Genomic DNA, 576136 nt, shown 5'->3' with positions numbered 1-576136 from the left:
TGGCTGTCTCTCTCTGGTCAGTTTGATTTAAGCATGCCTTCATGTTCAGCGACGTTTCAAGTGTGAGCGTTTCAGTAAACTGTTCACCGACGCCCCAGTCCCTGTCTGCTAGCTGTGAGCTCGTGGGCTCAAGATCACGTGAGGCGGAATAAGCGCGACGCTCGCCGCTGCTCCAGCGCGGTATCTCCTTTCTGAACTGGCGCGCAATCTTCTCATGCATAGGGCAACTATGAGATTTCAGCGGTAACCATAAAACTATATGGCGGAGAAATTAAGATAAAGATGTAATACAAGTCCTGTGAGCTGTTTCAAGAATGTGTAAAGTATGTTTCATGCCTTAAAATTATTCTGAAAACACGCGTTTTAATCATTTTCACTCTTTTAGAATAAAGTTTAAAAACGAAATGCTGACACAAAACTACTCTCCGCCCTCAGCACATTATTAAATGCTTTACATAGACCTCTTTACATAGAGATCTGCTCACCGTTTATGTGGCCAGGGTGGGCGGAGCCTTTTAATGCCTTCTAACACCCGGGAAAAAAAATTGCCATACTAAACAACTATGTAAAACTTAAGACTTAAAACCATCACATATTATATCATGGTACGGGGACTCGGTAAACACATGCAATAAGTAAATTTAACAGTACTGCGTGAGAAGTTGAAGTCACGACATGCCATAGGCGCATATTGTGAGCTTTTCTTTTAATGTTTTTACAAATGATTGAGCTGAGAGACTATGTTGAATGGGTTGCCTGCAGACTAATGATGTATATCCACCGATGCTTGTCTTCCGCGCACGAGGTAGGTATCTCTGTTATTACCCCAGTAAATGAAGGCCAAAAATCGCCTGTTGTCGCAACTAATTCCGGGAAAGCTGAATTTTTGTCGGATGTTAGACCCTTATAAGACACGTATTTCCTCAAAAGTCCCCGCCTGTCTCCCTTGTGCATTCCCCCCCACCCCTCTCGGAATTCTAAAATGTTGACCTTTACAGAATCGCTTGTGAATACGTAAATAATTGTGTAAAGTAGTAAATATATAGCGTATTTTGTTCTCAAAATCTGGTTTTTAATTTTTTTTCTGACAATATTTTCTTTGATGTTGATATTTAAGGCGTTATAAAATCACAAACATTAAAAAAAACGGGTTTTTAATGTCAAAATGCGCAGTTCTCGTTCTGGATGTTTTTAAATATTGGAAATACACAAAAAAAATTCAAGTAAATTTTGTAGCACACACTTCCAGCTTTAAAATGATGTATAGTTTATATCGGAGAATTCATTGGTTACTGCTGGGAAGGGGGTGGGGGGTGGGGGGTAAGTGAGCTCATGCGTATGGCTAGCACGCTCCTACCTGCTACATTCATCTACCCGGCTTCCCTACAATCTACTCTTATCATGAGATTGTTATTTTTAGTATTGTTCTGTTACATGCAGGAATTAAAACTTTAAATTTTAAATAGAAACCTAAATCTAATAGTAGACAAATTATTAATATATTGATGTATTCATTCGCAATACAAAATGGAATCAAAAATAATTGTTCGGTGGTGTTTATTTTTACATATTACGGGCGGAAGGAACGAGAGCTCTCCGATGAAACACTTTGGCCTGCGTCATAGTCTCGGCTTGATTCCTGTTGACGAAAATCTGGGAGTTCCTGCTTGGTTTCGAACCCGAATCGCCTTTGACAAAGGCAAGAACTGGATCACTGCAACCCCGTTTCGAAATTATTTAGATAATGGTAAATTTGCCATAAAACCTATGAGGGTCAAGTGGCTTTTAGGGTTAATATGTTTGAGCCTTGGCAGCAAGAACTGGGTTAAGTGGCAGGCACACCACGTATGCATATTCTTATTGCGTCTCGTTTATTAAGTCTTCGCGATGACGGAGCAGGAGTGGGCTACACGTTCTTGTCTTATCTCGGCAATAGCGTGAAGAGTGGTTTAGTGGTTAGGGTCGAGGCGGGCGGGCTGCAGAGCAGCTATGAAAAAAATGGACAGTCTTTCGGAGAACTTAAATTACATAGGAAGGATATGGTACTGACTCAATCTTGTCACAAATCTGTGGCTGTTCGATCAAAGCGAGTGACTGTGAATCCTCAACAGTTATTCAATCGAATACTGTGTTTGTGTGATGGTCCGACTAGATTAAAAGTTTACCTTTCGTACGAACTGGCTTCTCGACCACCATCCTTATTCGATGATGTTTCTTTACGTAAAGGAGCGAAGTCATCATTCCTAAAGGTATTTTCTGAGGGCATTACTGATGAAATTAAACCCCAACAAGATACAGGTACTGGTGTAGTTATTGGTGGAGGCTTTCTCCTCCATAGTGTAACATGGCCAATTGAAGAGACTTTTGGAGAAATCATTGAAAATTACTGCACATATATCGTCACAAAATATGGAATGAACTCAACTGTTGTTTTTGATGGGTACCCTTCAGAGCCAACAACTAAGGGAGAAGAACAGTCAAGATGATTTGCTAAAAACTCATCATGTAACATAGAATTTGAGTAGTAAATATATAGCATATTTTGTTCTCAAAAATCTGGTTTTTAATATTGTTTCTGACAATATTTTCTTTAATGTTGATAGTTAAGTCGTTATAAAATCACAAACATAAAAAAAAAAAAAAGGGTTTTTAATGTCAAAATGCGCAGTTCTCGGTCTGGATGTTTTTAAATATTGGAAATACACAACAAATTTTCAAGTAAATTTTGTAGCACACACTTCCAGCTTTAAAATGATGTATAGTTTATATCGGAGAATTCATTGGTTACTGCTGGGTAGGGGGGAAGTGAGCGCATGCGTATGGCTAGCGTGCACCGACCTACTATGTGCATCCTTTTGTATTCGCAGTCCGTTCGCGTAGCCTTCATAATTATTTGAGGAATAATATATCTAGTTTTAAACAGTGTTCATGTTTATATAAAATAATTCATAAAACAACTAACATACATTTTTCTTTTTTGCACTTTATGCTAACAATTATATATATATAATTTTATTAGCAAATACTTAAAGCAATTCTGTGTACATAAATTCTTTATTTAAATACGCATAGCCAGATTTGGTTCGGGGGGAAAGATACCCCTACCCAATTAAGGGCCTTCCATTATCCACCACCTATGGACCCGCCGTGTCCCGGACTGGCTAAAACCGGTAGCTGTCATGATTATGAATAACTTTAAACAAGTTAAAAATGTTTTAAATATTAAATTGTAGTTTAGATGACAGCATCACGGACCGCCCACCCGCCTCTAATATAAAATTAATGTATCCTTAATTTTTAACAAGTTGTCCTTAATCAATACATGTTGACCTTCATCTGCATCAGTCATTGGCATTTACAAACTTTACTATGACACTAGTCGTCTGAAGGAAGTTCAATTTGGATGGGCAATAAACTTCCACCTACAGATTGGGGTAGGAGGCATGAATATGTAAATGAAAATTGCAGGAAAAATAAAGTTTTAAAACCTGTTCCCAGTACCAAAGCCTTTGCCCCTGATGACCTTCTTTGTCTTGTTTCCTGCAGCTGTAATACTTCATGCGGTAACAATTGCAAATGCAGAAAATCCTGTCTAAGCTGTTCTGCTATGTGTGGAAACTGTAATGGATTATCATGCCTTAACTCTCCAAATTTCGACGAAGAAATTGAACTTCCTTCAGACGACTAGTGTCATAGTAAAGTTTGTAAATGCCAATGACTGATGCAGATGAAGGTCAACATGTATTGATTAAGGACAATTTGTTAAAAATTAAGGATACATTAATTTTATATTAGAGGCGGGTGGGCGGTATGTGATGCTGTCATCTAAACTACAATTTAATATTTAAAACATTTTTAACTTGTTTAAAGTTATTCATAATCATGACAGCTACCGGTTTTAGCCAGTCCGGGACACGGCGGGTCCATAGGTGGTGGATAATGGAAGGCCCTTAATTGGGTAGGGGTATCTTTCCCCCCGAACCAAATCTGGCTATGCGTATTTAAATAAAGAATTTATGTACACAGAATTGCTTTAAGTATTTGCTAATAAAATTATATATATATATATATAATTGTTAGCATAAAGTGCAAAAAAGAAAAATGTATGTTAGTTGTTTTATGAATTATTTTATATAAACATGAACACTGTTTAAAACTAGATATATTATTCCTCAAATAATTATGAAGGCTACGCGAACGGACTGCGAATACAAAAGGATGCACATAGTAGGTCGGTGCACGCTAGCCATACGCATGCGCTCACTTCCCCCCTACCCAGCAGTAACCAATGAATTCTCCGATATAAACTATACATCATTTTAAAGCTGGAAGTGTGTGCTACAAAATTTACTTGAATTTTTTTTTGTGTATTTCCAATATTTAAAAACATCCAGAACGAGAACTGCGCATTTTGACATTAAAAACCCGTTTTTTTTTAATGTTTGTGATTTTATAAGGCCTTAACTATCAACATAAAAGAAAATATTGTCAGAAACAAAATTAAAAACCAGATTTTTGAGAACAAAATACGCTATATATTTACTACTTTACACAATTATTTACGTATTCACAAGCGATTCTGTAAAGGTCAACATTTTAGAACTTTCGGGAGGGGGGGGGGGGGGAAGCACAAGGGGTAGAGGCGGGGACTTTTGAGGAAATACGTGTCTTACAAGGGTCTAACATCTGACAAAAATTCAGCTTTCCCGGAATTAGTTGCGACAAAAAAACCTTTATTTACTGGGCTATATACGATTAGACGTCAGAACAGACTGATGCAAACAGGGCCATGTGCGTTTGCTTACAAGACACACGATTCTAACAGTTTATGGACAATCCGTTTATATTAGGGGCACTAAAATTCTCCCCTGCGCAGCTTGCGCGCGGGGATGTAGTTGTACATACTTAGTCAATGGGTTCATAGTGTGTTCAGAGCACGTGCTAAGGTCGTACAGTAGTGTTGGTATTAGTAATGGTAGTTTTTGTGGAAGGTATAAGTAAATTTCGTAGTCGACGCATCTTGGGTAGAGGCGTCCCCCCCCCCCCCCCCCCCCCTCAGGCAAGGTCCTGGAACAATAGTAACGATGACTGACCATAGCATTCTTGTGATGTAGTTTAGGTATGCTGCGTTAGAATATCTAATGGGTATGAATACAATCTTAGTATTTTTACGAACGTGAGCAAGGCCGCGACACGTGCAGGTGAACAGCTGGCTGACATCATGTGGCCGCGCAACATGAGACGTTCCGCGCGCACCTGGGTCGCCGCTTCCCCTCCCTCCAGTCCTCAGCTCCCCGCGCGGCGCTGTTAGTTTGACATCCGAATCCTGGCAGCTGCGGAGTTACGAAAGCCGCCGACACGTGTTTCGAGAGATTTCTGCCGTCGGGTCGGCGCGGAATGACACGACTGGCCCCAGCCGCGCTCGTGATTTCTGGAAGGCGCCTGGGCTGATATATTAGACGAGGACCCCGGCCTCAGTCAGAGTTCAGTCGGGAGTTTTCCAGGGCAGGGAGTGAGTTCAGTTCAGTGGAGTCGGGAGTTTTCCCGCGACGGAGTTTCCGGGTGATAAAGCAGCGAAGTCTCTGGACGAAGAGTTCAGTTCCGGGCGATAGTGTCGCGGGCGCGGCGGAGTCCCGAGCGAAGTTCGTGCGAGGCGTCGAGCGAATCTTCGGCGAAGGCAAGTGCGACGGCGGCGGCGGAGTGCGGTGACGGGGTCCTGCGACGGAGGTCCACGAGGGGTGCTGCGGCGAGAGTTGCGCCAGAGGTGCGGCCCAGCGAGGTGTGCGGTGTGTAAAAACGAGTGACTGGATAAGCAACATTTTTAAGTACAATTGATTAATTTGCATTTTTAGATTATTTGCTAGTAATGTAAATAGTGGGAATAAATAAAACTGTTTGTGTAATACAAGCTTTAATTGGGCTATCCTTTACGAACCATGTAAATCGTAACAGTATAAATACCATGTTAATAAAAATACCGCTTTGGACGGTTGTCCTTACATGTTTAGAATTTATGTCCTTCTGATTTTGTTGTTTGGTTTGTTCTCATAAGAGTGTGGTTGCTGTGAGTATTATTTAAACAGTTGCAGCTTTGTCATTATATTAGAAATACCCTCTTTGAAACCTTTTAGATAATGTTATGAGTGGGGGAAACAGCTCCTGAAAGTATATCTGTATTAATTAACTAGTTTATTTATTAATTATTGGTTACACTATCAATTAAATTATAACAATTTAATCGGATGTCCATAAAGTAATCACAATTTTTATTAGTCCACTATTCACTCTGCACTCTGGAGCTCGGCTTGACAATGGCTCATAACTGCTAGAATCTTATCGCGCACCTCTGTCCCAACACACTGCCTCGCACTACTCACTCGTCTACCGCACACGCAACAGTCCCCGATGCTCCTGTCTTCGCTCACGAAGCCCGCTCGTCGCGCTCTATCGCTCACCAAGGGATCACTCGCCCTCTTCACTTCACTGCTCTCACCATCCTCACACTCGCTCGCCGGTGTCGCCACCAGCCTCTTGTCACTCCCCGCCGGGAGTCTGCATCGTGTTGCATACCTGCAAATTCTCGCCCTGGAAATGTCTCGTAGCCCCCAGAAGTGCTGTGTCATCAAGGTTGACTTAGGCCGTGTCCGAACTCAAGTATGCAGTTGTTTACTTACGACCTTGCTTACTTCACTTGCCCTGGACGAATGCGAATGGGTTTACTGTTTAGCATCTTCACAAATGTTTACATTTTATTTTTAAAAAAATGTTTATATGAAATTAGCAGTTTTTAACTCTTATTGCTGCCACACGAATTGTCGGCAGTTAATTTTATTATTATACTGTACTTTGTAGTTACGATCGGTATGTATGTATGTGCATGTATTTGTTGAAGTAAAATATAAAGTGAAAATGATTTTAAGGTTTTTTTTAATTAATTACAGGTTATATCAAATATAATCTACAAAACTTTTTTTCTTCAAATTGGCGATATGACTTCAACTGGAAGTACACGAGAAGTACACAGATTCGTTGACTGGCAGTGATACTGCACTTCCAGTTCGGACAGCCCTTGTGATGTTACTACGTATAAGTATATAGGTACTTGAGGCGAATTCGGACACGGCTTTAACACCCGAAGTTGCTAGAACAATGGCGTTCTAGTAACGCCACTTAACGCAGGCGGGGTCCTGGGAACGCACCGAACACTCGAGAGGATTACCAGGTAGCGGAGTGACGGGTGCTACCTGCCCGCGAGGTGGGGGCCTCCCCTGGACCCCCTCGCTGGCGGGGGCGCCGGTCTGACTGGCATGCCTCGTTGCCTCGTCTGTAGTATCCTCGTAACAATATTATTAAAGTCTTCGCCTTGGCCTATGCTGGATATTTGGTATGTTACAAACTAACCAATGATAAATGCACGTTTTCAAGACAATTTATGATACGTATGTGCGATGGTCTGTATTATTGCTGATTTTGTTCCAGATCCGACTGGCATGTGATGCATAATGGGTCCACGCTCTATGTTTTTATTTAGCTAATATATAAGGGTATCCACACTCTGGAAAGTCAGGAAAAAGTCAGGGAAGTTGGGGTTGACCAAAGGAAGTCAGGGGATTTACTTCAAATCCGGGTAAAGTCATGGGAATTCCCCGGTCATAGTAATTTGAGGAGAAAATCTCGTACTTCAGGTTGCTATCACCTAAACTGTGAGAGCATTTTTTTTTCTTCAGATGGGTGGGGTAGTGCATAAACATTCACACTATAAACTGGCGTATTCATGCTTCCGATTGATCGACACCAGCTAATCAGCTATGGGAGATGTCGGAGGCTGGATTTTCTTTATTTCTTTAAAAAAAATTACAAAATGGGTAAATTACTTAAAAACTTAGTCATTGTAATTTTTTTTATGGAGTGAGGGAAATTTTATTACAGAGTTGTGTGGATATCCTGCACATTTCTGTGTGTCTGATGAGTTCGATTCAGAACTGTTACACACGAGATAGCTTTTATTTAATGTACTTGGAGTTTATAAAATATACTAGCAGACTTAGAAATAAAAAAAGTGTGTGCTAAGGTGTGTTCGAGTGTTTTTTTTAGTGTGTTTTCGAGTGTGTTTTTTTTGACTGTGTGTTCGACTGTGTGTTCGATTGTGTTCAAGTGTATCTAGGTGTGTGTTCAGGTGCGCTCGAGTGTGTCCGAGTGTGTTCAAGTGTATCCAGGTGTGTGTTCAAGTGTATCCAGGTGTGTGTTCAAGTGTATCCAGGTGTGTGTTCAAGTGTGACTTAAAGTGTGACTTCACATGTGTTCAAGTGTGACTTCACGTGTGTTAAAGTGTGACTTCACGTGTGTTCAAGTGTGACTTCACGTGTGTTCAAGTGTGACTTCACGTGTGTTCAAGTGTGACTTCACGTGTGTTTAAGTGTGTGCAAAAGTGTGTGCCATGCTGTCTCGTTCTCTGCCGGTTCCCCCACCACTTACCTAACTATTCCCCTACTCTCCCGGCCGCCCCAAACATTATAGCATGTTTGATTTTATTTTGAATTGTTATAAATAGTATGTTATTTGGTTGCGTAGCAAAACTATTTAGCAACAGTATATAATAATTGGTGTATAATGGGGATTAAAAAAAACTTTTGAAAAAAAAAATGCCTGTAACTCGTGTAGAGAATTAACCTTTGTTTGTGTAGTCAGCACTGGAAGTTGTTGTTTTTGTTGTAGCAACGAGTCAAGGAAATGGCGGATATAAATGTGGTTATATTGTGTTACTAGGATGTTTTATTTAACCATTAATAATAAGTTTTAAAGGTTATGGGCCCAGAAACTCAGTGAAACAGATAAACAGTCAGCCTGTTAATGTTGAAGTCGTGGCCGGTATTGTAATCCGTAGTTGAGAAACAGTTTCGAGTGTGTACGAGCCTGAAAGCATGGCAACTAATATCAGTACAATCTTATATCCACAGTTAACAGACACAAATTTTAAAAACTGGAAATACCGTGTTCTGTGCCTATTGGACGAAAAGGGAATAAAGTGGATTGTGAATCAAGAAGGGGATAGATGTACGGCTGATTCGACCAAGGAAGAAGAGGCTGAAGCTGTAAACAGGCGAGCTAAGAATATCATTATAAACTGTGTGAGTGATCGTCATATTGATTATGTTCGGGACTGTGAAACTGCCCGGGGTATGTTGACCGCCCTCAGTAACGTCTTTGAAAGAAAAAACACTATTTCAAAGTTGCTTGTGCGGAAAAAGTTGTTAAGCCTAAAATGTACGACTTCTCTTCAGGATCATTTTAATATGTTTGACAACTTAGTCAGGGACCTGGAAGGGATGGGCTCAAAGCTCGAGCAAGATGATATTGTGTGCCATTTGTTATTAACATTACCTGAGAAATATGAGAAAGTAATTACGGTTCTGGAAACGATAGACACAGATTTGACTTTGGATTTTGTGAAATCGAGGTTGTTGGATGCTGAATTGAAATTGAACCATATGCAGACAAGTGAGGTAGGTGAGAGCTCATTTATTACACGATTTAACAATAGGTCTAAACCTAAGAGGTGTTTTGAGTGTGGTGAAACAGGACACTTTATAGCAGATTGTCCAAGATGCTATAAGGTTAATTATAAATCATCTGGGGGAAATCTTAACATCTCGCGGGACCGAGGTTATGGAAGACACCCGAGTCGTGGGCATGAAAATAGAGATGGCTACGCAAGTAGAAGTAACTATCTATGCTACGATGATGGAGAAGGTCAAACCAAAGAAGTTTCGTTTGTGGCAACTAGTGAAGAGACTGTGTTGTGTAGTGAAGAAACGCATGAAATTCAGTTTGTTCTAGACTCGGGATGTACAGATCATCTAGTTGGTATGCACGTGAAAAATCATATGTCCAAGGTTAAGGAACTCAAGCAGCCGGTAAATATCAGAGTTGCAAATGGCGAAGAGTTGATAGCGACACAGGTAGGAACCCTTGGGCTTCACAAGAATGGGTTAGTCATAAAAATAGAAGCACTTATTGTCCCTAACCTGACAATGAACCTACTATCTGTTGTGAAGATTGTAAAGTCTGGAAAAAGGGTGATCTTTCATGAAAATGTGGCAGAAATAATAGATGATAGTGATCTGAAAATTCTTTGTGAGTTGGCTGGGAAACTGTATGTCATAAGTTTCTCACTTAGGGAAGCTGAAAAGTGTACCCTGGCAGAAGTAGAGGACCTGTGGCACCGGAGGCTCGGACATTTGAACCGCAAGAGCTTGACGTCAATGGGCCTGCCAACTTCAAACAAAGTGTGTGACTCATGTCGCCAAGGAAAAGCGGAGAGACAACCATTTCCTCACGTCAAGGTACCAAGGTCTCAGAGAATTGGAGAACTTCTGCATACTGATGTGGGGGGGCCAGTAAATCCTCCAACAAAGGACGGCGAGAGGTACTATCAAACTATTATTGACGATTATTCACATTTTGTTGTTGTGTACTTGCTTGCAAACAAATCGGAGGCAGGAGAAAATTTGATAAAGTATATCAACCAGTTGAATTCTCAGCTTGGGAGAGGTTCTGTCAGTCGTGTGCGATGTGACAATGGGGGTGAGTTCTCATCCAATAAACTAAAATCCTTTTGTTCAGACAAAGGTGTGAGATTAGAGTACACAGCCTCGTATAGTCCACAGAGCAATGGAGTAAGTGAGAGGATGAACAAGACTCTACTTAACAAAGTTAGAAGCATGTTCGTCGAGACTAACTTGCCAAAATTTCTGTGGGGCGAAGCAATCAGAACAGCTGCATACCAGATTAATCGGTCACCTACAACAGTGCTAAGTGGGGGAATTCCAGCTGGTGTGTATTATGGAAGGATTGATCTATCTAAGTTAAGAATTTTTGGTGCAAAGGCCTGGGCTGTCAAGTTGCCACAGACAGGAAAATTGGAATCAAGAGCAACACCTGTGAGGATGGTCGGATATAGTCCAAATGGATTCCGGCTGTGGGACCCAGTAACAAATTGTGTAGGAGTGTCACGAGATGTTACATTTGATGAGACAGATGTGGTTTTTCAGGAAGTAACTGTCGATCCTAACCTAATAGTTAGTATGGAAGAAACTGATGGATGTGAGGAAAATGTGGACCTGGATGAAAGTGAAGATTTTAGAGGATTTGACAACAATTCACAGAGAACGACTATGAGCAACCTACCAGAAAGACAAAGGAGGACCACGTCACTACCAAGAAGACTGGGTGAATATGAATTGTATAGTGCGTATTGCTTGATGACTGGTGACCCAACTACATTCTCTGAAGCAGTTGAAACAGGAAATGGCTGGGATTGCATCATGTGACATTGGTGTTTGCATCCCCTTGCATTTTTCCATGTTGAATTTCTGAAGTATATTTGCAATCAGATGTCTTTGAGATATCGTGATTTTTGTCCCATCATTTACAATTTCCATGCCCAAAAATGAATGTACTTTTCCCAAATCTTTGGCATTAAATTCATCTTTCAGGTGACATACAGATTTCTCTATTTCTTCAATGGTACCAACAAGTAAAATATCATCTACAAACACAATTAAATGCAAGTCTTTCTTGAGATAAAAACAGGCATCACTAGCAGAACGTTCCAATCCTGACTTAGTCGCAAATATGTGAAACCTCTGATTCCAACATCTTGGAGATCCTTTAAGACCATATAGTGCTCTCTTCAGTTTTAATACTTCAGCATCACATACAACGCCTTCTGGTTTCTTAATGTAAATGTCTTGATTTAGTTCTCCATTGAGGAAGGCAGTAGGAATATCCAATTGCCTCAGTTCAAAGTTCTTTTGCAGTGCAAATGATAACAATGCCCTGATCGTTGTCATCTTTGCTACTGGAGAATACACATCGTAGTCACAATTTTCTTGAAAACCACGTGCCACCAATCTTGCCTTTTTGAGTCCATTTTGTTTTGTCTGGAATATCCATTTTGTGTCAATAGGTTTAACTCCCTCTGGTAACTTGGCAGGTTCCCAGGTATGGAATTTATTGTGAGCATCAAGTTCGACTTCTACTGCTTTTTCCCAGCCATTTCCTGTTTCAACTGCTTCAGAGAATGTAGTTGGGTCACCAGTCATCAAGCAATACGCACTATACAATTCATATTCACCCAGTCTTCTTGGTAGTGACGTGGTCCTCCTTTGTCTTTCTGGTAGGTTGCTCATAGTCGTTCTCTGTGAATTGTTGTCAAATCCTCTAAAATCTTCACTTTCATCCAGGTCCACATTTTCCTCACATCCATCAGTTTCTTCCATACTAACTATTAGGTTAGGATCGACAGTTACTTCCTGAAAAACCACATCTGTCTCATCAAATGTAACATCTCGTGACACTCCTACACAATTTGTTACTGGGTCCCACAGCCGGAATCCATTTGGACTATATCCGACCATCCTCACAGGTGTTGCTCTTGATTCCAATTTTCCTGTCTGTGGCAACTTGACAGCCCAGGCCTTTGCAATCCCACACCCAACGGGAGAGAATGTGAATGTACCCTACAGGCAGCTTATTGGATGTTTAATGTATGTGTGTATAGTGAGTAGGCCGGATATTATGTTTGCAGTATCATTTCTAAGCAGATTTCTTGACAGACCAACCAACTGTATATGGAACGCAGCGAAGCGAATACTACGGTACCTGAGTATCACCAAAGACTATGGTTTAGTGTTTAAGAGAAATCAGCACGAGAATCTGGTGGCATACACGGATGCTGATTGGGCAGGAGATAAGCAAGACCGAAAGAGTACCAGTGGATCAGCAGTGTTCTTCGCAGGAAACCTCGTGTCTTGGCAGTCTACAAAACAGCAGACTGTAGCACTGTCGACCGCAGAGGCAGAGTATGTTGCAGCAGCTCAGACAACATGTGAAATTCTTCATCTTGATGGTCTACTGAAAAACATCTCATCTAGTGACTCTGTGCCTGTGTTATATTGTGATAATCAAAGTGCTATACATATGATAAACAATCATGAAAACTCAAAAAGGTCGAAACACATTGACATTAGAGTAAATTTTATTAAAGATGTTGTGTCAAAGAATCAACTTGTTGTGGAGTATGTGAGATCGGAGGATAATGTCGCAGATATGCTCACAAAGGCATTGTCTGTTCAAAAATTCATAATGTTTAGAAATATGCTATCTGTTGTGCCCATTGATTGAAAGTTGTACTGTACTTCCTTCCTGTTTACTTAGGGGCAATTTAAAGTTATCTAAAATGTAAAAACAAAATAACTTAAAATTGAAGGGGGATGTAGAGAATTAACCTTTGTTTGTGTAGTCAGCACTGGAAGTTGTTGTTTTTGTTGTAGCAACGAGTCAAGGAAATGGCGGATATAAATGTGGTTATATTGTGTTACTAGGATGTTTTATTTAACCATTAATAATAAGTTTTAAAACTCGAACACCACTACGCCAGTTCTTGAATTTTTTTTAATTCAGGACCGTAATTTACTAGCCTATAAACTGTTCTCGTCTTGACGTTATGGGACATTCTGTGTAAGTAGCAGTGATCTTTGACATATACATATTCTTGAAACGTCGTATCAATAACATAATAACTACCAATTCATGATTGGTGTGCTACGTGAATCTGCGCTTATGTAGTTTACTGCGACACTATGTTCAGCCGCAGAAACAAATGTAAAAAAAGGCACGTTATCTGGACCAGAGTGTGGGCCTCCGAACAATAAGGCCCGTTGCACACACAGCGGATTTTTCCGAGCGGATCTTTTACCGTCGCCGCCGTTCCACTAGTAGCCCACTGTAGTACATTGGAGCTTGCACATTCGACGAAAAAAAAAACGATCGGTAAGTCTAACGTCGGCGTTAGCTGTGCAGCCGCCCGGTGCCACTGGAGCCGACGGAAGTTTTACCGTCGCTTCGAAGTAGTGGCCTACGTGATAAAATGCACGTTTGCACACACAGCGGATTATACCGCTCTTGTTTTGGGCAGTATGATTTGAACTCTCCTGCATGCACCGTACTGTTTCTGTTTCCGCATCGCGTATCCTCTCCCCCGTTTTTTTTGTTATAATGAGTGACGAAATTGATAATGAAATCCTTATATCATTAGTGGAAGCAAAGTCTGTGCTATGGGATAAAACTCTAGAAATTTTTAAGGACCGAAACGCCACGAAAATCGCTTGGCATGCTGTGTGTGTGGAATTACGAAGTGATTTCGACCAGTTGCCAGAAAATGAAAGGAACAATTTTGGTAAGTCAAGTCCATATTCCTTCTATAATTCAATTCACTAATAATTTGTGCCATTCTATCATTTTGGAATGGAATGGAATATATTTAATTGTAAAAAAATGAAGTTATTATTTTACCTTTTTTATTGCAAATATTACATTACATTATTCAAAAATTTCACAAATTAAACACAGCGTGACAAGAAAAATGTTTAAACAATTTACACTTTGGACATCTGCCAGGAAATCCTTCCTACACTTGAAACAAAATATTTACAGAGAATGTTTCTCACATTGTTAGCTATCAGGCCTCCTCTTATCGTGTTCTCTCCTGGTATTTCTTCCATCCCTACAATTGAGGTTGCATCCTCAACTATGTAACTATCTCTATCCCTAACATAATTGTGAAGAACAATGCAGGCTTTAACAATATCATTAGCTAATTGTGGTTGAACATTTAAAGGTCGATGGAATATTCTCCATTTGTTGCTGAGAATACCAAAAGCAAACTCTATGTACCTTCTTGCTCGACTTAATCGATAGTTAAAGATTCTCTTTTCCTCTGTTAAATGTTTCCCAGCATATGGCCTTAACAGGTGTTTGTGTAGTCCAAATGCTGCATCACCAACAAAAAAATATGGCACTTTCGGACTTCCTGTACCTGGTAGGCACTTCTCATCAGGTAACATTTTTGAAATGCTTTCTATTGATTTCCACAGCTGAGTCTGTTTGAAAATTGACGTGTCACAGTCCTTACCATAACTACCAACATGCACAAAAATGAATCGGTACTTACTATCTGCAATGCCCATCAACACAATTGAATTATATAGTCTTTATATTTAAAATACATAGATCCACTTTCTATTGGACTCACGATGCGGACGTGTTTTCCATCGACTGCCCCAATACAATGAGGAAAGTTTGATATTTGTTCGAAACCGTCTGCTACTGATTCCCACATTTGTTTTGTAGGGGATGGTATGCACTCACTTTTCATGTCCCTCCACACTGCTTGACAAACATCTCTAACTAACACTCTTGCTGTTGAGATTCCTACTCTGAAGGAATAATGAAGATCGGTGAAAGTACATCCACTTGCTAGATACCTGAAAAACGCACAAAAAATCATCACAAAAGCATAGTTTATATTATTTAAGAAGACATACATTTACTATAAATAAATGATAGTGTTTTTTCTTTGTCACTTCCGAAAGTAAAAAAGCCTGGAATTCGTTTATGAATTCTAACCTAATAGAAACATTAGTAGTTTCTGCACATGCGCAAACAAATGTCACTCAAATTTTGCTAGGTACCAAACTATTCTGTACAACAGAGAAAGTAATTTATTTTATTTTTGCTTTTTCCCCAGGAAAGGAAGTGATGAAGCGTTGGAAACATCTACGTGACGCTTTTGCCAAGGCCGAGAAGAATATTAAAGAAAACAAAATCACTGGTTCCGGAGCTACCAAAAAATGAAAATACGTATTTAATGACGAACTTCAGTTCCTGAAGAAAATATACACTAATGCAGACACAGCAGAGAATTTTATTGAAGAACAGAACAATGATGACAACGACGGTACGTTGCAAACTGAAAGCACTGAACAAGAATGCGGAATTACAGCAACATCAGAATCCGCTCCTCCTTGTCAACCACGGAAAAAAATAAAGGATGGATGAAGTAGATTTGAAAATTTTGAAGATTTTAGAGAAAAAAGAACAACCTGACCACCAAATGTCCTTCTTTAATAGTCTACTTCACCACACACAAACTTTCAATAACAATGAGTGGCTTCAATTCCAAGTGGAGGTTCTTCGCCTGATTTCCAATATTAAAAATCAAAACTTTTCCACGCCTTTCTAGAGGGGATGCTCTACGCAACGCTTTTCTCACCAGCAGCATCATATCCGCCCATCACACTATGATCCCCAACCTCAGACATTTCCACAGCCAACTCAGCCACATTTTTCTATGAACCCACAATATTCCCATCCTCCACAAGTGCCACCTTACGTTCCATCATTAATTCCCCGACAAGACGAACCACCTAAACCACCATGCCAGCTGAGACAGACATCTCGAACTATCACAGATCTGGCTCCTTACCCATCACAACAGCACAAACCACAAGCCTCAGCAGCTGAAAATTTTGCCGAGTTCGTTGGCGATGAAGATTGTGGAAGATGTTCTACACCAAGTTCACTTTCTTCAAATACAATGGACATACATTTCTAATTGTAAATTGATGTACGTTTATATAATTTATACTTACATATTTATTCTTTATATTATACTCTATGTTTTTTATTACAACAGTTTATACAATCACTGGCACAGATTTTTTATATTATATTACCCCGTATTATTATTTTTAACTTTCACATTTAAGAGTTATTTTCACTTACCTTAGTGTTATAGCCAGCATTTCTACTGGTTGAATACAGTTTCTCATTTTTGTATTTCTGCGCTGAATGGTATCTTTTAACCGACCATGTTGTTCGCCAAAGGAAGTGATTGACATCCTGAAATAGTTGAAGAATTTCTTGTCATCTTTCCTCAACTCTTCGAACAATGTGTAGAATGCGCCAACCTCATTTCTTCGTTCATTAATTGGATGAACCCAAAATAGTCGAAATTTTCTTCGTCTTCTCATTCGACGACGGAATAACAACAATGCTAGGAGCAGCTCTTGGTTCATTTCAGACTACACAACTGAACTGAAATTAGTTCCAGAACTACAACTGCTGGTACCGACGTATTTTTTTCCGTCCATTGCCGGCGGTGAAATATCCGACCATTAGCGACGGTAAAATATCCGACCATAAGCGACGGTAGGGTGTCCGCTCGGATAAATCCGCTGTGTGTGCAACGGGCCTAAAGCAGTCTTGAAAAAAAATTAAGCTTGGCAATATATTCTTATGCTGAGGTTTTTGAAATCCTTGTTTATAGTTATTGTATTTCAAAAGATCAATATAGTTTTCCTAAAACACGTGTTTCTTTCCTTCTGTGATTAGCATTTTGGCACTATAAAATGAAATCCATAAAAAGTTTAATGCTTCACGAGGAGGAATGAGTTGATAATCAAGTAAAATTGTGTTTTTACCAGGAAAGTTGTGGGGTGGGTTTTATTTCTTCAATTCTATATTATTTTGGGCGCTGAATCCGAATCTGAGGTTTGGTAACAAAATTTCGTAACGCAACATTGAAAAAAAAAGTGCTAAAAGGTGAAAAAATTCTTTTTTGTTTTATTTTTATTTTTGGCTGTTTTTCTTATAACTCGAAAACTATCAACTTTTCTGAAATGTCATAAAATTTCCTACAAACTTCACTCTTGTTTTTTTCCCTCTCCGATGAACCATGTAGGCTCAAGTGCTAGTTGAAAATTTGCATATTTCTGCTGTCTGCAAAAACCAGTAAGAGGTACAACCTTTTTCCGCGCTGTAAGCATTGCCTGTGGCTTTTTATTTTTTTAAGTTACCGCCTGCACGCATGAGACTGCAGGTGATTGGTCGGCAGTGTCAAGGATGTGCGCATGCGTCTTACCTTCTTTGGAACCTACGTTTCACTCACATAAGTCCCGAACATTCTGAAGTTCGCCGTCGTTAGCTCGTGCAACTTTTACCAGCCTTGTATACTATTTATGATCACCTAGACGCGCGAGAACTTAACCTTCCGGGAATAATATATGTATGAGAGTGAATTTCCGCTTGAATTTTAATAATCGAACAATAAAAAATAAATTGCGAAGACGCACGAACTCCGTTTATTTAGAGTGGGGTGGGGGTGGGGGGGTTTCCGTGACTCAGGGTCAGTGAAAAGCATGTTCCCCGCGACGGAGAGAGCTCGGGTTGGCGGCCGACCCATTTGCAGCGGCGGACTGGTCGATACGAGCCTCCTCTCTTCTCTGGACCGCGTCTCGGACGACGACCCGGCCATCTTTGTGGCTACGCTGCGCCTCTCGAGCCTGGCTCAGGCAGCACACGCCGACTATAATAATACCATACCTGCCAACTTTTTGGAACCCCCATCAGTAAATCTTTTAGAATTTATAAAATTTGGCGTAAATCATGTGCGGCAATTACTAAGTACTGGTAACCAATATCAATTTCTCGACTTTCCCGTAACCTTATATTCGACCCAACAAAATCTTATGAAAATATATTTTGTAGTGCTGCTTTAATAATATTAAAGAAATAGCACAAAAATGTTAACAAATATACAAAAAAACTTACACTTATAAGAATAAACAAAACACGAAGGTGGTCTTACCTTTAAAAAATATGTTGGATTGATGGATGGATGATTCAAGAATTGTATGTGAAAAAAAATAATCTGTAGTGTTCAGCATCATTTGTAATGATGATGAAGTGGCCTTATTTGCTGTTTGCAGGAAAATACTGCTGAAGTTTGGTTGATAACATGGTCCAAACCTCTTGCATTTGAGAACAGATTGGCTGGAGTGTTTTCTTTGATATAGATGACCTATTTTTTTTTTTTTTTCCCCCAAGCTAAAGATACGTTCGCATTCCGTATTACTGTGCGGTATACTTAAAATGGAAAGCATTTTCCTTGATATTCTGTCATATTTACAAACCCCTTAAACTCCTTGTGTATGTGATAACTGCCCATTTCACATCAATCGACACATATTTATCCACAACAGCCGAAATGTCATCAATATTCACATTTGTAAATTGTTTATGGAGTTCATCTATTGCCAAATCAATAGTTTCTTCTTTTTTCACAAGCATGATAATGGGGAACAATTTCACAAAGTAACGCACAGAGGAAAATTGTGCATTTTCAATTCCCTTCAGTCGTGCCACTTCTGCATGTTTTAAAACTTCAATCTTAAAAGGAAACTTATTAATCATGTAATCGCACGCAGAAATGAAATATTTCCTTACTGAGCTGTAGAACACAGGTTTCTCTTTGCTTTCGAGCACATTTATTAAAATGGTTGTGTGACTTCCTATCATTAACTCACCAACCTCTTTTTGGTTATGAAGTAAATGGTACTGTACCTCAAGTAATGGACTGCCCTTCAGTACACGAATGTACAAGAATGTACAAGAATGTCTCTCAGCAAATACATTAAGAGTTCTCGTAAAATATGTATCTGTGGCGATGCTGCTTGAAGAATTACATTTACTTTCTCAAAATATGGCATAACATGAAGTAGAAAGACACATAAAGCTTTGTTCAAATTCGAAGACAGAAACAGAAACAATTTTTCTTCCCTAGGCTACTTGCAAAAGAATTCTGTTTTTTAAGAACTGGCTAATTAGACTTCTTATCGGTCAATATAATTTTCTTGCTGCTAGAAGCAGATTCAGGAGCTAATTCTCTTTTCCCTTGTATCTGGTTTCCTTTTTCTGTGCTAGAACTAGATTGTTTCTTTACGCTTAATGGAATTTTGTACGATATAATACTCACAGGCTGGGATGGTTTCTGTGTTCCCAACACTTCTTCTTTGAAAAAACTGAGTAATAGTTCCCACTGACTAACAAGTCTTGTCAAACTTCTTTCTAGAGATAACCATCGTGTTACAACATGCTTCAGTACCTTTTTCGATTCCTTGCAGTGAAGATCTTGAAATGTAGCAAGTCGTTATTTTCGTTTAGCGCTTTTTTCCGTATAATGAAAAAAGTCTAATATTTCATCCATATTCACTGGCAAACTTGAAGCTGCCTTTTCTGCTGCTAAGTTTAATAAACGACATGCACAGCCAATAACCACTATTTCCTCATGCCTTTCTTTTAAAAATGCAGCAACGACATTCTTCTTCCCAACCATCACAGGTGCATTATCGGCACAAAATGCTACACAATGATTAAGTGGTACTACATTCGATTCTAGCTGTGACAAGATTAACTGACCTATATTCCGCCCTGTAGAGTCGCCTTCCAGGTTAGGTATGGAGAGAACTGTACTCAGTATTTTACCCTGTTTGCTGCCATGAAATGTGACAATGGGGTACAATTTTTCGTTTGTGTCGTTACTCCCGTTTGTTGCAACAGAGAAACTCCCTGTCTGTAGATGCACAACTTCAGACAATGTATTACTTGCCATTTCATTCAAAATAAAAGTTGTTTTCGTGCGAACACACGTGATTTGCTTTGCAATATTTGAGTCAGTGAACATGTTTTTGAACAATCCACCGGCATGATCTGCTGTACTGAGTGGGATGTTATGCTCCACAAAAAGGGAAACAAAAATGCATTTCGCTTTCGTAACGTCCAAATTGGTGTTTGTAGTGTTGAAAAAACTGCTAATTTTCTTGTTCTTTTCCTGACTCTTCACATTCCCAACGTGTTTGGAACAGTTAACGTGTGTGCTTACGTCATGTTTACCACAGTGCGCTGTTTTAAAATCACACACACACTAAACAGAACACAAATTTTTTGCCCGTCTGTGATCTTTGTACACACGGAAATTCCTCTCTGTAAGAATCCTTGTATTTTTGGAAGTACCTACTTTTTCAGTTTGCTCATTTTTAAAACACTCAACAACAAGTCTTCAAACAAACAGAGGGTTCTTATTAACATAAAAAATGTATACGATAATCTACCACAGACTATATATGTATGTTTACGAGAAACTAGTAAAATATATATAATTACTCGTCCATTTTAGTATTGGTGTAAGGTATATAGGAAATATACAGAACAATTAAAACTTTTCGGAATACTTCTATGCAATTATTTGCCGCTTGCTACGTTTCACCATGTTTGGAAACTACAGCTGAGTGGCGTTTATTTTCCAAACGGACAGTAATTTCATTTTTGATTAGTTGGAAAGAGCCAATGAGAACGATGATGTCAAGAACAAAGATGCTTCTTCGTTTGGCATCCACGTCCAAACAGATGCTTCTTTGTTTGGCATCCACGTCCATGCTTGTTGTCTCATACATACCTCGTCGTTACAAATTCAACATTACCCGTTCAGCGAATTTATAAATTTATGAAAAAGTTTTGAAATCCGTAAAAAAATTCTAGGCTCCTTAAAACCGTAAAACAACCCCTCTATCCGTAAATTTTACGGACAATCCGTAATTTAATTACGATAACGCTTCAAAAAATACGTATGGCGCATTCAATCTAAACTGAAAACTTTTGGAATCTTGTCGAGTTATAATTTTTTTTTTAAAAGCTTTCGGTTAAAAAAAAAATTGGACGGCCATATTTTAAAGTTTAATTTCGCGCAGTGGTTAGAAATGATTGTTTGCATTTAGTTCCCAAATGTTCATATTGGCTGGAATATACTGTACCTATACATCGTTTTCAGACGCGACTTTTATAAAATTCCTTAATTGTTCCCGTTTGTGGTTCTGGAGACTGAGAAATGATGACACCTTTCACATTATCTCTTTAAAAAAATAATAAATAGCATTATGAAGAAGACACTGTTGTGTAATAAGAAGTTATGTATGTAAAAACGGATGCGCTCGCTTCAGTTTTTTTCATGCACGTCTCAGATTCCAGAAGAGGGGTCGTCCATTAATCACGTGATGTTTTTTAGCAAATTTTTAACCCCCCCTCCCCCCTAGTGATTTTTGGTGAGGTTTCAGACTACCCCCCCTCCCCCCCCCCAATAAATCACGTGTATTTTTTTGGTACAAAATATTTTTAAAAATTTCAGAATATTATCTTTAAATATAGGTATAATCTAATTTAATTCTGGAAAATTAAGCACAGTGATAAAAATGTCCAGACACACATTAAGGTTGCAGGTTTATTCTCACTGGCATAAAAATAATAAAGGAAAGGCTTATATGTGATATACGCATGTATTAGGCGCCAAAATCACAGTCTTACTGGCGACTGGCAAGCCGAGCCGGGTGGTTCATGTTGAGGCGGGCGGGGATATTGTTGCCTGGCTACGGCGAGTCGTCACGCGTCCCTTTTCGGTTTAGTAGAAATCGCGCGAAAAAATAAATACACGTGATATCTCTCTACACCCCCCCTCCTCCCTTGTGATATTTCGTGATTATTCCCGACAACCCCCCCCCCCCCCCCCCACCCTTTTCGAGCCTCACGTGATTAATGGAGGATCCCAGAGAAAGCTGCCGTGTAAATGACGTGTTTATCTGGCGTGTGATTCACAACAACGGTTGGATTAAGAATTCGCAACATTCTGACAGCCGACCCCATTTCCCTGGCGGCTTCCCACTGTTCAGGCCGGGCGTTTCCTAAGCCACGGCCGCGTGGAACAATGCTGCGAATCACCGCACCGCCGTGTCCAGGAGTGGCTTTACTTCAGTCCACGGTCCGCCAGCCCCGTGCGGGTGCAGCACCGAGCTCTGACCATGTTCTACGTAACCACGCCAATTCCATGTGCTGCAGTGCTAATTTAACTAGCCATTAAACCATTTCACACCTCTTTTTGACATTCACGTAAACATGCTTTAGCAACCAGTAAAGGAACTGACGTAGTGTAAAGTTTTTAAATTGCTATTCCACGCAGTATTAGACAAAAAATGTCAAATAGTTTTCTAATAACGGATGGATCTTTAAAACCTTGGTGCGGGTACCCTCAGGACCAAATATATCGGGAATAGTATTATTTGTACCTAACTATGCAGATTTCATTTATTTCGTTTCTGTGTATTTTTTTTTGGACTATGAAATTTTTTTGAAACTAATGGTTTCATAAACGGTTTCAGGTTTCGGGAAGGTGCAAAATTTTGTATTTGGTGTATGCGAGTGCAAGGAACCTTAATTTGTATTATTCCTCTGTAAAGGATTGAGGAATAACCACTAATATTCCCTGTAAAAGTGCGCCACACATTAAAACACCACAGGCAATCGAAGCCCAGGCAACCCAGGCAACCCAGGCAACCCAGGCTGGGGTGTGCCCTGGACGCAGCCCTTCTGCTCCAACCCGTCACCCAGTTAACGTCCGGCAAGGCGTTCAGTGTCTTCCAACACCAGGGGCCACATTATGGAAAGTCAGGGAAATTTAAATTGGTTGGGAAAAAGTTAAGAAATTCCCCAGTGATAGTAATTCCAGGGGGACATCGTAATACTCCAGTCTGCTATCACCCAGATAACGAAAGACTTATTTTTTCAGATGGTGTTTTAGAGCATATTCATACATACTATAAAACTGCGTATACGAAGTTCTGTTTGAAACAAAGAAAGTGAAGAGAGATCTAAGCCAGCATTAGGGCTGGAGGGGAAATGAAATATCTTATTTGTTTCAGAAAATTGCTACAAATGTAAATTATTTTTAAAAAAAATTAGTCAGGGAAATGTGACTTTTTGGTCAAAAAAGTCAGGATAATTTTATTACAGATTTATATGGATGCTGTAGAGTGGTCAGGTGATTCACCTCCCATCAAGGCGGAGGATGAGGTATAAAAAAATAAAAACGGATTTGTTGTTGTGATGGTGATGGAGGTTGGATATCCTGTGGCTGTGCCCATTCCCCCCTCTCTACATGCATTACTCACTGCTTCATTTTCATCTCATCATCCCTCATCATTCATACTTCCTGGAGAAGGCATTATCCCATACATACAGACAGAGGCATTTTAACCGGTCCGGCTTTAACTATATAACAGGAAAGGGATCACATTTTACAACCGTCAGGTTAAGTTGGGCTTAAATTGTAGCAGGAGTAACTTGCTCAGTTAGCATCAGTTCAGATACGGTTGGTGATAAAACCATCAAGGCAGATGACAATAAGTAATAAACAGCCTGTTATGTAGCTTGCTGATAAACTGAAACATTAGGACTTCACCTTGCGCAGTTTTTTTGCAGTTATGTTGGTAACTACTTACCAAATTGTTCAGCATCTTACTTATGCTATTACTGTAAATTGGCAAGCTTGAACTGCCATTTATACATATATCTGGAAACTCTAACCACACTAAAAGTTCACTATGATGTTTTTGAAACTAATGCTCCATTTTGTGTACATTAAATACAGGAATTTTAGTCTTGTTTATTTTATCATCTTGGCTAAATCAGGTTTAAACTTGTTGTCTTTACAAAAACATCAGAACTTTGTCTTTGCAAATATTACTTTTTTTTTTGTGTGTGGGATGTTGAAAAATATAGCCCAAACAATGTTTTTCCACATCAGCCATAATGCAGAGTTGAGGCATATTGGTGAGCATTTTTCTTGGAGTTAATGATTTTTAGACAACAGAGAATGACTTAGAGTACTGCCCACATTTAAACAAAGAATTAGAGCTAAACTTATATCAGGTGATAAATTATTTTAAAAAATTTATCCACTTATACATTAGAAAAGGAACTTTTTAATTGATAATAGTGTAACTTGAGGTAAGAATGTAATATACCTATGGTCAAAAATAAATTGAAAATATTGCATCAATCAAGTATGAGGCATGGTGTTAAAACTCTGTTAAGAAGCTGTCACAACTTACAATTGTTGTTAAGTTTTTTTGTATATGGAGAATGTTCACAGGTAGTATGGACAGAAAACTAAAGTGGTTGCAATCCACTGTTGCAGATTTATCATCACCTGCGATGGTACACAAACCCTGCAGAGCAGCGCTGGATCATACGTATACTGTTCATTGTACCCATCTATGCTTTCTACTCGTGGGTCAGCTTGCTTTTCTTCAACAGCGAGAGCTACTATGTCTACTTCTTCACTGTCAGAGACTGTTACGAAGGTGAGTTCAGCCCATCAGTGAGAGGCAGCTGTTTATTACCACAACATGGAAGTCGCTGTCATTGGTAGAAACATAACGCTTGCCTGAGATCAGACGTGGTTTAGACAGATTCTAGTTATGTTATGTGGCTTTGATGTCCTGCTTGGATTAAGGTTTTATGACACACTAGTGGCATCCCAAATAACAGTGCCATGGAGGTTGATTTTGTTTAGGTTTGGGGATCATGCCTCATTCCTGACAGTAATCCAACTACTTGTTCAGTGGTAAACAAACATTTTGAGTTTGTGACAACATTTATTCCTTGTAGCAACATTTAAACTGTCATTTTTGCATAAATGTATTTATTTTACTTAAGTTTGTGAATCATGGTTCTTTAAAAAACATAATGTCTTTATAAAAAAACATTTACAACAAATGAAAATACTTTCATTATGTTTACTTAGACCTATCTTAGGACTTAAAAAAAAATCAAATAGATTTGGAAATAGGCCTATAACAACTTGAAAAAAATTTTGATAGATTTGTATGATTTATAATACAGTTTCTAAAATATAATAATTGGGAACTGTAAATGGTTGGAAGTGAACCAACTAGTTTTCTTTCCTACAAAAACTAATAGAAAAAGTCATGTATCAATCAATTTAATGTTTTGCGACACTTACTGATAATTGAAGCATTGCTGATGTTGCTCTCCTTTAGGTTTATGTAATTTAATATTTCTGCTTTTTTCAAAATAAAACCTGTCTACTGTTAAAAGTATTTTTTAAATGAAAGTAATTTAAAAAATGTAGTTAATACATTTTACAACAGGAGTTATGCCGGTTGCTCCTAATGTTACCATTGCATATAGTTACCTATTCCATAATTTTTAAGAATTTATTTTGTCATCTATTACTTAGGTACCAATATCAATAGAACCAATATCAATATTTATGTGAACATATTTTAGTTAAAATGAAAAAAAAATTCTTTAAATCTAATGGCCTTCATTATCTCTCCCTTGGTCACCCATGTAAGTGCCCCCTTTGTCTGTGTTTTGCTCTCAAACACACTACCAAGTATGCTTATATAGTTACATGATTTCATTAAATGCATGATGTCCATGTAGTTATCAATATGTATAAACTAGTGATGAACATTTGTAATTATTTGTGGTTTAGGTGTGCTTAGTGAGCTATGTATTTAGTAAGCTTTAATTTCTCTATGTAGTTATTTTTTAAATCAACAGATAGTAATAGAAGTATGTACAAAGAAATTCTATTCGTTCACTGTAGTACCTATAACATAAATTACAGAACCTAAGTTTGCCTACTATACAGCTGATGCCTTTTGATTTCTTTTATTGTTATTGACTGCTATGTAATCTGTTAGTTTGATGGGTTTTGTATTGGCATAGATTCATTTTGACTTGTTTATATAGTAGCATTATATTATAGTTATCATATGCAGTTGAATTATAATGCTCTCTATTCTGTAAGACCTCTTGCCGATAATAAGATAAGATACATTAACATACTCCAGCATATAAATTTGAATTTATATACATAGTTATGTGAGAGATAAAAAATATTTAATCTATATGAAATAGTAAACAGCATGAATTAATATTCAAGATAATACAAACAATAAGATTCACAAAATAAACTGTCAGTATCACTCACTCTTGTAATGCAGGGTCCTTATCCATCATAACAGCTCAAAATCAGTAGTTAACATACAAACACAAATCTAACATAATCATAAATGCTGCAGTTCATGTACTTTACATGAACCTTGTCAGAAGGTTCTGACATGCTCATTGGCGAGAGCTACGACCACTATGCACGACCCCTGTCAAACACTAGGGCGAGTTGCTGCTTGCAGTGGACGCGGGAGTGGAAAAAAAGGTAACACAGTTGTGAGATCCAGGTGTTACTGTAACTGCCTCGTGTTTTAATCATATAGTTTTCTTGAATTAGAATGTTTATATACGTTATGGCCCAAAACTCAACGTGAAGCCAATTAATCATGGTTCTGAATCAAAAACCCAAAAGTTTTCCCGAAAGTTTTTAAATCCTCACACTGCAACAAAATATTACATTTTGTGACTAAAACTTTTTGCTACACAATCATAAATATCCTTACTATTAATAACAATTCCAAATAAAATCAAACTTGCTATATTTTTAGAGGGGAAAAATTATTTGGAAGATTTAGGCAAACAAATTTTTAATAGGGTAAGTTTAATGAGTTATATTGTAAAAAAAGAAAAAAACTTAGAAAGAAAAACTTAGAAAGTTATTTGAAAAGCTAACTAATTAAAGTAGATAACTTGCTAAGTTAGCAAAAGTAACTTTTTTACAGTGTGAATAGACAAAGTTACCCTATTAAAATAAAAATTGTTGTCACTTAAGTGCTCAAAGAATTCCCCCCCCCCCCCCCAACCAAAAAAAAGTATAGCATATTTGATTTGATTTTGAATTGTTTTCAATGGTATGGTTATTTATGATTGTGGATCAAACAATTTTAGTCACAGTAGCCAATTTGGTGCAGGGTGAGGATTTAAAGAATTAAAAAAAAAACTATAACTCAAAAATGATATTTTTGGAATTTTGGAGTTTTGATTCAGAACCTTTGATTTAATTAACCTATCAACTGTTCTCGGCTTGACGTTGAGCTGTGCTACAGTCTGTAAATTCATATTTCTTTCTAGGATATTGAGCTTGTACAGCAAAAAGAAACATTTTTTGTTAATGTACACAAGCAGTGTCTCCGACAGTAAGTAAACCCTGTTGTATTTCCTAGACAGTGATGACACAACATGCACAATGACGTGATGGCTCAGATTGTGTAGCCAATTATTTAACTATGATTTTGATACGTGACAAAAAATTTAAATAGTAGGTCATTGCTCCTCACTTAACAGAATTTAGTTGTACATGTTTCTCTTTAACCATTATTTATAAATAAATAACTTTTTATTTGATTTTTAACAAAATCTGTCACCAGTATGATTTTCAAACTTCATGAAATTTGTTTCAGCCTTTGTTATCTACAACTTTTTAAGTTTATGCTACGAGTACCTGGGTGGAGAAGGCAACATTATGAGTGAAATTCGTGGAAAACCAATAAGGTACTAAATTTTCAAAATACATTTTTTCAACTTATAATGAAATGGAGCTACAGGTTTACAAATATTTACTGTTTAAATTTTTCCTATCAAGGCAAGTTAATTTATTTTAATTACGTTGCTTAGAATAGTTTTGACAATATTTATATGATGTTAATTTCAGCTAATGTTTTTTTTTTTAAATATTTTTGTAGCATCAGTTTGGTTATATGACTTTGATGTACTTAACAAAATTTTATCATTTAACTAAGAGCTGTAGAGAAATAATTTTGCTGAAAATATTTTTTTTATGTGAGTATAACCTTGTGAAACATTGTGCATTATTATAATTGTATAAGTTATCAGTAAAATGTTGGACTTGAAGTTCAATTTTTGCCAGTTTGAGTTCAGATAGATATGAAACTCTCTTTTCTAATTTTGTAGGAACTCTGATCAAAAACATAATGTGAAAACAATTTTTCACAGTGAAAGTACATACTCTTCAGTAATCACATTGTTACTCAGTAATATGTTTACTGTACAGCACACAGCACAAAACATATCAGGAGTGCTTTAAAAATAATCTATAGACACAAAAGTCTAGTCTATGTTTATACAAAACTGCCAATACTTTTTAAAATTTATTTCATAGTGCCTAGGGTTTTAAAAAATGTTAGTTATTAGTTTATTCACCTACATTAAATCTTGAACTATATACATATTTCAGTACAGATATAAAATGGCTTGTCTATTATAAATTAAAAGAAATAAGCATAATTGAGTCATTATAATAGACAAATGTTTGAAAAATTGTGCTTTGTACATATGTAATTGATAAATTCATTATCTAAATACTGCACAAAACAGTAGAATCTCATTTTAGTGGACAACATGGTATGAACCAAGCATTTTGTGTATGCTGTAGAGTTTTTGTTTTACTGTCACTGATTTTGCAGTGTTGTGGTTTTGCTTCATTTTGTGTAAATCATAGTGTAGTAATTTCTTAGTCATTTCCTGCTCTTATTTAGTGTATATTGTAATTTTTTTACTTCTTGAAAAATTAAATTTAGTAATTTTACAATGCATGTTAACATACATGCTTATTCGTGTAAAAGCATGTGTAATGTGTATACAGATATTTGTACATGCACATGATACATGGAAATTTTAAATTATACAATAATTTACACACATGTGTTTTCAGCACGTGGGCCGTGAATGGCATTGGTGACAATGTGCCATGCAGGGGCGCAACAACAGGGGGGGCAAGGGTATTTTGCCCCCCCTCTGAAACCTTGAAGTGGGGGCAAACGGGGGCAAAGAAAGTGCTGTGTAATCAATTTTTAGATGATAAAACTGCTTAAATAGCACCATTTTCCACCTTAAAATACCAATTTTCCCGGGGGAGGACCCCTCGAACCCCCCGCTTCAATAGGGGGATCAATGATTCTTTATAAAAAGGTATATTGCCCCCCCCCCCTTGGAAATTTAGTGGTTGCGCCCCTGGTGCCATGCTCACGAGCCCCAAGGCGATACAACACACTGGTTTCCAATAAGTCATTAGATTGCTATTTGTCTTTAAAAAAAAGTCCTTGAAATATCCAATGTTCATGTAAATAGAATAGTTCTGATTGTTATGTATTTTTTTTATTTGCAATCAGGTTTAGGTATATATAGAGTTACGAACGTGAGCAGGGCCGCGGCGCGCGCAGGTTTGGAGCTGGCTGGCGGCCCACACAGCCACTGACATCACGTGGCCGCGGCAACGTGAGACGTGCCGTGTGAACCTGGTGGATTACAAGGGTCGTCGTCCCCCCCCTCCACTCCCCGTGCGGCGCTCTGTCTCGGCGCTGTTATCTGACATCTGACAGCTGGGGAGTTCCGCGGGCCGAAACGCGAGTCACCGACGCGTGTCTCGAGATTTATGGCGTCGGGTCGGTGCGGAATGACGCGACTGGCCCCAGCCACGCTCGTGAATTCTAGAAGTGGCGCCTGGACCTATATAAGCCCAGGACGCCGACCTCCGACGTTCAGTTCAGTTCCGGTGCGATAGTCCGGGCGATAGAGCCGCGGGTGCGGCGAAGTTCCTGGGTGGCGAAGTTCCTGGGTGGCGGAGTTTCTTGGTGACAGTTGGGTGGCGAGAGTGCCGCGGGTGCTGCAAGAGTCCCGAGCGAAGTTCAGAGCGAAGCGTCGAGCGGATCCTGGACGAAGGGAAGTGCGACGGCAGGGACGGAGTGCGGCGACTGAGTCTTGCGACAGAGGTCCATGAGGGGTGCTGCGGCGAGATTTGCACCAGAGGTGCAGCACAGCGAGGTGTGCGGTGTGTAAAAACCGAGTGACTGGGGAATAAACATTTTTAAGTGTAATTATTAGGCATTTTTAGAAGATTATTTGTTAGTGATGTAAATATTGGCAATCAATAAAACTGTGTAGTAAAATCTTTGATTGGGATATCCATTTACGAACCCAGTAGTTTTCCCACAACGATTTATTTATTTTAATATATCGTAACAATAAGTTTTCATAGAACATAGTAGCTGCTGTAGAATTCCAAGCTTTCCAAACATTTTTATTTATGTACGTTATGTTTTTGCTCCATAAATAATATTTTTTTATTTATTTTTTACTCACTTCTGTTTTATTGACTTGTGTATTGAATGCCTGAGTAACTTACTTTGTGACATAGCATAACTCCTGCCCTCTGCTAATAATATTTTAACTTATTTGTGTAATATTTCTTTGTTTATAATTAATTTGTAATCATGTTTCTTTTAGTATGCTTAAGCATTTAAAGTTTTTTGATTGTGCTAAAATAAAAATTAATCATTATTAATTTTGGTTAGGTTTTACATAGTTTGAGGTATTTTCTCTATGATTTTATTCTGGTGCAACATGTGTTGCATTTTGACAAACTTCAAAGTTCCAGAAGGTTTAAAAAGAAAAGAAGTCAGCAGTGGGACACACTGGTGTCCTAAAGTAATTTTTTTTTGTATCTAAGAAATGCGTCGCTGAACAACCCATCATGTAATTGCATGACTGCACAGCAATAGCCCAGAAGGTTTGCTGGATGCTTTTCAACCAGCCAATAAGAACGAACCATGAGGTGGTGTGATGTGAATTTCCAGACTTTCAGAGAACAATATTCAGCAAAACCTTCCCTGTATGGTCATGTATCTGGTTCTGTGTTGTAATTGGCCAGGGTGACCACAGGGTTACCTCCTTTTGTATCTAACTTTGTAAAGGAAGGTAACTGCGTCGTGCAAGCTAATTGTCGCTAAATTGTTGCTGCAGTCACATCGTCAGCAACTCGTGAAATTATGATAAGAACTCCTTAAGTGACAATTTAACCCCTGCTGGTCAGGGCCAGGCAGAGTTTCAACTTTTTTTTTGTTGTATTTTAAGTCTGTATTTAATTAGAAATTTGACCCCAGGCGTCAGCATTGGCCCAGGGTGACCGTAGTCACTTCCCCCGGGATAATTCCATGGGATGACTTACCTGGTTAAATAATCTTAACTAAGGGAGTTAGTTTTTTTATGTTGAGCAGTATGAAGCTATGATAATCAACTGGAACTGTGATTGCTATGTATTGTGAAGTTGTTTTGTAATGAAGTCACCAGACAAGTTTCAGAACTCTCTTACTTTGAAAAGATAAAAACTTTTCCAGTTACTGATATTGATCAGAAGACTAAACTGTGATTGATACTGTGTGTAAGTTGTGTTTTTGTTTTGAAGAAAGTAATAAACAAAGAAGTTTAAACTTTTTCATGTAATGAAGTTTGGTTAAAAGACGTGACATAAAAATAATCTTAAAGTTCTTGTATACAAACATCAAGTTTTCAAGTAATTTGTTATTATTTTGGGTTGTTTTGCCAGGCCAACCTGGAATGTAACAACTTTACTTTAAAAATAATTATATAATATTAACACCCATCAATTTCATCAGTTTAGTTCTTGAAATTGTGCTTTTGAACTCTTGAAATCATACTTCAGTACCCTTTAATTGTCCTTCGTAATTCCAATAAATTTCCAACAAAATTTCATCCAAAAGTCTTTAAAAAACCTACATTTCGGAGGTCTCATCATCTTAAGCATCTGTGCTTATATTCTGGTGTGTATATATGCTTACCTTTACCCTTATTCACTGTGCTGAGCACGGAGGTTGTCGGAAAAGCGGTGTGGCGAGCACTGGCGTGTCGCAGGTCCAACTGCATGTACGGCACGTGCTGCTTGGTGGGCAAGACCTACACCATAGGCTTCCTGAGGTTCTGCAAGCAGGTCACCCTGCAGTTCTGCCTGGTGAAGCCCATCATGGCGTTCGTCATCATCTTCCTGCAGGCTTTTGGCCACTACCACGACGGTGACTGGAGGTACGCAATTCAGACGTTATGGTTTCATATTCTTATTGTTTCAGTGGCTGCTGCTATTAAATAATGTTTGAAGCATCAGCTCAAATTATTTTTTTTTAAATTCCGTATGCAGTGTGGCTAGCAACAGGAAAAACCTGGGAATTTCTTAAGTAGTTGGGGGATTGTTTTAATGAGACATCACTGAAAAATCAGTTATAGCAGAGATTTATTTTGACTGGTTCCATGTACGCATGCATTCTTCCCCTTTTCCATCCTTTATTTAAGTGTTACAAAAAGTTTCCTTCCTATTCTTTTTTTGGTCGTAAATTTATAGGCACTTCAACCACTTGCATTGAGCGATAAAATAATGGCTAGTTGCTTGTTGAAATAGCAAAGTGTGATATGCTTACAAGTTGCGGTTTTAAATGTGGCTTAAAACTAATTGTCAGGGAAATTTTTTTTCAGAGTCTGGAAATTCAGGGAATTTTTTGATTGTAGGTTTGCTAGCCACGTTTTTGTAGATAGTATTTAGCCATGCTGTCATTTGAGTTTTGTAAATATGTGGTATCCTATTGAAAAAAATTACCATTTAGTGTCCTAGTCAGTGTGTATACAAAATTTCAGAACTGAGTGGATATTCGCATGGCAACAATATGCTTCTTCAGGTATATCTTGATGAAAAAATGCAACTGAAAACAAGTTTGCAGTTTGTTGATGTAACTGTGTCAGTTTCACACTAAACTGAGCTCCATCTTCACATGTTTTTATGCCATTTTTTCACACCCCAACTGTTAGCTAACTGTGCTGGTGATCTTGCAGTCCTGATGGAGGGTACTTGTACACCACCATCATCTACAACATCTCGGTGAGCCTGGCGCTGTACGGCCTGTTCCTGTTCTACTTCGCCACGCGCGATCTGCTCACGCCGTTTGAGCCAGTCCTCAAGTTCTGCACAGTGAAGTCTGTCATCTTTCTGTCCTTCTGGCAAGGTAGGACACTTGCGTGCATTTTTGGTCCAAGTTACAATTCTCGGTCCTGTGTCAAAGACAGTTTTCCAGATGTTATTGTTGTAGTTGTTATTAACAGGGCAAAGATATAATTTTCCAGTGATGCTGTACATTTACTGTGTGCCCTTCTTGTGCATGCTTCGTAGACAAACTTTGTGTGAATCAAAAAATTTTGTTGTTGATGTTTACTACATTTCTTTGAGTTATGTAAGCTGCAACTTATTTTGACAGTTTGTTTTACTGTTAACTGCGGCAAATGTCCGACTATAAGTTGCAGCTGGTGAGATTGAGGCCATGGTCGAATTAGTCAGTTCAAAATTTTGTGATTTGGTATTTTACAATTCAAATACTTTCATCATCCCCTTCTTTCACACTCATTAAATACTCTGATGCAGTTAATAGTAAAAATTTTTAATAAAGATCTAAAGTAAATAGTTAGTGTTACAAACCACGTTCTGATTACCATTTTTGTTAAATTGGGGCAGTGTAGGTAAATAAGATTAAATACATAAATACTACCATTGACATTACACACTGCTGTAACAGTGGACCTTTTAGTTTCACAATGACATGAGGAATGAACAGAAACATGGTGTGATTCTGTCTGAATATAATTACTCTATATTAATTTAAATGATGAAACCTATAACAGTTGAATGAGACACAAATATATAAGAGGTACTAAAATGTGTTAAAATATAATTTCAATTACATAATTAAAAAAGCTCTTGGATATGTTAGAAGTACGGGCCAGCCCTAATAAGATTATTAAAGGATTCATTTAATATAAATAAACAAAATAAAAAAAATACAAAGAGGCACAAACAATCCCAATGTAAGCTCTTAAAGTTCAGAACGAAAGTTTTATATAGTTCTTATCTCTTCAAACGTAATAATTTAAATGTTATTCCAAAGGTTCATAAATATTGTAGAACCGGAGGTCTGAAGCGTGCTGGCCGGACTCCAGCAGTCAACATGGCGTCAGGGCGCCTGTTTGTTGGAGAGGGAGTGTGCGAAAATGCGGCTAGGTCCGCATCCGGCTCTTGGACCTGTCAGACAGGGAAGGTAGCTTCTAGAGCCCGAAGTGTAGCACGTCCGGATCTGAAGATCGTGGAATCGCGGGAGTCGCGGGCGTTTCCATAATTTCAAAAAAAAAATTATTAAAAAAAAAACTACTATGCTGTGTACAGACGGACTAAACTACGTAAAGAATTTATAGGGATAGCATCCCTTGTCTAACTGACTACATCTTCGGTTACGGCCGGACAGAAGTCTTGATGTGCGTCTCGCCGATCCGCCGATAACCTAATGCAGTCCGTCTGGAATCGCGACGCGAAGTGTCCCCGGAGGGGCCGCGTCTTTTAATTGAAAGTAATAACTCAATCAAAAGGTGGGGGGGGGGGGGGGGGGGGGGGGAAGACTTTGGCATCCGGACCGAAAGGTTCCGAAGTTACACGAAGATCCTCGAAGGGCTAAGCAGACGGAAAAAGCGCTCGCTGCGCGCTCACCAGGGTCGCGGGTGAACTAAGGTCGCAATCACACTGCGACTGCTTCCAAAGTCGATGATGACAAGCTGTCTCTTATGGGAGGGATGAGTAGAGCGCTCTGGCGGCCAAGAGAAGAAACAGGCTGGAGGGTCACAGAAACGTCCGCTAGAGTGCACTGGGCGCACTCGCAACCAGCGGACAGAGCTAGGTTTTAGCCAAAATAACCTATTGTAGTATGGGGAGATATCCTCACAACTCTTTAAATTAAAATAAAATGGACACACAAATTATGAATACGCTGTAACCTCTGTTAAATTGCCATAAACAGTATTGCAGTAATCGAAAATCGGGTTTATAAGCGACTCAATTAAATATTTTTTAACACGTGTCGGCAAAATATTTTTCAGACTTTTAGGCCGTGCAAAGCGCCGAACAACCGTCTACATACCAACAGTATGTGCTGAGACCTTTTTAGTGAGTTATCAAGCATAAAACCCAATTTTTAACTGTTGGTGAAATGTCCAATTTTGGTTTATCTAAAATTATAGCAGAGATGTTAAATAAATTCATTACAGACAGCATAGCATTTGTCCCTAGCATTATTACCTGTGACTTGGAAGGATTTATTTTTTTATTTGCAAACCAACGTTGCAGATTCACAATTTTGTTAGCGTATATCAAAATGAGTTACATAACCTTTTAGTCAATGAAATCTGATCAACTGAGATGATGCAACTATAAAACATTGGGAGTGGGCCTGACCCTGCGGGGAAGGTGATTGTCATTTGATGTTTCGGAGCTGTTGCCGGCTCTAGTATCTGAGACATGATCCAATAGATTCACGAAATGGGTGCAAGAATGCACACAGCCTCTCCGCACCAAGTGGCAATCCTCTGTCTCCACGTGGGCACCGCTGTTGGGGGCAAATAGTGGTGACTATGTTGACATGGGGAGCCATAGCCTCTAGTCATAGCCTCGCCTTAACTAAAGAGGACAATGCCGGGCGTAACTCTGCTGCAGTGCATCCTCAGCTGTATGTATGGGACCAGAAATGGTGAATTGGCTGAACCTGCAGGAAACAGCATATGTGTTTAAAAACTTTCTGGGGGGTTCAACTTCAGAGCCTCGGTGTCTTGGTCCCAAGGGCTCTATAGTGAATGGATCAGGCCTATGGTAATGGAAACGACGGAGAATGGCGCCGGCGTGTTCGGGGGCACCCGGGCTTAAAAAAGAGCTGTAAACTGCTAGACTAGGTGTGATACGTTCTCCTAGTCCAGTGGTCGAGGGAGAAAACGAGGCCCTCCTGGCCACGCACGACCGGATTGTCATGTCTAGCCAGGGCTTTCTGCGGTCGCCGCCGGATTAGTCCAGGCTTGTCCGGGCCTTAACCTGCTGTTAACCTGTTGGGCCAAGGTACAGCAGGTCGGAGGGTAGTCCGAGGAGACGACATCCAGTGGCGTGACATTGATTCTCGGTTTATCCATTAAGATTTTGGGTTTACATGTTTTCCCGTAATCATTTCAGTCAAATTCTTTGATGGTTCCTTATACAATAGTTCATGGCTGATTCCTTCTTCAAGTTTCCTGGCGTGGATGGTAATGATTCAAAATCATGGAGGTGAATAATTAGAGTTGGAGAGAATAAATAAAAGTTTTCTTCTTGTTTATGGATTATTTTAATCGATAGTCATCTTCAAATATAATCACTAATTTAATACGTTCTTAGTTTAATCCCATATAATCACTAATTCAATATGTTCTTAGTTTAATCACATATAATCACTAATTCAATAAGTTCTTAGTTTAATTTTATTTCACCTAACATACCAGAAAAATAATTTCGGGAATGTTTCCATAATTTATTGAAGAAAATTCATGTGGCCAAGAACCACATTAAAAACAATTGAGTTTAACTAAATATATTCTGAGCACTACCTAGACACAGTTTTCTTTAAGAATTCTTACATGCTTTACAACAAATTTGAAAAAAAATCATTATTTCTTTTTAATTAGAAAGTTGTCCAAGAAAAAAAAATTGTGAACGCTAACCATAAAATTAAACATGTGTGCTGCAAGCTCTTTCCAAAGTGTTTTAAAATGAGTTGACAGCGTTTAAAGGTTTGTCTGGACTAATAATTAATTCAGTTAAAATGGTAAGTTTCAAGTTGATATATGAATAGCATACATCAATTCAGCATCATTCTGGAAATGCTGTTGTAAAATGTGCTTAAGTTAAAATTATATATTTTTGTCAATGTTATTACAAACAGTCCAGGCAACTACAACATAAACATAAAATTACTTAGTTTAACATTATGACACAAAAAAACAAAGTCAGTTATGGCAGTAAAGTCATTTCGGGAACTTTCTCAGAATAAGACATGCGTTCTTGAAATTATGCATATCTGCACATCTGCAAGATGTACACTAAACTCTCAATTACCCAGGCCTGGATTATCTGAGTTTCAGGTTATTTTTGTTTGTATTTATTTTAATTATTTGTATGTTATCTCAGCTGTCACATTTGTCATACTTTAAACCAGAAGGGGATGCTCTGATTGCTGCTTCACATTTCCTGTCTGCATCTTGTTTGTTTCATCTGCTGTTATACCACTTTCCGCCTGCCCATCGGCCTGGCGAGTGACATGGCTGGCAGGCATTCAGCTGGGGTAAGGGACACAGAAAAAAAAACAAACTTAATAATAATCCAGAATCTTATTTTGAGCAGTGTTTAGTTAAATTTCCTTCATCGGCTGTATGACCATGAACTAGCTTACATAAAGGCAATCTTCACGTGTCTATCACGACAAGTTTTTGTAACATCAACAATATCTTTTTCTCGTGATATTTATTTTCCACGCGTGTAACTGCAACATTTCACGACAAACACTGCAGCCATGGCTCTGCAAGATGCGTATTGCCGCATCCATTTTTGATTTATGGAAACTTTTCATTGTTAAGTGTGAAAAGCACGCCTCGGAGAATTGGTGTATTCCTCCAGCCTGGCACAAGTTTCTCTGCTTGCTTGTGTTATGAAACGACAAGGAACTGAGAAGAAAGGATACCTGGCCGTCAAGGGGTTGAAAAATGTAAAAACGGGGGAGGGTTGGGTGACTGCCATTTCTCCCGCAGACGGAGAAAGACCGCATGGCGACATAGTGCTGTATTGTTTATGTTCCAATAAGCTGAGATACAGTTCACTAAGACTTCACTTGTGCTCAGAATTCTTGAAGACAAATATATGATGCAATCCAAATCCGATGGTGGCCCATACATTGAAACGGATTATCCGGGTAATGACCAGTCATTTCAGTAACATCTCAATCTTTTCAGGAAACACAAATAAATATATAGTTAATAACAAAACATTACATATGTTATAGACTTATTTAACATTGAATTAATGTGCCAATCTAGCCAAATACAAAAAAAAATAAGTAATTTAAAACTTGGAATCATAACAATAAATTAAATTTCCTATACGGAATTAATGTGTTATTGAAATGAGTAACAAAAATGTGCCACAAATATTTCATTTAGTATACAGATTAGGTGATTTTTCTCCATGATTGAAGCTCTTGTACTAATTTGAACTAAATTAATGGAACTTAACTGATTTTCAACTAATTCTGGTATTATTGTTAATTTTTTAAAAAAGTTCATGAAATGACTTATTGTCACATGTTAGCCATTAGTTTTGGCAATAAATTGAAAACTATGTCATTGTGTGTGCTGTCCTGTTATCTATACTAATATTATAAAGCTGAAGAGTTAGTTAGTTTGTTTGTTTGTTTGTTTGTTTGTTTGAACGCGCTAATCTCAGGAACCACTGGTCCGATTTGAAAAATTCTTTCACTGTTGGACAGTACATTTATCGAGGAAGGAAATAGGCTATATTATATTATCAATAACATTAGGGATCCTTACTAAAAGTCCAATTTAGAATCAAATGCGTTGGAGGGGGTTAGATACAACATGCAGTACACGTACAAAGTGTGTGTTGACAATGCCGCAGGTGCTAGAAGTTTATTTCCTATTGCCTATTAACATTGTTGCCACGCACTAGATGCCTTATAATTCTTAATTTTCCCATACAAGTAAAAAACACCCGTGTGATATTAACAACGAAGAAATCAGTACCATCATAAGAGTTCAATTAGTATTTAAATACTTATCACTTTAAATCGCAAACCTAAACTATTGTTTTTTTTCCTCTCTCTGTGTGTTTTATTTGTTTTTTTATTGCCCTTTTTTTCAAGTATATATATTTTACAGACTTGAAACTTCACAGTAATGTTCCTTATGTTACACAGGATGACATTTTCCGAAAATTAGATCCCATGGGTGGTTAAAACCAGGCAACAGTGGGTACTTTGTCTGCATGAGAACAGGATTTTACATTGTTCATGCCTTCTGCGTCTCCATGGCAATGGGCATCGCGCGTCAGTGGCATACCCACAAGGAGGAGCATGTATAATGAGCGGCGCAAGAGTGATCTGCATGTAGACTGCCGTAGCGAAGTACGGGTACATCAGTTGTACGTTGCGTGCACGAGTCGGGAAACCATCGGTGCTATTCATTTTCTCTCCGGTACATTATACAGCATTGTAATAAATTTTCACTGAATTTTTTTTTATTTACCATTACTGTAAATGGGAGATGTGGCTTAATTTTTTTCCATTAGTATAGCCGTGCGAAGCCGGGTCGGGCAGCTAGTCAACTAATAAATGATGAACTTAACATTTGAGCATGAAAAACCCATTGTAAAAAAAAGTTAACTTTTAATGATACTGGTAATGAAATCTTCCACCTCCATGACTTTGACCAGACTACTGACCTGATTGTTAAGGAGATATAAAACCACCTACAAAACGGTGCCAGTTGGAACACGGGGTGAGTGCGACCGTGCCATGATGTGTAGGCGTGCTGCTGGCAGTGCTGGAGAAGGCCGAGGTCATCGACCCCATAGTGGACAGCTCCGGGCAGCCGACCAGCGCGGGCACCGTGTCTGCCGGCTACCAAAACTTCCTCATCTGCATAGAGATGTTCTTCGCGGCCGTCGCTCTGCGCTATGCCTTTCCGTACCAGGTGTACGCGCAGGGCTGCATCACGGACTCTCACGGCCGCAGCGTCACAATGCAGAGCATATCCAGCAGCCTCAAGGTGATCCTCGGCCCTCTTCTCGCTCTCGGACTTTCCACAGCTGAATCTTTCAAAAATCAACTAAATTATTTGTATACTTGTGTTCGATTGTGTTCGTTATTTACAACAATTCAGCTTTTTAAAAGTCTAAATTTCTTGGGGGGAAAAAAAAGGGCATCTTATTTTGAACACAGTTTTATATTATACACTCTCAGTCTTCCCATTCTTTAACTGCAGACATTGTTTCTACACATAAGTCCGCACTTCCGCTTTAGGTTGTGGTTTATAGTTTTTATGTTAACACTGCGTTACACGCATTCAAATTTTACCATGGTTACACGCAATGTATCTACCAGATACATATATTAATAAACATCACTTATATCTTTAAAAAGTATAATTATTTTATGAGTAACTTGTACATAATAGTAAACAAATGTTTGAGTCGACTTGCGAGTTAAGAAAATTAATTTACTCATTTGTTTACATGGTAATCATTACACACTTTAGTTATACAAGTTTTACAAACACTTATACCGTTTCACTTTTTTGTTGCGGTATTTACTCAGATATTCGTTCAAAAGCTATATTCACTTATTCTTCTCGTCCCATATATGTTTCTTTTTGAATATATATTATATTTTCTTTTATTCTTGTTCCTGTGCAATAATGAAACCTCCCTCTTATGTTTTACTACCCATTTCAATTCTTTTTGATCACACACAGTTTATCTCGCAAATACAGTAAACTCCCGGTATATCGCGCCCCGATTGATCATGGAATCGGGTATATCGCAGGTCAAACCATGTCCCCCAGTCAGAAATGAATAATAATAATGGAATAAATGGTTGACAGCCGATTAGGATAATTTTGCGTTGTAACTAACAAACTAAGCATCGGGCAGAAAAAAGCCTAGGCGTAGAAAATGTCCGCAGTAAAATTATAAACAAGATATCTCCGTACATTATTCCTCTATCTTGTAGGGTTTTCAAATTATGGTCCAATCCAGCCCAGTGATATTTTCTGAAACACTAGTTCTTAACGTCGCTTTATCTCACAAATGAAGCATCGGACAGGGGACCTGATAGAGCCCACCGTCCAGCGACATTATCCAGCGTGACTCAGCTGGGGATTGATGTTGGATAGGCTTGGTTGTCGGCAAGCGCTGGGTAGGGAGAGGCGAGCCGAGAATATGGAGAGAGGTAGAGATTAGAGCGGGCAGAAACACAACGAGGGGGAGTGGGGGAGGGAATGTGTTCCCGCAGCACACAGGCAGAGCATGAGTCACTTGACTGAGCAGCGTCCCTGCGTACAAGGCAAAATCAGGTAGTCCGGTGTTTAAAATTCCACTCCAGAATCTTAATTGGTACTTTACTGGACATCTGTATATAAATGTTTTGTTACAACTTAAACCTACAGACGTAATATTATTGGGTAATTCATTGTATTATACACGTTCATCTTTTTAATTTGGTATAATGTTTTAACATTAAATAGTAAAGTAAATCAGCTAGGGTATTTTTAATCTTTGCCCAGGAATTCCCAGTGGTCCAATACTTACGTGAACCATACTGTACCACTTTTGCCGTGAGGTAGTAAACAAGTCCCGGAAATGTTTATGTGTAGCGGTCTTCCGACCTTTAACCAGAGGCTGGGGAATATAACACTTGCCGATCCGAGCCACACACACTCAGCAACTCGACACAGCGTTTGGTGAAATAAATAAAGACAAAGTTTAACACGGTTTTTAATACGACGTCACTGATTGCGCTAAAATTAAATTGGCGCAATTTTTGTTTCCCACATGTGACCATTTATAATTTACTGTAAGCATGGATAATAAAGTTTAACCACTTGACACGATAGACGATTCTTTATTTTTTATAGTACGAATGCTAGAATCGTTTTTTCCTTTATCTGCGGCCTGCTTCTGCAAAAGACAAGCTATCTGTAAGTAAATCTAGAATTTTTATTTTGTCAATCAAACTCGGTACTTTGCGATTCATATTCAGTTTGAAGTATCACTACGGCCTTTCTTTTTAGAAGACTTTGACCACAGAATCGTGTGTAACCGCACACACTGCACTTACTTTGTTACGGACACTGACGAAGCAGATACTGTGGCTGACACCACAAGACTGGCAGCAGCAGCTTGTGTGCCGCACGTGTATGGCGGCGTGGCGCGCTCGTAGGCCGTGCGACAAACTGTGTGCGGCACGCGGAAAAATAAAAACAATTCAACATTTAATATTTATCTTTAAAATTTATTATTTTTATTTTTTCACCAGCGTTTAGTGAAAACTGCGGATGCAAAGTCCGCACATAGGCGGGCTGTCTATACTGTGCGTGCTTGCCGACCTATTAGAACACAGGCGGTGTTTTATGCCTTTTGACCTTGGTCACATCGAAACATCGCGGTTATGCAACAACGCAGGTAAAAGTTATGTCTCCCGACAACCGCGTTAAATAGGGAGTGTACTGTACAAGTATTTTTGGAACAATTTTATTTACCACAATAGCATATATACATTATTGAAAAGTAAAGGAATACTGAATTATTGGTATAAACAATTTAGTCTAAAAGAAATATTGGCTAAAAACTGGGAAAATACAGTTCAGTCATCACTATCAGGTGTTCTGTTCATTGCACAGTCTGAGCACACAATTTTTGCATGTTGCAGACACAACCACTTATTGCATTTTATGCAATGATATTTGGTAAGGCGAGTTTTCTTTGTGGTAGAACAAGGTTCACATCTTTTCCTCTTCCCATATTCTTCTCTGCCTGATTCGATCTTCTCCTGTTCATTTCGCCCTTGTAACCTCAGTTGCAATGACGATGGAATCCCTCTGGTACTTTGTGCTCGATGCTCTATATGCTCGGCTGTCAAATCTCGCACTAACTGTTTCAGAAACTGTCTCCTATATTTGCTTTCATTTTTGTTGCCCAAATAAATAACTTGAGCATTTACAGCTGCAATATTCAACATGCTGTAAAACACTACCATCGGCCAGCGCCTTGTATTTCTAGCAACGTTGTAAGTTGCAGTCATTTCATCCAAGACATCGACACCTGATTTGGTAGCATTATAAAACGTTATGATTTCTGGTTTCCTAAGGTCACCCCTCTCTTCATCAATTGCTGCATTATAATGAAGGCTTGACATAAGAACAACTGTTTTTCCCTTTTTTGGCACATATGACACTAAAGTCATTTCATTTCGAAAGCCAAAGATGCTACTTCGTGGCTCTCTATCTCTAGCAGAAACAAATTCAACAGGCAGCTCTCGCTTATTTTTCCTAATGGTGCCAACGTAACTAAGCTTATGTTTTTTCAACTTTTCTACGAGTTCCACACTAGTAAACCAATTATCACCAGTTATATTTCTACCACTACCATAAATATGTTCTGAAAGCCTCATGACAATTTTGCTACCACTGTTGCCATTTTTGAATGGCCCATCAGGCTGCTGTCCAACATACACTTCAAGATTGCTCGCATAATACATTTTTGCATCCACCAGAGCGAAAATTTTGATCCCATACTTAGCTGGTTTTGATGGGATATATTGTCGAAATCCACATCGCCCTCTAAAAGCTTCCAGTTTCTCATCAATTGTTACATTTTCTCCAAGAGAATAGCATGCCTTACAGTTATCAACAAATTGTGTAAAAATATGACGCACTGCAGCCAATTTATCAGTTTTCTTTCTTAGTTCTCTTGTGTCCTTGTCGTCAAAGCGCATGCAGCGAATAAAAAAACAGAATCTATTGACGGACATCACAGTACGAAACATCTCGACACCCATTCCATCTGAACTCCACAAATCTCTTACATGTAGCCGGTTGTTTTGCAGCAAACCCGCCAGGTATAGTAAGCCAATGAATGCTTTTATCTCTATTTTATTGGTATTCTTGTAGTCTCTTTTCCGAGAATATTTCCCCTTGATAGAATCTATGTACTGGTTTGTTTGTTCAACAATAATGTTTAGCATAGAATCATCAATGATACAATACCAAGAATCCTCTGGTGTTTTGCAGCCTACAGCTTTACCACGAACTCCTGGTAGATGAACAAGCAAGTTGTGTGATCTGGTTCTGGTGTTCCTAGCTGGCTCACGAGCACTCCATTTGGAATTATCTTTCCCTAAAAAGAAAGTGCATGAAATGGAAATAATTATTATAACACATGAATGAAAAAACAACTAAGAGTGCAACATTTCTCTATACTGGATTGTAAAGCAATGTAAAATGGTGAAATAATCTACACAAAAAATGATATATTGGAGCACATTTATTCAGTGACATAAGAAATAAAAAAAATCAATATTCATTTTTCAAATTTTATGTTACTACAGGAAAAAAAAATTACCTGTATAAATTGAACTACAGTGCCGTGGTTCTTCATCAGCGACACTCTCATCAACTTCACATTCATGGTCAGTGTCAGAATTTTCCACTCTTTCTTCAACAAAATCACTATCTGAACCAGAGCTATCGCTAAAATTGTCATCTTCGCTATCGCTATCATGTGCGAACAACAAACGGTGCAATTCTTCGACGTCTCTTTCTTTAGACAGGTCGAAAATACAACCAGTTCGCCCCATTTCAATTTCTTCACTGAGCTCGCACAACTACACGCAATGTATCTCTCAGATACAATACTGCTATCTACGTGCTGAGAAAAGGAGTAACTTGGGTACCCCCCTGACACCAAAAGCAGTATCATATTCTGATAAGGTACCCAAAATATCAGTGTTGTAACACAATTCATTTAAAAATAAACTCAAGAAAACAAAGGCATGTATCTGTCAGATCGATTGCTTGTGACGTAGGGTTAAGTGCCCAGTATGAAGGGCACAAGTCAACTTGGTTTGCATATGACTCATGCCCTTTATACTGATCACTATAGAAATATACTTGTAATTAAATAATAATAATAACCAAGGTGCAACATCAGCGCTAAAGCTTATTCATGTTTTTTTTGTTCTTTTTCTGTTATTTTTCTGAGTCATTTGTAGTTTTTATTTAACTAATATTATACCTGTTATGTATTGAGACTGTTGGGTTTGAGTAAAGTATTTAGGTAGATTAAGTTGGTAGCTAGGGTGTGTATATGTGGCAACGTGGTGAATGACTTGTGTGTTGTGTACGCCGAGCTGCACGGAAAATTGATGCTGTGTAACGGTCACCACGATAGATGGACATGACAATTTTTAGCGTGGTTAGGTGTAGAATACAACAATACCCAAGTATATATTTAGTTATGCTCAGTTTTCACACCAGTTGTTACATAATGATATTTTTTGGCTCACAAATAATTAGATGAGTATTATGAAAATAATATTATTGTTACCATGTTTATTATTGTTACCATGTTTTATTTCTGACGTTTTCTTATCGCTGGTTTACAGGAAACTATTAACCCCAAAGACATCATGACTGATGCCATTCACAATTTCCATCCACAATATCAGCAGTATACTCAGTACAGTTCAGGTGAGTTTATCTTGCATTTTTTATCATTAGTAAATATATTTATGACTCCCTTGTTAAGTATATTTCCTAAGCACTCTTGTATATACATCCTTTCTGCATTTATTCACATAATTTTCAGTTCCTAATTTTAGTTTTTTTTTTTTTTTTTTTTTTTGTGAAATGTTTATTTTAGGGGTGTGCCAGTCAGCTTATAAGTAGATTCTGATAAAAACAGCGTATCCAGAGATTCATAACCTCTGATTCAGTTTTATTCTGATTTATTGCAGTAATTTGCAAGTTCAGTGTAGCCATAATTGGCAAAACTCTTTTTAACATTTCTTAATACAGGTATTCAGTATGAATAAATACAATACTTCTGAAGTAAAAAAAAAAACAATATAAAGGTGGAGGAGAAGTGAGCATTTGTTTCCAATTCATTTAAAACTTGCCTGTTCAATTTTTTGATATGTTGGTGGTTGGAATACAGTTGGTTGCACGATATTGAAAATTGTTCAGCTGTTTGGGTTGATACACGTGATGAATACAGCGACGATGTGGCGGAAAGAAAAGCATGCCAGAAATATGCACTGGCTTGATGTTTCAAATAACATTATGCTTATTTGTCATATAAATATGTGTGTTTATTATGTAATTTAAATACAGTAATAATGCGTTAGCCCTATATAGGCTTATAGCATGAGCATGAGCCAAGTAACTAATTGTTTGGAGAGAAGAAATGAGACACAGCTCACGGTGGTCGGATAAAAGGATCTTGCAAGATGTTCTCCAGTAGTTCCAATACTACTTGATAAGTATGGTTTACACATATTATCGTAAAAACTATAAAATCAATTTACCTGCTGAGCTAAGCCTCATATACATATACAGTAAAACCTCGTTAATAAAATACCGGTTATTTCAAAGTTCCCGTTTATTCGAACACTTTTAATTCCCCTTCAGACTGGGATAGCATATTTAATGTCAATCAATATGGTTAATACGAAATATTCGTTATTATGTATTACGAAGTAACCTCACATCCGCTCACATAGTGTACTATTGTTTTATTATCGGATAAACCGAATGAAATTTTAGAACAAGAATCGCACACATTAATCACGTGCACGCAGCTTCACTATAATTCTGTTAACGGCAAATAATTTGTACGGTAAATGGTCTACAGTCAAACGAAACCTCTATCGAACTCACATGTATCGATTGTCCGTGTTTATCGTATACTTTCTACGGTCCCGGCAAAATTGCCATACAACTAAGGTTAAAAAAGTCTGCTTGTACCGATGTTCGAATTATCGTTTTGTCCGCATTGATCGTACAAAATATGTGGTCTCGTCACTACAAATTATAATAGATGTTCGTTTAACCATAAAGATTTTGCAGAAATAACCATTTCTTAGAAAGAAACCGTCATAAAAACAGTAACGATAGTATACAGTAGTAAAAATCAACTTAAATCTGCAGCCAAGTAATGGAGCACGTAAATATGAAGAAAAGACAAATGAACAACAACTTACGAAGAAATTAGATGATGTACCATAACTACAGTACAAACCCAATTGTTATCCTAAGATAATTACCATAAAAAGAACTAAAGATTCTTTGTCGATACCATAATTACTACAGAAGCACGATAGCTACCACATTTGCACTACAGTTACCGTAACAACCCAGATGTATATTTACCGTGACGGTAATGTATTTATTTATGACATATTAAAAATAAAGAACATTATTGAAAAATAGGATGTTAAATTTTTATATTTACGTTTGGCACATGTTGCGAAGAAATAATGTGATCTGAAAAAATGCAGTACTACTACGAAAAGCGAAAAGGGTAATCGTGGAATTTTAGGTTATGGCAGTCTCTCTCGTTTTTCAGTAATATCGGCCGGAAATTAACAAGCGTATCGGAAGTCAGCAGAAATGCCGATTCAACTAAATATTGGCAAAATCGGCTTCTTCAGTACAGCTCTACATTTGATGACATGAGTAAACATATTTCAGACTTCAGGATATTGAAAAAGACTTTAATTTCCATGTAGATTTATTGTGCGTATGTTTTTTTTTTGCAAGTGTAAATTGAATTAAGTAAAATACTTCCATTTTTATTTATTTTTCAACTGATTTAACTTTAATGACAAGTAACTGATATATTTCTGACACTAATTTTGAGGTTGAAATATTTTTTAAAAATTCTTAGAGTGAAGTCCACTTCAGCATTAATTGTCTTGGAAAATGTTCTAGCTGCTAGTGATGCCTTGTTTTCCTTCGACAAACTTTGCAGTGCAGTAAAGGACATTTATGCAACTAAAAAAGTGCAGAAAAAAATCAATGAATTTTTCAAGCCTCTTTAATTCTCTATTTGACTAATTTTCGAGTAAAAAATCAATACTTGATTTTGTCGATTATTATTAATGTGAGCATATGCACCTGTTAATACAAACCTCGTAATTACAAACTGCAAAATTTTAGGTCCCTTCAGGTTTGTATTAGAGAGGTTTCACTGTATAAAAGTGGGACAGATGTGCATTTCTTATAGAAACATGACAATTCAGGTCTCATTCCACATCTATCCAATATGGACTTCCAAAAATTGAAACAGTTTTTAGTTATAAATTATTGTATAACATAATAGACTATTTAAAAATATCATACACTTGACTAGGACAAGAACGTAATGTAAGGTCGCTTTAGGGCTGCTTGCAATCAGATTAATATCATAGCAATAACTTTGTAGGTTAATCAAAATTCGAGAAATTCTTTCCTTTGCCTCAAATTAAGACTTTGTAAGCAACCCACGAAGTCTCGTCAGCATAGAGAATTAGAGGTTTATGACTTAAGAGGGATGAAGCAATAAAAATGGAGCTTCAGTGGGTTGCATATGGTGAAGAAACAGGGACATCTAAGAACATCCACCTGCTGACAGAAAAATATGCAACATTTCCAACTTGAGCAAAATCTTGATTTGCCACTGCTGGGAAACAAAACCACATTACCTGGGTTAGGGGAAGGGGGAGGATGGTTCGACCATTAATCTCCCATAATCCCTCCTCCCTTTCCTTTTCAATTTGACAAGATGTATACATATAATGCAGGGTGTCTACAGGTTACAAAAAGTAACTAAACTGAAGGAGTGGCCACGAAAGTCGTATACAAGTCCGGAAATAAACAATAACTGAGCTGGAAGTCACAAAACTATAATTTCTAGGAGCCGTTTGCCAACGTGAATTTATTTGACTTAGGTCAGTTTACAGTTGCACATGTCCACTTAAATAATATGGAAATATATCTCTGAAAAGGTTTAAAGTTTTCTAATGTGAGAATCTGCATATTCCTGGGAGTACATCTATTTAAAGTTATGTTAAATTTTGCTTAACACAGTAGAACCTTGTTATAATGTTTTTCAAGAGGGCATAAGGAAAAAAAAAACATAAGCAAGAAGACGTTATAAGCAGGAAATAGCAATTTAGCACTTGTCAGTGCTTGAACTTTTTACCAATGGACTCATAGAGTTACATAAGATAAAGAAATTTAATTTTAAAACCACTGTTGGATACAGGGATGCTTAAATTTGCTTAACCAAGCAAACAATTTTCAAATTCGTTGTGCTTCTAGCTTTTTTTTTATTTGTCTTTTAAGATACAGTGCCACATTTATATAAGATTGTCTCAAGATTCATGATAATGACGTTTAGAGTGGGAATTCCTTCGCCACTTGAAAAATATGTAATTTTGGGATTTTTACCTACAGGTGAATTAAATTTAACTCTTTATCAGCAATAGAAAACTTTTCTTTGTCATCACAGAATAGTTGGCAAACTAAAATGTTGTAGGACTATGTACATAGTACATCTGAAAAAGTATATATATAAATAAAATAAAACTAGTATGGCAAAGAATAGAAGGATATGTTTCTTTTTCAAGACGAGTGTGCCAACAGACACTTAACTGCGAACATTATGTACCTTTGATATATTGAATACATAATGTTGTCAAGCACCAATGATAATTTCATCAGAAATAAATCAATGAATAATATCAGTTTTTTTTTTTTTTAGTATTAATTACAGGACTTTATCATGAATGAAATCAAGCGCTAGTGTTCAGGCATACCTACATTTTGTTTTTGCATACAATCCTATTTGAGCAGTCTACATCTGTGGTGTATCAGTGATTGTAAACAGAAATGTACATAAAGTGTAAAATAAACCTTTTAACTTGTTAATCTTCAGTCACAAATGGGATAATTGTTGGAATAGTTAGGTTTTTTTTTTTGCAGTTATTGAATTTTAGAAAGCAAATGTTACATACAAGAAATGCACTATTCATGAAACATTATATACAGGAAATAAAGACATTGTCCATATGGGGAAAAATGTTGGGACTTAAAAAATATTATGTTATAAACAGGAAACATTATAAGCAGCAACATGTTACAAGGTTCTGCTGTATATACAAAAATTAACCTGTGGTGAAAATAGTTGTAAGAATTTTTTTTTAAAAAACCCCTGAAAAATGTGCCGAAATTGGTTCACCAGGCATTTATATATACACTGTAATGTCAAAGTTGCACATTGGAAAGAAAGAAGAAGAAAAAAAACGCTCATATTCGAGAGGATTCGTGTCCAAATACTGGTCTGGTCACCGATTCTCAAAGATTGCTTCAGGCAGTACTGGGATGGGTCCTTCCCCAACACCTTGTGTGTAGTTGTGTGTGTGCACGTGTGCGTGTGTGCACTCTCTATCATCTCTAATGACGCCTGTTGATGAAATGCTAAAATCCAAATGAATAAACCAATTTTGATGTAGTCATGCAGTAAAATATAAATATGTACATGCAATAAAATCAAATTAAAATAAATATTAAACATCTAGCTCAGCAGCAACAACCATTAAATTATTATTTTTACTTAAACTCCTCTTTTTCAATTTGATTTTTACTTGTATTCACTTACTCTTCTCCTGAGAAGCAGGAGTAACAACATATTGTGAACTTAGACTTGGTTGGCAGTGCTGGGCGCGGGTGTCTCACGTGTATCTTGTGCAAATACCGGCGATTGAGTGTCCTAGTGTGAAAGGGCTCTAACATAAAAATAAATTTATATAACAGGAAGTAGATTTGGTAACTAGTATTGGATCATAACTACCAACAGAAACTTATTATTACTTATTTGTGTATGGTTTGAACTGTTTGAAATTATGTGAACAGATGCAATAGTGGTTTGTTTGGTCTGGTTATGTATTATAAGTGTAATATTTGTAAACAATGCTTGAAATGCTAAACCTAAATTTATAATGATTTAAATAAAATAATTTATTTATAAATATTTTAAATGTATTATAAATACATAGTTAAATGGTTATTTTGCTTTTTATTTAATGCACAATTTATTTCTCATTATTCTTTATTTTATTATTAAGCATTATTGTTTGCATGAAAAGTAATGTTTCCTAGCTTAAAAAAACAGAATTTCTTCTCTTCACACTTTGTTTAGTTGATTTTGCTTTTTCTTATTTTAATTTATTTGTAGTTGCTTGCTAAAGCCGAGCTGCATTTGTTTCTTTTCTTTTTTTCTTTTCCAGAGCTCAATACAAATCAGCCTTATGAGAAGCTTTGAGCAGTGATGCCTTCTTGTTTTTTGTCTCACTTTGTGGCAGAGCATGGCACCATGCCATCTGCATGCGCTGAACACATCCACACACAACACAAGTTCTTGATACGAGTGCGTGTGGATACTTCAGTCTGTCAACGAATACAAATTAGGTGCTGCATGGACTCTGCAGCGACTGCCGATTTTGTGCTTTTCAAGGATTCACAGATTTTACTTTAAGGGTTCACCACAGCTAGAGAGCAATATTTTGTACTTAATAAACTGTAGTGGCTAAGTGTAAAATTCCACTTTGACAGCAATATTTGTTGTAAGCAGTTAGTGAGCAGTTTGGCCTGGTAGACTAACTTTATGAAGATATAATCATCACACACAGGAACTATGTATCTTAATGATTATACTTTTTGGTTGATAAATCAAAACTAGATCTACTAAAATTTCAATTTTTATGTTTTGACAAATGGAAATTCTTTTATCAAGTTATAATTACTTCACTGACTTGGAGGAGAGTAAAAAAAGGTAAACCAAATAATATTTTCCTAGCCAGGGTACATCCATTCTTTTTATTTATGTTGGAAGACCAATCTCATTAAGTGGCATACAAAAATTACTTTTGATGCATTTCTATTTAGAGTTAACAGACATGTTAAAATAACCATTCTTGGCAATGCCAGCGAGGTGCTGGCATTATGTACTATCTTACACACATCAGTCACATCACTACTATTGTCACAAGCCAAGGTTAAGTTATGAATAGGTTCTAGGGCGTGAGTAAACAGGTGTAATAGACATTTTCATCCTTTCAGGACAGACGAACGTGTACTCCACTAGACTTGCACCCTTAAACCTTTCATTCGTTTATCTCTCGCGTGCTGCCTCTCTGACTTCACAAGCACAAAATGTGCAAATTTACTTAAAAGAGAAAAGTTTTTTGAAATCTTGCAACAGTCACTTAATAAATTCCATCTTCTTTTGTATATATTTTATTCCACTTCAGCACAGAGCATGTGAAAGTGTTGTGTTGCACCAGGAGACGGTTAAACAAAATCTCTCGTATTAATAAATAAGTTAAGTGAAGTTTTAGTCATTATTGATTTATGAAGGGAAAAAAATCACAAACATGTGTAGCATGGTATAGCTCAGAAAGCTCTATTTTCAACATAATAGTTTTTTTCCTTCTTCCTTATATATATATATATATATATATATATATATATATATATATATATATATATTTTTTTTTTTTTTTTTTCTTGGAACAATTTCATATTTATTGTTTGTGTTCAAAACAACGATACAAATCATTAAAAAATTTTCTGCACAAAAGTTTTGGTTTACAATAAGGACAAGGTATATTTTGTGAAAGCTGTAACAGGTGTTTTATCAGTGTATTATGACTCACTTAAATATTTTCTTATTTGAACTTTTACTTTTATTTAACTTATACAGTTAAATACCATACATTAATATTAATTGTATAAGTTTATAGAGAAACTTCATACTAGAAGCATATAATAATTGGTTGAAGAAATTGTAGTCATATATTTACAGCAGCATTAATTTATTTTTAAAAAAGTGTTTTTTTATATATATTAATAATTCAAATCAGTAAACATTGTATTGTATTTAGCATAATAATTTTAGCAAAACATTAGTTTTGTCTAGATTGGTTTTCTCTTCCTTTTAGTTATTTGAAGTCATTTTTGTGTGACATTGATCAAAAAAAAATTCTTAGGTGTTTTGCTAGTTTATAATAAATGCAGCAGATTAATTATATTGTGAAACTACAAAAAAAAAAAAAAATAGTTTTATTTATGAATATTAAGGGTGCTTTCATAATTTTTGAATAGCATTTAATTTTTGTTAAAAATTTGTAGTTAACTGCAGTTCAGTAAGCCATAAAGTAATACTAATTAATTTAATATTATACTGTCAAAGATTTTTTTGTAAATGGTTAGGAATTGCCTTTCAGTTTTTACTTAATGCCAGAAACAGTGTAAAATAATTGTACAGTACATGAAATTGGCACCATAACGAAAACATGTAGCATGATTTAAAGCTAGTAAATGTTGTAGTAATTATCTGTATAATAATGATCTCTGCTAAGTTTAATTTACATTCCTAAATAGTTTTCTTACTAAAAAAACATGTTATATATAAGATTATCATTTATTTTTTCATATTTTATACTGTATATTCATCCTTTTTTTGTATAATATTATTAAATTTTTTATTTTTAGTTTGGAAATGGTTTTGTTTATAATTGTTGTATTCAATATACCTAGAGTTTTGTGTTTAATTTCTTTGTTTGTAAAGGTTGATGAATTAAACTTTGTATCAATATTTTGCATAAAGCTCACAGTAAACAGCACTCAACCTCCTTTTATTTCAGTACACAAAAATTTTATTCATGGAATTTTTTTTTGGTATTGTGTCTTAATACTTTTTAGTGAAATAATTTCTAAAAATATTGTGGCATGCAAACTTGGATGGTTTACAATTATATTCATAAATAATACGCACATTTCAAATGGTTTTAAAAGTCTATATATGTATTTAAGTTTTAAGGTCCTTTGTTATAATTTCTTTCTGTTTGTGATGGATCTGTCATAAACTACTGGTTTGTTTGATTAGTTTTTTCATTATGGCAGAGAAACATGTACCAACAACTTTCTCAGTGAATATTTACAGTAAAAAGATGAAAAGCATTATTGTGTAACACTGTCCCATCCCTTCGACACTAAGGCACCCTAGGAACGTGGCACAAGACAATGTGATGGGGGAAAAGTAAGTTTAGGTTCCCTCTCATGTTCAATATTTATTTCAGGAATGAAGGTATTGAGATAAATACAATTACAATCCAAAATAGGAGAGATACAAAAGTCAAAATAAAATTTACTTAAGTTCTGGAAATGGTTTTTGCTGCCTTCAAAATGTGACATGTGCATGAATGTAATACTTGTGCAATTAAATGCATTTATACAAACTATTCAATACATTAACCTATGCACACACACTGCCTCTAACAATTGACAAAGATAAGTCAGCCAACCAGACACATAAAAATGGAAACGGCAAAATAAACTGTAACACAATGGCCTTCAAAGCAAACCGAGATAAGATTGCTTAAGAAAAATGCAAAAGAAAGGCGAAGGCTGGAAAAAATTTCTGAATATAACTGCAATGCCAGAAGTGGCACTCTTACAGCCCTACATCACCCAACAATAGGAAAACAAACTACACATCCAGACATACTTTCAAAAGGGCAGACCTAAGAGTAATCCAAGGAAATTACAAGGTCCTTGTCTCTAATCCTGCCAACACACACACTGCCCCATGCAAGTAAGGATGCAAGAGTAACTTTACCTACGTGACACACTAGCTTGCAGCCAACAACTTGCTTTCAGCTGTCCTCCACAGTGACCCGCTGGTAAGCGAATGCCGCGCCAGCGCCACACAACTAGAGGCGTTAAGTCCAGGTGTGCTGAACCAGGAAGGGAAGGGGAAGGCACACATCACAGACAAGGAGAGTAGAGGCTCATGGCTGGTGGTCTACATAAGACCGCAGAGGCATTAACCCAGAGCTGTGACACTACTGAATGTTACTTAAAATGTTTTGTCCTTTGAACAAGCTTAAGTAATTTTTTTTTTCATTATTTATAATAAAGCTTTAATTTTTTTTTTTAATGATTCTTGCAATGGAGAATTTTGATATTGCTGGTTTACACTGTATGTCATAGAGAAACCATGAGAATAGACAAGGAAGATGGATACACAAACACAGAAAACAAGCTTATGTCAGCCATGTCAACAGTTAAATTAATAGACAGCACAGAGAATTCCATGGAAGGAATTAGAAACACTATCACAGCACAGAAAACCACAGTGGGCTGACAAGAAAAGAAAAGAAAAGAAAAGTAACGAATACTTTGGACAAAAGAGTGACAGAGGAACTCAACAGATAAACTGGAGAACATAGTGATGCACAGGCTAACCCAGAAATGAAACTTAAAAATATTCTGAACAATATAACAGCATGTCCAAAATATTGTTCTTGTTTCATCGCTGCCAATTCATTGAACACTGGCTGATTATTGCTTGTTTTTCTGTGTTTCTTTTCCATTGACATACAGTGAAAACCAGCAATGGTGTGTGTCCATAAAAATTATTTAAAACAAATTTTAAAAGTTAGGAATCTAAGGAAATATTTTATGTTTCACATTGTACAGTTTGACAGCAATGATTATTTGGGTAAAATCTATAATTATTAAAAATAGTTGAGCATGTCTGTAATGTCGCCGGGGGTTGTCGGAGTGTTAGAGAGACGTTAAATAAGAAGGGCGCCACTGTGTCTAGGGGGGCACGGACCCTGATGAGACTCTTAACTCTGGGCGTGACGTTGCTCGTGTGGAGACGTGACTCGACCCCCGTACACTGCCTACAGAATAATTGACCTGGGCCCACTCTCAGCAACGGGCACCTATGTAGTAACGTCATGGGCGCTTATGGTGTCCCACGCCAACCTTTAGTGCACACATGGACAAACGAAAAAATACAAGTTTGATAACGCTGTGATTTATTGTAGACTACATGGTACAATTCCCACTTGAGCGTGTTACAAAAGAACTGGAAAATAGGTTGAAACTGTTTAAAAGCCTTGCGGAACGATCGGTTTACGGGCTGTCCGGCCACCACGTGGTCGGACGTTACGTTCGTGGTGATTACTGAATTCCTTACAGATTTCAAGGTAATTAATGAAACAGCTGACCCCCGAAGTAGGCTCCGAGGAAAGGGAAAACGTTAAGAAGAATTACACAGAACAGAATTACCGGGTCAGTATACCGAAGTTAAAGTCCTCGGAGTGCAGAGCACGTACTACCTCAGGTGGTGATGCGAAGCAACTGGGACGAGCAATGGCCGCCGGGGTGTAGGACAACGGTATTGCGCGCTAAGACGGATAGTACCGTTATTCCGAGCCGTATCGCGCCATGACATATTTAATAAAACCAATTAAATTACCAAACACCCTTTTACATTCATGAACCACAACCACGTAATAATTGAATTAAACAAGAAAGAATTAAGTAAAGTTTCAGTAACTGCATGGCCTTCAGCAAGTCTGAGTCTGTAGCGGCCCTTTAGCATTTCTGCTGAAAGGAAAACAAATGAAATTAAGTATTATGCCCAGAAACTTACATACAGAACACTAGGGATAATTAAAGAAATGCAATAATAATAATTAAATATAAATTAGGAGGGAACGAGGCACTGGTTCGACTATGCCTCTTACCGGGCGTTCACTCACGCACACACGCAAACGTCGGCCGCGGGAGATTCAAATGGACAGGACGGAAGAAAGAAGGGTAGGAGGGTGGTAACATATCAGGTTCTAGGGGGCGTAGCCCCGGTGGACGTCATCTGTTAGATGTAGAAGCAAAAAAAAAAAAAGGCAGCACAAGTAAGTACTGACCTACATAACAATGCAACATATGATATTACATGAAGGGTTAACTGATGCCTGAAAGTCCAGGTGCCTGGCTCACCAGAATGCATCTCTCTCTGGGACCATGCAGATGGCTTAATTATTCTTAGATAGACACAATATTATGTTGTGAGCTGCGAGAAAACCTAAATAAGACCCTAAAGCATGTCAATAAACCATTTAGCACCAACATGCAACTAAAATCATTAAGTAAACCAGCAATTTAACAAAACTTAACCCAAATTACAGAATTTTATTCTTTAATATGGTAAATTCGTTAAAAGTGATTTCCTTGGCATGAATTTTGTACCAAAATGTGTGAACTACCTACATGAAATGTAATAAATTAATATTATTTTTTATCTTGTATCTCATTAGTAACACATTTCGTGTTTTAAACACACAAAAAATTTCTGATTTATTATTTTTCTGAGTTTTTCATTTTAGACATATTTATTAGCATTACTAATGATAACGATTTTCTTTGTACAAGCGGATCATGTGTCAGTCAAAATGAGACTATTTTGGTAAAATAAAATAAATATTTTAGTTTCATGTTTGTTGGATAGTACACTATTTTTTTATGAATAAAGACAATGTATAAAAAAACATCCAAATCTCCTGTTTTGAAAACAAAATTGACCTAAAAACCTTGTCCCTATTTATAGGCTGTCATTACTCATGGTTGAAATGCTGGAGAAACTGAAGATAAATTTTCAAAGTCTGGATTAAGCAGCACATTGTCCTATTGTAATAGTGCTTTTTTGTCTTCACTCCACTTTGCTCGGAAATGTTTCAAGGCAGTTGGAGTTAAGTCGGTGGTAGCTTTCTCGGAAGCTGTACTAATGGAATGTATATTTTTATTTAGAACTTTATAACAGTCTATAAAGAAAATAATAGATACTGCACTTGTATTATGAAAACCTAGCTCAGACACATGCATAATAGTACATACACTGTCTTGAAGCAGGAACCAGTACCCAAGGTTAAAATCTTAACTGAATAAAGTTGAGATGTAGTGAATGCTACTGAAGCAACCAAGGGGGCAAGGAGGTTGTGTAGTCATATAATTTTCTTCCCAACAAGGCAATCTGGGGATCGATTCCCTGTGGGGTCAACCTTTTATTCCGTCAATGCTCTGTCCCAGTATCATCTCTAATGACCTCGATGTCAACATCAAGGAAAGGTCTTTGTGACTAGCACTATCACCCTTTCTCGGTTGAACCCGGTGTGTTTTGTGATGTAGGGTCGCATTCCCACCGGGGCATGCGTGTCGGGAGTTACGACCCAGACGACCCTACGCAGGGCGGAGGAGGGGGAGGCGACGGGATCGCGGGGCGTGTGACCACCAAGAGGCATGGCTCGCTGCACAACCAGCGAGTGTCAACCATCAGCCAGAACTACAATGAGAAGACAATGCTGCTCAGCTCCGACGATGAATTCCAGTAACTTCTGCTCTGTCCAGGACGGGAAATTAATGTTGAACATCATTACAAGTTATGTAACAATTATATATACATATATTTTTTTTTTGTCTGTTATTAAGAAAAGCATAGATATTTCTTAGAACTGTCTTGTCACCTGTTTGCAGTGAACATAATATATAGTTGAAGAAATTGGTTTCAACTTTTTCAAGAACACAACTTTGCATATGTAATCACTTGTATTTGGAACCATTTTTAAAATTTATCTTTAAATAAAAACACATTCAAAAGGATTATATTATGCAAAAGATAAAATTAAGGTTAATATTTTTTGCATTTTTAAAAAAAATATATTTTACAGTTGACATCAAGATGTACTTGATTGATTGGTGTTAGTTGCTGTTTTTAGTGACTGAAACTTTATTTTGGTTTTTCCAGTTAATTGTTTTTAAGTTGCCTTCAAATTTATGAGGTAAATTAACACTGCAAAGATTTTGTCTAGCTTTTGTCTTTAGTTGGGATGTACAATAATTTTATATGATACCCAGTGATATTACATCGAATCAATAATATGGAATGTTTATAAAAGCCTTGGATTCTGAGGTTGTAAAGAAAGATTTTTTTCCTTCACATTCTCAAACAAACAAGGAAGTTCTGAAAATTCCACCAGCTGCTGTTCAACTGAACTATTGTTGAGTGAGAGGAGTTTGATTTCCACAACCACAATGTGTAATTTTGTGTATAATTAATTGATTTTCTGTACAATGTTAATTTTAATGCACACATAATATTTGTGTGGAACTTCCGTACCTAATTCTGTATTAGTTTCAATTATTTTATTTAAATTTTTTCTAGTACATACACAATTGTTTGTTAAATTTTGAATAAATAGGTTGGTTTTATTAAATGTATCGAGTATCAAAGTATCGAGGTCATCAAGCTGAAAACCGTACCAAGTACTGAGTATTAAAATTATGGTACTGTCCCAACTTTGCTACTGTTAAATATATTTTATATTTACTGGCTATTTTAGAAAATTATCATCTCTGAAACTGAATTGTATGTGTGTGAAAAGTTTAAATGCAGTATTATTGTTGGGCAAGATGCTTCATGTAATTTAAGGACTGATATTTCATAGATCTTTATTTAGTTCTGCTTAACTTTGAATGACATTACTCAACACTTAAGAGTTGGCTGGGATGTAAAAGGAGAAAATGCTTGTTTGCACATGTTCTATTTACAGTAAATTAATTTTCCTTTTTAGATCAAAGGACATATTAGTTCAGTGAAATCTCAGTACAACATAACTAAACAAAACCCCACAGGTTTGGTACTTAATGAAGAACCATGTCCTTAAAGCTAGGTCTCATGCAGTAATGGTTACATGATTTTCTTGTCATTACTATTATTTAAGGAATTTTCGTCTAAATAATTACAATAGTTGTCTTGAATTTAATTTTTTGGTAATAACTTTCCTTACTAGTTATTTTTAAAAAATGTGTGTGTGGACAAAAGAAGTGAAACTTCTTGCTTATTAAGTATAGGCAGGGATAAATTATTAGTATTTTTTATTGAATAAGAGATATAAATGAGAATAGTAAGGATGCGGGTACTATCTCAAAAAAAAAAATTTTTTTCCGCAGCCTGTTCTTGCATTTGTTCACTGGCACTTTTTGGTGCCTCTTTTGGCTGTTAATTCCCACGTTGCCTTTGATAACCTCTATCTGCTTCTGGATTTTTGTTCTTTTTAGGCATGAAGTTAAAACATGATCTCCACCTGAATAAAATGAAAGAACAAATAAACACTTCAATCAAACATAAATTAAACTTTTAAAGTCTATAACTCTTTTCACATTTCAAATCACAATGCTCACATGCCAAAAATAAATTACACTTATAAAACTAACCTCTTAAGTCTGTATGGCTTTTTTACATTTTCAGTCACACTATTCACATAAAAATGAATGATACTTATAAAGTTAATAGTACAACTCTATAACTCTTTTCCACAAGAATAAATATATTGTAGATACTTTAATTAAAATAAAAGAAATATGGTACCGTAAATTAGCCGTTACAAAAACTGAGGAGTAAATAAACACAAGCAGCGTTAAGAGAATTCTGTAGCATATCTGCTGCGTCATTTCTACCTCTCCTCTGCTGTCTCCCCTTCCGGCTGTAACAACTAGCATGTAACATGCTATGCTTCGTACCTATTCCTCCCTCCTTTGACATCTTCCCATTCGACCGCTCGTGCACGTGTTGGAGTGGCGTCACCACTGACGCACTTTCCTCTTTTACTCTTCTACCCGTACCTAACTATTCCCCTTCTCTCCCGGTTCCCCCACCACATACCTAAGTGTTCTCATCATGTGATCGGAATTGTCATAACACTGTAACTCCCTCGGCAAAAAAGTTTCACTTCAAAAACAATATTTTTTAGCTGTAAATATCACACTAGTGATTATGAACACTCATGTTACTTTTATCACCATGGATAATAGTTAGTAAATCAATATATGTTGACAAAATTTGAGACAAATATAAAATACAAGAGCACTATCATGATAAATTTACAGGAAAAAAGCCCTTAAATAACAGTGAACACAAGAAAATGAAATGATCAACATGGGATATGAGACCGAGTGTTTATTTTGAACCCTGAGGGTTTATAAAATGGCTGTAAAATTTTGGCAGCCCTATAGGTATGTATATCAAAATCCCAGTTTCGTTTATGCCATTTGGGCTTGGATCGCTTCACCTTTTGTGAATTTAATCTTGTCTATATCTGGCAATGTTTCTTGTCGAGTTCATTTATTCAGCAGGTTTGCTGTAGCCATTGTATGGTGCTGGGTAGAGCTGCGAGCTGCTGCCTGGATCTGTGCTAGCCCTGGCCCTGCCGATGCAGCTGTTGCGCTAATGGTTGCATACAGCCGTGTAGCTGAGCTGTCCTACTGTAACTACAGAGTATGTGTGAGATTTTACATGACACTCATTGCAGCCTGGATAATGGAGACATGTCATGCAGTCAAGACATACACACAAAAACAGGATACTAAACAATCACCTGAAGTTAGAGGTGGGTTGTTACAGCAATTTTCGGTATCTGTTCCAACCTGATACTGATACAGTAATGTAGCTAGGTACAAGTCTCTGATACTTTTGTATCAGAGCAGTAGTGGTCCCAGGAAGCGACAAGGTATCAGCATTCTCGTTACAGGGTACACATCCTCCGTGCCGTCATCACCAGCGTAAAAAAGTATCGGTGTCTCTGATACATTATTTATCACGCCCGGTAATTCTCTACCTCTGTTACTCTCATGCCCGCCTGATACAGCCAGTATCAATCAGTTCAACATTCACTGCAGTTCGTCCTGGCCGTGTATTAATTACCACCATGTACATTGTTGCGGGCTGTCATGCTTTGTAGTTAGTATCTTTATAGTGAAATAAGGAATGGATAAGTGCAGGAAAAGACTTCATTTGTGTGGAATTTTTTTACGGAAAATAATGAGTTTGCTAATTGTAATTTGTGTAAACAAAAACTGAGTTATAAATCATCATCGACTAATCTGAAGAAACATTTGAAACGTAAACATTGATATAGTATGCTCACTAATGTACGTATCTGTTTTTTTTATTTTTAATTTTTGATAAAATCGTAATCTTTTAATGTATGAAAACACTAGTTACTAATTGTTTTCGGAAAAAAAGTCCATATGTTGATTACATCTGTTATTAGTGTCAACTGAGAATTTATTTGCATTTTCATAGCTGTTAGGTGCACAAATATAAATATTATATCTTGTATTAATGTACTTTTTAATATTAAAATTTCATTAGTTTTATTATTGAACGAGACTGTGCAGGCACTGCGCACTGAGCGTACTTTGATGTGGGAAAATAACCAAATGACTCGTAACAATTTTGCTTTGCGCCTCTCCTTCAACTCCTTCCCCTGCGCTTCCTCCCCTACATTATTTCCCTTCTTTATCCCTTATTCGTCGTTCCTGCTCCCTCCCCTTTCACAAGCTCCGCCCAAGTGACCGTCATCTGCGATCGGGTTCTGCGCACATTGGCCGTGGTGTTGTTCCAGGCTAATTCTGAACTGATACTAAAGTTCTTGATACTTTTCAAGTGTACTCGTTTGCCATTCCTGATACAGGAGCGTATCAGTGACAAAGTATCAGGTTGTTACTTTTCGACCCACCTCTACCTGAAGTTCAATAATGTGTTGTAGTGTGAACTTTTGAAAGTTTCATGTCATGTATGACAAAAAATTTTAAAAACACAAATTAAAGTTTTAAACATAATCATTTCAATAATAATAATGGGTAAAACATTAGTATGTTCTCCTAAGAAAGTAATTAAATTTTAACCAACTAATTCTTGGAATAGACACAAAAAGTTTGCGTAAGCTCAAAAGGGTGCCATGAAATAACAAAATGAAAAATTATCTTAAATAAATCAAACTGAATTTAATTATTAACGTTTTCTTGATCATATTACGTGAACAACATACCTTACATCAATTATTGAGTATAATTCACATATAGAAAATATTAACAAACATGTTTTGGTTTAAATGAAGCTAAGGATCCTAACCGTTGTTCAGTTCTATTTGTCCAAGAAAAACAAACTAAATCAGATAATCCTTCAAAATATCATATTCAAAATAATGACTTGGTATGAAATTAAATTCACTACCAAATATAAGTAGGTAAGTACTCTGACTTGAACTCAGTGCTTTAAGAGCTAGACCTCTGGGATTAAAGTATCCAAAGTTTATGATTAAATCATAAAGTAAAATTGTTGAATGTCTTTACATGCAACATTATGAATCAAAGAATTAGTGTTTAAACATTATTTTAGCAAAATTGAAATTCCTGGGATATAGTTCTTTACAATGAATTTTGGTTGAGTTCCGGACAGTGATACAAAATACACCAATCCCTCACTTAGCACGACTAATTCGTTCCTAAAAATGTTCGTGTTAATCGAAATCGCGTATTCTGAAGCATTAGTCCCCATAAATATAAGGCTAAATTATTTAATGTGTTCCAAGATGTGTAGGGAAGTAATCTTTACATAATATAAATGCGTAGAATAATACTTGAAAATGTCATATCATTTATCTTTTTAAGCCTACCACCGAATACGTTAGATAAATAAAACATGGCACAGTGTAACGGGAGATAAGTGGTAACATATTTACCGTCAGTCAGCAGGTTGGCTTGCCCGCCCAGGCGTGACCTTCAACACGCGCGCGCGTCTGTCTGTCTGCCTGCTGTTGCAAGCAGCTGGATCCTTTGTTATTACGTTTAAAACTTAACAAAATTAAAACACTTTTATGAAATTAAGAACCGGTTTTATATAACTTTAAAACACACAGCCATATGTAAACATTTAATTTGTTATGCACACCTCTTATAAAAGCGGCTATGTAAACAAATCAGTTAACAGATAAACAGATTTAGATTTTCCCTAGAGCACAAACATAACATTAAAATACGGGTACACTCCCTATTTAATGCGGTTGTCGGGGGACATAACTTTTACCCGCGTTGTTGCATAACCGCGATGTTTCGATGTGACCATGGTCAAAAGGCATAAAACACCGCCTGTGTTCTAATAGGTCGGCAAGCACGCACAGTATAGACGGCCCGCCTTTGTGCGGACTTTGCATCCGCAGTTTCCACTAAACACGGGTGAAAAAATAAAAATATTAAATTTTAAAGATAAATATTAAATGTTGAATTGTTTTTATTTTTCCGCGTGCCGCGCACAGTTTGTCGCACGGCCTACGAGCGCGCCACACGCCGCCATACACATGTGCGGCACACAAGCTGCTGCTGCCAGTCTCGTGGTGTTAGCCACAGTATCTGCTTCGTCAGTGTCCGTAACAAAGTAAGTGCAGTGTGTGCGGTTACACACGATTCTGTGGTCAAAGTCTTCTAAAAAGAAAGGCCGTAGTGATACTTCAAACTGAATATGAATCGCAAAGTACCGAGTTTGATTGACAAAATAAAAATTCTAGATTTACTTACAGATAGCTTGTCTTTTGCAGAAGCAGGCCGCAGATAAAGGAAAAAACGATTCTAGCATTCGTACTATAAAAAATAAAGAATCGTCTATCGTGTCAAGTGGTTAAACTTTATTATCCATGCTTACAGTAAATTATAAATGGTCACATGTGGGAAACAAAAATTGCGCCAATTTAATTTTAGCGCAATCAGTGACGTCGTATTAAAAACCGTGTTAAACTTTGTCTTTATTTATTTCACCAAACGCTGTGTCGAGTTGCTGAGTGTGTGTGGCTCGGATCGGCAAGTGTTATATTCCCCAGCCTCTGGTTAAAGGTCGGAAGACCGCTACACATAAACATTTCCGGGACTTGTTTACTACCTCACGGCAAAAGTGGTACAGTATGGTTCACGTAAGTATTGGACCACTGGGAATTCCTGGGCAAAGATTAAAAATACCCTAGCTGATTTACTTTACTATTTAATGTTAAAACATTATACCAAATTAAAAAGATGAACGTGTATAATACAATGAATTACCCAATAATATTACGTCTGTAGGTTTAAGTTGTAACAAAACATTTATATACAGATGTCCAGTAAAGTACCAATTAAGATTCTGGAGTGGAATTTTAAACACCGGACTACCTGATTTTGCCTTGTACGCAGGGACGCTGCTCAGTCAAGTGACTCATGCTCTGCCTGTGTGCTGCGGGAACACATTCCCTCCCCCACTCCCCCTCGTTGTGTTTCTGCCCGCTCTAATCTCTACCTCTCTCCATATTCTCGGCTCGCCTCTCCCTACCCAGCGCTTGCCGACAACCAAGCCTATCCAACATCAATCCCCAGCTGAGTCACGCTGGATAATGTCGCTGGACGGTGGGCTCTATCAGGTCCCCTGTCCGATGCTTCATTTGTGAGATAAAGCGACGTTAAGAACTAGTGTTTCAGAAAATATCACTGGGCTGGATTGGACCATAATTTGAAAACCATACAAGATAGAGGAATAATGTACGGAGATATCTTGTTTATAATTTTACTGCGGACATTTTCTACGCCTAGGCTTTTTTCTGCCCGATGCTTAGTTTGTTAGTTACAACGCAAAATTATCCTAATCGGCTGTCAACCATTTATTCCATTATTATTATTCATTTCTGACTGGGGGACATGGTTTGACCCGCGATATACCCGATTCTGCGATCAATCGGGGCGCGATATACCGGGAGTTTACTGTATGTACAATATGTACATATACAAAACATAAAAGTTAGTTAAATATTTTCTGGGGTGAAATTAACACTATCATCTTGCTTTTTTTTTTTTAAAAACGTGTCCAATTTCATCTGCTTTGGTTTCTGTACGGTACGGCCTGGTCTGCAGCCGGGCATCAACGGTACGGCCTGGTCTGCGGCCGGGCATCAACAGTACGGCCCGGTGTTTGTTTATCTGCGTGCGCATCTCTTTCCCCTCGCATTCCAAACCACTCTTCCCCCCTCGAATTCCATACCTGACGTCGCGTCGTTTCCGAGATTTTTTTTAGCCTGTGGCGATTTCGTGCTAACTGAAATTTACAGACGTGCTATTCGAGACTAGGGCAGTAAAATTTACATCGTGCTAACTGAATTCGCATTAATTGAAGACGTGCTATGCGAGGGATTGGTGTACTCTCTATTAAATATAGTAAATTTCAGGCAAATTATAGTGTCACAACCAACCACAGTCTTACTTGATATTTCCTTGCTTACATCAACATGTTTAACTGCTCTCCACATGATAATCCGTGTCATGAGTTGTGGTCATCTGGAATCCAATCTTAGGACTAGATAGTGGTCCAAGATTGAATTCATCTGGGCTGGGTGGATAATTGGGACGATCATACCAACCAACGTTCCTCCTTCCTTCCTTCTAGGTCCGGGACTTGCTAAGAACTGGTGAACACATTGTCTTGAAATCGCCACCTCTTATGAACTATGCAGCTGAGTTTAATTTCCTTGTCGTATTTATTCCAAATTGACAGTAGATTTGTTGTCCTTATTGGTCGTAATTGTAAATTTCCAAAATTGACGAATATTCTGATTATCTTATAGAACTTTTCTATCGATGATTTACTTTCTTCTGAAAATAACTTAAAATCAGTCAAATATAATTATAATCTTCTATACTATCAACCATAGAAACTTCAATATAGTCAGGAATAATATTTCATGAATTAATCACACATCCTTTAATAACTTTATGTTAAACTATTCACAATAGTAAAAAAGCTTCTTGTTTCAAGGATGGTTCGATACAGGCTGTTCTTTTTCTAGAACATTTTCTTGTGTAGTCACCTCAATGACCAAACTTCAGTTCTTACATTAAACCTAAGATAATCACAATTAATGCTTTGCTTCAAACTGTTTTTCTTTGACTAAACCATAATTATAAATTATTTTGTATCACTTTCTTAAAATCACAGATTTAAAACATGTATTCAACTAGTTAAAACAAACAAAACCTTTAAAATAAATAAACATATTGACGACAGTCGTCGTACCCTCCCAGATACAGAGGCCGTACCTGGCCACCGACGCGGGCCTGAGGGGGCCTATTTTCCCCCCCAGTGAACCCCAGTGTGTGCGACGGCCAGGGACGCACCCGCGTGCGCCCTAGCATGCCAACGAGTGTTTTTTCTATGTGACTTTATCTTTTATTTCAGTGTGTATATATTTGTAAACGATTAAGGGATTTGAATGTGTGTAATTAACTTATTTTATTTATTATTCATTGTGCAAGTTCGCTGTGTAATTAATGTCTCGTGTATGTCTTTGTAAATAATTCAATAACTTTTTCTGAAGTGTTTCGCCGTAGTATGTAATTGCAGCCTGGCGCGCCGCGGGACGGAGCTCTCTCCCACGCCGGCCGATTTTCCCCTCCCTCCCCGCCACCCGCGGGCGCCGGCCCGCGGGCGAGCGGGGAGAGGCAGTCGCGTCCTGGTCTCGAGCGGAGACAGACGTGTTCGTTGCTCCGCGAGCCGCGCACGTTGCGCTCGGGATTGAACGTTCGCTCAGTCCGCAGTCGGTCACGGCAGCTGAGCTGCCACCGCGAATCAGCTTAGCATTGTTAACTTACGAGTCATCGGGAGACGTGTCTAGCGGGCAGTTTCTACAACGCGAACGTGGTGCTACGAGTCTCTGAACTTTTCGCCGTCCACGGAACATTACGTAACGGGCCGCGTATGTACAGCGTTCCGTCTTCGGGCCCTTTCTCACTGGGTCAGCCTAGCATTAATAAACTTTACGATTCGCGCCGAAACGTATTTGAGAACCGCCCCGTCATCAGGGAGTCCGTGTCGCCGTGGTAGGGCACTTGTTCCGCGACGGTTCCGCCAGGCTGCGGCAGGACTTTATAAGCGTTAATAAAAGACGGCTCGTGAAATTCGTTAATGCCGTGTTCTGCTTGCGACAACCTACCAACATTCCTCGCAATCACTTCACTCTCCCTCCAGGTCCCGCCTTTCCCGGTCCCGGCCACGTTGGCCTGGACCCACACCTCTCCGACGAGGGCAGTACGGGCATAACAGGACATTTATTTCAACGGGAAAACGGGGACCTGAAGCCGAGGGACGTCATTTGGCGCCCAACTAGTGTGGCCGTAAGCATACGCAAGCGCACGCAAGCGCACGCAAGCGCACGCAAGCGCGCAGGTGCAGGACAGAACGGAAGCAGGTGCGGCTGCGCGGCGTGGGAGCGGCTCGAATTCGAGACGTCGCGCCGGCGCGCCGGCGGGAGATAACGCAGCGCGGGAACGGCGCGAACACGAGACGTTTCGGCGAGAGATAGCGCGTCGTGGGGGACAGAAATACAAGACGGCGGTGCAGCGGTATCCCGGACTGAAGATAACGCGCTGGGGAGGATCGTATTGTATTACTGGGGGAGATTGTGTTCACGATCCGCGGATCAGTAGCACAGGAGGACAGGATGGCGTGGAAACAGGCGGGACAAGAAAGATACGATCTAATCAGTTTCGAAACGGACTTGTGTGAGGAGGGAGACTCCGCGAAAATGGACGTAAAAAACGAGGTTTGCGGGTCCGGCGGCGCGGCCGAGGGCGCAAACAGCACGGACAGCACAATTGAGGACAGTAAACGGGAACAGGGGGACAGGCACGCGGACGCAGATGGGCCGGTAGTGCGGTACGTGAGCACGCAGTTTGAGTTGCCAGAGTTTGCGGGGAGAGACAACGAGGACCCGCGGGAGTTTTTGCGGGAGTGTGAACACCTCCTAAAACTGTACGAAGTGCGACGGGCGGAGTGGACGCCGCGAGTGGCGGGACAGCTCCGCGGCGAGGCAAGGAACTGGTGGTCAATGGCCGGGAGTTTTGATACCGAGTGGGGACATTTTGTGCGCCAAGTCAAAACTAGGTTTGATAACGATCAGGCGCGGGCAATGTGTTTGCGGACATTTTATTGCCGAAACCAGGAGGAGGACGAGAGTGCAGAGCAGTTCATTTACGAGAAGTTACGCATGTTCCGCCGATTGGGGACAAGTGGGGACGTGAGTGCGGCGTTGCCAACCATTGTCGAACAATTGCTGCCAGAGTTTCGCCCCTTCATGAGGACGGCTGCTGGTCGTGACACGGAGGAGTTCGTGGCCCTCGCCCGCGTGATCGAACGTGACATGTCGCAGTGGAGGACGGCACTCAGGGGCGCGAGAGCTCCCCGTGCTCGCTCGGGGCCGCGAGGGGTCACCGTCACAGAGGTCACGGACAGTGACTTGACCGTGGTGAGCTACGCCGGCGGCGCGGGACCGCGCAGGACAACAGACCGCGGTGGCACCAGGGAACGCCCGGAACCAGCTGCGACAGGAGGAGGACGTCACGAGCGGACAGATACGAGAGAGAGGGACGAACGTCCGCCGCGATGCCGTTTTTGCCCGGACGCGTACCATTGGCATCGCCTCTGCCCCACCAGAGCCGCGTGGGAGGAGGCGCGCGAAGGCAACACGTCGCAGGCGGGAAACGCAGGACCGGGGGCGGAGGGACAACTGGGTGCCGCTCCCCGGCCCGCCAGCCACCGGCAGTCCCAGTAACTGACAGAACACGTCGACCACCACCGGCGCCTACCGCACTAACGTCCTGTATGCCGCCGGGAAGCAGGGGACAACGGGACTACTCCTCATCAGCTGTCCCCATGCCGAGGCAACTGCGGGGACAGCTGACTGCCGGCGCCACCACCGCGGCCCTGAGGCCGGGTATACCAGGGCCGGACCAGCCGCCTCGTCGACACGCCGTCGACGGGGTGGACAACCAGAGCGTCAGCGCAGGCATCCCGCCGGCCATCTCCGTGCAGGGACAGCTGACTGCCGGCGCCACCACCGCGGCCCTGAGGCCGGTTATACCAGGGCCGGACCAGCCGCCTCGTCGACACGCCGTCGACGGGGTGGACAATCAGAGCATCAGCGCAGGCGTCCCGCCGGCCATCTCCGGGCAGGGACAGCTGACTGCCGGCGCCACCACCGCGGCCCTGAGGCCGGGTGTACCAGGGCCGGACCAGCCGCCTCGTCGACACGCCGTCGACGGGGTGGACAATCAGAGCATCAGCGCAGGCATCCCGCCGACCATCTCCGGGCAGGGACAGCTGACTGCCGGCGCCACCACCGCGGCCCTGAGGCCGGGTATACCAGGGCCGGACCAGCCGCCTCGTCGATACGCCGTCGACGGGGCGGACAACCAGAGCATCAGCGCAGGCATCCCGCCGGCCATCTCCGTGCAGGGACAGCTGACTGCCGGCGCCACCGCCGCGGCCCTGAGGCCGGTTATACCAGGGCCGGACCAGCCGCCTCGTCGACCTGTCGTCGACGAGGTGGACCACCGGAACGTCAACACGTCGGCGCCGGAGCGAGCCGCGGACCTCGCCGCGAGTTCCCCACGCCCGGACGGCCAGGTGGCCGGGGGCGGTGGGGGACAGACGACTGCACAGCTGGGGCAGGTCGGCCCCGAGGAGCCGGAGCTGCTGCGAATTCCTGTCCGCGCTAACGGGCGGGAGATGCTGGCCCTGGTGGACACCGCCGCCAGCCGAACCTACATCGCGGCCCACCTGGTGGGAGCGGAGGCAGTGACACCGTGGAGGGAGCTGGTGCAGCTGGCCACCAGGGATGCCGTCGTTGCAGCAGGGGGCATCACTCAGGTAACAATGAGCATCGTTGGTCACGTTAGCCACGTCGAGGCCTGGGTGGTCCCCGAGCTCCGCGAGGGGCTGATTCTGGGGGTCCCATGGCTGCACGAGGTCGACGCCACCGTGGAAGTACGAGCTGGCCGGATGCACTTCGGCACCCAGGGGCGCTGGACGGTGTACGGCGTGCACCAGGTTCCCCCCAGTCCCCCTCAGTCAGTCATTCGCCTAGAAGACCTTCAGCACGGTGTTCCAGAGGAGTACGTCGATGTCATCAACCATGTCCTCACCTCTCAGGCACAGGTATTTGCGGCCGCGGACCGGCTACGACGGACAAACGTGACGGAGCACCGGATACCGATGGTACCGCACCGCCCTCCCTTTGAGAAGGTATACGGATTTGGCATCCGGGAACGGGAGGCCATACAGACTCAAATTGACGAGATGTTACGTGACGGGGTAGTGGAACCCAGCACCTCCCCGTATAACTCACGGGTGGTGCTGGCCACCAAGAAAGACGGAAGTCTACGCTTTTGCGTAAACTTCAAGGCGATAAACAAACTGACCATTCCCGCCCCGCCCCCGCAGATCAATATCACAGACGCACTGGCAGGACTGGGGGACGCCACTATTTTCACGACACTAGACTTAAAATCAGGCTACTGGCAGGTGCCGGTATGTCTGGAGGACCGCCCTAAGACGGCATTTACGGCACCAGACGGTCGACGTTACCAGTTCTGCGCCATGCCGTTTGGTCTCATGGACGCCCCTGCCACGTTCCAGGCCCTGATGGTACGTGTTCTGGATGGGTACATTGGTGAGTTCGCCAGTGCCTATCTGGACGACGTTATCATCTGGTCCAGGACGTGGGAGGAACACGCGCACCATCTGGCATTGGTGCTAGAACGTATGGCCAGACACGGACTGACGTGCGCCCCAAAGAAATGCCACATTGGGGCCACGGAAATAGAGTTCCTAGGACACATAGTGACGGCGGAGGGGTGCCGCCCCCGACCTGAGCAGTTGGAGCTAATAGAGGGAAAGGGGGCACCGAAGACCAGGAAGCAGCTCCAGAAGCTGCTGGGGCTGCTCAACTGGCTGCGGTCCTTCGTCCCCGACTTCGCCACGGTGACGGCCCCGATGACGGACCTACTGTCGCCGAAGACTAAGTTCCGGTGGACCCCCGCCGCGGACGAGGCCTTGCGACAGGTGAAGCGCCGGTTCAGGAACTGTCACACGCTCTCACGCCTGGTGCCCAGCCGCCCCATCTTCATCCAGACGGATGCGAGTCAGGAGGGGATGGGGGCGGTGTTGTACCAGATGGATGACCGGGGCGAGAGGCGCGTGATCGAGTACGCCAGCGCCAAGTTTGGGCAGGCTGAGCGGAAGTATCACGTGAATGAGCAAGAGTGCCTTGCGGTGGTCTGGGCCCTACAGAGGTACCGTCACCACGTCGAGGGCCGCTCATTCACGCTGAGAACCGACAGCCAATGCCTCCGCTGGTTGGACTCCGCTCAGGGCCGGAAGTCTAAGTTCACTCGGTGGGCCATGCTGATCCAGGAATTCTCGTTCACGGTCGAGCACATTCCTGGACGTGAAAATCAGTTGGCCGACGAGTTGTCCCGGAATCCGGACCCTGAGAATGAGTTCCACGACGACCAGGGCTGGGAGGAAGTGCTCCTCCCTGAGCGTGAGCGCGGGGTAGAGGACTCGGTGCCGCGACCGTGCGCGTTGTACGCGCTGACAAGCCCCACTGCTCCTGCACCTGACGCGCGACCCGAGACTATGACTGACCTGCTGGCGTGGGTCCACGCGGCGCAACTCCGGGACCCCGACACCCGGACCCGACTGACAGAGTGTGGGGAGGGGGTGATACCGGGCTGCCGGAGCCTGAACGGGGCGCTCCAGACCAGGGGGGCTCACAGGTCGAGCGGGTGGCGGACCCACGTGCCGCCCGAGGCCAGGCGCTGGGTCCTGAGCTACCTGCATGACCACCCCCTGGCGGGACACCCGGGCGCGGAGCAGACGCTGCGTGAGGTCAGACGGACGTTCCGCTGGCCTGGCGACGCGGCAGAAGTAAGACGCTACGTGCGGGCCTGCCTGCGTTGCCAGGAGCGGAAGTCCAGGCGACCCGACGGCAAGGAGCAGCAGGTCCCACGACGGCCCCGGAATCCCTTCCACACTGTGGCGGTGGATATTATGGGGCCGTATCCTCGCACGTCCCGTGGTCGGCGATTCATTGTTGTGGTCACGGATGTCTTCACCCGCTGGGCGGAGGCGTTCGCAGTACCAAACGTGAAGGCCGGCACCGTGATTGCCCTGCTCGAGCGCGAGTTCTTCCCGCGATACGGGTACCCCGCGGTCCTGCTGACGGACAACGGGGTGCAGTTCACGGGGAGAAGCTGGCGAGTGTCCTGCGCGGGTTGGGGGGTGGAGCATCACACGACGCCCACCTACCATCCGCGCGCGAATCCGACCGAAAGGCGGAATCAGGACATTAAAACTCAGCTGCGCATCCGGTTGGACGAGGACCACACCAAGTGGGACCTGCACCTGCCGACGCTGCTGTTTTGCCTGCGCCGTCGGACGAACGCGGTCACGGGCCATTCCCCCGCTGAACTGGTGCAGGGCCGGAACCTCGCCCTGCCCGGGGAAGCGCGCGCAACCCCCGACTTGCACAACATGACCACGGACGATCTGCGCGAAGACGCCCGACGTCGCCAAGCTGACTACCTGACTAGACGTACGCCGCAGACGCACCAGCCCCCAGCACGACTAGAGCCTGGCCAGCAGGTGTTTGTTAAGTGTCATCACCTGTCGGCTGGCGAGCGGGGCTTTTGCGCCAGTCTGGCTCCTAAGTGGGCGGGGCCACAGGAGATCGTAGACAGACTGGGCACCACCTCGTACCTCGTGCGTCGCGCCGACGGACGGACAACTAAGGTGCACAGGGACGACATTCGACTGATAGGCGACCCGCACGACGAGTACGACCACGACGACAGCGGACCAGTGGACGGTGACGAGGCCGAGGATGACGTCACCGAAGGTGTACTGGCCGACCTCGGCGCCCCTGTGGTGGTACCGCCGGAGCCGGACCTGGGACGTCGACGGGGACACGCCCACCCCAGGTCACTGCGGGGGGTTGGCAGGGACGTTGACAGGGACGACGACACACGGGACGGGACCGATGACAACGTCGCAGTAGGAGTCCTGGTCGACCTCGATGACCCCGTGGTGACGCCACCGGAACCGGATCAGGGACGTCGACGGGGACACGCCTACCCCGGGTCACGGCGAGTGGCAGGCGAGAACGCTGACGGGGACGGTGACACACGGGACAGGACCGATGACAACGTCGCAGTAGGAGTCCTGGTCGACCTCGGTGACCCCGTGGTGACGCCACCGGAGCCGGATCAGGGACGTCGACGAGGACACGCCCACCCCAAGTCACTGCGGGGGGTTGGCAGGAACGTTGACAGGGACGACGACACACGGGACGGGACCGATGACAACGTCGCAGTAGGAGTCCTGGTCGACCTCGATGACCCCGTGGTGACGCCACCGGAACCGGATCAGGGACGTCGACGGGGACACGCCTACCCCGGGTCACGGCGAGTGGCAGGCGAGAACGCTGACGGGGACGGTGACACACGGGACAGGACCGATGACAACGTCGCAGTAGGAGTCCTGGTCGACCTCGGTGACCCCGTGGTGACGCCACCGGAGCCGGATCAGGGACGTCGACGAGGACACGCCCACCCCAAGTCACTGCAGGGGGTTGGCAGGAACGTTGACAGGGACGACGACACCTGGGGCACGACACATGGACGGGCCCCCACGACGACACCGACTCAGCCTCCTACGGGGGGACAGCAAAAGGGGAACGGTGGTTGGCAACTGGCAAGAGGGGGCGGGGAACGGACGCCCGTCAGAAGGGGCGGAAGGGGTCCGCGTGGCGCAAGCATGGCAGAGCTGGAGCGCTTCGTGGACCGGGTGCTCCCGCCTGATGACGTCAGCGCCTACGCCAACGACACTGATGGACCGCTCATCGAGGACGTAACACATGACAACACTGCTCAGGGCGACCTGGTCGACCTGAGTGAACCAGTGGTGACGTTGCCGGAGCCTACCCAGAGACGTGGACGGAGGTACGTCCACTCCTGGGAACGGCGGGTGACGGGGACGGACGTGAGCAAGGACGTGACAGACGGGGTAACGGTCCGGCTCCTCAGTGGGGAGGGCGATGTCGACAGGGCCCAGCAGGTGGTCCTGGACTTGCCTTCCGGGGAGCCGAGGATGACCGCTCACGCGGGGAGGGGACCGGCGTTGCGCCGGTCCACGCGTGAGAAGACGGCCCCCCACTACCTCCGGGACTACGAGTGGGGGAGTCAGCGCAAACCCCGCGACGTAAGACAAACGACCGACGGGGGGTTACGCTGCAGCGTGATGCAGCTCCTGCCCCAGTTTGCCCGACCCGGACGGAATGACGTGACGAGCTCCGACGACCAGACAAGTGGCCGGACGCGGACGCAGCTGCCGGTCTAGGTCGGCGTCGGGGGCCAGGACGGCCTCGGGAGAGGGGGGGCATATGACGACAGTCGTCGTACCCTCCCAGATACAGAGGCCGTACCTGGCCACCGACGCGGGCCTGAGGGGGCCTATTTTCCCCCCCAGTGAACCCCAGTGTGTGCGACGGCCAGGGACGCACCCGCGTGCGCCCTAGCATGCCAACGAGTGTTTTTTCTATGTGACTTTATCTTTTATTTCAGTGTGTATATATTTGTAAACGATTAAGGGATTTGAATGTGTGTAATTAACTTATTTTATTTATTATTCATTGTGCAAGTTCGCTGTGTAATTAATGTCTCGTGTATGTCTTTGTAAATAATTCAATAACTTTTTCTGAAGTGTTTCGCCGTAGTATGTAATTGCAGCCTGGCGCGCCGCGGGACGGAGCTCTCTCCCACGCCGGCCGATTTTCCCCTCCCTCCCCGCCACCCGCGGGCGCCGGCCCGCGGGCGAGCGGGGAGAGGCAGTCGCGTCCTGGTCTCGAGCGGAGACAGACGTGTTCGTTGCTCCGCGAGCCGCGCACGTTGCGCTCGGGATTGAACGTTCGCTCAGTCCGCAGTCGGTCACGGCAGCTGAGCTGCCACCGCGAATCAGCTTAGCATTGTTAACTTACGAGTCATCGGGAGACGTGTCTAGCGGGCAGTTTCTACAACGCGAACGTGGTGCTACGAGTCTCTGAACTTTTCGCCGTCCACGGAACATTACGTAACGGGCCGCGTATGTACAGCGTTCCGTCTTCGGGCCCTTTCTCACTGGGTCAGCCTAGCATTAATAAACTTTACGATTCGCGCCGAAACGTATTTGAGAACCGCCCCGTCATCAGGGAGTCCGTGTCGCCGTGGTAGGGCACTTGTTCCGCGACGGTTCCGCCAGGCTGCGGCAGGACTTTATAAGCGTTAATAAAAGACGGCTCGTGAAATTCGTTAATGCCGTGTTCTGCTTGCGACAACCTACCAACATTCCTCGCAATCACTTCACTCTCCCTCCAGGTCCCGCCTTTCCCGGTCCCGGCCACGTTAGCCTGGACCCACACCTCTCCGACGAGGGCAGTACGGGCATAACAGGACATTTATTTCAACGGGAAAACGGGGACCTGAAGCCGAGGGACGTCAATATATCACATAATTTCATAATTCATAGAGAAAAAAACATTACTATGTAAACTTCATAAATGTTTTGGAATTATTGGAAAATAATATTTGATAGTGTGCATTCAGGAACAAAAAATAAGTGTATTTTCCAGGGTGTAAGACATTATGCAAGTTTGAAAGTTTAGTTGCAAGTCTAAAACTGCCACTCGTCTTATATGACTGTGTCACATAGCCTTTTGTAATCTGTCAAGCTTTACTTTTATGTTATGGTCTCTTTTTATATGTTGCAAATTAAAAGCAAAGTAGTTTAACCTGAACCCCTATTTTGTTTATACTTTCCATGCACATTTGCTAAACTTAAGAAATACAAAAATTATATAGACTTAAATTTGGTTTCTTGTGAAGTCAGAGTTTGCAAGTGGTCTCTTTCCACATTCACATGCAACATTTTCTCAGTATGTATTGTGGCTGTATGTATTGTGGCGTTCCAGCTGAGGGTAGCAACAATGGCATGGCTATGAAAATTACTTTAGAACTATTTTAATTTAAAGTCTAAAGTTGTTATTTTATAATTTTTAGGAACCACTCATTAAATTTAAGATTCATTAAGTAGAGTTTTTGTTGCATGCTGAAACGCAAGTTTAAAAGTGCTTTAGTGTTTGCTACAGAAATATTTCTAAGGTTATATTATTTTACTCAATGCTGATTTCAATTTTTCCTTCAATATACACAAAATTTTATTTAAAAACAAAATGAAGTATACTTTAATTACAATGCAAAAATTGTATGTGTTTTCTAGATTGATCATGAATGATTTTTAAGTTGTTTCCTTCTGCTATTTACAATATGGAATATATATATATATATATATATAAAATCGGAAATAATCTACGTAACTTGAAAATCCACATCCTCTAAGCAAATAAATATGGTGTCTGTGTGAAAATCTGCATTAAAAATATTGAGAATGGAAATATATTTGTTTTCAATCTGCTGTTAGTTGAGAATTATAGAATGCACAACAATGTAAGATTTTAAACAAACTTGTAATGGAATGAAATGGCAAGGCCTTGAAATTTGTGTCCTGATAATTTATAAAACATTACGATTGCAAGTCTATTTGTTGGAAACATTATCACCATGAGTTACCATATTCTGCTAAGATATTTAAGTGATAATTATCTTTAGTATGGAGTATTAATTATAACTATACAAATTAATTTTAAAAGAATAAAATAGATGTTTTAATGCCACTAAATATATGTAGGTACTATATGTTATTTTTATTGTATTGCATCATGTAATGAAACTTAATGTTTTATCTACCCACTTATTGTGACTGGTTGACTACAACAGGTTTATCGAGCACTGTGATACGGATCTATTCATGGTTGTTGAAAAACTGCAGAAGATAGGGCTGTTCCCATTATTTTTTATTTTATCAGTGAAAAATTAAAAACATGATAATGAGATAAGGTAGGATGAGTTGTACAGCCAGGACTAGCTACATATTAATGTTAGGTATAATTTTTTTTTTTGTTTTTGCAAATATTAACAGTCAACAACTTAGACTCCATACCTACACTGCATGTATAACTAACCACAGTTGTCTATGACCACAATACAAATAAAATATGAACAATTAGTAAAATATTTTGTTTAAATTGAACTAAGCATTTGGAATTTGGGAGCGTGATTTAAGTTGGTTCTATTTTTGTATGATTTATCACTAGTTCCCCATTCCTCCTATATTCACTTCATAATGTGCATTATAGTACAACTGAAGCAGTGTGATGGTAAATGGTATTTCAAGAACTCTGTGTTACTTATGCAGGCAGTCAATAGTAATTTGTTTAGTATTATCACAATCATGATGCTTTTATTAATTTTAGGTCTGATTGAATTTTAAAAAATGTTTATTATAAATGTTAAATTATTTTTTCAACAAAACTGGTTTTTCATCAGCACATGGGAAATATCTATTATTGAAATAGCAAGTAGGTAAAAATCACAAATTAGTGCATGGTACTGTAGTGATTAACACAGAATGTATTGATTAGCCTCTGGATTTGTAACATGTGATTAAGTTAAGCTGTGCAACTGTGTTAAAGGATGAATCTGGTACCTGGAGAGTATTTAGCAACAAGCATAAAAACAGTTAACCTTTGAGTACTGGTTCCTGCTTCAAGAGTGTACCATTTACGGTTCCATTTCACTAATGGGACAGTTATACTGCAGTTTGAAATCTCCAGCAGTGTTGGTGGTGCAGCCACTAGGAAACGTGAGCAGCCCTTTCTGCTGCGGCTAGTCTAGCGGGATGGGATTTTCAGCCCTGTTGCCTGTTATTAAGTGTCATAGATTCGAGCAGTACAAAAGACAGCAAGGTAATGTTGGAACATGCAGTTCCTGGCACTGTTGCCAACTGTATTATAAACTTGTAAATGTACTTAATAGATTATTAATTTCCAAGTATGTATGCCACTTTTAATGCTTGTGCTGCATACAGTTGTATTTTCATTAAAAAATAAATTCAATAAAATAAAAAATTCTGTGATTTTTATTATTTTCATTCCAGTATTCTGCTGTAGCTGGCAAATAGACAAATGCCTAACATATTTATAGAAAGCAACTAAAAAAAACTTATTAAATATAACATAAGTTCATGCCAGTTCACTAGTTTGTGTAGTTTTAAATTTAGATCTCACAAAAACGTTTCTAAGTAAAAGTTAAAAAAAAAAGTGTCACAATTAGAAACCTGAAAAGAAAAAAAGTTTTGCTGTGCAAAAAAATTTGTCACTGTGTTTACTGAAAACTACTTAGCTCTGAATATAGATACAAATGAGCCCAGAGACTTAAGTACCTATTTAAAAAAAAAGTATTTGTATTTTGTGCTTTTAAATTGCATGTATTGTATGTAGGCCTAGTTATCTTTATCTGGAAAATATTATGGTTCCTTGCTAACTCAAACTATCCACACACCAAGTATCTAGATCAAATTTCATAAAATTTGGAAGTTACATTTTTTGATGGAAATTACTTTTATTGTGCTTCACCCTTAGTCCAGGCAACGAAAACGAAAAAAGGGCATGAGGTAGGAAAAAATAGGATAGAAGCCAAAATTGGCACAAACATAGGGGGAGGTGCCCTGAGTAACATACTAAAAGTCCTGGGGGAGGGGACTCCTGCGCTAGGGGGAGGGGGGTTAAATGTCCTTTTTTTACATTTTTTCGTGAAGATCACGAAAACTGCATTTTTTTGATGAAAATGCTGTATATAAAATGAAAGCTAATAAAATTCTCTACAACTTTGATAATTTACACTTTTTCGAAATTCCAAACTGTTTTCGAGATACACGCCTCGGAAAATTGGGTAATTTTGAAAATCAGGTTTTTACCTCACGTTTTTTGGAAAACTTTGAAAATTAGCGTCCAAACGGTTGACGTGAGATAAAATTTCCGTTAGAAACAGTTGTAGAGGATTAAATTTTCTTTAAGAATATATGGCTAGTCGCCTATTTATCATTGGCAATTCAAAAACTACATCAATTACAAAATTTAAAATCTTTTTACGATTTTAAACTAAACGTTGACAGACCATTTTTATGTGTCCTCGAGCTTAAACAATCCTTCTTTCCGACATCTATTGTCAATATGTTATGTATGTACATACATATGTACCCAGGATTACATACTACCCTTTGGGTAGGTATGGAGCTGATATGTCGTTTTATTAAATACAATGTTTACTACACAATAAAATATTAAAATTTGTGGTATGTGCCGTATAGTAATGGCATAACGGCCATTGAATAGAAGGAAACACAAGTATTGGCATATTAGATACCTACTTTTATTTTTTTCAAGTATAAAACTAACTGTAGGTATAGAGCTGATGTGTCATTTTATTAAATACAATGTTTACTACACAATAAAATTTAAAATTCATGGTATGTGCCGTACAGTACTGGCAAAACGGCCATGGAAAGGAGAAAACACAAGTATTTCCTTATTAGATGCATGTATTTTTTTCAGGTATAAAACATAACTGTAGGTATGGACCTGATATGTCTATTTATTAAATACAATGTTAACTACACAACAAAAAATTTTAAAATTCATTATATTTGCCGTACAGTACTGGCAAAACCGCTATGGAATAGAAGGAAACACAAGTACTTCATTATTTGATGCATTTTTTTTTTCAGGTATAAAACCTAACTGTAGGTATGGAGCTGACATGTATTTTTATTAAAACAATGTTTACTACACAATAAAATTTTAAAATTTGTGGTATGTGGTTTACAGTAATGGCATAACGGTCATGGAATAAAAGGAAACACAAGTATTAGCATATTAGATGCTTTTATTTTTTTCAGGTATACAACCTACCTGTAGGCATAAAGCTGATATGTCTTTTTATTAAATACAATGTTAACTACACAAAATTTTAACATTCATGGTATGTGCCGTACAGTACTGGCAAAACGGCCATGGAATAGAAGGAAACACAAGAATTTTCTTATTTGATGCATTTATTTTTTCCAGGTATAAAACCTTACTGTAGGTATAGAGCTGATATGTCTTTTTATTAAATACAATGTTTACTTTACAATAAAATTTTAACATTGATGGTATTTGCCGTACTTTACTACCAAAACGGCCATCGAATAGAAGGAAACACAAGCATTTCCTTATTTGATGTATACCTGAAAAAAATAAATGCAACCTACCTGTAGGTATACAGCTGATATATTGTTTTATTAAATAGAATGTACCGTAAAATGGGGTGAATAGGATCAATTTGAAAACTTGTTGGAGTTGTGTGCCTTTATTTTAATCTTGGAGGACATTATGAAATGTTCATTGTAATTGTCTAGGCCTCTATTTTAAGGCACATGTGGTAAAATTCACGAAATGACTAATTAAATAATTAAAAGATAATAAAAACATGCCTGATCCTATTCACCCTCCAGTTGGGGTGAATAGGATCACATATTTGTTTTGCCTAGTAATCTGTTTTCTGGCGCGCATGGGGTGGATAGGATCACTTAGAATGTGTTTAAAAACATTGTTAGTGCAATAATGCATTGATATTTTAACAAAAAATTACAATCATCATTGCTAACTAGGAAAAAATTACAAGAAAAATCATGGAATAAATCAAAATATTACCTAATTTTATTTTCACATGTATAAGTTTTTAGTTAAGTACATATGTATGCACAATATTTTTATTTACATACAATACATTCAAAAGTTAACCTATGTGAACGACTTGCTGTTGACACTGAATTTCAGTTGTCCACGTCAAAACTGTTCTGGAGGATCACACCTCCTAAGAACTTGTTCATAAGAAAACTTGCTTACATCTGCAACATCAGGAAAGACATATATGTAGCCACTGTTGTCTCTGGTTGCCTTAGAATGCAAAAACTTCCCTTCAAAATAATTTTCTGTGAACACCTCTTCAACTTGTCTAATAAAAAGTTTAAACTTTTGTCTCAAACCAGTGATTGGAAAACTAACTAGCAACCAGTCACCAACCTTGACAGATCCCTTGGAAACATAGTGAATATTAGAAATGGTTTTCCCAAACTTTGTGACACAATTAATTGGAACTGATGTTTGAATCTGAAATTCCTCTTCTGAAGATGACTCATCACTTGCCGGCATTAAATCATCTTCATTGTCAGAAGAGTTGTTTCTCTCCTCCTCTTCCTCCTCCTGCGAATCTGAAAGAGCTTCAACGCTCTTGCCAGCCTCAACATGAAGTTTTGAACGAGAAGGACGTGGTTTCGGCACATCAGAAAATCTCATTTCTTTTAAAAAATTCACAAAACATTCATTCATGGTACTGGTACCGGTAATGCTGGAGCCACTTTCTCCTTCAGCTTGTGAAAGATTTGGAAGTCTTTTCAGGACCTTATTTCTGTCTAATGGGTGGATTCCAGCCTTAGCAAAACCTGATTTTACGTTAGGTAAGGGACAGCAATTTTTTCAATCCAATCATCGAAACAAGTTGAGTCGAACCATCCGCTTTTGCTTCTGTTAAATCTTGCATTTCTTGGACCACCTCTATGCCATGAGTCATATACATGCGCAGACTTATAAACAACATATGGTGGTAGGATAATTACATCTGCTACAGCAGCATACATAATGGATGTGCTAGATTTAGAACTGTTAAGTATGCGCTCTGGATACTTACAGCCTCTTTTAATGATGACTTTCTTTATACCTGGGTCATCTCGTTGACGTCGACCCAGAGGCCACCCTAGCTCCTGCAGGCCGTTATGACGCGTCACCGCCTTCTTCTGTGCGCGGACGTGTGCGGGAGCCAGTGGTACCACCTTCAATAAACCAGTGTCCCTCCGACGTAGTTTTGTATGTATATTTTCTTTTCTTTCAGCAGGACATAATTTTTATTGTAAAAACTATAATATCGTCCATCATGTATAATTTAAATTAGAAGGGTAAATAACATGTATTTTATTATGCACGGGGTGAACAAGTCGCGGGTTCCCGTCCACGAGGAAGTGAGGGGCGGGACGAGACGCGCGCGGGGAGGGGGTCGGTCGCGAGGGGAGTCGGGAGTCGTGTCTGGAGAACCGCGGTGGAGAGACGTGTCGGCCGCGAGCTCTCGCGAAGACGAGTGAAACGGGTGAGCATAGAGACCTCCGGGCTTAACCAGAGTGACGCGGGGAATAGATCAGCAACAGTCGTTGAGTCGTGTCAGGCAGTTAGGAACTATGGAGATTAGTATGTCAACTATTGCCAAGGGGTCGCCTTATCGTAGATAGTTTAGTTTTTTTTTATTAGTGTTTCTTAATTTTTTTCCTTTCCTCTCGTATGTATGTATATATATATCTTTATTCGCTTGTATAGTCGTGCATTGCCTAGGATAAAATAGTACCTTTGTGTCATGGACGAGACCTCGCCATATTAATGGGACTATTCAGAAACTGTGTCCGCAGGTAGTGCTTGCTTGAAGTCGCTATAGGACAGGAAATCAAAGCCTTGCCGGTTTGGGACAAACGCCATCGGTTAGCGCCGCTACGCCGTCACCTACTACTTCCCACATAGGCGGCCGTGTAAGGGGAAATTCTCGTGTAGTCAGGCCTCACCTAAGAACGGTCGTAGGCGGGAACTGCGATAGCCCCGTGCCAGTGCAAATAGTGGTCAATAAAAAGAGTGAGTGCCACGAAACCCTATGTAGTTTCATTATTAGCTGGCTAGATCCTCTTAACTGCCACGCGGCCCGAAACCCACCCCCAACTAAGCTAGCCCAAGAACATGCACAACCAATAAGGGGATCAGCCCGCTCGACGACATCGTAAATTCGTTTCATCTAAATTTTCAATGTTACATGGTGGTACCTACATCAAGAAGTGTTACCTATTTCAAGATTATCCAAAAATTTAATGATCACTTCATGTGAGATAGCAGCTCTACTTCTCTTGATATGTTGACACAGACGCAAAGAAATCTCTTCCTTATGACGTTTCATGAATGATTTGGCAAAGTCCTTTCCTGGGAAGTTGTTTTTGAAATTGGTCACTGCAGTCCTTCACGCCCTCGCCTGTCCAAATAGGCTTTTACAAGGCATCGCAGGTAAAATGAGTCAAGTGGATAACCCCACTCAGCAGCAATCTTGATCCTATCCACCAACATTTCTTCCTCTTCGACAGAAAGGGCTAGCTGTCCCCCCTGATGCTTAAGATTTGGCATTTTTACATGTCTTTGTAGCACTGTGTATGGAATGTTGTACATGTTAGCAACCTTTCTTATTGACAATTTTCCACTATTTACACCATTCTTTGCTTTAGTAACTTTATACAAGTCTATCTTCTTGTATCTCTTACCTTCTGGTTTAGGACAGTAAACACGTGGGATTTTCCTATTCACCCCACTTTCTAGCACTAAATTCTTTACAAGACGAATCTGCCAGATTTTAACCATTACTACATTTTTGAATAAAGCAAATACTAATTTTATTTCAGACATGTATGTGACAAGCGTAAAACCACACCAATTTATAAAAACGTATACTGATTTGCTCGGCGGACAAAATTTATCAACAAACTTATTAACCTCACTGTACTACTAGTGATGGGTCGTTCGTTAACGATTCGTTCAAAAAGAACGAATCTTTGAGAGAACGAAATCTTGCGATTCGTTCGCGATGTAAAGAACCGGCTCTTTGAGAGCCGGTACCTTGAAAGATTCGGTAGAACGAAAATGCGGAGAGAACGAGAGAACCAACCGGCTCTTTGAGAGCCGGTACCTTGAAAGATTCGGAAGAACGAAAACGCGGAGAGAACGAGAGAACGAGATGAGAGAACCGGCCACGCGCCCGGTCTGATTCGTTCGTGAAATGATTCATGACGTCAGGAGTCTGAAGAATTAGTAATCACAGCGTGAGCATGTTCATAAGAGCAAACGATAACTGATCAAATAAAATAGGGTAACATGAAAAGTATCTATACCTGAAAATGTCAACTGTTAAGTAGTGGTTTAAAATTGCGTTTTCACATTCACATACACAAATTTGGGGGGAAAAAAAACATGAATTAAAAATAACAGGGAAAGTAACTACAAATGTTCACACTTACCATTTAGGTGTTAATTAATGTACCTACTTCATTTTTCTCTCTTCATACTGAATCGCAGTAGTAGTATTCAATTTTTGTCTTTTTTTCTCTAAATGTGTTGGTCTACATGTAAACACTTTACTCTCTCTAGAGTGTAAATAGCCTGTATATTAATATTTGTAACTTAAAAAGTAATACAATATAAATAATCTTGTTTCATATACGCAACTGTGATTCACTGGCTACGAAAAGCAATGTTCAAGTACTAGCTATAATCAGGGGCGTAGCCAGGGGGGGGGTTTTAGGGGTTCAAACCCCCCCCTTAGCAGCAAATTTTAATTAAATTTCTTATTCATCACTCAAACAAATTTCATATTAACAATTAATAAAAATTTACCATTACAATATTTAAATTTAAGTACCGAAAACAGCTAAATACCACTATTTTACACCTTAAAATCCACATTTTCCCGGGGGGGGGGACCCCCGAACCCACCCGCTTTAATACGGGGGGGGGGGGGGGGTTTGCAGGCTTCTTAACACCCCCCATACACAAATCCTGGCTACGCCACTGGCTATAATAGTGCGATTACAAATTAAAGTTAAGAAAGATCACTTTCGTACCTAACATTCTTAGATTTAATGCTCCCGTATTATATAGAATCACTGCATGAAGCATTTGCAGCGATCAACAGTCAATAATTTTATAACAGTCAGTATACAACTAGACGTTTGAAATTTCATTTACCCATGCAGAGTAGATAAAGATAACCACCCACGCGATCCAGCCTCCTCTCGTTATCGGGTCACGCGATAACGAGGGGAGGCTGGAAGCAAACACGTAGCCAATACTCTAAAGGATGAACGAGTTACGACACCTGATAAAAGAGCCAGATCCTATTCACAGAAAAGAACGAAATGACCGAGATGAACGAATCGTTCTGAACGAATCTTTCACGGAACTGATCCGAAAGTACCGGTTCGGTCAAAAGAACCGTTCTGCCCATCACTATGTACTAGAGGTGTAAAAGTAACGAAAAAATGTGTACCCGTATGTATTCGTTACTATAACAATTAGAACTCGTTACTTTCGTATCGTTACTCGTTACTTCTGATACCGCATGACATGGCACATGCTATGTTATGTAACAGCATCGAATCGAGTCGTATTTCGTACGCGTACAGTATGACGTCGCGTAAATAAAAATAAATCGAATATAAACAATTAAAAATATTTGATAATTAACAGCTTTTGTTAACCAAGAAACAATTAACTCTTATTAGAGCGGCTTTATTATAATATATCTTTTAAGATAAGAACATAAAACGTGAAAATACGCGATTATAAAAAACAAAAACATACATATTTATAATTTGTAAAAAATACTTTCTTACGTAGTTTCTGTTCGAATCTAAAACTTTGTCTACACACACAATACCTTTAATAAACAGTAAAAAACTTGGACAACGAATTTCCAAATTATACTTTCATTAATAAACAAACATCGTTCTTTGTAACGAATAAGCGCGCGCATGCGTGAAACATACGAAAGATGCGAGTAACGAAATGCATTCGTGTGTAACGTTTCGTTACTCGTTACTAGATGCCGCACCCGTTACTCAGTAACGAATACCTATATAGGTTTGTTTGACTCGAGGTCTCTCGTGCTCAGGGATGTTAGACGTACCAACTTGTTGGTACACATACCATTTTTCAGGGTCTTGTACCATGTACCAAGTATAAATTGTGCTGGTATGCAGAAATACCAACTTTGAACATCGACCATACGCGATGCGCCATGCATTACCAATTAACATTAGGCGTGGACGAATAATTTGAATAGTTGCGTTTTAATAATTCCATCTGTATACGTTTAATAAAACTGCATTTTAAGAGAAATTTTTAAGTGCTAATTTAATTGAAACCATTCATACTAGGTGCTAAAGTTTTTATGGCCATCTTATAATTTCAGAAGCTAGTTCTGTAGAAATTGATCACAGCGCCATGCCGTATTGCCGTCATGGCGTGCGGATTGAATAAAAAATAGGTTACCAACCTTATCATACTTTATTTGTTGACAATTGTGTAACCTTTTATGTTTCCAAAGTATATATCGTATTAAAGCAGTTTATATAAATATCATTTTTATATATATATATATATATATATATATATATATATATATATATATATATATATATATATATATATATAAAATCTATGAAAAAAAATCTACAGGATCTTTGTCAGTGTAAGATCTTGGAGTGTACCAGTTTTTCTTCTTCAGATACCAGCTTTTAGTGACATCTGTACCAGGTTCGTTGAGCCACTGTCTAACATCCCTGCTCGTGCTCCTCGGGAGTTGAAAGAGTTGGGAGCAAATTGACCTGAGGGCAAAAAGAGTCGGTAACTTTTAATACACGAAGAAAACGCGATTTGTTGTAAAATAATGATGGCGGAAAATATAGCAGACATCGTGATGAGAAATTTGTTTGAAAATGAAGATTCATCTGAAGATGAAGTAGCTATTGATTTACCATATATTGGACTACAAATTATGAGAGAGCTTGAAGGTAAAAAAATATATAAATATTGCTTTTTGACTTTAAACCGCCTGTGGTATGCATAAGCTAACCTGTACTAGGAAACTATTGTAAATCTTTTGATTGTTAAATAAAGGACGCCAAATAAGTTATATTGTAATGTTTTTCCGCTTCAATGTCGTCATCTATTAAAATATTACCGTCATCACCAAATGTAGCTTGATAACATATTGACTCCATCGTCAAAGTCGCGCCAAAACAACCAGCAGACGACTTGCCCTCGCAACTCTTCCTCGAGAGGAGGAGCATCGAGAGCATGACCTGAGTGACCTGAGAGCAACTTGCCCCCGCGAGTAAAACGACCATCCGCCAACTGCTTCCGGAAAAGGGCGCCCCGAGAGTTGACAGGTCAAAAAGAGACCTCGAGTCAAACAAACCTCTTTGCTACAGCTCTACGACTGTACACAGCACGAAAACAAAAATTACTGCTGCCATAGTAACCAAACTATAACATTAATTTTAACCAACTACTGAAAAATAATGTTTTAAAATAAAATGATAGCTCTTAGAACTATGTACTATTTTTTTTTTCTATATTATTTTTTAGAATATAATGTTACCCATATTTGATCCTATTCACCCCTATGGTCCTATTCACCCCGTTTTACGGTATTCACCACAAGAAAATTTTAAAATTCATGGTATGTGCTGTACAGGACTGGTAAATGACCATGGAATAGAAGGAAACACAAGTATTGGCAAATTAGATGGTTTATTTTTTTCATGTATCCAACCTACCTGTAGGTATCGAGCTGATATGTCGTTTTATTAAATACACTGTTTTCTGCACAGGAAATTTTTATAATTCATGGTATGTGCCGTAAAGTAATGCCTAATTCGACACTGAATGGAAGGAAACATAAGATAAAAATATTACAACAAAATATTTCTTAAGGTATAAAATAAATTGCAGGTATAAAACTGATGTGACATTTTCTTGAATAAAGTGTCTTCTTTACCTTATTAATCTTAAAATTCGTTTCCCGTGGCGTACAGTACTGACAAACCGGCCATGGAATAGAAGGAAACACAAGCATTTCCTTATTTGATGAATTTATTTTTTTCAGGTATACAAACCTACCTGTAGGTATAGAGCTCATTTGTCTTTTTATTAAATACAATGTTTACTACACAATAAAATTTTAAAATTCATGGTATTTGCCGTACAGCACTGGCAAAACGGCCATGGAATAGAAGGAAACACAAGCATTTCCTTATTTGATGCATTAATTTTTTTCAGGTATAAAACATAACTGTAGGTATAGAGCTGATGTGTCATTTTATTAAATAGAATGTTTACTACACAATAAAATTTTAAAATTCATGGTATTTGCCGTACAGTATTGCCAAAACGGCAATGAAATAGAAGGAAACACAAGCATTTCCTTATTTGATGCATTTATTTTTGTCAGGTATACTACCTAACTGTAGGTATAGAGCTTATATGCCGTTTAGTTAAATAAAATATTTGCTGCACAAGAAAATTTTATAATTCATGGTGTGTGCTGTACAGTGACGTCCCTCGGCCTGCGGTCCCTAGTCCCTGTTGCGAATTGTCCTGAGACTCTCCCTGATTTTCCCGCGTAGCTCCAGTCGGAGAGAGAGTGGAGTTCAGGTCAACGTGGCCGGGACCGTGAAACATGGAACCGGGAGGGAAATTTGTATAGGTATAAGAGGAAATGTAGAAGGTTGCAAGGAGAAGATGTTGCTGTCCGTTTACACGAGCTCCTTTATTCCGTCGAAGCCCTATCGCAGCCGGGCCGACACGTTGCGGGACGAGCGTCCTCCCTCGCCGCGACCCGGACTCCCGGAAATACACTGGTAACGTGGTAACAACTGGAACGCGACTCGATGTGACTGCGGAGGCAGTCCCGTGATGAAACGTACTAATTACGGAAGTTCAGACGTGCAAAGCGTGCGTCTCGAGCGGAGCGAATTGCGAAGTGAAGAAGACGCGATCTCGTTGACGAGAGTTCTCACTGGAAAGCCTGTCACAGCCTGGACGACCACGTCGGGTGACGGACGTTTCATCCACGCTGCGACCCGGACTCCGTAACGTGCTACTTCTCGCGGAGCGGAGCGAAGCAGGGCCCTATTCCACAAAACTACAAGACTAATAAATTACAAGTTACAAGTTACTGTTGGAATGTCTTTGTATTTTTCTATTTAATAAGAATGTATTTTATCTATGGAATCAACTTTGAGTATGTTGGTTGTTGTGACAAAGGAAGTAAGGAATGGATGTATATAAGATTGAATTAAAAATAGGAGAGATGCGGTTTTGTATCTTGAAATAATGATCGTTTTCTTTTCTTTATTCGTGGCTCTGATGTGATTTTCTTACAAGGAAGAAGAAATACTAACAGGTTATGGGCCCAGAGGCGTTTATAAGAAAAGAAGAAAAATGACGAGACGAGGTAAACGAGTGACATTAAATGGTGGCATTGGCTTATGAGAAAAAATGGCATCTTCAAATGGAGAAGAAACGGTAAATAGAACTGTAGCTAAACTTACTACGGACAATTATTTTTCATGGGCACTAAAGGTTAAACAAGAATTGTTGTTGAAAGATGTATGGGAAGCAGTAATCGGCTATGAAGATGTGCCAGGATTTATGTTGACACAACAAGAAACAAGACGACGAGCACGAAATAATGTGATAGCATTGGCAATTATTTTTAAATATGTTGGTGAGAACTTCGAATGTGACATAGCAGATATTGATTCAGCGAAAAAGGCATGGAAGAAACTGGACGAGTTGTGCAATGATGTAGGGCTTATCAATGGTGCCATGAACTTGAAACAGCTAACTCATTTTGTCAAGCCTAAGGACATGAGTGTACAAGAATATTTTGCAAAGGTTAACCAACTATGGAAAAGGACGACGAAGACGGGATATGAATTCACTGAGCGACAAGTTGCGGGAATGATTATTGGAAATCTCCCAGAAGAATTCTTAGGGTGTGTACCTTCTTTGGAAGCTGAAATGACGAGTTTGTCACTATGTAAGGTGAAAGCACGACTTCTAACAGAAGAAAGAAGGAAGGAACTTAGGTTAAGTGAAATCAAAGCTAACTCTTCAAAATGTCATGAGGATGAAGTTCAGGCAATGATAGTGAGACATCGTGACAAGAAAGAAGATAGCTGGCAACCCCCTGTCAAGACAGATGGTAGACAGTACAGTTGCTACAATTGTGGGAAATCAGGACACGTGTCAAAATACTGTCGCAATACATCAAAGCGCTTCAACTGTGGTAAGTCTGGACATATTTCCAAGGTATGCAGAGAACCACGAACAAATGAATCTTCTAAAGAGAGAAAACCAGTAAATGCTAGTGGCAGAGTGGTAAATACGGAAGTCCTACATATTGTAGACAAAGCCATGAGTATGAAAGTGTCTGTAGGAAGTGGAGAAAATGGGGATTGGCTATTTGATTCATGTGCATCACATCATATGTGTCCTTCAGAGGAAATGTTTATAGATATATTAAGAGATGTATCTGGTCAGGGCCGCAACTAGAGTCTCTGGCACCCGGGGCATGAATGGATTCATGCTCCCCGCCCCCCTCTTTTTTTGCACATACCACACCAATAAAGCGGGGGGTCCGGGGGCCCTCCCACGGAAAAATGGTGCTATTTAAGCATTTTCCATACCTACATGTAACAGTTTCTGTACTACTGTACCTTCCATGCATGAACCCACTATGTCCATAAAGTAGTCCGTATAATCACTAGACTTGTTCATTAAATTGTCGTCATAAATGTTTTTTAAAGATTCAAATTCAACTTGCGAGACCTTTTTGCAGCAATGATTTTGATGATATCATCATAGCAAATAGAGGATGCTCTTTCTCACAGCCAGTGGTATCACCCTCTCTGACAACATTGTACTGTATTCGTATAGAGGACGCATTAAAACTTTCTAACTTCTCCCTTTACAATTTTTTTATGTTAATGATGAACTTAACATTTTTCTCAGAGTATTTTAAAATAAATATGTTGAGACGTTATATTGTAAATCAGATTAGACATTCCTGGCATGCAAGTTAAAAAAAAGTTTTACCAGTTACCAGTTGTAGTAGGAATTACAATGCAAGCGATTTCGGCGCCCCCACAGCTTTGCGCCCGGGGCGTATGCCCCGCTCCCCCCCCCCCCCCCTAGTTGCGGCCCTGTATCTGGTAGTGTAGAAATTGAAGACAACAGTAAGTTAGAGGTTAAAGGTATAGGTAAGGTAACAGTAAGAATTGCATCAGGTTGGGTGATAACATTTACAGATGTGTTGTATGTGCCTAACCTAGGAACAAATTTGATCTCTGTGGGAAAGTTAACGAGCAAAGGGTTTAGGGTAGAATTTTCAGGTGAGACCGCTGTGGTACTAGATCAGAAAGATAAGGAAATATTATTTAATGCCAAAAGAAAAAATGATGTTTATATTGTGCAAACAGAGAATAGACAAAATTATGCAAATATCTATAAGTCTAAATGTAATGACGTAAGAGTGCAAAAATTTAGTGCAAACAGCAGTAACATTGCATACAAGTGTGTTGGAGAGGTTAAGTTGTGGCATGAGAGGTATGGTCATGCACATAATGAAGCTTTATTTAAGTTACCTGTGTTAAAGTTACAGAGAGATAGTAAGTTAGAAACATGTTCTGTTTGTATCCAAGGGAAATTGTGTAACAAAGGGGTTCCTAAATATTGTGAACGTAAGGCAGAAAAACCACTTGATGTGGTACATACAGATGTAATTGGAAAAATTAGTCCACCTTCTTTAGGGCAAGCTCAATATGTTGTGACGATGATTGATTAATATTCCAGGTATAATGTGTCTATTTGTGTAAAGACCAAGGATGAGGTGCTGAATGTATTCTGTAAATATCAGGCAAATGCAGAAAAATTGCAAGGTGTTGGTATAAGAGTGATACAGTCTGACAATGGGATGGAGTACACTTGTAGCGATTTTCAAAAGCAATTAGAAAAATTAGGAATTACTCACCGGAAGACTGTACCGTACACTCCACAGCAAAATGGGATTGCAGAGAGGCAAAACAAAACCATGTTTGATACAGTTAGATGCCGATTAATTCAATCTGGTTTACCAAGAGAGTTTTGGGGGGAGGCAGTAATGACAGCAGTTTATGTTAGAAATAGGTGTCCATCATCTGCAATAAATTTTCAGGTACCATATGAGTTGTGGTATGACAGGAAGATGGATGAGGAGGAGATTAATAGGTTAAGAGTATTTGGGTGCCAAGCATGGGCATTAAGAGCAAGAAAAAGGAAGTTAGATTCTAGGGCTGAATCGTGTGTTATGGTTGGGTATGAACTGGGTACAAAATATGGGTATAGACTATGGAGTCTTGAAAGAAAACAAATAATCGTGCGTCGAAGTGTAGTATTTGAGGAAGGGAAATTCCCATTCAAGAAAATGGTCATAGCTAATGAGTTAACAGGAACACCTAGATTTAAGTCAATAGGAGAAGGGTCATACTTTGACATAACTCAAATAGAAGGTCCAGAAATAGAAGTGGGGTTGGGATTGGATGAATTAGACAACGAGAAAGATGACACATTGGGGGTAGAATCACTAATAGACAGTTACAGTCTCAAATTGAATCATGTTGAGGAACCAGTACCCAATCTAAGGAGATCGGTTAGACATAGGACAGAAAAGACTTGTGCATGTTGTCATGTAGTAAATACTGTTGATGAAATGAAACATGAAAGATTGATAGAACCTATAACGATTGATGAAGCCATGTCAAGTACAGAGCATTATAAGTGGATGAAAGCCATGAATGTTGAAATGAGTGAGATGAAAAAGAAAGAGGTTTGGGAAATTGTTGAACGACCAAAACATGTACAGGTAATAGGTTCAAAATGGATATTTTCTTTCAAGTATGACAGTGAAGGTAACGTTCAGAAATATAAGGCAAGGTTGGTTGCTCAGGGATTTAAGAAACAGATGAATTTCAGTTATGATGAGACATTCAGTCCTGTCATAAAGAGAAAATCATTGAGACTAATCATAGCTATAGCAGTAGAGAAAAATTGGATAGTGGAACATCTTGATGTTACCAATGCTTACTTGAACAGTCACATTAACTGCACTGTGTACATGGAACAACCAGAATTATTTGAAGAAGGGGATCCACAGAATTTTGTTTGTAAATTAAACAAAAGTATACATGGTCTCCCAAACTCAAGTAAGGATTGGAATATTTGTGTTGATACTGTACTGAGAAAGCTTGATTTCAAGAAATGTATAAAAGAGCCATGTGTGTATGTAAAGAGTAATTGTATCTTAGGGCTGTATGTAGATGATATTATTGTGACAGGGTCAGTAGAAACAGTGAAGTCAGTGAAAGATAGATTATCAGATGAGCTGGAAATCAAAGATTTGGGGAAAGCCACAAATGTGTTATCCATTAAGATAATACAGACAGAAGGAAAGGTTATGTTGAGTCAAAAATTGTACATTGAGAAAGTAATTAATGATTTTGGTATGTGTGACTGTAAACCTAGTAAAATAATTTTACCATCGGGGTATACAGCAGCTGAAAATGATGAGCAAAGTTTTGATTCCACTACTTATCGAAGTGCAGTTGGAAGTTTGTTACATTTGTCAAATAACACAAGACCTGATCTAGCATTTGCAGTAAGTAAGGTTAGTCAATATTGTCAGAATCCTAAAGTCAGAGATTGGAAAGAGGTGAAGCACATAATAAGGTACTTGAGTGAGACAAAGGATTTACAGTTATGTTTGAAAGGTCATGATAAGTTTGTGCAGGTGTTCTGTGATGCAGCTTGGGGAGCTGACACTGAATCAAGAAAATCAGTCAGTGGCTACATAACCATTGTTGCAGGGGGAGCGATGTCATGGTATAGTAAAAAGCAGAGTTGCATAGCCAGGTCAACAATGGAGGCGGAATATATGGCTATGGCTGAAGTTTCTCGAGAAGTGATATGGGTAAAAGACTTACTTTCAGAATTAGGAATGGAAACACTCATAGACACACCATGTAAGATCTATACTGACAATGCAGCAGCAATTAAATTGAGTAAACATGATAATGTTAGTGAAAGATCAAAGCATATTGACATAATGTTTCATGTTTGTAGGGAACTTGTAGAGAAGCAACTAATTCAGAGGTGCCCCCCCCCCCAAAACACCATGACTCACCGCCCCCCCCCTAACCTATTGATGCGCCCCCCCCCCCTCCAAAATTTTTTATGCCATTTTCTCAATGATTTACTCAATTATTTTATAATATTATACTTTTTTAGTATTATATTTTATCACATTTTGCATTAATTAAAACTGATTTTCTAATAATAATTTTGGTCATATCAGGTAATATTTCCATCCTGAACCGACAGATGCTAAACTGCTTTTGTTGAGGAAAGTGCGGGGTTGCCAAATTGATTTACAAGATCCCTTTCAATTATCAAAGCACCAGAAACGTATTAGAAGCTATAATTATGTAAATAATATATACATTTTTCTCGTCTTTTAACCACCCCCCCCCCCCTGAAATTTTAATGACGCAGTCTCCGTCGTTACCCCCCCCTTGTGTGGGCACCCCTGACTAATTAATTTTTCATATGTAGCATCAGAGAACAATGTAGCAGATCTATTTACAAAGAATCTTGCAAGCAACAAAGTTCAAAAATTTTGTAGTTTGGTTGGACTTGTGTAATTCTTTCTTTTGTGTTACATTATCATTTTTTGTGATAGAATAGAAAAATAAGGGGGAGTGTTGGAATGTCTTTGTATTTTTCTATTTAATAAGAATGTATTTTATCTATGGAATCAACTTTGAGTATGTTGGTTGTTGTGACAAAGGAAGTAAGGAATGGATGTATATAAGATTGAATTAAAAATAGGAGAGATGCGGTTTTGTATCTTGAAATAATGATCGTTTCCTTTTCTTTATTCGTGGCTCTGATGTGATTGTCTTACAAGGAAGAAGAAATACTAACAGTTACAAGTACAAATAAATATGGTGTAATATTATTGTGTTCCACAAAGAAGGTGGCTACACTTGTAGATTGCACTAATTATTTACAAGTGGAATCAGTCATCTTGTTTAGTGTGTTGATGAACAATGACATCACGAGAGGTTAAAATGTTAATATTACAAAACATAGAATGCCGGAAAGCTACATTGTTTGGTAGTTTCTGTGCTACACTAAATAAGGCAGATAAAGCCAAGGCTTGGGAAGAAGTGTTTGAAGTTGCGTGTTCGGTAAATGCTTTTCCTTGCGGCAAGAAATGTACATATTTGAGGGATGTTTTTTTGGCCGAATATCAAGAAGAATACAATGGTAGGTTTCAATAATTTCCTGTTGTAATGTGAAACATATTTTGGAGAAACAATAATGCATGCTGAAAGTTAAATGGTACCATACTCAGTTTTTATGCAATAAAATTTGTGGTTATGTATGTACATGTTAGACACATTGCAACAGTTTGTTTCACCATTTGTTAATTCTTGCCCGACGAGTTTTATAAAATGTTTCATATCAATATTTAGTTTGTATCAAAAGGTATATTCTATTTTTTTTTTTTTTTTTAGCTGAAAGTGGACGATGCCAGGAAAACTGTCACAGGGGGAGGCAAGCAAGCGAAGTTAACAGACATTGACAAGAAAGTCCTCGATATCATTGGGAAAGAGTCGCCTGTCGTGTCGTCATTAAATGTCACCGAGACGTTTGAAGAAGAGAGGGAATGTGAGGAGAAGCAGCCTGTGAGCAATAGTATTTCTGCATCCCACAACATAGAAATGTCGAATGATATGGGTAAGTGGACATATAGTAATGGTATTTAAGGAGGAATATTAAATATTTTATTTTATATTTTATTTTTAGAGCTGTAACATTTGTTGGATATTTTATTAAAATCTTCTCTTTGACATTGCATAATTTTTTTGACGAATGGCTTGAAATAAATGAGTATAGGATGCACATAGATAAGATATTTTGCCTTTTGACGAAATGTTGTAATAAACAACTTTATTATGTATTTGTTTTGTGTAGAGCCACACATGAACATTCCACAACCGAAACCTCTACTTTCAAAGAAGAGAATGATAATGGCAGGAACTTCAAGCGAGGAACTTTCTGACCTTAAGAAGATGAAAATGCAGCTGCAGGTTGAGCATCTCAAGCTAATGAACAGAAAATTGGCATTAGAAATAATTAATATGGAAAATAGTTTAGGACTATCATCAGAAGATCAAAATGTCTTAAAATAATACCCAAACAAAGATAGCTGCAAACAGAGTGTTATCATTTTAGATTCTGAAAACATTGTTTTTAGTGAGTCAAATGAAGTACAAATAGGATGATTGTAAATGAGTGTAATTCATAACAATTAGCATTGACAAAGTATGAACTTAAATATGCCTATTTATTCAGTTTTGTTTGCAGTTATTCATCTGTTACATTAAATGTACATGTGCCATTGATTAAATTAATATAGTGTGTTTTTAAAACTGACTATGTGGTTTCACAGGAAGTGATTGATAAGTTGCTCTCGTCTTCGAATGCCTGCTACATTATCCACTTCATAGTTCCTATCTTCAATAACATCTTCATCCACATTGACTTCATCTCCTACTGTAGTTCTCTGCCGTCTTTGAGAGCTAAGTTATGTAAAGTCACACAGAACTTAAATATGATACCTGCAAATTCAGGTTGCACTCGCAAATGGTTCAAGCATGGGAACTTCTCTTTTAGAATGCCGATACCTTGTTCAACAAATGTCCGGGTTTTTTTATAAGCACGGTTAAACTTTCTCACTCTTTCTTAATCCAGTCTTCTTAACATTGGAGTGATTAGCCATTCCTTCAATGCATATCCAGAATCTGCAAGTAGTATCGACTGTGTAATCGGACGCCAGCCTTCGTCCATTCTATAACACAGGGTACTGTTCCGAAGCACTATTGCGTCGTGAACACTCCCTGGCCACCTGGCACTTGCATAGTAAAACTTTCTATCAGGTCCACATACAACCATACAATTTAATGAATGCTTACCATGTCGATCCACGTACTGCTCTTCATGTTCATGAGGGGCATCTATGTTAATGTCCCGTCGAGAAGGCCAATCACTTGTGGAATCCCAGCTATGTTATATAATCTCTGAACTACTGACACAATATCTTCAGGCCAGTTGACAATGTTTTGGAACATTACAGCGTTGACTGCTGCCACACCAGCTTTAACAGTACGGCAAATTGTTGATTTTGACACACCATGCATATCTGCGAGACCATGGTACTGCCCTCCGTTACCAAGCCAATGTAGTAATATTAAAATTTGCTGCTTTGGCTCCAAGGCCTGGTTTCTATTACTTGGATGTTGCAGTGTAAACCCAATTTCTTGAATAAGTACTTCCACAGCAGTGCGACTTAACCTAAATCGTTCATTAAATTCAAAGTCTGAAGCAAAATTAAAATTTTTACGGGGTTTATACAGTTTTTTAAGTATTCTTACAGCTTCTTCATTTTCAGTATCGCTGCTGTCACTTGACCACATCAGTGAAACTATTTTCACAACAAAAAAGAACCACTAACAGCACTTTCTACCAAACTAAGTTCACCTGTAAGAATTTACTATGAAATTACAAGTACACTACTAATACTAATAAGTTTGTGGAACACACACTTGTAATTTTGGATGATGGTCTTGTAAGTTGTAAGTTTGGAGTAATAACTACAAGTTACAAGTAAATGTTTTGTGGAACACTATATTTTATATTTCTTGAGTTTACAAGTCAATTCACTAATAATTACTAGTCCATACGTTTTGTGGAATAGGGCCCAGGTCTTCTCTGTGCGGCAGCCATAGCAACAGACCACAGAATACAGAGGGAAGTACAACTGACACTCCGCCGCCCGCGCGGGCTGCGGTGGCGAAGGGGAAGCGGGCCGGCGTGGGAGAGACGCGACTCGCGCGGCGGGCCAGGCTTGCGGTTCTACATGATAACATAGGCACTGAAAAATATATACAAAAATATTTAAACACAAGTCATTAATGAATTACGAAACATTATAAATTACTTTAGAAGACGGAAACACAAGTTAAGAACTATGACAACATTACAAAGTATTATACAAAATGTATTTTACAACAGGAAATACACTGACACGATAATTATAAGATAGAAGGAATTATTTACAAAACACGTATTCGTTTACGGACGTTCCAGGGCGAACGCGGGTGCGTCCCTGATCGTAACCACCACACTGCACTGGTAATTCAAGAGAGGGCGCTGACGAGGCATAACGGCCTGAAGGAGCCGGGGAGACACTTGGGTCGACGTCAACAGTACTGGCAAAATAGCCATGGAATAGAAGGAAACACAAGTATTGGCATATTAGATGTTAGTTTTTTCAGCGGTATACAACCTACCTGTAGGTATAGAGCTGATATGTCATTTTATTAAATACAATGATTGCTGCACAAGAAGTTTTTAAAATTTATGGTATGTACCGTCATGTACTGCCTAATTGGACACTGTATGGAAGGAAACATAAGAAAAAATATTATCATAAACTGGGGCAACATTGTCCATTGAGTCTAACTTTGGCCCACCATTGGTAAAAAGTTATAAAATTTATATATTGAAAATGAAACAAAGATGGAGGACATAATTTTGCATGTCTTTATTGTACAATCTCTATGACAATACATTTCATAGCTATAAAAGGTAAAAATAACTTTTTAAGGTTGGTACCACTTGGAGAAATGTATAGTTATGAGCAGAAGCTATTATTAATGCCAAGAAGAATTCATAATTGGGAAACTGACAACGAGAATAAAAAATTATTGTAAGTATATACCTACAATGTTTCATATAATTTTTTAATATTATGATGATGTATTTGGATACAATTTTGATGGAAACATGTTTTTCTGCCCTGTATTTATAACCTGACATCATCTTAATCAATATTGGAGTAGCTTTGGCCCGGGCCAAAGTTATACTTAATGGGCCAAAGTTGCCCCAACTAAATATATAATACTATCACATTAGTGTTATTGAGTGAATAATACATGCATTTACATTCTTTGTTCTAGGAGAGATACTTAAAGATGGCAAGGAAACACCTACGAATACTGGGAAGTAGGCCATACAAAAACTGGACAACAGAGAAATTGGAAGAGTGCCTAGATGATATTAGAAGGGGGGAAATGTCTCAAAGAGGGCAGCAAAATATTACAGCATTCCCAGGTCTACATTGAAGAACAAAATCAAAGGTAAATTTCTCAAAACACCAGGTCGGCAAACAGTCCTTTCGAATGTTGAAGAACAAAGCTTAGTACAACACATTAAAGTTCTCAGTGAGTTTGGATTTCCAGTGACAGAAACAGAACTGAGGCATTGTGTGAAAAACTATCTGGATAAAAAAATGTACAGTCAGCTTGTTTCGAGATAACTTGCCAGGATATGATCGGGTGAAATCATTTTTAGGCCGTCACAAGGAACTTTCTACACGAATGTGTAGTAATGTAAAACAAAATAGGGCAGCCATTGACACAAATATCATTGAGTCATATTTCAAAAATCTTGAGAAGAGCACTGAAGGAGTGCCTCCCTCAAACTGTTGGAATTATGACGAAACAAATCTTACAGATGACCCAGGCAGTGTCAAAGTAGTCTGTAAACGAGGAAGTAAGTACGTTGACAACATAATGAATACAACCAAAACTTCAACATCCATAATGCTTTGCGGAAATGCAGAAGGGAAAATGCTACCGCCATATGTTGTCTACAAAGCAGAGAAAATGTGGGACATTTGGACAGCGGGAGGACCGAAAGGTTGCCGGTATAACAGATCAAAAAGTGGTTGGTTCGTTGCCTCCATATTTGAAGATTGGTTCTTTAGTCTTGTATTACCAAAACTAAAAAAAAACAAGATGGACCCAAACTACTAATTGGTGACAGTTTATCGTCCCATATAAATGAAAATGTGATAAAGGCATGCCAAGAGAATAACATTAGGTTTGTGTGCCTTCCTCCCCACTAAACTCACTTAACTCAACCCTTGGATGTAGCGTATTTTCATCCTTTAAAATTAGCATGGAGACAGATCTTGAGAGAATGGAAAAACACGCAACACGGCCAAACCACTTCAAGTTTGCCAAAGGACACATTTCCATCCTTATTAAAACAACTAGTGGATGTTGCTCTGAAAGACAAAGGTAATAATCTTGCTTCAGGGTTTCTGAAGAGTGGGATTGTCCCACTTGACAAACATAAAGTAATAGATCGACTTCCGAGTGAAGACACTGTTTCTAAAGAACTAGTTGGTGAAGCATTCCTGGAAGCTGTGCAGAAAAGACGTGAAGATATTGTTTCGCCTAAGAGGAAGAATCGAAAACGTAAGATGATGAATGTCTCACCAGGCAAGAGTGTGTGCCCTGATGAAATGCCAAACACAGATGGCCAACAAGTTAAAGAGCAAACATCTAAAAAACGAGTAGGCAGACCAAGAAAAGTATTTGAAGATGCTTCTTCAGCTGATTTACAACTAATTGTTAACAGTTCTAGGGGAGACTACAAAAAAAGAACAGAAAGGCAGCAGGATAGGGATGATTCATACAACACAGACACTAGTTGCAGTAGCAAGTTCAGTATGCACAATGACCCTTGTGAAGATGCATTGGAATTTACATCTTCAAGTGAAGTGGAAAATAAAAATTCTGAAACTGGAGAACATGGCAACTTTGTACCCAGAAAAGATTTGGAAAACAGACTCAAAGAGGGAGACTTTGTCGCTGTAAATTATAATGGAACACTGTATCCAGGATTAGTGAGAACTATTCACAGAAGTGCTAGTGATGAAAATCCCATTTTAATGGACTGCATGATGAAGTGTAACAAGTCTTGGAGGTGGCCAGAAAAGAAGGATTTACTACAGTGTGGCTGGGTTGACATTAAAATGAAAATAAAACCTCCAAATTTTATTCGTCGGGGATATTTTGCAGTTCCTGAGTTAAGCCAGTTTTTCTGAAACTGATTTCTTTTGTCTGTGGTGTATGATGAACATTTTTTCGCTTTGGCTAATTTTGAAACTCACTTATTGGAGTCTCTACTGTTTCAAATCTGTTGTAAAGTTCTATGTATTTACATTGTTAGTGTAGGTATGTACTTAATGTGTACCAGTATCTATAAAATGTCACGGTTTGTCATATGCTGTGATGGATTACTGAACTTGTTTAATTATTTTTCTTAATAACTTGTATAATTTGTGTATTAACTAACCATTAACGAAAGTTATCATACAATAACTCAATTTCTTTTCATTTTGTAGTATCACTTTTATTAATAAATAAGGTTACTTTGCCCCAGGAATGTAAATAACTTCAAAATCACATAAATATTGTGACTGGGACAATGTTGCCCCATGTAGGGATATAATTAACCCACTTTAAAAACAATTATTATTAAAAACATTATCAGTGTTATTATTTTGTGTGATCAATGAAACTCATTCTAAAAATATGTTTATTTTGTGCTAAATTATTATAAAATTAATATTTTTCAAATTATTTTAGCTAGGAAGATTAAAATTTAAAACTTAAAATATTTGGGGCAAAGTTGCCCCAGTTTACGGTACATCAAAATATTTCTTAAGGTATAAAATAAATTGCAGGTATAGAGCTGATGTGACCTTTTCTTGAATAACGTGTTTGCTTTACCTAATTAATCCAAAAATACGTTTCCCGTGGCGTACAGTACCGACAAAACGGCCATGGAATAGAAGGAAACACAAGTATTTCATTATTTGATGCATTTTTTTTCAGGTATACAACCTACCTGTAGTTATTTATAGAGCTGAATTAGTATGTAAATGTTCCTCCGGCGCCAGGATTCAGGCTGTGGTACCTGTGGTGCCGACCGCAATATTGGATTGTGATGTCATGGCGGCCATCTTGGATGGTCGTGACTTTGACCTTGACCCCGGCGGCCATTTTGGATGACGTCATTTTGTTTTCTCGAACTTTCCGGCATTGTGTTTTCCGCCATTTCGAATTATGACATCACCGTTGCAATTTTTGTTACTTCTGCTATATTGAAAATCTTTATCTATTATCCGATTTTATTGAAAATATTTTTTAAGTTATAAAAAATTCAACTAATAAATTTTTAATAAAAAATATTTAAAAACAAACTTTTACGACACGGAGTTCAGATTCCTCGGTTTGAACCTGGTTGGACAAAAAAAAAAGATGGCGACCGATTCTTCTCTCACTGTGGCTGCTGGCAGACTGACCCCCACCACTTTTTACCATGCACATATACGAACTTACAACCCCCCCTTCCCCACACCACCACTTCCACCCCTCCTCCCCAACCCCCCACCACCCTTATTTTTTAAATTTTAATTTTAATTTTATTTTTTATCGTAATAACCACCCCCAACACCCTCCCTACTACTCTAGTTGTTCCCCCTCCCTCCCTCTCTTTTCCATCCAAGGGCGCCCATACCCAGTGGCAAGGGGGGGGGGGGGGGCGTGGCCCCCCTAGCTTTCAGGGAAGGAAAAAAATATATAGTGTAGTCAGGTGTTTTACTTTAAAGAAAATTATTTAAATTCGGTATTATGTAGAAGTGGTTCAACACGAATATATTATTGTATATTGGTTTTTACATGTTGAGGCCACTTGTGGCCTCAGTCGTCTTGGTTATTACTATTACCTTTATTTTGTGTAAAGTTTATTTTAAGATGAGTTAATTTTTTTAATAACATTATTTATGTGTTTATATTATTTAATGGTGTATGTTATTATTTATTTATTGTAACTTTTTAATCGTATACCTTTTTTATGTTACGTTAAGTACCCTTATTCTGGAGTGGGACTTGCAAGAAATAACCAGAACGATCTAGCGGAGTGAGTGGAGGTAGTAGAGGAGGGGGGTGACGTCAGCTGACGTGACAAGGGGAGGCGACGGCCAGCTGTTTGCAGCGAGGGGAGTGTGTGTTTGACTGCCGGCCGCGGAACTACTCGGTGGATAGTAGAATTTGCATCCCAGCGATGAGTAACTGGTGTTACGTTACGTGAATAAGATTGAATATGACGGTAACGCCACGACACCTTGGGCGAAGCAATATAAGTGGTGGCATACGAGAACGCGATATTTGGGGGCCTAGTGCATGGGCCACCGATACAGCGCGATGCAAGAGGCGCTAAAAAGTGAGTGGGGTTTACACCCGACCCCGGCAGTCACCAACTACAGAGGTATGCTTCAGTAACAAGTAAGTGCGAGAACTGGATTTTGTACTTTTTGCCCGGCTGGTATGACTTATTGAAGACATGTTTGAAAGACAGAGTGCGGCGACGGGAATTGCTGGTTGAATTATCTAGACTGAAGGACGTCACTATTTCGTTTCCCCCCCCCCCCTCCGCCGTAATAGACTTTGTGGGACTTTGGAATATAATTAAGTTTAGTGTAAGAGTGTCTGTATACAAATGTCCCTACATGCGTTGAATTCAATTATAGCAATTTAAATGATATCTCGAATTAACCTTTTAGATCCCTTTACCCTTTTACAGTACTTAATTTTGAGCATCTTATTTTTGGTAATTCATTATTATAACTATCACAATAGGTTATGCAGGTCTGTCGGTAAATTTAGCATGCTAATGATTTATTTTGCGCACTGGCCAAATGTTACACCAGTCCATGCGCGTCTGTTGAATTTAATTTTACTACACTTTCAATATCAGTATGGCAGTGGTGACGCGTATACGGGACTGGCGTGGCGAGTGCGGACGTGTGCAAATACCCCGGTATAAGGGGGGTCGGCCACAATGTATACTTCATTTTTTATGTTAGTTCAAGCATTAGTTTCTGCTGCTGCTATACAGGGCCGGATTTAGGGGAGGCTCCCAGGGGCGGATCCAGGGCCGGGCGACCCTGGGCAATCGCCCAGGGCCCAGCGCCTAGTGGGGCCCCGCGTCCGCCCTAACCCTAGCACCTGTCATGTAAGGTGTTCGAAATTGTTGTACACCCCTAATGTTTATTAGAACATCTTTTATATGTATTACCTGCAACCTGCAGGGGACGAGTATCAGATAATCGGGTTGGCAATATGAGGATCACATTACCTGACACTTGCCAGCCGACGATGCTGATTAGTGTTTGCTTCAGGACACAGTTATCACAGATACGGCGACAACAAGGCTTTGCTCTGAGTGTCGTTTTCCTCTGATATATCTCTGGGGAAGGGCGGTGAAAAGTACATACAGTTGTGTTTTTTTTTGTTTTATGTGTATATCACTGCTGCCAGTTATCAAAGGAATTGAAAGTATAGGTCACTATGTATACCCTAGACTTCCTCTCAACCATCTCAATTTATGTGACTGTAGTCAGCGGCTGATAATTAGCCTTCCCTTCCCTTTTAAGATATTCGAAAGTGGAGGGGGTGTGAACGTACACGTTACAGACCGATGTTGTACTGCGGTATCGCCAGATCAGTGGAAATATTAAGTCATGTACCTATTGTGCAGTGCACATTTTGAATCTCTATTCGTTCGTCCTGTTATTTTATTGTAACTACTTTCAATGATATTTATTAATAGGGCTAGTTATTTTTAATTAGACAGTTTCATAATCAAGGCTGAAATTTTTATTTGTTAGTTTCAGTCAGATGAAATTACAATGACCTCTCGTGATCGTGACTTTGGTAGGAAATATGATTCTGGCAGTTCCAAAAGGAAAACAAATTGAAAAACGCAAAGAACTTGTGTCACAAAGAATGCTCAGTAAAATGACAGTTTAAAAAACGGCCTTTCTTGTGAAAAAAAAAATTGGTTGTCTGTAAAGTCGGTTTACGGACGATAGTTTAACGTGACAACGTCATAACAAAACATTGATGAAATGATTGATCCAGAAGAAAAGGAAATATCATATTTGGCCTGAGACTGAGCCTTAATAGGTTTTTGCAACCAAACCATTTAGGTATTAAAAATATTATATTCTTTGAGGAAGAAATTTTTTTAAAATTTTTCTATCATTTGTATGATAAAATCTATCTCTGCATACTTTTATGAATAAAATTGAATCATTTTTATTGAATTATCACTATTTTGTATGGATACAAAGAAGGAGTGAAATGAAATGTACAATTTAATTAATAAATGTACTTTTATTTGCATTCATTAATTCAAATATATTTATTAATTTTGAAGTGTCGTGCACGCCGTATTTATTTTTTCAAGTACAAAAAAAAATTTCAGCTGCCGGGATTTGATTCGTCAACCTATCGATTGGTAGTCAGCATTGCTAACCGCACAACCACGAGGCCATATTGGAAACAATTGTTTCAGATGTTATAAATTAATAATATTCCACGCACGATATTTATTTGAATTTATTTTAACTACCTAGCATATTCTCTGTTGGACTCGAAATATTTACACGCTTGTGGGCTCATAACTATTTATAACACGGTGTGTGATTTAGTTGATCAAATAAACTCATGACAAATAATTACCAATGTCAAACTAAAGCGTGAAAAGTATCATACCAGCAATAAATATTTAGTTACACAGCTAAAACAATACTCATACAACACTGTTTAAATATAATGATTTACACTAGTAATTAAAATAATACATACTTGTAAGAACGCCATTTCCTTGCGAATATACTCCCGTGGCGCGGTGCACAACATTAACCTCGAACCCCGCTATGATGTCGTCTGCCCCAAGCCGTGTGTGGCGACATGCGCAGGTGTGATCCAACCGGTGCGACCCGCCTATCCCTGCAGCATGGTGGGGTGAAACCTGAGCAGTACGCCGCCACGTGCCGGCCGAGTTCTCTGTACCGTCCGGAACATACCAGAGAGATGCCACGCATGCGTAAAGTGGGACAATTTTTTGTGTATGCAGCCAGCGTTCATCGATTTATTAGACGTTGTCACGTCAAAAAACTATTGATTCACAAACCCAGGCCCAGATTCGAGCTGAACAACAACGCTGGAGAGACATTTTAGAAAGGCTATTAGCCATCATACAGTTTTTGGCTACTCATAACTTGGCTTTCAGAGGGCATGAAGAGAGATTGTCCAATTCGAATAACAGTGGAAATTTTTTGGATTTGGTTAATTTGATTGCACGATTTGACCCAACATTGCGAGAGACTTGCACCAAACTATAAACAAGACAGTTGCCAGAAACCACTACCTGAGTAAAACTATTCAGAATGAATTTATCGACATAATGGCCAATCATGTTAGAGCTCAAATAATAGATAAAGTATTAAAGAATAAGCACTTTGGAATCATTTTGGACTGCACTCGAGATATAGCTCAGATTGAACAATTGTCAATAAATCTAAGAATAACAAACCAAGACACTGCAGAAATTGAGGAAAATTTTGTAGAATTTGTAGCTGTAGAAAAAACTACTGGTGAAAATCTGGCCGATTACATAATAAACAAATTGGAGGAGTTAGGCTTGTCCATTGTCAACTGTAGGGGTCAAGGCTATGACAATGGTGCTAACATGCATGGGGAAAAGAGCGGTGTACAGAGAAGGCTACTCAACATTAATCCTCTTGCATTCTTTGTACCGTGTGGAAGCCACAGCTGGAACTTAGTATTGGGAGATGCTGCTTCATCTTGTGCTCAAGCGCAGACATTTTTTGGTCTTTTGCAAAGATTGTACACAGTTTTCTCTTGCTCAAGTGAACGATGTGGTATTCTGAAGTCGCATGTCAACATTTCTCTCAAACCTCTTTCCAAAACCAGATGGGAGTGCAGAATTGAATCTGTAAAAACTGTGAGGTAACAGCTAAGCAATGTTTGTGATGCTTTGTCAAGTCTTCATAAGAGTAACACAGAATGTGGTTTAATAAGTGAGTGTCAATCGTTAGAAAACGAAATTACTACATACGAGTTTGTTGCTCTCTTGTGGTGGGGTACGATATTCTTGTCAAATAAACATCATCAGTAAGGTATGGCAAAACGAAAAAGTGCATTTAGGCGTGGCAGTTAAGCACTTAGAAACATTTGTCAAGTGGTTAGATGAATAGGTATCGTCTGAGTGGCTTCAATACGGCATTGGTAACAGCAAGAGAAGTAGCAGAAGAAATTGGCATCAATAGCGTGTTTAAGAACAGCAGAAGACGGCATAAAGGGAAAATGTTCTTCTATGAACGAGAAGATGAAGCTCCCGAGCTTCCACCTGAAGATAATTTCAAAATAAACTATTTTCTGGTGGTAGTAGATGCAATATACGAATGAGCTGTCAGCCAAGATTTGCAGCTCTGAAGACCTATAAAAGCAAGTTTGGCTTTATGTATCAAATCAAGGGCCTACAGAACATGAGTGATGAAGATCTGATAAATAATTGTCAAGAGCTACAAATTTCATTAAGCGCCAAGATAAAAGTGATATTGACGCTGTGGAACTCTATGAGGAATTAAAAATGTTGGCCCTTGTCTACGATGGAGAACAAGACGATGTATTTTCAGTTCTTAAATACATTGTACAAAATAGCTTGATAGGTGTATACCCAAACATTTTTGTAGCATTGAGAATAATAGGTACAATTCCTGTGACAGTAGCATCTGCAGAAAAGAGTTTCTCCAAGTTAAAGCTTATTAAGACTTATATAAGAAACTCCATGACACAAGATAGTGTCGATGTTAGGGCCGTTGCCGTGGTTCGGAGTCGCTGCCCAGCTGCTCCGGCAGAGAAGGTTCGTGCCACGTGGCAAGGGAACTAGCCTAACTAGGGTGAAATAAAAGAGTTTATGACGTTAGTTGTGTTTACTGCACACGTAACACACTGTACATGGGCTGTCACGGCCCCCATCTGTGACAGTCCATCAGGGCGAGGCCCGGCTCCACACACTTTGAGCGCGACACGACACTAGCAGTGACCTGACTGGCGGTGACACGACAGTGACGTGACTGACAGTGGCGTGAATGACGGTGATGTGACTGGCAGTGACGTGAATGACGATGACACGAAAGACTGTGACGTAACTGCCGACGCGAACGACGGTGATGTGACTGACAACGCGAATGACGGTGATGTGACCGACAAAGACGCGAATGACGGGGATGTGACAACGGTGACACGACTGACAGTGTCCGTTCGACTCTCACTCACAACTCCGCGACCGCACTCTCTCATCCCACTCAGGCGACTCACTCGACCCACGCTCCGCGACGTCTCAGCGGCCTTCCCCCTTGCCGCACGCACATGAATCCCCCCTCTTCCCTTCGTGTGCGAGTGCGTGGAGCCCACATGGTCACAGGCGGGGAGACGCGACTCAGTCACCCGGGAAACAAATCTACAGGTACACAACACAAATAGATATTTACACTCACATAATTACATAAATAAAACCCTTATGAAAGGCACATTACTGTTATGGTGGTGCCTCTGCAGGGCGTTCCCCTCTCGGCCAAGGCCATTTGTTACACTTTTGTGCACGGGCGCCGGCGCACACGCAAGCCTGAAGCAGCAACGGGCAATAATGGTCTCAGCGAGCCGGAGGAGCACTTGGGACGACGTCAATCGACTATCATCTTTATCCATCCTCTCCATAGAAAACGATTTGGCAAACAGTCTAGATTACACTGATCTCATAGAAGACTTCAGATGGAAAAAATGTCGCAGGGTTACATTTTAATGAAGTGCAGTAAAAGCAAAAAGTCACAAGAGCTTGTATTGTGAGATGAGTTGGTGTTGTAATATTTTGCCTTGAAATGTTGTAGTTGGGTTTTTTACCCTAAAACCATTTATTTTCATAAGTGAGAGAAAAAAATTCACCCATGTGATTTTTGTACCAAATTAATTTTACTACTAATTTACATAAATATATAGCTTAAACAGCTATATAAATTAACCCTCATTTACATGTGGCATTCATTTGAGTATTTGTAAAAAAACGATTAAAATTTATTTTCGTTTTTTTATTTTTCTTCTTTGTATAATTTTATTTTATTTGAAAAATATCGTATGCATATACATGGAAAAAAAAGGAAATAATATTGTTTTTTGCTTTTGCTTTTGATTTTTTATATTTTTTATGATTTGACTTTTATAAATATTCACAGCTTTTATAGACTTATAAATTGACCAGATTTCACCAGAATTATATTGTATGCATTAATAAAACTATTCCAAATACAATTTACCACGAAAGAAAATTTCTTTACCATTGTCTAAATTTAGGTTCCAAGTAGGCTCAAAAGTTTAATTTTCTAATTTTCCGGGAGAATGACCACAAATCCCCCTTTCCCCAGAGGTATTTCATACTCCAGTCTGATAAGGAACCCCCCCCCCCCCCCTCGCTCACGAGATACAATGGCCCCGCTGAAATAAATTGTCCAGGGCCCCGCAGAGTCTAGGTACGCCACTGTGATAATGCTGCTACGTTCTTCTCCTCATTTACCTCAATGTGAACTTGTGCCCTAATCTTTTCAGTTCGTCAATAACGTACATTACCTGTGCGATATCTGTATTATTTGTAAATTTTTTCCTTTCTTAAAATATAAAGAGATTATTTACTTGGGCAATAATTTCTTACCTGGATGTTTTCCTTCAATGCCTTCATAATTGCAGAGCAAGTTTCCGTTATGATGAGTTCCAGAGTCTGCGGAGCAATGGCACACATGAATTTCAGGTCTTCTAAATCCATGCCAGATGCTAGGTACCTCAACGTGACAGACAATCTCTGACTTGCAGGAATCGCCTTACGCATTTTCGTGTCCTTCTTCTCGATGTCTTGGCGGACTAAATCGAGTAGATTATCGAAACTTTCTTGGTCCATGCATAGAAAGTTCCTATAATCCTCTGGTTCCGAACCACTCAGAAAGTTAAGGAGATGTTGATGAGTGAAGCAGTTCCTCATTTTATACCAGTCCTTAGACCACGGTCTTTTTTTCTTGTTGTGGTTAATATTAGTAATATGCTTATACCCTAAGGTATTCTTCAACTGAATAAAAGGATTTTTTTACCAAATATTTCTTTAGTTCTTGTTTAAACCTATTTAAATGGACAATTTCCTTAATTTCAGTTGGTGATTTATTAATTAGTTTGATACTACTGTAGTAGGGTCCTTGTGAAAATAGTTTTGTTCTATGTGTGATTAAATGTAAATCACATCTATTTCTAGTTTGATAACTGTGTATATTACTATTTGATATTACTGTGGAGTTACGCATTGTGTAAAGTATAGTATGAAAAATGTACAGGCAAGGAAAAGTCATAATATTTACTTGTTTAAAATTTGGTTTGCAGTGAGTCCTTTGTGTCTTACCATTTATTATTTTAACTATCTTTTTTTGAATTTTAAACACTTTTTTGAACAGTGATGCGTTTCCCCAAAAAATAATTCCATATGTTAATATAGACTGTACTGACGTCGACCCAAGTGTCTCCTCGGCTCCTTCAGGCCGTTATGCCTCGTCAACGTCCTCCCTTGTTTCCCCGGTGAAGTGCGACGGCCAGGGACGCACCCGCGTGCGCCCTAGCATGCCAGTGATGTTTTCTCTGTGTAATTGTAATTCTGTGTGTATATATTTTCAAACGATCACGGGTCTTAAAAGTATTAAATAACTTAATTTATTTATTAATTCTTGTGTAAATTCGCTGTTGATTAATGTCTCGTTTAAGTTGTATAAATAATTTTGTAACTTATCTGAAGGGTTTCGCCGTGTTAATATGTAACCACAGCCTGGCGCGCCGCGGGACGGGCCCTCTCCCACGCCGGCCGATTTCCCCTCCCCTCCCCGCGGCCCGCGGGCGGGCGGGGAGAGTCAGTAGTGTCCTGGTCTCGAGCGGAGACAGACGTGTACGCCGCTCCGCGAGGCGCGTACCTTGCGCTCGTGGCTAGTCGTTCGTGCAGTTCACAGATTTCCGCGGCAGCTGAGCTGCCTCCGCGAACCATCAACGTGCTAGATCTACGAGTTTTCGGGAGACGTGTCCAACCGAGAGTTTCTGGAACGCGAACGTGTTATTACAGGTTTCTGAACCTTCGACGCCTTAAGGGACATTACGTAACGGGCCGCGTACGTACAGCGCTTCGTCACCGTGTCATCTCTAACGGGGTCGGTTTTGCATTGAGAACTTTTCGATTCGTGTTGAAACGTATCCGCGAACAGTACGGTCTTCAGGGAGTCCGGGTCACCGCGGGTAGGGCACTTGTTCCGCGACGGTTCCGCCAGGCTGCGGCAGGTTTTTAGACGTTAATAAAAATAGGCTCGTAAAATCGTCAATGCCGTGTTCTCCTTGCGACAGCCTACCAACATTCTTCTCCACCTCATTCTCCCTCCAGGTCCCGCATTTCCCGGTCCCGGCCACGTCGGCCTGGACCCACACCTCTACGACAAGAGCAGTACGGGCATAACAGGACAATTACTTGAATGGGAAATCAGGGGCCTGAAGCCGAGGGAATGTCATTTGGCGCCCAACTAGTGTGGCCGTAAGCATACGCAAGCGCACGCAAGCGCACGAAAGCGTGCAGGTGCCGGACAGGACGGAAGCAGGTGCAGCTGCGCGGCGTGGAAGCGGCGCGAACTCGAGCCGTCGCGCCGGCGCGCCGGCGGGAGATAACGTGGCGTGAGAGCGACGCGAACTCGAGACGGCGGCGCGAGATTACGCGACGTGGGAGCGACGGAAACCCAAGACGTCGGCGAGAGTTATCAAGGCGCGGGAACGTCGCGAAACGGAGACGTTCGGCGTAAGATAATGTGACGTGGGAGCGGTGTGAACAGGAGACGGCGGGCGGCGCGACAAGGATCGCTGGCGCTACAGATAACGCGTCGTGGGAGCGCCACGAACCTGAGATCGCGACGCAGCAGGGATCTTCGGTGCAAGATAACGCCGCGAGAGGAAGACACGAACTGAATTACCGATCAGCGAGACACTCCCGATAAGCATGGACGATTTCCAGGAAGCGTACGAGACATTGGCGGAAGCGGACTTTCCAGAGCCCGGCGAGAGCTGCGAGCACTTCGCAGATTACGAGTGCGGATTTTGCTTTGAATACCGGGCATATGGTAGGACAATGTGCGGTGCGGATTCATGCCCCGGCGGGACATCGGATGGGCGGATCTGCGGGACGTGCGGGAATCTGTGGCACAGGGAGTGTTCACAACTGGTCGCGCGAGAAGAGGAATGGATGTCCCGCTTTACGTGTGACCAGTGCCGAGCGAAACTGTGTGTGGGTGTTGCCGCAAGTGTCTCGACCGCGAAGGTCGAGTGGTCTCACTGGGCGGGCGCCAGCACGCTGCAGGAGTCGGCGATACTCCCAATGCCACTGCAACTGACGCCGCCGCCGACGCTGCCCACAACACTGCCGCCGACGCTGCCCACAACACCGCCGCCGACGCTGCCTCCGACACCGCCTCCAACACAGCCCCCGCCCTATGGGGTGGAGACGCCGAGCAGGACATCGCTGCAGACGGAGGAAGCCGCGCACGTCCAGCCCCTGTGGTACGACTGGCACGCGACGTCCGGGTGGATACGGCAGGCCGACTCAGACACGCCGCCCCTGACGCCGCCCCTGACGCCGCCGCCCCCAACTGGAGTAGGGGCTCACGAGGGGCCTACGCGGTGCGAACCGGCCGTGCTGCCACAATCGCTCTGCACACACAACGAGAGCGTGCCACGATCGCTCTGCACACACAACGAGGGCGTGCCGCAATCGCTCTGCATACACAACGAGGGCGTGCCGCAATCGCTCGGCACACACAACGAGGGCATGCCGCAATCGCTCTGCACGCACGAGGGCGCGCCACGATCGCTCTGCACGCACAATAAGGGCGTGCCACGACCGCCGTCACATGGGCCACCTTGGACGCGACGCCGCTGCCTGCTGCCGCGCTCGTCGCTGAAGGTGCCACGCCCCTTCCATCTGTCACGCGGGCCACCTTGGACGCGACGCCGCTGCCTGTTGCCGCGCTTGTCGCTGAAGGTGCCACGCCCCTTCCGTCTGTCACGCGGGCCACCTTGGACGCGACGCCGCTGCCTGTTGCCGCGCGTGCCGCGAAAGGTGCCACGTCCCTTCCGTCTGTCACGCGGGCCACCTTGGACGCGACACTGCCGCCTGTTGCCGCGCTCGTCGCTGAAGGTGCCACGCCCCTTCCGTTGGTCACGCGGGCCACCTTGGACGCGATGCCGCCGCCTGCTGCCGCGCGCGCTGCGAAAGGTGCCACGCCCCTTAGGTCTGTCACATGGGCCACCTTGGACGCGACGTCGCCGCCTGCTGCCGCGCACGTCGCTGAAGGTGCCACGCCCCTTCGGTCTGTCACATGGGCCACCTTGGACGCGACGCCGCCGCCTGCTGCCGCGCTCGTCGCTGAAGGTGCCACGCCCCTTCCGACTGTCACATGGGCCACCTTGGATGCGACGCCGCCGCCTGTTGCCGCGCGCGCTTTGAAAGGTGCCACGCCCCTTCCGTCTGTCACGCGGGCCACCTTGGACGTGACGCCGCCGCCTGCTGCCGCGCTCGTCGCTGAAGGTGCCACGCCCCTTCCGACTGTCACATGGGCCACCTTGAACGCGATGCCGCCGCCTGTTTCCGCGCGCGCTGCGAAAGGTGCCGCGCTCGTCGCTGAAGGTGCCACGCCCCTTCCGACTGTCACGCGGGCCACCTTGGACGCGACGCCGCCGCCTGCTGCCGCGCTCGTCGCTGAAGGTGCCACGCCCCTTCCACCTGTCACGTGGGCCACCTTGGACGCGATGCCGCCACCTGTTTCCGCGCTCGTCGCTGAAGGTGCCACGCCCCTTCGGTCTGTCACGCGGGCCACCTTGGACGCGACGTCGCCGCCTGCTGCCGCGCTCGTCGCTGAAGGTGCCACGCCCCTTCCACCTGTCACGAGGGCCACCTTGGACGCGACGCCACCACCTGTTGCCACGCGCGCCGCGAAAGTTGCCACGCCCATCCGGTCTGTCACGAGGGCCACCTTGGACGCGACGCCGCCACCTGTTGCCGCGCTCGTCGCTGAAGGTGCCACGCCCCTTCGGTCTGTCACGCGCGCCACCTTGGACGCGACGCCGCCGCCTGTTGCCGCGCTCGTCGCTGAAGGTGCCACGCCCCTTCGGTCTGTCACGCGCGCCACCTTGGACGCGACGCCGCCGCCTGCTGCCGCGCTCGTCGCTGAAGGTGCCACGCCCCTTCCGTCTGACACGAGGGCGCCGGACTCAGCAGGTCAGTGCTCCAGTGCCACGCCCCGGTGTATTATGTCCATTTGAGTAAATAAGAGGCGTTGACAGACATAACGGCCTCGTAGGAGGGGGGGCATTTGACGTCGACCCAAGTGTCTCCTCGGCTCCTTCAGGCCGTTATGCCTCGTCAATGTCCTCCCTTGTTTCCCCGGTGAAGTGCGACGGCCAGGGACGCACCCGCGTGCGCCCTAGCATGCCAGTGATGTTTTCTCTGTGTAATTGTAATTCTGTGTGTATATATTTTCAAACGATCACGGGTGTTAAAAGTATGTAAATAACTTAATTTATTTATTAATTCTTGTGTAAATTCGCTGTTGATTAATGTCTCATTTAAGTTGTATAAATAATTTTGTAACTTTTCTGAAGGGTTTCGCCGTGTTAATATGTAACCACAGCCTGGCGCGCCGCGGGACGGGACCTCTCCCACGCCGGCCGATTTCCCCTCCCCTCCCCGCGGCCCGCGGGCGCCGGCCCGCGGACGGGCGGGGAGAGTCAGTAGTGTCCTGGTCTCGAGCGGAGACAGACGTGTACGCCGCTCCGCGAGGCGTGTACCTTGCACTCGTGGCTAGTTGTTCATGCAGTTCACAGATTTCCGCGGCAGTTGAGCTGCCTCCGCGAACCATCAACGTGCTAGATCTACGAGTTTTCGGGAGACGTGTCCAACCGAGAGTTTCTGGAACGCGAACGTGTTATTACAGGTTTCTGAACCTTCGACGCCTTAAGGGACATTACGTAACGGGCCGCGTACGTTCAGCGCTTCGTCACCGTGTCATCTCTAACGGGGTCGGTTTTGCATTGAGAACTTTTCGATTCGTGTTGAAACGTATCCGCGAACAGTACAGTCTTCAGGGAGTCCGGGTCGCCGCGGGTAGGGCACTTGTTCCGCGACGGTTCCGCCAGGCTGCGGCAGGTTTTTAGACGTTAATAATAATAGGCTCATGAAATCGTCAATGCTGTGTTCTCCTTGCGACAGCCTACCAACATTCTTCTCCATCTCATTCTCCCTCCAGGTCCCGCATTTCCCGGTTCCGGCCACGTCGGCCTGGACCCACACCTCTACGACAAGAGCAGTACGGGCATAACAGGACAATTACTTGAATGGGAAATCAGGGGCCTGAAGCTAAGGGACGTCAGTACACTCCTGCACTTCTCAGCTTCGACTGACAGTTTTGATCAAAAGATTTAAGTCTTGATTGAAGTACGCTTGAAGCACCCATCAGTCGGTGCCTCAAGCATTTGATCCAGCCGCTTGATAGTCTAGGGCCTACTTTAGACGTCACGTCAAAAAGGAAAGAATTTGAAAACAAACATAAGGCAAAGTTGTTCTTTTCCTATTGGAAATGAATTGCTGCGTACGTTTCTAGATCTTTGCTTCACGGAAAGCAATATTTCAATATTAACAGAAATCAAATTATGTTGGCGTAAAAAACTGTTTGAAACCAGCACGGCGTTGTCCGGTTCTTGCCGCTCATGTCGAAATATCGAACACCAAAGAGCAATGACATAATATATAAGTCTAATCGAACACAAATGATAAGTGCAGTAAAAAAAATGGCGCTTGTGTATGTTGACAGTGACCCATGGTAAGATTTAAATTTGTATTCAAGAGCAATCTTGTCATTCATGATTTTAGTTTTAGTAATTCTCTTTCCACCTGGAATTGAATGTTGAAAACTTTTTTTATAGCATTTTTTTCAGCATTTTTTCTATGTTATTTAGGTTAACTGAGTATGATGCCTGCGAAAAATTACTTCGAGAAATAAAAGAGAAAATAGCAGCAAGAAATCTACAGCCAAAAACTTCGCAAGAATATGGAAGTTTATCATCTTCCATTCGAATGCGTATGAAGCAATACGAAGTGGAAGTTAAGCAACTCAGGAATAAATTAGCCAGTCTCTCAGCTTCGCAAACTATGTATCCTTTTTGTCTGTGGTTTGTGAGGGAGGGTGGAAGTAAGAGAAGGGAGGGGTAATGGTGAACTATTTTGGCCCTCGGTAATATTCTTACAGAGGGGCTTTTACGTAAAGTAAAAATAAAAATCCGAAAATACCATTTCGAACACTAGAGATGTTCCTATATAAACCATGAAAACAGCATTTCTATATTCCAACTGGTTTCTGAGAAACCACTATTAATTTATAATTTTTTTTCTTTAGCATTCAATGTATGATTATAATTCTTTTGTATCAGAAGTTTTTGTTAGGTCCAGGATCTTTCGATGTGCTAAATTAAAACACCAAGCATCATTTACCATAGGATCAATGGATGAACTTGCATATGTGATACAGAACTTTTACTCCACTAACTCACAAATACTTATATTGAATGATGGGTGACCAAAAATATTTAATTGAAAATGTTTAGTGGGGTCCAGTGTCAATTTTTTTACTTTTACTTTGTTTACTAAATATGTTGTAATAGTATAGGTAGTTATGCAGTTTTTGCAATTTTTTGTAACATGTAATGCTGGTTTTGAGTGTGTTAAGGGTAAAATATGCTAGAAATTTTTAACGCTTCTGCCTAACATCATTTGAAATATATTCTCTTTTGTACAAATCAAATTGAAAATAAGTATAATTTAATTTTTTTTAAACCTGGATGTAAAAAATTAAAAAGCATTTTGTTGGTTACATGGGCTTTGTAAATCTCCTTGTATAATTCTGTAACAGCACCTTATCTAGAAGTATAGCACATCCCAAGAAGCAGAGCGGAGAATGCGTCAGGTCGAACAACTGGAAAGCCAACAAATACAAATTCAGAGGCTGTTTATAGACAGGTAAATCGTTAAATTATTGTATTTGTATAAGTAAGTACAAGTAATTTAGCTTTGTAGAGGACATGAGCTTACAAGTTTTTTTTTAATGTTGCTAGTATTTTTTTATGTAGATCTCAGCTTCTCTGATCATTCACCTCATGTCCTGTAGTATAAACTATCTTCAGTTTATTTGTTTTGTTTAGGTAGATGCTTTAATCAGTGTAAACTCAGCAAAATCCTAGTTGGCCTATTTTGTTTTATTTCTAGTCTTCTTTGTTGTATGTCTAGAGACAAGATTGTATGGTTTTATTTTTGGGCCAATTTAGTTTTTGAAACAGGAGATTTCGTTGGAATTGTTTTATTTTTTATGAAAAATGTTGACTAAAACACGGATAGCACATTACTGAACAAATATGATACTTTAATTTTCCATGATACTAATTTCTCCAAAACAGTGTCATTTTGACTAATTCCTTGATACACTTTTTTATATAATGATTTGCGGTAAACATGTTTAACTTTTCGGAACAAATAAAATAATTTTTACGTTGTAACAAGTCGCAATCGTGCCCGGCTAAGACGACGACTGTTTCTCGCTGGAACAAAAACTCTTGAAAACAAATGTCCCGGCGACTGTTGCAAGTAGTGGGGCGTAAAACTCTGATGATTATTAATATAATATTTCACAACGGTCAGTGATGTAACTTAAAAAAAAGTTTTAACTTAAGATTGGTAATTTATTAATTTTATCCAGACAATACAATCGCTGAGCAGCCGAGACAGCATGACCTCTCAGCCCAGCTCTCAAACAACGACGACAGCATATTACAAATAACTTAGGAAATTTCAGTTAACTGGGGACTTTCCCAAAATACTGCTTTACTATTGGTTGCAACATGCATTTTTGCTACTACGATTAAGTGATTCCTCATCCCGTGTGCCTTCCCCCAGTACTGTTACATGTCTCTGTCATTCTCTCACATCTTCTGTTTCTTTATAATCTAACATAGAAAGCTGTGGAGGGCAGAGTCTTGCAATGTTATAATGTATTTCTGTGTTTGAAAAATGTTCTAAGGTCTTAATGTAAAAATGAGTTACTAATAATATTGGGAAGATTATAAAAAAACTTTTCCAATCTTTTTTTTATTAATTGTAGGTACAAAAATTCTTGCTAAATGAATTACTTTCATTGAATATTTAAAAGAGTAAATATTTGTCATTAGAGTTATGTTTTGATTGAAAATTCTGATTATTTTAATGATTTTAATTGTATTTTGGTGTTATGTGGTGTATTGACATGCTTTTTGGTGTTATTTCGGTTTTATCGAAATTCACCATACAATATTTTCCCTATGTAGGCCTATGTCATAATTTATTCAAACTCATTAAGTTTGAAAATTTCGTTGACATCTAGGTTGTTAGAGACGATAAGGGATGTGATTCGGATGGAATGGTAACTGAATGTATCGGTGGGGAAAACGGTACCTCAACAAAACCTGCCGGCCCACTGCAATGTCTGTCTAGTTTCTCATACGGAGGGATTCAAATGCTTATTACTTTGATGGAGAGTGGCCCCATGTAACTTATTACCCATCAAGTAAGGTTCCTGATATAATGTGCTGATACTTGTTTAAGGAAAGTTGCGAGGCGGCACAGTGGAAACATAATTGACTCACTGTTCCAGAGGCTGTGGGTTTGGTGCTGGTTCGGCCAATCTGTTTTTTGATATTTAGATGTTTTCCCAAAAAACAGCTCCAGGAAATATACTGGGATGAATTCCTTACTATAAGCCATGCAATCCCTTCCCTAACTATTTCTGGAAAATGGCATTGTGTTTTTGTGTCTTTAATGACCTTGATGTTGATGAAATGTAAAATCACAACTAAAATTTAAAATAATTTAATAATGTGACAGTTTTTGATGATTTTGTTAAACAGACTTGTTGTGCGTGGTTGTGTGCCAGGGAGCCAGGGAGCAGCCTGATGCAGAGGCCGGGGCGGGTGTTTGCGGACGTGGGGTCGACCGGTTGGGGCCTGGACCATGTGGACGAGGATGAGCGCACTCAGTCGGAGCAGCACATGAGCGTCGACCAGCTGCAGCAACAGCAGCGCAGGCTGCTGCAAGGCAAGCTCATACCACTCACTCCTCCACGCCACCGAGTGTTCTGGAAGACCTGGAGTCCGTCCTGACTTTGGTTTTCTTTTGCTTTCCCTGAATATGTCCAGCGAACCCCGCGATTGGTTCCTGACTATAGGTCATAGCTCATGGCCGTTTCCTTGCTTGATTTTCCTGGATTGTATTGTGCATGTCTGTCACTAACTATCTTGCAGACAAGGCAATATACCAAAATAATTTTTAAAAATGTAACTCCACTGTGTAGGATATCAGGGTTGCCACTTGTGTTGGCCTTGAAAATTAGCTCTGGAAAGCTGGGAAATGTCAGGGAAGTTTGTGAGAATCAGGGATATTTTGTGTCAAGGTTTTTTGAGTATGAGTTGTGGGCTGATGTTTTTATGAACAATATGTTGATATTCGCTAATAACTTTCTAGAATTTTTAATTTCAACCTCATTAAACAGTGTATTAATAGTTTATTAAAATAATTTTACACGATGTTGAGGTTGATTTTTTGAGCTAGTAATTCAGTAAACAGTTGATCATTAAAATTATTTGTCAAGTATTTTGTAGTTCATTATTATTCATTCATTGTTTTTGAGGATTTTTATAAACAGTGTATGAATATCTGTAGAATTAAAATGATGTAATTCTGAACAAACTGTGACATGTCTTTATGCTGTTTGTAAATTAACTATAGTTTTTTGTTAGAAAAATGGTGTGTAAATGTTCAACAAAATTGTTCCACTGTTGTTTAATTTTTGGTGATCAATGCAACATTAAAAATTGTCAAGAAAAAAATCTGTAGCTTCTCAGGGAAAACCTGAAAATGTCAGGGAATTTCAAAATTTTAAAATAGTGGCAACTCTGGTATATTTGTTAATCCATTTATAATTAAAAAAATTTATTTTCCACTAACATCTCATCTACAGCAAGGTCACTAGAGATGGGGACACAACACAGAGTGGGGATATTTAGGGTTCTCAGCCATGGTCAATGGCAGGGCTCTACAAATCTTGGGCGCCAGGATATTGTAATAATAATTGTAATAAATTAACTCTAATTACCGAAGTTTTACTAAGTTGCTTTGTATATTGGTACAGTTGAATATTTGAAACACTTGTGCTTGAGGGCGAATGCTCAAGGATCTTTAGTAACAAGAAGGTGTAAAAAGTGACTGATGTTTATTCGCCACACAGGTTAAATTACAAGGCATGGCGATAGAAAATTTTTAGCTTGGACTGAATGATATTCCACATTGTTTGTATTATGGAAAATCTGTGAACAAAAAAAATATATATCACTATAATAATGTTCTAAAAACATATGATACACAAATATTAAAAGAGGTGTCATATTGATATATTTACATGTATAAATATACATATATAATTATTATTTATATAAATATATGTAATGTGTATATATTTACATTACTCTTCAAATGGCAGGGCCCAACCAAGTGAGCCATTACAATTAAATACAACATCCAAATAACTAGTTAAATTACTTGGCTCTTTAAAATTAGCTAAGGCAGGGGTCGGCAACCTTTTGAGTCGGAAGAGTCAAAAATTACAATTTACAAAATTTCAAAGTTTTTAAAGAGCCACAAAAATTTTTTTTGCCAACAATAAATAGTATTTGCATAAATAAAGTGATTTGATAAAAAAAAACTAATCTATTTATTCATAAGAAAAATATCTATTTATTCATATATAAGTAGTGTTTTTTCACAACAAATTAGATAATGTATATATGGTATTATTAGATAATCAGTTATTATTTAAGTAAAAAATTAAAACTATTAAACATTTACTTACAACACTAACTCCTAATTTGTACCTCGATAACAAGCATTTGAGCAAACCAATTCAATGGGAGCAATGGCTTTGCATGTTTATTCAAGTAGAAAATTTAAACTTTACTAAACAATGTAACTTGTACTTAAAAATAAAAAATAAAAACAATAGGTAACATACATTTGAGCAAACAAATTCAATGGGAGCGTTGGCTTTGCATGGTTTTAGAATGTTTGGATTAATTTGGCTCATAACTTGTTGTTTTAAGTTTCAAACACGACTCTAAATTTTATTTTGTTACTTGGCTTTTTACTTTACTTTTAATTATATTCATGTAAGAGAACGCTTGCTCGCACGAATATGTCGATCCGAAGATAATCAGCACTCCAAATGCCAACTTTTTTACCTCACTGTGCAATCTGGAAGACTATTCCATGTGTCGAATATAAGTGCCTCAACTCATGGCATTTCTTTTAAAGCTGTCCACATTTGTTGCGTTACGTACATACATTTCTGGACCTCCAACTCTTCCAACTTGTTTTTCAACTCTGAAATTTTCCATTCCACAAATCTTTACTTTTTAAATAGATCAATTGCATATCTAGAGATCCAGTATCAACTCCAAAAGGCTCAATGTGGATTTCGTTACTATTTGTGTTGAGAGGATTTGCTATGAATGCTAGAGGGGTTTTGTTGGTTTTGAATTGCTGAAATCTGTCAGCAAATTCATCTTTAATTTTTTTTATAATTGTGCTGAAGTGATTCGTGTAAACAGTTGCACTGGTTTTATCACAATATTGCTTTAGAAATTGAAAATGAAGTAATTTACCGCTCTGAATATCTTCTGCAAAAATAATTAATTTTTCTTCAAAACAAACTAATTCTTCTACCAAAACATAGGCTGGGTTTCCCTTGCCTTGCAGTTTTAGATTCAGCTCATTTAATTTTGCTGTGATATCCACCATAAAGTAAAATTTTTGCAACCATTTGTCGTTCTCTAATTCAGGGTGATTAATGCCTTTTCCATTGAGGAATGTATTTATTTCATTCAAAAACGTTTCAACACCTTAACTTTGGAAAGCCATCGTACTTTATTGTAAAGGAGGTCGGAATACTGAGTCTCCATTTCGTTTAAGAATTCTTTAAACTGACGATGGTAGAGTGCTTTTGACAAGATGCTGTTAAGAATCTTGATTACCAAATTCATGACCTCAACTATTTCAGCCAGAAATTTTAGGGTTCAAAGCGCTTCTTGGTGTATTATTCAGTGAAATGTAAGAATTTTGTGGTTTATTTTGCTCTGAAGAATCGTTGTTGTCCCTTTATTTTTTCCTGTCATACTTCTGGCTCCATCAGTTGCTATTGAAACAATTTTATTTAAATCAATCTTATTATCTTCGAGACATTTTTGCACAGCATTCGCTATATCTTCCTCTCTAGTTTGTCCCGAGAGCGGTAGCAATCCTAGAAGTTCTTCTTTTGGACCTTGGGAAGACATATACCTGACAAAAAGGGCAACTTGTGCTGTCTCTTTTATGTCGCAAGACTCATCTATAGCAAGTGATAAGGCAGAAGCCAGTTGAATGTCTTCCACCTGCAAATATGTTACATTTGAAGACATTCTATCTGGTACTGTTTTAGCGGATAGTGGCAAATCTGTGATTTTTTTCTTCAAGATTTCTGGTTTGTTTTTGAAATCACGAAACAGTTGTTCAGATGCACGCATGAAGCAATCTTTGACATAATCACCATCTGTGAATGTTTTGCCTTTTTTTGCAATTTCTACTGATACCGCGAAGCTTGCCAGATTAATATTACTTGTAGATTGCGTCCAGTTACTTAACATGGAACTTGATTGCTGTTTTTGTTTTTGGAGCTCGTCGACAGCTTTTATTCGTTCTTCACCTGCTGGATATTTACTAGCAAACTGAGTATGTTTTGTAGTGAAGTGTCTCTCTAAATTTGATTTCTTATTGTGTGCGAGTTTTTCGTGGCAAATGAGACAAGTCGGAAAGCCATCAGAGTTGCATATGAAAGCGAACGACTCTGTTCAATCCCGATTGAATTCTCGATGCTCTTCAGTTCTTCTCTTTTTTTTTGTAGATGCCATGCTTGCGGTGAAGCTGTAATAAAGAATTTTTACAATTATTATTTAGGCATCCAAAACAGCAGATGACAAGTTTTGCAGTTATTTACTATGTCAACGTATACCTACGTAAATACATACGAGAAGCTGGGCATAATGAAATATAATTTATCAAACAACATTTTACAATGATATTTCCCAATTAAAATACTTACCTAAATAAAATATATAATTCTCTAATAATTTAATTATTAGAATAAATAATTTAGACACGAAACACAGTCTCACTCTCTCACGTACTTATTGACTATAAGTACATAGTTGCGTCGCATCTGTGGTCGCCTCCGTGTGTGGTGATCGCCGACTGGCACGAATGGACTTGTCAGAACGTGTTTATCACGGCGCAGTCTGCACAGGTAAGGTTTTTTTTAATTTTGGCAAATATTAGATACTTTGTTTACAAGTAAAAATGTTATGCCCAGCTGTGCCGAAATCAATGAAAATTGCCAAACATATAAACAATCTTAACCTGCAAATACCTACCTACTTTGATCCTCAGAGTTCGAAAATAGGTTTATTAAATGACAATTTATAGGTACTTACACTTATAATTATTATTTTAATGCTAATTTTTAAATAATAAAAGCTATAAAATAGATAAATAATAAAGTAGGTAATTTATTAAATATATATTTTAATAAAAAAAAAAAAACACTTTCGCGGTTATATCAAACAGTAGTACTTTGTTTCTTTTTTGACAATTCTTATTGACTTCAAAAAAGTAGTTAGGTATCTTATTTGGAAAAAATATGTATTATATGTATTTTAAAAATATAATACTTATTATGTTGTTACCTACCTTTACTTAAGTTTTTTTATTATTATAATATATGTACATACATACCTTTGAGAAGTTAATTCGCTTGTAACTCTTCTACTTGAAACAACAAACTATACGTCACAGCCAAAGCACTGGTGAAGACGCCAAACTGTCTTGCGTCGAAAGCAAATTACAACCTACTTAGAAACATCCGACGACGGCGTCATTCGAGAGCTTCCGACGGACTGACGACAGTGATGACGCGTGTCACGGGGGAGGGGTGCGGTGAAAAGTGAGTACAAGTTCAAATGGTGCCTAATCTTCGTTAATTGATTCAGAACGATTTTTAAATGTTTTTTTTTTATAAAATAAATAATATTTGCGTATGGAACTAAAGAGCCGCAGCTTCACATTCTAAGAGCCGCATGTGGCTCGCGAGCCGCAGGTTGCCAATCCCTGAGCTAAGGCATTTAAATTGAAAATGCCAATCTTTAAAAGCCATCAAAATGAAGTCCAAGCAAGGTAATTATTCCCATAAATTTTAAATAAACCTCTTTCCAAAGAATACTGACATTAATATCGTACAGGTCATGACTAGGAATGTTACAAAATAAGTAGACAAAATGTTAAATGTTTGCCGTCAGTGATGACAGTCAAAAAACGAGAGTGTTTGAATAATTCAGAATAATTCCACCACCTAAAAATGCGGTAGCGACTAGATGGGTTACTCGCATTGTAGAATGCAAGGAATTTAATGGACAAATACCTAGTAGCCACTCACATATGAAGCGCAAGTGAATACACCGAGTAGAACAGCCGAGTAGAAGCTACTTGCTCCTACTGGGAATTGTAGTCTGCGCCTATCCCTTCACCATTCACGATGCCTTCTTTGCAACCAGTGGGAAGTCCTCTGTTCATTCACTATATGAACAGACTAGCGAGGAACATAAATTGAGTGTTAAATCTTCATCTTCCTATCCCGCAACGAGTGTCGGAGACAGGACCTAAGTAATTTTGGGTAGAAACGTCCATCACGTAACCACAGTCCATTAGACGCTTTGATGCTTTATAGGTAGTCAACAACAATGCTTGTCCAGCAATATCATTAACCATTTGTAATACTACACCTGCCTTGCCACCTCATTCACCTCTTGGTAGCCTATGCTTTTGACAGACTCTCGTGAATGTCTCCAAATCAAAGAACGAGTAAGTAAATAAATCTGCTGCATTACTCTGTTACTCGCTCAGCATAACTCTTACTCAGTGCTTTTAAGACTTTACTTCAGATGTTAATGTCTTGATGTAGAAAAAGTGTAAGTCTTTAAACATGTGCGGGCTTACCAAACTTCCAAGTCCATGAGGTGGGCAGCAGGTGTGGTGGATGTGAACACAGGCGGCGGGTGGCGGTGGGGAGCACGAGGCAGCACCTCGGTGCTGGTCGCTGACCTCTCTCGCTCTCTTCAGTGGCTGGGCTTATATACTCCGATTCCAGCCAAGTTCCACTTCTAGACCGTTCAGTACCAGGGTGGCTTCTATGTGGCCGAAAATGCAGACACACAGTGGTCAAAACCGCCCAGACTCTCCGATAAGAAGCCAGGTGGAGCTGTGAGATGAAGAGGCTACATCAGGAGAAAAAGCAGTGCACAAGGGGATTTCGTTGAGTGTGGCGGGTAGTATCCACGTTTAAATTAGTGGAGAAATACAAACATTACTAGAGACAACAGTCTACTACTAACATACTTTAATGTAGATTTCAGAAAGGCTCACAAAAGTATATATATTTTTTATCACTGGTTTCCAGATTTTGTGCTTGGCTCCTAAACTTTCAGAGATTTTGTAGAAGCCTGACCTATGGTAAGAATCCCTTCATTTACCTGGAGAGGAGAGGTTTTGGGAAACTTTGTAAAACTCAAATAATGATGGGCGGACTAGAATACAAGCGCCAGTCATCTCGAATGCAAGGCAGGTGTGTTACAACTGCACCACTTTGCTCCACCACAGACATGTGATCAAAATGATTCTGGAGCAAATGAAGTACATTTGATGAATTGTGCCAGTAACATTGATAACAATGGTGGTACGAAGAGTGTGTTGGTATCACTGTTGGCTACCTGTGTTAACTTGCTCATGTGTGTTCAGTTGCACTGGGTGTCCAGTGACCATCAAAGAAGAGTGTAGTGAAAAAGTATAAATTTGTAAAGCCATTAAATTAAAGGTAGATGTAAGGTTTCTGCTGGAATCTCTAGTGTAAATGTTAATTTTGGGTAAAGTTTGTTAAAAGGCTTGTGATTCAGCATACTCCAGATTATTTATGTTTGGAGACTGCAGGATCCTAAATCATTGGATATCTGTTAAAAACCCAAATGATACAAGTAGAGGTTATTCAATTTTTTTAAAACCTCAAACACTTTTGTTCAGTAATGAATAAAAGTACATTGTGGTATGAACTTTAAAAAGATTTTAAACTTGCTGTGAAGAGCAAAATTTTTTTATAAATTGAATTTTCTTAAATTACGCTGAAAATAGCTGCAGGATTTTGGCACTGAACATATTTATGAACATATATATTTCAGATGAATAAAATACCTGCATTGTTTGCACACAGACAACATACAATGTGATAAAATGAAATATTTGTTAAACATGTTAATATATATTTTAAATTTCTTCTTTAAGTAATAAAATTTACAAATGACCCAGAATCAAACACTTATAACTGAGTTACTGAAAAGTCAGGAGTTTGAAACTTTAGAGGACTGGTTTTGTTTTAGGGTAGGATAGTGTAAGTGATAGTATTGAGGTTATATTATGTAGTTTTCGAGTTTCAATTTATAAATTTCAATTTTTTTTGTTGTTGTTTTACAGACCAAGAGCAGGGTCTGGAAGTTCTGTCATCTGTGATATCGAGACAGAAAGAAATAGCTCAGACTATTGGCAATGAAGTAGACCTTCAGAACGGTAAGTCATTTTTTTTTTTATCAAACCTGTGTTTGCTGTATGTACCATCCTGTGTTTGGTCTCTTTTGATTTTAACACAGCATTTGTCCTTTATAACAGGATACATATATTTTTAAATTTCTGAATTTGACAATGGTTTTGTGATATCACATATGCCCATTTGCATATAGGTATCTAATGCTAATTTCAATGATAATTTTTCTTTCCATTCTCTTTCCAGTATTTGCATCATTTTTTCTGGCACTCAACAAAAGTTTCAAAGTCTCAATGTTTTTTGCAGCACCGAAAAAAATACAGTAGAACCCTGTTAAGACTTTTTTCAAGGGACTGGATTCTAAAATCTTCTTAACGGGGAAAACTTCTTAAAAGGGAAATACATTTGCTTCGTAAAAACCAATTTTAATAAAAAATGACATACTGCTTAGTTCAAAATTACACTTACCAATTATCATCAGCACACTGGAAACAACTATACAATTATATCAATAAATTAAATTATTTAAAAAGAATTTTTTTAATAAGCACAATAAAAAACAATTATACAAACACCAAAAAAAAAAAAAAACTAACATTTACTGTTTTAAAAAATACTGTATGAGTTGTTTGTTTCAACACATTTTCATTCTGAGGCATCACAAAATGTCCAGTTCCCATAAACTCTTCCTCACACTATCTGGAACATTTGGTGTTCCATGAACAAATGACCTCAGCTTGTGCAGGTAGTCAAGTGCTTCGGAGTAAGTTGGCATGGAAGTGGGATCACCTTCATTGCTGTCACCATCGCCAGTCTCATCCTCAGTTAAATCCTTGTGTTGTGCACATAAATCTTTGATGGTTTATGGCTCACATGGTAGAACCATATCATCAACTGAGACATAATCTTCAAAAGTGCATGAAAAATTTAGGTGCTGCTCTTGAAGAGTTTTCCAATTTGCATTGTATGTTTGCAATTGGTTCACTGTCCTCAAATGCTTCTTTAGGGAAAATATTGTTAACTTGTTGAGCACCAAAGCCTGCTTTTCAGAAGCGATTGCTTATGATGGTTGAGTCAAGCATTTCCCATGAAGCAGCAAGAAAATGCATGGTGTCCAGGATGTTGATTTTATAACCACTAGTTTTGGTATTTTTCATTCTTGTCGTAACACAAGGCGCTTACAAAAATGCTGTTTCAGAATTTTTATAATTCCCTGGTCCATGGGTTGTAGCCTGGATGTTGAATTTGTGGGAAAAATTCAATCAGGATATTTCTAAGGTTGAATATTTCCTTGGGATGAGTAGGGCAGTAATCCATGAAAAGCAAAATCTTCAGATTTTTGCAACCCATCTTAGCATCTAATGTTCTCACATATTCTTCAAAAATGTTGCCTGTCATCCACGCAGACTTGTTGTGTGCATACTTGCACGGTAATGTCTTAATGTTGTTAAAACACCATGGTTTTTTTTGGTTTCCCAATTACCAGCAATGGTAACTTTTCAGTATCATCCATGTTGGCACCCAATAACACTGTCACTCATTCCTTACTTTGTTTTCCTTCATGGAATGTTTCACCTTTTAAAACATTTGTTTTGTCCGGAAGCATGTTGAAAAACAGAACACATTCATCAACATTGTATACATTTTTTGGTTCAAAGTCCTTTATAATTGCAGGCAACTTTCTGTTTATCCAACTCTGGACAGTCTGATCACACACACTCTCAGATTCCCCACTTACATTTCTATAGACAATTCCTACTGTGTTCTTAAATTTTCCGAGCCAGCCATTTGAAGCATGAAATTCAACACCTAGGTTCTGTGCTATTTGTACAGCTTTCTCCCTTTAAATGGGGCAGTTCGTTAAAATTTCAAGCGCCCTCTGTTCGTTAAATCACACCAAGAGTAAAATTTCAACTTCTTTGTTTTTACCAATCTTCATTTTTTTACACTTTGATGAAACATTAGTAGCCAAAAGTTGGTCTCGCTTCATCATGATTCCGTTCAAAGTAGACGGAGGTATCCCGAGTTTTTTTGCCATACTCACTCTTGGTATCAAAGGATTCGCTTCAACTTCTGATATTATTTTCAGTTTTTCTTCAAACGACAATGCCTTGCGTTTAATGGTTCCTCCACTACTTGTAGATGCCATCATGCACTGTTTGCACAACACTAAATATTTATTATCCTTGATAACCTTAAAATCACACCTAAAAAGATCGCAAAACTAAAAAAGAGTAATTGCTGGTAGTAAATATGGCTTCCTGGGTATTCGACACGTGTTATAACTCGAATAGGAAAAAAAGGCGTGTAGATGGAATAGCCTCTCAGTCTATACGAATGCAAGCATACAATTGTTCGAAAATAAAACTTGTAACAGTGTGCGGTGTGTGGAACAGGTTTCGACGGCTGTGCTCGTTTCTCATTTGTCAGATGTTCTGCCTTGAATAGGGAAAATGGCATGGAGATGGAACAGCGTCTCAATGCAAGCAGATGATAGGTCGAAAAATACACTTGTAACAGCGTGTGGCGTCAGCAAAAGTTTTGACGGTCTTGTGCAAGTTCAAATTATTTCGTTATCATTCGTAAATAAGTTAATTTTTGAAAATTAAAAATAAATTGAATTTAAAAGTTTAAAGATAAATTTTTTTTTCCCCACAAACGTTGAATGTTATATGTGAGAAGCATCTATTAATGCAAACGTTATGAATGGGAAAAATTAACATAGAGATATATGGAAGTGATGAAGGGAATAATTTTGTGAACTTAATGAGCGGTAAAACGTAATATGTGGGAACGTCTTAAACGAGTTTTACTGTATCTCACCTTATCTTGAATACAGTGTTTTTGCCCCCTTTTCTTAGTTTTTGCTTAATGTCCTTTACATTTACTAGTTGTGACCTGATTCAGTAAAATAAATAGCCAATGTACATATTTAGGTAAAATAATCTTTTTTCTTTGTATTTGTACTATAACCTACCTGTTTATAAGTAGACCTATGGCTCCTATACACCTACTATCCATTTTTAAATTCAAGCTCTGTTATAGTTGCATGTATTTTATTCATGTGTTATACAGGAGTATTCTTAAATAAATAAATAAATTTAGATTACTAAATGTCTTCACTATGTCAAAGGAGCAAGGTTGAAAGTAAAAGCTAGTTTAGATTTCTTTCTCCTGATTCATTTGATGAACTCTGCCAACAGGTACAATGTATCAATAATTAATTGTATGTTATCTATGCACTTTTTATGGCTTCTCCAGTAGCAGTCAGTATGGACATAAACAGGAATAAGTCAGTATTAGACATCATGAAATATTTTGGACTGTCTTATGCAGGGCAGTTAGCCAAGTATGGTTCTTGTACTAGTGTTTTTCATCTGATATCTCTGTTGAAATTTGAAATGTTAAAAAAATTGTAGGGACCAAAAAGATATGTTTTGCTATTATATATGTTTGTGTATACATCGAGTGTGTGTGTGTGTGTGTGTGTGTGTGTGTGTGTATAAATTTTCATTAAATATTGTAGTAGGACAATATAGGAAATTGGTCAAAAAACAGGAAACATGTTATGCAACGCAATCTAGCGGCAGGGTCTAATCCTATAGTGTTAACGTATTTGTGATAAGGGTATTTTGCCAATTTAGAATGTATGTTTTTTCCAAGTTTTCTGCAGATGTGGGTTTTTATTGTGGCTAGAAAAGTTTTTGCAATGTATGTTTGCAACATTTATGACGTTGCTAACTGCTCAAAGTAATTTTTTAAATTTATTCAGGCACGTTGGTGCTGAAGTAGTCTGCGTGTGTTATATAAAGTTAGTTAGGTTAGGTTAGGTTAGCTACATTAAAATGCTGTAAATTGTTATAAATGGTTGTTTCAAGTTACACATTAAAAATACTTAAAAGGTGTTTTTCGAGACAGTGGTACTCAAAAATATCATTTTTGGTGTTTTCACTTTTTCCAGATGTGCACTTATTCTAGGAAATTAACTATTTTATCACATTTCATGCAATAATTTAAGAAATAAACAATTTACAAAAATTAAATTTGTAAGTTAAGTAGGTACGTTTTATTGTTGAAAGTTATAGGCCCATAGGTCTGTGTGAATTTTCGAATATCAAAACGAATAGTTTATTATTCATATTCGATTCGATTTCGAATACTAACACTTCGAAAAAACGAATATCAGTCGTTTACGATTATGGCTGTGCGGGATCTCGAAAGTCTAAAAACATTTTAGGATCACAGAAGAATTTCTCGCCGGGCGGTGACAAAATTTCCACAGGTTTCAGAGTTATTTATGTGGAGTTTTTTTTTTTTTTTGGTGCATATGGTCACGTACATTTTGAGAAAACTAATATAGTGTTGCAACCGGGTTCGTAAAGGATAGCTCAATTAAAGATTTTATTACACTACACAGTTTTATTTATTGTCACTATTGTTATGATTTACCGCGGGTTCGTAAAGGATAGCCCAATTAAAGATTTTTATCACACACACAGTTTTATTTATTACCACTACTTGTCACTTACAAATAATCTTCTAAATTGGCAGATAATTAATTACATGTAAATAAATGTCAATTCCCCAGTCACTCGTTTCACACACCTCGCTGGGCCGCACTTCCGGCGCAACTCTCGTCGCAGCACCCCTCGTGGGTCTCCGCCGCGGGACTCTGTTGCCGCACTCCGCCGCCGCCGTCACACCCTTCGCCGAGATCCCACACGACGACTCGCTCGCCACTTCCATCGGGACTCCGCCGCGCCCGCGACTCTATCGCCCGGAAACTCCCGACTCCACTGAACTCACTCACTCCCTGCCCTGGAGCCTTCGTCCAAGGACTTCGCCACTCTGCCGCACCCGCGGCACTATCGCCCGGAAACTCCGCCGTGGGAGAACTCCCCACTGAACTCTGAACTCGAAGGTCGGCCCAACCTCCTTATATAGCCCTTGGGTTCCCATCCAGAACAATCGGGCATGTCTCCGAGATATCGCGCGACCTTTGCCGTCGAAATGCCCAGAAACGCGTCGTGAGTCCTCGAAGGGCGCGGCGGCTGCTCAAAGAACGCCGATAAACGCAACAAGCATCGGGTTCCCACAAAACGCGCCGATAAACATGTCTGAGTCATTTTATTCCGCAGTGTGGCCTCTTTTAAGTAACTCGATCTGAGGCAGGTGCGCGCTGCGACGGTCAGGATGTCGCGAGATAGTATGACACGAGATACCAGGGAGAGGATGCGGGGGGAAGGGGGCGCAGACAGGCCGAACGAGCGTGGCGACGCCAAGCACTGCAGCCAAGCGCGATCGTAACACTATTTACTTCACTAACAAATAATCTAAAAATGCCAAATAAACAATTGCACTTAAAAATGTTGCTTCCCCTGTCACTCGGTTTTTACACACCACACACCTCTCTGGGCCGCACCTCTGGTGCAACTCTCGCCGCAACACCCCTCGTGGTCCTCCGTCGCCGCACTCCGCCGCCGCCGCCGCCGCACACTTCCCTTCGCCGAGGATCCACTCTCGACGCCTCGCTCGGAACTCCGCCGTGCCCGCGACACTATCGGCCGGAACTGAACTCTCCGCCCTGGAACCTTCGTCCATTGTTTGCACACTATGAGAATAAAATAATGTTTGAGGAAAATTGGAAACCAGTCCTCCCTACAGAATTAAGGGACCTAGTGACATGGGAAGTACACGTGACTTTGGGTCACGTGGGCTCTAAGAAACTATCCAATGCTATTCGTCGACAATTATTCTGGCCCAATATGCCGAAATCGGTAGCAAAAGTCACCGCATCATGTGACCTTTGTCAGAAGGCAAAGCAGACGCCAGAACACCTGCATGGCGAAATTCAGCCAATTTTACCTGATAAACCGTTACAGCTAGTATCTGTGGACTTGTTCGGACCGCTGCCTAGATCTAAGTCAGGGGTACAACATATATTCGTAATATTAGATGTTTACTCTAAGTACACAAAATTGTATGCCATCAGAAATGCCACGGCGAAAACAGTATTCAGAAAAATAAAATCATTTATGGAAGCCGTCGGTAAACCACAGGTAGTCCTATCCGATCGAGGTACACAGTTTGCTAGTGAAATTTGGCAACAAGGAATACGTAAGTTAGGTGCGATTCCTACAACTACATCGGTACGTCACCTGCAAAGTAATCCCGTCGAGAGAGTGATGAAATCAATAGGAAATATATTACGAACATACTGTCAAAAGACACATCAGGCTTGGCGAGACCAACTGCCATTTGTAGAGTGCATACTCAATCATACCATTCATGCATCTACTGGAATGACACCTCACGAAATACTTTGTATGGAACCATCGACAGCAATACTACCATCGTATTTACCAAAGTGCGACGACCCTGAAGGAGACCAGACCTTACCAACGGGAGAAGATATAGAACAGCTTGTCAGTGCTAGACTACGAAGGGAAGCAGAAATACGTAAGAAGCAGAAGCCTGCATCATGCCATAGCAAATTCAAGGTCGGCGACCTAGTACTGCGGAAAACCGCTAAAATTAGTAGGAAGTGGGAAAATGTAGCTAAGAAACTTTTTCTGTTGTACGAAGGACCTTTCAAGATTGTCGGAATCACCAAGGAAAACTGTTACACGCTAGCGGATGCAGAAACAGAAGAAGTAGTGGGACGTTATAATATAATTAGTCTACGAAACTACAAGACACCAGTAGTACAAGACGTCATCAAAAGAACATAAATTACAGTTGCAATAGAGGAATTATAAAAAAAAAAAAAAGTAATCTCAGCTGGAATAGAAAACTTATTTATGAATCGCCACAGTTAGAGATATTTATTGCAAGCTATGCAAAGTGTGATATGACATGGGTTATGAAGTTATGTTTGGTCGTATTCAATTACCTCTGCTTAACAGAAGATTTCAGCAAGGAATATTTATTGGAGATTTAAGTGTCATAGATCTTCGTTGTTAAGAGCAGTTTTTTTTTCTGGGTAATTGCCTGGTTATCAGACTGCTAGTTTGATATTTTGCTGCTTAATAGTATGATTTGATGACACGGCCCATAACGTAATCCATGTTTACACTGATAGCTATCTATTATTTTGGCAAGATTATATATTTTGTTGTAACAGCTGAAATACTGTTTATAATCAAGGTGGATATGTTAAACTGTATGGTTGTACAAGTTCGTATTTACAGCCGAAAGGGTATTCAAGGCTAAGATATTCGTTGACGTATCACTATTGTTCTGAGATAATTTGTAATTCACTAAGGTTCATGGATAAGCTAGCAATGGAAGTTGAAGTACACAGCAAACACAGCATAGCTACAACATTATGTTTAATTATGTTAATATACCTATCTCTTTGACTTACCTTGTGCAAGAGACCCTTCAGGCTATGATACCATTGAATTATATTTATTGTTTGTTGTGATTAAACGTAAACATTATTAGTATGAGAGACTATAGATGTTATTATTTAGTAATTTAATGTTGGTAATAATAATTTATGATTAATTAAGAACCATAACACATGCTTTAAATTATTGCATCAAGATCATAAGTTTTATTCGGTTTGAGGGGATAAAGTCTGGCTAATTATAAGCACGATGATATGCTGGAATACTATTTAGAATGATAGTTATATTTCTGGACTCCTAAAGTAAAAAGGTACGACTAAGCCGAATTAAGTGAACGGTTGTGTCCGACGGAATTCTGTGCATAACTAGTGCTACGTGATATGAGTAACAGCTACATGACGTTGCTACCCACTGGTAATGGTTCGTGGACTATCATCAACGCAGCGGACGCTTGACCAAGGTGTGTCGCAGTGAGTTTCACCATGTTCGATGCCTGGCTGTATCGTCAATCAAATACCAACTTTACCCCGTCGCCTTCAAGTGGTAATGGTGACAAGGCAGTGGACATCACGTCTAGCACCTGCATAAAACGCAGTTCTGAGTAACCTGCCGCTGCATAACAAGGTCATAATGTACCTTCAGGTAATGTACTACCATGTCTCATTTGATACACTCCCGATGAAACTTTTGCAATTGGTGAATGTCTACGGTACAACCTGCACCGAATAAGTACTGAGTGTGGTGTAGTGTGTTATGTATGATCCATTTTGATCTGACCGTATTCTGTGTTATGTTAATGTTGACTTTAACATTATTTTTGTCTATCAGATACGGGTTAAGAATAACATGAAAAATAGAACTGTTTTTTCAGTTATCTTTTTAATGACCTCTCAGAGTAAACAAAAATAATATACAAATAATTTTATATGTATAAAACTATGTAAACATGTGTTAAAGACTGAAATAAGTTAATTCAATGACATTGTGATACCTAGTTATAAAGCTTTGGGACCATTTCATAGCAGCAGTAATACAAACAGACTGCAAAGACTATTATTTTAACTTTAATTCACATAGTTGTCTATGCAGTTTCATATTCTTTTCTCAAGGCACATGTTAACTGTTTTAATATTACCATTTTGTTTAGTATATAGTTAGTTATAAGTGTTTATCATTATTTTAAGCTTTATGGTAACTATGACCTGAGGCCATAGAAAAATTTTCTTGACCAGTATGCTTTGGATTGTTAAAAAGTTTGGAATCATGGCAATCAGAATATGTAATACTGAATTAAGACATCAAGATGGAAATAAATGATTGCAATAATATTTGTGAAGAATATAATGCTTATTATGAGTAAATTGAGGTGCATAAAACTAGAACTGAGGTGAGCTGATTATCTTCACTATTTCCGAATATCGGTTTGACTGAATATATTGGATGGCCACAGAAATTGACGCCATGAAAATAATCACCAATACACAATATTTTTTTCCTTACCATAACTTGTGTTAAAACCAGGAGTCTTGTAGACTTTACGAGTATCTGAATCTACCGAACTGAAGTCGAGGCAACATTGATATACGAGAATATTCGATTAGATTTGAACTTTTGATAAAAGCTGGACCCCACATAAATTCCCGCTAGTATACCTACAAAATATAATTTAAAACATGTGTTTGGTTCATTATATTAGGTATATGATTCCAAAATAGTAATATATACCAAATACCTTACTATTTACATATTTGACAGACCCGCAATCAAACTCAATATATGTATATATTATGTATATAAATAAATAATAATTATGTAATAGTAAATTTAAATATATACTGCATAGTAATGGCTCACCACCATAATACACCCTTACAATCTGGTCGCATATTCACAGCAAATACTCAGAAAACCTAACAACCTTTGACGTTTTTCTAGTGGATAATACACAGTGAACGACGAGAGGATACAGGCCCACACTCGCACTCCTAGCGTAGTGACAGCTCTTGTCACTCGTGGCCCAAAAAAAAAAAGTCAAATTGAGGGGGGGGGACATCGCCTCATACACAAAAAAAAAAGGAACATTCTAAGCAATTACTGTGTTCTAGACTTAGTTAAAACCAGCCAATAAAAATCCATATATGTTATTATAAATTAATTATTTTCACATAGTGGAAAATTCAACAAGCAAGTTAAAAATTTTTTAGACCTAAATCATATTTAACTAAAGATTAAAACTGTTCACTGTATATTCTTTTAACCCCCCATCCCCTCCTGAAGTTTCTTCACATATACATATACATATTCGCTTTGCTCTGTTTATTGAAATATTTTTTTTTGCAGATCATATTTTTATTACAGTGAAAAATAATTATTTTTATTTTTCTTTCAAAATTCGATTATATATATAAAAATAATTACCTATTAGTAATTGTAGCTGACTAAACATAACCAACCTTTCATTTTAGTATTATTTATCTGATTTCCCAGAAGCCACTACACTGCACATACACTTTTACTTTCAATATGAATTTGTTATATGTGAAAAAAAATTTTTTAGTGGGATTCTAATTCTTACCATTAGAATTTGATATTCGTATTCAAGAATAATTTGATATTCATATTCAATTCAAACTAAAGAAAAAACTGATATTCGCACAGGTCTAATGATCTTAGTCCTTTTGTTGCCATGTTTAATAAAGTTAGGTAGTTTTTCATTATCTTAAAGTCAATAAATTTTTGTAGATTACAAAAAAAACTGTTTCAATTATGAAATACTGTTTTAGTACAAATGTATGGAGTGTTAATTCATTTCAGTACGACAATAACTATTCAAGCGAGAAAAAGTTTTTGCTGAGATCGTCCTTTGTAATACACAGGAATTTGAATTTCGCTAGCATTCTTCAGGTCGAGCCACTAGAATTAACTGTAGTCAGATCCAGCTTTCGCCATGTTAAAAGGAAGGAGTTTCCCATATTGTCCTGCTACAATATTTGTTTACATTCTAACTAGTGTTTTTTTAACGAGGGATATTTTTTCAAGAACATATGATGTAATTAGAATTATTTATTTTATATAAGGTGATCTATATGCAACTTAAATTGTATATTTGGGCTATCTCAGTAATTACATGCATTATGTTACCAAATATTCTGGTGATGAGGCGAGAATTTTATGTGAGTGAAAAATATTTTCAAGATACTACTCATTTCATCACTTGTCATTAATGTTATGGTACTCATTTTGTGGTTACATTGAGTCCATGCACTCAGTGGTACTTATGCTGCTGTTGCATTAATGATGGGGAAGTATATTTGCAGAGTGGTTTAACTATATAAAGTCTGTCTCATGCTTAGTTTACAGTAAAGAGCAAACTTTGCTCACTGCTGCCAGATATATACTACTTGGCTTCAGAACATTAAAATTCTTATTTTGTATACTATTGCCAATTATATATTTTAGTATATTTTTAATTTTACTATTTTTTAATATTTCTAAGACCATTTAATACAGTCTTTTGATAATATGATTACAGTTGTATTCATTTTGAAAGAAAATAACTATTGATTCTAAACACCAATTATTATTTCACAATTGATCACTATTAATAATTAGGCATTCCATTAATTATGTCATATGGTCAAACAGCACCAAAATTTTTAAAATTAAAAGATATGAAAAATTTTAATGACAATAATGGTTGAAACCAAGATGGCATTTTTCAGTTACTTTTCCCTAGAAGTAAGATTTGAATATTTTCAGATGTTGCTCTTGATAAAATACAACAAAAATTGTATTTTGAAAACTCTCATTCCAAATTTTCCTTTTTAAAATAATTTTTTTAAAGAACATTAAAAAAAAAATTTCTTATATTATAAAGTTGAGTCTAAAACTTTTATGCTCTTTGGGAATATCTGGCAACAGACCACACTGAAAATTGGACAACACTAATAGCAGAAATTAGAAAGAGAGAGTAAATGTCCATTTAATTGTACATTGCAATCTAAGAGTGAGACATACTGTAGCTTGAGCCTGTTTCTTACTCTTGTATCCACCCTTAACAACCTCCACATGTTGCTGTCATACTTTATTTTATGGTTTGGTCTCATGTTCTATTTCACAGAATTAAAAATTAAGGTTATTAAAACTTATATCTCCCTTTTTTGTTTATAAAGCTGGTGGCCTCCTGTCTTATAAAAGCGTAAATTTATTTTACAGTTATAATTACAGAAAAGTTTACTTTGTTGTTGATGCTGTTAATTACTGCAATAATATAATGTTCTGAAGTACAGAGGAAAACATTAAAATTTAATTACTTACTTGTGTATTAATTTCCCTTGTGTTTATTTTTCATACAGAGATTATTGATGATCTGGCTGAGTATATTGATCGCACAGACACCAGGCTTTTGGATGAGACACAGCAGATCAAAATTATTGACAGAAAGGATCGCACATGCTGTAAGTTACAGTTTTAGTTGAAGAATAATTTGACCATAATTTTTTGGTAAACAGTTTGTACACTTCATTCTTTTGTGGTATTTAACATATAAAATACATTAGTCAAAACTTTTTTTTTATAAATTTTAACTAGATACCTTGATAAAAATAATTTGTAATTATGACAGTGTAATGTTGCATCACTTCCAGTAAATTTTTCACTGGTAGTATCTTTAGCAAGATAATGAAAATTGACTGAATAGTTGAATGATGATCATTAATCCAAGCTGCAATAGACTAACAATAAATTGCTAACAAGGCTGCCAACATCCCTTAAATTATTCAAAAGTCCCTATTTTCAAGTAAGTCCCTAAAAGATCTCTAATTTTCATTCAGTTCCTAAAAGTCACTTTTTTGAACTTTGTCAGTAAAACATTTTTTTTTTTAAATTTGTAAGGACAAAAGACATTTCAGAACCTTCTAATGCCAGAAAATATATGTTTTTATTCACTAATTTTGTTAAGTTTGTAATCACACATTTATATCAGATGTGAAGTCTTTGCAGAAAAAGTATTTACTGAAGAATAAACAAATTTCTTAGAAGCTTGCTGCATTTGAACAGTGTAACATTCATTGCTTGCAGATAAACTGAAATGTAGATACAAGGTGTGATCCAAAAATACAGTAAATAATTTTATTATGACAAAGTAATAAGCTTACATAACATTTGAACTAATCTCCTTCAAAATACTCTCCTCGGCTAGTGATGCACCTTTATCCCAATGTTGATTCCATGATTGGAAGTATTTCTGAAAAACTTTTCAGAAGGGCCTTCAGCTGCTTCGTCGTGGCCCTCTCAATGTCAAAACGTTTTCCTTTTTAGCACAGTTTTTATATTTTCTAAGAGCCAGAAGTCTTATGGTGCTAAATCTGGAAAGTAAGCAAGATGTGGACAGACAGGAACCTTTTGTTCGGCCAAAAACTCGCAGATCAGAAGCGAGGTGTGGCACAGCGTGTTATTGTGATGGAGAATGCCATTGGCTAATTTTTCTGGTCTCTTTCTTCGTACATATTTTGCAAAATTTTTCAGTATGCTCTTGTAGTATTCTGAGTTTACAGTATACTTGGAATGAACTCTGGTCACACTATACCCTTACTATCAAAAATAACAATGAGCATGACCTTGTTGTTTTATTTGGACTAACTTGCCTTCTTAGGGCAAAAAAGCCACTCTTTTTCCATTGGGAACATTGAATTTTCATCATTGGATCATAGCCATACACTCAACTTTCATCTCTAGTTATAATTTTGGCCATGATGTTCAGATCTGCATCAAGACTATCCTTCAATTCCATACAAACTTACACACGGTTTTCCTTCTGTTCGTCATTCAAAGTCTGGGAGCAAATTTTGCATTTGAAAATTACCTGTTAAAATGCTTTTCATGGACCAGTAAAGATGTTCAGTTCTTTGGTAAGCTCTCTAATATTTAATCGCTAATTTGAACAAACCATTTATTTCCACGTTTTGCATGATTTCATCTGTTTTTGAGGTTGAGGATGTCCCGACTGTTGCTCGCCTTCAACCGACTCATTTCCACTTTTAAATCGCTCATACCACATGTAAATAGTCTTCAGGTGTCTATTTGTTATTTATAATGCTTACATCTCTTTCTTTAAATTTTCTTCAAAGCTTGTGGGGCTGCAGTCAGGTCAGGTCAAGTAGCAGTCTGGATTCGATTCCTGGTGGGGTCAACTCTGGTTTTTACGTGTAAGGAACTCGACAGACATTACTTTATTCGTCTGTGCTGTGATATTCCTTCCACGGAATTCTCTGGGCTGTCTAAACATTTAACATTAGACATCGGCTGATTTTGGCTTGTCTTCTGTGTGTTTGTGTTTTCATCTTTTTTTGTCTTTTTGGGTGTTCTGTTTGACATACAGTGCAAACTAGCATTGGTGTAAGTCCAAAATAATTATATAAATCTGTCTTCCCCATTTCAAGAATCATTCAAAGAATGTTAATATTTTATCTCTCAGTGCAGTTTTTGTTGTATTGGCAACATATACAATATCAGAAAAATTAATTAACAACATTTATTGAGCAAATATTTTTGTATTTACATATTACTGTTTACTGGGAAGAAGGGTAACCATTTTTAAAATCTATAAAAATATTTATATATAGGAATTATTTTGTAACATGTTTCTGACAAATTTTTTGTTTTAAAACATTTTGTGATAAATGTTAATGAATTTATAAAGTCCCAAATTTCATCCATTGGTCCCTAAACATTCCCATATTTAATGCCAGAGGTCCCTAAACTACCCTAATTTCTTTTTACTGGGTGGGTGGCAGCCCTGTGCTAAACATGGAAGTAGAATGATAAGTTTGAGTGAATGTTGTTACTTTATGCATGTGAGTGTTTTTTGCACCCTCTTATGCCTTAGCTTTCGTAAAAAATATAAAACAGTATTTATTGAATGTTAGTGGGAATAAGTATTAGATTTTTACTTTGGTAATTGTTCGGTACGATGTAGCCAAGTTTATCCCTTGATTTTGATGGCATGAACCTGTATGATTGATCCTGTGGTACATGATGTTTGCTGTTTTAATTTAATATGTTGAAAGATCCTGGACATAACAAAAATATTACAATACAAACAATGTTAGGAAGTAAAAAAAAATCATTTTAGGATTTTTATTTGATCTGATAATACAGTCCTTATTCATTGCTTCATCACAATTTTTGTTGTATCCAGGATTTTTTGATGTACTAAATTAAAACAGCAAGCATCATATACCACCAGATTAATGTATTCAGGATCATGCCATTAGGATCAAGGGATAGCTTTGGATAAGTGATACAAAACTTTTATGATTACTTTACATATATTTGGAGAGAAATTTTTTATTATTATTTTCTAGTGAACATTATAGCAGGGATTGTTTATGTGTATTTAATGGGTTCATTTAATACTGTTCGTAGTTTCCACACCAACTCATTCATATATTTTTTTCCAGGGTACTGGGTGGTGATAATCGTGCTATTTGTCTCCATCGTAATAGTTGCAATAGTGTGAAGGAATACTCAGTACTTTTCTGCATATGGCAGGCACTGTGTACACATAAAATATGCAAACTACTGTTGGTGAGAGTAACTAGTGTTCGCCTCGTGTATAAAACTGACATGAATGTTAATGTGTTACCTAGGCCAGCATTACGTGAAAGCCCTTTATGTTCCAATGGCAAATATGATTGAGTATTAGCAGGTTGTTGGTTGCTATGCTGGTAAATGTTCAGTTTTGCTGTTGGTGCTATGTTACATCATGGAAATTTGTATAGTTACTAACTGCAATTTCTTGATTTGTGAATTTGTTAATGTGAGCATGATTGTGTTAATATTTTGTATCAATAAATATTATTTTCTTATAATTTGGTGTTACAGTAACCAGAGACAATTTTTTTTAAATCAAACCTTTATTTTTAGTCAAGTGATGAGTGATAATTTTTAAATAAAAAAGGGACTAAAATTAATATATATTTTTTTTTATGAAAAAAAAAAGATATACAGTCCGCTAATCCGAACCCCGCTAATCCGAAAATCCGCCTAATCCGAACAGGGCTAGGACGAAAAAAGAAATATTTTTATAACAATTATGAACCTTGAAAAGCAAAGAAAAACAAGTTCTTTTTCAAGTAATGTCTTACGTTTATTAATATGTACATAAGAAATGATTTATCTATTTCTCCTTCAACTTAAAAGAAAAAAATATGATTACGTACATAGTACTTAAATATTTACGTATTTATATTATGCTAAATACGCTAAATAATAAAGGTGTGTTTTGTGTCTGATCTTTAATATTTGACACATCAGATGTTAAATAGCCCACGCCTCATAAAGACCATAAATGGCATTATATAAGAAAATTCCGCCTAATCCGAATTTTCGCTAATCCGAACAGGGTTCGGTCCCAATTAGTTCGGATTAGCGGGACTCTACTGTATATATTTTAAACCTGTAGAGAACTTTCATTTTAAAATAGAGGTCCATGGCGAAGATAGTGTGTGCACATGAAGAACTGTTAATTTATTTCACTGTATGCAACCAGGTAAAATTTAACCAGTTTATTTGCAATATATATTTTTTAATATATACATTTATTTAATGAGAGTTAGAAAGAGCTTTATAACTTTTAAAGGTTTCTAAAATAAAATGTTTTTCTAATAGTTCAGTAAAAATTATTATTTTCTGAAGAACAATGTCATTTTTATCTAAGCATGGTGTCTCGTAGAGATATGAGAGGGGAAATTTTATTTTTTCCCCCCCATTACCAACTTAGATTTACATAATTTAAGATAAGTTGATATACTTTATAAATTTATTTCTTTTCTGGAATTTAGTAGATACTGTTAAAACAACTTTTTTTTTGTTCCCACCAGTTGAGAGAGGATTGCAATGGTCGTATCCAGCTCTTAAATGTTAAGTGAGCCATTAGATGGTAAAGAAAGACAAAAAGTATTTTTTAATTAATTGTTTGTAAAAAAACTAATTAAATTTTTTTTTTTTTTTTTTTTTGTGAAAGTATGTCACTGGAAAATTTTCCAGTTTTGCAGAAAATTTTCCCATAAATACTTTTTCAGAAAACAAACATTTCTAGCTTCAGGCTAGCACACTTGGGATTTTTACTTCAGGTTGGCTTACTTTTGGGAAAAATATAAAAAGTAGAATTTTTAATTTAAAAAAAAAATGAAATTATAATAAATTACGTAGACACAGTAATGTCCAGGATTGCCATCCCACCATTTGTCATGTACATTATATTAGGGTTCATTGTTCCCCAAGCCACAATGCTGCTGTGCCATTATGTGAGCAAAGCTGTATGGTGTTGCCTTTGGCATATGGTGTGACTGGCTGGAGTCAATCGGTGATGGTGTCTTCAAACCCATGACCCTTTCCAGATATATTTAAACTATGAAAAAAATTTTTTTTTCATGACATTAAAGAATCTGTAAAGTAATATTCATTGAATTTTTTTTCTAAGTAAGGTAGGTAGACAATTTTGTGACAGTATAACTTCTGCCCTCTGCTAAAAATATTGTAACTCATTTGCACACTTTTTTTTGTTTGTAATTAATTTATACTCATGATTATTATATTATACATAGGCATTTAAGGTATTTTGTTTGTGCTTTAATATTATTGATTTGGGTTAGGTTTTACATAAAGCTGAATGTAGTATTTTTGTTATTACTCTTTAACTCTAATTTGTTTGGTCAGTTAAAATTAATATGCCTATTAATTACATTTTTTCAATTATAAAGCACACTCTGGGCAGTAAGACTTTAACATTAGTGAACATTCTAGAAGGTTTAAAAAGAAAGGAAGATATGCGTGACACACTGTCGCCAGCAAGTTTATTTTCACGCCTCAAGTTAGTGCATTGTTGGAAAAACCCACCACTTGGGTGCACGACTGCGCAGCAATGAACTAGAACTTTCGCTGGGCACTGCCTCGCCAACCAATCAGGGCGAGCCACGCGGTGATGTGATGTGTCCTTCCAGACTTTCATAGAGTAAAGTTTGTAACAACACAATTTGCCTTTATGGTCAGGTAATGAATACCATCCTGTGATTGGCCAGTTGGCCCATGGGGTTACCTCCCTTTGTTTCTAACTTTGTAAAGAAAGGTAACTGCATGGTGCAAGGTAGTTGTCGCTCGATTGTCGCTGCATGCGGTCGCATCAGCACAACTCAGGAAATTCCACTAGAATTCACTAAGTGACAATGTAATGCCTGCTGGCCAGGGCCAGGCGCTTGCATCGGCCCAGGGTGACCTTTGTCAACCCCCTGGGAAATTCCACAGGATGACGTACCTTGTTAAGCAAGCTTAACTAAGGGACTTAATTTTTTTAATATTGAGCGAGGTTAACTGGAACTGTGATTGGTATGTATTGAAAAATTGTTTTTTTCCCCCCCCTGAAAGTAATCGGACAGATTTAAAACTTTTTAAAACAATAAAAGTTTTTCCATTAATGAACTTAATCAGAGGACTAAATTGTGGTTGGTACTGTGTGTTAAGTTCAAGCAGGGCCGCAACTAGGGGGGGGGGGGGGGCAAGCGGGGCATACGCCCCGGGCACAAAGCTGTGGGGGCGCTGAAATCGCTTGCATTGTAATTCCTACTACAACTGGTAACTGGTAAAAACTTTTTTAACTTGCATGCCAGGAATGTATAATCTGATTTACAATATAACGTCTCAACATATTTATTTTAAAATAATCTGAGAAAAATGTTAAGTTCATCATTAACATAAAAAATTGTAAAGGGAGAAGTTAGAAAGTTTTAATGCGTCCTCTATACGAATACAGTACAATGTTGTCAGAGAGGGTGGTACCACTGGCTGCGAGGAAGCAGTGGCGATGGAATAGTGAATGCCTTAAAATCCCGGTTTCAGGCTCTTCAAGCAATTAATGACAAGTTTAGCTTTTTAAATGGGAATAACATCTACAAAATGGAAGTTAAATATTTGAAGACTGCAGCCAAATGGTTGTCTGAAACATACAAAGATGACATCAATGGAGAAGAAATAGTTCAAGAAATAGAAAGTTTTAAACATCACGCCTTGGCAGTTGATGACACTATGAAAACAGCATCTGCAGCGACCCTCTTGAAGCTCATTCACGAACACATAATTGAAGAAGGATATCCAAACCTGACCACAGCCCTTAAGATATTTCTTACTCGTCATGTAACAGTTTCTTCGAGCGAAAGAAGTTTCAGCAAATTTAAAATTTAAAAAAAAATATTTAAGAAATAGTATGTGGCAAGACAGACTGTCGAATTTGAGCATTATTTCTATAGAACACAAGAGAGCATCCTCTATTTGCTATGATGATATCATCAAAATCTTTGCTGCAAAAAGGTCTCGCAAGTTGAATTTGAATCTTTAAAAAACATTTATGACGACATTTTAATGAACAAGTCTAGTGATTATACGGACTCGTTTATGGACATAGTGGGTTCATGCATGGAAGTTACAGTAGCACAGAAACTGTTACATGTATAGGTGTGGAAAATGCTTAAATAGCACCATTTTTCCGTGGGAGGCCCCCGGACCCCCGCTTTATTGGTGTAGTATGTGCAAAAAAAGGCGTGGGGGGGGGGGGGGGGGGGGCATGAATCCATTAATGCCCCGGGTGCCAGAGACTCTAGTTGCGGCCCTGAGTTAAAGTTGTGTTTTGTTTTTGATAAAGTAACAAACAAGTTTAAAAATTCTTTTATTTTTCAAAATAAAACTTTACCAAATAACTAACTTTGGTTAAGAGATGTTGTAACGCCCCTCGTGCCTCAAAGTTGAATTATTTTAAATTAATAAAAAAGAGCCTTGGAAACTAGCTGGGTAAGAATAATAATAAAATAAGTTTATTGACCAGAGGTGGCACGAGGTGGAGAACAAGACAATTTAGAACTCCCTGACACAAGCAACTGGGGAGCTGGTGAATCGTTTAAGGGAAGAAGGTATATCATAAATAAATTAACACTACACAAGTAGCTTGGTCTATAGGTTCCCTGTTTTATTATTAAGGAATTTTGTGTTCGTATTATTCAAAACCTGACAATAAAAATCTTAGTAAATAACAAAGTTAAAGGGGGCGCCCCAGGAGTAATTAAAACAGTACATGTTACACCTTAGCAAAAATTATTACATAATTAAAATTTAAAAATTGCACCAAATTTGAATGTCCCAACAATTACATCGCTGATTAGTTTTATTGATTCTACATATTCTTGAGGAAAGCACTGTTCGCTGGTAGGCTATTCATTCGATTTATGTAGTTCGTAGCTAGAAAGTGGGGGGGGGGGGGATGTTGATTTCACATTACCACCCGGGTCTTCAAAAAATAACGTTGGGTCGCGGAAACCTCTCTTCTAACGTGACCCGCAGTGGAGGTGCAGGACCACGAGCTGGGAGCGATTTCTCTCTCCAGCACTTCGACCCTGTCTGAAACCCAAATCAAATTCAAAACGAATTAGACTTGCTTCCAGACAGTCCTATACCGTCGGCGCAAAAGGCCAACAAACGGGAAAGGGGGGGGGGGAAAGAAAAAAATTACTCACCAACCAGGGTGTAGAGTTCGGAGCTCACTAGGTGTCTCGCGCCGACATCAGGATGCCGCGGACCGAGAAATCAGGATGCGCGGACGAAACCGGAATTTTTAGAATTAAATAAGAAGAAATAAAAATTTAACTACGCATGACTTTTCTAAAAACTACCTCTGCCTGGCTACTGTACAAACGGGATCACATCCCTTAAGCAAACTGACTACATTCTCGTGCACGCGAAAATCACCGTTCCCGCAAAAAGCCTCTTAGCGCAGAGGACGTAGGTGAGACGAGGTCAGTAGCCAAGGTCAGAGGGCTGAGTGCCCCGCAATCGGCCAAAACCCCTAATTAAATCGGGCGGTAAGGCCCCGGGTCAAAGGAGGGGGTAGGTTCGGTTCTAAGCCGAAAATTTCCGAAGGAGTCCGAGGCGGTCGTGGCAACAACACGACATGCGCGCTCTCTACCGGACCGAAACGAAAACAAAGAACAATCGACTTCTCCGGGCCGCGAGAGGAAAGCATAGTGCCTTATGGCACCGCGACGCTGCCTTCTAACGGCGTAAGGGGGAACTACTTGAGGTGGTGAGCAGACTTGCCACCAGGTGTCATGAGGGTAAGCTCTGCACGCTGGCGACCAGGCCCGCGGTTACTTTTTTTGCCGCTAGATGTCAGGGATGTGTCTGTCGGACCCGGGAGAAGGTTTTTGCATCAGGTCATCGTCCCGTCCGGTTACTGCTCTTAGCTTAATTTCTCAGAACTAAAGTGAGGAGGAGAGAGAGGAAGGGGGGGCAGAAATAGCCACTAAGGTGGGAACGCAGCTCCACTGGAGACTGCTTCGTGACGAGACATGCTTTTCTCAGCAGGCCTCTACAAGGTAGCAGCTTGCAGCCCAGGAGCTGCTCAAAGCAGTTTTGGTCATGCAGGGAATTAAAATTACAAACTCGGGACGTGACTGCAGGCGAGAGAAATTTCAACCGGGCTGACCATGTCCACATTAGACAGCAAAATATCAGATTGGCCCCCTGGGAAGGGGCTTCGGTCCACTGGCACCAAGTTTAAATCGGTGGCGTACACCGGCCTAACAAAAAGTAAATCACCCCCATTAACCACCAGATAAATTTAAAAAAATGGAAACCCCAAAAAATTTTAAAATTATAAAATAAATTAAAAAAAGTGACGAAATGCCTAATTTCCGGCACATACTCCCCCGCTTGAATGCGGAGCATATAGGGAAAATAAAACAAACACTTACACTGCTCATTAAAACTAGTACCAGGTTCGCCTGTATCCTACTACTTATATTCTAACACCTTTGAGACGCGTCCGCCTCTCAGGCACAACATATCGATAACCCTTAAACAATATTATTAACTAAGAGCTTATTAACTAAGTGGCCACTTAAAACTAATACAACGTAAAGCTAGCATTCTTATTTCTAGTACCATGGATTTTTAAGACCTCGAGGATTTCTGGCATGCGTAATATTAGAGAGTCCCCTGTGTTAGGGGAAAGAAATTAAACACATCTACTTTAAGTCAGCCTGTGTTTTCTTTAGATGGGAGATGTGCGCTCTGGTCACGAATTCTCCTGAACTGGGGTCAGCTAGGCTAACCGTCACTGGCGTTAAAAATCGCTGTATTTGAAAAGGACCTCTCCAGCGGTACGCCAGCTTGGCGGAAAACTTATCCACTGCCTTGCTGAGTGGGTGTGCCTTACAAAGCACAAAATCGCCTACCCTGTAAGGGTTAGGAGATCGGTTTTCGTTGTATTTCTTTTTTCTGCTCTCATGAGCCAGGTTGAGATTTTTACGAGCTCGTCTCCAAATCTCCCTGATGTCTCTCGGATCATCGGGCAATAGGTCATTCAAAGACCAAAGATTTGAAAGAGGGGTATTAGGTCGGTAAGTGAACATGAGTTCGAAAGGAGTACTTTTGTGTCCTTCATGATGTGCATAATTAAAGGCCATTTGCAGCCACACCAAATTCGAATCCCAATTTTCCTGCTCCTGCGCATGGTAAGCTATTAGAGCAGACCGGAGATTGCGGTTGAATCTCTCAGCATGCGAGGGCTGTGGATAATAAGGCGAGGTTGTGACGTGCAGAATGCCATGTGAGAAGCACATGTTCTTAAAAATCCTAGCCGTGAACTGGGTTGCATTATCTGACACTACTATAGACGGGACTCCCGACGTCTTGAAGATCTGATTACGTAGCGCAGATACAGTGTTTTCTGCGGTGGCTTTTCGCATGGGGATGAGCCAGACAAATTTTGTGAAGGCGTCAATACACACCAGCAGCATAGTGTTTCCTGTCTTTGAGCGCGGGAAAGGTCCGACAAAGTCTATAAACATCTTTTGCATGGGGCGCTCGGCCACATCTGAAGTTAAATAACCGAAACGAGTATTCTGCGCTGGCTTACTCAGCGCACAGATTTTGCATAGTTTCACCTGCTCGGTGATGTCCTTGTGCATGCCGTCCCACACGAAATGACGTCGGATAGCCTGAATGGTCTTATATATACCGAGGTGTGCGCCCACCGGCGAGGTGTGATAATAATGGAAAATCATATTACGCAGATTTTGTGGGAGCAAAATTTTGTATGTTTTTGATTGGGGGGTGCGTTTTTGCAACAGCCCCTTAGACATCCTAAAGTATTTTGGCGCCGTTCCTAAATTAAAAAGTTTAATAATACTGGAAATGTGGGGATCAGCTTCCTGCTGGCTCTGTAAATCCTGAAATGCCAACGGAAACTCTGTCAATAGGGCTTGACATAAGATTGGTGTTCCTTCGGGCGGAGCCTGAGTTGGACTTTCGAACATGCGCGACAGTGTGTCCGCTACTATGTTCTGTGTGCCACGAATGTGTTGGATTTTGAACTTTAAAGAGGAAATTTTTGCAATCCATCGCCCGAGTTTCCCTAATTGTTTCGGGTGTGCCAAAAGCCAGGCTAATGCCTGATTATCTGTCTCTAACAGGAATTCCCTGTGTTCTATAAATTGGCGGAATTTGTCGATGCCAAATACCACGGCGAGGCATTCTAATTCGTAGATCGAGGAGGCTTTCCTCTCGGCGTGGGTAAGTGTCCGCGACGCAAACGCAATGGGCTGTCTGCAGCCTTCGACTTCCTGTGACAGTACTGCGCCTATAGCCACACTGGACGCATCAGTCTGTAAAATGAAAGGTTTGGTGAAGTCTGCCATGCGGAGTACAGGCGGGGAAGAAATCGCCTGTTTCAGGAAATTAAAAGCTTTTTCTTGTTCCGGACCCCATGTGAAAGGTGTGTTTTTCTTACGCAACGTATTTAGTGGTGCTGCGTGCTCAGCGAAATTAGGAATATATTTTGAGTAAAAATTTGCCATACCGATAAAACGTGAAATACCCTTAGGGTTTGTGGGAGGCGGAAAATCACGAATAGCTTGAGTACGTGAAGGATCAATGGTGACTCCCTTGCTAGAAACCAGGTGTCCTAGAAAAGACAGTTCTTGAACTGCAAACTTAACCTTTTTTGTGTTGACAGTTAACCCTGCTTTACGAAATCTACTTAGGACTTCCTCTAAATGTTTGATGTGTTCTTCGAATGTTTCTGAATATACGACGACATCGTCTAGGTAGTTGTACACTGTTTTGAATTTTAGATCTCCTAGTATCTGATCCAGGAGTCGGGTTAGTACTTGGGCTCCCGTGGCAAGTCCGAAAGGTACTACTGTGTATTGGTACAAGTTCCAAGGGACACAGAAGGCTGTGATGGGTTTTGAATCCGCAGTAAGGGGAATTTGGTGGTAGGCAGAATTTAGATCAAACACACTAAAATATTTGGCCTTACTGAACCAATGAAAAGCAGTGTTTAGGTCTGGCAAAGGTATGTTTTGTATGACTATTTTCTCATTAACTTTTCTGTAATCAATTACACATCGTTGTTGATCCTTGCCCTTAGGCACCAGGAAAGCTGGGGAACTGTAGGCGGAGGTCGAGGGTTCGATTACCCCTTTTTCTAAAAGCTCCTGAACATGATTGCGCATCGTCTGCATCTTAGGGCCTAAAAATTGATAAGGGTGAGATCTCACTGGTATTTTATCCGCTAACTCAATTTGGTACTCGACTAAATTTGTGCGACCTAGTTTACTACTCAAGACATCTGGAAAACTACTGCATAATTTATCAATGGCGGCCCGCTGCTGTGTATTAAGGTGCTCGTGTGAAGTGGTGTTACCCTGATCCAAGATGGCTGCCGTTGGCTCGGCCGGAACTGAAACTATTTGTTCAGGGGTCCCACAAGGAATAGGATTACCCATGTTGAATTTGAACACGAAATTCTTCGCCTGAAGATTAATGATTAGACCTGTCTTGGCGATGAAATCAGACCCGTAGATTAGGTCTGTGGCAAGTTGATCAGACACCAAAAATGGGAAATTCCATGAATATAAATCAATCTTCACCTTGATCACAACTGCTAACGTAATATTTAATGGCTGCTCTGAAGCTGTGAAACATTGTAACTTAGTGGTCTCAGTCTTTAGAATTAATTTGCTCTGTTTTAACTTGTTAAATAACTGCCCAGAAATCAGGCTGCGCGCTGATCCTGTATCAATTAGTCCCGATACAGTGTGTTCGCCAATCGTTGTTACTGCATACGGAATTACTGTAGGAATATTGCCAAAAATTTGGTGGCACTTTCTCTTGCCCTTATTTGTAGGATCAACACACGTTTTACATGAGTACGTGTGCGTTGAATTACCATTTCCCTTATTTTTGTTATTTCTCCTGCTATTGTGCTTTCTTTGTTTATGTTTGTGACCTCGCTTGTTACTTTTATTCCTGGACTCCTTGTTTTTAGGATTATTGTTTTTGTGTAATGGTGTTTCTTGTGTACGGCCATTACTTGGCGCAAGTTGAACTTCCCACTTATAAGAAAAATTTTTAACACTTGAATTTTTCGGTGGCCCTGAATAAGGTTGTTCAGGCCACCGCGTTATGCGTTTTTTGGAGTGTCGCCATTTTGTTTGTTGTTTTTGTGGTAACACTGGGCCAGGGAATGCCCGTCTCTTTTACAGAAAGTACAATGTGCATTTTGTTGATATCTCCCTTGTGGCCTTGAAGAGAAAAATGTATTGCCCTGATGTTTCTGTGCTGCATTCTTATGTTGCGAATTACTGCGCTCCGTTCCCGCGCTGCTACCTTGTTGACTAGCGAATGTGGCTTGTTTATTTCGCTGAAAATCAGCGTATTCTATGTTTGTGGCGTGTACGCAAAGTTTGTCAAGCTCAGCATAATTTTGGGGGCGCGCCTGGAACACTGAGCGCGAGCGCTCCGCTGGGTTCAAACCGTCTAGAATCGTACTCACGACCTCTCTCTCGGAAACCTTTAGCCTGAGTACCTGGTTGGCTTCGCGTATGTCAGCCACGTAATTTGGCAAGGCTTCATTACGCTGCTGCAGTCGGTTAAACCACTCCAACCGGATGTTTGTGAGTAGCCTACTCGGTATACAAAAATTTAACACGTCTTCATGAAACTCGTCGAAAGTGAGGTCATTCTCAATGGCAGCCATGATCCGCTCACTTAAGGGAGCTTGGGTGTATGGGTAAACAATTTCAAAAATTCGTTTGTCGGGAATCCCTCCCTTTTGTCGCAGCTTTAATAAGACTCGAAGGAAATCAATTAGTTTGTGTGCGTCCAGACCCGACGCCTCTGGCAAATCCTTGAGTAACCTTTCTACAGGATGGGTGATTTTTCCGTATAAACTGTAGCCAGTTTCTGGGGCTGTCGTGCTCCTCAATACTGAGTCGTGGGGCTGAGCCGCGGCTCCTGCCGGCTGAGGTGAAGGCTGGTGTGACACCGGGTGCGACTGAGTCTGTTCCCGAGTCGCACCCGAGGGGCTGATTTGTGGTGGAGTGAGCTGGGGCGTAGTGAGTGGCGGCTGCAGAATACCAGCACTCGGAAGTGGGGTGGTTTGCCATGAAGGAAACTGTGGCTGAAATTGAGCATAAGGGTTAAAATAGCCCTGAGCGATCGGATACGGGAAAAACATGTTTGGTGGGTATGGTTGCGTCATTTGGTGTGCCAAGGTTGGTAATCCCTGTGAAAATGTCACGCTAGTGACGGGGTGGGTTGTCACATGACTCGTTGTAATGTTTGTCGCCGCTGTCGTCGACTGCACAAGCGGCTCTGAATGAGTGGTAGATACGTGTATCGGTTGGTTTGGAAGCGACGTTAGTGGCTGTGAGTCAGGGGCTGCGTCTGGTAATCTGCTCGTTTCCGTCCCCTGTCTGTTTACCGTCGCCCGTACTTCTGATTGTCGCGTGTCGGGTTGCTCTACTCCCAGGGGCAAGCTAGGAGCGTCCCCTTCCGGGAAGGCGGGACAATCGATGCCTAAAGCCTGTGCCCCAGCCACATAATGCTGACTGCGTCGTGTGTCTTCCAAAACGGCTGCTCTCGCCGCCAATTTTGAATGGAAACCTGCCGTCTGTTGCAAACATCGTTCTACCTCTTTTATATAAATTCCATGGAGAAGGTCTGCCGAAAGCTGTTTCAGGTTTTGCAAACGTCGGGTAACATGTTTTAGCCTGACTATATGTCGCTCGACATTGGGTAAATTTTCCTCCACATCTAGATAACTTACGAAAGCCGATATATCATAAAACTTGGCGCAAGCCAGGTTGAATTCTTCAGTTACATCTAAATCCAAATTCGATACACTAGTGGGCACGCCATCATGAAGGGCGGCCCTGAGCCTCTTCCTGAGGACTTGGACATTGCCACTGGAGGGCAAATTGCGTAGCTGTAACTCATAGGTCAGCTCATCTGACAGAAATAACTCCGGCTTAAACATACTGCTCGGACGTAAATTACTGCTAATTAAAACAAAAATTTAACACACATGTACGATTCAAACGTACACCATAAATACTCCTCTCTTAACAACTATCTTAATTTTAAATACCTCCTAAGGCTTCCTATATTAATATAAACTACCAACTAGCCCCAATGCGCGGGGAGTAAGTCACACTTTCAAGGTGGGGGGGTATGTGCCCAAACTTATTTGCGTAAAGAGTCGCCGTACTACTCAGACAACTGCGCGAGCTTCCCCTGTCAGTTTGACTTGCCAACCTGTATACGTCAACAGGGGGACTGACCTGCCGCTCGCAAGGTCGTCTCCCACGATGGACAAGGGAGAGGGGTGTGCGGGAGGAACAGGGCCGTGTCGTCGCCCTCAGATAACGGGCGTGTCGCTGGCTCAAGCGGGATGATGGGGGGGGGGGGGGGGGGGGACGCCAGCTGAGGCGAGAGATAAGACACGTCTCGCTGCCGGCCTGCTAGCGGACCGCACGCCGCGACTTCTTGCGCCGCGCGCAGACTAAGTCCACACGGGCCTTTAAAACTCAATCATAACTTTAAAATAGAAAAGCAATATAACTACCGGGTGTACCAGCGATCAGTTCACAATGTTATTATTACAAACTTGCTATCACAAAATTTAATTAATTTATATATATATATATATATATTTTTTTTTAGGTATGCCTACTCGATTTGGGTATGCCTATAGACCAAACCACGCTCTGCTACCAATTGTAACGCCCCTCGTGCCTCAAAGTTGAATTATTTTAAATTAATAAAAAAGAGCCTTGGAAACTAGCTGGGTAAGAATAATAATAAAATAAGTTTATTGACCAGAGGTGGCACGAGGTGGAGAACAAGACAATTTAGAACTCCCTGACACAAGCAACTGGGGAGCTGGTGAATCGTTTAAGGGAAGAAGGTATATCATAAATAAATTAACACTACACAAGTAGCTTGGTCTATAGGTTCCCTGTTTTATTATTAAGGAATTTTGTGTTCGTATTATTCAAAACCTGACAATAAAAATCTTAGTAAATAACAAAGTTAAAGGGGGCGCCCCAGGAGTAATTAAAACAGTACATGTTACACCTTAGCAAAAATTATTACATAATTAAAATTTAAAAATTGCACCAAATTTGAATGTCCCAACAATTACATCGCTGATTAGTTTTATTGATTCTACATATTCTTGAGGAAAGCACTGTTCGCTGGTAGGCTATTCATTCGATTTATGTAGTTCGTAGCTAGAAAGTGGGGGGGGGGGGGGGGGGGATGTTGATTTCACATTACCACCCGGGTCTTCAAAAAATAACGTTGGGTCGCGGAAACCTCTCTTCTAACGTGACCCGCAGTGGAGGTGCAGGACCACGAGCTGGGAGCGATTTCTCTCTCCAGCACTTCGACCCTGTCTGAAACCCAAATCAAATTCAAAACGAATTAGACTTGCTTCCAGACAGTCCTATACCGTCGGCGCAAAAGGCCAACAAACGGGAAAGGGGGGGGGGGGGGGGGAAAGAAAAAAAATTACTCACCAACCAGGGTGTAGAGTTCGGAGCTCACTAGGTGTCTCGCGCCGACATCAGGATGCCGCGGACCGAGAAATCAGGATGCGCGGACGAAACCGGAATTTTTAGAATTAAATAAGAAGAAATAAAAATTTAACTACGCATGACTTTTCTAAAAACTACCTCTGCCTGGCTACTGTACAAACGGGATCACATCCCTTAAGCAAACTGACTACATTCTCGTGCACGCGAAAATCACCGTTCCCGCAAAAAGCCTCTTAGCGCAGAGGACGTAGGTGAGACGAGGTCAGTAGCCGAGGTCAGAGGGCTGAGTGCCCCGCAATCGGCCAAAACCCCTAATTAAATCGGGCGGTAAGGCCCCGGGTCAAAGGAGGGGGTAGGTTCGGTTCTAAGCCGAAAATTTCCGAAGGAGTCCGAGGCGGTCGTGGCAACAACACGACATGCGCGCTCTCTACCGGACCGAAACGAAAACAAAGAACAATCGACTTCTCCGGGCCGCGAGAGGAAAGCATAGTGCCTTATGGCACCGCGACGCTGCCTTCTAACGGCGTAAGGGGGAACTACTTGAGGTGGTGAGCAGACTTGCCACCAGGTGTCATGAGGGTAAGCTCTGCACGCTGGCGACCAGGCCCGCGGTTACTTTTTTTGCCGCTAGATGTCAGGGATGTGTCTGTCGGACCCGGGAGAAGGTTTTTGCATCAGGTCATCGTCCCGTCCGGTCACTGCTCTTAGCTTAATTTCTCAGAACTAAAGTGAGGAGGAGAGAGAGGAAGGGGGGGCAGAAATAGCCACTAAGGTGGGAACGCAGCTCCACTGGAGACTGCTTCGTGACGAGACATGCTTTTCTCAGCAGGCCTCTACAAGGTAGCAGCTTGCAGCCCAGGAGCTGCTCAAAGCAGTTTTGGTCATGCAGGGAATTAAAATTACAAACTCGGGACGTGACTGCAGGCGAGAGAAATTTCAACCGGGCTGACCATGTCCACATTAGACAGCAAAATATCAGATTGGCCCCCTGGGAAGGGGCTTCGGTCCACTGGCACCAAGTTTAAATCGGTGGCGTACACAGGCCTAACAAAAAGTAAATCACCCCCATTAACCACCAGATAAATTTAAAAAAATGGAAACCCCAAAAAATTTTAAAATTATAGAATAAATTAAAAAAAGTGACGAAATGCCTAATTTCCGGCACAATGTTACTTAAAAGCAATTTTAAAGTCACTACATACAACATTAAGTTTTAAAGGGTCTTGTTATTTTTCTGGGTTGTTTTGCCGGGTCAACCTGGAATGTAACAATGTATATTAGTTTGATTTTATATAAATATTTTAATTTTATGGTTTGAGTCGGGTGGGGGGGTGGGGGGGGGATATGAGAGCCTGAGCGAAGTAAGGGAATTCTGTTTGTGCTTTCCAAAAGCTACCCTGTATTTGATTTGAGCTGTAGATAAAAGGTCTCATGTTTAAAATGTTAAGGGCCCTTGGGCAACTTCAAGAGTAATGGTGTCATGTTGCAGACTGTGGCTACCACAGAGTTCATGTACCTACTTAATATCCTTAAAAAGTCCTTCATATGTCTTAAATTAAGGACCTTAAAAGTTCTTAAATTTCACTAGAATCCTTAAAAACTCCTTAATAAACACTGATAGCTGGCAAGTAATGGATAAATGCGGGTATTTTAATGTTATTTTGTTTCCTACTTGGCAACAAACAACGATAACGCTTTGTGCATGCCCAGTACAATTGGAGAGTTTTGGGCCATGTGATAGATTTTATGTATAAAAAAACATTTTGAATTGGTTTTTCATAGTTGGTATCTTAACTTTAAACTAAAAAGGTGTGTTTTATTGTCTTACTTTGAACTTAAAAAATAAATGTAATTAGTGATGATGTGATGATTGTAAATGTTAAGGGTATCAAATTCAGATAGATGCTGCTTGGATTAGATGTGTTACAGAGATAATTCTGGACAAAAAGAGCTTCTCTATGATTGAACTAACCAAAGAAATTATTTAACATTGTTATTTCCTTGAGGTACTTTTGTGATATTACTAATGGTTTTCTACCTCTTGATGGTGGTGAAGGCGATGAAGTAAAGGGGTCCTTAAAAACATCTTAATTTTTGATTGATCAAGAGGGTACAAACCAAGTACAGTGGATGGGAAGGGCTGAAACACTTTTATGGGCTGGGAGCATTAGGTATAGTCTTTCCCTCTTGTTGTTGCCCTGCCTGTTGCCCTGTCGGGTGGGACCTCGGTCTGCGGGCCGTACTTGTGTGTTGTCACCATGAGCTCGTCTTTTTTTATTGAATGTTGTGCATTTTTTAACTCATGGAATATGTGCTATAGTTTTTCTCTGCTCCCCCAGGTTTTCATTTTAAATTAAACTTAAAAAAAAAAACTGTAGTATGTTTGTGGGTAAACAATATCCAAAATAATCATTCTTAGAGTTTTCGTCTTAGCAACGAAGATGCACCAATATAGGCAGACCTATAACTTTCAATTTCATCGCATCTACTGCTGATGTTCTAAGTATTCAATTATCAGAAGTTTTTTAACAACCACAAACCTATTTACCTTTTAGGCAAAATAATTTCTTGCCTTAAAGAACAAAACAAATGAAGCTACATAATTTTTTTTAATAAATTATTCTTAAACTAAAATATAAAATATAACTTTATAAATACGTCTAATAAATTATTCTAGTTATGTAATAAAGCAAAATATAATACAAAGTGTTGTTACACTAAGTTTTGTACATTTAATATTATACACACATATTGTTGGCATGGTAAAAATTTGTCAGTGTTCTTTATTTTCTAACTAACACAATTATAAGTACAGTAAACATTTACATTTACTACATTTAAAATGTATCATTGAAAAAGATTCTTCTTATAATACACACTGTTAAGTAGACATGATGTACATACGTGATTATCCTACAGTCCAATCCAAAGGGTGGAATATTGTCCAAATGACTGTTTTAGCCTATAATAATTTTTATTTTTGAACTTACAGGTCTAAACAAGGGTATGAATAGTTCACATTATGTTTTCATAGTGCCTTTCAGGGAGTTTTAGTTGATGCTATGTAAACTGACTACAAAATATTTAAAGTAACAGCTTCAGTACAGAATATTGTTGAAAAGTGTAATCTTTAAGAAACACTCTAATGATGTGTTATTTAAGGCTATGACTATACTAGACAAAACTTGGAGTGATTATTCTCTAATGATGGTAGTTAAATTTCTGTTTTAAATAAAAAAATGTTTTTAGTATGCCAGCAAAACTACAAAATACTATCTTTAGTTATTTAAATTTATTTAAATAATTTTTTTTTGTTTATATCTAGTAGTGTTAAGGTTTTTGAAACAATCTGTGGTTTCAGAACAAGAAGGTTATTGAGTTAAAAAAATAACTTTAAAATGTTTAACATAAATTATTGTTCCCTTCCTTATAGACTCACTTTTGGGAGAGTCCATGTTTAGATATGGATCAGTCCAACCTGATTTCTGTTTTCCTTGGTGTTTCCAAAATAACTCTAAGCAAATGGCCTCAATTTACTGTTTCCAATGACCTCATTTCTAAGATGGAAAACTGAAGTACAATACAAAGCAGAAAGATTATTTTGTGTCCTCCACTTAAGCTCTTTTATTACGTTTTAAATAAACTTTTAAGAGCCTATAGCATGGCCTCTGTAAGTTGACTTTTAATCTGTTATTTTATAAGTATTTTTATACTCTGAGGCAAATAAAAACTGGACTCTTGCTGCTTACAATGAGCCAAATGGTAGGTAAATGTTTTTAACAATCAATAATAACACGATTGCATGGTGCTTCTTTCAAAATCACCTTCAACTTTTCAAGAACTTTCTTGCTTTCATTCTCTTTTTAAATGTGATAAAATAACCAAAGTGTTTATGATTTTTGCTTTTCAAATTGGTATGAACTTTTAGTGATTATCAGATTTACGAATCATAAATATTCGGATGCGTTTGATTGATAGACATATTTTGATGTGCGTTATTTAAAACTGGGTTTAAAAAAAAATATTAAAAATTGTAATTATTTTACACTTTCTAACCTCTTTAAAATTATCTTTGGAGTGTTAAAGTAATATCTTCTGATAAGTTTGGATGTTCTATCATAAGCTTAAATGAAAGCATAATGTTTTGAAACAATTATTTTTGGTACAGCTTTTAACAGTCTGTGTTTAAAATAAGGATGGTGCTAACAATGTAAAATTTTGGTGTATTACAGTGATACTCATCACATTGCAAACTGAAAACTAATCACAAAATGCTCTATAGTAGATGCAAATTCATTGAATGTGCTGAATATTTGTGAAAGGAGATATGTACTATCAATAAATATTTTACAGTTGGTTAGTCAGTTATCCATTCTTGTGTCTGAACTACACATAATGTACAATATTGGAACCTCCCGACATTGTTAGGAGTTCATTCTAACAAATGTTTTTGCTTTTAATTAATAGACTGTCATGTCTTTTGGACTAGGTCCACCCTTTGCTCTTGGATGCATCATAGCCACCAATAAGTGAAGAGATCTAACACCTTAATTGTTTATGTATGGCAACAATGTAGCAGTCTAGGAACTTGGATGGACAGCAAATTTCAGGTCAACCGGCTATAAATACAGTATGATATGCTCATTAGCTTGATCCTTGTTCACTAACCCATCCTAACTATGTTCTAGTACATCCCCAGCATGGTATCTGTACATCTCAGTGGTTGCTCTGACCTCACACTAAGCATGTTCAATATGCCAGTTTTGCATCACGGTTGTTTTGAACTACGTCCCATTACGGTTGTGTGGAGCTATCATGTATTATCGCATAAACGTTGTATATTTGATACTAAAATAAAATTTGAAAAGTAGGGGTGCAATTTTTATGCAAAAAAGCATTTTTCATTAGGTTAAGTTATTCATGAAAATAAAACCTATACATAGAAAGTGCATTTATTTAAAATGTTTAGTATACAAAAGTACACCAAACAATTTAAAGTAATAAGTCATGCAACAAAAACATTTTGTTCAACTTTAAATAGAAACAAGAAAACCTTGACCTGAAATGGTGCGGACTATCAAATGTAGTTAACACGGTACTAGACAGACCGCGCACGTTGCATGCAATCGGCAAGCTATCTATATTGATATTTGACTAATTGCGCATGCTCTATATGATCAACATAACCAAACATGAATGATGCTTTCTAGCACTGGCTACATTTTTATAAGCGGTACACAGCAGCGACGAAGATGAACAGATAAAGGTTATAACGTTTGAAAATGTTAAAAGAAAATTTACACATCAAACAACTTCGTATATCTGTTAATTAAATAAGTAAGCAGTAATATGCAAATGAATATTAGTATTCACCTTTAAAATTCATTGTTCTATACGGGAAAACTACCTACACAAAGTGCTTGGAATCTAACAGTGGGATTAAAAACATCATGCAACGTTAATGCAAACAATTTTTCTCTCCAAATTTTGATGCCCTAAAATAACAGTGCGACAATTATGTGCTTGCAAAGATTATGCGATAAAACACAGTAGTTACGTATTTGGATCAAATATATATAGAAAACCAGTTAGGTTAGTTAGTATCTAACTGACATCTAACTAGTAAGTATCTAATTGATAAGAATCGTGGTTTGTTGGTCAGTAGTGGGGATTGGTGAATAAAAGTCTTAAAATCAGCAGTGGCAATGTCTGGGCGCTGGTAAATGTCTAAGCTAAGTGATGCGACCTTACATTATAAGTGATGCAGTGCATATCTGTGTGAGTGTATTCATTTATGGCTGCAGATAAGATTTCATGGTTTTATTTATTATGCAATGTTTTTAAAATGGAAGATTTCAGTGCTATTGGTTTTATTTTTGTAAATGTTGTTTATTTTGAGAAGATAGTAAGTACAGTATTCAGTGCACAAGATGTTTTAATGGTTTTTAATAATTTTTTTCTAACAAAACAGTGCCATTTTGATGGTGATACTTATTACTTGGAACAAAAAGTTAATTGGTAAATTTGTGTGTCTCAAGTACACATCAGATACTGTAAGGTAAAAAATGAGGTAAGAATAGATGAACTATCAGCTGAGAGTATAATTATTATTTAGTATCTGCATGGTCTAAATATTTTATTACAAACTTCATCCTAAAATAATAACATTTTTAGTGTTAAGGTAAAATTTTGTTTGAATTCTGTTTTATTTCTCAAATTGATCAGAATTTTGGTGTTAAATTATATAGTATTAAGGTGCATTTTGGTGTTATATAGTGTATTGACACGTCAGTGTCATATTGGTTTTATCACGATTCACCATATTACCTTGCATGGGCTTGTGAATCCCAAGTCTTTAGACAAAAATTATTAATATTTTTTGTTACTGTGGTAATTTATAATGCTTTATATGGGAATTGTGCTAAATTTGTAGTGAAAATTATAAAATTAAAATTTGCAAAATCAAAGATAATTGATATCTGTAATTTGTTAGGTAAGAAAACTTATTTCATGGGAATGTTGTATGTATTCATTGTAGTATTTTAAGGGTATAGATTTCAGCAGAATAAAAACACTTACTTCAAAACCGATAGTGTTACAATAATTCCAGGTTTGTGAATAATTTATGCAAGCATTATATTAACAACTTATACTGCTGAAACGTGCTCAGACACAATGAATAGAATTTATTTTGTAGAAATAAATATGGTCTGAAGCATTTAAAGTCATTGTTGAAACTTGAAAGAAAGTAGACGGCATTGAAGCAAGAACTCGGTTAACTCGTGCGCTCACAGAATGTCGGAAAGACAGCTGGACGTGTGTGCTCTCGGATACATCACGTAGTCTGGCTTTGGTGTTGTTTCGAGAACATGTGATCCTGGCCCGCTTGCAGTCAGGTAAGGGAAATCTAAACCAAAAGTTTTCAGGTCAAAAATATTTCCTTTGTCACAAGCCACAACTTTGCAAACTGGCATTAATTTTTTTGGTGGTGGTGTATTTGCTTACTGTTTTTAAGGTTGAGTCCCTATCTGCTAGTGGGTGTTGATGGTGTTAATTGGTAGGTTCGACTATTATAAACCTTCCTTAAGTTTTCCAGCACTAAGCAGACTATGTTGTGTACAGAAATTAATTTAAGAATGGACTTGCTTTAAAAATAATCTAAAGTAGAAATAGTTTGTAAGATGCAGCAATTGATTTGCTGTGTTCTGTTTCTCATTTAAACTTCATGTATGCATTGCTTTTTTTGTTTAATTCATGGTTACTAATGGAAGGGGCAGGTATTTTTCATGAAAAAATAAGAATGAATGTTATACTGCAACAAGGTATTCATGCACCAACAGTTTCTGTCTTGTAATTGGCGGCCTTCTGAAAGAAGCCATTGCTTTATATGGCCGGGCAATTCAGGACACGTTAGCTTCCGCACCGGGTGGCTGTTATTTGTGTGCTGACAGTGGACGTGTACCTAAAAGTAGGCCTGTGAAAATAATAAAGCGAATCTTAAATCAAATGTTTAAAATATTCACAAAGTCAAATATAATTGCGAAAATTTTCCTCTGCAAGCCTGTATTACACTTATTTTTATTAAATACTGGAATGAAGTAAAATAGTAGTATTTAAACATTTGTAATGATTATAAAACCAATTAGGCCCTATGTTTAACACTATTCAATATAAATGATAAAATAACCATGCATAAAATTAATTTTGTGCATGCATAAAAGCAGACGTGTGTCACCTTGGGATTTTTTTTTAAGTGAACCCACTTTATCCATGCAAAACATACATAACACACAAAAATAATTATTTTCATACCATAAAAATTAAGTGATGAACAAGGATTTATTCTATTTCAAAAATAACTATACTTAGTCATTTTCAAATTTAATGTGAAGAAATAAAAAAATATCTTAAAATCTGTTGCATTATTTATATTAATATTTGTAATAAAGAAAAAGGTACCCCATTATTAAAATAAATATAAAAAAAAACTGATAAAACTCTTTCTTGTTGTTAAACATAGCACGGTATTACGTTGGCCCCAGGTTGGCACACTAAAAGATAGAAATTGACATCCAAATAATTGCTTTTTGAAATTTCCTTGCTGTTGTACCTATTTATGACGTACTGTGTGACATATATCCTAAATCGGTGTTATTCTCAAATGTTTAGAAATGTAAAAATATGTGTCCTGTAAATTATAATTTAGGGAATGTTTAACAGTGATTTAAATGTCAAATGTACCGTCAGAAAACTATGAAAATTGCTGGAAAACTTAAAAATCATTAACAAAAGTAGGTTTCCTCGTATTGGTATGGCTGATTATAACAACCTAAACAAGCGTACTTGTGAAATTAAAAAGCACAATTTCAATTATTTTTAAAAAAATGGGCTTATAGCTGAAAAGCAAAATTCTTTGGCGTCAAGTGTTCTAAAGCTTTGCAACAATCGCAAAGCTTCACATCAGTAGTGCAGCTTTACATCACATTCATACCTTCAAATAAAATGAATAACAAATTTTCTGGCAAAGTCAAATGAAATATTAAAAAGAGCTTCAATTTGATTTACTTATTCAAAGCTTCGCACAGGTCTACATGCTACACACAGTGTTTTAGCACATAGCTGGTGTTGAAATATTATCGTAAAAATTACGTGTCCCTACTATTGATTTTTATAACCCAGTAATCAGGTTGCTATCAGAAATAACCAATATTTTCAGTTTTGTTCTAGCTAATATCTACACCTCAAGTTTTTATTGATGGTAAATTCTAAATGGTAGAGGTTTTAAAATACGTACATAGAATAAGCTTCCAAATTAAGGAATTAACATTTGAATAAATTTTGTAACGAATGTTTGTGAAAATTTGGTTTAGAGTTGCTAGATGTGCAAAGATTTACAGTTTATCTTTGCTTTGCAAGAATCAGCCTGTGTAAAGTGGCCACCATTTATCACCAAAATGATATTGAGTGATGGCAAAGTGATGAATTAAAAATGTAATGGAGGCTAGAGCAACCACATACCATTTTTAACATTTGCAATGTTTTTTTTTATAGCTGGAAAACCAGAACCGGATTTAATTAGATGATTCATGTACAAATATGTCTTCACTGCCAAACATTCAAGTCAATAATATAAGTTAATTTAATAACAAACCATAATTTATGTATTTCCTGTCAGTGGATGATGATTGCTTTATGAACATATTGCTTTACGAAGTACATACACTGTTTTACACTTACTAAGTTTGTCTCCTCTTTCTACGCTACTTAATACTGTCTCACAACCATGAGCCACATTGACTACTTAATTTAGTTTGTAGACATGAGCTACTCATATTCTATTATGTTTCTTATTTTCAACTCCTACCCATTTGAGCTTGGCCTTCAACAAATCACTAAGTGAATGTTACTCGGTTTTTCAGCCTGAGATATATTTTATTTATTATGAACATTCTGTAGACATTCGTGTTCCAAAAACTGTTTCTTAATACAAATGCGGAATTGACTGAAACTGTACGTTGCCTTTTTCATACATTCTGAAAATAATTCCTAAAGCCTGCAATTTAGTTTATTATTTACTACCCCACATAGAGACATTTCAAAACAATCTTAAGTGATAGTTTATTATGATAAGTTTTGTTAAAATTTTATACAAATTAGAACTTAATAATGCAATAATGCAGGGACAAGATTCTATGACTATATTTTTGCTTAATTTTGAGTTTTAATAAAATGAAATATTTTGGTTTTATATGATTTTATTTTTATAAATAATGTTTATTAATAGTTTACCATGTTATGTGTAAAAGAATCTAAAATTGTACTTGAGATTTTCTCAACCAAAATAGTGTTAGTTTAACTGTGATAAATATTTTTTTTTTTTAATGAAATAGGTTTTAATATTCATAGAACAATAAAAATAAGCCAGAAAGCAAGTACATGTCAAGTAAGTACAAGTATTCATACTGAAACCATGAGGTATTTACAGGTGTAACATCAAGCTCAAAATACATTAGTGCAGTAATTTTACCAATTAACTTGAGCCATCAATTAGTATTAATTGTACTAAAGCATATATATTCATCAAATTGAGAATTTTTAAAGTAAAAATTACAGAACTTACTCTAGTTATTTTTAAATTAAGCTATATTTCACAATTAAAATGACATGTTTTTTATAGTGGGTAATTATTAATTTTCATTTCAGTGTTATGGAGTTAGTATATTAACCCACATTTTGGTGTTATGGGTTTAAGCAGTACACCATAAAATCTTATCCCCATGTGTTTAAGCATATTTATATTTACAGATGTAGAAATAGGCAACATTATTTCAGAGCTAGAGAAAATGCATATTCCTGTTAACGTAAGGAGTTTACTAGTTATCATATCAAAGGATTACTACAACAGCAAACTTTGTTTTGGGCAAAATTTGTTATACTTAATTGAGCACCTCATGTCTTCACCGTGAAAAGGATCTATAGGGCTTGTGGGATCTACAAAGTATTTCTATTAAAATACCTGACAGTTACACTGACATTCACTAAGACACATATACTATCTAAATATTACATTGGGGAGACGTCTCAAACATGCATAATGCTAAATGCAACACATTTAGATAATCAACAAAGAAATTGTAAATTTACAGCTAATATATAATTGGTTGAAACAGTATATGCAATAATAAATTAAAACAAAAAAAAAATGACAAATGATGGCAAAGATGGGAAAGAAAAATATTTCTTCAGTCACAGTTAACTTAATTGCTAATTCTTGTTTCTATTTCTTTTTTTTTTTACATCCTTTGCTTTTCACAACTTGCACCTGCAAGCCACCATTAGGTTGTTTCCCTGGTAACTTTTATCTCACAATCACCGTGGCAATGTTTCCTTCCTCCGTGTTGTTGCTTCTCGAAACCTTCCGTAAGTCTGTCGGCCCAGCAAGAAAATCAGCCTTTGTGTTACAGTCTTATTGTTATAAATCAGCAGCAGTGCACTCAACCAAAACAGCTCATTGTTTTCACAGTAAATGTTAAGGAAAATTCTAAAACATCGAAATTGTTCCAAAAGATGGGGAAATAAATTTAAAAAGCATAAGAGAATCAAGAACATGGTACTGAAATTTCTACGACTTATTGCCCGATGCTAGAAGATGCGCTGTGTATGGGTGGCAATGATAGCTGATGAGAATGGCGTGCAGGGTGGCGAGGGGCCAGCTCTTTGGAGCAGGCTCTAGTTGCACTCCCTGGAGCGCTGCTGGAAGCGCCTGAGTCGCCTGTGCCACTCGTCCTTCCACTCGATGACGACAGATCGCTGGTCCACCATCAGGCCGGGGCGGTCGCCATCCACTTCCTTGCCCAGGATCAAGTACGACCTGCGGATCATCCAGCCAGTTTCCCAGTCTTCAGACAAACTGTACAGAGGTGATGATACTGTAAGCACTGTGTAAAAAAGAGAACTAGATTTCGTTTGCACGGACTGATGAGCAAACATTTGTCCTCTAAAAGAAATTTTATAATTTATTGCCTTTTAATTTGGCTTGTGACATCTAAGGGATGCTAGAACAAATATACATTAATGTTGAAATCTTTTGATTCGAGTATACCAAAATTAGTTATTACTGTACATTAAAACTTCAAATTTAATGGAAAAAATGTATATGTATGTATGTAATGCTGATGCACATATGCATCATATTTTAATTAATGTAAATAATGTTACATCACAAGCGTTGAATAATATGGTTTATTTTATCACTGCTCAAGCACATAAACACAATACAGCATGTAGAAAAAAAATATTATTTTGCTCTTTTACCTGAAACACACTTCAAGTGGCAATAATTCACACTATTATTTTGGGTTATTAGTAATTATGATCTTCGCTTATGATTCAACTACCTATATTTAGCTTAGTGTAACATATGTTATGCATTGATGTGTTTGTGGTCTGAAAAAAGTTCCTGCATTAATTCGTGCATTTTATCTATTCTAATCATGTACTTTCAAATAGTACATTGCCAATTAAAATGTTTGATTATGTACCACACCAGGTTTTTCAGCTGTGGGCAGGAGCAGAGGGGAGATATTCCCCCATCTCCCCCGCTTCCTTTCCCTGACTTCCCCCCCCCCCCCCAAATCCACAAATGGAAAGAATTTGAAATCAAACAGTAGGAAAAGTAGTGTGCTATCCCCCCTCTTGAAATGAAATTGTGCGTACACTCGTGGGCGGAAGTGAAAGTGAGAGTTGCTGCAATAACTCACTTGTTTGTCTTGATCTTGGGGCACTTGCAGGCCAGGTTCTTCATGTGCACCCACACGTACATGTTCCCCCTCCGCAGGTGGGATACCCTGGCTCGCTTAAACACCGCCTGCACGCTCACCGAGAACTTCACCCAATCCTCCACCGACTCTCTGTCCATTATCTTGGCCATGATGGCTGCAACACAGCACATACATATACTGGCAAGGCACAGGATTCTGTGCTTCAATCACAGCTGTTTCATGATTCACATTGTCTCCCTCTCTAATGAATGTAATATTTATTTGTGTCAAAACGTAAACTTTTAAGATCTCTATCATATTTTACAATACTTTGTTTTTATGTATTCATAAATAATTTGATTCAGAAAAAGATTATTTCAACCTCAAGGCGGGTACATTAGTCATTTTTGGCTACTCCTTAGTTTTGTGAAGCAAACTTATCTATGGTAAGTTAGGTACCTACTCAAATGTTAAACCACGTCATAAACACAGTAGGTAAGTACATCTGTTTTGGACAGAATATACAGATGTCTAAAATATTTGTCAAAACCGTGGGTACATGTGCAGAGCATGTTATGTGCAAATGCTTTTGTTTATTGGTATAGAAGTTAACAGTGGATCCTTGATAACATATTATGTGGGATGCCATGTCGACAAGGTTCTCTACTAACCAAACTGGAACCCGTGACATGTAAACATTGGGAAAATGGGCATATACAGCCAATAAGGCAAAATTTATGTATGTATATGTCACATAAAATTTGCTTGATACATCCACTATGAGTACGGATGCACGCAGCGCACGAGAGAGGTTTTAGGGTTTTTGAGAGGTGGAGTTGAGAAGTTTCTTGCCAACGAGCAATAGCCCAGTCAGACAGAAGAAAAATACCAAAAATAAGGCATCGCAATGACTGCCAGATGTACTCACATAACTCAGGACTAGTGCGGTTAGTTAGTAGCCTTCCATGTGCTAGTGAACTGCGAGTTTCCAAGCAATACTACAGTGCAAAACACATCCATAGCGACAGTCAATGTTCCCATGCACTTCCTCAAAGTACGTATGGTGTGTTGTGTACCGTGAACACAATCACCAAAACGGCCATCCATATCATGGGGCTCTAGTGCATCTCTGCTTACACGGTAATGTCTTTAGCCATAAACAAAAGCATTTCCAGACTTAATATCTCTGACATTTATGCCTCTTTTCACTTTTAGTCAGGGACTCTTCTGTACTGAACATCTTGTCTCTTTTTTGAGTAATTACTTTAAAAATGTTTCACTGCCAGTGATTGCGTAATACAGTAATGCAAGACTACGAAAGAAACACTCTTGAGCCAGTTTTATCAATAATCGAAGCATTAAAGGAAAATAAGCCCTCACCATAGTCTCGGCGGCAGTACTTGTTGAGAGTCAGCCTCTTCGTAGCTGCGCGGCACTTGCCACAGTCGTCCCCCTCTGTAACGTAACACACACAAGAAACGTCACAAAACTGGGAGTGTGCCTGCCTCCTACATGGGAGCATAAGAACTCCTACAGGGGAAGGTGATTGTCGTTTGAGGTGTCGGAGCCGTTGCCAGAGCTAGTATGCGAGTCATGATCCAACTGGAACACGGAACATGGATGCGGGTAAATAGCCTCTCCGCACCTATGCCAACTCACCACCTCCTCTCGGTACCAGTGGTTTCGACAAAAGTGAGCTCTGCCCGGAAGTCCTCGTCCCGACACCCATAGAGTTATCTGGCGAGGTGGAGACCCCTCACTGCAGCAACAGCAGAAGAGACGGAAGCTTCTGGGGGGTCAGCACTTCTGGACCCTCAGGCCGTGGGTCTCAAAGGCCTGCAGATGAACGTGGGGTCTGTAAGGCGAAATGGCAGTGGCTTTTGTCTTGGCGAGGGCCACGACCTGCTCGTAAATGATGTAAACTACGGGGAGCCGGAGTTATAAAGTGTGGTTGGAAGAATATTCGGGCATTTAAAACACATCTCTGAAATTGTCGTGGTTATTGGGCCAAGAGCAAAAGGAGGTGGATATGGGAAAAGAGGGTGGAAAGTGGAAAGTGGAGGCCTCTGAGTGCAATGAAAAAATGATGTTGAAAATAACACTATTAAATAAAATTAGTGACAATTTGATACGTTTTCATGATAGGCCTGAATAATCAAAACTATCCCGGAGAATAAATTTGTTTTCTACTGTTTTATATTTTTAACTATCCCTTGCAATCAACATGGTTTATAAACGTGATTTTCTTGCATTGGTCAACAACATGTCAGCCTGCAGCTCTGTCTCGGTTGGAAGGGGCTTGTTTCTTCAGTGCATGCATGCAAACACACCCATGTGCACACACTCAAGGGAGCACACTATGCCTCCAGTTCTGTTACTCACAGATTTATTTAATTAATTTCGCTCTTCAAAATTGTCTTGTGTCTATTGTGATAACCTTGTTTTCTGTATTTCAGAGAGGTGAGCTGGCATCTGTCGGGTGTTTTGCTCGGTTCCGTCACCCATCACCAGGGCCGCAGGCTGTGCTGCGACCCTGGTTACAATCCAGCAGCGCCCCGACTCATTTCATATCATGCCCCATAACCCTCACAATGCTACTGTTTCGCTTTCGCATTTACATACGCTATTGTTTCCAAATCCTGTTCCAATAATGATATTAAGTTTTTCACTCGTAACTTTTGTACAGGTTTTCCCAACACTCTCCGTCTCTGTTGGTTTTCCTGTGGCCTTCAATCTGACTCTTCCTACTTCAGGGTGTGTCCATGGCCACAACTGCAGCCGTGGTACCAGACATCCCTGCTAACAGCCGCGATGCATGCGACCTTTCACAATAAAATCACCGACTTAAAGTTTATAGGGCTTGCCCTGAAACCGAACTGATCTCCTAACACGCATGCCGGAGGGTCAAAGAACTGTGTTGCGGGATATGAGGTCTGGCCAGATAATAAAAAATATTTGCTTTGGTTGCGTCTTTGCGTTCCTTGCGTAGTTTTTGAACCCAGCTTTACACCTGTTACAGATGATAACAAATTAAGACAGGTAGTTTCATACTTCAAAGCCTTCTCAATCGTGTTTACATTTCCGCAGGGCCAGCAATCCGGGCCCTTTATTATCGACGCACCTGTAAAGACATACAAGTTTGACATTCAAGTGTATAACCCTATTCATTGTTCAACATAAATGTATTTTATTTGAATTTTAATCAGAATATCAAAATTTCTTAAGGTAACTTGGCAAAACTATCTCCGAAATTTAAGTTCCAGGTTGTATTGGTTTTAAAGATTTTATTTTTCAGATTTTCCGGGAAAAGGGCCTCTAACACCCTTATTCTCTGGGGGAAATTATATCACACACCCCCTCCCCCAAACCCTTCGGTAAGGCCTCTCTCCAAAATATTAGGGCCTCGCAACGTCTATGGCCGTCACTACGTTTCCACGATGCTGAAGTAGAAATTTCGCGCGGATGTATATAGATTAACACCGTCAGAAGACTATATTCAAAAATACCAAGCGAGGTGGCGTCCACGCGTCCTGGAGGACACGGGTTCTAATCCTAATCCATTCATCCATTCTGTTTCCAGCCTTCCCGAGATCACTCCAGACTTCTTCCCATAAACCGCAGTATGACGTAAGAAGAGGTCACGTGGTCGGGAGGTCAGATCACTCGCCTTCCACCCAGGGCCGGTGCAAGGTAAATTGGCGCCCTAGGCGAAAACCTTAATGCCCCCCCCCCCCCCCCCCCACGGACACCCCAAAAATATTTTCCTTGCCTCAAAATACATCACGTAAGCCTAAGATTTTGTCAACAATCAAATTTAAGCAGGCTTGTGGTTTTTTTTTTTTTTTTACTTTTTTACTTATTACAAATCATAAACAGGTCACCGTGGACTTTAAATAATTACTTATATCAATATAAACATTCCAAACTGTTACAAAAATCCATTTTCATCTAGTTTCAATAATCGTTAAACATATTATATCAGCTGTTATGTGTCGTGCTGCGCCGCCACCAGCTACTTGGCACCTTAGGCGGTTGCCTAGTTCGCCTATATGGACGCGCAAGCCCTGCTTCCACCAAGACAGGCGGGTTCAATCATCGGCGGAGAGGTGCCCGAATTTTTTCTTGGCGAGTGAGAAACGTAACGGACGTTGCCTTCATTCTGTTTTTTTTTTTTTCGGGGTACTCCCCGTTTTTCAAACCCATTATTTCCGTCAAAGCTCCAGTCTCCTATCATCACCTCTCATCGCCTCTCATGTGCTCGTGGTCGAGGAGATGTGAGATAAAGAGACATACGCTACGTACGAGCCTGCCTCGGTTCTAAACTTGGGCTAACACAAAGCCGGGTTATTAATGAGAAAACATTGTGTGGATATTATACCACCATACCGGGGAAAAAATGTCCGGTCGTAGTCCATTTGTTCTGGCACATCTTCCCGGTACCGCCGAGAGAACGAAGCATGCATGAATAGGGGCATATATTTTTCGCGAAATAATCTGATCGCTTATTACACTCCAGTAATGTATGCTACCGCCGTCTGCAAGAGAAGCCACTGCCCTGTTTGGCCGGGCCACTCAGGATACTTTTGCTTCCGCACTGATGGCTATGACTCGTGTGCCGACAGTAGTCTTGTACGTGAAATAAACCCACCCAACCACGAAACACAGACAATGCTACAAAATTTTAACGCAAAGTTGGTTTGTAAATATTTACAAGTTATGCAACACGCACAGATAACATTTACGGTTGTGACCACTAAATGTTAACGGTGTTAATTTTGGGGTTTGAGAAAATTGTACATCGAGTAACGGGGAGGAGATTTGCCCCAGGGCCCTTAGTTTCTGTGGACGACCCTGTATGTCTGGTTCGGATGAGCTGTATCGCCGGGTGGACGCTAATCCCTCAGACGCGGCCTGTGATCCCTCGAGGCGCCTTTCACGGCGTGGGAACCGTGGCGCCGGGCGACGGGATTACTGTTGCGGCTCCTTTCACCGCCCCTCGGGCCGGCGGGTCGCCAGCTCTGGACCGGCATGTCCACCGCGCTGAAGGGCGGGCCCAGCGGGTGGCTACAGCCCCGCTGCTGGAGGGTGGATGCACACGGCCAGGCCACAGGCTCACTCCTCCGAGTCAACCACAGGACAGCTGAGCGCGTTAAGGAGATGGGTGGCAGTGATTCTGGGATGGCAGGGTTTCCGTGAAAATTATGTACTTTCATGACGAGTGGAATAATTAAATCGTTATTTCTATGTAATTTTGAAGTTCTGGTCAGTAATATTTGTTTTTGATTTCAACTGTGTTTTCATCATTTCGTGTAAGTAAACTTTCAAAATTTTATAATCTCATATAACGCGATTTCACCGGACTTTCATCGTTAGCATTTACAAAAGCAACCCTAAAGATAAATTAGCAAAACCATAGTAGAAATTTAAGTAACAGATTGGCTTAGACTAAAGTAGTTTAAAAACTATATGTTTATATTTTCAAATTTTCAGGGGGTGAAAATGAGGCTTTGCCCCTGCAAAAGTAAACTGCCCAGGACCACCAATGTGGTGTGGCTGCTCCTCAGACACATCCAGGTCCAGATGAAATGGCGTATCTATTTCCCTGTGGCTCTTTGGAGATCGTGTCGGTGGCGATCCAGCCCGTAAGGGAGTAGATGCCATCAAACAGGTCACGTTAAAACACAACCAGAGCTATTCTCTGAATCATCTATCATCTCTTGCAAACTGGAGGAACAGCATATCAGAAAAAAATTATGGAAAAAAATTATGTTAACCCGAATTATTTCAATGAAATCATTTTACGACAGCGCACGTAAGGGCGAGGTTATATCTCCACCCCCTGAAATCCTAAGAATTCTTTAAAAAAATCTATTAACACAAAAAAAAGGGAAAGAATTTAAAAGTAAAGCAAAGCAGACAAAGAGGTTATATCCCCCCCCCCCCCAAATCCGTTCCCTCGGAAATGAAAATTCTGCGTACGCTCTTGGCGACAAGTTTTGCGGGTGGCTGTAGAACTTTGATTTATTAAACACTGTCCAGGCCCTTAGTGTTCCAACCAGGGAGAGAAATCAAGGGCCCGGCGGCAAATAATTGTCAGGCTCCCTTAGTACTATTAAATGTACAACTGTTAAAAACCCACAGTTAAAAATAATCTAAAGGTTGTAAACTTTACTGTGGCCATAACCATAAATGTGACCTGTGCGTATTGGACTATACTTGAAGGGTTTCCTATTAATTCTACTAACAATAGACGTGTAATTTCGTCCTATTAATGCAGACCCAAGAATTAAAAATAATTTCGGAATTCAACCGTGGCTCCTGGTGCTTGTCCCTCCTCCCCCCCCCTCTCTTTTCCCCGGCCCTGCCATCTTTAGTTAGTACTTTATATATTTTTTGTGATAAACCAGTTGTTTAGATCAAACTTCACCCTCGCATGTCAGTCATGGGAAAAACTTTAGGCCATAAGTCGTGTATATATTTACAAGTGGGTTAAACAGATCCTGAAAGGTAGCCTAATTAATTAAATACAGTTTATTTATTTACTTATATTATTTTTTAATTAAATTATAACAATTTAATTGTACGGCCACAAAGTAATCAAACCTTCATTTAGTCCACAGTGTACTCTCCCCACTGGAGCTCGGTTCGACAGTGGCTCTCCCTACTGCTCGTCTCTTACCGCGCACCTCGCAATCCGCGCCGCCACACAGTCTCCGATGCACCGACCTTCGCACACGAAGCCTGCTCGTCGCCCACTTATCGCTCGCCAAGGGTCGCTCACCCTCGCATCTCTCCGAGGACTGGCCGGTGCCAGACACACTGTGCCGCAGGTCAGCGTCCGTCGTTTACATACCTGCCAAGACCCGTCCTGGAAACATCTCGTAGCCCTCCGAAGTGTCGCGTTAGAAGAATCCCCGAAATAACGCTCGAAGCTACGAGAACAATGGCGTCCTTGTTACGCCACTTCGTGACGGTGCTCTGGGGTCCGCAGACTTTCCAGAGGAGACGGAGAAAGGCACCCTGGTAGGGATGGCAAAACGTTTCAACACATCGATATGCCAGTTTTCGATAAATCGCTTGAATTATTTCGATACCGATAAAACTTTGCCTTAAAAATATCGATATTTTCGATTTTTAATTTTTTTTTAAATTTACAAACATTTACGCATGCTTTACTAAATATAAAATTATTATTTAAGTATACCTAGCGAATATAAAGGAATTACCTAATACAAGTTTAGCTCTTTCTGGTAAAAGTGAGTACCGTTTTTTCAATTTTTTTTATTATTCTATATATGTTTAGCAGTTTTTTCTCAAGCTTTATTTTTAATTTTTAAGAAATATTAATGGATTTTTATTGTTATAGACTTCTGAAGATGTTGAGCGAAAAAAATATCTAAACAAGTAGAAAAGAGAATAATTAACATTAAAAAATTGAAAACTTACTTAGTTATATTTGATTTTGCTGGTAAGAGCAAACCATTATATAGGTAATTTAATTATAACACAGGCAATCAATACTTTTGGTGCCGGGGTATTATGAACTGATTTTATATGAATTTTGTGTTCTGAATTCAAATATGGTATTAGTTTTTGACTAGGAGGTCAAATTTCTAAAATATAACATTTTAGTGAAATGTACATTTTAAGTTATTTGATGTTAAACCCATTAATAAAATCTAAAAATTAAACATGAAATTCTTATTATTAAATTACTTAAATATTATATTATACAAATATCATTATCTGTATAAATATTAGTAGTATATACTGATAATATTATATTAAAAAAGATAGTACCAAGTCATCGATGCGACCAACTAGTCACTCAACACTTCGGAAGATTCTTTTTCGTGAACTTCTTGAATATATCTTGGAACAGTCCTTTTTTAAACTCCGGCAATAATCTGCCATCATGTGCGCATCCAATCTTCCTTGATAGCGGTCCTCCAGTGGCGGATCCAGGATTTTGGTTTGGGAGGGGCTTGACCCAGCTGAGGCTAGGCTTTATCAAGGCAAACCCTAAAACAATAGTGGACCCAGATGCTTTTGGAGGGGGCTTGAGCCCCTTAGCCCCCCCTCTGGATCCGCTACTGCGGTCCTCCATAGCTTTAATACCTTGATGAAATATTTCACCTTGCTCCTCACTGCTGTCTCCTAAATTTTCGGGAAAACGGTCCAGATAGCTGTGTAAATAGTGCAATTTAATATTCATGTTGCACCCAAGGGATTGGAAATTTTTAAGCATATCGTTTACCAGTTAAACCTGATTTTCTGCTTTTCGTTGGCCCAGAAAATTTCCGACAACTGCAACAAATGAAGTCCAGGATTTTCGTTCAGCCTCATTCATGGAATTTATGAAGGCTTGTTCCTAAACGAATTTTCTTATTTCTGGGTCGTTAAATATTCCTGGTTTAATTTTTTCCTTACTTAACTGAGGCATTTTTACCCCTGTAAATACAAAGCGTGATCCTTCCTTATCAAGAGTCTTTACAAACTGCTTCATAAGTTCCAGCTTGATATGCAGTGGAGGAAAGATGATAGTCTCTCGTTCAACTAAGGGTTCGTTAATAACGTTTTTTTTCTTCAACGACCATGTCTTATCTCTTAGGCCACTTTTTTCTAACCCAGTGGTGTTTTTGTCTCTGCTATATCAAAGGCACAAGAAACAAGCATACTACCTATCTGGCGTGGTCACTTTGCTGTCCGAGGAGAAAGAGTACCATAAGTCCACACAAATCATCCATTTATGTTCACGAAACCTTAACTCTTCTCCAAGATCGAAGCTATTAATATTTCTTCCCATTGTGTATAAGAACACATTTCAAGATTCGCTTTGAGCTAACAGTAAATTGGCGCCAATCATCTGGAAAATATTCAGGAAAAATAATTTATAGAAGTCCTCAAATATCGTGACAAAATACAAGATTTTTCTTCAAGTAATTTTGGTTCCTTGTTCCAGTAATATTTTTCCCTTCAACCTGGAAGCAAGTAATTCAAAAGCTTCTTTTGCCAGGTTAAGATCTCTGACGAAGTCATTTAACTCATCCTACGTTGAGGAATTGTTTACACACCCTCATAATCACTGTCACCTTCATTAGTATCAGAAGGGTGGTTATAGGGACAACACTCGTCCTCAGAAAGTTCTGGAAGCTGGTGAAATGCTGGGATCGGTACTTCCTCTGAGTGAGGAACCGGGCGGGCGTCTTGCAGGGACTAAATCAGGATAAGTCAAATTGCTACAGTTGTTTCAATTGATTCTAGTAATAATTAGTAGACAGAAATAACAGTCATGGATGTGGTTTTTGGGTGCTCTCCAAACCATCGGTACGCAGAATTTCAATTTTTTTTTCCTTTTCTTTTCCCGCTAATCCACTGGCGTAAATGTTCTGTACAAGTTTTACAAACCTGATGCGGTCCCCAGGATTTATCCTAATCACTGACCTTAACACCAAATAATCCATAAACTCTCTTTGAAAGGTCACCAAGTCTTTCTGTTATCTTTTAATGTGTATTCTCCGCATAGCAAAACACATCAGGGTGATTTACACAACTTCTTCTACTGGAACTCATTTTTTATCAACTTCTATCTATCCTGCACGGCTAAATCTCACAAACTGACCTCAAATTTAGTTGAAGTGTTGAAATGAAGGATGTGAGTCTCATCCTGGGGTATCCCAGTGACTAAGTGGCTTGACTCAAGCAGGCGGTTTTATTTTTTTGTTCACATTTATCTCAAAAAGTAGAGCTGATAAAAAAAAAACTAATTTCATATTTAGATTCATCGACACAAATATAACTCAAATCCTAGGCAACAATTTTTTTTTCTTGCTGACTTGTGTAATCAACTGAAACTAGCATAAATATATTACTAATTTTTGTCAAACTCAGAAGCATTTATTTTTCAGTTATCTAAGCTTTTATTCTTTTACTATTTTTTCTGCCAAATTTATTCACAGATAATTTTAATTAATTTTTATTAAAAAAATATTTTATTCAAATTTGATGTTATCGGAACAAAATATAGATACAAAAATATCGGCACTAAAATATCGATACCAATTTAACGATATTTTAAACTTTCTATATCGATATTTCCGATTTATCGATATATCGTGGCCATTCCTACACCCAGAACTCTGTGAGGAAGACAGAGGGACGGCTACCTGCATTGCGCCCCACCCGCAGACTGGCCGGCCTCGTCGCTAGCCGCGTCGTAACAATATATGTTCAACTTGTTCTCGTGATGAACATTCAGTCAAAGTTTGTCGGTCGAATTCAGATTTCATTCTGTGCATAGACGAAATTCGTTTCCTGGAGAATATATATTGTATCTGGTTATTTCGTAGCAATCACTTTTTTTAAGAACTCGCTGTAACTGCTTACAGAGGGTATGGAAAACTTAAGATATAATCACATTTGTTCTTACTGAATACCGGAAGCAAGTGTGCTAGAATCCTGTTATAAAACGAGAAATCACATGGCCGTCAATAAATTAAGTAATGATCTGAGATGGACTTTTAACAATTTTGTTGCTAGCTATAAAATGCAAAAGTGGAGATCGTACTTTACTCTCAGACACATCAAAACATAAGTATTTTGCGAAACTTTTTTTTATGGAAAAGAGCAACTTAATGAGCTGGTGCTTCTCCACATTTATTGCAAAATCCTAATAGCAAGTACCTGTTGAAGTTTTGAATGTAATGTTGAAGAAACTACTACTGTCATAAGAAGAATAACATCTCGACAACTCGCCTCAGTTTAAGTTTTTGATTTTCAAATATATACCAAATATAATTATTAAAATTAAAGTGTTAATTCAATATTCAATGAGCAGATCATTTAAATGTAACAATTTTGTTTGAATTAGAAGAAAAAAACTTATACAAGTTCAAAACAAACAACAAAATATTTTAATCGGATGTGTAATTTTTGAGTTTATATTTAATGTAAAAAAATGAAACAATCACTAGTAGAATATTTTTGGAAGGTACTATTATTTTGCTGGAAATATAAATATTTTCTAACTTCAAATCGAATATGTATATGTAGAATTTTTCTTCGTACGGTTATTTCCAGAGACTACGACCTCATATGTTACAATGGGTTTGGAACTACTTGGTAGTAGGTAAGAGGTTAAAATTTCAGAAGTGGCCTGAGGATGATTTGCAATGAGAAGCGAAAGAAAGCTCGGTCCTGATGACGGCTGTGCGAGCCGAGGGCCGAGGCAGCAGCCAGATGACATTCCCGCCATCGTGTGCCGCGTGCCCGCCACTGTCGCCCCGTCGACCGCGACGGGACAGCTCGCTCTGGCTTCCCTCACTATCGGCCCAGCGCGGCAACCCTGCCTCGCCCCGACTCACTGCTGCTTCTAGAGCTGCCCGCACGGTGCTTGAGCGGCAACCATTACATTATGTGGCGGAGAAGTGAAGACAGAAGTGTTACGCAAGGCCGTTGGGTGCTTTAAAAACTCTCTATCCCATTTGCCCGATTTTTAACATAACGAACTCTATCGAGATTTTTTGCTATGTTTTATGTTTTATGCATCAGTTTAAGAGTAAATTAAATGTGAATTACACGCCTTTATAATGCCCATACACACACAAACACACACACACACACACACAAATAGTAATGTTAGAAGAACACGAAGAAGTAAACTTAGGTTTTCCAGGGTTAACTTAGCATTATCCAAGTTTGTTGGGTAAAGTTAGAATACTTACTAAAATAAATTTGAATTCGGCATTTACCGTGTTCACCTAGGTCTACCCAACGCTGACTGGGTAATGTTGGAGAAACAAAATGATTGATAACTTTAGTTTTATCTAACTAAAATACCGGTTTAAAGTATTTTAAATGAGAAAATTCGTAAAAAATTATAATTATGACAATAGTTTACAAAATGGCTCTTTCACAAAATAGTGCTTACGTTGTTATTAATAGTACTTATGTAGTTAATAAATAACAAAGACATTGTTTTTTTATTTTAGTAAGTCATACTACCGTGACACTTCGAACTGAAAAATATTCCTGCAGCCTTGCATTTACATTTATTTGTAGCAAGTTTTATTTATAGTTGCACCTTTTATAGCCTTGATCTCCTGAAAGCAATTATTCATTTACAATTTGTTGTAAGCTTTTTTACTGGCGATACATTTTCAATATTAATCAGTTTATCCGGACAAACCGAAAATTGGTTCCTTGAGAATATTTCCTCGATAATTCCATGTTCGTTAATGTTAATTGTTAATATTTTTCTTTGTTAAAGTAAAAGCAATCCCATACCTTCACAGATAATAACTCCTAGAACTGTAAATAAAAACGCTGACGGAACGCCGTACGCGCCCTCTGTTCGGCCGCTGTTCTATCACCGAGCGGCGTGGGGGATGTCGGCGCCCGCACGTCTTGTGCCACGTGCTCGAAAATAACGCAACACCTAACATCACCCAGTCAGCAGTGGGCAGACATAGGTGTGCACGGGTGAACGTCACATTCAAACATATTTTAGTGATTTATTCGGACTTGGATAGTGCTACGTTAACACGGGTAAACATATGTAGGTTTAATTCTTCTTCTAGAATTACCCGTAACATATGCATACACAGACATACGTGCATGCATACGCACACACACATACAATAGCTGACATGTTTTTGGATTCTAGGAACCACGAAACAAAAACTAGGAATAAATGTTCCGAAAGAATCACCATGGTGAAGACTGCAATAGGTAAGCCTTCCTTGGTTCTGTACCTGAAAAGACACGTGTCACGACGGGCACAGCAGACGTGTGGTCGAGATTATAAAATCTCATAGCATTTTGTATGCCCGGACTTCAATGCGACGTGTTTGATGTTTTACTGATGATGATGGTGATGGTGGTGGTGGTTTACTTGATACCCATGTGCGAGCACGGTGAACCCAGATAACATCGCGGGAGTTAGCTACATGGGGAAGGGAGTTGGTTCGTCACAGGGTGGTTCTGAAATGGTTTGGTATTTCATTACTAGTGTATTTAAATACGTTTTGCGTCAAGCTACTACTTTACACCCAATAATTGTTTTCAAATACTTCGTCCTGTTGCACTGTTAAGACTGTTGAAAGTTTTGTAACTACTTACTTATCAGCGCGTGCTGGACTTAATAATTTACAGTACCTATTTATAATGTTAGTGATTTTAGTTTTACTGTATTAGCAACGTTTAATAATACTTTGTCTATATTTTAGGGTACTGAAGTTTCAAGCCGTTTGGTAAGCCTTGAGTGTAATAAGTTAAGTTGGCAACGGAAAAGAAAGTGTAAATGTTGGTAAAATTCTTTATTATAAAAATTTAATTAAATATACTTTTATATATTTGTAATTAGGGAAGACAGTTAAATTTCACGGCTACGTAAATTATTATATAATCTTCGAGTATCCATAAAATACTTTAATTACACGCCGAAGTTAGTTGGAGGGGTCATCTGGTGCTATCGCTCCAGTGTTTTTGATTATATATTTTTTTTAAGAAAAAAGAGAAATAAACAGCGCAATAAATGGAGTTGATTGCCCACTGACAGCAAATTTCACGATATAGAGACGAGTGAAAATACTTGGCGTGGTCAGACCCCACACAGACAAGAGGGGATGCTGTCCCCTAGGACTCCTGGGACCGCCCCTGTCGACCACTCAGGCGTGGTTCAGTCTCTTTGGACAATGGCCGCGCCAGGCTGTGCTCTACCTCGAGTGCAACACGTCGACAGGATATAATATTTCTTACTCTCTTTATTTGGCCTGTGCGGAGCTTCGACTAACAGAATCAATCGGAGCTCTATTTGATATTCGATTCGACTTCGCCAGGAAATTTACCATTCGTTTTATTTAAAACTTCATTGTGATGCACAGCTTCGGCGTCTGATGTGAAGCTTCGCAATTTGTTGCAAAACTTCAAAACTTTAGAAGCCCAAGATTTGCTCATGAAAATATTTATTTTATTTTGTGTTTTGCATGTTTTGTTTGAAGTAAGTTGTTAGTTAAAAAAAATTTAATGGTGGCACTCCCGTTTGATTTTACGAATGCTCAATATTAATATTATGCACGGTTATTTTATAATTTTTACTGAATCACTTAATAAATTCAAACATTACAAAAGCTAAACGATTTTTTTACTTCAATCCTGTATTTTATAAGATAAATGTGGTACAGCTTCACTATGTCTTACGTCCGTGTACGACGTCATTAGAGACAGTCGAACACCACACGAGACGGGCAAACATGGCCTGCGTTGTGGGGACTACCCAGCCAATGCCTGGGTTGTCTCGGGAAAGCGCGGGCAACAGATGCCAGGTATTATGTACCGGGAGTCGAACCTAAGTCCTTCCAGTTGTGAGTCGCGCCTTTCTCCGGCGCTCGGAGGTGTGGCGTTGTCGCTTTCTAGGGACGGTTTTTACTATTGTTATAATTGATTTTTGTTCACTTATTATACATATACAATTTATTTGAAAATATTAAAGATAAATAAACACAGACATTACTTACTGATGTATTACTGCCATAATTTTTATGTCTGCGAACTAGAAACTTTATTTACTCGACTAGAAGCCAACTGTTTTGCCACAAGAAGCCTCCCGTGTTCGCCTGTGCTGTAGTCGTGTTGTCCATGTTATTGTTTAGTTTCATCGTTGTGTGCGTCTGTGCGTCGCTGTGATGTCCAAGATGGTTGTTTCTACCGCCTCGTCGTTGTCAGCCCACTATGCTGTACATTTTTCTGACTAGTTCCTTCCCAGTATTATGCAACATTTGGCTTTAAGCTGATACTGTCTTGTTCTCCGTGTGTTTTGTATTCATCTTTGTTTTCCGTTATTGAGGTTTTTCTGCGACATCCAGTGTAAACCAGCAGTGACGCATGTCCGTAAAATTATTTTTAAAACGAGTCACACCGGGATTGAGGGCTGAAACAGACGAACCTCGTCATGTGAGTTCGAAGGCTCAGCAATCATGCTCATCAAGGACTTCATGTATTGCCGATTAACTATGCACAGAATACGCGAGTTCATCAGCGTCGGTAAGAAAACCAGACGGACGATGCTGGGAAACGGTATCGAAACCGTATTAGCATTTGCCTGTAGTGATATTGAGAGACCATACAATGAAGCGCAGGGAGGATGGGGGGATATATCCCCCCCCCCACCCCGAAATCCTAAAGAGTCTAACATTCCCGCCGAAAAAAGAGGAACTAAAATGAAAGCAAACAGCTGGCAAAGCGGTGTAGCAGTGCTAGAACCGAATGCTGCGTGGCATTAAGACTCGTCGTGCGGTTGTAAACTAATCAAATTAATTACTCTTGGGGAATTAGCAAACAACGGGATTCCGTAACAATGTTGATGACGTCACACACAAGCGCGAGAATTTGGGGGTTTGGGGTGCGGTACATTCGCACGCTTGTTTGGCACAAAATAGTTTCTTTATGAAACTAACTTTCAGGTATCGTATTATATACAACATACCTACATAATCTAGTATAGAACATCGTGAAACTACAAAGGTGTGCTTTTGCACATCTATCTCTGTCTAACAATTTGTGACGTCACTCTGGAGATACTTAGTTTAGTAGATACAGGGAAATGTACGTTAAACTGTGTTTACGTGTTGTTGAAACGGCGATTATCAACAAATGTTGAAGTTTATGGCAGTTTGATTTCCGTTAAAGTAAATTAGAAGAGAATTTGATACATGCAAATAGTTTGATTGCCTCATTTATGACTAAATAAGTTTTTGTATAAATTGGTTTTCACTTTCTCCGTCCGACCTAGGTTTTAAATGAACGAGAGCATTTAAGTTTGCCCAGTTTTTAATATAACTCGGAGCTCAGGAAAATAAAGTGGTAATTGTAAATTTAAAAAAAAATGTTTCTTTGGTTAGTTTACCACATTCCGAAAAAGTCACTTCTTTTAAAAATACAGGTTATAACATTAAAACTCAAACATTCTTGCCATTATAAAAAAATGTTTAGTTTTTTTATCACGGCAAACATCTTTTAATATAATTTTTTTAATTGATTAAAATCTGACATTTTATTTTTGTGCAGTTTTAACTGCAAATATTCCAACCCGCTTCCCTGCACTTACATAACACACCTTACACTTATCTACCTTAACTTGGTGTCCTTGTTTAAAATAATGTTAATTTCTTATAAAAGTCGCCCCGCTTAAATGAAAAAAAAACTGCAAAAGAGGTTTTTTCTTTAGTACTACGTGATATGATTAATGTCGCTTAATATTTTAAATGTTGCTAAATGAACCTATCCAACGTATTACGCCAATTGATAGTCTTTTAAATGCAGATGGCATAACATAACCAACATTTCACGCCATTTTACCGTGTTTTAAATAAGACTTGCCTGAACCAATCAGCTATTGATAAGACCTAAAAGTACTTTTGATGCAGCTAACCAAACCTAACCTACCTTTCAACCAAAAATTCTAATCAAACGGTAAAGTACCGATAAATTACTTGAATTATCTAAATTTATATAAACTTGTATTTTAATTTTTGCAAATTTTTGTATACATTTGGTGGCTAAAAGAAACGTAAAAAAAATAATAACAATGAACTTGCATCTGTATCCTACATCCGTAACAAGGATATAGTTAAGAGAGCCAATTAAAAAAATTTTCAACATCGATTGGTATAAAAACATAATTTTACAATTCATTAAACCCTAATTAACTTGCGATAAGATTAACTATTGTAAAAATTAGTATTTTTGTGCGAATACACTCAATCCTACCGAGTTATAGTTTGAAAAGAAAGTGTAATACTTTAATTAATCCACTTTTCTTCGTTTACTGTCATTTTGGGCGACCATATTACACACAATTAAACATTTGCTCATATCTTATTATCAAACTGCCGTTAAAACCCGCACTATATTAGCGCCAATATCGTCTGCAGTATCTCCGTGACGTATGTGCGCATAACAATGAACGGGCAGGCATGTATACTACTTAGAACATAGTATATAAAAGCAGGGGCGGCTCCAGGCATGTTATAGAGACCAGGGGGGGCTCCAGGTATTGTATAGAGTAGCAGGGGTGGCTACAGGCATGGTATAAAGACCAAAGGTGGCTCCAGGCATGATATAGAGACAGGGGCGACTCCAGGCATGGTATAGAGACCAGGGGCGGCTTCAGGCATGGTATAGAGACCAGGGGCGGCTTCAGGCATGGCATAGAGACCAGGGGTGACTCCAGGCATGATATAAAGACAGGGGCGGCTCCAGGCATGGTATAGAGACCAGGGGCGGCTTCAGGCATGGTATAGAGACCAGGGGGGCTCCAGGCATGGCATAGAGCACCAGGGGCGGCTCCAGGCATGATATAAGGACAGGGGCGACTCCAGGCATGGTATAGAGACCAGGGGCGGCTTCAGGCATGGTATATAGACCAGGGGCGGCTTCAGGCATGGCATAGAGACCAGGGGTGACTCCAGGCATGATATAAAGACAGGGGCGGCTCCAGGCATGGTATAGAGACCAGGGGCGGCTTCAGGCATGGTATAGAGACCAGGGGTGGCTCCAGGCATGGTATAGAGACCAGGGGCGGCTTCAGGCATGGTATAGTGACCAGGGGGGCTCCAGGCATGGCATAGAGCACCAGGGGCGGCTCCAGGCATGGTATAGAGACCAGGGGCGGCTTCAGGCAGGGAAAGCCGGGCGATCGCCCCCGGGCCCCGCGCCGATGCTTTTCATTTTTATTTTACTTGTTTGCCAGTGTTCTGCTAAAATATGAACATGAATGGCAAAAGGAAAACTAAAATTTTATTAGCACGCAAACTAAAGCGCCGGTCAATACAAATGTCAAGTAATTATTTAGTATTTATATAAACTTGTAAAGTGGTTATTGCCACCTTTAATTACGCAATTACACTGGAATGGGATTGTAAGAATTTATAAAACTTACTCGTGGATATTTTATCAGTAAAGAATATCAAAATTAATGAAGATAAAAGGCAAAACCGTCGTCAAGATTTAAGTTCCGGGTTGGCTTAAAATTTTATTTGAAAGAGTTAATTTTTCAATCTTTCCCTGCCGAGACCAGGGCCGCCGCTGTAGAACACGATGCCGTTCACGTAACGTCTGTTCGGATGGGACCAATTGCGCCGGCGGGAGACGCTGAACTGAAGACAAGCTGCAGAGGCGCGGCGGCTGTTCCCGCGGGTCGCCGGTCGCGGCGCCATTGTGCGCAACACGTAGCGCCAGGCCTGCCAACTGTGCGGCTGAAGCACTAATTAGCAGGGCGCTCACTCCCGGGGGCGGACAAAGACGAGGCAAATTACCGCTGCACAAGAAGGCGGCGCACCCCATCCCCCCTCCCCCTCCCGTGCTCCCTTCGCCCGCAGCCAGCTTTCTGTTACGCCGTGCGCGAATCATTCACCACACACAAAAAAAATACCTTTTTCCTGAATTTAATTAAATAATTACGTGAGGTAATTTTTAATTACATTTCCTGTTTTTCTTTAACTTGGGACTCTGCTTTTTGCATCTAAATTCACCTTTTAGCCAAACTTACTTTTACTTGTGCGATTCTAACCTTACTTCCACTTTAGATAAAGGAATAATCTAGTAGGCATCATTTCAGTAACCGTTTAAGAGCAGTCTATTTAGCGTTCAGAAAAAGGTTAATTTTTTTTTTTATATTTTCACTTCGTTCCCGAAACTTACCACGGCTGAGTTTGTTATCGCAAACTATAGAAAATGTAACATCCGAAAGAAGACTAAAAAATTCAAAGATAATTTTTTCCAAAGTTTAAACATAGCCAACCACAAAAAAAATGTTTTACGAACATAAAATTTTTTATTTAATTGTTATGAAACGAGATACTTTACAAACAAAACTGAGGATCTGCATAACTAATTAAAATAGTGAAAATTTCTCTTAAGGGTGTTGAAATTGACAGAGAGTAACTTTGCCACTGACAGTAGACCCTAACGTCATTGAATTTTCCAGCAACTGAAGTTGCCGACCTACGATTGGCATACATAATCAACGAATGTCAGAGCTGTAAGTTCCTGGATCTCTCTAGATTCAATTTATTTTCCTTTCCTCAAGCTGGTAGCAATTTGGAGCTAACTGCATTTCACCGACTCAGATTCAGAATGTGAAGTGAAAGGCGGGGCTTCTACTCGCAAGGCTATATGCACATACACTCGGGAAGGTAGGCCTAATTGGAGACGAACCTGTAACCTTGCTCCATGAGCATGAAAGCATTTGCAACCACACCAACTATGATAATACCATAACTCGCAAGCCAGTTTTGCATTACGGATGACAAATGTGATGATACATCCGAGAGGTCGTGGGAATCCAGGGTTGAGTTATTTTTCTTTTCGGGCAAAAAAAATAATATTGAATATATATTTTTACATTTACGCAAACTCTTGCTTATTTTATTCTGCCAGAAATTTGAAGATATTTTTGGAAAAATCTGAATACGCCCACTTCTTATCTAAAACTAATTATAAAGAATACAGACATTGCAACACTTAATATTTATGTCCCTTAAATCTTTTTTTATAATAAAGGCGTTAGTTCCACTCCACTGTAAAGCAAATTCTGATTAGATAGAGTGTGACGCCTTGTGACGGAAGGCTTAAGGGCACCACACACGATCAGTCGGAACTGCCATGTGTGAGCAAGGACGGTGGCCTGGTCAGTCCTAACTGAAGGACTTCCCATCAGATCAGACTGTGGGACAGAGAGCACTCAGTCCGAACTGCCGTGTGTGAGAACAGCGTCTCTCCAGGCCAACAGCTCGGGCTGAACAGGCTGAACTGAGAGCTGAACTGATCGTGTGTGGGGGCTCTCAGTGGTGGGCGTCTGAGCCCATGACTTCACGGTCAGAAGAAGGCACTTTCGATGTCGGCTAAAGCCATTTTGCAAATAAACAGGGCTGAAACCATGTGTATAAGCGAAGGTTTTCTTAAAGTTTATGAGGACGAGGTGACAAGGTAAAAGGTAATATTAAGAGATTTTTATCAGTAGGCAGGGGCGAACATAAGAAGGGAGCTTACAGGGGGATATACCCCCGCCTTCTTCGAATTGGGAAAAATTGTGCAATACATCGTGAAGGCAGTACCTATGTTATTTTATGTGATACAATGTGATCTGTTAAAACGCCTTCAATTTAAACTCTGGGGTGCCGCGTTGACTACGGCTATTTCTGTAAGCCCATATGTCAGCGTGTTAGTGCCAATAGTAATATAATTTTTTTAAATACATGTCTTCCAAATTTTAGTTTTTTTTTTCCTATTTTTTTCAAACCCCTTTTTCCCATCGAAAAGAAATCTCTGCATCCACCACTGATAGTGAGTTAATAAGCTTAAAGTAAACACAACTGAGCTTCACTGAGAAATTTCTAAAACTATGTTAGGTAAGCCTATGCATGCAGGTTCATTACTCACATTAATACATCCTTGGGGAAACAGCTTTAAATAAGAAAATGAGTTTCTATGAAAGTGAAAAGCTATAGGAAAAGTCGAAACATTATTTTAAGTCATCGTTCAGTGTGTGTGTGTGTGTGTGTGTGTGTGTATATATATATGCACACACACACACACACGTACGCTCACAGAAATTACTAAAAGTAGCGTAGGGCTGTCGGCTTTAGCATCAATTCTAGTTTTCTTAACGAGGATCGACTATAGACTAACCACCGCACGTAGCCTGCATTGGAGGATGGTTTTCCAAAAGGAGTGCCAAAGTCAAACTGATAAAAACAAAGCCATGTTTGTTTGTTTCCCCACGGTAGGGATGGTATTCACACTGTTAAAAATGTTCACCTTAAATTAATGAAGAACGCTGGTTATAAATTATTGAGGGATCTTCGTAATTTGATCGTTACTTTCATAAATTAATGGGATCTAAGTTCACTTAGAATTAACATGAGTCCACAAGAATAAGCTTGGTATACGTGTAAATCATGCAAAAGTTCGTTAAGACTACTCTTATTTCTTCCACGTGTGTTTTTCCCCTGTTTATACCGAAAACCACAAATACGGCACAGTCTGTACGAGCATTCAGCTATCTGAAATACCGAACTCTTCGTTTGAGGTTAATTCTTCACTTCACTTCAATAAAGTGGTCACAACTCGCACTGCAAGTCAGCGAACGCAACTCAAGACACCCCGCTGGGAGCAGCGTCTACGAGTTGCGGTAGTATCCAGAACAAAGTTTAAAATAACTCTCAAATCAGCACTTAATATCTGACCTGTTCTCACACCATAGAGACGTCCTGAAAACCAAAACTTTAAAATTTACAAACGAAAGTTGCTGGAGTGGGCAAATGAGAATAGCAGTGTAAAAATCAACTACCGTATTTTTTAACAGCATCACCAAAAATATAAACTCCTTCTGTACAGGCAAAATATACTAAGGCATTGAACTGGCTGTAGGTAAAAAAAAAAAAAAAACTTAATGCTGAATCATACTAAGAAAAATACGCTAAAATACAAACTGACATAACTGCGTGCACGCTTGCCTAGCATTCTGAAATAATATGTAAAACACAAACAGGTAAAAAAAAGCTAATTAAAATGTAAATGAAATATTCGACTACGTAAATACAAAAAAAGTATTTAAATATGAATAAAGTGCTGTAGCCCGAGATTTCAGTTTCTTCGCAAAGTTGCAGTTCATTTGACACTTGTGTGCTCAATGTTCATTTAAACTTTCCAATATTTTAATACCGCGTTCAAACGTGATATCACGTATTAAAGTTAAAAGGTCTATGAATGCAGTACTTGCAGAACTTGTCATTCTACAAAGGACATCTTCACAAAAATCACCATAATTTCTTGGTAGCTACCAGTAACGGTTTAAATCCTGTATTAGCGATCGTCCAGTTGTAATTTACACATAGACGTAAGGAATATTAATTCTTCAGCGGGAGCCAGATTATAGAAACGAAGTCACTTACTTGTAAAGTCCGTTGACAGTAAAGGCGCCAATTGGTGCGTTAGGTTCGCACGCTCCCCACACATAGTGCGTGTCTGGCAGGCAATCGCGCAGCCTAGTATGTGCTTAACGCACACATGGGAATCGCCAACATTTTCATAAATTCGTAACCTTCACCGCGAACTCACTTTCGCGAAACCCCCTTTCGGCACTGAATCCACACGAGTCCCCTCCCCCCGCCCCCCGCCCCAACTGACACCTTAAAGTATTCAACTCAAGACCGCAACTGAATTACAAGTTAGATTTTTTTTACAAAATAAATGTAATTATACATTTATTTGATGTGTAAACATCTTAGCTCTCGGTATATGGCATTTGGTAAGAGTAACGGACATGTGTAACTACAATGCTGCCATCTGTGACGCATAGCGCAAACCAAAGTTCAAACAGACAAAGGGAAACGTATTAACGGTTAAATTAAGATGGGCAGTATTTTAATAAGATGCCTTGTTGAAAGTCAGGTCCGAAGCAAGAATTTAGTATTTTTGTCAACTTTTCTTTTTTTTCGCTTTTTTTTGGAGTCGTTTCATTAAGTACATAGTTCAAAATTTGGTCTGCTAATCAAATGTCACATTAGTCAACAAAGCTGCTCTGGCAGCGAATTCTAGCGGCGGGTGCGGAAACTACGCGTGATTCGCGTCAAGAAAAGTAGTTGGAAACACACTTTGCATATACTTATCGCGCCCGGCATTATTTTGAGGAACTGTAAATCAAATTTAGTGTCCGAGTCACGTATTATGACTTTATTTGCAAAATGAGAACACGTGAGTTTGCTCGTTACCGAGGTTAGATGTTTACACATCATTGGCGAGTACTGAAAGTCTCGCTCACAATTTTTTTGTGCTACTGTTTCGTGTACAATTTTTAAAAAAAATTCTTAATGCGTCAAAAATGCTTGAAAATATACTTTTAGATGGCAATTTTATTTGGTGTTCCCATTTAACTACAAGGTATCCCTTACGACCCAGAACTCTCCGTTCACCCTGAGCCCGTCATTGCCGATTGTACCGACGCGACGTTTCGCTCTGTATTGTAGCAGGCATCATCAGGCTTGATAAACCACCTGGCGCCATATTACATTCTAATTCAAGCCATTACTTTTGCTTCCCGTGTGAAAGCTAGCACTGCGCGTGGGGAATTCGTGAGCCTGGGGCAGTTCGGCCAATTTCCCACCGAAACTCGCATCAAATTGAGTCTTAAAGAAAACAAAAACGTGTTTTAAGGAAGAACACGTAAATTACTCTTTGTACTGCAAAGATACATATTTTTAATTTTTTCGTTATAAACTATTTCGAGTTATTTTTGTGGTTGTGGTGTGGTTAAAAAAGTTACCTGACTAATTTGATATGTTGCGCCGGAACATTTAGCTGTCAGGTATACGACCACAACAAAGGAAAAAATAATTAATCCGTCTTCTTGGATGAGAAGGTGTTGCCATGGATGAATTAGTTTATGGAGTGTGTGTATGTTCTGAAGATGTAACTCTGGTTAACAATTGGCGAGGAACACAAACCAAAGCTGTATAACGTCTAAAGATAAAAGTTTTTGTATTAGTGCGGGAATGAAAATCACACGGGTGGATACGTTAAAATGTTATCATGAAGTGAGTATTGTTAACAACACATCTGATAGGAATTAGGGTTAAAATTTCCACCTACCTAGGCGCAGAGCTCCAAAAAAAAACACACGATATGAAAGCTGCTCAAGATATCCGAGTTGGGTCTGTTTACGAAAAGCTTTTACGAATGCGCTGGGTAGTTCTGTTTCTGGATATCCTTTTAAAAGTCTATTTTTAGGAGGGTGAAAATGGCCAGCAATAACGTTTAGGCATGAAACACGCACTCGAGGGACTTGCATCACACCTTTGCCCTGTACACGACGAGAAGACTGCGCGCCAGTTGTGACACCGCGCTAGGAGCAGCAGCGACTGGGCGGGCGCCTTATACTTCATTACAACAACAACAAGCACAGATGTTTGGCGTGCAGATGCGAAGGGCACGCGCGGCGGACGACCGCGGGCAGTTGGGGCCTTGTCGCGCGCGGCTGTTAGGGCGGCCGCTATCTGCCGCGCCCCCGGGGCCCAGCAAGTGTTATCTCCCTCGGACCGCAGAGTCCCGGGGCGTAGCGGCCCTGGAGGGGGTGGGCGGCTGTAATGTCTTTGGCTATTATGTCATTCCGCAATCATTACACACCAGATTTCATGCTTTCATTTTTATGCCAAAGTTTTTTATTGCCCATAGAATGTGTTTATTCACAATAATACCGTTTTATACAACAGATATGACACTTAAATGTTTTTAATACTTATTTATTAATTCTTCTTATATTATAAACGCGAAAGTTTGTAAGTATGGATGGATGTTTGTTACTCTTTCACGTAAAAACTACTGAATGGATTTGAATGAAATTTGGCCTACAGCTAGCTTATAACCTGTATTAACACATATACACCATATTAATATGAAATTCCATACCTAAGAAAGTGAAAAAGTGATCATTTCATTTTATAACAGAAAAAAAACATAGTTCATAGACATACAAATAGTGAGTGAATGTCTTTTCTCTATGTCTGACACACGATCATACACATAGTAAGGTCTGGCAAATTAATATTTTTCTCCTTGGTGAGACCAGTCCGCTTAGGCGCTAATAACAGTTTTGTTCTTAACTTCGTCAATAGATAGAGTTGCCTTGAATTTTAAACGCACCATCGTTTGGTGCGTTTGTCATGTCTATAATTTTCGTTTGTTTGTGCCGTATGCGTTCCTATACCATTCATCCGATTGCGATGAAATTTTGGTGATTTGTTATGCGCATGCCCATGAAGGTTACTGAGACGGTATAACTATTTTTCAATACTTGGATCACGAATCGTGTCAAAAATGTGTTTATTTCATTTTATATAGCGGCACTTCGTCTGTTTTTGTTGTACAAGTGCGCACGCATGACACAATTTATTTAAATATAAAAGAGAGACAGAGATAGAGTGATATATATATATAGTGAAATAGAGACGGAGAGATAAGTTGAGATAGAGCGAGGTATAGAGAATGAAATGGGTTAGATAAAGAGATATACCTATATATGTATAGAGCTATATAGAGACTTATATATAGAAGATATAGAGATAGTGGGAAGTATATATGTAGATATAAAGAGATAAATAGAGATAGAGAGATACATAGATGTAAATAGATGTAGATAGAAATAAATATATATAGAGAGATGGATAGATGATTTATACTATATGTGGAACTACTTCAAACATATTACAAAACAAAACTGAATGAGGCATTGCAATGCAGGCTGAGCATTAGCTAGATAATGGAATCTTTTCAATATTAGTAATCTCTTATTTTTCAGCTTTTTTCTATATTGCTTTATAAAGTCTAAATTACATACAGACCAGGTAAATAAATATAAACTGGTAGAACGTCTGTCGGGATCTGAAAGTGATATAAATTAATTTTCACACTTGACAGTCAAATTAAGAAGACAATTACTAACTACACCCTGTGTTCAGCCCGGGCAACGCCGGGTATTGTAGCTAGCATTGTATAATTTTCACTGTAATACACACATTTTTACAATAAAACAATTTGTAATATGTATGTCAAGAACAGAAAACAGTAAAAATTATTCTGCAAGCATCTGGGTGTTTGAAAAATGTACCGACTTCAGCAATGCAAAATTGACTTGATAATAAATGCGAGATCGATCAAATTAAAATAAAAAAATTTCCTATCCATTTGGTTATGTACATTTTCATACTAAATTTGTTCACGCTAAATAAAAGACATTCATTGCATGTGGTAGGTACATTAAAAGATTTTTTTTGTGTGATTTGTTTAAAGATCCATGACTTTAGTTGTATTTCGGTACTATTTCGGTGTTATATATACATGTATTGACTAGCTTTTTGCAATTCACCATAAAATGTAGTCTCTAGTACTCCCTAGTAATAATACCACGATGATAGAAACAGTTCCGACAGTAAAAATGAAACTATTTCCACATGACCTATTTACGTAGTCCAGCCATGTGTGCTGTGCAGATGGAATGAGCAGACTGGAGCAGGCAGACTATGTACAATAACTAGGACATAGTCTGACGGTCAAACGGCGCGAGAAGAGAGAGCCGTGCCCGAGGTAAGGGTGGCGGAGGTCTAGGAGGAGGGAGGTTCAGAAGGGGCTGGACTGGTCGGGTCTAGGTCGGTGGGAGTCACGGGAATATCCCGAGGTCGGAAGAATTCCCGGCTCTGCGCTCGTCACTTTTTTGAGATTGCCGTTTCCATTTTCTTAATGGACCGCGGGTGAATTTTAATGAAGCAATTACCTTCCGGGGACATAACGGTTTAATTGGCGAGAGGAAAAACTTTTTTTTTCACGTCCTCGCCATCTTGCGGTGTCGCCAACCCCTGCGGCTGATCCCTTCCCCTCTCGCCCTTCATCACCCCGTTCCCTTTCACCAATCTCGTCTTCAGTCCTTCTCTGCCCCTCGCGGTGTTCCGTAGTTCGGCGGGAGATTACAGCAGCCGCGCCGCGTCAGTGGATAACGGAACTAAGCAAGGGGCGGCGGCGACCATTTGCATAGCACTCCCGTGCGATTGCGAGCGCCAGGTCGTCCCTCGGGAGTTCATCTGACCAAGCACGCGACCATCCATACCATTATATGTACCCTGTATTCCCCCTCACTATTGACTGCACGCCCATTCCACCTCAGTGTTCTCCCCGTGTTATGCTGGTTTCACCTGGGCCCAACTTCAGATAGGGGAGTCAGTCGTGGTATCAATCGCTGCCACGGCTGGCCAATCTCTGCACAGAGCACACGATGCATGGCTAATCTCCAGAATGGCGTCGGCCTGAGACGCACCTAGGACCCTCCCTAACCTGGACCACTCCTACGAATACCCTTAGGCCGGTATTCCAAGACACGAAAATAAGGGTTGAGGGTTGAATATGCTAAACCTGTATCCTAACCGTGTTCCTAGTGCACTATAGGACACGGCTAGTCCCTTATTTTTAGGGAACGGATTTTGGTGTCCTATCTGTTGCCCAAATTCCGCGTATGCGCAGAGCTCACTTTGTTGTTGGTTTCGTTCAGATGGCGGACATGCGTCTGGCACCATTAACTCCCATACAGTACTTAATGTTTGTGATCATAGGAGGACGTACCAAGCATGTTGGTGTGGCAAATGAAACTTTATGATAACTTAACTATCCTGAAATAAATTTTGTTCACTTTAATGGCCATAACAAGAAATAATCGAAACTTAAAAAGTACTTGAGCAAAATTGAATTGCGGTTTTTAATTTTGTGCGATGGTAGGCCTACTGCTACGTATATCTAGTATTTTTTCCGTAACAATTGTATCGATGGTTGTGAAACGTCCGCCAGAATGGGTTGAAACCAGTTTCTAGCCTTGCGCAGGGCACCGTTTATTAAAAGGTTGTCGATTTGTTCCCTTTCTGGGATTCGGTCTTGACACGTTCTGGAATACGGCAAGTTAGGTTAAGTTTGTATCCCAACAAGGCAGTGCTTATTCGCTACCTTACCCGAGCGTCCTGGAATACCGCCCTTAGTTTTATTTGGGTAGGGAAAAAAAATCACGTTCTTGTTGAACTTAGTCCGGCCTGCTGGGGCAGTGGTCAGAGCTTCTGGATGGAGGGATGGAGGTAATGGGTTCGATTCCCGGCCTGGTCGAGGATTTGTCAGTCGTGGGAAACTTCCTTCCTGGGTTTAAGGTACCGCATACCTGGGCGCACATACGGTGTTAGAGCTCCAGAAAAAAAAACCACGAATTTGAAAACTGCTCGACATATTTACGAAACATGTTTACGAAAAGAATTTAAGAAAACGCCGAGGGCGTATGAGTAGTTTTGTTTCCATATTTCGTTTTAAAATGTATTTTTTGAATAGTGGAAAATAAGGATAACGCGTGCTTTCAGAATAAATTTTAGGCATTAAACACCCGGTACAGATACTTGAAAACACTCAAGGGAATTGCATTTTACCCTTATCTTCATGTCTCCGCCATCTAATGTTATGGTTACCGCTCAGATATCTTAGTTGGTCTATGCACGACGAGAAAACTGCGCGCCATTTCAGAGTCTAGCGCTTAGAGGCGTTATCGCGCTGGAAGCACCAGCGAGCGTCGCACCTATCATCCCGCCTCATTAACACACACAAACCCCTGACTAGACGAACCCCTTGAGGACTGGGTGTTTGTGTTATAAGCTTTTTTTTTACTGCCGATAATTTGCATAATACATACAGTTGTACAATTAACAACCCGTACATTAAGACATACATTGCTCCAGACATTTTTTCTCTTTCAATGGTGTTAAGAGATAAGTACATTCATTAACTGAGTTAATCACCTTAAATTTATACAACATAACGACTGTGATATTTCGTTGGGAAAAGTAAAAAATAAAACATACATTTTTTTATAGTTAATACAATAATTGTCTCTGGTTTTCTACCATTAAACGGATGTGCACTTTAGGTCTTATTGCTGCACTATATTGATTTATATTACTTGATTATATTACTGGAGTACATTACTTAATATTGCATTAGAATACAGTTGATTAGCTTTCACATCACATGTTCTGAGTGTTGTATTACCCCTTCACCACGATACTGAAGAAGGCAACGGGGAACCATTATGGTATCATTTCGCCTACAACGTCCTAGTCTATGTTCATGTCCTCATAGCGTGGCTGGGTTTTAACCTCTGGGCCCATCACATTATCATATCACCGTCATTAGATAAATAATCTTAATGTACAAAGTTATTAACAGATCTGAATTGTTTTAGTCTAACTATGTATATATATTGTATTTTAAACATGGAATATATTTAAGTATATTTATATATAGTATTTATATAGTATATGGTAAATTTAGTATATAGAATATTTAGTATATTTACTTCCTTGAGCTCTAGTCCGATCACAGTATAGTATTACTACCAGACAGTTTAATATTATTGGTTTCCTGGCCAGTCTAAGAATAAATAACTCGCGCACGTAATCACATCTGAATAAAGATTGTTTAAAGCGTTTGATTTATGTAAACGTGTGTTTGACCTAATAAATTCGTTTTAGCAGCTTATGCAATCATGTTTATACACTATTGGCAGTATTAATTTGGTGCTAATAATTGGGTGTATAGATATATGTATTTGATGGAGTTGCTCAGCAATCATATATATATATGTGTGTGTGTGTGTATATATATACACATATATAACCACGAACGCTCATAACATTTATCATTAGCAGTATACACGATATATTTTATTTTATGTTCGCCCAATCGGTGCAACTAAATTATCGGTAATTTATATTTCAGTTTTATCTTATTTCATTGCCAAAATTTTCACACCTTGTTATTCGTATTACTAACAAATATGTTATTTTATTTTTCTATTAATTAAATGTACAAAAGTAATTCAATAAAACAAAAATTTTTATCTAGGACGATTTACCAGCCCATCAATGCGATAAATCTATACTAATAATATAAAGCTGAAGAGTTTGTTTGTTTGGTTGTTTGTTTGAACGCGCTAATCTCAGGAACCACTTGTCCGATTTGAAAAATTCTTTCAGTGTTGGATAGTACATTTATCGAGGAAGGCTATAGGCTATATTATATTATCAATGAAATTAGGGATCCTTACTAAAAGTCCAATTTAGAATCAAATTCGTTGGAGGGGGTTAGATACAACATGCAGTACACGTACGAAGTGTGTGTTGACAATGCCGCAGGCACTAGAAGTTTATTTACTATTGCCTATTAACATTGTTGCCACGCACTAGATGCCTTATCATTCTTAATTTTCCCATACAAGTAAAAAACACCCGTGTGATATTAACAACGAAGCAATCAGTACCCTCATATAGAATACATAGAGTTAGTGTGAGGTATATATGTAGATATAAAGAGATAAATACAGATAGAGAGATACATAGATGTATAGGACTATAGATGTAGACAGAGATAAATATATATTTAGAGACATGGATAGATTATTTGTATATGTGTAACTACTTCAAACATATTACAAAACAAAACTGAATGAGGCATTGCAATGCATGCCGAGCATTAGCTAGATAATGGAATCTTTTCAATATTAGTAATCCCTTATTTTTCAGTTTTTTTTTCTATATTGCTTTATAGAGTCTAGATTACTTACAGACCAGGTAAATAACTATAAACTGGCAGAAAAACGTCTGTCGGGATCTGAAAGTGATATAAATTATTTTGTACACTTGACATTCAAATTAAGAAGACAATTACTAACTACATCTGATCTCTAAACAGTTCCCCTTCACCCTGTGTTCAGTCCAGGCAACGCTGGGTACTGCAGCTAGTACTAACATATATCTGTATCACCCAAGCAAGTAGATACTGCTCTAAGCAGTTCACACGAAACATAACTTACAAATAAAAATGCCACATAACTTATAACTCAACGTAATAACGAACTAATTACTCAAATATACAAATTTTAATATTTATAAATTGTTCACTCGTATTTGTGTAAAGTCGTTGAAGATTGTGAAACTTTTTTATAAATTTCTTTTAATTTTGGGATTTGTCTCATACCAGTTTTGTGAAAATTTTCTATGCTCAACAAAAATGTACAATTTTGACGTTATTTTTTATAAGAACCTGAAACCTTGGTAAATAAAACGCTTTACATCTAGGGAAAAAAAATCTTATGGCTATAGTTACTTTTAAAATCTACAACTTCTTCGGTGGAGGTGGAAGATTTCAAAATCAATTTATTTTTTCGTTATTACATAAAAATAACTTCACTTTGAATCAAAGTTCGTCCCTTATCTTATTAAAAAAAACTTCCTCTCTATTTGAAAGTTTCCATCCCTGGGGGCATGTGGCGTCAACCCCAATTACTTTAACGTACTTCGTTTTGCCTCAACTTTCCCCTCCTTTTTATATTCTCTCCGGTCCTCACATCGGGATCGATGACGCATTGTTATTTTCAGAATCCCAAGCGCCACTTTCTTACCAGACACTGCTGGCGATACTGCCAAACACTGTCCTCCCCTTCTCTCTCTCTCTCTCTCTCTCTCTCTCTCTCTCTCTCTCTCTCTCTATATATATATATATATATATATATATATACCCTTGCAATACGGAAAAAAAACAACACAAATATTTTGAATATTTCATCAAAGGTCGTACGTGACTCAACACAAGTTCACAAGTCAAAATTATGAATGCTTGAACACAATTTTTTTTTCTCGCACGGTAATAATTTTTCTATGTGAAAAATTATGAATTATTTTTTAACGTTTCGTATCGATTTTCTTAGGCGAACCAGTACTTCAAATTAAATAATAACTGTAATCTCAGAAATTAACTGACTTATAGAAGAAAAAAAAAGGTTATCGGTTAAAGAGTACAACATAAAAAATGTACAGCGTGCTCTATAATATGTACCTCATTTCGATAGTATAATTCACGGAGTTAATAATTACCTACTGTGGTCAGAATATAGTTTCATGTGAGGAACCTGAATTGTGACGGAAAAAATGGTCTTCAGAAAGTGGCTTTAGAGTAAACTTTCATGAACTACAATAATGGCTGTACTGATGGTATTAATTTATTCGCCGCGCGTCCATGATTACCCTTCCACGTGCCCTCTCCGCTACCGACCATGAAGATTACTTCTCTGGCGACTACCGCTCGGGAAGAAAATGTCATTGCTGTGACTGAGACGACACTGTGCGTTGTCTTTCCTGATGTCCGTACAAACGACTACAGGTGTGAGGTGTCTCTGCTCCGCTATTGGTTGCCTCCCCTATACACAGTGATTCCGAATTCGACCGACAACGTTCATCACGAAAAAATAAGTTGAAAACATTCACACAACTTATGGCATAAAGTGCTTTCCAAGGCTAGTATACGCATTGTAAGTTGGAGCTAAACAATTAGTTTACTGCAAATGATATTAAAAGTATTTGAAATGGAACACTTAACTTCTGTAACACGTTTAACTACAAAAAAAGTTATACCCACACTGCAAAACTAGTTGCTTTTGTAAAATGATTTCGTTGAACTAATTGGATTCAACACCTTTACTATCCATAAATTTTTATGACTTTGGTTTTCCCTAATAATTTAAATAATATCATTTTATGACAGCAAAGAAGGTTTTGCAGTAGTGTAGAAATTTATTCAACTAAATCTTATCCAGAAGCACAATGTTCTTTTCCGTGTACTTTATCTATTATTTGCAATAAAAAGTTACTCATTTCCAACTTAAAAGGTCTTTAATGAGGTTTTTAGGTTTAATTCTGGCTCAATCTGTATAATTAGCGACATAGTTACTACGCTAAAAAAACCTTACCATTAAGGCTTGGCTTCACCTGGCACACTGAGATGTTTACTTTTTAAGGTAAGGACTTCTCGATTCTTTTTCAAATAAATATACCGAAAAGGGAACTATAGGAGATAAGTATACCCTACACATGTGTAAAACACAAGGGGAAAAAAATTCCTGTGAGTAATAATACGCAATTAATAAAAAAAAAATTTTGAACTATGAATATTTTCCCGGAATTTTCACAACTACATAATATCCACGGCAGATGTTTCAGTTCTTAATTGCCAAACTCTGGGAATCAATCGTACAGTTATAAAGAAAAACTCTTCGTTTAGGAGTGATTTCACATGTCATGTTTTTACATTTTCACTACCTTGCCATATAAAACAATATTAAGAGCATAATATATACTGGGGTTACAACATATCCCATTGCACCATTCTAAATAGCGTTAGATTTCCTGTCGGACGATCTAGTTATCTTCTTCACAGTCGGTTAAAAAAATTGGTTTATTCCTGTTAAAACATATATTCAAACAAATTTATATTGTGAAAAAATTAGGTACATTTTCAGTATTTAAAAAATATACATCTTCAAACTGTCAATAAAATTTAACTTAATTTTTTTTAAAAACTATTGGATTTATATTGGCATACGCAGATGTGAAAATAACGTATTACAGCTATAAAAGTAACGTATTACGGTTATATAAATATCTATATATTACAGTTATAAAAAGAACGTATTACAGTTATAAAATAACGTTTTGTTAGTAATAAAAATAGCTGTGTATTATAGTTATAATCATAACGTTATATTAACGTTATAAAAATGGCGATAGCGGGATGAACGACCGAGTACGCATGCAGTAAGGACATGCATTTTTCGCGAAAAAAAAAATCCGAACGCCCATTAGACTGCAATATGGTATGTCAGCGCCGGTGGTTTATTCCTTGTGATTGGCGGCAAGAGAAGCTATTGATTGCCTTATTTGACCGGGCCGCTCAGGACCCGTTTGATTCCACAATGAATTATTGTGACCGGTGTGTTGACAGTAGACATGTACTTGAACTCACTAAACACAGATGATGCTTACGGTGTTTTAACTCTCAGCTGGACTCGAATTCTTGCCCCTAGCCTGTAGTATCTGTCCTGCGAGCTGACTCAGCTCTGAGGAGCTCACCTTGCTCCTTCGCTCAGGAGATATTTCTCATGTTATATTTTTTCAGACGTTTCACTACCTTACCGTATAAAAATGCTGACAATCGCAGATATACCGAGGCTACAACAAATCCACTTGCATCACTCGATATAGCGTTGAATTTACTTCTCAGGCAATTTCAGATTCAGTTTCAGCATTGGACAATATCAGTCCAAACACTCAAATGAATGAAAATTAAGTTTGTGAGAAAAAATGGTACAATACTGAATTTAAAATATAAATCTATAAATTTAAAATTTCACAAAAACTTATTCAGCTAACGGTCTATACATCGGCATGCCCAGATTTGAAAGTAACGTTGTGTAGGGTTATAACATGGCGACGGGCAGCGGCGGGCCTGGACTCTGGGCCCGGGCTGTTTACTTTCATAGACCCCCCCCCCCCCCTCCCCGCTGAACATTTGAAAAATTAACTCTTTCAAACTACATTGTTAACCCAACCTGTAACTTTAATTTTGACTATTTCAAATTTATCTTAAGAAATGTTGATGATTTCGGGACAGTATTATAAATGCTTACGATCAAATACCGGTGGATTGGGAAATTATACGTGGCAATAAAATTATATGGAAGTTTTTCTAATACGAAATCATGAATTGAAATTTGTATTGACCAGCACATTAATTTACATGCCAATGACATTTTTGTCCCCCCTTTTCCCCGTGAATGCCAATATTTGAAGAAAGAAGAGTAGAGGTGAAGTGCGGGGGCGAGCTGACAGCCTCACCTGCGGGCGCCGCGCCTGCCGCCTCCTCGGCCGCCGTCAGCTGGCTGGAGTAGCGCGGGACCTCTGCAAGCACGCCATCACACGTCCCGCGACACCGACACTCGTGATTGTCACATGCCAATACGGCGAGGCGTTTGTTTGCATTTGCATCAGCTGTTATAGCCTGCAGTGAAGCTGCCCGGAAGAAAATTAGATCAAAATATCTCTGATTAATATGTTTAGCTATATATATTAAATGTCCGAAACGAATCTTCTAAATACAAATGTAATTATAAGAGTTGGCATTTATCTACAGTTTAACCTCCAGTACAGGTACAGCTGATACATTTGTACACAAACGGGCGCCATATTTGTAAGGGCAGTACACTAAAATCGCCATACCCTTTTTGGCTTCACCCCCCTCGTCAAGAATCGGACCATATTTTTGATATTTATGCTCCATCTGTATATTTCACTAATCTCTGGCCATAATGTAGCAGCAGAGCCGTTCAGAGGACAGGGGCAAAATAAATGGGGCCCTAAATATTTTATAATACGCGAGAATAACCTGACAAAAATTACAAACAATTCTATTGCTAACAAAACTCAATGGAAACCTTTTTCAAGATCACGTTGACAGCTATAGCCACGATATATATATATATATATATATATATATATATATATATATATATATAATTTGAGAGTTTGAAAATTGTACCTTAAGTAATGGGAAAAGGGCCCATCAAAATGTTTTGCTCCCAGGTACTTAGTTTTTATTGACGATAGTGATACGCATACGCACCACTTATCACAGAAATGTAAATAAATTGAGCTAATAGTATGTTGTTACGTTTTATTTTATTGATTTTAAAAATCTGTAACTATGTTAAGACTCAGTTTCACATGGAAAGTTTCGATTTGTATGCTTTGCTCCAAGGGATGTTTCACTAAATTTGATTACAATAGATATTTTGCATTTTCTTGTTTGGTGGCAAGTTTTCTCCACAGATATTTACTAAAAGTTATTTTTGAGCTGTAAAAACGCCGCGCAAGGATAGTTATTACGTGCAACTGCGTGACTTTATACACCGATTACTTTACACTTAGTAAATATCCGCTAAAATAATATATGTGACAGAGCAACAAATTCGTGAGAGATGCCGTGTTAAATTTACAAGAATATCCCTTAAATGATAGTAATAACAATAAAGTAAAAAAAAATAGAATGCGAGACCGGGTCTTAAGTTTAAGTTCGGGCGCTCTAAATTTTTAATCAGAAAAAAAAACCTAGCCTATGGTTTTTACTAATTTTGACTTTTCATTTGCATTTGGTCCCAGTGATATAACTTATTTTTTTTTTTAAATTAATTGATATTAAATACAATATTGAGGTTTATAATACCTTTATTTTAAATATACTTTCCTAATAAGGCACTAACATTCTTAACAGCCTTGGCTGGCAGTCCACTTTCACTAACTGAAATGCTTACACTGATCCAATGAAAACTACCAATGAACAAAAATACTTCTATTAATTTTTCTAAAATAAAATGTGATGCTGGACAGCTATGATAAGAATTTGATTCAATTCTGTGTACATGTACAACATCAGCTAATTTACTTGATATATGTGATTAATGTTTTCATTTTTATTTTTTATTTTGCAATCTTGCATTTTTTCTATGACAAACAGTGCAAAATGCAGTGGCGTATGTCCAAAGAATTGAATTAAATCAAAATTCGCCGTTGTACGAATCATTTAAAGAATGTTATGATGGGCATATTTGTATTCGTAAATACGGATACGAATGTATTCCAAGAACTATTTTCTTTGAATACGAATATGAATAAAAATGTATTTACAGGCGCGAAAACAAATACATTCGTATTTTCATGTTAAATATGAATACAACTGTATACAGTTTTTCGCATGAATATTTGTAATCGCATATTAGAGAATACGAATACATTAATAAAATATTGGTATTCGCGTATTCGTATTCGCCTATCAGTGAATACGCGAATTTAGCACCTTCATTAATATTTGCACTGTTTTCTGGAGCTCTAGGGCACTTCCCAACACCCTGGAGGAAGACTTGGTTCACACTCCACCGGTCCACTTTCTTTCTAAAATTGTTTTTGATAATTAAAACATATAAAATATTTCAATGAACTGTAAACACGATATACTGTGTTATCTCTTGGGCAAAAGTAAATTACACACATATGTGACATAACAATATGTAGCATAAACAAAAATAATCGCGTATCAAATTTGAATTGAATCAGTGTCTTCAAAAATATAAAAACACAATGTTAAGTATTGTAATAAATTTTTAAAAGGAAGAAAAACACTAAATACTTCAATAGTCTGTATTTACATAGTATGTATCACACGAATAGAATACCAAAATAAAATAAAATCAACATATTACGATACTTTAATTGGAAAGAATTACTATCAAGTATTTCAAACATAGAAATACACATAACATGAATTTAACATTTAAAGGAAAATGTCATTTGCTTACAAGTTGTAGGTAGTTATAAACATATTAACATAAATTTTTATTACGAAATTAATTTTTTTGGTTTAATAAAACTAACATTATGAAGAATAAAAATGTATCCTTAGTTTATGAAACAATTAAATAGTGCACCCACCAAACTATATATGTCTTACATTACTTAATATAATACATTCTATACAGGTCGTTGCATCCACTAATTGTTATACGTAAGGTTCTTAAAGTTGATTACTCAGTTCTCTGGAACAATTCCTTCCTAAATCGAGGAAATAAAAAGGGCCGCGATCGCAGCAGTTTCCGCCCGAGAAACAAGATGGCGCTACGAGCTCAGGTGCACGCGGCTAGACACGCAGCGGGACTGCAGGCCCTGCCTGGCCGTCACACGGGGGCAGGGGACTCGATCCCGGGATCCCGGCCCACTTACAGTCCCGGAATTTTCGGCATATAAATGTTCTAAACCCGGGATATTCGGGATTGACAAAGAAAGAAAGAAATAGGTACTAAACACCATCATAAAACGAAGAATTTCTGAACGAAACCCAGTAATTTTATCTGTCACTATCACTTCGGATTTATTGTCCACCATCTTGATTTAACAGCTTATTTAAGTCACGTTTGCTCCGGCACACAGTAAAATTGTGAGTCGTGAGAGTTGTGACGTTGTGAGTGAAAGTTTTTCTAAAAAGCTGCGCCTTGCATTGCGTAAGTAGCATCTTTTTTCTCGTTTTTTTTTGTTAATTAGCGTAAATTATATAAAATAATTGTTAAGTGCTAAATTTGGAAGTCAATTCATTATTGCTTACAAGTGTGAATACTAAACAGAAAATATTTTCTTGCAGTTTATGGATTACTTTTTGTTTTAGTGTTACGTTCGATAAAAAAAAGTGCTATTTTTTCTCTCTCTCCCGTTTTCCCAGATTATACCTCTGTTTATTTTTTTCTTTAAAATTTACAATACCATAAGTCTCCATCCCAACAACTCACTTGAAAATAACTTTTACTTAGACAACATATTCACCCACTTTCACTGTAAGAAGTATGAGTCTGATTCTTATTTTAATGTAGCCTATGGAATATTTTTTGTTACTGCGCACCTTATTGTTATGTAGATTCAAATGTTTAGTAAAATTAAAAGGGATGTTAATTTTTGTTCATATGTAATTTCTTTAGTATATTAATTACACACAATATTGTAAGTTTATCTTTTTTGGAGATATCTTTTAGTTTTGTGGAAAACCTAATGTGATTGTGTGAATTCAAGTCTGGTTGCTCATAAATGGCATCTGTGTAAGGGCATATAATTACTGTGTTAGTAAAATTGTACTGAAAGCTGATTTTTACGCACTTTACGCATGTTCTTATTTGCCAGCCCAAATGCAGGGAACAGAAACAAGGGCCGGGACGGAAGTCCACACGGGGGCGGAGCAGGCTCGCGTCAAGCATGATCCGCCACGGCGGCCCTTCACGGGCCTCCTGTGGTCTGTGTGCGTGTGAACCCGCTCCCTGGACAGGAGCAGGCTCGCGACCAGCATGTACCGCCACGGCGGCCCTTCACGGGCCTCCTGTGGTCTGTCTCCGTGTGAACCCGCTCCCTGGACAGGAGCAGGCTCGCGACCAGCATGTACCGCCGCGGCGGCCCTTCACGGGCCTCCTGTGGTCTGTGTGCGTGTGAACCCGCTCCCTGTACAGGAGCAGGTTCGCGACCAGCATGTACCGCCACGGCGGCCCTTCACGGGCCTCCTGTGGTCTGTCTCCGTGTGAACCCGCTCCCTGGACAGGAGCAGGCTCGCGACCAGCATGTACCGCCGCGGCGGCCCTTCACGGGCCTCCTGTGGTCTGTGTGCGTGTGAACCCGCTCCCTGTACAGGAGCAGGCTCGCGACCAGCATGTACCGCCACGGCGGCCCTTCACGGGCCTCCTGTGGTCTGTGTGCGTGTGAACCCGCTCCCTGTACAGGAGCAGGCTCGCGACCAGCATGTACCGCCACGACGGCCCTTCACGGGCCTCCTGTGGTCTGTGTGCGTGTGAACCCGCTCCCTGTACAGGAGCAGGCTCGCGACCAGCATGTACCGCCACGGCGGCCCTTCACGGGCCTCCTGTGGTCTGTGTGCGTGTGAACCCGCTCCCTGGACAGGAGCAGGCTCGCGACCAGCATGTACCGCCGCGGCGGCCCTTCACGGGCCTCCTGTGGTCTGTGTGCGTGAGAACCCGCTCCCTGTACAGGAGCAGGCTCGCGACCAGCATGTACCGCCACGGCGGCCCTTCACGGGCCTCCTGTGGTCTGTGTGCGTGTGAACCCGGTCCCTGGACAGGAGCAGGCTCGCGACCAGCATGTACCGCCGCGGCGGCCCTTCACGGGCCTCCTGTGGTCAGTGTGCGTGTGAACCCGCTCTCTGTACAGGAGCAGGCTCGCAACCAGCAGACACCGCCACGGCGGCCCTTCACGGGCCTACTGTGGTCTGTGTGCGTGTGAACCCGCTCTCTGTACAGGAGCAGGCTCGCGACCAGCAGGCACCGCCACGGTGGCCCTTCACGGGCCTCCTATGGTCTGTGTGCGTGTGAACCCGCTCTCTGTACAGTAGCAGGCTCCCGACCAGCAGGCACCGCCTCGGCGGCTCTTCACGGGCCTCCTGTGGTCTGTGTGCGTGTGAACCCGCTCTCGTTACAGGAGCAGGCTCGCGACCAGCAGATACCGCCACGGCGGCCCTTCACGGGCCTCCTGTGGTCTGTGTGCGTGTGAACCCTCTCTCTGTACAGGAGCAGGCTCGCGACCACACTGCCACGGCGGCCCTTCACGGGCCTCCTGTGGAATGTGTGCGTGTGAACCCGCTCTCTGTACAGGAGCAGGCTCGCGACCAGCAGACACCGCCACGGCGTCCCTTCACGGGCCTCCTGTGGTCTGTGTGCGTGTGAACCCGCTCTCTGTACAGGAGCAGGCTCGCGACCACACTGCCACGGCGGCCCTTCACGGGCCTCCTGTGGTCTGTGTGCGTGTGAACCCGCTCTCTGTACAGTAGCAGGCTCGCGACCAGCAGACACCGCCACGGCGGCCCTTCACGGGCCTCCTGTGGTCTGTGTGCGTGTGAACCCGCTCTCTGTACAGGAGCAGGCTCGCGACCAGCAGACACCACCACGGCGGCCCTTCACGTGCCTCCTGTGGTCTGTGTGCGTGTGAACCCGCTCCCTGTACAGGAGCAGGCTCGCGACCAGCAGACACCGCCACTGCGGCCCTTCACGGGCCTCCTGTGGTCTGTGTGCGTCTGAACCCGCTCTCTGTACAGGAGCAGGCTTGCGACCAGCAGACACCGCCATGGCGGCCCTTCACGGGCCTCCTGTGTACTGTGTGCGTGTGAACCCGCTCTCTGTATAGGAGCAGGCTCCCGACCAGCAGGCACCGCCTCGGCGGCCCTTCACGGGCCTCCTGTGGTCTGTGTGCGTGTGAACCCGCTCCCTGGACAGGAGCAAACTCGCGACCAGCATGTACAACCGCGGCGGCCCTTCACGGGTTTCCTGTGGTCTGTATGCGTGTGAACCCGCTCTCTGTACAGTAGCAGGCTCCCGACCAGCAGGCACCGCCTCGGCGGCCCTTCACGGGCCTCCTGTGGTCTGTGTGCGTGTGAACCCGCTCCCTGGACAGGAGCAAACTCGAGACCAGCATGTACCACCACGGCGGCCCTTCACGGGTTTCCTGTGGTCTGTATGCGTGTGAACCCGGTCCCTGGACAGGAGCAGGCTCGCGACCAGCATGTACCGCCGCGGCGGCCCTTCACGGGCCTCATGTGGTCTGTGTGCGTGTGAACCCGCTCTCTGTACAGGAGCAGGCTCGCGACCACACTGCCACGGCGGCCCTTCCTGGCCTCCTGTGGTCTGTGTGCGTGTGAACCCGCTCTCTGTACAGGAGCAGGCTCGCGACCAGCAGACACCGCCTCGGCGGCCCTTCACGGGTCTCCTGTGGTCTGTGTGCGTGTGAACCCGCTCCCTGTACAGGAGCAGGCTCGCGACCAGCAGGCACCGCCGCGGCGGCCCTTCACGGGCCTCCTGTGGTCTGTGTGCGTGTGAACCCGCTCCCTGTACAGGAGCAGGCTCGCGACCAGCATGTACCGCCTCGGTGGCCCTTCACGGGCCTTTTGTGGTCTGTGTGCGTGTGAACCCGCTCCCTGTACAGGAGCAGGCTCGCGACCAGCAGACACCGCCTCGGCGGCCCTTCACGGGCCTCCTGTGGTTGTGTGCGTGTGAACCCGCTCCCTGTACAGGAGCAGGCTCGCGACCAGCAGGCACCGCCGCGGCGGCCCTTCACGGGCCTCCTGTGGTCAGTAGTATAGTTTGGGGGCTCCGGGCACAGGGTCTAGGGTCCGGTGTCGGGTGCCGAGCCACATCTCTGAATGTGACGTCACGGCGGTCATCTTATATGAGCGTAACGGGATACCGCATAATGTGACAAAACGTCACGGGACACATCGTAACGGGACAATTAGATCACGACGGCCATCATGGATCCGCCATTTTGGATGACGTAATTGTGTTTTCTCGAACATTCCGGCGTTGTGTTTTCCGCCATTTTGAATTATGACGTCACCATTGTAGTTTCCGTTACAGTCGCCATCTTTAACTTTTTTATTTATTATACGATTTTAAAAATTTTTTTAAAATTTATAAAAAAAAATTCAATTAATAAAATATTAATAAAAAATTAAAATAAACATACATTTACGACACGTAGCTCGGAGTCCTCGGTTCGATCCCGACGAGGGCAAAAAAAATATAAATGGCAACCGAACCTTCCCCTGTGGTGGGTGCTGGCAGACTGACTCCCACCACATGTTTCATAGCATATATCAGGTAGTATGATGTCATGTACGCCATCTTGAAATTTAGACACCATCTTGAAAATCTTTATTTATTATCCGATTTTATTGAAAAAAAATTCCAAAATTCATCAAAACATCAACTTATTTGAATTATGTTTGATTAGATCGATGTACGTCCTTGGTTCATTCCCGGCAAGAGTAAACGGTCGATCCTTCCTCCATAAAAGCAACCTAGACTGATCCACCACCAACAATACCAAGGTATATACCGTTGCACTTTTCGTGACGGCCGCCAACTTGAAATCACCCGCTGGAGATCACCATCTTGTTTTCGTCCGCTAGAGTGTGCTGATACCATGTTAGTATTATTATCTGGTCACCACACCTTTGACCTTGACCTTGAAATTCAACCTTGACCTTCAAATTTGATCTTGACCTTGAACTTTGATCTTGACCTTGAACTTTGACCTTGACCTTGAACTTTGACCTTGACCTTTAAATTTGACCTTGACCTTGAAATTTGACTGTCCTTGTCGACCATCATTGATTTACGACATTTTATGTTCAGTACATGCTACCAGGAGCTACCACCTGCTGGAATACACCATCTTGTGTGTGTACTTGTATTATAGAGTACATTTCCACCTGGATAATTGTATTCTAACCCGCTACAGTGCAGTAATCATTAATTACCGAGGTGCCCCCGCCATCTTGAAATCATGTTATAATGTAGCAAGAAAAGCGGGAAAAAATCCAAAATTCATCGAAAAAATCACTGTTTAACTTACATATTGATTCGATTAACTCCAGTCCTTCGTGCGATACTTGATCGATGCAATAATGTTTAATTTAATGAAAAAAATAATAATTTCAATAAACCACGTTCAACATTCTTAAAGAGACTTTAAATCCTCTACTACCATCATCCTATCAGACATCAAGACCAACATCTTGGAATAATGTAATAAAAAAACCTAGAAATTCAGGGAAAAGTTAAAAATTCATTAAATAAGTTTTTAAACAATATACTGATTAATTAGGTCGACTAAGGTCCTTGGCACAATCCTGGACGAAGCTAAAAAAAATTTAATTTACGTACCAGAAAAGTGTAAGGTTCGAGAAATAAAACACCACAAAGTATTTTACAAACATAATATTTATTACACAATTTCTATCCTACTACAGAATCACTTGCGAAAGCCAGCAATCTTATAAACATTTAGCCCTGCATAGACGTGCAACGACTACTTCGTAGCTCCAACAGCTCCAAATGCTCCAAATGGCTCCAACAGCTCCAAATGGCTCCAAATGCTCCAAACGGCCTCTAAATGGCTCCAAATGCTCCAAAAGGCTCCAAATGCTACAACAGCCTCCTAATGCTCCAAAAGGCTCCAAATACTCCAACAGCCTCCAAATGCTTCAACAGCCTCCAAATGCTTAAGACAGCTCCAAATGCTCCAAATGGCTCCAACAGCTCCAAATGCTTCAAAAGGCTCCAAATGCTACAACAGCCTCCAAATGCTCCAAAGGTTCCAAATGCTCCAAATGGCTCCAACAGCTCAAAAAGGCTCCAAATGCTTCAAAAGGCTCCAATTGCTCCAACAGCTCCATCTTCAATTGGTTCCAACTGATTCCAATTACTTTTCTTATCGAACTTGGCATGATTACTAAAATGTCTTTATTAGTATACATTTTGACTGGCAGTGGTAACGTATTTTGCACCTTTAAGTTATAAGTTTTATTTAGAAATCAGATTTCGATAAATGGTAGATACCATTGGAAAGAAAATATATTAATTTACCTTCAAGTTTATAAACATATATTTAATTTAAGCCATTATTGTATGTAGCCAGCTTCCCTCAGTTCTTTGAGTATGAAGGATATTTCTTTAATGTTGCCGTCGTCCGGGGTCTCGGGCTCGAGTCCCGGTGTGGCTCCTAGTGGGAAAAGGCGGTTCTTGATCTGTGTTGTCCGGGTGGGCGCCAGACTAGCTCGTTTCTAGTCGTGAATTTGGGGTCGTGGATGTATGTGCCCCTGCGTGGCCCACTAGGGCCGGCGGCGGTGTTGCGTGAGATGATTTTAAATAAGAGACGTGGAGTTGAGGTGGTGGTGTCGTACCTTTTATTCAGAGGAGCGAGTCGTACACAATACAACACTCTACAGAGGTCCCCGGGGGGTTTTTACTTGTTATTCCGTGGCGCCTTATTGTTTGTGTTCCGCGTTACGTGGCCTCGGATGCTGTTATGTCTCAGACGTCTCACTGGGTACGTAGGTAACGTAATTTCGTAACACAAAGGCGGGACACAAAATACACTGAATTAAGGGGGCGCGTACAGGTTACGTGGCACTCGTTACTCGGGTAACGTAAGTTAGCAATACAAAATACGGGATACAAAAATACACTGAATTAAGGGGGTGCGCACAAGTTACGTGGCACTCGTTATTCGGGTAACGTACGTTAGCAATACAAAACACGGGATACAAAAATACACTGGATTAAGGGGGCGCGCACAAGTTACGTGGCACTCGTTACTCGGGTAACGTAAGTTAGCAGTACAAAATACGGGATACAAAAATACACTGAATTAAGGGGCGGGCGATTGGAGACGGCCAATCCCGTATGCAAATGTCTCGGCGCGGGTGTTGTGCCCACTGTGGTGAAACACGCACCGCAATTAAGTTTGTCCAAGTTCCCTTGCGGGTTTGTGGTCAGCGCCGTGCGCGTGACCTTAAACAAAGTTCTGTACGTTGCGGGAGACGGCCCGTGCCGTATGCTGAAGAGCAGCCCCACTGACCAAGTGTGGTGCGGGGTGTCCTTAAGTTGATGCGGCCGGATTAGGTCCTGGACCGTAAAAAGGGACCGGGTACTCACGGAGAGGTTAAGTAATAAAAGGGGTTTGGTTAATTAGTGACTATATTTACCGGACGTTACTTTCAATGTAGACAAAGGATGTTGCCTCTCCGTGGGACGTAGGTCCGCCCCGGTCCATGAGCTGCGCTGAACTGCCGAACTGGCATGGCGTCTGAGGGAGGCTCGGCCTCTCTCGCGCCAGGCGTGACCTCATTACGCTAGACTCCAAACGGGTGTGTCTGGAAGAGATTTTATTGTCGCTAAAATCCTAATTTAATGTTTTAGGAGGAATGGGTACGGTTCTTCTCTTGTCTACTCAGGTTTCTGCGGCTTTGTCTTTGATTGCTGTTCGGGTCGCCTGACTCGGGTGGGCCATGGCCAGGGGTGTGTTCCGTTAGCGGGAGCGTATACTGGCGGGTGCAGGTCGGGCTCTGGGGTGGTCGTCGGCCAGACGACGTCAAACGCCCCCCCCCCCCTGTGAAGCCCGACCTTGCGCCGCTTATGGTCCCGCTAACATGGGGCCACCCCAAGCTCCGGCCGCTCCATCCCGGCGTGGTTCGCGGCTCAGCAGCTGGTTGGCTCCGCGTACTGGACCTGGTGATCAAGGCCGACTGGGCCAACGTGCGCGCCGCCCCGGTTGCCGTCGTGGCAGGCGTGCCGGGGGCGGCGTCGTGGCGTCTGGGTGGGGTCAGCGGCTGATAGGGTCAGCGCACTGGACCTGGTGAACGTGGCCGACTGGGCCAACGTGCGCGCCGCCCCGGTTGCCGTCGTGGCAGGCGTGCCGGGGGCGGCGTCGTGGCGTCTGGGTGGGGTCAGCGGCTGATAGGGTCAGCGCACTGGACCTGGTGAACGTGGCCGACTGGGCCAACGTGCGCGCCGCCCCGGTTGCCGTCGTGGCAGGCGTGCCGGGGGCGGTGTCGTGGCGTCTGGGTGGGGTCAGCGGCTGATAGGGTCAGCGCACTGGACCTGGTGAACGTGGCCGACTGGGCCAACGTGCGCGCCGCCCCGGTTGCCGTCGTGGCAGGCGTGCCGGGGGCGGCGTCGTGGCGTCTGGGTGGGGTCAGCGGCTGATAGGGTCAGCGCACTGGACCTGGTGAACGTGGCCGACTGGGCCAACGTGCGCGCCGCCCCGGTTGCCGTCGTGGCAGGCGTGCCGGGGGCGGCGTCGTGGCGTCTGGGTGGGGTCAGCGGCTGATAGGGTCAGCGCACTGGACCTGGTGAACGTGGCCGACTGGGCCAACGTGCGCGCCGCCCCGGTTGCCGTCGTGGCAGGCGTGCCGGGGGCGGCGTCGTGGCGCCTGGGCGGGGTCAGCGGCTGATAGGGTCAGCGCACTGGACCTGGTGAACGTGGCCGACTGGGCCAACGTGCGCGCCGCCCCAGTTGCCGTCGTGGCAGGCGTGCCGGGGGCGGCGTCGTGGCGCCTCCTAGCTCCGGCAACAGCTCCACCCGGGTGGTGCTCGCGGTGGCCGCAGTTGGTAGGGCCCGAGCACCTGTCCCGGGTCGTCCCACGCCGAACATCCGGGGGTTGACTCGTCGAGGTAGCCTTGTGGCTGACAGGCCCTGCGCCCTGTTCCCAGGTCGAAGTCGGCCAGGCGAACTGGAGGTCTGTGGGCCCGTCGGGGTCGTTCTGCGGGCTCGCTGGCGGGTTCGCTTGTCCCCAGTCGATGTCCCGGTCCGCGGAGGTCCTCCTTCGGCGGCGGTTGACAGTTCGTGGACTGGTACGGAGTCCGTTCCCGTTCGGGTATGGCGGCTGATGCTGAGGCGGCGATCTCCGGGTCGGTCTCTCCGGGTTGCGTGACGATCGGCGTTGGCCCGTCGTCGTTGCCCGCATCGGATTGACCTATGCTGTGCGACAGCTCGGCGATCTCCACGGCCTCTGCTTCATTGCCCCGTGGGTAGCATTGCGGTGGGGGGCTCTCGTACACCCCGCTTCCCTCCCAGGGTACCACTGCCGTCTCCGGTGCGTTCTCGTGGACCTCTTCTGGTTCGTCTGGCACGTCGTGGGCGGGGTCGCCCCCGGTGTCCCCCGTGGCCATGCTAAGGGCATAATCGTCGAGGTACGTGGGCGGGCGCCGCCACCGCCGTGGTCGTGGCCTCGCCTCGTCGTCTGACGCGGCCTCTGCGGGTGATGTCCCGGGCGTGTATGCAAGTTCGTCGCGGGGCCTGTTGGACGTGGTGTTCGTGAACACTAGGGTGCGGTATGGGCGCGGTTCGGGTCGGCTCCTAGCGGGGGTCGCTTCTGGCGAGTTGTCCTCTTCCTGGACGGCGTCGCTCTCCGGTGTACGGCGTCCGTTGTCGTCCGGAGTGGGGGGTCCTGCGTCCCCGTCTGGGTTCCTCTCCCCAGGCAGGGCGGTGAGCCGGATGTCGTCCCTGTGCACCTTTTTCAGGCGCCGTCCCTCCGTGCGGACTAAGTACGTCGTCCTGCCTAGTCGTCGCCGTACTGTGTATGGCCCGCCCCAGCGCGGGGCCAGGCCCGCGCAATAGTTGCGAGGTGCGTATGAAAGTGGGTGTAGTCGCGCGAACACCTGATCGCCGACCTGCACGGCGGGTGGAGGATGATCTGTGATTGGGGTGATCCGGCTGGCGTACCTCTCCTGCCTACGTCTTGCCTCGTCGTGCAGAGTCACCCGTCGTTGGTCGCGTTCCTCCGTCGTCTCGTCGGGGTGTGGAGTGCCGTGTGTGGCCCATTCTCCCGGTAAGGGCAGGTTGTGGCCCTGTATCATTTCGGCCGGTGTGCGGCCGGTTGCGGCGTTGGTGCGGCGTCGTACACAGAAGAGGGCGTCAGCCACGTGCAGGTCCCACTGCGTGTGGTCTGCCCCCAGCCGGATCCGGAGCTGTGCCTTCAGTTCCTGGTTCCGGCGCTCTGTCGGGTTCGCTCTCGGGTGGTAGGCGGGCGTCGTGTGGTGCTCGATCTGGTGTTCGTCGCACCAGCCCTTCCAATGTCGCCCCAGGAACTGACTGGCGTTGTCCGTCAACACCGACTGGGGGTATCCCCAACGGGACAGGAATTCCCTGGTCAGCAGGCTGATGATGGTAGGTGTGCGCACGTTCCCGCATGGATACGCCTCCGTCCACCGCGTGAAGAGGTCCGTCACGACGAGGAGGAAGCGTTTGCCGCGCGGCGTGCGGGGGTAGGGGCCCATTACGTCTAAGGCTATCGTTTGGAAGGCGGTGGTGGGTTCCCTGGGTCGCTGTTGCTCCTCGCCGTCACGCCGCCTCGCTTTCCTCGCCTGACAGACCTCGCATTCGCGCACGTACGTACGTACGTCGTACGTGACGCGGGGCCAGTGGTAGTGCCGGGTGACTTCTCGTCGTGTCTGATCGGTCCCCGGGTGTCCAGCGAGGTCGTGGTCGTGGAAGAACCGAAGGACCGCTTCTCGGGCTTCCGTCGGGACGTAGGTCCTCCAGTCTTCCTGGTGTCCGGGTGTGTGAGTCTGAATCAGGCCGTCTTGCACGCGCCACGCCTCGTGTCCGGCGGTCGCTTGCTGGCGGCGTCTTGCCGCGTCTATTGACGTTTCCTGTGCTCGACGTACCCGGTCCTGGACGTCGGCCACGGTGTTGGGCGGGTCTTCGTCCCCGTCCGCGTCGGCCGTGATTCGCGCGCATGCCGAGTCGTGCGATGCGTGTCCGTGTGGTGTGTCCGGGGGTAGAATCTCCTCCCAGTCGTCCTCGTCCGTCAGCTCTGTTCGGTCGTCGGGTTCCCGCGACAGTAAGTCGGGGAGCTGGTTCTCCGTGCCGGGAACGTGCTCGACGTCGAAGTCGAACGACTGGAGGAATAGCGCCCATCGTATGAGTTTGCCTTTCCGCCCCTGCATCGTACGCAGCCAGGTGAGGCAGCTGTTGTCCGTCCTCAGTGTGAAGCACTTCCCCTCCAGGTGGGGCCGGTACTTTTTCATGGCCCAGACTACGGCTAGGCACTCTTGCTCGTTGCTGTGATACCGGCGTTCGGCCGGTCCGAGCTTCGCGCTAGCGTAGTCGATGACCTCGCGGACCCCGTTCGGGTCCGTGTGAAAAAGCACCGCGCCCACACCGAGTGCGCTGGCGTCGGTATGAAGGTAGAGGCGGCGTCCGGGGTCTACTCGTGTGAGGGTGTGACAGCGAGTGAAGGCGGCTTTTATTTCTTCGAAGGCGCGTTGCGCGGGTTCGCCCCAATGGTACCGTGCCCGTGGTGACAGGAGGTCGGTCAGTGGTGCGATGGTACGGGAGAAGTCGGGGATGTACCCCCTGAGCCAGTTCACCAGGCCGATAAACCGTTGGAGTTGCTTCCTCGTCCGCGGTGGTGCCGCTTCAGCGATCTTGCGCAAGTGAACGGGTTGGGGTCGGTTGCCAGCCGCGCTTACTAGGTGGCCCAGGAATTCGACCTCCTGGGTCCCGATATGACACTTGTGGTGTGCGGCCGTGAGATGGTGTGTGGCCAAGCGTTCTAGGACCAGCGCCAGGTGTCTGGCGTGGTCCTCCCACGTCTCGGAGAAGACGATCACGTCGTCGAGGTACGCGATCGCAAACCGGCCCAGGTACCCCTCCAACACTCGGGTCATCATTCCCTGGAACGTGGCCGGTGCGCACTTTAGCCCAAAAGGCATGGCGCGAAATTGAAACTTCCGCCCGTCTGGTATCGTGAACGCGGTTTTCCCCCTGTCTTCCGCCCGTATGGGCACTTGCTAGTACCCAGCCTTCAGGTCGAGCGTACTGAAGACTTTCGCGCGGCCGAGTCCGGCTACGGCGGCGTCGACACTGATTTGAGGTGGGGGTGAGCTAATCGTGATCGCGTTTAGCGGCCGAAAATCGACGCAGAAGCGTAGCGAACCGTCTTTCTTTGGGGCTAATACGACGCAAGCATTGTAATGACTGTTGGACGGCTCGACTACCCCGTCGCGAAGCATGTCCGCCACTTGCTCCCGGATGACCCTCTGCTCCCGGAACCCGTAGCCTCTCGGGGCCTCGTGTACTGGGTTGTCGTGGGTGGTCGGGATGTGGTGTTCGGTGATGGTGGTGCGTTTCAGTGGGTCGGCTACCGCGAAGACGTCCTGCCTTTCTGCCAACACGCGTTCCACTGCTGCTCGGTACTCGTGGGGGACGTTGTGGCGGAACTGGTCTAAGGTTACTTTCTCCCCCTGACTCTCGGGGGTAGTGCCTATGGCGTACACCGTGAGCCGCTCGCGGGTGCTAATGTAAACTCGTCTGGGTTTCATTTCGATCACCGCATCTTGTCTCGCTAACCATGGTTGGCCTAGTACTATCCCTTCGTGTAAGTCCGCTACCACTAGGGCGGTTACCGTGGTGACGTCGTCCCGAATGCGTACCTCGAGTTCGGCTTGCCCCACTGTCCTTCCCGGTTGCGTGCTGGTTGCTAACCGTAACTCGGCTTGGTGGGGCTGCAGCGCGCCGGGGGGTACCAGGTGGGGGGCCACGAACACGTGGCTCGCGCCCGTGTCTACCAGGGCCGCCGTGGGTTGCCCGTTGACTTCCACTGGGATACGGAGTAGGCCGTCGCGAGGGCGGACTAGCTGGTTTATCTGCGGTGTGGCTGCTTCCGCGGCGGGTGTGGGTTGGCTCGGGTTACTCGGAGGCGCGGGTTTTACCGCCGTGCCCCCGGGTGGGCGTTTCCCGACGTGTTGGTGAAGGGTGGTGTTTGCCGGCGTGGGCAGTCGACATGCCAGTGGCGGGTACCTGCGGGGCAGCCCAACTGGCATCGCGGTAGTGGGGGTTCCTGCTGTGTCGATGACCCATCGGGCCTACCAGGTGGTGGTGCGTCCTCGATGGCTCGTCGCGGGCGGTCGGGTGGGTAGCCCCCTGCTTCCCGGTTCTGGACGCTGGCTATTCTCTGACCCATTGGGCGTCTGGCCAGGTCCCGGTCGGTGTTCGGGGGGTCGTAGTGTCGCAGTCCCCGGATGTTCCATTCCGTGTCTATGGCTTGTCGGACGTAATCCTCGACTTCCTCTGCGCGGTAACACCGCATGAACGGTTGCAGTTCATTGTGTAGGAGGGTGGTAATGGTTGCGAGCGCGGTGGCTGGCGCGGCGCCGGGTGCTACTCGATTGAACAGTTGCATTTTCTTGGCCAGAAACTGCTCGACGGGTTCGCCGTCGCGTTGGCGTTCGCCATAGAACTGTGTCGTGCATTGGACCAGTGCGTGTTCCGTGTCAAATCGGCGGTTGAATGACGTGGCAAACTCCTCCCAGGGCATGCCGAAGCGTCCCCAGATGTTCCACCATTGGCGGGCGGTCCCCTTCAGCTGTTCGCTCGCTCGCCCCGACCATTCATCGGTCGGTATTCCGGACCGTGCCAGTCTAACCTCGCAGTGTGTTAGGAAGTCTCTGGGTACTTTGTGCCCTATTCCGCTGAACTCGGGTAGTGCTAACTTCCCTGTGTAGCACGGGTTGCGTGTATGCATCCCCGTGTTTGGTCCGGTGATTGCGCTTGGTGGTGGGATGTATTTGGGTGCCAGATTGGTCCGGGCACTCGTGAGGCCCACAGTCGGTAGTATGCCTCCCCGTGTGACGTTAGCTTGTGCCTCCGTCTTAAGCGGTGCCCATGACCACGGTAATTGGGTGTGCGGCTCGCCGAGTAACGTCTCGCTCCAGGGCTTGCCCCAGGTCTGTTCGGTGACGTTGTCCCGGGTGTTCGCGCATTGGCATGTCCTGTACCACGGCAGTGATCCCGTCAATAGGTCTATTTCCCTTGGTAATAGGCAACGCGTGCACACGAGGTCTGTAGGTGGTGCCTGCATGTTGAGCTGTATGTTGTACGTTCAAGTTCGCCGTCTGTGACGGGCTGTTCGTAGTCTGGGCGCGTGTTGTAGCGCGCGGGTTTGAGATCGGCGGCGGGCAGGTGCCCGGACAGCCTAACAAAGAGGAGGCGAAAACGGTCCGCGCGGAGTGGGGGTATCGGGATGGTTGCCCGAAGCGGAGAGCGTGAAGCGGGGTGACGAGGTGGGGGTAGGTGCCCGGACAGCCGCACAAAGAGGAGGCGAAAACGGTCCGCGCGGAGTGGGGGTGGTGACGTCGCTCCGTTGCTCGCCTCGCCGTGATGACGTGCGGGGGTGGGGGTGGTTGGAGTGTCCTTTGTCCGCTCGCCTCGTCGCGCCGGTCTGTCTGGCCTTCGACCCTTCCTGTGTCCAAAATGGCCGTTTCGTGTCTCCGCTGTCGCCTGTTGGTGAATTTATTTCGAAAATGTCCAGAAGTGAAAAAAAAAAATTTTCACGTTATTTTCTGCCCCACGCAGCGGGCGCCAAATGCCGTCGTCCGGGGTCTCGGGCTCGAGTCCCGGTGTGGCTCCTAGTGGGAAAAGGCGGTTCTTGATCTGTGTTGTCCGGGTGGGCGCCAGACTAGCTCGTTTCTAGTCGTGAATTTGGGGTCGTGGATGTATGTGCCCCTGCGTGGCCCACTAGGGCCGGCGGCGGTGTTGCGTGAGATGATTTTAAATAAGAGACGTGGAGTTGAGGTGGTGGTGTCGTACCTTTTATTCAGAGGAGCGAGTCGTACACAATACAACACTCTACAGAGGTCCCCGGGGGGTTTTTACTTGTTATTCCGTGGCGCCTTATTGTTTGTGTTCCGCGTTACGTGGCCTCGGATGCTGTTATGTCTCAGACGTCTCACTGGGTACGTAGGTAACGTAATTTCGTAACACAAAGGCGGGACACAAAATACACTGAATTAAGGGGGCGCGTACAGGTTACGTGGCACTCGTTACTCGGGTAACGTAAGTTAGCAATACAAAATACGGGATACAAAAATACACTGAATTAAGGGGGTGCGCACAAGTTACGTGGCACTCGTTATTCGGGTAACGTACGTTAGCAATACAAAACACGGGATACAAAAATACACTGGATTAAGGGGGCGCGCACAAGTTACGTGGCACTCGTTACTCGGGTAACGTAAGTTAGCAGTACAAAATACGGGATACAAAAATACACTGAATTAAGGGGCGGGCGATTGGAGACGGCCAATCCCGTATGCAAATGTCTCGGCGCGGGTGTTGTGCCCACTGTGGTGAAACACGCACCGCAATTAAGTTTGTCCAAGTTCCCTTGCGGGTTTGTGGTCAGCGCCGTGCGCGTGACCTTAAACAAAGTTCTGTACGTTGCGGGAGACGGCCCGTGCCGTATGCTGAAGAGCAGCCCCACTGACCAAGTGTGGTGCGGGGTGTCCTTAAGTTGATGCGGCCGGATTAGGTCCTGGACCGTAAAAAGGGACCGGGTACTCACGGAGAGGTTAAGTAATAAAAGGGGTTTGGTTAATTAGTGACTATATTTACCGGACGTTACTTTCAATGTAGACAAAGGATGTTGCCTCTCCGTGGGACGTAGGTCCGCCCCGGTCCATGAGCTGCGCTGAACTGCCGAACTGGCATGGCGTCTGAGGGAGGCTCGGCCTCTCTCGCGCCAGGCGTGACCTCATTACGCTAGACTCCAAACGGGTGTGTCTGGAAGAGATTTTATTGTCGCTAAAATCCTAATTTAATGTTTTAGGAGGAATGGGTACGGTTCTTCTCTTGTCTACTCAGGTTTCCGCGGCTTTGTCTTTGATTGCTGTTCGGGTCGCCTGACTCGGGTGGGCCATGGCCAGGGGTGTGTTCCGTTAGCGGGAGCGTATACTGGCGGGTGCAGGTCGGGCTCTGGGGTGGTCGTCGGCCAGACGACGTCAATGTTCGAATAGTTTCCTGCACAAAGCGATCCATGTAGTAGTCGTAGCCTGTCAACCAAAATGTTAGGATCTTCCCATGAGGTATAATCAATCTCTTCTGCTGCGTTCATCATCCTTGCATGTTTATAATAAATATTATTATCTCTGGTGTCTATCGTTTTAACACCAACCACAAGGTCACTTTCGTCATCGTGCCAGTGATTATTACAAGCTTGATCAGGATAATTTATTTTATTACGACGTTTCCATCGTTTTAGTCTCAAACCACCATCACAGTCTTCGCTCTTGCATGCTTTTGGTGCTTCAGCACAGTACTCAATCATGTCAGCCTTAGATGTGTCAGCACAGTATTCGTTCATGCCAGCTTCTGATGTGTCACCACAGTCTTCAATCATGTCAGCATCACAAACTTGATCAGGATAATTTATTTTATTACGTCGTTTCTATCGTTTTGGTCTCAGACCGCCATCACAGTCTTCGATCTTGCCTGCTTTAGGTGCTTCAATACAGTACTCAATCATGTCAGCCTCAGATGTGTCTCCACAATCTTCAATCATGCCAGCTTCAGATGATTCATCAAAGTCTTCGACCTTGTAAGCTTCAGGTGGTTCTCCATCTTTCATATTTTCATGGAGACGATTAGATATTGGAGTAAATATATTTTCATTTCTAATGTGGTTACAACTTCCTTCGTTTGTTTTAAATTTTAATTTATTATATTGATATAGATCTGTAATTTTAGCATTAGCTTTTTCGCCTTCTTTCCTCTTCCGCGATGTTGTAGCCCAGTCTTCGTTATCTTTATTCATCTTAATTGTACAGGTCTTGTAATGTCTATCCAAGTAATATCTTCTACCAAAGGATTTCTGACACTGACTGCAATGAAATGGTTTTTGACAAGGACCCAAATTACACTCGCTTCTCTAATGTCGTTTTGCATTCTTTCTCAAGGTAAACACCTTTCTACAGTATCTACAGTGATGACGTTTTGATACAGCAACAAATCCCGAATCAGGATTCATATTAGTTACTGAGACTAATGCCAGATGCAAACTAAGAGTTTTAAATCAGATATATTACTTAAATATAATTTTTTAATTATTTCATCAGCGAGAATTAATTTATCTCATTCAAAGGTACTTGTTGCAAGTAGTTCTGCTTTTCAACAACAGATGTCGCCACATGTTACTTGCAGGTAAATAATATTTAGTTATTTTATGCGGGATGCGGGATGCTCACTAACGATCGCAAAAGAAGGATGGCTTCGCTAGACTCCAAGGAGAAGGAAGTTCGTCCTTCCTGTTAGTGCTTCTTAGATTTCTCAGAGATTATTATTATTTGACTGAGTAATGATATTTTTTTTTTAATTTCCACCTGATAAAAATATTACAAGTGTTGATTAAGTAGCAGAAATTCACTAATTACATCTAACCTTGAAAAAAAATGACATGCCTCATTAAGTAAAAAAAATCCTTCATGCAGAGATCAATTTCTCATCTGTAACCAGAAGCACTCGGAAAAAACCATAAGATGTCGAGTCAGGAATAATTAGAAGCACTCGGAGAAAACCATCAGATGTCTAGTCAGGAATAATCAGAAGCACTCGGAGAAAAACCATCAAAATATTGTCAAGAATAATATGGAGCACACGGAGAAAACCACCATAACTTTGACAAGAATAATTCGAAAGCACACGGAGAAACCACCAAAAGTTTTCTTAGATATCATAAAATTACAAAAAAAAAAATAATACAAAATTTAAAATAAAAACTAAAAATACAAAAACAAAATCGGCTAGCTTGTGAACATCTCATTGTAGTTCAAAGTTAGAGTTCCAGTACAAGCCAGATTTTGTTTTTGTATTTTCAGTTTTTATTATAAATTTTTTTTTATTTTTTTATTTTTTGTAATTTTATGATATCTAAGAAAACTTCTCCGTGTGCTTTAGAATTATTCTTGTCAAAGTTATGGTGGTTTTCTCCGTGTGCTCCATATTATTTTGACAATATTTTGATGGTTTTTCTCCGAGTGCTTCTGATTATTCCTGACTAGACATCTGATGGTTTTCTCCGAGTGCTTATAATTATTCCTGACTCGACATCTTATGGTTTTCTCCGAGTGCTTCTGGTTACAGATGAGAAATTGATCTCTGCATGAAGGATTTTTTTTTTACTTAATGAGGCATGTCATTGTTTTCAAGGTTACATGTAATAAGTGAATTTCTGCTACTTAATCAACACTTGTAATATTTTTATCAGGTGGAAATTAAAAAAAAATATCATTACTCAGTCAAATAATAATAATCTCTGAGAAATCTAAGAAGCACTAACAGGAAGGACGAACTTCCTTCTCCTTGGAGTCTAGCGAAGCCATCCTTCTTTTGCGATCGTTAGTGAGCATCCCGCATCCCGCATAAAATAACTAAATATTATTTACCTGCAAGTAACATGTGGCGACATCTGTTGTTGAAAAGCAGAACTACTTGCAACAAGTACCTTTGAATGAGATAAATTAATTCTCGCTGATGAAATAATTAAAAAATTATATTTAAGTAATATATCTGATTTAAAACTCTTAGTTTGCATCTGGCATTAGTCTCAGTAACTAATATGAATCCTGATTCGGGATTTGTTGCTGTATCAAAACGTCATCACTGTAGATACTGTAGAAAGGTGTTTACCTTGAGAAAGAATGCAAAACGACATTAGAGAAGCGAGTGTAATTTGGGTCCTTGTCAAAAACCATTTCATTGCAGTCAGTGTCAGAAATCCTTTGGTAGAAGATATTACTTGGATAGACATTACAAGACCTGTACAATTAAGATGAATAAAGATAACGAAGACTGGGCTACAACATCGCGGAAGAGGAACGAAGGCGAAAAAGCTAATGCTAAAATTACTGATCTAGATCAAGATAATAATTTAAAATTTAAAACAAACGAAGGAAGTTGTAACCACATTAGAAATGAAAATATATTTACTCCAATATCTAGTCGTCTCCATGAAAATGTGAAAGATGGAGAACCACCTGAAGCTTACAAGGTCGAAGACTTTGATGAATCATCTGAAGCTGGCATGATTGAAGATTGTGGTGACACATCTGAGGCTGACATGATTGAGTACTGTACTGAAGCACCTAAAGCAGGCAAGATCGAAGACTGTGATGGCGGTCTGAGACCAAAACGATGGAAACGACGTAATAAAATAAATTATCATGATCAAGTTTGTGATGCTGACATGATTGAAGACTGTGGTGACACATCAGAAGCTGGCATGAACGAAGACTGTGGTGTCACATCAGAAGCTGGCATTAAGACTGTGCTGACACATCTAAGGCTGACATGATTGAATACTGTGCTGACGGACCAAAAGCATGCAAGAGCGAAGACTGTGATGGTGGTTTGAGACTAAAACGATGGAAACGTCGTAATAAAATAAATTATCCTGATCAAGCTTGTGATAATCACTGGCACGATGACGAAAGTGACCTTGTGGTTGCTGTTAAAACGATAGACACCAGAGATAATAATATTTATTATAAACATGCAAGGATGATGAACACAGCAGAAGAGATTGATTATACCTCATGGGAAGATCCTAACATTTTGGTTAACAGGCTACGACTACTACATGGATCGCTTTGTGCAGGAAACTATTCGAACATTAAAGAAATATCCTTCATACTCAAAGAACTGAGGGAAGCTGGCTACATACAATAATGGCTTAAATTAAATATATGTTTATAAACTTGAAGATAAATTAATATATTTTCTTTCCAAATGGTATCTACCATTTATCGAAATCTGATTTCTAAATAAAACTTATAACTTAAAGGTGCAAAATACGTTACCACTGCCAGTCAAAATGTATACTAATAAAGACATGTTAGTAATCATGCCAAGTTCGATAAGAAAAGTAATTGGAATCAGTTGGAACCAATTGAAGATGGAGCTGTTGGAGCAATTGGAGCCTTTTGAAGCATTTGGAGCCTTTTTGAGCTGTTGGAGCCATTTGGAGCATTTCGAACCTTTAGAGCATTTGGAGGCTGTTGTAGCATTTGGAGCCTTTTGGAGCATTTGGAGCTGTTGGAGCCATTTGGAGCATTTGGAGCTGTCTTTAGCATTTGGAGGCTGTTGGAGCATTTGGAGGCTGTTGAGTTATTTGGAGCCTTTTGGAGCATTAGGAGGCTGTTGTAGCATTTGGAGCCTTTTGGAGCATTTGGAGCCATTTGGAGCTGTTGGAGCCATTTGGAGCATTTGGAGCTGTTGGAGCTACGAAGTAGTCGTTGCACGTCTATGCAGGGCTAAATGTTTATAAGATTGCTGGCTTTCGCAAGTGATTCTGTAGTAGGATAGAAATTGTGTAATAAATATTATGTTTGTAAAATACTTTGTGGTGTTTTATTTCTCGAACCTTACACTTTTCTGGTACGTAAATTAAATTTTTTTTAGCTTCGTCCAGGATTGTGCCAAGGACCTTAGTCGACCTAATTAATCAGTATATTGTTTAAAAACTTATTTAATGAATTTTTAACTTTTCCCTGAATTTCTAGGTTTTTTTATTACATTATTCCAAGATGTTGGTCTTGATGTCTGATAGGATGATGGTAGTAGAGGATTTAAAGTCTCTTTAAGAATGTTGAACGTGGTTTATTGAAATTATTATTTTTTTCATTAAATTAAACATTATTGCATCGATCAAGTATCGCACGAAGGACTGGAGTTAATCGAATCAATATGTAAGTTAAACAGTGATTTTTTCGATGAATTTTGGATTTTTTCCCGCTTTTCTTGCTACATTATAACATGATTTCAAGATGGCGGGGGCACCTCGGTAATAAATGATTACTGCACTGTAGCGGGTTAGAATACAATTATCCAGGTGGAAATGTACTCTATAATACAAGTACACACACAAGATGGTGTATTCCAGCAGGTGGTAGCTCCTGGTAGCATGTACTGAACATAAAATGTCGTAAATCAATGATGGTCGACAAGGACAGTCAAATTTCAAGGTCAAGGTCAAATTTAAAGGTCAAGGTCAAAGTTCAAGGTCAAGGTCAAAGTTCAAGGTCAAGATCAAAGTTCAAGGTCAAGATCAAATTTGAAGGTCAAGGTTGAATTTCAAGGTCAAGGTCAAAGGTGTGGTGACCAGATAATTATACTAACATGGTATCAGCACACTCTAGCGGACGAAAACAAGATGGTGATCTCCAGCGGGTGATTTCAAGTTGGCGGCCGTCACGAAAAGTGCAACGGTATATACCTTGGTATTGTTGGTGGTGGATCAGTCTAGGTTGCTTTTATGGAGGAAGGATCGACCGTTTACTCTTGCCGGGAATGAACCAAGGACGTACATCGATCTAATAAAACATAATTCAAATAAGTTGATGTTTTGATGAATTTTGGAATTTTTTTTCAATAAAATCGGATAATAAATAAAGATTTTCAAGATGGTGTCTAAATTTCAAGATGGCGTACATGACATCATACTACCTGATATATGCTATGAAACATGTGGTGGGAGTCAGTCTGCCAGCACCCACCACAGGGGAAGGTTCGGTTGCCATTTATATTTTTTTTGCCCTCGTCGGGATCGAACCGAGGACTCCGAGCTACGTGTCGTAAATGTATGTTTATTTTAATTTTTTATTAATATTTTATTAATTGAATTTTTTTTTATAAATTTTAAAAAAATTTTTAAAATCGTATAATAAATAAAAAAGTTAAAGATGGCGACTGTAACGGAAACTACAATGGTGACGTCATAATTCAAAATGGCGGAAAACACAACGCCGGAATGTTCGAGAAAACACAATTACGTCATCCAAAATGGCGGATCCATGATGGCCGTCGTGATCTAATTGTCCCGTTACGATGTGTCCCGTGACGTTTTGTCACATTATGCGGTATCCTGTTACGCTCATATAAGATGACCGCCGTGATGTCACATTCAGAGATGTGGCTCGGCACCCGGCACCGGACCCTGGACCCTGTGCCCGGAGCCCCCAAATTAAACTACTGTGGTCTGTGTGCGTGTGAACCCGCTCCCTGGACAGGAGCAGGCTCGCGACCAGCAGACACCACCTCGGCGGACCTTCACGGGCCTCCTGTGGTCTGTGTGCGTGTGAACCCGCTCCCTGTACAGGAGCAGGCTCGCGACCAGCAGACACCGCCTCGGCGGCCCTTCACGGGCCTCCTGTGGTCTGTGTGCGTGTGAACCCGCTCCCTGTACAGGAGCAGGCTCGCGACCAGCAGACACCGCCTCGGCGGACCTTGACGGGCCTCCTGTGGTCTGTGTGCGTGTGAACCCGCTCCCTGGACAGGAGCAGGCTCGCGACCAGCAGACACCGCCTCGGCGGACCTTCACGGGCCTCCTGTGGTCTGTGTGCGTGTGAACCCGCTCCCTGTACAGGAGCAGGCTCGCGACCAGCAACACCGCCTCGGCGGACCTTCACGGGCCTCTTGTGGTCTGTGTGCGTGTGAACCCGCTCCCTGTACAGGAGCAGGCTCGCGACCAGCAGACACCGCCTCGGCGGCCCTTCACGGGCCTCCTGTGGTCTGTGTGCGTGTGAAACCGCTCCCTATACAGGAGCAGGCTCGCGACCAGCAGACACCGCCTCGGCGGCCCTTCACGGGCCTCCTGTGGTCTGTGTGCGTGTGAACCCGCTCCTTGGACAGGAGCAGGCTCGCGACCAGCAGGCACCGCCTCGGTGGCCCTTCACGGGCCTCCTGTGGTCTGTGTGCGTGTGAACCCGGTCCCTGGACAGGAGCAGGCTCGCGACCAGCATGTACCGCCTCGGTGGCCCTTCACGGGCCTCCTGTGGTCTGTGTGCGTGTGAACCCGCTCTCTGGACAGGAGCAGGCTCGCGACCAGCAGGCACCGCCTCGGTGGCCCTTCACGGGCCTCCTGTGGTCTGTGTGCGTGTGAACCCGCTCCTTGGACAGGAGCAGGCTCGCGACCAGCAGGCACCGCCTCGGTGGCCCTTCACGGGCCTCCTGTGGTCTGTGTGCGTGTGAACCCGGTCCCTGGACAGGAGCAGGCTCGCGACCAGCATGTACCGCCTCGGTGGCACTTCACGGGCCTCCTGTGGTCTGTGTGCGTGTGAACCCGGTCCCTGGACAGGAGCAGGCTCACGACCAGCAGGCACCGCCTCGGTGGCCCTTCACGGGCCTCCTGTGGTCTGTGTGCGTGTGAACCCGCTCCCTGGACAGGAGCAGGCTCGCGACCAGCATGTACCGCCTCGGTGGCCCTTCACGGGCCTCCTGTGGTCTGTGTGCGTGTGAACCCGGTCCCTGGACAGGAGCAGGCTCGCGACCAGCATGTACCGCCTCGGTGGCCCTTCACGGGCCTCCTGTGGTCTGTGTGCGTGTGAACCCGCTCCCTGGACAGGAGCAGGCTCGCGACCAGCATGTACCGCCTCGGTGGCACTTCACGGGCCTCCTGTGGTCTGTGTGCGTGTGAACCCGGTCCCTGGACAGGAGCAGGCTCGCGACCAGCATGTACCGCCTCGGTGGCCCTTCACGGGCCTCCTGTGGTCTTTGTGCGTGTGAACCCGCTCCCTGGACAGGAGCAGGCTCGCGACCAGCATGTACCGCCTCGGTGGCCCTTCACGGGCCTCCTGTGGTCTGTGTGCGTGTGAACCCGGTCCCTGGACAGGAGCAGGCTCGCGACCAGCATGTACCGCCTCGGTGGCACTTCACGGGCCTCCTGTGGTCTGTGTGCGTGTGAACCCGCTCCTTGGACAGGAGCAGGCTCGCGACCAGCAGGCACCGCCTCGGTGGCCCTTCACGGGCCTCCTGTGGTCTGTGTGCGTGTGAACCCGCTCCCTGGACAGGAGCAGGCTCGCGACCAGCATGTACCGCCTCGGTGGCCCTTCACGGGCCTCCTGTGGTCTGTGTGCGTGTGAACCCGGTCCCTGGACAGGAGCAGGCTCGCGACCAGCATGTACCGCCTCGGTGGCACTTCACGGGCCTCCTGTGGTCTGTGTGCGTGTGAACCCGGTCCCTGGACAGGAGCAGGCTCGCGACCACCATGTACCGCCTCGGCGGCCCTTCACGGGCCTCCTGTGGTCTGTGTGCGTGTGAACCCGCTCCCTGTACAGGAGCAGGCTCGCGACCAGCAGACACCGCCTCGGTGGCCCTTCACGGGCCTCCTGTGGTCTGTGTGCGTGTGAACCCGCTCCTTGGACAGGAGCAGGCTCGCGACCAGCATGTACCGCCTCGGTGGCCCTTCACGGGCCTTTTGTGGTCTGTGTGCGTGTGAACCCGGTCCCTGGACAGGAGCAGGCTCGCGACCAGCAGGCACCGCCTCGGTGGCCCTTCACGGGCCTCCTGTGGTCTGTGTGCGTGTGAACCCGCTCCTTGGACAGGAGCAGGCTCGCGACCAGCATGTACCGCCTCGGTGGCCCTTCACGGGCCTTTTGTGGTCTGTGTGCGTGTGAACCCGCTCCCTGGACAGGAGCAGGCTCGCGACCAGCACGGTGCACACACCAAGTGACGTCATCAACTTACACCTAGTTAATACGTAGTAATGCTTGAAATATTTATAAATGCCATTGTTTAGCTTGTGGAAGCTAGCTGGACAACCAAGACTCCCCCTGCTGCACTTATGGACCTTGAACATTCTTTACCACTGCGATTTCTTTCCAAACAAAACTGCCAACTTCAGTTGAATTGCAAGAAAACCTGTGTTGTAAGTTTTTTTAAGATATCTTTGGATCCAGCCGTAAATGTTTTGGGGTTTAGATTTTCATACCAAAAAAATGTTTTTTATATGAAATCTTTTTGCATAATCCCTTCTATTTTACAAGCACATTATTTTTATAACACATTTTTACATTTAGAAGTATTATAGTTATATCCCAACAGTTAAACCTAAACAAACCATCAAACCATCATAATATATATATAAATATAAATTTTCTTTTGGTATTTTTATTCGTGGAACTTAGATATAGACAGTGGCAAGGTAAACTGTGATATTGTTTTTTTTTTTAATAATGAGGTTTTTAATATACCACGTATTTATATTTATATTTGAAGACGTGAATTAAATTAAACTTTGCTAGAAAATATATTTTTGCTTATGCTACACATAATATAATTTATTTTTCCCTAAGATATAACAGTATATGATGTTTTTAGTGTTTGAATTTTTTTTTTTAAATTCTTAAAGGGTATATTCTAGGAAGACTGTGACCGGTGGAGTGTGAACCAAGCCTCCTCTAGGGTGCTGGGAAGAACACTAGAGCTCGAGAAAATAGCGCAAATATTAATGAAGGTGCTAAATTCGCGTATTCACTGATAGGTGATTATGAGTACGCGAATTTGAATATTTGTACATATTTGCGAATACTAATATTTTATTGTTGTATTCGTGTTCTGAAATATTCGCACGAAAATACTAATACAACTGGTTTCGTATTCACAACCGTAAATACATTCATATTTGTGTTATTAGAAAATAATTTTTGTGAATACATTGGTATTAATATTTACGAACACAAACATGCCCATCGCTGTTGGACAGGAAGGTTAAATTTCAAGGAAACTGGATAAACGTAATAAAATAAAAATCTGCGTATGACTAGACGCTGAGGGCAACGGGACAAAAAGCGTCACGCAGCTGAAACAAGGCAACTGCAGAGTTGAAACCCCATCGCCAGTCACGTCTGATTCCGTTCACAAGAATGTCTCTTTGTTGCGATGGAAAGTGTCAACACTCGTTCGCGTCATTGGTTCATGCGGAACACAATTTTTTTCCCTGAAGCAAAGCCCTACGATAATTTCAAAGAGAAGTTAATATAAACATTCGTACAGTGAAAATGAAAAAGTAAATTCGGATAAAGTCTGGAATTTCAATATCCGTGATGTAAAAAAACAACTCTTGTCATTTAAACTTCAGGATTTCCTGAAGGTTTAATTTTTATTTTGCGGAATAGGAGAATAAATTATTTGGTGAAAATATTTCGCATCATTTGATTTTGTAAGTTTTAATTACATATCTTATTATGTACTTCGTGTTGTGTCGACAAAAAAAAAGAACAAATCTTTTGAAAAAGTTGAAGTGAACATTAGCAGTGTAAATAGTGCAACGACTGCAGTTACCACTGTACAGTAATTGTTTTATATCCTGGCAGTTACATAGGTACATAGTAGAGGCCGTTAACACCTGACTATTTAAACGCAGAGAAAGCTTGTCACAGAGCGGTCACATCACTTGTCTCCAAGGTGATCCAGGGTTAGATTCCCGGTGGGTGTCAAAGCCTGATATTTCATAGATGGAAACGTGGCGGATGTTGCCGGAAACTAATGGGGTTATATCGGAGTACTCCCGCTACCGCCACTGTTTCCTTTTCCTCAGCGTTTCACTCGCCATCCGTCTCTACCGATATCGGTGTCGAGATATTTGATTAGCTCATTTAATTGGGATGAATAATTCGAAACATAAATTATAGCAATACGTTGCTAAATCCAAGACGGCGTCATCAATGAAAGCATCTTCGCAGTAACTCTTGAAAGAGGTCGCTGGTAATGAGGATCCAAGTGCGCGTATTCACTACAACGTACAGAAGGGTCGTGTAGTTTCATAAAGCATAAATACCGCTTTCTGTTTGCCTTTACGACATTTAGAAAACACACTTTCGGCAATTTTTAAAATGGTTTGAACACTAAGTAATTTAGAAGAAAAGGTGCCATACAACCTCTAAGACATGGTATTGCCTCTTTTCATCCGAAAACATAACTGGGATATCTCGATATAGTAGTTATTTGCAAATGTATAAAATGCAAAGTACCTTGGCTTGAGCCGCGTCACAGTGACAGTGTGAACCGACGATTTGCCCTGAATTGCAGCAGGCATCTTCAGGGTTGTTGGATAAAATGAAGATGCCTGTTTCAATGCAGAGCGAAACTATCACTGCGACGCAGCTCAGCCTCGAAAGTCGAGATAGCTCAGCAGACAACAACAGAGAAAGCCAGCAGTCTAATTTGATATCTAAAGGGGAGAGTTAAGAACCAATAGACGCCATCTTGGTTTCAACAGGTTTTTTCTTATAATAATTTGATATCGTTTGATGTCCAAAATTTGGCTTCGTTAAAGCAATATAGGTATATAATTAAATTGAATTCCTGAAGTTAACAGTAACTATCCGTTACAAATAGTTAAAACACGGGTATTTAGTGTTTAAATTAGTTTTTGGGAATGTCTACTGCTGTAATATAAACCTACTATGTTATGGGCTTTGAAAATAAGTTAAATTGTAATCTCTGCCTTATTGAGGGCAGATACACAGTATTAAACGATGTAAAATTGTTATGGCATAACATCTGTTCAAACTTGTATGGCGTCTTTCGTTCCCTCTGAACATATCTTGTCGGCAAGTTCCAGAGATAACACTGCCGTGAACTTATATTTATGAGACGGTATAGGGAACCTGTTACGTTGCAAGAAAAAAAACCTTCGCTTAGTACACCAACACTTGCTATAATACACGTGGGGAAAAAAACAAGTGAGTGAGTCAGTGATATGAGTAGTATAATATAATAGGGGCTACTAGATCTGGCGCCGGCGCGTGGATTGTGATTGTCGGTCCGCCATCTTGGATTTGTGACGTCACGACGGCAAAAATTCCTCAAAATTCCTCAAAATGACTCAAAATTTCCCGTTTTAAGAAAAAAAATTCCCGTTTTCGAGGGAAAAATTCCCGTTTCGAGGGAAAATTTCCCGTTTTATTCCGTAAAAATCCCAGCGGCTGAAAATTCCTAAAACTGGCTTAAGCATCCTTAACTCAAGCCAACGTTAAGCCATTTATAGGATTATGACGTCACCGTTGCAATTTCCGTTACGCCCGCCATCTTTAACTTTTTTATTATCCGATTTTAATGAAAAAAATTTAAAATTTATAAAAAAATTAAATTAATAAAATTTTAATATATTTTTTATAAAAAATATACTTTGTAGACATGGAGTTCGGAGTCCTCGGTTCGAACCCGACGAGGTCAAAAAAACTAAAAATGGCGACAGGCTCCTTCCACCACGGAAGTCACCTACAGACTAACCTACCACCAATAACAAGGTCAACTAGTATGATGTCATGTCCGCCATCTTGTCTTCGTCTGCTGGTAGCCATCATCATCTTGTTATCGTCGGCGAGAGTGCGCTGACACCATGTTAGTTTAATTCTTATCCGCTAGAGTGCAGTAATCATTTATTATTGCTGTGTCACCCGCCATCTTGTCATTTGACCGCCATCTTGGAATCGTGTAATTATTTAGCTAGAAATTCGGGAAAAAATCCAAAATTCATTAAATAAATCACTCATTAATTTACAGATTGATTCGACCAGTTTCAGTCCTTGGTTCGATACCCGATCGATGCAATAATGTTTAATTTGATGTAAAAAAATAATAATTTCATTATTCCATGTTCAACATTCTTAAAGAGACATTAAAACCTCTACTGTCATCATCATCCTATAAACCATCAACACCAACATATTGGTAATTCATAATTTTAATGCTAGAGATTCGGGAAAAAGTTCAGAAATCATTAAATAAATTTCCAATCAATGTACTGAGTAATTAGATCGACTTAGGTCCTCGGTACGATTCTGGACGATGAAAAAAAATAACAATTTAACATAATAGTAACAGGTTCGAGAAAAAAACAAAAACAACACAAGTTCTTTCACAAACATAATATTTATTACATAATATATATTCTACTACAGGATCACTTACGAAAGCCAGCAATCTTATAATCATTTAGTTCCGCAGCGGTGTGAAATGACTAATTCTTAGCTCCAATCGGTTTATACTAGACAGAGTCCAGCCAGAACCTTTACAGACATAGTTCTCCTCTTCTTGACAGAGTTTCTGGATACCGTATTTAACAGTTTGCTTCACATCGTCAGAACTGTAAATTACTGCAGCCGATGTCTTGAATGCACACTTCTTCACTTTGTCATCTAACGGATATGGCTTTCCATATAAACAGTCCAACCACAAGTTATATTTCAAAGGTCCGTTTGTTGCTACATCATCAGTAAGCTGATTGATTATGTTCTGTCTAATATCATCAAGAAAAGTACAAATGTCCTTCGACTCACCGAACGTATTTAGATAATAGTAGTCTTTCAACGTTCCACGAAATGCAGACTGCGCCAAGTAGAATCCATTATCGTTTACTTGTAATGCTCCGAACACAGTCTTAGGTTTAGTTCCATGTCCAGACGTCATAACAATCGGTTGCTGGGCATCTGTTTTTTTGGTTGTACGCTCACGAGTCTCCAATCTAAAGCGAGGAGTCAAAATGTCGGCAGGTAGTTCAGCAGTAGGAGCACAGACTCCACCTTTACATTTTTTCGCATGATGTCGCAAACTGTCAATTCGAGTAAACCATTTAAGGCACTCATCACATCGAAACTTCATTCGAGAAGGATTCTTCGTGCATTTGCTCCGCTCATGTCTTCGTGCATCATGGGAAAATGCGAACGACGTATCACAGTAGCTGCAAGGATACCGTGGTGATGAAGACGAGCCTTTCAGACCTGATCCAGATACAGGCGTTGCAACAGTAGTACCATTTCCAGGCATACTCTTATGCACATCGATGCATCGTTGTTGCGCCGAAACCTTTACTTTCTGCCGCACAGCAGGACCTTTGCATGCCTTCATGTGCGTTTTCATATTATCTTTTCTGGCAAACTGCTTATGACATTTCTCACAAACAAACATTTTACGATATAGGTTCTTGGCACATTCGCTCCTCTCGTGTCGCCGAGCATTGCTGCTGTTTGAGAAAATCTTGTCGCAGTAACAGCACCGATGTTCGCTAGTTGTCAAATCAGCATCCATTGAAGTCTCCATCGAGGTCGTATCGTCGATCGTCGTGGTTTCCTGCACATCCAGCTCAGTAGTCATTAAGCTATCTTCTGCTGGTGGTATCGCGTCTGATGAAATCTCCTCCAATGTTGACGTCGTCGTCGTTGCCAACGAGATCTGCTCCACCATTGTCGTCGCTGACGTCAAGGTTCCCGTAGACGATGGTACAACGTCCATCGAGTTCGGCGTTAAAGTCGGTAAAGATTCCATCGAGTTTTCAAGAACAGGTAATTACGCGACTTATGCACCAGATGAAATAATCTAGGTGATCCTTACACCGTCGTCGACAGTAACAAACTAAGCGACCTGCTGTATAGGACTCGCTTATATACATGCACCGGATGGAATAATACGCTAGTCAAATCAAGAATCATTTACAATAATACTAGAGTCAAAACAACATTAAAAATAGAAGGACCATCAACGAATAGGCAGCACATTTGGAAGCACCGACAACGAAAAGGCAGCACATTTGGAAGCACCAACATCTAAAAGACAGCACCGCCATCGAAAAGGCAGCACATTTTGGAAGCACCGACAACGAAAAGGCAGCACCGTCATCGTAAAGGCACGGACCGCCAGACCGGGTCATGTCAATATCAGACATATAGACCATGAACTCAGTACACACAGGAAAAAGGAATTTACACGCAGGAAAACGGAAAGTACACGCAGGAAAACGGAACGTACACGCAGGAAAACGGAACGTACACGCAGGAAAACGGAATGTACACGCAGGAAAACGGAACGTACACGCAGGAAAACGGATCGTACACGCAGGAAAAACGGAATGTACGCGCCAGGAAAACGGAAGGTACACGCAGGAAAACGGAAGGTACACGCAGGAAAACGGAAGGTACACGCAGGAAAACGGAACGTACACGCAGGAAAACGAAATGTACACGCAGGAAAACGGAATGTACACGCAGGAAAACGGAATGTACACGCAGGAAAACGGAACGTACACGCAGGAAAACGGAATGTTCACGCAGGAAAACGGAACGTACATGCAGGAAAACGGAATTTACACACAGGAAAACAGAAAGTACACGCAGGAAAACGGAACGTACACGCAGGAAAACGGAACGTACACGCAGGAAAACAGAACGTACACGCAGGAAAACGGAACGTACACGCAGGAAAACGGAACGTACACGCAGGAAAACGGAACGTACACGCAGGAAAACGGAACGTACACGCAGGAAAACGGAACGTACACGCAGGAAAAGGGAATTTACACGCAGGAAAACGGAACGTACACGCAGGAAAACGGAACGTACACGCAGGAAAACGGGACGTATACGCAGGAAAACGGAACGTACACGCAGGAAAAGGGAATTTACACGCAGGAAAACGGAAGGTACACGCAGGAAAACGGAACGTACACGCAGGAAAACGGAACGTACACGCAGGAAAACGGAACGTACACGCAGCAAAATGGAATTTACACACAGGAAAACAGAAAGTACACGCAGGAAAACGGAACGTACACGCAGGAAAACGGAACGTACACGCAGGAAAAACGAAACATACACACAGGAAACGGAACGTACACGCAGCAAACGGAATGATCACAGGCTCCAAAATTCATTGGCTCCAATATTCATTTACTCCAATATACATTGACTCCAATATTCATTGGCTTCAATATTCATTGGCTCCATCAGTCATTGTCACCAACAGTCTTTTGGTTCCAAAAGTCTTTTGGCTCTAAATATATTTGGCTAGAATTCTTCGAGTCTAAGAGACTATGAGGCCACATGGCTACGAGTCTAAAATGATCTAGATATTTACGAGTTATACACGGCTTGCGAGGCTAGAGCTACGAAGCTTCTAGTTCACAAGTTTACGTGACTGCGAGGATACAGGACTACTAGTCTACATGAGTACTTGACTACGAAGCTACTCGTCTACATGGCTCTAATTGCAGCATCTGTCTTCGTCAGAATTTTCTCTCTTGCTCAAACTGCACCACCACCATTATGTTATAAGATTACATGGATACTTGCTTACGTAGCTTCAAAACTACGTGGCTCCAATGTATCATGACTACACGACTTCAAGCAATGAGGTTAAGAGACTACGTGAATACAAATCTTCAAGTTTACGAGACTGCGAGGCTACAGAGCTACTAAGCCTCTAGAAAAAGAGTTTACGTGACTGCGAGGATAGAGGTCATCAAGTCTACATGAGTACTTGACTACGAAGCTACTCATCTACAAGGCTCCAGTTGCCGTATCTGTCTTGGACGGAATTTTCTCTTTTGTTCCATCTGCACCACCAGCATTATGTTATAAGATTACATGGATACTTGCCTACGTAGCTTCAAGTCTACGAGGCTCCATTACATCATGTCTACGCGACTACGAGCCATGAGGTTACGAGACTACGTGACTACGAATCTTCAAGTTGACGAGACTGCGAGGCTACAGATCTACGAAGCCTCTAAAAAACGAGTTTACGTGTCTGCATGGATACAGGAATACAAGTCTACAAGGCTACAATTACTACATTTGTCTTCGACGGAATTTTTTTTTTTACTACATCTGCTCCATCACCATTATGTTATAAAATTACAAGGCTACTTGCTTACGTAGCTTCAAGTCTACGAGGCTCCAATGCATCATGACTACGAGACTACGTGCCATGAGGTTACGAGACTATGCGATTGCAAGTCTTCAAGGTTACGTGATCCCGAGGCTATAGGACTACCAAGCTTCCAGAACGTATGGTTACGAGACTGCATGACTAATTGGCGGCGCGGCTACGAAACTTCGTGCCTCTAACAGACTACAATAGCACTATTCAGTGGTGAGATTTAATTTATCTCATGCAAAGGTACTTGCTGCAAGTAGTTCCGCTTTTCAACATCAGATGACGTCACGTGTTGCTTGCAGGTAAATAATATTTATTTCTTATATGCGGGATGCTCACTATCGATCGCATAAGAAGGATGGCTTCGTTAGTCTCCAAGGAGAAGGAAGTTCGTCCTTCCTGCTAGTGCTTCTCAGATTTCTCACGGTCCACCATTTTGGATTGCGACGTTACGGCGACCATCTTTGATGGGTGTGACCTTGACCTTTGACCGAAACCGCAGGAATGATCGCAAGCACTCGGATTAATCATCAAAATATTGTTAAGAATAATCAGGAGCACACGGAGAAAACCATCACAATATTGATAAGAATAATCAGAAGCACACGGAGAAAAACGACACATGTTTTCTTTGATATCATAAAATTACAGGAAAAAAATTTAAAAATAAAAAAAAATTATAAAAAAAATTAAAAAAATTCAAAAATACATAAACAGATTCTGCTAGCTTGTAAACTTATCATTGTTGAGCAAAGATAGAGTTTTAGTACAAGCCAGAATTTTATGTATTTTTGAATTTTTTTAATTTTTTTTATAATTTATTTTTATTTTTAAATTTTTTTCCTGTAATTTTATGATATCAAAGAAAACATGTGTCGTTTTTCTCCGTGTGCTTCTGATTATTCTTATCAATATTGTGATGGTTTTCTCCGTGTGCTCCTGATTATTCTTAACAATATTTTGATGATTAATCCGAGTGCTTGCGATCATTCCTGCGGTTTCGGTCAAAGGTCAAGGTCACACCCATCAAAGATGGTCGCCGTAACGTCGCAATCCAAGATGGTGGACCGTGAGAAATCTGAGAAGCACTAGCAGGAAGGACGAACTTCCTTCTCCTTGGAGACTAACGAAGCCATCCTTCTTATGCGATCGATAGTGAGCATCCCGCATATAAGAAATAAATATTATTTACCTGCAAGCAACACGTGACGTCATCTGATGTTGAAAAGCGGAACTACTTGCAGCAAGTACCTTTGCATGTGATAAATTAACTCTCACCACTGAATAGTGCTATTGTAGTCTGTTAGAGGCATGAAGTTTCGTAGCCGCGCCGCCAATTACTCATGCAGTCTCGTAACCATACGTTCTGGAAGCTTGGTAGTCCTATAGCCTCGGGATCACGTAACCTTGAAGACTTGCAATCGCATAGTCTCGTAACCTCATGGCACGTAGTCTCGTAGTCATGATGCATTGGAGCCTCGTAGACTTGAAGCTACGTAAGCAAGTAGCCTTGTAATCTTATAACATAATGGTGATGGAGCAGATGTAGTAAAAGAGAAAATTCCGTCGAAGACAAATGTAGTAATTGTAGCCTTGTAGACTTGTATTCCTGTATCCATGCAGACACGTAAACTCGTTTTTTAGAGGCTTCGTAGATCTGTAGCCTCGCAGTCTCGTCAACTTGAAGATTCGTAGTCACGTAGTCTCGTAACCTCATGGCTCGTAGTCGCGTAGACATGATGTAATGGAGCCTCGTAGACTTGAAGCTACGTAGGCAAGTATCCATGTAATCTTATAACATAATGCTGGTGGTGCAGATGGAACAAAAGAGAAAATTCCGTCCAAGACAGATACGGCAACTGGAGCCTTGTAGATGAGTAGCTTCGTAGTCAAGTACTCATGTAGACTTGATGACCTCTATCCTCGCAGTCACGTAAACTCTTTTTCTAGAGGCTTAGTAGCTCTGTAGCCTCGCAGTCTCGTAAACTTGAAGATTTGTATTCACGTAGTCTCTTAACCTCATTGCTTGAAGTCGCGTAGTCATGATACATTGGAGCCACGTAGACTTGAAGCTACGTAAGCAAGTATCCATGTAATCTTATAACATAATGGTGGTGGTGCAGTTTGAGCAAGAGAGAAAATTCTGACGAGACAGATGCTGCAATTGGAGCCATGTAGACGAGTAGCTTCGTAGTCAAGTACTCATGTAGACTAGTAGTCCTGTATCCTCGCAGTCACGTAAACTTGTGAACTAGAAGCTTCGTAGCTCTAGCCTCGCAAGCCGTGTATAACTCGTAAATATCTAGATCATTTTAGACTCGTAGCCATGTGGCCTCATAGTCTCTTAGACTCGAAGAATTCTAGCCAAATATATTTAGAGCCAAAAGACTTTTGGAACCAAAAGACTGTTGGTGACAATGACTGATGGAGCCAATGAATATTGAAGCCAATTAATATTGGAGTCAATGTATATTGGAGTAAATGAATATTGGAGCCAATGAATTTTGGACCCTGTGATCATTCCGTTTGCTGCGTGTACGTTCCGTTTCCTGTGTGTATGTTTCGTTTTTCCTGCGTGTACGTTCCGTTTTCCTGCGTGTACGTTCCGTTTTCCTGCGTGTACTTTCTGTTTTCCTGTGTGTAAATTCCCTTTTCCTGCGTGTACGTTCCGTTTTCCTGCGTGTACGTTCCGTTTTCCTGCGTGTACGTTCCGTTTTCCTGCGTGTAAATTCCGTTTTCCTGCGTGTACCTTCCGTTTTCCTGCGTGTAAATTCCCTTTTCCTGCGTGTACGTTCCGTTTTCCTGCGTATACGTTCCGTTTTCCTGCGTGTACGTTCCGTTTTCCTGCGTGTACGTTCCGTTTTCCTGCGTGTAAATTCCCTTTTCCTGCGTGTACGTTCCGTTTTCCTGCGTGTACATTCCGTTTTCCTGCGTGTACGTTCCGTTTTCCTGCGTGTACGTTCCGTTTTCCTGCGTGTACGTTCCGTTTTCCTGCGTGTACGTTCTGTTTTCCTGCGTGTACGTTCCGTTTTCCTGCGTGTACGTTCCGTTTTCCTGCGTGTACTTTCTGTTTTCCTGTGTGTAAATTCCGTTTTCCTGCATGTACGTTCCGTTTTCCTGCGTGAACATTCCGTTTTCCTGCGTGTACGTTCCGTTTTCCTGCGTGTACGATCCGTTTTCCTGCGTGTACATTCCGTTTTCCTGCGTGTACATTCCGTTTTCCTGCGTGTACGTTCCGTTTTCCTGCGTGTACCTTCCGTTTTCCTGCGTGTACCTTCCGTTTTCCTGCGTGTACCTTCCGTTTTCCTGCGCGTACATTCCGTTTTTCCTGCGTGTACGATCCGTTTTCCTGCGTGTACGTTCCGTTTTCCTGCGTGTACCTTCCGTTTTCCTGCGCGTACATTCCGTTTTTCCTGCGTGTACGATCCGTTTTCCTGCGTGTACGTTCCGTTTTCCTGCGCGTACGTTCCGTATTCCTGCGTGTACATTCCGTTTTCCTGCGTGTACATTCCTTTTTCCTGTGTGTACTGAGTTCATGGTCTATATGTCTGATATTGACATGACCCGGTCTGGCGGTCCGTGCCTTTACGATGACGGTGCTGCCTTTTCGTTGTCGGTGCTTCCAAAATGTGCTGCCTTTTCGATGGCGGTGCTGTCTTTTAGATGTTGGTGCTTCCAAATGTGCTGCCTTTTCGTTGTCGGTGCTTCCAAATGTGCTGCCTTTTCGTTGTCGGTGCTTCCAAATGTGCTGCCTATTCGTTGATGGTCCTTCTATTTTTAATGTTGTTTTGACTCTAGTATTATTGTAAATGATTCTTGATTTGACTAGCGTATTATTCCATCCGGTGCATGTATATAAGCGAGTCCTATACAGCAGGTCGCTTAGTTTGTTACTGTCGACGACGGTGTAAGGATCACCTAGATTATTTCATCTGGTGCATAAGTCGCGTAATTACCTGTTCTTGAAAACTCGATGGAATCTTTACCGACTTTAACGCCGAACTCGATGGACGTTGTACCATCGTCTACGGGAACCTTGACGTCAGCGACGACAATGGTGGAGCAGATCTCGTTGGCAACGACGACGACGTCAACATTGGAGGAGATTTCATCAGACGCGATACCACCAGCAGAAGATAGCTTAATGACTACTGAGCTGGATGTGCAGGAAACCACGACGATCGACGATACGACCTCGATGGAGACTTCAATGGATGCTGATTTGACAACTAGCGAACATCGGTGCTGTTACTGCGACAAGATTTTCTCAAACAGCAGCAATGCTCGGCGACACGAGAGGAGCGAATGTGCCAAGAACCTATATCGTAAAATGTTTGTTTGTGAGAAATGTCATAAGCAGTTTGCCAGAAAAGATAATATGAAAACGCACATGAAGGCATGCAAAGGTCCTGCTGTGCGGCAGAAAGTAAAGGTTTCGGCGCAACAACGATGCATCGATGTGCATAAGAGTATGCCTGGAAATGGTACTACTGTTGCAACGCCTGTATCTGGATCAGGTCTGAAAGGCTCGTCTTCATCACCACGGTATCCTTGCAGCTACTGTGATACGTCGTTCGCATTTTCCCATGATGCACGAAGACATGAGCGGAGCAAATGCACGAAGAATCCTTCTCGAATGAAGTTTCGATGTGATGAGTGCCTTAAATGGTTTACTCGAATTGACAGTTTGCGACATCATGCGAAAAAATGTAAAGGTGGAGTCTGTGCTCCTACTGCTGAACTACCTGCCGACATTTTGACTCCTCGCTTTAGATTGGAGACTCGTGAGCGTACAACCAAAAAAACAGATGCCCAGCAACCGATTGTTATGACGTCTGGACATGGAACTAAACCTAAGACTGTGTTCGGAGCATTACAAGTAAACGATAATGGATTCTACTTGGCGCAGTCTGCATTTCGTGGAACGTTGAAAGACTACTATTATCTAAATACGTTCGGTGAGTCGAAGGACATTTGTACTTTTCTTGATGATATTAGACAGAACATAATCAATCAGCTTACTGATGATGTAGCAACAAACGGACCTTTGAAATATAACTTGTGGTTGGACTGTTTATATGGAAAGCCATATCCGTTAGATGACAAAGTGAAGAAGTGTGCATTCAAGACATCGGCTGCAGTAATTTACAGTTCTGACGATGTGAAGCAAACTGTTAAATACGGTATCCAGAAACTCTGTCAAGAAGAGGAGAACTATGTCTGTAAAGGTTCTGGCTGGACTCTGTCTAGTATAAACCGATTGGAGCTAAGAATTAGTCATTTCACACCGCTGCGGAACTAAATGATTATAAGATTGCTGGCTTTCGTAAGTGATCCTGTAGTAGAATATATATTATGTAATAAATATTATGTTTGTGAAAGAACTTGTGTTGTTTTTGTTTTTTTCTCGAACCTGTTACTATTATGTTAAATTGTTATTTTTTTTCATCGTCCAGAATCGTACCGAGGACCTAAGTCGATCTAATTACTCAGTACATTGATTGGAAATTTATTTAATGATTTCTGAACTTTTTCCCGAATCTCTAGCATTAAAATTATGAATTACCAATATGTTGGTGTTGATGGTTTATAGGATGATGATGACAGTAGAGGTTTTAATGTCTCTTTAAGAATGTTGAACATGGAATAATGAAATTATTATTTTTTTACATCAAATTAAACATTATTGCATCGATCGGGTATCGAACCAAGGACTGAAACTGGTCGAATCAATCTGTAAATTAATGAGTGATTTATTTAATGAATTTTGGATTTTTTCCCGAATTTCTAGCTAAATAATTACACGATTCCAAGATGGCGGTCAAATGACAAGATGGCGGGTGACACAGCAATAATAAATGATTACTGCACTCTAGCGGATAAGAATTAAACTAACATGGTGTCAGCGCACTCTCGCCGACGATAACAAGATGATGATGGCTACCAGCAGACGAAGACAAGATGGCGGACATGACATCATACTAGTTGACCTTGTTATTGGTGGTAGGTTAGTCTGTAGGTGACTTCCGTGGTGGAAGGAGCCTGTCGCCATTTTTAGTTTTTTTGACCTCGTCGGGTTCGAACCGAGGACTCCGAACTCCATGTCTACAAAGTATATTTTTTATAAAAAATATATTAAAATTTTATTAATTTAATTTTTTTATAAATTTTAAATTTTTTTCATTAAAATCGGATAATAAAAAAGTTAAAGATGGCGGGCGTAACGGAAATTGCAACGGTGACGTCATAATCCTATAAATGGCTTAACGTTGGCTTGAGTTAAGGATGCTTAAGCCAGTTTTAGGAATTTTCAGCCGCTGGGATTTTTACGGAATAAAACGGGAAATTTTCCCTCGAAACGGGAATTTTTCCCTCGAAAACGGGAATTTTTTTTCTTAAAACGGGAAATTTTGAGTCATTTTGAGGAATTTTGAGGAATTTTTGCCGTCGTGACGTCACAAATCCAAGATGGCGGACCGACAATCACAATCCACGCGCCGGCGCCAGATCTAGTAGCCCCTATTATATACTACTGATATGTAAACATCTAACCCCGGTAACAAGCAAACATTAAGGTGTTTTCGTATTGAAATTACAATTATAATGCGAAACTCGGACACTAAATTTGACATAGAATTCTTTAAAACCAAGCTGAGCGTGATAAATATACGAAATTTGTGTTTTTCAACTACTTTTCTTGACAGGAATCACACGTAGTTTCCGCACCCGCCGCTAGAATTAGCTTCCGGAGCAGTTAGGTCGACTATCGAATCATTTGATTAGCAGAAATTTCATACGGCTCCAATGAAAGCGAAAAAAAGACTTGAAAAAAATACTAAACCCTGGATTTGGACCTGGATTTTATTAAAATACTGTCCACCGTGTAAAAATTAACTAAACAGTTAAAACTATAAAGTTTCCCTTTGCCTTCGTGAACTTCGGTCCGCCACAGATGGCAGCGCCGTGGTTTCACAGTTCACGAAATGACTGCTGCCGAGAGCTAAGATGTTTCTAAGGAGAAGCCTAAGATGTACATAAAGTTCTGTCTATGCCTGAACACGCCCGAATATTCACCTTCGGCCAACCTCGGGATTTGTTTTATTTTTGCGCAGGGAAAAATGAATTCAAATATTAAAAGTGGTCGGTTAGGTTAGCTACATTAAAAAACTTTAAAACACTATGGACGGTTAGTTAGGTTAGTATAGCTACATTAAAATAAACAGAGAGATATAAATATATATATAAACCCGAGGTTAGCCGAAGGTGAGTATTCGGGCGTGTTCGGGCAGGGACAGAGCTTGATGTACATCGGCAGTGGGACAGGAGGACAGAAGTAAAGGGCGCGCTCACTGATGCAGGGCGCGATGTGCGAGCGGCTCTGCTGGTAGCCCTTGGCGCAGCGGTTGCACGTGACTCCGGTGACGCCGTCCTTGCAGGGACACTGCCCCGTCGTCTGGTTGCACGTCTTGCCCGAGGCGCCGATGGGGTGGCAGTCGCACGCTGCAACCAACCACACGCGCCGGTCTGTGGCGAGAAGCACTCCCTCCCTTCACCCCGCCACAGTCACGTTCTGGCGGATCCATTACAAACATTACCATTGCCAGTTTGCACCGTATGTCACAAAGAACACCCGAAGAACAGAACAAAGTATTCTGACAACACAAAAAAAAAAAAAGAAAAAAAAAAAGAAGCCAAAAATCAGCCAATGTCAAACGTTCAATCTAAAGACAGCACAGAGAATTTCGGGGTATGAATTAGTATATCACAGCAAAAAAATAACACAGAGGGACTGGCGACGAGACAGTTGCAATAAAAACAGTAAGTATAGACAAACAATGATAGACAGAGGAAACCAACGATGATGCTGAACAGATTATCTGGACAGCAAACCGACAATTCAGCGACGCATATGAAAACCCAGCAATGAAGTTATATACAAGTATTCTGACAACACAAAGATCTGTTCCAGTCATTACGCGCAAAAATACTGTTCTTGTTGCAACTTTATCGTCGTTGTCAGCCCGCTATGTTTGTCTGTTCTGTGATATTATTCTGACTGATTCCTTGAACGGAATACTCCGAGCTTTCTTTAAATTTAACTTTTTACATTGGCAGATTTTGGCTTTTTTTTCTGTTTGTTTATGTGTTCATCTTTCTTTGTCTTTTCTCTATGACGTACATTGAAAACTAGCAATAGTGTTTGTCCAAAATAACGTTTTAAATCACGACACAATTAGTTTTCGCACAAAAAAAATTACGGATATTAGTCTAAATTTTTTCAAACAAAAGGTAACAATTAACACAAATTTTCTACAGAACACAAAATTCAATATGCACATGTATATAACATATAAAGAAATTGTCCTAGAAAAAAATGAAATGTCGTGAAATTGCGATACTCAAACACGGCTTGTGAATTCAAGCCTTAACGTCCATTTCAGGAGTTTCGCAAGTCATGCTTTTTTGTAAATTCAGTCGCAAGAAATATTCTGCACGTTATCGGCTGTTTACAAATATTAAACCAAGATTCAGTGATAAACCCCTTTAATGTTTGACTAATTGCATCATTGTAACTCATCAAAAGTTCATTTTATTTTTTTCCACAACATTTACATTCATACTTTAAAAATATTTCATAATACAAATAAATAATATTTACCTTAAAACAAAAAACCATACCATCAAAATGTGTAGCCAAACTGTAGTTAAGACTCGAACTATGTTCGCCTGATGGTCTTTTGGAATGATTGACAAGTATGCTAACAAATATCGAAAATCTAAGTTTACGACTATAGAATAGTAAATTCGTAGAAGCTAAAAATGATTATGTAATTATTTTAACAATAATCAATTATTTCACAGTACAATATCAGGAATGAATATTCTGTTCACTCAAAATTATCAGTAGGGCTACATAAAAAACTGGAAACTTCGAATAAAAATACAATTGTGTTAATTATCCATTGAAAATAGGATTGGTATTTATCTGTACCTTTAATTATTAAATTAATATACACACATATATATATACACACACACACGTAAGTACAGCAATATTCTTTAGTTATTTTCACTACTATCGTAACATCCGATCCAAACTTACTGTTTAAAACAGAAATGGAATAAAGTACTTAGCGATTAAAGTTACAATTATTATTTAAAATACAATTTATATTCTTAAATCAGCGCCAATGCATTATACATATTAGTCACTTGCTAACGTGCCGTAAAATAGTACACGAGGTTAAATGGCAAAAATTGTGCTCCGTTATGCCAAAATTCGGGTCAAATAATTCAGAATAAATACTAGAGCGAAGCGTCGATCAATTAGAAACGGCAGTAATTAATTAATTTTAATGTTCAATTGCAGAAAATATTCTATATTTGGTAACCACACTGAAATCAGAATTTTATCAACGTTTGCTACAGTTCACATTTTTCTGTTAAAATAGCACAATGTTTATTTAATATAGATTTAAATATTTGAGAAATCTGTTTCCAATGTAATCATTCAGTAGATTTCGGTGAATTCCGACCGCTTAGTCTGCACAGAAAAAAAAAAATTCTGTACTCTTATAAAATAGTCCTTTGGACACCAGTTGCCAAAAAATGTTTTTTTATACTACAAGAAAGATATCAGAACTTTGTAAAACACATGTTTATGGTTATTTGTACATATATGAATACACGTTTTAAAGATAATACGAACTAAATATTTGTTACAAAAATTGGCACATAATTTATGTTTCATTAAAGCAAAATTTTTTAACAATGGAAATGGTTCGGCACCGTCTAGTGTTCCATATAGTTCTGGGGCCTGAGGCGTGAACGCCAACCCGGAATTGCATCGGCCTGTGGAGGCACGAGATAGTTTATTCAATAATAATTCCGTCCGTGATTTACGGTGGAATGCTAATAGTAAATGAATAATTATTATGTTAAATTTAAATTCGTAATAAATCGAATCTCCAGCAGAAAAGTTTTGTGAGCCGACATTTTTCAATTCAATTCTTGTTTCATTTTTCCTATCTCACAACCAGTATTGTGTTTTTACTTTGTCCCAGCCGGAGAATAAAGTAAAACAGACCAAAGGACGTAACTGCCAGCATGCCTAGGAAAAGGGCGGGTTACAACACGTTTTGTCTATCTTTACCACCTAATGGCTCACTTACAGTTTTAGAGTTGGGTAGGACGCATGCTACTCTCTACCTACTGATGGGAATATAAAACATTGTTGTTTAAAGAAGTGAAACTTCACAGATAAGCGGGGATAGGAAATATTTTAGTGTACGTTATGCCATGCCTTCAATAATGTAAGACTGAATTAGTGGGTTTATAATGGCTAATAGGGTACATGATTTTGGAACTATCTATACAAATTTAATTCGAGAGTTTAGAGTTTCGAAAGTATACAAAATTATATAAAAGTTTACAAAAGTATTGGAAAGTATACGAAATCATGCGCTACTGCTGCCACATGTAACCGGCTGTAAAGATGTTCCAAATCTCAACTTTTTTTTTCTAAAATCCCACACTATCAACCATTTTTCGTTACATACGTTACACTTCCGTTACCCTGTGATGATGATATCACTCTGCCTGCTGAAAAGGAAGATGTTCCCACGCACGTCTCGACGCAGAGCAAGAAGAAGGACTCGGGGTTCGGTCGGGCGCACCTACACGGCCGTCCCTCAGCCGTGTCCAGCTGCGCCTCGCCCCACGGTCTCGGAACGCACCCTCTGGGGCAGGCGGCCCGGAGACGCGCCAATCACATCCATCACGAGCCAAGCGCCGCTTGCTGTACACGCTCTGGGCACACCCTCGCCTGTCTGCCCCCTTCCCCGTACCCCCTTCCCCCGGCACCGCAATCGTGCGTGTAATGAGGAGGAGGGCAGTGTAAACACGCGTGATGTGTGGACGCATATTTCACGGCCGTCACGCACACGAAAGAAACCAAACACAATTTCTCCCTCTTATCGCTCACCTGAGAATCCATCTCCGATAGAGTCGCTCTCGCACCGACTCGAGGCCGGCACACGGACTGTTCGATCGAAACACGTTCAACATACGAGTTTACTCAGCAAGTAACAACCAGATAATGTTGATGCTATCCACAGGTCAAATAGGAGTTTCAACATGTACATCACAATTCGGTTCCCAAACAGATGAAACTAAACCTACGCAAAAAAAATTGATATATTTTTTTGACTTACTATGTAACATCTCCAAATGCCAAATTAATAACCCTTTACGTTAATGAGATTATGCGGAAAATGTTTTTCTTAATAATTGCGGCAAACTGAAGCTACTTAAAAATTTTAGTTGCTTCCTTTAACGTCTTGCAGTACTATGATTTCCGTCTCGAGCCGCAAGCATGAATACGTATATATAGGACCAAATGCTCGTATTCCGAGACAAAGATTTTGTTGAATAAGAATCGTTCGCTAGGTTAAGGCAGAGGGAGGGGGAGGGGGAACAACGCCCCTAACTCTTGGTAGAATGCAACAAGAGAGTTACTCAGGAGTCTCATTATGCCTACCATGGGCAAGAACGCTACCAAGAGCTTACATTCTGCCGTGGAGTGCATACAGACGTTTGTACATTTTATTTCAGTTTAAATATTCTTTAAGGTAACAAACACATGGTTTCGATATTAGACGGCTTAGTTGCCAACTAAACTGTCGAAACTGTGTATTAGTGGTGAAAGCATTTGGCACATTAAGACCGTGACTCTGCTCGCCCCGGTCCCAAGGAAGTGTCTGACAGCTCGCGGGGCGGTCAGTGGCGAGTCATTGCACTTGCATTTAGAACATCCGGGTTGGAATCCCGAACCGACCTCATTTGTCCGGTTTCCCGCCGCGCAGTGTGCTCGTAGGAACCCGGCTCTAGTGAACTCGAGGCGGATGAAACGCAGAAACATAAACAAAAAAAAAAAATCAAAAAATACTTTAAAGAGACATTGTAAGCAAATACGAACATGTCTATTGTAATATAATATTATACAACAGTGTTGTAACATGTGATTTTTATTAAAACAGTAAAAAGTTAACAGCACGTACGATGCGCTATTGCCACAACATGGAGTTTGAAGTACGAGCCACTGCCAAGCCTGACGTGTAAATACAAGCTTGCATTGTCATTCAAACAGCGAAAAGTATTTTTCAATGTAGTAATTGGTTTTGTTAGTGTTAAGAAAAGTTTGTGTTGCAAGCCAGACGTATTTTAAAACATAGAAATATAAATGTACAAATAAACTGAACATAATAAAGAAATGTTGGCTGGTGTAAGGGGTCCTCTTCAGATACGGGGACGGATGTTAGTTCTGACACCACTGAGGAGCGGAGGAGGGTTGGGTTAGGTCGATTCATGTCGTTAGGGAAGCAGACGGGGGTGGTTTCAATGGATACACGGAACTGTCCTTCGTGTGCATGTCCTCCTCCCCCCGATGCCCTCGCGAGACCCGCCGCCTGTCCCCCGGAAGGCTGCTAGCAGCTGGCCCGAGCCACGCGCCCTGCCGACTGCGCGAGGCGGCCATCCTCGGCTGCGGGCAACCAACTAGACTCCAACAATTTTACCAACATCTCACTAGCAATAATTGTAAAATTCTTTATTCAACTATAATTTCCTTTTCAGTTGAAAAAAAAAAGATACTTGTTCCAGAAACATACGCATATTTCATTTTGGAAAAAAAAAAAGGAGGGAAGGAGGAAATAGAACCACATGTCCCGCTGTTTGCTTTAAAATTATTTCCATTAGTTGGTGGCAATGATGGGTGGTGGGTGGTGGGTGTTGGTAGAGAGCGGCCGGAGACGGAAGCCAGCGGCAGGGTCGCGGCGGGGCGTGTTCCCACAGCGGCCGAGAAGCCAGCAGGGACGCATCTGGACCGAGGCGGTGATAATCCTGCGGGCTGTTGTCGCGTCACGCGGGCCCCGGGGCTGCGTGCGGTGGCAGCAGTCTCCCGGCTCGACCCCCTCCCTCTGCACCGCCCCGCACCCGCGGGATTACGGCGGATACGCCCCCTTCACCCCTCGTCCTCCTGCGCTCATTATCTCGCCGACAATATATTAATAACACCCGTCCTTAGCGATGAGTGTAGTTTCCCGCCGGAGAACTTTATCAACGACTTCAGTTCCACACAGGAATATTCTTTCATCGTTTCTGAGAAGATTAAACACTTCCGAATGGTTGGCCATAGCATTGTTCTTTGCAAAACTAAGTATTTTGTTTGATGACATGCTAATTTGTGTGGAATTAAAGCTTAATGTATCGCATGGATCTATCGTGAAAGTTCACTCGTTCTTGGAATGGACTTACCAAATTGTTTAAGTCATTACTTTTAAGTGAGATAAAAAATTACATTTCAAATTACTTTTTATTATGAGTGCAGGCGTGATGAAATTAACTGTAGCTAAACATACTGAATTTTAAGAGAACCGTCGTAATAAGTATTAACCGCGTCTTGGTGGAGTCAAACGGTTTTAAACATTAAACTCTAAAATTAAGTTACTAAGAGCTAAAAAAAAAAACCAAACATGGACAGTACTGAGTGGTTTAGATTCAAGCGTTTTTGGTACACGCTTGAAAAAAATTAAAAAATTAAACACATCCCAAGTTTTTAAACTTTTTTTTTAAAAATCTATTAAAGTAATTTTAATAATCTCCAAGCATTTTTTATAGTAATTATTGGGTAGTGCATGTTAGTAATGCAGTTCACCAATTCGCAGCTATAACCGGTGATGAATGAAAAAATGAACATGTAGTGCAACGACGCACTGAAATGCATACACGATTAATTCGACGGGATCCCTAAGATTATAGTTTGTGTGCTCCAGAACATGTTGACATCTGCTCGAAGCTCACGACAGAGTGTCATGCCGGTGCTAGAGATCGACCCTTCTACCAAGGGGGTACAACCCCCCCCCCCCCAACCCCTCCCCCTGAAATATTAAAAAAAAATATATATATATAATTGTATCATTCCCACCAAACAAAAGGAAAGAAACAGAAAACAAAACAGCGGAAAATAGTATATCTCCCCTCCCCCGAAAATAAATTCTGCTTACGCTCGTGGCCACCAGCCTCGCCACACAGCAGTCTCTGCTACCGGGGACCCCAAAAACTATGACATTACATTTCATACCGAGGACTTTACGACACTGCCGAGCTCCATACTGGTGAACCCCCGCAAGTCACTGTGCAGTTAGGGAGGGGTAATGCCCTCCCCCCCTTTTCTAAAGCAACTGAATAACCAGCTTAAAATTACTAACGTATGTCTGAATTTATGGCCTCTGAAGATGCAAAATTGGAGAGTAGCCTTCTCTTTAAACACGTATTAGGACACAATCACCAGCAGGGGTACTCTAAGGCTCCACCTTTCTTTCAAAAATTTAAGGTTTTGAAAAAGCGTTTAAGGGTTTTCAGATAGCAAGAAATAAAAAAATATATATTATAATGCCTTTTAAAAGCATTGATATTTTAACAATTATCCGAGAGAGGTACCCCTGATTTCTCCCCCTTCCTTGTCATTGGGACATTCCATAAACCCCACCCCCCCACACACAAATCCTTCCCACCAAGAAACCGGCCTATCAAAAATATATTCTTATAGCTTCCTTTGACCACCCTCTTCAACAAATACTAGCTACGCTCATGTACTAAATTACTTATTTAACCAAGGGTTATTTAATGAACAAATAAAAAGTTCGCAAGAAGTATAAATTGATATCGTACGAGACATTTCTGCTATGGTATGTGTTCCTGCTCCTCCGTGTCTTAAGTCACTAACGTGAAATACTTATATCGTACGGTTGTCAACACTGTAAGTTATATACGCTAACAAGGTTGCATTTTTATTTATATTTTTAGATCCTCTCGTTTCCTAAAGATGGTTGCTACGGAAAGAATTTAGAAATGTCACAAAACAAACACTTGGAAGAGTAGAGGAAGATTTTTATCACAACGAAAAACTTACAAGTGTCTCCTAATGAGAACAGATTCTATCGACGAGAATAAATAGCGGTGTTGATCTTCACAATGTGTGAAAATTATAAAAATTTCATAGAGAAATATACTAAAAATTGATAGGTTTCTAAAACCCAGATGTGGCAAGTGGTAAAAATGCCATATTTTAAAGTTATTTCCGATATGTTTTCTTCAGCAAATAAAACTCGACTGAAATACGACCACCAGCAACATGGCAAAGTGCCAACACTGTTTCATTTCCTGTACGTAAAACCAGGAAGGCGTTGATATATGGTGATTTAATATTAGAATCTGCTGTAACACACAGAACCAGCTGTGTCTGATTTAGTTCGCGGCTAATCAACCAGTTTCAAAATCAAGATCAAAAATATTCCGTTAAATATATTTTTTATTTGAGCTCATATTCTCAATTGGTGTAAAGTCTGTTTTCATGTAAGTTTCCTCAAACTTGACAGTTCTCAACAGTATAATAGTAACAGTAGCATACTTACTATCGAAATTTCACTTGCAACACAACCACATGATTTTTGTATACCAACACCGGAAACTACGTGTGTTGTTTACAAACTATGTTGAGAGGAACAATAGTACGCAAACTTCCAAGGTTTTTTGTTGGAGCACCTACTTAGGCGAATGCTAAACGCATCAACAGTGATTATAAGACCTTCGAGTCGGTAGCCTAGTAGTTCGGAACCCACTATAGTCTTGGACGCCTCGTCGTGTCTCTATGAGCCTCTACGCATAACTACGTGACGTTTAAACCTTGATATTGTGTTGGGTAGATGTTTCACATCCTGAAGTGTTAAAAAAATTTAACCTTCAATTTACGAAGAACGTTAGTAACAAATTATTCTGGGATCTTCGTTAATCTAAAGTTATCTTCGTAAATTTAAAAGTACTAAATTAACTTACTTGAAAAATTAATCTACAATGATGACCTTGGTATACAAACAATACATAAAAAAAACTCGTTAAGAAAACACAATTATTTCTTCCATATGTGAGTTTACCCTGTTTATACCGATAAACGGAACTCGGAAGTCGATATATGGCGTAGTTTCTCCGAAGTTCCAGTGATCTGAAATTACGAACAACTTTTAGTTTAATTTGACGTTGATTTTTCGTTGAAATGTCCGGAAATTTACTGTAATATCTAACAGTGTGGAGCGTGCATTGTTATTTATAATACAATTAAAACATTTAACAGCATCATTGGGCTATGCGTTAACAGACATTTCATGAACATGCACACGAATTGTTCGTGTCCTTGTTAATGTTGTCACGAAATTTAGATGAAAACTCGAAACTATGCCAAGAAGAGGGGGGGGGGGGGGAGGGGACGAACCGTTGTAGTTTGCGCGCGGGAAGTTTAATTAAGGTCGCGCAGGCACTTGGCGCGCGGCGCCTGGAATGCCAATTACAGCGCGCGACAACAAACGAGCGACGATATTGCAGTTGCAGTCCGCGGCGGCCGGACTCGCGACATGCACTCAGCTCTCCACGCGAGTGAGGGGAGTGAGGGGAGTGAGGGGAGTGAGGGGTGTGAGGGGAGTGAGGGGAACAGCTAAAACTAACTACACGTGAAATATTTACTGTTCATCACTAAAACTCTAGGTAATATACCTAACAAAAACACGTTAAATAATATTTTATACAAATTAGTAATTGGAAATTTTGACATTTCTTGTACAGTAAAATCTCGTTTATCCGGCCTTGGTTGCTTTGGATCTTCGGATGATCCGGATCAGATTTGTTGATATTTTATTTAATGTTCACATAAAAATGACAATTGTATTCTACAGCTATACAAACAAAGACGGTTAGCACTCCTTAATGCACCTGACAGTGCTTCATTCAAACGTCATACATGCTTGCAGGTAACAGAAGAAAGTCCGCGAAATATTTGTTAAGAAATGATGTGAATAGTTATTGTTTTTAATGACTTGTAAATAATATAGTGTAATCTATATACTGTATGTATGTTTTCGTATTAAACGGTAAGTTTGCTTATTTAAGAATTTTATTTTGCCTAATACCCATATTACTTGGATAATATGGAATTTCGATTGTCCGTAATGACTTTGGTCCCAGTTAGTCCGGATAAACGAGGTTTAAATAAAGGCTTAAATAAAGTTAGTTCCTATACTAGTATAGTTTGGTTCCTTCTGGGACTGGGTTCTGGGTGTGGTGTCGGTGGCGTTGACCGCCATATTGGATTGTGACGTCACGGCGGCCATCTTAGATGGATGTGACCTTGACCTTTGACCTTGACCCGAGGGCCATTTTGTATCCGCCATTTTGGATGACGTAATTGTGTGTTCTCGAAAATTCCGGCGTTGTGTTTTCCACCATTTTGAATTATGACATCACTGTTGCAATTTTCGTTACGGTCGCCATCTTTAACTTTTTTATTTATTATCCGATTTTAATGAAAAAAATTTTAAAATTTATAAAAAATTCAAATAATAAAAATTTAATAAATTTCTTATAAAAAACATACATTTACGACACGGAGTTCGGAGTCCTCGGTTCGAACCCGGTGAGGGCAAAAAAATAAAAATGGCGACCGATCCTTCCCCCTCGGTGGGTGCTGGCAGACTGACTCCCACCACTTTTTTTCAAAGCATATATAACATCATATAGTATGACGTCATGACCGCCATCTTGTCTTCGATGCTGGAAGCCATCATCATTGTATCGTCGGCTAGAGTGCGCCGACGCCATGTTAGTTTAATTCGTATCCGCTAGAGTGCAGTAATCATTTATTATTGCTATGACACCCGCCATCTTGAAACTTGGACGCCATCTTGAAAATCCGTAATAATTTAGCTAGAAATTCGGGAAAAGTTCCAAAATTCATTAAATAAATCACTCATTAACTTACATATTGATTCGATCGATTCCCGTCCTCGGTTCGATACCCGATCGATGCAATAATGTTTAATTTTATGTAAAAAATAATTTCAATAAACCATGTTCAACATTCGTAAAGAGACTTTAAATCCTCTACGACCACCATCCTATCAGACATCAAGACAAACATATTGGTAATTCATAATTTTAATGCTAGAGATGCGGGAAAAAGTTCAAAACTCATTAAATAAATTTTTAATCTATATACTGATTGATTAGATCGACTTAGGTCCTTGGTTCGATCCCTGGTCGATACAAAACAACTTTAATATTTTAAAAAAGTACCACTAAAGTGGCAGGTTTGAGAAAATAAAAAACATCACAAGTTCTGTTAAAAAACTTTTATTACATAAATACAACACTACTACAAGTACAAAAAAAAATACACTGACAAATTACTAAAGTTTCGTGGATTCCTCGATTCAAACAGTCATCTTGTTGTATGGACTAAGTCCTTTACATGACTTTAAATGTCTATTCAGTTTATCTGGTCGACATATTGGTACATCACAATTTTCACACAAAGCCGAATTATCAACTTCATTAAAAGGACAGTGATATATTTCGTGTCGTTGTGCACTTTGAATATTTGCTAATGTTTTGTTACAAAATATACAGCTTGATTCCGATGAATGTACAGCCAGTCTATCACAATTCCTGAGGTGCTGTTTTAATCTTCCATATTGTACAAACTTGCTTAAACACCTGTTGCACTGATATTTAATGCGTTCAGAGTTACTACTACAATTGTGTATTACATAATCACGTAATTTCAAGTTTTTTATCTTCTCGCAGTACGTGCAGTCGGGTGATGGAACACCGTTGGATGCTCCTTCCTTCATCAATGCCACTGGAACTGTTGACAACCATTGTAACACTGCTGACATTGTAACTTCTGAAGCCGTTGAGGTCTGCTCTGCGGAAGATGTTGCACCCGTCGAAATCTCCTGCTGTGCTGAGAGAGTAGGTGTAGCTGTAGACATCGTTGTCATCGGGCTCTGCACTGATGATGGTAGACCTTCAATCCAGGTTGGTGTTGATACTGGTAATGATGCCATCGAGTTCTTAAGAATAGCTAGATACTGGTCTATTAATCAAGTCTAACTATCCGATCCGTTCATCACCGCAGCCAGAGACAGACTGAAGTCCATATCACCAGGGTCTCACTTATATAGTCTCATTAGCTTGTTCAACACATGAGTCAAAACAATAACCATGTTCATTATACTCGCAATTAACATTCTCGGAGCAATTTTTATAATGACGATGTAAGCTGTCGAGACTTGAAATTAGTTTACCGCACTTATTGCACTGAAATTGTATTCTTTTCAGTAAATTATTCGGACAACTGCTTCTTTCATGTCTGCGCGCATTCGTAGGTTTTGTAAAAGATGCGTCACAATATTTGCATTGATGCGCTGTACGCTCTTCATTAATTGAAGTCTGGAATGCAGATGGTGAAACTTCAGCTGATGATGGAACAGCACATAGGCCTATCGTTTACTCCTCTGCAGCAGGTATCGGGATCTCCACCGCCGCCGTGGTCTCCTCTGCAGTCGGTATCGGGATCTCCGACTCCATCATCGTTGCTGCCATCGAGGTCCCCGCTGCTGTTGGTAAACATTCTATTCCGGTCGACATAACTAAATCTCACGAAACTTACTGGAGAGAGCACGTCCGTACTGCACCGCGACCAGAGGTGAACTGCGGGTCCAGTCGTCTGAACCTCGCTTATATACCCCTGGTCTACTGGTATACTACATGAGTCAAAATAATGTCTGTATTTAAAATTATTTTTTTCCTATTATGTATCTAAAAAAATTGTAGAAATAAAAAACACACGAGTTCAAGTTTTACACATTTATTTATAAAAAGTACACACATACATATTAGATTAAGGAATCAAGCATTTTCACAAGCAAAGTCTTTAATGCCGCACGAACTGACTCGTCGACTCCGGTTCCAACTGGTTCGTCGACTCTGGTTCCAACTGGTTCGTCGACTACGGTTCCAACTGGTTCGCAGGCCACGGGATCAGGAACACAGGTTTCCAGCTGGTCATATTCTGCGACGTCGACAACTCCGACAAGACATGGTCGATGACGTCTGTGACCACGTCTACGCCTGGGCTTTGGCTCAGTGCCAGTTGGGACAGATTCACTGCCTGAACTGCGACGACGAGACGCACACCGTTTGGACGTCTGCGTAGAAGCATCACAGGTCGCAACAGGTTGCAACACGTCCATGTTTGGTGTTGCACATGCAAAAGAGGCGACTACCTCAGCGATGCTAGCAGGAAGGATTGTGTGTGGTCTCATGTGATAGACGGCACAGTTTCCAGGTTCGCAACAATCTACCAGCTGCTGAGTCGGTTCGTAGGACACAGGAAAGTGCGCAAACCGCCAATTCTGAGCGCCTCCATCACAGGTTTCTGTATATGTACGTAGATACCCTGAATCCCAGTAGCTGTACTCGACACTGCTGAAGCTAGGTCTTGCGCTCACGTACACGTTAGCAGGATGAAACGTAAACATCTTCTTACAGGTCGAACGTCGACTGAAGGCGCGTACGGATGTACACCATTTATATATGCAGGCTCCTACTAACACTGTGTGTGCAATTTCTGCATTAACTGCGAGTTTTTACAGGCACAGACACGTTCAAACTTGTCACGTGGCTGCACGTCGTATATTGCACTAAGCTTGCGCAGGGAAGGACAGCCGTAGTCGGTCTGTAAGTCTACGATTACAACTGACGCATCACACAACTTGCTCAGCCATTTCTTCTGTTCAGCATAGACAGAGGAACACAAACTTCGAACTTCCCTTCGGCATAAACCGGAAGCTTATATTCATCCTTTAGAGCCCAACCGGCCATCTTTGCAGCAGACAGTTCATTTGGCGTGAGCGAAAGGTAATTCTTCATAGCAGATGTTATGCCTACATCTCTCGTCTGGTCTACTTCGATGCCATTGAGTACATAAGTAATGCGCTCGATTAGGTGAAGAATACCATTGCAGGATATTGACGTTGTTGTCGGAAGCGTACCATCCACTTTTGTAAGCGTGCCTCTTATACCTAGAAATGACTGTGAAGGTAAAGTACAAATATCTTGGTGCTGTACAGCAATGCGTACTTCCGATGGTAGTGCGTACGGTCCGAGCAGGAAAGGCTGGCACTCGTGCAATTCCATTTTCGTAATGCTGTCATCAAAAATGACCGGATCTTCCACGTTGAGGATTTCGTATTCCATATTTATTCGGCACTTGTCCAATACTAAGAAGATACTTTATGCTGTCAGGTGTTAACGCACCGACGTCTGATTCACGGCAATGCGATTTCTTTTATAACTGTTCGGTGTTACGAACTTTATGCCCATCGCTTCAAGTGCAGACGTAATGCAATTTCTTCGTCTTGAAAATTCACCAACCGTCCTCGCTGGTCAACGATTCGGACGATGACTTCGTGTGCGCACTTCACGACGACTGGAACGTAAATGATACTTTGCGATACATCGACCAGTTTATATCCTGGCGGGACCATCGGCGAAAACTCGTGCAGCATGTTGCTTAGTCTTCCGTTGAGATACGTTCCACTTGCCAAATTACAGTTTATGCGTATTACATTCACAGGCAAAATGTTTACTGCGCGCGTAGATTCGTACGTTCTTCCTGTATCATACACCTTTGATTCGAATCCGAGCATCGTACCTATGGTGCCAGGTTTCGTAAAGTCCACATTTTCACTGCATGTTAGAATTTTTTTTTTTGAGTGTTTGGATTTCCACGCAGTTGAAAGTCTACATCCTGTGGTAACATATCCCTGATGTAATTTGCAATGTCATTAATTTCGTAAGAGCCAACAGGTAACCGTATTTCATGAGCGGTCCCATCGCTTTTCAGGAAGCTGATCTTGCAGTTTTCCTCGTCGATATTAGGTATGGCATTATACGTTTGAAAATCTACGAGTCCGATACACCATTCTCCGTCTAAATCCAGAGGTGGGAAATGAACCGCCCGCAGCTCAGATGCGTGACCTGTCAAGGTAAGTGTTATCGACATGACTAATAAATTATCATCACTGCACAACCTTTAGGTAGCAACTTTTATTTGTCAGCTAATTTTTGTTTGTTAAAAAGCGAAGACACAAGTGTCTGTAGTTTGTTTGATTAGGCCTCTTTTCCGTTTCGTAATTGTAAAACAACGTAGTGGTCCGGCCCAGGTACTGTCGCAGTTCTGGCGGAGGTCTCAAATTACCGAAACTGTCGTAGTACTCGGCCATGTTTCCAGTCTTTACATAGGCCACCCAGTGCGTGCCGCGACCCGCCGACGTGTCTAAATTAATTATGGCGCGTTCGTGCGTTTTTGGCTTGCTGGGCAAAGTGTCTCGCATAAACAAGCCGCGGAAGTTTGGTATTTTAAGTTTGCGTGCGTACTTTATTAAATCTACGTTGGTGAGCGGTCGTTTCGGCAAAGAACTTAGGATTTTTTCATTCGTTTCTTTTTCATGCCACGACCTGTCTTGTGAGGTTGCAAGTACAGTACTGCACCGTTTTTTTTTACCGATGGCAATGGCTTCCATGCTGTCATTGTGTCGCTGTGCTTCTTTTAACTGCTTGCGTTCATTCTTCGAAGTGTTGACTGCCCGCACTATACCGCTCGTTGCACCGATGAGGCCGCCGAGAGCACCCAATGCAGGCAAAAGCAAAGGAAGAAATCCTCCTTTAATCTTCTTGTCGAGAGTCTGTAATTTTTGCTTGGCTTTTTGCACGCCTGCACCGATCTTGCGTTTGGTCTTGCGTGAGTTAGTCTTTGACTTGATGGAGCTGGCTCGACGAGCACCCAGTCCTAATTTCGTCTTTGCCTTCATGATTTTGGAAACGCCCCACGCTGCGATTTTATCTCCTAGTCCCGGGTTCGACGATTTACTTATATCTTTGGCTTCCTGTGCCAATATCTCGTCGGCCCGGTGTCTGGATTCCAGATCCTTGCTGAGCGAGTAGGCGATATCGTGCTGCTTGCACTTTTCGTCGAGAGAATTAATTCCCACGTCACCGCGAGCTAACCTTTTCGCTAGTTTAGTGCCGGGGCCGCAGAATCTGTAGCCGGGAATGTGTAGCTCGAATGGTAGATTGTTTATCAGCGAGTTCACGAGTCCTGCACCGGTGTTTTTTGTTCTTACCTCTTCGAGTCATTACGCACAACTGACCAGAAAGTATAAATATGTTTGATTTTATACAATTTCTTTAGTACAATGCAGGTCGTCAAGCAAGAAGTGTGTTTGCCCGTGTGCATTACGCAAGACGATGTATTTAGTGCGCGTGAATCACGACATGGCTTACTGTTGCCTTCTGCCGTACGATGCATAATGGCGGGTCCGTCCAACTGCGGCAAAACGTGCGTTCTTCTGAGTTTATTAGAGGAGCCAAACGGTCTTCGGTTCGAAAACGTTTACTTGTATTCCAAGTCGTTGCAACAGCCAAAGTACCAGCGCCTAGCTACTGTTCTACGCTCGGTGGATGGTCTGGAGTATTTTCCATTTAATGATAACACCGATGTGGTACCTCCAAGCGAAATAAAAGCCAATTCCGTGTTTGTTTTCGACGATGTAATGTGCGAGAAACAAGGCATAATACAAGAGTACTTTTCCATGGGCAGACACTCCAAGGTAGACTGCGTTTACCTGTGTCAGACGTACAGTCGTATTCCAAAACATCTCCTACGAGACAACGCAAATGTCATAGTACTTTTTCGCATGGACGAACTTAATTTACGTCACGCTTATGATGATCACGTAAACACCGATATGACGTTCCAGGAATTCCAAGACATGTGCTCCTTGTGCTGGAAACACGAGCACGGATTTCTAGTCATCGTAAAGGACTGGCCGCTATATAAGGGCAGGTACAGACGAGGTTTCGATCAGTTTATCGTCAAACATGAGTCATAGCATTTCCAAATTTGGACGCAGCAGTCGAGACTTACGTACTGCTCTCAAGTCTCATGACGACGTTATCCGCAAATACATTTCGCTACTGGCTCAAAAAGTAGAAAGTGTGAAAAACGAATTACTAGATTATCTCGTTGCCATCGACCAGCGTGTGGAAGCCTTGGATTCTCGCATTCGCGACATGATCGAAGTATCGAATGCACAAAGACGTGACGATTTGAGAACTTTTCAAAGTAGTCTGAAAGCATCACTATCTCACTTGTCAACAAATTCAGATTTAGCCAAACACAAGAAAGAAGTTTCTGTGAACGAATAAAAAAAGTATATAAGGAGGTCTTGCAATATGTTTCCAGCCAGTACAATGTCGGACCTGGCCAGTGACCTTCATCGAGCTATACAGTCTGTTCGTGAAAAATATTTACTTGCTAGACGAACCAGACTTGCACGTGAGATGGAAAATGAGGAGATATTTAAACCAATCACTAGTCGCCTCGACGAACTTAAAAGCAAGGAAGAACCAGCCATCATTGTGAAGACAGAAGTTGAAGATGAAATGCCAACTGTAAAGAAGAGAAAGTATGAATCAAATCGAGAAGAAGAGGACTTAAAAAGTGCAGAGTCCATGCATAAGAAAAAAATACCAAAAAACGGACATCAAGTGAATGCAATGGTCCGACCATACCTGATATCGTTTACGAGCCGGAATAATGACACGACCTACGGAGTGTACAGAAAACATAATAAGTGGTTCCTCGGTGCTAAAGAAATAGACTTTCTACCAGGAAATATCGTGCGCGTAGAAGCGTTCAAAACGCGCGGGACGCCGGGTCTGTACGAATTGCTGTTTCGCAGGGAGCCTAAAGGATGTTCTCATAAAGACTTACAAGAGTACAAAAAATTGCTAGAGCTAACCAATGCACATTTTCGCGATAACGATCCAGATAGTGGTGTATATAAAGACGAAGATCATGAAAAAATCGACATTCTCGCTAATCTCTTCAGTGAACTAACAATACATGGCGAAGGTTTAAAAAAGCTAGAAAGTGGTCAGACATTTGACTATGTATATTGGGACGACCCCAATGAATTAGTTGATCGCCTTAGAATTCTACATGCTTCGCTTAGTGTAGGAAACTATTCGCACATCAACGAAATAGTCTCCATACTTGAAGAACTGAGGGAAGCCGGCTACATACAATGAGTCGAACCGGAATCGCTCGCGAACTTCATGCTCCTGCTAGACGGAAATACCTTCGTCGCAAAGTCATAGTTCGTGGAATTGATGATTTATTCCAGGCGGACCTTGTTGAGATGATACCGTATTCCCGATTGAATAAAGGTTTCAAGTACATGTTGACAGTCATCGATGTTTATAGCAAGTTCGCTTGGGCTAGACCTGTCAAATCAAAGACTGCAACTGAAGTAGCCAAGACCATGAACAATATTTTGCGTGATGGACATGTACCGTCGCACCTGCAAACGGACCTCGGGAAAGAATTCTACAATGCAACCTTCAAGGCTTTGATGAAGAAGTATGGCATCAAACACTACTCTTCATTTAGTAACGTCAAAGCCTCCGTTGTCGAAAGGTTTAACAGAACTTTGCGTTCCAAGATGTGGCGGCGGTTCACGGCTAACGGAAATTACAAGTGGCTTGACATCTTGCCGAAACTAATAAGCGAGTATAATTCCACGGTGCATTCTACCACGAAAATGAAGCCAAAGGACGTAACGGACAATCGCCTGCTTCAAACAGTGTTTTCCAAAACGAAGAAGAAAGATCCACGAAAGCGTAAAGCTAACGTCGGTGACATTGTGCGAATCTTCAAGCAGAAAGGTATCTTCGAGAAAGGTTTCACTGCAAACTGGAGTCCCAAACTTTTCCGTGTGACGCATGTTCGTGAATCAGAGCCTAGGACCTACTACCTCGAAGATTTGGACCGCAAACCTATCTGTGGCGGCTTCTATGCCGAAGAGATTCAGCCTATGTTGTATCCCGATACGTACTTGGTGGAGAAGATTATAAAACGAAGAAATGGACTGTCCTACGTCAAGTGGTGGGGCTTTCAACCTCGCTTTAATTCGTGGGTGGCAGATGCAGACGTCGAGGAATCCACGAAACTTTAGTAATTTGTCTGTGTATTTTTTTTGTACTTGTAGTAGTGTTGTATTTATGTAATAAAAGTTTTTTTAACAGAACTTGTGGTGTTTTTTATTTTCTCAAACCTGCCACTTTAGTGGTACTTTTTTTAAATATTAAAGTTGTTTTGTATCGACCAGGGATCGAACCATGGACCTAAGTCGATCTAATCAATCAGTATATAGATTAAAAATTTATTTAATGAATTTTGAACTTTTTCCCGCATCTCTAGCATTAAAATTATGAATTACCAATATGTTGGTCTTGATGTCTGATAGGATGGTGTTCGTAGAGGATTTAAAGTCTCTTTACGAATGTTGAACATGGTTTATTAAAATTATTTTTTACATAAAATTAAACATTATTGCATCGATCGGGTATCGAACCGAGGACGGGAATCGATCGAATCAATATGTAAGTTAATGAGTGATTTATTTAATGAATTTTGGAACTTTTCCCGAATTTCTAGCTAAATTATTACGGATTTTCAAGATGGCGTCCAAGTTTCAAGATGGCGGGTGTCATAGCAATAATAAATGATTACTGCACTCTAGCGGATACGAATTAAACTAACATGGCGTCGGCGCACTCTAGCCGACGATACAATGATGATGGCTTCCAGCATCGAAGACAAGATGGCGGTCATGACGTCATACTAGATGATGTTATATATGCTTTGAAAAAAAGTGGTGGGAGTCAGTCTGCCAGCACCCACCGAGGGGGAAGGATCGGTCGCCATTTTTATTTTTTTGCCCTCACCGGGTTCGAACCGAGGACTCCGAACTCCGTGTCGTAAATGTATGTTTTTTATAAGAAATTTATTAAATTTTTATTATTTGAATTTTTTATAAATTTAAAATTTTTTTTCATTAAAATCGGATAATAAATAAAAAAGTTAAAGATGGCGACCGTAACGAAAATTGCAACAGTGACGTCATAATTCAAAATGGCGGAAAACACAACGCCGGAATTTTCGAGAACACACAATTACGTCATCCAAAATGTCGGATCCAAGATGGCGGATCCAAAATGGCCGTCGGGGTCAAGGTCAAAGGTCAAGGTCACATCCAACAAGATGGCCGCCGTGACGTCACAATCCAATATGGCGGTCAACGCCACCGACACCACACCCAGAACCCAGTCCCAGAAGGAACCAAACTATACTACTTCCTATATCGCCAGGCTGGCACTGAAGTTCTATAAAATGTTTGGTTTAACAGTTACACATAACAACTACTTTAATTTTGAGGAGTGTTTAATCTTGGGGGGGGGGGGGAAGATAGATAGATAGATAGAGAGAGAGAGAGAGAGAGAGACAGGTGTCCCATCTACAGAGATTCTGACTGTTAATCTGAATTAATAATTAATTAATTTGGAGTACACGTCTCGTCACCATAGCAGTCGTTAGAGACAAATTAAATTCAGAGACAGACTGCAGGAAATGAAAGGATCAGGGGAAAACCCGCCAGGTATTGATCTTTTTGACGTGATAACGTCTAATAAATTGATGAACTTCAGCTGCGCGCAAAAAAAGTGTCCCGTTACGCACATTGTCCCGTTTGGCTGTGTCCCGTTACGCTCATTTTATATTGCTCTTTGCTAACCTGAACCTCCTAGCATTGCGACAGAGTCCGTGGCGTAATTCTGTTTTCTGCATTTCAATGTAACATTTTCATTGCTCTTTGCTAACCCGTTCCTCCTAGCATTGCTGAAGAGTCCGTGGCGCAAATATATTATTTTTGACTGCATCTTGGTGTTGTGTAAGCCATTTTCCTTCACATCATCCTTGAAACACTCACATTCGTTTCCTACTTTTCCTATCATCGTCCTATCCTTAACAGAATAACACAGATTGGAAGAAGTTAAATAGCAAACATGTATAAAAGTTATAGTTAAAATAATCTCTTCGTTAAAGTAATACACATATTTGAATTAATGAGTGCAAATAAAAGTAAATTTATCAATTAAATTGTAGATTTCATTTCACTCCTTCTTGGTATCCATACAAAATAGTGATAATTCAATAAAAATAATTCAATTTTATTCATGAAAGTATGCAATCATTTCATCAATGTTTTGTTATGACGTTGTCACGTTAAACTATCATCCGTAAACCGTCTTTACAGACAACCAATTTTTTTTATTTACTTTAAGTTTTCATCCACCTGGCAAAGAGCCATACACATAAATTTTTCCGAAGAGGAAACCTAAAAAAATAAAGCCACTATGTTACTTAATCCAATTTAATGTAAATTATTAAAAAATTCGTGTCGTTATTCAAACGGGGCGTGACTCCTCCAAGTAGGTACAGATAGTTTGGGGATCCTACTAGATTCACGGAAGCGAGATTTGTAAACCTCGGGGAAGCGGGTTCCAAGAAGCCACGAAATGCCGTCTCAGGAGCTTCGTGGAGACAGGGGCGCAGCTCGACTCTGGTGGAGAACAGGGTGTGGACCGGCCACTGCCGAGTGTCGAGCGACCAGCTGAGACCTGCTGCTCCGTCAGGGGCCAGCCGCCGCTGTGTCTTCGCATCCATCATGGGCCTCGAGGCCAGTCGAACCACGGGCTCGCGGAGTCCAAGGCCGCCGGCTAACCTCTAGTTGTGAAAACTGATATTAGGTTTTAATGGTGGTGTAAATAACGGATGTATGGTAACCCTAACTATGAGGGGTTGCAGCCAGGACTCGAACCCGCGCCGTGCTGAGGGTGAGTCCAAAAGCACGGTGGGAGAATATAGGTGAATGTGATCGGGTGGCGGGGGTTCGAAGCCCAGTGGAAGCAGTTCCAGCGGAGCCGTCTGCCCTGCGCTCCGCATGCCAGGCGCGTCGTAACACGAGGGAATCCAGGCGCGGGCAGGGGGGACGGGTGGTTTGACAGCCTGCGTCCGAGAAGCGGCGCGGTTGAGGCTGGCTGTCCTTGCGGTGGCACTTCGGCCAGGAAAACGCCAGGAATTATAACTTTGCACTCACGTGCCCGCTAGAAAAAGTATTTTTCTCCGAGTGCAAATTGATAAAACGTGCTTTCAAACGATCGTTTTTAGGTATGAAAATCAAAGTCCAAAATTTGTGAAGCATCAAATGTACATTAAAGATATTTTTATCTTTATTACCACCCCATAAAGAGATGAGGCCCAGTCTCTGCCACCGCGGGTTTTTTAGTATTTAGTTCACAGCTTCAAATATGTTTGAAGAAATATTTTTAAAATGTAACCATTCAAATTAAACTGTATGTACGTATTTCTCAACTGCGGGAATAAAATAATTTTTTGAGATAAGTGAAAAAAGAGTGAATTATAAATACGAATAGTAGCCATATTGTAGCACGCCAGAAGAAAGGAAGTAGGATAGCTCTACCTCCAAGCTTATGGCGACAGAATTTGCAGAAAAAAATACTACATTTATTGATTACACAGTGAAACATTCGCAGAAATAGTCCTCAAACGAATATGACGAAATGAGATTGCAATAACCCTACTTTGGGGTTGAAGTCTCATAGAGGCGAGGTGGCACCTGACGGGATAATCATAGTCGTCCTTACAAATATCTAGTCAGGCAGCATCCTGACGCAGTACCTAAATTAAGCAATTCGCTCTTCTTGATAAAACATGCGATGCATTATATGTAAAAAAATGGCTTGACAGACCTTTCATTCTTCACTTGTAGACGGGATGATCGGTTGAGCGCGGGGACATGTTGTGATGTAAATGCCGGAATGAAACCATTAACATGTGAATAGTTCCGGCGGAGCGTGCGGCTGAAAGGGCCGGAGGGGGCGGGTGGAGACGCGCCGCTAAACCCACCCCCGGGCGCGTCTCGGGCTGGCGGTGACACGGGGGAGGGGGGAGGGGGTGCCGCAGCCAGCCGCACAGGAAGCGCTCGCACAAACACTGGTCACGTGGTCGCCATCAAGTATGTCACGTGTGGTGTCGGCGGCAGCGGGCACCGCCGCTAAATATAGCGCCTCGCCCCAGCTCTCTGGAGGGGAGGGACCCTTGTTCCCACCATCGCGGCTGGATCCGGGTTAATAAGCCCCGCAACGCGTCCTGCCGGCAAGTTACACATGAACCCTCCGACTTGAATACATGAGTCGATATCGGCATCCGGTTTTTTTCCGCAAAAAATCAACAAATCCTTACTCTAATACACGTGGGAAAATGTTTCCCTAAAAACCAACAACTTAAAGTGGGTGAAAGTCGTTTGGACTTTGAAACTAAATAATATAGGATGAAATATACTAGGACGAAAAACCACAAAAACAAAAGACCTAAGGAAAAAATATATATAGTAAAACATATTCAATAAAGATAAGACATATTTAGTAAAAAAACTTTAAAATATAGACCAAGAAATCTTTAAAAAACCTAGTAAACAACATTGAAGGAAATACTACAGAAATAATATCACATAAAGAGGAATCTCATAAAGAACAATCTTATAAAGAAATACCTTAAAAAAAGTTATTACAAAAAAGAACTTAGAAAGTAACAACTTCACAAAAACACATTAGGAAGAACAACCTTAAAAAAAATTCCTTAGACCGAAATACCTAATAAAGAAAAACGCACATTAGAAAGAAAGATCTTAGGAAGAATTTAAATGACCTAAACGGCCTAGATACGTATCTACATTTGGCAAAATAAAATTAGGCTGAAAACTATTATATTATAATATACACAATGTTGAGATGAACGAAAGAAATAATTGATAGTATGCCGAAAACTCAGAAATCAAGAGAGGAAATCACAGCTATTACTAATTACATATTTTTAGCAAACAAGAATAAATATTCTGTAAACTTCACCATAAACGTACTATTATGACCAAAACAATCATGAGTAGTATGGTTTGGTTCCTCCGGGCACAGGCTTCAGGCTGTGGAGCTTAAGCCGGGTCAATGACCGATTGCTCTGACGTCACGGTGGCCATCTTTGTTGATCGTGACCTTGACCTTTGACCTTGACCTTGAATTTGACATTTAAATTTTGCCAAAATTTACCCAAAATTCCTCGAAATTCACCAAAATTTCCATTTTTTGGAAAAAAAATTCCGCCAAAAAATCTCAAAAAATTTGATAATTCAAAAATTATGATTTCGAAAAACCTCAAAAGTCTTTATGCCTTATAAAGAATTCAAAATCTTAAAAGCGGCTTACAAGTCCTAAGAGCTAGCCGCATTAAGCCACCGAGGTCATTACATTGAAAATTAGGATGCCATGGCAGCAGTTAGAATAATGACGTCACCGTTGCAATTTCTGTTACGGCCACCATCTTGAAAATCTGTAATTTTTACGCTAGAAATTCCGAAAAAATTCAAAAAAATATTTTAAAAATTGCCTACTTCAAATTTTTAATTATTTAAACAATTTCGGTCCTCGGTTCTATTTCCGGGGAGTGTAAACCAGTAATTTATTAATATATTTAAACAATTCTCAATAAAAAGTAATAAAAACGTCTTATGGCACACCTGACATTTTGAATTATGTCACCACTGTATCAGTTATCGTTATGGACGCCATCATGAAAATCTTTATTTATTATCCGATTTTCATGAAAAATGTTCAAAATTAATCAATAAATTAACTTATTAAAATACTGATTGATTATATCTATTCCCGTCCTTGTTTCAAAACCGGTAAGAGCAAAAAATAAAAAAAATGACAGATCCTATCTCCACGGAAGCCACCTAGACTGACCTCTCACCACCAATACCAAGGTATATATCGTCAAATGGTATGATGTCATGTCCGCCACCTTGTCTTCGTCCGCTGGAGGCCGCCATCTTGTTTTCGTCTGCTAGAGTGTGCTGACGCCATGTTAGTATAATTTTCTGTTCACCAAAACTTTGACATCAACTGTTGACATTGAACTATGACCTTGACCTCGAACTTTGACCTGACCTTGAACTTTGACCTTGACCTTGACCTTACTTAATCAACACTTGCAATATTTTTATCAGGTGGAATCAAAAATAAAAATATCATTACTCAGTCAAATAATAATAAGCTCTGAGAAATCTGAGAAGCACTAATAGGAAGGACGAACTTCCTTCTCCTTGGAGTCTAGCGAAGCCATCCTTCTTTTGCGATCGTTAGTGAGCATCCCGCATCCCGCATAAAATAAATAAATATTATTTACCTGCAAGCAACACGTGGCGGCATCTGTTGTTGAAAAGCAGAACTACTTACAAGTACCCTTGCATGAGATAACTTAACTCTCGCTGACGAAATATTTAAAAAATTATATTTAAGTAATGGTTTCAATTTAAAACTTTTAGTTTGCATATTCCATTAGTCGCAGGATCTAACATGTACCCGGGTCCGTTGTCTGTAGCTGTATCAAAACGACATCACTGTAGATACTGCAGCGTTTACCTTGAGAAAGAATGCTAAACGACATGAGAGAAGCGAGTGTATTTTGAGTCCTTGTCAAAAACCATTTATTTGCAGTCAGTGTCAGAAATCATTTGGTAGAAGATATTACTTGAATAGACATTGCAAGACCTGTACAACTAAGGTGAGTAAAGATAACGAAGACTGGGCTACAACATTGCGGAAGAGGAACGAAGGCGAAATATTAGACGACAATAATGATTACGAAGAATTTAAAAAAGCTAATGCTAAAAATACTGATCTAGATCACGATAATAATTTAAAATAAACGAAGAAAGTAGCAACCTCATTAGAAATGAAAATATATTCACACCAACATCTAGTCGTCTCCATGAAAATGTGAAAGATGGAAAACCACCTGAAGTTGACAAGGCTGAAGACTGTGATGAATGATCTGAGGCTGACATTATTGAAGACTGTGGTGATACATCTGAGGCTGACATGATTGAGTACTGTGCTGAAGCACCTAAAGCAGGCAAGATCGAAGACTGTGATGGAGGCCTGAGACCAAAACGATGGAAACGTTACAATAAAATAAATTATCCTGATCAAGCTTGTGATGCTGACATGATTGAAGACTGTGGTGACACATCTGAAGCTGACATGATCGTTGACTGTGCTGACACATCTAAGGTTGACATTATTGAGTACTGTGCTGAAGCACCTAAAGCAGGCAAGATCGAAGACTGTGATGGCGGCCTGAGACCAAAACGATGGAAACGTCAGAAAAAATAAATTATCCTGATCAAGCTTGTGATAATCACTGGCTTGATGACTAAAGTAACCTTGTGATTGGTGTTAAAACGGAAGACACCAGAGATAATAATATTTATTATAAACATGCAAGGAAGATGAACATAGCAGAAGAGATTGATTATACCTCATGGGAAGATTCTAACATATTGGTTGATAGGCTAAGACTTCTACATGGTTCGCTTTGTGCAGGAAACTGTTCGAGCAACAAAGAAATATCCTTCATACTCAAAGAACTGAGGGAAGCTGGCTACATACAATAATGGCTTAAATTAAATGCATGTGTATAAACTTGAAGAAAAATTAATATTATTTTTAAAATGGATTCTATCATTTCTCTAAATCTGATTTCTAAATAAAACTTATAAATTCAAAGTGTAAAAAACCTCACCACTGACAGCCAAAATGTATACTAATGAAGTCATGCAAGTAATCATGTCAAGTTCGATAAAAAAAGTAATTGAAATCAGTTGGAGCCAAATTAAGATGGTGCAGTGGAGCACTTGGAACAATTGGAACTTTGGAGCTCTTTGAGCAATTGAAGCTTTGGAGCCAAAATACTGTTGGAGTCATAGACTGATGGAGCCAATGACTATTGAACTTTGGAGCTTTGGAGCTTTGAAGCATTTGGAGCTTTGGAGCTGTTGGAGCTTTGGAGTTGTTGGAGCTTTGGAGCATTTGGAGCTGTTTGAGATTTGGAGCTGTTGGAGCTTTGGAGCTGTTGGAGCTTTGGAGCTGTTGGAGCATTTGGAGCTGATTGAGCATTTGGAGCTGATTGAGTATTTGGAGCCAAAGACATTTTTTTTCCCCTTGAGGATATCAGGTAGAACATTATCAATCATCTTACTGATGACGTAGCAACAAACGGTCCATTAAAATATAACTTGTGGCTGGACTGTGTTTATGGCAAACCATATCCGTTCGATGACAAAGTGAAGAAGTTTGCATTCAAGACATCGGCTGCAGTAATTTACAGTTCTAACGATGTGAAGTAATTGTTAAACACGGTAACCATAAACTCTGTCAAGAAGAGGAAGACTATATCAGTAAAGGTTCTGGTTGGTCTCTGTCTAGTATAAACCGATTGGAGCTTATAATTAGTAATTTCACACTGATGCGGAACTAAATTTTTATGAAATTGTTAACTTTCGCAAATTTTTCTGTAGTAGAATAGAATATATGTTATAAAATGTATTTTAAAAAAAAAATATGCTGTTTTATTTTCGAAGCTGTCACTATTTGCTACATTGATGTTATATTAATTTTATATCATCCAGGGATCGAACCAAGTTTCGAATCAATCATTACTTTAATGAATGAATGTTTTGATGAATTTTGGATTTTTTCTCGAATCTCTAGCTAAATAATTACACGATTCCAAGATGGCGTCCAAATTTCCGGATGGCGGGAACCTCAGTAAAAATAAATGATTACTGCACTCTAGCGGGTTAGAATAAAACTAGCACGATGGTAATTCACTCTATAAGACGAGTACACACACAAGATGGTGTCCTCCAGCAGACGAAAACAAGATGGTGGCAATGTCCTCTAGCAGGTGGTAGCTCCTGGTAGCATGTACTGAACACAAAATGTCGGATCCATGATGGTCGTCTCGGTAAAAGTCAAATTTCAAGGTCAAGGTTAAATTTCAAAGTCAAGGTCAAATTTCAAGGTCAATGTTTAATGAAAAATTTCAAGGTCAAGGTTAGAAGTCAAGGTCATAGTTAAATGTCAATAGTTGATGTCAAAGGTATGGTGAACAGAAACTAACATGGCGTCAGCACACTCTAGCAGACGAAAACAAGATGGCGGCCTCCAGCGGATGAAGACAAGGTGGCGGACATGACGTCATACCATTTGACGATATATACCTTGGTATTGGTGGTGAGAGGTCAGTCTAGGTGGCTTCCGTGGAGGTAGGATCTGTCGTTTTTTAATTTTTTGCTCTTACCGGTTTTGAAACAAGGACGGGAATCCATCTAATCAATCAGTATTTTAATAAGTTAATTTATTGATGAATTTTGAACTTTTTTTCATTAAAATCGGATAATAAATAAATATTTTCATGATGGCGTCCACAAAGATAACTGATACAGTGGTGACATAATTCAAAATGTCAGGTGTGCCATAAGACGTTTTTATTACTTTTTATTGAGGATTGTTTAAATATATTAATAAATTACTGGTTTACAGTCGCCGGAAATCGAACCGAGGACCGAAATTGTTTAAATATCTAACGATTTGAAGTAGGCAATTTTTAAAATATTTTTTGAATATTTTTCGGAATTTATAGCATATAATTTACAGATTTTCAAGATGGCGGCCGTAATGTTAATTGCAACAGTCTCGAACAGGTAATGATAATATTACTTCGAATTAAAAAAAATATTACAAGTCCGAATATGCATGTTATTTTTATATATACCTTATTTAATTCTCAGTCTGGTAAATGTCTCAATAGCCGTGCGGTTAAAGGTGTATGTTTTCCAACCTAGAGATCAGATCTGCAATGGTTAGAATCACAGCGCTTCCAATGTATTTTGCATAAAAAATTGAATTTAATATGTCGATAAGGAACATAATAGTTATGGTAGGTAATGGAACATCGACTTTATGTGATGAGACAGAGCGACGCTGGCGTTCTCTAGGAACAAACAGCAGAAACAAAGTTGACGGTATCCAAGATGGCGGCCTCCAGCAAAACAAAAATAAAATTAAGAGCGATGCTGGCACTCTCTAGGAACAAACAACAGAAACAAAGTCGACGGTATCCAAGATGGCGGCCTCCAGCGGAACAGAAAAAAAATCAATATGGCGGCCGTGATGAAATTTTCATCAAGAGTGAGTGGGGCGCTCGATTTAAATATGGCGGATCCAAGATGGCGGATGCAAGATGTGAGCCAAGGTCAAGGGTCAAGGTCAAAGTCATGGTCATCCAAGATAGACGCCGTGACGTCATCGGAGATGGACGTGACGTCAGAGCTCGGTCGGCACCATTCACCAAAGCCTGAAGCCTGTGCCCGGAAGAACCAAAACATACTACTACATAGGCGTACCCAGGGGGGGGGGGGGGTTGGGGGTTAACCCCCCCCCCCACCCCGAAAAGTCTTGGCTACCCTTCCCGTCTCAACGGCAACTCTAGAGAGGACATTTTCTTGCTTAAGAAGAATAAAATCCTATCTGCGGAACACCATATCAAAGGACAGACTGAATGGATTGGCCTTACTGAAAGTCCATTACAACATCCACATCGACCTGGAGAATGTAGTTACTCAATTTGCAAAAAAAAAAAAAAAAAAAAAAAAAAAAAAATAGAAGAATTCTTCTGTAAAAAGTTTGTAAGCTTAAAAAAGTTTATTATAAACAGTTATTTTTTAGTGTTTATGGAGTTTTTCTTAAAAAAATTAGAAGCCCCCTCCCAACCCCCCCCCCCCCCCCAAATATCTGGAAGAACCCCCCCCCTCTCCCCCGAAAAAAAATCCTGGGTACGCCTATGTACTACTATCATGTTTTGCTACCTAATAATAGTTTCAGTGAAGTGCTCGCCAGTAGGTAGCCGGGAAAAGAAAGCCCTGCCGACAGACATTATGCTGCTACATTTAGCAGACATATGTAGTTAGGAAAAACGTGTATGTAGTTAAAGAAGGTGGAGATCTAAATGAAACTGAAAAACATGGTGGAATGTGCATGGCAAATCAGCTCACATATCATGAAAGGCGGTCACAAACAAGATCAAATATGTTCAGGAACGAAACTTTCATGCCTTAAAATAGTGAGACACTGCACTAACGGAATTGGAAATCGAAGTTTATTAAAAATCAAAAATAAAACTAGTGTATGTGTAACGTTTAAACGTTTAGCGTCATGCACGGATTCCTGGCATCTATAGGAATACTTTTTTTTAAATCTCTATTTCGCAAGCGATATATGATTTTTAGCCGAATGTTTCCAAGAAATACGACTACTTAGTTTAAGGATATCTAGAGTATAAACTAAAGTTAGACAACATTCAACGCGCTGAAATACAACCGTGGTGTTATGCAACTCACATTACTGATGCACATGCGGGTTGCTGCACTTGTAGGTGTTGACAGTTTCGGACATCTCAAACACTATAGTCAGCTATGGTCGCTTTGGTACGAGTCCTAGAGTAATGAAATGGTTGTATTAGTATATTATCACTTTAATTTTTCCTATCGCTAATCTTATTTTTTACAGCCTGGGGGCAAGTCGAGGCGATGGCGTTATCAGAGCGTCACGGAAGTGCAACGCTCAGAGGGCAACGAAAATGAAACGATCGTGAGTGGGACGCTCGATATTGGAGAAGGGGAGATGGAAAATTAGTGGAGCGCTCGATAGAATGTTTGATTTATAGCACACTCGCATATTCGTTCACTTGCATTATGGAAGTATTGCTCACTCGCATACTTGAACGCATTCTTTTACTTTTTTGAACCTCTACCTGTGTATTTCCACTTTCAACACACGTGATAGCCATGCACCTGTGTGTTTTTATTTATAGAGGCGTATGTTTTATGACACTATTGCACATTGCTGTCCTGATATTTTTTGGCGTCAAAATTATATACAGCGCAGGCACTGCAACGTTGCATACGTTTACTTGCACTCGAGGCCACTCCCATGCTGGGTTGTCGGTAGCCGCTCTCACTAAGGCAGCAAGCTCCGCCCAGCCCCAACACAACTCCCTGTAGCGGTGGATAGAAAATATTGTGGTTCGAAGTTCGCCGTAAGCTTGGAGGTAGCGCTATCCTACTACCTTTCTTTGCAAACCGCTCATCGCATCACACAGAAAACTATTTTATTTTTTTACTTTCACAAAATATTCCTTTGCAAAACCGTTACCAAGAAATAATTTGTAATACTTCAAGAAAACAACTGTATTTTTTATGTGAATAAATGAAATATGTTTTTGGAAACAATACTATATAATTACTGTCACGCTTACGAAAATTGGCCCGTAATTTTAAATATTGATACTTTATACAAGTATAATCCTTTTTAAAACCACGAAAAATTATTATTTTGAGTTTATTTTGTCTTTAAATGCTAATTAATGCGTGCGGTTAATACTGGAAAGCTATTCAAGGAACAGTTTACAGTTAACTTTAACTAATGTAGGAACTAGGACAACACAAAGTATAATGCCCGGTTATGAACCCCTACAGTTGATTTCATGTAAACTTACAACTTTACAAATATCTGTAATTTTTAATGATAATTTCAGTTCCATTTAAAAAAGACAGTGCAGACACGATTTTAAGTTACATCTTTTACTTTGTTAAGTAGGTGTCGAATATCTTATATTCTAGCGACAGTTGAATTTATTCTAGAACAAGAAGACATAGGTACTTGTCGATGATAGCATTTTCAGCATAACAGCCATCGAAACTTCCAGCATTTTAAATATAAATATTCGTAGGTTGAATGGTTACACCTGGTTCTAATTCGACGCTTGGTTTCTTAGCTCGCCAAGTTTCCAGATGTACAGCGCTACTGTAGCATCACTTAACTTCAGGTTATACCTCACGCACAACAAACACATGCCATTTTTACACCAAAGAGGCTATGAGCGGTCGAGTGTTCACATTATTATCCTCTCTTAAGGGTGACTCAGATTATATGCATCGGCGTGGGCGGGGCTAGACCCGAGCTCTTCCGCGAGCGGGGAACGTGGCGGACGTTGCTGCTAGCCGGTGGATTTTCTGGACGTTCTCCCGTGTGCAATTATTGAAAACATTCAAGGGACTTTAATTACACCTTTATCCTCATATCTCCACCATATAATGTTATAATTACAACTCAAATCTCACAGTTGCTCAATGCACGGCGAGAATACTGCGCAACAGTTCAGAGCCTTGCGCTTAGAGGCGACATCGCGCTACAAGCATCAGCGAGCGTCGCACTTACCGTCTCTCCTCATTGTCGTAAATACACCACTGACTAGGCGGGAATCTTAATTAATCCATTCATCCGTTCATTTTTACACTGGGATATGTCGTCAATGGATGGATGTTTCGGGACAGTTTGTGAAGCATTTGAAATGGGAGCGCGAGAAACGTGCGAAATTTCCCTGCAGGTTTTCGCCGAGTGAATCCCGCAGGCCTACCGCACGAAGCGACCAAAGTTTTAGTCGCAAATCCGCTAATTCACCCGGAGAACTAAATAAAATAAAATAAAAGTTAATTGGCCTCTCCTTTAGCCGAGAGCTCCTTTGTTTCGCCGCTCGCCGGGAGAAATGCTAAGTGAATTAATCGCGGAAAGGGCGTGGAGGGAGGGGGGAAGGTGGCTGGAGATTTTCCGCGCCGACGGCGGCGGCGCGGAGGGAGCGGGGGCGGGGGCGGGGGCGGTCTCCGAAGTTAGTTTCTCCCGAGTCACGTAGCAGGAAGGTGTTCGCGGGGAAAAGTTTCGGACGGCGAGAATAAAGAGAGAGCCGAGTGGCACGAACACGGTGGGAGGAGGAGAGAAGTAATGTTACATGATTGAGGTCTTGTAAAAACCTAAATTTTCCTTGGAGGAGTGAAGGAGGACAAGGAAAGAAAGGGGGAGAGTGACGGGTAGGAATGAGGGAGGGGGGGGAAGACGTGGCGGGCACTGGATTTGTCCTTCACGTCGGTATTGGAAGCAGGTCACGTTCCGCCGTACCTAGCCTCTTCTCGACACCACATTTCCAGGCGATGACAGCGCTCCCTGCCACTCCCCTCCCCCTCCTCACACTCCTGGTCGACCCGCCTTCCTCCCGCTGGGCCCGGACCAGACACGTCCCTAATGTTGTTTCCAGCTCACGGCCCCTGTGCGTGTGTGCGTCCGCGCGGGTCTACTTTCCCTCCCGTTCCAACATACACTCGTATACTTGCGCCGAGAAGACCGTGTTCCCATATCCGCCACGCTCTTTCTCTGCGTCGACCGAGTACCGAGTTCGACCCCTGGTTCAACCACGTCCAAGGAGCTAGCGAGGGAACAATATCACATTTGATAAAAAAAACCTTTTTAAGCAGGAACTGGCAAATGTTTGTTATTAGAAATACAGAATAGGAAAATTAAGTAGTTTTACATTAGCACTGATGTATGCATTATGGCTTCAGTTTGAAAAGAACTGGACAGGACAGTTTTTTTTAAATAACAGACACTGTCAAGTAGGTACAGATGGCGGCATGTATGTACGCTAGGTAAAGTGAATATCTACACGAACCAAAATAATTCTTGAAATTTATTAAGATTAACAAAAACAATTATTAGATATATAGAAGAACCAGCAGGAAATAAAAAAAAATGAAGAGAAAGACTTCCATGAAGAAAAAAAAATTGAACGTAGTAAGTACAAGATCTGTCATAAAGAAAAAAGTAAAAGAAAGGATTAAAAAGAGAAGTAGAGTGAAAAGGCAAAAAAAAATGGAGATGACTCAGGAAGAAGTGACGAATAAAGTGAAAAAGCGTCATGAATTAGTGAAGAGACTATAGAGAGCAAGGAGAAATGTGGAATAAAGAACTCGCTGCTAAAAAAAAAAAAAAAAAAAAAAAAACGATAAAAAGTTAAAAAGTAAACATTTAGGAACACATTTCACTCTAAACAAAAATAGAAAATGCAGAGAACATAAGTCGCTTCAGCTTGCCTGTACATGAGCAGTAACGAGAATAAGCAGTGGTTTAGGTTGTGGATGCTTGTTTGAAGATTAGTAAGTAAAAGGTTTCAGACTAAACGAACTCAGGTATACTTAGAGCGCCTTGTCATCCCGTGCTCAGGGCAGACATCTTTGGTCCTAGAAGAGAGTGCCCGAAGGACTTCGGGGCATGTATACGCAGTCCTTTTCAATTCAGGGGTGAATGAATGCAACAGTGTTTAGATAAATAGATCAGACATGTATTAACAAGCTGTTTAAATAATAAATAAACATGTAACTACACTTCTTGGTGGCCAGGAGAGCCTCTAGTTGACGGAAAGCAATCAAGAGGGAGGGAGCACCGTGCAAGTATTGACTCGCCAGCGAACACCTATATAGAAAGAACAACACACAGCGCACTATTTGTCTGTGCTGTGATATTTTTTCCCACTAATTCCTCCCACCGGATCCACTCTGTGCTATCAGATGTATTGAACTCTTGACATCGGCTTATTTCGGCTGTTTACTGTGTTCGTGTATTCATTTTTCTCCGTGCCGTACATTTGAAACCAGCAATGAAGTGTGTAAAAAAAATATCTTTTAAATCGACAAAAAACAAAATATTTTGTCCCAGAAAGTGAATATCTATTTCGCCACAGAAAGCAATTATTAGTTTTTATCAAACCAACATTTTTCTCTGTGTGAGAGTGAGTTGTCGCTCTATCAGCCTGCCAACCTCCAGCCAGCCAACGTGGGATACGCCCCTGCGTCGCAGGCCACGAGCTGTGGGCGTCGCCATAAAAGAAACCGCTGGATTCGCGAATCGCGTCTCTGGGGAGGCGGGTGGAGGGGAGGGGGTGAGGGGGCAGACAGACTCCTCCCGGGGGAGCGCGGGGTGGGGCGGCCCCTGACGAGCCCCCCAGGAGCCATAACACTCGCCCTCGGGCCCCCGAGGTCGCAGCGTCAGGCCGGGCTTGTGAACCACGCTAGGGGTGCCGGGACGCAAAACACAAGAAAATCACGGTCGTTTATAAAGCGCAAAAGTCGTAAGAGAACACCAAACCTACTACTTTAAATTCTAAAAACAAAGAAAACGAATTCTCCCCGGGCATTTTTTTTTTGTTTTGATAATTCATGTGTATCATGAAAGCCAGTCCAAAATGTCGGTTAAAACAATCAAATCAATCCATCAGCTGAGTGTCGTGGCAGAAATCTTTGTTTATAGCGTTTTGTTACTTTGCTATTTTTTTTTTTTAACCAAATGTTCAACTGCGATTGCAACATCCGAAGTGTCTTCCTTAGTTTACGTCCGAACGATACATCCAACAGCAACAGAAACTACAAGACTGATCGTGTGTAGGAAAGCTTCAGTTCAGTGCAACCTGTTAGTTCTGAACTGAGCAGTCCGAACTGGCAGCTGTACTGATCGTGTGTTGGGGCCTTTTCACTACACTTCAAATACGGAAGGTGGAAACGCAAGAAGTTGAAAGTTGGCCGACGCCTGGATTGCGATTTTGCGTCTTGCGTAGTTTATGATCGGGTATTGGGAAACGTGGTTATCTGAAGCTTGCGTGGACTGAGCACTGCCGCACGCACGCACGCACACGGGCTCTCGGGCTCACGCAGCGAGTGCCCGCAGTTCCCGCCGTGCGACCAGAGCGCTGCAGTCGCGCGTGCCGGGGGGAATACCCCCCGCGCTTATCTTGCGGGACCAGGGACACATTACATTTTAACAACTATTGTTTAGGTCTTATAATATGTTCCGTACAGTGATATATTTATAGTGACGAGCGATAAAGTAACGAAAAAGGAGGTCTTTTAAAATTAATATCTACAAAAAAAAAATAAAGAAACAAAATGTGAGATAGTCTTTTCAGTACTCGCCAGAGATGTGTAACATCTAACCCCGGTAACGAACAAATTCATGTGTTCTCGTGTTGCAAATACACTTATTATATCAAACTCGGACACGAAATTTAACGTAGAATTCTTAAAATTAATGCCGAGCGTGATAAATATACGCAAATTGTCTTTTCAACTACATTTATTGACGCGAATCACACACAGTTTCTGCATCCGTCGCTAGAATGCGCTGCCGGAGCAGCTACTCTGAATAAAGAATCATTTGATTATCAGATCAAAGTTTTAAACTATGTAATGAAAATACTCAAAAAAAAAAAAGAGAAAATGATTTGAAAAAATACTTTAACCTCGTCTTTGGACCTGAACTTCAACAAGGATTTTTTTAAAATCCTGCTAATCTTGTTAAAATTCATTTTACATTTATCACTGTATAGAACGCGGGATAAAAGGACGCGACGCACGCCAGGTACCTGGGCACCTGGCGGGCCCGTACGACCACTGACGTCACATGCATACCCTCAGGAATATAGCGGCTCGGCCATTCCACCCTTACCCCCGCGCTCGTCTTCCTTGGCACCGTTATCTATCCCCTGACGGCCTGGGAATTCCGCGTGGAGTGGCATGAATAAGCGTCGTTATTCTGGATGCTTCGAGTGTCGGGTCGCCCGGCTTGACACGACACATCACAACCATTCCAGTAGGTTCCAGAAAGACTGTCAAGGATATAAAAGAGTGGAGTGAAGTGCCAGTTCGCCGAGGAGGAAGAGATAATTCCCCCCCCCCCTTCTTCACGAGCGGCGCGTGCGGTAGGATGAGTCCTTGCGAGTGCGACCGAGTGGCGCGAGACTGTGTGTGACAGGGGCGAGGTAAGACGCGAACCACTGTTTAGCCTAGCTCCAGTGAGGAGTGTGAACTGTGGACTGGACAGATACCTAGTGATTTATGAACAGACACTTTTAAGTGCGGGTGATTTGTGAAAAGACTTTGTGTAAGGTGATTTCATTAGTAATGTAAATATTGGTAGTAAATAAAACTGCAAAATATTATTGGGCTATACTTGCGAACCCGTTTTCCCCACTCGTAATAATATACTATAACGTTGCCCTTTGTCTGTGTGAACTTCGGTTCACGCCATCCGCCATAGATATCAGCACACTGGTTATACATTTCCGTTCCATGCGACTTCCGTTCCAGTCACGAAATAATTCCTACCAAATGCCGTATACGGAGAGCCAAGATGTTACACACAAAAACCTTACTAATACCAATGAAAATAATCATTATTGAACTCTATATATATTACATGAATAAAAATATAATTTCTCGTATTTCTGTGAGAATCTAAACACTATCAGCTGGCCAATTTATTCTAGATGTATGCAAATAAAGACGGCCAGCACACGGCAGCAGGTGAACATGGTAATGTGCGGCTGACTCTCATGGGAGGAGGAGACGCGTGTGCCATCCTGCAGGACGAGGGAGGAGGGGCGAGGCGGGACGAGCACGGGGGAACAGGAGGACCCCGAGAGAACCCACCGCCTGACGGGTATCGCCCGCTAGGAATTGACCCCGACTGTACCTCATTTTAATTATTTTTTATTGTAGCTAGATTATTATTTTGGATTTTTGTGTGGTAATATTCTAACATTATAATTATATTAATGAAAATTTATTTTATAGTAATAAATAAAAGTTAAAAAAAAATTATTTAATGGCCATAAACTATTAAGTCCACTATAATGTAGGAACACCTTAACCCACACATACAAGGTTTGATAAAATCTATATATAATTGAAATATATACTGTCTACATTAGTGGGCGAATAGCTATAAAAGGCTAAACAGTATCACAAAAATAAAAATAAAATGTTCCAAAATCATTCATTTTGTTACTAGAGAAATTAAATTATCTTGGAATTTTGTTGGAGATGCAATGCTGTCAAGCATTTCGATTTTTTCCCGTAATTATTACTGATTTAGACGTCGAGTTTTGGAATCATGGAGTGTATTTATTTGTTACCAAACCAGAGAATCTTAATAACAAGTTTGAGATATTGTGTGTATCAGTGTTTCATACGATAAATCCAGTTCAAAGAGCTCGTGTAGCTAATGCAATAAGTTAAACATTTGTCAAATACTCAAAATAAATATATTTCCTAAAACTTTTTTAAGCTTTTTAAAACCTATGTTTTGTTTTACCACCTAATGAATGAGTTCATTGCTGTAAAGGAGTGTGGATTAATTGTTTTGCAAAGTCTACTATTTCGCGTAAACTTTATACCGCGTTCGTTTTAAGCGTAACTTATTGCGTGCATAAGCTTTATTACTGATGGACGTTGGTAGCAATGACCTAATAAGGAGTGTCCATTACCTGTACGTGGCTGACTACCTGTTGCGCGATTCTGCAGCGCCAGTTGCAACAGTGAGCTACGAGCCATCTGACGACGGGCTCGGAGCTCGAGTTCCCAGGAACTGAGTCCTGACAAAGAGTGCGTGATAGCGAATACCAGACCCAGAGCGGCGCCGCGCGAACCAACTAAAGCAAGTGTAACATCACAGTATATAAGAGTACTGAAACTGTGCTGATTAAGTTTGCATTACCGTCGCCTAGCGACCACAATGTCAGTAAGTGCTTTACTTACATTCTCAGGATGTTTGTTTACAAACTGTGTTTTTATTTTTTAAACGTTTTTAATGACTTTTGAGAGAAGTTGACATTATAAATTTTATTAAAATTATTATTTTATTAACATTTTCAGTCGTTAAATTCAGTTTCTTTTTGATTTCTCGGACGGAGCTTCCTGATTGGATGAGACTCGCCGGCGCCTGTAACGAAGCGCCTGGCGCCGAGGATGATGGGAAATGGAACGCTTCTACGCTTGGTCCAGTGAGACGGCCCGTGGGGAGGTCCTGGCAGCAGGGATAGTCTGGAGTGTAATTCGCGTGTGTGGGCGCGATCGCGGTATTGGGCTGAACCGCGACACTCCCACCAACATGTTGTGGTAAAAATCGCAGAGACGTTCTACCGCAAACGCTTACAGTAAACGGATCTGTAACTGGTCCAGAGACAGCACCGGGTGGGCCATGTTGTAAATGTCCGTTGTCGCAAATCCTAGTGACACCAGGGCATTTTAAGCCCTTTTGTACTATAGTAACATTGTGATTTGTTGTTCATTACGCAGCCAACAGTGAAAGTTATTAAGTGTAAACATTGTTGTATGCTAGGTGACTTTATTATTAATGATATCAACATATATACATATGCAGACAAACCTGAACATCCAAAGCCAGTAGTCCAGAGTGTACTGTTTAGTGTAATAACGATTTTGAACTAGTCTGAAACTTTTAAAAATACCCTGAGATCTTTATTTATTTGAAATTGTGAGATTTAAAGTGAAACATAAACGTTTGGTAGCTAATTGTGCCCAACCTATTCGGAATTTTTTTTTTTTTAGCTTTTTTACTTATTTTTTAAATTTGCATTAACCATTTTATTTTCTGAGAGAAATAAGATTTTGGTCTTTGGCATAACTGAGATTATTATTTTTGAAGTAACAGTAATTAAAATTGGCTTTTTTTCCAGCATGGTTTTTGCTGTAACTGTGTTCTCCACCCACCATTACCGATTTACAGTGTTATTGTTTTATTATCCACAGTTTAGTACAGTTTTCTTATTACACCTATTATAGTGTTTTCAGATTGATGAAAAGAGGTTACATTAAAGCCACACACACACACACACCACCTTTTCAGAATGTCACTGCGGTCTAAGCACACACACACACCTATATATAACACCACCGCACAGGTAACATAACCTATACTTGTGAAAAGAGGATATATATATATATATAAATTCAACAAAAGTGTAAATTTAAGAATGTGATAAAGACGAATTTTTTATATTGGTATGTAATATCTTAGCTCTCGGCATACTGGTAGGAGTAGGTGATTTCGTGAATGGATTGGAAGTAGCATGGAATGGAAATGTGTAACTACGGTGCTGCCATCTGTGGTGGATGGCGCGAAACAAAGTTTACAAAGCCAAAGGGAAACTGTATAGTAAATGAAGTTTAACAAAATGGGCAGTATTTTAATAAAACTCGTTGTTGAAAATCAGGTCCAAGCCGGGGTTTAGTATTTTTTCAATCTGTTTCGCTTTTATCAGAGGCGTTTCATTACATAGTTTAAAATTTCGCTCTGGAAATCGAATGATTAGATAGTCGACGTAGCTGCTCCGGCAACGAATTCTAGCAGCGGATGCGGAAACTACCTGTGATTCGTGTCCAGAAATGTAGTTGAAAACACAATTTGTTTACATTTATAACGCTTGGCATTATTTTTGGAATTTGCATTAAATTTCGTGGCCAAGTTTCGTATTATAAGTGTATTTGCAACATGAAAACACATATATTTTTTCGTTACCGAGGTTAGATGCTACATATCTCTGGCGTGTACGGGAAGACTCGCTAACAATTATTTTATAACATAAGAAGACTTTTATTTTTAATCAGGGTCTATATGGATAATATAGTTATAAGTATGTTATAATACCGCACGTAACATAAATATAGCTACTAGTATCACTGAAGCACAAGCTTGCTTTCCCGAGTGTTAAATTTCCTGAAAACTTAGAGTGATTGGTAAATAATGTAAAAAATATATATAATATCAGTGACTTTTGGTTTGCTCTATCTAATATTTAACGTTATTATATGATCATAAGTTCGTAATGTTGTATTGGTTTATTGTCCTTCTGGGCATGTCTAAACTACCTATGGTCCAATTAAAAACGCAATCCATGTATATAATGAATGGGATACATTCTAGCCTTCTCCAAATAATAACACGAATTTCTCGTGTTTCTTTAGTTGCGCCACGGCCTTTGAAGTTAAGTTGCAAGGCTACACAATCTTGGCACTGAAGCGAATATTTCATTAAACTCCTGTTACATTCTGAGGAAGAGGATGTGGAACCACTTCAACAAGGGAGCGAAAACATGAAAACTTACAGTAACATGTAGCACTACTACATTCAAATATATATAATATATATACAATATGTACATTTTGATTACAGACAACCGTAAACGTGTTTTACTATACTTCATAAAAAAAATAGCAGACTGCCAATAGTTTTTCACGACGGCTTAAAACACTAAATGTTAAATGTTTCTTCAAAGAGTAATCGCTGAGAAAGAAAGAGAGGGGTAAAGGTATTAGAGATAGCTGATTTATCAACGCTCCCTCAACTAAGAACTGTGTGCAGCAAATAAACCACTATTGCACGCAGCCACGTCGAGTTGGGGAGTGTTTGATTAATTCTTATAAGCCGTGCTTTATTAAAGCGGCTATTAACATATCTCTTTGCTCCCCGACTCGTCTGTTGACTCACAGATACACACAGCTCACGTAAAACATGGAGACATCCTCTCATCATCAGGTCTTCAGTTGACGTGATGTTTAAACATCAGTTTACTAGATACTGAGACTACAAAATTTTGTTACGCAATTATGAATAACCCTACTATTGATAACAACACAAAATAAAACCAAGTCTACTATACTTTTGGAAAAATAATTCTTTGGACGAGTTATAAGGCAACAATTTTAATAGGGTATTTCACCGCTTAATTCAGTTCTGACGCGGAAATTGATTAAATAACCATGCTTTGCATGGAGACCTGCTATTTAAATTTATCTTAACAACGCTACTTTCAGCCTTTCAAACTGAATTACTTAGCTCTTCGTTTTCTCTAGCGCATGGTGGTTGTGGGTGCAGGGGTTAGTTAATGTGCTAGGACAGTTGACAAATATTAGGACATGTAGTTTAGGTTTTGGGAGTAGTTTCGATTGAAATAAAGGATTAAAAAGTTCGCACCTAACCATGAACGTCAAAAACATCAAATGCAGATATAAAGTGAAAGAAAGCCGTTCAAGATTTTTTTTTGTGTGAGTGACATATCAACATGAAAGAGTTAAAAAGGCGTTACTTTATGTTCCCTCTTTTCCTTGTTTATAACTGTCTCAATAGTCGTCAAAAAGTGCCAAGAGATCTGTGGTCCCAATCATTTAAATATCGCTTTACTTTAATTATTGGGAATACAGCGTGATTACGTTTCAAGTGATTGGCTACAGAATTAATCCACTAAGCACTCGTGCCTTTATGAATTACAACATATAACATTATTAATGTGACTTGATCGCTATACTTCATACAGTTGTCCATATATACATAATACACACAAACACACGGGTTGTCCCAGAACTCATCGTTATGCCGCGGACAGTTGATAGGCCTACTAATTACGGTTATAAATCAAACAACTCAATTTAATAAAGTGTCTTAGTTTATGAGTTATAAGCATTTATAAAAAATTTAAAATTTTAAACCTACATCAGTTTACTAGATACTGAGACTACAAAATTTAGTTACGCAATCATGAATAACCCTACTATTGATAACAACACAAAATAAAACCAAGTCTACTATACTTTTGGAAAAATAATTCTTTGGACGAGTTATAAGGCAACAATTTTAATAGGGTAACATTTACTATTATTCACACGCAACTTAGTAAGTTATTTACTTAAATGAGTCATATTTTCGTATAACTTGCTAAGTTAGTAATTTTTTTTAATTTTTTTTTTTAAATTTTTTTTTACAGTTTTAATAGTCAAAATTATCCAACGAAAACTGTTTGCCGCATAAGTCAAACATATACCTTTTTTTTTAACCAAAAGTTTAGCATTTTTTATTTAATTTTAAATTGTTATCAATAGTGAGGTCATTCATGTTTGCGTAAAAAAACATTTTATGTCAGTATATAATAATTTGGTGCAGGGTGGGAATTTTAAAACTTTTAAAAAAATTCCATCTGTAATAAACTACGACACTTTTAGATTTTTTTATTCAGAACCTAATTAATTTGCCTATCAAATGTTCTTAGTTTGAAGTTTATTTCTGGGACATTCTGTATTTTCTGAATACATAAAGAAGCAAAAAATATTTTTACAGCTGTTCCCCAGGAGTTGATACTTGTAACAGTTGCAACGCCCTCCGATTTATGGATGGTATTGTACCGCATTACGCGCGCAACTCAATTGTTTCACGAGCCCCTCCCCTCATCGCTCTAGACCCGTGTATCATTTCATCGCGCACCAACTAGAGCCATGGCTGAGTGCTCTTGATACACACAAACTTGATACTTAAAGGGCCCGCCGAGTCAGGGGTGTATTTGTGTTGGTGAGGCGGGATGATAAGTGCGACGCTCGCTGTTGCTACTAGCGCGGTATCGCCTCTAAGCGCAAGGCTCTGAACTGGCGCACAGTCTTCTCGTCGTGCATATGCCAACTATGAACTCCAAGCGGTAACCATAATATTATATGGGAGAGAAATGAAACTAAATTTTTAATGCAAGGATCTTGAGTCTTTTCAGTAATTGTTCTGGTAGCTTCATGCCTAAAACGTACTCTGAAAACACGGATTTAAGTCATTTTCACTCTTTTAAAAAACCTGTTTAAAAACTTCGTACGGACACAAAACTACTAATCGTGCCACCGGCGTATTCTTAAATGCTTTATGTAAACATAAACACTCGGTTATCTTGATATATTTTCAAATCGTTAGTATCTTCTGAAGCTCTGCACACCGTACGTCTGCCCGACTATCCTTTTCTTGCAGTAAAACCCTTTTTTCGCACATTCGTTGGTAGACAAGTATATTTACTCAATTTTGTTTCAACGTATTGATTGAAAGCGAATAATTGTTTTAATTTTACTACGGTGTAACATGTTCACTATTTAATTATTACCTAAAAAATAAGCTATTTAGAGATATTACTAGCAAACACTTTTAGTTTTATGAGAATTGAGAACAATGTTATCTTAATCAAAAACAAATTTTTCCGTTTTATAGTTTTTGTGATATTTCACTTCGCATTTTTTGCTAATTTTTTCTTCATTATAATAGTGAACATTATTTTTTGGACAATAATTTTATTAGTCTTGTAGAATAGTTTTTTTTCGAATACTTAAAAAATTACCAAAAATTGTGACATTGATAGCTGCTTAACGCAAAACTGTCCAACCCAGGAAAACGATATCTGATGAAAATAAGATTAAATAGTGTCTTTAAATTACTTGAAACAAAAGTTTTTAACATTATCGTTTTTGTCCAAGGACTTAAGAATGTTCTATAGAGTTCTACGCAAAGGTGATTCCAGCTCTAAACGTACATAATGTCTCCACTGGGTATGACGTGAAAAAAAAAAAGTTCAATACTGTGACCAAACAAGTTTTTTCATTGGTTTTCTTTAGATAATTAAGCATTAATTTTATAAGCTTATATTTTCAGGAAACTATTTTGAAGTTAACTGAAAAACCTGCAAAATTTTCATTGTTTTCTCAATTTATTGTTTTTAGAATCTCTGTATTAAAAAAAACAATAGTTCAAACAATACAAGTTATTAATTATTGCAGGAAAAATTTTTGTGTCTACAATATTTTTAAAGAGTTACCAAAAATAAAACCTGTGTGTTTTTGTTACTCAGGAAGGGAATGAAATAGAAAATTATGCCTTGCAAAAAAAACTTTAAATACACCCATGCCTGAATACCGATCCAAGCCCACGACATCAGTATAAAAATTCAACCAGGCTGAACATTTGACACTTAGGTCGCCTGCTAGAGATTTCCATTACGAATTATAGCTAGACCAACAGCAATGTCTCCTAAGGAAGTATAGGCAATAAAACTGAAAATATCAAGACCTAGTGAAACTACTGCAAGCATTTGTATCTTACCTCGATAACCTTCTTAGCGCAAATGACGAATAGGTCTTGTAAGTAGTATATAAAAGAGTGTCCGGGCACAGGCTTCAGGCTGTGGTTGGATATCATCAGTCCGCCATAATGTATTGTGATGTCACTGCGGCCATCTAGGATGACCTTGACCTTGCTCTTTGACCTAGACCTCGGCTGCCATTATGCATTAGAAATTTTGAAATCGAGTGACAACCTCACTCGTTGCACTTTTCGTTACGACTGCCATCTCTAATTCTAATAACATACCCGCCATGAAGAATCTGACCACACAACACCTTTTTTAGATTCTGACATCATGGCCTCCATCTTGTTTTCGTGTGCTGAAGGTCACCATCTTGGATGATGTCATGTCACAGCCTACATAATGTTTTTTTTTTCTGTTCTACTGTATAGCCGTTATATTGGATAAGGACATATTTTATCTCTGCACTTTACTCCGAGAGAAGGCCAGAAACGCTCTGTCTCAAAACATAAGGTCGATGTTCCAATACCTACCACAGCTGTTATAGCCCTTATCGACATTTAAAATTTAATTGATAGTAAAAGATACATTGGAAGCACTGTGATTCGAACCAACACAGCTCAGACCTCAGTGTTGGAAAACATACGCATTTAACCACTCGGCTATCAAGACATTTACCAGATCTACAAATTAAAAACAGGTGTCTAGAAAAATAGCACACATATTCGGACATGTCTTTTTTTTTTTTTTTAGTTTGAACAAATAATAGTATCACCTGTTTGAGACAGAACCGCCATCTTTTATTTTTCAGTAGAGTGAAAGCGTCACGTAGTACAAACGGCATCTGCAGGAGAATGTAGCCTCCATCATGTTTTCAATACTTATTAAATTACTGGGAGCGCTAGTGTAACTTCGCACTCACGTCATCTGCCAGAGAGCGTTGCCGCATTAATAGTTTAATTTTTACCCTCTAAAGTGCAGGAATCACTTATTGCCAGGGCGTCCGTCATCTTCACATTGCGCAGCCAACTTGAAATATTGTAATTTGTTTACTAAAAATTCGGTAAAAATTACAAAATGTATCAAATAATCATTATACATGCATACTGATTAATTATATTGCTTGATTTGAGACTAGTAAATTGCACAAATAAAATTTAATTAAAATTACTACAAAACATGTTATAGAAATGAAAACACCACAAAATACAATTTAAAAAAATTATTACATAATTTCTATAAGAACGATAAAAAACCACAAAGATATTTCTGCAGGCTTCTTAGAGTAAGAAGCAAGTACATTGCATACTTTGGAAGTAAGTTCAGGGTATCTCCACTTGACAGTTGATTACCACATATAGCACACAGTACGAGGTTCTCAATTTCCTTAAAATGAAAGTGATATATTTCATAATGCCTCGCTCTGAACATGTGCCACAGAAGATACATTTGATCCCGATGAAAGCGCAACCAGTCCATCACAATTCTCGATGTGCCTTTTTAAATTTCCATAGAGTATATTACAACACCTGTTGCGCTAATATTTAGTGCATTCAGATTTATTATTACAATTGTGTATTACAAAGCCACGAATTTCAAGTTTTTAAAGGTGTCACTGTAAGTACTGTCAGGTCTTGAACACCGTCAGTTGCTGCATCCTTAATCGATGTCACTGGCACTGTTGACAGCCATTTACCTGCTGCCGAAGTCACTGCAGACATTAAAATCGCCTGCTCCGATGGAACCGTAGGTGCAACTGTTGACGCCGATGCCAACAGGATCTGCGACGTCGCCGTCGTCGTCGCCATCGGGATCTCTGGAGGTGTCAGCAACTTGCCATCGAGGTCTGCACTGTTGATGATACAACTTCCATCGAGGTTGTCGTTAAAGATGGTACGACGTCATCGATTTCTCAAGAATAAATTATTACGAGATCTTTCCACCAGACCCGTCTAACAAGACGAACCACACTGAACTAGAGCCCGAGGTGAACTGAGAGTCGCATAGTCAAATTCACACAGCGACTGGCATGACCCGCGAATCAAAAACCAGCAAGCTTAATTTTTAGAAACATGTTCTTGGTTGCACTTAACTGATCCAGAGTAGGTTTCATGATGTCTATTTGGACTATCTAGTCGTGAAATTAATTTACTACATCTGATTCACAGAAACAGTATTTATTGTGCATTATTACGACATCCACAATTTTCATGTCTGCGAGCCTGTGAAGTGTTAGTGAATGACGCACCACAGTATTTACACTAGCGCGATAAACGTCCATAGTTCATGTGGATCCTTGAGTTTGCTGATGTAACTTCAACTGGTGGAACAGAGCATGTCGATGCCTCCTCTGCAGCCAGTATTCTGCAGCCAATAACACAGATGCCAACGAGATCTGCATCACCGTCGGTGTCGCTGCCATCACAGCAATCTGTGTCCCTGACGACACTCCACCAAGATCTTTGCAGTTTTGCGTCGCTGCTATCACGGTCTGCGATGCTGATGGTTACAGTCCATCAAGGTCGTCAGTGGAAAAACCAACTCTGAAAGCGCCGATCCGCACTGCACCACGGTTAAAGATGGACTGAGGGTTTCCGTCTACTGGGACTCGCTTATACACCCACGGCCGCTGGAAACACAATATAATTCGTTTACATTAATACACGAGTCAAAACAACATAAAAAAATTCTTGTACATTCGACAAAAGAAAAGGACATGCACTACACATACACGCAGAACATGCACTGAACACGCAGTACATACACCGAACACGCAATGAACGCACAGTACACACAGTGAACACGCAATGGACACACAATACACACACTGAACATGCAATGAACACACAATATACACATTGGACCTGAAATGGACCCACAGTACACACACTGGACTCGCAATGAACATGCAGTACACACTGAACTCGAAATGGGCATGCATTACACACACTGAACATGCGATGCATACACTGGACACGCTATACAAACACAGAACACGTATTTGACAAAAAGGAAGCACATTTGGACGAAAATTCTATTCGGTGTGATACGATCTCATCACAGGGATTAGATGCTACAAACTTGACTACGCACATTTAATGATTAGATCGTACATTTATACGAACATTCACCTCGCGTCTCATACCAGTCGCTGTATGAATTAGACTATGCAACTCTCAGTCCACCTCTGGCTCTGGTTCAGTGCGGATCGTCTTGTTGGACTGGTCTGGTGGAAAGATCTAGTAATCGTCTGTTCTTGAGAAATCGATGACGTCGTACCATCTTTAACGACAACCTCGATAGAAGTTGTATCATCAACAGTACAGACCTCGATGGCAAGTTGCTGACACCTCCAGAGATCCCGATGGCGACGACGACGGCGACGTCGCAGATCCTGTTGGCATCGGCGTCAACAGTTGCACCTACGGTTCCATCGGAGCAGGCGATTTTAATGTCTGCAGTGACTTCGGCAGCAGGGTAATGGCTGTCAACAGTGCCAGTGACATCGATTACGGATGCAGCAACTGACAGTGTTCCAAGACCTAACTGTACTTACAGTGACACCTTTAAAAACTTGAAATTCGTGACTATGTAATACGCAATTGTAAAAATAAATCTGAATGCACTAAATATCAGTACAACAGGTGTTGTATTATACTCTATGGAATTTTGAAAAGGTACATCGATAATTGTGATGGACGGGTTTCGCTTTCATCGGGATCAAAATGTATCTTCTGTGGCAAGACGTTTGAGCACATGTTCAGAGCGAGGCATCATGAAATATATCACTTTCATTTTAAGGAAATTGAGAACCTCGTACTGTGTGCTATATGTGGTAATCAACTGTCATGTGGAGATACCCTGAACTTACTTCCAAGGTATGCAATGTACTTGCTTCTTACTCTAAGAAGACTGCAGAAATATCTTTGTGGTTTTTTATCGTTCTTATAGAAATTATGTAATAATTTTTTTTATTTGTATTTTGTGGTGTTTTCATTTCTATAACATGTTTTGTAGTAATTTTAATTAATTTTATTTGTGCAATTTACTAGTCCCAAATCAAGCAATATAATGAATCAGTATGCATGTATAATGATTATTTGATTAATTTTGTAATTTTTACCGAATTTTTAGTAAACAAATTACAAAATTTCTTGATGGCTGCGCAATGTGAAGATGACGGACGCCCTGGCAATAAGTGATTCCTGCACTTTAGAGGGTAAAAATTAAACTATTATGGCGGCAACGCGCTTTGACAGATGACGTGAGTACGAAGTTACAAAAACGCTCCCAGTAATAAGTATTGAAAACATGATGGTGGCTACATTCTCCTGCAGATGCCGTTTGGACTACGTGACGCTTTCACTCCTTATAGCGAGTACTGAAAAATAAAATATGTCGGTTCTGTCTCAAACAGGTGATGCTATTATTCCTTCAAATGAAATAAATATTATGTGTCCGAATATGTGTGTTATGACTTGATGTAAGTTTTTGGACATACGCCATTGCTAAGCACTTTTTTCTGTAGAAGAAAACTAAAAACTAAAAATAAATAAATAAAAATACCCAAAAGACAAAAAAAACACAAATTAAGCAAAAATTGCTGTTGTCAACAGAATATAAACACCACAAAATATTCCGTAACAGGAATATGGTCAGCAAACAAAGAAAAACAGAAAAATGTACTAAGAGAACGAAAAAAAAAAAAAACCCACAAATGATGACGACACAAAAATATTGAACCCAAAAAAAATTCAGTACAACGGTTGAAACGAGACAAAAACACGACAAAACGAAAAGACGAAACAAACACAATAGTTTTCCAAAACAGAATAGAACGCTAAAAACCCCACAAATGATGACAGCACAAAAATATTGAACCCAAAAAATTCAGCACAACAGTTGAAACGAGACAAAAACACGACAAAACGAAAAGACGAAACAAACACAATATTTTTTCAATAGTTTCAATAGTTTTCACAATAGTTTTTGAAAAACTATTGTGTTTATTTCGTCTTTTCGTTTTGTCGTGTCATTGTCTCGTTTCAACCGTTGTGCTGAATTTTTTTGGGTTCAATATTTTTGTGTCATCATTGTGGTTTTTTTTCGTTCTCTTAGTACATTTTTCTTTGTTTTTCTTTGTTTGCTGACCATATTCCTGTTACGGAATATTTTGTGGTTTTTATATTCTGTTTAAAACAGCAATTTTTTTTTAATTTGTGTGTTTTTTTTTTAATTTGCAGACCTGGCAAGTTTCTTGTTAGCCGAGTGTTTAAATGCGTATGTTTTCCACCACAGAGGTCAGAGCTGTGTTGGTTCGAATCACAGTGCTTCCAATGTATTTTTTTATTAAAAATTAAATTTTAAATGTCGATAAGGGCTATAACAGCTCTGGTAGGTATTGGAACATCGACCTTATGTGATGAGACAGAGCGTTCCTGGCCTTCTCTCGGAGTAAAGTGCAGAAATAAAGGATGTCCTTATCCAAGATAGAGGCTATACAGTAGAACAGAAAAAAAAAACATGTCAGCTGTTACATGACATCATCCAAGATGGTGACCTTCAGCATACGAAAACAAGATGGAAGCCATGATGTCAGAATCTAAAAAAGGTGTTGTGATTTCATAATCGAAAAAAAGGTTTTTAATGCCAAATTCTTGATGGCGGGTATGATATTAGAATTGTAGATGGCGGCCGTAACGATAATTGCAGTGTTATAGAATCTAAGATTGCGGGCGTAACGAATTGTGCAACTTTGACGTTATAGGTACACTTTCCATAGGGTGTGCGTAACTAAAAGTGTAACACTATTGATTGGGGCACTCATTTTCAAGATGGCAGATCCAAGATGGCCACCGGGGTCAAGGTCAATGGTCAAGGTCAAAGTCATTTAATATGACCATCGTGATGTCACAATCCAAGATGGTGAACTGACAATCTTCATCTGCAGCCTGAACCCGGTGCCTGTAGCCCCTTTTATTTACTACTCTTTTATACACACGTATCAGATGGATTAGTTTATACACACACGTCTCAGATGGATTAGTTTACGAGCAAGGTCCTTTCGTAGGTCTCGAAATAGCGAACGTTATAGCAAAAAAAAATTATTTATCAACAATTTCTTCCTTATATTATAAATAAAATGCATTTATTTAGACTCTTAATTACAATTAAATTTATATTTATCATGAACATCAATAAATATAATGCAATTGTACCAAATATTGATCTTCCACGGTATTTATATGGACTTTAAAAACATGTTCTAAGGAAATAGAACCAATTTTCATAATAAGATGTGTTTTTTATCTCCTTTACCAATAAACTACAATTGCTTTACAACATAACATATAACGATTTTCATTAATATTTTGACGTCTTTCGTTTACATAAAGAGTATATTATGCAGTTACGTTTGAGGGTTTTTGAAACAGTCCCTTTAGTGAGTACGTCATAACGGTCGCTCTGGGATTTTAAATGTTCTGCCGAAGAGAAGGGGCACCATAGAGAAATTAAAGGAAATTGCTTCGGAGTCCAATATAATCAAGGGTTTCCGTCACCCTTTTCATGCGCATAACCGTGTTACATACTGTGTACAGTTTGTGTATAGTTATGTTTGTACTTATTTTTCGTAATGTCTCGCAATACATTTCTCATAATTTTTGATAAGTTTACTATAAAATCCAAATTAATTGGTTTTAATAGCCCTCAGTTTCATCAAAAATCACAACGCATTAATTTTATGTTAGGTTAAGAGATAAAAACGCTTTTAATAATAAATTTCGACGTGGAAATACCTCTTATTATTTGTTGCCAAATTAATTGCAGTAAAACAGGCAGTGCAAAATGGTGTACTACATAATGTTATAAGCCGGAACGTTTTAAGAAGTTTTAGTACAATTTTTTTCCATGTCAGTATATACGCTTATGTGATAGTAGTATAGGATAGCCGGTCCGAAAACATTGCGCTGGCGCGTGGATTGTGATTGTCGGTCCGCCATCTTGGATTGTGACGTCACGGCGGCCATCTTGGATGACCTTGACCTTGACCTTTGACCTTGACCTTGACCCCGGCGGCCATCTTGGATCCGCCATCTTGGATCCGCCATCTTGGATGCATCGTAACAGGACACAACGTAACGGGACACAACGTAACGGGACACAACGTAACGGGACAAGTAGATCACGGAGGCCATCTTGGATCCGACATATTTAAATCGAGCGCCCCACTCATTATGATGAAATTTTCATCTCTGTCGCCATATTGATTTTTTTATGTTCCACTGGAGGCCGCCATCTTGGATACCGACGACTCTGTTTCAGCTGTTTGTTCCTAGATAGCGCCAGCGTCGCTTTTGATTTTTTTTATGTTCCACTGGAGGCCGCCATCTTGGATACCGACGACTCTGTTTCAGCTGTTTGTTCCTAGATAGCGCCAGCGTCGCACTTGATTTTTTTTCTGTTCCACTGGAGGCCGCCATCTTGGATACAGTCGACTTTGTTTCAGTTGTTTGTTCCTAGATAGCACCATCGTCGCTCTTGATTTTTTTTCTGTTCCACTGGAGGTCGCCATCTTGGATACCGACAACTTTGTTTCCGTCGTTTGTTCCTAGAGAGCGACAGCGTCGCTCTGTCTCATCACATAAGGTCGATGTTCCATTACCTACCAGAGCTATTATGATCCTTATCGACATATTAAATTTATTTTTTTATGAAAAATATATTGGAAGCGCTGTGATTCGAACCATCACAGCTCTGATCTCTAGGTTGGAAAACATACGCCTTTAACCGCTCGGCTATCGAGACATTTACCAGACTGAAAATTAAATAAGGTATATAAAGAAAATAACATGCATATTTGGACTTGTAATTTTTTTAATTTAAAGTAATAATAGCACCACCTGTTCGAGACAGAACCACCATCTTGTATTAAGACGTAACTGTTGCAATTATCGTTATGGTCGCCATCTTGAAAATCCGTAATTCTTATGTTAGAAAATCGGGAAAAATTTCAAAAATCATTAAAAAAATTAATCAACCTAATTAAATAATAAAAAAATCCTTAAAACCACCGTTGCACTTTTCGTGACGACCGCCATCTTGAAATCACCCGCTGGAGATCATCATCTTGTTTTCGACCGCTAGAGTGTGCTGATACCATGTTAGTATAAGTATCTAGTCACCACACATTTGTCCTTGACCTTGAACTTTGCCCTTGACCTTGAAATTTGACCTTGACCTTGAAATTTGACTTTGTCCTTTAAATTTGACTTTGTCCTTGTCGTCCATCACGGATCCGTCATTTTATGTTCAGTACATGCTACCAGGAGCTACCACCTGTCGGAGTACACCATCTTGTGTGTGTACTTGTATTATAGAGTACATTTCCATCTGGATGATTTTATTCTAACCCGCAACAGTGCAGTAATCATTTATTACCGAGGTTCCCCCGCCATCTTGAAATTCGGCAGCCATCTTGAAATCATGTAATAATGTAGCTAGAAAAGCGGAAAAAAATCCAAAATTCATCAAAAAAATCACTCATTAACTTACATATCGATTTGATCCGCTCCAGTCCTTGGTTCGATCCCTGAATGATGCAATAATGTTTAATTTTATGAAAAAAATAATAATAATTTCAATAAACCATGTTCAAAATTCTTAAGAGACTTTAAATCCTCTACTACCATCATCCTATCCGACATCAAGACCATCATCTTGGAATTTTCGTAATAATTTAACTAAAAATTCAGGAAAAAGTTAAAAATTTATAAAATAAATTTGCAAACAATATACTGATTAATTAGGTCGTCTAGGGTCCTTGGCACGATTCTGGACGAAGCTAAAATAAATTTAATTTAAATACCAGAAAAGCGTTCGGTTAGAGAAATAAAACACCACAAAGTCTTTTACAAACATAATATTTATTACACAATTTCTATCCTACTACAGAATCACTTGCAAAAGCCAGCAAACTTATAAACATTTAGCTTTGCATAGACGTGCAACGACTACTTCTTAGCTCCAAATGCTCCAGCAGCTTTAAATGCTCCAACAGCCTCCAAATGCTCCAACAGCCTCCAAATGGCTCCAACAGCTCCAAATGCTCCAACTACCTTTTCTTTCAACAGCTCCAATGATATTGGGCTACAATGCTACGAGTCTAAGAGACTACGAGGCTACAAGGCTACGAGTCTAAGAGGATCTAGCTGGTTCCGAGTTATACATGGCTGAGAGACTGCATGACTAAAAGACCGTATGACTACGAAACTACATGTCTATGAAGCTACATGGATACAAGTCTACTCGGCTCCAACACGCAATGTACACACAGTACACACAGGAAACTGAACGTACACACAGTACACACAGGAAACGGAACGTACACACAGTACACACAGGAAATCGGAACGTACACACAGGAAACGGAACGTACACACAGTACACACAGGAGACGGAACGTACACACAGGAAACGGAACGTACACACAGTACACACAGGAAACGTAACGTACACACAGGAAAACGAAATGTACAAACAGGAAAACGAAATGTACAAACAGGAAAACGAAATGTACAAACAGGAAAACGAAATGTACAAACAGGAAAACGAAATGTACAAACAGGAAAACGAAATGCACAAACAGGAAAACGAAATGTACAAACAGGAAAACGAAATGTACACACAGGAAAACGAAATGTACAAACAGGAAAACGAAATGTACAAACAGGAAAACGAAATGTACAAACAGGAAAACGAAATGTACACACAGTAAAACGAAATGTACAAACAGGAAAACGAAATGTACAAACAGGAAAACGAAATGTACAAACAGGAAAACGAAATGTACAAACAGGAAAACGAAATGTACACACAGGAAAACGGAATGTACACACAGGAAATCGGAACGTACACACAGTACACACAGGAAACGGAATGATCACACATACAGTAGAGGAAACACAGGTTTATTTGGAAATCAGGATACAAGAAATAAATCATACTTTTTTAAAATATAAATAATTCATTTTATTTTTCATTAGTACACACATGACAGTTAATCAAATGATTATTGTATGTAGCCAGCGTTCCGAAGTTCTTTAAGTATGGTCGATACTTCCACGATATGCGAGTAGTTCCCTCTACGAACAGATGCCACCATCACTCTTAGCCGGACAACCAATATTTTTGGATCTTTCCATGATGTGGAATCAATCTCTTCTGCCACCATCTTCATTGTATGTTTATTATAAATATTATGATCTCTGGTGTCTTCCGTTTTAACACCATCCTCACGGTTACTTTCATCATCTAGCCAGCGATCATCACAAGCTTGATCAGATTTATTTATTATAACACGACGTTTCCATCGCTTCGGTCTCAGGGCACCACCACATTCTTCGATCTTGTCAGCTTTAGGTTCTGCATCACAGTCTATGCCTTGTAAACAGCCTCAGAGTCACTGTAGCAATCACCGTAGAAGACAACGTCTTCACCCAGATTACTGCAAGAACTCAATATCGTTGATGTCGAAGTGTCTTCATCGTCTGTATGCTTCCTTTTCAGGAGTCCACCATTTATACAAAGTATGGAGGATCTGCTAAATATAGGCTTGAATGTATTCTCACTTTTCACAGTGTTGATACCTTCATTAGTTTCAGTCTTCCCGATACCATCAACATCCTTCAATATTTTTTTCTCGTCACGATCGGCGTGCTAAGGCTTCCATCTTTTCTATATTAATAATATTATTTGTCTTAAAATCTCCGCGTCCATGTCACTATCACAGATGTAAATCATCATCATAGCTGTCATCAATATTATCATGAGTTGCATCAATATCACTCATTTTATGATATCGTTTCCACATTTCAGTTGTCAGAGATGTACCACAATCTATGATCTTGTGAGCTCCATTCTCATTTTCTGTAAAAGCCTATCAGTCCAGTTTTATTATTTAATCCTTCAACCCATCATCGCAAACTCAATTAAATCATCTTAGTATATAGAAAAAAAAATCATCAAAGTTCCTTTCATTTAATCATAGGAACCGCATCATCCTTTCCACCTATAGTTTAGTTTCTTGAGCCCAAGAGTCTTTCATTATATATACCATGCAGTGTTCTTCAAGAGATGTGGTATACTAACAGTTCTACATACAAAACCATCCTATCAATAATTTGTTTACACATAAAAAAAAAACCTTCACGCTATTTTTTCGTGTTTTACTAAATTATCTCTTCGTCTAAAATAATTACCACACATAGTAATTTCTACAAAGGACACTTTGTCCAAGTCATTTTAACCATCATCTGTCTGAAAACAACCATGTCCCATCTATATCACAAAGTAAACGAGGGTTAGTGGAGATAGGTCAAACAAGTGCTAGTCACTCATAGGGTAAGAACCATGTGTTCGATACATATCTCAGTCAATGTAGCATCTATGTATTTTTCTTACCTCATGTAGAAAAATATCTTACAATGCATACGAATTTAAACTTATTCACGTGCGACCAGTCAAAAGTACATAAATTCAAGCACGTCAACCTCAAAAAAAAAAAAAAAATTCTCAAGGATAGAGACAGAGACTACACGATCGAGACACGCCTACCGTCACCCGCAAATGAACATTGACCCCTCGCGCAGGAGTTGCAAGCTAGCAGAATACTGCGGCAGTCATATTTTTGCTCAAGACATGCATACATCACGTCGCTAGCCTTCCAACCCATTTCACGTAAAACTCCAGTGAAATCGTAATCCAGCATACGTAAAGTACTTGCTGGAACCACTTCAAAGTATACATCACTGAACCAGAGCAGAAAATCAGCCTACGAATGTATATCTTGCTACCTACAAAAATAAATGTAAAGCACATATACGAGAGGAGTCGATTCCTACATACCATACTCAATACTCTGATAATTATAAGCAGCAAAATATTTTAAATCAAGACCTTAGCCAGTATACATTCATTTTCCCATGTTGTAAAAATTCATGTTAGTAATCAGCAACGGAGTGAGCTACTTGGACGAAGAACAGCTTTCCAAGTATCCAGAATCTTACTGATACAGACCATCCAGTGCACCAGCATACCCCGAAGTGTGGTCAATTGATAAACATTCTTTAATTTTTTAATATCACCTCCGTAGTGTACACCAATATATGACAGGTTACGATTTAAGACCATAAATTTCCCACAAGTCTATTAGTTTTATTTCGGGGAGTAATAAATTATTTCTCAAACATAATAAATCAAGTTCCTATCAGATTTGCTCTAATGTTACGGCATTACCTGTACCAGCACATTACCAAAACATCTCCCATAAAAATCTTAAGAATGCAGATGACATACACAGTCAAAAATAATTTAACAAAAAAAAAACAGTCTTCAGCATTATTGATAAAAAAAGAATACACACAAACAAGTCAAAACGGACATTTCAAATCCAACCTAAATTACGTGACACATGTAGTTTATTGAATTAAGATAAACGATGCAGGTTAGGGAAAAATATATAAAAAATTCTTTAATTCTATAATTTATTTAAAATTTTACATTTATACACATTAAAATCTGACACTGTATATATTTTTTACATTTCTCAGTCCATGCGACATTCAACATTATTAAAATAAATTATTATAGTTCGTATTAAGAGTGAAAAAATACAAATAATTCACACAGATCACGTTACATCAGATCAGGAGTGTAACACCTTAGAGGGCCAGAAATTATGCTAGAAACCCGTCTTTACAAAATTGTTAATGTTTTTTCAAGTAAAATTTTCGTGTAACCTGTACACCGCACTTCTCACACAGAAATTTTACACGGTCAAGATTTCTTCTGCAGCCATGCCTTTCATGGATGCGTGTACTTCGTAGTCGTTCAAATCGTTTACCACAGTAGCGGCACTGATACAGATACTCATCACAATTACCATCGCTTCCCCGATGTACAACTTGCAAATTAACTTTGCTTTTACAATGCCTAATCAAATTACTTTTGTTTGTGAAATGTACACCACATGGCTCACACGGAAATTTCATCGATTAACGTTTCTTCTACAGACATGATTTTCATGTCTTCTTGCATGTTGTCGGTATTTAAAACTTTTGCTACAGTACGTACACAGATGTCTCGTCGTTAGACCGTTAGTCACCGACGGCTCGGAAAGTATATTACTTTCAATGTGCACTGCTGTTGTAGGCGACGAAGTCCCGTATGTTGCATGAGCTGGAGATTTCCCAGTCGACATTAACAGATCATCTGTACTGGATGCCAAAGAATCTGAAGTATACACGACTGATGCAGAAGCTGGGAATTGCTCACAAAATGTTTTATTTACGAAATGTGGTGTATTTGCAGGTATCGGAGTCTCCTCTGCGTTCGATAATGAACACATTGAAGTCTCTTGTAGTGAAGAGACAGTAGATACAGCCATACATCGGGATCTCTGGAGATGGTAGCTTCGTTACTATCGGAATCTCTGGAGCTTCCCTCATCGTTGTCATAGGGATCTGCTTCGTCATCATCGCCTCCGTCGTCAGGGACCCCGGTGAAGACTTGAGACCCTCCGTCAAGATCTCTGCAGTCGTTGACCCCGCCACCATTGGGATTTGTACCGATTTCAACGTTGCTACAATTGAGTTCGGATACACATCAATATTCATATACCAGACTTATATGCAGCCAAAGACTCGCTTAAATAACAGTGTCCGCTTGTATAATACGCAAGTCAATACATCATCCATTGTTATTACTTAAAAAAATTAGGAATTTCAAGGAATGAGAATTTAAATTATATTGTCGCGGGTTGAAATTTTGCAGGGTTGTTGAAATCAAATTTAGGGACTTTACTGACGGGACTCTGGGCTGGCTGCTCTGTTCACTCGTCAGCGCAAGTGGCGTGACCATGTAATTGGGGCACGGGGCCGGCGCGGCGCGCTGCGGGCTTGCAGAATTTTGTTTGTTTGTTTGGCCGCGCGCTGGCGCAGCCACGGGCCGCAGTTACTGGGGCGCGCTGTCGTAACAAGCCGCGCGGTGTGGCCTGCACATTGGGGTAGAGGGGGGGGTAGTCTTCCCAGATGTTCTAGTTAGTTGTTTAGTAAATTTGACTTCAATAACGAGCTTTTGTTATGCTAGGCGCGGCAGGGCGCGCGAATTTAAGCGCAAGTGATTGGTGACTCGGGGCTCACTCAGGCGGAGGCTATGCGTCTCACCTGTGGTCACGAGTTGTTAGTTCGTTCGTGATGTAGGAATTCAGGCTCACTCAGGCGGAGGCTATGCGTCTCACCTGTGGTCACGAGTTGTTAGTTCGTTCGTGATGTAGGAATTCAGGCTCACTCAGGCGGAGGCTATGCGTCTCACCTGTGGTCACGAGTTGTTAGTTCGTTCGTGATGTAGGAATTCAAGCTTTCGGGCGGAAGCTATGGTCGACGCCAGAGGCCACGAGTCGTTTAATTTAAGTTAGGTCATAATGTAGTCGTCAAGCTTTCGGGCGGAGGCTATGGCCCTCGTCAGGGGTCACGCGTCATAGTTTTTAAAATGTAATGTTCGTTCGGGATTTCAAGGGCAGGAGAGGCCCCTACGTTATTTTTTTTAAAGTAATCGATCAAGAAAGGCTTTTCGGAAAATGTGAGTATGGACTTATCTTTGTTTTAATTTTAAGTATTAATTATGATTTGAGGTATTCGGAAGGACTAGGGAAGTGTTTAGTGAAGTTCTCTCATTCTCTCTCTTGTAAGGTCGTTCAATCGTTAAGGAAGTAAAGAGATTATTGTTTTAAATTGTAATCCCGCTATTTAAATGTTCTTTAAAATGATGTTGAGTATTTGACTTTAAGAATAAAATAATTTTAATTAAGTATTATGTTATTTTGCAAAATCTCCTTAGTTCAGCTCTCACCAGACATCCTGTACGGGATGACGAACCTATGATCCTAGGTACAGTAAAGTATTTTATGAAGTTAAGACTAGTTGATGCCAAGCGAGTTGTTTCTATGTAAAGAGCTACGATTCTCGCCCCCCCCCCTCTGAAGGTGGATCGTGACAGAAATGGTAGAGTTCGCCGGGTAGGTTCTATTTCTGGAGAGAGAGAGAGGTAGATTTTTATGTTTATTATTAAGTTAGTTTCAGCTTCTGATAGCAGGTTATTAAGAGTTTACTTGAGGAGAGGATTACGGAATTTTAGTCTATAGTGGAGGAAGTCTTTGAGATTTTTTTTTTTTGACGTAACAGATGTTTATTTGAGGATACTTGTAAGGATAAAGTTTATAGTGATAAGTTGTTTTAAGTCGTTGAATTTATTGTAGATTTATATCGGGGATTATTACGTGAGGAGAATACGTTATAAGTTAAATGCTTATTAGAGATAATGCAAGTGGTTTAATTTAATTGAAGTTCATTTTAAGATTGTAGGTTAAGAGAATTATAATTTAAAATAAAGTTTTTTGTCGTAAATAGGAATTATTTTCAAGAGAAGTTTGTTTTGTTTTCGTGCGCGTAGGAGACGAGACGTACGAATTAAATCAGTCGAGGGAAGGATAAACGTTAGAAAGGAATTAAAGAGAAAACGAGAGTTTATGTAAAAGAGAGTTATAGAATTTATAGTGATGTTTTGTTTTAATTAGAAAAATGTTGAGAGTTGTTTCAGAACGACACGTCAGTGGACGTGGCAGAATGAACACGTGACGGGGAGGTGCTGAGACCTAGCGGAGAACGGAGGAACCGCAAGCGAGGGTTGGCGCACCTGATGGAATTCGGTGACGTCACGGGCTCATACGGAGACGTGGACAGGCCGTGACCTTGTTTTGATCAGCTGTACGGTAACTTAGCGATAAGAAAATAGACTATTGGTTAAATAAATTTAAATTTAAGTGTGTTTTAGAAGAAGAGGAACTTTCAGTATGTAAGTAATTTATTTTAAGAAGTGTATGATGTATAGGCTAGAAGTGTTTCGTTGTAAGTTGTTTATGTTTTTGTTAGTTAAATTCTACCTCGGTTTTAAAAATATTTTTTTGGGATTTGTAAACATTATTAAGGAGGTACACTATAAAATCGATAAGCATTGAGAAAACTGGGAAGGCTAGATTTTGTGTGTAGAGGGAATTTACTCCAAAAGAACAGAGAGACAAAATTAATGTTTTCATTAGGGCGAGGGACCCTAAGGTGAGGCGTTGTGTCCCTGGGAAGAAAGGGAATTGTAGCGCAGACCATAGGAGATGGGCTGACTACGGAATTAAGGGTTAGGAGAATCCTGAGAGTTGTGAGTAGTTTGGGGCAGGAGTTCCCCATGTAGTACCGAAGTGGCTATCCTGTATGGGATAGGGTACCATTTCAATGAAGTTTGTTGGTGGGGTTAGAGCCCCCTGTGTAGTGGGCCTATAGCAGATAGGCACTACAGTGAAATTTTTGGTTATTTTGTGAGGTAAATTCCCTGGAGGTTAAGTAAGATTGGATTCAGTTAGGAAGGAGGGAAATGAGAAACATTGCTGTAGAGAGTTAGTGTACTTGCCTAATGTGAAATTGAATTTTACTAAATTAATTTAGGAGAAAGTTTTGTTCGGTAAATAAATAATAATGGAAGATAGCTAGATAATTAATTAATTTTTTTTGAGTAAGGTGTTTTAAGTAATGAAATAAAATAAGGTGAAGTAATTTGAATAATTGGGGAGGAGTTTCTTTAAGAGTTTAGATACTTGTTTTTGAATTTATTGAGATATTCAGCCAGTGGAGTTTGAGAGATACAGTGAGATTTTAAGGAAATCGGTTGTTTATTAATTAGGACAAATGAGATTTTTTGATTAAGAGTCAGTAAGCATAGTTAAAATTTACGACATGATATTTGTTGATAGTTTACAGTTATTAAGGAGAAAACAGAGTAATCTATTTATTTTTATTTTAATGGTTTGAAGATAAGATTATGATTTTTTTTAAAGTTTCTCTGGCATGTTTGAATAATTTTTATTTTTGATTTTAAGAAATTACAGAGAAAATTTAATTGATTTTTATTGTTTGAAAGTATGGAGGTTTAATGTTCGATTAGCCCTAACTTGATGGTCGGATCCCAAAAGAATGCCGTAAAACCGATAGCCAATTGAGAGGAATGCGGTAGGCGCTTGTGTAGAGAGGGGTTGTGGGAAAACTCCTTGGGACTGATGGCAGATCAGGGGCCCTAAATAGTGTGTGATGCTGTAAAACCAGTGCAGGGAAAGCCTGGTATGCTTAAATTTTTGGGCACAGGTTAGGTAAACCTGGGGTTCCATGGGATTTAGTCATGTTAGCTGCTGTGAGACATTAAGAGTTCCAGGCTCCATAGTAAAGTCAATGTAAATTTTTGTTTTCTTAAAATAATAAATTTGTTTTTAATTTTTTTGAGATATTTGATTTGTAACAGTGAATACAGACCCCGAGGAATAAGAGTTGTCATGCTGTGAGAGGAGAAGGTGGTAGGCCTAAAAGGGTACAGGCACCACAGAGGTTATGTGCATTGCATAATTCAAATATAAGGAAACTTGAGAATTTGAAATTTTGTTGTTGGTTTGTACACCCATAAGAAGAGTATAGGCAGAATTTTTATTGTTATGAGATGTCTAATTTAATTGAAAAGAAGAAAGTTTAAAGATGCAAGGTAACATTATTATTGTAATAATTGAAAGAGATTAAGAGGTAGAGAGAAATAGGCAGTTTTTGTTTGTAAGTACTAAAGTTTACATATAGAAATTTAGTAACTAAGAATGAATAATAAGTTAAGTCTAGTGTAAAAGTTTTTTTTAAGTTTGTTAAGTTAAGAGTCACAAGTAAATTTTTTTTAGAGAGAATGTCTTTGATAGGAAGTATTAGAAACTTATGGGAATTTTAGGGTAACATAAATAATGTAGGTAATGAATAATAAATAGATGGTAGGTCTTAAGTTAGGATTAACATTTGAAGCAGAATTTAATTAAGAAGAAGGAAAATAAATAGGCCTAATGAAAAGAACAAAAAAGGATTTTATGGTAAAGCATTTTTTTTTAAGTAATAAACAATGAATAATAATGTTGTTTCAGGGTAATGTGTACTAATAATACAATTTTTTTTTAGGACCAAAGAACAGGAATTATGTAATTTAAATTAACATGTATTTTTGAAACTGTTACAGATTCCTTAAGATGAGCTGAGCAGCAGTCCAGTTTACAAGATGACAAGAGTTCGAGAGACAAGATACAAGATCACTGAAACAAGAGCCAAGACTGAAGATTCAAGAGAAGAGAAAGCTGGCAGCCATGGACTTACAAGTGGAGATTAATAAGGTCATGTAAAGTTTTATTTTTTTTTATGGAAGACAGTAACTGGAGTTTTTTTTGTTATAAACATTATTTACAGAACTTTTTAGGTTATAGTAATGTAATGGAACTAGTGAGTTGTGGTAGCTGTCAAAAAGAACTAATACCTTAAGTTTAATTTTTAAAGTTAATTTTCTTAATTTACAGAGGGATTAGTAGTTTTTTTTAAACCTTATTTAGGTTGGAATTTAAATACAATAGCTTATTATAAATGTGTACGAACAGTTCAAGTTCACAGTACTGATAGGTAGGTCAGATGATCTTATTGATTTTGATGATTTGTTGTTTTGAGTTGATTTTTAAGTGTTGTGAATTAGACAATGAAATAGTTCTGAAAACTTAAATTATTTCAAGCTAAGAAATAGTAAAGTTAATTGTAACTCGAAGGACACCAGAATGTAAATTTGTTTTGAATTAGTAATGTTTGAAAATTTTATACTTTACAAGAAAGGTTATAAACAAACAGATCGGATGGAACAAGGATGCAGTAAATCACAATTTCATTTAGAATTATTGATTTGCTTTTGAGGTTATGAAGGAAAAGTAGCTATAATTTAAAAATTTGAATAAAAATGGTTTTTTTTTAATTTGTTTGAAATAGAAAATTTAAAAGTTAATTAGTCATGATCTAGGTGGGTGATGGGGTGGGAATTGGCCACTCTTTTTCCCTATAACCTCCCTAACATGGCCTTCTATTACATCTAACAGAAAAAAAAAAGAAGAAAAAGAAGACTTATTATTAGTTAGAATGTTTTTTTATGAAGATACCTGATGAACTTTTTTTTTATTGTTGGGAAGAATAGTAGCAAGGTTAGTCAGATATTTTTACTCAGAAGAAGAAGAAGATAAAGCAGTTTTATGACTCGACAAGCCAGAGATTGGTGTTTCCCCTCTGCGCTTCTATTGACTACGTTGTTTACTCTCATGGGATAGCTGGTTCGGCACCATGGAGAGAGATTGGTGGGCATTGTGGTTGCCCCCAGAAGAAAAGAAGAGTAGAAGAGGTTATGGGTGGGTCATGTGAACTGACCTTCAACCCAGTTACTTCGTGGGGACTATTTGCTGTATAGAGAAGATCAAGACTCAAGAGTTAGGGAAAATCATTGGAGGTCATGTTTCCCTTCCTTAAGTTTTTCCTATCAAATTATTTGCCTGATTAGATTATGCTAAGGGTGGGATACTTTATGTTAGCAGTTGAATTAATTAATTTTATTTTTTTGTGTGTTTGCATCCTTGCCCATCGATTGCAGTTTAGTAGTTAGTTTTGTATTTGTCAGGCGTGATGGTAATGCCTGTTGATGATGTTTCAGAATTGTAATCTGTTCGTGATGAGGATGGCACAACTCCGAAGCAGATGTGGGGAGAAGTTGTGAGCTGCCCTGGAAGCCAGTCCAGTAGCTGTTGGAGTTGAGTGGTGTTTGCTGATGGCCAGCCCAGGGAGCTACTCTTCTCGACAACACTGACTTCGAGGAGTTGCACCAACCTTCACGAGATAAGAGTTTAATTAATTGAAACACTGTAAGGACACTTAATTTTTTTTGAAGAACGAAAGAAGTATGGTAATAAACGGAAACTGAAAAAAAAAAATAATAATAATTATCAAGAATTTGCACATTGTTTAACGAATACTGAGAAACTAAGAACAGTAATTTAATTTGTAAAGAGAGCTTCACTAACAGAACAATTTTTTTAGAATTGAGAACTCGAGCCTCTGAAGGTTCCTGTGAGAACAAACCAGATAAAAGTTTTACTTTTAATTTTATGAATACTTATTGTTTTAAAATAAATCTTATGCAGAATCTAGATGTATGTTCAGACAGCAAGGAACTAAGAAAATTATTATTTTTGTGAAATGAGGAATTTATAGTTATGGTTTAATGGAAAAAGACAATTTGTAATTTTGAGGTAGCTCGATGGGGCTCGAGCTCTGTGAGGGGAGGGTTATGTCGCGGGTTGAAATTTTGCAGGGTTGTTGAAATCAAATTTAGGGACTTTACTGACGGGACTCTGGGCTGGCTGCTCTGTTCACTCGTCAGCGCAAGTGGCGTGACCATGTAATTGGGGCACGGGGCCGGCGCGGCGCGCTGCGGGCTTGCAGAATTTTGTTTGTTTGTTTGGCCGCGCGCTGGCGCAGCCACGGGCCGCAGTTACTGGGGCGCGCTGTCGTAACAAGCCGCGCGGTGTGGCCTGCACATTGGGGTAGAGGGGGGGGTAGTCTTCCCAGATGTTCTAGTTAGTTGTTTAGTAAATTTGACTTCAATAACGAGCTTTTGTTATGCTAGGCGCGGCAGGGCGCGCGAATTTAAGCGCAAGTGATTGGTGACTCGGGGCTCACTCAGGCGGAGGCTATGCGTCTCACCTGTGGTCACGAGTTGTTAGTTCGTTCGTGATGTAGGAATTCAGGCTCACTCAGGCGGAGGCTATGCGTCTCACCTGTGGTCACGAGTTGTTAGTTCGTTCGTGATGTAGGAATTCAGGCTCACTCAGGCGGAGGCTATGCGTCTCACCTGTGGTCACGAGTTGTTAGTTCGTTCGTGATGTAGGAATTCAAGCTTTCGGGCGGAAGCTATGGTCGACGCCAGAGGCCACGAGTCGTTTAATTTAAGTTAGGTCATAATGTAGTCGTCAAGCTTTCGGGCGGAGGCTATGGCCCTCGTCAGGGGTCACGCGTCATAGTTTTTAAAATGTAATGTTCGTTCGGGATTTCAAGGGCAGGAGAGGCCCCTACGTTATTTTTTTTAAAGTAATCGATCAAGAAAGGCTTTTCGGAAAATGTGAGTATGGACTTATCTTTGTTTTAATTTTAAGTATTAATTATGATTTGAGGTATTCGGAAGGACTAGGGAAGTGTTTAGTGAAGTTCTCTCATTCTCTCTCTTGTAAGGTCGTTCAATCGTTAAGGAAGTAAAGAGATTATTGTTTTAAATTGTAATCCCGCTATTTAAATGTTCTTTAAAATGATGTTGAGTATTTGACTTTAAGAATAAAATAATTTTAATTAAGTATTATGTTATTTTGCAAAATCTCCTTAGTTCAGCTCTCACCAGACATCCTGTACGGGATGACGAACCTATGATCCTAGGTACAGTAAAGTATTTTATGAAGTTAAGACTAGTTGATGCCAAGCGAGTTGTTTCTATGTAAAGAGCTACGATTCTCGCCCCCCCCCCTTCTGAAGGTGGATCGTGACAATATATACAATCAACTAATCACACATCCTACATACACGGTTAATTTAGACTTAATAGAGGAGCAAGAGTCTGTAATCAATGGAACTTTCAGAATCCAAACAAAATTTAAACTACTCAAATGTAAATTTTATTATGTAGAGCTACACATAACATCCAACTGACTCCAAATGACTACAACACATGACTAAAATAATTTATACGATACCAGGCTAGGTCCAAAGTCAATTTTTTTGTACCTCTCATCTACAGTTCAGGGGAGCTTCAGTGCTGATATAGCTACAGCCAAGACATGCTCAGTACCACACATCTTCAAAATCCTATCCCTTCAAAGTCGATCCTTGTTAAGCCTTACGACAAAAGTCTCCGAAACAAGAGACCTACTCTATAATTTTACTAGACATGTTTAACCTTTCATAGCACACATCGATAAATATCTTCGTAAATATCCCAAAATATTATCAGACCACTAGCATTTGATTTATGCACATACTGTGGGTCACCAGCGTATTCATCAACACATGACCATTCAACATTAAGCTCCCCACTTACTTCCATCAGTCTACTAGGCTCCACGCAGCACACATAAACTAAAATAAGTCAATTAACAACCTATTATTTATTTACATTCGAATATTTAACAGCATACCGTCGACTAGTAAAATAATCCTGTCAGTGAACATGTCAGCAAAGTCTACATTTATATAGAACCAGGAATCCATTGAACATTCAGAACCTAGCTACACATACACAGTGCTGGATGCAAGTTAATTCTACACTTATTTATCATCACTGACACTCATATTACATCATAGGCACTTGAGTCAACACTCATTTTCCATCATTAACATGCACACAAATGCAAATTAACCACCATCGACACTCAATGCAACCAACCACTTTCCATAATCTAATCTCAATTCGGCACTCATTTTCCATCATCAACACTCAATTCAACACTCACTTTTCATCATCGACACTCAATTCAACACTCACTTTCCATCATCAACACGCATTTTCCATAGTCGACACTCAATTCGACACTCATTTTCCATAATCGACACTCAATTCGACACTCATTTTCCTTAATCGACACTCAATTCATCACTCATTTTCCATAATCGACACTCAATTTCCATCATCGTCACCCAATTCGACACTTATTTTCCATCATCGACACTCAATTCTACACTCATTTTCCAACAACTACACTCAATTCAACACTCATTTTCCATCATAGACACTCAATTCGACACTCAATTTCCATCATAGACACTCAATTTGACACTCAATTTCCATCATCGACACTCAATTCGACACTCATTTTCCATCGATGACACTCAATTCAACACTCATTTTCCGTCATCGATACTTAATTCTACATACTCTTTCCTTCTTCGACACTAATTTTCCATCATCTACATACAGTAAAATGGAAACTTTCCACACACACACACACACACAGATACATATATAAATATATTCATACTCAACTCAATTCTTTAAAGTAGCATACACATGAACTTTATTAGGACATGAATAACGACACATTTTAATAACAATTTTTAAAATTATATTTATATCAAAAATACAAAAGTATAAAAATCCGTCAGTCAATACACATTACTAACTTATTATATATACCCTGAAATTCTAAGTTCATCAAGAATAGCCCACGTTTCTTTGATAACTGATACAATTTCGTCATTTTGCGAAACAAGTAAAAGTCGCAACCTGTTCGTTAACACGTTCGAGTCTTTCCACGATATATAATCAATTTCACTTGATGACACCATCTTCTTCGAATGTTTGCTGAACATATTCTGAAAATCGTTGTAATAATGATTATGATAATTTGTATCATCATCATAATCGATGCTATCCACATCTTTATCAAACACACTGACATCTTCATCTTGCATATCCCAGTATTTCGAATTTTTTGACATTGGAGTACCATCATTGGCAACAAGCTTACTTGCTAATTTTCCAAAAAAATATTCCAAAGTCCGTAGAAGTCTACTTTAGGACGCCTTGACACTTTTTCTGGAGATGTTACTTTCATTATCTTCTACCTTACTTATATCTCCAACACCATTTAAGCTATATACTTTCTCAAGACCTGGAGAGATTTTAACACAATCGCTTTTAAGACTAGGTCGATCAATTTCATTGTAAGACATACTGTCCCCGAGCATATCGTCTCCATCTTCGTACTTTATCTCCTGAACGAGCTTGGCTTTACAAGTTTTATAGTGTCTTTTTAAATTCTCTCTTCGTGTCATCCGCCTACCACACTTGTCACAACTTAGTATTTGACGGAATGGACTTTTAAAACAATCGGTCTTTTCATGTCTACGAGCATTATAGCTTTTATCAAAGTATTTGCTACAGTATGTACAATGTCCTTCAGATCGAGATCGATATTTGAGTATCGTACTTTCACTAGACTGTATGTACTCCATAATGGTTGAATAGCCACTAAAAGTATTATTTAGGTACTTCGTATTTTTATGTATGAACATTCATTAATTATTTACGAAAAAAGATTTTTTTTTTTCTCATTTTGACTAAAAAACTCATGTTCCACGTAGTTTTACTACCCACCTTCATATTTCCTCATATATTATGTTGTAAAAGCATCCAAAGTTGGTTGTAGGTTACGGAATGCTCACTCACGATCTCTTGAAAAAGGTGTGCCTCCCTAGATCTCAAGAGGAAGAACATTGACCTTATTTAAAAATTAGTGAATAATATCATGACCTAGCAAGAATCACAAGATAATCTATTCACATATTAGCAACCATCATGTATCAGTTGTCTGTATATGCAGTCTCTGTTGTCTGTATAAGTAGACAATGTTTTGTGTGGGATGCGGGATGCTCCCTAACGATCGCAACAGAAGGAGGACTTCGCTAGAACTCAAGGGGAAGGGAAATCTTCGTGTGTGATAGCTTTCTCCATTTGTTTCAAGGCATAGTAATCGTCTGATTAATGAACTTTGGTTTTTGTGTGATTTCCACCTGTTAAAATTATTTTTTAAGTGTTGATTTGATAATATGACTTCGGAAATTTACACGAAACTCTGAATAAAATTACCTGTCTTAGACACCAAGGACAGTACAGTTTGTCTTTCATGTTAATGCTTCTCAGATGTCTCAAAGCATATTATTTGTCTGAGTAAAGTTATTATTTTTTTTAATCCACCTGATAACAATATTGTAAGTGCTGATTTATTGACAGAATTTCACTGATTAAATTTAACTCTGAATAGAAATAACATGAGTCAGTAAGTAAAAAATTCTTCATGCAGAGATAGATCTCTCGCAAATAATCAGGAGCACTCGGCGAAATCCATCAGATGTCTAGCCAGGAATAATCAGAAACACTTGGAGAAAGCCATCAATATAATATCAAGATTAATCAGAAGCACTCGGAGAAATCCATCTGATGTCTTGTTAGGTATAATCAGAAGCACACGGAGAAAACCACCATAATATTGTCAAGAATAATCGGAAGCTCACGGAGAAAACCATCAGGGAGGATGTCGTTTATAAACATCATAAATTACCAATTTTTTTAAAAAGTCCAAATTTAATCCTGCTTAAGCAAAGAGTTCACAAGCGGTCTTGTGCTAGAACTCTCATGTTGCTTAAGCAAAGAGTTCACAAGCGGGCTTGTGCTAGAACTCTCATGTTGCTTAAGCAAAGAGTTCACAAGCGGGCTTGTGCTAGAACTCTCATGTTGCTTAAGCAAAGAGTTCACAAGCTGGCTTGTGCTAGAACTCTCATGTTGCTTAAGCAAAGAGTTCACAAGCGGGCTTGTGCTAGAACTCTCATGTTGCTTAAGCAAAGAGTTCACAAGCGGGCTTGTGCTAGAACACTCATGTTGCTTAAGCAAAGAGTTCACAAGCGGGCTTGTGCTAGAACTCACATGTTGCTTAAGCAAAGAGTTCACAAGCTGGCTTGTGCTAGAACTCTCATGTTGCTTAAGCAAAGAGTTCACAAGCGGGCTTGTGCTAGAACTCTCATGTTGCTTAAGCAAAGAGTTCACAAGCTGGCTTGTGCTAGAACTCTCATGTTGCTTAAGCAAAGAGTTCACAAGCGGGCTTGTGAACTCTTTGCTTAAGCAGGATTAAATTTGGACTTTTTAAAAAAATTGGTAATTTATGATGTTTATAAACGACATCCTCCCTGATGGTTTTCTCCGTGAGCTTCCGATTATTCTTGACAATATTATGGTGGTTTTCTCCGTGTGCTTCTGATTATACCTAACAAGACATCAGATGGATTTCTCCGAGTGCTTCTGATTAATCTTGATATTATATTGATGGCTTTCTCCAAGTGTTTCTGATTATTCCTGGCTAGACATCTGATGGATTTCGCCGAGTGCTCCTGATTATTTGCGCGAGATCTATCTCTGCATGAAGAATTTTTTACTTACTGACTCATGTTATTTCTATTCAGAGTTAAATTTAATCAGTGAAATTCTGTCAATAAATCAGCACTTACAATATTGTTATCAGGTGGATTAAAAAAAATAATAACTTTACTCAGACAAATAATATGCTTTGAGACATCTGAGAAGCATTAACATGAAAGACAAACTGTACTGTCCTTGGTGTCTAAGACAGGTAATTTTATTCAGAGTTTCGTGTAAATTTCCGAAGTCATATTATCAAATCAACACTTAAAAAATAATTTTAACAGGTGGAAATCACACAAAAACCAAAGTTCATTAATCAGACGATTACTATGCCTTGAAACAAATGGAGAAAGCTATCACACACGAAGATTTCCCTTCCCCTTGAGTTCTAGCGAAGTCCTCCTTCTGTTGCGATCGTTAGGGAGCATCCCGCATCCCACACAAAACATTGTCTACTTATACAGACAACAGAGACTGCATATACAGACAACTGATACATGATGGTTGCTAATATGTGAATAGATTATCTTGTGATTCTTGCTAGGTCATGATATTATTCACTAATTTTTAAATAAGGTCAATGTTCTTCCTCTTGAGATCTAGGGAGGCACACCTTTTTCAAGAGATCGTGAGTGAGCATTCCGTAACCTACAACCAACTTTGGATGCTTTTACAACATAATATATGAGGAAATATGAAGGTGGGTAGTAAAACTACGTGGAACATGAGTTTTTTAGTCAAAATGAGAAAAAAAAAAATCTTTTTTCGTAAATAATTAATGAATGTTCATACATAAAAATACGAAGTACCTAAATAATACTTTTAGTGGCTATTCAACCATTATGGAGTACATACAGTCTAGTGAAAGTACGATACTCAAATATCGATCTCGATCTGAAGGACATTGTACATACTGTAGCAAATACTTTGATAAAAGCTATAATGCTCGTAGACATGAAAAGACCGATTGTTTTAAAAGTCCATTCCGTCAAATACTAAGTTGTGACAAGTGTGGTAGGCGGATGACACGAAGAGAGAATTTAAAAAGACACTATAAAACTTGTAAAGCCAAGCTCGTTCAGGAGATAAAGTACGAAGATGGAGACGATATGCTCGGGGACAGTATGTCTTACAATGAAATTGATCGACCTAGTCTTAAAAGCGATTGTGTTAAAATCTCTCCAGGTCTTGAGAAAGTATATAGCTTAAATGGTGTTGGAGATATAAGTAAGGTAGAAGATAATGAAAGTAACATCTCCAGAAAAAGTGTCAAGGCGTCCTAAAGTAGACTTCTACGGACTTTGGAATATTTTTTTGGAAAATTAGCAAGTAAGCTTGTTGCCAATGATGGTACTCCAATGTCAAAAAATTCGAAATACTGGGATATGCAAGATGAAGATGTCAGTGTGTTTGATAAAGATGTGGATAGCATCGATTATGATGATGATACAAATTATCATAATCATTATTACAACGATTTTCAGAATATGTTCAGCAAACATTCGAAGAAGATGGTGTCATCAAGTGAAATTGATTATATATCGTGGAAAGACTCGAACGTGTTAACGAACAGGTTGCGACTTTTACTTGTTTCGCAAAATGACGAAATTGTATCAGTTATCAAAGAAACGTGGGCTATTCTTGATGAACTTAGAATTTCAGGGTATATATAATAAGTTAGTAATGTGTATTGACTGACGGATTTTTATACTTTTGTATTTTTGATATAAATATAATTTTAAAAATTGTTATTAAAATGTGTCGTTATTCATGTCCTAATAAAGTTCATGTGTATGCTACTTTAAAGAATTGAGTTGAGTATGAATATATTTATATATGTATCTGTGTGTGTGTGTGTGTGGAAAGTTTCCATTTTACTGTATGTAGATGATGGAAAATTAGTGTCGAAGAAGGAAAGAGTATGTAGAATTAAGTATCGATGACGGAAAATGAGTGTTGAATTGAGTGTCATCGATGGAAAATGAGTGTCGAATTGAGTGTCGATGATGGAAATTGAGTGTCAAATTGAGTGTCGATGATGGAAATTGAGTGTCGAATTGAGTGTCTATGATGGAAAATGAGTGTTGAATTGAGTGTAGTTGTTGGAAAATGAGTGTAGAATTGAGTGTCGATGATGGAAAATAAGTGTCGAATTGGGTGACGATGATGGAAATTGAGTGTCGATTATGGAAAATGAGTGATGAATTGAGTGTCGATTAAGGAAAATGAGTGTCGAATTGAGTGTCGATTATGGAAAATGAGTGTCGAATTGAGTGTCGACTATGGAAAATGCGTGTTGATGATGGAAAGTGAGTGTTGAATTGAGTGTCGATGATGAAAAGTGAGTGTTGAATTGAGTGTTGATGATGGAAAATGAGTGCCGAATTGAGATTAGATTATGGAAAGTGGTTGGTTGCATTGAGTGTCGATGGTGGTTAATTTGCATTTGTGTGCATGTTAATGATGGAAAATGAGTGTTGACTCCAGTGCCTATGATGTAATATGAGTGTCAGTGATGATAAATAAGTGTAGAATTAACTTGCATCCAGCACTGTGTATGTGTAGCTAGGTTCTGAATGTTCAATGGATTCCTGGTTCTATATAAATGTAGACTTTGCTGACATGTTCACTGACAGGATTATTTTACTAGTCGACGGTATGCTGTTAAATATTCGAATGTAAATAAATAATAGGTTGTTAATTGACTTATTTTAGTTTATGTGTGCTGCGTGGAGCCTAGTAGACTGATGGAAGTAAGTGGGGAGCTTAATGTTGAATGGTCATGTGTTGATGAATACGCTGGTGACCCACAGTATGTGCATAAATCAAATGCTAGTGGTCTGATAATATTTTGGGATATTTACGAAGATATTTATCGATGTGTGCTATGAAAGGTTAAAAATGTCTAGTAAAATTATAGAGTAGGTCTCTTGTTTCGGAGACTTTTGTCGTAAGGCTTAACAAGGATCGACTTTGAAGGGATAGGATTTTGAAGATGTGTGGTACTGAGCATGTCTTGGCTGTAGCTATATCAGCACTGAAGCTCCCCTGAACTGTAGATGAGAGGTACAAAAAAATTGACTTTGGACCTAGCCTGGTATCGTATAAATTATTTTAGTCATGTGTTGTAGTCATTTGGAGTCAGTTGGATGTTATGTGTAGCTCTACATAATAAAATTTACATTTGAGTAGTTTAAATTTTGTTTGGATTCTGAAAGTTCCATTGATTACAGACTCTTGCTCCTCTATTAAGTCTAAATTAACCGTGTATGTAGGATGTGTGATTAGTTGATTGTATATATAATTTAAATTCTCATTCCTTGAAATTCCTAATTTTTTTAAGTAATAACAATGGATGATGTATTGACTTGCGTATTATACAAGCGGACACTGTTATTTAAGCGAGTCTTTGGCTGCATATAAGTCTGGTATATGAATATTGATGTGTATCCGAACTCAATTGTAGCAACGTTGAAATCGGTACAAATCCCAATGGTGGCGGGGTCAACGACTGCAGAGATCTTGACGGAGGGTCTCACGTCTTCACCGGGGTCCCTGACGACGGAGGCGATGATGACGAAGCAGATCCCTATGACAACGATGAGGGAAGCTCCAGAGATTCCGATAGTAACGAAGCTACCATCTCCAGAGATCCCGATGTATGGCTGTATCTACTGTCTCTTCACTACAAGAGACTTCAATGTGTTCATTATCGAACGCAGAGGAGACTCCGATACCTGCAAATACACCGCATTTCGTAAATAAAACATTTTGTGAGCAATTCCCAGCTTCTGCATCAGTCGTGTATACTTCAGATTCTTTGGCATCCAGTACAGATGATCTGTTAATGTCGACTGGGAAATCTCCAGCTCATGCAACATACGGGACTTCGTCGCCTACAACAGCAGTGCACATTGAAAGTAATATACTTTCCGAGCCGTCGGTGACTAACGGTCTAACGACGAGACATCTGTGTACGTACTGTAGCAAAAGTTTTAAATACCGACAACATGCAAGAAGACATGAAAATCATGTCTGTAGAAGAAACGTTAATCGATGAAATTTCCGTGTGAGCCATGTGGTGTACATTTCACAAACAAAAGTAATTTGATTAGGCATTGTAAAAGCAAAGTTAATTTGCAAGTTGTACATCGGGGAAGCGATGGTAATTGTGATGAGTATCTGTATCAGTGCCGCTACTGTGGTAAACGATTTGAACGACTACGAAGTACACGCATCCATGAAAGGCATGGCTGCAGAAGAAATCTTGACCGTGTAAAATTTCTGTGTGAGAAGTGCGGTGTACAGGTTACACGAAAATTTTACTTGAAAAAACATTAACAATTTTGTAAAGACGGGTTTCTAGCATAATTTCTGGCCCTCTAAGGTGTTACACTCCTGATCTGATGTAACGTGATCTGTGTGAATTATTTGTATTTTTTCACTCTTAATACGAACTATAATAATTTATTTTAATAATGTTGAATGTCGCATGGACTGAGAAATGTAAAAAATATATACAGTGTCAGATTTTAATGTGTATAAATGTAAAATTTTAAATAAATTATAGAATTAAAGAATTTTTTATATATTTTTCCCTAACCTGCATCGTTTATCTTAATTCAATAAACTACATGTGTCACGTAATTTAGGTTGGATTTGAAATGTCCGTTTTGACTTGTTTGTGTGTATTCTTTTTTTATCAATAATGCTGAAGACTGTTTTTTTTTTGTTAAATTATTTTTGACTGTGTATGTCATCTGCATTCTTAAGATTTTTATGGGAGATGTTTTGGTAATGTGCTGGTACAGGTAATGCCGTAACATTAGAGCAAATCTGATAGGAACTTGATTTATTATGTTTGAGAAATAATTTATTACTCCCCGAAATAAAACTAATAGACTTGTGGGAAATTTATGGTCTTAAATCGTAACCTGTCATATATTGGTGTACACTACGGAGGTGATATTAAAAAATTAAAGAATGTTTATCAATTGACCACACTTCGGGGTATGCTGGTGCACTGGATGGTCTGTATCAGTAAGATTCTGGATACTTGGAAAGCTGTTCTTCGTCCAAGTAGCTCACTCCGTTGCTGATTACTAACATGAATTTTTACAACATGGGAAAATGAATGTATACTGGCTAAGGTCTTGATTTAAAATATTTTGCTGCTTATAATTATCAGAGTATTGAGTATGGTATGTAGGAATCGACTCCTCTCGTATATGTGCTTTACATTTATTTTTGTAGGTAGCAAGATATACATTCGTAGGCTGATTTTCTGCTCTGGTTCAGTGATGTATACTTTGAAGTGGTTCCAGCAAGTACTTTACGTATGCTGGATTACGATTTCACTGGAGTTTTACGTGAAATGGGTTGGAAGGCTAGCGACGTGATGTATGCATGTCTTGAGCAAAAATATGACTGCCGCAGTATTCTGCTAGCTTGCAACTCCCGCGCGAGGGGTCAATGTTCATTTGCGGGTGACGGTAGGCGTGTCTCGATCGTGTAGTCTCTGTCTCTATCCTTGAGAATTTTTTTTTTTTTTGAGGTTGACGTGCTTGAATTTATGTACTTTTGACTGGTCGCACGTGAATAAGTTTAAATTCGTATGCATTGTAAGATATTTTTCTACATGAGGTAAGAAAAATACATAGATGCTACATTGACTGAGATATGTATCGAACACATGGTTCTTACCCTATGAGTGACTAGCACTTGTTTGACCTATCTCCACTAACCCTCGTTTACTTTGTGATATAGATGGGACATGGTTGTTTTCAGACAGATGATGGTTAAAATGACTTGGACAAAGTGTCCTTTGTAGAAATTACTATGTGTGGTAATTATTTTAGACGAAGAGATAATTTAGTAAAACACGAAAAAATAGCGTGAAGGTTTTTTTTTATGTGTAAACAAATTATTGATAGGATGGTTTTGTATGTAGAACTGTTAGTATACCACATCTCTTGAAGAACACTGCATGGTATATATAATGAAAGACTCTTGGGCTCAAGAAACTAAACTATAGGTGGAAAGGATGATGCGGTTCCTATGATTAAATGAAAGGAACTTTGATGATTTTTTTTTCTATATACTAAGATGATTTAATTGAGTTTGCGATGATGGGTTGAAGGATTAAATAATAAAACTGGACTGATAGGCTTTTACAGAAAATGAGAATGGAGCTCACAAGATCATAGATTGTGGTACATCTCTGACAACTGAAATGTGGAAACGATATCATAAAATGAGTGATATTGATGCAACTCATGATAATATTGATGACAGCTATGATGATGATTTACATCTGTGATAGTGACATGGACGCGGAGATTTTAAGACAAATAATATTATTAATATAGAAAAGATGGAAGCCTTAGCACGCCGATCGTGACGAGAAAAAAATATTGAAGGATGTTGATGGTATCGGGAAGACTGAAACTAATGAAGGTATCAACACTGTGAAAAGTGAGAATACATTCAAGCCTATATTTAGCAGATCCTCCATACTTTGTATAAATGGCGGACTCCTGAAAAGGAAGCATACAGACGATGAAGACACTTCGACATCAACGATATTGAGTTCTTGCAGTAATCTGGGTGAAGACGTTGTCTTCTACGGTGATTGCTACAGTGACTCTGAGGCTGTTTACAAGGCATAGACTGTGATGCAGAACCTAAAGCTGACAAGATCGAAGAATGTGGTGGTGCCCTGAGACCGAAGCGATGGAAACGTCGTGTTATAATAAATAAATCTGATCAAGCTTGTGATGATCGCTGGCTAGATGATGAAAGTAACCGTGAGGATGGTGTTAAAACGGAAGACACCAGAGATCATAATATTTATAATAAACATACAATGAAGATGGTGGCAGAAGAGATTGATTCCACATCATGGAAAGATCCAAAAATATTGGTTGTCCGGCTAAGAGTGATGGTGGCATCTGTTCGTAGAGGGAACTACTCGCATATCGTGGAAGTATCGACCATACTTAAAGAACTTCGGAACGCTGGCTACATACAATAATCATTTGATTAACTGTCATGTGTGTACTAATGAAAAATAAAATGAATTATTTATATTTTAAAAAAGTATGATTTATTTCTTGTATCCTGATTTCCAAATAAACCTGTGTTTCCTCTACTGTATGTGTGATCATTCCGTTTCCTGTGTGTACTGTGTGTACGTTCCGATTTCCTGTGTGTACATTCCGTTTTCCTGTGTGTACATTTCGTTTTCCTGTTTGTACATTTCGTTTTCCTGTTTGTACATTTCGTTTTCCTGTTTGTACATTTCGTTTTCCTGTTTGTACATTTCGTTTTACTGTGTGTACATTTCGTTTTCCTGTTTGTACATTTCGTTTTCCTGTTTGTACATTTCGTTTTCCTGTTTGTACATTTCGTTTTCCTGTGTGTACATTTCGTTTTCCTGTTTGTACATTTCGTTTTCCTGTTTGTGCATTTCGTTTTCCTGTTTGTACATTTCGTTTTCCTGTTTGTACATTTCGTTTTCCTGTTTGTACATTTCGTTTTCCTGTTTGTACATTTCGTTTTCCTGTTTGTACATTTCGTTTTCCTGTGTGTACGTTACGTTTCCTGTGTGTACTGTGTGTACGTTCCGTTTCCTGTGTGTACGTTCCGTCTCCTGTGTGTACTGTGTGTACGTTCCGTTTCCTGTGTGTACGTTCCGATTTCCTGTGTGTACTGTGTGTACGTTCCGTTTCCTGTGTGTACTGTGTGTACGTTCAGTTTCCTGTGTGTACTGTGTGTACATTGCGTGTTGGAGCCGAGTAGACTTGTATCCATGTAGCTTCATAGACATGTAGTTTCGTAGTCATACGGTCTTTTAGTCATGCAGTCTCTCAGCCATGTATAACTCGGAACCAGCTAGATCCTCTTAGACTCGTAGCCTTGTAGCCTCGTAGTCTCTTAGACTCGTAGCATTGTAGCCCAATATCATTGGAGCTGTTGAAAGAAAAGGTAGTTGGAGCATTTGGAGCTGTTGGAGCCATTTGGAGGCTGTTGGAGCATTTGGAGGCTGTTGGAGCATTTAAAGCTGCTGGAGCATTTGGAGCTAAGAAGTAGTCGTTGCACGTCTATGCAAAGCTAAATGTTTATAAGTTTGCTGGCTTTTGCAAGTGATTCTGTAGTAGGATAGAAATTGTGTAATAAATATTATGTTTGTAAAAGACTTTGTGGTGTTTTATTTCTCTAACCGAACGCTTTTCTGGTATTTAAATTAAATTTATTTTAGCTTCGTCCAGAATCGTGCCAAGGACCCTAGACGACCTAATTAATCAGTATATTGTTTGCAAATTTATTTTATAAATTTTTAACTTTTTCCTGAATTTTTAGTTAAATTATTACGAAAATTCCAAGATGATGGTCTTGATGTCGGATAGGATGATGGTAGTAGAGGATTTAAAGTCTCTTAAGAATTTTGAACATGGTTTATTGAAATTATTATTATTTTTTTCATAAAATTAAACATTATTGCATCATTCAGGGATCGAACCAAGGACTGGAGCGGATCAAATCGATATGTAAGTTAATGAGTGATTTTTTTGATGAATTTTGGATTTTTTTCCGCTTTTCTAGCTACATTATTACATGATTTCAAGATGGCTGCCGAATTTCAAGATGGCGGGGGAACCTCGGTAATAAATGATTACTGCACTGTTGCGGGTTAGAATAAAATCATCCAGATGGAAATGTACTCTATAATACAAGTACACACACAAGATGGTGTACTCCGACAGGTGGTAGCTCCTGGTAGCATGTACTGAACATAAAATGACGGATCCGTGATGGACGACAAGGACAAAGTCAAATTTAAAGGACAAAGTCAAATTTCAAGGTCAAGGTCAAATTTCAAGGTCAAGGGCAAATTTCAAGGTCAAGGTCAAAGTTCAAGGTCAAGGACAAAGTTCAAGGTCAAGGACAAATGTGTGGTGACTAGATACTTATACTAACATGGTATCAGCACACTCTAGCGGTCGAAAACAAGATGATGATCTCCAGCGGGTGATTTCAAGATGGCGGTCGTCACGAAAAGTGCAACGGTGGTTTTAAGGATTTTTTTATTATTTAATTAGGTTGATTAATTTTTTTAATGATTTTTGAAATTTTTCCCGATTTTCTAACATAAGAATTACGGATTTTCAAGATGGCGACCATAACGATAATTGCAACAGTTACGTCTTAATACAAGATGGTGGTTCTGTCTCGAACAGGTGGTGCTATTATTACTTTAAATTAAAAAAATTACAAGTCCAAAATGCATGTTATTTTTTTTATATACCTTATTTAATTTTCAGTCTGGTAAATGTCTCGATAGCCGAGCGGTTAAAGGCGTATGTTTTCCAACCTAGAGATCAGAGCTGTGATGGTTCGAATCACAGCGCTTCCAATATATTTTTCATAAAAAAATAAATTTAATATGTCGATAAGGATCATAATAGCTCTGGTAGGTAATGGAACATCGACCTTATGTGATGAGACAGAGCGACGCTGTCGCTCTCTAGGAACAAACGACGGAAACAAAGTTGTCGGTATCCAAGATGGCGACCTCCAGTGGAACAGAAAAAAAATCAAGAGCGACGATGGTGCTATCTAGGAACAAACAACTGAAACAAAGTCGACTGTATCCAAGATGGCGGCCTCCAGTGGAACAGAAAAAAAATCAAGAGCGACGCTGGCGCTATCTAGGAACAAACAGCTGAAACAGAGTCGTCGGTATCCAAGATGGCGGCCTCCAGTGGAACATAAAAAAAATCAAAAGTGACGCTGGCGCTATCTAGGAACAAACAGCTGAAACAGAGTCGTCGGTATCCAAGATGGCGGCCTCCAGTGGAACATAAAAAAATCAATATGGCGACAGAGATGAAAATTTCATCATAATGAGTGGGGCGCTCGATTTAAATATGTCGGATCCAAGATGGCCTCCGTGATCTACTTGTCCCGTTACGTTGTGTCCCGTTACGTTGTGTCCCGTTACGTTGTGTCCTGTTACGATGCATCCAAGATGGCGGATCCAAGATGGCGGATCCAAGATGGCCGCCGGGGTCAAGGTCAAGGTCAAAGGTCAAGGTCAAGGTCATCCAAGATGGCCGCCGTGACGTCACAATCCAAGATGGCGGACCGACAATCACAATCCACGCGCCAGCGCCATGTTTTCGGACCGGCTATCCTATACTACTTGTGATGAATACACTCTAGGCGGATGTACAAAACTGCGTAATAAGCTAGTGAATCACCGGAAATATCCAGGTCTCGTGTACGACCCCTAATTTATTTACTCATCCTTAGGGGCAGGTATAATTCACAGAAATAAATGCAATAAGGTATGCCCGGACCAGCGGACTTTTTTTTTTTGCATTGGTGGCTGTGAGCAAAAATAAGTCATTGCCTTATTTGTAAGGACCATTCAGGATGCGTTTACTTCTGCAAAAAGTTGCTGTGTTTCGTTTGCCGGCAGCATATGTAGTTGAGAGAGATGGATGGTCTGATGACCAAACGTAAACAAAGCAACAGGTTGCTCCACACAGCAACAGGTGGGTGGGTGTGTCTGGAGAGGGGCGTGGCACCACGTGGCGAGGGAAACGTGCACTTTCTGTCTGCTGCTGACGTCACGTTCGGCGGCGGCCATCTTGGTTAGTATTTTCGGAGTTAAAAAACGCTAGTGTGGAGCGCTGGTGTTATTTTTAAGAATAAAAATTCTTTATCGCGGCAATCGCAGCCCAAACCCGCGACAAAAGAATTTTTTTTCTTAAAAATAACACCAGTGCTTAACACTAGTGCTCCTTAGTTTCGAAAATATGAACCAAGATGGCCACCGCCAACCGTGACGTCAGCAGCAGACGACAAGTGCCACGCCCCCCTCGCCATGCCCACCTCCAGACACATCCACCCACCTTTCGCTCTGTGGAGCAACCTGTTGCTTTGTTTACCTTTGGTCGCCAGAGTCACTCGCTCTACCTACTATACGTGTATCTGAAATAAACTCAACTAATCACGAAACACAGGCGATGATACGGCGTTTATAAAAATAAATATTCTAAAAATATTTTCCTAAAAATACGTGCACCAACTCATCGTACACAGTAAGTAACGAATGCGTGCCCAACTGAAAACGGAAGGGAAGCATTTATCGAAATATGTCATCTTTAACGAGAGAGGAGGATCAATGGCGCAATAAAATAACAAAAAGTAACGAAATATCATAATTTATTAAAATAAACATGGGTGCGTGGCGGTCAAGCACGTTAAAAGAGATACTTCACAGATAAGAGGTATAGGAAATGTTTAGGGTACTCTAATATTTTAAACATGCGTAAACATACTTTGAAGATAGACTTTATTTGCTTGTTTCTGTCCATGTCTTCAATGGAATCAAAGAATGAATGAATGGGTTTATTATACCTAAAATATGATACATAACCCCACTGGCAATGTCAAACATAAAAATTGTCACAATTCTAATGCTGACACAATGGACCCAACCTCATAGTTGAGAGTTAAGTGTGGCGAATTACTTGTTGCGAAAGTATGCAAAAATATGTAAACGTTTCCAAAAGTATTGGAAAGAACACGAAATCAGGCGCCTCAGCTGCCATCTCTAACCGGTCGTAAAGATGTTCCAATTTTTTTTTCAAACCCCGCGCCATCAAGCAATATTCGTAACATACGTTAACTCTGTTACATACTACTTCCGTACCCTGCATTTCTGATCAGAACGTTTCACTTCGAAAATTTGAACAATAGTTTGAAGGATTAGTTACAAATTTTCTAACTACAGCTCGTTGCTCCTTGTTCGCGTAAACCCATTGACGGCGAATGCATTTAACCAGTTTTCGCTAATAGTGTTTATCAAATATGTTTTAATATGCAATAACACAAGGATGAACAAAATTTATTTTTAAAAAAGCTAACTTTGGAATAACAGCTTTTTTTTACAAAGGGTTGTAATACAAATAATCAACGTATTTATAAATTTTTTACTATACATATTTGTTGGTTACAGGTATTTTACTATTTTACCTTTTTTTTAACTTCGGGTAAAAAAGGGGGCGGCTGCCCCCGATCCCTCCTTAGCACTCCTTGATTCGCTTTGGTGAGTATACAGATAAAAATGTTTGTTAGATACAAACAAATATTTGTTTGTATATGACGAAACAAATATTTACTTGATGTAACAAAATATTTGGTTGGCCATGCCAGTTTTTATGGGTAGAAATATTGATTGTGTACCCTCAAAAAAATGTACAGCTGAGTTGGAATAACAATTTGGTCTGGTCAACCAAATCTTTTCTACATAAAAATATTTGTTTGGATCAACGGTATTTACATGTTTCGGCCATATAAATACAAATACATTGTTGGGGCAAACAAACATTTTTTTTTTCAGTGCGAAGAGAGAGGCTGATGCACGGGAGATGGAGGAAAATGAATTCAGTCCGAGCCAAACGGCGTCGCCTTGTCGTCATTTCCGTGGACGAGCGGAAGTGAGCCAGTGTTGCCCTGACGCGGCGGTGCAATTTTAAGTGTTTGTACGAGGGGTTCCGCGCGGGGTATCAGGGCGGTTCCAGAGGGGGGCGGGTCAAGGAGAGGGTGCGTTACCCATTTAATTACTCAGCTGCTCATTGTCTTGTTTGAGCCCCCTTCCCCGCTCCGTGGTGAGGGGTGGGGGAAGGGGCGCGTGTCGGCCACGCGTCCCTCGTGAATCGATCCCCCCCTCTCCCCCCCGTGCAACTTCCCCCCTCTTTATCATCCCTGGCCGCCGGCGGCGATAATGGGCTCGCGCACAAATATGACGACAGAAACTTCACACAGACCAACTTGCCCCCTGCCCTCTTCTCGTTGGGCATACCCTAACCCTTGGTAAGGGGAAGGTAGTTGAGGGGGAGAGGGGGGGGGGGTGCTGGTAGGGTAGAGGCGATTGACCGTTGGCGCTTCAGTCTGTTAGCTCAAAGGATCGCGTGCGAAAGCACTTCTAAAAACAGAATGGTACCAGGAGTTTCATTGACAATCATTTGTTGTTAATTTTTTTTTTCGTCCGGGAAAAGAGAGAGGGGGAATAGTGTATGTAAATATCGAATATCTCAAATATTTAAGATTATTCGTTAATGTTAGCTATAAAATATAACACACATACATATATAGGACTATACGTTTTCGAGAGTGTTAACACATGTATTTTATCTCCATTTTTACAATCGGTTTAGTTCTAAGGAAATTTGTTTTCCTTAAATTTAGTCTTCTAGTAATAAATGATTAATCGATGCATTTACTTTGTTATCAAGATTATAAAATGAGTGTACTTTAAATTTTAAGTAGTTTCATATCTATGTCTTATTTCATCTACAAATCCTTTTGTGATTTAAAACAATTTCATGGACATAGGCTGGTTTTAACTGGATGTCAAAGAAAAACATCAAGAATGGATAACATTTATGAATACGTAAACACGGAGATCAAGCCAATATAAGCTTATTACAAATGTTAAATGCTTAGACAGCACAGTGAATTCTGTGAAGGGAATTTAGTCAATGATGGGTTCTTATGTGTCGCTATGTTGACGTTGTACTGTCCAAATTATCAGTTTATTATCATCGCTCAGTTCGTCTGTTTGCTGGTGTTTGCCCAAGTTTGAAGTTTGTCTGTATTTACTGTTATTGTTACAACTGTCTCGACATTATCAGCCCAATGAGCTCGTTTTGTACTGTATTCTTTTCTGACTAAATTCCTTTCACGGAATTATTTGTGCTGTCTAGGAATTTAACATTTGACATCCGCTGGTATTTTCTTGCTCTCCGTGTATTCGTCTTTTATGTCCATTCTTGTGGTTTTTTAATGACATCCATTGTAAACAAGCAATGGTGAATGTCTGTTAAATTGTTTTAAATCAATCTTCCCCATTACAAGAATCATTCAAGGAACGTAATGTTTTTAAGGTTCAAATACGTTAAGTGTGGTTTATAAATTATGGACTACAAGGCCCACGCATATCACCACTAGAGGAGGTAGTTTATTGATGTAAAATTAAATGATTTGATAAACTTCATACACTTTGTCTTTGTTTGCAACATTTGTTTTACTATTGGCTCTAAACGGCGAAAGTAGCTCGTTCCGCACATCCAATGAGTAAAACAGGCTGGAAAATATGATGGCCGTGATTATTCGTGAAATAAAAACGTCATAGTAAAATATTTCTTCCAATCGTTTCGGTGAGAATTAAATAACAATAAATTGCAGACTATAACTTTGTGAAAAACATTTTCACGATAAATCGCCATCTCTAAATATCACGTTCATAACAACACAGTACATTAAAAATCATTTTGCTACAAGAATATGGAGAAACTCGAAAGTTTCGAGTCAGGTACCATTATTTCGACTAAGCGATCTGGTATAATGGTAAAAAATTGACCCGTATTTGTAACCTAATACTTTAAACCCATTCCAGTCCTTCTGATTCTGTGTTCCAGGGTCACCCTAAACCTATCCAATCAAATACTTGGATGGTTTCTTAACATATGCCATAAGCAGAAACTTGTTTTGTTTTAGAAAAAAAATTCACATCAGCTATGTGTAAAAACTTTGTAGATTTAGCTGTGTTTCGTAGCTGGCTGGGTTTATTTCAGGTACATGTATATTATCAGCTCACCAATCATTATTTTGTGGGAACATGCCACTCCAGGCTAGACTCAACTTGCGTATGTATAAATCACGTCTAATTCGAATACCTTATTAGTCGATAAATGGATCTCATCCTTTGGTGGGTTTCGCTTGAATGGGTAACAGCTATTTCTCCTTATTGATGACTGGCTCAGATTCGTCTAGGGCATGTCAAGCATTGTAGTCCAATCATCAACGTGAAGTAGTTGCACGTATGCTTCAAGTTTACTTTATAACTAATGAATCTGCGGAGTAATAGTGGCTCTATTTCCGAAGATATTTTGCGTGTGAGCAGTATTTTGTTGGTAAATATAAAGTGAAAATGTTTAAGTGTGTTAAAGGGCGGTAGCCTAAATTATTTTGCTTCTATTATATTATGGTATTGCGCATGATTTTAAATAAATTCATAATATAACCATATTTAATCGTGTCTTAAAGTTTTTTCTAACAAACAAACAATTAATGTTTTGTGTGATCTTAAAATAAAATGTTTGTCAGTTCTAGCATGCACTGAAAGCATGATATCTCAAGGCAGTTATTTTTGCGAAAAGATTTCCAGGCCAGTTGTCTGTTAAAACACTGCAGTATCGTCTGTGATTCGTGATTTGTTGAGTTTATTTACGGTACACTCCACTTAAAACTCACAAATCACAGAAATTATGTGCGGAAGCAATCGCTTTTTAAATGGCCTAGCCAAAAAAAAGGCAATGACTTCTGTTGCAGACGGCTGCCAATTACAAGGCAGAAATTGCTGGTTCAGACGTATCGTAATGCATTGTAGTTAGAAATAAGATAGTTTCGTGAATAATGACTGCCTCCAAGTATGGAAGCTGTTTGCCTGCGACGAGGAGAGGTGTCGAACCAACGCGCCGATGCGTGTGTTGGCAGTTGGCCAACAGGCGCGGCGAGAGAGAGAGAAAATGGCGCATAGGGAACACCGAGGCCCCTCCCCCTCCCCCGGGCAGTGCGGGGAACTAGGTGGTGTGTCGCGTCAGCAGACGCCGAGCGGCGAATAAGGTGGGTGACAGGAAACAGTTTACCGCAACCAAAGACTGCTGTCCGCCTTGAAATCATACCACACCAAAATTACCACTTCAAAAGTCAGCTGTGAGTTAAGACTTCAAAATTCACGATATTATATATTATTTGGAGAAAAGATAGAACTAATATCCTTATACGTTTGCATAACATTTTCGTTGGGCCATGACTAGATCAACGATTAATTCACAGATTCTTTTCACTACATGATAGTCTCAACTTAGGCAGTGGTTTTTCGCAAAAATATTTCAAGAACAATTGTGTGTTAAAAAACACTGTATTATCGTCTGTGTTTCATGATTGGTTGAGTTTCTTTAATGTACACGCCCACTATCGGCACATAAATCACAGCAATTCTGTGCGGAAGCAAACTCTTTCAGATGGTCTAGCCAAATAAGGCAATGACTTCTGTTGCAGACGACTGCCAATCATGAGAGAGAGAGAGAGAGAGAGAGAGAGAGAGAGAGAGAGAGATATTTATAGTTCAGACATGTGTTGCATTTCATATTGTCCCCCGAAAAATCGCTGCCTCTACCCGTAAGTCGATAAAAAATTCGCGTCCTATGGCGGTTTACAGGTAATTGGCAGGGGCATGTATTTTTCACGAAATAATCTAATATTTAATTAGACTTTAATAAGGTTATGTCCACGCTAACGACTGTTTCTTTTGTAGTTGGCAGCCGTTTGTAAGAGAAGCTATTGTTCTGTTTGGCCGGGCAATCCAGGACGCGTTTGCTTCCGCACTGGAAGGCTGTGATTGGTGTTCTAACAATAGACATTTACCCAATCACGAAACACAGACGATGCTACAGTGTTTTAACGTTCAGATAGACTCGGAATATTTTCGCGAAATATGCTTGACCCTACAAATCACTAGGGACTGAAAAAATACGCGGGTCTATTGACCTTCAAGATGGACTGCACAGTTGTACGTACACTCGGGCAGATGTCACCCACTCATTGGCTGCTGTCTTGTGAGACGTACCAGTGCAGCAGCCTGTGATTCAATAGAGATTGTTTGGGTGTTTCTCATTGGCTGAGAGCCCTCCAGATGAGTTGTGAGCCAATGGCAGAAGTAGCACTGAGTTATAATGATTTGAATTTAAGTCTATCGCGGAATGAATCCGTGAATTTTTTCCGGTCTCTACCAATCACGTGTAACTTGCCAAAAAAAATGTGGCCAATGAAGATCATAAAAAACTTGAATATATGTAGGCAAGTTCAGTCTAGCACGGAGTAAAATTATACAGCGAAAATAATCATCGCTCAAGCAACAAATTAGAATTCTTAATAATCGATATTGTTTTTTAAAAGCGAGCTGGGAATGTCTCCTGCAGAACGTACTGAATCTGGTTCGAAGCGAGCCAACTGAGACGAGAAGTGGAGACCTGACTCGGAGCAGCGGATCTGCCGGTGATTTATAGCGACTCCCAGCTAATGCCTGGTCGAGGGCTGTTCGTCCGGCGGCTTAGCGCCCGCGCCCTCCGCTAGGGCCTCAGTGGCGCCCTGCAGTCTGTCTGCGTGCTGTACTTGCACAACACACTCCTCTTGCCAAGGAAAACAAGCAAGCACGACACGGGGCTGTGGTTATTTCTCCTCGTATGAAATACGTTTTTTTAGATTATACTCATTACATGTATTTCTTACGAAAATATGCCATTAACTTTGTATTTAATTGATGTCTCATTCAAGCATGATTTTTATTAAACCATGGAAAAGATAATCTAATATTCAATCATTTGACTTAATTTTGCCGAACCATGCTTATTATGTGCGCAGTTAATACAAGAAAGCTATTCAGGGAACGGTTTGCAAATAACTTTAACTATTTGGAGATACTGGTACAACACCTGGCATAAATGCCCGGGTAAGAATCCGAACGAAGTTATACTTCGAACACTATTTTGTAGTAATACAGTTGTTGTTTTCAGGTGAATGTACAAATTTACAAATATCGGTAATTTTACATGAATATTTCTGAGCAATTTACAAAAAAAAAAAAAAAATTACAGTGAGCACCTTCCAGGTAGCAATAGCGTCATCAAGTCTTTCTCTCGGAACCTTTACTTGTAGGTGGGCTAGCTAAATACAATGTAATTTCCAATAATGTAAAGGGGAGTTGTGTTCGAATCAGGCATCAGGCAAGATGCGTGGGGCGAGACTCGCTCACGCGACGGCCGCGATGTTAGCCACATCAGCCGCCAAGCAGTGTGGCCGACGCGGGGCGTAGCGCCGGGTGCAGACGTCTCCGTGTGGCCGGGTAGCTCGGCCAAGACACACCTCGTGTTCCTCAGCCGCCCGGAGGAGAGGTTCCTGGCAGCCTCGCTGTCCCGGACCCGCCCACACGTCCCGGAGACTGACAACGCTGTGCCCTTTTGTTTGACGATCGTTCAGTCGCGCGGGTTGCCGAATTCCGCCACAAACCGATTCGCTAGTGACGTATTAGCCTTTCTATATACACGTGGATATTCTTATCTCAATAGTAAACACATTTAAATAGTACTATTATATATTTAGAGATACATTAATATTCAATAAATGTTACATTTATTGGAAACGTATGTCAGTTTTTCATTTGACCATACCTATTAAAATTTCAAATTCGTTTAATTTTACATTATTTTACTTCAGTTTTAATTTGTTATTTCAGAACCCAGTGTTTTGAATATGTCTGCTAGAGCGTTAAGTGCGTTCATTGTGTTCAATCAGCTATGGTTACAAATACATACACACTCTAGCTGATGGGTGTTATAAAAAAACCACTTTCAAACGAACTCTTAAGAGGTAGGCCTATAATCACTTGAAGCGTACGCAAATATATATATTTTTATATTAAGGGAGTTATAGTAAAATTCACTTTTCTACCATGTGGGTATGATTTTGCCAATTAACCAACGCACATGAAATTTTCCATCTCTATATTTTATGTATTAATGTGGAAGTATTTTTCACAGAATTATGGCGGTTATCATGTTCAAATAAAATGTAAGCTTTTGAGTTAACTATGATTTTGGGGTCTAGGGACCATGACTTGAAAAACCAGGTGTAAATAGGGGCATGTATTTTTCGCAAAATAATCTGATCGCTCATTAGACAGCAATAAAGTACACCTGCGCTAGAGATTGTTCCCTTGTAATTGGCGGCCGTCTGCGAGAGAAGTCACTGCCCTGTTTGGTCGGGCCATTCAGGACGAGTTTGCTTCCGCACTGGGTGGCTGCGATTGGTGTGCTGAGAATAGACTTGTACCTGGAATAAACCCAGCCAACCACGAAACACAGACAATGCTAAAATGTTTTAACACAGCTGGTCTGGAAATATTTTTGCTAAAAGTAATGGTACTAGGTAAAGACAGTAATTATTTTAAGCGCAAAGGGGCCAACTGTCTGTTAAAACACTCTAGTATCGTCTGTGTTTCGTGATTAGTTAGTTTCTTTGAGGCACACTCCCAATATTGACACACAAATCACAGCTGTTCTGTGCGGAAGCAAATTGTTTTTTTTTTTTAATAGCCTTGCCAAATAAGTCAATGGCTTTTTTCATACGGCTGAAGGACACAAGGCAGAAATGTCTGTTTCGGACATATAGTATTATATTATAGTTAGCAGTCATATTGTTTCGTCAAAAATCACTGCCTCTAGGTATAACTTCTTCGGATAGTCGCACCATGGTAGCGACTACAATATGTATTCATGCCGGAAGACATTTCTGGAGGAGCTATCGTACAAAGAAAGGATGCCGTTGTAAAACACATTAAATATATTATAAATTTTGGAATTAAATACAGAAATTTTAATAGTTTCATACAATTTTTATAGAAGAAAAGTTTAACACATTTATTTAAGTATTTGAATAAACAAGCATACACCTTTTAAAACAAAATAATATTAAATTAAATTAATAAAATTAGGGATAGGAAGGGGCTATAGTCCCTACGGTTTTGAAACCACTCTTGAATTGGTAGTCTTTGTTCGGCAATTACATACCTATTACCTGACTCATGCTTGGATTGCAGTACAGAGCAACTGACGGCTACTGATACACATCAATACTACCTCTCTTGTTAACATTAGAATTATAATTTTAAATACAATCGATAATTAGGTATAATTAGTTTTAGTATTTCTTAATTATACTATTTGTTGATTTTTCGAAGACCTAATAATCATCTATTTTTACAGTATTAGTACTTATGTATTCATTATGAAATAAAATAAATCCTAAAATATATTGTTTCCTATGAGAAACTAATTGTAACAATTAATAACGAGACATACTATTAATGATGTGCTACGGTCAGAGTCATATAAGAAATTGATGAAAAAAACGATTGAAATAAGATGGCACGTTTCGGTTGAGTTTCCTTAGAAGTAAGAATGTAATATTATCAAATTATGCCATTTTTAAAATAAAAAATATATATATTTCCAAAATTCGCATTATATCCTTTCCTTTTCAACCTAAAAAAGCACATCAAAATTTATTTTTCTTTTCAATATAAAGTTGTGTCTAAATATTTTGTACTCTTTACGTGCAACTGGCAACACAGCACCTGAAACAATAACAGCTCTAATAGCAGATATCATGCATTGTAGAGACCGGAAAAATTCGCAGATCATTTCGTTCTAGAATAAAATGCAAATATTTTCACCTTTGAGCTGCAATTGCATTGGCTAGTAACTTACCAAGAGCATTTTTGTTCAACAGTCAGCAGCCAATCAGTAATGTAAATCAGCCCGAGTGTACTGAGATATGCGGAGTCCATCATTGGAGTCACTGAAAACACGAATTTTTCCAACGTCCATGATGCCTTTTGAATGCAGACTGCAATCTAAGGATGAGCTTCCCGATGCACTGTTAAAAATTTTCACTTCAAATTTCACGATGAACGCTGGTTAAAAAAAAATATCGAGGGATATTCATAAATTTACCGTTTTCCTGGTACATTTACTAAGGGTAGATACTTAGGAAATGAATCCTCAAGAATGAATTTGGTATATAAGAAAAATTCATTCAAAAACAGATTAGGACTCATGCAAGAACACAGTTATTGCTTCCACGGGTGCTTTCACCCTGTTTGCACCGGCAGTTGATATACAGCGTTATTTCTACGAGGTGGCTTACTGGCTTGTGGAGGGGGGCAGGGCACTCACCCTTGCAGGCCCGGCGGTGGGAGAGCGGCCGCGACGGGTCGCGGTAGTAGCCCTCCTTGCAGTAGTGGCAGTGCCGGCCCGCCGTGAAGTGGCGGCACCGCAGGCACACGCCGCCACTCACCCGCCCGGACAGCTTGTACAGCTCCGTGTTGAAGCGGCAGCGGCGCGCGTGCAGGTTGCAGTTGCACGCTGCCTCCCGGCAACAACACCACCGCGCTCCCTCAACTCCACGCTCTCCGACACTCAGTTGCAGGTGCGCAACAACAGGGGGGGGGGGGGGCAACCTTGAAGTGGGGGCAAACGGGGGCAAAGAAAGTGCTGTGTAATCATTTTTTAGATGATAAAACTGCTTAAATAGCACCATTTTCCACCTTGAAATACAGATTTTCCCGGGGGAGAACCCCCGGACCACCCGCTTCAATAGGGGGGGGTTCGATGATTCTGTATAAAAAGGTATATTGCCCCCCCCCCCTTTTGGAAATTTAGTTGTTGCACCCCTGCCGACAACAACAACAACAAAAAAACAATAACAAACAATAAAACAACATATGTTCTCATGTTGCAAATACACTTATAATACGAAAACTCAGACAAGAGCGTGATAAATACGCGTGAATTGTGTTTCTGGACGCGGATCACACGTAGATTCCGCAACCCGCCGCTAGAATTCGCTACCGGAGCAGCTACGTCGACTATCGAGTCATTTGATCAGCGGAGCGAAATGTTAAACCATATAATGAAACGGCTCAGATAAAAGCTGGAATGTCTTGAAAAAATTACTGAACCCCCGGCTTCGGACCTGATTTTCGACAAGAATTTTGATTAAAATACTGTCCATATTGTTCAAATTCGTTACAGTTAGTACTATAAAGTTTCCCCTTGGCTTTGTGAACATTGGTGCGCGCCCTCTACCACAGATGGCAGCACAGTGGTTGTTACACATTTCCGTTCCTTGACTTCCGTCGTATTCATGAAATTACTCCCACCAAATGTCGTATACCGAGAGCTTAGATGTTACACATTAAATACCGATCACTCATTAGACTGCAATATGTTATGCCTCCGCCAAAAGTTTCTTCTTTGTAATTGGTGAGAGGCCATTATCTTTTTTAACCGGGCCATTTAGGACGCGTTTACTTCCGCATTGATGTCAATGTTTTGTGTGCCAACAGTGAACATATATCGGAAAGAAACTCAACCAATAAAATAAAACAGATGACGCTACAGTGTTTTTTTAATTCTCAACTAATCTCAAAATATTTTCGCAAAAAATACATGCCTCTACCATCCACAGATATTCGGAAATAGAGCTGCGAGCGCCTTGCGGGTTAATTGGGTAAATTCTAATAAAATTTCGTAAAATTATATACATAGGTAGTAGTATGTATTGGGGGCTTCAGCGCCAGGGTTCAAAGTGTGTAAAAACTTAAAGAATTTTTTTTTTCAAAATGGATTCTATCATTTCTCGAAATATGATTTCTAAATAAAACTTATAACTTAATGGTGTAAAAATCATCACCATTGACAGACAAAATGTAGACTAGTAAAGGCATACAAGTAATCATGACAAGTTAAATAAAAAATGTAATTGAAATCAGTTGGAGTCAAATGTAGATGGAGCACATGGAGCACTTGTAGCTGTTGGAGAAATTGGAGCTTTGGAGCTGTTGGAGCTTTGGAGCACTTCGAGATATTAGAGCAATTGGAACATTGGAGCTCTTGGATCAATTGAAGCTTTGGAGCTGTTGGAGCTTTGGAGCTTTGGAGCTTTGTAGCATATGGAGCTGTTGGAGCTGTTGGAGCTTTGGAGCATTTGGAGCTATTGGAGCTTTGGAGCTGTTGGAGCTTTGGAGCTGATTGAGCATTTGGAGCCAAAGCCATTTGTACCTTCCTTGGCGATATCAGGCAGAATATTATAAATTAGCTTACTGATGACGTAGCAAGAAATGCTCCTTTAAAATATAACATGTGGCTGAACTCTATATATGGAAAGTCATATCTGTTCGATGAAAAAGTGAAGAAGTGTGCATTCAAGACATCGGTTGCAGTGATCTATAGTTCTGACCATGGGCGTAGATCCCGGGGGGGCCAGGGGGGCCCGGGCCCCCCCCCCCCCCTGGAATTAATGGGCCCCCCCTTGGGGGGGCCCACTTCGTGATTTTAAAGTTAATGGTGTACACATCATATATATCAGATTATTATTTACAACGACGACAGACACTTTGACATGCTTTACATTCATACCTTCGAGTTCCATAGTTATTTTCCCTTACCCCTTCTGGGAAAGCCATGGTATGGAGTTTTCCAGTGAGAACTTTGAAACCCTTAATTCCTAGAAACCGTTCATTCCAAAGGACGAAGCTAGGGTAAGGTTCCGTTAGCATTTCCTCCCCATTGTTACCCACACTACCTTGTCCTCTGAAACGACAGTATTATAGGTTTCAGGTAGTCTGTTTTTAAAGTGGTTTTGCTCTCGTGTGCGCCAGTCTTCTGCTTTCTTGGCAAATATAAACATGGATAAGTTCGTGACGCGGAAGACACGGAAAACAGAATCTGATTCTCACCTGGTAAGCTTGATTGTTTTATAAGTAGTGACTATAATTTAGGATATATATTTTATTTAAGTGATTATGTAATATTTTTTCCTGTAAATAAAAACTTAATACTTTAACAGTAATTATAGCAGAATTTAGATTATTTACGAACTGAAACTTATATACCATTTTCTGGAATTTTTTAGCTCATCTTCATTCTGTAAGGCTAGCTGCTCTGTACGTTACGTGTGAATATGCAGGGAATAATTTTTTTCCTCGTCAATATGGAATTTAAAATCACTCCCCTTTTATTATCAATCGATAATTTTCACAATTCATGGCCAATAATCACTTTATAACATTTGTTATTTGATAACTGCAACACTGCACGAGTAAACAGAAGTAAGAGTGAGAAAGAGTATTTAAACGTTACACATCCGTATTTAAGTTAATAAGGAAGCAAACGCGTCTCTTTAATAACTAATCAAGCGGCATATTTTAACTAAATAATTCACTGCCAAAACACTGATTATACTAAATATAAGCCGAGAAATGTATGTAGTTTAATTAGCTGAAGGATAAATTTCATAGTTCTATCTCCGAGATTTTTCATTTGTATCATTAAGTTTTTTTTCTTTTTTACCTGGTTGATGCCTTTACTAAATAAAATATTCTTTAAGGGTTTTAATATGATTTGATCGTTCATTTGATGTTGATCCGTTTATTAGCTTTGGCGCTTTGGGTTTTTAGGGCGCATCAAAAACTGTGAACAAATAATTTCACGAACAGCATTTGAATCGCAGTAATTATGTGATGTGGCATAAAAAAAACCGACAAAGTGCGAGTCTAACTCGCGCACGAAGGGTTCCGTACCATTATCTATAAAAACGGCAAAAAAAATCATGTCTGTTGTATGGGAGCCCCACTTAAATATTTATTTTATTCTGTTTTAGTATTTCTTGTTATAGCGGCAACAGAAATACATCATTTGTGAATTTTTTTTCTGTTTTCACGTTTGTTGTATGGGAGCCCCTCTTAAATATTTGTTTTATTTTAATTTAATTAATTATTTTTAAATTGAAATTAGAATAAACACTTTTGGAAAATGGTAATGTATCGGTGGGGTGTTATATATTTGCATTATATTCACGTATATTATTTTTATATATTTTTTCATGGATATTTTATGTATTTAGGTTAACAAATTATTCAAACATGTTTGAGAGATCACTGCTTATAGTCATTAATTAATAATTACTAAAACATATTTTGCTCTGCTTTATTGTTAATATCACTTAACGTAAAAATAAAGTGTATAACATACGAGCTTATCATCCAGAGAAGACTTGTTTCGGTTGACCTCTAGCATAAAATTCTTAAACCAAAGAATTCACGGGCCCCCCCTGGAAATCCTACAGATTTGCGCCCATGGTTCTGACGATGTGAAGCAAACTGATAAACACGGTGTCCAGAAACTCTGACAAGAGAAGGAGGACTATGTCAGTAAAGGTTCTGTTTGGTCTCTGTCTATTATAAACCGATTAGAGCTAAGAATTAGTCATTTTACGCCGATGCAGGCCTAAATATTTATAAGATTGCTAACCTTCGCAAGTGATCCTGTAGTAGAATATAAATTATATAATACAATTTATTTTGTAAAAGAACTTGCGGTGTTTTATTTATCGAACCTGTCACTATTATGTTAAATTGATGTTATATTATATTAACTTTTTTGCATCGTCCAGGATCGTATCAAGGGCGTAGTCGATCTAATTAATCAGTAAATTAATGGGTGATTTTTTGACGAATTTTGGGATTTTTCCCAAATTTGTAGATCAATAAATACAAATTTCTAAGATGGCGGCCATAACAGCTTATAGGATGATGGTTGGCTTGGAAACTATGCATATTTTATGTCTTACCACAATATTTATTAAAATTATTATTTTTTACATAAAATTAATTTTTTGCATCGCCCAGGGATCGAACTAATGACATGAATAGATCGAATCAATCTGTAAATTGATTGCAAATATTTTGGTGAATTTTGGAATTCTTCCCGAATTTCTAGTTAAATAATTACAGATTTCCAAGATAGCACCCAAATGTCAAGATGGCGGATGCCACAGTAATAATAAATGATTATTACTCTAGCAGGTTAAATTTTAACTAATAGGATGGTGGTGCACTCTAGTAAAAGAAAACAAGATGGAGGCCTCCAGCAGACATAAACAAGATGGTGGACGTGACGCATACCAGCTGGTGATTATATATATATATATATATATATATATATATCCTTGGCATTAGTGGTGGGAGGTCAGTCTGCTGGTGGCTTCCATGGAAGAAGGGGCTATCGACTTTTTTATTTTTGCTCCTACCGGGTTCGAACCGAGGACTTCAAGGCCAAAGTGCATTTTAAAATAGTATTTTATTATATTTTAATTAATAATTTTTATATAATTATTGAAATTTTTTCCAAATTTCTAGTATAAAAATTACAGTTTTCCAAGATGGTGAATGTAACGAAAAGTGCAACATTCTAGAATACAATATGGTGGGTGTAACGAGTAACGAAAAGTATAACGATGACATACTCAACCAAGATGGTGGGCGTAACGAAACATGCAACATCTATATAATCCAAGATGGCGGCCGTAACGATATGTGCAATGGTGTTTTTTAAGATTTTTTATTAAATTTTAATTAATTAATTTTCTTATAATTTTTTTATTTTACATTAAAATCGGATGATAAAGATTTTCAAGATTGCACCCGAAACGAAAGTTCAACGGTGACGTCATAATCCTAGATGACGTCAGAGGCTTATTGGAGGCTGTAGACATGGGCTTAATCTTCTTTTAGGATTTTGTGTTCTTTCTAAAGCAAAAGTCTTTTGAGGTTTTTCGAAATCCTAATTTTTGAAATTTTGAGGAATAATATCGAGAATTTTTCTCTCGGAAAAGAGAAATTTTTTTATTTTTCAAATTTTTTAAAATTTTTTGGCGGAATTTCTTTTCAAAAAACTGGAAATTTTGTCGAATTTCGGTGAAGTTTAGACAAACTTGGGCAAATTTTGAGCAATTTTGGCAAAATTTAAAGGTCTGGGTTAAAGGTCAAGGTCATCCGAGATGGCCGCCGTGACGTCACAAATCCAAGATGGCGGTCGGCTCCAGGCTCCACACCCTGAACCTTGGCGCCGGAGCCCCTAATGCATACTACTATAGGTACTAAGATAAAGTAAATTTTTAGGGACTGAAAAAATTCGCGGACTCAGTGACCTCTAGAACAGACTCCGTAGTCCTATAGATACTCCTGTTCATTGGCTGCTGACTTGTGAGACGTCTGAATTGGGTTAACCCGTGAGTCGATGCTTTTTGGTTAATGGTTTATCATTGATTCTCGAGTCCTCCAGATGAACTGTGACGCAATATCAAACGTTTTTGAATCTTAGCTTGTCGCGAAATGAATCCGCGAGATTTTTCGGTACCTATCTTGTAATTTTTCAAAATTATCATAGTTGGTGTAATTTTACATTTATATTTATAAACAAAAACACTAAATATTACTAAACACTTCGGTAAAAATACACGAATATACACCTCTTAATATTAATATCGTGTTAAATTACAAATTTGGATTTATGGATGAAATTACACTTTCAAAAAAAATTTTTTTTTTAATCAATCCGTGTGCTGTTTATTTTTGATCGTGCACTGTACTTGTAGAAAGTCATTTTAAAAGTGCAAAATATTAATTTAGATTAGGTTACGTAGGTGGCACGTATTCCCATTTCGCAATGATTTATTAGTGTGAACGATAGGCGAGAGGTTAAGACGCTAGACTAACAGCCATTAGGTTCACGGGTTTGATACTCCGCTACGTCACTCAGATTGTTAGAAGTATTTATTTCAACAATCTAAGTGATAAAATTAAAAATTTCTTTGAAGTACACATTGTTCATTAACAACTATAACTTTCAAAAAATTATATAGGTATATTTTTAATTAATGCAATTTAACATGTTCATTGTTATTGTAAATTAACTCATCATCACGACACATTCTTACTAAAGGTGAACTCTCAATGATCCATTGCGTCCGTCCGCAATCCGTCCGTCCGTCACCCATCCGTCCGCCATCCGTCCGTCCGTCCGTCAACATGTCGAGCGATTCACAACGATCCGCACATCCGTCAACAACTTTTTCATTTTGATTCTGCAAACAGAATAGAAAGCTTGTAACGTGTGTACCTTCGTACGCACTCAGAATCGACATTGCCCCTAACATGTCTGTGGATGCCGCCCGTGCAACACTGAGCAAGTGAAAGAAGATAGTGTCGCTTTTCAAGCATAAAAGTCTGAGAGCAGTTATAAAAACTGAATTCAAGTCTCTAGTAAGATGTCTTAATAGGCGAGTGTAAGGCAATAAGGCTATATATATATATATATATATATATATATATATATATAGTTACGAACGCGAGATACCAGACCACGATGCCAGGCTCGGAGCTGGCTGGCGGCCCTGCACAGCCACTGGCGTCACGCGCCGTGTCACCTGCAGTTCACTGACGTAAGGATTGCCACGCGCGCCTGGCCAGATTACAAGGGTCGTCGTTACTCCCTCCCCCATCTGCTCCCCCCCCCCCCCCGTGCATCGTCCTTCCTCGGCATTGTTATCTTTCACTGAGCGAATTCCACGGGCTGCCGCGCGGAGTGACGTGAATGGACGCCGCCCTTCTGGATTGATCGGACGTCGGATCGGTCCGGGATGACGCGACTCGTCACAGCCGCTCTCGTCGGTTCTGGAAATACGACCCACTAGTAACTAAGCAGTGACGCCAGCCTCCACTACAGCTTCGCGATAGTTCCGAGCGTGTTCCGAGCGAGTCTCGTTACAATTATGGAGTTCCGAGAGTTCTGCCAGAGAAGGGAAGTGCGACATCGGCGAAGTGAGTAAGAGACCCCATAGAGAGTGACGCGACACGCAGTTCGACCGGATCGTGAAAGTGCGGCGACCGAGTGGTGCGAGACTGTGTGTGTGGACAGGCGTGAAGTAAGGGGCGAACTTCTGTTAAGCCTAGCCCTAGTGAGGAAGGAGGAGTGCGAACTGTGGAACTTGACAGACATTGAGTTACTTGAGAATAAACATTTTTAAGTGCCAGTGATTTGTGCTCAGACATTTTAAGTACAATATTATGTATTAATAATGAAAATATTATTAATTAATATAAATGTAATAAAATTTAATTGGGCTATCCCTTAGTAATCCAGTTCTCCCCACATAGGTCGTAACAATATATACACAATGTACATTATCTGACATATTTTGCTTATAAATCTGTAAGGAATCAGGGTGTTGGTGGCAGCAACCCCTCGTAAGTAATCCTGTATTATACCAGATATAGTCCTATCACGACAGTTGACTACACGACCTGCAGCGAGGAGCCGTCAACCCGCTCGCCGGGATTGTCTCGGGACGCGCGGGGAACAGACGTCAGGACAGTCAGGCCCAAAGTTGGGGGTTCTGTCGTAGCTTAGAAACACGCAAGACAGAATTTTCTAATTTATACCTGTTGTAAGTTTATGTTTCTAAGTTATTACAGTTATAAGTCAATGTGTTTATAAGTTTTGATGATTCTAAGTTGTATGTTTCTATGTAGGCCTATATATGTTTCTAAGTTTCGATGTATCTAAGTTGGTGTTTCATCGTTATGTGTTTCTAAGTTTTGACAGTTCTAAGTTAATGTGTTTATATAAGTATTGATAGTTCTACATTGTGTGTTTCTAAGTTATAACGTTTCTAAGTTGTGTGTTTCTAGGTTATGACTTATCTAAGTTGTGTGTTTCAGCGTTATGTCCTTCTAAAATACGTGTTTATATTTACTTATGATCGCTCTAACTTATGACAGTACTAATTTATGTGGATATTTTTTTCGTAAATTCTATGTTGTGGCTGTTCATAGTCACGTGTGGATCCCCCCAGTGTTCACCCGGGGTCGTCGGGAGAGCGAGGCCAGTGGCCCACCACCGTGCCGCACAGGGCGGGGGAGGGAGGGGTGTGTCGATGCGGGGGAGACGCGTGATTGAATCAAGAAGGGCGCGCGGGCGGGGGGAGGGGGCAGGCAGAGGCGCCTCGTAATGACGTTACAAGCCCCGGGGCCAGTGTCTTCGCTCCCTCGGCAGTCGGCGGCAGTCAGCTACCTGCGACTTCTCTCGTACAAGTGCGAGCTTCAGACAGCTGCACAGCCACCAGCTCTCCGCACTGGCAATATTTCTTTTTTAAATATATGTAACACTTATATTCTAATAAAATTACGGATTTACAGATATGTGTAAATTTGTACATTTATATGACAACTGTATCACTACAAAATAGTGTTCGCAGTAAAACCGGGTTCGGATTCTTGCCCGGGCATTTATGCTTTGTGTTGTCCCAGTACCTCCAATAGTTAAAGGTATTTGTAAACCGTTCCCTGAAAATCTTTCCAGTATTAACTACGCACATTAATAAGCATGATAAAAGAAATAAACTCCAATTGTTGAATACTCGATTATCTTTTCTATGGTTTAAAAAAAGCTGAAAGAAACATCAATTAAAATATACAATCATGCGCCAATTTTCGTAAGAAGTACTCAGTATTATCTCAATAAACGTATCTCATACATGCAAAAATAACCATAGCCATGTCTTTTACTAGGTTACATATATTTCAATTCGTTTTACAAACTATTTCTTCGCAACTGGTTTCCAAAAGTAACTTTTGTAAATGAACAGAACATTTTTTTTTTCTGTGCGTGGGGTCGTTCCGCAGCAACTTAGACAAGAAACACATACACACCGTGGTCACGGTTGTGTATTTTTTGGGATATAATCTGATATCTCGGAAGATTGTTTCATTGTAATTGGTTTCCGCCTGCAAGAAAAGCCATAGCTATAGGCAGAAATTTCAAATAATTCTTTTAGTTGCTAAGTAAACTCCAAACACGCATACCTCTCTATTGCTTCGTGGCCTGTGGCTGTAATGTTTGTCCGGGCAATACCGTCCCCACCCCACCCATTCTTTCTTTCAGTGCTCCATTACATCTCGGCACCTTTCATCCTCTCTAGTGACGCCGAAGTCAATTAAACCAATTAATCAACGGTACAATTAGTCTGGAATGCTAGTCCACATAAATCCGTCACAAAAAAGAAATTGTGAGTAAGTCTTTCGGTACTGACCGAGATGTGTAACATATAACACCAGTAGAAAGCAAATTCACGTGTTCTCATGTTGTAAATAAACATTCAATTATAAACTTGGACACGACATTTTATGTAGAATTTTTTAAAATAATTCCGAGCGTGATAAATATACAAAATTTGTGTTTACTACTATTTTTTAACATAATCTCATGTAGTTTCCGCTCCCGCCACTAATACTTATTTGTTGCCGGAGCAGCTACGTCGAATACAGAATAATTTCATTTGCATAACGAAATTTTAAAATTTATTATAAAACGGCTGCCATAAAAGAAAACAAAACTAGAAAAAAAATAAACTCCTGCTTTACACCTGACAAGGAATTTGTATTAAAATATTGCGCATCTTGATAAAATTCACTAATATTGTTAATGGTATAAAGTTTACCTTGACTTTGTGAACATTATTTCGCGTCATCCGCCAAGTTGGCAGCACCATGGTTACACATTTCCGTTCCCTGCCACTTTCGTCTCATTTAGAAATTACTCCTACCAAATGCCGTATGCCATTTACACAGCGTTTGCTTCGGCACATAATATCTATGATTTGCTTGCCGGTGGTGTGGGTGTACCTTAAAGTGACTCAACCAATAAGGAAACACAGACTATACTACAGTGTAATACTCACTACTGGCATGGAAATGTTTTGCGAAAATTCACTGCCTCTAGCAATACTTAGTGCACGTGATCAGCCATCTAGACTTTGGACAGTCCATACAGTCCAGCGGGTTCATTGGATAGGAAATTATGCTTTAAGAACATACATATCTGCTTCACGTTGATGTTTGGATTATAGTGATGTTGACACGCCTGAGACAGTTATAAATAAGGTGAAGAAATAGTCACACAATCACACATATCCCACCAAAGAATATGACTATAGTCAGTTTTTGGTCAGCAATTGGTAGTCACGATCATTTCGCGAATTCATTGAGTAGCAAAGTATACTTGAAGCACTGCATCTACTGACCAACCGACTATATATATATATATATATATATATAATTATATTTCTGGTAAATGTTTCGATGATAGTGTAGTCAAAACCAAATATATTCCAACCCAGAGGCCCCAGCTGTCATGGTTCAAATAACCTAGCTTCTAATGTAATTTATATAAAAAAATTAATTTAATATGTCCATAAAGGCCGTAACAACACTTTTGGGTAATGGAACATTGACCTTACTTGCTTGAAACAGAACTATGCTGGTGCAGTCTAGAAAAAAAAAACAGCAGGAACAAAGATGATGATATCCAAAATGGCGACCTCCAGGAGAACAAAAAATGGTGGCTGTAATGATGTCATCGAATATGGCGGCCTCCAGCAAACGAAAAAGAGATAGCGGACGTGACATCAGCATCGAAAAAGTGACTGTGACATCATTCAAGAAGGCGGCCTCAAACAGATGGAAACAAGATGGTGGACATAACATCAGAATCGAAAAAAAGTGACTGATGTCTTCGAAGATGGCACCCTCTAGCAGCCGTAAATAAGATGGTGGACGTGATGTCAGAATCTAAATTGGCGGAATATTCTACCACAACGAAAAGTGCAACGATCATGAGTGGAACACTCGAGTTCAAGATGGTGGAATTAAAAATGGCCCCCAACGTCAAAGGTAAGATTTCAAGGTCAAGGTTACCATAGAGGTCAAAAGCCAAACAAAGGTCAAGGTCAAATGTCAAAATTAAATATCAAGGTGAAAGTCGTTCAAGATGGCTACCGTGAAGTCATACTGGCTGAATTAATATATTCCGTGATGTTAGTTGTGGGTGGTTAGTCTGCTCGTAACCTCAATGGAGGAAGGAGCCGATAACAATTTTATTTTAGCCCTCGTGGGGTTTATTCAAATTTTATAAAATTCTAATTATTATTTTTTCATTAATTGTAAATATTTTCCCGTAATTTTTAAGTTAATAATTACGATTTTTTAAATTGGTGTACAAGTTCATGACCTCATCGACTAAGGGCGACTTCGTTTTAGGAGTCTTAAGCCACTGTTAGGAATTTTTAACCCATCAGAAATTTTTAGGACTAAAAAGTTATTTTTTCCCTCGAAAATGGAATATTTGCCTCGAAACAGGATAATTCTTATAATTCTGATTTTTGTTTTTGATATTTTGGTAAATGTTTTTAAAAATATCTATATTTTGGCGTCTTTTTGGCCAATTTTGAGTAATTTTTTGACAAATTTTGAAAAAAAAAAAAAAGAAGGTCAAAGTCAAAATGGCGACCATAACGAAAAGTGTAACGGTTACCTCATGATTAAAGATGGCGGCCGTGACGTCAGATGGCGGTCGGGAAATCGCGCCTCGATCCATGACCCTGTCCCAGATCCGGCTATTATATACCTACTTATTAGAATAGACCGGCAAAGTTCGCGTGATTATTAGAAACAGTTATTTTTCGCTAAAATATTTCCAGACCAGTTATGTGTTTAAACACTGTAGTATCGTCTGTGTTTCGTGATTAAGGTACACACCTACTATCAGCACACAAATCACAGAAATACTGTGCGGAAGCAAAAACTTTCATAACGGCTTGGCCAAATAAGGCAATGACATCTCTTGCAGACCACTGCCAATCACAAAGCAGGAATTGCTGGTTCAGACAAATCGTATTGCATTATAGTTATAAATAAGATTGTTTTGCGAAAAATCGCTGCCTCTAGTGATTATTTGTGACAGCCTACAATGCAAAAGTTTACACACTTGAGGGTGCGTGGTCATTGACACGCCCTGAAGGACCAGATGCCAATGAAATTCACATGCAAAAAATCTGACCTAGAAGGTGGAACGCGGCAGAATCCAATGAACACAATACATCGACTTGATTTACGCTAAAGTTTATGGTTTCTAACTTGACATAAGAAAATAACGCGAATTGTTTGCAGGTATCCATTCGCTGGTCGATAACAAGGTGGCACCCCTGTTTATAACTGGCTCGGGGTCGACAAGGCCGTGTTAAGGCTTCAGCACACGATCAGTCCGAACTGTCAGTTCGGACTTTATCAGTCGGAACTGAACAGTCGAAACTGCCATGTGTGAGCAAGGACGGTGGCCTGATCAGTCGGAACTGAAGGACTGATGAAATTATGGCTTCCCATCAGATCAGACTGTGGGACAGAGAGCTCTCGGTTTGAACTGCCGTGTGTGAGAACAGCGTCTCGCCAGTTGAAACCGTCAGTCCAAAATATCAGTTCATCAGTCCACCAGCTGAGTATCATGGCAGACATAATTTTTGTACTCATTGGTTGCTTTGATATTTCCCCCCCCCCCCCCCCCCCCCCCCTTTTCTAGCTAAAAGAGCAACTGCAATTGCAACACCCAAAGTTTCTTCCAAATTCTGCGATGAAAATATTCAACCAACAACAGCAGCAACCAGTAGACTGATGGTGTGTGGGGAATCATGTGTGTCAGTCCAAACTGTCAGTTCGGACTGAGCAGTGCAAACTAGGAGCTGGACTGATTGTGTGCGAGAGTACCGAGTTCCGATCATCAATGCGAAGCAGATGTGTATGTGCTTCTTGATTTCTTTATAACCACTGAATCCGTGGCTCTATTTCCAAAGATCCTTGGATGATGTGTGAACAGTTTTGTTGGTAAATATAAGAAGAGAGTATTTAAGAGTATTAAGGCGTTAATATCTTAAATTATTTTGCTACTATTATTCTGTGTTTGTGCACATGATTTTAAATAAATTAATGATATAATCTTATTTAATTGTTTCTTAAGTTTTTCTACTAAACAAATCCTTAATTGACGGTTTTTTATAAACTTTTAAAGGAAAATTTATGACAATACTAGCTTGTGCTGGAAGCATGATATTATAGTTTTAAAGTTTTTGGTTAACCGTTCTTATGAAGCCTTCGTCTTGAAACCATTTACTTTTAGTATATCATTCATAAATAAAATATTAGGTAATCGCGTAACCCTTAAAAATCTAGGTATTGGTTTTGTAAAACCTAATTTTTATTGAATTTTGAATGTTATTCTTAAAATAAAGAGTTTAAAGAAAACAGGATACATATGAACATTTAATCCAACCTGTATTTCACAAGATTCCATACTTTCATTACATCTTAGGACTGACAAACAAAACTTTGCCATTAAGATCATAAAAACTATAAAATAATGATTTTTAAGTAGAAACAGCCTTTAATAAACAATTAAATATCGTTTTATTATGAATTTATTTAAAATAATGTGCAAAACATGAAATATTTGGAGCCAAATAATTTAGGATACCATCCCCTTAATCTAGACTCACTGTCGCGTCCATTCGTTTTCCGTCTGCCCGTCAGTCACATATCCTAAAGTAAATTATAATGCCCAAAAAATTCCATCCTTCCGTCCGTCAAAAGCTTCTCAAGCTTTGTCTTTTAAATGAAAGGACGGTTAAAATTATAACCTTGGAAGGCGGCTGGTCTCCTGCGTCGCTACACAGGGAAAAAAATTATGTACTTTTACAAAAGATTCCTTTGGAAACCAGTTTCAAATAAATAGTTTGTAATACTACAGTAAATATATTGTAACTTTTTAAAACAGAAGGCTAAGGGTGTTTTTTTTTTTTGCAAATATGAAATATTTTTTGAGGTGCATAGTTATATATTTTAATTGATGTTTCATTAGAGCATAATTTTCTTATACCATGAAAACGTTAATCGAATATTCAACAATTAGACTTTAATTTATGGTATTCTGCTTATTATGTGCGAAGTTAATAATGTAGAGCTATTCAGGGAACGTTTTACAAATAATTTTTAACTAATAGAGCTACTGGGACACACAAAGCATAAATGCCCGGGTAAGAATCCAAACCCAGTATTACTGCGAACACTATTTTGTAGCGATACAGTTGTTTTCATGTAAATTTACAAACTTACAAATATCTGTAATTTAACATGAATATTTATGTTCCATTTACGAAACAATTACTGTGTATGAGGTTTAAAATGTTAACCATATCATTATGTGCTGGAGAAATTAAAATAAATGTGTAATGCACACTTTTAAAAATTAATTTTAAAAACCAAAACATGGTAACAGAAATCTCATCCGCCCTCAGCGTATTACTAAATGCTTTTCGCAAAGAGACACCACTCATATAGCCTATATTGAGCAGTTTTCAGATCAGGTTTTTTCCTTCCTGAAGTTCTGCACGCAGCATGTGCGCCCAGGTAGGCGGGGCCAGGAGAGAGAGGCGGCGCGACAGATGGCAGCCAGCATCAGGAAACACACAATCAGCCCGAAGTGGCGACAGAGGTCACGCTGGCGCCACGCCCACCCACTCGTCCACGGCCCCGCTGATTGGCGCGCTCGGAGGGTTCCTCGTCCGCCCACCAGCGGCTCTCCCCACAATGCAACACGCCGCCGGCGACACACGCCGAGCTCTGAAGATCCCGGCGCCCGGACGTCACACTGTCATGTTTTATTTTTTTTTTTGTAAATGGAACAGAAATATTCACGACAAATTACAGATATTTGTAGATTTGTTCATTTACATGAAAAACAGCTGTATCACTACAAAATAGTGTTCGCAGTCATACTGGGTTCGGATTCTTACCCGTGCATTTATGCTTTGTGCCGTCCCAGTACCTCCAATAGTAACTCCACTACCTCCGTTCCCTGATTAGCTTTCCAGTATTATCTGCTGACATTAATAAGTATAGTACAACGAAATAAAGTTAAATTGTCGAATATTCGATTATCGTTTCAATGGTTTAATGTAATTAGGCTTTAATTAAACATACACTAAAATATAAAATTATGCGTCGATTTTCTTACGAAATACTTACATATTATTATATCGAAAAACGTATTTCATATAATAACCATACCCATGTGTTGTACAATGTTACAATACATTTCTTGTATTACCAACTATTTCTTGGCAATTTCTTGGATTTTTTTTTAAGTACAGTTTTTTTCTTCCGTGTAGTTGCTGTGCGCACGACGAGATGACTGCGCGCCTGTCCACAGCCAGACACCGCGCTAGGAGAACCAACGAGCTTCTCACTATCACCCCGCCTCACTAACACAGATACAACCCCGAATAGTCAGACCTTAAAAGGGCAGTTTCTTCAGCTATCATGGTCCTCTATCTACTCCCTCGATTTAAACTTACAAACATCGACAATGTTCGCGTTATTATTTAGAGACAAGCTGGAGGAAAAACAGAGCATAGTAAAAAGAAACCATCTTCCGGTCAGGAGATGTAGAGCCGAACACAAGTTGTAGTGACGGAAACAACCGAAGGAGCAATATGCTGCGTGTGGTTGGCTAGTGACTGTATTACTTAGAGGACCGTTAATGTGCCTGGCTGCAAGGGAAGTTAAGTGAATTTTTGGGTCGGTGTGTTTCTTTGTTTCGGAAGTTATCGCAAATTTAATCGAGGGGAACACACGCGCAGTAAAAAAATTACACGACCATTTCCTTTTACCGCCGATGTCCGCGTTAAGTAACCTGACCTGGGGACTCACTTTCCGAATCATTATCATCCTAGCATTTTAGGTGAAGGAACAAATAAATGATTTTTCAAGGACAGCTAATTGGAATAAGGAAGTGTCTACCGATTGCAATGACCGGGTTTATAAACTACGCAAGAAACACAATAACGCAAGAAAAGCAGGACGCGAAACTTCAATTAGCGAAGTTTTACAAATAATCTATTCTAAACTACGCACGGCGCAAAAACGTAACGTAAGCATCGCCCAACTTTCAATTCTTTCGTTTGGATTTGCTTTTTCGCCTTCTATACTTAGAAGGAAGTGATCCGAAAACTTTTAAAGACGCAGAGGTTATGTACATAAAAGGCCAAGATGTTGTTTTAATTACGTACATGACGTTTTCACTTATTAAAGTTTTGCACCTTGAATGAAAATGACAATTTTAAATTGAATAATTACAATTTACTAACAAAAGAAGCCCGGGGAAGAAATTATTGTTCTACTGTTTTGCAATTTCAAGTTGTAGGGTTGGTGACGTCTTACGACTTGCGTGCTTTATAAACGACTTTGATTTTCTTGCGTTAGTGGCGCGTTGCATTGTTGGGCGTCGCGTTCCTGGCGCGGTTCACAAACCCGGCCTGGGTGTGCAGGGCGTGTGCGGACTGGGTCCAGTAGTTGAAAAGAGGGAAGCTACGCGCAACGCAAAGCTAGCAGGCTGCACTCGTCGCAAGACCACGATTTGCAAACGGGTCAACCGGCCATTTGCCCACAGCCACAGGTTTGGTGGGGGGGGGGGGGGGGGGGGGGGGGGGAAGGGGGGGAGTTTGAGGTGCGAAAAAAAAATTTGGAGGGACGGGAAAAAATATTAGTTTTTTAACGTACTATAATGATTGGATTTAAAAAAGGGAAATTTTAGTTTAAACTAACTATTGCAGTTCGCTTAAAAATATTAATCCATAAACCAAATACTTAAGAAATATATCTAAAACTTGGTTAACAATATACGTTATACTGTAACCCATGTTCTGTTAAGGTAGTTAGTTATAACACCGTATACAAATGCAACGATCATTTATTAAATTTAAATAAGGAAAAAAACAGCCTATGTCTCATAAAAATCTTAGTATTTAGTCGCATAGTGTGCTGTTTTTACAATCACGACAATAAGCTTGTATTTGTGAACTTCAAGAGGCAGACCGCTAGCTGCCCGATGCTCCCGCGCAGTGGAGTGCGTGTATGTGAGCGCGGGAGGCAGCGAGGCAGGCTGCAGCGATTACACGCACCGCTCCGCCGCCACTCCGGAAGACTCGCGCATGCGCGCGGGGCGTAACACGATTATGTAACGATGCCGACACGGTTTTAGATTCCTTCCCCCCCTCCTTATTTCCCCTTGCTGACGCCGCCGGTATTTGTTATGGTGTCCGGGGTGGTTTGAAATGTTGCCCGTGGAAGTTTATTACCCTCCGCCCTTCCCTCCAGCCGGGTTTCCTCCACGCGGCAGTCGTGTTGACGCGCCGAACTAGAGTCCTGGTTCGAATCCGGCCCTGGCGTACTTCACGCAATGGCCGGTATAGAGAAAGTGGGGGCAGGAGGAAATATACTTCTCTATCCTTTCCAAGCCATCACAGATACGTGATTTATGTTCCATTAGTTAATTTCGCTACATTTAATATGTTTTAAAGGAAGTAAATGTTTCCATAGTGAACTTTAACAAGTGAATAAGTAAAACATATAATGAAAAAAAAATATGTATGGCCGCCTTATAAATAAATTTACCCCTTTTCCACCCCACCCCAGACTCAAAAGTCACCAGCTGAATGATGAACGGATCATGTTCAAATACGTGGCTTGAAATTACTTTATACAGCCCAATAATCTTTCCGATGTTAATTAATGGCTGTTGTGTAGTACGGATCCCAACATTTGACATCTTCTCTATACTGTCGAGAAAAATAAAAACTTTACAAAGAAAACAAATCTTTCTTACGGACGGTTGAAATTTGTGTATAAGTACAGGCTTGATTTGCGCTGTCAAATATGGTCCATGATATTAAAATTTGCTTCTCTAATTTTAAGTTCCAACTTGGGTTAAGTGGTTAGAACTTTTATTTTTTGGACTCTAATTAGGGATAGGCCGGCCGAATCCTAGAATTTCCTTTGAATATCAATCGAGTTTCTGACTTGAATTAAGGTTTGTTTTTGTTGTTTATTAATAAATAATAAATAATATTGTTTAAATCATTATCAGAATATTATGCTTATAGTGTTAATCTCAATGATTTATCTCGACAAATAGCAATACTGCGGTAACCAATTTTACACCACAGTAGAAAGGTTATATTTGTGTATAATTTTGTATTGTCAACGAATACTCTTTCAAAGTGTCAAACAGTTGTAATCATCTCGTTTTATATTATTCAAGTTAAGTATTTTTCTGTCAAATTAAAATATTATTGACACAATGCATTTTTTTTCCAAATTACAAGACTTGGTGTTCACTTTAGTTCATAATGGCTATCATAATCGTTTCTGATTTTAGATTTTGGTTTAATTATTAAACCTGGCGCCATCTAGATGATATTTAGTCAGTTTCTTTCTTTGGATAAATCAATATTGAGATAATTTAACGTAAAGGTTTTGTCTTCCTAAAGAGAAGACATTAAATAAATTACCACGATTAATTTGATTTTTTTTCTACATTACATATATACACACATTATTTTTATCTACACTATTTATAACGGATCTTTTTCAACCGGTATCAGAACCGAAAAAAAAATCTTTATTCTGTATTCTGTATTCTGTATGCCATGATTAACTTCGAAATTATACATATATAATTTATAATGTTGAATCACGTGTACAAGTTGGTAAGTTTACAGTTTCAAGCTAATGTACATGTGTGTGAGTGTATAAGAAACTGTGCACGTATTCGAAAGCACAAGTATTCGAGAGAACAAGTATTCGAAAGAACAAGTATTCGAGGGAGCAAGTATTTGAGTGAGCAAGTATGCGAATGTGCAAGTATTGGATTATTTAGTACGCAAGTACCCAACTGAATAATATGCAAGAGCGCAAATATGCGAGTAGGTACGCGAGTGTGCTATGATGCAAACATGCCAACGATCGCTACTGCTTCCAGCTGTTCTTTTCGGCAAGTAATATGATACTAGTTAAAAATGTACAAAGGCATTTTTACAATTTTAATGTCCCAAATTGTGTCCGACGGACACTGATTACTGAGTAGTCCACGTGACCCTCTGACGTCATGGGTGGTGTGGGCGATGGTCCTAATCTCCCTGGTCCGAATACATTGGTCAACATGAACCTTTTTGTCCCAATCTGTGTCCTTTGCTGGCACAGAAGACGAAGAACACTCGTGATATTGGCTGTTTCCTGTTCCCGTTTCAAAAGGATAAACAGAAAATAACGGAAGGTGTGGTAGGAAGCTAAGAAGGCAGAGACGAAACATTGTTCAGTGCTGTCCGTTTGCGACCGGCGATTTTCAAAGGCCGAACACACGAATTCAATTTTTGCAGTGTTCTTAGAATTCATTTATTAGTATTTACTTTTGCCTTAACGAATAAATACATAATATTGTCGCGGGTTGAAATTTTGCAGGGTTGTTGAAATCAAATTTAGGGACTTTACTGACGGGACTCTGGGCTGGCTGCTCTGTTCACTCGTCAGCGCAAGTGGCGTGACCATGTAATTGGGGCACGGGGCCGGCGCGGCGCGCTGCGGGCTTGCAGAATTTTGTTTGTTTGTTTGGCCGCGCGCTGGCGCAGCCACGGGCCGCAGTTACTGGGGCGCGCTGTCGTAACAAGCCGCGCGGTGTGGCCTGCACATTGGGGTAGAGGGGGGGTAGTCTTCCCAGATGTTCTAGTTAGTTGTTTAGTAAATTTGACTTCAATAACGAGCTTTTGTTATGGTAGGCGCGGCAGGGCGCGCGAATTTAAGCGCAAGTGAGTGGTGACTCGGGGCTCACTCAGGCGGAGGCTATGCGTCTCACCTGTGGTCACGAGTTGTTAGTTCGTTCGTGATGTAGGAATTCAAGCTTTCGGGCGGAAGCTATGGTCGACGCCAGAGGCCACGAGTCGTTTAATTTAAGTTAGGTCATAATGTAGTCGTCAAGCTTTCGGGCGGAGGCTATGGCCCTCGTCAGGGGTCACGCGTCATAGTTTTTAAAATGTAATGTTCGTTCGGGATTTCAAGGGCAGGAGAGGCCCCTACGTTATTTTTTTAAAGTAATCGATCAAGAAAGGCTTTTCGGAAAATGTGAGTATGGACTTATCTTTGTTTTAATTTTAAGTATTAATTATGATTTGAGGTATTCGGAAGGACTAGGGAAGTGTTTAGTGAAGTTCTCTCATTCTCTCTCTTGTAAGGTCGTTCAATCGTTAAGGAAGTAAAGAGATTATTGTTTTAAATTGTAATCCTGCTATTTAAATGTTCTTTAAAATGATGTTGAGTATTTGACTTTAAGAATAAAATAATTTTAATTAAGTATTATGTTATTTTGCAAAATCTCCTTAGTTCAGCTCTCACCAGACATCCTGTACGGGATGACGAACCTATGATCCTAGGTACAGTAAAGTATTTTATGAAGTTAAGACTAGTTGATGCCAAGCGAGTTGTTTCTATGTAAAGAGCTACGATTCTCGCCCCCCCCCCCTCTGAAGGTGGATCGTGACAGAAATGGCGGTGGCACCGGCTAGGTGCACGTGACAGAAATGGTGGAGGCGCCGGGTAGGTTCTATTTCTGGAGAGAGAGAGAGGTAGATTTTTATGTTTATTATTAAGTTAGTTTCAGCTTCTGATAGCAGGTTATTAAGAGTTTACTTGAGGAGAGGATTACGGAATTTTAGTCTATAGTGGAGGAAGTCTTTGAGATTTTTTTTTTTGACGTAACAGATGTTTATTTGAGGATACTTGTAAGGATAAAGTTTATAGTGATAAGTTGTTTTAAGTCGTTGAATTTATTGTAGATTTATATCGGGGATTATTACGTGAGGAGAATACGTTATAAGTTAAATGCTTATTAGAGATAATGCAAGTGGTTTAATTTAATTGAAGTTCATTTTAAGATTGTAGGTTAAGAGAATTATAATTTAAAATAAAGTTTTTTGTCGTAAATAGGAATTATTTTCAAGAGAAGTTTGTTTTGTTTTCGTGCGCGTAGGAGACGAGACGTACGAATTAAATCAGTCGAGGGAAGGATAAACGTTAGAAAGGAATTAAAGAGAAAACGAGAGTTTATGTAAAAGAGAGTTATAGAATTTATAGTGATGTTTTGTTTTAATTAGAAAAATGTTGAGAGTTGTTTCAGAACGACACGTCAGTGGACGTGGCAGAGTGAACACGTGACGGGGAGGTGCTGAGACCTAGCGGAGAACGGAGGAACCGCAAGCGAGGGTTGGCGCACCTGATGGAATTCGGTGACGTCACGGGCTCATACGGAGACGTGGACAGGCCGTGACCTTGTTTTGATCAGCTGTACGGTAACTTAACGATAAGAAAATAGACTATTGGTTAAATAAATTTAAATTTAAGTGTGTTTTAGGAGAAGAGGAACTTTCAGTATGTAAGTAATTTAATTTAAGAAGTGTATGATGTATAGGCTAGAAGTGTTTCGTTGTAAGTTGTTTATGTTTTTGTTAGTTAAATTCTACCTCGGTTTTAAAAATATTTTTTTGGGATTTGTAAACATTATTAAGGAGGTACACTATAAAATCGATAAGCATTGAGAAAACTGGGAAGGCTAGATTTTGTGTGTAGAGGGAATTTACTCCAAAAGAACAGAGAGACAAAATTAATGTTTTCATTAGGGCGAGGGACCCTAAGGTGAGGCGTTGTGTCCCTGGGAAGAAAGGGAATTGTAGCGCAGACCATAGGAGATGGGCTGACTACGGAATTAAGGGTCAGGAGAATCCTGAGAGTTGTGAGTAGTTTGGGGCAGGAGTTCCCCATGGTAGTACCGAAGTGGCTATCCTGTATGGGATAGGGTACCATTTCAATGAAGTTTGTTGGTGGGGTTAGAGCCCCCTGTGTAGTGGGCCTATAGCAGATAGGCACTACAGTGAAATTTTTGGTTATTTTGTGAGGTAAATTCCCTGGAGGTTAAGTAAGATTGGATTCAGTTAGGAAGGAGGGAAATGAGAAACATTGCTGTAGAGAGTTAGTGTACTTGCCTAATGTGAAATTGAATTTTACTAAATTAATTTAGGAGAAAGTTTTGTTCGGTAAATAAATAATAATGGAAGATAGCTAGATAATTAATTAATTTTTTTTGAGTAAGGTGTTTTAAGTAATGAAATAAAATAAGGTGAAGTAATTTGAATAATTGGGGAGGAGTTTCTTTAAGAGTTTAGATAATTGTTTTTGAATTTATTGAGATATTCAGCCAGTGAAGTTTGAGTGTGAGAGATACAGTGAGATTTTAAGGAAATCGGTTGTTTATTAATTAGGACAAATGAGATTTTATGATTAAGAGTCAGTAAGCATAGTTAAAATTTACGACATGATATTTGTTGACAGTTTACAGTTATTAAGGAGAAAACAGAGTAATCTATTTATTTTTATTTTAATGGTTTGAAGATAAGATTATGAATTTTTTTTGGAAGTTTCTTTGGCATGTTGGAATAATTTTTTTTGATTTTTAGAATTTACAGAGAAAATTTAATTGATTTACATTAGTTTGGAAGTATGGAGGTTTAGTGTTCGATTAGCCCTAACTTGATGGTCGGATCCCAAAAGAATGCCGTAAAACCGATAGCCAATTGAGAGGAATGCGGTAGGCGCTTGTGTAGAGAGGGGTTGTGGGAAAACTCCTTGGGACTGATGGCAGATCAGGGGCCCTAAATAGTGTGTGATGCTGTAAAACCAGTGCAGAGAAAGCCTGGTATGCTTAAATTTTTGGGCACAGGTTAGGTAAACCTGGGGTTCCATGGGATTTAGTCATGTTAGCTGCTGTGGGACATTAAGATTTCCAGGCTCCATAGTAAAGTCAATGTAAATTTTTGTTTTCTTAAAATAATAAATTTGTTTTTAATTTATTTGAGATATTTGATTTGGAACAGTGAATACAGACCCCGAGGAATAAGAGTTGTCATGCTGTGAGAGGAGAAGGTGGTAGGCCTAAAAGGGTACAGGCACCACAGAGGTTATGTGCATTGCATAATTTAAATATAAGGAAACTTGAGAATTTGAAATTTTGTTGTTGGTTTGTACACCCATAAGAAGAGTATAGGCAGAATTTTTATTGTTATGAGATGTCTAATTTAATTGAAAAGAAGAAAGTTTAAAGATGCAAGGTAACATTATTATTGTAATAATTGAAAGAGATTAAGAGGTAGAGAGAAATAGGCAGTTTTTGTTTGTAAGTACTAAAGTTTACATATAGAAATTTAGTAACTAAGAATGAATAATAAGTTAAGTCTAGTGTAAAAGTTTTTTTTAAGTTTGTTAAGTTAAGAGTCACAAGTAAATTTTTTTTTAGAGAGAATGTCTTTGATAGGAAGTATTAGAAACTTATGGGAATTTTAGGGTAACATAAATAATGTAGGTAATGAATAATAAATAGATGGTAGGTCTTAAGTTAGGATTAACATTTGAAGCAGAATTTAATTAAGAAGAAGGAAAATAAATAGGCCTAATGAAAAGAACAAAAAAGGATTTTATGGTAAAGCATTTTTTTTAAGTAATAAACAATGAATAATAATGTTGTTTCAGGGTAATGTGTACTAATAATACAATTTTTTTTAGGACCAAAGAACAGGAATTATGTAATTTAAATTAACATGTATTTTTGAAACTGTTACAGATTCCTTAAGATGAGCTGAGCAGCAGTCCAGTTTACAAGATGACAAGAGTTCGAGAGACAAGATACAAGATCACTGAAACAAGAGCCAAGACTGAAGATTCAAGAGAAGAGAAAGCTGGCAGCCATGGACTTACAAGTGGAGATTAATAAGGTCATGTAAAGTTTTATTTTTTTTTATGGAAGACAGTAACTGGAGTTTTTTTTTGTTATAAACATTATTTACAGAACTTTTTAGGTTATAGTAATGTAATGGAACTAGTGAGTTGTGGTAGCTGTCAAAAAGAACTAATACCTTAAGTTTAATTTTTAAAGTTAATTTTCTTAATTTACAGAGGGATTAGTAGTTTTTTTTAAACCTTATTTAGGTTGGAATTTAAATACAATAGCTTATTATAAATGTGTACGAACAGTTCAAGTTCACAGTACTGATAGGTAGGTCAGATGATCTTATTGATTTTGATGATTTGTTGTTTTGAGTTGATTTTTAAGTGTTGTGAATTAGACAATGAAATAGTTCTGAAAACTTAAATTATTTCAAGCTAAGAAATAGTAAATTTAATTGTAACTCGAAGGACACCAGAATGTAAATTTGTTTTGAATTAGTAATGTTTGAAAATTTTATACTTTACAAGAAAGGTTATAAACAAACAGATCGGATGGAACAAGGATGCAGTAAATCACAATTTCATTTAGAATTATTGATTAGCTTTTGAGGTTATGAAGTAAAAGTAATTATAGTTTAAAAGTTTGAATAAAAAAAAAATGTTTTTTTTTATTTGTTTGAAATAGAAAGTTTAAAAGTTAATTAGTCATGATCTAGGTGGGTGATGGGGTGGGAATTGGCCACTCTTTTTCCCTATAACCTCCCTAACATGGCCTTCTATTACAACTAACAGAAATAAAGAAGAAGAAAAATGAAGAATTATTAGTTAGAATGTTTCTTTCATGAAGATACCTGATGAACTTTTTTTTTATTGTTGGGAAGAATAGTAGCAAGATTAATCAGATGTTTTACTCAGAAGAAGAAGAAGAAGAAGAAGAAGAAGAAGACAAAGCAGTTTTATGACTCGACAAGCCAGAGATTGGTGTTTCCCCTCTGCGCTTCTATTGACTACGTTGTTTACTCTCATGGGATAGCTGGTTCGGCACCATGGAGAGAGATTGGTGGGCATTGTGGTTGCCCCCAGAAGAAAAGAAGAGTAGAAGAGGTTATGGGTGGGTCATGTGAACTGACCTTCAACCCAGTTACTTCGTGGGGACTATTTGCTGTATAGAGAAGATCAAGACTCAAGAGTTAGGGAAAATCATTGGAGGTCATGTTTCCCTTCCTTAAGTTTTTCCTATCAAATTATTTGCCTGATTAGATTATGCTAAGGGTGGGATACTTTATGTTAGCAGTTGAATTAATTAATTTTATTTTTTTGTGTGTTTGCATCCTTGCCCATCGATTGCAGTTTAGTAGTTAGTTTTGTATTTGTCAGGCGTGATGGTAATGCCTGTTGATGATGTTTCAGAATTGTAATCTGTTCGTGATGAGGATGGCACAACTCCGAAGCAGATGTGGGGAGAAGTTGTGAGCTGCCCTGGAAGCCAGTCCAGTAGCTGTTGGAGTTGAGTGGTGTTTGCTGATGGCCAGCCCAGGGAGCTACTCTTCTCGACAACACTGACTTCGAGGAGTTGCACCAACCTTCACGAGATAAGAGTTTAATTAATTGAAACACTGTAAGGACACTTAATTTTTTTTGAAGAACGAAAGAAGTATGGTAATAAACGGAAACCGAAAAAAAAAAATAATAATAATTATCAAGAATTTGCACATTGTTTAACGAATACTGAGAAACTAAGAACAGTAATTTAATTTGTAAAGAGAGCTTCACTAACAGAACAATTTTTTTTGAATTGAGAACTCGAGCCTCTGAAGGTTCCTGTGAGAACAAACCAGATAAAAGTTTTACCTTTAATTTTATGAATACTTGTTGTTTTAAAATAAATCTTATGCAGAATCTAGATGTATGTTCAGACAGCAAGGAACTAAGAAAATTATTATTTTTGTGAAATGAGGAATTTATAGTTATGGTTTAATGGAAAAAGACAATTTGTAATTTTGAGGTAGCTCGATGGGGCTCGAGCTCTGTGAGGGGAGGGTTATGTCGCGGGTTGAAATTTTGCAGGGTTGTTGAAATCAAATTTAGGGACTTTACTGACGGGACTCTGGGCTGGCTGCTCTGTTCACTCGTCAGCGCAAGTGGCGTGACCATGTAATTGGGGCACGGGGCCGGCGCGGCGCGCTGCGGGCTTGCAGAATTTTGTTTGTTTGTTTGGCCGCGCGCTGGCGCAGCCACGGGCCGCAGTTACTGGGGCGCGCTGTCGTAACAAGCCGCGCGGTGTGGCCTGCACATTGGGGTAGAGGGGGGGTAGTCTTCCCAGATGTTCTAGTTAGTTGTTTAGTAAATTTGACTTCAATAACGAGCTTTTGTTATGGTAGGCGCGGCAGGGCGCGCGAATTTAAGCGCAAGTGAGTGGTGACTCGGGGCTCACTCAGGCGGAGGCTATGCGTCTCACCTGTGGTCACGAGTTGTTAGTTCGTTCGTGATGTAGGAATTCAAGCTTTCGGGCGGAAGCTATGGTCGACGCCAGAGGCCACGAGTCGTTTAATTTAAGTTAGGTCATAATGTAGTCGTCAAGCTTTCGGGCGGAGGCTATGGCCCTCGTCAGGGGTCACGCGTCATAGTTTTTAAAATGTAATGTTCGTTCGGGATTTCAAGGGCAGGAGAGGCCCCTACGTTATTTTTTTAAAGTAATCGATCAAGAAAGGCTTTTCGGAAAATGTGAGTATGGACTTATCTTTGTTTTAATTTTAAGTATTAATTATGATTTGAGGTATTCGGAAGGACTAGGGAAGTGTTTAGTGAAGTTCTCTCATTCTCTCTCTTGTAAGGTCGTTCAATCGTTAAGGAAGTAAAGAGATTATTGTTTTAAATTGTAATCCTGCTATTTAAATGTTCTTTAAAATGATGTTGAGTATTTGACTTTAAGAATAAAATAATTTTAATTAAGTATTATGTTATTTTGCAAAATCTCCTTAGTTCAGCTCTCACCAGACATCCTGTACGGGATGACGAACCTATGATCCTAGGTACAGTAAAGTATTTTATGAAGTTAAGACTAGTTGATGCCAAGCGAGTTGTTTCTATGTAAAGAGCTACGATTCTCGCCCCCCCCCCCCTCTGAAGGTGGATCGTGACAGAAATGGCGGTGGCACCGGCTAGGTGCACGTGACAATATTGAACTTCCACAACTTTCACCAGTTAAATAAATATTAAATAACGTAGATGCATACTCATTTATAATGCACGGAAACAATAAACAAAAACATTCGAAAAACATTTATTTTGGTTCTAAATATTTACTGCGATCTGATGACTACTTAAGAAATCATTACATTCGGACACCGGAAATCGCAATTGTAGACAGGGTAGTTTTCCGTGTGACAATGTGACGTCACCACACTATGATAATGACATGGACCACCCTCAGGTTCGGACTGTTGTAGACGGGCCTTAATTCGTGTTGCACTTTTCTGAGCGTTACACTTTTAGTTACGCTTTGATAATGACATCAGCTCGACCTACCCTGCCGGCTGTAATAAAGTTCCACCTGAGAAGTTTTAAAAAATAATTGAGGTTGGCGGGCGAATCCAGCGCTAAGTTGTGAGGATGAGATGGTAGAAGTGGCCGCGCCGGCGTGGACGTGGATGTTATTGCTGGGACGGAGAGAGGCGCACAGCGCCCCAGGCGGGCGACAAGGGAACTCGCTCCGCGCGGCCTCGGGGCTACATGGCAGCAGCCCCGGCCGTAACGAGCAGTCTTGCCGCGCGCTCGGCAGATGGCAGCCTTCCCACCAGCCCGCACCGGCCGTCTCCTGTCTCCTGCCGACCTCTGTGCCTTCCGTGCTACAGGGCATTCGGGGTGGTACAGTGACCTTACTCTTTTCCAATCAGATCTATACAGTTATTTCCTGCGCTCAGGGGTACGAAAGAGGATAAGCACTTCCCCAAAATTTCGTGTTCTTAAAATCAATTGTAGACAGCAATTTTACCTTCATTTTTAATGAAAAATGTACAAAATTCAATCAAGAAGTACCAAAATTCTAGGCGGTGGGAAAGGGGGTTTGGTTTGTTTTTATTCCATGTAGACAGTTACTTGGCTCTTTTTAAACAGTCGTTGACGGTAATTTATAACGTTATTTTGATCGCAACGTGAGAATACTCTCATCAAGTAGTGTTACAGTTATGTTTAGGATGTTGGAAAGGGGGATGGGGTGGTTTTTCGTAATCTCACGTAGAAAGTGACCTTCCTCTTGTTTCGAAGGGCAAGTGTACAAAATTTCACCTAGATCGTAGTTAAACGATAGATTAGTATAAGAAACAAACAAACCTAACTCACAGTACTGAAAATGTTTATGAAATGTTTTGGAATGCTTTAAGGGGCAGAGGTAGTAAGTAAACTTCAGACGCCAACTTGGATTTAAAAAAAATTAGGCTATAACTATTTTCAATCTTATAACTATAAAATATTGTCTTTGTCTGAGCCTTTGAGTGCGTATAAATAAGTACCTCACATGTCCTTTTTAAGTAGGAAAATAATTAGGTAAAATGAAGTTATTGACTAAAAAGGGAGCTATATAGAGGGCGCCACTGACTAGGCGCAATGCAAGATCTCGTGACTCCATGTAGGCTACCGATAATGTTCGCCATGTCGCGTCAGTGGCTACACCGTCAGCTGTGGAGCAGCAGCGAGGAAGCAGTTCCTCGGCGGTGAGAGGGACTGCCAGCTCAGACGGGCCGAGCGCCTGAGGCTCTTCCCTCGGCCGACCCTTCTCTGGGACAAATCCCTCTACATGCATGGAAGCTATGTGGCGAAGTAGTAAATGGGCAGTACTTTCATTTCTGGTTCATATTGCCATTAATTGCTTCTTTTTTTATTTTTATTTTTTATAATATGTGTGTTACCTATTGATACTCCCTCACAGTATGCTATTTAATGGAGTCCAAGCATTTAATAGTGACAGACTGTCACATGTAGTTTTTTTTCCCCCTGTGAAGTCATTGACGTTTAGTATTTAATTTTCGGTAATTACTACAACTGAGATAATACTGTCAATATGCATTAAGTTATGGCCTTTGAAGTTCTCTTGATGGGCGATCCCTACCAGTTCAACTGGACATGGCTGCGCAACAAGCAATCTGAATTTCTGTATCTGTTTTACACCCCCTACCTTTGGATGCAGTACATTTCCCCTTCTGCGGCCAATTTTAAATATTTAGATTAAAAAAATTGTAAAGGCATTGAAAATGTTGAAGCCCTATTTCTCTCCCCCGTGCATAGAGCGACTGCTGAGGGAGGTTGCTGGCGGTACACATGGCGTGTGTTCCCGCGCCGCGGCTGAGCGGCTCGCTGTGGCTGATGTCTCTGTCGGCGACGCACATGTCCATGCCTGTGCTCTCAGCATGAGCTGCTGATCCGAGCCCAGCCACTGCGGTTAATATAGAGGGGAAGAAGCCATTTCGATCATTAAAGCGTTATCAGGAAATTCCTCGTTTCTACTCTATATTCTGTCTCACGCATATATTTCAGTACAAAGTAAATGGCGATTTTTTTTTGCCAAAATGATACCACCCGGCTTCTTAACGTGAAAATCTTATTTTGTGTACCATCGTTATTAATAAGTTTTTATAAAAAAATTTAATCCTGCTATTTGTTTATTTTTCGAGGTCCATAAAAAGTGACTATTGACAGTATTATTACAGTTTTAATTTTCAAAGAAAAATAATTTTATGCTAAACACCAATCATTATTTCTCAGGAGAAACTATTTGTAACACTCGGTTACTATAAATAGCAAGACATTCCATAAAACTATGTGATATGCTCAAAATAGCACATTATTTTTTTTTACAGTAGCAGTTGGAACCAAGATGGCGTCTTTAATTACATCTTATAAATAAAAAAAAATGATTATCATTAAATGATTTATATTTCTATAATTCTTATTTCAAATATTCCTTGAAAAAATAAATGTTTCCAACACATTAAAAAAAAAATACTTTATACATTATAAAGTTGTGTCTAAATAGTTTCTGCTCTATGACATGTCTGCGAGACCCGCTATAGGCATCATCATACAACAGCCTGGTCGGTAGGCAGTCCGGGAAGCCTGCAAGAGCAGCATGCTGCCGACAACCCAGGAGTTACCCAGGTAAAAGCCAACTACACTTGAACATCGAATGACTGAATGACCTACACATGAACAGATTGGCGTTAAACGTCTCGTGGATAGCGAGGTCATTATAGCCGTTACTGAAGCGGGACGACAAGTGCTCGTCGGTTCTTCTGACGCGGTGTCGTCTCAAAAGCGCAAGGCTCTGAACTGGAGCGTAGTCTTCTCGTAGTGCACAGGGCAAATATGAGATATGAGTTGTGACGATAACATTACACAGCGGAGAAATAAAGATAAATATGTAATACCAGTCCCTTGAGTGCTTTCAAGAATCTGTACCGGTGTTTTATGTGTAAAAATTATCTATAAAACAAGTGTTTTAACAATTTTACTCTTATAAAAACACAGTTTAAATAAAAATACAAGAACAGATCTACTCATTAACCCCCAGCGTATTCTTAAATGTTTTCGTAAACAGACTCCACTCAAATATCTTGAGAAGTTTTTAAATCACGTGATTTTTCTGTAGCTATGTGCACCGCCTGTGTGTCCACTTAGGCGTGGGCCTTAAAACGTGGAGTGTTGTGGGAATGGACAGAAGCGGGGAAAACTCGAAAAAAAAACAATGGGTTTGCGTTGGAAAATAATCAGGGTTTTCCCCGGCCGGGATACGAACCCTGATCTAATCGCTCCATCACCGTGGCGTGAAGAGAACAGCGGAACTATCACCGAGAGGGCATGTGACCCAATTGTCCGTCAGTTAATATATCGACGATTCGCTGTATGTTAACATCCGCTGAAATTTATGCACACAATGTTTTAAGTGAAATTAAAAAAAACGCAATATAAATCATTGTATCAATAAGATAATAACAAAGAGCCATCCTGCTATTTATTCCATTGAAGCGTTAAGTCAACTTCTGTTTGATCAAGTTCTCGTTAAATCTAGCCACAAAAAATCAAGTCGCTGTACACTCTGAGACCGTTGCTGAACATATTAAATAACTGAAAGAAGTATTATCCAGCCCTGAAGAGGCTGAATGAACCAAAAAATCCTTGGAAGATTAAATTTGCAGTTCAGGAAATTATATTTTTAAATACAAAATTTACTCTCGGGGCATTTCGCATGTGATCAGCAAAAGGAGAAGACACACTATTTGGCACCGTGGACCGGTGGAAGTAGTGGCTTTCACCTCCGCCTGTAGAAGAGTTACTGATGCTCTCAACAGGCCGTTGCGAATTACTGAATATAATGTTGGTTGGTTTTATATAATTCCCTTGGCTTATATTTTACATATTTCATATATTTACGTACAATGACATAACCTTTAACAACATCTATGTACATTACCCCAGAATACACGACTCCATCAATGTCATTGGATTATCAACTTCCATAATTGGTTCAATTACCTTTTATAATTTCACATAATGATTTTAATTATATGTGGGGTAAACTATTACATAAAAATCCCTACACTTCAATTTATTATCAGTTCAATGATGTTATTTTATTTGTTTAATTGATTTTAATGTACTTAATATTGTTACAAGTGGGGATAAATGGGTTCTTAAGGTGAGCCCAATTATTTTATACAGTTTTATTTGCTACTACTATTATTACATTACTAAATCAATCACCACACTTGATGTCTGTTCACAAATCACTAAGTATTTGAGAAGTCCACAGTTCACACTCCTCAATGGAGCTAGGCTCGACAGTGGTTCGCCCCTTACCCCGCACCAGTCCACACACAAAGTCTCGCACCACTCGGTCACACTCGCACGGTCCCGTCGCTCCGCGCCTGCGCAGCTTGTCCTTCTCGACGATCTCGCACTTCACTCAGCTCGCCTGTTGGGACTCCCGCGGAGGCCGGCGTGCCGCTGTTGATACCTGTTGGCCGTCTTTCTGGTACTACTGGTGGGGTTGTGATATATCGCGTCATTCCGGGCCAACTCGACGCTTGAAGCATCCAGAACCGCGGCGTTTATTCACGCCACTCCACGCGGTGGCCTTAGTAAACCCGTGGAATTCCCAGCCCTCTAAGGGATAGATAATAGAGCTCTTGCCTCCCACGTTCGTAACACTGCCCCTTCCTTAAACCTGTTCTTCCCAAACAGGTAACAATGCGCTGTTGTCCATGCTGCGAAGCCATCCTACGCATCTGGAAATTGTACTGGATATGGCCCACTTATTGACAGAAGTAACATCGCTGCCATCCTCCGAATATTTGGGGCTAGAGATCCGCTTTGCGATTTCTATGGGTCTCGCTCTTCTGCATTTGCTGTCGTGATGTCTCCCTTTCCATCAGGCAGCCTAGCTGGGAACATTCCCATTCCGGGCATCTACATTGGACATGCCCTTGACCCTGGATGGCAACTCACTGTAGGCGACTTCTTGCTCAATGAACCTGCGAATTGTCACCTTACTTAATCCCACTGTCGCATCGCTGTCCTTCCATCGGTTTCCTCCCACAATTTGGGCAGTCGTGCCAGACATGCCCCCTTTCTCGACATGCGAAGCACTGTGGGAGACCTTTGGTTCTTAGAAACTGTGAATCATTCAACAGCTTTCTTAACGACCCGAGGATAATCTCTTCGTTAGTACTCGATATGCCATTTACTCTGTGGTAAAGTTTTGTCACAGCCTGTTTTGCCCTGAAGCTCATGTTCCTTGAGGTAATGTAGGCACCTTCCATTTCCAGGGCGTGAACAAGAGCATAGCAGATAGTTTTTTGACCCGCCATTCGAAGAGTTTGTTGAATCTCCTTATCTCTGTGTCCGTCTATAAATGTACTGGTGGTCAGCTGCTGTCGGAACTCTGTTGGTGCTTCTGGGTAGGCGAGGTGCACGAGTCGCTCAACGTCAGTTTAGATTCGCGGAGTGTTTCTGAAGATGTCTGTTGACGTGTCTTCGGGGCTGTTCTATACACCTCGCGCATGTGTCGATCGCCATACCTCAGCTTAACAGCTTCCTACTAGTACAAAATAGATATTCTGCTCCGTAACTGATATGATCTAAGGCAGCTCTAGTGGAGATCCTCGCAGGGCCAGGACAAGAGCTGTAGCCTTCTTTTCCTCACCCCCAGACATTCATTTCAGCATTCGCCTCGAACTGTTGCCTGTACACCATCCAAGAAGAGTGACCATCGAAGGTGGGTGGCTTTAATTTGGAGTGGCCGCTGGAAGTGCCCTTAATCGCCCGATGGCACTCCTCGGTCACAGCTGCTACACGCCGTTCGGTTGCCTGTTCAAGCTGAATTAGCTGTTGTTCCTGTTTGCCATGTTGCTGTTCTTGTGCGACGTGCTGCTCCAAACTCTGCACTTTTCCTTCCAACTGGATGCTGGTTCGTCAATCTTCTTCTTCATTTCTTCTGGCCACCTATTTATCTCTTCTTGGTTCTTTTTCATGTCCTCAATCTCAGTCTTGATGGCATTCTTTACCTCTTACTGGCAGTTCATTTCACTCTTCATAGCTATTTATTATTTCAATCTTCATTTCGTTCTTCATCTCCACTTAACCACTCTTGAATTCGGCCAAGACAGCCATTATGTTCTTCAGTTCATCAGCAGTCATATTTCTTGTCCACGTGCACTATAAATCTGTCACTATCACTACTGTCCTATTACTACACTGTAACTTTACCTATGAGTTAACCTAAACTTCTACTCAAAACTAACACCAACGTATCTACACTCACAACTAACTACAGTTCATATAACAAATTTTAATTCCATAAACATCAATTCTATTGTTTTTTACTTTTTAACTCGCTATTAATTATTCGTAAATCATTTAATTAGGGCTATCCCACTTCTGACACCAAATGTTACGGGTTCGTAAGATAGCCCAATTAATTTTATATTTGCTACTGATATTTACATCACTAATTAAATCACAAGTAATGTGTGTTCACAAATCACTAAGTATCTGTCCAGTCTACAGCTCACACTCCTCACTGGAGCTAGGCTCAACAGTGGTTCGCCCCTTACCTCGCACCTGTCCGCACACACGGTCTCGCGGCACTGTCACACTCGCACGGTCCTGTCGCTCCGCGCTGCGCCGCTCGCCGAACACGCACTTCACTCCACTCGCCTGCTGGAACTCCCGCGGAGGACGGCGTCGCCGCTTTTATACCGGTTGGCCGTCTTTCTGGAACTCACTGGAGTGGTTGTGACGTGTCGTGTCTTCCCGGGCCGACTCGACGCTCGAAGCATCCAGAACAGCGGCGCTTATTCATGCAAATCCATGCGGTGGTCTCAGTAAGCCCGCGGAATCCCAGACCGTTCAAGGGATAGTTACAGCTCCGAGGAAGAAGGGCGCGGGGGCAAGGGCCGGGCCGCTCTAATCCCCACAAGTAAGAGCGCGTGACTTCATTGGCCGTGCGGGGCCGCCTGGCCGCTCAGTCTCCTGGCGCGTGTCTCGCAATCGCCTCGCACGTTTGTTTTGTCATTTCGTTGGCTTTCACTCGGCTTACAGATGGTTTACATTATACAGTATAAAATGTTTATTTACATTATATTATGTTACATAACATTGTATATTACATGACATCCTGTAAGTGTCAGCACCATTCAATCCATGAAGACTCTGCCTCGGGTGGGAAACTACATGTCCATTATCATTTTACACATGTCATTGTATTGTTTTTCTTTGCAATGCTACGGTTTTTGTTGTTATTTCCTGGGTTGCACTTTTACAGATTGCGCTGCACTCGTTTTACACTTTACTGGTTTACAGGCTAGTGGTCGTGGCTTGTCACGAGGGCTGGTCGTGACTCACAGTAATATAAACATCCAGGAAGGAGTCAGTTTTAACCTGTGTAAATCTCAGGAGACGCTGAAGTACCGAGATAAGTTTGAAACGGTATGCGAATCCGGGTCCTCCCTAATGCTTGTTTGGACGACGCGACAGTGTTTTTTAATATGTGCATGTACTTATGTACGCGCGTTAGAAGCTAAACCTACTTCTTTATTTAATACAATGAAATATTTGTAATAATAGTTAAAAAAATAATGAAAATTTGTTTCCGCAACTTATGTCACATGAAAATATTTTGTAGCATAGTGGGTATAGAGATTGTATCTATATTTACATAATTTACATCTATAAATACGTAAATAAATTGAAGTACACAGAATTGCCCGGGATTTACGCAGTGCAAAGATAATTCTTTATTTTTAGAGTAACGCGAATACAAAAATCTAATGATTTATTTCACAAATTTAACCTTATACTAAAGGAGGATGGGGGTGTTTTTTTCTATTTGTAAATCAGATGTAGACAGTAATGTGTTTCTTATTTTGAATTTCAAATGTACAAAATTTCATCCAGTAGTACCTACATTTTGCCTTTAAGTGTACGAATTGAAGGAGGTATGTGTTATGCTTACCTAGTGTAATATATCCCAACCAATAAACTGTACTTTGTTTAGTATTATTGTAACAATAGTTACACAAATAACTAGTAATAATATAAATATATTATATTTTCGTTTTTAAAAAGCAATAATAAGTTGTATAAAAAAGTAAACAAAAATTATATTCCAGAAGTGGGATTCAAACTTAGAACCTTGTAAAAAGACACCACGGGTTTAACCTATAAGCTAAAGAGCTGCGGTAAAATGATGTTTGAAAATATTGGGTTATCAATGTAGTAACACCAGAATTATAACGTATTTTTAAGATCTGCAATTATTTATTTTTATAACTATTAGAGTTCATGAATTTTATTCCAGGATATTTCGGTATCAAGAAGACTTATTTGGCTAACTTACATGTTATCGAAAGCAACTGTACACGGGTTAAAACCGCCGCGCGTGATTGGCTGTCTGGATACTGCAGTTCGCGGGCATAACGGAAACGCGCACGCGCATTACACTTTATTAGGTCAAACTTCCGTCCATGGTGCGGGCGCACTTCATTGTATTTACGTTGCTTACTGAAATTTCACCGTCAAGGCACCTAAAGAAGTAGACCTTCAAAAAGCACAAGGGTTTAGTTAGAACATCTACTTCACACAGAAATTACAGGGTACGCTGTTTTATAAACGTGGTTCACAAAAAATAACTTAGAAAACAAAATATTCTTCGCACAGGCACTCTCTCGCATGCAACTTGAAAACACTGTAAAAATAATTTGTACTTTTTACAAGGAGAATCCTTGGAAACTCAATTACCAACGATGTCACTGGCAAAACTGCAAGGCAGAGCTTTGTAAAAGTGCAAATGTTGCAAAGCTGTGCCCTGCAGTTCAAGCGAATTCGTTCACAACTGAGTTTCCAAGGACTATCCTTGTGAAAGTACATTTTATTTTTTTACAGTGGGCGAGTATTCCCTCGCTTCCTGTCAGCCCTGAGCGCATTTCGGCAGGAAAACTCTCCGCGGACGGCAAGCACCTCGAAAGTTTCAGAGCAACATTGGTTTTTGTTTTGCAAAGTCGACGCCAAGCTCTTGAAGAAAATGAGCGTCACCCCCTTTTATCGATCCTAGAATTGCGACTTGACGGTAAATCATATTCATCTCAATAACGTGTGCAAATTTTCAAATTGTATATAAACCGAACGAGTTAGTCTCTCAGATATCACATAACACATCAAAAACTACAGTTTACGTGAACACTGAAAAGTGATACCTAAATTACTTAAGCAGGAAACTACATTCTAAAAGGTTTATTTGCGAATTTGAGCACAGAATGATCAGAATATAATGTTGATATTTATAAGTTTCTGCTTGTCTTCATTATTAATATTTTCAAGTAGAGAAATAAATTGTGGCTCCATTTATAGTGCAAAGTAAAAAAAAAAAATCATTGTGAGAAATCAAATATTTTTGTAACATTAAGCTTGCAAGTAAAAATAATTACATATTCCAAAATACATTTTTTGATAATGCAATCGTTAATAGGCACGTCATAATGTTTATCACACAGGCCTATCTATAAACTAAAGTACTGTATTGATTATATAAAGCATTTGTGAATTTAAGCAAAAATAAAATTTAAATAAATTTTCTAAATATTTATTTTCAGTATAGGCAAACACTTTTTGAAAGCACGTGGACTCTAATGGATGTGTTCCAGGCAACCCCTGCCTCAGGCAAAGCTCAGCGCTTACAGATTCACGGCAGCAAATTCGCGTGGCGGGTTTTACGACGTGGCTAATAGTTGGTGATCCTGAGCATACCCGGACCACCGCATGGTCACGCCTGATTAGTCGTTTTTGGCCGCGCGCCGCTCTGGGCAACATGTCTCGTGTCTGATTGGCTACCTGGACGCCGCGAGATATCCGCGCTGGCTGGGCAGGCTTCTGTAAGGTCACGAACATCATCCCGGGCGTGAACAGGCGGCAACAGCTGACACATATGCCAACAAATGACCGACATGCTGCTACGCGAATAACAAAAAAAAAAATTGCAAAAAATAAACGGTATGATTTCAAACGACTAGATGATTTGAGGTCCTATAATTTCACGATACGTATATCTGACTGCCAGGCTAGGCTCCACAGTCCTACACAAACTCGACGAATGGTTAACGGTTCATTGACTGCCGCTTGCGTAAAACGCCACCTCCACCACTGGACTGCAAACACACGGAGTTCGCACAGCCTAGAGGAAAATGCTTACCATTGCCTCGAGGTCTCCTAGAGCGTGTCGAAATATGGATGGTCCTATCACCCAAGGATAAGGAACGAACAGCTGTTTCAAAAAGAGCCTGCCTGGTGATCAAGCTATACTGCTTCTCTTCCTTAAGAACTCCGTCTACCTGGGAAAACGTACTGTGCGCAGAGATTCAGAATAAACCACGCGATTTATAAACTGCTCGAGATATCCGAGTAGGGTCTGTTCACGAAAAGCATTTACAAATACACAGAGGGCGAATGAGTAGTTCTGTTTCCGGGTTTTGTTTATGAATTGTATTCTGAAAGAGTGGAAATGGCTAAAAATTGTGTTTTCAGAAATTTTTTTAGGCACAAAATATCCGGTACAGAATCTGGAAAGCGCTCAATGAACTTGCATGACACCTTTATCTTCATTCTCCGCCACGTAGTGTTATGGTTACCGCTCATATCTCACAGTTGCCCTGTGCACGACGAGAAGACTGCGCGCCAGTCCAGGGCCTAGAACCACCAGCGAGAGTCACACAAATCATTCCGCCTCATCAACACAAGTACACCCTGACTAGGCGGGCCCCTTAATTCTTAGATACATATCATCTCGCGGTATGCTTTACCAAAAGGCTGCCATGCAAACATGTATGTTGTCGACGTCTTGCATGATTAGACGAAGATCCAATCAGTGGATGTGACGTGCAAGAAGACCTCGGGCTTGATGGTAATCATCTAGTCACCGGTGATGCGTGGATTAGTGAGAGACCTGACTCGAGCGACAGCCAATGAACAGTTAGTTTATCGTCCTTCCGAGTGGGGGCGAGAAGGCTAGCGCAGTCTAGACTGATCGCCAAATACACAGCGACATGACAGGACATAGGAGGTTTGATTAAAAAAAATAGCATCAATAATTTTATTACGAAAAAAATAAAAAGCTTACATCAAATTTGAACTAATCTCGTTCAAAATTATCTCCCTTGGTTGCAATGCGCACTCATCGCAATGTTGATTCCATCTTACATCAACATTTAACGAAGTGGACAGGAAGTTTTTATTCGCCAAAAAACTCGCTGATCAGAAGCGAGGCGAGGCACGTCGCGTTGTCGTGATGGAGGAAGCCAGTGACCCGATTTCTTTCTGGTCTGTGTTTCGCAAACAAAACCTAATGTAAACGCGTTGTTCAAAATCCACGATTATAGGTATGGAAATTTCGCGCACTCATTTAGTCGCAGGTTAAAATGCAAGCCTTCAAACTCTCGCCCTGGAATCATGATTCGACCGCAGTTATTTGGACACGCCCTTCTACGACCGTGACCATGGGATACCCAGCTAGGAGAGAAGTAAACGAATCAGGTAGTGCCAATTAACAAGGATAAAGAAATCCACCAATGGCAAAGCAAACATGGATTGAGCACACCTGTGACTTTGAATTCTACTCTGGGGCCAGGCGAATCCACCAAATTTCCGTGTCTATCCATGAAGCGCGACAGACACGGTAAACACGACCTCACTCTTCCGGCTCTGGAAGCCAACTAACAAGTCACAACTTGTTCAGACTCGACACTATCTCAACGGACCAGGCTATCGGACTTATTCATTCAGCAGTAGCTGCTATAGTTTTTGATCACACCTGGTAGTACTCATGCCTGGAGTGCTGCTATCCGAGGACACGTGCTGCTACCTGTTGTGCGGCGTGCGAGTTGAGCGCTTGTCTCCCGCGGCCGGCTCGGCCCTCCTGCAGTTTGCGGTAATTAACACAAGTCCCCCCCCCTCCGTGCACGCCCCGGGCCACGGTGCGGGGAGGGTGTAGAGGGGGGAGGAGAGAGCGAAGAGAGGACTGCACCGCCGTCATCGCCGCCGAGCGCTGCCACAGCATCCACCTGTGCACCCGACCGTGCGAACAATACCGCCCTCAAAGAGGCCGTGGCCCGCCCGTCTGCCGCAGCCCCCCCCCCCCCCCCCCCTTTTCCGCGGCCCCAGCGCTTCCAAACACTCGCCAGGGTTCAGGCCCCGCTGCCTTGGGTTGTCAAATATCAGGCTGCGGCTTGCAGTTTAGCCTTGCGTCGACATAGCACAGGACTAAGTCTAGATGCACGATGTCATAACACAATCAGAAATAATTTGTTGAACTACTTACGTATTTCCACATACATTAATACAATAAGAACTCACATGTATTTATCCCTTTTTAGCAAAAGCCTAGCATTTAATCCATATAAATTTAGTGTAAAATAGTTTAAACTAAAACAGTTTACTATTACATTCTTTTATTTTTTTCTATATTATTTGTTAACTTTTGACTTTTTGTTTTTTTTAGAGTATCGCGCAAAAAACTAGAGGGCCGATTTTGATGTAACGTTTTGTGTTAAAAAGCTTATGATTAGACTTAAAACTGGTGTATATTTATTCTCGTTATGATGACGGGTACCGGAGATATAACAATATAACCACATTTTTCACAACCAATTGAAACCCATAAAATGTGAGTTTCCATTTGTACCTACCCCACCCCTTCTTACAATTATACTGTGTACCACATACACAATTAGTTTATTTATTATATCACGATCAAAAACTATTTCACTATTAATGATAACACATTTATTACATGTTGTGATAATTGAAGAAAAAATCACCTTGCGAATATTCTCACAGAGATTCACAATTGCATATATATATATATATATATATATGTGTGTGTGTGTGTGTGTGTGTGTGTGTGTGTGCGTATATATATATATTCATACACACACACATATATATACGCTTAGATTAAATCTAATACACTGGGATTCTTATTTAGTTACTATGTTTAGAAAATTATGGAATAAATTTTGTATAAAGAAAAAAATATTATGTCATACGATAGTTTCTGGGAATAATCTACACTTGTATACACATTTATTTTTAGCACCATAAAAACTACAAAAAAAATTCAGTCAGAAGCTTGTAACTTAAACTGAAATCTAGTTCGCCAACGACAGCTAAGGAGCTAGTTAAATAAAAAAAATTATGAAATAATATAGTTTAATAGATTGATTTAGAATTTAACTAGCTATTTGTCTAGTATACATTTCATCATAAATTATCTAACAAACGGAGAGTAAATCGATCTTAATTAAAAAAAAACATTTAAAACTACTTAGTTTGGATATTTATTTTATAAAATGGATTAAGTGTTTTGCTATGTAATAGCTAATAAAAAACTATGTTTTGCAAACGGGGAAACGGAAACGATATCAAAGTAGGCCTACGTTCTGTTAGTTACTTGATGATTTAATTCGTAGAGTAAATACAATCTCTCTTCGGATCTGTTCAATGCACATGCTGTAAATACTGGCTGAGAGTTTTACACGGAGACTGAGCGGAACAAGTTCATGAATATTAACTACGTTGTAAATGACGCCATTAAACATTTAAAAGTAAACAATATGACATGAAGAAACGAACATGCGAAAATTCATTACAGCCTCAAGCAGCTGCCACAAGATGAAGCACCCAACATTATCGCTCAACAAGAATAACGATCATGTTAAAGGCGCGTAGCAGTCCTATAAGTAATCACTACAAAGTTTAACTCAACCGGTCCTGCAGCCGGAATGAACCAATCCGCCCCACCTTGAAGCTGGCCATGTGGTTACAGTTCACACGCCTCAGCCCGTTCAGCTACTGGGCCTGTGCAGAATTTCGACTCTTATATCGAAGCCACTTAGCTGATGATACTGATTTCCTTCCTTGAACAACTGCACTCTTCTTACATTTTTGCACAGCATTACCGAGAAGAATGAACAACGAGGAAAACGTGAGCTTGGGTTATTTTTAGTATTGATTCGTGTTAAGTAGCTTTCAAATATTTTTATACTCACTTAAACGCAAACTATCAAAATTATCATTATTCGAAAGAAAACAATTATTTTTAGGGTATTTGAATGCGTATTATTGCGTAACTTTTGGACTCAACTGATCAAACACGTTATTTCAACAAGGTTTCGTTAGCTGACAGTATAACAGCGTAGTAATACTGCAAACACCCACACGGATTAAGTTGTGTTATTTTAAATAAAGAGAAGATGTTGAGCATAATTTACTTACTAAACGCACTATCAAGATACTACTCATCTTCAAAATGTTTGATTACGACGAGTTTAGCCTTGTTGACATGGATAAAGAAGCACTTAAAGCAAAAGCTACTTTTATGCAATACTCTCGTCATGCAAACCACGCAGTTATAATTACTCTCTCTCTCGTGTCAGAACGCGTGATACCAAGCTAAGCTAAATAGTAAGTGGTATTCTCATAAATATTATCTACACCATCATATTCATTTGTTTCGTGTTAACGGTTTCTCGTTCAGAGAATCCTACAAATTAATAATTGTAGTATAACTTGCTACCCAAGTTGTGTGCTAAACATGTTTAGTCAATTTATTAAGTTATTTACTAGTCATTCAGCAGTCAGCTTGAAAAGTCAAGATTGTTTAATAGTTTTTAAAAGTTTATTTCACTATCAGTTTTGTCTTGACTTATTTCAAAGTTTCCACCATAACGCTGGAAAATCATACACTATAGTCAAATTTTGTACCTCATATGTATCCCTGAATAACATGTGAAAAACAAAGACTATTTTAAGTGAGCTCTTAAAAATATAGTGAGACGAACCCCCTCAGTTTATAATTAAAATGTAAGTCATAGCATTTCGAGAATGTTGAATGATATGAAGACATGTTCTGTCATTTAAAAAATAAAGTTTTCAATATTATATGCGACAAAATGCTGTTACTTCTTAGTTACTTCTTAATTTTGCGATGAGAGCCAATTGCTAAAGCTCTGAAAATAGCAAATTGAGCAAATTGCTATTTGGCTGTGTTGATTTAAAATATCAATTAAAAATATCGACATAAATTGTCACAATTGTGACTTTTATTTTAAAATAGATTCGTTGAAAAAACTATGTTTGTTAGATTCACCACTGTAGCACACAAAGGCAAAAATATTAAAAAGATAAACCTAGCAGTTTAAGTTAGTATGTAATTGATAATTTAAGAAGTTGTATCTTAAGCTACATGTAATTGTTTTGAAATGATTAAATATAATAATATATTAAATGTGAGGATTTTCCAACGAATGAACAGTTTTTTGTCTAACCACATTGTAATTTCTCAGAATGCTCACGGACAGAAATGAGGTGACATGCTGAATATTATAATGTATGTCAACATATGCTTTACAGTCACGAATATAAGGTAAAGATATTGTAAAGCGTATATAAATTTTTTCAATATTTAATTTAGTTCGCACCGATTCTGCCAAATCATAAACGTTTTCCAAGTTAAAATATTTTTGCTTACTAAACAGTTCATCTAATGTTCTAGTTCAAACATAGGCGTGTATTGCAAGGATATTATTTGTTCCGTTTGACTAAAGTGTGCAAGCCATTATTTCTGTGGCTCGTTGGCTTGAATAGGAGACATTAAAACGCATTAAAAAACAAATGCACGGAGTACCGCTAAAATAAAATTTTACTTACATTAAACCAGACAAACCTAGGTCATAAAACAAATTCTGGATAAGCTGTAATTTGGACTACAGTCGCCAGAGGTTTGTTTCATGAATTTTCATCGCACTGAATCGGAATTTGTGTATGAAATAAATAAAAAAGTTTAGAAAAATTGATGTTGCTTTATTCTTTGACGTGAATTCGATGAACGTTTTACTTGACGGTCAGGCGGCCAAGACATTAAAATTGCGACACCAAACAATTGCATCTAACCGTAACAAACTTGGCCCATATCAACTGACTCCATATCAACATTAGAATCATCAGAGAACATATCAATGTCCATTAGAAAACAATTTCCTGCATTCGCTCGTTTTGCCCCAATGGATCATTTCTCTCGGCTACTTTTTACCTCATTTGGTACATACGACACTACTCTGCATTTTTAATTGCCTCTGCTCGGGCGATTTCGCTTGTTCTCTTTCTTTTCTCCAACATAACCCGTTTTCGCTTAAGCATTTTGCGATTAATGGTTCCAAAGCCAAAGTTAGTAACTTTATAGTCATTCCACTCAGCTAGCATCACTCAGTGCTCACTCATGAGTAAATTAAAGTTTAAAGCAAGCAAATCGTTGTATTACTTTCGGAGTCACAGCTCTCACTGACTTCCATTCGACGCACACCACAAAAGTTATTTACGTCATCACTGCAAATGCTAACCGGGTGAGTCACACGTTAACGAACAAGAGAAAAGTCTGCTCTACTAAGATATATTTACTTCAACTGTAGCTTTCGCAGCTTACGAGTTTTAAGCGATGTCGAATCCTCAGCCAAAGTGACACCCAACCCGAGAATAAATTCATATTCCTGTCGGAAATTCATGTCAAAAGATTTACCACCATATTTTCTTGATGGCTAGTGTCTCACACATAATGTTTGTCTTGACTGACTGCGTGGTCTAATGTGCTCCTGTCGCTGTAGTCTACGAGCTACCGGCGAGCTTCAGAAGGTGATAAATGGGCCGGGAGCCGTTGTGGTAAGTTGCGAAGTGCGCTAACGTGCGCTTGGCATGCGAAGGGGAAGGTAACTCAATATGACTGGGTAATTCCTCGGCGCGACGTGTGTTGCCGGCCCTGCCCCCCGCTGCGCGTCCTTGGCAGTTCATAATAAGATATCGGCGCCATTAAATGATTTCCAATAATTGCCGTATCTTAGCTGCGAGCGCCGGATGGAGCTGCCGCCGCCGTGATTGAGTTATTTCAGGAAAATCTCTTCCGAGAAGGCTCCGCCCCGCAGTGCGAGAACGGCTTAAGTGCCGACCGCGACACCAGACCACCTCGGCGAACTTGGCCATTATAAACTAATAATTTATTTTTCTATCCTCTGTGATTAAGCCCTAAGTAAATTTTACTGACTTAACAACTTGAAAGGTTTAATTAATCAATTTTCTGTACTCTTACAAAAGATTATTTTGTAAAACAGTCGCCAAGAAATAGTTTGTAATACTTCAAGAAATGTATTGTAACTATTTACAATACACGGCTATAGTTTTTTTTTTTTGCATTTATGGAATAGTACATTATTCGAGATAATACTGCGTATTCTTAGAAAATTTGCGGGTATATATTTTTTTTATTTGTGTTTCATTCAAGCATAATTCTTTCCAACCACGGAAAAAATATAGTACGTAATGGCCACAATATATGACTATGTTTTCAGTTGGAAAAGTTGCAGACAGACTATGCTCAAGTTGAATTGTTTGCAGTTGGTGATAGAAATGACCGTTGACAGAAAGGTCCAAATATTTTATTTCTGCTGCAGTGCACTATTAGCAATATTAATGTGATTCTTCTCCTATATATGTCGTTTCCTCACTTAAGATAATTACTTAGTAGGGCAGTCCTTAGCAATCAGAATAGAGAACCTACGTACAAAAGAAAAAAGTTTTCAACACGGCAATAAATTTTCCCTATAGGGATTGGAAAATTATGACATATTATATATAATCGTAAAAACACTTTCCGACTGACTTATACTACTAAGACCTTCGACCTAACAGACGGTTGACTTAATCCAATTTTGTTACTTATACACCATTTCCCAACAGCAACTTGGAATTATAGTGTTGCTGCACTCTAGACAAATGCCCTTGAATGATCAGATTATTTTATATTCTACACTCAAGAACTTGGCCATCTCCAGTTCCCTGAGCGGCAGATGCGTTGCTGCGATGAAGGGCCCCGCAGCTGTCGTTGGGCTCGAACCAGCGGAACGGCGAGATGCGTCCTTCTAGTCCGCGGCTCGTCGCGGGATATTAATGACGTACAAAGTTGCCCGGATCGAGTTACGCGCTTGGCTGTGTTATTACATAATTACAGGGGGACTAAGAAGGTAATTAACCGTGTTTGTGGAAGATGTGTGACGGTGTTGTGATGGGATGGTTCGCGACCAGGTGCTGGTGGGAGCGTAGTTTCTGCTCTGCGGGCTGACAGCCCCCGCTCCCCCGCGCCCACGCGTGCAACTTAGCTGCCCCCTGCCGGCGAGCGCTGTAATCACCGCCCGCCTCGCACAACTTCGGGTACTTCCCCAAGTCCACCCCATTGCGGTATTAGTCTGTGGAGTGGCGGTCTGTGCTGAGGCTCAAGTCAACTGGCTAGTAATTGGATAATTGGATAGCAGAATAAACCGTGGCTGTATAAAGGCCAGTGCTAGAAGTTTGTATAATATGTGGCTTAAAAAGAAATCCCCAGGAAGAACCGTGAAAAAAATATAAGAAAGACGCAGTTCGGGTCCACGCCGTAGCTTATACGTGAAAACGTCGGTATTTCGTTTCTTTTTCGACGCTGCCGTAGCTCTCGCTGGACTTTTTAGGCTTTTTTTATTCCTTTCGACGCGAACTTTTCTTTGACTTTCGTTATATATAATCCCGAGCGTATTTGCGAGTCATAAGAAACGACATCTTTAATTATTTTGTAATTTTTATTTATAACCGATTTTCAATTATACTTCGGCTAATGTTTCTTATTGTCTCACTTTGGGTTCTAATAGTGCTTCTAAAGCTCTTCATAAAGACATCCAATTCAACGTCCTCGCTAAACGCCCTTTCACGCTACACCAGTTAATATCTTTACAGATAGCTAATTCGTTATAATCACTCGCATGCGCCTACACTGGTACGATGACGTCACAGGCAACACCAATACTGCGCGACAAACACGTCCAGAAATCATCTATCCATTGTGGGATCAACCATTGTTGACGTATTATTAGTCTCATAGTTATTAGCGATTTATATCTGACGGTATTTTGTCGCGCAAGAAAATTCTAACCGACTATCACTGTAACGAGCGAATAGACGTTTTCACGTCAAAAAGGTCATCATGCTATCCAGATACAAGCTCAATCATTAACATGGCAATGATTGCACACACCAACTCCCTTACTTCTTACCTCCATGGCCCAGCCATAACCTGACAGCTGTACCACTTTTGTGGCTTGGGTACATAAAGAGCGATGACGGTGCCGTAATATTTTACAACCACGGTAAAACTGTAAGTTGTCCTATTTTCTGAAAATATATTTGTTTGTAATATTTATTTTATTTTATAGTGATATAATTATACAGATTTTATTTAAACCTGGAATGGTCAGTTAATTCTTAAGATGCATTACTTCAAAATTCAGTATGTGCGTATAAACATGTAAAACGATTCATGCCCTAAGAAACACCTGCAACGCCTGCCTCAGACACCATACCGGAACATAGTCATATTGCGGTGATCCTCACTTTCGTTTTCCATCAGATATCATCAGTTTATACACATAGAAGATTATGCTAATCAATTTTCCAACGTTAACTGTAAATTGATGCACAGAACTCCAGCTATTTCTCAATTAATTTAAAACTTCAAATATGTAAATTAATATCTTGTCATTGCCCAATAATTAAACTACATTCTATGATATTTATGCCCGTGACTAAAACTACCTGTGCTTGTTAATTTCTGAATGTTTTGACAATAACAAAGTTCAAAAAACGGTCCCCTTTAACAAACGAATTACATTGGAATTGTTTGCAATTCGTCTTAATTCGTTGCATTTAATTTTACATCAGTAACCATTAATTTTAATTTTTTTTTAATTTTTGATGTGTAACATCTTAGCTTTTCGTATATGACATTTTGTGAGAGCAATTACGTTTCGTGAATGCATGTGAGTCAAGGATCGGAAATGTGTAACAACCACGATGCTGACATTTGTTACGGATGGCGCAAACCAAAGTATTTATTGTCAAAAAACAGGTACAAAGCTGGAGTAAAGTACTTTTTAAAATATTTTTCCCTTTATGGGAGTTGATTCATTACATAGTTTAAAAATGTTCTCTAAAAATCGAATGATTCCATAGTCGACGTAGCTGGTCCGTTAGCGAATTCTACGGAAAGTACGTGTGATTCGCGTACAGTAATGCAGTTTAAAACATAATCGACGTATATTTATCACTCTTGGCATTATTTTAAAGAATTATTCATTAAATTTCGTGCTCGAATGTCGTATTGTAAATGTATTCGCAACATGAGAACACACGAATTTGCTCGTCACCGATGTTGGATGTTGCACATCTCTGGCAAGTACTGAAAGACTCGCTCAAATTCACACACAATATAAAGAATCTGCACCAATAACAGGAAGAAACAGAAATTTTAGATTTTAAATGAATATGTCTGGCCTGTTTGGCAGTGAGCTGACCTCCGTAGTGCTGTCGGCTCTCGGTGCGTCGTTTCTGGGTTCGAGTCCCGGGTAAGGCATGGGCGTGAATTTGTAATTGTTCAAATTTGTTACAAAACCGTCAAAGTCAATTAAACTGTCATAATTCCAATAATAAGTTGGTGATTTAAAAATACCACCACCGAGAAAAACATAAAAAAAAGTGCTGTCGGAAACTTGCCGTCTTCTGGTGTGAGAGGTTTTGTGTCTCGATTAAAGCGTAGTTGCAAATGTTTTTAGTATCTATAAATTGGACACAAATAATTCGGAGTCAATAAATTAGGCTTTGAAAATAAACTGTCAAATTGTAAAAAAAAAACAAGTTAATAAAAGTAATAATTCACTTATTCCTAATTAAAAAACCACTAATTTAAAGATTGGCCTGAGATTTTGGCTGTGAGCCGAGGGCACTGCGCTTGATTCCCGGCCGAGTTGAGGAATTTTTACTTGCGAATTTTTTTCCCGGCTGCGAAACCGGGTGTCGTGTTGTCCATAGGGTACTGTCACAACTTAGAAACACACGCGAGAGAATTTTCTAAGCTACGACAGTTCTAAGTTATGACATTTCTAAGTTGTGTGGTTCGGCGTGATTTTATAAGTGACATATTTCTAAGTTATGACAGTTCTACGTCATGTGTTTCTAAGTTTTGATAGTTCTAAATTAAGGCTTTCTAAGGTATGACGTTTTTAAGTGACGTGTTCCGGCGTTGTTTTCTAAGTTGTGATAGTTCTAAGTTATGACGTTTCTAAGTTATGATCTTTGTAACTTATAACAGTTTTAAGTTATGTGGATTTTTTTCGAGAATTCTATTTTATTATTGTTCTAAGTTGCGTGTTTCTAAGTTATTTGTGGATCCTTTGTCCATCACCTCCGTACAGCAAACAGCAACGGGGAACCACTGCAGTTTCAACATGCTTAGTCGGCCCTAGTCGCGCTATGACAATATACCCCGGTGGCAATTTCTGGGATACTTGTGAACTTTAAGGTCCCCGCCTTCCTGGGCACACGTATATACGACATGCAGAGGTTCAGGAAAAATCAAGCGATTTGAAAACTGCTCAAGATATCAGAGTGGGGTTTAATTCCGAAAAGTATTTAAGAATTCTATGAGGGCGGATGCGTAGTCCTATTATCGGATTTAATTTTTAAACGGTATTTTTAGAAGAGTGTAAATGGCTAAAAGGCTTGTTTTCAGGATAATTTTTAGACTGAAACTCCCGGTACAGATTCTTGAAAGCGGTCAAGGGACTTGCATTACACATTTATATTCATTTCTCCGCCATATGATATGATTTTACTCATATCTCTGTGCGCCAGAGCACACCCTTGCGTAGAGACGATACCGTGCTGGAAGCAGCAGTGAGCGTCGCACTTATCATCCCGCCTCACTAACACAAATAACCTGTGACAAGGTGGGCCCCTTAACGAAAGTATACGTGGTATTTACGACGTCGAAGCCCTTGCTTGTCTCCGCGATGCACGTTTACTCCAGGGACATCCTAAAAACTGGACCCAAACTATCTCCGGCCCCGCCACACTTCGCAACCTTAGAACTCATCAAGAATCTTTCACTTTGTCTGAAATACCGCTACCCAATCGTCTGAAGTGGCCTGCGAGTAACCTACGTGTGTAGGCGCTGTCAGCTCACTGTTTAAAATACTGTTACGCACGTGAGAGACAAGACCGCGATGCGCGCCATGTTCGGAGTGGGCTGGCTGCCACGAACGGCCACTGACGTCACGCGCTGGCCATTGACGTAAGGCATGCCACGCGTACCTGGCCAGCTTACAAGGGTTCTCGCTATCCCCCTCTGTCAGTGGTGGATCCAGGATTTTGGTTTGGGAGGGGCTTGACCCAGCTGAGGCTAGGATTTATCAAGACAAACATTAAAACAATAGTGGACCCAGATGCGTTTTTTTTTGGGGGGGGCCCTTGAGCCCCTTAGCCCCCCCTCTGGATCCTCTACTGCCCTCTGTTCACAGCTCACCGTCCCTCTACGGACTATTGTCACTGATACTAAGCGGCCTGGGAATTCTGCGGCTTTTCCGAGGTCGCCGCGCGGAGTGACGCGAATACACGCCGCCTTTCTGGACGTTTCGGGCGTCGGGTCGGCCCGGAATGACGCGACACGTCACAGCCTCTTTCGTCCCTTCAGGAAGGACCCCATGGGAATATAAGTGACGACGCCGGCCTCCGTAGAGTTCCGAGCGAGTTCCGAGAGTTCGGAGAGTTCCGCGAGTGAAGGGAAGTGTGACATCGGCGAAGAGGGTGAGACACCCTCGAGAGTGGCGCGACGAAGAGCGACGAGATAGAGAGTGCGAGCGAGTGACGCGAGACTGAGTGTGTGGACAGGCGCGAGATAAGGGGCGAACCACTGTTGAGCCTAGCTCCAGTGAGGAGTGCGAACTGCGGAACTTGACAGACTTTGAGTGATGTGAGAATATACATTTTTAAGTGCGAGTGATTGACGATAAGACATTATTAAGTATAATCGTTTATTAGTAATATACATATTAGTAATTAATAAAACTTATTTGGGCTATCCCTTACGAACCCAGTTCTCCTCACATTATACTCGTAACAATACTTTTAGCAAGGAAATGCAATCGTAAAGGCTTTTTAACCAGGAACCAAGTCTTTGCCGCATTAGCGCTTTCGCAGGATTATCGAACGTAAAATATTTAAACAGGAACACAGAAAATTAAATATAAGCGTAACTATTAAAAATATATTATCTGATATCACAAACGCCTGAATCTACCAGAAAAAAATCCAAACCGCAAATGGCTCAATCAGTCAGTCTCCCATTAAAGAATGAGCCAAACCAAGGAATACCGAATTAAGGACCTGGATTATTACTTAAATTAAAAAAAATTAGCTTTTATCCGCGGCTTCGCTCGCGTTGTATCCTTAAATAAGTATCAAATATCATTGCAAAGAAAATTAATATAATATTATAATTGTTTTTTATTGCGTGACTGGGATCATCAGGATTTAAAAATTTAAAATTTAATTTAGCTTAAAAAACTGAAAACATGCTTTATTTAAATATGTTTCACTATTAAAAATAAATAATTTTAAATAATAACATTTTAAAAAGTGAAAGTATTAACGTATAATAAATTAATTTTTCTTTAAAAGTGCTTAAATTAGAGTAATATTCTAGGATGCTCCTGTATACTATGTTATAAGTTCTTTTGTCCGGTGCAATCATAAAATTGAATAGTGAATTGACCGCTTGTATTACAGTATAAGATTGGTAAATTATTTAATTATTGAAACGCCAGATGGCATTAAATTTCATTCAACTTACTCAAACTCTCAGTCGGACGATCATACATACCAATATCAATTTTTTGCCCTTCAAATTTTTTTTTTAATTTATAAAAAGTGTCGTATGTCCTTTACTTTATCCTTAAAATATGCGCACAAATTTTCACGATGATCGGTTGAGTAGTTTCCGCGTGAAAGCGTAACAAACAAACAAACAAACAAACAAACTCACATTCGCATTTATAATATTACTAGCTGACCCGACAGACGTTGCCCTGTCATTCAATTTAAACTGGCGTTGATCGTGGCATTACTGGCAATGTTTGTCGAAAATCACCTGCCAATAGAATCATCGCTCCACCAAACCGGTTTTGGTTGTTTCGTAAATCTTTCATTGTGCGGTCTAATGCCTCCAAAGATTTTTTTTGTGTACCATCGTGCATTCATCCCAAACGATTAATCTGCTTTGCTGCAACACTTTGGCCATCGCAGAATTCCTCGAAAGGTTGCAAGTTGGAGTTTCATTAACTTGCATGTTCAACGGCAATTTTAGTGCTGAATGAGCTGTTCAACCGCCTTCCAAAGAGCAAAGAGTATATAACGCTGGGACTAAGGTTACATTTAAAAAGTTTATAATAAAGGTAATCGTTAAGTTTTCTTAAATTTTCTAAGATTCTGCGCAATTTTCTTTATTTTTTTAATGTAAGAACCTTGTACGAAGTGTTATAATACATTAAAAAAAAGATGAATAAAATCGGTAAAGCCATTCTCAAGTTATAGCATGACCAGGAGAAATAGGGGTTAATTATATATATATATATATATATATATATATATATATATATATATATAGTAAGGATTTTCTCCATGTTATGCGTGTATTTTCTGAGCAACCGGTGTCGCTATTAAGGTAGTGAGATATAATTTTGAGCCCTTAACTTAATGCTAGGGATAGTCTTAAACTTAAATAATAATTGGGGATGTTTAGCCATTCAAGTTGTTGGGCATCATAACTTTCAATTGTTACAATGCTATGAAATATTCATTCATGGAAAATTCTACATGGAAAATTATACCTTTTAAAACATAAACTACTGACTAGACTTTATTGTTAGTAGTAGTAAATGCATGTTAACTTTTTAAATTGAAACTTTACACTTAATTCAATGCGTCTTAAACCTAATATATTTACACTTACAGAGAGACAAAAATAAGCAAAAATAAGGATATAGTAATGTTATAAAATTCTTCAGTTCCTTTTTAAAACTACAACTTACAATGTACAAAAACATATAAATTTAACCACAAACTAAAACGTAAAAAGCATATCAATTTATGTACTTAGCAGTCAAAATGCGCAGTTATGCCCAGTTTAAGCTACGCAAAAATGGCAAATCCTAAAAAGTAAAACATATACGATTGCAATAACATGTTTATAAGTTAACGCACTACGAAATGACGCGGCGTTTAGACTAGGCCCTGAAGTCTTGAGTTTTAGTCTTGCGTTTCTACCGCATTTAATGTAGAATTGAAGGATTCCTAAAAGTTGATAGAATGTTAATATTTTATATTTTAGTCGCGTACATTAGTCAAGTGTTGTCCAGTAAAGAAGGATGGAAAGTTGTTTTGTTATACCTAATTTTTTTTAAAAATTTTGAAATGATTTTAATTTTAAAACACGAATAACTGAAAGGAACCCTCCAAGGGACATTTCATCCTGCAGTGTGAAGATGTAAAGCTTTGGGATAGACAACGTCCCGCGGACCGCCAGTTCCAAAGCACATGTCCGTGGGACTTCCTCGCGTCTTGCTGTTGCGTTCTCCCGCGTGGTTTACAAACCCGCCCCTGGGAGCGCTGAAGTCCCGGACATCCGCAGGGGTAATCTCGCGGTCGCCTCCCTGTGCCACCTTGTCAACACGCCGGCGACTGCTCGGCTCGGCCCGGCTCCCTCCCCCCGCGGCTTGCACCCTAGTCTAGCTGCGGCCGGAAGTCGAGCGCCGTGCACCCCTGCTGGAACTACGAGCTGTGGTAAACAAAATACGGTGAATTATTTTACTACGAACAAAGTAATAAGCTTTACGTCAAATTTGAACTAAACTCCTTCAAAATACTCTCCTTGGCAAGCGATGCGCACTTATCCCAGTGTTGATTATATGACTAAAAGAATTTTCGGATGTGAAGTGTCGTGATGAAAGAGGCAGCCACTGATAGAGACCGGAAAAATTCGCGGATTCATTTCGCATTATGTCAGAATCCAAACACGTGTAGCTCTATATTTCTTCTGTGATTGACTTACAGCTTAACTGAGGGATTCTGAGCCAGGAAAATATCCTTCAGTCAAAGACGTATCGAATCGGAAGCATCCCTGTGGACAGGTCTCACAAGTCAGTAACCAATGAGCAGATGGCATTTGCTCGAGTATGTAAGGGATTGTGGAGCGTATCGAGAATTTGAATTGCAGCTTTAATACATTAACTAAAAATTTCCTTCTTCGAAATTTTAAGTGAGCTGGCTGGCAGCCTGGCGGGAAACGACTAAAGTCGCCCCCCCCGAAACAACCAGTGCCACCCAAAACAATGCGGACAGCAATGTCCAAGCCCCCAACCCCCCCGCATGGTAGACTCTTTTCTACTCTGTCCAACTCTTCTTCCAGATCCATCCTTCTGTTTTCCCGTAAGCCCCCTGCTTGATACTAATGCATGAAATTTTGCATCCCGCATGTCAGAGCCCAGGTTTTTCCCTGTGTCTATGCAGGTTTTACCTGGGCCCAACTTATCTAGTTTTAGTCTAGTATAGTCAGTGAGGGGAGTTAGTCATGGCGCCAATCGCTGCCATGGCTGGCCAATCCCCTCCTAGCACATGATGCATGCTACCCCTCCTGTATTGCTAATACCCTTCATGATTAGAGCGTATGGGCTTCGGCCTGAGACGCACTTAGTCTCCTTCCCTAACCCGGAACCCTCCCCAACACACTTAGATTTAATTTAGGTTAGGAAAAAAAATCGTGGAGCGTATCCTAGAGGTCTCTGAAACCGCGAGTTTTTCCAGGTCCTAGCCATTGACGCACTTTTCTGGTCTCCGTTTTGCAAACAAAACATAAAGTTTAACGCGTTGTTCGAAATCCATGATTAGAGATACGTACGAAAGTTTCGTGCTTTCACTAAGTCGCAAGTTAGAATACAAACCTTCACACTCTCGCGCTGTGTTCATTATTGGATCACAGTTATCTGGACACGCCCCTCTACGACTGTGAGCCAACGACGCCCAGCTAGGAGAGAAGGAAGTGAATCAGGTAGTGCCGATTAACAAGGATGGAAGTGTTCGCGCTAAGAAATCAAAAATCAACCATTGGGAAAGTAAACATGGATTGAGTACACCTATAACTTCTAATTCTACTCTGAGGTTAGACGAACCCGCGAAATTCCCAGATGTCTATCCATGATGCGTGACAGACACGGTAAACACGACTTCACTCTTCTGGCTCTGGAAACCGACTGACAAGTCACAACTTGTTCAAACTTGACACTGACTATCTCAACGGATCAGGTTATCGGACTTATTACTTAAAATATATTAGCGTCAGCAGTTGCTGCTAAAAAAATTCTTACAGCGTATTTTTTTTTTTATCACAGGTCGTACACTGGGACAAATAAGACTTTTTATTCGCGGTGGAGCGTATTTGCAAACCCTGCGTTTTGTAAATTGGAACACGGGTAGATAAGATACGCTGCGTTCGAGCGTTTCCTAATGGCATTGTGTTGTATTGTATTCGCAGGAATGCGATCCGCGGGGTTGTCAACCCTGTCGCTCCTTCCAAGGTCACTGCCGCTGTTTTATACTGCTACGTATTCTAATGTAAACTCGTATGGAGAAGAACTTATGTCGGTGCAAAAGCAGTAAATTTCACGTTGAATGTTTTAATTACGAGATAAAATGTAATATCGCCTCTGATGTCTGTAAAAACCGGGTATTTAAGATGCAACAGTGGTTGGTATTACTGCATTGAAAAAAAAACGCCACCACAGCTGTCAACGCAAGAAAAACAGGTTGTTTATACATAAATCACGAAGTCGTAAGCCATCACCGGTTAAAACTTGAAGAAGAAGAAAAACATCACCAAATAAAAATAACACCCCTTTTCAGCGTGCTGCTCCATAAGACAGAGCAGAACTGGCACAAGACGTAAAAATAAGCTCTATTTAAAGTAATAAATACAGTTATAAAGTTTAGAACAACTCAGAGGAATATGACACAGATAAAAATCACACCACGATACTATCGCTCCATGCAAGTATGATATGAAACTCAAATGTTAGGCAGCGGGATCGAACATAAAACCACACGAATTTTAATCCATGCTTCGTTCAAAACATGCTTTTTTAGATGGGATTTGTTTCTAATAGTAAATGTTTTTCATGATATGTGTTATTCTGAACAGTTTGATTTTATTTGATTTCACTGTGCGATAGTTTAATAAGGGGAAGCGTGATACGTGCGCATCTTTAAAATATGGAAGGCGAAAACGCGAGCCAAAACGCAGGAAATTTAAAGTTGGCCGATGTTTGATTTGTGTTTTTGAGTTTTGCTTACTTCATAAACAGATGTTTGAAAATGTCGTTTGTTATTCGTGTTGCGTTTCTTGCGTCGCTAATATATAATAGAGTGTGCGTCAACAAGTACGCTAAATGGTATTGAAACCGTTTGGCGTGAAACTATTTGAGCTAGCCAAATGTCGTTTACGGCACACTGGATTAGAACACTGAAGTGTTTTTGAACCAACAAATAATGTACGCTAGGTTTGCAGCTACTTGCTTAGCAAGAAGGCATATGTTCAGGTAGATAGATCGGTAGAGACCGTCCCATGCCTAAAATTTCGCGTTCATCTGACACACGTCTAGATTTCTTCCTGTAGGGTTACGTCAACAGCCATGTGATCCAAGCACAGAGTAATGGACGTGCATTCCTGAAAATCCATATAAGGAATGTGATGTAGATTATGTAGACCACATCGAGGTCTACTAAAACTATTATAAACAAGTCCAGATTTTTACTTTTAATCTGCCGTAGACCATTCGCTCAATTAGTTTTTAAGTTACAACTTTTATCAAAACAAATAAGATATTTAGGACTTTAGAGACACAATGTACATCACCGAAAAAAAAATAGATTTTTTATTGCTTATTCCAAATGTTCTTGAAGAAAAGTTTCTAAATAAGACTAATCTGGAGGAGTGTAATTGTGTAATTGCATCTATGCATTAGGCCTACCCATCTGTGTAATTTCGACGAGCCTGCATTGAGTGACACCAAGATGCTGTTAGTCAAACGAAATATTTAGTTGTACCCGAAATTTTACAAAATGTCAGATAATGTGTTTATGTGTGAGTAGAATATGTATGTATATATATATATATATATATATATATATATATATATATATATAGGTATCTTACAATAGTTTTCTAACATAATCAATTTTGATTCATGTCCACATAGAGTTCTTTATCCACCAACGAAACTGGACGTGTCTATTTTCACTACACTATATATATATATAGTGTATATACACACATGCACCTATATATATACAACTATATATAGGTGTATATATATTTGTAAATGTAACAGAAATATTAATGTAAAATTCCAGTTAATCGTGTATTTACATGAAAACAACTGTATCGAAACAAAATAATGTTCGCAGTAATACTGGGTTCGGTTTCTTACCCGGGAATTAACGCTTTGTTTTGTCCCAGTACCTCTAATAGTTAAAAGTTATTTATAAACCGCTTCCTGAATGGCTTTCCATTATTAATTGCTCACATTAATAGGCATAGTAAAACATCATAGAGTCAAATTATTTAATAATCGATTATGTTTTCCATGGTTAAAAAAATTATGCTTGAATGAAATATCTATTGACATACATAATTATAAGCCAATTTTCGTAAGATATACTCAGTATTATCTATAAAAACGTATTGATTTATGCAAAAATAACCATAGCTATGTCTTGTGCAAATCAACAAAATCTTTCTTGAAGTATTACAAGCTATTACTTGGCTTTTGGTTTCTAAAGAAATCTGTTGTAAAAGTACACAAAATGTTTTTCTGTGTATTTGTATATCAGGGCAGGCTCGGTGGTTGCGTGGTTAGAACACTCGCCTCCCACCAAGACGATCCGAGTTCGATTCCCAGCGGGGTCGAACCTGGAATGTGGGGGTCGTGGCTGGCATTTCCGTTTCTCCGCCATTCCGTCTCATCACATCTCGCGCACTCTCCAGGCTGGTCTGTCCCTGGGCAGTGTCAGCCCCACTCCATCCTTGTAGACCCAGCCTCGGGCGGGACTCCGTGTGCCGGTTTTCATTTTCGTATAGTCACCTATACACTACCATTATATGGAGCGAAATATGTACATCACTGACATTTGCCAACTTTATTTCATAAAAAATGGCGATGGTGACCTTTACCTCCGGTAATATATATATATATATATATATATATATATATATATATAAACGGTACATTTTACTATATAAATATTACAATATATATAATATTTATATATTGAAATGTACCGTTTTGAAATTCGGCTGCTGCATCGCTGCGGTTGGCATTGCGCAATGCGGATTGTATACATACATCTGTTGGAAAGCCACAGATGCTGTTATGGAAAAACCAGACCGTTTTTCTTTTTGTTTGTGATTATTTAAAATGGCTTTGCCGACTGACAATCCTGCCGACTGTGGAATACGTGCTGTGATTCGTTTTCTTTTTTGCTAAATGTGTGAAATTCATCTTCAGATCAGTGAAGTGTATGGAGAAAATATTATGATCGACGGAATGGTACGGAATGGGGTTACGAGTTTTCAAGATGGCCGCACGAATGTTCATGATAAGGAACGAAGTGGACGACCTTCTGTCATTACTGAATATGGAGCAGAAGGTAGACGAAAAAGTGAATGCGAACAGACGTTGTTATCAGTGGTTGTTGAATCAGGGGCAGACTTATATGAGGATAGTATTCATAATCTGATTGTAAGATACGATAAGTGCCTTAGTATTGGTAGAAATTATGTAGAAAAGTAGATTATTGTACAGGCTTTCATGTAAAAATAATTTTTTTTTAGAAAAGTCTACTTATTTTTTATTTCAATACGGTACTTACTTCAAAAAATACGCCACGTATAACCGTATAAAATAATTACACCAGACTTCAATGAAGTGATCATAGTGGATGAGACAGCGTAACCCTAATAAACAATTTCACTTTTAATAATCGATTTTGGAAAATCTGGCTTCCTTAAGGCCCACAGCACACCCATCAAGTGTATTCCTGAGACTACAAAGAAGCTCATCTAACTATTGCTCTTTGTCGCTTTCGTGGCTCGGAAGCAAGATCTCGCTGGCAACACACTTTAGCAAGTCAGCAAGGATGTGGGGGAAGGCATCGGCCACAGGCCAATCGGAAGGAACCATACAGCGCATTTGCCTGGCGAGTTCGCAGTGAACATGCGTTACGTGGGCAGAAGCATTCATGGGTGACTGCCGACTGCGCAATGTGGATATGGTCTAAACAAAACCGCGAAGGCACGCCTCGAGGTGGTGTCAAACTCGCACTCGAAACCACAGGCGAACGACATGACACAGGCTGATTCTCGTCTTCTACGCTTTATGATTTTCCTACACATCTTTCAAATTCAGCTGTGAAAACAAAGTTACAGTGGATTTGTTTCCCAATGGTACACAAACAAACACACTTTTTTTGTTAAAAAAATTTCGTTTTAAAGTAGTAGTAATTTGACTCAAAGCATACTTCGATTCCCTAGTAATGAAAAACAAACACTTCATTGAAACTCAGGCACGCGACGTGACGCGATGTTATGTAACCTTAACAACGCACTAACTGTCAACCAACATGACGCTTTTTTTTACCGTTCCACCAACAAATAAAGGTGATCGCGTCTGTCCGCCACCCGTCCGTCAGTCAACAGGTCGATCAATTCACATCACTCCATACGTCCGGCTCAATATTTTCCCACTTGGATGCTGCCAACTGAAAAGTAGGCCTACATTATGCATAAATTTTCTTTTGTAATGCAGATTGTTTAGCAATAATGTAAACTAAGTACTTATGAATACATTTTTTTTTTTATGTGTAACATCTTAGCCTTCGGTATACGCTATTTGGTAGGAGTAATTTCCTGAATGGAACGGAACTCGCATGGAACGGAAATGTGTAACCACGGTGCTGCCATCTGCAGTGGATAGCGCGAACGAATGTTCACAAAGCCAAAGGTAAACTTTATAGTATTTAATGTTGAATGATTTTTTTACAAGATCCGCAGTATTTTAGTAAAATTCCTTGTGAAAAATCAATTCTAAAACCAGCGCTTAGTATTTTTTCAAGTCTTTTTCACTTTTATCGGAGCCGTTTCATTATTTAATTTAAATATTCGTTTTTAAAATGAAAAGTTTCAATAATTGTCTAATTGCTCCGGCAGCGAATTCTAGTGGCGGGAGTGGAAACTACGTGTGATTTGAGTCCAGAAATTTAGTTGGAAACAGAATTTGCTTATATTTATCACGCTCGACATTATTTTTAAGAATTATACGTTAAATTTGGTGTCCTAGTTTCGTGTATAAGTGTATTTACAACACGAAAACACATAAATATACTTGTTACCAAGGTTATATGTTACACATCTATGGAGACTGCTCTCTCACTTTTTTTTTGCTACGTCAGCAACTTTTCCAGAAAATCAACTATTTTTCGCTAAGTTATTTATTTACATATTTCTAAAGGTAACCGTATGTTTTTAATAACATATATGTGTATCGGTCAATTAATGATTCTAATAGAAAACTTATAATTTGTTCAAATGCAAGTTAAAAACATGTTATGGAAGCAGTTAAACACATAAAGTAACTTCAAAACCTTTCAGATAATAACAAAGTGACCTGCAATACCGTGGAGACATTTTAGAGGTTATTTCATCCGTCCGTTGAAAGTTTATACTTGGGAAGCTTTTGACGGACGTGCGGACGGGTGGTATTTTCCGCGGCTGGCTTGGTGTTACGTAATTTACGGAGGGACGGAAAACGGACGGACGCAACAGATCATTGTGAATACACCTTTAAGCAGTTCAATGTTGTTCTGCACCCGTACTTGCAAAGTTCTTGTTCGCAACGCGCACTAGTAATGTCAATCTGACAGACAGGAACAGTAATTCTCTGCTGCAACGTTTCCAGATGTGATAATTTGACTATAGAAAAGTAAAAAAAAAAAAAAAAAACACTGTCTATAGCTGAGTCTGAGTTACATCAAGGCAATGTGAAATTTATTTGTTAGCAATAACATTTTATAAAGTACACTGTAAGAAAATTTCGCCGTCAAGTTACGAAGAAGTCTGGTTGTAAATAAGACAGGGTCCTTGGTAAACAAACGGATACTGAATCTACTTACTCTGAACATGGGCTCGCAGAAATCATCTTGTAATGTCAACAAACCTTCAAAAACTTGTTAAGTGTCCAGAAAAAAAAACACACTATTTCCTTCTACGTGCAGGTTTGGTTTACCCTGTTTACAATGGAGCAGGAATTTAGGTAGACGTAACCTTTAGTTAAATGAGGTACGTACTGTCAGTAGCTCTACTTTAATTTCTAACAGTGCAGTACATGCATATTTGTTACCAGATAGGTGGCCGCAAAAGTCCAACCTCCGTCACTTTTTCGTTCTGCTGTCATTCTTCCGTAAAATCAACACGACTCGTGTCTACTCCCCTGCACGTTTTTTTAACCGTCACGAAGTTACGCACACTCACACCCCTGTGTGCCAGGACTCTCGAGCCGCTTCCGCGCCGGTCACGAAGGCGATATTGCGCGTTTACCGTCCCTGTTCAACACGCCACGCTGACATCGTGATCGGAGCTGACAACCCACGCACCACCGCGCTCCGCGCAGCCGCAGCGACGAACATGCGAGAACTAAATCAGGGGTGCCACTCACCGCGAAGCGAAATCCCAGGCGGCGCTTTGTCTTTGAACAGTCATTTCGGACCTACCGTTGGTTCGCCTTCAAATGAACGTTACTGGGAGCCTAATGTGTATTCTTTCGCCACAAAAAAAAAAAATAGTTGTACTATAACCGCCACCGAGTGTGGTTGTGTTTTTCAGGTTGGCGTCATGTGTGCGGCTACGAACGTTGGTTTTTCTTTTCAATAATGATCTATGGCATTGGTAAGTAATATAAGTTGTGATAAATATTATACAGGCGTTTATATGTTTGTATAGTTAAGATTTGTGAATAATAAGTTGATTTGAGTATCGATAAAGAAGAGCGTTTCTAGTCGTTGGCGTAAAGGTTTTGAACATATATTTAAAGTCAAATAGGCCATGTGATTATTTTTACCAATAATTGCAATTTTAGATGGTATAAAATAACACATAACAGATTTAAACGGCCACCACATCAAACACTTTATTTTCAAAACAGTGTGAATGCATGGAACTATTTTTCTCAATTTGCCGCCATATTAAATGGAGTGTTTCGATACACTGTTGCGTTTGCCGTCGTTTCCGCGTCATCGCACTCCAAAAGTTGATGAACGCTAACGTAAAATTCGCCTTTCGTACTAGAGTTTCTTTTCGGTCTGTTACCTAAGGATGGATTAAATTCTCGACTTTTGAAAGGTTGCTGACAGTTCCTACTGGAGCCGCAGGAGATTCTTCTGTAGAACTACTGTCACACATTTTATAAAATAATACGATACCATTTTGAGTTTTGATTACAACAATTTTAAAATTAGTAAATTCTTTATAAACCCTTTTTACTTTAGATTTTGTTAGTTTCGGTTTAGGTCTTTAGTATTCGTATTAAATTATAGGAATTTAGAGCCTAAAGCTTCTATTAGGCATAAAAAAAATTTGTTTGGTCTTATGAACTATTTTTTGTGAATCTTATATTGGGCGATTAAAAAAAAAGGTTGTAGTATTGTTACAAAGATCTTCTTAGTTAAAGTTACAAATTAAATTTACATTGTGGCGTTTGAAATATTTTCGTTGCTTAATTTTCATTCGTGCGTTGCGTCTCGTCATTCGACACGGACACATTCCACTAGCACAGCGCAGGGGAAGTGAGCTGTACGCTGGGAGACGCCGCGAACATCCAACACCAGGACGGCCGTGCGCGAGTCCAAACTCTCGCTGCTCAGACCAGTTGCTCGTTCAGGCTTGTACCGCAGCGCGCAAGTCGCGAGCTGCACTGCCACGGCAGCAGCTGCTGGCCTCGTACTCCACAGCCGCTTCGACGGCCATCGAACCGCGGGCGGACTCCAGAAGTTGGATTGCAACCCAGCCTGTCCGGGCGCTCATACGGTGTGCTCAGATAAAAAAAAAAAAAAAAAAAGTTATTCGAAAAGTATTCAGTGCATCAGCGTGGTGTGTGTTTACTATAAAAAAGGTAGATGAGCAGTTCTGTTTCCGCATTACGTTTGATTAGAAGAGTGAAAATTGCTAAAAAGCGTGTTATCAGAAAAAAAAATTATTTAGGAATGAAAAATCAGATACAATTATTTCAAGTAACTTAAGGACTTAAATAACACCTTTATATTCATTTATATTCATGTTATGGTTACCGCTGAAATCTCATAGTTGTGCTATGCACGACGAGAAGACTGCGCGCCAGTCCACAGCCAGACACCGCGCTGGAAGCACCAGCGAGCGTCGCCCTTATCATCCCGCCTCGCTGACACAGATACACCCATTGCTAGGTGGAACCCTTAATAATGTTTATGTTATAACTGTGATGATAATAATACACTGAGTTTTTATATTATTATTTTTTGGGTTCAGTTTAGTTCCGTGGGGTAGCACTTGGGGCACGAATCCTCGCTACGCGTGTCACGTATATATTAACTGTTAACTGTCATAAATGGTAAGAAAATTAAATGAACGAGATTTGGGAGAGTTGGTGGAAAAAGTTTGAGCTGTGTCGTCTGTCCGGCGTGCCAGTTCCAGAGTTTTGTCACTCGTCAGTTCTAACTCCAGGGGTGGCCACGTCTGCATGATTACGTGGTAACCGGATGAAGACTTTTTTTTATCTCATGGTCTGCGCCATGTTGGTTGGACGCCCAAAACATCGACTGAAGTGTAGTGTTTGCTTTGCGGAAACAGTTTTGGGCGACTGCGTTTCACGGAAGCTCAAATTATAGGCAACGGGATCGAGCATGTAACCACACGAATTTAAATCAACGCTTTTTTCATATATATATATATATAATTTTTTCGTAGGAATTCTATACATTAAATATATCTCGTTACTTGATTTCACTGTACGATAGCGAAAACGTGATGTGCGTTATAAAAAAGAAAGTCGGAGCATTCTATGCACATTACGTTTGCATCTTTAAACGTGAACTCTTCAAAAATATGAAAGGCGGAAACGCAAGTCGGTGTTCGGTTGTGTTTTTTTCATCTTTGGTACTTTATTATAAACGGGTGTTTGAAAACGTCGTTTGTTATTCGTCTCGATAATAATCCTACTTACTAACCATCACCAGACATAGTGGAGAGACAAGGTGGCGACGGCGAGGTTAAACAAGCGACTTGCGACGGTCGGCGACTGGCGACGAGCGTAGCGGGAGGACTGTCCCGGAGGCAGGTAGATGGGGAGAGAGGGGAGAAAAGAAGCACGGCTTCACGCCGAGGAGGTCGGAGCCAAGCGGTCTGGCCAAGGACAGGCTACAAGTGTTTCTCACCTCCTCGCTCGTGGCGGGGAGAAGCAGGGGAGGGGTGTCGGCTCCCCTGCCCCTCACCCCTCCGGGCAATGGACCCGCCCGGGCGCGGGAAGAGAAGCGCCGCGCCTCCCGCGCAGGCGCGAGATGCATTCCGTGACTCGGCGCTCCCCGCGGCCCGCGTGACGGGGCTCGGGTGCCCGCGGCGAGTCGACCCCTCGCGCGCTCGTTCTGTCCCGCACCGCCCACCTTTTCATTCGCTGGACAAACACAACTCCCGCGTACTTGTCGCGTAGTTAGCTGGTAAACTTGCTCTTCTGAAGTTTTTGTGCAGTATGGGTAAGGAGAATGAAATGGAATATAAAACTGTAACTTTTTAGGTTTAAAGTCAATTTTAATGGATTCTATGTGATATGGTTTAATTTCTTTCAGAAAAAAAAAGTTAAATTTGACCTGGCCTTTAATATCCTCAGAATTTTTATGATTTTGAAATGCTAAATAAAAGAACGTATTTCTGAAAGAATTTTAATCATACCACGCAGTAGCCACCAGCATCCCCTTTAAACAAAACAAAATTACTGTTATTTGTTCCATTTGGTTCTCCTTGTCTATACTGCACAAAAATGTCAAAAATTCAACTATGCCAGCTTACTACGCAGGAAGTATGCAAGTATTCAATTTGTGGAATTTCAGCCACTATAAAGTTGTCTGCAAGTTTAACCATGTTAAACGTTGATATAAAATAATGACGAACGGGACATATTCCCTAAACCCCTTAACCTAACAATAGTTTGTTTTCATGCTTTGTCTCAAAAATTCTCGAAATTAATTTACTAAATATCATATAATAGCGGTAAAAAATATATATATCTCAGGAGTTTATAATAATGACCATTTGCGTGACATTTTACAGCTCGAAATTAACGTTTAGTAACTATCTCGTAAAAAAAAAGTGACCCAATAAACGAATGTACTGTAAGAGGACTGTCGAGATAGTTTTACACGAAAAACCCGCTAATTAATAATTCTGACATTATAATTACTCGCCGTGTAAAACTGACGCTTAAGGCTCAGTCTCACACGCCGAATTAATTTGTTTCTGTTTTTCCGTCATTTTTTAAGGTCTATTTCTGAAATTTTAACTCGATTCATCCCTTACATTAATTTTTCTGTTCAACAGATATTCATTCAGTGTAATATCATTGTTGTAAAAAGGCATGGAAGAGTTGATAATTACAAACACTTGCTCGTCTGTTTACATCCATTATAACATGCTAAGTGAATATGTGTTTAAAGTATTTGTGGTAGAACAACAAATGCGAGGGAGGTATGGAGTTAAGATTATAGAAATAGTCTTTCAGTAATGATAAACTACTGAGAACAAATCAGCACGGCTTGTGAGAGCGTGTTCCCACGAGGCGCGGCTGGGCCAGTGCGCGCGCAGCCGCACTGAGGCTTGTCACCCGTCGATCCAGGAGCCTTCTGACGTCCCACGTCTCGCGTCGAGCGATAGCGAGTCTTCACGTTCCCACGACACGCGGCGAGACAGACTCCGGACCTGGCGCAGGCGAGGCTACACGCATATCGACTCTTACAGTGGAAACCGAGACCATGTTTTACGCGACATGTGACGCTGTCTGTTGGGTGGGTCCATAATTACTACCAAAAAATACACGGACGGGATATTAAAATCAAAAGTATGAGGTTCATAATGTTAATTTCATTGTTTGAAGGATAATTGCTTATACACAGATATTTAACCTGGACGAGAAACACTTAATGCTATATTAAATTAGTGGGAGAGGCAAACTTTCTGGCATGCCACACCACAAAATATGCGACTACCAAAATAAAGTGACTTTTTTTATTGGTTTGTTTGCCTGATACTAGCATATGCATTACTTCTCACACCTAATAAAGTAATGCTCGTAATATATTATGAAGCTACTATCTAGCGGGTAGGCCTAAAACTAATTAAAAAACTAGGTCTCATCTGCAGTTGGAGTTTCTCTCCCGTGGCCACACGCGCTGCGCTGTCTGCGCTGTCTGCGCTGTCTGCGCTGTTGCCAAGTCGCGCCGCCGGGATGGATCAGGATTGAATCGAGCGCAACGTCTCGTTTGCATCGGGGTCGTCAGACTACGGAAGGCGATGAGAATGGGGCATTGACGGAATGAATGTTGGTTCGGGGTAGGGGGGGGGGGGGGAGAGATATTACTCTCGAGGAAACAAAACTGCTCACGACAAGACGAGGCCACACGGATAGCTAGGCTATGCTGGCGATGTTCGCTAAGTTCGCTGCGCCATGTGGCCAGACAGATCAGTCCAGTTCGTGATGTCGACGAGACGCATGCCGATGGATTCGAGTGAAGATCCCGAAAGTTTTAATATTCTAATGACTCCCACAGTATGTAAGCGTAATAATAATAGTAATAAATAAAAATATGGTTTCACGAAGTTAGTCTTAATTTGAAGAATTTAATCGTTTGATGAAGCAGTTGCGTGTGAGGACAGAGCCAAATTTATGGTTTATTTCTGGATAACTACAATTTGCTAGCATTCCCTTGAAATCAAGTTTCAGGCTTTATCCTGTATGTCTTGCCTTCTATATTCTTCAAAAGATTTATTCCATAAACATGGAAATTACTTTATTTCTTTAATGAACTTTTCCGTCTTTATGACCTTTAGAGCACAATATTGAGAAAACAAAATTTCATAAAAATCAAACGTAGAATTAAATCCCAATTCCAAACGAAAAAAGAATTTTCTTTTATTACCTGCAAGCACCCGGCAACGTCGCCTGGATCGCCTACATGCGAGTCTAGTGAAAACGGTTTGTTGCGCCAGTGACACCTGAGATGCTGCTGGCTATATCTTACTCGCGTATCACAGCGCCCTGTGTGGCCGTAGCTTAGTCTACCATGCGTTATTTGAATGATTCTTTGAAGAGGGAAAAGTTTGGACATACTTCAGTGATAGTTTCCACTATATTCCACAGAGAAAACCCTAAGAACGGGCACAGGAAGACACGTAAAGAAAACAAGCTCATTTCAGCCTATGTAAAACCTTAAAAGCAAGGACTTTGTCCGACATACAGTGCAAACTAGCAACGGCGCTTGTCCAAAATAATGAATTAAGTAAGTCCACCATGTTTCCCCGCATGCGAAAAAAATTTCCGGCTGGACCTCGCCGGAAGTCGAACTTCGGTGGGAGGCTGAGCGTACCAGCTCTAAGGGCGACACTCGCACATCACACGCATCTTTGCCTCTACGCGCCAGGCAGTCACTTTAAATTATTCTTCCATGCTTACACTGTAAAACAATACCTTCACTTTATTTATTCAGGTAATTCTTTCGCACATCGTCTTTCCTTTGGGAGAGGGACGTGCATATGGATTGTGCGACAAAGCGTCATTTCCAACTGTAGACGCTTAACAATAGTTTTACCGGTTCTGTGATGATTTAATTTTGCCAATTGTTATACTTAATTCACTTGCTCGCCTATTATAATGGTTCAAGTTGCAATCTACTCATCTAACCACACGTGCAAGCTTCCTCACTAGGTCACGGCGAACACCTAGCGCGCCGCCTGACTGAGATGCACGTAATGAGGGGCTGCCAACTATAATTACAGTGCTCCTGAGTTTAGGGAAGAGAGAAGAAGGGGTGCAAGCGACTGAGAGGAAGAGAGAGATAGTAGATGGGCAGCTGCAGTCTAGCAGTGCTATCACGGTTGGCGTTTCGTTCTTGGAACATCTCTTTAGAAAATATTTTAAAGCAATTCGCCTTACCATGTCTGTGTCTTTAAGTTTTGAAACGACAAAATTATTTTTTAACGACTTACAAAACTGTTTGGTTAGTTACTAAAAAAGGTCATTATACTTAAATGTTTATGGGCTAAAACAAAATTACTTTACTGTTCCAACACCTATTTGGCAGCCACAAGACGAAGTTTAATTAGAGTTTGTAGCAATGCAAAGTGTTCATACAATTTTTTTTTTTAAATTTCGAACTTACATCAGTGAATTAATAACTACAAAGTATAATTTCGGCTTTATAGGCCATTTTCTGATAAACTATTTTAGCTTTCGAGGTTGAGAAGCGTAGTTATAGTTTGTACCGACGTTTCGCTCTGCATTGCAGCAGGCATCAGGGTTATGAATCAACTGATTGCTTTGTCTTATTATATTTTCTCAACGAAACAGTTAAAAAAGTATGCACTTGACAATTAATTTAAATGGAATTCTTACTTTAATTAGCAAATTTATTTTCTCGCATGAAATTCATTCATGAAACTAGAAAGGTTTTTCTCATTTGCGAGGACATTTATCATTAGTCAATGTTAGGCTTCCTCTTAATAAGAATTTGCCGTATTTCATTCTCGGTGAATGCGATTTAGTCAAACTTGGTTTAATAACGTACCAGTACTGAAACATAATATATAAGATTTAAATAAATAATTTTTGCCAAATAATTTATCCCTATATTGCTTAGGAATTATTGCAAACAACGTTTTTTTTTTTTTTTTTTTTTTTTTTTTTTTTTTAGTAAACTCTAGTTCTCACGTTTAATTTTTTCTAAAGAAATATTAAATGTGGTTAAGTATAATATTTCATCAAGTTTGAATACATTTGATTCAAATATCCATGGATATTTCATGTATTTCAAATAGAGAATAAAAACCCAAATTTGGTTTTAGTGAGTCAGTCGCCAATGCTGTACGTACATATGTAGGGATACGGTTCAATTAGGCTTTACGTAAAATTTTGCAAGAAGGGTGTGAGGCTTTACTGTCTGTACGTAATGGAAGAATAGGGAGAGGGTCGATCACCACTCAAGGTACCTGCGCGGTATTCTTGGTAATCCTCTCTGCTCGCGCGGATCAGCGCAGGAGCGTCATGCAACTATACCAGAGCGCCGGACTCGGTGGCTCTCGGTCGCTTGAGCCGCTCTGCGCCTGCGCGCGGGCCTTCTTATTCCCGTCTCGAAAGTTACGGACACAATGGGCTTGGTCGAGGAAAGTGAACTTGAAATCCGTTCTCCTTTCAGGCTTCGCGGACTAGCGTAGCGCTTAAAAAGAAAGAAGAAAAAGAACTGTCAGGAATTTTTTCAAGAATGGAACTTTATATAAAACGCGCACCACCCTGATTGAAATGTTTATTTGTGCGAGTTGGACGGGTTGGAGGGAGGAGGTATGCTTTTGTGGTCAGCTGAGCCTTTAACGTGCATTCCAGCGCGGCTTCGTGGTCGCGACGAGCGGTGAAAGGCACGTCGCGTCGCGCGATGGGGAGGGTCGCGGCGACAGGCCACTGAACGTCGCCCTCAGTAAACAAGCAGCTCCGCGTCTGGCCAGGCTGGTTCCACGGCTGTCGCTTCAGCGCGGGGGCGCTAAGGACGACACTGCCGCGCGCATCACACGCCTCTTCGCCCCTACGCGCCAGCCGCCGAACTGGCGCGACCCTGTCATTTTGTGCTGGGACATCAGAGATGCATATCTCTATAGCTCTCACAACACCGTGTTAAAAAATCTTTCATACCTACAAAGGTCAGCGAAATCACCCGTTTCAGCCTTTTTCACTGCCCCAAAAATACACATAAATGACGAAACTACAAAAATAAACTTGTATAGACAAGTGCAATGGCTTTTAAATTATATTCTTAAAGACACTTTCAATAAATCTTGTGCGGTTTGTAGATGCACTCCGGCGACCCAGCTCTAAGGTGGCCACCTTACGGTGAATTGCCCCCCCCCCCCCTTTTTTTTCCTTCTATTTTCGTAACCCTCAGTTTAAGTCTCGGCTGCACCCATGTTGGAGCATTTGATTTCCACGCCAAGTTTAGTTACATTGCAATTTCTGCGGATTGTTCTCTATACAGAATGTCAGAAATCGACAGACCAACTTCAGCTACAGGTTCAACACACAAAAAAAAAAGCTATAAACATATAACACGACTTACGGTCTAAAATATTTTCCAAGGCTGGTATTACAATTTTTAAGTTACGACTGGAAAACTCGTTTATTCCCAATTATAGAAAAAATATTTAAGATGGACTTCTAAGCACCTGGATAATGTTTAACCAAAACCAAAGTTCCCCGACCACAGCAAAACTTGTCGCTGACGTAAAATGATTTTTATTTAAATTATTGCGGGTATCATCTTTAATTTTCATAATTTTTTTCTGACATTTTGTTGCCCACGGTTATTTAAAATAAATGATTTCATGACATTAATAGATTTCGCGATGGTTGTAGAAATTTGTTCAAATTAATGTTGCTTTGGAAAGCATCCTAGACCATATATATGTTATCGAGATGAACATGGAACTGAAACATCGTAATTTTTTTTTGTTGGTAAGATTTGTACCATCTTCATTACCATGATTAAACTTTTTGCATGTCCAACTGCTTCATGGCCTCCCACTAGATGTTAATTTTTGTATGTGTTTCAAAGGCTGGACAATGCCTAAAACTGCACTTCTGGAGTACTACCATTTTTTAAGTGTTTCTTTACAGTAGTATATAATAGGGGCTCCTGCGCCAGGCGTCAGGGTGTGGAGCTGTGTGTCCTTTCCGCCATCTTGGATTTTGACGTCACGGCGGCCATCTTGGATGAACTTGACCTTTACCCCGGCGGCCATTTTGGATCCGCCATCTTGGATCCGCCATTTTGGAAGCAGTGTAACGGGACATGCCGTAACGGGACACGGCGTAACGGGACACAGCATAATGGGACAAGTAGGTCACGTTCACCATCTTTAAAATCCGCCATCTTTAAATCGAGCGCCCCACTCATGATGAAATTTTCGTCTCTGTCGACATATTGATTTTTTCTGTTCCGCTGGAGGCCTCCATCTTGGATACCGTCAACTCTAATTATGTTGTTTGTTCCTAGATAGCGCCAGCGTCGCTCTTGATTTTTTTTTCTGTTCCACTGGAGGCCGCCATCTTGGATACCGTCGACTTTGTTTCTGTTGTTTGTTCCTAGATAGTGCCAGCGGCGCTCTTGATTTTTTTCTGTTCCACTGGAGGCCGCCATCTTGGATACCGTCGACTTTGTTTATGTTGTTTGTTCCTAGATAGCGCCAGCGTCGCTCTGTCTCAACACATAAGGTCGATGTTCCATTACCTACCAGAGCTATTATGGTCCTTATCGACATATCAAATTTATTTTTTTTATGCAAAATACATTGGAAGCGCTGCGATTCGAACCAGTGCAGCTCTGATCTCTAGGTTGGAAAACATACGCCTTTAACCGCTCGGCTATCGAGACATTTACCAGACTGAGAATAAAATAAGGTATATAAAAAAATTAACATGCATATCGGGACTTGATTTTTTTTTTAATTTTAAGTAATAATAGCACTACATGTTCGAGACAGATCCGCCATCTTGTATTAAGTCGTAACTGTTGCAATTATCGTTATGCCCGCAATAATTAAAATCCGCAACTTTTATGTTAGAAAATCGGGAAATTTTTTTGAAATTCATAAAAAAATTAATTAATCAAATTAAATAATAACAATTTAAAACCACTGTTGCAGTTATCGTTACGGTCGCCATCTTGGATTATATAAATGTTGCATATTTCGTTACACCCGACATCTTGGTTGAGTACTATGTCATCGTTACACTTTATGTTGCGTCCGTCATATTGGATCCTATTAATGTTGCAATTACCGTTATGGTCGACATTTTGAAATTTAGTCGCCATCTTGGAAATCCGTAAATATTTAGCTAGAAATTCGGGAAAAATTACAAAATTCATCAAAAAAATCACTCAACAATTTACATATTGATTCGTTCAGTTGCTGTCCCTAGTTCGATACTCGATCGATGTAATATAGTTAAATTTTATGTAAAAAATAATAATTTCAATAAACCATGTTCATCATTCGTAAAGAGACTCTAATTCCTGTACGACCACCATCCTATCAGACATAAAGACCACCATATTGGAAATGCGTAATTTTAATGCTAGAGATTCGGGAAAAAGTTCAAAATTCATTAACTAAATTTGTAATATATATACTGATTGATTAGATCGACTTAGGTCCTAGGTTCGATCCCTGGTCGATACAAAACACCTTTAATATTTTAAAAAAGTACCACTAAAGTGGCAGGTTTGAGAAAAGAAAAAACACCACAAGTTCTTTTAAAAAAATTTATTACATAAATTCAATACACTACTACAAGTACAAAAAATAATACACTGACAAATTACCAAAGCCTTTGGGATTCCTCGATTCAAACAGTCTTCTTATTGTACGGACTAAGCCTTTTACATGACTTTAAATGTCTATCCGATCCGGTCATCACCGCAGCCAGAGACGGACTGAAGTTCATATCACTTATATAGTCTCATTAGCCGGTACAACACATGAGTCAAATCAATAACCATGTTCATTATACGTTTCGGAGCATTTTTTATAATGACGATGTAAGCTATCGAGACGTGAAATTAGTTTATTGCACTTATTGCACTGAAATTGTATTCTTTGAACATTATTAGAACAACCGCTTCTTTCATGTCTGCGAGCATTTGAGGTGATAGTAAATGATGCACCACAGTATTTGCACTGATGCGCAGTACACTCTTCATTAATTGAAGTATTCAATGCTGATGAAACTTCAGCTGATGGTGAAACAGCACATATCGAAGTCTCCTCCAGTGTTGACAGAGGCGTTGCCAACGGGATCTGCTCCAACATCGTTGGCGCTGACGTCATGGTTCCCGTAGTCGATGGTACATCCTCCATCGAGTTCGACGTTAAAGTCGGTAAAGATGCCATCGAAGTCTCAAGAACAGGCAATTACACGACTTATGCACCAGAAGAAACAAACTAGGTGATCCGTACACCGTCGACGGCAGTAACAAACTGAGCGTCCTGCTATCTAGGACTCGTTTATATACATTAACCGGTTTGAATAATACGCTAGTCAAATCAAGAACAATTTACTAAAATACTAGAGTCAAAACAACATTAAAAAATAGAAGCACCATCAACAAAAAAGGAAGCACATTTGGAAGCACCTTCAAAGAAGGAAAAACAATAGGAAGCACCGACAACGAAAAAGCAGCACATTTGGAAGCACAGACTACGAAAAGGCAGCACATTTGGAAGCACAGACTACGAAAAGGCAGCACATTTGGCAGCACCGACAACGAAAAGGCAGCACATTTGGAAGCACCGACTACGAAAAGACAGCACATTTGGCAGCACCGACAACGAAAAGGCAGCACATTTGGAAGCACCGACTACGAAAAGGCAGCACATTTGACAGCACCGACAACGAAAAGGCAGCACATTTGGCAGCACCGACAACGAAAAGGCAGCACATTTGGAAGCACCGACTACGAAAAGGCAGCACATTTGACAGCACCGACAACGAAAAGGCAGCACATTTGGAAGCACCGACTACGAAAGGACAGCACATTTGGCAGCACCGACAACGAAAAGGCAGCACATTTGGAAGCACCGATTACGAAAAGGCAGCACATTTGACAGCACCGACAACGAAAAGGCAGCACATTTGGAAGCACCGACTACGAAAAGGCAGCACATTTGGAAGCACCGACTACGAAAAGGCAGCACATTTGACAGCACCGAAAACGAAAAGGCAGCACATTTGGAAGCACCAACTACGAAAAGACAGCACATTTGGCAGCACCGACAACGAAAAGGCAGCACATTTGGAAGCACCAACTACGAAAAGGCAGCACATTTGACAGCACCGACAACGAAAAGGCAGCACATTTGGCAGCACCGACAACGAAAAGGCAGCACATTTGGAAGCACCGACTACGAAAAGGCAGCACATTTGACAGCAACGACAACGAAAAGGCAGCACATTTGGAAGCACCAACTACGAAAAGGCAGCACATTTGACAGCACCGACAACGAAAAGGCAGCACATTTGGAAGCACCGACTACGAAAAGACAGCACATTTGGCAGCACCGACAACGAAAAGGCAGCACATTTGGAAGCACCGACTACGAAAAGGTAGCACATTTGACAGCACCGACAACGAAAAGGCAGCACATTTGGAAGCACCGACTACGAAAAGGCAGCACATTTGGCAGCACCGACAACGAAAAGGCAGCACATTTGACAGCACCGAAAACGAAAAGGCAGCACATTTGACAGCACCAACAACGAAAAGGCAGCACATTTGGAAGCACCGATTACGAAAAGGCAGCACATTTGGAAGCACCGACTACGAAAAGGCAGCACATTTGGAAGCACCGACTACGAAAAGACAGCACATTTGGCAGCACCGACAACGAAAAGGCAGCACATTTGGAAGCACCGACTACGAAAAGGCAGCACATTTGACAGCACCGATAACGAAAAGGCAGCACATTTGGAAGCACCGACTACGAAAAGGCAGCACATTTGGAAGCACCGACAACGAAAAGGCAGCACATTTGGCAGCACCGACAACGAAAAGGCAGCACATTTGAAAGCGCCGACAACGAAAAGGCAGCACATTTGGAAGCACCATCATCGAAAAGGCATAACATTTGGAAGCTCCATCAACAAAGAAAAAAAAAAAGCATAAAGGAAGCACAAGTTACGAGTTCTAAGTCGTAGTTAGAAATCAGAATACAAGAAATAAAAACATTAAATTCTTATAGTTTAAATTATTTATTTTATTGCTTTACATTATACAAATGCAAGTAAAACAAGCCATTATTGTATGTAGCCAGCATTCTTCAGTTCCTTGAGTATGAAGGATATTTCTTTGATGCACGAATAGTTTCCTGCACAAAGCGAACCAAGTAGAAGTCTTAGCCGGTCAACCAATATGTTTGGATCTTTCCATGATGTGTATTCATTCTCTTCTACCACCATCTTCCTTGCACCTTTATAATAAATATTATTATCTCTGGTGTCTTCCGTTTTACCACCAACCTCAGGGTTACTTTCATGTTTGAGACGGTGATCATCACAAGCTTGATCAGATTTATTTAATATATCACGTCGTTTCCACCGTTTCGGTCTCAGGACACCACCACATTCTTCGATCTTGGCAGCTTTAGGTGCTTCATCATAGTCTATGTCTTTGTCAACAGCCTCAGAGTCACTGTAACAATCACCGTAGAAGGAATCGTCTTCACCCAATTTACCGTAATAATTCGATGTTAATGATGTTGAAGTGTCTTCATCGTCTTCATGCTTCCTTTTTAGGAGTCCATCATTTTTACAAAGTAGGTAAGATCTACTTGAATTCGGCTGGAATATATTCTCACTTTTCACGTTAAGGATTCTTCCATTGTCTTCATTCTTCCGTAAATCATCATCCTCCTTCAATTTAAGTTCTTTGTCGAGATCGGAAGAGCCAAGAAAATTATTGTCGTAATGCAGATCACTCTTCCTTAGGCTAGTAGATTCATCGTTGTCCTCTAGCTTGTACGCAGGCTTGGCGCTACAAGTTCTGCCATGTCTTTTTAGGCTCTCTCTCCGTGTAAACGACTTGCTACATCGAACACAACTTATCATATTGCGCAGTGGATTTTTAACACAGTCATTCTTCTCGTGTTGTATTTTATTCTTTCTCAAGATAAACTCTTTACTGCAAAACTTACACCTATGTTCTTTCGATACAGCGTCAGATCCCAAATCGGAATTCATATTAGTTACTGAGACTAATGCCAGATACCAATTGAGTGTTTTAAATTAGATCCAATACTTAAATAGAAATTTTTTCATATTTCATCAGCGAGAATTAATATATCTCATACAAAAGTACTTTATGCATGTAGTTCTGCTTTTCAACAACAGATGTCGCCACATGTTGCTTGCAGGTAAATAATATTTAGTTCTTTTATGCGGGGTGCGGGATGCTCACTAACGATCGCAAAAGAAGGATGGCTTCGCTAGATTCCAAGGAAAAGGAAGTTCGTCTTGCATGTTGGTGCTCCACAGATGTCTCATGGCGTAATATTAATTTGACTGAGTAATGATATTTGTTAATTCCACCTGATAAAAATATTGCAAGTTTTGATTTAGTAGCAGAAATTATCGAATTAAATGTAACTCCAAATAAAATGACATGTCTCATTAGACCAAAAAAAAATCCATGCAGAGATCAATTCCTCATCAGTAACCAGAAGCACCCGGAGAAAACCATGAGATGTCTAGTCAGGAATAATCAGAAGCACCCAGAGAAAACTACCATAATATTGTCAAGAATAATCAAGAGCACTCGGAGAAAACCACCACATGTTTTCTTTGATATAAAATTACAGGAAAAAATATTTAAAAATAAAAAAATAAAAATAAATTAATAAAAAATAAAAAAATAAAAAAATGCATAAACAGTTTCTGCTAGCTTGTAAACTTATCATTGTTGAGCAAAGATAGAGTTCTTGTACAAGCCAGAAATTTATGCATTTTTTTATTTTTTTTATTTTTTATTAATTTTTTTTTTTTTTTAATTTTTAAATATTTTTTCCTGTAATTTTATGATATGAAAGAAAACATGTGGTGGTTTTCTCCGAGTGCTCCTGATTATTCTTGACAATATTATGGTAGTTTTCTCTTTGTGCTCCTGATTATTCTTGCCAATTTTATGATGGTTTTCTCTGGGTGCTTCTAATTATTCCTGACTAGACATCTGATGGTTTTCTCCGAGTGCTTCTGGTTACTGATGAGGAATTGATCTCTGCATGGATTTTTTTTTGGTCTAATGAGACATGTCATTTTATTTGGAGTTACATTTAATTCGATAATTTCTGCTACTAAATCAAAACTTGCAATATTTTTATCAGGTGGAATTAACAAATATCATTACTCAGTCAAATTAATATTACGCCATGAGACATCTGTGGAGCACCAACATGCAAGACGATCTTCCTTTTCCTTGGAGTCTAGCGAAGCCATCCTTCTTTTGTGATCGTTGGTGAGCATCCCGCATCCCGCATAAAAGAACTAAATATTATTTACCTGCAAGCAACATGTAGCGACATCTGTTGTTGAAAAGCAGAACTACATGCATAAAGTACTTTTGTATGAGATATATTAATTCTCGCTGATGAAATATGAAAAAATTTCTATTTAAGTATTGGATCTAATTTAAAACACTCAATTGGTATCTGGCATTAGTCTCAGTAACTAATATGAATTCCGATTTGGGATCTGACGCTGTATCGAAAGAACATAGGTGTAAGTTTTGCAGTAAAGAGTTTATCTTGAGAAAGAATAAAATACAACACGAGAAGAATGACTGTGTTAAAAATCCACTGCGCAATATGATAAGTTGAGTTCGATGTAGCAAGTCGTTTACGCGGAGAGAGAGCCTAAAAAGACATGGCAGAACTTGTAGCACCAAGCCTGCGTACAAGCTAGAGGACAACGATGAATCTACTAGCCTAAGGAAGAGTGATCTGCATTACGACAATAATTTTCTTGGCTCTTCCGATCTCGACAAAGAACTTAAATTGAAGGAGGATGATGATTTACGGAAGAATGAAGACAATGGAAGAATCCTTAACGTGAAAAGTGAGAATATATTCCAGATGAATTCAAGTAGATCTTTCCTACTTTGTAAAAATGATGGACTGCTAAAAAGGAAGCATGAAGACGATGAAGACACTTCAACATCATCAACATCGAATTATTACGGTAAATTGGGTGAAGACGATTCCTTCTACGGTGATTGTTACAGTGACTCTGAGGCTGTTGACAAAGACATAGACTATGATGAAGCACCTAAAGCTGCCAAGATCGAAGAATGTGGCGGTGTCCTGAGACCGAAACGGTGGAAAAAACGTGATATATTAAATAAATCTGATCAAGCTTGTGATGATCACCGTCTCAAACATGAAAGTAACCCTGAGGTTGGTGGTAAAACGGAAGACACCAGAGATAATAATATTTATTATAAAGGTGCAAGGAAGATGGTGGTAGAAGAGAATGAGTACACATCATGGAAAGATCCAAACATATTGGTTGACCGGCTAAGACTTCTACATGGTTCGCTTTGTGCAGGAAACTATTCGTGCATCAAAGAAATATCCTTCATACTCAAGGAACTGAGGAATGCTGGCTACATACAATAATGGCTTGTTTTACTTGCATTTGTATAATGTAAAGCAATAAAATAAATAATTTAAACTATAATTTAATGTTTTTATTTCTTGTATTCTGATTTCTAACTAACACTTAGAACTCGTAACTTATGCTTCCTTTTTTCTTTTTTTTTTCTTTGTTGATGGAGCTTCCAAATGTTATGCCTTTTCGATGATGGTGCTTCCAAATGTGCTGCCTTTTCGTTGTCGGCGCTTTCAAATGTGCTGCCTTTTCGTTGTCGGTGCTGCCAAATGTGCTGCCTTTTCGTTGTCGGTGCTTCCAAATGTGCTGCCTTTTCGTAGTCGGTGCTTCCAAATGTGCTGCCTTTTCGTTATCGGTGCTGCCAAATGTGCTGCCTTTTCATAGTCGGTGCTTCCAAATGTGCTGCCTTTTCGTTGTCGGTGCTTTCAAATGTGCTGCCATTTGTTGTCGGTGCTTCCAAATGTGCTGCCTTTTCGTAGTCGGTGCTTCCAAATGTGCTGCCTTTTCGTAGTCGGTGCTTCCAAATGTGCTGCCATTTCGTTGTCGGTGCTTCCAAATGTGCTGCCTTTTCGTTTTCGGTGCTGTCAAATGTGCTGCCTTTTCGTAGTCGGTGCTTCCAAATGTGCTGCCTTTTCGTAGTCGGTGCTTCCAAATGTGCTGCCTTTTCGTTGTCGGTGCTGTCAAATGTGCTGCCTTTTCGTTTTCGGTGCTGTCAAATGTGCTGCCTTTTCGTTGTCGGTGCTGCCAAATGTGCTGCCTTTTCGTAGTCGGTGCTTCCAAATGTACTGCCTTTTCGTTGTCGGTGCTGTCAAATGTGCTGCCTTTTCGTAGTCGGTGCTTCCAAATGTGCTGCCTTTTCGTTGTCGGTGCTGCCAAATGTGCTGTCTTTTCGTAGTCGGTGCTTCCAAATGTGCTGCCTTTTCGTTGTCGGTGCTGTCAAATGTGCTGCCTTTTCGTAGTCGGTGCTTCCAAATGTGCTGCCTTTTCGTTGTCGGTGCTGCCAAATGTGCTGCCTTTTCGTTGTCGGTGCTGTCAAATGTGCTGCCTTTTCGTAGTCGGTGCTTCCAAATGTGCTGCCTTTTCGTTGTCGGTGCTGCCAAATGTGCTGCCTTTTCGTTGTCGGTGCTTCCAAATGTTCTGCCTTTTCGTAGTCTGTGCTTCCAAATGTGCTGCTTTTTCGTTGTCGGTGCTTCCTATTGTTTTTCCTTCTTTGAAGGTGCTTCCAAATGTGCTTCCTTTTTTGTTGATGGTGCTTCTATTTTTTTAATGTTGTTTTGACTCTAGTATTTTAGTAAATTGTTCTTGATTTGACTAGCGTATTATTCAAACCGGTTAATGTATATAAACGAGTCCTAGATAGCAGGACGCTCAGTTTGTTACTGCCGTCGACGGTGTACGGATCACCTAGTTTGTTTCTTCTGGTGCATAAGTCGTGTAATTGCCTGTTCTTGAGACTTCGATGGCATCTTTACCGACTTTAACGTCGAACTCGATGGAGGATGTACCATCGACTACGGGAACCATGACGTCAGCGCCGACGATGTTGGAGCAGATCCCGTTGGCAACGCCTCTGTCAACACTGGAGGAGACTTCGATATGTGCTGTTTCACCATCAGCTGAAGTTTCATCAGCATTGAATACTTCAATTAATGAAGAGTGTACTTCGCATCAGTGCAAATACTGTGGTGCATCATTTACTATCACCTCAAATGCTCGCAGACATGAAAGAAGCGGTTGTTCTAATAATGTTCAAAGAATACAATTTCAGTGCAATAAGTACAATAAACTAATTTCACGTCACGATAGCTTACATCGTCATTATAAAAAATGCTCCGAAACGTATAATGAACATGGTTATTGATTTGACTCATGTGTTGTTACGGCTAATGAGACTATATAAGTGATATGAACTTCAGTCCGTCTCTGGCTGCGGTGATGACCGGATCGGATAGACATTTAAAGTCATGTAAAAGGCTTAGTCCGTACAATAAGAAGACTGTTTGAATCGAGGAATCCCAAAGGCTTTGGTAATTTGTCAGTGTATTATTTTTTGTACTTGTAGTAGTGTATTGAATTTATGTAATAAATTTTTTTAAAAGAACTTGTGGTGTTTTTTCTTTTCTCAAACCTGCCACTTTAGTGGTACTTTTTTAAAATATTAAAGGTGTTTTGTATCGACCAGGGATCGAACCTAGGACCTAAGTCGATCTAATCAATCATTATATATATTACAAATTTAGTTAATGAATTTTGAACTTTTTCCCGAATCTCTAGCATTAAAATTACGCATTTCCAATATGGTGGTCTTTATGTCTGATAGGATGGTGGTCGTACAGGATTTAGAGTCTCTTTACGAATGATGAACATGGTTTATTGAAATTATTATTTTTTACATAAAATTTAACTATATTACATCGATCGAGTATCGAACTAGGGACAGCAACTGAACGAATCAATATGTAAATTGTTGAGTGATTTTTTTGATGAATTTTGTAATTTTTCCCGAATTTCTAGCTAAATAATTACGGATTTCCAAGATGGCGACTAATTTTCAAAATGTCGACCATAACGGTAATTGCAACATTAATAGGATCCAATATGACGGACGCAACATAAAGTGTAACGATGACATAGTACTCAACCAAGATGTCGGGTGTAACGAAATATGCAACATTTATATAATCCAAGATGGCGACCGTAACGATAACTGCAACAGTGGTTTTAAATTTTTATTATTTAATTCGATTAATTAATTTTTTTATGAATTTCAAAAAAAATTTCCCGATTTTCTAACATAAAAGTTGCGGATTTTAATGATTGCGGGCATAACGATAATTGCAACAGTTACGACTTAATACAAGATGGCGGATCTGTCTCGAACATGTAGTGCTATTATTACTTAAAATTAAAAAAAAAAATCAAGTCCCGATATGCATGTTAATTTTTTTATATACCTTATTTTATTCTCAGTCTGGTAAATGTCTCGATAGCCGAGCGGTTAAAGGCGTATGTTTTCCAACCTAGAGATCAGAGCTGCACTGGTTCGAATCGCAGCGCTTCCAATGTATTTTGCATAAAAAAAATAAATTTGATATGTCGATAAGGACCATAATAGCTCTGGTAGGTAATGGAACATTGACCTTATGTGTTGAGATAGAGCGACGCTGGCGCTATCTAGGAACAAACAACATAAACAAAGTTGACGGTATCCAAGATGGCGGCCTCCAGTGGAACAGAAAAAAAATCAAGAGCGCCGCTGGCGCTATCTAGGAACAAACAACAGAAACAAAGTCGACGGTATCCAAGATGGCGGCCTCCAGTGGAACAGAAAAAAAAATCAAGAGCGACGCTGGCGCTATCTAGGAACAAACAACATAATTAGAGTTGACGGTATCCAAGATGGAGGCCTCCAGCGGAACAGAAAAAATCAATATGTCGACAGAGACGAAAATTTCATCATGAGTGGGGCGTTTGATTTAAAGATGGCGGATTTTAAAGATGGTGATTGTGACCTACTTGTCCCGTTATGCTGTGTCCCGTTACGCCGTGTCCCGTTACGGCATGTCCCGTTACACTGCATCCAAAATGGCGGATCCAAAATGGCCGCCGGGGTAAAGGTCAAGGTCATCAAGATGGCCGCCGTGACGTCAAAATCCAAGATGGCGGAAAGGACACACAGCTCCACACCCTGACGCCTGGCGCAGGAGCCCCTATTATATACTACTCTTTACAACATTCTGGAATTAATAAAATCAATGCAGAGTTCCAAGATGGCGGGCGAAACCAAGCATTAATGTTTGTATCACTGGCGTGCATTCAAACGGCACAGAGCAGTGGCTGCTGCTGTTGCAGCCCGCGCTGCGCTGCTATTGGCTGTGCGTTCGGTCGGCTTGCTTTCTTGCTGAAGCGACGGCCACTGCGACCCATTTCCCACAAGTACAAGTTTGCATTTGAAAAGTACAATTTTACAACTTTATGAAACTATACAGTTACAAGTGTTTCACAAGAGCACACTTTTTAACTTGAAATGCAAAGTGATTTACCTGCGTGTAGGCTAACAAATAAAAAAAAGTGGTTTCATGACAATAGTAGCTCACAATCTTGTAGCTGGCACGTGTTGCTTTCTACAAATATTCTACCTTCCTTAAAAGGTAGGTAGGTTACAATTAATATTTTACTAATAATTCTCGTGGAAAGATTTGGTGAAGTTCTTCCTCTACAGTATTAAAATAAAATTAAAATAACAGATAATTTAGAACCATAATCTAATTTATGCCGCACCTAAAAACTAATAGCTATTATCAGTACATTAATTAAATGAGGTTATGTTGACAAAATCTTTTTAATTGTAAGATTAATAACGCCTACACACAGCAAGCTAAAACTAGTAGCTACCTTTCAGTGACGGTTTTAGGAAATCTATAAAACGCTTGTTGTTTACAACTTGTGATCAAAAGAGCTGATTTTTTTTTTACAATTGATAGAAACAAAACTTGTATTTTTGTTGAATGGGCCCTTGTAACCTAGTTCTGCAGTTGACTACAAGGCGTGAGTTAAACTGTTGCCTAGGCGCTGTAGTGTAAGTCACGTAACGTGTAAAGAGTTTTACAGTTCTCAAAACGTAGTGCCAACTGTCCCGTACAAAGCATGCCTATATTGGATAAACATCTACTGGCAAGGAATAACCTTCCGCTTTAAGTTAAAGAGTTGAAACATCTGATGCGTAAAACTTTTGCAAGACTGTGAATTAATATCACTTAGAAGAAGTTAAAAAGCAAGCTGAGATGACATATGGTCGTTTCGTAATTGATAATTCAAAACCATTTAATTGTTATAAGCTTGTTAAAAGAGAATAACCCGTCCTCGAAGCAGACCAGCTTGAATCCAAACACGAACATGGATGTGACCGAAAATCTTTTAAGAAGTGACAACTTCAAGGCATTTTTATGTGCAAGAACAATCGAAGGAGCTTTTTTAACAAGTGACAAATCATTGGACAAAGCAAGGCAGAAAATTCATTGTATGTTTTATCAGAAGACATACAATATAATTTTAAACAATTGGCAAAAGAACGACAAGAAAGGAAATCGGAAGCAGGTGAAGGAAAGAGGCTGCGGATGCAGCAGAAGGAAAAGCATGGCAGAGGCAAAGTCACGATGGATCTGAAACGAGACACCAGCAAGGCTGTGAGATCAGTGCCCTCGCATGTTGCTGTGACAGGTACAGGCAACCGTCCTGCCACAGTGACATGGGAGAGATCTCACGAGGCATCACAGATAATTTTTAATCAATCACTGCGGTGAATTTATGTGTGGACACAGATGGTAATGGAACCTATATTATCTAATTGGCAAAGCTTTATTCTGGCTGCAGGCACGGCAGTGTAACAGAATGGATAAGTTGTTTCTGGTAAAGGGCCCTGAATGGTATGTTGTACCATTTAATCGGAAACATGGAACATCTAAGGCCAATCATCACTCATGGCGCATACCATGCTGGTGTGCGTCTGGGTGATCATAAGATCAAAGTAGCGCTCCTAGTACAACCTAACGGGTTCAGTTCTAGGAGGTGGAGGTGGTGAGGCCAGGCCGGGCTTTGCCCGGAATAACTTGTCCCGTGCAAAGCATGGCAAGATAGTTGTTAACAGACACGGTTGACAGAAAAGAACAACAGTATAAGAAAGATACGTAGACCATTGGTATTGAGTTTGAACATAGTCATGTGTGAGACAAGTTACACGAATCTGAATGTTTGTCACAAGTCCATCATTCCCAGAATATGCCGTGGTGACTAATTATTCGTCAATATATCAGAGCATAGCTTAGGACTTTCCGGACACACGTTTATCTCGTCCGGTTTTACGATGTATAACTTTGAATGCTTCCTAATTATGTTTTCCGTTATTTTCTCCTGATTGTCACAAGTCAGAAATGGTTTAGTATACTAATATCGTAACCATTAAAAAATTACTTTCGGGAACACATATTAAAGTCTTATCAAGAAAAAAAGTTTTTATGTAGTTTTATTTATTTTTCACACTTTAAATATTTTTTTGTAATTTTTACAAGGAAAATTCTTGTAAAAAGTACAAAATGTTTTCACAGTTTGAAAAATAAAGCCTTGGAAACTCAATTGCCAACGATATACCTAACTTGTAAAACAGCAAGATAGAGCTTTAAAATTTTACAAGTGATATCGTTTGCAACTGAATTTCCAAGGACTATCCTTGTAAGAAAAGTACAAAAAATACAGTGTAAATAATAAATAAAACTGCATTTATGTTTTTTTGCTTGACAAGACATTAATAATGTTCCCACAAGCATTTTTTTAATGGTTGCGATATTAGTATACTTAATCATTTATGAACTGTGACCATTAGGAAAGTAATGGCTAAATATTAAAATAACAAATCGACAGATATATCACAATCCATCTTTATTGTTGCCACTTCTTCCAGCATTAAAAAAACTGCACATTCGGCTGCCTAATCGGGCAAGTGTACCGTTACAAAGCAACGCCATTTTAGGCTGTAGCTCACAGGAACAGGAAAATCTTGTTATACTCACCTTACCCCGTGATCAGCTGAGTTTAGCTGTAACTAAACTGTGTGCCATATGGTTGCAACATTTATCATTCTCGTACGTCCTGTAATGACAGTTCTGTATCAGCATATATACTGCATTACATGCATGTGAACTTTGAGACACATTATCATTATTTTATTTTGTGTTTGGGATGGGGGGGGGGGGGGTTGTGGCTGCTCTTCAGCTAAACGGAAAGGCCCTAAACTCCGGAAGAAGAAAATTTGCAACTCTATTAGTGTTATTTTTGTTTATATTCATCCTCCAAAATATCATTTTGAGGAACTTGGAATTTTTTTCCGCTGATAACAGAAGTGCCAGATATCATCAAAAGTATTACATGAATAAACGTGGTAAAGACTACTTTTGAGGTCCATCCTGTAGAATTCTACGCATTTTAATTCTTTCGTAGCGTGTTTCGTGCCTTTGATATGCCGACTCTAGACGTTTCCAACTGGTTGTTCTGTATGGATGGGCGCAATTAGATCCAATTGTGTAATTATCCAGTCGGGATGCAAAATATTACAAGTTCTCGTACAAATTTGGGATCTCCCGGCACGAGGCAAGATGATCGCGTAGGCAACCATACGAGGGAATTAATTATGCACCAGCTAGTCGTCCACGTCATATTAAATTGATTTAATGCGATTCCCAGCAGCATACATCAAGATGTCTAATAACAGGGAGAGGTCTATAAAAAGTGGATCTCTCCTCAGTCCCTTATAAGGCCGCCATCTTATGCTTTCCCACACAGGCGGGTAACATCGTAGCAGAAGAACACGGTATCGCTTATCATTGCTACATCGGTGTTACAAAACACTCCGACGAGATTCCTACGGCCGATGCCACACTATGCGGTTGAACAGGAGCGGTCGCCAGTTTCTGCTCGTTGAATTCTTCGAGATCGGGTTTTTACGTGTTCGAGTTTGATAAGTTTACCTGGTGCATTCTTAAGAGACCTGCATTGTGCACTAAGAAAAGTGGTAAAAATAATATTCAGAAAAAAAACACGTGGAAGTTGTAGCCGCAACGGCATGAACTCATACACTGTAAAAATGTGTGCGTGGAGTTCACGCACGGCAGAAGTGAAACTTCTTACTTATTAGGAAAAGATAGAGACAAATTATTAGTATTGTTTTATTGAGCGAGAGATAATAATTGAGAACAGTAAGGATGCGGGTATGACCTCAACAGGAAAAAAAAAAAAAAGCAATTTTCCGCAACCTATACTCTCGCACACGTTCACCGGCACTATATGGCGCCTTTTTTGGTGGTTTATTCACAAATTGCCTTTGATTAGTCCTCTTATTGGCTTCTGCCTTTTTATAATTTTTAGGCATGATGTTAAATCACGATCTCCAGCGGAATAAAATGAAATAACAAAGAAACACTCCAATCGAACATAAATTACACTTATATAGTTTATCTCACAAGTCTATAAGTCATCTTGACATTTCAAATCACAGTGCTAACATACCAAAAATAAATTACACTTATAAAGCTAACTTCGTAGGGCTATACGTCTTTTTTTATATTTTCAATCATACTACTTACGTAAAAATGAATGATTCTTATAAAGTAAAGTGCACAAATCAATAACGTTACAACGCTCACAACGCTCGAAAATAGTAGCCTCCTCAGCAAAGAAATTTCATTTCAAAAAACATTTTTAATTCTAAAAAAAAATTACCGTGTAGTGTGACACCGGCCTAACGTGTTTACGTCCATGCAGGCGGCCAGCGCTACACTAAATGTGTTCCGTTCGAAATCAGCTGTCGTTCGATCAAACGGCACGTGGGAGTATTTTCGAATTACATCTTGTGTGCATTTCCTGATTGCCTGCCTCTTTGTAAGTATCAACACTAATGACCAACTTATAAAAACAAGACGTGTTTCCATCGTCGCTCTGTTAAGGGGTCCACTTAGGTGTGTATTTGTGTTAGTGAGGCAGGATAGTGAGAGCGAATTTCGCTGGCGCTGCTTACGCGTTATCTCCTCTAAGCGCAAGCATTGAATAGCATTGTAAATATTCAATGGCGCAAAGCTCTGAACTGTGCAGTCTTTTCGTCGTTCACAGGGAACTGTGCGATTTGAACGAAAACCATGACATTATATGTGGAGAAATGAAGACAAATGTGCAATGGAAGTCACTTGGGTGCTTTAAAGAATTTGTTCCCGATGTTTCATGCCTAAACAATATTATGAAAACACGCGTTTTAGTCTTCTTAAGTCTTATAAAAATAAAGTTTAAAAACATTCGTGGAAACAGAACTATATCATCCGTCCTCAGCGTACATATTCTTGTATGCTTTTCGTAAACAGACACCACTGATATTTGAAACAGTTTTTAAATCACGTGGTTTTTTCTGAAGTTCTGCACGCCGTATGTGTGTTCAAGTAGTCTTGAACGTTTAACTTAGTAAAACACGTAAAGTGCATTTGCAACAATATGAAATAAAACGTTACAGAAAAACAATCTCTTTCCACAATATGCAAATAAGTGAACGTATGTTGTCTGGTATAGGTACACCCAATTGCGTTGTGATCGAAATAAGAACATCCTTTTCATAATTAAATGATGTATTTAAAGAATGCAATATTTTACCGGGCTATACCATGTCATGACATTGACCTTCAAAATTCTTCAAAAATGACTCAAAATTCCTAAAACTTTCTTTATTTCGAGCGAAATATTCCCTTTTTGAGGGAAAAATTCCCGATATATTCCTCAAAAATTCAAAAATTCGGAATTCGAAAAACCTTAAAAGACTTTTGTCTTAGAAAGAACGAAAATTCTTCAAAAAGGCTTCAATTCTACAACGACAAGCCGCTCTAAGGCTCTGTTGGCCATCTTGGATGACCTTGCACATGACCATAAAATTAAATTTATTTAATTTCTGAACAAAAGATTTTGAAAAAAAATTGGTTGTCTGTAAAGTTGGCTTACGGACGATAGTTTAACGTGACAACGTCATAACAAAACATTGATGAAATGATTGCATACTTTTATGAATAAAATTGAATCATTTTTATTGAATTATTACTATTTTGTATGGATACAAAGAAGGAGTGAAAGTAAATCTACAATTTAATTGATAAATTTACTTTTATTTGCACTCATTAATTCAAATATGTTTATTACTTTAACGAAGAGATTATTTTAACTATAACTTTTATACATGTTTGCTATTTAACTTCAAGATCGTCGAGAATGTTTTACGCTTTTTCGCAATTACACATTTAACGACGAAGTTTGTTCGTCGTGAAATTAAACGTAGAATTTAATAAAAATGCCCTGCAGGTAAAAAAAATAAGTATTAGTAAGTTTAAGAAAGAATTTCGGTTTTAATCTCCAACCCAGACGCTCGTGGTGCGCTGTGGCCGAGATTAAAATTCGTCGAGAATATTTTACGTTTTTTATGTCTTCCAGTGCTCAAAATTATATGCAATTGTGGCCCCGGGCACGAAATTTTATTTATAATTCATTAATAATAACGCCCCTCGCGATAAACAAAGGAAAATATATATTAACGAGTGCCTGGTTGTCGCGGAAGCGGATAGATAGCGCGATTCGTTCGTTTCGCGTCCGTTACCGTAGATGACAGCACCGTAGGGGAATAATATTATTTCGTTTTTATAATACGATTTTAAACAAATACGCACCCCAAATACACCAAACTTATTTATAATGTGTTACAATATTTTTATAACATTGTGCAAAAGATCCCGGGTGTAATTTGAATTATTATGTGTAACTGTAAAACACCATTGTTCGTACAAAAACGTATTTGAAAATTAAACATTACTTTAAAATAACCGTACCGATTGTGCTGAAAATCGGTGGACGATCGTTAAATTACATAATATTAATAATTCAAACGATGAAAACATGATTGAAAAGTAAAATCGATGGTTGTTCCAATCGAGTGGAAGAGAGATGCGGCGCAAGCGTACAATGAGCGTAACGGGACACATCATAGTGGGACAATGTGCGTTACGGGATACTTTTTCGTACGTGCAGCCGGCGTTCATCGATTTATTAGACGTTGTCACGTAAAATTCCAAACATATTTCAAAAAATTGTTCACTTCAAATGTTTAGTTACATAATCGATTTCGGTCCTCGGTTCGATTCCCGGCGACAGTAAACATGTAATATATTAATATATTTAACAATTTCTTTTTAAAAAAATAAAAAAGTGATACTTTTCTTACGTCACACCCACCATCTTCAATGTTGACCAAACCGCTGCAATTTTCGTTATGAGCACCGTCTTGAAAACCCGTAATTTTTATGCTAGAAAATCAGGATAAAATCTAGAATTTACACAAATTTATTAAAAATTATATAAAACCAATCCGCCATCTTGGTTTACGACGTCATGGCCGCCATCTTGGATATACGTAATTATTATCAGATTTAAATGGGAAAAAATTAAAAATTTATAACAAATTTAATTAATCAAAATTTAATACAATTTTATTTTTAAAACGCACTTACATCATTGGTTTGAACCTGGCGAGGGAAAAAATACAAAAATTACGACAGATCCTTCCTCCAAGAAGCCGCTGTCAGATTGACCTTCCAATACATATATCGCCAGCTAGTATGATGTCATGTCCGCCATATTGCTTTCGTCTGCAAGAGTGCGATACCATCATATTAATTTAAGGTTTACCTGCTAGATTACAATAATCATTTATTATTACTGTGGCACCCGCCATCTTGAAATTTGGGCACCATCTTGCAAATATGTAATTATTGACCTAGAAATTCGGGAAAAATTCCAAAATTCATTTTAAAAATCACTAATTAATTTACCGATTGAATCTATTGATAACCTTCTTCGTTTTGACCCTTTCTAAATGAAAAAAAAAGTATTTAAGTTAAAATTATCATAGGGGTTACAGGTTCGAGAAATAAAGTAACACAAATTCAAATAAAAAATTCATAACACAAATTATAGAAATACAAACAAGTAAATTACTAGCGTTTCGCGATTTCTACAATCTTCTTAGAAGGCGAAGCGAGGCCTTTGCATGCCTTAACATGTGTTTTCTAGTCAGTTATACATAGTAGTTGATTAACCAGTTATGTCTATTCAGTAGCCGGGCACGTAATAGGCGGCCAGGCACATCCAGTCGGTGGTTAGGCACATTAAATCCGTGGCCAGGCACATATTTGACAGTCAGGCACATGCACGTAATCGACGTCCCGGTGCATTCAGTTTGTGGCCAACATGTCCAGTTATCAGCTATACACGTCCAGTGTGCAACAAGGCACGACCAGTTGGTGGCCAGGCAAGTATTCTGAGGTTAGGCACGTCCAGTAGGTGGCAATACGCGCCCAGTCAGTAGCCAGTAATGTCTATTCAGCGTTCAGGAAAGTACGACCATTAGGTGGCAAGTCATATCTCGTTGGTAGCCAGGCGAATCCAGTAGGTGGTCAAATCATCCAATTAATACCTAGTCAAGAGGTATTTTTTCGTCAATACTCGACGAACATTTTAAACAGTTCATGGTTAAAATCATACGTATAGGCAAAACGTCTCTGAACCAACAGGTTTCATTCACCGATATGCGACCATCATTTTAAACAGGTCATGTTCAATGTCACGACAATATACCAGTCGTCTTCAAACCATGAGACCAGTCCTGAGGACAGACTTATCAATGCTCAGTCATCGAAAATAAATAACAGTTTCCAAAAAGAAAGCACATTAGTAAAAAAAAGGAAGTACATTAAAAAATAAAGCACATATGGACGAAAATTCGATGTGATGTGATACGATCTCGTCACAGGAATAAGATCTCGACAATATGTGATAGGCTCCAAAGCAAAATTTTCTCCAAAAGCTCAAATTCTCCAATTGCTTCAATTGGCCAACAGCTCCAAGCGCTCCAAAGCACAAAATTATCCAATTGCTACATCAGCTTCAACTTCTCCAATTGCTACATAAGCTCCAAGTGCTCCAATTGCTCCAACGGTCATTGGCTCCAACAGTCATTGTCTCCAACAGTAATTGGCCCCAACGATTATTGACTCCAACAATCGTTGGCTCCAAACAGTCATTGGCTCAAACTGTCATTGGCTCCAACATTCATTGGCTCCAACAGTCATTGGCTCCAACAGTCTTTTAGTTTCAACAGTCATTGGCTCCAACTTTCATGGACTACAACAGTCATTGGCTCCAATAGTAATTGGCTCCAACTGTTAATATCACTAAAAGTATTTGGCTCCGAAAATGCTTAGACCTAGCTGCTATTTAACTATTAGACTATGATGATACGAGGCTACAAGTCTACGTGGCTGCATGGCTCTTAACTGTCTTTGGCTCCATTCAGCAGCGAAAGTTATTTTTTGTCATGCAAAGACGTTTTACAAGTAGTTCCTATTCCCGCCAACAGATAGCATCGCGTGTTGTGTTTTAGTAAATATTTTTTTTTTTATGTAGGATGCGGGGTGATCACTAACGATTGCAAGAGAAGGATGGCTTCACTAATTATCAAGATGAAGGAAACTCGTATTGCATGTTAGCATTTATCAGCTGTCCCAAGACATAGTAATCGACTGATTAATGTATATATATATATTATTTGTCTGAAAACCTTGGCAGTGCGCTAGCTGCGCGGTCAAGTTCATCTTGCACGATAGTGCTTCTCAACTGTCTGAAGGTATATTATTTGACAGAGTAATAGATGTTTTTTTTTTTTTTTAATTCCAGCTGGGAAAAAAATTTATGGTTGGATTGTCTATATGGTAAACCGCCACCGCATGAGAATCAAGTGAGCAAGCGTGCTTTCAAGACATCGGCTGCTGCAATTTACGATTCTTACGAAGTAGATCGGTCAGTTAAACAGAGTATAGAAGAACTCTGCATGGAAGAAGAAGAATATATGGGTAAAGGATCTGGTTGGACGCTGACTTCGGTGAACCGTCTGGAGCTGAGAATTAGTCATTTCGACCCACTAGATAAATAGATGTATATATCTTTGTGTAGAACTGTGTATAAAATAAACGTTGTAAATTAAATAAATTTTTCATTCATACTATGTTTTTTTTTTATTTCCCTTAATTTATCCTGCTTAATTTATGGTGACAACTATAAAAATAAGGATGCATGCATGACCATAACATTTGCTATTAAGATTAATGATATATATGGATACTTAAATATTGTTTACATGAGATACTGAGTTACAATATAAAGAAAATGTAATCGCAAAGGAATGCATGTAAAGAAAAAATAAGCGAAACTTAAAACACTCAAAGAAAACATAAGTGTAAAGGAAAGTCCTCAAAGAAATTGTAGTCGCAAATGAAAGCATGTTAAGAAAATGTAAGCGCAAATGAAAGCCCTCAAAGAAATTGTAGTCGCAAATGAAAGCCCTCAAAGAAATTGTAAGCGCAAATGAAAGCCCACAAAGAAAATGTAAGCGCAAATGAAAGCCCACAAAGAAAATGTAAGCGCAAATGAAAGCCCTCAAAGAAATTGTAAGCGCAAATGAAAGCCCTCACAGAAATTGTAAGCGCAAATGAGAGCCCTCAAAGAAATTGCAAGCGCAAATGAAAGCCCCCAAGGAAAATGTAAGTGCAAATGAAAGCCCTCAAAGAAATTGTAGGCGCCAATGAAAGCCCTCAAAGAAATTGTAAGCGCAAATGAAAGCCCACAAAGAAAATGTAAGCGCAAATGAAAGCCCACAAAGAAAATGTAAGCGCAAATGAAAGCCCTCAAAGAAATTGTAAGCGCAAATGAAAGCCCTCACAGAAATTGTAAGCGCAAATGAGAGCCCTCAAAGAAATTGCAAGCGCAAATGAAAGCCCCCAAGGAAAATGTAAGTGCAAATGAAAGCCCTCAAAGAAATTGTAGGCGCCAATGAAAGCCCTCAAAGAAATTGTAAGCGCAAATGAAAGCCCTCAAGGAAAATGTAAGCGCAAATGAAAGCCCTCAAAAAAATTGTAGTCGCAATTGAAATCATGTTAAGAAAATGTAAGCTGTGTAAGTCAGTTTGAGTAGAGTGCTACAGTGCACAAGTCCTGCAGTATGACTTTGGTATAAGGACCGTGATAAGTTTAATGGTAATACTAGGAATATATATATTTTATCTTAGTGTTTGGGATGATCACGTGATGCTCATTACGAATAATTAATCTACATACTCTAGCAGTGGATGAAAGATAGTATGATTATATAATCAAGTATGGGGGTGCATACATGAGATGATAATACAATATGTTGGTGGTCAAGATTAAAGTTGGTGATAACAAAATCTAAGATGGCGGCGGTGTGGATATGTTATAAGTCAAATGTGATGATATAGTCTAAGATGGCGGGAAGTTCAGGGTGTCGACAGTAATATGATGATGCCAAGATAGTGTTGGCGATAAGATGGCATATATAAATGCTATAATCCAATATAGTGGAAAGTTCAAGGTGAGGGACATACTTAAGATGTTATAGGTCAAGTGAAGACAATATAGTCCAAGATGTCGTTCGAAAGGAGCTACAGTGATGACAATACAATATGTCTGCCTACAGAAGATGAAATAAATATATATAATCATAATGATAAGTATGGGTGCTTGGTGTCTTAACGACAACTGCAACATGTAGGAGTGGGGCACTAGATTACGAGATAGGCGTGATGTCATAATTCAAAATGATCGAAAGTTCTATAGTCCAAGATGGCTTTGGAGCTGGTGATGACGACATAGTCCAATATGATGTTCATGATGTCATAGGTTAAAGGTGAGGATTAAAAAATCCAATATGGCTGCCTTCAGAAGATAAAATTACTATGACTATAATGAAAATATCAACACATAGGAGTAGGGTGCTAGATTGTGTGGTGTTAGGTGTGATTACATAATTTAAAATGGTTGAATCTAAGATTGTAGAATTCTAAATGTCAGTTGGGGCCAAGGTCATACAATATGGCGATGGTTATGTGACCGTAAAGAAAAGTGTAATGCATGTAAATGGTATGATGTCGTCGTAACGAAAAGTACAACATAGGAGCGGGGCACTCAATTCAGTGGTGGTAGGTGTGATTTCATGATTAAAAATGGCGGGTGTTTCTATAAAACAAATTAGTGATTGTATAATATTAATGTGAAAATATTAAATCCGAAACCCTAAGTCTTATCAGTGGTGATGTAATAGAGACAGTATAAAGTTCTAGAAATCAAAATGGTTAATGGAAATTATGTAATCCAAGATGGCGGTGAGGATGTCATCCAAGATGACGGTCAGATAATATGATGATATACTATATGATTGCATAATAATAATGGAATGATAGAGCATGCGAAAATTGAATCCAAAATGGCGGTCGGAAATGATGGTGACCGGATAGGACATAATCCAAGATGAGGGTGCGGTGATGTCATCTATGGGTGGGTAGGTAAGGGGGATACCAACCCGCTATCCGGAGATGGGTGGGTAGGTAAGGGGGATACCAACCCGCTATCCGGAGATGGGTGGGTAGTTAGAATTTTGGGGGAATGGGGAAAATTTGTAGGGAAATTTTGTAGGGAAATGGGAAATTTTGAGGAAAATTTGAGGGAAAAACGGGAAATTTTGAGGAAAATTGGCAGAAAATCGGGAAATTTCCAGGAAATCGGTGATGATGTCATCGGTCAAAGGTCATAACAGTGACGTCAGGGGTCAAGGGTCACCAATCCTGAATCCTGCACCAAGCACCACTGTCCCCGGATCGGCTATTCCTAACTACTCACACGTAACCGTGCGAAAATAATAACTCTGCCTACTGATTGTTCAATGTCTAGTGATACTGAAATTTCGCGCATTCGTTTAGTCGCAAGTTAGAATGAAAACCTTCAAACTATCGCACTGTATTAATGAATGGACCGCAGTTATTTGGACACGCCCTTCTACGACCGCGAGGAGAGGAGTAAGCGAATCAAGTAGTGCCAATTAATAAGGATAAAGAAATCAACCAATGGGGAAGCAAGCATGTGTTGAGCACACATGTGACTTTGAATTCTAACCAGAGGCCAGATGAATCCGGGAAATTTAGCTGGTGTCTATCATTTGTCACGTCGTTAGGAAGGTAGGATCGGTGAAGGTTTGCCGTCAGGGATGTTTTAGGTAGGGGGGGGGATCGCGACTTGGGCCGCTGTGCCGCCACGTGCGCGTGGGGGCAGCTGTATCGTTGTCACTCGCTGCTCGTTCATTCACACGGGACTGCCCGACCATCTCTCTCTCTCCTTCTCTCCTCCTCTCCTCTTCACGCCGGGTTTTATTCCTTCTCCCCCACCCCCAACCCTCGCCCACTCCTTCCACCCGCATTCCACGCGGCTATACTTTATTCTGTCGTCGCGCCCCGCGCGCTGCCTCTGCGTGCCGTGGCTACCAGCTCCACCGGGGGAGAAAAAAAAAATAACCAAGCCATTCCCACGCCAGGCCTGCCACCTTGCGCAACAAACAGCGAATTGCGCTGCATCCCCGCGTCACCCTGACGGATTCTCGCGGCAGGACTGTCGAAACGTGTAAACACTGCCACGTGCGTTTGTATACAAAATGTAGTCCCAATAAATACGCGACATCGTTCAAAACCATTCAATGTGTGGTTGGATGACTCACACTTCTCACCAAAGTTTAGATTTCCAGTTGGCACGGATGTTACTATCACTGCCTCACCTCACTGTTTCATCATTCAACCTTCTTTAATGACCTTCATGTCGCTGAAACGATCGTGGTTCTACCCATTTATGCACTGGCTTCAATAAAAACGATGAATAAATGAATGAATAAAATTAATTAAATTCAATCATAAAGAATAAGAAGACTTAAAAAATTCAACAACGCGCAAATTGTCGTCCACCATGGCCAATAAACCATTAAGAGCTTGGCTGAAATATTTTTTTACCACGTAGCTTGCCTGCCAGGTTACTATTTAATTATTTTTCGGTAAAATTTAGCTTTTGACTGTTTTACAATTGTTACGTGACAAAATAACTATATGAATACATAATTAAATATTTGGTTAGCTACATAATTATACAATGAAATAAAACAAAAAAAAAACATAATTAAAAGATACCGTACAGAAATCTAACACTGCCTTTAATTAAACTGGTTTGGTAGTAGAAAAGCTTTACTTTTACTTGAACGAAAGAAGTGAAATATGTAATCGAAGTTGACAAACTTATTTGCATTATGGAATAGAACTATAATTTTCACGTTCAGCCATATATTTTCAGGGTGGTGATGTTCGTTAAATTAAGAATATATTATAAAACATGCGTTCTGAAATTTTTGTATGAGATTTTGCTGAGTTGTGCTCTATTAATAAAAAAATCTGCGCAGTAGTTAAATACGGACAAAACTGCTTGATAACAGTAGTTATATATATATATATATATATATATATATATATATATATATAGTTACGAATTATAATGTGGGGAGAACTGGGTTCACACGGGATAGCCCAATTACGTTTTTAATTACTAAAATTTGCGTAAATAATAAGTAATGGTTCTTAAAAAGTCTTAATCACCAATTACTCACACTTACAAATGTTTATTCCCAAGCCACTCAGTGTCTGCCAAGATCCAACAGTCCGCACTCCTCACTGGGCCGCACTCCTCGCGGGACTCTGTCGCCGAACTCTCGCCGCACCCGCGGCACTCTCGCCACCAAAACTGTCGCGGACTCTCGTCGTCCCAGGAACTCGCGCGCCCCAAAACCATTGTGGAGACCGCGGCATCGCGGCTTAAGTACCTAGGGGCACCCTTCTCGAACAGTCGAGAAGGCCGTCGCTCGCTCACGGCACTTCACGCGGCGGCCCACGGAATTGCCAAGCAGCTCAGCGACAGATAACGACGCCGAGGCAGTGTGGCGCGTGTGAAGCGAGGGGGGGAGGGGGGAGCGACGACCCTTGTAATCCGACCAGGCACGCGTGGCATGTCTTATGTCAGTGGCGGCCACGTAATTCGCGCATGACGCCTGTAGACTAGCAGGACCGCCAGACAGCTCAGAAGCTGGCGCGTGGTCTGGTCTCCCGCGTTCGTAACAATATAATATTTACACTAGCTGCAGTACTCGGCGTTGCCCGGGCAACACAGGCTGATATATTGTCTGTGAATTAAAGCAAAATGGATAGCGTTATTGACAGTGTGGTGGACATAGAGAAATGACATAATTACTGTCTGTATGTCTATGACCTATGATTTTCTGTTTACCCATGGAAATCGGTTGAAAGTCTTAGAAGTTGATGCGCTGCAGCGCCATGTAGCGGCGAGTAGCTTATAAACCTTCTTCATGAAAAAACACTTCTATGAGCAAACTTTCATGGTGATCGTTCAAACGCTGTCCAAGAATTGTTCATAAAATTATATCCATCCTCTCCTCGGCAAACAATCAGCGGGTATTGTAATGCATTATACGCACGATGGGTTTCGCAGATACGCTGGTTATTAACATTACGCCGTCGAATCACATTGACGCGTAACACCAAATTCTCGCCAACAACCACAATGGCAACTTCATTTACCATCGCTGCATTGAAGCGTCTGTCATGTTCGCCTGCTGGTAATTTATCATCTTTGATCACTATTTTGTGATTGTCTGAAGGCATCATTTAAAGTGCAGTCTTGAATAATTTGACCAGTTTATTGTGTTTAAGCAAGACAGAAATCTCTCGATTTAGGGCACGACTTATGGCACAACGCTGATTGATTTCATCAACAGAATTTCCAAGGAAATAAATCTGAAGAAATTTGTAATAATTCACTGATTCACTGACAGCGACAATGCTCCTGCACGATGGTGAATTTGCCCTCGAATATGTAAAATAGAAAACAAATACTTGCTTTATAAGCCTCGGTGGAACATTGTGTGATGTGTTTGTGTATGTGATGTTTAATGCAGCCGAAAAAGAATTTACCTTAAAAGTTAGGTTGAAACCTCGTTCTTCGTTAATATTTGCCCTAAACGATGTCATTTGAACGTTATTGTTGTACGTTTGTATATGCTGCAAAAAATTCTTCGATAGAGGTTATTGGCCAGAAAGCAATGATACCAGTGGCTCTGGTGGTGGTGTTAGTTGTGGTAATATGACCTTTCCGCTCGCACAACATAATCCTGGTGGTTCATGTGGAAATCTCAAAGAATTGCAATGTGCTCATTGTTCCGAAGTTAACCGATACATCAGCGGCGTAATTGACTGTTGGATCATATCTGAACGCCAAACGTTTATGTCGTAATGTCACGCTTGGCAGTCTGTTTTGTCGCCTTTCCAAATTATTCAATGTGTAGGCTGTATCCGTAGCTCTGGAGTCATAATGGATCGCGCTTGAGCAATTCTTAATCGAATTTTTTTCCAAACGGTATCTACGCTCTTCGTCAGTCTCATTTACTGACGATCATGTTGTTGGCTTGCTTTGCCCGTACGCCAACCGATATTTCGATGCCTCCCTGGTGGCAATTATATCCATTAACTACGAACTGAAATCAATTGACTGTTCCAATTTGATAATTTTAACGGTAATGTTATGATAGTAAAACATTTTATGGTTTTGAATGTACCAAAGATATTATAACCACTGATTAAAAAATGAAATATTTAATGCGGAATTTGTTCTTATGAAAACCTGTGACAGTAGAACTCTCAAACTGAACGAATTTTTCAGAACTATCCAGCAATTTTCCAAAAAATGTTTTTCATACAAACTTTGTCTTAAAAATTACGAACACTATATATATATATATATATATATATATATATATAAATTAATCTGTAAAGGTGTTTCAAGCGATAGTATGCGGACTATATAGATGATGATATTTGCTTGTTCCGGAATATATATTTATATCTGGCTTGTGCTCTAACTTTATCCTTGCTGAAAGAAGAAGTTCACAAGCTGGCAAAAGTTATTTTTGTTATTTTTGTATTTATTTTTTTTATTCTCTGATCTTGATTTAGGAAAACGTGCGTTAGTTTTCATTGTGTGCTTATGATAATTCCTGTCAATATTTTGTTGGTTTCTTCTAGATATTCTGATCATTCCTAGCAAGACTTCTGTTGGTTCTCTCCGTGTGGTCCTGGTTATTCCTGACGAGACTTCGCATGTAATTTTTTTTTTCGTCACTTTCAAGCAATTACATTCACAATTTAGTAAAATAAGCGAATTTCTCTTAACAAATGAGCACTTACAATATTTTTTATCAGTTGGATTTCAGGCAAAAAAATTACAGATTCATTACTACGGCGTTTACTATGCCGTGAGACAGTTGAGAAACGCTATCGTACAAGACGAACTTCCTTCTCCTTAGTGTCTAGCGAAGCCCTCCTTCTCTTGCGATCGTGAGCGAGCATCCCGCATGCCACATGAATGACTGCCTACAATACAGCATGTTGCGCTAACTGTTGCAAGAATATTAGACTTCTTACAGCAAGTTATTTGCATGAGCTGAATTAACTCTCGCTGCTGGATGGAGCTATTATAGCTAGTTGCAGCCTTGCAGACTCGTAGCCAAGTAGCCTCGTAGACTTAAGGTACGCGCGCACTAGGGCGTCACGGCAAGGACAGACGGCCGTCACAGAAAAATACAAAAATGTATAGCGTGTAGAGTAATAGAAGTGCGCGCACCACGGCGGGACGGCCGGGAACGGACGATCGGTAGCTTCGGCCGTCCGACAGAAAGTTCACGAGAGGGAATCAAAAGACAGTGCGGTGCGTGCCGTACCGTCCGTCCCGAAGAGTCATCGGCAATTAGCAGTCGCACGTGCAGGACAGGACAGGACAGCTGGTACCGCCAATTGAGTTGTTATACACACTGTGCGAAATGGATGTCTCAAAGTTAATTATGTTGGTTGAAAATTATGAAGAGCTATATATCATGCGGCATGAACAATATTTTAATATTACTAGGCGAGATAACTGCTGGGAAGAAATAGGTTCCATCATGAATGTTTATGTTATGGATCAAGAATTTACGCTTTCTTCGCCGGTTACGTTTTTCTTCCACTTCCATTAATATTGTACTAACAACTACAAGTTCTTCGTCACTTTCCATTGCAGTGGCTCGGGCGACACTGTACCGTCCGAAACAATTTCCGTCCGTACCGACCGTCCGTCCGTCCTTGCCGCGACGCCCTAGTGCGCGCGTACCTTTATAGACACGTAGACATATTTGTAAACAAGTAGCCTCGTACACTTGCAACCAAATGTCGCTGGAGCTGTTGGAGCTGTATCCTATCGTATCCTGTGACTGATAGTACCCCTGTTGTGCGAGATTGTATCCTTGCGACATAATCGTAACCCTGTGGCCACATCGTATCCCTGTGGCGAGAACATATCTCGGCTGATTTGAGTGTTCGTGCACATGTACGTCCTTTTCGTTATTAGTGCTTCCCTTTTGTCGAATTTTCGTCTAAATGTGCGAAATTTTCGTTAATTGTGCGTCCTATTCGTTAAATATGCTTCCTTTTTTAATGTTTTACTTTTTTTTTAATGTTTTCTTTTTTAAGGTGCTTTCTTTTTTTTGAGTGTTTTTCCTTTTTTTAAGTGTGCTTCCTTTTTGCCAAATGAGCTCTCTCTCTTTTTTTTTTTACTATGTTTCCTTTTATGACGAATGAGTATCAAGTCTGTACACAGGTCATGATTAGCCTCGTGGTTCGGTTCGGAGACGCTTGCTCTATAGGCCTGACACTGAGCATGACTTGTTTAAAATTTTCGCCGAGTATCGACATAAAAATACCACTTGGCTACTGACTGATTGTTTCTAACCACCTACTGGATGTGTCTGGCCACAGACTGGACATGTGTTACTGGCCACCGACATGGAATGCCTTTCCAGCCGACCGGACGTGCGTGCCTGGCCAACCTACTGACGTGCATAGTTTAGATAAAGACGAGGCTGGTCACCGATTACGATCCTGGATAATGAAAAGAAATGCCTTGCTACCAACTGGATGTGGCTTGGCTTAAATATGAGTAATTGAAACAAATTAACAATACAAAATATGTGTTATTAAAGAATTTATTTGTTACAACGAACTTAAAATTATTCTTTAAAGTTTAGTTTATCTAATCATTTCAGCTAATCGTCAACATTATATGTAACCTTTCTTGTTAATTTAACCCAATCAAGTTCTTCTGATTGGATACCATTCAATGACTTTACGCGACTAAGAGCTACATAAGCCTGTCCAGAAGCAAAGAGACGTGATCCCAAATAAACAACTGCATAATCTGCAGTGCAACCATGCATTTTATGCACGGTAGATGCCCAACTCAGTATCAATGGCAACATTCGCCTCTCAGCAGTACTATAGCTGTATTTCGATGGAAACTGAATGGCTATTGGTTTAATTATATTTACACCATCTGTGCAACACTAAGGTCTTTAAGTTATCAAAGTATTATATTTTTAGAGGTTCTTTATATATATATGCAACACATTCGGAAATCTAAAAGTGGGTAAAAATTGAATGGAAAGATTTTATTGCATAGTCCATTCATACAAACACACAGGTGAAGCTAATAAAAGCGAGGTATAACAGTCCCTGTGGCTGGAATATTAAACTTAGATGTATGGTATCGTGGAATTTTTTGTAAAGATAATAAAGTTAAATATTTTTGCTATACATTTTAGTTCTTTAATTTGCTGTATATAATTTCTTTATTTCAAAACGTTTAGGTAGAGCACGCCGATAAATCAACCACGCGGCTGAATTTTTTTTTTTAAATTCAATTACAGTTACTGTGATTTCTTACTGAAAACACATCTCTATAAGTATAAAAAAGCCTATAGCACTTAGGGATAATGTACCTTCCTATTAGTGAAACAATTGTCAGAATTGGATCAGTAGTTTCAGAGATTACCCCTACAAACTTACAAACCAAACTTAACTCTTTATAATACATATATATTTATTATTAAGGATTAAATTGATAAAATTAAAAATAAACATTGTTTATTAAACACTCTGAGTAGAGCCAGTGATATTTCGCGAAACAATCTGATTACTAACTAGAATGCACTACGATATGCCTGAACAAGCAATTTGTGCCTTGTGATTGGCTACCGTATATTCCTTTTGATACATAGGCATCCGCTAAGAACTGATTTTACGAAAATTAGATCCCAAGGGGAGGTGCATAGGGGTTAAAATCAAAATTCCGGTTTTTCAAATACTGACTTGAAACTAGGCAAGAATATTCCGGATATTACATAGCCAACAATTGAGAACGAGCCAGATTTTCCCTAAATCATCTCCGAGGTTGCGGGGGCTTTATATAAAAAGAAAAAAGAGTTTTTGTTTGTTTCTTATACAAATTTTCCATTTTACTCCGATCTCGATGTTATTTTAGAAACTTGACTTTCGAAATATGAGGAAGATCAATGTGATATTTCAGAAAAACATTCCAAACCTCCATTTCCGCACCCCTGAAATTAGAAATTCTGTAGATAATGTCTACTGTCTACATGAGATTTCGAAAAAAAAAAAAAAAAAGTAATTGCCATCGCTCTAAACCAGTGGTTCCCAACCTTTTTTGATCAGGGACCACTTTAATTTCATTATTATTAGCAGGGACCACAAGGTTAAAAAATAATCTGTATCAATCTAAAAATAAACTTTAAGCCTAATCGTTCAATGATAATCGAAACGTTTAACATAAGCAATCTAAAAAAAATTAATTAACAGTGTTATGATTGGAAACATATATTTTTAGTACACAATTTAGTTTGCATCAATGAGATTTTTGAGCTTGCATCTTCTATACAAGATCTTGAATTCTTGGGGTAATATTTTTGCTCAAAGCTACACGCATATAATAACTTACTTTCAGTCGATTCCTGGATTTGTTTTTAATGATCAGTAATGCAGAAATACCTTGTTCGCATAAATAAGTTGTTGAGAAAAGCATAAGAGAGCGCAAAGCAATTTCTCAAATTTTAGTATATGAAATTGCTTTCTTACACCAAAAGTCTCCAAAGAATCAGATTCAAAAGCGTCGTTACAGTTCCTGTCATTTTGTAATTCAAATAAGTTCTTGTTGGATTTCTTCTGCAACTTCTCTAGCGTTAGTGCCAAAAGGGTTACGTATCAGTTTTTGGTCCACATTAGCTTCTGTATTATATTATAGGAAGTAACAGTTCAATTCATCAACCAACATTTGCAAATGACATTTTCCATTTTTTTTTTTTGAAGCTTTCCCTAAACATGACATACTTTTTATTATCCAGGAGTGTCTTAAATGTTGCAAACGCACTATAATTGCCCTCGCCTACTTGACTAATCCATAACTTAAGTTTGCAAATGAAAGCACGAAGTTTATCTTCAAAATTAAAAATATTTGCAACGCCTTCTAATTGTCTGTTTCCTGAACCTTGTATTTGCAAGTTCAACTTATTTAAGTGTGTAAAATTATTCACAAGATATGCCAAATGCATCTGGGATGTCAAATCACGAAACTGTACTAGTAAGCCTTTCATATTTTTCTCACCTAGAAACAACTCAATCTCTCCTCTCAACTCATATAATCTTTCCAGCATATTGCCTTTCGACAACCAACGAACCTCTGTGTGAAAGAGGAGGTTCTCATGGTTGGAGTCCATTTCAGTGCACAGTTTTTTTAAAAAGGCGTGAATTTAAGGCACTGCTTTTAATGACATTAATTACTTTTATGGCCAATGTCATTGTATCATTAAGGCATTTAGGAAGAGTCTTGGAAAGCTAACACCTGGCGATGAAGGATACAATGCGATGTTAATGTTGGCGGATTCCTCTGTTTGATTAACGTTGCTAGACCGAAATGTGATCCTAACATCGCAGGAGCACCATCCATACAGAAACCGAATAGCTTTTCCCACATAATGCCATATTTCTGGAAATATCCAATTATATTCATGACGTCGATACCTCTTGATGTAATTTCCAGTTCCTGAGAAAACAACAGTTCTTCTTTGATTATGTTGTCGTCGTCTAAAAAGCGGACAAAAACAAGTAACTGAGCACAGTTAGAAATGTCAGTGGATCAATCGCACTGCAAAGCGAATAATGGCGACATTTTAATTCTTGGAACAAGTTGCTCCTCGATATCATTTGACATGAGTTCAATTCTAGCTTTCACCGTGTTGTTCGACAAAGGTATATCATGTTATTTTTTGCTTCTAACCCTAAAACTTCTTCGACGGCTTTGATCAAAGAAGGTTTCACAAGAGTTTTTCCTATTGCGTGAGGATTTTTTGATTGTGCTATTAATTTAGATATCTCAAACGATGCTACTAATGTTTTTTCAGATGATGCATATCTTTTACCACTAGGCGCAGGTTTCATTTTTTTTTTAATTCTCCAATTTACCTTGAAAGAACTCTGGTGGTCGGTCAGAAAAATTTGGATGGGTCGTTTCTAGGTGACGTTTTAATTTCGCTGGCTTCGTTCGCGAGAGCAGTTGCCCATATAACAAATTGTGGTTTTATTTCTCCATTACTTTCTATCGAAGTAAATCCAAATTTAATGTAACTATTATCATATTTTTTCTTAGGCGGCATTTTCTGAAGACAAAACCAAAATGCAATAGAATATACACTGTTATGCTTATATTATGTTTTATGCGAAGTAAAAGAATAAAAAAATTATATAGCTAATTTTTTTTCATAATTCATAAAATAAATAATTAAATAAATATAAACTGGCTTCCAAAAAATTCTAACCTCGCTATAATTTTTTTTACAAACTTAAATCTTTACTACACAATTAAAAAAATAATGTTGTCTAATCGTTAAAAACAAGGGTCTTGGTAGGTGGTACCTTAAATTTCCCTTAACCCTCTTGGTGCCAGCCTCAAATTGTCTAATTCTATGACGGTTATACTAAAAACGCCAAGTCAATTTTAAATAAATTACATATCTGGAGTTAAAATTAATAACTTTTTTACCTTTAATAACTTTTTACCTTTAATTACTTTTTTACCTTTAAGTATGGAAGCATAAATTTTTTACATCTTATAAATAAATTATTCTTTGTCATTTTTTTAAGATTAAATAAAAACATATAATGCATTATTTTTTTTTTTAAAGTTCTCGTGAAAAAGTTATATTATTTTTAATGGATTGGCTTGCGAATAGGGCATGGTTATCAAAGTAATATTCTTGACACGAAGAATTTCGTGGGAAAATATAATCACTACAACTATTACAAAAATGATTTTCAACGCACAATAAACAACAATAAAGGATAACTGGCAATTTATAATACCCACGAAACTGCTTATTATTTTTTGATAAAGCAACTTAATAACTTGTTTGCCAGAAATATATAATTTTTGTAAATATTTGCAAAATAAATTTTTATAGGCAGGAACACATACTTATGTAGAAAATAATTAAAACTTATAATTAACAAAAGAATCAAAAGATAATTAAAAAAAATAATAGTTGAATTTCTCACAACGGAAACTTAAATTCAAAACGAAGAAATGCGCACAAACGCAGTACCAATCTGTTTCACATGCTGTTCGAAAACAGCATGAGAACCCTGCTCTCTATCAGGGAAGGAAGACAGAAGCGTGACTGCTCTGCTCTCTATTTGAGTAAAAGCAACTCAATAGTAGGGCGAGTCAAACCGACAACTGTAGAGTGCGCTGCAAGTGTCGTAAATGCGTCTTTGAAAGAAAAAAATATTCAGGCCGATTTTTCGATCCTCCAATTTTTCGCACGACACAGAAAAGGCAATTTATCCGACTTTGGCATTAAAAGAGAGTTAACGGTGTTTTTATTTCGTTATGAAAAACCTAAAACAGCATAATAACAATTCAACAATTATATGATAGCACATTTTTAAGAATTTTTGTGGCTGGCTCCATTTTTTAATTTGGGAGGCCCGTGTTCTTTTACTATCGTAATTTTTAATTTCATATCGCTTTATTTTAAATATAATTAGGTTTTCAACTAACTGTACCTAACTGTTGTGAACATTTGTAATACACAAACACAAGATTCATACGTAAACTAACGTCCACATTCTGTTTTGTAATTGCATGTTTTTATTAAAAACGTTTAAGGGGATTGGTGCAGGACAAAAAACAGTCATTCGTCAGAATTTGTTGGAAATGAGCTTAAGTATTTCATAAATGCTTGTTTATTACTACTGTAAGGCCAGCCAGCACGTATATAAGCTAGCGGGTGAGATTTGGCAAGTTAGTGGCGAGAGAGCTTCTGTGAGGGGAGGTTGTCGAATGTTGCAGCTCTGAGGCCTGCCATCTAGCGGGAATCTTTCGAAGGTCTTCCACAATATCGCCTTTCTCTCTCTCTCTCTCTCTCTCTCTCTCTCTCTCTCTCTCTCTCTCTCTCTCTCTCTCGAACACGGAAGGAAAGCGAACCGCGATAACCAGCTCCTATCTTCGCTTCCCATCTCGCCCTATCCTTCATTCTCGGATCAGGTAGCCGCCCTTCCCCGTGTAGACTTTCGTTTTACTCCAGATTTTTGTACTCTGGTAGAGTTGACTGTGCTTAATAACATACCGAAAGTTTACCGCTGTAGACCTTGTGCGTTATAACCGAAAATTTGCATTTAAGTCCTAGGTGACAGCAAATTAAAAACATTAAAATGCTACCCATTTATACAGTTTTTAATTTTGACTGTCCGTAAACTTACCAAAATAATCGAGAAACTGTAATTCACCCATTATTGTAAGAAAAAATTAAATTTTTAATATTTAAGATATGATATAAAGAGATTAATTCACGACATATTTTTTTAATCTTTGCCACCCAGATAAAAATACGATTTACACCGATTTGAAGAGCCCAATGCGATAAAATGTCTAAATAAATGTTTATAATTATACTTTTAGCTTTAAGGTAGTATATTTATAAAGAGTCTAGCATAATTAGTTGCCTCATTAAAGCTGCCCGAGCGTTGCAGTGTACTGCGGCCGTACTGATCTTTCACGGCCGGCGTGCTTTGAAACACGCTGCGTACTGCGACACTCAATAAACTTGGTCTTATTTAAGGATTACTTAAAATATATTTAATGCATATGATAGGGTGTATTCATGTTACATCTATTGAGATATACATATTCTTTTTTCTTATATGAATGATTTTTGATACAATAAAATTAACAATAGCTAAACAATTTCTGCTTGGAACTTGTAAATAAAAATTCTAGAGGACCTCTAGTTTTATATATGTGTGTTAGTATTTTGTTACAAAAATTTTATTATTAAAAATTATTTTAATACCAAAAAATATAATTATTTTTTATTTCTAATACATTATATTATTTTCGATCATAACTATGCAAAATTTTAATGTAGCCTATATTATAAAAAATATATATTTAATTGTATAAAATTAGTTTACTACATAACAATTGAAAAAAAACGATACACCGTAAATTTACTTATTGAGTTTTGTCACTTTTATAACATAATTCGTATGATAATATTATTTTTTCCAGAAAATAAATAAAACATAAGTTGTGTTGTAAAATGTATTGATAGAATTACATATTTAGTATTTTTTTCTAAGTTAATTTATTGGAGTGCTGCGCCTAGCTGACTTCGTTAAATTGCTAGTGGCAAAGAGCGGTGGTGGATGTTTTTGCAAGAGTTTGACCGTATTTTATGACCCTAGCTGTGAGAGGGTGTTCGTACCAGAAATCCTAACGGTCAAGGAAAATAGCCTTTCTCTGTAGTCACGTACGGGTCTGCTACTCGCGCAATATCGTCAGTTTATCACCACTTTCTGGGAAGTTCTATTGTTGTTATTTATTTATAATTTAGAAATTAAAGAGTCGATCATACTAACATTTTTACCTAAGCAAATCGCATCCTGGAAGATTTTGATCTACGTTTGCAGCAAAAATCACTTGTAGTTAGGAAACTTTTATTATTTCAGAGTAAAATTCAGTCTGGAATTACCATACCTTCCTGGTAGTTTAGAACAGGTAACATTAAAGATGTAAACCAGTCTTCAAAAGCATGACCATCAAACCAACCAGATTTAGTTCTATTGTATCGAGTACCCGAGGGTCCGTTTTCAGTCCAAGTTGTCCAAATTTTCTCCGCCTTATAGTTTACATAAGGTGGTGCTACATCCCCTGCTGCATTTCCACAAACAATTATAGATGTGCACGCTTTAGACAAATTTTGTATCCTCTCAGGCAGGAGCGCAACAACAGGGGGAGGCAAGGGTATTTGCCCCCCCCCCCCCTCTGAAACCTTGAAGTGGGGGCAAACGGGGGCAAAGAAAGTGCTGTGTAATCAATTTTTAGATAATAAAACTGCTTAAATAGCACCATTTTCCACCTTGAAATACAAATTTTCCCGGGGGAGGACCCCTGGACCCCCCGCTTCAATAGGGGGGATCGATGATTCTTTATAAAAAGTTATATTGCCCCCTCCTTTGGAAATTTAATTGTTGCACCCCTGCTCTCAGGGTACTTAATTCCCCTCTTCGTGATGATTTTTCTGGTTCCAGAATTGTCTACAAAGATTTGTTTCGTCGTAATTCCAAATATTCACTTTTGGAATTCCTATCAGCTCCTTTTACAAATTATCAAAAAACTTATTCACAACCTTTTCTTCTGTTGCTGCTCTAGAGTAAGAAATTTTTTTGCTGTTCTCTGAGTTAATATTGCTTTGTGCCGTCGCATGAACCCTTCCGCCCAATCATTTCCTGGTAAATTGTTTTAAAATCGTAGCTCCTTTCTTCCACAGCGGTCCAGGTAGGACTTGACAACACATCGAAGGTCAAACATATCCACAGGAAATCCATAGTTAGACACGGCTACAATGTGACTTACAAATTGCAACTACTCTTCATTTGTGAAAACAGGAGCTCGGTCGACAGCTTTAAAATGCTTTTCCTGGTTTTTTAGGTGCAAAGTGTTTTTTGGAATACCATATTTTGTTGAAGCTTTGCGAATCGACAATGTTTTGTTCCGTACAGCTTGCAAGGCTTCATTCAAGTTTTCCTCTGTGTAATTTTTATATGGCCGTGTACCAAGAGCACGTTCGGGATTTATTGGCATGGTTGGTCGCTTTATTCTGAAAAATATGAAGAAAAAATGCAGTAAAACATATTACGCCAACTTTGGGGCAACTTTGGGACAGTCCCAAAGTTACCCCACCAAGTGATGAAAATTTACTATTTTGAGGTTATAAAATAAAATGCAAGTATCAAAAACATTAGCATCACATTAAATGGATGTCAAGGCTTGTACTTCTTCAAATACATACCTGTCTTTCGTGAAGTATTTGCCGTTTTTAAAGTGCGTACGAAAGTTTACACAAAAACAAAAATATTAACAACATGTGGTTGAAAACAAATCCACTGCCTCTATCCCACCAGTGCAACTACAGCTTCAAATAAATGCATGAGATAGTAGCACATACCAGCGAATATAGAAGCGGTGATTGCGTACCACTTCTAAATACATTGCCTTGACAGGAAATCCTAAAGCCAGAAATTACTCACTGTCCCAAATTTACACCCCCAGTCCCAAAGTTACCCCGGTTTACGGTACTGATTTTCGAGTTGTGTTGAGGTTTCACATGCCACTTCGTGTACACCTGCTCTGGTAACAATGAGTCATCACAACCGGTGCCGTCTGTACGAGCGTCTTCACAAGTTATCCTGAAATATGTTCTTAAATATTAATTCAAGTGAATTCTTAAAATCCTACACACCTTATCTTAAGTGTCGTAAATGAATCGTTATATTTTGTAAATCCATATAATATAGGAGCCAACATGGCGCGAAGCGATGGACGCGATACGAATAATATTTTTTTTTACCAACCACTACATCAGTAAATATTTGTGGTTTCCATTCGCTATGAATTCAAGCATGTAACATTTGTACTGCTTCTTCAATTCGGCTACAGTTAAATGGGAAGATCTGAATCACTGAAAACTCCTCAACAAAATCAACGATGAATCACAGGCATTACAACAAACAGTTGTCACAAGTCAAGTAGCCAATGAGCAGGTGACATTTTTCGAGTCCGTAGAGGATTGTTGAGACTATCGTACAGGTCATTGGCAACGCGCCCTTACGCGCATGGTTAATACCCGCATGAGTAGAGTGTAAAGGCGTAAGCATGAGACACATCTAGGTCCTCATCTAACCGCGCACACTTAGATTTAACTCAGGATAGGGTGAAAAATGTTTACTAATTTTGCAGTCCTAACAGTCACCAACGAAACGCCAGCAAAATAAATAAATAAGGCCACGAATATTGTTCGTGAATGAAGGCGAAGCTGATACTTTGGAAACGTTACCAGCAGATATTAAATAATGTTTAACTATTATTTACGTAGCTTACTTCTTAAAACTGCATTCATGTAAACTGATTTTGTGTGAGACTATGTTGAGTGTTTTCTGCTACACTTATTTTTCTGAAAAAAAGTCTATTGTGGCTTAATAAACTTTTTAACATTGATGCCTGTCATAAAAAAAATTCAAACGTAATTATACGGATACATGTTGAGTATAGTTTATGAATGGTTCACGCATTGCTGAAAAAAAAAAAAACATGTTTACAATTTTACACATCTTTTTGTTGTCACATCGCGTCCATCGCGTTGTACATACGCAACTCTAAAAAATAAATGTATGTTAAAAAAAGCTATAATAAAATAATCTCTTATCTTTCTTTATTCTTTTTTCTAAGCGCTCTAATGGCTTTCGATAGTTTTGTTCTTTTGTGTACTCTGCTTGGTGGAGGTTTCTTCGGCATTTTATTCCTGAATAAATCTCACTCTTACAACAAAAATCATCTGGCTAAATCACTGTGCTAAATAATAACAGGGAATAACCATTCAATTATACGCCGAGATAGACCAAACACGTTCTCTTATCTACTGAAAATGAATACGTTGACCTTCATATCAGTTTCGCGCGAAATCCCGTCTCCCCTTCGTAAACAGCAGACAGCTGTGGCTGGGTGAGAACGAGAGAAAACACTGGCTGCAAACAGTTGGGGAAACTGTCGCAAGGTGTCACTACTGTCCAGCGCGCTCCATAATTTCTCGTATCCGAGCTTGCACGCTGCTCAAATTTCTACAGCTACATTTTTACTTTAGGTCCGACTGCAATAAGCTAAAGACTAAAATAAAGTCAATCATTCAGCCGACAGATATGTTGGCGTTTGAATTACAAATGAAAACTCGAATGTTATTAAATTCGCAAATGAATATCACGCAATTTCGTAGCAGCTCATTTATTAAAATTCAAATTGTAAATACGTTAAATTAATAATGATTACAGATAAAATAATGGTCACAGTCATATCTCCCGTGTCTGAAAATTTATCTGCGAAAGTTTTACCACTGAATTATTTATAGTTTATTAATAAAGCTTGAATTTAAAAAATTCCCGAAATTCAGCAATAACTTAATTAAAATAAAAAAATAAATAAATAAATTTTACACCAGAATGGTTCAAATCTTCTCTAGCAGCTGAATCATCAACAAATATATTGTTTTTTTTGATACGATGCTGGTGCACCAATCCCCTTAACAGAGAAAAATGCGTAGCCTACTTACCCTGTTCATATTTTATCAAAATATCCATAAGAATATTGAGGAGTTACAGATGTTGACCCACTAAACAGCTAAACAGAATCACTAACACAACACTGCTGAGCAAAACAAAAGAAAACGCACGATTAACTGACCAGCGTGCGCCATAATGTTTAGTCAGTTGCTTGCCCTTCCCCCGGTCGCCTGCGCGCCACGCTCGCTTTTGTTCACCGACGCGCGTTCATTCAAAGTTTGAAATCTTTCACGGACCATATTTTAGCTCTCGCGGACCACTGATGGTCCGCGGACCACTGGTTGGGAAACACTGCTCTAAACGAAGCCTCTTCACGATGTGTTTATCCCGGGCAACTCTGGTTACTTCAGCGAATGAATTTGTGTGTATATATAAAATTATATATAAATACATAATATATAAATATATACCTTACCTAGGAATACTAATGCAATTTGTTTTACAGTATGAATAGTTAAAAGTTATCCGATCCAACATTTTTGCCGCACAAGTCGTGCGAAGTATTTTCCCCCATCAAAAGTATATCGTGTTTATTTTATTTTGAAGTGATGTCTACTTATAGTAGGGATATTCATGTTTGCTTGACAAAACAATTTGTAGTCACTGTATATAATAATTTGGTTCAGGATGGGGATTTTAAAACTTTAAAAAATTGCCTATAATTAAAAATACCACGACTATTTTATTATTTTTTACGTTAGAACCATAATTAATTGGTCTGTCAACTATTCTCCTGTTGACGTTGAGTTCTGGGACATTCTGTGTCCTAAAATCTTAGGTTGTGTATATTTTTAAACTTGTAGTTGTGTTTTCTACATAGCGGCTATTATGAATCCCAACGAGTGATGTTTCTCGTGGAAGAAGGGGGGAGGGTGGGCGACTTGCCCTGGTGCTCCGCGCTGAATCAGGCACTAGTACAAATTTACTTATACAGTCCTGTTCTGACATGAGGAAAAAAAGGTGGATGATGCGTAGAGCGTCGGAGATCGAGGAAGCGGGGGAAGACGGCGGCACAGCAGTAGTCTGCCATTGGACGAGAGAGTGCGGGGCGGCGGAGAGCGGGGTGGGAGGGAAGCGAGTGGAAGAAACGAGACTGCCCTCCCGCGCGGCTGAGTCAACAGAAGATTGGCAATATGTGCAGCGGAGCGGGCGGACTCCAAACAGACGGCCGATCGGCAATATCTCGAGCTGGCGGCGCGGGTCTAGGGACCGCCACGACCGGAAACCTCTCTCCCCCTCTCCCCCTCTCGCTGTTCTTGTGGACATGTCCCGCGGCTCGTTGCTCGTGCGTCGACGGCGACTCGTGCCGGGTCCTGTCACCTCCCCCCCCCCCCCCCCCCAACAACCATCCACTCGTCACCGCATCGTTGCCTTAGTCGAGTACTCGCGACATCGATACAACTCGAATGCGACATGACTTGGTGGCTGTATTTTCCAACTTAGAATAAGTCCTAATGGTTTCAACAGTTTTCATGCCATAACGATTTTTTTACGCTAATTGTTGAAAAAAAATTTATTTATTTTTCACTATGTCAGAGATCACATATAAATATTTTTCAAAGACCATAACGTGATGTCTATTGACATTATTCGCAAAGGTTTAGCAATTACAAAAAAAAAAACGATTATAAAACCTCAATTACTTCGCAATTAAACACTTTTAATCCCTACTGAATTGCTTACTATACTTTAGCAATGTCAGATTTTGAAAACAATACGATCGATAATTGTTAGTATATTCTATAAACAGTTGAAACCAAAATTGCCTCTTTCTTTTCCTATCTCGCCCCTTCGAATAGGTACGCTACGAGTTGTATAAAATTCGGCTACGGGCACAATGTTATTTATTAAAGGACTACGATTTGGTGGGTCTTGGTGGTGGCTTGCCAATCGTAAGGATTAAGCCATGTTCGGGCGTTTGCGCCACTCGTTGCTTATGATCGGGAACTCGTAGACAATCTTCGGTAATATTTGTCTTTTACATCCGCAATCCTGACCGATGGTTCTCTAGTTGTGATAGTGTCGCCTGCGATTCGCACTACCGTCGAGGATAGTCATATTTTTAATTTTTTTTTTATTTATTGTGTATTTATAATGTATATTATCGTTTGATGTTATTTTTTTATTGTGATTCCTTAAAATATTTAAAGTAGTTAAATAAACTTCGGAAGTGGGTGGATTCGAACCCACGACCTCTTCATTATCAACACAATGCTTTAACCAGTCGACTACTGGGGCGATTATTGCTAATAATGGATTATAAGTTTATACTAGAAGTAATTTAAAACTATGATAGCTTGGACCTCTGGATTGAAAACTTATGCCTTTACCACACGGCCGTGGAAAAATTTATCAGACTAATAATTAAATAAGTTATATAAAATAACATATATATTCGGTCTTGTATTAATTTTTTTTAATTTGAAGGAATAACAGCATTACCTGCTAGAGCCATCTTTATTTTCAATTCTTACTACCAGAAAGACTAGTTTAAACACTTAGTCAGAGAGAGGGCGCTGCCGCCATCTTGTTTTCATTAATCGATACAAGGAGCGCTAGTGTCATATGACATACACAATTTTCTAGATTGCGCTGCAGTCATATCAGTTTAATTTTTACTTGCTAGAGTACCAATCACCAGACAATCATGTCATTCGCCATCTTGTCGACCGTCTTGGCCGCCATCTTGATATTCTGTAATTATTAATCTAGAAATTCGGGAAAAACTATAATATTCATAACATATTTTTGTTAAAATAATGATTAATTCGATCGACATCTGACCTTGTTTCGATCTTTGCTTGATGCAAAAATACAATTTCAGGTAAAAAAAATTAATTTATTTAAAATTATCATAAAAATTACAGGTTCAAGAAATAAAGCACAAATAATTCAAATAAAAATTTATTACATAAATTCTACAAGTACAAACAAGGTATAGCGTTTCTCGATTACTACAGTCTTATTAGAAGGGAACCGAGTTCGCATGCCTTGATACGTGTTTTCAGGCCAGTTATACATAACAGTCGATTAAACAGGCATAGCCTATCTATTCCGAAGCTAGGTACATAATCGGCGGCCAGGCATTTTCATTTTATTTTCAGACTAAAAAGAATAAAACAAACTCATGGTTAAAAAACTTAAACAACCCTAATTTTATAGTTTAATGAACTAAAAATAAAAAATAAGATTTAAATTTAATTTTTTCTCCAACAGCCAAATAATGCACCACAACTCTGTATAACTAAAAGTTTGGGGTGCTCTCTTCTTTCATTTTCGTAATGACTATATCCTAAAATTAGTGATAGAAATTTTAAGACAAATCATATCAACCACCCGATGGGCTTAAATCCAAGGGGGGGGGGGGGGGGGGCTACACTTGCAAAAGCGTGACTGTGAAACGTGTTTGATGTCCAAACTATGTCTTATGGAAAACTTTCCGTATATTTTTAAGTTTTCTTCTTATTGCAGGCATGTAGGCCAAAATATGGACAGTGTATACAGCACACAGGCACCGCATCTAGATATTACGTGTCTGATAATCCCAAGTGCAAAATTCTAGCGCCCCCCCCCCCCTCACCCTTGTAAATTACCACGGGTCCCACTTACGAATCCTACCGATTTGCGTCCCTGAAGCACTCCATTACTAGTTTTAAGTTCATTATTGTTATTTAGTTCATATATTCATTTTCGTAATTACTATATCCTAAAATTGTCGTATTGACTATATCCTAAATAGTCCAGTCATTATATACATTTGGAAATGCAAATGAGCCGAGAAAGATAGATTTTGGATATTACGAGGGGGGGGGGGAGGGCACCCAGAAAAGCTTAACTTCAAATTGTTGACCAAAATTACCTTGTGCATTTTCCGCCATCTTGAAAAAAGGGTTAAATTTAGTTTTTTCATCATAACTCAGTTCCCCGTTGAGATACGAAAATGTTTATGCAATACCTTTTTGTTGCCTTTTCTACTATCTACAAGTAAGGTCCTTTACATTTTTCACGTATAGTTCATCGTTATTCAGATATCGATCGAAAAAACCATAATTTTGGGGAGTGAAATTCATGTTTTGCTATTTTCTTTTTTCTTGTGAAAGATATTGAAAAAATGTCCAGTATCAAACGTGTAGAGCTTGTTAAGAACTACAATTTCGTTTATTTATTTTTTATTGTAGACAAAATTTACGACCTCGAGCGCCGCAAAGTCGGTAAGACTGTGCCCAGTTTTGATTTAGTCGATCGCACGGTTGTATCCCACACGTCAAAATGGATGGAAGGTTGTTCAGGGAACTATTGCAATACAAAATATATTAATAAACCAGCCAAATTATAAATCAAACACATGCGATTTATTTATTAAATAATTTTGTGTAGTAAAAAATAATAATTAAAGGCGGTAATTTTTTTTCAAATATTTTTCGTCGTTTTGATGGTCCTGGTTGAATACGTTCCCCAACGGTAGACTCTTCGAGTCGTGAAGACTCTTGAACCGCAGGAAATTATGCTGTGACAGTCGAAACGTCATAATCATCATCATAATCATAGTGATCGTCGTTGAAAAGAATGTCAACTCTGGCGACGTTGTTGCATGTTTGTCCACTACAATGCAGGCAAATAACTGAGCAACTAATTCCTGCTTTCCAGCACCCACAACAGGCCCCACACTTTCCCTTACATTTGCACGGAATGACCTCTATGGCGAGACGCACATTGCAGCGGGCTCGCTGCGGTCAAATTTGCGGCGTCCTAGAGCTCGTAATGTTTGTCGAAAATAAAAAATAAGAATAACGAAATTGTAGGTCTGAACACGCTCTACAAGTTTGATACTAGACATTTTTTCTATATCTTTCACGGGAAAAAAGAAAATAGCAAAAAAACGAATTTCACTCCCTAAATTTTTTTTTCGATCGATATCTAAATAACGATGAACGATACGTGAAAAATGTAAAGGATCTTAGTTGTAGATCGGAAGAAAAGCAACAAAAAGGTATTTCACAAAAATTTTCGTATTTCAACGGAGAACCGAGTTATGATGAAACTGTATTTAACACTTTTTTCAAGATGGCGGAAAATGCACAAGGTAATTTTGGTCGACAATTTGAAGTTAAGCTTTTCTAGCTCCCCCCCCCCCCCCCCTTTTCTTTCCCCTTCCCACGTAATATCCTAAATTTAGCTTTCTCAGTTCATTTGCATTTCTAACCGGGGTTTTTTACGGCGTAATGACTGGACTAATAATTAGCTATAGAAAATCTATTACAAATAATATTGTTATTACATGCTAGAAAGTTTAAGACAAATGATAAGCACCCCATGTTTTTAGTTATACAGAGTTGTGGTGCATTATTTGGCTATTGGACAAACTACTTATTTAAAAAAAATTTTTTTTTTAAATTCATAGTTCATTCAACGATAAAAGTGGGATTGTTTAGTTTTTAATCTATATGTTTATTATGTTAAAAGTCAAGGAAAATTTATAAGATGAAGTTTTCTAGTATCTCTATAAATAGTTTAGTTAGTATGAAGTGCTTTGGAGAGTACAATAATAGCATAGACATGGTTTTAATTAGAAATATTTTGGATTTCACAACTGCGATAAAAGAAAGGCTGTATTTGGCTATATTTTGTTAATGGATACTTTCATATTTACTAAATTTATAGTTCTGAAGAAGAGAGATGAATATTTTGGAATTTTTTAAAAGTAATACCAAGCATAACTAAGAATCAATTGATACGTTGAATGAGAAATTTTACATTTTTACTATATTTTATCATCAATATGTGGTTCAAAAATCTTAAAATAATATAGGTAGATATCCGTATGTATGAACGAAGTTAAAATGAAATAGGTGCGCAGTTAATTTTTTTAAATGAGCTAACTCATTAAATTTAAAGGCTATTTCATTAATGCCAAATATATCTTTCAAAACGGGAATTATAAATTATTTTACTTAATTATACTAAAAATTGAAAAGGCTTTCACATGACCACTGCAGAAAATATATAATTTTAAATGTCAGATTATGAATTAAATTTTTTATACGCCTGACAATTCATTGTATCTATTTCTTTAGTAAATATGTTTGAAATTAATCGAAATTTTTCTTACAAGTGTAGAATATTAGCCAAACCGTGTGTTATTAGCTAGTGTGTGTCTGTGTGTGTCTGTGTGTGTGTGTGTGTAATGTCCTGTAACTAAGCGTCAAGACCAAAATAAAAGTGTCATAGTGTTCGAGTTAGAGGCTTTCTTTTAATGTTTTAAAATCTTCTCCCTTCCCTCCTGGCCCAAATTATTAGATACTGTGACTTCAATTTTCTGTCAAGCAAATATAAATAACCATACTAATGAAACAATTCAAAATAAAGTTAAACATGCTTTACTTTTTAAAAAATATAGTTCTTTGCAAACTTACGAAGCAAAATATTTTAAACTGTTTACTTTCACCAATTCATAATGTAAAAAAAAATTTACATGCTATTTTAAAATATGGCTCATTTAAACAAGATACAAAACTGGTATAACAATGACACCTCTTTAAAAATATATTCATATTTGAATTTTGGCTCAGTGGTCAAATTTTAAAACAATGTCTGCATTGTGAGAGACAATACCGTTCAAGGCTCGAACTCAACTGGTCCGTGAGAGACAGTGGGCCATTCGACGTAGCTGATCCAGGACTTCAGGGCTGGCCTCACCCAGTGGCAGGTTACCGGATTATTTTAGGGCGGTCGTTTTTAACGGTGAAACTTTGATACACTTAAATACAGTTTGCCTGTGTGCTCGATACACTCTGTTTGGCGAGAGAAGCCTGTTCCGAATTAAAATATATTCATGTTTCGTAGCGATTTTTTTCCAACAGATATTTACAAAGTAAGTAGCGGTTTAAAGTCACAAAAGTGTTTATAATTATGCTAACTTGCCTGATACTTTACAGTTCGCAAATAACGTTCAGTAAATAGCAGGTGACAAAATTTAGAATTTTAAACAAAACTTAAAATGCAAGAGAGCTGTTGCGATAATTAGCAGGGATAGAACTCATATAAAAGTCATGATACGAGAAAGAATTACCGAAAATGGCGTGTGGGACGAGCCTCATATAAGGCGATAACGAAACACGGTCTGAAACACAGGACGTCCGTGATACGCCCTAAAATAACCAACACGATGTAAAAATGTAGATAAACTTTTTGATAAGAAACATCTTATCTCTCGGTATACGGCATTTGGTAGGTGTAATTTCGTGAATGGAACGGAAGTCGCATGGAACAGAAACATGTAACCACGGTGCTGCCATCTGTGGCGGATGGCACGACCCAAGGTTCACAAAGCCCAAAGGAAACTTTATAGTATTAACTGTTTAATGAGTATTAACATGATACGCAATATTTTAATAAAATTCCTGGTCGAAAATCAGGTTCAGAGCTGATGTTTAGGATTTTTTCAAGTCTTTTTCGCTTTTATCGGAGCCGTTTCATTATATAAGTATTTTAAAATTTGGCTCTGGAAATCGAATATTTCGATAGCCGATTAGCTGCTCAGGCAGCTAATTCTAGCGGCGGCTGCCAAAAATGTGTGATTCGTTTTGACGCGAATAGGACAGAACTTGGCGGGCCACGGGCTCCACGTGGCGGCGTGTCTCAGGTTGAACCCCGCCATGCTGCAGGGATAGGCGGGTCGCGCCGGTAGGGACCCGCCTGACGCCATACAACTTGCTGGCATCTAGTACATAGGGCAACACAACGGGGTGTGAGCTTATTGTTGTGCACCGTGCCACGGACCATATTCGCAAGAAAATGTTTTTTTCAAGTATGTGTTATTTTAATTACTTGCGTAAATCATTATTGTTAAACAGTGTTATAATAGTATTGTTTTAGCCGTGTAACTAATTCTTTTTCTTTGTGGTGAGTATTTCAACAGTGAGTAGGTAATATTTATTGCTAAAGTATCATTATTGATTGACTAATAATTATTGATATCCTAAGATGATATATTTTAGCGAGTAAAAATTTTTGTTAATTCATGTATATTTTGAAAATTGTCTTCTTTCACTATTTTTCTCTCGGTGCCGTTTTACCCCTTACGATATACTTACGAGTCGAGGTTTGAATTGCCAAAGAAGTTTATCTTCTATCACGTGTACTAAGTTACGCGCGCTCTTTTTTTTTTTTTTGTAAGTTAGTGTAAGTAATACAAGCGCTGACGGCAGTTGGGCGCCGCAACTCGCCGTGTCGACACCAGCGACTGGACCGAAACCTTTCGCACAGCGTGGCGCAACGTCCTCCAATCATACCCGTGTCTCGGGCGTGATCTGCCCGCCACCTCCTATAAGGTGCCAGGCAATATCGTGTACTAATAAGGCGCGACAGCCGCGGCCAATGGCGAGCGGGAAAGTGGCCGCCGAGACAACTGTCTCGCCCGGACCGCGATACACTGTGTTGCGCTCGACCCCGGGGGCTCGTGAAGAAAAGAAAGTGATGTGTCACCATCTAAACCTCGGTAACGAGCAAATACATGTGATCTCGTGTTGCAAATTCACATATAATACCTTACTCTGACTTTCTGACATGAAATTTAACGAAGGATACTTTAAATTACTGCCGAGTGTGATAAATATACGAGAATTGTGTTTCAACCACATTTCTGGACGAAACGCACGTAGTTTCCGCAACCACCGCTAGAATTCCCAGCCGAAGCAGCTAAGTCAACTATCGGATCTTCTATTTGCAGACCAACATTTTAAACTATTTAATGAAACGGCTCCGATAAAAGCGAAAAAGACTGAAATATTCTAAACCCCGGCCGTGGACCTATTTTTCCACAATGTTTTTTTATTAAAAAAACGGTATTTCTTGTTAAAATACATCAAACCGTTATTTTATGAAGTTTCTCTTTTGTAATTGTGAACTTTGGTTCTCGCTATCCGCCACAGATGGCAGCACCGTTGTTGTAACACATTTCCGTTCCTTCAATTCCGTTGCGTCCACGAAATTATGCCTACCAAATGCCGTGTAGCGCGAGCAAAGATGTTACACATAAAAAAATACGAAAATATAATTAAATCTTCCAATAAATCAAAAATAATTTAAGAAACAGTTAGGAGATTTTTAAATTAGATTTTATGTGCCATTTCTTAAGGCTCGCTCTCATTCGCCATGTTGATTTATGTCGTTTTTTCGTCATTACTTTATTTAAAAGCTATTTCTAAAATTTTATCTCGATACCTTCCTTACATTTTTTTTTCTGGCAAAAATATTTTCAGCAGATATTCACTTAGTTTAATATCATGTGTGTAAAGAGTCCCGCAAGTTATGATAATTTCCAAGACTTGCGTGCCTTTTTTTCACCTATTATATTACACTAAGTAAATATGTGTTGAAAATATTTGTGACAGAAGGGAGGTATCACGATAAAACTTTAGAAATAGTCCTTGAAAAAAAAGTAATTTAGAAAAAAAAAAACGAAAAAATCAACATGGCGTGTGAGACCGAGCCTTAAGCAAGAGCTGCGTTCCATCTCGAACTCTTTTTAATGACGAATCTACTTTCACTTGTCCAAATATTGACGCATTCCGGAACACTTTATTTCCAACCATCATGTACCTATAAAATATCCTATACACAATCCAGGCGACTGTTGCTGCAAGTTCAGTCTAGTAAGTTACTAATTAATTAACTTTTCTTTGTACTTTATATACCTTTTAAATCTTGTACGCAGGGAATCTTGCAACAATTTATCAGAAATTTATTTATTTTTCCCTTGTAGCCTACGTAATTTTTAATGTATTGGAGTTTAAGTTACAAGTATGTTCGCCCCATTTTCAGCCTAGTCATTACAAAGCAAAATTCAAATATATTTCTCTATTTTCAAAGATATGCCAAGTATAATAATGTTTAGTAGATACGTAATGACTCTAATGAGACAGGAAATCCTTGCCACGCTCACTTCGGGCTTAAACTAAAATAATTTCTACAGCGAACGATCAAATATTCTGTGATGGAAGTAGCAGCCATTTAGGGTTCCCTCCCTGCTACAAGAAGTACATTAGCAGACGCAATTTGGCAAAGTGTGGCGTTCCTTACGCTTCGTGTGAACAGCTAAGGAAGTGCTTGAAGTTACTACGAAGAGAATGCAGTTTAACAGAGAGGAGTTCTGTAATTACAGTTGGGAACTCTCAGTGGTTGATAATCTTATCCTCGTCGGTTGGAAATCGGTCCTATGTTCAGTTACCAAATACCCACAAATGTCACAAATAGTATAAATAGGCTAACGGGGGAATGAAAATTGCTACGTAATAAAATTAAGATACTCCAATATATGTTGAATAGCAGTGCAATAGCCTATATTGCATTAGACCTACCAACAATTTTATGAGAGTATTTATTTCCTTTACATAAGTAAGTAAATTCATGAATACATTTTAAACGGAATTCTCTCTTTTGAATTTGGATTAAAAAATTTTTAACAGTCAAGTGCAACATATAAGAAAATACTTAAAAAAACTATGTTAAAAGAAATACATTGATTTCACCAAACTAAAAATCTATTAGGGAACGATACCTTCAAACTAATCATTGGCTAAAACGTTCTACACAGTACAGTTATACTCCTTGATATTGGATAGGCGCTCTAACCTGTCACGCACGTGAAGACCAAGAAGATGCTTGGAACAAGTACTGCGGAAATAAACTAGCCAATTAAATTTTTTATTGGTTTCAAATTCAGTTTTAGACATCTTTATTTTTAAACTATATTTCAAATATTTAACCACGATATATATTTATGTATATATAATTATTTTACTCTGCGAAATACGCTCTGGATTAGTTAGATGAACATAAGCCCATTTACTGCGAGTTAAAATTTATGTTTGAGTAGAGCTGATGGTTGTCGGACCTTAAATATTTTCAATCAATTTGTTTTTCGTATCAATTTCAATATTAAAACTTCTTAGTCATAATCCAACTCATGTGTGGTCGGACATGTGCTAGATAATTAAGGTGTTTGTAATGCAGAGATAGTCATTTTATTATTTCACGTGTGAAGTAAAGTTTCAACCTGGAATTGTTTTTGATTCAGATAAGAAAATAATATAATAATCAATGCTAAATCGAGAAATTTTGTTAGAATGCCTGAAATTTTAGATTTTCTACTACGGTGGGTGGACAATTTCCGTAATACGTCATGAGTGAAAATTCTCAAATTGTATTATAACAGCACTTTCTGGTGATATATTAAATACATAATATTACAGTACAGCAGGAAAAAGGGGGGAGGGGTAAACAGTTTAATCTTCCCGAAGTTTCACACAATAGCAGTATTTATATTTTGAAATATATTTTTAGTTACTGAAAGTGTATATAGTTTAAATCTAGCATGATTGTTCTTGCAAATACTTATGATGTATTTTTGTAGGAATCAGTCCAGGTAGTTTTTATTACTACCGGATGAATACTAGCTTGTAAGTGTTTGCTCACTAAAACGTCGTGACAAAAAATTTTTGAGAGATTCTTCCAGTACTCGCCAGAGATGTGTAACATCTTACCTAGATAACGAGCCAATTTGTGCGTTCTCATGTTGCAAGTATACTTATAATACGAAAAACTCGAACACAAAAATTAAGGAAGTAGGTAATCTTATTCTTTAAAAAAATAATAATGCCGCGAGCGTAATAAATATACGCAAACAACATTTCCGGACGCGAATCACCCGTAATTTCCGCACCCGCCGCTAGAATTCGCGACCGGAGCAGCACGTCGACGTCATTTGATTTGCAGCGCGCAAGGTTAAACTGGAGAATGGAACGGCTCCGATAAAAGCGAAAAAGACTTGAAAAAAAATACTAAAACCCGGCTTTTGACCTGGTTTTCGACAAGGAAATTTTATTTAAATACTGATCATCTTTTTAAAATACACTAAACAGTTGATACTATAAAGTTTTCCTTTGCCTTTGTGAACTTTGGTTAGCGACATCCGCCATTAAAAAAAAAATAACTTCAGAATTACTTCTCTAGAAAAATTGCTCAGCATGGATATAGGTAGCCCACATGCATGCAGGAAAGCACGCGTGCACTCTAAAATCATGTTGATACGGCTCATCTTTCATTCCGCACTCAACCAGGCCGTGCGCATCCTGATTGGCTCTCCCGTCAGCCTGCAGAGCGAAGATAACACATCGCGTCACCGCGCGCGCAGTTGCTACTCCTTGGCTTGCAGCTTCGTCTAGCTTCACTAGCGGTGCGCGTTTGGTTACCGATACATGCCGCTCGCCGCAAGACGCTGTTACAAACTGTGTTTTCATCACGCCCGCCCGTCATGAATGCGTGGAATGAGATAGTGTGCTCTGTCGTTTTTAAGGGCTCCGTTAACGTACAAACCATATAGATGGCGGTAGAGGGATTTACATGTTAATCTGAAAAAGTGCGGTTTTGTCAGTTTTTGTTATAGGACTGTCAAACAAACGCCAATTATGGATTTTGTACTAACTCAGAAACCTTCGCGGGCATGCGCATAACAACTCACCAATATTTCATCGCACTCGGATAAATGGTATAGGAACGCATACGGGACAAACAAACGAGAATTCAAGATGTGACGGACGCCCACCCGATAGCGCGTTTAAAATTCAAGACGACGCCATCTATTGACGAAGTTCAAAACTGAATTCGCTAGCCGCCGCGAGCTCCACTAAGCGGACGAGTCTCACCAAGGAGAAGGATAGGAAGTGGCCAGACCTTACTATGTGTATGACCGTGTGACGGACATAGAAAAATGACACACACTCACTGTTTGTATGTCCATAACAAATGATTTTCTGTAATAAAAATGAATTTACCCCCCTTTTCACTCCATTGTGGATAGAATTTCATAGTATGTAATATGTGTCTTATGTGTTAATCCATGTTATGAGCTAGCTGTATGCCATATCTCAGCCAAATCCGTTCAGCACACAAACTTTCACTTTTATAATATAAATAGGATTATATTAAGTTAAATTTTCGTTGTATCGCAGTTTTCAGTCAGTATGTTCTAATGTCTAAAAACTGATGTAGCTTAATGGCCACACCTTAAAACTAAAGAAACGTTTGCGATGACAGCATCGCATCTCTTCAAATATAATAGCAGCAGTAAATTTTTTAATGCAGATTTTGGCGGTGCTTGACATATAACGCTTGATAAACACAGTGTAATCTGCTAGCATTTTCTAAAATAAAAATGCACGCATTAGGGGAATACGGTTACAACTTTGCGACATGAGGAACTTTATGTCGATTGTCGATCATCTTTCTCATGTCGATGCAAGATCGACATAACGGTCTCTATGATAACAATGATGGTTTAAAAAAAAAAAGGTCAAAATATCGGTCTCGAATGATTGGTATCAACACGGCGAACTTCATCGGAAAAATATATCGACACGTCGAGATTTCTAACATGTCGATATCGACATCAAAACAGTCGATGTTTTTTATTTTTTTTTCTCCGCTCAGGCCTGACAATGAAACGTACGAATGTCATAATGCGGAGAAAAAAGTCTTTATATGGTTTATTAACGGGAGTAAATAAAGAGGTAGGCCTATGCTTAAAATTCATAACATGTAAAAAAAAACTACATTATAAATCGTTTGCGGGATTCTGCGATGCAATTGGAACGCCAGTCGATTAACGGCAAGCGAATTTTCTGTGTTAGATGCCCGAGCGAGTTATCAGTGCGTGTGCTGTGTGGCTTAGCAAGCTGAGGTTCACCGTGGTTTGTAAACACGCTTTTCCTTTTTCCACTGATCAGCCTCCAGGCATAATTTAAAAATAGGACGTATTCGTTTTCAGAACGAACATGGTGTCCCACACAACAGAGAAACATGGCACAGAAACACGGCGTCACCTCCGTAAGGCAGTTGGATGCGCCGGGTACGGCATGGACGTGACTTGTAGGGTTAAATACAGGGAAATCCTCAGTGATGGATTTAGAGGGGGACACGGGAGCACTTGCCCCCCCCCCCCCCCTAGAAGGGTAGAATATGCACTGGATAATACGACTTCTGAAGTAATAAACAGGCATTATACTTGGTCTAGACTACAGGTGCCCACCCAGAAGTCAATCCTGGATCCGGTCCTGAAAGTACCGGAAATTCCTGGTATTTTTGATATAGTAAAAGAACCGGGAATATGAAATCGATTCCCAGGTCTTTCGGTACTTTCGGGACTCGACATCGACAGCATAAAATTTCGTTTTCATTGCGCGCTAAGGTTCCTTTCACTCGATACTCTCCTCTGGCGAGGCGAGAGCTGCAGGCTTGATGGGGGGAGAGAGAGCCGCGCCGAGCGGTGTGCCTGTGGTTGTCAAGCCAGTGCTCTTTATACAACGCTATATGTTCTTTTAAGTTTGTTATGAAAATAATAAATGTTATTTTAAGTTAATAATACTGTGATTTTGAATGCGTTAAAACTATAATTTGATTAAATGTTTTTTTTAAAGTTAAAGATTGAGAGTAAGACTGAGAATAAAGTGATTTGTTTGCGTTAGTAGTAATATTTGTAATAAAAAATTGTAACACAAAAGTTTGTATTTTTATTTTTGGTTACTTTGTCTAATCATTCAAATCTAACTATTACTATATCAATCACCGACTACTGCGCCACTAATAAAAAAAATAACTACCTATTACCGAAAGTACCGGGAATTGTTGGTTCCGTTGAAGACTAGTACAGAAATTCCCGGTTCTAAAAAGCAGTTACGGTTCCGAATACCTTAGTGAATTGTCTATGTGAATTAAACCAAAATTCTTTAGGATTTCAGGGAGAGGACGTATCCCCCCCCCCCTAATCAACCCCTTGGGTACACCCCTGATCTTGACACCTGATACTGTGTGTCGGTGGGGCAGCCAGCTTTTGGCTGTGCTTACGGCGTGTTGGCTCGCTTATGCGCAATCTTACTCTGAGGTGAAACTTCTTGGCGCCCGGTAGGGTGAGTCGAGGCGATGACTCACTACAGCGTAACGAAAAGTGCAACGAACACTCTTTATTTTTTTATTTTTCATTTTGTTGATGTTATAAAAATTCAAATTATGTTTTGGCACTGGATATTTATTACTAATTTATATTTTACCAGTGAATTTTTTAATTAATAATTTTACTTATCTTTTGTTGTTATATACATAATTAAAACTAAGATATTTTTAATTTTTAATGTTTCATATATTTTTTGTAATATTTATTATTTTGACGAACAAGTGCTGGGCGCTCGAAGATGAAGAGGAGGAGGGGGGATGCTGCGCGCCCCACCACTCGCTCTTGGGCAGGCATTAGCGAATCGACGCTGTCAAAACGAGGCCACACGATATTCGCTGTGTTCGCTGCGCCAATTGGCCAAACAGGATAGTCTAGTTCGCGATGTCGGAGAGACGCTTGCCGTGGGACGGACTATGATAATATTTTGCTGGCTCTTACAGTATGTAAACGTAAAAAGAAATGGGTTCATGAAGATAACATAAAAAACAAAATAATTTGATGAATTTCAAAATTTAATGAAGTAGTTACTTGTGAAGACGAAACCAAATAAACAGGATAAATAAAAACTCAGTTTGATAGCATTCCCTTGGCATCAAATCCCAGGTATTGTCCTGCATTTCCTGCCTTCTATATTCTTTCTTCGATTTATTCCACAAACATGGATATTTTCGTAATCTTGTAATTAACTTTTCCATTGACTTGACTATTTAAAGCACAATACTGAGAGAAATTAAACTTCATTAAAAGCAAACGCAGAATTACGGCAAAATTCCGCACGAAAACATATGTTTTTATCTGCGCATGCGCGAAGTCAGGACGTTTTAAACAAACAGCCGAGAACCAAACACCTGGCGAGGTAGCCAACATAGCGAACACAGCGAACATAGCTTTATGCGGCGAGTGACACTTGATACGCAGTTGGCTACATTTGACTCGTGTAGCGAACATCGCGAACATAGCGAACACAGCGCCCTGTGTGGCCGTAGCTTCAGTGCTGCACTTCCAGTTGCGCTGCCGACACACTGCGGCATACTCATACCTAAACCTTCAAATAAAACAAACTAGTAGATAAACCTAGCTTATCAAGCTCACGCGTGGTAACATTTTGAAGCAGGAAAAAGGTGGCCAAAATTAAGGATAACGCAAATTGCAACAATGAAAATGTTCTATATCCATTCAATTCTCTAATAAAAGAATTATTTTTGTATAACAATGTAAATAATTGTAAAAGCGATACATAGTGTAAAACGTAACCAAGCGCGGCTCTATAAGGGGGGGGGGGGGAAGAGAGAAATGGGGCTGATAGCCCATGACGAGCCCGAATTTGATTTTTTTTTGTTCATAAAAGAGGTTATAATTATGTTTCCTTAAATGCTTTATTTCTAAGAATGAACTTGTATTCAATGAAAAATTTTATTAATACAGTTAAATATTTGAGACCATAATTTTTTTAATATTCCTTGGCCAATTTCTGACCTATTTAATGGCATTGTTTGCAACTGCATCCTTCTGGGTACGACGGATAGCCTCTCTCGAAAGGTCTTCCCGGAGACGCGCTTGACCGAAGCCTGTGTGAGGTCCTTCAACTAACGAGATAGTGCGCAAATTCCTGGACGTTTAAATATAGTTGGACATATATAGAATGCTTCTGGTTTGTTACATATTTTTAGTTGGGAAAGTCGCAGTTGAAAACACGGTCGTCTGCAGTCGTCGAGGAAGTTACAGACGTCTGCTCTACCCTTTTTAGCGGGAATTCCCTCGAAGAAGAAGAAGAGAGAAAAAGTAAGGATGCAGGAATATATTTATATCTGTGAAGCCATTTCCTTTCAAATAAATATTTCGTTTTACAGCAGAATCTGGCACGCGTTACTGTCGGTGGAGAAGCCACACAGCTAACCTTCTTCTTCATCTTCCCACAGGGATATTTCATGAAATGCACTGTTTGTTTATTGCACTGTTAACCTATTCCACGGTGTTTAGAACATCGCTTTTGAGGTTGTTTATGTATCATGCAGATGAAAATATTTTTACATTAATAAAATGTACATAATTATTAGTGTATTTACTACGCAGATAAATTTGGCAGTCATTCTAAAACGGCAGTTTTAGTACAAAAATATTATATCTAAGTCTTGAATATCTTTCTTTCTTGACCCAACTTGTAAACATTTGATGTTTGCCCTAAAGATCGGTCTCACACGCTATATTTTTATTTTATGTGTACACATATTAGTTCTAGGGCTACGGCATTTGGTAGCAGTAATTTCGTGGAAATGGAACGTAAGTCGTTGAATGAAAATGTGACACAAAAATGGTTGACCCACGTGTAGTAACATAAAACCGTATATAGTCACTTTTGTAAATGAAACTTTATGATAGTGAAACTACCCTAGAATGTATTTGATAAATTAAAAGAGTCATAGCAAGTAATATATATAATTTTATATAATAAAGGTTAAAGTTTGTTTGTAGGAAGTACTTACAGACTGATTTAAGTCGTTTAAGCAAAAACAAATATACAAACATAAAGGCCTACAATGTGTTACAAGGGCGTGTATTATATATATATATATATATATATATATATATATATATATATATATATATATATATATACACACTTTGTGTTCAGGTTAAAATTTTAGTAATGTCACAGAAGTAATACTTATAACGTGTGCAGAAACTTTATAGTATTAACTGTTTAGTGAATTTTAACTAGAAGCGTCTTTTTTTAATAATAGACTATAGTGTCAGCGGAATATGAGCTAAACTATATAAAATGTCATTCAAATTATATTTAATTACATCTGCACCCGCGATAAAAATTAATTTCTTTGAATGAAAACAAGGAAAATTGCAATGCCAGTGTTAAAATTACGCCATAATTTTTAGGACTATAATGCTTTTTAGTCGCTCTTTGCAATTGAAATAGTGAATGATTAAAAACATACCTCCATTCTCAATAAATTATAACGTTAAGCATCAAAATAACCAGTTATTCAAACGTAAAATAACCATTTCGTTCATTCCTAGCTGCTATCGGTGCGTGATGGTGGCAATCAACGTTTACTATTCAGGCAGCGAATTCTGGCGGTGGGCGCAGAAAGTTGTGTGTGATTCGCATCCAGAAATTTTGGTATTTTAAAAGTGACTATTTTATTTATGAGTTAATTTATCACGCTCGGCATTATTTTAAAAAAAATCTGCGTTAAATTTCATGTCCGAGTTTCGTATTATAAGTTCATTTGCAACATGAACAACATGAGGGCATATGAACTTGCTTGTTACCGAGGTTCGATGTTTACACATCATTGGCGAGTACTGAAAGACTCGCTCATATTTTCTTTTTTTTTTAATTTACTCATTACTACTGTTATTTAAAAGATTTTTCTGAATTTCTAACACGATACCTCCTTTGGAGTTTTTGTTTTGTGTCAAATATTTCCGACAGATATCCACTAAGTGTGATATAATGAGTGTGAAAAGTCGCGCAAATGGCAATAATTACAACACTCGTGCGACTCTTTACACCCATCATTTTTACAGAACATCAAATGCAACGAAGGTATCGTGTTAGAATTTCAGACGAAATTTAAATAAGAGAAATATCTAGAAAAATAATCCGCATGGCGAGAGAGACCAAGCCTTACATTAACGAAGACACCAGGAATCTTCGTAAATTTGCTGATGTCTTCTTAAATTATTTTACTTACTTTGAACACTGTCTCATGATACCTTAAAAACTTGTTAGGCCTACAGCTATAGCTTGTGTCACTCTTAGTTTGCAGAGTGTATTTAAATGGGCATTTACTCTCTCTTTCGAATGCACGATTTCCGCCACTAGCATTGGCCTTGTTTCAGTGTGATCTGTTGCCAGGTATAAGCCATAGAGCGCAAAGGTTTTAGACACAACTTTATAATGAAAATTAATTTTTTTTAATGTAAAAGAGACATTGCATTTAGTAAAGAAAAAATTAAAATGAGAATTTAAAAAAAAACATTCTTTATGCTGTATTTCATCAAGAGCATTATCTGATAATAATCAGTATTTTTACTTCTATGTAGACGTAGTAGAAAAATGTCCTCTTGGTTTCGACATATTTTGTGAACAAATATTTTTTAAAAATAATATATTAAAAATTTTGGCTTTGTTTGAGTACAGTACATAACTTAACGGAATTCCCTGTTATTGACGGTTACCGAAGGCTATATATAGATTCTTCTGTTAAAATAATAATTCGTGTTTAGCAACGAGTTCTTTTTGAGACTGTAATTATTAACAATTGTAATAATACTGTCAGTAGACACTATTTTGGTCTTAGAAAAATCAACAAATAGTAAGATTAAATATATAAATTTAATTATTTTATAATTAACGATGTTTAAATTTAACAAGCCGGGTAGTATCAATCTGGCAACAGTGCGCGCGCCGTTTACTCTGCACTGCAGTCTAAGAGTGAGTCACTCTATAATAACTCGTCTTCCTTCCACCTGCCTGTCTACCCTGTTCATAACACAACACACATCTCACATCGGAATACGGAGCATTTTCTACAAAGACTCAGTTGTCTGTAACCAGAAACCACCCTTCGTATGTTTGAGGTGCTTTCTTAGTTGTTTGTCGAGTCCGTAATTCGTGGTGTGTTTGTTAGAGCGGCAGGAGTTGGCCGCTTGTGGCGTGGTAGGGCGCGGCGCGGCTGCCGCTGACAACAAGGCCCCCGGGGTCAGAGTTCACCGCCGCCACCGTCCAGGGGGGAGGGGTATCACCTCCCTCCCCCCATCTATCCTTCTATTCCCTCGTGCTCTTTGTCACGCGGTCTCGCCGCCGCAGTCTCCGCGCGTCACCTCGACTTCATCCCACGGACCACCCTAACCTCAACCTGGGATCACGACAGCGCGACAGACGGGATGCGACAGCACAAGACATGGCATTAAGGCCCGGAAACAATCACAATAGTACTAACCCATGAATAGTAGCATAGATTAGCACGCAGAAACTAAAATTCTCTGTATTTTTTTTACAACAGGTTCCTTTGTAAACCAGTCGCCAAGAATTAGTTTGGAATACTTCAATAAATGTGTTGTAACCTTGTATAAAACATAGATGCGGTTATTATTTAATATATGAAATAAGTTTTTCAAGATAATATAGTATTTATAACGAAAATTGGTACAAAATTTAGTATTTTAATTGATGTTTCATTCAAGTATTATTTTTTAAACCACGGTAAAGATAATCAAATATTCAAAAACCTTATTTTGTTTTATCATGCGTATTGTGTCAGCAGTTAATACTGGAAAGCTATTCAGGGAATGGTTTTCAAAGAACTTTAACAATTGGAGGTCCTGGGACAACAAAGCATAAATGCCCGTGTAAGAATCTGAACCCAGTATTACTGCGAACACTATTTTGTAGTGATACAGTTGTCATATAAATATACAAATTTACAAATATATGGAATTTTACATAAATAATTTTGTTCCATTTACAAGAAAAAACCGTTTGGAGTGAACTTACATAACACAGAACTAGCACAGTGCCTGGCTACTGACTACTTAACCCCACTCATTTGTGCTGATGTAGTGTTAGTGTGTAATTATTAAAAAAAATAGTATTACCAGGATAAAATCCCAAATAGTGCAAGAATTGCAAAATTAAACCAGAAATATTTATTTTTTCTCCTTCGGAAATTGGGTTTTAATTTTTAGAGCTTAACTTCATCGTAGGAACATAATAAACAAATAAAATAATATACGACTATAATATATAGTCAAAAAACACATTTTCTTAGTTATTACAAGGACAACGTAACAGGACGTTCAGAGCTTATGATTGGCGGAAACCAGTAATCTAGTATTAAGTATTAACGTAGAGCGAGTTCTACTTAATTTTAACACTAGTTTTGTGTAAATGCTTATCGCAATGTATGGGTGTAGCTAGTCAGATTTAATTACATGAAATTCAACTGCTGTGTATAAAACTGTGTTGTGCTTGTGGAAAACTTATGTTTATTGTGGCTGGGGCTTTAGTGCGAACGTATAAAATGTTTCCTGCCATTACATTCCCACTGCAGATACGACAACCAACATTATTTAAAAGTTTATTTTAATGGACCTGTTTAAGAGAAAAATAAGAATCTAAACAAAATGATAAACATTTGTCAAGGTAATAAAATATTTCACAAAGGAATTTGGTAAACAAACCATTAAAATACAAAGAAATATATTTGTACTTCCTATTCAACAGTAAATCCATCATTCGAAAAAAAAAATCATTATGTTCATTTCAGTAAAAACACGCCCACGAAGCAAAATAAACGAAAAAAAAAATTCTAATTGGGAAGTCTGTCGGGTTGGAATTTTGTCGCACTGACTTCACATTAGTATGTGTTGAACGTGATTGGTCGGGTAACAAAACAGATTTGCGTCGTCACGCTACAGCATTTTGCACTGAAAGAGCAGAGAAATGACAGTGGAACAGTTATGTGAGATAGCAAGGTAGCTATCAGGCGTACGTGTTATCTGCATGCATAACATTATGAAAACATACATTCTGAGAGTTCCATTTGTCATGGTAACAGTTACAATGTTAATAACTACCCACAATAAAGTTGGTCGTATCTATACAATGAGTAGCCTAATAATAGCCATTTCTTAAATTTAGGATCATGATTTAAATTATGATAAATAGTTGTCAGTTACTTTGAAAAGGATTTAATACGGGAAATAACGATGCCAATTTGTGCGGCAGTGGCGTAAGTGCAAAACATCATTCGCAAGACTGTGTAGATAGAGGTAGGCCTAAGTGTTTTTGTAGGAGTTGGTTCCTGATTGGTATCACTGTCTCTAGATTAACAATTTATATGGGTTGCGCGTAACGAAAATTGGTTCCTACAAACACAATAACGATCACCTGCTTTCGCAGTCATTGTCTGAATTTGCTTGTCTTCTAGGTTCTGACCGCATTGAAGGCCGAGATTTCACCGACATTTCGGTTGGCCTTGCAGTCACCATCATCAGGGTAATAGTTACCTACTGAGATTATTTTTGGGAATTCTCCTGTCTTTAAATACTCTTGTCTGAGGCCTGGGAGGGGATTGTTTCCTGATTAGCTTCAGCTGTAGGCCAATAAGAGCTTGTAGCAGAAAACTAGAGAAACTAGCCACAGCATTGAATCTGACCTATTTAACATCTTATCCAACATCCCCTAATACAAGAATAATACATTTGAGAAGCAGTAGAAATATTAAATCACGCATAAAACCTTAATATGGGGGGATGGATACAAATTAAGAATAACATAGGAACCACACTTCATAAAATCTCAAAGCCAAGCTCTGCATCCCACAAAAGGCAGATTGCCTCTGATTGGCCAGACAGCCTAGTCATCCAGACTAATAAACGAAGGCTCTGACTCGCCTACAGCTGCAGCCCGTCAGGAACCACTCCCCTCTCGGATGAAAGTATTTAAATGCAGGATAATTTTCAAGAACCTCAGCAGGTAACTGCTACCTTGATGATGGCGACTGCAACATCGACCGAAACGCCGGTGAAATTGTCGCCTTCGACGCAGCTACAACCCAGAAGCCAAGCAACTTCCTAAAAACATTTTTTTTTTTCAGTGCGATGATGGGTCGATGGGCCGGGAGAGGAATAATACTCCCAGGAACCGCCGCGGGTGAATGCGCACGGACTGGACGAGGTGATACTGCAGTGGTCCGTCGCTGCCTTTCGCTGAAAGGAAAACACATCACTCATTCCTGAACTGGGGAAGGGAATTACCCACAGGTCGAATTACGATAGGACTTCTCTTTTTTAACAAATATTTATTTCCGAAAAATTAATAAATGTAGTAAACTCGACTGAGAATTGTTGTACTTTCTTAACATGATCACGTTTATGCCACTGAAGCAAACAACAGTTCTCATATACAAAAAGTCTCGGAAGTAACATATATATATAACACATAATACGCGTAAGTAAAACTGTGATAGCTATGGCTTACTTGTGTTGATTTTGGTTTAGTTCTGTACTATGCCAATGCTCAGCTCAATTATTTCTGTTAATTTAGAGGGATAGCCATTCATTTTTCTATAATAATATAGTTTTAATACTTCATAGAATTGTTGGTGCAGATACACAGCAAATAAATCATTATAAAGTATTCAATATCTAATTGTATTTGTTTTTAAAATTTAATACACGTGTGGCCACTTGTTTGTATACCATATTTTATTTTTACGCACAGTGGCTAGGTACGTTATTTGTGTTAATCACGTTTATTATTTTGACAAGCGTACTCAGGTTAGCCGTGACAATTAAGGACTCTCCAAACGTTGTTCAGCCGAGAGAAGATGTCTTGTTTTCCTAATAGACACCGCTCCAGCGATTTTATCAACACCTACGAGATGCAAGGAAGCAAGACGTCGTTTGGATTGGACCGGTTTCCTGGTGGATTAACAGGTCAATCTTGCATGGCTACCGAAGAAGATCAATTAAATGGACTCTCGGTAGTTGACCACTTGAGTGGCTGGAAAATTCTTGAATGGATGCTTTCCTAACTAATGGACACGTCAAACAGGAGTTGGTCGGTAGCAGGAGACAGGTTTACGTTACTTTGAATCACATAGGCTAAGATTATTTACCATCAAATGCGTGAATTGTAGGCAGTGCGTCTTAAGGAATCCACCTAGTGCCTCAGAGTGGCTTATTTTATAACCATCAGGACAGAAACCAGAGAGCGCTAAGTGTCCAGACGTCTGTGAGGCAGCGAGCGGAAGTGCAGTTTTTCCTACGTGTCGCGCGCGACACACTGTAATTTTTTTTTTTTGTAAATGGAACAGAAATATTCATGTAAAATTACAGATATCTGTAAATTTATACATTTACACTAAAACAACCGTATCACTACAAAATAGTGTTCGCAGTAATACTGGGTTCGGATTCTTACAGCTGCATTAATGCTTTGAGTTGTTAATTAAGTACCTCTATATTTGTAAATTTTTTCCGGAACAGATTTCCAATATTTACTGCGCACATTAATAAGCATGATACAACAAAATAAAGACCCATTATTGAATATTCGATTATATTTCCCATGGTTAAAAAATTTATGATTGAATGAAACATCAATTAAAATATAAAATTATGCGCCAATTTTCGTAAGAAATACTACTCGGTATTATCTCTAAAAACGTATTTTATACATGCAAAAATAACCATAGCCATGCGCTGCAAAAATTTACATTATCTTTCTGGTAGTATTCCAAACTATTTTTTGGCAACTGGTTTCCGAAGAAAACTTTTGTAAAAAAAAAAAAAAAAAAAAAAAAACATTTTTTTTTTTTCGGTTTATGGGACTTAAAGAGGTTATCCTATAATCTAATAGTTGAAAACTATTGACATTATTTCTGCATACCCCATGGGTAGTTTCGTTCATTCTTAGAAGGAAGGTTTTAAACATACAGCAGTGTCGGGGGAAAAAAACCTTTTTCGCGCCAAGGTGAAGAGCTTCAAACTTAACCTGAAGCGAAATGTCTTGCAAAGTAGACACTTATCGTATAATTTGAATATTTTATTATTTCAGTGCGGAAAACCAATTGTTAATGCGTAAAAAAAAGTGTGACAAACACAACACATTGCATTGGGCCCTTTCTAAGTCGTGTGCATAACCGAGTGAAGTAAAAATTACGTCGGTAAGATTACATGAAAACTGTGAGAAGCAGTTCCCCCCCCCCCCCCTTTTCAGTTAATTGTTGTTCTATATTGGTTAAACGCCCAAAGCATTGGATGGTGTGTAGCGTTTGCATTGTGAAAACAGTTTTTAAATACCTTTTTTTAAAAATGAAAATAAGTTTTTTTTTTTTTTTTTTTTTAACGACGGAGATCATAATGCATACTTATTAACCAACCATTTCCGCAATGTTTTGGGCAAAACAACATTGTGATGGCAAGGTTAAACAGTGACTTCAACTACGCCACAGAATTCCGCCACCTGGCAATTCATGACTCCATAAGTAAAACCATAGGACGCTCGCCATCTTGTCGGCCGTCTTGACCGCCATCTTTTAAATATGTATTTGTTTAGCTAGAAATTCGGGGAATATTCCAAAATTCACCAGAAAAACACTTATTAAAATAATGATTTATTAGATCGATATCTGTCCTCGGTTCGATCTCTGCACAATGCAAAAAAGGTAATTATAGGTAAAAAATATTTATCAAATAAAATATTGCGAAAAATCCTAAAAATCAGCTTAGGTTCCTAGTCTACCAGCCTCCAGTAAGCCAATGATGACATATTGGCCGTTATCTTGGAAATTCGTAATAATTAACCTAGAAATTCGGAAAAATTCTAAAAATAATAAAAAAATTGGTTGTCTGTAAAGTCGGTTTACGTACGATAGTTTAACGTGACGTCATAACAAAACATTGATGAAATGATTGCATGCTTTTATGAATAAAATTGAATCATTTTTATTTTAATAATAGAATAAATACTTGAAATTATAGTAGTAATCAGATTTTTAAATTGCAAGAATAATTAATCTTTATTGCCGAAATTGTTGTTGTAATAAGCAATGAAAACCACATTAACTTTTCACTTCACTTTATAAACAGTCGGCGAAACAGTTCACGTGTTAATGACTTGTAATTAATTTTAAAAACTGGCGTTTAGCTATAAAGTTTAAATATAATTATGAACAAGTTTTCATATAAATAAACTGTAATCAAATATCTATCATCAATTATATGAATCACCATAATTATTTAGTCAATTGCAACATAACCTATTATTACTGCATTCGCCGACAGATGCTACTTTTTTTTTAATAATAAAAGAATAAATACTTTAAATTATACTATTAATCAGATATTTAAAATGCAATAGTTTAGCGTGAAAACGTCATAACAAAACATTGATGAAATGATTGCATGCTTTTATGAATAAAATGGAATAATTTAATTTTAATAATAAAAGAATAAATACTTGAATTTATACTAGTAATCAGATTTTTAAAATGCAAGAATAATTAAACTTTATTGCCGAAATTGTTGTAATAAGCAATGAAAACCACAGATTAAAATTCGTCGAGAATATTTTACGTTTTTATGTCTTACAGTGCTCAAAGTATATGCAATTGTGGCCCCGGGCACGAAATTTTATTTATAATTCATTTATAATAACGCCCCTCGCGATAAACAAAGGAAAATATATTAACGAGTGCCTGGTTGCCGCGGAAGCGGATAGATAGCGCGATTCGTTCGGTTCGCGTCCGTCTCCATAGATGGCAGCACCGTAGGGGAATAATATTATTTAGTTTTTATAATACGATTTTACAACAAATACGCATCCCTAATACACCTAACTTATTTATAATGTGTTGCAATATTTTTTAAAATATTGTGCAAAAGATCCCGGGTGTAATTTGAATTATTATGTGTAACTGTAAATCACCATTGTTCGTTAAAAACTTATTTGAAAATTAAACATTACTTTTATATAACAGTACCGATTGTGCTGAAAATCGGTGGACGATCGTTAAATTACATAATGTTAATAATTCAAACGACGAAAACATGATTGAAAAGTCAAATCGATGGTTGTTCCAATCGAGTGGAAGAGAGATGCGGCGCAAGCGTACAATGAGCGTAACGAGACACATCGTAGAGAAAAATGTGCGTTACGGGACACTTTTTCGTGCGTGCAGCCGGCGTTCATCGATTTATTAGACGGTGTCACGTCAAAAAATCTCTTAATGTGAAATTGACTCGATAGATTTTCGTTCTTGGTTTAATTCTCGGCAAGTGATAAGAGTAACTAAAACATTAAATATATATTTTAAATTCTGTTTTCCATTACCTTTCGTGGAGTTTATTAATCATTCTCTCTCTCTTCTAAAAATTACTCTATATAAGATAGTACCTGTCCAATGAAATAAATACGCATTTGCTGTGTCTATCATTGCGTCTAATTTTTCGAAGAATGGAATAGCTTCCATTCATGTCTTGTACAATGTTAAGTGTATAGGCCAAATGTCTTCGGACCACGAGGAAGGGCCATGTACAATGTAAGGCGTATAAATGAGTCATCTCCGAACCACAAGGTCAATTATGTCCTGAGTACAGACTTATCGATGCTCATTCGCTATCAATAATATCTCATCGCGGGGATACGATATCTTCGCAGGGATACGACCTCATCAGATGGGTACAATCTCATCGCAGGGATACGATCTCATCAGAGGGATATGATCTGTCGCAGGATACATTAGGATACAATCGGTGGGATACAGTAGGATAAGATCGGTGATATACGACTGGTAGAATACGTTAGGATACTTCGAGAACTCAGTCTTAGTTTTAAATCAGATTAGAAGAAATAAAATAATAAATGTTTAAATCTAAATAATTGATTTATTTTTCAATATCATACACATGCAAGTAAATCAAGTGATTGTTGTATATAGCCAGCTTTCCTCAGTTCTTTAAGTATGGAGTCTACTTCGTCGATGTGCGAGTAGTTTCCTCCACGAACCAATGCCACCAACCGCCTTAGGCGATCAACCAGTATGTTAGGAACTTCCCATGACTTATAATCAATCTCTCCTACTGCTGCTTTCATCTTCCATGGGCGTTTATATTTTTAAGATCTCTGAAGTATTCCATTTTAAAACTAACCTCAAAGTCATCATCATCATCCCAGTGACCATCATAAGTTTGATCATAATAATTTAGTTTAAAGTGTTGTTTGCATCGTATTGGCCTCAGTGCATCATCACAATCTTCTTTCTTGGGAGTTTAAAATTCTTCTATTTTCTCTTTTTCTGAAATGCTGTTGTTGTTGGCATAGTTTCCAGTAATATTATTTAATCATTCAGTTCAAGTAACAAGAAATCATCAGGGAATTCTGTAGGAAGATCAAAACCTTCATGACTCATCCTAGGAAACTTTTACTCATTTTCTTCCTGTAGTTCGATATCTTGTTTACATTTCTTCAATGCTGGAATCTCATTACATTTCAATGCAGGCGATGCAGATGCCCAAGTGTGGTGATTTGTCAACTTCACACACATTTGGGCCAAACATTGACTTGTTCTCAGAAGATGAAAAGAAGTACCTACACAGGTTTTGATGTTTTTTTTTAAATTATCACTTCGTTCAAACTGAAAGCCACAATTGTCGCAACGTAACATTTTCCGCAAAGGACTCTTTGCACAGTTGCCTTTATCACGACGTCTAGTAATTGTTTGTTTTAGTGAACTAAATTCCACAGTACCGACACATATATGTCAACGATGTCACTACTGCTTTTGTAAACCACGCTGACTGTTCTTGATATGTCATCAAAATCATCCTCGATAGTTCAAACAGAAAATTATCCAACCAGGGTCCAACACACTAACTTTCGAAAATTCTTCGCAACTCAGTAATGAATCTCTTTTTTGGAATTCCAGAAGATAAGAAATATTGCAAGTGCTGATTTAATAACAGGAATGCAGCATTTAAACCAAATTCTGGACACAATTGCTGTCTCATCTGAAAAAAAAATTACATGCAGCGATTTCTTTTATCAGAAATAACCTGAAGTACATGGGTAGAGCACCAGAAGTCTTGCCAAGAAAAAAATCATGAGCACACGGAGTAAATCATCAGAAGTATCATCAGGAATAACCAGAAATACTCGGAGAATATCAGCAAATTATCATAAAGAATAACCAGGAGACTACGGGGAAAAATATATATATATACATACAGTAATAACCAGGACTACACGCAGATAACCAACAGAATATTGACAGGAATAATCAGAAGCACATGGAGAAAACAAATGCACGTTTTCGTAATTCAAGTTCAGTGAAACACAAAAAAATTATAACAAATTAAAAATAATTAAAAATTTAAAATATAATAAAAATTATTAATAATAAATAACAAAATAACAAAAGATTCCCACTATTGCTAGAACTATATCTTTGCTTAACAAGGGAGAAGTTCCTCCGAAAACTTCCTGCGGATCTGGAAGTCTCGGCTCGTTCCCAGAGCCTCACCTGCATGAAGTGGCGTAACCAGAACGCCATTGTTCTGGGAGCTTCGGGTGTCAAGTCGATCCTGATGACGCGACAGTTCAAAGGGGTGCCAGACCTTTCCAGAAGAGACTGAGAGGTATAAAACCGTCGATGCCATCCTCCGAGGCAGTGAAGTGAAGAGGGCGAGTGATCCCTTGGTGAGCGAAGGCGGACGACGGGTGACGGGCCTCGTGTGCAGAGACTGGTGCATCGGGACTGTGTTGTGTGCAACAGACGTATCAGTAGTGCGAGGCAGTGTGATGAGACAGAGGTGCGCGGTAAGAGACGGAGCAGTGGGGTGAGCCACTGTCTAGTGGGGAGAGTAACCTGTCGACTAAACGAAACAGTGATTAACTTGTAGAGAAACTTTTTTAGTTTGGTAATTTAATTTATAGAGTAAATAGTTGTGATAAATAAAACTGTATATAATGAATTGAGATATCCTTTCCGAGTCTGTTTTCACACGTAACAAAATATACTTTCCAGCTTTTCTCCAAACAATTACGTAAACTTTTCAGGTCTCTTATGTTTAAGGGCATTTTTTTTCGCGAAATACTCTAAACACCTTTTAGACTAGACTTTAATACGAATTGCAATTGGCAGCCATCTGCAAAATAAGCCATTGCCTTGCTTGTCCGGGACATTCATGACGCGTTTGTTTGCTCGCAGTATGTCTGTGATTCGTGCGCTGACAGTAGAAATTGACCCGAAAAGAAACGCAATAATCACAAAACACAGATGACTTTACAGTTTTGTAAATACCCAACTGGTCCCGAAAGCTTATCGCGAGAAATCCACGCTCATATGTATGTTCAATTACCGCGCCCCAGGACCGTGGCAAGGATTTGTGAAGGAGGAATTCCAGTACAGCAAATAGATCATTTCTTATGAGTAAGTTTTGTTTATTATTTAATTTTAAAATAAAGTTAACTTTCATGGTAAAATATCAGGGAACAGAAGACTGTTAGAACTCTAACGTTTAAGCCTACTCATAGAAACTAGGTAATGATATTTAATTATATTTAATTTTTTGGTTTTTATTTAATTGTTTTTATACATTTTCTTAAGTAAATTATTTGATGATTTCATTTTTAAAAAAATGGTCAATATATGTCAAGTTTGTCAGATTTGTACGAAAGACATTCTTATACAGCATGCAAACCGACTTTAAATATAAACCACTTTGAAACACAGTTGCTGTCGATTTGTATGAAGTTCGTCGGGCTGTACAAGGGAGGAAATACATTGTTGTAACCTATGAAGGATTACAATAATTCTTCCAAAATAATATCTCTGTGACCTTATGTGCTAAGTTGCTATAATTCTCTTGTTCTGTCTTCGCTTGTGTTTGAACACTGTTTTTTTTCTTCTGTAAATGGAACTGAAATATTCATGTAAAATTACAGATTTTTGTAATTTTACACACTTGCATGAAAAAAAAAACCACATCACTACTTTATACTGTTCGCAGTCATATTGAGTTCAGATTCTGACCCGGGCTTCATTTATTGTTTGTTTTGTCCCAGTACCTCCAATAGTTAAAGTTATTTGTAAACCGTCCCCTGAATACCTTTCCAGTATCAAATGAGCTCATTAATAAGCAGAATAAAACAAATTAAGTCCAATAATTGAATATTTGATTATCTTTTCCATGGTTTTTTTTTAAAAAAAATCTTGAACGAAACAAGTTAAATATGAAATATTGTGCCAACTTTCGTAATAAATACTCGAAAAACGTATTTCATGTGCGTAAAATTAATCGTAGCCACGTGTTGTAGAGAGTTACAATATCTTATTTTAATACTAAAAACTACTCCTTCCAAGGGAATCCCTTGTGAAAGTACAGATCCGTGTGCACTGCGCGCGGGAGGGCTCCGCGGCCGGCGCTTGGACGGCTGTTGCGCCAGGGCGGGGCAGCGCGCGGCTGCCCGCGGCGATACCCGGTCCCTCTGTGTGTGTTCGAGCGGCCTTATAAACGCCGGGGATCTGTTGGCTTCCCCAGAGCGAGCGAGCGAGCGAGCGCGTGTGTGCCGGCAAGGAAACCAAGCTCCGAGGGAGGGGGGAGTTCCGAGCCAGTGACATGCGTCCCGCGCACGCTACCCGCTCCTCGGGGCACACACACACACACACACACACGACCCGCACGCGCGCCGCGGTGCTACACTTGCTCCACGGCAGAGCGAGCTCTAGGTGTGTCGGGAAGGGCGAGGTCACAACTTACAAACACACAACGTAGTTTTTTTTTACAAGTTATGTTAGTTCTAAGTTTGCATTTTCTCAGATATGACAGTTCCAAGTTGTGACCGGAATAATTCTCTTTTTTTTTTTTCAATGACATCTACGATGGAATCCACAGTCCTTTGCACACTCGGGTAAATGTCATCTGTTCATTGGTTGCCGACTGGTGAGACGTCTCAACTCTGTGATTCGGTGATACCTTATAGTTGAGGGTTTTTCGTTGTCTAAGAGCATTCCCTACAAGTAGAGACCGGAAAAATTCGCGTATTCAATGACCTCCAGGATAGACTCTACTACACTCTACACACTCGGGCAAATGCCACCTGTTCATTGGCTGCTGACTTGTGAGTCGTCTCGACCGAGTGCCTGTGATTCGACACTTCTTTGAGCGAGGGTCTCTAATTGGCCCTCATTAATCCAGATTAACAGTGAACCAGTGGTAGAAGCAGCGCTAAGGTATAATTATTTGAATTGTAGCATATCACGAAATGAATCCGCGAATTTTGCAGGTCTCTACTCATAACTTTGAGCCGCTTTCGATACTGCTCACTGTTTATATCTGGAGGGCTATGGGTCAATGAAAAACCCTCAACCAAATAAGTATCCAATCAAAGACAACCCAGTTGAGTCTGCTACCAAGTCAACAACCAAAGAACTGGCTTTATTTCTCAGAGTATCCAAAGGTCTGTGCAGTCCACCCTGAGGGTAATTTAATCCGCGAATTTTTCCAGTCCCTGCCTATAAGCTATGTGCCAATAACGGAAACAATTTAGCGGTGTACTTGGAATTTTATCCTAACGCAAAATAAATCTGCGTAGGTATTTTTCCATTCTCCAGTTATAAGTAGTGATGAGATCGGAAAAATTCGCGGATTCATTTCAATTAAAATAAGTGTATCTTCGTGATGTATTTCTATTGGTTCATGAGTTAGCTGGAGGACTTTAGGTCAGAAATCCTCCACCAAAGAAGTATCGAATTACAGACAACCCGTTGTGATGTCTCACATTTCTGCAGCCACTGAACGGGCTGTTTGTTCATGCATGCAGAAGACAGTGGTGTATATCCTAGAAGCAATTGAAACCGCGAATTTTTCCGGTCCCTAGTGATGATGTTTACAAGTTTCATGGATCGGCGTTGTGTTTCTAAGTTATGATCATTCTAACTACTAACAGTTCTGAGTTATGTGGATTATTTTCAAGAATTCTAAGTTATAACTTTTTTAATTTCTGACTTTCTAATTTATATGTGGATCCTCCGTCGGTGATTTTATAATCAGGAATTCTCTGATTCGGCACATTCTGTAATCCGGCACATATCTGGCCGTGTCCGCCAGGTCCCGTCACTGCGCTGCCGGCTCGTTTAGTTCGCTCAGTCACTGTCCGTTTTCAGTTCAGTGCAGTGTTCCCTATTTTCTAAAGAGTAACAGTTCATATTTCGCATTTTCACGCTTGGTATTTCCCCGTTAAGGCCCCTGCTTACCTGGGCACACATAGCTTCAGAATAAACCACGCGATTTGAAAACTGCTCGAGATATCGGAGTGGTGTCTGTTAACGGAAAGTGGATGAGCAGTTCTGTTTCCATATTTTATTTTTAAACTGTATAATATATATTTACATTATATTATCCGGCAAAAACGCAAATCCGGCACGGCCATGGTCCTTATTGTGTCGGATTATTTAGCAAGTACTTGTTTTCCACTTTTGGTGTTATCTGTGACCTGACAAATACGCGTTATTTTTTAGCTCAAAGCTAAACCTCGACTGATTTCGACGAGGCAATAGCTAGAACTGACGAGGCAGCCAGTGCAGCTCTAAAGAATCTGCTTACGAAAATATTAAAAGTATTTACGAAGTACATATGTATGTGAAAGTTTTTTTTGTTGAGTATGCGTTCAAATGTACGTCCTTTGTTATGATAGTGTGTCAAAAATGGAGGTCCCTTTTTAATGTTAGTCCTTCTTGATGAATGTGCGTCTTTTTGGATGAATTTGTGTCCAAAATGAGCATCCTTTTTGATTAAATTGCTCCCAAAATGAGCAGCTTTTTTGATGAAAGTTATTTTTTTTAAGAATTTACAAGACAATTCTTTTATTGGAAACTGCATTTTAACGTCTGTCCGTATTGTACATGGTAGGATAATATGGATTTTGGTACTGTATTAGATATTGATTTAATTTCCTTCAGGGTGTGTCATTATCCAATGAAAATGACATCAAACATTTATTGGTATACATTCTACCTTCTCTCCGAATGATAACGCTAAAGTACAAGTCTCTAATTTTTAGAGACAGACATACATTGGCTTTAAGATAATGTATCACGTTTCTTGTTGGGTGCTTCAGCTACATTCACACTTTTTCAGATGAATATTCAAATGTAATTTAACAAGATAACTATTGAAAGCGCCTATATGATAAGCTAGTATGGTGCTACCAGGTTCGTTTATATCATCACAATATCCAACTAACATTCGCTGGAGCACCTATGGAAAATGTGATACCTGACCTGTAAGAAAAAGAATCCTATAATTCACTGACATGATTGGTTACATAAGTAATTCATGAAATAGTTTTATGTATTAATTTTTTCCAAAAACTGTATTTTCAGTAGCATATATGGTAGGTTTTCACACCTCTAAATGATCGTCAATTAAAAGAATGTTTAATTAGGTAATGTTAGCAAAATTTTAAATATTCTAAAATTGTACAAATTACTTAATTATTACAATTTTTCTTTTATTCCAACCATAACTCATCGTACCAAATGACGTCGAAGTCCATGAGACTGTAAGCCCTAGTTAATTCATTCTTATAACTAATACTATATGATTTTTATAGGAAATTACAACTAATATGGATTAATTAGAGCTTTTGACACAACTGTTTTCTTTCAGTTACGAAGTCATTAGATGAAGCCATGTAACACCAATCGCAGCCATCAGTGCCAGTGTGGAAGCAAGCACGTGCTGAATGGCCCGGCCAAACAGGGCAGTGACTTCTCTCGCAGACCACCGCTAATTACAAGGAAGCGATCACTAGCGCGATCAAGCTTTATTATAAGTTATACTTTTCACTTGCTATAGTTAAGAGCTGTTATTGTACTTTAAATAAAATACCTTAGGGAATTGTACTTAAGTTTTTCCATAAACAAAATGGCATAAAATCGGTGTGAAAATAGAAAGAGAGTTTGATACTAAAAAATCAAGACAAATTGATATATATATATATATATATATATATATATTTAATTGCCCAGCACTGTTTAAATGTTGGCCACATCTGCCCCTAAGTCTGGTAAGTTACTATCCCAGCATTTCGACACACCGAGGCAAAAAAGATGCACTTTAAATTATTTTTGTAAATGTAACAGAAATATTCATGAAAAATTAAAGATATTTGTAGATTTATATGAAAACGACTGTATCATTACAAAATAGTGTTTACGGTTATACCGAGCATTTATGCTGTGTATTGTTCCAGTACTTACAATAGTTAATGTTTTTGTTAACCGTTCCCTGGATAGCTTTCCAGTATTAACTGCGCAGATGACACGCATGATACAACAACATGAAGTCAAACTGTTGAACATTCGATTATATTTACCATGGTTTAAAGTTATGCTTGTATAAACATCAATTAAAATATGAAATTATGAGCCAATTTTTGGAAGAAATGTTCGATATTACCTCGAAAAAAGTACTTTATATATGCAAAATTAACCATAGCCATGTGTTGTACAAGTTTTATAATATTTTTATTTTAGTATAAGGAAACATTTCTTGGCAACTGGTTTCTAAAGAGATCTTATGTAATGTAAAAGTACAGAATTGTTCTGTGCACACGTTCAAGCGGGAGAATAGTTGTGTTGGCGCGCGCGGCTGCAGCGCACACGAGGTCGGACCTCTGACGCTCCGTCGGCGGGTGGCCGGCCTCAATGAAGGACCATTTACCAGGCCGATGTCGGGCCCCGCGAGGAAATGCCACGTCTCGTGGCGTCGCGCAGTGGCTCGAGGGGTGGGGCTCTTCTCGGAACACGGGTCGCCCCACACGACGGTCCATCACTCGGCTGCGACGCCTGGTCCACTACACTCCAAACAATGGCTTATACTTACACAAGGATAGTCCTTTGTATGCAATTTTACAAAGCACTGCCTTGCAGTTTTACAAGTTATATCGTTGGCAACAAGGTCTGCAAGGATTTTCCTGTTAAAAAGTAAAAAAAAAAATTACAGTGTATTCTTTACGCTGTCGGAATGACCCGATAGTTCAATCCCGTCACAGAGCAAAGAGTCTATTCTTGAAACTGCTATAGCGAGTATCGGAATCAACATCGAGGGGTTAGAGAACAGTCTCTTTGGAATGTTGACGTCACTGGTAGAAGGCCAGTCAGTCACAATGAGGAAAGGAGCATTTCTCATGAAAGTGTATTTAATTATTTTCACTATATCATCTCTTTTTTTTTTCAGTTGAAGGACGAGGACGCAATGTATATCAATTGATAAATAATTATTAGAAATAAGTTATAAAGTTACGCCCGAGAAACGGAAAATTCCATGACTTAGATAAAAATATATATTTTAAGCAGCAGTGAAAAATATTATTATGGAAGGCAAATGTGAACTTTATTTAATGGGAGAAAAATACTATAAAAAACAAATATTTACGAAAATGTTTACAGAATAATGTTTTTTTTTTTTGTATTTAAAAAACTTTTATCACCTAAAACTACAACTTTTTAGTTTATAGTTTCTGCTTAGTTCCATTTCATATAACTTTTTATATATACTACGAGGTGAAAATTAATTTTATGCAAAAATTCTCTTATGAATGAATACACTGTGATTTATATAATCACTGCAAGTCATTACAAAATTATAACTTATATATACAATTTAATAGCTATTATTTTGGGAGAAAATTAATTGTTTGGAATAGATGCTTCTACGTAAATAATCAATATATTTTAAAAAAATCTTTCAGCAACTATCCTTTTCTTTTATATTGTTTATTTATAATAGCGTGAGCTTTTATTAGTGTGTGTTAAGTGTGCAGTTAATACTGCAAAGCTATTCAGGGAATGGTTTATATATAACTTTAACTTTTGAAGTTACTGGGACAAAACCAAGCATAAATTCCCAATATTACTGCGAACACTATTTTGTAGTGATGCAGCTGTTTATCATGAGTAGTATAGGAATGGGCATCCGGAAACTGGCTTCTGGCTGAGGATTGAGGAGTGTGTCGACCGCCATCTTGGATTGTGACGTCACGGCGGCCATCTTGGATGGTTGTGACCTTGACATTTGACCTTTGACCTTGACCCCGACGGCCATTTTGGATCCGCCATCTTGGATCCGCCATTTTGGATGACGTCATTGTGTGTTCTCGAAAATTCCGGCGATGTGTTATCCGCCATTTTTAATGATGACGTCACCGTTGCAATTTACGTTACGGCCGCCATCTTTAACTTTTTTATTTATTATCCGATTTCAACGAAATTTTTTTTAAAAATTATAAAAAAATTCATTTAATAAAATTTTAATAAAATACTTATAAAAAATATACTTTTACGACACGGAGTTCGGAGTCCTCGTTTCGAACCTGGTGAGGGCAAAAAAAAATTAAAAATGGCGACCGATCCTTCCCCCTAGGTGACTGCAGGCAGACTGACTCCCACCCCTTTTTTTCAAAGCATATAGATCGTCATCTAGTATGACGTCATGACCGCCATCTTGTCTGCGATGCTGGAAGCCATCATCATTGTATCGTCGGCTAGAGTGCACCAACGCCATGTTAGTTTAATTCTTACCCGCTAGAGTGCAGTAATCATTTATTACTAAGGTGTCCGCCATCTTGTCATTTGACCGCCATCTTGAAAATCCTCAATTACTTAGCTAGAAATTCGGGAAAAGTTCCAAAATTCATTAAATAAATCACTCATTAATTTACATATTTATTAGATCGAATAAGGTCCTTGGTTCGATCCCTGGCCGATACAAAACAACTTTAATTTTAAAAAATACCACTAAAGTGTAAGGTTTGAGTAAATAAAAACACCGCAAGTTCTTTTAAAAAATACTTTTATTACATACATACTACACTACTACAAGTACAAAAAAAATACACAGACAAATTACTAAAGTCTTGTGGATTTCTCGACGTCTGCATCTGCCACCCACGAATTAAAGCGAGGTGGAAAGCCCCACCACTTGACGTAGGACAGTCCATTTCTTCGTTTTATAATCTTCTCCACCAAGTACATATCGGGATACAACGTAGGCTGAATCTCTTCGGCATAGAAGCCGCCATGGATAGGTTTGTGGTCCAAATCTTCGAGGTAGTAGGTCCTAGGCTCTGATTCACGAACATGTGTCACACGGAAAAGTTCGGGACTCCAGTTCGCAGTGAAACCTTTCTCGAAGATACCTTTCTGCTTGGAGATTCGCACAATGTCGCCGACGTTAGCTTTACGCTTTCGTGGATCTTTCTTCTTCGTGTTGGAAAACACTGTTTGAAGCAGGCGATTGTCCTTTACGTCCTTTGGCTTCATTTTCGTGGTAGAATGCACCGTAGAATTATACTCGCTTATTAGTTTCGGCAAGATGTCAAGCCACCTGTAATTTCCGTTAGCCGTGAACTGTCGCCACATCTTGGAACGCAAAGTTCTGTTAAACCTTTCAACAACGGAGGCTTTGACGTTACTAAATGTAGAGTAGTGTTTGATGCCATACTTCTTCATCAAAGCCTTGAAGGTCGCATTGTAGAATTCTTTCCCGAGGTCCGTTTGCAGGTGCGACGGTACACGTCCATCACGCAAAATATTGTTCATGGCCTTGGCTACGTCAGTTGCAGTCTTTGATTTTACAGGTCTAGCCCAAGCGAACTTGCTATAAACATCGATGACTGTCAACATGTACTTGAAACCTTTATTCAATCGGTAATACGGTATCATCTCAACAAGGTCCGCCTGGAATAAATCATCAATTCCACGAACTATGACTTTGCGACGAAGGTATTTCCGTCTAGCAGGAGCATGAAGTTCGCGAGCGATTCCGGTTCGACTCATTGTATGTAGCCGGCTTCCCTCAGTTCTTCAAGTATGGAGACTATTTCGTTGATGTGCGAATAGTTTCCTACACTAAGCGAAGCATGTAGAATTCTAAGGCGATCAACTAATTCATTAGGGTCGTCCCAATATACATAGTCAAATGTCTGACCACTTTATAGCTTTTTTAAACCTTCGCCATGTATTGTTAGTTCACTGAAGAGATTAGCGAGAATGTCGATTTTTTCATGGTCTACGTCTTTATATACACCACTATCTGGATCGTTATCGCGAAAATGTGCATTGGTTAGCTCTAGCAGTTTTTTGTACTCTTGTAAGTCGTTGTGAGAATATCCTTTAGGCTCCCTGCGAAACAGCAATTCGTACAGACCCGGAGTCCCGCGCGTTTTGAACTCTGCTACGCGCACGATACTTCCTGGTAGAAAGTCTATTTATTTAGCACCGAGGAACCATTTATTATGTTTTCTGTACACTCCGTAGGTCGTGTCATTATTCCGGCTCGTAAACGATATCAGGTATGGTCGGACCATTGCATTAACTTGATGTCCCTTTTTCGGTATTTTTTTCTTGTGCATGGACTCTGTACTTGTTAAGTCCTCTTCTTCTCGATCTGGTTCATACTTTCTCTTCTTTACAGTCGGCATTTCATCTTCAACTTCTGTCTTCACAATGAAGGCTGGTTCTTCCTTGTTTTTAAGTTCGTCGAGGCGACTAGTGATTGGTTTAAATATCTCCTCATTTTCCATCTCACGTGCAAGTCTGGTTCGTCTAGCAAGTAAATATTTTTCGCGAACAGACTGTATAGCTCGATGAAGGTCACTGGCCAGGTCCGACATTGTACTGGCTGAAAACTTATTGCAAGACCTCCTTTTATACTTTTCTATTCGTTCGCAGAAACTTCTTTCTTGTGTTTGGCCAAATCTGAATTTGTTGACAAGTGAGATAGTGATGCTTTCAGACTACTTTGAAAAGTCCTCAGATCGTCCCGTCTTTGTGCATTCGATACTTCGATCATGTCGCGAATGCGAGAATCCGAGGCTTCCACGCGCTGGTCTATGGCTACGAGGTACTCAAGTAATTCCTTTTTCACCCCGTCTACTTTTTGAGCCAGTAGCGAAATGTATTTGCGGATAACGTCGTCATGAGACTTGAGAGCAGTACGTAAGTCTCGACTGCTACAACCGAATTTCGAAATGCTATGACTCATGTTTGGCGATAAACTGATCGAAACCTCGTCTGTACCTGCCCTTATATAGAGGCCAGTCTTTGACTATAACTAGGAATCCGTGTTCTTCTTTCCAACACAAGGAGCACATGTCTTTGAATTCCTGGAATGTCATGTCGGTGTTTACGTGATCATCATAAGCGTGGCGTAAATTAAGTTCGTCCATGCGAAACAAAACTATGACATTTGCGTTGTCTCGTAGGAGATGTTTTGGAATACGACTGTACGTCTGACACAGGTAAACGCAGTCTACCTTGGCGTGTCTGCCCATGGAAAAGTACTCTTGTATTATGCCTTGTTTCTCGCACATTACATCGTCGAAAACAAACACGGAATTGGCTTTTGCTGCGCTTGGAGGTACAACATCGGTATTATCGCTAAACGGAAAATACTCCAGACCATCCACAGATCGTAGAACAGTTGCTAGGCGCTGGTACTTTGGCTGTTGCAACGACTTGGAATACAAGTAGACGTTCTCGAACCGAAGACCATTTGGTTCCTCCAGTAAACTTAGTAAAACACACGTCTTGCCACAGTTTGACGGACCCGCCATTATGCATCGTACGGCAGAAGGCAACAGTAAGCCATGTCGTGATTCGCGTGCACTAAATACATCGTCTTGCGTAATGCGCACGGGCAAACACACGTCTTGCTTGACGACCTGCATTGTACTAAAGTAATTGTATAAAAGAAGCGTATTTATACTTTCTGGTCAGTTGTGCGTAATGACTCGAAGAGGTAAGAACAAAAAATACGTCGGTGCAGGACTTGTGAACTCGCTGATAAACAATCTACCATTCGAGCTACACATTCCCGGCTACAGATTTTGCGGCCCCGGGACTAAACTAGCGAAAAGGTTAGCTCGAGGTGACGTGGGCATTAATTCTCTCGACGAAAAGTGCAAGCAGCACGATATCGCATATTCATTAAGCAAGGATCTGGAATCTAGGCACAGAGCAGATCAGATATTGGCACAGGAAGCCGAAGATATAAGCAAATCGCCGGACGCGGGACTAGGAGAGAAAATCGCAGCGTGGGGCGTATCTAAAATCATGAAGGCAAAGACGAAATTAGGACTGGGTGCTCGACGAACCAGCTCCATCAAGTCAAAGACTAACTCACGCAAGACCAAGAAGCGCAAGACTGGCGCAGGCGTGCAAAAAGCCAAGCAAAAATTACAGACTCTCGACAAGAAGATTATAGGAGGATTTCTTCCTTTGCTTTTGCCTGCATTGGGTGCTCTCGGCGGCCTCATCGGTGCAACGAGCGGTATAGTGCGGGCAGTCAACACTTCGAAGAATGAGCGCAAGCAGTTAAAAGAAGCACAGCGACACAATGCCAACATGGAAGCCATTGCCATCGGTAAAAAAAACGGCGCAGGACTCTACTTGCAACCTCACAAGACAGGACGAGGCATGAGGAAGAAACGAATGAAAAAATCCTAAGTTCTTTGCCGAAACGTCCGCTCACCAACGTAGATTTAATAAAGTACGCACGCAAACTGAAAATACCAAATTTCCGCGGCGTGTTTATGCGAGACACTTTGCCCAGTAAGCCAAAGACACGTGAGTGCGCCATAATTAATTTAGACACGTCAGCGGGTCGAGGCACGCACTGGGTGGCCTATGTAAAGACTGGAAACATGGCCGAGTACTACGACAGTTTCGGTCATTTGAGGCCTCCGCCAGAACTGCGACAGTACCTGGGCCGGTCCACTACGTTGTTTTACAATTACGAAACGGAACAGAAGCCTAATCAAACAAACTGCGGACACTTGTGTCTTCGCTTTTTAACAAACAAAAATTAGCTGACAAATAAAAAAAAATTGCTACTTAAAGGTTGTGCAGTGATGATAATTTATTAGTCATGTCGATAACACTTACCCTGACAGGTCACGCATCTGAGCTGCGGGCGGTTCATTTCCCGCCTCTGGATTTAGTCGGAGAATGGTGTATCGGACTCGTAGATTTTCAAACGTATAATGCCATACCTAATATCGACGAGGAAAACTGCAAGATCTGCTTCCTGAAAAGCGATGGGACCGCTCATGAAATACGGTTACCTGTTGGCTCTTACGAAATTGACGACATTGCAAATTACATCAGGGATATGTTACCACAGGATGTAGACTTTCAACTGCGTGGAAATCCAAACACTCAAAAAAGTATTCTAACATGCAGTGAAAATGTCGACTTTACGAAACCTGGCACCATAGGTACCATGCTCGGATTCGAATCAAAGGTGTATGATACAGGAAGAACGTACGAATCTACGCGCGCAGTAAACATTTTGCCTGTGAATGTCATAAGAATAAACTGTAATTTGGCAAGTGGAACGTATCTCAACGGAAGACTAAGCAACATGCTGCACGAGTTTTCGCCGATGGTCCCGCCAGGATATAAACTGGTAGAAGTACCGCAAAGTATCATTTACGTTCCAGTCGTCGTGAAGTGCGCACACGAAGTCGTCGTCCGAATCGTTGACCAGCGAGGACGATTGGTGAATTTTCAAGACGAATAAATTACATTACGTTTGCACTTGAAGCGATGGGCATAAAGTTCGTAACACCGAACAGTTATAAAAGAAATCGTATTGCCTTGAATAAGAACAGTTCTCTACCAGACATCGGTGCATTAACACCTGACAACATAAAGTATCTTCTTAGTATTGGACAAGTGCCGAATAAATATGGAAGACGAAATCCTCAACGTGGAAGATCCGGTCATTTTTGAAGACAGCATTACGAAAATGGAATTGCACGAGTACCAGCCTTTCCTGCTCGGACCGTACGCACTACCATCGGAAGTACGCATTGCAGTACAACACCAAGATATTTGTACTTTACCTTCGCAGTCATTTCTACGTATAAGAGGCACGCTTACAAAAGCGGATGGTACGCACCCGACAACGACATCAATATCCTGCAATGGTATTCTACACCTAATCGAGCGCATTACATATGTACTCAATGGTGTCGAGGTAGACCAGACGAGAGATGTAGGCATAACATCTGCTATGAAAAATTACCTTTCGCTCACTCCAAATGAACTGTCTGCTGCAAAGATGGCCGGTTGGGCTCTCGAGGATGAATATAAGCTTCCGGTTTATGCCGAAGGGAAGTTCGAAGTTTGTGTTCCTCTGTCCATGCTTCTTGGATTCGCTGAGGACTACAAGCATATAATCATTAATTCGAAACAAGAGCTCGTACTGCTTCTAGCCAACACGTACATTAATGCAATTGTCACCGCTGCAGAAAACCCTCAAGATGTCTCGCTAACACTACAGTCTATCGAGTGGATGCTGCCCCACATCCAAGTGAGCACCGTTGAACGAGTCAAGATGTTGAAGAACATAGAAAATGGCAAGAACTTCGATGTGCCATTCCGATCCTGGAGCCTGGAAACTTATCCCGGCTTGCCTCATAGTCAGCGTATCAATTGGATAGTAAAGTCCAGCTTCGCTACGGAAAAACCAAGATACATCATCGTTGGGCTTCAGACCGGAAGGCAGCTCAATGCAGGAGTAAGTCGCTCCGTATTCGATAACTGTCAAATACGCAATGTAAAAATATTTTTAAACAGCGAAAGTTATCCGTACGTTGACATGAACATGGATTTTGAAAGTGGAAGATTTCTTCTAGCATATCAAATGTACGCCAAGTTTCAGCAAGCTTACTATGGGCGGATACAGTCACCGATACTGAGTCCAGACAGTTTCAAGAACAAGGCTCCGTTAATGGTGTTTGACGTTTCCAAACAGGATGATCGAATAAATTCAAACATCATCGACTGTAGGATCGAGATAACGACTAGCGGAAATATTCCCCCAAACACCTACGCTTTTTGTCTGATACTTCACGATCGGCTTGCTTCGTACAATTGTCGAGACAAACTTGTGAAAATTCTGACTTAAATACTGTTTCGTTTGCGATAATAATTCAGTTACGATCGAGCATTGCTAGCGACAAGATGTACTGCAACCTGCAAGGTTTTCAGAGCCAAAACGGCTTTGTTCTCAAAGAAATTGCCGTCACCTCTGGAGACAAGACTCGAACCCGCAGCTTCCGACCTCCGTATCCTTGGAAACTACTAGACGAAAAAAGTAAACGCTCGAACGAATGTCTATGTAAATACTACCATGGCCTGGAGTGGGACGAAGGAAAAATTCCGTACCACCAAGTGAAAAACACACTTCAAGATTTACTAGTTCAAAACGAAACAATCTACGTTGCCGGACCTGAACAGAAGAAATGGCTGAGCAAGTTGTGTGACGACAGAGCAGCTGAAATCGTAGATATACAGACCGACTACGGCTTTCCTTCCCTGCGCAAGCTTAGTGCAATATATGACATGCAGCCACGTGACAAGTTTGAACGTGTCTGTGCCTGTACAAACTCGCAGTTAATGCAGAAATGGCACACACAGTGTTAGTAGGAGCCTGCATATATAAATGGCGTACCTACGTACATGCCTTCAGTTGACGTTCGACCTGCAAGAAGATGTTTACGTTTCATCCTGCTAACGTGTACGTGAGCGCAAGACCTAGCTTCAGCAGTGTCGAGTACAGCTACTGGGATTCCGGGTATCTACGTACATATACAGAAACCTGTGATGGAGGCGCTCAGCATTGGCGGTTTGCGCACTTTCCTGTGTCCTACGAACCGACCCAGCAGCTGGTAGATTGTTGCAAACCTGGAAACTGTGTCGTCTATCACATGAGACCACACACAATCCTTCCTGCTAGCATCGCTGAGGTAGTCGCCTCGTCTTCACGTGCAACACCAAACATGGACGTGTTGCAACCTGTTGCGACCTGTGATGCTTCTACGCAGACGTCCAAACGGTGTGTGTCTCGTCGTCGCAGTTCAGGCAGTGAATCTGTCCCAATTAGCACTGAGCCAAAGCCCAGGCGTAGACGTGGTCACAGACGTCATCGACCATGTCTTGTCGGAGTTGTCAACGTCGCAGAAGATGACCAGCTGGAAACCTGTGTTCCTGATCCTGTGGCCTGCGAACCAGTTGGAACCGGAGTCAACGAACCAGTTGGAACCGGAGTCGACGTGTCAGTTCGTGCGGCATTAAAGACTGTGCTTGTGAAAATGCTTGATTCCTTAACCTAATATGTATTTGTGTAATTTTTATAAATAAATGTGTAAAACTTGAACTCGTATGCTTTTTATTTCTACAATTTTTAGGTACCTAATAAAAAAATAATTTTAAATACAGACAATATTTTGACTCATGAGGTATACCAGTAGACCGTGGGTATATAAGCGAGGTTCGGACGACTGGACCCGCAGTTCACCTCTGGCCGCGGTGCAGTACGGACGTGCTCTCTCCAGTAAGTTTCGTGAGATTTAGTTATGTCGACCGGAATAGAATGTTTACCGACAGCAGCGGGGACCTCGATGGCAGCAACGATGATGGAGTCGGAGATCCCGATACCATTTGCAGAGGAGACCACGGCAGCGGAGAGCTCAATGGCTGAGGTGTCGACAGCTGTGGAGATCCCGATACCTGCTGCAGAGGAGACAAAGATACGTGCTGTTTCACCATCAGCTGACATGTCATCATCTGCATTCCAGACATCAATTAATGAAGAGCGTACATCGCGTCAATGCAAATATAGTGGTGCATCAATAACCTGCAGTAGGTCTCTGACAATCTCTCGAGAGACATATAAGTGCGACAAATGCGATAAGGTTTTTTCGCATTGTAACAGTCTGGACAGTCACAAGATTATGTGTATAGGAAACGAATCAAGTGATAGTATGCTTCCATACCATCAGACATCATCATTTATTGCCTTACCTGAGGCGATAGTCAACAAAAGAGCAGTAGTCAATTGCCAAAACTTGAAGGACCAGTTTTGTTTTAAATGGAGTATTTTGGCAAGATTTGTCGAGGGAAGTCATCAAAACCGTGTTGATAAGAGGTATTATGCTTTGGAGAATAAGTACAACTTCGATGGACTGTGCTATCCGACACCATTAAATCAGATAAAAGTTTTTGAGAAAAATAACTCTGAAGTCTCAGTTAATGTGTATGCGCTAAATGAGGATAATAAGGTGTGTCCGATTCGGGTAACCAAACAAGAAAGAAAAAATCATTTCGATTTGTTGCTTGTGACAAATGAAAGCGGTTCTGCACACTACTGCTACATCAAAAACTTCTCCCGACTTGTGAGACCCCAGGTTACAAAACATCAAAAGAAGATTTATATGTGTAAGATGTGCTTTAAGTATTTCGCTAATCGACCTCGAAAATCAGGACTCACAGCAATACAGTGTCTTGAACAGCACAGGATTAAATGTGGAAATAAATCTTAACCAAAACTTTAGTAATTTGTCTGTGTATTTTTTTGTACTTGTAGTAGTGTAGTATGTATGTAATAAAAGTATTTTTTAAAAGAACTTGCGGTGTTTTTATTTACTCAAACCTTACACTTTAGTGGTATTTTTTAAAATTAAAGTTGTTTTGTATCGGCCAGGGATCGAACCAAGGACCTTATTCGATCTAATAAATATGTAAATTAATGAGTGATTTATTTAATGAATTTTGGAACTTTTCCCGAATTTCTAGCTAAGTAATTGAGGATTTTCAAGATGGCGGTCAAATGACAAGATGGCGGACACCTTAGTAATAAATGATTACTGCACTCTAGCGGGTAAGAATTAAACTAACATGGCGTTGGTGCACTCTAGCCGACGATACAATGATGATGGCTTCCAGCATCGCAGACAAGATGGCGGTCATGACGTCATACTAGATGACGATCTATATGCTTTGAAAAAAAGTGGTGGGAGTCAGTCTGCCTGCAGTCACCTAGGGGGAAGGATCGGTCGCCATTTTTTTTTTTTTTTTTGCCCTCACCAGGTTCGAAACGAGGACTCCGAACTCCGTGTCGTAAAAGTATATTTTTTATAAGTATTTTATTAAAATTTTATTAAATGAATTTTTTTATAATTTTTAAAAAAATTTCGTTGAAATCGGATAATAAATAAAAAAGTTAAAGATGGCGGCCGTAACGTAAATTGCAACGGTGACGTCATCATTAAAAATGGCGGATAACACATCGCCGGAATTTTCGAGAACACACAATGACGTCATCCAAAATGGCGGATCCAAGATGGCGGGTCCAAAATGGCCGTCGGGGTCAAGGTCAAAGGTCAAAGGTCAAGGTCACAACCATCCAAGATGGCCGCCGTGACGTCACAATCCAATATGGCGGTCGACACACTCTTCAATCCTCAGCCAGAAGCCAGTTTCCGGATGCCCATTCCTATACTACTATCATGTAAATGTACAAATATATGTAATTTCACATGGATATTTCTGTACCATTTACAAAATAAATTACTGTGTAGCAAAAGTATACTTTTGAAACATCTGCTTCGCGTTGATGATTGGACCACAGAGCTCTTGACACACCTTGATGAACCTGAGCTAGTTTTGAGTAAGGAAAATAAATGGATCCACAGTCTCATGTGACCCGACTAAGGCTGTGACCAGTGAGCATTCTAAAAAAAGGCCTGGTTATGAATGGGCACGTTGAGTCTAGGCTGGAACGGCATGAATCCGCTAATACTCGCGGCTCCAGCAATCGGCCCGCAGTTGACGTGGAGGACTCCGAGCCGAAGACCCAGTGGAGACATCTCTCAAGCGAGTAGCTAATGGACAGGTTCCAACTGCCCGAGTGTGCAGAAGACTGTGTAGTCCATCCTAGAGGTCGCAGTCCACTCCCTAACAGTTTGCCAATCAGAACTCAGGGGCGAACAGGCCGGGTGGCAGACCCACCCAATGAGAGACACTCCACTGCGCACAGTGGCCAATGAGACGGGAATCGTCCACGCAGTTTTGTAACGCAAATAGACAGTTTATATCAACCTGCATCAAACGATTCACCACGGCATTTCGCTTGTGTGAGATTATTTACTCTACACATAGACTAAAAATGGCTGTAGACAGCGCTCCAAAGTTGCGCAGTTTACTTACCGAGAATTTTCGTCCAGGAACCTTATCAGTACGATTAACTGCTAATATAATTGCTGTTCATCTAATTTTAACCTAGTAATGGATGACTAGAGACAATTTTATGTGGTGAATTGCGATAAAACCGAAATAACACCAAAAAAACATATCGATATACCGTATATCAACAAAATGTATGTTAATACACCATATAACAACAAAATGCAAGATATACTTATATAATGGAAATAAGCAGCATTTAACCAAAACTTAATTCAAATCAGAAAAAAATAATATTTTAAGTTTTAAATTCAAGGAATATCATTTCTTGCAGACAAAGTGTGTATCAATAAGCGCGGAATGTTCTTTAAATGATTTATGCAATGGGGAATTTTGATTTAATGCAGTTTTTTGGACATACGCATTTGCAGTTTTGAACTGTGTCGTGTATAAATTCCGAATATCGAAAATTAATTTCTGCCTGCATTCAATTTGTCTTGTCGTTTCTAGCCCACTGTGTTCGTCTGTGTTGTTATATTATTTTTTTCCATTTCTAAGTTCCCGTAACGGAATTCTTGTACTATATGATATTTAGGCCTATAAGTTGAAAATGTTTTGTCCGTGCTGTCGTCGTTGTTTTGTCTATGATACTTGTTTAGTTTCATCGTTGGTTCCGTTTGTCCGACATCAGCTGATTCAGTCTTGTTTTCTGTGAATTTTTTATGTTTTTAATTTTATTTATTTATTTTGATTTTCGGAATTTTTCCATGACAAACAGTGCAAAACTGCAATGGAGTATGTCCAAAAAGCTGCATTAAAAGAAAAAAATTCTTAATTTCTTTGATCGACCATCCCTTATTGAATCACTTTTAAACTACAAATGTTCGCAGATTTATTTTTATTGTTCTCAATGTATCTGTTTTCGAAAAAATTACTACAAATTATTTTATCGTTGAGATGCAGGACATAAACACTACACTATTTTGGTGGAATAAGTACCTATTACAAAACTGATTTTATAAAAATAAAAACAATAACGCCGAATTCTTCTGTTTTAAAAACGAAATTGGCCTAAAAATAAAACCATAAAATCTTGTCTCTGCGGACGACACGTCTGGATTGTTGAGGTCTCGGGGACAGCAATGCAGGACTCGAACTGAAGGCGGGCCTGGAATGTGCGGCCCAAGGGATCTGCGCGCGGGGCTAACCCACACAAGTCGTCTCTGGGCATACTTACGTTAGTTCGAGAAAAGTGTGTTTCACGTATGTCATGTATAATAGGAGAGAGCAGCATATACGGAATTTAGATTATTAGTGACTTTATTAGTGGAGCATAACTTATTTCTATGTGAAGATTAATCCTGTGAATTAATTTAATTTGTACTTTTTACTAGCATTTATAACGTTTCAATTAAAAATATTTTTTCCAACCAAAAAAATATGCATGAATCAAAATGGTAAACCGCCACTAATATTTCACCATTTGCCAAAATTGTTTTGTTTGGATTGGTGGGGGGGGGGGGGGGGCCCTTCCCCGGATCTTCCACCATGTTCGAGGTTATTAAATTTCATAGCACAACAAACTCAAAAGGCATAGTTCACAACAGCTAGATCTGAGAGTTGGAAGATCTGTTGGAATATCATGAGCCGATGTTATCCCCGTGGCTCAGAAGACAACACTTCGTCAGTATCCATTGTTAGTCTATGTTACACAATACTTAAGTATCCTGAAATGAACCTCCCCAGTTTATCGCGAACACCAGTTGCGCACGCAACCAAATTAGCGCATCTCACCAGAGCAATACGGAACACAACCCGCCGATCACTGCCCGGGGAACTGGCGAGTGTGTTGGACACGGCCGATAATTAGAGACCGGGAAAATTCGTGGTTTCATTTCGCAACAGACTAGAATCCAAATACGTTTAACTTTTTTTTTTCTGCTTCAATGATTGGGCCACAGTTTATATAAGATCTGTGAGAAAATGAAAAAAAAAAAACCTTAACAAAAGAAGTGTTGAATCAAAAGCACCCCAGTTAACAGGTGTCGCGAGTCAGTGGCCAATGAGCAAGTGTAATTTGCCCGAGTACATAGAGGATAGTGGAATCTATCTTTGAAACCGCGAATTTTTCCTATCCCTACCAATGAATGAGAGAACTTCCACAGTGGTGTGTTTACTGCGGTCTAACTCAGCCAATATGCTAAAGATAAAGAGAACGCCTTCATCAAAGGAGCCGCCAGTCCACTTCGCTTCTGAACGCCCAAAGCAGGTCTCACACTGTGCGGTTAAACCTAAACTGTCTGTCAGTTTATACTCGGTGATTTATTCTATATCACTTGCTTACAGGTTCGATTATGATAAATTTACTTGGTGCATTCTTGAGAGACGTACAATGTGCACTCTAAGAAAAGCCGTCGAAAGAATATCCAGCCGTTAACCGCTGCGGAGGTTTCAGCTGCAGCGGCAGGAACGCATAGCGTGACTCTGGCCGTGGTGTGAAGTGCATGTGCGGAGGACGGCTGGACCTTCACTTGACTCGGGGCGACTGGGCGGCTCTCGGCTCCAGCGGCCAATTGCGACGTCTTGTCGCATCACGCCGTCTTGATTTCTCTGCGCGCCAGTCCCACAAGCGACGTCACTCCGAGGACTACGAAACCAGGGCTGCTCTAGCGCAGGTACAGCCACGGTTATCACACGCATTCATTTCACCCCAGACTTGACTCAACTTGCCTAAGCATAATCAAGTCTTTTTAGAACGCCCTTTGGTCGACAAGGTCACATCACTTGGTGGGTTACATGAGAATGGGTAACCACTTCTCCTCGTGGTTTACAATTAGAGCCACAAATATTTCACGTATTCATTGGGCAGCAAAGTAGACTTTAAGCTCATATACTTCTGCTTCCCCATTGGTGATTGGACTACAGTGCTCTTGACACAACTTGGCGACCCTGAGCAGTTGTAAACAAGAGAATAAAGTGTGTGCGTAATGGCATGTAACCCGCCAAAGAACGTGGCCTGGTTATCGATCAATGAGCATTTTAAAAAAGCTTTATTATGTATAAGCAAGTTGAGAGTGGCCTGGAGTGAAATTAATCTGCGGAATAACAGTGGCTTTATTTATAACTGACTCTGGGTCGTCAAGAACACTGTGGTCCAATCAACGTGAAGTAGATGTATACATGATTCAAGTCTACTTGAATCTGGGAAATAACCGGGCCTACAAGCACGGTCGTAAATCCCGGGTAGGGGAGAGGGCTGGAATTAAAAAGCCCCTCACTGATGGCCCACTTACGCTTGAACAATCCTAAGTGTAAAATGGGAATGTTAAACGTAATCCTGTGACCCTCTCCCCACTAGGAATTCTGCACACTTTCTCCCCTGGCTCTAAGTATACGTGATAGAGTGGTGACGGTGACTGGAGGTCTGTGCGCCTATTTGTCACTTTTCAGCATTCAGGACAATACTAGTAGGAGTTTCGAATGTTCTATCATTAAATACACTTCAGAGTGAGTCTGAATTTGGCCAAAAAACCTTCAGCTGCAGGTTTGTCACATAAACAATAGTTGAAACATATTTACTACTTATGGTCTAAAGTCATTAAAGTTGTGGATGAACAAAATTCTTATTGTGAATAATAGAGAAAGTATTTAAGATTGAACACTGAGCTTCTGTAATATGCTTAATTGAATTAAATTCTTCTATCACCGCGTATTTTGTCTCTGTAGCAAAATTATTTTATTGAAATAATTGGAGTTAGTAACACTTTACATAAATATGAGGAAAATAAGGTGGTACCCCCAACTACTTCATTGAAATAATTTTGCTACAGCGATAAAAATCGCGGCAGCTGTAGAGTTTCGTTAAATTAAACATAATTCCGACGCTGGGTATTATATCTCAAATACTTCATATATTTTTTACAATAAATATGTTGTTCAGCTCAGAATTCAAACATGTATACCAGCGTTGGGAAAAATTTAGACCAAATTCGCATATATGTTTCCAAATTATTTTGATGAGATGTACCTTTAGTCGAAGTTTGTCGGTCGAATTCAGAGTCATGCTGTATAATTTCTCCCTATACAGTATAAGTCAGTATTCTTCTACAAATTTCGGCCACAGGTTCATCATAAAAAAAAACATATGTCGATAACAATTTATATACGAATTACACGAAATCATTTTTCTATACTTTTACAAAAGATTCCTTTGGAAACCAGTTGCCAAAAAATAGTTTGTAATACTACAAGAAATATATTGTAACATTTTACGACACGTGGCTCTGGTTATATTTTTTGCATAGGTTTTCGAAAGACGTTTGTCCAGGTAATATTGAGTATTTCTTACGAAAATTTGCTCATAATTTTATATTTTAATTGATGTTTCATTCAAACATGTTTTTTCCAGCCATGAAAAAAAGTCGAAAATTCACTAATTTGCCTTTATTTTGTTGCATCATGCTTATTGTTACGAGTAGGAAAAACAGGTTTGTAAAGATAGTCCAATTACTTTTTATACAGTTTTGTTTACTACTATATTTCATTACTAATTAAATCATGACACTTAATGTCTGTTCATAAATCATCCGCACTAAAAAAACTGTATGTGCACAAATCGCTAAGTATCTGTCCAGTACACAATTCACTCTTCTTACAGGAGCTAGGCTCAACAGAGGTTCGCCCCTTACCTCGCGCCTGTCCACACACACACACTCCCGAGCCACTCGCACGGTCCCGTCGCTCCGCGCCTGCGCAGCTCGCCGAACTCGCACTTCACTCAACTCGCCTGTTGGAACTCCCGCGGAAGCCGACGACCCCGCTCATACCCGTAGGCCATCTTTCTGGAACCCACTGGAGGGGTTGTGATGTGTCACGTCATCATCCCGGGCCGACACGAAACTCGAAGCATCCAGAATAACGACGCTTATTCACGCCATTCCACGCGGGGGCCTCTTTAAGCCCGTTTGATCCCCAGGCCACTCAGGGATAGATGACAGCGCCGAGGAAGGAGGGTGTGGGGGCAGGGGGTGGCGTTGCCCTGCCGCCCTAATCCCCAACAGTATGCGCACGTGACGTCAGCTACACCGTGCAGGGCCCCGGGCCACTATCACTGGAAGGCCCGCTCAGGTACCTGGTACACATCGCGACCCTGCCTCCCAGTTCGTAACATAATTACCTGTGCACTTAATACTGGAAAGCTATTCAGGGAACAGTTTAAAATAATTTTAAATATTGGATGTTCTGAGAGAACACAAAGCATAAATGCCCGGTCAAGAATCCGAGCCCGGTATTGCTGCAGACACTATTTTGTAGTGATACAGTTTTTATTCATGTAAATGTACAAATATAGAAATATCGGTAAGTTTACTAGAATATTTCTCTTCCATTTACGATTTAAAGCACTTCCCAAGCCTGTTGAGGTTGGAGTTGAACAAATGGCAAATAAGAGAGAAATTATTTAAGATGAAACTCTGAGTGTTGGCTAACTTTTATTTAAACAGATTGTACAACAACTGCGAAACATCTTACGTTCGTTGAAATAATTGGAGGCAATACCTTTAATTCCCATAAATTGTGATGGCTTCTTATTACCCCTAATTATTTCAAGACATAATTTACGACAGTGAAAAGTTGTATAACTTGGTTTAATTAAACATTAATCAGATGCTTAGAGTTCTATTTACAATTCTTCCTCTATTATTTACAATGAAAATGTTTTGCAGCTTTAACTTCAAGCTGCACACCCAGCCTTGGGTAGTAACTTTTATTTTTCGGGATTACCTGCAGGTAAATATTGTCGGTCAAATTCAGACTTAACCTGTATATATTGAAAACGTACGCCATACATTATTCTGCACCGCCATACAATTGAATATGTTAACTAATATAAACTTCACAGACATCAGCATGAACTCAAACAAAAAATTACACTTCACGTGAACAATAAGACCCTATGAACACAAGTTCGTAATATTATTTTTTTTTTCATCCTGGTGATAGTGTTCAGTCATTTTCCAAGAATATGGATCCAACGCATTTTTTACTCTCCCCACACTGTAAACAATTTTGGCAATTTTATTGAGAAATTCTTTGGAAACTAATCTTGAAAATTTTCATTTTCATGTATATCTGCAAATATAACAGTGTGTATTGTATAATAAATTCCTGTGGGTTGTAAAAATAATGATTTATCTAAAGAAGAAAATAATTGTTTTCCTTCAAATGATTAGAAACATAGATTTAAAACATATATTTTGTGAGTCCTGCAGAAATGTGTTTTCAAAATGTACTTTTTTTATTGTAGAACTACAATACAATATTTTGACTTCTAAGTATCCAAAATAATTGCTTTTAAAAGTTAAATGTTTGAAGTCCAACTTGCAAATAAATTCAATCCAAGAAACTGAATGTTGACGTGGTCGAGACCGATCCTGGGTAAGCTGTAAATTTCAGTAAATTTACAGGCTTTTCAAGAAATAATTAACCTAGAATAAACTAAGTGTTCTTCTTTATTTCTGAAACTCGATCATCGTAGAAACTACGCCGTATTTCGACTGTCGAGTTATTTTCTTTATAAACAGGGTAGACACACACGTGAAAGAAATAAGAGATATTGCAGGAATCTAAAACCACTTAAAAAATGTTTTGATAGTAGGTATACCAAGATTGTGCTTGTGGATTCATGTTCAAATTAAGTGAACCTATTACCGGTTAATTTACGAAGATACCGGGATAATTTTTAACCAGCATTCTCCGCAAAAAGAAATATTGTCTGTACTTTTACAGAAGATTCCTTTAAAAACCAGTTGCCAAGAAATAGTTTGTAATACCGCAAGAAATATATTGTAACTTCGTGCAACACATGTCTATGGCCATTTATTCATACATTAAATACGTTTTTATATATAATACGGATTTTTTCTAACAAAAAATGGCGCATTATTTTGTGTTTTAATCTATGTTTCCTTAAAACATATTTTTTTTAAACCATGGAAAAGATAATCGAACATTCAATAATTAAACTTTATTTCGTTGCATGATGCTTATTAAATGCGCAGTTATTACTGAAAATATATTCAGGGAACGGTTTACAAATAACTTGAACTATTGTAGGTAGTGGGACAGCACAAAGCATAAATGCCCGGGTAAGAATCCGTACCCAGTATTACTGCAAACACCATTTTGTAGTGATACAATTGTTTTCATGTAACTGTACAACTTTACAAATGCCTGTAATTTTACATGAATATTTCTGTTCCATTTACAGAACAGTTTACAGTGCGTAAAATTGATATGAAAGACGTTAACAATGTAAACGCTACTGACGAGTGAATGCGAGTAGCGGAGATACGCTAATGAGAGGCGAACGGAGCGACTAGATTATCTGTTGCGCTTCGCAGCGTCATTTCCGAGCCTGACGTGACGATGGTGGTATGTGCTCGTAAATTGACGGCGTCCCAGGCCAGTTATTACGCGATAAACGAACACCAACCACTACAATTATCTAAGCTCTTTAAAATCTTAGCTGTGCGAGTTTCAGAAGCGTCCATTTCCACATACAGCAGGCGCCACACAGAAAACATTTTCTGTACCTTTACCAAAGATTCCTTTCGAAACCAGTTGTCAAGAAAGAGACTGTAACTTTGTACAACACGTGGCTATGGTTATTTCTGCACGTATGAAAGACTATTTTTCGAAAAAAATACTAAGTATTTATTACGAAAATTGGTGCATAATTTTATATTTTAATTGATTTTTCATTAAAGCATATATTTTTTAAACAATAGAAAATATAATCGATTATTCAAAAATGTGACTTTATTTTTATATCATGTTTATTAATACGCATAGTTTCAAAATAATACTAAGTATTTATTTTTAAAAAAATTGGTGCATAATTTGATATTTTAATTGATTTTCCATTGAAGCATATTAAAAAACCATTGAAAAGATAATCGATTATTCAAGAATTTGACTTTATTTTTATGTCATGTTTATTAATGTGGACAGTTAATACTGGAATAATTTTAATTACCTATCGTATGTACTGAGACAACACAAAGCACACATGTCCGGTAAGAATCCGAACCCAGTATTAATGCATACACCATTTTGTAGTGATACAGGTGTTTTATTGTAAATATACAAATTTACAAATATCTTTCATTTTACATTAATATTTCTGCTCCATTTACAAAATCGTTACAGGGCACGTTTTAAAGCTGCGAAGCGCATTGTTTCTTGGCTATGCACCGTGGAAGCTGAATGTTGTTCCGAATCTTGATAACTTGTTCAGCATATTGGTAAATACGTAATTTTAGTTATTTTAGGTCCGGTATGTTTCAAATCAGGTGCATATCTCCTTATACGTAACAAATTTAGATGCTGTACTATTAAAAACATGTATTTAGAATGCTTTTAGAGCTGAATTTTGTATTATTACAAATGTATCTTTTGAATTCCCCTAACGTGTTTGTAACTAAAGATATCCACTTTCACCACTAATAGAATTAAAACAACAATAAAAAATATTTTGTACAAGTATCGTGGTCAGCTAATATTAACATTGAAAATGTTTCACTTTTACCTGAAAATTGCTAAAAATGCCTTTATGTTCCTATATCTTCCACACAGCAGCTGATTTTCCTTAGTTCTAAGCTGCTTCCATGAATTTTAACCTTGACTGCGCCACCATAAATAATCCACCATTTTGAATTCCAGAAAATTCCATGCACCACCATTCTGGATTTTAAAATTTTAATAAATAATTTCTGAAAAGTAAATTTTTAAAAAACAATTAAGTCATTGACTGTCGAGTAATCGAGAAACGAACAAATCTGCCTGCCTCCGATTTTTCAAAGAGGAAATGCGCTTCTGTTTACAGCAGTACATCCGGTGCTCGTCTTAATCTATTTCCAGTGACACCTACATGCACACAGAGCAGTAAAGTTTATAAAAAGCATGCTTCGTAATCAGTGTCTCGGAACCCGCGCGACCAAGAGGCAGGGAAAAGGGCTCTGACCTATTCTTCACGAACATTCTAACCCACGTAAGTAATTTTACCTGTATTTTTTTCCCACTTATCAGTTTTCAAGTCTATTAGAGAAACAGCTTGCAATCCGAGTCTGAATGTATTGTCTGTGTGCTAACTAAAAAAATGATGGAAACGACCATCGCACAAGGTTGTTTTCACATTAGTAATAGAAAGTTTTAGCTCAGAATCTTTCAAATGCCCTATTTAAACTGATATTACTATTATCAACACAATCCTTGTCATGAATTTGTCGTGTATTAACGTGTAAGCCTTTTTTACTTTACAACGGTACTGTCTGAAAAGGGATAGAAGTAGGGAAACAAACATAAACGCAAATTAAAATAACACACACATCCAAAATAGAAAAAAAAACAAGAAGAAAGTCCCCGCAGCTAAAGAAAATTCGCAACAAGTACTTACAAACTATTGTTCAATTTTTTTTTTTTAAATTTGGGCCCCATAGACCCAACTACCCCAAAAAAGAAGCAGAATTCCAGAAACCTTCCCCCTCCCCCCACCTTGTTGGTCGGATTCAGAAAACTGACCCCCTCCCCCTCCACCCTGCTATGTGATTCCACCCTGGCGCACGAACCAACTCCGCGTAGTTCTCCGTCGCCAGCACAGATGGCATGACGTCAGTGATCAAACTGGCTGCAAGTCGTGTCTTCCTGACAGTTTGGGTTCCGTTCCCTGCGGGTCACGCCTTAGGTCGCGAGAACGAATCCAGGCTTTGAAGCAAAGATATTTTGTGATACATATTTTATTTTTTACAATAAGGTACGCCAGCGTCAAGATTGTGCACTGTATGTGTCAGGAAAAAAATTAAACTGCAATAACTTAAGTATTTATGTAGTCGATCAATTACGACTTTTCACGAGACGAAGGGTGCAGCAATATAAACAAAAAAATTTTTACGTGAAATTTAACTTCACATTACTCTAACTGTTACCACCCTTTATTCTGTGTTAATTGTGTCGTTTCAGGCCTTATAATGAATTTTGTCAACACATGTATTTCTTGCACGTTACTATGGTGAGGTGTTCTATGTACTATAAAATATTTTGCAACGTCGATGCCAAGCTGAAAATGATACGAATTTTATGCGTGAAAGTTGATATTTAATTTTGTTTTCAGTTTCATTTTAACATCAGACTGGTTTTCCATGAAAAAATTTGAAATTATATTAAAAATTTCAATTATATTTTGATGAAAGTATCGAAACATGGATAGTTTTTGGATGCCATTTGTCGGTAATGGCAGGGCCCGCGTGACACTCGTGTCAAGTAAAGATACGAGCGTTCCAGCTTCCGATTCGTGTACTGCATGCAGTAAACACTTCATTGAGTGCTGCTGATGGTGTTTGTGTTGTTCGTATTGAAAAGAGACTGGTAAAATCTGCGCATTTATTTCGTGACAGACAGAAATCCACACATGTGTACAGGTTTGCTTCATCTTCCATTTTCTTTTAGTTCATGAGGGGACCCCTGCGTCAGTGCACAGAAAATAATTTTCTGTACTTTCACAAAAGGTTCCTTTTGCAAACCAGTTGCCAAGAAATAGTTTGTAATACTACAAGAAATATATGCTGCAACTTTGTTTAGCACATGAACATGTTTTTTTGTTGCATATATGAAATACGTTTTTCGAGATAATACTGAGTATTTATTACGGAAATTGACGCATAATTTTATATTTTAATTAATGTTTTATTCAAGCATATTTTTTTTCCAAAACATGGAAAAGATAATCAAATATTCAATTGGACTATATGTTGTTATATAATGGTTATTATATGTGCAGTTAATACTGGAAAGCTATTCAAGGAACGGTTTACAAATAACTTTAACTATTGGAGGTACTGGGACGGCACAAAGCATAAATACCCGGATAAGAATCCATCTCAGTAATAATGCGAACACTATTTTGTTGTGATACAGTTGTTTTCGTGTAAAAGTACTAATGTACAAATATCTATAATTTATCTATAATTATCTATAATTCCATTTACAAAAAAAATTGTTTTTTAGACAAGACAAATGTATACCATCATACGCGTGAATGGCATTTTCAATGGGCCATGGCACGCCCCGAAGAGCATGAAGCCTATAAGAATATTATCATGACCCGACCATATGCAAACTGTGGACAGCAGGGAAAAAATGTGGCAGCAGACTGTTAAAAAAAATTCATTGGCTTGTTCGTGTGTACAAGAACAAGAAAATAAAGCGAATTGTGCAGATCTATTAAAGCACGACTTTGCCGAATAAAAATTCGCGGATTCATTTTGAGATAGTCTGAACTTCAAATGCTTATACCGTCGTGTTGCCTTTGACATGGGCTCAGTTTTCTTCTGCAGGGTCTGGCATCACGCGCGAGCGGCCAGTGAGCAGGCGGCAGCTGGCCGCGCGGGACGCAGTGTCGCTGTCTCCGCGCCGGGGAGGGTCGCGATGAAACAAGCGGGAAGTGCTTGCGCCGCACGACGAGGGAACAAGCGGCGCCCAGTGCTGCGGGGCTCGGAGGACGGGTGACGATTGCCTCGCAGATACCTCCAGCTGCACGCTGAGGCCCCAAGTCGGCTCATCGAGACCTCCGGGAAACAGTCCATGGCAATCTATGTGTTTGGGAAATTTTCACCTGCTCATTGTCTCCAATGAGTCGTGTTAACTGGGATGCATGTGGTTCGATACTTCTATCGATGAGGGTTATTCATTAGCTCGAAGCCTTTTAGACGTACTGTGGTCCAATCACTGAAACAGCAAAAAGGTTAAACGCAATTTGGATTCTAACCTATCGCGAAATGAAACCGCTAATTTTCCCTGTCACTACTCATTAATTGATTGTACCGCAGATTCTTATTCGATCCAGGCTAGACTCAACCAGGTGCGACTCCAGAAAGTATGACCCCGGGGGGGGGGGGGGGACGATTGTAGAGGACGATAGCTCCTCCCAAGCATGAAATTTTATTTATTTTAAGAAGTATGTTTACTTATGTTTTCTTTAATAATTAAATTAATCAAAAGTTGTATGAAAATATTAAGCCTCAGTATCTTACAATGAATTTTAAATATATTCCAAAGCCAATCTCATGACATATGATGCCATGTTTTGCAACTGCGCCTTACCTTTGTTCGATAGCCCCATTCGAGAAGTCTTCCTAGATATGCCTTTGAACTCGACTGTTGTATACGTAATCAAGCAGAATTCGTGTGCCTACTTAAAAATACCAAGGCCAGAAACAGTTTCACCCTTGGATGTGATTGTATCACACTGTTTCTCCCTGCTTATTACTGGCTCAGCGTGTTCCAGAGCGTGCAGACTGCACTGCTGTCCAACCATCAACGTGAAGCAGCTGCGTGTGTTATAAAGGTTGAACTTGTCAATTTCATATAACAAGATGGATGAACAAAATTAATGTATCATATTTTATAATTTCACTTCAGGACACATTTTATTTCTCTATGAACCATAAGTCAGTAATTTGTATTTATATCTTTGAATGTAAAACTTCTTTGCTCAAGTAATGATATATTTTGTTTAACGAATAAGAATGGTATTTTCACAGTTCACATGTAATATTATATGACGAATATTTGGAAAACAATCTGGTATTGGTGGAAAAGATTTAACAAAAACTATTGCTAGAAAATATAAGTTGTTTGGAAGGAATTGAGAAAACGAAAAGGAAATTGATATAGGAACCTTCGGATAGGAAAGACGTGACATTTTATGACTGCAGAAATTGAACTTATAACTATTGTAATACTTTGAAGAATTATAAGAAATGATAGCAAACATGAATAATATTAATAATTTGAAGAAATTTATTGAACTAAAGAAGAATTATTATTTGTAAGAAGATTTTGAGTACAACGAGGCGATCCCAGGATGAAGACTACAAAGATCAACTACGAAGATTTGAAATAATATTAAGGCGTTCCCAGGACGAAGAAAGAAGTATTTGGAATAGTCAACTGTACGAGACCATACGAAAACGACGAGAGGCGTTCCCAGGACGAAGACGATCAACGATAGGCGTTCCCAGGACGAAGATGGTCAACTAGAGGCGTTTCCAGGACGAAGGCTTGGAAACATCGATAGGCGTTCCCAGGACGAAGACGACGAATTACTACGAGGCGTTCCCAGGACGAAGACCCAAAACAGCGGAGGGGCGTTCCAAGGATGAAGACGCAGAATATTCATTGCTGAGGTCCTGTATAAAGAAGACAGACATCGTAACGCATAGTTCGTTACCACTGAACTATACTAACAGGTCGGTCAGATATTGATAAAGGAATTGTACAACATTTACTAGCTTGCAAAAACTGACACTCGGGAATAGTTAATATCACTTGAAATCCATTACCTAATCTTTACACCATACCAGATTGCTAAATTATGGACAACTTGAGTTAAAGTTCACAAATCGTTGTATATAAGCTAACCTAAGGATTTTACGAATTTTTCCACGACATACCCAGCTCTACCTACTGAATAGCCAGGACAACAATAAAAAGAAATTTTAATTAATGGTGTGTAGTAAACATTAATTAAAATCTAAATAATTGTAATGTTTACCCAGTATTACAACTTCGTAGAAGTTGTTGGCGCCCACAAATTAAACTAAATGATTCGTTCTTTTGTTCTTATCCTATAAATACATTAGAACGAGTCTAAGTACTTTCGAGTCTTACACAGTCAAATATATTTATTATAAACAATAAATATTTTGATAGAGAAGGCCCGTTTAGTGTCTTCAGTCTACTTTGCTACCCAAAGAATCCTGCCTCTACTCGTTTATTAGGTATGTGTATTTCTCGCAAAATAATATGATCACTCATAAGAGTGCAATAAAAAAATGCCTGCGCTAGCGATTGTTCCCTTGTGATTGCAAGTCGTCTGCAAGAGAAGCCATTTTCCTGTTTATCCGGGCCTTTCAGGGCGCGTTTGCTTCCGCACTGATGACTACGATTGATGTGCTGACAGTGGACATGTACTTGAAAATAAACTCAGCCAACCACGCTAAAAAAAAATGACAATACTACAAAGTTTTAACACACAGCTGGTCTGGAAATATTTTCGCCGATAAGTACCTGGCCCTACCCATTAAAAATTCGTCTTCCGAGCAGAGCCATTAAAAATACCTAGAGACTGTTCCATATCGTTGTAGTTATTGACCACCAGGCTGCTCTTCAAACAGCTGTTTGTTCCTTCTCTTTGGGTGATAGGACCATCGATATTTTGACACGCTCTATGAGACCTCGAGGCAATGGTAAGCATTTGCCTCTCAGCTGAGCGAATTCAGCGGATTTGTATCCTGACAGACCTAAATCCAAACCCATTTAGCCTACGTGTTTGATTCATCTTGAATTTTCTTTTAGTCCATGTGGGGACCATTCCATCGGTGACAAATCTGCCAGTGAAGAAGAGCTGCAGTTAATAAACATATATTTTTAAGATTTCAGCTAGTAAGCATAACTTCTTTAGCAAACATATCTGAATAAGTGTACTTATACGCTTATTTTATTATTTCAAAAAGGAGTGGACGGCCTCTCGACAAAGGGAATAAAGCGGGGTCGCACTTACGTCTCAATTGAGGCCTGCTCTGTCAGCCCTTAGTACAGCCTTAGTTGCTTATTAATAATAAAAGAATATATTGTAATTCTCTTTTAGTTGTATAAATTATTAAATATTCCTTAATTATATGCATTCAGAATGTAAATTTAATAGTGCATTCATTTTTGTATCACTTTTTAGTAGTAGTAATAATAATAATAGTATTTTTATTAGTTATTTTATTTTACCAGTATAAACTTTTCAATGTGTTGTTCGTGATTGCTTGGATATCCGCATCTACACTTCACATTTGAATTTTTCCTTGTTTATATTTATGTCGTTTGTATTTGTTTTATACTTGTATAGTGCCATCCTATTTTGAATTATATATGTTGCCTGGTGCTTAATAAATGTATAAATGAACCGATAGTAATAAACTTACAGAAAAACTAGAAAATCCTTTTGTTTTTTACTGAGTCCTCCATAAAACCAAATCTAACTCAAGCGAACTTCGTTTGTAAATAACCTGCAAATTTCGCACCACTATTTGTAAACAAGTTAGAATGTATACCATTACGCATTGAGCGGCATTTTCACCGGGCCATGACACTCACTGAAAGAGATTTAAGTCGAAGGAGGAGATGTAAGGGTATATATTTTTGGCGAAAAAATTTCCATTCTAGCTGAGAGTTAAAACACTGTAGCATCGTCTGCGTTTCGTGATTGGTTGGATTTTATTTCATGTACATGTTTACTTTCTGTACACGAATCAAAGCTATTCTGTGCGGAAGCAAACGCGTCTTGAATGGCTTGGTCAAATAATTCAATTGCTTCTCTTGCAGATGGCAAACAATTAGAACGGTGGAACCGCTGGCGGAAGCATGCCTAATTGCAGTATGATGAGCGTTCATTTTATTTGACAAAAACAGTACATAGCTCTAGGGAGATGTCATACTACACAAGCAGCAGACAATGAATATTACTGTCTTATATTAATATTAAAATTATAATCAGAATATGTTTTTTTTTAGAAATAAATAGTGAATGAGGCTATGTTATTGTTTGGGTGTTTTAGAGGGACTACTTGTTTAATTTAAACATCTTAATGGGGGTTGACAAACTTTGTACCGCTGTACTACAAATTAAAAATAAATACTTAGATCATGTTACTTAAATTGTTATTATCATTATCCGATAAACTTAACATCAAAGCTATAAAATTGTAATGTCTTGAAATAACTTTTTAAATTTTCAGCGGGATATTTAATTTAGTTTAAATACTTATAGAGAGTAAAACTCTAAACGGGTTATTTTATTATGACACTTTATAAGTTATGAAGCAAGTTTGCAGGTATTAATCATAAAGATTTATCATTAATCATTTTATCAATTAAAAACAAGCCTAGGCGCAATACAAACACAATCTACTCAAATACTTTTAAACTGAGTTGGAGTGGCCAGTAACAGTTATTGGTGTAGTAAATAGGCCTATTGTAAATATTTTAAGATTTTAATATTTTAAGATATCTTCCACGATACCGCAATTTTTTGGAAATAATTCTAGAGGTAATGAAACGCAACAATTTAGAGGTGAGAAATCTACCTTCCGTTCTTTGCTTGCGGTACATGTCACAAAACTTAACAGTTATGCGAACCAAAAAAAGATCTAATTTATTTCTTTTAGCGGTACTCTTTTCCGTATAGGTAGTTAGAAACTCAATTATTTAACAGATTCATTGAATCCTCTATATCTCTGCTTTGGTTTGATGACTGGACTACAGTGCTCTTGACACATCCTTGTTGACCCTGAGCCAGTTATAAACAAGGAGAATAAATTGCTACCCAATCACGTGTACGCCGCTTAAGGATGCGATAGTAGGGGGACCGAGTGGATTCTGTAACAGTGGCTACTGAGGGGGGCGCTGGAGGGACCATGAGACGGCCGCCATCTTGGTTTTGTCGAGGTGGGTGAGGCAACACGTGGCCGCGCCACGTGGCTAGGGAGCGCGGCAGCACGTGGTCGGGGCACGAGGCGAGGGTTGTTGTTGTTGTCTGCTGGCGACATCACAGACGGCCATCTTAGTTCATTTTACGGAAGCTAGGGAGCACTGGTGTGGAGTATTATTTTATAAGAATAAAAAATATGTTTATCGCGTCGACCTTGCCGCAAATCCAGGGACACGGATCTATAGCCAGCGACACTAGACACTAGTCCAGAGTGTCGGTTGAGGGAGGAAGAATTAAATAAGCAATATATATATATATATGATTTTAGTTGGTGATGGTAAATTCAAACATCAGAGGTGCACCAAGTTTAAACTAATAGTAATAGTTGCTGATAGTATATTTAAAAATTATACAGTCGTCTGCTGTAGGCCGCAATCATTGTTTTATTTCTTTTGTAATGTGTCGCCAATGACTATAAGAAAAAGAAATTGCTGCTAGGAATCACCATATTTTTATCGTTCTAATTTATGTGTTGTAGTACAAAAGATGTCATCTTGGACTGACATATTTGCTGACTACCACTATAACAATACTATAGGCATATTATTATTTTATTTACTAAAAATATACTTATTATTTTGTTATAGTGCTGGTAGGGGTTAATACAAATTTATTATATAGTACTAGTCGTTTTCACCATACTCTTTTTTATAGTAATAGTTTGTGTGTTGTAATACTAAAGACATGCCCCAATCTTCTTGAATGCTGTGGCTAGGGAAATATTTTTATAACAAAGCTATGGGCATACCATTATCATGCTAGTAATAATTGCCTTCTACTTATGTCCATAGTGCTAGCTTACATCTTTTCTTTGGTGTTTACTGTATTTTAGTATTCCTTAATGCCTAGTAATATTTCTGTATGGTATTAATAAATATGTATAAGTATGTATTTATATCTATAGTATTAAAAAATTAAAAGGTCTTTATTTTAATACCTCTTATTAAGTATAATGTGTTTGCTTTTAAGTCTTAAATATTTGTTAAATTAAGTTTTTGTATGTGCATATGTTGTTCATTATGTTACAGGTATAAGTTGTTCAATATGAAATATATAGATTCTTCATCTTGTGGTAAGTAATTATAATAATATTATGTGTTGTTAAACATAAAGTATTTTTAAAATAATAAGTATTTACATTTTCAGCAAACAAAAATACTAATTGCTTAATATTAAAGATATATTGTGTTATGTAGGCATATATAGTGTCAACTTCATAACCAGATCATACTACAATATATCTGTAGCTATAGCCATTTTGTTTTATCTGCATCCTGAAACATCTTCCTGAATCTGCAACTGGAACAGTGAGGTCTCTCTCTCAGGCCTCACTCCTGAGGAAGCAAGCTCTCTCGTGGTCACCGCCTGAACAGTACATCCTCGTTCGCCGCCACGGCACACAACTAACTAAGGTCAGCACTTGGCTTAGTTTTCAACTTCACTTCTATTCACCCAAGTTTTTATATTTTCAGGGAAATCAACCCAGCTGACAATACATGACGGAAGTCTCTTGTGTACTTTATTTATCAAATAAGTGTCTGTATAATTTATTACTTGCAATTCTTCCAAAAAAAAATTCACCTTTGAGTTCATTTCCATCAAAATCCATCAAATAGTATGTTCGAGGATAAATATCGTTTATCTTCGCAACCTTGAAAAGCCCATGAGTCCAGATCACAGTATATTGTTTAGCAAATAAATTCTTATTTCTCTAGATCCGTACTTGGTCGTCTACCCGAGCCTTGGGTATCCTGGGATCAATTTTTTTCACATAACTGTAAACTGTTTTAAGAAAAGAATTTTCTTTCACCTGGTCAGGACTTATGCCAATAGTGCTATGAAATCTGTGATTGTATATTTTCATAACTTTAGGCAAAAGCGTCAGCCATTTGTAATATCCCTGAGTGGACATTTCAGTAAACAAAGGCGATTTTAAACTTCTAATAAAGAGTTGAACAATCGACGACTTCAGTTCACTGTTGGTAGAAAAATGATTAATACTGTGTTTTTTCATTAAGACCTGAAACGGTTTATTATAAAATTCCATACCTCTGTCGGACTGCACGTGCTTGAACATACCAGAAGTCTTAAAAATATGTTTCATAGCTTGAGTCACAAACTCCGGCTTCTTCTTGACTGGAATGGCATAACCACGTTTCGAGTAAACATCAACGGCCGTTAAAATATATCTGAAACCTTTATTCGCACGATAATAAGGTAGTAATTCAACCAGATCTATTTTTAAAAGATCGGCATGGTCACGAGAGATCAACCTTCTCCGGGGTAAACACTTTGCATGCAGTCCTGTGGAGTTCAAGTGCAATCCTGCATCGGCTAGTCATGTTTTAAAATACTGTACTTAATTTTTTATATAGCCAGCTTCAGTCAATTCTTGAATAATGTGCAAGATCTCATTTGTGTAGCTCATACTTCCAGCTTGTTGGGATGCCATTAATTATCTCAGATGATCACATAATTCATTAACAGAATCCAAAAAAAAAAACATATTCCCTTCTACGATTTAAATCAAGTTTTTGAACAACATCGCTGCCTTAATGTGTACCAATGTTAGGATAAACGTATTTAATAATACCAGATTTTTCATGTTTCATGTTTTTATAGCAATTGGATGAGGCTTTGTACCTTTTAAAACACGCACTTATAGACTACATCAAACGTTTGTACTGCAGCTTCGGAATACACCTTAGGTTCTCTCAAAAACAATAGTTTGTATAAGCCCAGAGCAGGCTACATAATTTTGTTAACGATGCGAATTAAATTATTATGTAGTAAAATACCTCCTTACTTCCTAAGAACCAGCAATGATTGTGTTTGTAAATGCCACAGGTCGTATCATTTATCTTAGAGTTTAACCCAGTTAGGTAGGCCTGAGCCTCTTCACCCAATGGCTCGCGTGATGCAGTAAGATGTTTACTAGAAGGAACCATCGGCAGTAAATTTTCATCTTTGCTTTAGCTAGATAACGCCTTAATTTGAGAAGGTTTCATGTTAGATTCATGCAGATTCTTTTTTCACATCAACAGAGAGCTTATCCACATATGAAGGAGCATACAGATGCGAAGTAATCAGTTTAAAAATTTGCTCGTTAATTGAATTCTGCGTTAAATGTGCGTGTTTCACCAACAAATACTTGTCACGAACATTTTGTATAACATGAAGAAAGTTACTTCTAGAGCAATGACTGAATGATAAAAGTAATTTGAGGTTTTTATACATTCCAAAAGTTTTTAATTGCAGCATTCCGGCCCGTTATAGTAGGATGCGGTACTGGTATGCTTATGTATGTGAGTGGTGCTGATGAAAGTGTCACTGACAGTCCCCTTATAGCTGGAAGCGGTACAGATGGGGGTCATGGTGGTGAGTCCACAGGTCTAAACTGCTAGCTTCGTTGCCATGAGACTATATAACAGGTCTAGATGATTTTTTTTGTATTTCAGTCAAGTTGTGACTAATAGTATGCGGGAACTGCGAACATGAATTAGGACTACTAACAAGACTATCGACTTTTGTCTCGATATTGACCAGAGCTTCCTTGATAATTTTGACATTATCATCGCTTGGAGAACTCATCAAAGTATTAAGCTGAAATTTCATACAGGACACTATTTCCTTACTAATGAGTTTTGGCTGGTCGTCCACGAGTTGCAATAACTCGTTAAACAATGTACGGTTCATGGCATCAACCTGCCTTAGGTATGAAGTCATATCAGAGTGCTTATCATGTGCAGCAATCAATGCATCATTGTCACGTCTTTGCACGTGCACAGTTTCACTAAGTTTGGTAACCAAAATATCCTTCAACTCTGTAAAGTTCTGTGTAGTCCCTCCCGCAGATGGAGTCGCCAACAACTCTAGAATGTTTGAGAAATATTTACGAGTGTCACTATCCACCTGATATAAGTGGCTTCCTACACCTTTTGCAAGTCATGTGACGTGCTCACAATTTCCTTCAGCTCGTTAAAATTGTTTTCAGCCAATCTGACATCACATCACGGGTAGCAGATAACAGAGTCTTTACTTCATCAAAGACATTGGTCTCAGGTAATTTTTCCAGAATCTTGTCGAAATATTCTCTGTTCTTACTCTCAACCTGATGTAGAAATGTTACTACAGTAGTATGAAGATCCTGTGTGTAGGCAAGTCCATTTTTAGTGGACTCAAGTCTTTTTCTAAATTACCCGCCGTTGCACTAAGTGCATGCGTGGTGGCGCCAGAAACAACTTCTATGTAATTCTTTGTGGCTTTGTCTGCTGCATCACGAGGAATGCCTACACCATGCACACATTTCCCACCAATCTGGCATTGGCCATCTTTTGTTAAAGTCAAGCATGATTCTTGCTGACATTTATTTCTGCTGCTCCTAAATTTAGAGATGCCCAAGTTCATTCTTCACGAACGTAGCACTATGAAGTGATCGAACCCACTGCGGTAACAGCCTTTATGTAAAGGAAAATCCTTAGCTATGACTATAAAACCATACCCATTATTACTATTACAACAGTGAGCACAAACATCTTTAATTTTATCGAATAGCATGTCACTTATGACGTGCTCATAGTAAACATGTTGATGGATTAGAAGATACATTTTAAATAATTTTATCAAATTATCAGTATCCCGAACCAACTATGTGCAAGTTTGACTGTACGTCTGAATTATATAAAAACAGTCACAAGATACATGTTATCCCAAGGAGAAAAAAAACTGCTGCACTACTTTCTGTTTTTCACACCCAATGTTATTAAAATTATAACTGAATTTGGTAGAACTTGCTTGGTGGAATGATGTCTTCATTTTCGCTAAATTGAAAAAAAAAATTAATCCCTTCGACATTATACCGCACCTGTGTCTATGCTTTGGCTGTTACAGACTATTGCTATACAAATAAATATTCGTGAAATTCACTCCTTTAGGAGTGAAGCCAAGATTTACGTGGCAGTTTGAATACGTGAGTCAACACAACCAGTTAATATTTTCCTTGTTTTGGTCATACGAATAAATGCAAATATTGTCGGTTCCAGCTATTTAAACGGACAACCGAGCAAAACCATTCACGAATTTTATCATAGTGTCCCACCTGGTTATTATTTAGAAGTATTTGAGTAGATTGTGTTTATATTGCGCCTACTTGCGATATTGTTGTCGACCAATGAGTAGGGACTGGAAAAATTAAATTACCTCTGTCCACTCAGGCAAATAATGTCAGTTCATTGGCTCCTGACTTGTGAGCCGTCTCAACTGTGTTGTCTGTGATTCAATACTTATTTTGTTGAGGGTTTCTCGTTGGCCTAGAGCCCTCCAGAAAAATAGTGAGCCAATAGTGAAAGTAGCTCAAAGGTATATGTGTTTTGATTTTAGCCTATCGCGAAATGAATCCGCGAATTTTTCCGGTCTGTATTTTTTTTCTTCAGGTAGGTGCGTTGCAAGTAAATAAATAATTGTGCCCATCACATTTGTGGTTCTAAATGCCACCGACTTGTTTACGCCAGAGTGAATGTGTGAACATGGGTGGCTGAGCGGTCAGATCCGTCGCCTCCCGCCAGGGCGAATCAAGTTCGATCCCGGGGCGGTCACCGCAAGTGGGAAATGTCGGAAACGTAGTGGCGGGTTTTCCCGTGGTGCTTCCTGTTTCCCTCGGCAATGCACCCCGTCACTGCTCCATTCGCATCGCCACAGCGCTCATCGTCTGTGATCACCTAGATGTCGACTAGACGCTGAAAATAAAATTACCTGATTTAAAACATTTTTTTTTTTGGACGTAAGCCATTGCTCGTTTGGACTGTATTTCATAGATAAACTTCTAGAAAGGACACAAACACACAGAAAACAAGCATAAACAGCCAATGCATAGACAGCACAGAGAATTCCGTGGAAGAAAAATATTCAGGAAAATATCACGGAATAAAGGAACACAGTAGGCAGGTAACGACGAGGCAGTTGTAAAAATAACCATATATAGATTTTAAAAAAAAGGACAAACAGAAACGACGATACTAAACAGATAATCTGGACAACGACAACACAGCGACGCACAGATATTCTGACAACACAGCGCCGACAAGCAGACACAAGCACAGTAAATTGCGACGTTTCGGGAACTCCCGTCATCAGGCACAAACAGGAAGCCTACTGTGATCGACTCTGTTGTGGTAATGTTGCCCATAATATCTGTTTAGTCTCATATCTGGGTTCAAATTTGCGTCACTGTGTTGCTCAAGTTATCATGGTCGATTTCGTTTGTTTATCATTGTGTTGAACAAGGTAGTTTTTTTATTGTACTTACTATTCTTGTTGCCACTGTCTAGTTATCAGCTCACTTTGTTCATCTGTGTGTGATATTTTTTTTTTTACATATTCCTTCCTGGATTTCTCTGTGCTGTCAATGCATTTAACTTTTGACATTGGCTGAATTTGGCTTGTTTTCTGTGTGTTTAGGTATTAATCTCTTTGTCCGTTCTTGAGGTTCCTCTACGAAATACATTATAACCCGCAATGACGTGTGTCCAAAAAAAGTTTTAAATCAATCTTCCCCATTGAAAGAATCATTCAATGAACGTATCAAATTATCTGTTTAAGCATTCACATGTCGTTAGGGCACACTATGCTTTTTTATTACTTTTTCATGACTTTAAATATGTTCTAAGATATTTTAAGCTTCGGTTTTTCGTTTTCATTGGATGATCGTGCGGTTAGCGCGTCATAGCCTGTTTGCACGAACGTTGCACAGATGTCCAGTCCTGAAGTGGCTGAAACCTGAGTGGCCTTGTCAAATAGGAAAGTGCCTTCTCATACAGACGGCGTGGCAACGTAAAGAAAAAAGAAAGGACGATTGGCAGCTGAGTGCGTACAATGCTGGAAGCCACTCTTCACCAACATTATTTTAAGAAAACTCTGTATCCCAACTGACCAGTCAGAGTTTTAGAATAGGACCCGCACTTTCTTTACAGTAGTTCGTACGCCAGTTTTCTTTCAATTCAGATAAGTATGTTTGCATTATAATATTTAAATACCTACGCAACTCTTATAAAAAAATACATAAAATAAGTAAAGTATTATTACTACTGATGCCAAAATAATAAATTAGTTTAACGGACCTAAATATGCACTCTACAAATTTACCCCTAATAAGTTTACGTTGGCAAGATAATATAATTGATATATAACTTGATTGTAAGGGTGTTAACAACTAACAGTAAAACAAAATTAAATTTAAAAAATAAGTTTTGAAACTAGCCTCTCTTTCATGAGCCGCGATTTAGAAATATTTTTAGCGGAGGTGAGCCAAAGATAGGCTCTGGACTGTAATATTATATATATATTTATTAATATGTTAAATATCTATGTTCCAATATGTACTTACCATCACAGAGCCAACATATTTAACCTGTCGCTCGTAGAAGTTAAAAAAAAAAGTGTGCGTTCCACTTAACGACCTCGCGATGATTGATCAATAGAATATAAACACATACGCATTGATTTGAGACCACTGAGCTACTGACTCAAACACTTCTTCACGTCGCGTCGCACTCAATGTAGTCCGTTTCATTTAAGGCGGGAAACTCAAGTTTCAGTTTTCCAATGTTTGTAACCGTCATTTAAAATAACGCATCTCGCGATAATCCGACGTTCTTCTTCGTGTTATATATACAATATTTAAATGAATGCACACGACAAAAAACTTTCTTTTTTTTTCGTGTTTTAACAGTTTTAGGGAGTTTTGTACGAAATTAAGACGCAGTGTTACAATCACTACTGCTACCCAATGTCCAGTTCTGTTAAGTAAAACTAAAACATAATTGAAGTTAAGTTGTACTGATTACTCCATAGACCAATCACCATGATTCGAGAATTGATACTGACCAGTCGCGAACCAACCACTGCGATTCGACTTTACGTTTTCTTACCAATTGGGCTGCTCGGTGATGTAATCTTGCTCGTTGCGAAACTTTAGACAATGAGCTTCGAATGACATAAGCGTTTACAATTTCACAATTTTCTTTACTTTGTTTTGTGGGGAAGGGGGGTTGATCCCCCAAAAAACAACCCCTTCCCACAGGTACGCCTATGAAGTAGACATATTTAAATGCGTAAAGATGTACGAAGATTTTCGAAGATGACTGCGAAGACGTGCGAAATTGATTGTGAAGATAAATTCGAAGGTGTGCAGAAAGAGGAAGATATATGAAGATTTACGAAGATGTTCGACGATGAGTTTAGATATGTTCTTCAAAGTGCGGTGATAAGTTCTGAATACTCATCGGTTTGCGACCATGAGTACAATGATGTTCGTCAGTGTTTGATAATGAGTGCGAGTATGTACGAATATTTCCGTAGCAGTACGAAGACTTTGCGAAGATAAGTGTCGAGATATGCAGGGATGCTGGCGATTATGTTCGTCCATGAGTATGAAGGTATGTGAAAATGTACGAAAATTAAAAACATATATTCGTCGATGTACGTCGATTGTTACGAAGAATAGTAAAGATATTCGAGGATTTACGAAGATGAATGCAAAGACATGCGAAATTGAGTGTAAAGTTGTACGAAGATACATGAATATTTACGAAGATGCTCGTCAACGTTCAATGATGAATGCAAGTGTATATTTTTTTTCTCTCAAAAGTTTTTATTGTCGGTACGCCATATCTACCTTAATACTTCATCAAAATTAATGATGGAGACATCATTGTAGCGTTTGTAACGTTACGTTAAACACAGCAATACCCTTTAATTCATAATTACTTGCATTTAATTATCACCCGATTATAATATTACCATTCGGTGACTGATTAAGATAAAATACGAATTAATTGCAGGGTCAACTAGTGTAGTGTACGAATATTTTGGAGAATATTAAGCTTCTTTCAGAAATATTAATCCTCTATGGGGAACATTACGCCTCTTTAGAGAAATTTTCCCTCAAAATGGGAATTTTATCCTTGAAAATGGGATATTTTGAGTCATTTTAAGATTTTTTAAATGAAAAAACAGGAAACTGTAAAGGTTTAGGTCATACAAGAGGGTTGAATTCAAAATGATGGACTCTCGACACCATCTTCACCTCCTGACTCCTGCCACAGGAAGAACATTTACCTATATATTACTCCTGTTGCCTGCCAGTTACAGTGAAAGGACTTTAATACGTCATTATATGATCTGCACATTCTGTATTCCGGCAATAATAAAGCCAATTGCGTTTAGATTTTTCCGGATGGATTACGGCTGTGACCTTGTACGCCAGGCCGCATAACTGTACTGCCAGAGTTTTCAATTCACTCAAAGTTCATAATTACTGTCTGTTTTTACTTCAATGCAGTGTTTGCTGTTTACTAGAAGGTTACATTTCACTTTTTCAAGTTTGTTAATCCCGTTAAAACTATATTGAGGTTCGATAATTCGGCATAATCTCTAATCCGGCATGGCCTGGGTCCCGGTCGTGCCAAATTTCTCTGTAGTTCGGTGACGGTGGTTCGCTTGTTGGTCGTGAAGCGACGCGACGCCACAGCAAGCCGTCGCTCGGAGCGTCTGGCTGGGATGACGTCTCGACGCGACCTCTGTGAGTCAGGTAGGCACCTGGCCCGATGTCGATAAGCAGCGACTCGCCATTCAGGTTGCGATGACTACAGCGCGTCTCATCCTCAGATTGCACTGAACATTTGCATGGGCATTTAGGGCGCGGTTACACGGGAGTCTGAACTACTTCAGGTGAACATGTTCAGCTGTTGAGTGCGGTTACACACAGTCTGAACATGTTTCGTTCGAGGCCATTTCCCATTTAACTTAAACAGGTTGGCAAAGTAGTTCAGATCGACATATTTTCTACATTAGCCTCTGATTGGATGTTTGGAATATAAACAGTCTTTTGTAGAAATTCAAGATGGAAAGTGTTTCTGGCACAAGTTCGAGTAATATTTTACCGAATGCAACATAAAAAATCAACAGATAATTATATATATATTTTTTAATTGATCCTGACCTTAATTTTCTTAAAACTGAGATAGATACTCTCGCACAAAATATTATAATAAATAAGTTTAAAAATTTTACTGTGCATGTTGTTTGAATTCCCGATTTGTAAAAAAAAAATATTGAGCAATATGAAAACACATTCCATTTGTGCTGATAATGCTGTATATACAATACAAGTGAGAAAATCCCGCGTTTTCAGGATACAATTACAAAATAGAGATCAACAACACAGTCATTCGTTGACAGTAGACAATCGGTTTTAGAGCTAAACACACTTTTCAGCAACCACCGTGTAACCGTACACTTTCGCGTTTGTAAACGTGTTTACTTAAACATGTTCACCTGAAGTAGTTCAGGGTACCGTGTAACCACGCCCTTACTCTTTCTTTCCAAAGCACGATTTCTGCCATTAGCGCCTGTCTTGTTTCTGTGTGCTTTGTTGCCAGACACACACCAGAGAACAAAAAATATTTAAACACAATTTTGTAATGTAATGAAAATTTTTTATACTGTATCTGAAACATTATATTTTGTAAAGGAACAGGTGAAATAAGAATTTTGGAAATATATTTTCCTGTTTTATTTTATCAAGAGCGTCATTTGATAATATTCATTATTTATTTCTAAGGGTGGTAATTTAAACACGCCATATTTTTTTAAAAGGTTTTTTTTCAACAAATTGTTCATTTGAGCTTAGCACATAATTTTATGGAATGCTTTTGTTATTAATAGTGACTTATACAAATAATTTTTCCTGTGAAAAAAAAATAATTGGTGTTCAGAATTGAATTATATTTTGTCATAATGACTACAACTGTGGTAATATTGTTAAAAGACGCTTATTTATAGTCTTAAAAGATCAACAAACAGTAAAATTTAAAAAAAAAATGATGTGAAACATCTCAGCTTTCGGTATACGCCATTTAGTAGGTGAAATTTGTGAATGGAACGCAAGTCGCATGGAACGCAATGAGTAACCACGGTGCTGACATATGTGGCAAATGACGAGAATCAAAGTTCGCAAAGCTAAAAAGACATTTTATAGTATTAACTGTTTAATAAATATTAACAAGATGGGCAGTATTTTAATAAAATTCATTGTCGAAAATCAGGTCGAAAGCTAGGGTTTAGTATTTTTTTTTAAGTCTTTGTTACTTTTATCGGAGCTATTTCATTATAAAGTTTACATTTTCGGTCTGCTATTCTATGATTCAATAGTCGATGCACGGGTCCAATGGCGCAAATCTGTAGGGTGTTCGCAAGGGAGGGCCCGCGGAAATTGCCATGGTGTCCCGCGCGGCCGAGAGTTTTTCACGCGGGGTTAACCGACTCAAGTCATCTCTGGATACGGTGCTTGTGTGATGTATACTGCCCGTATTTAGACCTCCATGCACGCAATAAGCAGAAAACTTTAAAATATACAGAAAGTTTTCCGAAAGACATAGTGTTGACATCAAACCCGTTTCACCGTCACGCTTTTGCAAGTGCATGGCCTTTGTTCTTGAGAAGGGGGGGGGGGGGGAGTTCATGCTCCCCCCCCCCCTCGCCCGGGGTGTTCCTCCTCCGGAAGACTGCGTGTCCCTGTGCTGTGCGCGGTCGGCCGCGGGCGAAGGGGAAGGCTAGTCCGGGCCGGGATGACGCGCGCTCTATCAGCCCGGCCGCCGTTATCGGCATGACGGAGCAGATGTCACGCGCAGGCGCGATGTGTTCGGGAACATCCCGACACGTGTCCGTGTTACACCATCACGCCTTGCCGACGATCACCCGCAGTGTTTCACACACTTTCGTTCGCGTGAACGACGTTTTGGAATTTTTTTTTTTACTTTAGGTCCTTACTTGACGATAGTGAAGACCAGGAGAGTACGCAGAATTTCATATCGTGCAAACGAGGGGGGGGGGGGGGGGGTTAGAATCACTTTTGCTGCCGTTTGCAATCAAATTCTTGCTTATTTTTGGTGGAAGTTATAGGTTTTTTTTTTTTTTTTTTTTTTAGATTTTCCGGGGTAGGGGGTAGGGTATACAGCCTCCCTATGCTACCTCCACTGCGTAAGCCCTTGGTGAAGATATTAGACACGGAAACACACAGTAACACATCGACAGTAGAGGCGTCTACAATTCGAGTAGTTTCCTGGTACCATGACGAACTTCACACACTTGGTCGGTGTCTATCGCCCATTGGCTGCTTCTAAAGTTTTCCTTCCGGTCGGATAGCATGTTATTGCTTCCTTGTCCTGTCAAATGCCACATATTGGTTAGAGCCTCCATTACTTCGCGGATTCATTTCCTTCCAGGCTAGACTCAAACTGCCTATACATATTCAAGCCTTTTTATTTATTTAATTTTTTTCATTGGTCGACAACAAGCTCAAATCCTTTGGCGGGTTACACGTGATTGGATAACCACGTCGTCTCCGTGTTTATGAGTGGCTGAGGATCGTCAAGGGTGTGTCAAGATCGCTCTGGTCCAATCATCAACGTGAACCAGCTTTACATGAGCTTCAAGTCTACTTTGCCGATGAAGCCTCGTTGGACCAGATGGTCCAACGAGAACGCTGTTAAATAGTATAATATAAATCTTTCTTCAAAAACTAACTCGAATTTTTCATGTCTCTAGTCGTCAGGGATATTGGGGGAACGCAAAGCCAACACACTGAAAATTTTTTTATACTTTGACAAGGAAAAGCCTTGGAAACTCAGCTGCCAACGATATCACTTGTAGAACTGCAAGACAGCTTTGCACCATTGCGCCACCTCGCTCCGCGTTCTTGCAGGTGACTCTTCATCTTCAGCTCTCAGCATGCGGTATTTGGTGGGAGCAATTTCGTGAGTGGAACGGAAGTCGATGAACGTAAATGTGGCACAAAGATGGCGGACCTACGTGTAGCAACGTAAACCCGTATATAGTCAATTTCTTAAACATTAGGGAACATGCGAAACGTATCGGTGTGCCAAATAAAACTTTATGATAGTGAAAGCGTGCTGGAATAAGTATATTTGGTAAACTACAATAGTCATAGTAAAGAGTAATCACAAGTTTAAAAAAAGTAAGACGATTGACATTACAATGTTTATAAACATATTCTCCTTCCCTAACCCCAATTGTCCCGATAGAGCTGTGGTATAACGCGCGGTTGAAAAACGCTTGGCGTATTTTTTGACGTGGCACATACGGGTATTTGTTAGATTTAGCTGGCCAAAGGCGAATTCTCAGAATTGCACTCAGGAAAAAAAAAATCCTAGAAAAGCCAGGTAGTTGAACGACACTTGTATACAGTCCGTCCTACAATTAGTGCCCAAACGAACAAAAAACATTGAGCTCCGGGCTCCAAACAATGCAGAAGGTTTTTTAAACTTTTCCTTCAAGGTAATACCGAAAAACTTGTAAATAATGTAAAGGTAAATGCATGTATGTATATGTGTGAATAGTTATGTTTACTAAATATGTATTCCCTCTTGGTAAAAAAGCACTGAGTGCTGGAGTACCAAATAAATCTGTACAATCCCATGTAAAAAAAATGCATAAATAAAGACTTTTGATCTGAACTGAACTGAGCGACCAAACCCCATTGTTTTCATTTCCCCCACCCCAACTCACAGAGGACAGGGTCAGTTGGAACTCAAGCATTCTTGCAGTGGTTGTGGATTCTCGTTGTTTATTTTGATTTTGTTATGTTGTGAAAAGATAAATTTTAGTTATGGATTCTAAAATTGTCGGTAAGTAACCCTTTTTTATATAATCCAAATATTATAATTTTACACGCCATTTTTTTTTGCACTTCCAAAGAGGCATTTAACTTCCATTATTTCTTCAATATTTCTTATATATAGTTCAAATTGAATACTCCCTTTTAATCATTAATTTGCTCTTGTCACATAAACAAGGCGAGTACACATGAACAGGGCCCCGACTCGCCCGGCCCTGTCGCGTGACGTGACTTGAAGGAGGGGGGCAGAATGCTCGCCGCCGCAGTGAGTGATGCCGGGGGGATCGGCGAAAAGACGGCCTTGTCCCGACCGTCTGATCGCGCCTCACCCCTAGCCCCGGGGAAGGGAGTGGATGAAGGGAAGCCATGATGGAGACACGGGATTACACGGGACGACGTGTGCGAGACGAATAGCTGCGTCTGTTGGATCGCTTCCTTATTCGCCGACGATTTATCGCTGCCACCGCCGGCCTTCGGTGAGAGGCGGGTCGAATCACCCACGTGAGGGGTTGATAACGCCGAGTATTCGAGGTATCTGCATTTAAGTTCGATGTGTAGTTGGCTGGACTTAGAAATGTTAGTTCTCCGGAAAAGTATTTTTTTTTTTAACTTCAGGTTATTTACAAGAAAATTTTCCACTAAGCCCAAAATTTTCCAACGATTAATACTTTCAGAGAAACACACAAATACATTTTATCAACCATTTTATACAAACATAACGAAATACAAGATGAGATTCGTTAGTTGGTTTAAAAAGACAGTCACGTACTTTGTACATATGAATATACACCACAGCTTCTTCTGTTCCTAACTTTTTTAAGTTTTTTTTTTTACCAGTACTCTTTAATTTAACAGTAACGTAGAAATTTTCAATAGTATAAAACTTTCGTACTAAAGGATAAATACTAAACACTATACACGCAAACAGACTACAGCATATTAACTTAAATGACGTAACTCTACGCTAGTATTGGAAATAAAGAAAAAATCTTCGGAAAAATATGTAGTAATATTTTTCCAGAAAATGTTCCCCCTCACATCTCTAGCTGAATTGTACAATAACACTGACACAGAAGTTGTCAGGTTTGTATTTTATTAGTAATAACAATGAAACTAGCGTGTCATCGAATGACTTGGACATACAAATACACCCATTTTTTTCGACTATTGACAAAAAGCATATAGCAAGCAACAAACACATTTCTAACCGTAATAAAAATAGCCTGACTGACCAGTCTTAATATCGTTTCTTATGATCGTCAGTTTCCTTTAAAATAATTAGTTACGAACATTATTTTACGTATTTATCTTTTAAATATTTTTATGGTTGCTGTTTAAATTTCGCTTATATTTGGCAGAAACATCCGAACTATTTTTGGACACGTTCTTCAATTCACTGCATGACTGGTATCCCATGACTCAACAAATAAGTTCACTAATCAATTTCATCGCGTACATTTCATTGGTTATAAATTCCGAACGAGTTAATTAAGTTTAGTAATACACCGATAAGAAACAAATTTATTGCAACCACGAAATATTTTGTCAGTACAAACCATTTTTTTTGTGTGTGAAACCAAAATAATTTTTTGGGACACTATAAATGACTTTGTTGCCGCCACAAAACATTCAATGGGGTACACATTAACATAATATATCTTGGTGGCAACAAAGCAAAATTTACAGAGAAAATTTGAACTAAACTTGATTTCTGATATTTTATTTAATATGAAAGGGTTACATTTTCCGAAGCACTTATATTCAAGAAAAACATTCCACTGCAAATTGGTTGTTCCAAAGAATTTTGAAAGGCCTTTGCTTTGAACTGAGCATGTGTGTGGCTGCTTAGCTCTCCCTTATCGTCCGCTAGTCGCCGACCACGTAACCTTTTTTTATGCATTCCAAGCGTGTTGGCAGGCCTGATCAGGCGAGAACACGGGCCGGGCCGGCGGTCGGTCCGGAATAACAATGATCGCGCGAGGCGGCGGCAGTTGGCACGCCTGTGATCGAGGGCCCCGAGATGGCGTCGCGGTCGCACTCGCTGGCTGTCTCGCTGTAGTTTTTTAACCTCACGGTAGAGTGCAAAGTCAAAGGTGTGCTCAACTCGTGTTTGCTTCCCCGTTGTTTGATTTCTTATTCTTGTTAATTGGCACTACCTGGTTCGCTTACTTCTCACAGCTGGGCGTAGTTGGCTCGCGGTCGTAGAGGGGCGTGTCCAAATATCTGCGGTCCGATCATGAACACAGCGCGACAGTGTGAAGGTTTGTATTCTAACCTTCGACTTAATGAATGTGCGATATTTCCGTATCTATAGTCGTAGAGGTCAAATTTTGGGACTTACAACTCATGTAAATTGTTAATCGACGGAGCGAAACGAGGTCTCCAGATCAACTTGAGCAGATCGGCGTCTGTGTGCTTGCAGCCAAGTGACTGAACGACGATAACTTTTGAACCGTTTATTGGATCTTCATAAAATTTTGTAGGAAGGCATGTAGGGCCAAAATAATTTTCCAGTTCGTATATGAGCTAATTCAGTCCAGGTGTTGTTTACATATAGCGGTCTGTAAATTAGGTCAAGTGTGGTATTCTTTAAAAGTTCTTTGTACATTTCAGACTATATATATATATATATATATATATATATATATATTTACCACATGCTTTAGGTTTTTCTTCATTATAACACTAAATAAATATAAATTTTCATTAAGTATTCTTCAATCGAAGCAATATGGAGTTTAAATGTACACAGTCAAATTCAAATCAGTTTATGCGGTATCATTAAAAATATTTTACGTTATGGAGTATCATTAAAAAGTTTTTTACGCGTTTACTTTTAAAAATACTTATGAAGTTATGAGAAATCACTTATGACAGACGGTTTCATGAACAAAAGTAACAGGAGTTCTGATATTAAGTAATTAAGTACTAAATATGATAATAAATTACCTCCAATAAAACAGAACTGCACGATGTCTCACTTCGAGGCGAACACATACTAGTAAGTATTGATAGATGGTAACAAATGTGACATTTATAAACAATGGTTTTATGACTTTATACATATCATACTGTTTCTGATACTGAGATTTTGTTACTGTCACCTTGAAAACCTATTTCAGAACTGGAGAAAGTTGAAGAAATTAAAAATAAAAATAAACCTTGTTTTTCCAAATTCCCGGATGTACGTTTCAATTCAACATAAAATTCATAAATTACTATAAAATTTAGTTTTTCAAACCAAGCTGCATTTATTAAAGGCATTTTTGGGCTTCAAACAAGCAACGTCGAATTCCGCTTCTCGAAAATTATGTATCATATCGCGGTATATACGTTAGGGGGTGATAATGTCGAAACTAGGCAAGCAAAAGTTAACGGGCAGTGTATACTCGGAACTCAACCGGTGTAGCGCTGGAGGGCGCTTTCCAGCAAACGATATAAACGCGCCACTCACAGTGCTGTCGATGGAAGTTCTTTGTTGCTGGCAGCATACAAGACTTGCCTGGTGCTCTTGCCATTTTACGGCGGACGCACAGAAAACAAAACATTTCTGTAATTTTACAAAAGTACCCTAGGACAATAGTATCCAAGAAATCTATACTAATATTATAAAGCTGAAGAGTTTGTTTGTTTGATTGAACCCGCTAATCTCAAAACCACTGGTCCGATTTGAAAAATTCTTTCAGTGTTGGATAGTACATTTATCGAGGAAGGCTATAGGCTATACTACATTATCAATAACATTAGGGATCCTTACTAAAAGTCCAATTTAGAATCAAATGCGTTGGAGAGGGTTAGATACAACATGCAGTACACGTACGAAGTGTGTGTGGACAATGCCGCAGGCGCTATAAGTTTATTTCCTATTGCCTATTAACATTGTTGCCACGCAGTAGATGCCTTATCATTCTTAATTTTCCCATACAAGTAAAAAACACCCGTGTGATATTAACAACGAAGCAATCAGTACCCTCATAAGAGTTCAATTAGTATTTAAATACTTTTTATCACTTTAAATCGCAAACATAAACTATTGTTTTTTTTTCCTCTCTCTGTGTTTAATTTGTTTTTATTGCCTTTTTTTTCAAGTATATATATTTTACAGACTTGAAACTTCACAGTAATGTTCCTTATGTTACGCAGGATGACATTTTCCGAAAATTAGATCCCATGGGTGATTAAAACCAGGCAACAGTGGGTACTTTGTCTGCATGAGAACAGGATTTTGCATTGTTCATGCCTTCTGCGTCTCCATTGCAACGGGCATCGCGCGGCAGTGGCGTACCCACAAGGAGGGGCATGTATAATGAGCGGCGCTAGAGTGATCTGCCTGTAAACTGCCGTAGCGAAGTACGGGTACATCAGTTGTACGTTGCGTGCACGAGTCGGGAAACCATCGGTGCTATTCATTTTCTCTCCGGTACATTATACAGCATTGTAATAAATTTTCACTGAATTTTTTTTATTTACCATTACTGTAAATGGGAGATGTGGCTTAATTTTTTTCCATTAGTATAGCCGTGCGAAGCTGGGTCGGGCAGCTATATATTATGATATAAGATAGATATTGCAACTTTGTACCACACATGGCTTTGATTATTTCTGCATATATAAAATACGTATTTTCTCAGATAATACTGAGTATTTCTTATGAAAATTGGTGCATAAATTTATATTCAAAATAATGTTTCATTCAAGTGGAATTATTTCAAATAATGGAAAAGATTATAATTAACCTTATTTTGTTGTATCATGCTTAATATGACCGTAGATAATACTGGAAAGTTATTCAGCGAAACTGTTTACAAACAAATTTAACTATTATATGTACTGCGACAACACAAAGCATAAATGCCCGGGTAAGAATACGAACCCAGTATTACTGCGAACACTATTTTGAAGTGATTTTGAAGTGATTCAGTTTTTGCAGGCAAATTTACAAATATGTTTGAATTTACATGAATTATTTCTGTTCCATTTACAAAAATAATCAGTGTACTCGACATGTCTGGTGTTTTCGCCGATGTACGGCGGTCACGTACATCGACGGTGTGAAGCCTGTCTCACTGACGGCGACCTTTCGAACAGTTGCTGTGATGTGAGTTTTGTGTAGCTGTAAGTTTACCTGAAAATTCATCGGTGTCTGTCCCTTCATTCTGTATCTTTCTGTCATGTTTCTCTAGCGCTTCGCCGGTTGAGTTGTTGGACTTTTAACGAGCATACACTGTATGGTGACTTTTGCTCGTCTCGTTGTCTCAACCCTATACATGAGTATTAAAAGTGTAGTCCAACGGCAATAAAAATTTAGGTATGTTTTTTTTTAATAAATGTTGCATCTTACCTGCAACAACAACATGCATTTAAACTCTGTGAGGAAATTTTGGCTGGGCTCCTAGGTTCCCTAGTACGTAAGCCCAGACCAGGATTTTTCTTTGACGTACGACAAAATTCTTCCTTGACGCATATACAAGCAGTTTGTTTGTTGTTATTTTTCATACGTACTCCCAATGAAAAAAATATAGTTTGGAAACTTTTTTTTACCGTGTAATTTCATTAATTATTATCTTTCTCTTCATTCCCACATTCTAATTGTATCACAAACTGATTCACACTGAAGGCATGTCTATTTTTGGTTTCCTTATCTTCCTGGATAGAATTCAGCTTAGATACTGGAATTACTCTTACGTGCAAAAAGTTATCTAGGGCTTAGATGAACACATTCGACTTCAATCTTCGACGGAGAAAAATATTCAATTCACTTTACAGCCAATGACTGCACGTATTCACTATCTGGTACTAAGCTCAGTTGAGTTCAGCGTGATCTAAAACAAAACATTCCATGTCTTGACACTTAATGTTTGACTTGATAACTGGTGAAGTATGTTAGTTTTCATTCATTCAGACGCGAACAAACTATATTCACATAATGTTCCAGATAAGACGTCACTTTTTTGACAGCTTCTACAACAAACATTCAGATTGTGACAGTTGAATATTCTTACGAACAAAATAAATATTGATTCATGATAAGCTAATATGTTGCTTCCGCGAATAACCGTATGCTTAGTTTATTACTTCGCAACATTCAGCTGTCGAAAGTCTGAACGTTTGCTGAAGCACCTGTCAAGAAAAGGTACACCTTATCTTTTATTTCTCTTGAGGAGGAGGGGGAGAGATGAAATTTATTGGCGTGCTGTTTGCTTTCAAATTTTTTTCTTTTGTTGGTGGTGTACTCCCCTGGTGTACGCCGTCTACGTTTTTTTCTCGCCAGCAATAAGATTGTTTTGAAGGCTTTTACTGTTTGATAGTTACGTATTAAAGTTTTACAAAAAAATCTGTGCTTTGACAACTATTATTAACCACATTCACCAGGGAAAAAAGTACCTTTTTTATATTAAAGAAATTTGCTTTGTTACGGATTCGACACCTTATGTGGGGGGAATTAAACAAAAACCAACTTAAATCAAATATTCTAATAGGGTCAATATGGGGAAACTGGTAAGAAATTCATGAGATAAGTGATGTCAGCGAACCTGGCGGCGTGGAGTGGAAAATAGCTAGAAAGCAATGCAGTAACGTGACTCGCGTTTCGCTAATACTAATTGACCAGAGTTTCCTGCAATTGTCTTATTAAGATATTTCATATTTGCTTAAATATATAAGTACACCTACACATACACATATTTGTGTTCATTGGTTTTATTGTGTGATAGTGAGTATAGTGTGGTGATGCTCTGGTATGTTTGTGGTTGTACGATAACGTTGGGTCGTATCCGGCCATGGAGTCTACTGTCGAGAAGGTATCGACTGTGCGGGGAAGAGCGGACCCGAGAGCTGCTGCCTTGGGGGTTGCTTGCCGTCTGATCTATAGACGAGCGAAGCGCGCTCTCCCGACAGAGCTGTTAGCCGCCGTACCTGTTACTGAGCCCTCCTGCCGTAATCCTCGCGAGCAGGGGTTGTGTGCGTGCGTCACACGCACACACGCACACAATCCCCCCGACGCATCTCGCTTGAGCGGCTAATATTTCTACACATCCCGGAACGGAGACATCTTCAATAGTCAATTTCGTCCCTGAGCGAGCGCCCGTTTCACAGCCAATCTACCGCGAGGGGCGCAGTCGGGTCCGAAAACATCGACCCGGGAAAGCCCGTCAAACACACTTGGTCCGCCTACAGATCCGGGCGCCATCTTGGTTTCAACCATTTTCACGTCAAAACTAAACTGTTAAATTCTTCATCTAAAATTTACGAAGAACGCTGGTTACAAATCATCCAGAGATCTTCGTAAATATATCATTGTTTTCGTAACTGTGCTGGTGCTGAGTTCCCTTGCTTTGAACATAAATCAATAATATTGTTACGATTTATAATGTGGGGAGAACTGGGTGTCGTAAGGGATAGCTCAACTTATGTTTTTGTTTTTCACAGTAGTTTCAATAATTAAAAATATTTACATCACTAATAAATATTCTTACTTAAAAACGCCTAATCACCAATTACTCGCAGTTAAAAAATGTTTATTCTCAAGTGACTCAGTGTCTGTCAAGTTCCACAGTCCGCACTCCTCACTTGGCCGCACTCCTCGTGGGACTCTGTCGCCGCACTCACCGCGGGACTCTACCCCTCGCGGCACCCGTGGCACTCATGGCACTCACCGTCTCGGAAATCCGTCGCCTAAAGCTCCTCGCGGAACTCTTGCCACAAACTCTCGCCACGGAACTCGTCGCGGAATTCCGTCTCCGGACTCTCGCGGAACTCTTTTGCCCAAGAAACTCCAGGCCGTTGCCCTTCTGGAACTGATAAGAGCGACTGGGACGAGTCGCGTCATCCCGCGCCGACCCGACGCCTGTCGAGAATAGTGTCGCAAGGCATGGCGCCACGCGGGGAGCGGAGGGAGGAGGAGGGTAGCGATGACCCTTGCAATCCGACCAGGCATGCGTGGCATGCCTTACGTCAATGGATAGCGCATGACGTCAGTGGCCGTGCGGGGCCGCCATCCAGCTCCGAACCTGGCATCGCGGTCTGGTCTCTCGCATTCGTAACAATATGGGTATGTATATATACTTAGACGCGTGTTTGCCAATATTTCACTCTGCAGCCAAAATTACACATAGCAGACGAATGGTGTATGTGTGTGTGTGTGTGTGTGTGTAGTAGTAGTAGTAGTAGCCCGAAGTCTCCCATCGTGCACTATAAGCTTTTTCATAATAAAAATTGTACGAATAAAGGGAAAAAAATAGAAAGTGATAACTGAATAGTGAAGTCTGAAATATAAAACTATTAAAAAAAAAATTTTTTTTACAAACAATGTCAAAACATAAAAAAAATTTCCATAATATTCTAGAACAGTCGAGGACTATGTGTGAGTAGTGGAGATGGCTTCTGACAGAACTTCTGACAGAACTCGTTTCCTCGTAATTCCACCTGTAAAGTCATTGGCGTTTGGTATTGAATTTATTTATGTGAATGACTACAACTGAAATAACGCTGTCGGTAGACGTTTTGACATGACCTTTGGAAATCTCTTAATGTGTGATCTGTGATCATTTTTTAACTGTTGGGATCGATACAGTTGATAATAAACAGCTGTTACAGACAATAGTAATTCAAGCAGCTGAGGATGGTTCTGCTGATAAAACCAGGCTACGGGATTTTATCATAAAACAATGAAATTCAGCAGATAAACAAGTGTCATATGACGCGCAGGACTTTAAGTTGAGTTTGGGAATAACTCCAAATTAAAAGAAAAAACCTTCTTTAACGAGATCAGGGCCTCGGTACTCGCCTCCCGCGTGGCCTCTATTCCTGGCGAGGTAGCGCGTCGGTGTTTTTCGCAAGTGCCGTGAGCGGGCGGGTTTTCTCGGGGTCTTCCCTTGTCCCAACCCATTCATTCCGTCGGTGCTCCATTCTCATTTCTTCACCCCTCATCGTCGCCATTGACCCCGATGTGGACGACCGTTTAGCCTTGATTCGTTCGTTTAATGATAGGCAACAGACTTCGGTCACGTAACTATACCTGCTACTGTCAGAAGTAGGGTTGCTGTGGAAACAACCGCACCAGTCTCAAAAGCTGAAAGTACCTTTTTTTATTTATTTAGTTAATGAGACAAATATCACTCTACTCAGTAAATATTATAAAGAATAAACATTCAAGAAAATTAGTTTCTGTGCTTAAACAAAAGATTCCTTTGGAAAAATACAAGAGATATACTGTAACATTTTACAACTCATGGCTATGGTTATTTTTGCATATATGAAATTAGTTTTTCGAGATAATACTGAGTATTTTTTTAAGGTAATTGGTGCATAATATTATATTTTAATTAAGATTTCATTCAAGCATGATTTTTTAACGTTGGAAATGATAATCGAATATAACATGAACTAAAGGAGGTACCAGGAAACATAATGCATAAATTCACGGGAAAGAATCCGAATCCAGTATTACTGCGAACACTATTTTATAGTGTTACAGTTGTTTTCATGTAAATGTACAAATTTACAAATACATGTAATTTTACCTTAATATTTCGGTTCCATTTACAAACAAAAATTACTGTTTGGATGCTTATGATGGAAACTACTAGTCATAAATTAATTTTGTATTTTATGTATTAAATAATTTTTAAGCATATTATTTTAATTCGAGCCAGATATAGTCTGTTTTTTTTTCCTCAAAATATGCGTTAGTAATTTTTTTTATTATCTCTAAATTTGCTTCTAATTTTTCAATTGAGTTTTAAAAAAAGTATGTATATACTTTTGATGATAAAAGTTTGAGTTATGTGATACAATTAAAATCTACACAGTACTATGCAGGTAAATAACTATGAATTTTTATATTTTGGGCAGTTTAGCTTAACACGATTATACGGGAGTGGAGTTTTGGGGGAGAGGTATTAACTACTTGTATAAAGGTATATACTTTGAGCTTTGATGCAAGATAACAGCAGCGACCAGAGGAAAGGAGGAAAACGGAGTTCATTAACTCCAAAAATTGCATACATAAACTGGAACAGGAAATGTTCCAACTATTCTGGGACTTAGACAAATTATTTAAGAGTTAAAATGAACATATGGTGGAGAATTCTAAGAGCTTTTAATGAGTTTTACTATTTGGTAATCAAATCTTGACTGTAAGACACAAATAGGTGTATAAACTATTCAATACGACATAAATTAAGTTTGTTAGTCCATTTCAACGTTTGAAATCTTTATTTTCACCATTTAAACAGATCCAAGCCTTAGTTCAGAATAATAGCATTAGGTACTTACTGCTTGCTGATTTCATCGCGGTATCCTTAATAAACGATAACAATTTACTGGCCAAAGTCTACCTAGGGAATTTATTGTTGTAGGTTTTTATTATTTTACTAGCTATGGTGCTCAGATGAATTGATGAATTACCAAAAAAACAACTAACTTTTTATTTATAACCAGAAGCCTAGACACCATTTTCCGTAATTCTAACTTAAAAATTTACAAACTTCCATGCAAATTTTCATTCCCTATTAAACCCCTTTAGAGGATGAATTTTCAAAAATCCTTTCTTAGTGCTCATCTACGTTATATATGGAACTCCTATGCACAATTTAATCTTCTATACCCACTGGTTTAAGCTATTTAAGTTATGCGTTATCTCTCAGTCAATGTTAGTGTTTTATTAAGTACCTAATTTTTTTGCTGCTAACTTTAAACGCTTCTACAACTATAATTTCAAAAAAAAATCGAGTAAGATAATGTGATAAAATTATAGGTAAATATTAAAGTATATTTTTTCATAGGGTAAATTATTGGAATACTAAAAACCAGAACGATATAAAGTTTTTTCTCTCACTAAAAAAAATTGTCAGTTTATATGGGGAGTTAATTCTTGTGATATTTATTTGGTAGAGCAGCATAATTTGTTGAAATTAAAGCTGACTCGTTTACGTCCAATTAAAATAAACATAACTTAATTAAATACGAATTAGATATGAGAGAGAATATAAGATTCTGGCTTCAGTAATTGCGTTCGCTTGCAAACACAGACCTCAAAAAACGTATATAAAATTTATGAATACGACTTATTTGCATTTGGGGAGTACAATTATTTATGTTGCTACGAGTTCACACATTTTATTTACATACTGAAAATCAAAATTTAAGCTATATGTTAGCATAAAAACTGGATATCGTTTTTAATAATATGTTTAATGATTCACAACATCCAGGTATAAAAAATTAAAAGGCCAAAAAATATGATTTTTCGTTATAATTCAAACTGACTTTTTTTTTCTAATGCGGAATTAGGTTGGAAAGAGAAATAATGTTTTCTTACAGTATAGTACAACCAGGCAAAAATACTACACAGGTAAACCTCCCTACGCCTATTAACCTGTTATACTGCACTGGTACACATCTCCCCTCACAGCAGGGGTATACAAAGCACCCAAACATCTGGCCTAACCAAGCAGCTACCCACGGTTGGGTCTACGTACAACTTCAAACAGCTGCCACTATTCATAATTATTCTAGATACATTTTTTTAACTTATTGAAGCACAATATTATACACCAAACAAATAAATTTTAACTTCATTCTAGTTAATATTACAATCTTGCGTTTAAAAACGTTTCCTCGGAAATGTACAGAGGCGTGCGCCTGTGATCAAAAAATACGGTGAATAAGCTTTTATAGCAGCAACTCCTAAAACTACATATATTTGAAGTAATGAGCTCGTTAGCGTGATCCATCGAGATAGTCAATGTCAAGTTTGAACAAGTTGTGACTCGTCAGCCTGCTTTCAGAGCCGGAAGAGTGAGTTCGTGTTTACGGTGTATGTCGAGACCCGGAAATTCCGCGGATTCGTCTGGCCTCAAGGTATAATTCAAAGTCACAGGTGTGCCCATTGGTAAATTTCTTAGTTAGAAAATTTTTACAATCTTTATTTGACATTACCTTATCCGTTGTCTTCTCTCCTAGCTGGGCATCGTTGGCTCACGGTCGTAGAAGTGTGTGACCAAATATCTGCGGTCCAATCATGAACACAGCGTGATAGTGTGAAGTTTTGCATTCTAACTTCCGACTTATTGATTGCGCAAAATTTCCGTATCTCTAATCATGGATTTCGAACAACGAGTTTACATTAAGTTTTGTTTGCGAAACTAAGACCAGAACAATGGGTCAATGGCTTCCTCCTCCATCACGACAACGCGCCGTGCCACAAGTGTCTGATCCGCCAGTGTTTGGCCGAACAAAAGGTTACTGTCAGTTCGCATTAAGAAATGCTTCCCATAATGGTGTCACAATTGGGATGAGTTCGCATCTCTAGCCAAGGAGAGTATTTTGAAGGAGATGAGTTCAAATTTGATGTAAACTTATTATTTTGTTCGTAATAAAATTATTCGCCGTATTTTATTGATCACATATCTTACCTTAGAGTGAATAACGGGTAGAGTGCGCATGCAATCTACATAGAAACAAACTTATGAACGGCTTTTGTGTCGATAGTGTATGTCATGAAATATACAGCTAACACAAATCTTGGGTTTTTTTATTTTATTTATATGTCCCAGTTTTAGAGTATATAAGATAGAGTAGTAGTAATTCGTTGCTATGTAGTAAAAGATAACTTATGTATTATATTAAAACGTAATGAATATTTGGTCATTTTAACAATAAAAATTGTAAATGATGTATGTGTCATTATTTCCATCGTTAGATATTTACAGTTTTTTTTTTGTTGCAAATAATACACCAAAGATTGGTCTATGCTCGGAATGCAAAGATCAGTCCATCACATGAATTCTTTATGATTAGAGGCAAGATTACATGGTGAATAGCGGTAAAACCGAATATTAACAGCGAAATTGAAGTCAATATATTCCATAACACTCTAAACAAAAAATGATGTGAAATTCACCTCAATTAACTAATTTTGACTATTTATATATAAAATTAATTAAATACAATTTTTTGTTAGGTATTTAACTTAAAAGTATTATGTACAATAAAAGTATTTAGTCTAGATACATTTTTTTTAAGTAAAGCATAGCACTATGTAGCTGATACCCTACATTATGGATAAAAGCCTACAGAGAAACATCACAAGTAAGAGTATAAGTATTATTATTTGGACTTAAAAAACTGCATGTTAGTAGTATGATTTGGCCGATACGGGCTTAATGTTATTCTTATGGCCCTGTGGCTTGTGGCTTACTCAGTTGTGGCTTACCAATCGTGCGGAATCGTCCATCTTTGGGCTTGTCCGCCGCTCGTTGACTATGATCGCGACCTCGGTGGCCATATTGGATGACCACATCCGCCATCTTGTAATCCACTTTTTGTGAAAATCTGCGATTATTTAGCTCAAAACTCGGAAAACATTCTAATAATCCTTTATAAATCCGCTTATTAAAAATATTATTGATTCGATTGATTTTTGTCCTTGGTTAGATCCTTGCTCAATGCATAAAATTGTAATTTCAGGAAAAATTATATTTATTTAATAAAATATGGTGAAAAAATCCTAAACGAGTTATAAGTTTCTCATCTACCAGCCACCTATTGATTTTATTGTCTTTGGTTAGATCCTTGCTTGATACAAAAATAAGGCATTTTTTAGTAAAAAAATCATTTTTAAAAAAGTTGTGAAAAATCATAAAAGCGACTTAAATTCCTCATCACCAACCTGCAATCAGCTGTCGATGCTATCTTGGACACCACCTTGAAAATTCGTAAAAATTAACCTAGAAATTCGAGAAAAATTAAAAAAAGCCTCAAAAAATCAACAATTAATTTACTGACAAATTCAGTCGATATCCGACCTCGGTTTTATCCTTGCTCAAAGTAAAAATATATATACAGTTTCAGTTTGAAAAATATATATATTAATTTAACATTGAAGTGTCAGGTTCGAAAAATAAAACAGGAAAAAAAATGTTATTTCAACTACTTCAAAACAACCAAGCTATTTACTACCGTTTCTCGATTTCTGCAATCTTCATTAGAGTACGAAGCAAATCCTTTGCTTGCCTTGACATGTGTTTTCAGGGCAGATCTACATGACAGTCGATTAAACAGGCACGTCCAAACAGTGGCCAGGCACATCGAGTAGGTAACAAGACACATCCAGTTGGTTGTCTAGGATCGTCAGATAGCTTGTACAGACGCTTCAGTCGGTTGGTCAGGTTAACACGACCAGTGGCTGGCAAGGAACGCCCAGTCGGTGGCCAGGCTTGTATATTCAGTAGCCCGGCACGTAATCGGTGGCCAGGTACATTAAGTTTGTGACCGTCATTTACAATTATCAGCTAGGCATGTCCAGTCAGCGACCAGGCACAACCAGCTGTTTGCTACACACGCCAAGTTGGTGGCAAGGTACGTCCAGTCGGTGGACAGGCACATATATTCAGTGGCCAGGAAAGTTCGTCCAATAAGTGGCAACACGCATCCAGTTGGTAGCTAGGCATGTATATTCAGTAAAGTTGAAAGTAGAGCTAGAGCAGGGCCCCCATAATTTTCGTTTGGGCACGAACCAAATTACATTATCAAGTCTATCTCAAATCATCATCGGGTATTATCGCCACCGGCATTCGGGCCAATCATTCTTCAAAGCTCCGGTATCATCCAGTATTGCCACTACACCCCGAGAGAACGTTTTTTTTTTGCCTCAATAAAATATTGTATATACAGCGAAATAAATACAAAGAGTTGGAGAGTTGATTTTAAAAAAAATTCTGTGGAAGGAAATATTTTGGTTGCCAAAAAAACTGTTTCATCAACTCGGCTGTAGGTACATGTCACAAAAATAGGTAAAAAAATTATAATTTTGTTACATATAAAATTTAGTTACAGCAAGATCTTAATTGTTTTTTCTCTATGTATTAACACGTATTTTTGTTTTATCAAACAACTTTTTTTTCTTAGGGCAGTTGTACTAAAACAGTTTTGTAGCCACCACCAGGAGTGTACGCAGAATTTCATTTTTTTTCCCCGGGGATGAGAATTACTTTTTCCATCATTGGCTTTCAGATTATTTCTATTTGTTGGTGGGAATAATAAATATTTTTAAGATTTTTTTTTTGTTGGGGGGAGAACTATTATTCCCTCTCCATATCCCCCCCGGCCCCTTGCGTACACCCCTGTCCATCACAAAAATGTTTTGCCAATATGGACCCTAACAAATATTATGAGGCAAAAACAAAATAATATTGTTGTAGTGTGTACGAAGTATATTATTAGTAACAAAAAAGTTAGGTTGTTTCTAATAAATTGTTCTGTCAAGACTACCATATCATTTACTTGTAAACGTAGAATAAATATTTGCTTGGGGGCGAAGGTTTTTTTTTTTTTTTTTCTGGTATGTGCTTGAGGCAGTGGTGACGAAATCATACCTCCACGGGCTATGCGGGGCACACACAGAGTATTTGAGAACCAAGAGGCGGGGTTTGAGTCTTTTAACTATAACATTTCAATACAATGACTCGTTAGACGCTTCACGCGTCAACAGGCAACCGTCCGTAACACAACAGTCTGGAGCACAGTGTACGACCAAGCGCTGCTATCTGCAGCTGCTGCCAACTGGAGCGCCTCTCGGGGGACAGAAACTGCGCAAGTAGACGAAGATTGAGTTTCCTCACCCCCTTCATTTACAAGATACGCCCCAAGTAAATGTTAAGTAAAGGTCAAACGCAACTCAAAGCACAGTTGAAGCAGGGATGATACACAGAATAAGGCTGAATTCGACCGTCAAAATCGGCTGCAGGTTCACCACAACACAAGTAGAAAACATGTATTAAACGTATGGTCTAAAGTGATTGCCAAAGCTGTTCTACGTCATTGAAGTTGAAACTGAACAACAATATATTTTAATAACTATTTAAGCTCAGCTTCTGAATTATTTTTTAATTGAATAATGTTCAACAACCACTGCGAATGTTGTTAACTGTTGGTAGTAGTTGGGAGTAATGCCTTTATTTTACACATATTTTTGAGACGTGTTAAAACTACCCCCAATTATTTAAATAATTTTGCTACAGCGACGAAATTCGCGACGGCTGTACAACATCATTCGACTAAACTTTCGGAAGTCGTGCAGATGTTTCCAACATATTTTGACGTGATGTACCTGCAGCCAAAGTTTGGCGGTTGAATTCAGACTTATACTGTATTTGATTCGGGAGTAAAATAACTCATTTAAATTTTTCTTTTGAGTGAAACTTCTTTACAGCTGGTATCAGGGACGAAAATCTGTAGGATTTCCTGAAAAAAAATGGGGGGGGGGGGGGGAATATGTTTATCATTCCCGTTTCACAGTTCACAAGCGTGCTCCCAGAGTAAGGGACTTTTAAATTGTTGGTGGGGAGGGGCCCTGTAATTTACATCCTTGGCCGGTAGGGTAAAGCTAGACTCACAATGATCTGTCTCACCCGTCCGTTCGTCAATCACGTGACATACGGCCAATCTGATGGCCCGAAACATTCCATCCGTCCATCCGTCTAAACGTTGCCAACTTTAGACGGACGGACGGGTGAAATTATGACCTCAAAAATATCTTAAAGGCATTGTCTTTATTTTAAAAGGTATATTAGTTTGTTTATTTGCCAAGCTGCGTCCGTGCCATCATTGGGATATGCTTATGAACCCGTTTTAAGTTTGGTATTTGAAACAAAATATGTCTGAGACGCAAATGTAATTAATGATGCACAATAACTCGAAAATATATTTAAATAAATATTTTAGAGTTTGTTTAATAATTTATAAGTGTTTAGCGAACATGATCGCCAGTCTGGTAAACCTTTACAAGGTTAATTTCCTCACTAATATAAGCCTTAACAGTTGTTGGCAGCAGCCAAGTGGGAAACTATTATGAAGGACGTGCAGACTATTGTGAATCGCTCGGCTTGCTGACGGACGGACGCGACGGATCATTGCGTGTCCAGCTTAAACGAGGCAGTCTCGTCAGAGCGTAACGAAAAGTTCAACGCTCAGGAGTGGGAGGATCGATGATGGAGAGAGGAAGAGGGAGAAGGAATAACGAATAAAGCAGAGTCAAGCTGACTTTCAGAGTCAGGTAAGTAAAATATAAGCAACAACTATGCAGGTTTACTTAACTTTGCCTCACGTCACGACTGTGCAAGGCGGCCTCAGACTCTTGGCAGGTTTGCCGTTGCCATGTTTGTTACGATTGTGAACCTCTACCACTTGGTCTGGTTTTATCGCTCTATAAGTTCGACTGAATTATTCAAGCGCGAGGTTTCACTTGAAGCGCATGGCGGCTACGCACTTTTTTTTTTGCGTTGATATCTGGCTGTATTGTCAACACATAAGTGCACTGTATCAGTGTTGGAAGCAGCGTAACAATTAAACAATACGATTTGAAAAGCAAAAACATTGCATAAATTTACATTTGGAGGTTACGCATACTTTCATCCACCCGTCCGTTTGACGGACGGAAGAACATAATTTTTTGGGTCATCTTATCGCCTGTGGGACATGTGATTGACAGACGGATGATGGACGGACGGACGGAGGTGATAGATTATTGTAATTCCTGTGTAAGAATTATTAATGTGAATGAGCCGGTAGAATCCTACAATCCTCGAATCCTCTAATACCATCGATTATATACTATTTTTAAGATATGAGATTCGAGAAAAAAAATTCAGAAAAAGATACCTACTGTATGAAATGTTGTCAATTCAAAAATTCAAACATTTGCAAAATCTTAAGATTACCAAGCCTATTTTCTTTTCATCGCACCGGCGCTATTACCATTTCCCCGAGATACTGTATTTTTAATATTTAATTGTGTATTAAATTTACGATATTTATTTGGGAAATTTATTTCATGAAATTAACATTGAAAGTTTTAAATACCTTGACAAAATAGTTTTTTTTTATTTTTTACATTATTTTATTTTTGACACTTGAGATTAATATTTTGATTTGAAGGGTAGATTCTAAGTCTCTACTCTTTGTGATTCTAATTCCAGGTCGTATTTGAGAAAATTTGGGATTCGACTGATTTATATACGAATTTCAAACAAAATTCAAAATGTATCCGTTGATTATTACTACCATCACTAATTTTGCGTACGACTATTTAACAACTGATGCGTTCCAAGACGCATTTGGTAAGGTGACCGCTTGGTTGGGCGCACGGGCTCTAAAGGCTTGGGGGCGGTAAGGGCGACACTGGCTCGCGCATCACGCACCTCTTCGCCTCTAAGCGCCAGGCACAGACCTGGCGTGCAGTCTCCGCGCCTCTGTGAGACTTGTAGCGGCGACCCTATCATATTGTGATGGAATGAGCACGCCCCGTTACCACTAATAATAATGTGTGTATAAGGCCGGCCACACACGTAACGGTATACATGACAGGTAAACCTGTACAGGTCACCTGCGCAGGCAAACCGGAGCGTGTGTGCCAGTCACTGCAGGCGAAACTGCACAGGCGAAGCGACCTGCGCAGGTGACCTGACAGGAACGGAGATTTGGTACGTTGTACCTGCGCAGTCGTCAGTTATACCCTAGACCTGAGCGTGTGTGTGAGTACGTCCGGTCGCCTGCGCAGTTGTTTTGTTTAGTTGAGGCTTCTTCCTTGTGAAGAGAGTGTCTTTTGTCTTTGTGTTTTGTAGTTAGCGGACTATCTTGTGGCTACTGGTGCTAGTGATGTCGAGTCGTAAACGCAACCAAGTAGTTGAAGACTTTATCGATATGTATAAACTCGAGCCGTGCCTGTGGCGGGTAAAAAGTAAAGAGTATCACGATCGCGAAAAGAGAGATGCAGCTTATGCGAAACTTTTGCTCAAGTTGAAAGAACTGGAACCCGATGCAACAAAGAAATCTGTGATTAGAAAGATTAATAGTTTACGAAGCAATGTTCGAAAAGAGAAGAAAACACATGACATGTCAATGAAGTCTGGTGCATCAGCCGAAAATGTCTACGTATCTAAATTGTGGTACTTAAATTTGTTCGACTTTCTTGGTGATCAAGACATTCCCAGTGCATCTATGTCCAATTTAGAGGAAGGAGATGGGAGCGAGATTGAGGAAGTAAGTACCAGACAGATCAATTACCTAGTTAAACAATTTATTTGAACAACACTTTAATTTACAAGTTAAATGTTAAATTAGATGTTAATTAAATGTTAAATGGTAGAATAAAACAAAAAAAGTTTTATGACAAAATTTATATGTATAAATGTAGTTTTATGACAAAATGTATATGTATAAATGTATTTTTTGTGCATGGATTGGTGAATTTCATTGACTCAACTAAGCTAAAAATATATATTCACTTGATAATTATTCACTTAGTCTTCCACTTTAATTTTTGTTTCGAAGAACACGTTGGTCTTGCCATGAAAGTTTGCCTTCATTGACGAAGTAGGTAGCAAACTCCTCTCTGAGATTTTTGGTGGCCACATTTACATTCCCTAAGCTCGCTCGTTGTAATGCAATCATATTCGATTCATTGGTATCTAACCCAGCATTAGTAGTAGCGTCATCGTCATTCTCTTGATACGTACTGTTTGGTGTAGCGTAAATGGTAGGATGTGTTTGCATCAAGAAATTATGCAATGCACATGTTGCCATTACTACCTTTACTATGTTCTCTGGCTCCAAATTGATTTGAGTATGGAATATGCGAAATCTGGAGGCTAGTATTCCAAACCCATTCTCGACTACGTGCCTTGCCCTTGAAACTCGGTAGTTGTAGATTTCTTTTACAGCTGAATCTAGTTGTGCTTGTCTGAAAGGTTTCATAATGTTAATTGACAGGGGAAAGGCGTCATCTGCCACAAACACGTAAGGCACCTCTTTGAAATGTTCAGTAACATTGCATGGTTTTGGGATCTTAAGTTCATCACTCTGTAACTTTTCATAAAACTTAATATTTTGAAGAACACCTCCGTCAGAAACACGCCCATTGGTCCCAAAATCCACTAAAAGGAACCGATATTTAGCATCCACTATTGCAAAAAGTACCATACTGTGTCTGCCTTTATAGTTGTAATAATATGATCCGGAATCCGCTGGAGGAACTATGTATATATGTTTGCCGTCCATGGCACCGAGGCAGTGGGGAAAATTCCATTTCTCTTCAAACTGTTCAGCAATCACTTTCCATTTCTCAGTGGTGTTAGGAAACTGGAACAAAATTAAATTCATAATAACTGTTCTCAACGTGAGTAAACAATGTTTACATTATGGGTTTCAAAATCAAGGATAAACCATTAAATCGACAATTTCCAAACCAATGTAAAAGAGTATTTTGTTGTGTAATAATTGGATGGGTACACCTAGTACATAAATATTTTTTTTCAGGAGGACGTTGATGAACCAGCTACAACACCGAGCAGAGAAACATCAATCAATAGCGAGGTCCCTTCGCCTGTGGTCCCAAGACCCAACTCAGATACACGTGCGGTAAGCCTACCTCCTTATTCCCGACCTAATTTGGCAAAAAAAAAGAAAATTGAAGACTTGACAACTGGTGTCTTAGTCTCAGTCAGAGACCACTTTCAGAAACCATCATGCCAAGACGATAGATATGATATAATGGGCAAATCCATTGCAATGCGAATTAGGGCCTTAGAAAAACGCCAGGGTTTGATCGTAGAAAAAAGAATCAACGACCTCCTTTTTGAGGCTGAAATGAGTATGTTTGACGTACCTAATACTGGCTCGTACAACTACGAATCTTTGACCAACACCCCTGGGTCAAGTAGGAGCACAACGAGTCCTCTAGCAGCTGTATCTTATGGCCAATATCCACAACAAACTTCACCAGCTGAATTTGTTAGCAATGACGTTATTCCACCTCATCAATCAATGGCAGATTACTTAGCTAATTATGACAAAAATCAGTAGTCTGTTTTGTTTCTTTATTTATATTCAATGTTACTACGAAACATTTTTGTTTTACCAAACAGTTCTTTTTTATGTTCTACCCACTATCAAATATCATGTCTCTGTACTCAGTTAAATATTCCCTTTAAAAACTGTAATACGTTTGTATGAAATAAAGTATAAATGTTTAATAACATGTGTATATTTATTTACCCATATATCACAGAATCAATAATTACGTAAGGTGTTTTCTTTGCTTCAAAGTTTCAAGAACCACGGGGTTATAGTTAGTTGAACTATAATAGAATAGCTAACTTTACGTTAGTTTAACTTATATTTTTAAAATATATATATATTTCTTCTTATACTTTTTTGAATTAGAAGAGCCGTTAAGGGAATTCATCAGGGAATTTTGATATAAGTTAATTTCTAATAAATTTAAAATATTTTAATTTTAACCTAACTTGACATTTAGAACATCAATAGAATATGCTGTGCAATATGGCTTGACGTACCTGTAAATAGACGTTTTTCAGCACTTTATAGATGGCTTCACACGTCTCTGGAATTATTTTGCCTAGAGCTTGTGGTGATATCAACGTAGAATACTTGAGACACTCGTACGATCGGCCCGTTGCAAGGAACCTCAAAGTCGCAGTTAATCTCTCATGGGGAGAAATCGATTTCCTCATAACCGTGTCTTTCTTTTCAATTAATGGAGTCACGAGTAACAACAGCTTTTCATAGGCGTCTTCATCCATCCGCAAATAATTACGGAAGTCTGTAGGCTCACCACTCAAGTCTTTCAATAATCTTGTATGAGTGTATTCATTTCTTTTAGTAAGCCACTTTTTACTCCACATTTTACGTTTAAACTTCTTCTTCTTACTGTTTAAAACCACACACAATCCGACTAAAGCTATCCTATCATCTTCATCTTGTTGGCTCGCCATCTCTCAACTGAGCTAAACGTACGGTATACCGTTACGTGTGTGGGCTCTAGTTTTCACAGGTATACCTGTCAGGTAAACCTGCGCAGGTTTACCTGTCATGTATACCGTTACGTGTGTGGCCGGCCTAAGGTGTCTTTGAAAACACCCGTTTCAACCTTTTCCATTGTCCAAAAAAATACTCATTATAGACAAAACTTGTTGAAACATGCAATCGCTCTTAAATGCTATTCGTAATCAGACACCACCAATAAATCTTGAAACGATTGTACATGACGCGTTAACACCCAGGACTCTGCACGCCGCCTGACGGCTCAGCCTTAAAGCCGCCACCTTAACACGTCAGGCGACTTCACCGCAAGATATTCTGGGCTCGAAGTTGGACCACAAGCCAGGTCTATTGTGTTGTCTTCCGCCTTCTGGACAGGATCATTCAGTTTCTCTGCAAAGCATGTGCGTAGCCAGGATTTGTGCAAGAGGGGTGAAGCTATTTATAAGATTTGGATATAGGCCTACCTGTTTCTGAGGCGTCAGGACGTTATGGAATACCCTCCATAGAAGAGTAAAAAGATGATCCTTGAAAACTATTCATTTTATTTCTGTGCTTCTTTGAAATATGAAATTCTTAGATAAAATTTTTCACTTATGGAAGGTAGATCATTAAACTATCCACTGTTTGGGAATGTATGTCCTAATGCAAGTTTGCTTATTGAGCCGTACTTGAGTCATTAAGGATGGTAATAAAGAGCATTGTTAGCTTTAGAAAAAGGGGGTCGACATAGCCCCTGCCCACGCCCTTGATGCAAAGTGAAGGGCAGTTCCAGGCTCGCGGTCGCGCATGAAGTAGCTCCGGGCAGGTTCGCCAGAGGCCCCGAGCGCAGCCAGGCTCAGCGTCTCCGCCGTCCGTCGCATCCTCGCGGCAAGGGCGTAGTGGCAGGGCCACCCCTCCCCACTTCCCAACCAACCCATTAACCAGCTCTGTTTATGGCCACTGATTATAGAGTATGTAGCCTTCTTTTTTTTTTAACGCGTATTAAGACGCAGTGATAAGCAGTTGTACATAGATATTGTATAAGCTACCGTTCATACTTGTCACGTTTTATTTAAAAATATAAAGTTTTGAAAAAAGAACTTTTGGGTCATCAGATAGCTAAACATGCGTATAAAAGCATCATGTTTGAAAACTTTTCTGGGAAAATAAATCGGACTAGCTGCTTTTCTGTGAACACGGAGGGCGGAAAGGAAGCATTCAATACCACTCCCCTCAGATCCCCAAAGTAGTATGTTAAAATATGTTCTGGCACAGGCGCCAGGCGGTGGATTGATGATTGTCGACGCCATCTTGGATTATGACATCACGGCGGTCATCTTGGATGACCTTTACCTTTGACGACCTTTAAAATTTGCCAAAATTAGTCCAAAATTTGCCAAAATTGGCCCAAAATTCGCCAAAATTTCCATTTGGCCGCCGGGGTCAAGGTCAAAGCTTCCCCACCAGCGGTTTAGAGCGGCTTTCCCATGGGGAATTTAAGCCGCTATGGGGACATTTCAAGCCGCTATGGGGACATTTCAAGCCGCTGGTATTTTTGAAGACTAAAAACAGTAAATTTTCCTTCGAAAAGATAATTTTTTATTTCTCAAATTTTTTTAGATTTTTTGGCGGAATTTTTTTTTTCGAAAAACTGGAAATCTTGGCGAATTTTGAGCCAATTTTAGATAAATTTAGGCCAATTTTGAAGGTTAAGTTCAAAGGTCAAGGTCATCCAAAATGGCCGCCGTGAAGTCAATCCAAGATGGCGTCGACAATCATCAATCCACCTCCTGGCGCCTGTGCCAGAACATACTTTCACATACTACTTACTCCCCAAAATCATACCTGCCAAAGATATTTTCTTGTTATTGGTTCATTGGTCACCTTCCCCAACAAATCCTGGCTACGCCCATGTCTCGAGGACTATGGATTCAAGTCCCTGGTTGGGCCGTGTCCTGCGGCATCGCGGTGTGACTGCAGGTAACTGCAGGGATGGTGCCGCGCGTTAACACTTTGTATTTAATTGCTTTCGAATAATCATGTAAAATTACAGGTATTCGTTATGTTGTACCTTCACATTAAAGCTGTAGCTATACAAAATAAAATACTGGGTTCGGATTCTTGCTCCGTCATTTATGGTTTGTGTTGTCTAGGTCCTATATTAGTTAAAGTTATTTGTAAACCATTCCTTGAATAGCTTCCAGTATTAACTGTGCACCTTGATAAGCAAAATAATACAAAATAATTCCAGTTGTTGAATATTAGATTATACTTTATATCATTTAAATAATTAATACTTGTGTAATACAACAATAAAAATTTAAACTTATGCGCAATTATTGTAAGAGCGACAAGAAATACTGGTATTGTTTTCAAAACATTTTTCATTTACAAAATTTTTTTTGATGTGTAAACATCTTAGCTCTAGGTATATGGCATTTGGTAGGCGTAATTTCGTGGAAATGGAACGGAAGATGGTGAACGGAAATGTGACAAAAAGATGGCGAACCCACGTGTAGTAACATAAACCCGTATTTAGTCACTTTCTTAAACATTAGAGGGCATACCAAACGTATTGGTGTGCCAAATGAAACTTTATGATAGTGAAGCTATACTGGAACATATTTGGTAAACTAAAATAGTCATAGTAAATGTAATTAAATTTTTTTAAAAAGTAAGAAAGCAGGCATTCAACGTAATAATACATATTATCCTTCCAAACACTCAACAGACTTAGCAGAGTTGGCCTCCGTAGCGTAGTCAGCAACGCACCGGGCTACTGTGCGGGGACTCTGGGTTCGAATTCCGGTAACGACATGGATGTAATTTGTGTTGTCCTTATCGTCTCCTTGGCGCTTACCCGTACACCAACAACTACAACTACAATTTCACAACGACGCGGGGTTACATAAAAAAAACAAAAAAAAACATTAAATGTGTGTGTAGTGGGGGAGGGGGGGGGGGGTAAGATGATTGGAACATTGGTGACTGTCAAACTTGCCAGTGTGCCACCCATTTTTTGTTTAAATTAAAAAGCAGCACAGCGATAGAGCGCGCACTTGTTAGCCTCAAGAGGGGTAATTCGAATATCGTCAGTGGCATTTCTTTTACTTTTTTAAATAACATTAAAATATTAAAGTAATGTTGTTTCAGCTCAATAAGATTAAGGTTTCTTTGAAGGAAGTATTTCAGTCGTTAAAACAAATAATAGATGCAAACTTGGTGTTAAAATAAGTTTTTTTTAATGTTTCATGTTAATAATTTAATAATTCCATAAAAATATAACTTCTAACGTGAGAGGAAACTTTATAGTATTAACTGTTATTGAATTTTAACAAGATGGTCAGTATTTTAATCAAATTCCTTGTCGAAAATCTGTTCCAAAGCCGTGGTTTTATCTGAGCCATTTCTAATAGTTTCAAATTTATTGTTTTTTGTGCTGCTGAATGGTATCAGCGTTTGACGGTGGCAAGCAAAATTTATGATTCAGGCACCGAATTCTAGCGGCTGACACAGAAAGTATGTGTGTGATTCGCATCCCGTAATTTTGGTATTTGAAATCGAGTATTTTAATTATAATTTTATTTATCACATTCGGCATTATTTTAAATAATTATACGTTAAATTTCCTGTCCGAGTTTCGTATTTTAAGTTCATTTGCAACATGAACAACATGAGAACACATGAACTTGCTTGTTACCGAGGTTCGATTTAACACATCATTGGCGAGTACTAAAAGACTCGCTCTCATTTTGTTTTTATTTGTTACAAACTCTTTCTTGGCAACTGGTTTCCGAAGGAATATTTTGTAAACGTACACGAATTTGTTTTATTCCGTGTACTATCAATGCTATTGTCGATCCCTTCACTAATTTCCCCGTACTTTGCAGTCGAATGTAGCCCGTATCTAATAACTAGAGACCCGTGAAATTCGCGGGTTCATTTCGTGTTATGCTAAAATTCAAATAATTAGGTATACCTTAGTGTTGCTTCTGTCATTGGTTCACTGTTAATCTGGAGGACTGAGGGCCAATTAGAGACCCTCACTCATAGAAATGTCGAATCACAGGCCACCCAGTCGAGACGACTCACAAGTCAGCAGCCAATGAACAGTTGGCATTTGCCCGAGTGTGTAGAGGATATTGGAGTCTATCCTGGAGGTCATTCAACCCGCGAATTTCACGGGTCTCTACTAATAACATCGTTGACCACAAAACGTTCTACCCCAAATTTTTTTTTTTGTCGACGGTGGTCATCAAGACTCGGTTAGTGAGACGGGTTCGAAGTTTGTAAGGGTGAATCGCGCCCGTACTTCACTTTAGGAGCAAGGAGTCCTATTTTATTTTACCCACGGTTGTGAAGTGAAACTACCCTACTATTAACAACTCCTTCCGCAACATTATGTTCATTTTATACCTCAAGCTTTCCTGTCTTATTCCACGCAGAGTTTTGATCTCTCGTATGCGTTCACGTTCAGTGATAAGTCCTCGTCAACCACGTGAGAGGAATTAGGGACCCTGTCGTTTACAACAAAGATGCTCTACAAACATGACATGTGTTACAACGTCTCGTGATGTTGGACCATCGTTAATCTGATTCGCGCGAAAAGACTTCCAGCCAATGAATTAGCATACATGCATGGTTTTAGTTTAATGATTGTGTATACTTTGTATTATAAACCCATGTATGTATAGTAAAATGATTTATGATTTAAATGAACTGTACAAACTTTAAGTAAAAATTGGTGAACCTGATTACCTGTTGTAACGTATGCAGTTATAATTTTTTTTTGTTTCATGCATTTATGTCAGTTTCTTAATGTGTTACTTCAAATTGATCATTGTATTTTTTTTGTGTAGTTTGTAAATTATTCCAGGTTCCTTAGCCTTGTTGTTTCTGCCATAATGGAAGTAAAATGTATCTGTTTCTCGGAGGCATAAGGCACTATGTCCACTTTTGGGCAAAATGCACTTAACCTAAACTGGAACGTCGTTTGACGTTCTTTCTAACTTCATAAAACATGAAGATCCACGAAATGTCAAAAATGCACATAATTGTTGACTAAATAAGTGAGATACTCAGGAAAGCCTCCGAGAGGGGGCGGGGGCGGGCACTCACCGCGGCACTCGTTGGCGTCGCGCGCGGTGGCGCGGCCCCACGGCCGGTCGAAGTGGAAGGGCTTGCAGCGCTCGCAGTCGCGGCCCGCCGTGTTGTGGCGGCACTCGCAGGCCAGCTGGCCGTCGCGCGAGGCCGCGCAGCGCGCCGCGTGCCCGTGGCACTTGCAGCGCCCGCCCACGGCCAGGTCGGCCACGGCCGTCTCGGCGCGCGGCGGGAACACCACGCGCACGTCCGTCGCCGTCACCCACTCCTGCAGCGCCGGCGACTGGTCCACGTCCCCGCCGCGGCCCTCCAGCGTGCTGAAGGCGATGCGCGGGGCGCGCGGCTCGGCGCAGCCCGCCTCCAGCTCGCCGCCGGGGGCGGGGGCGGGGGCGGGGGCGGGGCAGTCGCGCGCGTACAGCTGGTAGGCGCGCCAGCTGCGGCCGAAGTCGGCGCTCTTGAGGATGGCGAGCGAGTCGGGCGGCGGCGAGCCGGGGCACACCTGCAGGCTGACGTACGTCACCTCGAAGCGCTTGCCCAGGGACAGCGTGAGCGTGAGGTTGTCGCCGTCCTGACCCGCGGAGCGCCAGCACGTCACGTTGCTGGGGTTGTTGAGGTCGGTGAGGTGTCGCGGCGCGCCCTCCGCCCCGCTGCTCGCCTGCACCGCCAAGCCGAACGCCGCGTTCACGAAGTCGGGCACGCAGCGGCGCGCGCGGTGCTGGTCGTAGCACGGGTCGGCGGCCACCTGCTGCGCCGCGAACATCTTCAGGAAGGGGTCGGCCGCCCCCGCCAGCGCGACCAGCCAGACCAGCCACACCAGCCACTCCACCAGCCGCCGCATCGCTGCTTCGCTCGCCGGCCGGCCGGGTACTGGCGCGGCGGCCCGCCGCCACACCGCGCGGCGGGGGCGGCGGGGGGCGGGGCGCGGCGGCGCGCGACCAATCGCCGGCCGTCTCGCCCCCTCCCCCCTTCCCTCCTCGCCACGGCACACGCCGTCCGGAGACTGTCCTATCTCACACAACAGTTTGATTGCCTCTCGGATAGAGACGCGTATTCGATTAGTAACAGGCTTCTTACCTTCCGTTGCCCACAGCTCTGAACTGGAGGACTCTGCGCCAGTAATAATTTTTCAATTTAAAAAAGTGAGTCGCATTAACATAGCTCGCAAGTCAGCAGCCAATGAACAAGATGACATGCATTTCAGGGACTGTAGAGTCCATCGTAAGGGTCACTGAACATGTGATTTCTGTCCGTCTCTACGTAGCTCTCTCGATAATCTGGACACATTTGAGAGGATTGTTAAGTATTTGACTGGGAAAATAGTTACGTGGGCACCAAAAAAAAATTTTGTCAGCACACACCTTTCCACATATTCAGTAGCTACAACAAAATAAGTTTGCAGTATCAACGGAGTGACATATGTTGTCCTTAATAATTGGTTTCGTTGAGACTATAAAAACCCTTCCTTGCCAACACAAACTATGTATAGGGTGTGGACTTGTATTGAAAATATTTTGTGATAGACAAGTGACTTTTTTTATTTTTCGTTCAGTTAGAAAGGCATCAAATATTTAAAAAATTTACATTATTATTCAAATTTGGAATGCATATTTACTAATTCAAAATGGTGTAATTTTAATCATTCAAACCGAAGAAATTAATATAGAGAAAGACCAAAAAGTTAATTTCAGTATGATTGGTCTAATGTGGCGGCCGGGGTAAATGTTAGAGTCAAGGATAGAGGGATTCTAAGATGGCAGCCGTGTCAACATCAAAGATGACAGCAGGTTTCTCAGCTCCTCTCCCTGAACCTTGTCCTCGAACGTACATCATTATACTACTGCCTCAATATTATATGACGCTAACATTGATCGTCTTAAACGTCCAGGACTATTCAGTTGAGTGTATTCCAAACTCGAAGATGTGATTTCCCCCCCCCCCCCCTGAAAAAAAATGCATTCTGCATTGTTACTGTCATAGGTTGCACAAAATTACATTTAAAATAGTCTTTTTTACAACTTGTTAAATTGTAACCCACAAATTATCATTTATTTTTATTCATGGTTGAATGTTTACCATTATACGTTTGAATAGATTTTTAATTGAATCATGGGAATTTTTACATGCCCCGAAGGACAAGAAATCAATATATACATGACATAATTATGATCCAACAGTATGCAGTACAGACTGGAGGTAAAATATGTCAGCAAGACAATGAGAGTTCAACTTGTGTGTGTGCTATTTTGTGGAGTTTAGCGTAGTACCAGAAAACTACGCGAAATTTCAGATCTCTCCATATTGGTGATTTATAGTGAGAACCTTATGAGCAGTGAAATAAGTTATTTCTACACTTCACTCAGCCAATGAGGATACACATACAAAAATGGAGAACGTCCACGAAGCGCCCTAAAATAACTACACTACATTTTCGCCTACCAAATGAACTTATATTATATTACAGAATATTTGAGTGATAAATCACCTTCCAAGCATTTTTTTTTTAAACATCCAAGTCTGTCTAAAAAAAATAAAATAAGAAATAACGCTAATTAATGCAATTTTGTGCAGTTTTTGACAGTACAGTTTGAAAATTATTTTGGTTTTTTGGGGAGGGAGGGGTAGAATTGTCTCGGAGTGTGTAATACACTTAATTGAATAGTCCTAGACGTTTAAAGCGATCAATGTTTGCGTTATGAAATATTGAAGCAGTAGTATAATGATGTACGTCCGAAGACAAGTTTCAGGTAGAGGAGCTGAGAAACCTGCTGTCATCTTTGATGTTGACACGGCTGCCATCTTAGAATCCCTCTATCCTTGACTCTGACATTTACCCCGGTCCCCATCATAGATCCACTATATTGATTTTCACTATTTGTCTTCCTCTTTATTAATTCCGCCGTTTTGAATTAATAAATATTCATTCAACATCTAAATAAAAATTTAGAAAATGTATGTAAAATTTATTTGAAAAAAATTATCTTACATCATGGAGTGTGAATTTTTTTTGGCTTGACTCCGATTAGTGCACAAAAACAAACTGATACCTAACACATCCTTCCTCCAGGATGTGCACCAGTAAACTGATACCTGCCACTAACACATATTCCTTTTTTTTGCTAAGTATCGATTACCATTTTGCTTCTCTTACTATACTTTCCCTTTTATTGGAAGCCGTATTGTCAGTCACGCCATTTTGAATATGTATCGGCCATTTGGAATATATTTAATTTCAACTAAAATTCTAAAAATTAAAAAAAAACTCAAAATAATTATAAAAAATATTCAGATACTGCTCATTGATTCCTAACATATTTTCTTTAAGAAATTCAATGTGTTTAAAATTGCATTCAATATTTTTTTTTCATTTGCGAACACTGCTTTTACTTTAGGCCTATGTAATATTTGTAAATTTACCAAGATACACAGAAAATATTTTCTGTACTTTTACAAACGATTCCTTTGGAAACAACTTGCCAATAAATAGTTTGTATTACTACAATAAAAATAGTTTAAATTTGTACAAGAATTGGCTATGATTAATTTTTGCATTAAAGAAAATCGTTTTTCGGCATAATTCTGAGAATTTATAAAGAATATTTGCGCATAATTTTATATTTTAAATAATGTTTCATTCAATCATAATTTTTTTAAACCATGAAAAAGATAATAGAATATTTAACTATAAATTTTATTTCGTTTTATTCTGGTTATTAATGTGCGCAGATAATATTGGAAAGATATTCAGGGAACGGTTTTGAAATAAATTTAACTATTGGAGGCACTGGGAAATCACAAAGCATAAATGCCCGGGTAAGAATCCGAACCCAGTATTAATGCGAACACTATTGATAGTAATACAGTTGGTTACGTATAAGTGTACATATTGACAAATATCTGTAATTTTACATGAAATTTTAGATCCACTTACAAAAAAAATTACAGTGTAGAGAAATTTATTGCAAAAATTGCTTTTCTTCTTAGTAAATTACCACGCGGACTTACTTATTCACATAATGTAAGCGGCAATATGAAACCACCACAGCTTATGGTAAGGAAAATTAATTTTTAGAAACTAAGTAATCTTATTGTGTTATGAATCTTGGTGTGTTCACCTGCACTGTGCCTCCGCACTCTTAACCGTGCTCTGAAACTCTGCAGTATTATCAGTGGATTTCGTATGACGGTGTTTCAATGTGACGCCGGAGAAATAAGCATATGGTGCAAGGTCCGGGAGTTGTGGTGGACTTTACGTTCATATCAACGATTAATCATTATAGCCACGATTATTTCTCGGACCCATTGGGTGGCAAAGCAGACTTTAAGCAAGTAGGTATACATCTTCTTCACGTTGATGATTGAACTACAGTTCTGTTAACACGCCCTTGACGAACCTCAGCAAGTTACATCAAACGAGAAAAAGTGCTTTCCCAATCACATGTAACCCGCCCAAACTAAAAAATAAAACTATTGATTATATTGTAACAAGTGGAGAAAAGAGTCCCGGGAAGTATAACATAATTAATTAGATTTTTATTTTTAAGTTAATAGTTATACTATGAATTAAGTTATAACAGTGTAATTATCTGTCCAGAAATTAGTCACTCTTTCATTAAGTCCACAATTTACTCTCCCCAGTGAAGCGAGGTTCGACTGCTCTTCTCTTGCCGCGCACCTCTGTCTCAACACACTGCCTCGCACACGAACTCGTCCACCGCACATACAACACTCGAATTCTTCGGTTCCTATCTCCGCCCACGAAGCCAATAGGCCAAGGCAATAGGTAAATTGTTAAATTGTTAAGATTTTATTCGAACTTTTAGGATGATGATTACAGATTTTCAATGTGGTGGCCAAAATGGCCAGCGATCTGGCAATTGAGGCAGAGTGTTGCTGGTACACTCTAAGAACTAAAAAGCAGAAACAAGATGGCGACCTCTAGCAGACGAAATCAATACAGCGGCTGTGAGGTCAGAATCTAATATGGTGACTTCCAGCAGACGAAAACCAAATGGTGAACGTGATGTCAAAATCCAAGATGGCGTAAAGTTCAAGAAAACAAAATGACAAATGTGACATCATAATATAAAATAGCATAATGTTCTAAACTCCAAGATGGCAGATGTGATTCTATAATTCACAATGGTGGCTGCGATCAAGGCCAAAGGTCAATGTCGTACAAGATGGTCACCGTGACATCATGACCCAAGATGGCGGACACCGCGACCACACCCGGTACCCTGCCGCAGGAAATACTTGCATAGACTACTCGAGGGGTTTTAGTGTTAATACTAGCACAGTACAGTTACAAGTAATGTGTACATCACGTGTTTTCAACCATACATAAACCTGAAAATTCAGTTTCTAGCACTGTTAAGTGCTCGGTGTAACCATAGAAGTACAAGTGAAACCTACATGGTGTCAAATAGCAATGCAATTACAACACTCTCTTCCTGATCATTACACATTCCGTAACGATCTGAGATTTACTCTTTTTCCCTTACGCTACTTTTCGTTTTTCGTTACGCGCTGACTTAACTTACCCTTATGATTGTAAAGATGTTTTAACTCAAAAATAGTTTGATTCCGCAGAATTAACTGAGACAAACACAAAATTAGTGTCAAAAAACGTTACTTTAATTTTGGCATATATCTCTGGGACTGTTACAGAGAGCTTTAAAGAAGAAACTATCAAACAGCCGGGGTGTAATTTACCTGCAAACATTTGACAGAATAATGCTTAAAACAACACCCTTGTGCTTTTTAGCAACTCCCAAACGTAAGTCAGTTGTGGCTGCTGAGTTACTCCCGCGCTCTCAGCAAATGATAATTTATACTTAAAAGAAGCAGCATTTTACTATACAAGATGAGTCTGACTCGGTTACCACAATAATAGTTTTTTTTGTATTGTTGATAGAGAAAATACGACAAGCACAAAAAAAGAGCGAGTATTTCAGTACTTGCCAGTGATGTGTAAACATATAGCTTCGGTAACGAGAAAAATCATGTGTACTCATGTTGTAAATAAACTTATTCCTAATACTGTTACGAATAATGTGAAGAGAACTGGGTTCGTAAAGGATAGCCCAATTAAGTTAACACAATTTTATTAATTATAATATTTACAATAGTAATAAACAATCGCACTTAAAAAAAAGTCTGATCCCAAATCACTCGCACTTAAAATGTCTGTTCAGAAGCACTCAATGTCTGTCAAGTTCCACAGTTCACACTCGTCTCTGAAGCTAGGCTCAGCAGTGGTTCGTCCACACACAGTGTCGCGCCACTCAGTCACACTCGCACGGTCCCGTCGCTCCGCGCTGCGCCGCTCTCGAGGGGGTCTCTCACCCTCTTCGCCGATGTCGCACTTCACTCTCAGAACTCTCCGAACTCTCGGAACTCCCGCGGAGGCCGGTGTCGCTGCTTTTATACCCGCCAGCAGTCCTTCTCGAATGAATGGGATTGGCTGTGACGTGTCGCGCCATCCCGGACCGACCCGAAGCCCGAAACACCCAGAAATGCGGTGTTCATTCCCGCCACTCCACACGGCAGCCTCAGGAAGCCCGCAGGATTCCCAGGCCATTAAGGGATATATAGCAGCGCCAAACGAAGGAAGGCGCGTTGGGAAGGGGGAGGGAGAGTGTGGCGAGGTCGATGATGATACTATTAATTTTACAGGGCTAGCCGAACAACAGGAGTACCGAATGCGTCTCATGTAAATGCCTTAACGCGAACATGTGACATTTCTCCTTATCCTGGAATTATTATCACCTGAGTTTTTGTGGTTATACTCCTTTAGACGCGTTGAGGGTTAAATTTTTGTATGCAATGAAATAAGCGCGCATTACACAACAGAGATTTGGCAGGTTGAAAAAATAATGCGCATGCATACAGAAACTACTATAGTCACGAGCGGAAGCCGCTGTAAGGAATATTCTTCCTGTAGCCACGTGAATTTTGTAAAGGAATTGCTAATTTTAAGTTTTAAGTTTTTTTTAATTATTATTTTAATTCCGCAGTTTACCTCTATTGATTCGTTTTGATTAAATGTTATTTAACTTAGTTAGCCCAGTTTTATCTTTGACTTACAAGTTTAGTTTACGACCAATTTCTATATTTATCTGTTAAATGTTATAGGTTAATTTTATATATTAATAAAGTAAGATTAAAGAAAAATGTTTTTTGCAAGTGATTAATTTTAGTACAAATAATGTTATGTCAGCTATTTTGATGTGAAAAATTACCCACAAAATTTGGTTTGTATATACACTGTAGAATAAATAGTACAAATTTTCTAACAGCGGCGCTGATTGGCTAGCGAAATTTAGAAGGAACTTTAGGCATCGAAGCAGAAATTTTGAACTTTCAGTCAAAGTCTAACAGCCAAAAGGACTAGTTGTTTCAAAGTTTCGTCGTGAATTTTTCGAAAGTTTCAACACGGGAAAGTGACGCTGAACGTGACTCAAGGAATGAGTTATTAAAAGTTAGCAAAGTATCGACGAATTATCTATGGAATTTTAACAAAGATTAATAAATTTAAGAATAATAAGAAAAATGTACTGCGTTGAACTTCAGGATTGATCGTCAACGAGTGACTAAATTGTTATTAGAAGAATTTATTAGTCACCGAATTCCGCACTAAAACAAAGTTTACGGACAATTTTACGACTACCGTTTGTAATAAAACTAAATTATGAACTCGAGTTGAATCGACGGCAAAGACAGAATCCAGTTGCGTGACCTCCGAGCCAACTGTTTAAGAAGAATTGAGTTGGTGTGAGATAGCTCCATCGTGTGCAGACGTCTGAGCTCGACGACAGCTCGAAGAAGCGCAGAAGCGCACCCTCCACCCCGACATTACTACCACGACGACGACGAACTTCTGTGTTAGCAAGTAAAGCAAACACTGAATAAATAGGTATTCATGATATGTAATGTAGATAAGTATATATATATATATATACATATACATATATATATATATATATATATATATATATATATATATATGTATAGCCGGCGTTCATCGATTTATTAGACGTTGTCACGTCAAAAAACAGAACTTGGAAGATCCTGTCATCAGAAATTTCGGCGAACTCTTCGTTTATTTCAGGCGAAAGCTTCTTTGAAAAGTGATTATATATATATATATATATATATATATATATATATATATATATATATATATATATTGGTATGTACTAAAGGGTCGTGTAAATTGGTTATTGTTAATTCAGTACAGTTTTCAATTGGTTTCACCATTCTTTATTTTATTGCTAAACAATAATTGTGATTGTTTGCAATTTCTTTTGTTTGGCATTTAAAACATCCAGTAGTTAAACACACATCAGAGTCTTTAATAATTGCTAGCACTGAATGTTCTAGCCTTGACATTTGGAAACACACACTCTTTAGCTCAATGCAGATTTATTTTTTTCCTTCAGTTGTATTAATTAGGAATAATCTTCTGATTGTTGTGACCGTATTTTATTTGAAATCTTTTAGTATTATACTATAACTTAATTCACACTCATTGGTTTAATAGTGAAAACCAATTAAACACTATTTACATTCGCAAATATTTAAATAAGTGAATTGTGAGGGAACTGTTCCATAAATTGGAAATTATTTATAATCATTTGTTTATATATTAACATATTTCTGCAGATAGTTCAACGTAAATAACTTCTCAATTTTGGAATGAATCTCGAAATATTTTCCGTCCGAATTTCGTGATAGTTGAAAACCCTGTGTTGTATTACTGTAATTAAAATTAATAATATATTTATCCTCACATCGTCAAGATGACAGCCCACGTACCGCAACATGCATCCGTATATATTAACTTTCGTGAACTTTGGGGGATGTTCTAAGCGTATTGGTGTGCCTAAGTAAACGTTATGGTAGTGAAACCATATTTGACAACATTTCGGAAATTTGAATAGTTATAACAAGATAACAAGATTGCGAGATTGTCTGTCCGTCACCAACTTAAAACTCATAAACGGAATAATCTCGTTGACTGTAATTTCCTTATTATATGAATTGCTTTGACCCAACACTGAAAATAATGTATTTATTGTTAGTAGTTTTACTTCAGGCATATAAAAAGTCTTTTTCTGACTCGTGCAGGAAGGTTTTGTTTCTAATTCCTTTGATTAAAACTTTACTTTTTTAAAATTAATTTTAACTACGTGAAAGTTGTTTTAAGTTAACAGGCAAGTTTAGACAGGTTTTGGTATGCTGTAATAGATAAAAATCTATGAGAGAATAATTCTCTTTTCGGGCAAGTCGGTACTAAGAAAACTTCGATCTGAAATAGTTTATTAGATAAGAAAAAGGTTTAGTTTGACATAGTTATGTAGCTGGATTGCCAAGGGTTGTTTTCACCCTTAAATATCGGATTTCAGAAATAATATTAGTACAAAATGTCTAAAACTCTTTTAGAATACCTAACTATTCCTAGAATAATGATAAATTTTACAGAGTTCTTCACTCCACAAATCATAATCATCATCATCATCATCATCATCATCATCATCATCAACAACAACTGATTCCAGCCTGTGGCTGGGTCAGGACACGCACAAGTCGGACACGCAAATACCCCCCCCCCCCCCCCAAATTAATTTAACAACAAACCTGACTGGAACCATTCGATTAATATTTTATTTTGTTTTGCGACGTGATAGTCAACGTAATCATCGCAATTTTTTCTCCTTCAGTAGTTTCAGTGTTGTCCTTTTAGGAGAAGCGCGTGTAGAATTTGGCGCAGTGTGTACCGGGCTTGAGAACGGAGCCGGAACAGAGAGAAGTAAAGTGCGGTCGCACTGCGCCTGGTAGGTGTCGCGCGGCAACACGCTCGGCAGACATGCAGAGCGGGAGGCGGCAGCTCCGGGGTCCCGTCGTCTTGGCTGGCTGCGGCGCGCCGATAGCAGCGCCATCTCTCGGGTTATTACTGCAATCCGGTAATGTAGCGCGGGAATCCCGGCCGCCTCGGCGCGCAACAGCGGCGCAAGGCGCGGCTCCGCGGCTGCGGATCTAAGATAAATGAAGTGAATGATGCTCACTTTAATGTCCGCCCTCCCCGCAGCAGTTGGCGAAAGCGATACGGCTTCGCGAAAATCGCAGAGTAGTGATTCCAACTGTGAGCTGTTGTAAAAGCCTCGTAGCGTGGAGTTTGTCCGATTTATACTCATGAAAAAAAAATTGTTTGCCAATAACTTACGAAACTTTATGCTTTACATCAAACTAAAATTTTGCAACCTTTTATTTAATCGAAACTTCCGATCGCATGAGGGAAATAGGTACGTGGTGGAGGAACCGGTAGAGGAGACTACGGCCGGAGAGAGGGAGAATGACGCAGCATCTTTATTACACATATGCATGCTTGCACACTTGCATACTTTACACTTGCACACTTGCATACATGCATACTTGTATACTTTCACATTTGCATACATGCGCAATAGCATAATTTAGCACTTGCATACGTGCATATATTTTTGTTTTTGATTTGTGACCTCAGCCAAAGAGAATTATGATTTCTATACATAGTAATACAATAATAAAGAAATTACACTTTTGTCGCGCGTGGACTTCACCCACACATTTTTTTAAGGGTTCCTGCTACTCATTGTACTAAATATGGTATTTCTGAAAATAGATTAGTAATAACTGTGACACTTCCAAATGATTATTTGACCTCATGGTAATACATATCCTATGAAAGCTGTTATTATTACAAAATTTACTTTTGTTCTTAATTTTTTAATGTATTTATATGATCCATAATATAAGCCTTGTCCTACATGTAAGTAAATACACACGAAAAAAAATATAGATGTTCCACTAGCGTGAATTGTTCGTATTAGTCAACCATTACAAAAGGAAACCAAATAAACAAACCCAATACATTAGCACATGGCCTTCAGGGTCACAAAGTTTATTTACATTTATAAACTTCGGTGCTTCACCGGCTGTACGTCCTTGAAGTGGGGCTACTTGTTCGTCGGCCTCGTGGTCGTGGCTGCTGCGGGAGTCGAGCTGTGTGGCTGCGTGAGGCCACTTTAACTGTTTAGCAAACAAGACAAGTGAGCGAGAGTAGTTTAGGAATAGAGCTCCGAGCTCAGGTTCCAGGTTGAGGATTGAGGATGAGTTCTGTGACCCTGACGTCACGGCGGACATCTTAGGATCAATTTTCCTCAAAATTCATCGAAAATGACTCAAACTTCCCTATTTCGAGGGTAAATTTCCCTTTTAGACGGAATATTTCCCGTTTTATTCACAAAAAAATTCGAAAATTTGAAAATATCTCAAAGCGGCTTAAATTCTCCATCGACAAGCCGCCATAAACCACCGAGGTCATGACCTTTACCTTCTTCATAAACTAGAAATTCTTTAATTTTTGACAAAATTAATTCTGAAAAAATTCCAAAAACTATAAACAAAGGTTTATTTCAAATGTTTAGGAACTTAAACCATTTCAGTCCTCGTCTGGATTATCGGCGAGAGTAAACATGTAGTTTATTAATACAAAAAGTAAAAATACTTAATTTCAATTTAAATAAAATTATAATAAAAATCTTGCTTAATTCACATCCGCTATCTTGGATCCCCCATTTTTAATATTTCCTCTCGTCCACCATCTTGAAGATCCGTAATTTTCATCAGAAAAATGGGGGGAAATTTAAAAAAATATATAAAAATTACTTAAATAAACTTTTAATACAATTTAATAACCTGGTGACGGCAAACACATGACGATGGATCCTTCCTCCACGGAAGCCACCGGCAGACTGACCTCCAACCACTAATACCAATTAAGGTATTTTATCAGCCAGTACGACGTCATGGCAGACATTTTGGATCCACCATCTTTTTTTCAGTATTCGATACAAGAAATGATAGTGTTACGTATTACACGTGTCGTCTGCTAGAATGCACTGCCACCATAACAGTTTAATTTTTGCCCACTAGAGTGCAGTACTAATTACCTTGACATCAACCATCAAGTCGGCCGTCTTGGCCGCCATATTGAAATTCTGTAATCATTTAGCTAGAAATTCAAGAAAAATTCCAATAATTATTAAAAATAATTACTGATTATTTTACTGATTGAATCAATATATTACAGTTATTAGTTAGATCCTAGGTCAATACAAAAATTTAATTTAATATCACATCAATTTACCAATAAAACGACAGGTTATAAAAATAAAACAACAAAAAATAAATATTTATCATATGTTAATCATATAAGTACAAAAAAACAAACAAATTACAAGCGTTTCTCTATTTCTAGAGTCTTCTTATAAGGCGAAGCGAGTACTTTGCATGTCAGTCGTTTAACATAAGTACCAGTCGATTAACTAGGCATGTCAAGTGGTGGTTAGGCACTTCCAGTTTGTAGTCAGGCTAACACTAACAGTCGGTAGCCAAGCACATCATTCTGTGGCCAGGCACGTCAGTTAGGTTGGACAGACACATCTAGCAGGTTGGCCACGCACCATTAGTATATTGGTCAGGCATGTCCATTTGGTGGTCAGGCACATACAGTGAGTAGCCAAGAGGTCTAATTTTTCGATACTAGGCTAACCTTTTAAACAGCTCGTGTAAAATGTCAGGCTGAGTACAGACTTATGGGTGCACAATAAAAAAAAAGCCAGCACATTCGGAAGAAACCCAACAAAAAAGGAAAGTACATTTGGAAGCACATTAAAAAAGAAGCACATTTGGAAGCACGATACAAAATAAAAGCACATTCGGAAGCACATTAAAAAGTGAAGCACATTTGGAAGCACAATAAAAATTATAGAACATTCAGCAGCACAATAAAAAAGAAAGTACATTTGGAAGCACAATAGAAAAAGAAGCACTTTCAGAAGCACATTAAAAAAGGAAACACATTTGGAAGCACAATTAAAAAAAGGAAACACATTTAAAAGCACATTAAAAAAGTAAACACATTTGGAAGCACAATTTAAAAAAAGGAAACATTTAAAAGCACATTTAAAATAAGGAAGCACATTTGGAAGCACATTTTGAAGCACAATAAAAAATTAAAGCACATTAAAAAGTAAGCATATTTGGAAGCACAATAAAAAAGGAAGCACATTTGGAAAAACATTCAAAGAAGGAAGTACATTCGGAAGCACAATAAAAAATGAAGCACATTTGAAATCACGATAAAAATGAAAGCACTTTCAGAAGCACATTGAAAAAGGAAACACATTTGGAAGCACTTTTGGAAACACAGTCAAAGAAGGGAGCACATTCGGAAGCACAACTGACAAATAGGAAGAATATTTATAAGCACATTAAAAATTGAAGGACATTTTGAAGCACATTTAAAAAAGGAAGCACATTTGAAAACACATTTTAAAAAGGAAGCACATTTGAAAGAATAATAAACAATTAAAGCACATTCGGAAGCACATTAGGAAGCACAATAAAAAAAATCATATTTGGAAGCACATTAAAAAAGGAAGCGCATTTAATGAAAAAGATGCACGAAAAATCAAAACTTGAAAGGATACAATCTCATCAACAGATATACGACCTCATCAGACGGATACGATCTCATTAGCAGGGATACGACTTCATCATAAGGATGATATTTCATCAGCAGGTATACGAACTCGTCAGAAGGATAGATCTCATCAGAGGGATACAATCTCATCACCAGGGATACGATCTCATTGGTAGGATACAATAGTACAGAATTGACTACGTTTTTTATTATGAAAAGGGCGTACATTCACACGAACATTCAACTCAGTAGGATACGATCGCCAATAAACGATAGGCTCCAATTGCCCCAACTGTATTTGGCTCCAACTGTCTTTGACTCCAACAGCTTCAATGTCATTTGGCTACAATGCTACAAGTCTATAGGCTCCAACTGGCTACAATAGTGACATTCAGTAGCGAGAGATAATATCTCTCATGCAAGAAACTTTTTGCAATTAGTCCAGATTCTTGCCAACAGATGTCGCCACGTATTGTTTTGACATAAATATTATATATTCTTTTGATGTGGGATGCGGAATGCTCACTCTCAATCGCAAAAGGAGGGCTTTGCTAAACTTCAAGGAGAAGGAAGTTTGTCTTGCATGACAGCATTTCTGAGCTGTTCAAGGGATAGTAATCGACGCATTAATGAATCTTTTATTCAATTTGTTGTAAAGACAGTCGCTGTTTTTTTTTTGTTTGTTTGATGCGGGATGCTCTCTCACAATCGCAAGAGAAGGAGGGCTTCACTAGACATCAAGGAGAAGGAAGTTCGTCTTGTATGATAGCTGTTTCGAGGCATAATTATAGACTCAGTTTTGAATCTTTTATTCGATGTGTTGAACAAATAATATTTTTTTATGTGAGATGCGGGATGATACTCACTGACGACTGAAAGAGAAGGAGGGGTTTCGCTATACACCAAGGACAAGGAAGTTTATCATGCATGAAAGTGTATCTCAGAAGTTTTAAGACAAAGTAATCGTCTGAGTAATGAATCTCTTTTTTTGTTTCAATTTTACCTGATAAAAAAATTGTAAGTGCTGATTTGGTAACAGAAATTCGTTAATTAAACGAAACTCCGAATAAAATTGTTTGTGTTATTACGAGAGAAAAAAATACATATAGGATTGTTGTCTCAGGAATAACCAGAATCATTCGGAGAATATCAGCAGAAGTCTCGCAACGAATAATCAGGAACACGCGGAGAAAACCAAAAGAAGTCTCGCCAGGAATGACCAGAAGCACTTGGAGAAAACCAACAAAATATTGGCAGGAATAATCAGGAGCACACGGAGAAAACCAACGTACGTCTAGATAAATCAAACTCAGTGAATCACGAAAAATTACAAAAAATAATCAGGCAAAGTACTCTGAACTAAGAAGAAGTTAACAAGCTCACTATATGACTGTGACACTGGTGACTTGGGTCACACTAGTCAAATTTACCCGATTGAAATTTTTTTGACAGCATAAGTCTTGCAAATATTTTTTCTCCTAATGTACAGCATTTTAAAATTTTTATTTTTAATTGTTATAAATAATAGTAGGTTTTTTTTATTATTGCTTCGAAAAAAAAATTAGTCACAGTATCTAATAATTTGTTGCAGGTTGTGGATTTAAAAACTTTTGAAGAAAAAAAAAACCAATTACTCTAAAGCCTCGACATTTTTTTGAAATTTGTTTATTTTTATTTAGAACTATAATTGACTGGCCTATCAACTGTTCCCGCTTTGATGTTGAGTCATGGGACACTCTGTAGAACTCCTTATCCGAACACTCCACGTGAAGCTAACTGAAATAAGTATCGCATACAATCGGATCACATGCAATGCCTATTTTTATGACGTCACTTGCGTAGTCCAGCAAGAGGATGACCTAACAATAAAACAAAAGATGCTGATCAGCTCTAGCAGTGCTTCTACCACCAAAGTAAACCCAGCGAAAACGAAGATATTAGACCTGAAAATGGCAAAGCATACATTGTATTAGGTTTGCCTCTATACCAGATCAGAAATCATCCGCACATTAGGAATAACATTTATGCAATATACAGAAAAATAGTACAAGTAAGATTTTCGACTCCGTGGTGAAATGTACGAAGAACCTATTTTACATGCAAGACTCCGAAACTTAAACATGATATAGCGAGTGCATCTTATTCATATGTACCTTCTCTCTCACAAGGGTAAGAAACACAGTTGATTCGTGTCCACATGGAACAGAGGCACAAAACGACACTATTGTTACATGTGGGAATTACAGGAAAGGTAAGTCCAATTAATTACTTAGTATTTATTTACTAGCTAATATTTACATTATTAGTTCAAATAAAACAATCTGGATAGCTGTTTACAAATTAACACAGTTTAATAGATCCACTGTTTACTCTCACCACTGTAACTCATATCGAACGTGCCTTTCTCTACTAATCGTCTCTTACCACAAACATCGGTCCCAATACACTGATTCATACTAGGGTAGACTGGGTACGGTTGAAACGGTGGACGGTTGAAACAAAGCGGATATCTCGACACCGTGCGTGATGCGGTGAGGAGTACAAGGGGAGAACGAAGCGGAAGACAAGTCGAAACACGAATTTTAGTCGTGCGTCACTCTTCGCGCACTGTGCTTGTGTATAGGAGGCCCCATTGTGTTTTGTGACGGGAAAGTAAGTATTGTTTGTTCGCACATTTTTGCAATTATTATGGTTTTATTAAAGTTATAGTATTGAGTGTTTTTTTATCGTTTTAATTGAAGTTTGTAGAATATATATATATGTTTGATTAGTTTTTATTATAATTTATTATCATTAGTACTGTGAACCGTTTTATACCTAGAAGGGGGGTTGGGGACAGTTGAAACATTTTTTGTGGGTACGGTTGAAACAGTTTGTTATTTATTTAGTTTTCTTGTTTCTTAGATGCCAAGGGTACGCCAAAGGAATACTAAGAGAGGCCAGGCTGACCTACCAGCATACAAACAAGCCTATGAAGATGTAAAAGCCGGGTCTTCGTTAAGAATAGCGGCAGAAAAGAATGGACTGAACCACTGTTCCCTGTTGAGGTATGTACATAAACGAGATGCGACTGGTAGCGATGAAAATCAAGAAATTGGATATAAGACTCACAATCGAGTGTTTAACCAGGAACAAGAGCATGAGCTATCTAAATATTTAATTAGATGTGCAGACATATATGTTGGCCTAACTAAAAAATATGTTATGAAATTGGCATACGAACTAACCTTCAAGTACGATTTATCATGACCTCGGACTTGAGATGACAACGAAATGGCTGGCGAAGAATGGTTTCGCATGTTTATGACAAGAAATCCTGAACTGTCAGTACATGCAACACAGGCTACAAGTCTTTCTAGGGCGACTAGCTTTAATTAAAATAATGTAGATGCTTTCTACGACAATTTGGCTACTGTCATGGACCGTAATAAATTTTAACCACTATATATATAAAATGCTGATGAGACCGGCATAACTACTGTGCGAAAACCCGACAGAATAATTGCTAGACGTGGTGCTCGTCAAGTAGGTTCAGTAACTTCAGCCGAGAGGGGTACTTTAGTCACAGTAGCATTTGCGGTCAATGCCATCGGAAATGCTATCCCTCCATTCTTCCTCTTTCCGCGAGTGCGATACCATGATCATTTTATCAGGGCTGGACCAATAGGATCTGCTGGAAGTGCAAATCCTTCTGGCTGGATGCAGGATGAAACATTTATTCATTTCCTGGAACACTTTAAAAAACATACAAATGCTTCTCCTTCACATAAAGTCATACTTGTGATTGATAACCACTCTTCACATATTCACATTAACGCACTTGATTATAAGTATCGTGAAATACTTGAATATTAATAAAAATAAATTTGTGATGTTCAACTGTGTCATTACGAGTCGTAAAATGTTATTACACGATGAATAAAACATGTTCATTTATTATATTTTGTATTATTTGCATGTGTTTCAATTGACCCAATGCACTGTTTCAACCAACCCTGGCATGGGGACGGTTGAAACATTATTACATTTTTTTTAAATTTGATTTTACACATTAAATACAATACAGTGATCTCAAATAACATTGCCCGTTAGTAAACAGATATATGGTCTTTTATTTAGTATATTTCCGTCATCGCTCGCTTAACTAATCCCGACGCAATGGACGATAAACGCTAAAATTTTTACCGTACCCAGTCTACCCTACTCACTAATCCGTCGAGCCGCGATACCGTCCCCGATGCTCCGATCTCCGCACACGAAGCCCGTCGTTCGTCGCCTTCTATCGCTCGCCAAGAGGTCACTCGCCGTCTTAACTTTACTCTGCAGCTCGCAAGTTGGCTTCCCTTGCATACCTTTAAGGTCCACCCTGGAAAGGTCTCGTAGACCTTCAAAGTGTCGCGTCATAAAAGTCCCCCGACTTAATACTCGAAGCTGCGAGAACAATGGCGTTCTAGTTACATCACATAACGCGACTGGGCTCTGTGAATTTGCCGAACACTCCAAAGAGTCAGAGAGGCGCTTGGACTCAAGGTGAAGGTAGTAGTAGAAATGGGGGTTTATGGTTCTCAGAAAGCGGCTGCTAATGGAAGGTCCTTGCACCTATATCGCGTCAGCTCTAGGAGAGTGGGGATTCCCTATTTATCCCGCTGGCTGGCACCCCGGGCTGGCGGGCCAGTCTCGTCTCTAGCAGGTCTAGTAGGTTGGTTCATATGGTGCGGATTGCTTTCCCGGGCCAGTAGAGAACAATTAATGCAGAAACTTAAGCAAAATGGCTTAGGGCTTGTCGACCATAAAATAAAATCCAGTGCCTTGAGTTTTTTTAAAAAAAGTTCAACGATTACTGACCGATAACGAAGCCTTACATAATGCAGTATGAACTAAAAAAATTATTCTTCCGAAGAAAACTGTAAAAGAAATATTAAAGAACTGTAATTTGTTACTACATGTTTGTTGTGTTACATCATTGCCGAACAGTAAATGTTATTCTTAAAGTGCAAATCAAGTGGGATAATTTAAACTGGACATGATTATAAAAGAACACAGAGGACGTGGAACTTATGACAAGTATCCGATCGCCTATGAATGAATTCATAAACTATCTCACTCCTACAAAGTTCAGACAATATATTATCACAATTTTTGTGTACCATGTGATATCTACGTGCACTGAATGGCAGTTGAAGAAAAACATATTTGACTATAAAAAGTTTGAACACTGGACTTTCATTACAACGGACATGGGTTCAAATAACGGTCAGGCCATCCCGATTTTCAGTTTTCTATGGTTTGTCACAATTACTCCAAGTGAATGGTGGGATGGTTCCTTATTGCAGGCCACGGCCAATTCGTCTCCAAATACCCCTGTTATGTTAAGTTGTGTGTTCCATCTCTAATGGCATTGCTGGCGATGAAACATTAAGCCCAAGTAACATTTAAAAAAATTAGATAAATAAGAAAGTAATGGGTAATTCTCATGAAATCTTGAAATTAGGTAGAAAAAAAAATCATAAAAAATATTTTAATTAATTTTAATTTTTTCTGTCAATTTTGAAGTACTTATGTAACTAGATTGTACTAATATAGTGGTTCCCAGAATAAACTTATTTTAAGCGAATCAAAGAATGATTTAAAAACCTAAAAGTGAGGGAATGATGACTAATGTGAGGGAATCTTTCTTCCCGGGACACATCCTGGAATTCTCATCTTTTTTCTAAAAAAATCTGTAACGTCTGGTTTAATTTTTATCAGTTTTGCATGTAATTTCCTAGATGCGCTCTTTTTGTAGGTCTCATGTTTAAAAAAGTTTTTTTTTATAAATGCAGTAATTTATACTTTTTCAGGAGGTCGGGTTTTAGAATGTCGTAGAATTTCTTCTTCTCACTGTGTTTTTTTTTTCAAGTGTGTGTAGTTGTATTTTAGTTGTTTGGTAATAACTTCCGAAAAAAATAAGCTTCTTTGGGGTTACTTGGGACACTTTTTAACTTCAAAGTGCTATAACTCAGATACGACTGATAATACATAGGTATAGTTTATGTATCCTTGGACACGGGTCTGGGCTAGTAATGTACATTCCACTGTTAAAAGTAGTATAAATATTAGGTTTAGTATTTTTATGAATAAAAAACCTAATGTCCCAGGTTTCCCGACAAGTGGGGTGATTTGGGACACATGAATTTACACTAAGAACCTATGTTACACCTTTAAAAGGGAAACTTGGGACATTTATTATGTTAAATAAAGTTATATAACCATACTTAACATTAGTATTTTAGTTTTATTAAACCAACTTATATAAAAATTCCACTCTATAAATGGTTAAAATGCATGAATGATATTTCTTTTCATTTCTTATTATTATAATATGTTTAACAATTCACAGTAAAAGTACAGTGCATAACTAATTTTACAGTATGGTAAAAAAATTATTAACAAGTTCGCTAATATATTTAAGTATGAAATGTACCACCCAAAAAGTATGAAATCCCAATGAAAGAAAGCCCTCACAAGGACAAAATTAGACATTGTCAAATTAACACTCTCACCTAAACTAAATTTGGAAAGTGTAGCGATCTCTGAAAATGCTCGGTGTAACCACTATTTTACATAGGTTTTTGAAGGGAATTTCTGACACATCATCAATAACAGGGAAAACAAATGTGTTTGTTGATCCTCGATAGTTCCTCATGAATCTACAAAGATATCTGTCTTCATCAAAGACAGACAAAATTTTGCAGACTAATTGTTTGACTTGTTCTTTCTTTCTACCTTCATCATAAATGAGATTTGCAAGTACAAAATCACCCTCAGTCACGTCTTACAATTCCTTAACAATTGCACTCTGAGATAAACTATAGTGTACACCAGGGGCGTAGCCAGGGGGGGGTTTTAGGGGTTCAAACCCCCCCCTTAGCCCTAAATCTTTAATTAAATTTCTTATTCATCACTCAAACAAATTTCATATTAAATATTAATAAAATTTTTACCATCACAATATTTAAATTTAAGTACCGAAAACTACTAAAATAGCACTATTTTACACCTTAAAATCAAAATTTTCCCGGGGGAGGACCCCCGGACCCCCCGCTTTAATACGGGGGTGGGGGGGGGGGCATGTTTCTTAACACCCCCCATACACAAATCCTGGCTACGCCACTGGTGTACACAACTGGTAGTACTGGCATCTTCATCATCAGAAGAGCTTGAGTTTTGCATTTCGGAGTCATCTTCAGATTCATTGGCACGCAAAACTTGTTTCCTTCCTTTATTGTTTTCATTTAGGGTCGATGGTGGTGCTGATCTGGAAGGACCAGGTTCATTTCTGTCTTCAAGAATATCGATACAGACACTTTTTCCTGGTGTGACATTAACTCTGGTTTTACGTTTTGTTGTACCAGTATGAGTCTCGCTTGAACGTTTCTTGTTTAGGAATTCTTCAAATGTTGGGACCCATGTATTACTTCCTCTTGCAGCTTCAGGTGGTACTGATTCCATTAACACATCACTTTGACGAGGTAATTTTTTCAGCACTGCATTTTTGTCAATTGGCCAGATCCCACAAGCCCTGAAACCTGCAACCAAATTTTATTCAGTGCTGTCGGCCAAACTGTCTATAGTGTGTTTTAGGAGCCTCGGAAACTCTTGTTTTGGAATACAACCTCGATGTTTTTCTTTCCATTGTCTGAGTGCTTCTCTCCACTTCATTTTTTAATGGTCGAAAAAAAGCCACGTCCAAGGGCTGACACAGATGTGTACTATGAGGTGGTATCAACACAAATCTAATGTTATTTTCTTGGCACTGTTTGATAACTGAGATGGAAATGTGGCTCGCTAGGTTGTCAGCTATGAGAACTTTAGGAACATTTCCTAATGATTTAAAATATGGGAGAGCTATGTTACAGAACAAATCTTCAAAAATAGTGCCATCAAACCAGCCACTCTTTGATATGCTGTACTGTGTTCCTCGTGGACCTCCTTCCATCCAAGGATTATAGAGGTGTTCTGCCTTGTATACGACATATTGGGGTAGCATTACACCTGAAGCTGAGCCTGCAAACATCACAGATGTACTAGCTTTACTGGTATCCAGTATATTCTCAGTATGCTTGCTCCCTCGTCTGACTACTACCTTAACTCTACCAGGATCATCAGTTAGGTTCGTCCCATCGAAATTAACTATAGCTTCAGGACTGACCCCTTCCAGAGATTCCTCGAGCTCGATGAAATAGTTGTCAATGAGTTCAGGTGTAATTTGACTCCTAGATCTCTTTATGTTTTCACTTAGCCTTAAACTAAGAGCATCTTTGTGTCGGGCCAAATAGGATGATATCCAATCCTTCCCAGGTAGGTTATTTTTGAAACGTTTTTCTCTCACACCTTATTTGTCCAGATAGCTTATCACCAGTAGCCGAATATCAAAAGTAGTCAAAGTAAATCCCCACTTTGCTGCAATAATGCCGTCGGTAAGGGCTGTTTCATCGTCTTCTGACAAAATACGAGGACGCCCATAACTCCCAGTGTTCTTGCCAGAAACCCTTCTCTGCAATGTTGAATTTGGCACTCCAAACATTTCTGCTGCCTCCCTGATTGACATCCCATGCTTCTTCACACGATCAATAGCTTTCTGCACTATTTCCTCACTGAAGTCATGATATTTTCGAGTCCCAGGTGTCCGTCTATATTTTCTCGGCATGGTGAGTAAGAGCTAAAAAAAAGATATGTACCATAACCTATGAGTCTCAAGTTACCCCACTGTATGCATAATTTAATTGATTTTTACATTTAAATTACACAAGTGCAAACAATTAGTATTATATTTATCCATTGTGTACACAAATACATATGTTGTGTGATATAACAGTAAACAAACTTCTATTATCGTAAGGATTTTCTCCACGAGTGAAGTTATTTCATGTATTAAAAAAGTACCTTAAAATAATTTAAATTTACTTACATTTATTTGACATGTACCAACGCTTAAAAAATTTGATCATCCATGAAAACAATGCTTCAAATATATACACAGCTGACTTACAGATTGTATTTTTTTTTGTTTACAAGCACGGAGTTGCCAACATTTAAAAAAAAATACTCACATGTGTCCCAAGTTACCCCATTTTAAGGTGCTGATACTTCAGTTTCAGGAGACGATAGAACGGTTTTGGTTTGCTTTTGACATATTTTACGATATTTATCATTTTTTCTTGTTTCTTCTTTCAAACTTTTCTCCAACCTGGCTATTTTCGCATATTGTATTGCTCTATGCCTTCTTAGTTGCATCCTTCTCTGAGCAGCCACCAAGCCTTGATGTATTTTGAAAAATGGGTTATATAGTAGGTCCTGAATTAGAAGGTGGTTTTTTATTTGAGAGCCTTGTCAAATTCTTACAGATTTTTTATTTTTGGTCTCCATATGTTTTGCTATTTTTCTTCCAGTTTTTTCTCTGGAACTCATAACTGATATAGATTACACTTGGCGTTTCTTTTTTCTTCTTCAGGTATTTAGCCCTTGCATTTTAGCGAAGTTTGGTAAACTCTCAGGATTAGACTTCATTTTTTCTCGGCGCTTCCTATCATATTCTTTCTTTTTTTAATTTTGCTTCTGAATCAGATAATTTCTTTTTCTTGCCATTATTTTGTCCTAAAACAAGGGGAAAAAACGATAGATTCAAGGATTACATTAGCAAAGAAATAAAAATGCCAAGTTAGACTAGTTTAAAAGTCATTAACTCATAAATCGTCATTCCCTCATTTCAAATTGAAATAAGGGAATGATGGTGAGGGAATGACGAAATGAAACATACCCTAAAAAAAATTTTGCTACATACCTTTTGTTACACCTGATTTTTTGTGTAAGTTTAATATCTCTAAAGACCTACTTCAAAGTGCAATTAATATTTAGATATAGTAATTAACTCGGTTTTTCTTCAATGTGAGGGAATGATGGCTGAAAATGTAATCTTTGAATAATTTTCATATAATATTTTTGCTACAGATACTCTAATACGCATAAGACAAATTGGCCATTTGTATTAACTGACAGTACTGCCAACTATCAAAAACCAATAAGAGCGATCATGAATAATTGAAAATGCGTTCATGTATCGACTGTTGGTAAAGGTGTGAGGGAATGATGTTTTTTGATGGGACAAGTGTAAAAAATGTATTTGAAAACCTGTACATTAATTTTATTCCAAATTAAAATAATGTTTAAAAATCTGTTGTATTTTTAATCGATTAGTAAAATTCGAAAACAATGTTTTTAAATATTTTTATTTAAAAATTTGAAAGTATTACAATCTAGAGTTCGAGACATAGTGAGGAAATGATTTTCAGGGTACTATATATTTATTATTTTTAAAGGTACCCTTACGGTTCAAAAATTATAACCAACACTATTACCCTCAGTAATGTGTTTTTAAAGGAAAAAATAATTACCAATATATGTCGAATAGTTTTTTTGTAAAAACTATAAGGACAAGAATTTCGAGATTTCATGAGAATTACCCTAATGTTGCTATGCAATTTATTTAAAAATAGCTAATAACCCATGGCTTCGCTCACGCAATCTCTGGGTATTGTAACGCCCCTCGTGCCTCAAAATAATATTATTTTAATTTAATAAAAAGGCCTTGGAAACTGCTGGGCAAAATATTAAGAAAATTAAAGTTAATTACCAGAGGGGACACGAGGCGGTGAACAAGACAAAATTTACACTCCCTGCACACTAGTAACTTGGGAGTTCGTGGATCGTTATGTAGAAGAAGGTATATGATAAATAAATACACTATATAAATAATTTGGTCTATAGGTTTTCCTGGTTTATTATTAAGAGGTTTTGTTTTAGCATTATTTTGACATGATAATAAAGATCTTAGTAAGTAACAAAGTTAAGGGGGTGCTCCAACCTTATTTAAAACAATACATATTACACCTTAACAAACAAACGATTACATAAACAAAAATTTAAAAATTAGAAGTATCACACCAAAATTTGATTCACCCAATGATTATATATATTATTACTTTCCTTTATTCTACCTGTTCTTGAGGATTAAGTTCTTAAGGCACTACTCGCTGGTATATTTTTAATGAATTTAGTTCATTCTATGCAAGTGGAAAATATATATAGCTCATATCACCCGGCTCTTCTCAGGATGACGTCGGATCGGGAGGAAAACTCTTCTTAAAGGGGAAATCAGCTGGAGGTCCCGAAGATCATGCGGGGAGCAATTTGTCTCCCCAGAAACTTGGACCCTGTCTGCGAACAGTCCGAATCAAAACTGATCAGAACTAGAACACAGACAGTATAAACTGGGCAGAGAATACCCACAAAAGTTAAGGGGAGGTTGGGGAATGTCGCGGATCGTCACTCAACAGACAGGAAGTTGGCCAGTCAGGAACTGGATCCCGCGAATACGCGGCTGGGCGCGGATGTTTCTCCCATTTAAAAAAAAAATATATATAAAAGAAATAATTATTA

General features: G+C 39.4%; 3 protein-coding genes and 1 long non-coding RNA gene across 6 annotated transcripts in view; 2 read left to right on the top strand and 2 right to left on the bottom strand.

Moving 5' to 3' along the window:
- Window positions 1-58167, top strand: part of LOC134541941 (transmembrane protein 184B) — a 106892-nt gene extending 48725 nt beyond the window's left edge. Inside the window, exons 3-9 of one of the 2 annotated variants that reach the window (XM_063385697.1) lie at window positions 24704-24869; window positions 27891-27981; window positions 32158-32325; window positions 33124-33293; window positions 39719-39960; window positions 45354-45438; window positions 57772-58167. In XM_063385697.1, the coding sequence (XP_063241767.1) occupies window positions 24704-24869; window positions 27891-27981; window positions 32158-32325; window positions 33124-33293; window positions 39719-39960; window positions 45354-45438; window positions 57772-57974 (1125 nt within the window). In that variant the 3' untranslated portion in view covers window positions 57975-58167. Of the gene's footprint in view, window positions 1-24703; window positions 24870-27890; window positions 27982-32157; window positions 32326-33123; window positions 33294-39718; window positions 39961-45353; window positions 45439-51017; window positions 53415-57771 lie in introns of those variants that run through there. The other variant, XM_063385705.1, reaches the window with a different exon arrangement.
- A 1333-nt stretch (window positions 58168-59500) lies between these two features.
- Window positions 59501-85110, bottom strand: LOC134541954 (uncharacterized). Of its 2 annotated transcripts, XR_010076707.1 has the most exons (4): window positions 84395-85110; window positions 65718-65900; window positions 60711-60909; window positions 59501-59726 (listed from the first exon to the last, which is right to left on the bottom strand). It is a non-coding gene; the product is annotated as an uncharacterized LOC134541954 (long non-coding RNA). The 2 variants fall into 2 exon arrangements; XR_010076706.1 differs by having other exon boundaries at window positions 60711-65900.
- Window positions 85111-115713: 30603 nt separating this feature from the next.
- LOC134541931 (syntaxin-8) lies at window positions 115714-141926 on the top strand. Its single transcript, XM_063385686.1, has 7 exons — window positions 115714-115764; window positions 115901-116095; window positions 116871-116957; window positions 118900-119060; window positions 126621-126713; window positions 138395-138496; window positions 141500-141926. The coding sequence occupies exons 1-7, from the start codon at window positions 115733-115735 to the stop codon at window positions 141556-141558; spliced, it is 729 nt and encodes a 242-aa protein (XP_063241756.1). The 5' UTR covers window positions 115714-115732; the 3' UTR covers window positions 141559-141926.
- A 23678-nt stretch (window positions 141927-165604) lies between these two features.
- LOC134541923 (netrin-1) lies at window positions 165605-551972 on the bottom strand. Its single transcript, XM_063385674.1, has 7 exons — window positions 551149-551972; window positions 335028-335216; window positions 244179-244328; window positions 201528-201590; window positions 168610-168684; window positions 167230-167404; window positions 165605-166340 (listed from the first exon to the last, which is right to left on the bottom strand). The coding sequence occupies exons 1-7, from the start codon at window positions 551966-551968 to the stop codon at window positions 166199-166201; spliced, it is 1614 nt and encodes a 537-aa protein (XP_063241744.1). The 5' UTR covers window positions 551969-551972; the 3' UTR covers window positions 165605-166198.
- Window positions 551973-576136: the final 24164 nt, after the last annotated feature.

Source organism: Bacillus rossius, chromosome 1 (genome assembly GCF_032445375.1).
Source record: "Bacillus rossius redtenbacheri isolate Brsri chromosome 1, Brsri_v3, whole genome shotgun sequence".
NCBI lineage: Eukaryota > Metazoa > Arthropoda > Insecta > Phasmatodea > Bacillidae > Bacillus > Bacillus rossius.
Note: the sequence above shows the minus strand (reverse complement) of the source record. Positions and strands in the feature narration are given on the sequence as shown.

Excerpts from the sequence above, each read along its gene's own strand:
- LOC134541931 (XM_063385686.1), top strand. The coding sequence starts at position 115,733 with ATGGCGCTTGTGTATGTTGACAGTGACCCATG. Across the intron at positions 115,765-115,900 it reads TATGTTGACAGTGACCCATG|GTTAACTGAGTATGATGCCT; the intron begins GTAAGATTTAAA and ends TATGTTATTTAG. Across the intron at positions 116,096-116,870 it reads CTCTCAGCTTCGCAAACTAT|CACATCCCAAGAAGCAGAGC; the intron begins GTATCCTTTTTG and ends CTAGAAGTATAG.
- LOC134541923 (XM_063385674.1), bottom strand. The coding sequence starts at position 551,968 with ATGCGGCGGCTGGTGGAGTGGCTGGTGTGGCTGGTCTGGCTGGTCGCG. Across the intron at positions 244,329-335,027 it reads CCACCGCCGGGCCTGCAAGG|CGTGCGACTGCCACCCCATC; the intron begins GTGAGTGCCCTG and ends GGTTGGTTGCAG. Across the intron at positions 168,685-201,527 it reads GGCAGGCGCGGCGCCCGCAG|AGGGGGACGACTGTGGCAAG; the intron begins GTGAGGCTGTCA and ends GTTACGTTACAG.